At 40.4% G+C, this 576,716-nt stretch overlaps 3 protein-coding genes and 3 long non-coding RNA genes across 15 annotated transcripts; 4 read left to right on the forward strand and 2 right to left on the reverse strand.

The window, feature by feature from the left end:
* The first annotated feature begins 38,261 nt into the window (after nucleotides 1-38,261).
* LEMD3 (LEM domain containing 3) lies at nucleotides 38,262-103,783 on the forward strand. Its single transcript, XM_060657050.2, has 13 exons — nucleotides 38,262-39,820; nucleotides 67,848-67,885; nucleotides 71,816-71,882; nucleotides 74,073-74,140; nucleotides 90,881-90,960; nucleotides 91,046-91,191; nucleotides 92,555-92,656; nucleotides 92,757-92,859; nucleotides 93,550-93,728; nucleotides 99,432-99,513; nucleotides 101,066-101,171; nucleotides 101,288-101,366; nucleotides 101,591-103,783. The coding sequence occupies exons 1-13, from the start codon at nucleotides 38,287-38,289 to the stop codon at nucleotides 101,752-101,754; spliced, it is 2,748 nt and encodes a 915-aa protein (XP_060513033.1). The 5' UTR covers nucleotides 38,262-38,286; the 3' UTR covers nucleotides 101,755-103,783.
* Nucleotides 103,784-103,865: 82 nt separating this feature from the next.
* Nucleotides 103,866-138,146, reverse strand: LOC132694113 (uncharacterized). Of its 5 annotated transcripts, XR_014137958.1 has the most exons (8): nucleotides 130,395-130,675; nucleotides 127,163-128,718; nucleotides 122,206-122,470; nucleotides 112,162-112,306; nucleotides 108,357-108,819; nucleotides 106,406-106,526; nucleotides 105,492-105,555; nucleotides 103,866-104,355 (listed from the first exon to the last, which is right to left on the reverse strand). XR_014137958.1 is itself a non-coding variant. In XM_081796199.1 (7 exons), exon 1 carries the CDS (start codon nucleotides 131,237-131,239, stop codon nucleotides 130,886-130,888), a length of 354 nt encoding a protein of 117 aa, XP_081652325.1. In that variant the 3' UTR covers nucleotides 103,866-104,355; nucleotides 105,492-105,555; nucleotides 106,406-106,526; nucleotides 108,357-108,819; nucleotides 112,162-112,306; nucleotides 122,206-122,470; nucleotides 130,734-130,885. The 5 variants fall into 5 exon arrangements, 3 of the variants coding, with proteins under 3 accessions (XP_081652325.1, XP_081652326.1, XP_081652324.1); XR_014137959.1 differs by lacking the exons at nucleotides 127,163-128,718; nucleotides 130,395-130,675 and adding an exon at nucleotides 138,081-138,146; XM_081796199.1 differs by lacking the exons at nucleotides 127,163-128,718; nucleotides 130,395-130,675 and adding an exon at nucleotides 130,734-131,239.
* On the forward strand, nucleotides 131,238-306,163 carry MSRB3 (methionine sulfoxide reductase B3). Of its 3 annotated transcripts, none has more exons than XM_060657052.3 (7): nucleotides 131,238-131,483; nucleotides 161,586-161,712; nucleotides 179,737-179,845; nucleotides 181,481-181,558; nucleotides 214,481-214,509; nucleotides 294,722-294,819; nucleotides 302,957-306,163. In XM_060657052.3, the coding sequence occupies exons 1-7, from the start codon at nucleotides 131,238-131,240 to the stop codon at nucleotides 303,122-303,124; spliced, it is 855 nt and encodes a 284-aa protein (XP_060513035.2). In that variant the 3' UTR covers nucleotides 303,125-306,163. The 3 variants fall into 3 exon arrangements, with proteins under 3 accessions (XP_060513035.2, XP_060513037.1, XP_060513038.1); XM_060657054.3 differs by lacking the exon at nucleotides 131,238-131,483 and adding an exon at nucleotides 131,964-132,228; XM_060657055.3 differs by lacking the exon at nucleotides 131,238-131,483 and adding an exon at nucleotides 138,329-138,417.
* Nucleotides 306,164-340,546: 34,383 nt separating this feature from the next.
* LOC132694110 (uncharacterized) lies at nucleotides 340,547-350,154 on the forward strand. Its single transcript, XR_009617174.2, has 4 exons — nucleotides 340,547-340,729; nucleotides 342,580-345,078; nucleotides 347,195-347,463; nucleotides 347,847-350,154. It is a non-coding gene; the product is annotated as an uncharacterized LOC132694110 (long non-coding RNA).
* A 35,024-nt stretch (nucleotides 350,155-385,178) lies between these two features.
* LOC132694109 (uncharacterized) lies at nucleotides 385,179-403,720 on the forward strand. Of its 4 annotated transcripts, none has more exons than XR_009617172.3 (6): nucleotides 385,179-385,440; nucleotides 386,579-386,727; nucleotides 386,839-386,943; nucleotides 392,779-393,003; nucleotides 393,408-395,358; nucleotides 398,360-403,720. It is a non-coding gene; the product is annotated as an uncharacterized LOC132694109 (long non-coding RNA). The 4 variants fall into 4 exon arrangements; XR_009617173.3 differs by having other exon boundaries at nucleotides 386,842-386,943; XR_009617170.3 differs by lacking the exons at nucleotides 385,179-385,440; nucleotides 386,579-386,727 and having other exon boundaries at nucleotides 386,737-386,943.
* Nucleotides 403,721-454,039: 50,319 nt separating this feature from the next.
* LOC145715597 (uncharacterized) lies at nucleotides 454,040-456,639 on the reverse strand. The gene is made up of 3 exons (XR_014137880.1): nucleotides 456,511-456,639; nucleotides 454,943-456,034; nucleotides 454,040-454,424 (listed from the first exon to the last, which is right to left on the reverse strand). It is a non-coding gene; the product is annotated as an uncharacterized LOC145715597 (long non-coding RNA).
* Nucleotides 456,640-576,716: the final 120,077 nt, after the last annotated feature.

The raw sequence follows: 576,716 nt of genomic DNA on the forward strand, positions 1-576,716 counted from the left end.
GATAAAAACCTTCAAACACCTACTTTATTTTATTTATTTTTTAAAGTTTATTTATTTATTTTGAGAGAGAAGGAGTGTGTAAGCAGGGGAGGGGCATAGACAGGGGGAGGGAGAGAATCTGAAGCAGGCTCCGCACTGTCAGTGCAGAGCCTGATGCAGGGCTTGAACTCATGAACCTTGAGATCATGACCCAAGCTGAAATCAATAATCCGTTGTTAACCAACTGAGCCACCCAGGTACCCTTAAGCACCCACTTTAAATATGCTCAAGCATTTAAAGGAAAACATGAATATAATGAGGAGAGAGATAGCAACTATAAAAAGAATGCAATTGGAACTTACACATTGAAGAGTGCAATATCTGAAATGAAAAATTAACTGGATGGGATTAAGAGCAGATAGGTATCATAGAAGAAAAAAATCAATAAACTTGAACACATAGCATTAGAAATGACCTAAACTGAAACACTGAGAAGAAAAAGAATCTGAAAAAAAAAAAAAAAAATAGAGCCTCAGTATGGAGTTCCAAAAAGAGGGAGAAAGAGGAGGAGGAGGAAAATATTGGAAAAAAGAATGTTTGAAATATTTCCAAATTAGATGAAAACTATAAACTTAGATCCAAGAGGCTTAGCAAACCCAGGCACGATAAATACAAAGAAAATGACACCAAAGCACACCTCAACCAAATTGCTAAAAACAAGTGATAAGGAGAAAAATCTTGAAAGCAGGCAGAGAGTAAAAGATACCTTACTTACAGAGGAATAAGCTTAAAACTTCTCCTTAGAAACAATTCAAGCTAGAAAAAATGGATGTTACAGTGCTGAAAGAAAATAAAGTCAACCTAGAATTCTATATTCATTGAAAACATCCTTCACTAAATTAAAATGAAATGAAAACATGAGAAACGTGTTACCAGAAGACCTGCATTACAAGAAATATAAGAGGAAGATTATACCAGATGAAAATCAGAAGAGGTAAATTATGGATAAATATAAAATAATCTTTTCTCTTTTTAACATTTCCTTAGGGGTGCCTAGGTGGCTCAGTGACTTAATGACCAACTTTGGTTCAAGTCATGATCTCACAGTTCACGGGTTCAAGCCCCGTGTCAGGCTCTGTGCTGACAGCTAGAGCCTGGAGCCTGCTTCGGATTCTGTGTCTCCCTCTCTCTCTGCCCTTGCCCTGCTTGTGCTCTCTCTCTCTCTCAAAAATAAATACACATTGAAAAAATTAAAACAAATAAATAAAATTTCCTTAAAAATAACTGACTCTTTAAAGCAAAAATAACAATGTATTGTGAAATTTATAATATGTGAAAGTAAAAGGTATGACAGCAATAGCACAAAAGATGAGAGGGAGGAAACAGATGTATGTTGTTATAAGGTTCTTCATTATATCTAAATTGGTACAATACTATTTGAAAGTAGACTGCTAAGTTAAAGATGAATATTGTAAATCCTAGAAAAAACACTGAAGCATAAAATAAAGAGGTATACTTAGTAAACTAATAATGGAGATCAAGTAGAATACTAAAAAATAATATAAAAGAGGGGGAAAAGAATCTGGAACAGATGTAACAAATAGAAAACAAATAGCAAAATGGTAGATTTAAAGCTAACCATATATTTAATTATATTAATTGTAAATGTCTAAATACTCCATTTAAATAGCAGAGATTATCAGATTGAATTTAAAGAAGGAAGACTCAGCAAATCTATCTACAAAGAAAAAGGTTTAAATATGAAGACTCCGGTAGGTTAAGAGTGAAAAGATGGAAAAAAATATACCAAGCAAATACTATTCATAAGAAAGTTGGAGAGGCTTTATTCATATCAGAGAAAATTGACTTCAGGACAAGGAATATTAGCAGAGATCATTGTTGAAGCTGGGTGATAGATATATGGCAGTTCATCACACTATTCTTTCTACTTTTGTATACGCGTGACAGTTTTTCATAACAAAACATTAAAAATTGAAAAAGGAAAAATATATGCTAAAACAATATTTTTTCTGTAGAGATTAACTATACCCATCATTTATTTCAGTTACCTGTTTTGGAACAAAAATACCTTTTGCTGTGGACTTGTATTATTAGCCTCATGCTATACAGATCTACTCGTTCCTTTTTCCATTATTCTAATTTCCCTTATAATGATCATAATACTACATTTTTGGAATAATGATATCTAGAGGTATTATGAAAGGTTAATAATTCCCTGGTGAATGTGGATATTCGTTTCTGGAAAGCTGTGGTTGGATTTCAGTTTTATAGAGGTCCCAGAGTTACTACGTATTTGAAACACTGTACTGTACTTCAAATTTATAGCTAGTTTTTCTGAATACTCCAGAACAGAAAAGAATGTTTTTCATTATTAACAGAATATTTTTCTTTTTTTCTCTTTCCTTTTTTTTTTGCAAAAAAAGAGAAGCAATATGAAAACTGTCAGATTGAAAATGTCAAATATTTTACATGACAATAAATCATTTCACAAAAAATTGCTATAAATGGCACTTATCCCGGTATAGAAAAGACATTGTCATTTAACTTCCATCTTCTATGCTATTTACCACCCATATAAAACTTTCATACAATTTATCACAGGTATTATTTCTAATTTCAAACAAGGTTTTGTAGATAAGTCATATTAATATTAACCCATTATTCTCATCTTCAAATAGAGGTCAAAAAAATATCTATGCATATTCTTCTCTAATTCACTAGACAGCATTCAATAAATTTCCATCAGAAACTAAAAGAGAATATTAAACAGAATTTTCCCAAATATACCACCTTAAACATACAGCATTGTTATAATTTCGATATCTTATATTTTAATGAAACTATACAAAACCCTTACTTACACATGGTAATACGTTAATTTTTATTTAGCAATTATTATGTGTCAGATACTTTCATGAACACCAGGACAGTTTTATTTTAATTTATAAGCAAAATGTATTGCTATAAATTTGTGACTGTATTTGTATTACTGTGTTTGTGACTGAGAGATTTTTAAAGTGGTTTAAAAGATATGTTGAACATAACTGGATGGCATATATTCTCAAGCCAAGGAGCCTCTTAAAGTATAAATCAAAATATATAATTTGGGGCACGTGGGTGCCTCAGTCAGTTAAGCGTCTGACTTGGGCTCAGGTCATGGTCTTGCGGTTTGTGGGTTCAAGCCCTGTGTTGGGCTCTGTGCTGGCAGCTCAGAGCCTAGAGCCTGCTTTGGATTCTGTGTCTCCCTCTCTCTCTGCTCCTCCCCCACTCATACTCTGTCTCTCTGTCTCTGTCTCTCTCAAAAATAAATAAACATTAAAAACAATTAGATATTCCACAGCAGCAGAACATAGTTTTAAAAAAAACATAAAATATATAATTTACTCCTCTGTTCAAAACCCTGCAGAAGCCTTGCTCCCCACTCAGGAAAAAGCTTTTAGTAGTTTGCATTGCTCACCTTCGTGGTTCTCAAGACTGGCTGCATATTAGAATCACATGGGCCCTTTTAACACCTACTCATGCTAGAGTCCTATCCCAGCCCAATTACATCAGGTGGGTTGCTTTGAGCTGGGGTTTTCCAGGTGATTGTAATGCGCAGTCAAGATTCAGAACCTCTGCCTGTACCGTCAGGCTTTCCCCAAAACGTGCACCCCTGTTCTACAGCTTTCCCCCAGCTCATTTCACTACAGCCACACTGGCTTGTCTCTGATCTCCCCAGCCAGAAGTCTCACTCCCAGCTCAAGGCCTGTGCATCTGTTATTCCCTCTTGGTGAGATGTTTTCTTCTTGACAGCCACAAGTCTTGCTCCCTCACCTCGTTCAGGTCTTTGCTCAAATCCAGCCGCGCACGGAGGACTCCCTGTCTCCCTTATATAGAACCGTACCTTCCTCCAGCCTTGCTCCGATAATCCTTTTCTCCCCTGCTTTGTTTGATTGGTAGCATTTATCTCCATCTGATAAATTTCTACTTGTGCCCTTAATACACTCTCATCTCCCCATCTCCACATTTCCCTGAAACTAAGTTCTTTGAGCAGGAATTTTGTCTGTTTTGTTCACTGCTGTATCCCCAGGACCTAGAACAGTGCCTTGCACTTACCCAGCACCCTATGCGTATTTGTTGAATCAATTAGGAGCAAACAACAACAACGTAAGACCCTATATAGGAAACTCTATATGTGAGATATTTCACAGTTAATCTTTATCATAACACTAAGAAATAGATATTTTTATTTTTTCCCAGCCTCCCTCCTCCTGAGGTCACCCCTCTAATATGGTATAGAAGAGATACTTCTTCAGACCACGTGCATTTTGCTCCTTGTTGTCACCTGAAATTCCACATTTATTGCCCTCACATGATGCTCTTCCCTCCACACTCAAGTGTCAGGAAGAAGTGAATGTGAGATGGTCCACACTTCCCATTGCTGGCTCTTTATTTCCCACTCACACACTTACGCGTAAGTATAGACATATCAGACTTCAGTGAAGTCTTGGGAAAGTAAAGGAGATTTACATCACAGAAATGCAAATATAGACTTAAATGTTAGACATCTCTTTTCCTAAAAGCTCTTTATTCACCCTACGTTTCCCACTGACTAGCTTTCTCCATAGGCTCCTGGCTCCTGTCATGTTCTCTCATTCCTTTTTCCTCTTTTCTCTCTCCCATATTCTCTTATCCCTAATTTCTGTTTATTTCTCCAAGACAGCTTTGTTAAAACTTTCCCTTTCAGTACATGCTCTTAGTTCCCATTTGCACTTCCAACTCATTAAGACCTTTCCCTAAATAGAAACATCTCTCCACTGTGGGAAGAACCCTGGTGCGAGCTATAGATATCATTTTTCTCCATTAAAAAAAATAATTTTCTGGTGCAGCCACTCTGGAAAACAGTATGGAGGTTCCTCAAAAAATTAAAAATAGAACTACTCTACGAACCAGCAATTGCACTACTAGGCATTTATCCAAGGGATACAGGTGTGCTGTTTCGAAGGGACACACGCACTCCCATGTTTATAGCAGCACTATCAACAATAGCCAGAGTATGGAAAGAGCCCAAATGTCCATCGATGGATGAATGGATAAAGAAGATGTGGTGTATATATATAACGGAGTATTATTTGGCAATCAAAAAGAATGAAATCTTGCCATTTGCAACGACATGGATGGAACCGGAGGGTATTATGCTAAGTGAAATTAGTCAGTCAGAGAAAGACAAAAATCATACGACTTCATTCACATGAGGACTTTAAGAGACAAAACAGATGAACATAAGGGAAGGGAAACAAAAACAATATAAAAACAGGGAGGGGGACAAAACAGAAGAGACTCATAAATATGGAGAACAAACTGAGGGTTACTGGAGGGGTTGTGGGAGGGGGGATGGGCTAAATGGGTAAGGGGCACTAAAGAATCTACTCCTGAAATCATATGCTAACTAATTTGGATGTAAATTAAAAAAAAATTAAAAATAACACAAGTTAAAATAAAAAAATTAATTTTCAATGAAGGGAAAGAAAGAGATTAAGCGACTTGCCCAAGGTAAAATATCCAGTGATTAGGATTCAAACCTAGATCATTCATGATATTTATATTTTTTAATGTATTGATGATAAAAGAATCCTGGGGTAGGCAGGTATTAGTGTTGACATTTCGTAAAGGAAGATCCCAGCTCACAGGAGAAGTGCCTTGTTCAGTCTTGCTTACACATGTGGGTCAGCCCAGGACACGGGTGTTTTTGTTGTATCCCACTGTAATAGAAGCTGCAATACCTTAGGCTAAGAAACTGTAAGTTTAGTTTACTAATGAATATAACTGTATTATTTAACATAACTAATCTAATATTCTATCTGGAGGAGCTGTTAGGTTTAGGGAGATGTGTAATTATAGTCAATTATGGCATTTACAAGGGGACAGGCACTATTCTACGCGTTTTATATGTGTTACAGTGTATAACTCATATCATCTTTGTGATGAACCTAATAATAATGATGATGATGATTATCCCCCTTTACAGTTGGGGTCACACAGCTAGTAAATGAGAGAGCTGGGATTTCAAACCAAATAGCCTAGCTCCAGGGTGTTTATTCTTAACCACTCTGCAATATAAAGAAACCATCCCTACTCTCCATGCTGACTTGGCCCACACGTTTTAGGATTGACTATATGCCAGGCTTTTCTAAGTGCTTTACATATGCTATCTCATTTAAACCTTACAAAGTCCTGGTGAGATGGGCATTCTCATCTATATTTTATAAACATGGAAAGAAACCAAAGCTCATAAAAATTAGATTACTTACATAAGGTCACGGAACAAATAAGTGGTAGAATCAAGACTTGAACCCGTGTCTCACTCACTGCATCATATTCTCTTTTCAGAATACATAATACATTTATAAATACATAACACGTTGAATCTAAGTTCTCAATGAGCTTACATGGTAAGGAAAAGACAAACATGAACTTCTGGTTTTATTTTTGATTAAAAAAATATGACAAAGATGATTGTAACCATATTTTCCCCTTGACCTTGGCGGCAAAGATGATGTCCTATTTTTGTTTTTGTCTCCAACACTAAGCATAGTGTGGAGAGTAAAGAAGTAAGTGTCCATTCAAGTGGAGAGGGATTTACTTCATAAATACTGGAATACCATGGATTCCTCTAAAAATGTGGCTTTATGCTTTAAGTGTAAAGTTGGAAGTTATCATGAACACCAAAAGTAGCATGCTATTTGGAAGATATTTAGCTTCACAAATAAATTAGCTGTAGGTATTGAAATTAGTTCATGAAATTCAGCCAAATGCTAAGTCTGAAGTACATAGGATATAAAGATGGGAAATTTTGTTACATAAACTGCTTTTTCGGCTAGGGAGAAAATTATCAGAGTCATCAAAATAGTTTAAGATTCTGTGGGTGATTTAAAAAAGAAAGTGGAGGATAAAATGGTCCTTGAACAAAAGGTATTATTAACCTGGAAAGAATGCCTGGAATATATTTCTTGAAGAAGAGTACGGACAATATACCTAAGTGGCTTTCTATGCTAGGCAGTGCTGGACAGGAGGCTAGGATAGTGTGGTAGGAGCTGTGGCAGGCAGAGTAATTGTCCCCAAAGAAGTGCATGTCCTACTCCCCAGAACCCAAGGATATATTACCCTATATGGCAAAAGAGACTTTGTAGATATGATTAAGTTAAGGACCTTGAGATGATGAGATTATCCTGAATTATCCAGGTGGGTCCAGTGTGATCACAAGGGTCCTTGTAATTGAAAGAGGGACGCAGGTGAGTCAGAATGAGAGATGTGACAACAGAAGCAGAGATTTGAGAAATGCACTTTGAAGATAGAGGAAAAGACCACAGGCCAAGGAATGTAAGCAGCCTCTAGAAGATGGAGGAGGCAAGTTTTCTCCTCTAGAACCTCCAGCCATGCCACACCTTGGTTTTTAACTCAAGGAGACCCACTTCGGTTTCCTGACCCCCAGAATTATAAGATAATAAATTTGTACTGCTTTAAGCCACTAACTGTGAGACGATTTGTTACAGCAGTGATGGGAAACCGATACGGAGCCAAATTACTAATCATCCTCACAGTCCAAAGAAATCATTTTTGATTTTTTTAAATGTTTATTTGTTTTTGAGAGAGAGCGAGACAGTGCAAGTGGAGGAGGGGCAGGGAGAGAGGGAGACACAGAATCCGAAGCAGGCTCCGGGCTCTGTGCTGTGACAGCTGAGACACGGGTCTCGAACTCACAAACCATGAGATCATGACCTGAGCTGAAGTCAGACCCTTAACTGACTGACCCACCCAGGCACCCCAAAGAAGTCATTTTTAAAGAGGACAAAACTGATCAAGCAAAAGAATACATCACAAAGAATGAAATTAATAAATTTGATGATGTAACATTTCCATATATCCAAAATAGAAGATAAATGGTAAACTGAGAAAAATACCTGTGACAAATATGACAGAGAGAGGAAATCATCTTAGTATCAAAAAAGAGTTCTTTCAAATTAGGGGAAAAAAAAGCGCATCCTGATGGAAAAGCAAGAAAAAGGACATAAAGAGATAATACCCAGAAGAATGCAAATGACAATAAGCATACGTTTAAAAAAAAAAAATCCCATTTTAAGTGAGGAAATGCAAATTAAAACAAAACTGAGATACCATTTTTAATTTACAAAACTGGGACAGATTTTTTTTTTAAACTCATATTTAAAGTTAACAAAAATTCCACCAGACTGGCAGTCTAAGCCACTGCTGGTAACAGTGTTCATCCATAGGTTCTTGATAAACAATAATTTGCTAGTATGTACAGGTATAAAAATGTTTACATTTTTGATCCAGTGGTTCTACATTTAGGGATTGGGGTGCTTATTCTTTTATCTGTCCATATCCTTAGTGGATCCCTCTCTGTCCCATGCCCTCTATGGATTAGATCCCTGGTTCCCTTGTTCACTAGCTTCCAGGTGGGTTTAGCCAGTAGATGGCACTGAAAGAAGAGAGGGCAGATCAAGGGAGATTTGGAGACATTTACTCCGCACCCCTGATCCCTCCCTTCAGCTAGGGTTTTGTGAGTGACTTTGCTCCTCAAAACCAGTGGTTCTCAAATTTCAGTGCATCAGAGTCCCCTGGGGGGGGGGGGGGACCTTGTGTCTGGTTCAGTAGGATGGGGGAGGATCTGAGAATTGGAATTTCTCATAGGTTTCCAGGAGTTGCTGATCCTGCTGGTCCAAGGGCAACACTTTGAGAGGTACAACTTAAAGGCCACAATTCCCTGTGGAACAGCCCTGATTCCCCAGCTGGAGGCTTTCTCTGTGCCCCAGTAACACGATGGCCCAGCTCTCTCCCTCCCCTCTAGGCCTTTGTAAGGGTTTGTTTGTCTTCCCTGAACCCTTCACCATTCCCCACTGCTTCCCTTAATCCTGCCCACACCTCTTGCAATCAGTCCCCTCATTAAAGTCTCTCAAATTAACATTTTGAATATTAGTTTCCTGCTAAAATCATGACTGTTGTAGGGATTTATCCTAGAGAAATAATCGAAGATGCAGACACAGACCTAGGTGCAAGAATGTTCTTTGCAGCATAATTTATAACAGCGAAAACATTAGAGACAAGGTATGTGCTCAACAACGGGGGGAAAGATGGGATATTATAGTTATGAATGACTAATTATCCTGACTTAACCCGGGAATGCTCATGGTGCAATGTTGAAGTGAAAATAAGATATGAAACCTTACTTAGAGGACGTTCCCAATTTTGTAAATATATGTGGATGTTCTTGTATAAGGCTCAAATTGAGGTGAAAGTGGGGGAAAAAGTAGTTGATGTGACAATGACTACATACATAGTTTATTGGCAGATTTGATTTGCCAGCATATTTGTATGAATGAATGTTTTGAACTGCAGGCATGATTCCAATTTCAATGCTTCCTCCCTTATTTCCAGTTGGTTTCAGCATTAATATCACATTTAATATTATATACATGCAAATATTTATATTATATGTAATTAATTTAGATTCTATTATGTTTCATAAAATAAAAACACGCTTAAATGCAGAGAAATGGGAATTGTATTCTAGCTAGCAATGGAATGAACCCTCTGCGTCACAACTTCTTTCTATACAAGTCCTTTAAACACATGGACTCAGACCCACTTAAGCCACAAATGTTCACTGCGTGCCTGCCCTCAAGGAAATTACGGTCTAGGCGCGTAGGTACAACACCAATGAAGATACAACGTGCAGCAGTAGAAAGAACACAACCTGGAATTGAAACCCCAGAGTCTGGGCTTTGTCACAACTGCAATTTAGCAGTCCGTGAAGTCTTTTGCAGAGTATGTAGTGAAACATAAATTATAAAGCTCAATTATGTAATCGGGGAATCGTGAAAAGCTTTTTCATCGGAGTCCGAATGCTGTGGCATGCTTAGCAAGTATGTTTACCAACTCGGAGTCCACATTGGTCTGTCTTTTTAATTCTTCTCCGCTTCAGAACAGACATACACATCGTTCCCACTACATATGCATAATTACCAAAGATTAGGCATGTTGGTTACATTGAGAATGGAAATTAAATAATCAGAGCTGATGGTTAGAACAGAGGTGGCATTATTCTTAGGGAAGAAAGCTAGCATGTTATCCCTGACTTAAATGGGGTAGGTTTCCATAAAGAAGACTGGGAGGGCTGCTTAGGAATCCGGCTTCTGGAAAGCAAGCAATACGACATTTATATGAGCCGGAGAGAAATGATTTTTGAAAATATACAATAAGGGGAGCCCAGGTGGCTCCGTCGGTGAAGCATCTGACTCTTGATTTCAGCTCAGGTTATGGCCTCAGGGTTCGTGAGTTTGAGCCCCTCGTCTCACTCTGCGCTGGCGGTGGAGAGCCTGGTTGGGATTCTCTCTTTCTCCCTCCCTCTCTGCCCCTCCACTGCTCGCTCTCGCTCTCTCTCTAAAATAAATAAACTTAAAAAAAATAAAAGATAAAATAAAATATACTAGGAAGAAAGACAACCCAATCATGGACTAATGGCATCAAACTGATAACGACTGAGGGGTCCAAGTAAAATCTGAATGTAGGATATACCTGAGACATTGAATTGAGAGATGAGCAGCTAAGATAGAATGAAATTTCCAATTCTGACGTTTCCCTCTCCGATCACAGCATCCTGATACTCTCTCCCGTTCCATATAATAAAAAAAATTATTTTTCTAAATAATAAATTCAATTTTTTACTTTTGCCTGTTCTTCCAGAATATCCACCTGCAACTTCATTTACCTTCCTACCAGGTATGATTCTGCCAAGCCTTGCCAGTGTTGTTCTTGTCTGAACAGCAGTGTATGAACTTGTGCCATAGCCTACTTGCCAGGCTTTGAGCTTACAAAATCCCTAATAGGCAAAGGTCTATTTTTTTTTCTCATACTCTGAAGCTGCCAAATCCAGCTGTAGAATCACAGAACCAATTTCAACGTCTGTCTAAAATAATGATAAAAGACCCAATGAAAAATCTCTTTGAAATTCCCTCCTAATTAACCAGGAGAATGTATTAAACCAGAAAACTCTTCAATGAATGTACAGCAAAATGAAAGATATAGTCAGATTCCGTTAAGAAACAGAATAATCCTGCCTATCTACTTGTGAAGTAGGTTTGAAATATAAGAGCCTTGTTGTTGCTCATTACTTGTTGCCACAGTGACCATGATTCAGTAGCTAAAGGCACTGACGTTCTACGCATTTGAGCTTCCTAAGCCATTTATTATCAGGTAGGGAAGCCACAGAATGACATTCTTAGGTATGCCAGGACTCAGAAACCAGATTGTCTTCCCAAATAAATGGTCCTAAAGGCGTGTTTCGGAACACCAACATATTCATCAACATTTAGATTTAAGAAGAGAGAGGTGGTGGCTGAAAGCGGATGGGGGAGAGGAGTAAGATAAATTAAATATATAGAGATAAATTGAATTTATACAAATAGTGTATACATTTGAAGTAAAGTTACTTGGAACAGATGATGTATACTATTTAACACAAAGACAATGAGTCAGTCTATGACTACGGTCTAAATGAAAAAGGAAAAAACACTTACATAAGAAAGAAAGGAGAAGCATCACCAAAGGAAACCAAACCCCTGGGTTTCACATCCTTTAAAAAGGGGAGTGATGTTCTTAGTTTGCTCTCAACTTTAATAATTAGATGGTAAGAGTCTAAGAATGGTTTAATTGAAACAGGATGCTTTCCTTCTTAATTATTGCAGAGAATAGGAACAAACTAATAGTCCAAGTCTAAAAAGAGGAAAAGGATTAAAGCCCGGAAGTAGAAAATAAGACATTTTATTTCTGTAGCAATTAAAATGGTCATTTACCTCCTTTTCTGCCCAGCACCCCTGCATTTTTTTGAGAAAAGCATCCGATGCCCCCATCCCTACTATAACCTTCTCATTCCCACCCACTCGCCACCCAGCCCCGTAACTGGATCCAGCATACAAACTGGCACAAACTGTGAACATCATACTTCTCTTTCAGGGTTTGTTCAACAGGACTTGCACAAAAGAGACTTTCCCTTTTAGTAGATAAAGCAGGGAAGATGTGTGGAGTGGTGTGTGTGCGGACAACATAGTCAGAGAGAAGCAAAGTGAGGCAGAGTAGTCTCGAGTCTCAGGCTCAGCGGGTCTCTAGCTGCACTCTTGTTCTTTTTGCTTGCAGGAACCCATGAATTTCCATTTTGCTTAAGCTAATTCAAGAGGAATTTCTACATCATGCAACCAAATACATACATGCAAAAATTATGGTTGTAAATGTAAATGAGCTTAATTCTTTCAGTAAAAAGTCAAAGACTCAGATTGGAACGGAAGATGAAATGCAGTTATTTAAAAGCATGCTTCTAAAATAAAAGGGCAGAGTAAAATGATTTACAAATACAAACCGAGAAGATATAGAAGACAACCATAATTCAAAGCTGAAATCATTAGGGGTGCCTGGGTGGCTCAGTTGGTTAAGCATCCGACTTTAGCTCAGGTCACGATCTCACAGTCTGTGAGTTCGAGCCCCGCGTTGGGCTCTGTGCTGACAGCTCAGAGCCTGGACCCTGCTTTAGAGTCCGTGTCTTCCTCTCTCTCTGCCCCTTCCCCGCTCATGCTCTGTCTCTCTCTGTCTCAAAAATAAATAAAAACATTAAAAAAATTTTTTTTAAAAGCTGAAATCATTAAATAGAAAGGTGCTGTCCCTTTGAGTTACAAATAGCATGATCTCCAGAAAAGACGTGCAGCTCTCATTTTGGTTCCAAGATGGATGCTTCAGCTTCAGACGTCGATTCTGCGTCCCAGGCAGGAAGAAGAAGGGAGAGAAGGTATGGCATTTAAGTGAAAGAAAGCAACACTTCTTTGGGATCAAGGGCAGACTTCTGTTTTGCAGCGCGTTGGTAAGTAATGTATCACATAGCCGTTGCTATTGCAAGGGAGGCTGAGGACTTATAAGCAGGACCCATTGCCACCCCAAATCATAATTCCATTACAAAAAAGGGGCAAAACGGAAATTGCACAGGCCACGTGCAGTGGCTGGCACACCTGTCAACGGTAATGCAAACTGGCCCGTCTCACACCTCCTTGGTAGTGCTACAAATTATCTGGTGAAATCCTTTTGGAAAGTAATTTGGAAGTGTCTCTTCTATAAAATCTTCGCATCCTTTGATCCAGTTGTTAATTGGGACATGCGTCTTCCACGCTCCTCTGATTTTCATGAGAAACGTTTTTCCTAAACATCCCCCCTTGCACAGCTCCCGTCTCCAGCTTCTCCAAGGAAGACAGAGTGACTTCTTTGCTTAGTGAGTTTAAGGTTTGAAACAGGCGCAATTAGTTCAATTGTCCCTTTGGCCCTCTTGGGAGCCATCTCTTTATAGGAAACACACATCTGGGTTGTCTCGACTATGCCAATAGTGTGCTTTACAGCATTAGGTCCATTGTGAGAACACGGTTGGTTATTCAGATGTGCCTCCAATGGGTGGTAAGATGTCTAGTTCTGTGTCTCAGGCTGCCACACACATAAGCCACTGCCTCCAACCCAGCCTTTATCAATAATTAAAGAGATATTTAGAAATAGCTTGGTTCGATAAAGAAATGTTAAGGTTTTGGTTGATTGCACTGGTATGCTACGTTTCACTCTTTGAAGACTGCCGAACTGTTTTCCAAAGGGACTGTACCATTTTATATCCCCACCAGCAACGCGTATGTGTATATATGAAACTAACTTCTTGTCAGATACATGACTTACAAATATTTTCTACCCTTCTGTGGGTTGTCTTTCCACTTTCTGGAGAGTGTCCTTAGAAGCACAAAGGTTTTTTAATTTTGATTAAGTCCAATCTATGTGTTTTTCTTTATTATTTGTACTTTTGATGTCTTCTTATCAAAGATCTCATTGCTGGGGTGCCTGGGTGGCTCAGTTGGTTGAGCGTCCGACTTCGGCTCAGGTCATGATCTCACAGTCCGTGGGTTCAGGCCCTGTGTCAGACTCTGTGCTGACAGCTCGGAGCCCGGAGCCTGTTTCGGATTCTGTGTCTCCCTCTCTCTCTGACCCTCCCCCATTCAAGCTCTGTCTCTCTCTGTCTCAAAAATAAAGAAACGTCAAAAAAAAAATTAAAAAAAAAAGATCTCATTGCATCATCCAAGGTGATGACGATTTACACCTTTGATTTTTTAAAGAGTTTTATAGTGTTAGCATTCACATTTAAGTCTTTGATCCATTTCAAGTTAAATTTTTGTGTATGTTGTGAGCGAGAGATCCAACTTCATGCCCTTGCATATGGATATTCAGTGGTCCCAGCAACATTTGTTGAAGAGATTTTTTTTCTTTCCCCATTAAATGGTTTTGACAGTCTTGTTGAAATCAACTGGATGTTGATGTTTAAAGTTTATTTCTGGACTCTCACTTCTATTCCATTCCATTATATGTATGCTTATGGCCTTGATCGCTGTAGCTTTGTAATAAGTTTTGAAGTTGGGAAATGTGAGTCCTCAGCTTTGTTGTGCTTTTTAAATATTGTTTTGGCTATTCTAGGTCCCTTGCATTTCCATGGGAATCTTAATGTCTGTTCACCAATTTCTCCAAAAAATTTCTCTGGGATTTTGATGGTGATTGAGTTGAATTAGCAGACCAATTTGGGGATTTTTGCCTGAATTTCAGTTTTAATTTCTTCTCTAATCAAGAATTATTTTTAAAAATGTTTGTCTAGGGGTGCCTGGGTGGCTCAGTTGGTTTAGCGTCCAACTTCAGCTCAGGTCATGACCTCATAGTTTGTGATGTCTGCTCTCAGTCCAGAGCCTGCTTCAATCCTCTGTCCTCCCCCCCCCCCCACCCCGCCCCTCCCCTGCTTGTGCTGTCTCTCTCAAAAATAAATATTTAAAAATATCCAAAAAAAAATGCAATTTAAAAAAATGTTTGTCTATCCTTTATGTTGTTACTCTATTTTTATTACGTGATTAGAAAGTGTGACTTTGTGAGTTCTGTTGTTTGGATGTGTTGAAATCATTTTTGTTCTCTGATCCAATATCCATTTATCTGATAATATCCCATAGTCAGTTGAAAAGAACACTCACCATAGAATTCGCTACCTGTGTATGAGTATGTGGATGCTTTTAAATCATGTTATTTGAATCCTGTTTCCTTTTGTTTAGTGATATGTCTGTTTATAAGAGGGTTTGCTAACGGCTTTCACCATGACTGTGGATCTGTTAAGTATCTATTTCTAAAGCTTAAAACTGTGTAATTTGAAGTTATGTTGTTAGATTATAAAGATTCATAACTGTTATACTTTCATAGTCCCTTGTTTTTTACATTCCATTTTTCCCTTCCAGAGACTAAAGAGCATATTTATCCCTGCAAAACTTTTTTATATTGAAGTATAGTAACATACAGTGATGTATTAGTTTCAGGTGTACAAAATAGTGATTTGACAAGTCTATACATTACTCAGTACATTAACTGTACTCACCATCTGTCACCAATGTCTTTACCATCTTATTGACTATATTCTCTATGCTGTACTTTTCATCTCCATGACTTACTTATTTTGTAGCCGGAAGTTTGTACCTCTTAACCCCTTTTATCTATTTCATCCATCCCTCCACTGACCTCCCCGGAAGCAACCATCTGTTTGTTCTCCATATTTAAGTCTGGGTTATTATTGTTGTTTGTTTGTTTGTTTTGTTTCTTAAATTCCACATAGGAGTGAAATTATATGGTATTTGTCTTTCTGTGACTTATATCACATAGCATTATACCCTCTAGATCCATCCATGTTATTGCAAATGGCAAGATTTGCCATTTATGGCTGAGTAATATTCCATTGTATGTATGCTCCATCAAAACTTTTTTTATTTTTTTGTTTTATTATTTAAAAAAATTTTTTTAAATTTATTTTTGAGACAGAGAAAGACAGCGTGAGTAGGGGAGGGGCAGGGAGACAGGGAGACAGAGAAACGGAAGCAGTCTCCAGGCTCTGAACTGGCAGCACAGAGCCCGATGCGGGGCTTAAACTCACAAGCTGTGAGATCATGACCTGAGCTGAAGTCAGACGTTTAACTGACTGAGCCACCCAGGTGCCCCCATCAAAACTTTTTTTAAAGTTTATTTATTTACTTTGAGAGAGACAGAGAGCATGTGTGCAAGCAGTAGAGGGGTAGAAAGAAAGGAGAGAGAGAAAATCCCAAGCAGGCTCTGCACTGTCAGTGTAGAGCCCGACTCGGGGGGCTTGATCCCACGAACCGCAGGATCATGACATGAATGGAAATCAAGTGTCAGATGCTTAACGGACTAAGCCACCCAGTCTCCTCGAGAACATTTCAACACACGTTAAATTTCTATTTTACTAATCAACAACTGGAATTAATCAGCACTCTCTGAAGAAGCTATTGAACGTTGATGCCCTTTTCTTATCCTTTCCATGGCCCCCTCTTCACATACTTGACATCTTGAAGTCATCTGGAATTCTATTTCCAGAAAAGTAATTGTTTACAGTGTGTGTTAATGGTCATCACAGTAACTTTCACAGATTCCTTTATTGTAATAATTAAATGAGCTAATGCATGAAAAGTGTTTTACATGAGGTTTGGTATATGTTAATCAGTCAATAGTGTTTTCAATGAGGAGAATTACCAAGATTATTATCATTGGGCACGAAGTGTTTCTCTCTCTACAACCTCGCTTTTGAGGTTCCTACCTTAGCCTTCATTATCACCACTACCTGGTTGATTTCCAAACCCATATCATCTATCCGGACACGACTCCTGGTCTTACTCTATTTTCAATTTCTATTACAGAACACTACCTAAATATTCCACCAGGACATCCATCTCAATACATCCAAATTAAACTATCTTTTAATTTCCCAATTTCTGGTAACAGAACAATCATTCTCCCTGTTCTCCAATCTGGAAACTTTGGGGACATTTTTGTTGTTCCTCTTAGATGGCCCGCATTCCTCAGGAGGATAGTTGAGCTCAGTGCCCATATCATGTAACTGCACAGTCAATGTTAGTTTTCTTCCTCCTCCTCCTTTAACTTCAACACATTGCGAAGTCCCATAAATGCTTTAAAAAATTCTATTTACCTTCCTCTTTATGACCCCCTCCTCCAACTGTCTTACTTTTCATCCAGTATTTAGTTAGACACCAAGTTTTCTTCCTTATTTTCTGATTTCTTTTCCATTCTCCTATCCTTACAGTCCAATCCTCCTCAAACATGGTGCCAATCACATATTTGTTATATGCTACCTACCAGGCTCCTCATTTTGAGCGTAAGTTTGAAACCCTCAGCCTGGGGGTGCCTGGGTGGCTCAGTCGGTTAAGCATCCAACTTCGGCTCAGGTCATGATCTCACAGTTCGTGAGTTTGAGCCCCGCGTGGGGCTCTGTGCTGACAGCTCAGAGCCTGGAGCCTGCTTCACATTCTGTGTCTCCCTCTCTCTCTGCCCCTTCCCTGCTCATGCTGTGTCTCTCTCTGTCTCAAAAATAAATAAACATTAAAAAAAAATTAAAAAAAAAAAAGAAACCATCAGCCTGCCACTGAAATGGATCTAACCTGCAATACCAATAATATTGTTCATAATAACCTTTATGAACACTGGATCAGTGAATCTGGCACACTGGTTCCTCCCTGAAAACCCTGAACATTCTCTGAACTCTTTGGCTTTATCTTTGATATTCCTTCTGCCCAGAAAGCTTTCTTGAACCATCTTTGTCGAAATCCTACCTATCAAAATCCGCCCTTGCCATAAAGCCTGGTTCATATACCACATAGGCCTTGTCCTATTTATAAGCCGCCGTAGTATTTTGTATGCCTCTATTAGTAATGACATTTTTTTCACTTTAAAGATTTTCAGGGTTTATTAGCTTGACGTCCTACCAGATTCTAAGATGTTTAAAGGGCTTTGCCTTACTTACTCACCTTTTAAGTTTCTGTTGGCCCTCAGTGGTACAGCGTATTTCACAGAGTTGGTGCTCAATAAATATTAGTTGAATTTAATAAAGATTGCATCATTTAAAACAAAGAAAAAATTATTCTGAAAGCATGACCAAGGTTTTTAAAGCCTACTATGTCAAATCAAGCTTTGCTCAAACACAAACATGCTATTTCCTGTATAGGAATCTTTGCTTAGGGGAATTAACGAGCTAAACATGTCTCTGAATAACACAAGAGAAGGCAAACGAAATTTTTCTGGTGGCGAACCTGAAGGAAGTGTGTACTTTGTAAGAAAACCAGGCCACAGAAACAGCTGTGGCCTATGAATAGAGCTCTTTCTGAATATTTGATGAAATGCCGGAGGTTGTCCTTTGCACACAGCTTATGACCGACACAACGTTAGAAATATTTGGTTCCCCATGTTGCTTTTGTTGCCAGAAGTGGTAATAGCCGCTTTCAACCATCACACTGTGCGGCCTGAGTAGATGCAAGAAAATAATGGACCGTAAGTCTGGGAATGCAGATTACAGCCCGACTCTGGAGTACCTTGAGTGCTGGCATTGGGGTTGTATGGAGTAAGCAGCTCGTTGATATTTTTTTATTGTTTTTGTTTCCCGTTGTTTGCTTTTGATCTTGTGAGCACCATCACAGAGATAGGCTTCAAGACAATTAACCACACAGCAGAGAGTAGGTTGGCTTGGAAGGAGACCCTAGATGTACAGACTTAGCTGGTGTACTTAGCAGAGAATAGGAGGAGGTCAAACGAAGTAACACGGCAGAAGTAATAGAGAGGAAGGAAATGATGCTGACGTTAGAACTATTATAAAGGAATTAGCAACTGACCTGTGAATGATTATGATGGTCAGTATAAGGAGAAACCAAAAATAGCTCCTGAAGTTTTGATTCAGGGAAAGAAGAGAGACTGTGATAGTGAGGGAAGGGGAAACCCTAGAGGAGTTGGAAAGGTTACTTCTTTTCCTCCTGTGACAATGAGTTTTCTTTTTACTTCTCTCATTTTCCTTTCTCAGTCTCTTCTTTTGTTTGTCCTTTGAAAGTTAGTAATTCAGAAAAGTCACTAATATCTGCGCAATAGAAGCCAGTTAGCTACCTCTTTTGCACAGCAAGTGGAACAAAATTTAAAAGGATTTATCATAGCCAGTGTTTTGATCAGTATAGGAAAAAAAACCCAAAAACCATATGGTTCTAATTCTCTAAATTGAGAATTCATTTTATGGATTTTTACACTTTAAATCAAATTCATTGATATATAATTTACCTATAATAGAATACTCTCTTTTAAGTGTACTGTTACATGAGTTTTTGACAAAAATTACCCATGTAACTACTACCCCAATCGAAATAAAAAGAATTTTCACCATCTCCCCAAATTCGCTCATGTCCTTTATTGTCATTCTCTCCCCAACCCCTACCAAAGACATCCATTATTCTGCTTTCTGTCACTAGGAATTAATTTTTCCCGTCTTAAAATTGTAAATAAATGAAATAATACAGTTTGTACTTTTTTGTGTCTAGCTTTTTCACTAAAAAAGGAGGGGGAAGCTCCCCTCAACTTGCCAGATGGGATGCTGCTCCATTCATGAGTTGTTTAAGAAAGTCAATTCGATCTTCACATTCAAAAAAAAATGTTTTGAGGGGGCGCCTGGGTGGCTCAGCCAGTCAAGCATCCAAATTCAGCTCAGGCCATGATCTCGCAGTTCGTGAGTTCAAACCCCACATGGGACTCTATGCTGACAGCTCGGAGCCTGGCCCCTGCTTCAGATTCTGTGTCTCCCTCTCTCTCTCCTCCTCCCTCCCCCACCCCCTCCCCCGTGCTTTGTCTCTCTCTCTCTCTTTCTAAAAAATCAAGAAACATTTAGAAAATGTTTTGAAATGTCTGTAGATGGAGGTATTCTAGTAGTTCATTTCTTCTTATTACTGAGTAGTTCGAATGTGGTTCCAGTTTTTGGAGCTCCACTAACATTTGTTTATATATTTACCTGTTGATAGATTCTGTTTCCAGTTTTTCTCTATTAGGAATAAAGCTGTTAATATTCATATTTAAGTCTTTGTGTGGATATGTGTGTCATTTCTCTTGGGCAAATACCTAGGAGTGGAATTGCTAGATTATAGGGTAAGTGCATATACTTAACCTTATAAGAAACTGGCAAATTGTTCTCCAAGGTGTGCGTATCATTGTGCACTCCCACCAGCAATGTATGAGCACACTGGCTCATCCACACTCTTGCCAACACTCAGTTATGGTCGCCTTTTTGAATTTTAGTCATTCTAGTAGGTGCATTTCATTGCACCTTATTTCATTGGTATTTCAGTGGTATTTCATTGCATTTTAATCCGCATTGCTCTAACAACTACTGATGTTGAGCATATCGTGCGTTTATTGGTCATTGGTGGACCTCCTTTTAAGAAGTGTCTGTTCTAATACTTTGCACGTTTTAAAATTTGGTTGTTTGTCTTCTTGTTGAATTATGAGAGCTTGAAATTCAAGTTCTTTATCAGGTATCTGTATTGTGAATAGTTTCTCCTAGTCTGCCGTTTGCCTTTTCATTTTGTTGAAGGTGATTTTTGAGGAGCATAAGTTTTTAGTTTCAATGACATCTAAAATAGCACTTATTTTTTAATGATCAGGACTTTAGAAACTCCAGCCTAAGAAAATACAAGCCTCGGCTTTCATTTGCTACCTGTCTGTTGCCTACCTGGCATGCGTGAACGTTGCAGAATTGGGCTAGACTCTAGGCAAATTTTATAAAATTTCATGAATGTGATAGCCACTTTTATTTACATTAAAAAGTATCATTTCGTGAGTATATGCTATGAAATAAGCAGTGTGCTAAATACTTCTTATATAATATTTCAGTTAATCCTTACAGAAACCTTACTGGAAAGGAAACTTAGATGTAAAGTAATAAAATAACTAAAGGCTTACATATTATTAGTGGCAGAACTAAACTATACTCAACTCTAAAGCCCTTTGATTCTTAAAAACCATGCAGTGTCTTAGCTAAGAAATCTTTGTATGTGTTGAATCCATGAAGCGGAGGCCCTCTTACTGCTGTTTTTGGCTGTTTACTGATGGCAAACAGTCGCGGAACTATGGGGTTTTCTGCAATGTTCGGGCTCCACTTTCACGGCAGTAGCATCAGCTCCCTGACGTCTCAATCATAGCTACGGTGTTTTGTCTTTATTTGTTTGTTTAACCTGGTTTGGTTTTAACTAGTAATTCTGGTGGCAGACTCCAGATTCTCCACCTTCCTGCTTATGGTAGAGGTCCGTTTCATGATATTCAGGGAGGCAGTCGTGCTAGGATCTCAGCTTATAACCCAGTCTTCCAGCCCTTCCAGTGATTTTCATAATGATCTAATTCTCTGTATTACATTACCTTTGATGGAGTCTCTTTTCAGCACCAAACCCCTCCTGATACACACGGTCTGGACAGGCATTCAACAAAGGCTTAAGTAACTATTATTCCAAAGTGGAGGTAAACAGGCAGTTCAGGGACAAGAAACTGAGTCCTTGGGGAGACAGGCGTGCCAGACACATTCTCCATCCCAAGCAAATAATGGGCTAGCCTGATTCTCGGGGAGCCAGGAAAACAACTTCAGGCCAGGCTGTGCTCTGACACGGCCTGTGTGTTGAGTTGGTAAACCTCTATCCCAGGGCTCTTAGGACTCCTCTTGTTCCCTGTGCCTACAGACAAGTTTGACCCCCGGGTGCAGGGCAAGTTTGTGCTTCAGACCAACGTGAAGCTATCTCAGCAATGACAACCAGGGAGAGGCGGGAACAGGGGAATGAGTTGGGCAGTTTAAAGCTCAAAAGAACATTTTCAAGGTGAGTCAGAGGCAGGGATACTTCATAAAGCGTTTAGTAGATATATAGTGTTCATTGGCTGAAGCTATGAAAGAGACACATAGCTTCAAAGTGTGTTTTCTTCATATACTATTAAGATCTGTGAGTTGCCAGGAGGTTGTCAAGTCAGCATTTGGCGTCCAATTTAGGAATTCCCTCAATGTCACTGACGAATAATTATCCAACTCTTGCCTGAACAGTGAGAGTGACAGAGTTCATTATTTCACAAACCACGTTATTTAATTTCTCTAATCATCAGAACATTATTTTTTGTTGTTGAATACCAAATCATCTGTCTGTAATTTTTTGTATGAGTGTAAGCATATGGCCTCTTGCTACTTATCTCAGTTTCGAAGTATCTCTGATATCTATTCCCACTCACAAAAGGCCCCAATTTCCTTCTCCCAATTTCTTCCATGATGTGTGGTTCTCAGGGAAGACCTGTGCACCTGCTTCCCACTTTGGAAACAAAGGGCAAATCCTTCCTCGCCTTGCCCTCATAAAACCAGGCATAGGTATGTGACCTAGGTTTGGCCACACATACCATTTCTCTTCAGGTTTTTAATCTTGAGAGAATGTGGCATCAGTAAAAGGAGTAGGTAGAGATCATTCAGAGCAAAGGTAGTGTGCTGATTGCACACTGAAGTAATGAGACAGTGGCTATATTTTCTGCTTCTAAATCAATTTGTTTTACCTTTATTATTGTTCATTTTAGGATCTGGACCTCGAATCTCAATTCTAGGTGCCCTAGTAGCCTTCTAACAGTTTATTTTTGAATTTTGGTTTTTTTCCCCGTTGCTTACAATTCAAATCTCTAACCAAAACCCTATCTATGAATGGGTGAATAGCTTTTTCCCCCGAAGTGTCTTGTTTCTGCTTATCTTACTTAAGGACAATTTGGTTGCAATGGACAGAACCCACTTTAGCTGAATCAAGAAAATGAGAGTTTCATTGAATGCACGTAAAGAAACCTCAAGGCACTATGGACAGGAATTAGAACTGGATCCGGGAAAATGGAGCTGGGGAATGGGAAGTCAGGAGCTACGGTTATTCTTTCAATCTCTCAGCGGCCAAGTGTTCTCCTTCATATTAGTGTCTCTCTTGAGGTTTCACCCTGTTTTCTGTACATATATTCTGGTTTCTATTCTTGCTGGGTTCCTGTTTAACCATCTCATATTGACCGCTCATGACCTTTTAGCTTAACCTACAATCACGTGACTACAACTCTATGTCTCTTAGTTCCGATTGTCAAAAGAAAAGTATTTGTTCCAAAAATGAACTATTGGGACCTCATCAAAATAAAAAGCTTCTGCACAGCGAAGGAAACAATCAGCAAAACTAAAAGGCAACCAATGGAATGGGAAAAGATATTTGCAAACGACATATCAGATAAAGGGTTAGTATCCAAAATCTATAAAGAACTTATCAAACTCAACACCCAAAAAACAAATAATCCAGTGAAGAAATGGGCAAAAGACATGAATAGACACTTCTCCAAAGAAGACATCCAGATGGCCAACCGACACATGAAAAAATGCTCCACATCACTCATCATCAGGGAAATACAAATCAAAATCACAATGAGATACCACCTCACACCTCACACCTGTCAGAATGGCTAACATTAACAACTCAGGCAATGACAGATGTTGGCGAGGATGCGGAGAAAGAGGATCTCTTTTGCATTGCTGGTGGGAATGCAAGCTGGTGCAACCACCCTGGAAAATAGTATGGAGCTTCCTCAAAAAACTAAAAATAGGACTACCCTACGACCCAGCAATTGCACTACTAGGTATTTATTCGAGGGATACAGGTATGCTGTTTTGAAGGGGCACATGCACCCCAATATTTATAGCAGCACTATCAACAATAGCCAAAGTATGGCAAGAGCCCAAATGTCCATCACTGGATGAATGGATAAAGATAGAATGGATAAAGAAGATGTGGTATATATATATATATATATATATATATATATATATATATATATACACACTCACTAAGTATAATCCTTCTCACCAAAGGATACCTGCTTGTTTGTAACTAGTCATCCTGATTCTAGTCAGTTGTTGCCCCTGAGAGGCTGATCCCATCCCATCCCTTTGGTGGGTCCCTGAGACCCATCCCATCTCTTTGGTGGCTCTCGGTGACGTTTCAGGATTTCTCAAAGCTGAGTCCTTGAACCACTTGCATTAGAATCTCCTGGAAGCTTAAAATGGAGATAGATTCCTGGGACTCGTTCAGGAACTACTGAATCAGCATTTCTGCAGGGGCAGGAGTGGAAGGAGCTGCCATTTACATTTTCAATAAATTCTGTAGGTGATTTTCAAATACATTAACATTTGAGAACTACTAAGCCAGACTATCAAATACTTGAGGACAGGGAAGAGTGTTTGTCTTGTTCAGGATTATATCCCTGACACATTGCCTGGCACATAGAAGACACTTGGTAAATAAGGAATCAGTAAACTCTTACATCAACAACATAATTCTGATTATATACAAGTGTATAACAATAGTGATGAGGTTTAACCTACAATTACTGACTGAATCATAAACTCATGATTATATTACAATACCAAGTTATTTCTACAAGTTACTAAAGAGCACTCATTAAAAAATCATCCCATGAGGCACCTGGGTGGCTCAGATGGTTAAGCACCCAACACTTGGTTTTGGCTCAGGTCATGATCTTATGGTTTGTGAGATAGAGGCCCACACTGGGCTCTGCACTGACAGCGTGGAGCCTGCTTGGGAGTCTCTCCCTTCCCCCACCCCTGCCCTGCCCCTGTGCATGCACACTTTCTCTCAAACTTAAAAAAAAAATCATCCCATTATTATGGTACTTTTAATAGCTAGAGTTCTCCTTTGCTTTTATGTTAGACTTGCTTTCAGCCCACATTCCAATTCTTCTCTCCTAAGTGGCATGGGTATGGTTTTCATGTCCTATGAGTCCGATTTCAGTTACTTTCCCATCAGGCCCTTTTGAGGTAGAAATATTTGCCCATATTTAGCCATGCTGTTAATATTCCTGTTAGTTACTTTCTGTTTCATAGTTATAGAGTACCAAATAACGATTGTGGATGAATCGGAATGTGAGGTGGTGGTCATACAGATAACGTGCAAGTAGGAATTCTGAGTCCTCAAGAAAGTGATAGAGCATAGTCTTTCTCTGTTCTCCTTTCATCTTTTTTAAAATATGTGTTGTTTTGGGGCATCTGGGTGAGCATCCAACTTTGGCTCAGGTCATGATCTCGTGTCTATGGGTTCGAACCCCACATCAGGCTCAGTGCCGACAGCTCGGAGCCAGGAGCCTGCTTTGGATTCTGTGTCTCCCTCTCTCTCTGCCCCTGCCTTGCTCTCACTCTGTCTCTCTCTTTCTCTCTCTCTCTCTCAAAAAAATAAATATAAATAAATACATACATACATAAATAAAATATGTGTTGTTTTTACATTATTGTAGAGCAAATATAATAACAGTTTTATGGTTTGCAATTTATGTTGCTGATTTCATAAGCTTTGGGAAATTCTATAAAATTTCTGACAGTTACGAACTTTTTCTCCCCCTGTGTGATACTGACTCAAAATGCTATAACAGGGGCACCTGGGTGGCTCAGTCGGTAAGCATCCAACTCTTGATTTCAACTCAGGTGGTGATCTTGTGGTTTGTGAGTTCGAGCCCCACATTGGGCTTTGTGCTGTCAGCAGAAGATTCTCTCTCTCTCTCTCTCTCTCTCTGCCCCTTCCCTGCTCCTGTGCACGTGCTGTTTCTCTCTCTCTCTCCCTCCCTCTCTCAAAATAAATAAATACACCTTAAAAAAAAATTTTAGGGGCACCTGGGTGGCTCAGTCAGTTGAGCGTCCGACTTCGGCTCAGGTCATGATCTCACGGTCCGTGGGTTCGAGCCCCGCGTCGGGCTCTGTGCTGACAGCTCAGAGCCTGGAGCCTGCTTCCGATTCTGTGTCTCCCTCTCTCTCTGACCCTCCCCCATTCATGCTCTGTCTCTCTCTGTCTCAAAAATAAATAAACATTAAAAAAAATTTTTTTTTTTTTAATTTTAAATGCTATGACATCGGAGGGAGAGAGGCACGTTCCAGTTCTGCCTGCCCCCCACCTACCTCCTCTCTTTACGAATGGCAAATTCCCTCCTCCTTTTCCTGTTCCCTTCCCAACACCGTCCGTGGGTTGTGGTGCTAACTTCTGGAGACACAGAAATTTAAATTAAGTTTAACCAATTAAAAAAAATTTTTTTTTCATTTATATGAGATATACTCTCATTTCAAAACATACCCCAAATCCAATCACGTCTCTTTCCCTCCACTGCTCCCATCCTGGTCCAAACAATGTCAGCTCCTGCTGGATTATTGCAGTAACCTGATTTGCCTCCACACTTCCACCCTTGCCCAACCCCCAACAACCTAGTCTTTACATAACGCAGAATGGTGCCTTAAAAATATGGGACACACAGGGGCGCCTGGGTGGCGCAGTCGGTTAAGCGTCCGACTTCAGCCAGGTCACGATCTCGCGGTCTGTGAGTTCGAGCCCCGCGTCAGGCTCTGGGCTGATGGCTCGGAGCCTGGAGCCTGTTTCCGATTCTGTGTCTCCCTCTCTCTCTGCCCCTCCCCCGTTCATGCTCTGTCTCTCTCTGTCCCAAAAATAAATAAAAAAAAAAAACGTTGAAAAAAAAAAAAAAAAATATGGGACACACAGTCACTGTCTACCTAAAATCCCTCACATGGCTCCCCATCTCACTCAGGCCCTGGCCAAAGTCTTCACAGTCACCTAAAAGGCCCTACCTATTCTGACGTATAATAACCACTCAGTAGATTTTTGCCAAGTGAATGAGTAGATTTAAAAAAACTTACTTCTCTTTGGTTTCAAAGTAATACCCACGTGCCTCTCAAGCTCCTCTGAGGAGATGGCTTCCAGACTTTCATTCTGGTCATCATCCTCATACATGAACTTTAGATTTTAGTGTCCTTCTTAAAATGTGACACCCAGATGTGAACATAGTGATTCAACTTTGGTTAAGCAGCGAAATTTACTCCCTACATCCTTCTATCAGGCTTAGAATTGCATTAACTTTTTTGGCAGCCACTGTAACATTGGATCACATTTTGTTTGCAGTGAATGAAAATTCCCACGTCTTCACCCAGAAACTGATGTTAATTCAAATCTACTCATCCTTGCACTTGCGCAGTTGGTGTCTCGAAACTATGTAAGGACTGCCCCAAATTATCTTCTTTCATAGAACTTGATTCTTTTTGTTCAGAGAAATTAGCATCAATGCCTCTAATTGCTCAGTTTTGCTACTATGGCAACACTGTTAGTTGTTACTATTTTTTCAGCCATTACATTTCCTATCATCGGCTTGTCCCCCTTGTCTTCCAAATGGTATACAACACAAAAGTGGGTTTTTTTCCTTTTCTTAGGTTATTTTGCTAGATCATTTAAAAATGTCCCCTGGCATAAGTGATTAGAGAAATAAGAGTTAAATAGAATTCAGAAGACCTGGGTACTTGCTGTCTACTAGCTCTGTGATCTTGGAGATGTAATGAAACTCTGTACGTCAATTTCATCCCCTGTGTAAAGTGAGAATGATAATAATAGTATCTGCTATTCAATAGGGTTATTTCAAAGTTCAGGGAGATCATGGAGGTGCCAAAGAAGTATTGATATAAAACAAGAAAAATGGCTAGAGACCTTAAATCAAGTTAGTCAGACAGGCCTCTCTTACCTAGCTACTTTTTTCCTTTAAAATATAGCTCCTTAACAAAATAACAAATAAAAAAAATATAGCTCCTTAGTATAGAGAACTGGTGTGAAGTTAATATACCTGGGTTCTAACCCTAATTTCTTCACTAACTCTTTGGGGTATCTCAGACAAATAATACAATCTTATAGGCTGTATTTTCCTAACTTAAAAAACAATTGGATTTGTCTAAAATTTTCTAAAATCTCTCTCAGCTTTTTGAATTTTTAAAAACCTGTCATGCTGGCCCACACTCAAGAATAACACGTCTTTTTTTTTTTTTCTAAATATAACTTATTGTCGAGTTAGCTTACATACAGTGTATACAGTGTGTTCTTGGTTTAGGCTCTAGATTCCCGTGATGCATCTCTTATGTACAACACCCAGGGCTCATCCCAGCAAGTACCCTCCTCAATGCCCATCGCTCACTTTCCCCTCTCCCCTGCCCCCGCCATCAACCCTCAGTTTGTTCTTTGTATTTAAGAGTCTCTTATGGGTTTACCTCCCTCTCTGTTTGAAACTATTTTTTCCCCTACCCATCCCCCATGGTCTTCTGGTAAGTTTCTCAAATTCCACATATGAGAAGAATAACATAAGTCTTATTTGTACATTTGTCTTCATCAAGGTACATGTCTGTTGGTTTCTATAATAATTAAGATACACATGCTGCATTTCAAATAGCAGCAGAGGCGTAGTGCCTGAAAGAGCTAAAGCTGTTTTAAGAAGCCCTAAAACACCAAGCCAAAACAAACAGGGTTTTAGTTCAAGTAATTAAAGAACCACTTAAGATGGGGCACCCGGGTGGCTCAGTCGGTTGAGCATCCAACTTCGGCTCAGGTCATGATCTCACAGTTTGTGAGTTCAAGCCCCACATTGGGCTCTGTGCTGACAGCTCAGAGCCTGGAACCTGCTTCAGATTCTGTGTCTCCCTCTCTCTCTGCCCCATCCCCACTCATGCTCTGTCTCTCTCTGTCTTAAAAATAAGTAAAACATTAAAAATTAAAAAATAATAATAATAAAAAATAAAGAACCACTTAAGCAAAACGAGAAAGAAATTTTTACTCACTGAATGTGAGTTTTGTAACTCAGACCCCACCCAAAACCCATGGGTGCTGAGGACTTTAATAACAATAATGCATCTTGTTTAAATAAAAAGTTAATCTTTTTATATGATGTTTAAAAGATGCAGACATTAGCAATCAGTTATTTAGAAAAAATGTACCACTTCTATGCAAAAATATCAAAATGCTAAGAGAACATAAGTAAATATGAGCAGAGAAGAGAATGACAAGTTGAGACATTACTTCCAATTCTTTTCATGAAGCTTATGTTATTGAAAACATGATTAGACATTTAAGATAATCAACATGAAATTAATATTGAAGCGCCTGGATGACTCAGCTAAGCATCTGACTTCGGCTCAGGTCATGATCTTGCAGTTCGTGAGTTCGAGCCCCATATTGGGCTCTCTGCTGACAGTGTAAAGCTTGCTTCTGATCCTCTGTGTGCGCTGCCCCCCACCCCCCGCCCCATCACTGCCCCTCCTTCCTCTTAAAAATAATAAAAAAGCATTTAAATAAAATAAAATAAATATTATATTATTCATTGTCCCACTACTGTAATGCAACTTTAAAAAATTGTTATTTTTTAATTTACAGACATATTTGAATTCCTTAACTTTTGGGCAGTAATCAGTCTTAGGCCTTCAGGGGTAGAGTCCTTCTCCACAGGGAGAATATGTGGTCAGAATCTTCTGAAATGTGGCTTAGCAGCTTCCAAGATACCACACTTTCCATTTTCCTTTTTCTCACCACTGGCTTATTTTGGGTCATCTTTGCAGGTTCCTAGTTATCCTCTCTTTCCCTAAATGTTTGAGTACTTCAGGACTGAATTCTCATATTTTTTTCTCTTTTCCATCCTGCTAATTTCCATGACTTTAAATTTCATCTATCTGCTGCTGACATTCCCATTGATAACTTTAGCTCGGAGCTTCCCCCTTGAACTCCAGACTTGTGTGTACTCCTTTACTTGGAAGTCCCCAACATAACATATCCAAATGGATCTCTTGACTGCTTCCCCAAAACTCACTGTCTGCCCAGCCTGCTACCTCTCAGTCAATAGCAACTTCTTCTCGATATGCAACCTCCAAACCTTGGAGTCATTCTTGACGTCTTCCTCTCATATCCAACGTCCAATCTGTAAGAAAACTTTGCTTGGCTCTACCTTTTCAATATATTCGGAATCCAAATGCTTCTCACTTCTTCCCACTACCACTCAGTTCTGATCCATAATCTTTTCCCCCTGGACTTTGTAATAGCCTCCTAATTTGTCTCTTTCCTTCCCCCCCCCTTCCCTTCCTAAAGTCCATTTAATACAAGTGGTCTTAAAAGTAAATTAGATCATGTTGCTCCTTTCCTCAAAACCCTACGGTGGCCTCTCATCTCACTCAGAGTGAAATCCAAAATCCTTACGATGGCCTAAAAGCCTCACAATATCTGAACTCCTCATCTGCCACTGATCTGATGTCCTGTCCCATGGCTCATATCCCGTCCACCCTACCTACACCAGCTTTTCTGGCTTCCTTTCTATTCCGAGCACGATTGTACCTTGCACATTCCCGCTCCAGGTTTTTGCCTTTGTCATTCCTCTCAGATGCCTGCTTGAATGGGACTTTCTCAGCAGGGTCTTCTTAACCACCCATATAAAATAGCATCACCCACCTGTCACCTTTACTCTCTATCTCAACTTTAGCTTGCTTTGTTTTTCTTCTTAGCGTCTATCACTAACTGACATATCACATGATATTTGTCTAGTGTCTATTTCCTTAAGACGAAATGTAAGGTCTATGATGTGATTTTTGTTAATTGTAGTATCCCCATCACCTAGAACAATGTTTGGCCCACAATAAGCACTCAATAATATTTGTTGAACAAGTGAATAAACAAATCCTGTGGTTTTAATCAGAGACTGACAAAATATACATGAGCAGGTAAAAAGTAAAGGTGCCATTCATTGATTTGATACAGTGAAAATGATTGAACTAGTTACATGTGTCCGAATCTCACAAATAAAATGTTGGGCAAGAATGTAAATTTCAGGAGAATTGTAAATTGCGTAAGAATATATATGTGTATATGTATATATACATCTACATACATACATATATATAAATGACATAAAATGCTTACATAAACATGTTTTATATATATTGTGTGATATGTGTGTGTGTGTGTGTGTGTGTGTGTGTGTGTGTGTGTTTATGTATATATACACACACACACAGAAAGAGAGAGAGAAAGACAGGAAGAGATGATGCCTCGGAATGATAAATACCAAATTCAGAGGATAAAATGGCATATATCCAAAGGGTAGTATGGGCCCAGATGTTCATGATATTACTCTAACTTTTTGTATGCTAAAATTAAAAAATGAGTTATGTAGACTTTATTGAAAAATTCTCAGGGTCTCAAAAAAGAGAAACTCTTTACATCTTATGGATGATACAACTGAATAAAATTCCTGCTACACAACCCCATTATCCTACAAAAACCTTCTGTGCTACCAAGCATCAGATTTTCACCTTTTTTAAAAACAAACACCTTTTATTTTGGAGTATTTCAAGCATGTAGAAAATGTAGAGAGATTAGTATATTAAATCCCCCATGTACTGGGATTTCTTCTTTTTGTCAAAATGGAGTAACAGGGATTAGATTTACCCTCTAGCATGGAACAACTGAAAATAAACTGAAACAACCCATTGGACACCAGACAATGAAGGGCAGTGAGCACTAAGAAAAGGGAGCCAAATGAGGTGAGCCTAAGATGGTCCCAGCTTTGTCTGGAGAGAAGTTTCAGGCTGTGCGGCCGTGATGGAACTCAGTGACATTGCTGATCATTGTGGACCTGTGCTGCAGAGGCCAAAGGACCAACGAAAGAACACACACCATTCAGAAATGCTCCTCTTGTGTGGATGGGCAGAAAATGTTCTCGCTTGGAGGCAACATCAGAGGTCAGGAGCAAGTCTCAGCCATGAGCGATGGAAGAGGAAGCTTTCTATACCATCAACAAAAACTAACAGTAGCACTCTCCCCCTGTTCTCCCCTCTGTCCGTGCTTAAGGTTCTGGGAAGAATAGATAAGAAACATCAAAGGCTATGTCAACCCAAGTTTGAACAAACCTGATGATTCTCTATTCCTGTTTCATACAAAGTTCTCTTATAACAAATAAAGCCACATTTAAGGAAAGGGTTGTTTTGAAAAGAATGGGTAATCATAAGCTGATGTGGTCAGATCCCTTTGTTCTCTATGTTCAGATCCATTGCTCCTATGATGTGGGGCAGGAAAACATCAGTATTAAAATGCCTTTTGCTGCTTAAGGAAACCAAATCTCTAGAACAGCCTGGGCCACGAGCCCCTTTGCAGGTATATTCCTTCATGCGGTTCCCCTCCTATTTCTAAATAATCCTACAGGAGTCCTATCCTTAATGTACTTCTTTGTGTGTTACCTTGAAATCTTCCTAATGCTCTTTTGTGACATGTGGCGTTACTTTATTATTCATTCAATACATTCAACAATAATGGGTGCAAATTTCAATCAGAAACAGACCTGTATCTCAAAGCACATAGAGGGAGAAATAAAGCAACTGTATAAATAAGCTTGATAAAGGGACACCTGGTTGGCTCAGTTGGTTGAGCCTCCAACTCTTGATTTCCATTCAGGTCATGATCTCATGGTTTGTGAGTTCAAGCCCTGAGCTGACAGTGCAGAGACCACTTGGGACTCTCTCTCTCCCTCTCTCTCTGTCCCTCCCCCACTTACATTCTCTCTCTTTCTCTCAAAATAAATAAATAGGCTTTAAAAAATAAATAAGTATAATAAAAAGTATAGTAATATATACCATAAGAAAGTGCTTTTAGAAAGTTTTGGATTTGTAAGAGATCTTAATGGTCTAGTATTCTTAGTTCCTCATTTTAAAGATGAAGAAACTAAAAGAAAAAAGGTTAAATGACTCATTCTTTGGGATAGAATCTGCTCATGTGAGGCATCATCATGGACTAGAAAGAACAGTGAGCTTAGGTCCAGACAACCTAGGGTTGATTTGGGATTTCAGTCCTTAGTAGCTCTCATAAAGGACAAATGATCAAATTTACTTGAGCCTTAGTTTTCTCATCTACAGAACTGGGATAATAATGCTTGCCTATTAGAGTTGATGTAAAGACAGTGAGATGATGAAATGGTTTTGTGGACTGGAGGCAATATAAAAATGTAAACTATTACTACAATTAATGAATTGCAGAACTAGGAATAAAACTCAAATCTCCGAACTTTGAGACTCTTGTCCATTATGCGTTAATGTGAAATGCTCTCCATGACTTCCAGTATAGGACTTAGCAGTTCACTTTCTTGCATAAAATAGAATCTAATTACCAGTCATACATACATTTTGTGGACTCAGATCGTGTGATCATTTTTCATCCGTTTGAGTTATACGCAGAAAAATAAAATAGATGCTCTTGCTAGAAAACTTTCTTGGCTAATTCTCACAGTAACATAGGATAAGAATGTTGTCCAACATTTCTCAATGCCATGTTGTATTTTCAGCCTGTTTATTCTGGCATCTTCCTTAGAAGCAGTGTTAGTGTTGAATAAAAGTTGAGCAATTAAAAAGAAAAAATAAACATCAGGAACTTTGTAGATCAAAACTTGTGAACACATCCTTGGGGCACTTTAAGAGAAGTTAAGTGATAACATCATTATAATATTGTGTTACTTCTTTGATCTGCTGAAAAGCTAAGTGATATAATCAGTTTTCTATTTCTGAGTTTTCTTTCCAGTTGCTGCATGTGGCAACAAAGCTAAGACATAGGTTAATTATAAAAGCTTTTGTCCTTTTCCTCACCCTATTATAGACTTCTTCCTCGTTAAAGTGCATAAGAATACAGGGAACTAAGTTTATTTTTATGTATTATATTGCTGTATGATTACATATATACATACACATATATTACTGTATGATTTAAGACGGGTATTCAAGAGATGGTATGTTGTAGTGGAAAGAACAAGGGCTTTGGACTCTAAAATTATGGGTCTCAGTTTTCCATCTGACTCTTTGAGGCTGGAATCAAGTAACTTTTCTAACCATGGTTTCTTTATCTGTAAAAGATGAAAACTAATGAAACTTATCCCTTGGATTGTCAGAGGAATTGTATGGTATTCCCCAAATAATTGAAAGGCAGCTAAACATGCATATCATAATAGGAAGATAAAACAAAATTAAAATCATTTAAAAAATGAGGCACACAAATATAAAGTTAGGAAATTTAGAGAGAGTCAGCAATGGAATTAATTCAGAAAACATATGCTATGGAGCCCTACACAATTGCTAGGGCTGGGCCACAAAATTGAGTCTGAACTTCCTTGCTGTTGTCCCAAAGAGAAAAAACATGGCTCAAGTCATTACAACAACAGTGTTTGTCCGTAGGATTAAAAACAAATCAGTAGTTTCGTGACTCCTCAAAAAACTGAACATGAATCACCATCTGATCTGAAATTTCTAGACACATACCCACAATAACTGAAAACAAGTATTCAAACAGATATACCAATATTCGTAGCAGTGTGGTTCACAATAACCAAAAGGTGGAAACAACCAGAATGTCTATCAATGGATGAAGAGATATCCAACATGTGGTACATCCAAGCAATGAAACCTTTCTCAACCATAAAAGGAAATGAAGTACTGATACATGGTACATCCTGGATGAATCACAAAAACATTATGTTAAGTGGTCAGACACAAAAAGTCACATGTTGTATGATTCTACTCATATGAAATATTCAGAAGAGTTAAATCCATAGAGACAGAAAGCGGATTAGTGGTTGCCAGGAACTGAAAAGAGGGAGAAATAGGAAATGCTTGCTGAAAGGTTTTCTTTGGGAGTGACAAAAAAAATTGTAGACATTTGCACAACATTGTAAATATACTAAGTGCTACTAATTATATACTTTTATTTTTTATTTTCGTAAAGATTTTATTTTTGAGTAATCTCTACACCTAACATGGGGCTAGATCTTACAACCCTGAGATCAAGACTCACGTGTTCTACTGACTGAGTCAGTCAGGTTTATTTATTTTTGAGAGAGAGAGAGAAAGAGAGAGAGAGAGAGAAACACAGAATCTGAGGCAGTTTCCAGGCTCTGAGCTGTCAGCACAGAGCCCAATGGGGGGCTCGAACCCACAAACCTCTAGATCATGACCTAAGCTGAAGTCAGATGCTTAACTGACTGAGCCACCCAGGCGCCCCTTAAATGCTTAATTTTGTTTATGTGAATTTCACCTCAATAAAAGATAAAACAAAACCAAAGCACAAATAAATGAGTTGTCTGGAAAAGTGAAAGTATTCCTTCCTTCCTCTTTTTTTTTCTTTTTAGAGAGAGAGAGTGTGTGTGAGTGGTGAGGAGGGGATGAGGGGCAGAGAGAGAGAGAGAGAGAGATCTCAGAATCTCTCTCAGAGTCTGATCTCAGCAGAGCTCGATCCCACGACCCTGGTATCATGACCTGAGCCAAATTCAAGAGTCGGATGCTCAACCAGCTGAGCCACCTAGGTGCGCCTAGTGTAAGTATTTCTAATACTAAGACCAGAAAGGACATTCTTTAAGGAAACAAACCCTCAGCATTATCTTTATCTGATTGTAATGTCCGATTTCATACTCTTTAGAACCTTTAATATAAGCTGATGTCACGACTATGAAAGGAAACATGGTAGAAGGTATTTTACTGGAAACCAGGCAGGGTGTATTATTAGTAATGTGGCTCCAGTGACACTGGGTCTCTGATGAGCAGGCTTAAGATAGAGATAAAATTTAAAACATCTAGAAGAAGAAATGGATGGTGTGTCCTTCTGCAATCTATCATAAATATTTCCCCTAGTCAAATTTTGGGAAACTATAGAGCAGGAGTTAGTTTGAGGCTGCATTCTCTGTAAAGTATATGGGTGCAGTTTGTCAATTTAGTTTCGTGCTTTCAAAGTTAGCCGATCTGGAAAGTAAGATCTTCTGGTAGATAAGGAGAATGTTCAAAGTGAGAAGTGACAGTGCCTGAGGTAGTAAAGTTTCTCCTGGGAAAGTTTGAGTCTGCTCAAACACCCAAACAAGGGGTAATCATGACCCCAAATATTTTATGCAAAAAATCATGCTCTCAGTATCTTCATGAAGGTAAGATTTCTCGTAGGCTACATGAAACCGTGCATATGTAAAGTTTATATGAATTGTAGTTTTCATTGTTTTGACTATCTGGCTATAATGCCCAACATGTAAACAAGATACTCCACATACAGTATTTATTCATCATTTTCAACCAATACACATTGAATGTTAATTATGTGCCAAGGAGGGCAGACAATATTATGAACATTTTAGAAAATAATAAATGGAGTTTCTGAGAGAATAAGATGTGCCCTAAGTCACATAACTTAGACTTGAAATGTTTGGTTCCTAGTTCATTCCAAACCTTGCTGACATGGGTTTGACAGGGGCTGACATGACCAAGGACCGTGGTTGCCAAAGCCTTTCCTCTTCATTAACTATTAATGTGATTATTAAATGCGCTGGGCAAAGTTTCACCATTTCTATTTGTCTGTGCAGTGGCATTTTCTTTAATTACTGTTGCACGGTGTTCTTAGGAGCCACACTAGCAAACACACACAATGCTTGACTTTACATTATTGGCTAACATTTATTGAGTGTACATTGTATGCTCAGGTGTGGTGCTACGCATTATGCAGACATATTCTCATTTAATCCTTAAAAGAGTCTTCGGAGACATATTTATCATCCCTCTTTTGTTTACACAGAAACTAAGGCTCAGAAAAATTAAACAACTTGCCCAAAGTCACAGGTAGAAATATAAATATTCTGACAATCCTCACAGGATGATATATAAAGGTGCATGAAAATCAGAAGCCAAACCAACAGACTTTTATGATTCCAGTAGAGTATGGAACAAATGTTGAACTAAGAATAGAAGTAAGAGACAGAGCTGGGTTCATATTCAGTTTTGTCTAACTCCAAAGCTCCCAGCTTAACTGCTATGCTATACGGACACATTAGTCTGTAAGTTTGTAATCATTTGACTTTTCACCCAATTATGGTAATAAATTCTGGGTCATTACCATCATAGTTCATAAAATTTACTGTGACTAACACTCTTATAAGTGCTTAACAGTCATAGATTCAGAAACATTTGTAAATTTTAAAGTTCTCTAATAAAGAACAAGGAAGTGCCCCTTCATATAAAAAAAAAAATTTTTTTTAAAGAAGATAGCAAGCTTTGGTAAGAGAAGTCAAAACTTCAGGTTACTGAGTGTGATTCTGCTGTGGGATTTGAAACGTTGAAAAGCTAGTATCTATGCTTGTGACTAACACATTTTTCTGTTCAGATGTGTATAACAGGGTAAAATAACCCATTTGACAAAAAAATTACTAGTTTGCCAGATATTGTGTTGGGTGCTGCTGGGTAGCTGCCAGGGGTTGAGGAAAAGGGAAGTGATCTTTATCAAACTGGGCAAACTTCACCTGTCTGGGATTCATTATCTACTGGGTAAATGAGGAGGTTGTGTACCCAGGTCTTATTGTTTTTGGTTTTTGGGGGGTTTGTGTTCAGGTTTCTTCTCCCCATTTGCCACTATTTCCATGTTAAAATATCCATCTCATACTTATCCTAGTTTTGCAATTCATTAATTAGTTCAACAAATGTTTATCGAACTTCTAGTATCAAGCACGATAGGAATGAAGTTTCTAATAATAGAAGCAATAATGGAGCTTACTGTTCAAAGGAATAAGATAATAAATAAATGATATCATTTACAAAACAAATACATAAAATAATCATTAACAATTAATAACTACAGGTTGGAAAGATACTAAGAGGGAAGAAAGATGGCGTGTTGTCCTTTTTATAAGTCACAAAATGAAGCAAATGATAGATTCTTTCAAATACAAAAATGACCACCTATCGAGGTTACCAGATTTTAAAGGGGGGGAAAAAGACACTTTACAACCAACTAAAGAATTAATAATAATAATAAAAAGAATGGATAGCCATTATTCTTGCAGAAAGTTGTATTGGGACTGGTTTACTCTGTATCTTTTCTTTGTAATAGAAGAGAGGCTTCTCAAAAAGAGCAGCGAAAGAACTCATTTTTTTTTTTTTTTTCTTTTTAAGTCAAGCGGAAAGACAAAGTGAAAAGAAACCAGAGTCAGGGAAACTGCCAACGTAGTCTGGCCATAAGGATTTCCTTTAGTCTGTCTAGGTTCCCCGCGGGAGCAGGGACTGGATGGGAAGAAAACCAATGTGTTGAACTTTAAGGCAGATTTTAATTACTATTGCCCGGTGACAGGAACCTGGGAAGAGGTCAAGGTGTGGTTAGGCAAAGGCGGTTCCCGGGAAAGGCACTAGGAACGGCAGGACAGAGAACTGCAGGAGAAAGCGACAGAAAGGAGGAGGAGAATGCACCGGCACCCCAAGGTGAGGGAGTAGAAAAACTCTCCGCCGGGGGAGCCGCGCGCCGCTCAGGTGGCCCTTTCCCGCTCAGGTGAGCTCCTCCCGCGCCTCCCATTGGCCGAGGCGTCCGTGGCGCTGGGAGGGCGACGCAGCCCGGTCTAGTTCAGGGTCTAGGGCGGCGCGTCACTTCCGGTAGCGCGGAGCTTGTAAAACACCCTGGAGAGAAAATGGCGGCGGCAGCGGCTTCGGCGCCTCAGCAGCTCTCGGATGAGGAGCTTTTCTCTCAGCTCCGCCGTTACGGCCTGTCTCCTGGCCCAGTGACGGAGAGCACCCGCCCGGTCTACCTCAAGAAGCTGAAGAAGCTTCGAGAGGAAGAGCAGCAGCAGCACCGGTCCGGGGGCCGCGGCAACAAGACGCGGAACAGTAATAACAATAACACGGCTGCTGCCGCGGTCGCCGCGGCGGGAGCGCCGGCGGCGGCCGCGGGGCTGGGGGGCCGGCCGGTCTCTGGCGACCTCTCCTACTTGCGGACTCCTGGGGGTCTGGGCCGAATCTCGGCCTCTGGCCCGGAGAGCCCCGTGGGAGGGCCCGGGGGCGCCTCGGCCGCCCCCACGGCTGGCAGCAAAGTGCTGCTGGGCTTCAGCTCGGACGAGTCGGACGTGGAGGCCAGTCCCCGGGACCAGGCCGGCGGCGGCGGCGGCGGCGGCGGGAGGAAAGACCGGGCTTCGCTCCAGTACCGCGGGCTCAAACCGCCGTCGGCGCCCCTGGCCGCCAGCGAGGTGACTAACAGCAACTCGGCCGAGAGAAGGAAGCCTCACTCGTGGTGGGGGGCCCGGCGGCCGGCGGCTCCGGAGCTGCAGACCCCGTCGGCGAGAGATGCAGCCGCGGAGGACGAGGAGGAGGAGGGGGAAGACGGAGAGGACAGGGACCCAGAGGCCGAGGAGCCGCTGTGGGCGAGCCGGACGGTGAATGGCAGCCGGCTTCTCCCTTACAGCTGCCGGGAGAACTATTCGGACTCGGAGGAAGAGGAGGACGACGACGTGGCCTCCAGCAGACAGGTATTAAAGGACGACTCCCTTTCCCGGCATCGGCCCAGACGGAGCCATAGTAAGCCTCTCTCTTCGCTGACTGCTAAATCGGCCGGCGGCCGGCCGGAGACCTCAGTTCAGGGAGGGGGAGGAATCCCGATGAATGACAGGGCGGCGGCTGCGGGGAGTCTAGACAGGAGCCGAAACCTCGAAGAGTCGGCGGCGGCGGCGGAGCAGGGAGGAGGGTGTGATCCCCTGGACTCTAGCCCCATTCCTAGGTACCGTGTCACCGCTAAGAAACTGGCCCCTCTCCTGCCCCCGCCACTGACCGACATGGACTCAACCTTGGATTCGTCCACAGGCTCCCTCCTTAAAACCAATAATCATATCGGCGGCGGGGCCTTCAGTGTGGACTCCCCCAGGATTTTTTCCAACAGCGTCCCTCCCGGTGCAGCGGTGGCTGCCTCCAGTTCACTCAGGATCAATCACTCCAATCATACGGGCTCCAATCACACCTACCTGAAAAACGCATACAACAAACCGAAGCTTTCCGAACCCGAGGAGGAACTTCTCCAGCAGTTTAAACGGGAGGAGGTGTCCCCTACAGGGGGTTTCAGTGCCCACTACTTGTCGATGTTTCTCTTAACTGCTGCCTGCTTATTTTTCCTAATACTGGGACTGACTTACCTAGGAATGAGAGGGACAGGAGTATCCGAGGATGGAGGACTCAGCAGTAAGTATTAAACCCTGTGGGTAAGGTCACAAAGGGGGTGTTGCTAGTGGTCTGCCCTCACCGCCTTGGGCGTTTTACACGAGGTGACTTCTGCCTTTAAGAACATGTATTAATAGTGACACGCGGCAGATCGAGTGCGTTTGTGTCATCTCTAAGAAAGGACGTTACCATGATCAGAACGAGAATCCCACGAATGGTTTTACAATTTTTCTGTATAATGTAGTGGGAAATTCAACACCTCTCGTAAAACGAATATTGCCAGCTTGTCAGCAAAATGCATTTATGTGTGGGTCATAAATTCTCTTTTAGCCTTAGATAATTATGTGTGCAGATGCCAATGAACAGTTTTGAAGTATTTTGATTGTTACGGGACATCATAAATGCATAAATGTCACAAATCATTTGAGATGATTTTTCAAATTGAGTTGTGATTCTACAAGGTAACGTAAGATCTCCTGAAATTCCAGTTAAATACTTTGTAGTATGAAGTTATACATCTAGGTAGTTCTATAATTTCTTTAAAGTGAATGAATGTAGAAAGTAGGAAGACACAACTCTAAGTTGATTGCTGAGCCCAGAGCATGCCCCTTCCCACCAGTGAAAAAAGTGGTGGTAGGGCAGGGCTGGAGTTGGCCGTGAGATTTTTCCGTTATTGGTTTCTAGGCCCTGCCGTTTACTTGCTAAAGGACTGTAGGCAGGTGTGGTGTGTTCATTCATTCATTAAGCCAGCGTCATCTATGCTGAGCACTTAAACACAGCAGTAATAAGTCAGAGTATCTGTTCTTCAACACAAGAAGATAAATACAGATCATTTTGTGTTCTGTGAAGGAAATAAGGATGGAGTAATTGATACATGCTATTTAGAGATGGGGAGGGTAGCTACTATGTGAGGTGAGACCTGAAGTAGGAGGAGACAGCATTGTAGGGGGACAGGAGAGCTGTCTTGGCAGAGATTATAAGAAAGGCCTTGAATTGAGCCAGAGCCCTCCTGTAGGTTAGAGTGGTTACAGCACCTTGAGCCAGGGGGAGCGAGCCCGAGTTTGAGCTTCCCTTTCCTAATCCTAAAATGATGCTAATGTTGATTAGAATGATGCCTACGCAGATTAAAAGAGGGAAAAGTAAATGTAGTGTGCTATGGACTGCTGAATATATAATTTCTTAATGTTAGGGCCCCCCTCCCACTCCTCCTGAAATCTGTCCCTTTCATCCAACTTGAAGTCACTTTATCATTATTGGTATTTATAAAATCAGGCTTGCGATTGTTTTTTTTTGTTTGTTTCAAAATAGTGAATGATGCAGTTAGCGGATTTAAAAAGAGTAGGAGTCAGAATAGTGTAACCTTTGATTTGTGTATAGCCATTTCTAAGATCATCAAATAACAGATTATTACTATATTGCTTCATTAGAGGGGTTAGAAGAGGACTGAAACCCAGCACTCATTTTAACTGGTTCCCTGGGAGCAAGAGTAATATATTGTCTCCTGTGTCAGATCATTTGGGAGAAAAAGAAATAGGTCATATTAGAAGTTAAACTAATGGAGTGCATATAAATTAAATGACATTATCAGCAGTACCTGTTTGTATCTGTTTCTCTAATAGCTAACTGTATGACCTGGCCTTTTTCTGAGTACTTTATACATATTATCCAATTGATCTTCCCAACACATCACAGATGCAGATTTTATAGATGAGGACAGTGAGGCAAGGAAGAAATGACTGACTAGCTAGTGAGTGATAGTACTAAGGTTTGGCTTCAGTTTTTTTTTTAAATAAATTTTATTTATTTTTTTAAGTTAATTTATGTATTTTGAGGGAGAGAGAGCATGCATGGGAGGGGCAGAGAGAAAGAGAGAGAATCCCAAGCAGGGATTCTCTGCACCGTCAGCCCAGAGCCTGACACGGGGCTCAAACCCGTAAAACGCGAGATCATGACCTGAGCTGCAATCAAGAGTTGGATGCTTAACTGACTGAGCCACCCAGGCGCCCTTCAGATTTTGTTTTCAACTGTAAAGCCCGTATTCTTAGCACTACTTTGGATACTGTTTGTAGAGAGCTTTCTAAATAAGACAGCACTTTTATTAGGATTGAGAAAATAATTGAATATTGGTAGGATTTCATAAAGAATTACTGATGAGCACAATTCTCAGTTAAGGTGACTGTCACATCTGTTAAGATGAATGAGTAATGTTTCCTTAGATACTAAAATTTCAGATGGAATAGAAAAGGATAGGACTGCTAGGGTTTTAGTAGCCCCCTCACCTTCACCAGTATGACAGGAAAGAAATTATAAAGTGTTTTTTGTTTTAATGAATGGTAAATGTCACGTAGTTTGGGTGATGGAAACAACAGTGATTAAGAGGTAGAGGATCTGGGTTCTAGGACTTGGTCCGCATGACTTTAGTCAAGGTCTGTATTAGATGGGTGTAATAATTTCTGCTGTCTGTGGTGATGTTAAGAGGATCAAATTAGATAGTTTATTAAACAACCATAAAGTGGTATTATTCAAAAGTTTAGATAAAATTCGTTGTATTTCTGGTAAATTATAGTATGTATGTAAAGCAAAATTGTTTCTGCAAATATTATTTAGTAGTATATTTACTTATTCAACATGTAATTTTCATTAACTTCCACTAAAATACACTGTAGACATTGATACAGAAATTTGAATCAACGTTAGGGAATCCTTAAATGTACTATATATGTGTTATATATTGGACTTACTGTATAATATATAGTGGAAAGAAATGCCTGCTAATTCAGTTAGTTTGCACACCTAACGGTGAATGATTTTCACTCCCTATGTTTATGTGTTCTGAGTCCTTTGTCATGAGTATAATGGTTAACCAATGCTTAACCATAGGGTTCATTGGTCAAATAGTGTGCTTGAGGAAATACTTTTACTTTGAGTAATAATTTCACCGGAAGATTGTAGGTTATATATGAGAATAAGCTTTAGTAAGCTTTTATTAGCTGTCATTTAAATTATGTACAACATGTAATAGATTATTAGCCTTTTAAATAGTTCTTAATCATTTGGTCTTTGAAAATTTTTATCAATATCCTAGTTTTATTAAATTACTTTTATTAATTAAATTACTATGAGTCTCTTCTTCCTCATCTGTAAAATGAGGGGGTTGGATTAGATGATCTCTAAATTCTTTGTAGCTCTAAGGTTTAAGATTCTAACTTTGAACTGTCCTACCAGAACGATTCAAGGATCAGTCTACAGTGAGATTAGATCATGACAACCCAGCAAAAGAAAATGGAAATGCAGAATACACTATCTTAGGTACATGTGGTCATTATTTAAAAATTGTTTTCAATTATAAAAGACATGATTTTTGAAACATTTATGATTTAGAAATTTTGGATAGGGATCTATGAAGCAAAAAATGAATAGATAGTAGGTATATATATCCTTCTAGTCTCCCACTTACACCTGGTATAAATAAGTTCAAATAATGCCTTTCAAAACTTTCTTAGTGCTTTTCATGTAAACACCTACATTCATATATATATGTGTTTGTGTACATTTTCATTCTAGAGTGCCTACTATGTGCCAAGCACTATTTTAAGCATTCTGGGGGGGGAAGATGGGCAAGTAAATATGAATTTAAGAGAGTGACGATTGCTAACACAAGTTTATGATAGTAACTTTGCCTGGGGTAGAGGGATATGTAATATTACATACAGGTGAGCAGGCCTCTCAAAAGAGGTGATGTTTGAATTGAAATCTGAATGACTTGAAGGAACTAGCTGTTGACAGGGAGCAAAACACTCCAGGAAGAAATAACAGCCAGTGCAGGACTCTTGGGGCAAAAACCAGCTTGGCAAGTTGAAGCAACAGAAGAGAATGGCCAGTGTGGCTAGGGTATAATGAATGAGAATGGCATATGATGAAGTCAGAACTAGGCAGGGGCCAGTCATAAAGGACCTAAAGGCCTTGAGGGCCTTGGAAAGGAGTCTGAATTTTATCTTAAGTGATATCATACTATACCTAGCCTGCAACTTGTCTTTTTCCCTTAACCTTGTATTATGGGTAACTTTATACTAAGTTTAAGTACGAGGCATAATTTAAAAATCTCACTCTCCGCTTGTCCCTTTCTCATCGTATAAAAATGCTAAAATCTCTGCCACCCTGGAAATGTTGTTCTTCAACCCTCTGTTCTTCTCTAGCTGGTACTCTCTTCTCAGCAAAGACTGATATCTTTTTGCCTCTGCCATTGACTCAGCCCCTGTCTAGTGTAGCTTTGTTTACCATCCATTCCTCTGGAATCTCTGCTTCAAGTCATTAGTTAACTCAATTGCCAAATCCAAGAGAGGTGTTGGAAGTTCTTATCTTTGCCTCTTTGAAACATTCAGTGCACTGATAACTCCTCCTTCATGAAACTCTCCCCTTCCCAGACTTCTGCATCACTACTCTCTTCCAGTTTTCATTTACTCCTGTCTGTCTGTGTTTTAAATATTGGTGGTCTCTGGAACTCTTGTCTTTGTCCCTATCCTTTGGTACAGTTTCCCTAGGCCCTTTCCTCCACTGGCCCGGGTAGTACCTCCTGATTTTATATATTTACCTTAAATGTTCTCTCCTGAGTTCTAGACTTAACTGTTTGTTTATTGGATAGTTTTTTTTTTTCCTGGATGTTCCAGAAGTACCCACTGTATGTACTCATCAGCTTTCCTTTCACCTTCTTTCCCCCATTCTGTTCCCTGTTTTAGTTCATGGCACTTCCGTCTACTCAGCTAGGAACTTTGAATTTACCTAGAGTCCTTCCTTTCCTTCATGTTCCTGCCAGACCTCAAACATCAATCCAGTTGATTACTAAGTCCGGTAGTTCTACCTCTTACATATGTTTTGAATCTTTTTCTCTCCATCACTGTTGCTCTAAGTTAGTCTATTGCCTGAATTGTTTAAGTAGTCTTCTAACAGGCTTCTATGTTGTAGCTCTTCAGTCTGTTTTCAGTGCCAGAGCAATATGTCTAAAACACAAATGCAATAATAATTCACTCTCTTGCTTAAAATTACTCAATGGCTTTACCTTCCTTATTGGATAAAATCTAAATTCTGTGGCTAAACTGTTCATGATCTGACTATGCTTTTGCTAGCTTCATTTCCTACCAGTTTCTCTTACCACATTTTACTTTCTGGAAAACTAGAACTTTCTGGATACTAGTTGGTGTTTACTGAACATGTCATGACATTTTGTGCCTTTGTACATTATTCCCTTCTTTAGGAAGGTTGTTTCTTCCTTTCTTAACTGCTGTTCATTCTTTTTTTTTTTTTTTTTTAATTTTTTTTTTAATGTTTATTTATTTTTGAGACAGAGAGAGACAGAGCATGAACGGGGGAGGGTCAGAGAGAGGGAGACACAGAATCTGAAACAGGCTCCAGGCTCTGAGCTGTCAGCACAGAGCCTGACGCGGGGCTCGAACTCACGGACCGCGAGATCATGACCTGAGCCGAAGTCGGCCGCCCAACCAACTGAGCCACCCAGGCGCCCCAACTGCTGTTCATTCTTAAAAGCGTCACCTCTGGATATTTTCTCTGACTTCTGTCTTCTTTACTCTGGTGTTTGGGTAAACTCAAACTCTGCTCAAATAAGATCTAATGCCTCCTTCATAGCATTTATTATAGAGTATTGTAATTTTGAATGTTCGTTGTGCCAGTTAGATTACAGCTCCTATAGGATGAATTGACTGCAGTGGTAAAGGGCACAGGCTTTACATTCGGCTCTGAGTTTGAATCTCATTTCTCTTATACCTGCTCTGTGACTTTACTAGAAGATACTCAGTTGCCTCATATTAAAAATGAAGATGATAATACCTGCCTCAGGGTGGCTTTAAGCATTACATGAGGTAATGTATGTGAAGTTTTTAGTATTGTTGCCTGGCATATGGGAATTGCTTGGTAGACCCAAGTCACATTAGTATCTTGGCACAAGTTCATTCCTCAGTAAATATTTATTGAGATGATCACATATCAGATACCCAATTTATATGCATTGATTAACTTATCATGTAACTCAGTAATTGCTTACCTATTCAGTACCTAACTTAATACTTAGTATTGGGAAGGATGCAGAAGAAATCTCATTCTTGCAAAAGCCTCCACTCCACAAATAGTCGCAGAAAATGGTTAAGTATACTTAATATTAGGTGATAAGTGCCACACTTTGTAAAAGGGGGGGTGGAATTCATAGTGAGCTGATCAGTCTCAAATGGTCAAAAGTTCAGGTTCCAAATTTGGACTTGATTCTGTGGGTTGAGCAGTAGGAATCCATGGAGGTTTTAAAGCAGAGGACTAACATCAAGTTCTTCTTAAAAGAAGGATAAACAGGTGGTGGTATAGGTAATGGATTGGTAAGGTTGGAGAGCAGGCGTGGGGCGATAGGCACAATAAGCACACACGGAGTGAGAAACACCCGAGGAGGCTGATAATGTGGGGATGGAATAGGGTCTGTCATTTGAAAAAGGTCATATAATGTTTGGTGACTGTTTGTATCCAGAGAATAAAGGAGAAGAGTCAAAGATTATTCCGAGTTTATGAGCCTGGATGACGGAGACAATACTGATACCATTGATCGGTGGATTAGAGATGCTGAAGAGGGATCTTTCTGGGGGAAAAGTAGTATAGAGAAAATAAGTTTTGGGGGAGTTTATTTTTTGAGTTGTTCAACTGGAAATATCCTAGGTTATCGTAGTTATATAATTGGATTAAAGATGAGAGAGACTGGTGCCAAGTATACTAGTCCTGTTTACTAGAGGAATAGATATCTTTTTAACACTTATTTTTTTATTAAAAAATTTTTTTAATATTTATTTTTGAGAGAGAGAGAGACAGACAGAGCATGAGTGAGGGAGGGGCAGAGAGAGAGAGAGAGAGAGAGGGAGACACAAAATCCGAAACAGGCTGCAGGCTCTGAGCTGTCAGCACAGAGCCCGACGCGGGGCTTGAACTCACGAACCATGAGATCATGACCTGAACCGAAGTCGGACGTTCATCTGAGTCACCCAGGCACCCCTAATACTTATTTTTTTAATGTATGTGTGTTTTTTTTTAAAACCAAGATGAAGCATTGCAAAAGGGTACCATAGTTTTTGGGGTTTTTTTTTTTTTTTTTTACTTTTTCAAGTAGTTACAGTAGCCACTTGGTTCAAAACTTGATATCTATAATGAAATAGGTGTAAGGATTTTGAAAATTAGTTTCCCTCATTCCTTTTTTTTTTTTCTTTAATGTTTATTTTTGAGAGAGACAGAGTGTGAGCAGGGGAGGAACAGAGGGAGAGGGAGACACAGAATCCAAAGCAGGCTCCAGGCTCTGAGCTGTCAGCACAGAGCCCAGTGCAGGGCTCGAACTCACGAACCGTGAGATCGTGACCTGAGCCAAAGTCAGACATTTAAGTGACTGAGTCACCCAGGCGTCCCTGTTTGCCTCATTCTTGAAGAATGAGAGCTGAGTGTTACTTTGAAAAACTTTACATGTAAGGAAAAAAAAATTTCTAGGCCTCTAAGAATATTCCTGGGAACACCAGGGCTTTGCATATCCCAGCTGGATGATTTAAATAAAATCTACTCTGTGAAAATGTCTTTCATTTGAAAATTATCTCTAGAATAACTTAAAATAAGAATCACCAGAGTGAAAACATAAGAATTCCCCATGAGTGTATCCAGGGAGCCTAGTTTGAGGAAGATTGGCATAGATATCGGGGCTTGGATTAAGGAGGTTGACCTGGGTTTGCATATTGGCTCTTGCACTAATTAGCTTTTCTCTTAAAGGCAAGTTGCTGAACCACTGTGATCCTCAATATCCTCATCTGTAAAAGAGAATTAAGTGAGAATTAAGTGGAATAAGGCATGTAAAGTACTTGGCACAGTACATGACACATAGTGATAACAATAGCAGCTGACCCTGTGCGGCCTTATGCACCAGGCACTGTGCTGAACAGTTTTAATTGTTGTTTAATCTTCATGAGGCAGCTATTTGTCCTGTTTTGTAGATGAGGAAACTGATACTGGGCGAAGCTGAATTTGCCCAGGGTCATGTGGCTAGTAAGTGCCGAGGCAGTGTTTGGATTCAGATAGTGTCTCTTCACCACTCTGCTAGATTGCCTTTTAACATGTGTAAGTACATAAGGACTGCGTGTATGTTCTCTACCATTATTGTTATCTAGAAGATTATGAAAAGATATGGATGGGTGAAGCAGATTAATGCATGAAATCCTAGAAATGCCAGGAATAATCTGTGAAATCTAACAACTTTAAGACAAGAAAGTACAAATTTGTACTCACTCAACAATTAGGAATCTTGTGTGGGACTATTTATCCTTTAGATTAATTCACTAATTCATTGGTATATGAGGTCAGTCTGCTGTAATAAAATACAAACTATAATATATAATGTGTAAAATAGGAAACATGCTATTTCTATTTTTTTTTTAATGTTTATTCACCTTTGTGAGCGAGAGAGAGAGAGAGAGAGAGAGAGAGAGAGAGAATGAGCAGGGGAGGGGCAGAGAGAAAGGGAGACACAGAATCAATTCAAAGCAGGCTCCAGCCTCCGAGCTGTCAGCACAGAGCCCGATGTGGGGCTTCAACCCATGAACCACGAGATCACGACCCGAGCGAAAGTCAGGCGCTTAACTGACTGAGCCACCCAGGCGCCCCGGTGCTATTTCTAATTTTTAAAAGATACGTAGAATCTCAAAACTGGTGGGTAAAAAGGTCCTCTGATTTTGCATTAGCACTTTCAAACATGTTTTCCATTGTTCCAGTTTCAAGATATAAAGACCTTTAAATATAGCACATTTGTTCTTCCATTTTTTGCTCCTTTTAAATAAACTTTGTGGTTTTTTTGTGTGTTTAGGTTTCTTTTAGTGGAAATGATCCATTCTGTAATTTCAGGGTTACTTTTAAAAGTCAGATGTTTTCATAATTAATCAGTAGAATTGTAAATTTTTAAAACTAGCTTCTTCTTGCTCATTATTTTATATTAACTTTACCTATCTGAAAAATATTTTATATAAGTAAAAGGAACGTTACCGCAAGGAGTTTTATAACAACAGCAAAAAGAGTTAATCTAGTTTATAAGTAGTCTAAAAATGAAGTATACCTTAAAGTATTGGAAATCTTCTCCCAAATTTATGGTAAACAAGTGGTGGTAGTAACTTCTTTATGAAAATTATATCATAATGATATATCTTTATTTTAATCCTGTATTTATTATACACTAAAAGTAACAACCATTTGGGATCCCAGCCTTAATCTAATTGTGGAAATGGTTAATGACAGTTATTATCTGAAAGCTTCAGATTTTGACTTCCATACTCAGATTTTATTTTTAAAAGATTTTAAGGTGAACAGGTAGCAGTGTACTTGAGCAGTAACCTTGGCTTTTGCTATTTTAATAGTGCATGATGTAACCTGAATCCCACAAGTGATAGTTTTATTTCATTTTTTTGAGACAGAGAGTACACACAAGTGGTGGAGGGGCAAAGGAAGAGGGAGAGATTCTTTTTTTTTTTTTAAGTTTATTTATTTTGAGAGAGAGAGCCTCCCAGGCAGGCTCTGCGAGGTCAGCATAGAGCCCAACGCAGGGGCTCGAACTCTTGAAGAACTCACGAAACCACGAGATCATGACCTGAGCCGATATCAAGAGTGGGATGCTTAACCTACTGAGCCACTCAGTGCCTCAAGGGAGAGAGAATCTTAAGTAGGCTTCACACCCATCATGGAGCCTAACATAGGGTTCTATCTCGTGACCCTGAGATCATGACCTGAGCTGAAATCAAGAGTTTGGCATTTAACTGTCTGAACCACCTACACACAACTCACAAGTGAGAATGTTTTGTTTTGTTTTTTAATCTTGATTTAATTAACATTCTTTATTAACAACACTGTCAAAATAATTTTTAAACAAGTGTTGACCAGGAAGAAAGTGTTTAGGTTTTAATATTTATTTGACATATTTAAATTTTACATGTTTGACATCATGCCTTTGGAAATTTATTTCTAAAATTTATTTCTAATTCTATTTAAAGGATTATAAAAATTTACACTGGGGTGCCTGGGTGGCTCAGTCGGTTGAGCATCCAACTCTTGATTTCTGCTCAGGTCATGATCCCAGGGTCGTGGAATCAAGCCCTGTGTCAGGCTCTGCACTGAGTGTGGAGGCTACTTGATATTCTCTCTCTTTCTCTCTCCCTCTCCCTCTCCCTCTGTCCCATCCCCCCACTTGCTCATGTGGCTCTCTTTCTTAAGAAAAAATTATACTAACAAATAATAATGTCTGAAAATAGGATAACAGATTTATCATGGAGAAGCCATAATGTATTAATTTTATGGTGTCTTAGTTTTTTCTTTGTTCTAGAGGTATAGATTTAAAATTATACTACATCTTTTGTCTGGGTAGCAGATTTATTGCTCTATGTTCACAGCTTTTTGCTTAAAACAATATCAAATGGCAAGCTAACATTTAGAAAAAAGGCTTGGGTGCAAAACTATGCAAGGGTTTAGTTCAGCTGTCCCGAACTAATTGAATGGTGAATATGCACCAACAATTACTTCCTGCCTTGAATGTGACATGAATAGAAAAAAAAATGGCTTTAGGAGCAATGAGCATTTTAACACATAGTACAATATTAATTTTGTTTTGCAGTTAAGGATTCCTTTTATATGTATATGTGTACAAAAGGAATTGCTGATTGTGGCTAATTTTTGAAAGCACTTTATACTTATAAAGTGTAAAAACTTCCATATAGAGAGGGTCATTGAAATTAATTAGGAGAGGGGAGATCTTAGAATATCTGTTTCTTCTAGTCCCTGGGTTATGGCTTGGTCAGCCTTATTAATGACTTTGTAGGTTTATAAGGGTACGTCCCACGGTATCAGTTATTTTCTTGTTTGATTGAGTTTACTGGAAGTAGAATTCAGTTTCTCCTTTTCATCCATTCGTGCACTCATAAATTATTGAGCACCTACTATGTGCCAACTAATACCAGAAGATGAGTATATATTTTCTGGGATTATAGGACTGAAACTCTTCTCCCAGACATACTGCCTCCCTCTCTCCCACATGGTGGTGGTATTCTCTTCTTTCTCCTGAATATTTATGCAGTAACTATCCTCCAGAATTGAGATTTGGTTCCCATGCAGCACTGCATAGATTTGTATATTGTGACTTAGGAAACGTGACTTTAAAAATTATTTTCTGGGGGCACCTGAGTGGTTCAGTAGGTTGAGTGTCCAACTCTTGATTTTAGCTCAGGTCATGATCTCATGGTTGTGAGATTGAGCCCATGTTGGGCTCTGCGCTGAGTGTGAAGCCTGCGTGGGATTCTCTCTCTCTTTCTCTCCCCCTGTCTCTCTCCCCTGCTTGCATTCTTTCTCTCTCTCAAATTAAAAAAAATAATTATTATTTTCAGCAAATTTGAGTATGCCCTATGGTAGAGTTTACCAAAATGTGTACTGTATACAAGGAAATAGTTTTCATTTGTCCCAGGTTTTTAAAAGTACTTTAAAAAGCACTTCTTTTTAAAGGAGGAGACATCAAGAATGAATTTGCCAAAAATGGAAATGTTATCAATATGAAGTGTTTATGATTATAGTTCAAGATGTTCTAGAAGTATTCTTATGCTTATGACAAAAAGTCTTGTTTTGTTTTTAAGACATGTCATCTCCAAATGTTCCTTCTTTCAGATTTTAAAGCCTTAAATGATAAAAGCATTTATTGAGAACCTTGTATGTATGAGCACTTCATCTTAATTTTTATGAGTGGAACTATACTAGTATTATCTCCATGAGTAAACTGAAATGTGGAGAGAATACAGTTACAAGTGACTTGTCCAGGATCCTCAGCTACTAGTAGTTTTGGGGCTAAGCTTTGGGGCTAGCATTTGAGCCCATGATCTGACTTCAGGGTCCACAATCTAAACCACTAGGCAGCAGATTTTTTTTATGCCTCTTTTCTCACCTACCAACTTTATTTGGGCAGTTGAGTCACTCATAACCTCTGGGCCTTGGTTTTTGCATCTGTCAGATTAGAGGATAGTAAAATCAACTTTACTTCTAGACAGTGACTTTTGTAGGGAACTAAAGTAATAACGTTTATGGATGGAAATGCTTTGGAGAAATTTGAAGCGATACATGACTCTATATTTTTAATACAGTAAGTTAGAATTTCCTGGCTATAGTAGTCTAATTAAACAACACATGGTCAGCACTGTGTATGATATGTCTTGTCAGTGATGTTAATAAGTAATAGAAGAGTCCGTTACATTTATAATCCTTATCGGTATTTTTCAACCTTAATCTCAAGTTGTCCAAGCAGATAAAAGGAGTCATCTTTTTATGTTACCTAATCAGCTTTATCTCTGGGTGCTGCAAAGGAGTGTTCTTATTTTTGCAGTTATGTTAACTTCATAGGTTATGAAGCACAAGATGAAATTAGATTTTAGTCTTGTTGACCACTAGAGGCTTGATTTGCTGATCTGAGAGTCAGAAATGGGATATGTTGCTCTAATCCAAAATATAGTAGTGAATTTGAGATAGAAAAACATTTATTGGGAATGTGGATGGGTCTTAGCGTAAGCTTCTGTTAATATTATCTGAAGAACAGACTGCATGTGCAGCTGGGAGAGAAGGATGGCCTGTCACATGTTATTCTTCAGCTGGTTTGTAAGATGCCATGAGTACTAGTATTGCTGAAGTGGGAAAATAAGGTGTGTCCCTGGGAATAGGCAGTAGACTGGGGGGTAATCAAGAGATTGGGGGGGTATAAAATAATGAAATTCATTTGATAAGCAGTATATGAAAGTCATGTTACTTAAATTATAAGGGATTTAAAGTGCATTAGGATCTTCAGTCTCCTAGATGATTGATATGAAGCACATAATGAAATTCTTATCCTATTTCTCATTTGAAACTGTATCAAAGATGTGATTTGTTTAGACCAGAGCTGTCTAATAGAAATATACTACAAATATGGAGTAATTAAATCTTAAGTCACTACAGTCAATTAGAAGTAGCTGAGCAGTGGCAGAATGAAATCTCTCACCCGCCTGCCCTAGATAAATAGCCATGCTTGATAGCATAAAGGTATAAAGTGGTATAAAGGACTTCTTAGCAGCTTAAAGTAGAAAAGATATCCCTAAATTCTCACTCATTTCTTATTGGGAATATTCCTTTATATTCTTTTCACTAATTTCCTATTGTAAACTGCTTTGTATAGCCTTTCAAACTAGACATGTAGGAGGGAGGGATGGCCTTTAAAAAAATTTTTTTTTAATGTTTATTTATTTTTGAGACAGAGAGCATGAACGGGGAGGGTCAGAGGGAGAGAGGGAGACACAGAATGGAAAGCAGGCTCCAGGCTCTGAGCTGTCAGCACAGAGCCCGACATGGGGCTCGAACTCACGGACCATGAGTTCATGACCTCAGCCGAAGTTGGACGCTTAACCGACCGAGCCACCCAGGCGCCCCGCGATGGCCTTTTGATTCTGGCACATGACCATCCCTGGAAATAAGGGGAAAGTTAGCTCCTCTTTAGGACAATGAAAACAGAGTGACTAATAAAGCTTTTGTTGGCATAAGAAAAATTTTAAGGGTTTCAGTATCTTTTTGAGAAAGATTTTGGGGTGCTCTCATTCATCATGCTCTTTTGAATTGTAAAAATCACCTCAATTCTTTTACAAGGTGCTATTTTATGGTAGGTTTATATTTAGCAACATCTCCTAATGAATTTGAATAAATTATTTGAATTACATTCAGATTACTAGAGAATGTTTGCTCACAAAGTCAAGCGGTTTACTTCCAAAAGGAAAGATGGGCAGTCCTTAATTTTTGAATGGGTTGTTTTCCAGATCATGTGTAAGATAGATGCTTGAACTTGGAAATATTTAACTACACTGTTGTTTAAAAAAATTTTTTTTAAATATTTATTTTTGAGAGACAGAGTGGGGAAGTGGCAGAGAGAGAGGGAGACATAGAATCTGAAGTAGGCTCTAGTCTCCGAGCTGTCAGCACAGAACCTGACACAAGGCTCAAACTCATGAATCACGAGATCATGACCTAAGCTGAAGTCAGATGCTTAACTGACTGAGCCACCCAGGTGCCCCTTAACAACACTGTTTTTAAGTTTAAGTTCCCAGGCTAGCCCATAGATGCTTATTTAAAATTGTATCCTGTTTTAGCACTAATATACTATTGGTTTAACTTTTGAGTCCTCGGTGCAGTGGGTCATGTTCTGTGGGAGTTGGATTAGGAAGCAGATTTATTTTTGGCTTTTTATGTTTTCTTCTACTTTTCCTTCTCTTAATTCTTGTTCTTATACTGGCCTAAGCTTCCTGCTATTTTGCTGTAATCTTGGCCAAACATCTAAGTGCTCAATACTTCAAATCTTTTTCTTTTTTTAAATTGAGAGATAATGGACATATTATATTAGTTTTAGCTTATACAACATAATGATTTTATATATGTATAATGATTACCACAGTAAATTTAATTAACACCCATCACCATACATAAGTTACAGTTTTTGTTGTTTTTTTTTTTTTTTTTTTTTTTTTGTGATGAGAAGTTTTAAAATCTACTGTTTTGGCAGCTTTCAAATATACAGTATAGTGAAGTTAACTATAGTCACCATGCTGTACATTACATCTCCAGAACTTTAATAATCTCTTTATAACTGGAAGTTTGCGTCTTTTGACCCCCTTTACCTGTTTTACACCCCCACCTAAATGAACCCCCGTCCCTGCCTCTTGCAACCACAAGTATGTTCTTTATACCTATGCCTTCAGTTTTTTTTAGATTCCATGTATAAGTGAGATCATACAGTATTCATCTTTTTATGACTTAACAGCATAATGCCATATAATAAAATAGGCCCTTGTATTGAGTGCTTGACAAGTATAAACGTTCAGTGTTCTTAAGCAGTTTTAACATTTTACAGATGAGGACTCCGTAACAGAGGATTAGGTTAATGACTGTCCAAGGTGGTAGTTCAGAGGAGTTAATTGAGTTATGTCTGTGGCTGATCCCAGCAGTGTGACCTGAGAGCTCATCCTCTAACCATTGTACTCTGCTGCATTCCTCTTTCACATACTCTCTCCTTTACCAAATTTCAACTCCTTTTATCCTCTCAGTTCAGCTACTTTTAGCCAAATGTTAGGGAAAGCCATTTGATTAAATTCATAATATTGTAGAATTCTGATTGTAAAATCATATGATTTTATGATAAAATTTGATAATGTGATTATCTTTCGTGAGAATTGAGCCAATATGGAATCAGAGCTTAGCCCCACCTCTCTAAATCATCCTTCTTCTTTGTATGTAGAATAGTTGGTGCCTACATTTTTCATTTAGAATTTATTTCAGTAATTCTTAACTTCTGGGCTGAGAACGTCTTGGGGGCTGTACCCATCACAAAGGGTTGTCCGAGGACCTAACAAATGATTTGCTCCTCTCATACTGTGTATTGTTTTCAATGGTATACCAATACTGCTGTGGTTAAAAAACAAAATATTTTTCTTCGTAGAATTTTGTCATATTTTCTTAATAAGTGAGTGTTAAAAGTACTGTTGTGGGGATCTGAACATCTTGATGTAAATGAAGAGATCCTTTTACTTAAAAAATGAAGAACCTTGGGGCTTCTGGGTGGCTCAGTCAGTTAAGTGTCTGACTTTGGTTCAGGTCGTGATCTCACGGCTCGTGAGTTCGAGCCCTATGTCGGGCTCTGTGCTGACAGCTCTTGCAGCCTGGAGCCTGTTTGGGATTCTGTGCCTCCCTCTCTCTCTGCCCCTTCCCCGCTCGTCTCTGTTTCTCTGTCTCTCAAAAATTAATAGACATTTAAAAACATGGAGAACTATTGCTTTTAAAGCTTGCTATAAGGAAATTATATATCCTGGTTATATTTTAGAATTTGTGTTTAAGACATTCATAATGAATGTCAAGGGATCAGTTGTCATGTTCAAATGACTGGCTAACTTACCAACTGGTAAAAACTCTAGTCTTTTCAAGATAATTGTACTTTTAATACAAGGTCTTTATTATCTCAGATTCTATCTGTGATAAATGAAAATTTTGGCGATTAGTAAAAAATGCAGGCATTATAAAAATTTTTGGCAGGGAGTTTTACCTTAGGGTCTTCATTTCCTCTCTTCTTAACTCACAGATTTTCTTGAGAACTTTGTCCTTTCTTCCCAGTAGCTCCAGGGTAGAGGCAAATTAAAAGCGGAGTAGTGGTCTATTGTGTTATTTTGTAATCTGAGTGCTGTTTATTTTTTATTTCTTGCTAGGGTTGGGAAAAGAAGAAAAAGCTAAGATTTATTAATCTCCTTGTGTCCCCACCAGTATCTCTATGCATAGTTACAAACATTCTGTTTTACATTAGGTTACTACAGTGCCCAAGAACACAAGTCATACATGTTGGAACTAGCATTCCTTGCTCTCGAGTTTTACCCCACTACCTTTTCAGTGTGAAGAGATACTTTCTGTTCATCTGAGACGTTAGATGTCAGTTGAAAATCTGATATGATTCCAACATCCACTGTGTTCGTTCATGTGGAAGCATGCATTTTATTCTTAAGGTTCTGTATATTCTTACCAACAAAAACAGTCTTATTTAGTCTAGTTTACCTCATGTCGTAACTGCTTACATTTTTATTTATTCAGTGGTTTTGTTTTGGACCTTATGATGACATACCCAAATACCTCTGTTTCCCTGGTGACTTTTCATTTCTGTCTGTTTTTTTCCAGAGCCAAAAGTTAAGATGTAAGTTTTAAGCACATTGGTCATAAAGCCAATGATGGGGATTTTCTTTGCAGTTCCACATTCAGTTCATATGTTTGTTTTGATCATACTTTAATCTTTTGCTTTGTTTATACGTATAATGCCCTTTTCCTTTTTAACAGGTACACTTCTTGTCCCCATTAGAAAAATGAAACGAGAACCGTCGTTTAGATTTTTTTTTAGTACTATTCACCTTTCCATTGCACTGCAGCTTTTCTCTCTCCAGTTTTCTTGTCTGCACATTGCCTTCGTGAAACACAAAGCTAATTATCTGTAATCATTTACAGTGTGAAGACACAGTGCATTGTAATTGAGAATATAAACTGGAAGAGCTCTGGTGTGTAATTGTATGGGAAATGCATGTTGCTTTATTGCATTGCACAGGGGATAGGTTGTTCAGTGTATCACGGATTCCTTTTGGATCTCTCAATTCTCATTTAGCAATATTGTTTCAGAACAGACCTTGTTATAATACAGTTACACTTGTATTCTTGGCAGTGTAAACCTTGAGGAAGTGTCATAGATAGTCTCTAGTGTGTAACAGTTAATGTTTAAAATCTCTTAATACAGTGAGCTGTCACCATGTTTAATAGATTACAGTATTGCATTAGCATAAATTCGTTTGGGTGCCAAGTTATCTGTTGCACAGTTGCTTGGTATTATTTATAGGTTTGTATCCAACCTTTGTGGGTTGACTTGCTTTTATTTTTCTATTCACTTGTCACCATGCAATAGCTTAATTCTTTAACTGGCATATGTGCAGAAGTGGTTTTCAAGAAGAGATCTGTGAAAGTACTGAAAAAGCAGATCACTCAAACTTTTGGACCTTGAGCAGTATAGTAAGATGGGCTGCTAGGATTTAAGTGGACATATCACTTTGTCTTTTTTTGAATGTGTTATATACTACCTTTCCTCCCAACATCAGTAAGGTACAGAAGTGTTTTTAGCTGACAAAGTTAGGTGGAGACAGCAGCCAATTGTTTCCCTCTGAAGTTTTGAGCCATTAAAACTAAGGGTGTGTGTGTGTGTGTGTGTGTGTGTGTGTGTGTGTGTGTGTGTTGTGGTGGGAAGAGGCTCATTATTAACTTTATATTTTATCTTAGAGTAAACTTTGAAATTTTCTTAAAGTGTAAAAGTCTTTTGGATAAACATTTTTGTTTGAATGGGAACTTCAGTTTTAGTAAGTCTGATTCAGTAATCAATAATTCTGTCTGAGTTATGGATGCTCTATTAAGATAGCAGAGCTCATTTTGGGAAGGAGTAGATTCTTAAAGTCTCTTAAATGTGTAGTATTTTGATATTTTTTTGATCTTCTAGTCATCTGGCTTTCAAATTTAGTAATAAATTGATTTTAGGTAAATAAAGTCAGTCTTATAAAATCACTGGTAAGTGAATTACCTCCAACTTAATAGTGAAGCATGTAAGAAAAGAATTTTGAATGTTTGTGAAACATTTACTCTTTAAAAATTACCAGACACAAGCTTCTATGGATATTTTTCTATATGCCAAGTTTCTGACATTATTTTAGTGAAAAAGATAAATGTATTTTAAAGTTGTACATGTAAAATACATGAACAAGGCAAGACCAAAAAAAACCTTTATATTACAATAACTTTTCTAGTTTTTTTGCAAAGGAAATTTTCAGTTTTTGATTTGTTAAAAATTTAGATTGAATTGGAAGGAAAAGAATGTTTTTCTTGTACAATATTTAAAATTAGGGTTTTTACCTGATATGTCTGGGTATCAAAGTGATCTTTTGCCAGTTTTCTGATTGGATTTTAGCATCATCAGTAAATATTTTGTTTTAATACTTTTTCTCCCCTAGCATTTTGTTATGAAAACTTTCAAACAGGAAATTGAAAGAATTGATGCTGTGAACACACGTGTATCCACACCTAGATTCTACTTTAGCATTTTCTGTATTTGCTTTGTTGTATATCTTACCCATCACTCCGTCCATCCATCATTCTGTCTTTCAAAAACTGTATTTCAGAGTAAGTTAAAGACAGGATACTTTTTATCTTTACATATGTCATGCATATTATTGAGGGTGAGGTTCTTTTTTTTAGGGTAAAATTCACATACAGTCAGATGTATCAGTCTTTAGTGTACCATCAGATGACTTTTGACAAATGCATCCAGCTGTGCAACTTGAATCCCTGCAGATAGAGACCACTGCCTTCACCTCCATGAGTTTACTCATATGCCACATCAATACTCTGTCACTGTTTTATTCGCCATAAAGTAGTTTTGTGTGTTGTAAAACTTCCTAAGTGGATTCATAGAATACTCTTTTGTGAGGCTTTTTTCAGCATATTTTTGAGGTTCATTGATGTTGCATTTTTCGATAGTTCAATCCCTTTTATTACTCTTGGTTTGTTTTAAGGCTCAAAAGTCTTTTAGGCAAAAAATTTTTACCCCTTTCTGAACTCCTAAAGTACTTGATACTAAACTCTAAAGTTGTATTGAGTATGTTATATATCGTAGTTACTCGTTTATCTCCACTAGTCCTTAAGCACTGTGTTCTCAGAACATGGTTTATAGAATACGCTCCATAAATACTTGTTGAGCAATCTGTGGTTAGAAGTCTTACTTACAGTTTTTGTTATAGAGATCTCAAACTTGAGGTACAGTTACAATGTGAAATTAGTGTTTGGATAAAGACGGACATCTCAATTACAGTCTGCTATCCCCCCCTCGCTGCCCCCCCGCCTGCCTCCCCCCAAGGAATCTTCATTTTTATGGTGAGCAAATGTGAGATTTTCAAATGATGACAAGGTTGAAAGAGGCCATAATCTCTTCTTTCAGAGATGAAGAATAAGAACCAACCAAATAATAAGGCCATTGCCAACTTAACTATAAGTTTTGTTCTTTTATTTTCTTGGGCACAGTATTTGTTTTTAGTACTTTGATATCCATATTTAAAACTCCTTTGATTTTATAAAATCATGGTATATGTTCTGTTTTTCGTGAAGAATAGTTCTTTGGTTTTTTTGTTTTTTGTTTTTTTTTGGAAGGAGTGCACACTGTTGCCTCTCTTAAAGCAGGGCAAGTGAAAAGTTGAGAGTCTTATAGGATCTGAAAAGTGGAGAAGCTTTTGAGGTTTTGCCCTCTTTCCTTTCTTCACTTGCTATCCCCATCTAGGTCTGTACCTCTGTAAATCCAGATGGATAGGTGGAGTTAAAATGGAAAGTTTATTTATGAGTAGAACAGGGGTGGTACAAGAGTTCACCTTGGGCAGGCTTTATAGTAGCCAGTTTTTGTCCATAAAGCTTGGTTTTGCTTGCTGATGTAATGTCCATATTCATAGTAATATATTAAGTATACTTTATGTGAACTGTTCCTGTCTTTTGGAACAACTATATTTAATAGAGCTATGAAACAATTAGAGAACTCTCAGAGAACAAAAGGGCAATGTGCTATGTTGCAGAAGAATGTGCCGCCTTGTTCACCCTGTCCATTTTTAGATCGGTTTGGCTGATGGTGAAATGTAGAAGTTTGCCACACACACAGGTGCAGTGTTCTGCAGCTGTTGGAAACATTTGCCCCCCCCCCCCCCCATTTCCTTATATATAATTATGCTCTGTTTAAACCCCTAAAGCTAGAAGATGGGATTTGAGAGCTTGAATGTCTGTTTACAAAAAGGTACAACTCACAGAGATAATTGGTCATTTAGTTAGCTGAATTTAACTGTGCCTAGATGACTGGAAGTTTCCAAAGACTAAAACCTAGCCTTAAGGTCATAGAGTTTTAGAATTATAAGAGACTGTCTTTGAAAGTGCCTGTCTGCAGTTAGTGCTTTCCAGACTGAACTTTTTTTTTAATGTTTATTTTTTGAGGGAGGGAGAGGGAGAGGAGAGAGAGAGAGAGAGAGAGAGAGAGAGAGAGAGAATGAATACGTGTGAGTGGGTAAGGGGCAGAAAGAGAGGGAGACACAGAATCTGAAGCAGGCTCAAGGCTCTGAGCTGTCAGCACAGAGCCCCACGCAGGGCTTGGACTCAGGAACTGCGAGATCATGACCTGAGCTGAAATCAGACGCTTAACTGACCTGAGCCACCCAGGCGCCCCATACATAGTAGCTTTAATGAACAAAGTGTCATGGCAGCAGAGAGCAGGGGAGTGACCGGTACTGCCCCTGGTGGACATGGGACACTTTATAGGTTGATATACCATGGAACGTCTTTGCCTGGACTACAGTTAGGGTACTTGGTTTTGAAAAGTTTTCCTTGTGTATTCTCTAACAGCGGTGTCTTTTCTTCATTCCCATCATTCCCATTTGGGCATTTTTCATGCATTATATCATAAGGAGATTAAAGTTTAATAATTCCATATCTGAGAGTTCTAGAGAAGAATGTTTTCCTTAAACCAAAGAAAACAAATATTTTCTTTTCTGTAGTTGTTTTTTATATAATGAAAAGAATGTAGGCATTGGAGTCAGATGTAGGTTATGAATCTCTGCTTTTAAAACTGTTAACTGCAAGAAAGCATCCTAATCTCATAATGCATCTGTATTTCTGTACATAAAAATGGGAGTAATACCTGCTTTAAAATAGTGGTGAAAGTTACCTCCTGCGTACATGGCATCAGTATTCCTGAATCTACTAAGAGTTCAATAAATATAATTTCCTTTTTATTCAAAGAAGAAGGTTGCAGAGTAATCAGGATTATAGTTCCTACTACTCTGGCATTGGTGAAGCTGTTATTCTTGGAGACTTCAGTATGCCTTCAAGCTGCTATTTGTTCAGTATATATTTAGCATCAAATATCCTCAAGGCATTGAGATAGGTAGAGATTTTGCTGTCTTGTTGGGGGAGGAAATAGTTATTTATTTATTTTGAGAGAGACAGAGAGGGCAAGCAAGGGAGGGCCGGGACAGAGGATCCAAAGTGGGCTCTGTGCTGACACCAGAGAGCCCGATGTGGGGCTCCAACTCACAAACCGCGAGATCATGACCTGAGCTGAAGTTGGACGCTTAACTGACTGAGCCCCCCAGGTGCCCCAACAAATAGTTAAATCATAATATAAGTTAGCAAAGATACTGAAGTAAATACAGAGGGGTTCTGAAAAGGGGAAGGTCACAGTGAACTGCAGTGAACTGCAGTGGTTAGGCATCTTTTATGACTATAGCAGAGCTGCACACGGGACCTTGAAGACAGAATAAGCAGAAGGAAGAAGACCAGAAAGATCAAAGGCTCAATGTCTTCCTGGCAGAACTGTTTTTCAGCTTTATTGAATTATGGTTGACATATAACTGTGTAAGTTTCAGGTGTACAGCGTGTTGACTTGATACATTATGTATTTGCAAAAATGATTACCACCATAGCATTAGCTAACACCTCCATCCTGTCACATAATTACCATTTTTTATGTGTGTGGAAAACATTCGAGATCTACTCTCTTAGCAACTTGCAGTGTTACTAGCTATAATCACCATGCTGTACATTAGATCCCCAGAACTTGTTAATCGTATAACTAGTCATTTATGTCCTTTGACCAATAGCTTCTTGTTTCTCCCGCTGCCCAGCCCCTGGTCACCACTACTCTACTCTGGTTTTCTGGGTCTGACTTTTTCAAATTCCACATGTAAGTGATCTCCCCCAGTATTTGTCTTTCTCTGTCAGACTTTATTTCACTTAGCGTCGTGCCATGAAGGATCCATCCGTGCCACAAGTATCAGGATATCCTTCTTTCTCGTGGCTGAATAACATTCCACTGTATGTATGTATGTATGTGTATGCCGCGTCTTCTTTATCCACTTATCTGTTGATGAACAGTTCGGTTGTTTCCATGTCTTGGCTGTTGTGAACAATGCTGCAGTGAACATGGGGTGCAGACATCTTTTTAAGATCCTGTTTCATTTCCTTTGGTTATATATACCCAGAAGTGGGATTAGCTGGATCATATGATGGTTCTATTTTCAATTTTTTGAGGAACCTCCATACTGTTTTCCAGAGCGGCTGCAATAATTTACATCCCGCCAGCAGTGCACAGGGTCCCTTTTCTCCACACCCTCTTCAGTACTTGTTATCTCATCTTTTTTGAAAGTAGCCATTCGAACAGATGTGAGGTGATACCTCACTGTGATTTTGGTTTGCATTTCCCTGATGATGAGTGATGTTGAGAACCTTTTCATGTACCTGTTGGTTATTTGTATGTCTGTAGAAAAATGTCTATTCAGTTCCTCCTGGCAGAATATTTTTGTATACAGATTGATAATTGATGGTAGTTTCAGGTACTCAGAACAGAAAAATGTCGAAGCTGACTGAAATTGGCTGTGCTGATCCAGAGAAGGCAGGAGGAAAGTGTCCTGAATGTGCCACTTCCGCAGTTTTCCTGAGGCGTGAACGGCAGATCATTTCTTTTCTAAATGCTTAGGATTTTTAAACTTACTTGAGAGTGGCCCACCTCTTATTGTATGTACTTTTCTTTTTCTTTTTCTTTTTTTTTTTTTTACAAATACGTCTTATGCATTTTTTTTTAACGTTTATTTATTTTTGAGACAGAGAGAGACAGAGCATGAACGGGGGAGGGGCAGAGAGAGAGGGAGACACAGACTCAGAAGCAGGCTCCAGGCTCTGAGCCGTCAGTCCAGAGCCCAACGCGGGGCTCGAACTTACGGACCGTGAGATCGTGACCTGAGCCGAAGTCGGATGCTCAACTGACTGAGCCACCCAGGTGCCCCTGTACTTTTCTTTTTAAAACATAAGCCAGATAAAATGCTTCTAATTCTGTGAGGTTTCTTGCTCAGAGTAATATTAAAAGTCTCCAAGGCCCTACATTATCTGTAGCTATTGGCTCCCGCAAGTAAACTTACCTTTTTGACTTCATTTCTTGCTGTTTGCCCTCTCCACTCTGTTCCATTTCTGGGAATAATATGGTGGGCATGCTACCACTTCCAAGCCTGTACACTTGTTATTCTTTCTGTCTGTAAACTTCTTCCTTCAGGTGTCCACATGGCTTGTTCCCTGTGCTCCTTCGGGTTTCCCTCCAAAGGCATTCTTCTGAGTATGGCCTTCTCTGACCATCTGCTTTAATACTGCTTTCCTCCCCACGCGTTAACCACCTCTCTCCTGTGTTTTACCTGCAGAGCGCTTAGAACCATTTGCCATACTGTATTTTTAAAATGTGTCTGTTCATTGTCTTTTCTAACATAAGCTCCTTGAGGGCAGGGATTTTTAAAATTTTATTTACTGTCACATTTCCAGTGCCTAGCACAAAATACTTAATAATTATTAAATGAAGAAACTTTTTCTTTTTGAGTTTGTGGAGGAACTTTGGGCACCGCAGACTTTTCTTCTTTTTACTGGCATTGAGTGACCAAACTGGAGCCTTTCTGAGGACAATATCAATTTATTTGATCAACATTAAACATATAGTTTGTGAGTACTTTTATAGATTGATACACTTCATTTTTTCCTTTTTACCTGGGCATTCGTAATGGTTAATGAATTTGATCTCAGTGTAAGAGAATGAAAAAAAGTTAATGCGAAGGATCAGTAAAACTAATAACATTTTTGGGATTGATGCGAGACGAAGGTTTGGAGAATCAGAGTCAACAATGTGTCTAAGTAAATAGAAAAGTATCACAAAGTTAGAATTATTTCCTTGAAGCAAAATGTGATAGGAAATCATTGGACAATTTTGAAGGATCTTGTAAGTATAATTAAAGAAACGTTTTTAGGAATTTGATTTTTACAATCATTGGGGAGTTTAAAGGAATGAGAAGTGAAAGTCTTAAGAAAAGTTTGGTGTATTTGAGGTTTGAAACAATCTGGACAAGAACATTGAAGGAGACATGGTGAAACCAGGAAGGTTTGAGAAAAAAACCTCAGAAGTTTTTCTCAGAAGTTTTTCTCAACCTCAGAAGTTGAGAAAAAAACCTCAGTTAAGAGAAGCTATTGGGGGTGTGGGGTATAAAGGACAGTACTAGGTCTAAAATGACTTCAAGGTTGTGCTGTTTAGGGGATAGAAGTGGAAAGTTTGAAATATCGGTGAGGTATTATCACTGCTTTAGGAAAAGAGATAAGAATTTATCTCTCAGGTCCATGCCTAGAAAAGAGGCTTGAAAATGAGTTGGCTTTTTTTGTTTTTTTGTTTTTTTTGGGGGGGGTGTGGGATGCTTTTGGAATATGGTTTCTTCTCTATAAATGCCCAATTGGTGGGATCAGGGAGGAGTATTTTCACTAAAGGTGACGTGGCAATATGTGTTGTTTCCGTTAAACATTGTAGGTAAAAGATACTAACACATGGTGTTAGAAATACTGAAGAAAAGTTAGATATATAAAGATGCTGCTTTTAGGGGCACCTCGCTGGCTCAGTTGGTAGAGCAGGAGACTCTTGATTTCAGGGTCGTGAGTTTGAGCTCTGCATTGGGTGCAGAGATTATTTAAAAATAAAGAAAAATCTTTTAATAAAAAGATGCTGCTTTTAGAAATGAGGGCTTTTGGTTTTTTAGAATTGCTGTTTTTAGATGAAGTTTCCTTCTAAAGCTTAATCTCAAGGCTACTTTTTACTTCTTATTGATTTAATAGGTCTGTTAATAGGTGATAGTTGTGGTTCTAGGTAGTTTTGCTGTAAGCATCTTTGCTGCAAGTGTTTTAATGACAAAATAATTTTGCCATAAAAGGTAAATAACTGGTTGACAGTTTGGTTTCATCCAACTGGTTGACAGTTTCATTTCTCCATTGACTAAGTAGTCCCATTTTTATATTATATAAATCTTAGCCCTCATCATAGTCTGTACAGTGGTGCAGAGCTTTGAACCCATGTTTCCCATAAACTTTGGAATGTCTATCAGTGGATATGTGACAATGTGCCAGGAACAAACAACAGTGTAGAAGTGTGTTTCACAACACGATATGAAGCTTATTTACAAATATGCATCCTAGTATTTATGAACTGGTCCCTATCTTAATGAAGGAAGATATTTTAGTGTTAAAAGTGCGAAGCCTAGTGAGGGACAAGCAAAAAACTGTATAATACTATGAACAAAAGACTTTGAAGACAAGTGCTTAGGTATAATCCACAAAATAAAATCAGTTATTGGCACAATATTCCCGTGAATGTATGCTACATTTTGATGTATTCAAATATTTTTTATTTCATAACAAAGTCTTGTTGACTTTGTTATTCATCTTACATATTTCATTATGTCCTTTTTGATGAATGCCCCTCTTTTATTTTTTGTGATTTTATAGCCAATTAGTTATGCTGCAAAAATGCTGGTGGTTGTCATAGGAAATTGGGGAAAAATTTTCTTAACATAAGGTGTGTAGGATGGAAAGTATATTACTGGCTTTTAAGATACACTGTTGGGTATCTCAGCCCATTAACCGAGAGGCAGAAATCTAGAAGGATGCAAAGGGCAGAGCAGTGCTTTCAACAGAATTATTGTTCTGCTCTGTAGCTTTCTCTTTGTTATCCTGTCCCCCTTCCTTCCCAGAACTTACCCTTCTCCAGCCTCCTGCAGTGTTAACACACAGATTAGAATAAAGAAGGATGAATGTAACCTAGATAGCACAACCAGCACTTTTTGAGCACCAACTGTATGCCCAGTACTGTGCTTGGCTCCAGGCAAACAAATAGTGTCACGTGATGCCTGTCGTGAGAAATTCACAGTAGGACAGTCCAGGGGGAGAACATCCACAGTCTGCTTCATGGAGATACTTGAAGAGCTAGTTTTCCATTTAATAATCTTGACAAAAAGGATTTTGTGTACAGTCAAAAGAAAAAAAAAGGCTATCTTCATGACTTTTCTTCAGACATTAAAACCTGTTTTTAGAACTGTGTGTTTTAATTTTTTTAGGGTTATTCTTCTTATACAGAGCAAATAAAATACTTGACCTTTTAGTATTGTGTGATCAGTTTAAGTAGATCAAGAAGGCAATTTTTTTTGGTAGTATATTGAACTAAATACAACTTCATTTTAAATTGTTCAGATTTTACATTAATAAAAATTGTTATTAAAAAGTATCTTTTTAGTCTAAGCGTGTTCTGATTCATAACACTTTATTTAATCTTTAAGCTGTATTATTTCTTCTTCCTAGTCCCCTATTGAGTAATTTGATCTTTTATCATTCAAAATTTTTTCTTTTCTAGCATTAAAACCCTGTTACTCTTTAGAAAGTGTCTACAAAATCCCTTTAGATGATTGTAAGATATACTTTTCCTTGCTTTTTTATTGTACCTTGTTAAACTGGACTCACACATGAACTTTCTTAGAATCAGGCAGTTCCTGGTTCCTATGGGACTTCCTGTTTTCTCAAATAAAAATAGAAAAGCACCTCAGAAAGGAAACCTGGTCAGTGTGAACTACTTTGTAGGCTAGTTAGTCTTAGTTGTGACCTGGATTATAGAGATCCAGGTATCTGAAAGCTTTGAGTATTTTTGCATGTAATTTGCAAATAGATGTTACAAAGGAGATTCTAAATAATAACCATGAGAGATGTTTAGCCATAAACTTGTTTGTATCTTTTTTAGGAGAGTTGGATGTAGGGAGGTTGGATGCAAAGTGCTAAATCCTTTTTATAATATTTATTGAAAAGGTAAAGTTGTTTGATATTGAGACATTTCTTAGCTACTTTGTATATTTGTTTCTTGTCACCTTTCCAGATATTAGCAAGGATTAGGGAGGGTTTTTTTGTTTTTGTTTTTTGTTTGTTTGTTTTACCATTGGAAGTCAGAATTCTGAAAGAATTGTTTAGTTTTAAAGCATCTTGTAGATTTCCTTAAGTAGCAACTGCTTTTAATCTATATTTTGAAGAGAAATCAAGTTTGGTGGTGGAAACAATGTAGTCAGTAACAGTAACAGGTAACATGTATTAAATGCTTGAAACTAGGCCAGTCATGTTATCTAGTTTATCTCATTTAATCCTCACAACAACTACACAAGGTAGGAATCATTGTTACATCCTTTCTGTAACAGTGAGGAAACTACAACTTAGAGTAGCCAAGTAGATGTTAGTTCACGCTCATGTTGCTAGTAAGTGATGGAACTGGGACTCGAACCCAGGCACCTAGACACCAGAGCACTGCTCTCAGTTATTACAGAGAAAACCACAGATTCAGAGTAAGAATGGAAAACATAGCAAGTCTCAAAAATCACTACCCTAACCTTCATTATCATCAGTGTGTTTACATTCAGTTTTAGCAGAGTACATGCTGGCATTTCAGAGAGCTTGTTTAGGGGGATTCTTATTCTCATTCTCAAATGATGCTAATAGTTCTCTCTTTTTCTTTCCTTGATAGTAAAAAATCCCTTTGATGAAACATTTGGAAACATACAAGTAAGTAGAAGAAGATCATAATATTGGTTTTTGTCTCATGTTTTATATGATAAAAGTATTAGGACAACTGTCAACTAAAAATGTTAATTTTAAAACTTCTCTTAAACTGAAACAATAAATTTTCTTATTTTGAGTATTCTTTAAGGATAATATGGTTAAATCTGAAACAGGTTTTCTCCTAAGAGCAGAATTGTTTATCACTTCAAGGTAATAGCCAACTGCCATGTAAAATGGCATTGGCGCATTATCTAGGGATCTGGTTTTAACCTTTAGAAGTATTTCTGTTCAAGTTGCTGGATATTCTGACAATTTTTGTCCTCTTTGCCCTCATCTTGTCTCTCTGGATCTTTTGCTCATAGGCATGCCTATTCAACCATCAGGAAGGCAAAAGATTTAGAAAGACACATGTTTCTTAGGCTACCTATTTATGATTTCCTTTTCTTTTTTAAAGGATCTATAATGTTAATTTTAACCTAAATTTTACTCACATGAAAATATTTTTCACTTACCATCATTACAGGCACCTTAAAGATTAAGGTATTTGAGCTCATATTATAATGCACAGTTAGTTATTAATTTATGGTGGGAACTGACTAATATAGACCTGCATATAAAACATTGTTTGTTGTGCTGAAGGGTGTGTAATAATGTATAATCAAATCCATAAAATATTACTGTAGATTGTTAGAGTGAGACTTTGTAGTGATTATTTTTAGTAATATTCTTTTGTGGTGATACTTGTTTTAAAACAGGTTGACTTTGTCAGTAACTGTATTAAGTATGCTGCTGTTGGCATCATCATTTAAATGCGTGTAATATACTCACTGAATGTTAGAAATACAGGACTTTGTTTTCTTCTGTATAATTTTCCCCATGGGAGGAACTGAAGTTCTGAACCTCTAAATAATAGTAATAACTGTAATGAAGATAATGGCAGTTCACTTATATTAAGTGCTTATTCTGTGCCAGGCACCATGCTAAGTGTGTAAAATCATTATCATCATTTAATCAGAGGCTTGATACAAACAATTGGAAATTTCCTTGAGGAGAAAGTTGGCTGAGGGTAGAAGAGGGAACTTATGTAAAGGTGATGATATACGAGAGAATTTGGGAGAGTTGCCCTACAGTTTGATTTTTTGCCACTCAAGAATGAGAATTTTGCTTCAAAGAATGGTATGGGTTACTAAAACAATCTGGACCTTACCAAAACAAACAATGGAAGGTTAGCTATTTCAAATTAAAGTATAAAATCATTTTTGTTTAATGAAAGGTTGCTTGAAAGCTTACTTTAAATATGGATTTATTTGTAGATCTTTAACTTGCTGTCAGGGTGATTAGGAAAGCCAGTGTGAGACATCTTTCAAGCTGAATGTTAGGAGACCACTGGAAAAGCAGTCAGAATGGAAGAAGACTATAATGAAACTATAAGTCAATATAAGTTTCTGTAAGAACGTAACTTTAAAATTCGATTTACATATTTTTCAGATTTATTTCTAGTTTAGCACATTGGTGCTAAAGATAGTTGAGCCAGAGCCTTTCTATTTCTTCCTCAAAATTGATGTGTTCACATTAATAACATTACATAAAAACTATTTAGATGATAATTGAGTTGATCATGCACTTGAGACCCTTGTAATATATAGATGGTCATTTTGAATAAATTGCCACTGGAGAAATAATTTTTGAAAAAATTACAGTTTAGCCTTTTGGGTGCTTAAATTTTCTATGAGAATGCTAAAGAAACAGCATGTATGTATGTTTTCTTATGGGATACAGTTACATCTGATTAGGTTTTGTTATTTCTTCTACTTATCTAGTCCAGTGTTAATATCTGTGAATCAAAAAATGAAGTTTATTTCCAGGCCTCTGATGTTCATTAAAGATGTAATCAATCACAGAGGACAAGTGTCAAGTTTTTGGATTTAGTTTTGTTTTTGAAAGGGGAGAGAGATTGGGCGTGATCAGGACATATGAAAGAAAAGGAAATTGGTCTCTTTTCCAGATAAGGGAGGAAATAAACTTTAAAACTTTTAACTACTTTAATCCCAAAGCTTAATCAGATTTACCTTGGTTTCATGTATCGAGTCCACAACTAGCTGTACTATCATTAGAACTCTTTCTCATTATATTGAATATTATATTATAATATTGAATTATATTTATTATAATTGAATATATTCATTGAATATATTTATTAAATTATTATATTGAATATATTATATTATTATAATTATATTAAATTGAATATATTATATTGAATATATTTATTAAATTATATTGAATTATTATATTGAATATATTTATTAAAAATTATTTTGTGGCTTAATGTGTCACAAATGCATACCTTTCAGAATCTTGGATTTCAGCCCCAGCAATTATTTCTTGATGGCCAATTCTTACAGTGTGGATTTTTAGGCTTTTACAAAGACAAGGTCTAGCCTGATTCAGAATTTGGTTGAGATAGAATTGAGGGGGAAAAAAGCTAAGGTTTGGAAGGCAAGTAGTCAGCTGAAGGAATGTCACTTAATCTCTACCAACCATCTTCCATAAAACCAGGGACTCGGGTGGAGCCTTCAATGAGCTTTCTTCTTCCTAGTATCAATGATGAAAGCTGCATTGACAAAGACATACCACTCATAGTGTACAAACTTGTCTTTCTGTCCCTGAAAATAAAGTATGAAAATAAATGGGTGAAGTTGCATGTTGTTAGGCATATAAATGTTACTTTCCCAGCCTTTTATATCCTGGTCTTATATTTATAAGTATTACTGTTTTGTTTGACACATCAAGAAGAAAGGAAATAATAAAGATACAGCCAGCCCCCTCAGGAATCATGAATTTATTTCAGATAGTGTGATAAGCTTACCCCTCTTCTAACTTATACTCCCCCATTGCTTGTGTTGGTCCCCCTTAATTGTGATTGCTTTTAAATTGGGGGTCTCACTGCCTTAGACTTCTTGGCAGGGTGCTTAGACATTGCAGTCGTCTCCTCTCTCGTTTCCTTTCATATGTTCAGAGTACTATTTCTGATATACAAGTCTGTTTTACTTTCCCTCTTCTAAATTTTTAGAATGAAGTCAAACTCTTAGTTTTGGACCCTAGCAGTTGACTCCAAACTATTTTTCCAGGAGTGTGCTGAATCAAAGTAGGCTACTAGTTACGTAAGAAACATAACCGGTGCCTTTATGCCTTTGCTCATGGTGTTTCTTCTTAGGATGCTAGTCAATTCTGTTCTTACTGTGAAGCCCAACTCAAATAGTCTCTCTTCATAAATGGATCTTCCCTTCTCCCCCTCTTCTGTATTCACATTATATTTTGTTTGCAGCTTTAACACTTAAGTATGTTTTTTTGCCCTTGAGAACAGGAACCATCTTGTATCACTGGGCCTCTTGCTTTGCTGAGAATAGTTCTTAATTCCTAGCACTAGATACTCATTAAATGTGTGTTTTGCTTTAATGGTTTATAAATTTATACAGGACCACTTTGGGGGTCCTAGGAGAGGTTGAGGGTCGGAGTGTCAATACTCATTCCCCTATTGTTTGGTTGAATCAGATTAAGGCAAAACATGAGGGCAGCCTTGAAGTCTCATAAGAACAATATGTGTAAGTGTACATTGTGTACAGGGGGACCGAGAGCGATGCTTTGGTGGTTGGGAGAAGTTTTTGTACAGGAGACCTTTTTTTAGCACTAACCTTAGTGCGAATTTCCCAGTCAATCCTCAAGAAAAATAAAATGTTTAGAGTGATGATTTAGATTCTTAGATTAAGATTTTTTTAAAGTATGGTAGCCATTGTTTAAGTGTGAATTTGTCTTTCCGATTATGTCGTTTCTGTGGTTTCAAATTATTTGCTGTTTTTCTTTTTGAATAAAATTATTATTTGGTACATTTTGTTGAATTGGATGTTTTATAATCATTTCTTTTAATTTTAGGAAAGTGAGAAAAATCTTATGATGAACACTTTATACAAGCTTCATGATCGATTGGCACAGCTTGCAGGTAATTGTTTCACGTTCATAGTCGCTAAAAATGTTTTGAAAATTAATTTGCATATATAGCATGCTATATCAGTGGAAATAATTTTTCCCAAGTCTAACGTTATGTTTGTGGAAAATTTTTTCTTTAGAAGTTTTTGTTACCTGTACATAGTGGGTTTTATTTTTATAAACATATTTAGTCAAGACCTTTTCTGCCTGCCCATATGTATTGGGTGAAGTATATATTATGTAATTCTAAAGTCAATCAAATTTTTTTGTTACACTAATAAGTAACAAAAAATTTTGAAAGCTTAAATGTCAATTGGATTGGGTAAGCAATGAGTTAACTAAAATCCTAGATTAAATATAAAACTGCAAATTTTTCTTTGGTGGTTGATTAGGTATCAATTTCTTGGATCAAGTAAATACATTCTAGAATTTTTTCTACTGATCATTGCATTTTCCTCATATTCTGCTCTTAGTATTCTGCTCTCTGTTTATTACCTTAGCTTTTTTTTTAGTTATTCTTGTATCACATATAAGCTAAAAGAAGAGACTTTGGATTCTCTTCTTGTAAAGAAGTTACAAGAAAAGAAAAATGTCTCCTGAATTTTTGTATGCAGCGGATCCTTTGTAGAAATCAGTTCATTGGTGGAAGGTACATATGGAGGTTCTCTGGTTGAATGGAGCCATTTAAGGATCCTTAGAGTTGCTCATCCTCACATCAGCCTGGTTTTTTTTTTCCTTTGGATCCTTAATACTGGTCAGTTTTTGAATGCTCAGAATTCTGTGTATATCACTAAAAACCTTCTTTGCCTTGACTGACTGTCATATTCATACGCTGCAAACTAATGACATTTATTTGGTATGCTGTAGCACCCAGAAATAAGTTAAGTATATACTCTTGCTAGGGATTCTTGATGTTGCTACCACAGGCTTCTACAGCTGTCTCTATAGCACTGTTTTATGTAGTGTGCTAGATCAGCATGGTCTGGGGTACTTTTAAAGATATGGATTCCTTCCTCTAGAGCAGGGGTCAGCAAACTTTTTTCTGTGAAGGGGCCAGATAGTAAGTTTTTTGGGCTTTGTGTGCTAGACTTGTCTCTGTCACAGCTACTCAATTCTGCCATTATAGCATGAAAGCAGCCATAGATAATACATAAATGAATGAGTTGTGGCTATGTTTCAATAAAACTTCATTTATAAAAAAAATCAGTGGTAGGGCAGATTTGGCTGTAGGCTGTGGTTTGCCGACCTCTGCTGTAGATCTGTGGAAACTAGATCTTGGAAGAGGCATCATAAAGTTTGAAGACTTACTTGTTTATCTAACAGGTATTTCTTCCCATTTTATGACTATGACCATTAAAATCTGGCTACTTGAACAAAACTGATAAATAGGAATGTGACTGCTTTTATGATAGAAAAATTTGTCAAAGTTTACTTCAGCTAGTACGCTTTTGTGTTAAATTTTTTTTTTTTTTAATCCACTTGAAGAGAAACAGGGCAGGAAAAACTTACAATTGAAGTTCAATATGAGGAAATTGGTCTCTAATAACCACAGAAAGCCTGAAAGCAAAGACTGCATTCTCTTATAAATCGTTATAAGAAAGGGAAAATGTGATTCTGTATGTAATGCATTTCTTTGCAGAAACCAGATAATACCTAGAAGCTTCTATCTAATTTCCCTGTTGGTCTTTGTTATAATAATTTTTAAGGCATGCACACACCTTGCTAAAGATAGGCTTAGCACTATCTTAATATACAGAATGTACATTTTAATTCAAATTTATTTGAATCCTTGAATTATTAGCTTTGGTAATAGATGTGTTAAGTTACCACGGTGAATTTCCCCTCTCGAAAAACAGCAAACCTGGCGAGGACCTGCTGTGTGCCAAGATGTGTGGATAAGCATCATGTGACATGGTTCCTCCCCTGTCAGTGATTTAGTTGAAAACATACAAAGAAGACATGTTCCTACCCGGACTGTTTAGAAATGTATTCAAAGATGGTGGTTTGTGTAAAGATAATTGTTTGTTTCTATTACCTACTGGATTTTAATAGGAAATTAAATATGGTTTATCTTCTTTCTTTATTGATTATAATAATATAACCTATAATTGTATAAATTGTAAAATATTTTGATTAATTGTATTTGTTTTCTTCTGTTTAATATAGTACTGATTCAAAATTAATAATATGCTAATCTTTCCAGGAGATCATGAATGTGGCAGTTCTAGTCAGAGAACACTTTCTGTGCAAGAGGCAGCTGCATATTTAAAAGTAAGCAGTGTAATTAGACTTTTGATAGCCGTTTTCTTAAAGTTTATATACATTATTACAACTTGTATCAAAAGTACCATGCATTTGATTAATTGTACTGTTACAAACTTGGGCCTATTGTTTGGTGTAATGTGAGCAGATAGAGAAAACAGAATTACTCAACGTTTTCTGTTTTAGTTTGTTTTAGAACATTCTCTATGAGAGAATGCACATTAATTTGGAAAGGGTACAAACAACATTGGTGAGAGAAATTGAGATAGGTAAGTAGCATGTAAGAAAGCAAGTAAGCATCTAACCATTGTCATTTATTTTAGATCTTTCACCCCAGATTAATGTCATCTCAGGGTGCTAAAACAATTTGCGGATGAATTTTCTAAACCACTGTAAGTGATCTTTAGGAAATAGTATATGAAGGAAGGGTACAGAAGATTAAGATGGATAAGTGTTAAGATGGACAGGATTTTTTTTTAAGGCTGAATAATATTACACATATGCGTGCACACACACACACACACACACACACACTATCTTTATCCGTTGATCTGTAGGTGGATGTTTATGTTGTTTCTGCTTCTTGGCTATTGTGAATAATACTGCAGTGAACATGGGGTGCAAATATCTTTTAGACCCTGTTTTCAGTTCTTTTGAGTAAATACCCAGAAGTGGAATTGCATATGATAGTTTTATTTTAATTTTCTGAGGAACGTCCATGCTGATTTCCATAGTGACTGTACCATTTCACATTCCCACCAGCAGTTTCCAAGGTTCCTTCCCCTTTTCTCCACATCCTCAAAAACACTTGTTTTTGTTGTTGTTGTTGTTTCTTATTTTAATAATGGCCATCCTCATAGGTACAAGGTGATATCTCACTATAGTTTTTATTTGCATTTCCCTGATGATTAGTGATGTCAAACATCTTTTCTTATACCTGTTGGACATTTGTTTGTCTTCTTTGGAAAAATGTTTATTCACATACTTTACCCATTTTTAAATCAGGTTATTTGATTTTGTTATTGAGGTGTAGGAGTCATTTCTTTATTTTGGATATGGTTTGGAAATATTGTCTTTCATTCCATAGGTTGTCTTTTCACTCTTTTCATTATTTCCTTTGTTTGCAGAAGCTGTTTAGTTTGATACAGTTTCACTTGTCTGTGTTTTTCTGTTGTTGCTGCTGCTGTTACCTGTGCTTTTTGATGCCATATCCAGAAAATCATTGCCAAGACCAATGTCATAAAGCTTTTCCTCTGTGTTTTCCTCTTAGAGTTTTATCTTTTCATGTCTTATATTTAAGTCTTTAATTCATTTTGAGTTGATTTTTGTGTATAGTGTGAGATAAGGGTCCAATTTGATTCATTTGCCTGAGGAAATCCAGTTTTCTCAACAGCATTTTTTGAAGAGACAGTCCTTTCCCCATTGTGTGTTCTTAGCACCCTTGTTGAAGATCAATTATGTGTGAGTTTATTTCTCTCTTTTCTTCCATTGGTCTATATGTCTGTCTTCATGTCAGTACTATACTCTTCTGAATACTACAGTTTTGTAGTATGTTTTGAAGTCATGAACCAGGAGGCTTCCACCTTTGCTCTTGCTCAAAGTTGTTTTGGCTATTTGTGGTTCTTTGTGTCTCCATATAAATTTTAGGATTTTTTCTATTTCTGAGAAAATGCTGTTGGGATTTTGATAGGGATTGCATTGAATCTATCTGTAAAACACTTGGGGTAACATGGTTATTTTAACAATATTGGGTCTTTTAGTCCATGGGCATGGGATGTCTTTCCATTTATTTGTGTCTTGTATTTCTTTTAGCAGTGTTTATAGTTTTCAGTGTAGAAGTCTTTCATCTCCTGTGCTTTTTGATACTATTTTAAATAGGATTTTCTTAATTTCCTTTTCTGATTGTTCATTTTTAGTGTCTAGAAATGCAACTGTTTTTGTATGTTTATTTTTTTATCCTGCAACTTTGCTGAATTTGCTTATTGTGTGAGTGGGGACGAGAGAGAGAGCTATCTGCAGGGTATATAAGATGTTATCTGTGAACAGAGATAATTTTTCTTCTTTCTTTCCAGTTTGGATGCCTTTTATTTCATTTTCTTACCTAATTGCTGTAACTAGGACTTCTAGTACTATGTATTGAATAGAAATGACAACAGTAGACATCCTTATCCTGGCCTTGTTCCTGTCTCCAAAGAAAAACTTCCAGTTGTTCAGTGTTGAGTATGATATTAGCTGTGTGCTTTTCATATATGACCTTTATTATATTGAGATAATTTGCTTCTATTCCTAGTTTGTTGAGTGTTTGTTTGTTTTTTTAATGTTTATTTTGAGAGAGAGAGAGAGAGAGAGAGTGCACAGGGCAGGGTGGGGGAGAGAGAGGGAGAGAGAATCTTAAGCAGGCTCCACGTACAGCACAGAAACTGATGGGCTTGATCTCACGACCATGAGATCATGATCTGAGCTGGAATCAAGAGTCGGATGTTTAATTAATTGAGCCACCTAGGTATCCCTTTGTTGAGTGTTTTTAATCATGAAAAGGTATTGATTTTGTCAAATGCTCTTTCTGTGTCTGTTGAGATGATCATGTAATTTTTATCCTTCATTCTGTTCATGTGTATCACATTGACTGGTTTTTGTATTTTGGACCATCCTTGCATTCCAGGAATAAATCCTACTTGGTCACGGTGTATGTTCCTCTTAATGTGCTGTTAAGAATAATGCTGACCGCATAAAATGAGTGAATAGAAGTGTTCCTTCTCTTCAGTGTTTTGGAAGAATTTGAGAAGCATTAATAATGTTTGGTAGAAATCTCCAGTGAAGCCACTGAGTCCTGGACTCTTCTTGTTTGAGAGGTTTTTGATTACCGATTCAATGTCCTAACCAGTTATAAGTCTGTTCAGAGTTTCTGTTTCTTTGTGATTCAGTCTTGATAGGTTATATGTTTGTAGGCATTTGTGTATTTTTTTCTGGTTAACTAATTTGTTGGCTATTGTTCATAGTAGTCTCTTACATCCTTTGTATTTCTATGACATCAGACTTAATATCCTCTCTCTTATTTCTGATTTTATTTGAGTTTTCTTTCTTTTTAAAGGATTTGTCAATTTTGCTGATCTTTTAAAAAAAGTAACACTTCTTTTTTTCTATTCTGTATTTTACTTATTTTTACTCTTTAATATTTCCTTTTGCTAACTTTGGGCTTAGTTTGTTCTTTTTCTAGTTCCTTGAGGTTGTTTATTGAGATCTTTTTTAATGTAGCTGTTATGTCACTATAAACTTCCCTCTTAGTACCACTTTGCTATAAAAGCTGTTGGGCTTCTCGAATCTGAATATCCATTTCCTTCCCCAGATTTGGGAAGTCTGCGGTCATTAGTTCTTCATATAAGCTTCCTGCCCTTTTCTCTCCTCCTTTTTGGGACTTCCATAATGCATATATTGGTCTGAATGGTAATGTCCCATTAAGATTTTTAAGCTTCTTACATTCTTCATTATTTTTTCTTTTTGTTCCTCTGACTGGATAATGGCAAATGGCTTGTCTTCGAGTTCCTTGATTCTTCTGCTTGATTAAGTCTGATGTTGAACTCATCTAGTGAATTTTTTGATTTGGTTATGATATTCTTCAGCTCCCAAATCTGTTCATTTGTTTTTGATTTTTTTCTCTCTTTATTGATATTCTCATTTTATTCATGTGTTGTTTTCCTGGGTTTGTTGACCATCTTTATCACCATTATTTTGAAATTTTTGTCAGGTAATTCATATACCTTCGCTCCTTTAGGGTCAGTTTTTGGGAGATTTATTTTGTTCCTTTATTCGAGCCCAGTGTTATTATTTCCTTCATGTGCCTCATTATTTTGTGTTTGGATCTATGCATTTGAATTTGTTTTTATTTTTATTTTTTTTTAGAAAGAGAGTGAGTACATGCATGAGATGGGAGAGGGGAAGAGGTCACGGGGGGAGAAAGAGAGAGAGAAAGAAAGAAAAGAGAGAGAGAGAGAATATCTTTTTTTTTTTTTAACTATTTTTTTTAACATTTATTTATTTTTGAGACAGAGAGAGACAGAGCATGAACAGGGGAGGGTCAGAGAGAGGGAGACACAGAATCTGAAACAGGCTCCAGGCTCTGAGCTGTCAGCACAGAGCCCGATGCGGGGCTCGAACTCACAGCCCTCACGGACCACGAGATCATGACCTGAGCTGAAGTCGGCCGCTTAACCGACTGAGCCACCCAGGTGCCCCAAGAGAGAGAATATCTTAAGCAGGCTCCATGCTCAGTGTGGAGCCCAGTGCAGGGCTTGATCCCATGACCCTGGGATTATGACCTGAGGCGACGTTAGGACTAGGATGCTTAACTGACTGAGCCCCAACCCAGGTGCCCCAGGATCTCTCCCTTTGAAGACAGAGCTGTACCTCCTAGTTGTTAGAGCCTGCCTTCACGAAGAGGAAGACCTTCACCAATGAACTCAGATAGAGATTCTGGGGTCCTCTCACACCTTTTCTGTGTATGTATCTTCTCTGGATTTTTGGGTTTAAATTCCCATCTAGAGAGGTTTTGCAGGTTTCTTTTTTCAGGAGTTTGTAATCTCTTGCTCCCTCTGGCGTCTGTCTGCCGTATTGTGGGGCTTCTGGAGCAGCAGCAAGCTGTCCAGCACTTGTTTGTTCGCAGCAACCCCCAGCAACGCCCAGGTGTTTAGACTATGTCAGGTGTCCTCAGTGCTCTGAGACAGGTGATACAGCTTCCTGAGAACCTGGAACAGTGGATACCTGCTCCAACTCTTTGTTTCCTCAGGGGGAAACCAGAAATTTGGGGTGTTCTCCCACTCGTTCTGCACTGAGCTGTGGAAGACAATGGTGAGTGAGTAGGTGCTAGTTCATAGCATTGCTTTTGTTCTCAGCTGCCTCCAACCTGGTGCTTTTACCTCTCAGTACTTAGATTCAGGAAAGACAGAAACCAGTCCTTCTGGTAGCCCCTGGAAAAGTCTGAACATTAGAGATATATTTCAGTCTTTTCTTCCCCTCCTCACGGATAAGCCAGGAGTTGCAAATTTTCCTCTGGTCGTACCACGTTGTGCCATGGGCTGGGGCTCTGGTGAGTGCTACCGATTTTGTTACTGGCTTCCATGCTGCTAGTTTCACACTTGTTTGGAGGTGCAGGAGCCTCAACTGGTTTCTGCATTTCTTACAAAGGGAATTGGTCTGTATATTGTTGAATTTGTTTCTCCATGGGGAAACAATGGTCTCGGACTTCCTATTTTGTCTTGCTGATGTCACTGCCCCCCCCCCCCTTAATTTAGAATATAGTATAGTTTAATTTAGAATATAGTATAGTTGTAAGGCTTTCAGCAAGGTTGTAGTGAGTTTCCCGTGATATGCTTATAAAAAAGAGAGATGTGCCTGCGTGGCTCAGTTGGTTAAGTGTTCAGCTTTGGCTCAGGTCATGAACTCTCAGTCCGTGAGTTCGAGCCCCACGTCGGGTTCTGTGCTGACAGCTCAGAGCCTGGAGCCTGCTTCGGATTCTGTGTGTCCCTCTCTCTCTGCCCCTCCCCTGCTTGTTCTCTCTCTCTCTCTCTCTCTCTCTCTCTCTCTCAAAAATAAACAGTTAAAAAAATTAAAAAAGAAATGTGAGCTGTTTTTAGCTTAATTCATGACTTATATGTAGATACTCAAAAGATGTTAAGACAGTATGATCTATTGGAGATTAGGTATGGGTTCATATTCTGGCCCTGCCACATAGTAGCTGTGTGTCCTGGTAAAGTCCCATTGTTTTTCTGTATCTGTTTCTTAGTTTGAAAGTGGGGCGGTTATTAATTCCTGTAAGAGTTTTTGGGAGACTGAATATAAAATATGTAGTCAGTGCCTGATGGTATAGTAGTTCCCAGTAAATTTTATTTCTTTTTCTGTGTTTCTTAACTAACTAAATTTGGGTCACTCTGGAGAGAGGTTTCTAAAAACATGCTACAGGATTTATCTCTCAACCTACCTTGTTCTTGTCTTCATTTTCAATTTTGACCTAGATAGGAACACTGATGACAGACAGATTTGTGCAGAGTGTAATAAATAGCTCATAGATTGGATACCTAAAGAATCAGGAGCTTAAAGAATCAAAGATCTTAAATTAGAAAGAGTTATGATTATGGGGCTCTGTCTTAGGGATGGAAGAATTGCTAAATGGATTGTGGGGGTGGGAGCAAAGAAGGGATTGGATACAGTAGGCTACAGGGACACAGAATAGAATATTCCTGGAAGAGGGTATAGCATGTGGGAATCCAGAGCAAGCAAGTAATTTTTTTTAATTTTTTTAAATTTTATTTTTTAATTTACATCCAAATTAGTTAACATATAGTGCAACAATGATTTCAGGAGTAGATTCCTTAGTGCCCCTTACCCATTTAGCCCATCCCCCCTCCCACAACCCCTCCAGTAACCCTCTGTTTGTTCTCCATATTTAAGAGTCTCTTCTGTTTTCTTCCCCTCCCTGTTTTTACATTATTTTTGCTTCCCTTCCCTTACATTCATCTGTTCTGTGTCTTAAAGTCCTCATATGAGTGAAGTCATATGATATTTGTCTTTCTCTGACTAATTTTGCTTAGCATAATACCCTCTAGTTCCATCCACGTGGAAATGGATCTTGCAAATGGCAAGATTTCATTCTTTTTGATTGCCAAGTGGTACTCCATTGTATCATTGTATATATATACACACACACATACATATACCACATCCTCTTTATCCATTCATCCATCAGTGGACATTTGGGCTCTTTCCACACTTTGGCTATTGTTGATAGTGCTGCTATAAACATTGGGGTGCATGTGTTCCTTTGAAACAGCCTACCTGTATCCCTTGGATAAATACCTAGTAGTGAAATTACTGGGTCATAGGGTAGTTCTATTTTTAATTTTTTGAGGAACCTCCATACTGTTTTCCAGAGTGGCTGCACCAGTTTGCATTCCCACCAGCAGTGCAAAAGAGATCCTCTCTCTCCCTGCATCCTCGCCAACATCTGTTGTTGCCTGAGTTGTTAATGTTAGCCATTCTGACAGGTGTGAGGTGTATCTCACTGTGGTTTTGATTTGTATTTCCCTGATGATGAGTGATGTTGAGCATTTTTTCATGTGTCGGTTGGCCATCTGGATGTCTTCTTTGGAGAAGTGTCTATTCATGTCTTTTGCCCATTTCTTCACTGGATTATTTGTTTTTTGGGTGTTGAGTTGGGTAAGTTCTTTATAGATTTTTGGATACTAACCCTTTATCTGATATGTTGTTTGCAAATATATTTTCCCATTCCATTGGTTACCTTTTAGTTTTGCTGATTGTTTCCTTCACTGTGCAGAAGCTTTTTATTTTGATGAGGTCCCAATAGTTTTTTTTGCTTTTAATTCCCTTGCCTCCGGAGACATGTTGAGTAAGAAGTTGCTGGGGCGCCTGGGTGGCGCAGTCGGTTAAGCGTCCGACTTCAGCCAGGTCACGATCTCGCGGTCCGTGAGTTCGAGCCCCGTGTCAGGCTCTGGGCTGTCCGTGAGTTCGAGCCCCGCGTCAGGCTCTGGGCCGATGGCTCGGAGCCTGGAGCCTGTTTCCGATTCTGTGTCTCCCTCTCTCTCTGCCCCTCCCCCATTCATGCTCTGTCTCTCTCTGTCCCAAAAATAAATTAAAAACGTTGAAAAAAAAAATTAAAAAAAAAAATACAGAAGGCAGAGAAAAAAAAAAAAAAAAAGAAGTTGCTGCAGCCAAGGTCACAGAAGTTTTTGCCTGCCTTCTCCTCGAGGATTTTGATGGCTTCCTCTCTTATCTTTAGGTCTTTCATGCATTTTGAGTTTATTTTTGTGTATGGTGTAAGAAAGTGCTCCAGGTTCATTCTTCTGCATGTTGCTGTCCAGTTTTCCCAGCACCACTTGCTGAAGAGACTGTCTTTATTCCATTGGATATTTTTTTCCTACTTTGTCAAAGATTAGTTGTCCATACATTTGTGGGTCCATTTCTGGCTTCTCTATTCTGTTCCATTGATCTGAGTGTCTGTTTTTGTGCCAAAGCAAGTCATTCTTTATGAGATAGTTGAAAGTGTTTTTACTTCTAGCATTGGGAAAATCTGATCCCAACCAGTGCTTCTTTCCTGCTTTTTTGTTCTCTTTTTTTCCTCTCTTTTTTTCTTAGTCAAATCTCTTAGAGAGGTAATGGCACAGATATGTGTTATGGTTGGTCATAAATGCCTACAACAAGATTAATTGACATTACAGGAGAGTCTCGAGACTCTTAAAAGCTCCTTAATACTCTATTTGAAAGGATAGGACTTGACTAGTATTTATGCTGGAGCTGTGGAAGAGGCAGGGGTTGATCTGGAAGGATGATTAACGATCTTCCTCTCTGCTCACCCCCATTTGATTGTAGCTGTGGGTCAGCAATAAGATAAGGTAAAAAGAAGGGACACAGAGCCAGGGTTGGGACAAGTCGGAATCTAAGCCAGGCAGCAGTAGGGCATGAGAGACTATTTCTGTTAAAGGCTGGCAGCAGAGGAATTACTGGTTGTACCCATGCGTGAGTTGAGTTGAGAACTGCCTGAGAACTGAGTTAAAAAAATTGAGATTAATGAACTCCAGTCTTAAAAGATTTTTGTATCTTTTCCCTGGAATTTTATGTTTAGATTGGGTTTTGCTTTTTGTTTTCCTTCAGTAGAATTTCTAATGTACGTTTTTACAAAAGATTTTGAATTAGTTCCAGCCTTAATTAGTTAAGTGCAGTTACTTTGTGTTTTCAAATGCTGTGAAACCTGGTTTGGCTTGTCACCACCAAAGATGGAGTTTGGACTGCCACTTCAAAAAAAAAAAAGCATTAAACAGAAACTCCCCCCCCCCCCCCCCCCAAATAAAATTTTAAGGTCTGGATAAAAGCTTTTAAGTACTACTTTTAATAATGTTGTTGTTGTTGTTTTTTTTTCCAATGTAACATTAACTCATGCGCATGATTTAACTAATAGGGAAAAAAAGGAGAAAAACATTTCAAATTCACCACCTAAGGTTAACCACTTATTTTTGGTTCATTTTTCTCTAGCCTTTTCTTATGTTTTCTTCCATAAAATTAGTACCACTATAAATTTTATTTTATTTAAAAATTTTTTAAAATTTTGTGAGAGAGACAGAGCATGAGGGGGGAGGGGCAGAGAGAGAGGGAGACACAGAATCCGAAGCAGGCTCCAGGCTCCCAGCTGTCAGCACAGAGCCCAACGCAGGACTTGAACCCACAAACCATGAGATCATGACCTGAACCAAAGTTGGATGCTCAACTGACTGAGCCACCCAGGGGCCCCTCACCATAAATTGTATAAATACTTCATATTGCAAACGTTTGTATATTTTTTCCTTAAAATTATTATGAACATTTTTCCATGTCCTTGTTCAGGTTTTTGAAAACTATTTCTTTTTGTCACTGGGTAATATTTCTTTACATGATTGTATTGCATTGTATTGGTTTGTGGTTTTTCAGTATTACAAAAGCACTTTAATCTTTGCATGTAGTATTTGATTTTCTGATTATTTCCTTGGGAAATAGTCCTCGAAAGGAAACTAGTTGTTAAGGAGTGTGAGCTTTTGTTAATGTTTTTGATATATGTTGCCAAATTGCTTTCTAATTTGGAGTGATCATTTTAGCACATTCTAGTCAAAATTGGTGATTTCACTTTATTTTGCCCAAGTTGTAGCATAAATATGGAAGACCCTCACTACAAAGCTGGTGTCAAAAACCATGATCATAATACCTATACTGTAGGCTTTCTGCTTATGGAGAGAGAGAGATCTGTTGTACATTTCGTGTATTTGTACTATGACTTCATGAGGAACACAAGTTTTTGCATTCAGGAGTAAATGGGCCAAAGGATGCATAGAAATCCGATGAGTATAAACTGATTTTCCCCCAACTGCCAGTGCATTTTAAGCACAATATTAGTAAATGTTTGGTAGAGTAAAATGAGTGAGTAAGTAAGCCTCAGTAAACTGTTTTTTATCTTCTTGAATTTGATTCTTCACATTCCATCCTTATTTTATTTCTCCTACTTTCTCTTTTAAAGGATTTGTAAATAAACCTCACAGTTAATTTAAATAATTTAAGCACTGTTTTTCTAACTCCCCCAGTGTTTCTCTTGAGTTTTTTATTCATCATTTTTGAGGATGGAAGCTTGTTTTGATTTGTGAGAAGTAAAGAGGTCCCTCTGGTGGAACATTTAGGAAATACATAGCATTATATATTTTCATGAAAGGACCGACTTGTTTTCAAGTTAAATGGTGGGAGTTTAGTGTGATAACTTTCCAACTGAATGATGTAATGAATGGTGGTTCATTTTGTAGTTCATTTGCAAAACATTTTTAGACTTCAACACAATGAATATGTTTAAGATTTGTGAGGAAAATAGTAAGAAAGAAGATAGCTGTAAATGTGCCAAATTTTATGTCCTATCTTGGAATGCTAATCACTGTTAATGTAATTATGTCTCTGGTGAAAAATAAGTTTTTCGAGAACTGGAATGAGGGATACGTTTCTTGATGATTACAATTTATCAAGTACAATTTATCCTGGGACTTTGTTAGTATCTCTGACTTCACAGTAACCTAGCGAGGTAGGTGGTGTCAAATCCACTTCATAAAGAAACTAAAGCCCAGAGGGGTTTAATGATTATATCATCCAGCTATTAAGTAGTGGAGCTGGGAATAGAATCAAAGTGCTTGCTCTTCTCACTGTACTGTTCTGCCTTTTAGATGGAAGGACTGGGTTCATAACCGCTAGCTCCATCTTTTGAGTGGGCAAGAGACTGACCCTGAATGAGGGCTAAGATCTGAAGAAGTGATCAAAATAGATACATCGGCACAGATAACCTACTTTCTCTTGTCTCTACTTGGGGTTATATGTACAGCTAGTCAATTGTGGAGTCATGATCTGATCCCAGGCCTGCTTGATGTTAAGGACCATGTTCTTTCTGTTATTCCTGGAGGTGAATCATCAAGAGTTAAATCATATTTACTCTTGTTTTGGTTCCCGTGGGTCCTGTTTTAATTAATTTAAAGGGTAACATGTATGGCGTGTGTCATGTCACAACCAGAATATTCACTAACTGGGAAGCCACAGTAAGTTATTAGTACCATGTAAATTATCCATTTGTGAGCTACCCAGTAGGTTTTTAATCATTATTTGACTTCTCCCTGTATCAGCATCTTTTTCCCTCCTTACTGATGCTTTCTAGCTTTATTTAATGACCTGAGCCTTTTACATGAAACAGTATTCTATACTTTGAAACTGTAATCTAAGTTCAAAGACCTGATATGGGTTTTAATAAAAATACACATTTGCCAGTTATTTCGAGAATAAGGTAAATTTGGAATTGGGAGTCATGGATGTGTGTGTGCTCACACATGGTATGTTAAAATAGATTTGTTATAGATTTCGGAAAGTATGCTTTGAATTTAGAAACATTTAAATGAAGCAGTCAGCGGTATGTTGACTGAGCTGTTGCCTATAAGTAGATAGTAATGATAGTAATTGACCTGCTTTAAAAATGAAAAATTTAGTTTTCTCTTTATTTGTGTCAGTGATTAGAAAACGAGCATTTTATGATACAAGTGTGCTTCACCTCAGGGGTTGACAAACTATAGCCTGGGGGCCTATTTCTGTATGGCCTACTAGTTGGGGTTATACAACATTTTTTAAAGGTTGCTTAGAATATATGTGACAGAGACCAGAAGTGTATACAGTTACAAAGCTTGAAATACTTAACTCTTTGGTCCTTTACAGAAAAGGTTGGCCTGCCCCTACCTTATAGCTTTTTAGGTGGCTACAAAAAATGAATAATAAAATATTTTCTACTCTTAAAATCAGGAAGATGCTATGTATACTATGATGTTAGCCTAAGCTGTTTAACTGGCATAAGCCAGAAAGTAAATTCATCTTTTATATCTTCAAAAATTCTACTTTATAATACTGTAGAACTCTGTATACTATATAGAACGTTTGTGGAAGTAATGACCTGTTTTAGACCTTAATACTCTATTACATCTTTAATGAGATTTTAAATAAATTATCAATTGTTTTTTTGAAAATGTGTATTCATAAAGGGAATGGTTTTACTGTATTCCAGATAGTAAGTAGTATTAACGTGGGAAAGGAAAACAAAATGGGAAAATAACCACAGATATCCTTTCTTACCCTTATTATTTTATAACTAAAAGTTTTAAGTTCTTTGTTCCTGCATATAATTAGCTTATTAGAGTAGGTGTTCTTGTTAATTTGAACCATTATGTTCATTTTTAATGATAATTAATGAAGGCAGTAATGCTACTTATAATATCTTCAGCCTTCTAAAATTCTTATGTTTAAAATATACAGCTAATAAACTTGGAAATTTGTTTTTACGTTATTTGAAACTTACATGTATAGTCTAGCCTTCAAAGTTCTATGTAATAAAGCAAAAATGTCATTATATCTTGCATATTGTTGTAATATAGGCCGAAGAACATATAAACACAGGAAAATGCAAAATGTGTATTTCATTGATTTTTAAAAATACCCATGTCTTATGATTTCATTTGTATGTGGAATCTAAAAAATGAATGAATAAAACAGAAACAGACCCATAAATAGAGAACAAACTGGTGGTTGTTAGATGGGAGGTGGGTAGGAGGATAGGCAGAATGAGTGAAGGAGTGTGGGAGGTTCAGGCTTCCAATTATGAAGTGATGAATAAGTTGTAGGGTTGAGGGGCACAGCCTAGGGAACATAGTCAGTGGTATTATAGTGGTATTGTATGGTGACAGATGGTAGCTGCACTTGTAGCGAGCATAGCATAGACTATTGAGACCACATCAAAATGAAAAACTTCTGCAAGTAAAGGAAAACAATCAACAAAACTACAAGGCATCCTACAGAATGGGAGGAGATATTTGCAAATAACATATGTGATAAAGGATTAGTATCCAAAATATATGAAGAACTTCTAAGACTCAACACCCCAAAACCAAATAATTCAGTTAAAAACTGGGCAGAAGACATGAACAGACATTTTTCCAAAGAAGACATTTGATGGCCAACAGACACATGAAAAATGCTAAACATCATTCATTATCAGAAAAATAACAGATGAAAACTACAGTGAAATATCACCTTACACCTGTCAGAATGGCCAAAGTCAACAACACAAGAAACACGTGTTGGCAAGGATATGGAGAAAAAGGAACCCTTTTGCATTGTTGGTGGGAATGAAAACTGGTGTAGCCACTGTGAAAAGCAGTATGGGGTTCTTCAAAAAGTTAAGAATAGAACTACCCTGTAATCCAGCAGTCTCATTACTGAGTATTTACCCAAAGAATATAGAGACACTAATTCAGAGGGATACAGGTATCCCTGTGTTTATAGCAGCATTATTTACAATAGCCAAATTATGGTAACAGCCTAAGTGTCCATCGATTGATAAATAGATAAAATGGGAAATACACACACACACACACACACACACACACACACACACACACACATATACATACAGATTTTGTGTGTGTGTGTGTGTGTGTGTGTGTGTAATGGAATGAAGAATGAAATCTTGCCATTTGCAACAACATAATGGATGTGGAATTATATATAATGCTAAATAATGCTAAATGAAATGTTTGTCACAGACAAGTACCATATAATTTCACTCATACGTGGAATTTAAGAAACAAAACAAATGAACAGAGGGGAATATGAAAGAGACAAACCAAGAAACAGACTCTTAACTGTAGAGAACAAATTGATGGTTACCAGAGGGGAGGTGGATTGGGGAGGTGGGTGAAATAGGTGATGGGGATTAAGGAGTGCACTTGTGATGAGCACTGGGTGATGTATGGAAATTTGAATCCTTGTATTATACACCTGAAACTAATATTACATTGTTAACTAACTGTAATTAAAATAAAAACTTAAAAAAAAAAACCCTACACATTACAATGAGTGCAATGTCTCCAACTCCATGGATAACCCATATTAATCCTGCTTTATGGATTTTCAAGGCCCTCTATAGCTTGTGCTTTTTAAATCCTGATTGATGCAGTATAAACTGAAATTAAGTTCTCTTGATGTTCCTTCATCAGTTTTTTTTTCTTCTCTAATTTTAGAGCAAATGAATATGAGTTTTGATTTTTAGTTATACACCAGGTGATTTCTAGCAGTGTAATTATAACAATTAAAACCGTAATTGACTGAAATTATTTTAGTATAATTTTATTGTATGACATTTTAAAGCAATAGTAATGCCTAAAAATCACTGAAAAATTTTTTTAGTCGTTATTCATAAGTAAAATTTTTATAGTTATATTTAATTGCATGTTGTCTTACTTTAAGCATTAGCTATTTAGCTCTTAATGATCATCTCCAAATTCATAGTATTACCTTGAAGTGATCTCATCTATAAACCATTTGTCAGCTATTATACTTACATTGGCTACAAATTTTTTGATATTTATAAAGAATGATGAAAGATTACACTTTTTTTTTTCAATAACAGGTAGTTTGTATTTCTCTTTACCATCTAAAAACATCCTGGTAGTAGTTACGCATAAGTAATGATGCCTAGTAAGATTTGTTCTGCTTCATAAAGCTTTCTGTATTTTCAGATTTGATACATTAAAAAAAACTCGCCAGTTTCATATCAGGAAGTAAATTGTACTGATCAAATGTAAACCTTAATTTCCAATGCTATTAAAGAATCTGTTGATAAAATGCAACAGCTATTACTTACAAAATTCTTTTTAAAATGTTTTTAAAAATGACTTCTTGGGGCATCTCAGTGGTTCAGACGGTTAAGTGTCCGACTCTTGATTACAGCTCGGGTCATGTTCTCATGGTTTGTGAATTCGAGCCCCATATCAGGCTCCTCTCTGACAGCATGGAGCCTGCTTGTGATTTTGTCTCTCCCTTTCTCTGCCTCCCCTGTGCTCTCTCGCACTCTCTCTCAAAATAAACTTAAAAAAAAAAAACTTTCTAAAAAAAATGTCTTTTTACTGCTGTTTTTAGAAGTTCATTCTTTGCACTTCAAAAAGTACATAAAATATATTGAATAGAATATAAGCTCCATGAACAAGGAAGTTTGACTGTTTTGCTTAGTGCTATCTCTCTGGGTTTTAGCACAGTACCTGGCACATAGTGGACCCTCAATAAATATTTATTGAATGGAAGAATTTTCAAGGGTATTTATTATAGTGTTATTTGATACATTAAAATAATCGGTAACACTCTAAATGTTCATTAATAAGAGGTTGATTAAAGTATAAAATAACCAGCCATAGACTAGAACACTATGTTGCTGGAAAAAAATAGGGTCGTTCCATGTTTGGTGATATTGACACAATAATACTTCATTTTGTGATAAAAGCAAGTGGAATAAACAGTACATATAATGTGATACCACATTATTTTAATTAAAAAATACATAATATACCTATGCACAGCAGTTCTTAAACTTTATGGTGTTTCATGACCCTTTTGCAGTCCTCAAATTACTGAGGACCCTATGTGGCTTTTGTCTGTGGGATATATATACATAGATAGATTTAGATATATATTTACCTTATTAGAAATTTAAGCAAAAAAATTAAATTTACTTACTCTTTTAAGAATAATGAACTTATTACATGTTAACATTTAACAATGTATTTTTATGAAAAATAACTAATTTATTCAAAATAAAAACATTTAGTGATAGTGGCATTGTTTTGCATGTGTGCAAATCTCTATAATCTTTAATGTGTAGCTTAATAAAACTATACTGGATTTTCGTATCTGCTTCTGTGTTCAGTCTATTGTGATGTTTTGGTTGAAGTATGTCAAGAAAATCTAGCCTCATATAGATATGTAGTCAAAACAGGGAAAAGTATTTTAATACTCTTTCCAGATAATTGTAGATACTCTTCTTTGATACTGTACCAAAAGTCTAAGTAGTAGTTTCTTAAAGATTAGTTGCAGTGTGCAATGTGAAACCATATCGGTGATTTTTGTTTACTCTGTCTCTATAGTCCTTTTTCTAGGTTACACGTAGAACAGATAGATCCTTTACCTGTGCAAGACTTTACGACTCCTGCATTGGTCATTTGGAAAATACTGGTTTGTAGGTTATGCAGATCTTCCCAGTGTTTGACACCTTTCATTATGCCATACCCCAAAGTCGCATTCATTAATATTACACCAGTCTCATTGCAAAGGTCTTTAAGTACTGCAAGGGTGTCAAGCTTATAGTAATGGATGCAACTTTTTCCAGATTTTGCTTTTGACATGAAAGCTTGAATGTCATCATTGGTAACAAAGTCAACTGTTTTTCTTGAGTTGACAGGCCTGCTTCATTCATTTGTTGAGAAAATGTCAGTGAAACAGCCAACTCTGAATAGTTTGCCATTTGTTCATCTAAAAATAGTATTCCATAAAAAAATTAGCTCATCCACTCTTACCACAGTGATACTTAAAAGACAAATTACTTTAAAAAAAAAAAATCCTCCAAATCTGTAAATGTGAAAGAACCAAAAAGAAAACATAAAAAAATATTAATACTGCTTATCTTAGGATGGTGGGGAAATTGTGACTTTTTTTTTCTCCTTTTGTTTTTCTGTAATGAATAATACATTTTTGTTATGTAATATAGTTTCAAGTGTTATATAAAAATGAAAGTATGGTATTTATAGTATAGCTTATACAGAGTCAAAAGAATGTAAATGACTAAGAATAGTTAGTTATTTTCTCCATTTTTCTTATTAGGATTTAGGCCCTGAATATGAAGATATATTTAATATTTCTTTGAAGTGGATTTTAAAAAATGGAAAAGATGTTGGAATAAGGTAAAGGATTTAATTTCCACTTTGGCCATTTTGTAGTATAAGTAGTGATTTTGGCTCTAAAGTCTCCTTAATTATTTTTAAATAGGTGTGTTGGTTATGGCCCCGAGGAGCAATTGAAAAATATAACTGATGTGCAGTTTTTACAGTCCACAAGACCACAGATGTCTTTCTGGTGTCGTTTTCGACGTGCTTTTATTACTGTCACCCACAGGTTATTGTTGTTATGCTTAGGTAAGTTGTTGGGGTGAGAAAGAAGATACATGATAGTGTAGAATTTTTGTGTCTGTATTTTACCAGTTGAGAATTTACTTCTGTGGTAGTTCCCGTTATAAATCACATCGAGAAGTCTTCATTAAGGTATAATAACAGTGACTTTTTTTATACATATTGTCAGTATTAATCTAAGGACTTAGAAATCAGTATTATAAGGGAAGTTGGAATAAAACTTTATAAGAATGTCAGGAAAAGCAAGTATGGTGCATAAACAGAAATCTTAAGAAAATAGAACAGGAAAATTTAAAAATTAAGCCTATTTTTTATTTTTTATTTTTAATTTTTTTAATTTTTTATTTTTTTTAACGTTTATTTATTTTTGAGACAGAGACAGAGCATGACCAGGGGAGGGTCAGAGAGAGAGGGAGACACAGAATCTGAAACAGGCTCCAGGCTCTGAGCAGTCAGCACAGAGCCCGACGCGGGGCTCGAACTCACATACCGCGAGATCGTGACCTGAGCCAAAGTCGGACGCTTAACCGACTGAGCCACCCAGGCGCCCTGCTTATTTTTTAAATAATAAAATATTATAAATTAAGTTCATTAAAATTCTTTTTGATTTAAAAAAATATCATTTACCTTGGATTCCTGGATTTTCTATGACTGTTTTGATTGATTATAGGAACTTATTTTTCTAGGTTTATTTTTGAGAGTGAGTGAGCAGGGGAGGGACAGAGAGAAAGGGAGAGAATCCCAAGCAGTCTTCCTGCTGCCAGCGTGGAGCCCAACTCCAGGCTCAATCTCACGAATCATGAGATCATGATCTGAGCTGAAATCAGGAGTTGGACACTTAACCGACTGAGCCACCCAGGCTCCCCGTTTATAGGAATTTAGAAGATACTTATTTTTTTCTTTTTTCTGTTCAAGTCCTTTAAAAATAATTTACTTAAAGTCAGGTGTAGTATATTTACAGTCTTAGAAAACTCACTTTTCTAATAGCTTAATGTGGCAAAGGAAAAAGTTTGTGAGATGTGGTTACATTGTTTTTAAAAAAAATAGAATTTAAATGTTGAGTTGTCAACATAATGGAAGAGAGAGTTTTTCTAGAGAGATTAAGTGAAACTCAGGAAAATGTTTAACAAATTGGTCTATGTAATAGTAATTATGTAGCTAATTCAGTCCACTGTTTTGAAGGCCCATTCCATTATACCATTATAGCAGTTAAAATAATTACTGTAGAAACTGTCCTAAGAGTTCTCTTTCTTTGCTGTGTTTTGTTAACATCAGATTTAACGATTAGACCAATAACTTCAGATTGCAGTGACTTAATTGAATGCCACTGACCACAATATTTAAAACACAAAATATGTAAATATTGCAGGTGTAGTGATGGTTTGTGTCGTTCTGCATTACATGAAATATCGCTGGACAAAAGAAGAAGAGGAAACAAGACAGATGTATGATATGGTGGTGAAGATAATAGGTATAAGTATTTGAAAAGATCGAAACTATTTCTAGAGTAGTCATGTGAAAAATTACAACGTGATGTCCATTGATTCATTTGTAAATTTGTTTATTTTCAGATGTTTTACGAAGTCATAATGAAGCTTGCCAGGAAAATAAAGACTTACAACCTTACATGCCTATTCCACATGTGCAAGATTCCTTAATACAGCCTCATGACAGGTGTGTTCAAAATCTTGTGAGTCAAAGTAGATCTGAATGTTGGTATCTTCTGAAATCGTGATAATTATATTGAGAGTTGGGGCCCTTTTCAAGTAGACCTGCTTTACTTTTGTACTTTAAACTCTCCTTTTTTTCTAAATTCCCTGTCTTGTCCTCCTAATTTTGAGTGGCCTGATAGACAACTGGATTTCCAAATCATTATCACTTCTATACATTTTTGATTCTTTGTTGTCAGTTTTCACCTTATTTCCGTTAATTTCATCTTGATAAAGAAACAGAGATAGACAATAGCCAGTGATGTTTTACTAATAATGCCTTAAATATTTTGTTGTTAATGAAGCTTTTTAAATAAAAATACTACATAATAACTTCTTGAAAATAAAAGATGATTCCATATCCTAAAGCAGCATTCTTCACTGTTAGCAACACCTCAGAATCATCAGTGGACTTTGGGGGGAAAAATTACTGATGCTTATGTTCTACCTCTGGAGATTGACATTCAGTAAATCTGAGATGAGCTTCAAGCATCTAAATCTTTTTTGAAAAAAACTTCATAAGCAGCGATCAGAAAAATCAGAGTTAATAATAACCATTATCTAATACTTGAAAATTACAATAACCAATTACTAATACTTGAAAAAGGTGACAAGCCAAGATGATAGTACATTTGTCATTTTGTTCACATGATAGGAAAAAGATGAAGAAAGTCTGGGATAGAGCTGTTGACTTCCTTGCTGCTAATGAGTCTAGAGTTCGCACAGAGACACGAAGAATAGGTGGTACAGATTTTCTAGTTTGGCGCTGGATCCAGCCTTCTGCCTCCTGTGACAAAATATTAGTAATACCTTCTAAAGTATGGCAAGGTCAAGGTATGTATTTTTAAACAACAACAGAAATAAACATCAGTTTTTCTAATTTTTTCAGCATGTAAAAGTGTTACATGTTTATTTACTTTTAATTTAATTTAATTTTTTTTAAATATATGAAATTTATTGTCAAATTGGTTTCCATACAACACCCAGTGCTCATCCCAAAAGATGCCCTCTTCAATACATGTTTAAAGGAAAATAGTACCATTGAAAGATACATGAAGGCAACGCTTCCTTTGCAGTTTCATCCCATAGAAGGAATTCGTGTTAGCTTCTTTATATACTTCTACTTTCCTCCTTGCAAATATAAACATAAGTGGTTTATCTTTACTATAATAGAACACTATATACATTACTTTGAGTTTTTCCTTTTTCACTTACAGCAACTTAGTATTGTAGATCTAACTATATTCTTTTCCCCTAATTTTTATGCAGATAAGACATAATTTCTGTTTTACATATGTATAAAACATATATAAGTGAAACATAACTTTTTAACTGCTCTCTTTTCTGAGTTTTGCCTGCCTCCCTCTTTTTTATTAAGACTCCTCTACTTGCATATCCCTTGTGCCAAGTAGCTTTTGTGGCTATCTTTCCATATTGTTCTTAAGGCTTGCATAGCTACAAAAACAGGTATATGTAAATATATAGGAGAGTCTGGTGATTGGTTGCCTTAGGTACCCAAACCTCTATTAGTGATGACTGTTACCTCACTTGAATTTTTGGATGGTTAGTTGCAAAAATTAAATCTTGTTGGTTTAATGTGCATTTCAAAACTAGTCGTGAGTTGAGTTTCTTTAAATCTCCTTGTTGGATAAAAGTATATTTATCAATGTTTGCTAAACACAGTATTTATGAGAAAGTTAAGTTGTTTTGATATTGAAAAAAAAATCCAATCACTCTGTTCTCTAATTTTCACTGTTAAAGAGCTTGAATCATAATAATAATAATGATAGTCTTCAATAATCATGGCATAAAAACGATGCTTTGATGATGCCAAAGATGACACTAAACAATAAACTTTTTGTTTTAAAAGGTGTCTGCGGAAGGGTCTTATGAAATGAAAACAGAATGCAAAGCCAGTCAGATCAGATTACCTTAGTGCCTGTTGTAATGGTTACGAATTCTCAGTCTAATTTCTTCATGTAGCTAGCAGTTGGTGCTTATGTATGCATGTGATGTTCTAGAAAAGGCCATTATTTTGTTCATGTGAATTTATTATAGTTGTCTTATTTTTATTTTGTTTACTTATTTGAAGTTTATTTATTTTGAGAGAGAGACAGCATGAGTAGGGGATGGGCGGAGAGAGAGAGAGAGAGAGAGAGAGAGAGAGAGAGAGAGAAAGAAAATCCCAAACAGGCTTCATACAGTCAGCGCAGAGCCCCATGGGGGGCTCACACTCACAAACTGTGAGATCATGATCTGAGCTGAAATCAAGAGTCAGATGCTTAACCAACTGAGCCACCTTGGTGCCCTTTTAGTTGCATTTTTAAAATATGAGATTTTCAAGATGAATCTAAAGACAGTTTCTTGACCTAGATAATCCAAGTTCTTATAAGTTAGTAGGGGGGAATGACAGATTCTTAAGTGCGTTGAATTGGATGCTCTATATCTAGAATTTAAAACCTCAAACTATTTTCATTTTATCATTTTCTTTAGATAGGAAAAGACTGCATAAGTGTGATATAAGACAACTTTAGGTCAGTTATATTAGTTGTAAAACTCAACTTGAATTGATAGAATAGTTTTAAAATGTCCTGCTACTTTGTTTCATCAGGGTTCTTCTGGTGTAGTATATGTTTATAAACTATATGCCAAATACTGAGCTATCTTAATTTGAATACTTCTAAATGCACAATGTAAAGACTTATAAACTCAATCTCTCTTTACTTGACAGTTACAAGTCAAGTAATCCCTTGAAAGGGATTGAGAGTAAAATAATATGCCTGTTGCTTAGTTAGCAAATAGAAAAAAAATATAATGGCTGAGATTGTTATTCTGAAGGCAGAAAATCTTGGGGTAGAACCTAGTAGCCATTTGCTTAAGTATATCCATTCAAATTTTTTGGAGGGTTGTGATGATAAAAGTTGATAGACTCCTAGCAAGAGAGATTTGAGTTCAAGAGAATTTGATCATAAAAGAATTTGTTACAGAAGCTGAATAATGAGAAGTTGGTGGGATACTTCTTAATGATAATTACCTGTATCATCTCACTTAAGAACATATAGCCCTAATAAAGAAAGAATTTCGTTTTAATATTATATTTTATGCCATTAAATGTGTAGTCTAAGTATAATTTAAATGACTGACTTATCTTATTGAAGATATTAATACATAAACTAAATTTTGCTTTCACTTAAATGTATCTGAACACAGATGTACTTTAAGTAGTGCTATAGAGTGGGGGTGGGGCAGTTTGGTGGTGGTTTATGTAAAAAGATAGTTTAACTTATTAACAGGCTTAATGTTTATCCTTTTATGAATACTGTGGTTTAATTAAAAGGTACATGGCTGGAGGGTTGGTAATTATAGTAGTCTTTTGAATTCACTCCCACTATAAGCTGTTGTCATTTCATAGTATTTTTTCCAAGTAATTGTTACTTAATGAACCTTATTGAATTTTTGGTTCTCTTCCTAAAGGATTGTTAAGTATAGATTGGATTCTTACATAGCAGTAGTATCTCTAATGATATTTTAAAGCACTAGTTAAAAATCAAACCATACCTGCTGGAGAGAATTATTTATGTTTCCAGCAGATGGAGCCTTCAGAATAAATAGCATTCATTTGAAGGATCCAAACATAATTCTTGAGGTATTTGAAATGTATCATTTGGTAACCACTATCTCTCTGCTTGTACCAGGAGGTGATTACAATTTAGTTAGGGAGACAAAGCATATATCTTAAAAATCACTTGGATCTTCATGATTACTTTGTGACTAGAATTGACCAGGAATAGCTTCTCCCAGAGCTATTTTGTGGAAACTTGGGTCTAGACTAGGATAAGATGGTATTAATGCTTCCATTTTCTCTGGTTCATTCCCTGCTGGCCCAGGCCAGTATTGGAATTTCAAGGAAGTCAGATGGCCTACAACTGAAAGGTCATCAAGAATACCTCCTATACACTCTGCCAGAGAAGTCTAGGTGGTGCTGGAAGGTTCATAGGCTTTCTTGATCTGGGGTTTGGCAAAGATTTTTCATGTACAGTGGCCTTTCCCCCACCCCTTATCAAGCACTTGTAGGACATTCACACCCCAGACATTTCTTTTCACTAGATACTTCTGAAATCTTTCATTAATTTATTTTTTTCTTACAAGTTTTTATTTAAATTCCCTTTAGTTAACATGCAGTGTAATATCAGCTTCAGGTGTAGAATTTAGTGATTCATCACTTACATACGACACCTGGTGCTCATCACAACAGGTGCCCTCCTTGATCCCCATCACTTATTTAATCCATTGATACACTCTGGTCTTTAGCCATAAACTCATCCTTTCAACTTTCTTGCTTTATATATATATTTGTTTGTTTTGTTTTTTGTTTTAAACTTCCCATACTCTCCAATTCTTTGATATACCTACTTTTTCCAGTTTTTCAGTCTTCCTCCTGGCTTTATTTCTTTTCCTGTCCATCTTAGTTTCCACAACCCATCATTCCAATCCTTTTCTTGCTAGTACCCTTAAGTCATCACCTATCCCTCTTAGCCTGGTAAATTCCAACCAAGGATGAAACTGTTTTGTCTATGTGCAGGTAGCTGAGCACAGCGGGGAAAAAGTCATACAGTTTTGCAGACTGGTATGTCATAAATAATCAACCTCAGTTGGGCCTTCAGCACTACCTGACTTTCATGTTCTTAAAATATTTTACCAGGTCACTTCACTTTCCTGCTCTGCTCAGTAACAATTTTAGATTTCTTTCCATCTTGTCAAACCTTTGCCTTTCTCTCCTTTCAGTTGATGACTCGAATAGAAGCAATCACATAGTCCCTGCCTCAGCGTTCTACCACCAACTCAGTAAAATTGCCAGAATCCACACTCACCCTCACCGCCTATTGCATTTGAAGAGTTCTCTCACTTAACAAAGACCTGAGCCCTTCCCTCTATAGGGAAGGGGATCTAAGCCCTGAGGGTTCCATTCCCTCCAGTCTTCTCAAGCATCTTCTCTCACTGTGTTCTAAACCCCTGCCTCTCCTGGACCTTTTCATCAGCACTTAAACATGCTATATAGTCTCTCTCATCTTTAACACACATTGTTAGAGTCTACACTGTTCTGTAGCTATCACTCTGTCTCTACCCATTCACAGCCACATAGCATTAGTTTACTGTACTCACTGTTTTTACTTTTTCACTTCCCATTTATTCTTCAGCTGATTCTAATCTGTTTTCCATCCCTGACATTCCATGGAAACAGCTCTCAGACATTCATATTGCTAAACCCATTGGACATTTTTCTTTTCTGTCCTTATTTTACTTAACAGTGTTAACAATTGAGCCTGCTTTAGAACTTTCTCTGTTTGGTTTTGGGGATGCCACTTTCTACTAGTTTTCCTGCTACTTCTGACCATTTGTTCAATCTTCTTTTCCAAATTTTCTTCTTTTCCTGGACCTCTAAAGTGTTGGAGTTTCTCAAGGCCAGTGTCTTTTCTCATTCTACCTGTCTTCCTAGATGATCTCACGATTTATATCTTGAATTAAGTCCTATGGTTTTCAGAGTTTTATACCCACCTGTATACCACCTACTACTAGGATATGGACACCACAAATTGAACATGTGCATGAATTCAGTAACTTCTCTTGCCAAACGGACCTCTTCCCCCGGTGTTCTTGGTCTAATTAATGATACCCCTTCTCAGTTGGTTCTGCCATAAACCTGGGGGTCATCCTTAATCTCTTCCTTACCTCCCATGTATAGTTTTTAAACAAGTCGTGTCAAATCTACTCCGTATGTCCTGAGTCTGTCTACTTATTTCCATCTGCATTGCTGGCCTATCTTACCCACGTTAGTATCCTCTTTCTCTTAAACAACTATGGTAACTTTCTAACTGGTCTCCTTGCATTCGCTTTTGTTTCCACCTAATCGATTTTCCACATAACAGTCTACTTTTAAAAATTATAATTTTAAAAGATAGATCTCATCATATTATTCCTCTCCTTAAAAAAAACTTGAGTGACTTCCTATTGGTCTTACGGCAATGTTTAAACACTTTAGTGTGATCTTCATGGTTCTCAATAATCTGACCTGTCCCTGTTAAGGTTTATCTTTCTATTGTTCCTGCTCTAGCTACAGTGGCTGTCTTTCAGTCACTTGACTGCACTGAGCTCCTTCTTGCCTGGGGCTGTATATAAGCTATCACATTTGCTTGAAATGCCCTTTATACTTCTCTTCATTCTGTCTACTTTTATTACTTTTTGGGTCCCAGCATAAATTTTACTTCCTCAAGTGTTATACTTCCAGACTACCTAAGTTACTTTCACAGCTTCCTGTATTCTTCTTTCTTAAGATTTGCCACAATAACGGGTTTTTTTGACACGGTTTCTCATCTGTCTCACCCACTAAACTGCAGACTCTGTGATAGCAATGATTGTCTCTCTTTGATTTACCTTAATATCCAGGGGTCTGGCTCCTAGGAAAAGCATGCAATGAATATGTTTTGAATGAACTAAATGGAACAGTGACAAATAGTAACACTAATTTGTTTTTTGTAGCATTTCATTTAGATAGAAGAAATTCACCACCAAATAGTTTGACACCATGTTTAAAGATTCGAAATATGTTTGACCCAGTTATGTAAGTATTATGATCAGAGGTACATGTAATTTTTATTTGGAATATCCTTACATTGTTATGTCTGTAATTGAACAATCTCTTTTACTTTTGAATCTCTAACTACAGAAATGTTATGTTTTTCTTTTCTCCTCTTTTGTTATATTTCAAGCAAAGGTCTGGCCAAAAGACACAGATGTATAATAATTTGTTAAATTACAAATCTTTGTATGCACTACGAGTCCCCATGGCAGATAAATGTTTAAGTCAAATTAATGATACACGTGGTGATAAACAGTACTTTTTGTTAAGTATATAAATCTTGTCTGCCAATATTCTTTGCCTCATTAGGCAATATAGATAAATATCTACTATTTTTAAATTTCCAATCTCTGATTGTAAAAATTCTCTGCAAAGATGTATACTTTTCCTTCTTAAGACCTGTCTACTTGTCCATGTAATATTCGAGAAACTTTTGTGTCCATTTAATATTTGAGAAACTTTTCTTTTATATGTTATAGCAGCACATGCATCCAGAGATTAGCACAGTCAAAAGTTATTGCCTTAGAATCTGTAATATTTCATATATATGCTGCAATAATTTCTGGAATTTGCTTCCTAGATGTTACTTATTTGTCCAATGATACAACAGATCAGGTTCTGTTTTGTAAAAAAAAAAAAAAATTCTAACAGTAGAAACCGTATTACTTAGAAAATACCCATGCATCCCATTTAGTAACTTATTTATTTCAAGAAATGGTTGATATAACGAGATTCCAAATCAGTGGCAACAAAATTGGAACTGTGGAGAAAAAAAACTCTGTCAGTACACATAACACACCCCCTCCGTTTTGCAGAGATATAAGCACTTAGCAGTGCTCTGATCCCTCTTTTGAGAAGCTGACCTCATTACTTAGGGATTAGGAAATCAGTGCCAGTCTAGTATTTTGTTACTAAGATGAAGATTTATGATTTAAAGTGTAGCCACTCTCCCTTCGGCTTGCCCTCTGTATCTCACAAGTAAGACAAATAGGCATCGGTGCAGCAGGAATTCTTAAAGTTCTTGTGACAGTAAGGTGATGCTTTGTGCAAAATGTTTGTCTTGTATCATTCCTCCATTATTTCGAAAAAGAGAACCCCAGAACACATTATTTACTAGGAATTGTCCTTAAGTTTAGGAATTTGAAAATATCATTAAAAAAAATAGTACTCAAGTTTTTTAAGTTCACTACAGACTCATTAAAGTGTTAACGCTTGCTAGGGAGAAAAAAAGAAATGACTACAGGTACATAAGATTTCAGACGTAAAAATGACAGCACATTTGTTCTGCCGTGCTCATTGCCTCAGCTCTGTGCCTTCTTCCACTGGAAATGAGAGAAGGTCTGGGACTGTGAATGCCAGCATTTTTTAATTCTATATAGTACTTGTAACAAGTATTTACCTAACTACTAGTTTTAACAGTATGTAGTTTTGAGATTACTCCCATTCTGGTAGGGTTTATGTGTTATAAGAGACAATAAATACTTTTAATGGAATAGGAATATGGTTATTGATTTTTTTTTCCATCAATTTTTAGGGAAATAGGGGATCAGTGGCATTTGGCAATTCAAGAAGCAATTTTAGAAAAATGCAGTGATAATGATGGCATTGTTCATATTGCAGTAGACAAAAATTCACGTGAGGTAAAGTAACTTTTACTATCGAATTCTACATTTAGGATTTGTTGCTATTAAACTAAGACTGTTTCTTTTTTTTCCTCTTTCTTTCTTTGTTTCTTTTTTTTTTTTTAATATCACAGGGCTGTGTATATGTTAAATGTCTGTCTCCAGAATATGCTGGAAAAGCTTTTAAGGCATTGCATGGCTCTTGGTTTGATGGTAAGAAGTTTAAGTATTACAAACATTTTGAAAACATAAATTATGGCTTACTGTTAAATTATACCAGATTTTAAATTAAAGAATATTAGGTCAGCATTTTAGAGTAATAATTTAAGATTCCTTTATTTGCATATTATGTTCATATGTCTTTTACCACAGTTTGTTTTTTGTAAATATTAAGCACATTTTTACAGATCTAAAATATTATTTTTATCTTACAACAGGGAAATTGGTTACAGTAAAATATTTACGACTAGATAGATATCACCACCGCTTTCCCCAAGCTCTTACTTGCAATACTCCCTTGAAGCCATCAAATAAACATATGAACTCTATGTCTCATCTTCGTCTTCGGACTGGCCTAGCCAATTCTCAAGGAGGTTCCTGAAAAGACTTTCTTCCACTCCTAGGATTGGTATTTACAATAGGAAAATTCCTGTTTGGCTTCTTGTCTTCCTTTTAAATGCTTTTTGTATGTAATATTTTTATTGAATACAGCTCTGTTTGAATGTTCCAGAAATCTTAAGGTTCCAAAGGGACTTAACAGTGAGGCAGCAATGCCGAGTAGACAGAACAATTGTTTCATTTAGTTTTTGGAGCTCAGTTAAGCCAATGCATTTAAAGTTTTGCATGAGGAACATTGACGTTATTAAGCATTTTCAGATGTGGTGGTTGTGTTTTTGCACCACAAAGTGTTTGGATAACCACACAAAAGCATGGTGAAGAGGCCTCTTGTATTTCCATAATTTCCTGTGAACTAATGTTGTGAATTTTTGTATACAGTCACCTGCATAGTTCCTTACCAGGCCAGTGTGGTAAAACTGTTAATTTCCCAATTTAACCTTAGGTTTCTATTGCTTGTAAGAGATTCATTTGTTACAGCTGGAATACAGGAAAATTAATTTGGGTTTAGTGGTTACATATACGTGTAGGTGGATGTACATGTACTTAAACTGGCTTTTGTATATATGTATAAATGCTGGGGGTTGGCGAAAGTAGTCTTGTTTTGTGAGGATGTCTGCATTAAAGCAGTAAAATAAGCTTCCTATTTTATTCATAATCTAATGTGTACATATGTATGTGTATATATGTGTGTATGTGTATATATATGTATGTGTATATGTGTATATATATACACACATATATACATATGGCTGTACTATCACATAGATCAAACAGCCAAACACCTGGAAGTATTAGATACAAGTTTAAAATATCTTTTATAAGTTTTATATAAAAATGTCTGAGTATGATTTTGTGTGAAAGTTACGATATCAGTTGTAATGGATTCAAATTTATGTGAGCAATAAAGATGCAATTGGCAGATATTGGAAAAGTATTTTGTGAAAAGCTGTATTTATTATAAATACTAGGACTATGTCATAGTACTATTGGGAGTAAGTCATTTTCCCAATTTATTTATAATTTAATGAAATGTCAGCTCCCCTGTTCTATGTCAAGTTTAAAGCAGGGCACATTGTTGCAGCAAAATGTGTCTTTGAAAATTTATATTTGAAATTTTGGGTCATGAAAGCTTGCAATATAGTAAATGCACGAGTGACTGTTGCTTTGTGCCTCGGTATTTACTTTGTTTCAGTAAAGTTGCTTTATTACTGTTTATGATTTCAGATTAAAATCGTTGCTGAGCAGAGTTTACTTGTAACGTAACAATTGGCTTTTTAAAAAACAACCTGTTGATATATTGTTGTCAGTCCAAATGAATATGTGAAACAGCTGGAATTGTACCAATTTTGATTTTGTTTAAAGCTCAGTTTCCTTTTTGTTTTTTATTGTATATGTGTTGGGTTTGCAGCATGAACTTGCACAGATAATGCACGTTTTCTGGTTAAGTAAACATGATGCACACTGTTCTGTAACAGAAAACCCTATTGTGCCTTACCTATGTGCTTTTGTGGGCACCATGTTTATGAAAAATAAAAAATGATTTGTTATCTGAAGAGAATAAATTTTAAATTCTCAGTTTATGTCTCAGATGCTAAAGTGTGAGAATATAAATATATATATAATATATATAAAATAACCAATCTTTCTGTATTTTATGTGCATCATAGTGATTTATCTGAGCTTAGTGACCCCATCTTGTGACCTGTTGCAAGAGTGAATGTAAAAAATAGTTGTGGCATTTTAAAAGGTCGCCTTTTGATGCAGATGCATCTTTTTTTTTTTTTTGCTTCTAAAACATATTTCATGTAAACATTGTACATTTATTATTGTAATATATACTATTATGCAGCTTATTTTACCTGAAACTGTTAAGCCGACCAAGATCCCTCCCTGCAAGACAGATGGGAATGTGTATAATAACTAGATATTTGAGAAGTTCTGAAGTTTGATGTAATCTGTTACTTGTCCTGTTAAAAAAAAAGAAAAAATTCTAATTAAAAATTTATTAGGTTTTTTTTTTTTTTAATGCGTCTTGGCTTTTAAAAAACTTTTTAATGCCCTGTGTCTTTATTTTTTTTTTTTTAACCAGTTAAAATAGGTGCCTTTATTTTAAGTCATTTTGGGGATCTGTAAATATATGTATGTATGGTCCTAAAGATGGATGAAGACCCTAAAGTTAACTTTAACCATCCATTCCTCAGCATCTTCCTTTTCTTTATGAAAATGGCTTTTTCTGACTCTCAAGTGTTTGGATCAAAGGGGGGCAAGACTATATACATCAGCTGTGTCACTAAAGCAGCAGTTTTTTCATAGCAAGACTTTCTCAAAAAAGGAAGCTGTTCTTTTACACATTCTGCTCAAACTCCGTATCACATTATAAACCAACAGTTTAAGGGCTAGCTACTTTGAATAGCATTGGTTTAGATTTTTTAATGGTTTAATCAAGTAAAAAAAAAAAAAAAAAGACTTGGTTAATCAGTCAGTTGGTAGACTTTTATTGATTGCTAACAAAGGTCAAGTATTGTTACTTGTTAGGGATGCAAAGATGAAAAAGACATGGCCCAGTCCTCAAGGTGGTCGCACTCTAGAGGAAGAACATAGAACAGATAAGTTAAAAGATAGTGTGGAGGGGCGCCTGGGTGGCGCAGTCGGTTAAGCGTCCGACTTCAGCCAGGTCACGATCTCGCGGTCCGTGAGTTCGAGCCCCGCGTCAGGCTCTGGGCTGATGGCTCGGAGCCTGGAGCTTGTTTCCGATTCTGTGTCTCCCTCTCTCTCTGCCCCTCCCCTGTTCATGCTCGGTCTCTCTCTGTCCCAAAAATAAATAAAAAAAAAAAAAAAAAAAAAAAAAAAAAGATAGTGTGGAGAATATAGTGAGAGAAAAAAGCAGAAGAAATCCTGGGAGTACAGAGAGGCACCTTTTGCATCTTAATAGATGGGAAAGACATAAGGCAGATGAGATAACAGCTGAGCCATATTTTAATTTAAACATTTATTAAACACTTCTTAATTAGTATAGCTACAATGATAAGTCTCCTTTCCCTTGAGCTCCTAGGGGAACTTTTATTCTTGTGATGAGCTCATAAAAATTGGTGCATGGAACTGAAGCTATGACAAAATCCATTTTCAGACTCATTGGTCTGTAGACTCCTGAATATCCTGTGAATATTGAAGCCTGATATTCGACTTCTTTATATTTTCCTTGTATGGTATTCACTGTTTGGATGACAAGTTGTCTAAGTGGACAATGTTTTTTAATATCACATGCCCAGAATATTTCCTTTAATACGATTGACATTACGGTTCTCACTGCTCCTAGTAACGTCACATTATTATAGGTCATGTACATGGCTTCTTCGCCCTTTTTCCCTAGACTTATCTCGGCAAGCCACTTCTTCCAGATGACTCAACAGAGGATGCTAAATCAAGCAGAATTTGGGCAGCCATTCTTTTGGAAAGGATGCTGAGGAACAGGTACTTAAGAACTGAAAATAATTAGAAACCAAAAGTTGTGGTTTAAAGAATCTGAATATCCAGGATGCTCATCCTCTTGGTCCAGTAAGCAGGACTAGCTACTACTGCCTCTAAGCCTCCTTGGAGAAACTTTATAAACAGAAATACATCCTGATTACACCTGAGAACCTCTACTGGGGGCAGCAGGATAGATTCATTTTGTCGATTCTTAGATTTTAAAACCAATAGAACCCATGTACTTAGACTCACCTTTTTTCCTATGAGTGGGTGGACATTGGAAGCCTGCACATGCTCCTTAAATTGAAAAGGTTATCTAGGCATAGAAAGCACATGAAAAAAGATTGATAAGATAAATGTACTGCATGTATAAACTGAATATAAAAGTAGACCATGATAAGACCATGGAAGACCTTGTAGGTCACATTATGAAGTTTGGATGTTGGTTAAAGGGAATTCAGGTAAGGATTTGTTATGATGAAAAATGGAGAAAGGATTTAATGAATAAGAAATGGGAAGGACTTGATTCAATATTGGGAGAGAAACTGATGTTCAGTTTTCTAGTGTGGGAATTCTAACAATCACAACATTTAGAGAACAGATGATAAGTAACAAATTGGATGGAAAAGATGGTAATTGAATTTTTGGACATTTTGAGATTGGGATGCCTATGGAATATTCAGGTGGATATTCCTAGCAGGTGACTGGATTTCTAATTCTGTTGTATTTTGAGAAAGATCTGAGCTAGAGATACAATTTGGGAATTAAAACCATGAAAGTAAATTAGATGACCCAGAGAATGAGAGAGAGAATCCATAGACATTTAGTTCAATGCCAATTCTGCCATATTTAATGATGTGGTTGGGAGGGGGTGAAGTATTAAGGAAGATTTGAAACAAATTAAGAAGGTGGAATGTAACAAGGTCTTTGGGGTGAAGTTAAAGTGGAAATTTAGTATGACTATCACATATCTGACTTGGGCAACTGGTTAGATGGTGGTGACATTCCCTAAATTATGGGTTACCGGAGTGGGGAACAAGAGGCCAATCAAGGGTGCTAGATAAGATGTCTCAGAACTGTAGCAGCTAATCAAAATAATCCTCTGACTTCTCAAATGTAGGACATTGTTAGAGGAAGGGCAAGAGGGGATTGTCTGAGAATCTTACCTTTCTAAAATACATAATTGTTACTTGACATAACGTTCTGGCGTTCTCTATGATTCTCTGATAACTGATTAGAGATTTTCCTGGATCATAGAAAAATGAGATGTTGAGTAGATCTAGAAACCTATGATTGTCAAAAGAAAGAACAATTACAAAAGTTGGCTTTTAAATAGAACTGTTCATAAGTGAGTGGTTTGCCAACCCAAGGCTAGAAATTTACTTGAAGCTATGTATTAACTAGTCAGGTCTTACAGGTCTGGAACCATGTTTTTTGCAACTTCATTTCTGCCTTGATCTGTTGAATTAATTTAAAATTTTAACTTAAAAAATTTTTATGTACGTATGTATTTTTTTGAGAGAGAGAATGAGAACGTGAGTGGGATTGGGGCAAAGGGAGAGGGAGAGAGTCTTAAGCAGGCTCCATGCCCAGAGTGGAGCCTGATAGTAGGACTCATTCTCATGACTGTGAGATGACCTGTGTCAAAATCAAGAGTCGTTAACACTTAATAGACTGAGCCACCCAGGTGCCCCCAAAATTTTAACTTCTTTAAAAAAAAATTTTTTTTTTTTACCATTTATTTTTGAGAGAGACAGAGACAGAGTGTGAGCTGGGGAGGGGCAGAGAAAGAGGGAGACACAGAATCTGAAGGGGGCTCCAGGCTCTGAGCTGTCAGTTCAGAGCCCGACGCGGGGCTCGAACTCACCAACCGTGAGATCATGACCTGAGCTGAAGTCGACGCTCAACTGACTGAGCTGCCCAGGCGCCCCTTAACTTCTTTTTAAAGTTATTTATTTTGAGGGAGCGGGAAAAGGGGCAGAGAGACAGAGACTCCCACACGGATTCCATACTGTCAGCACAAGGCTTGAACTGAAAAACTGTGAGATGACCTGAGCCAAAACCAATAGTCAAATGTTCAACTAACTGAGCTCCCCTAAAATTTTTAACTTTTTTTTTTTAATGTTTATTTATTTTTGAGAGAGAGAGAAAATGAGTGGCCGAGGAGCAGAGAGAGAAGGATACACAGAATCTGAAGCAGGCTGCAGGCTCTGAGCTGTCAGCACAGACCCCGATGCACGAACTGTGAGATCATGACCCGACCGAAGTCGGACAGTCAACCGACTGAGCCACCCAGGTGCCCCTAAAATTTTAACTTTTAAGAGGCAGTCTTATTTTTGTATTTCCGAGTGCTGCAATACTTCCTTTTACCCCTCCCACACAAAGGCTACTAATGTGGACATTTTGAGATCTTAGTAGCTTTTTATTTTGTACTGAGTAATAGCCAAGTTCAAGTTGGTATTCAAGACCTGCCTTTATCTAGACCAGTGCTTGTCCAATAGAGATATAATGTTAGCCATGTGTAATTTAAAATTTTCTGATGGCCAAGTTAAAGAAAAAATAGGTAAAGACAGGTAAAGTTAACTTTAATAGATTTTATTTAACCTTATATACTCAGGATATTATCATCTCAACATGTAATCAAAAATTTTATTGAGCTATTTTATATGCTTTAAAATCTAGAATACAGTAAAACCTTAGTTTGTGAGCATAATTCGTTCCGAAAATATGCTTGTAAGCCAAAGCACTTGTATATCAAAGCAAATTTCCCCATAAGAAAAAATGGAGGGGCACTTGGGTAGTCAGTTGGTAGGTTAAGCATCCGACTTCAGCTCAGGTCATGATCTCACAGTTCATGGGTTTGAGCCCCTCATCGGGCTCTGTGCTGACAGCTCGGAGCCTGGAGCCTGCTTCAGATTCTGTGCCTCCCTCTCTCTCTACCCCTTCCCTGCTCGTACTCTATCTCCCTCTGTCTTAAAAAAATAAACATTAAAAAAAAAAAGGAAACTCAGATGATTCGTTCCACAACCTAAAAATATTCACATAAAAATTATTACAATACTGTAATATAATACAAAATAGTAAAATACAAAATAAAAAAAAATAACCTGCACTTACCTTTGAAAACCTTCATGGCTGGTGTGAAGGAGACAAGAGAGGGGAGTTATTGTGTAGGACGACTTTCACTATCACTAACGGAATCACTGCTGTCTTTTGGCTCAATGGAATCTTTTTCTTTTGGTGCAGCTTTAACAAGGAACCTATTCAGTGACACTTGCTTTTGCCTCCTTTTGAGGATTTCGTGGAAATGTGATACCACATTGTCGTTAAACATTCATTGCTCTCATTGCTACAGCCTTATTCAGGTGGTGCTTTTCTACAAAATTGCACTGTTTCCCACATTTTACACATCTCCCTGATCTCATTGGAGGTGAGAGTTTCCTCCGCCTTTTTCTCCTCTGCAGAGAAGACCTCCTCCATAACATCTTGCTGTTGCTCGAGATGCAGATGCATCAGTTCATTGGTGGTCACCGTGGCCTGAGACCAAGCATCTGAGCATCGGAGGCTATCACCCACAATCCTGCGGTGAGAGAGACAGAAAGAAGAACCACTGGCTCAGTAGTGATCATGTGATGTTCGGAGTAATGGACTACTCGTATTGCAAGACCTTGCTCCCTTATCAAGTTAAAATTTATTAGAAACATTTGCTCGTCTTGCAGAACACTCGCAGAACAAGTTAGTCACAATCCGAGGTTTTACTGCATATGTTACACTTACAGCTAGCATGACCCTGTGTTGTAGGACTTACAGTGCTAAAACTGACACAGTTGGTCACCTTATTAACAGCCCATCTCAATTCAGATACTACATTTTCACTGAAAACACTTGATCTATATTTAGATTTTGTAACTTTACAGTTGGAAAAAGTAGATTCACAGACGCAGGTTCTTCCAAACTTCCGTAAAAAGTTTTCCTATAACTGAATCAGGTATCCCTTTTTAAGTTTACATTAATTCAGATGAAAACTTCAGTTCTTCAGCTCTAATAGCCGTATGTTAAATCCTCAGTAGCCATGTGTAGCCAGTGTTGACCATGGTTACAGTGCAGGTCTAGACCGGCCTGTACCTTTCTAGCTAAATCCCACTTCGACTGCCAGCAGGCTCCAGCTAAATTGCACTGCTGTCTTTCCTGGGCACAGTAACTGTCACTTGATTCCACTTTAACTGGCACTGTTGTATCGTTCGTTTTGCTTGAGACATCTCATTTCCGGTTTCCATAGACCCAAACCTTGCCCATCCTGTGAAATGTGATACAAATGTCTCCTCCAGGAAGCGTTTCTGATTATTTCTAGATAGAAGTTATTCCTTCTAGGTGCATTTCTGAAATACTTGATTTGCACTCCTCTTACTGTTTTCGGCAGTTGCTTGTGGTGTAGTTTCTTGTAGTCTGCTCTATTTTGGCTTCTCAGTCCTCATCATTCCTCTGAAACTGCTCCTCCAGAGCACCAAAAAACTTCCTTTTGCCAAATTCAAGAGTCGTTTCTATAGCTTCATCTTTCTTGAACTCTTTGCATCGTGGGACGTTGCTGGTCATTGCCTCCTTTTTTACTTATTATGAAATAATTTACACCTGTAAGAATCTATTGAAAGTTTATATTTTATTTATATTTTGAAGTATAGCATCATTTTAAGATCTAGAATATTAACTTGGAAGCACATCTCTGCCTTTGCCTGATGCTTCTCTCTCCTTTCCGACTCCCAGATAACCATTATTCTGGATTGTGTGTTAATAATTATTTTTCATTATAATTTTGCCACATATGTATGTATCTCTAAATACTATATTGTTTGTTACTGCTTTTGACCTCTCTATGAATAGAATCAAATGCATACTTACTTCACTGACTTTTTGTTGAACATCGTCATTGAGATTCATCTGTACAGATGCACATAGCTCTCATTAATTGTGGCCGTGTAGTATTCTATTGTGAAATATGCCACAATTTATTCAAGTATCTCTGAGATTGTTTTCAGTTTTTTACTATTATAATTAAGGTAGCTGTGAACATTCATGCTTGAACATATTTTCTGCTGCACACATTCAAGTTTCTCTAGGTCAGTAATGCTCAAAAGGTGTGGTTCTCAAGTTAGCAGCATTGAATGGGAACTTGTTATTCCAAGCAAATTATTGGGCCCCACCTAGACTTGTTGAATCAGAAACTTTGGAGTTGGGGCCTAGTAATCTGATTTTCACAAATCCTTCAGGTGATCCTGATGGCACATTCAAGGTTGACAATCCTGGGTATAAAGGTGCCCTTTGTGAGGTTAATTTGCATTTCCTGATTAAGATTTTTCGCTTACATATTCTTGAAATAACTTTCTTTCTTTTTTACTGTGACATTTGAGAAATTCTGATGAGGAAATGGTTTATGCCTGCCCCCCCCCCCTTTGCTCATTTGTTTTGTTTCTTAAGTTCCGCATATGAATGGAATCATATGGGATTTGTCTAACTTATTTCACTTAGCATTATGCTTAGACTAATACTCTCTAGCTCCATCCATGTCATGGCAAGTGGAAAGATTTCATATTTTAAATGTTTGGTAGAATTCACCATTGATGTCATTAGGCCTGGCCCTCATAGGTAGTTTTTTGATTACTAAGTCAATGTTTTCACTTAACATAGGTCTATTAAAAATTTCTCTTTCTTCTTAGGTTAGTTTTAGTGGTTTATGTCCTAGGAATTTTTACATTTCATCTATTCAATTTCTTGGTGTATATAGAGTTGTTCATAGCATTCCCTTATAATCTTTATTTCTGTAATGTTAGTAGTAATGCCCCCTCTTTACTGATTTTAATCATTTGAGTCTTTTCTCCTTTTTTCTTGGTCAGTCTAGCTACAAGTTTGACGTGTTGATATTTTCAAAGAATCAACTTTTGGTTTTGTTGATGTTGTCTATTATTTTTCTATTCTCCATGTCTTTCCACCCTAGTCTTTTATTTCTTTCCTTCTGCTTGCTTTGGGTTTATTTTACTCTTCTTTTTCCAGTGTAGTTTTGAAATCTTTTCTTTCTTTTCTTTTTTTTTTAGCATGGTCATTTACAGCTGTCAATTTTCTTTTAAGTACTGTGTTAGCTGCATCTCGTAAGTTTTGGTATATTGGGTGTTCATTTTGATTCATCTCAAAGTATTCTAATTTCCTTTTGGTTTCTTTTCGGACCCATTGGTTATTTAGAAGCTTATTTCACTTACACACATTTGTGAATTCCTCATATTTCTTTCGGTTACTGATTCTAATTTCATTCCATGTGATTGGATAACATATTTTGTTTGATTTCAGTCCCTTTAAACTTTTTAAAGCTTATTTTATGGCCTATCATTTGGTCTATCCTGAGGAATGTTCTGTGTGAACTTGCGAAGAATGTATATCCTGCTGTTAAAAACTAGGTGACCAGACATCAGCAGATATTCTTTGGGCCATAACTGCCTCCCATACTTGATCAAATCTTTGATTTTCTGCTTTTGTTTTGTTATGGGCCTCGAAGAGTTTCCCTTACATTATTGCCAGATCAGTAATTGACTTAAAGGGATGTTTTTCATGTTTAATCCAGTATAAAAGATGTTTTATTCATTTATCTAAAAAAAATTTTTTTAATGTTTATTTATTTTTGAGAGAGAGAGGCAGAGTGCGAGCAGGGGAGGGGCAGAGAGAGAGAGGGAGACACAGAATCCAAGCCAGGCTCCAGGCTCCGAGCCGTCAGCATAGAGCCCATCGTGGGGTTGGAACTCAAGAACTGCAAGATCATGACCTAGCCGAAGTTAGACGCTTAACCAACTGAGCCACCCAGGTGCCTCTAAAAGATATTTTATAATGAGAGGTTTATTCAGTCTGTCGTTCCATTCTATTGCTGGAAATAAGTTCTTACCTTATCCCTTCCTTATTGCCCCTGTCCTTGAAAATCACTTGTGTTCTTTAAAGAAAAGTAATCTCACTCTTGTGATTGGTGCCTTGGTTCAATAGAGATATTCTTTTTTCGATGGTGATTTAATAGATAGGTAAACTGATATCACCTGTGAATAAATTCAACAAGAAATATATAAGACCTATGTGAGGAAAACTTTCCTAAAAGAGATCAAGGAAAACAAATAAATGGAGATATATATCATTCTTCCTTGATAGAAATGCTGAAAATAGCAAATACACTAATTCTTCCTAAATTAGTAAAGAGGTTTAATGAATTCCAATAAAGATTCCAATAGATTTAAATTAATTTTTAGGGCTTTTAAGTGAATTTCTATGATATCAGCTAAAAGGATAAACAAAAAAGAGTAAGTTTTTAAAGTTAAAATATGATTGAAAAGCAGAGACTGGCCCTATCAGATATGAAAGCAAATTAAATCTGTGTTAACACTGTTACACAAATATAGGAGTAGACAATTAATACCTTGAAACAGATAATTATCGAGTATAACTGGTACCAGAAGGTCACTTACATTAAATCCACTTAAATCAAGGATCAAATTTTTATAATAACTAGCTTTACTAAAACTAACTTGAAATATTTTGCTAAAAATATAAAAATAAACTTATTTTCTATATAATGAAGTTAACTTCTAAATATTTTAACTTTTAGAAATAACTTTTGGCATTTTTCTTGACAAAATTATTTGAAACATGAAATGCTAATTTTCATTTCATGTTTGATTTCTCCTCCTTAATTGAATCATTTTTCAAAAATTTCCTAGACTTCATTTTTGTAAGGGTTTCTTTCTAATCAGACCATTCCTTTATACACTTCTTGTGTCGTTGCCCTTTTGGCCTTGGCTTCTGCCCTTTGATTGCAAGCTGCACTGACACATTCTTAGCTCTGCTCATGATTTGAACAGTTCTCCATCATCTTTATCAACTTCATGAAATCTGACATATTTTGTGAGATTTGCTAGCTTACTTTGTAATGAATTTTCATTGCACTTGCATTGTATTTTTGAATGACAGTCTGGAAGACACTGGCAAACACAGGCATTAACATAGATGATACTGTAAAGCAGAGAAAGATATGAAAAGAGGCCCTTACTTTTAAGTAAGAGTATTTTATGTTATGACTCAACATCAATAACAGATTGCATGGTCAATGAATACTTGAGTTATGAGACACTTTGGTATATAGGAATTCAGTGTATGATAATGTTTTCACTCATATGTGGAACTTGAGAAACTTAACAGAAGATCATGGGGGGAAGGGAAGGGGAAAATAAATAGTTACAAACGGAGAGGGAAGGGGGCTAACCATAAGAGACTCTTAAATACAGAGAACAAATGGTTGATGGAGGAGTGAGAGAGGGGAAATGGGTGATGGGCATCGAGGGGGGGCACTTGTTGGGACGAGCACTGGGTGTTGTATGTAAGTGATGAACCATGGGAATTCCAAAAACCAAGAGCACACTTTACACACTGTTAGCCAATTTGACAATAAATTATATATTTTTTTAAAAAGCATTGTATGATAAAGGTGACTATTTTTTTCATTAAAAAGTTTTTTTTTTTGTTTTTTTTTTTTTTTTAATTTTTTTTTTTTTTCAACGTTTTTTATTTATTTTTGGGATAGAGAGAGACAGAGCATGAACGGGGGAGGGGCAGAGAGAGAGGGAGACACAGAATCGGAAACAGGCTCCAGGCTCCGAGCCATCAGCCCAGAGCCTGACGCGGGGCTCGAACTCACGGACCGCGAGATCGTGACCTGGCTGAAGTCGGACGCTTAACCGACTGCGCCACCCAGGCGCCCCTCATTAAAAAGTTTTTTAAGGTGATCTTAAAAATCAGGAAAAGTAGATCATTCAATAAAATTAAGAGACTAAGAACCTTAATGTAACTAATGCCAGGGCCTTTGAGTCCTGCAAGTTTCATATGCCTCAATAACACAAAAAGTATTGTGTTGTCTTCTTCACGTATAGTATCCTCTCCTTGCCATGGCAAGGTCCAGAACAAAAGGGCAGGAGGATAGTTTCCTGATGCTTATTTTGTTCAGGGCTTTCTTTTTTATTTTTTATTTTTATTTTTTAACGTTTATTTATTTTTGAGACAGAGACAGAGCATGAACGGGGGAGGGGCAGAGAGAGAGGGAGACACAGAATCCGAAGCAGGCTTCAGGCTCTGAGCCATCAGCCCAGAGCTCGATGCAGGGCTCGAACTCACGGAGTGTGAGACTGTGACCTGAGTTAAAGTCGGACGCTTAACCGACTGAGCCACCCAGGCGCCCCAGGGCTTTCTTTTTTATTTGACAGTCATAGTTGGGCTTCTCTACATCACTACCAGCATCTATTTTACAGAAGCCTAGCAACATATCTGCAGAGAAGGAAATCTTATCAGAGGAACCTGATAAGTAGCCTAGCCCTTCCGTAACAAACCTTCTCAAGTGTTATGCCACAGGTTACGGATGTGCTAACGTGCACTTTGAGTGGTGGAGCTCAAGGCCTCCTTAACTCTGGCAGCTGTTATGTAGCCTCTCCCATTTAACTGTGCACTGTACAATGCTTTTCCTTTTCTTTCTATGCCATGAAGTAAAAAAAAAAAAAAAAAATTCTGGGGAGCACTGTTATAAGCAATTAGCTGTAAACAATGGGAACATGAATAGTATCATTATGCAAACAGAGTCATCTGGTTTAGGGAAGAAAATAGATTGTAGCAGAAAATGGATTGAGGGGGCAGATTAGACTTTTTCCTGAATCTGAATTCACTCTCGTTCTATTTTCACATTAGATCATATCATCAATTTACATTAGTATCAGCCTTGTGCAGTTTTTACTTGTTCCTGGTCCTTTACACATACCTAGATAATTTCCAGGAGGAATGAAGAGTTGAGCAATAGTCATAAAAGAAAAATTAGAGGAAAACATTTGATGTAGGGTTTAGCACAGAAACAAAGAAATCGGAAAGAAAAATGCTACATATGGTTATATTGAAACAAAAATGATCAGTACATCTAAAAATTCTAAGAAATTTAAAAACAAGCAAATGGGAAGACACAGCAGCATATATGATTTGCAGTAACATTCCTTTTTTTAATGTTTTTTTTAAAATATGAAATGTATTGTCAAATTGGTTTCCATACCACACCCAGTGCTCATCCCAACAGGTGCCCTCCTCAATACCCATCACCCACCCTCCCCTCCCCTCCCTCCCACTCCCCCGTCAGCCCTCAGTTTATTCTCAGTTTTCAAGAGTCTCTTATACTTTGGCTCTCTCCCTCTCTAACCTCTTTTTTTTTTTTTTTCTTCCCCTCCCCCATAGACTTCTGTTAAGTTTCTCAGGATCCACATAAGAGTGAAAACATGGTATCTGTCTTTCTCTCTATGGCTTATTTCACTTAGCATCACACTCTCCAGTTCCATCCACGTTGCTACAAAGGGCCATATTTCATTCTTTCTCATTGCCATGTAGTACTCCATTGTGTATATAAACCACAATTTCTTTATCCATTCATCAGTTGATGGACATTTAGGCTCTTTCCATAATGTGGCTATTGTTGAGAGTGCTGCTATAAACATTGGGGTACAAGTGCCCCTATGCATCAGTACTCCTGTATCCCTTGGGTAAATTCCTAGCAGTGCTACTGCTGGGTCATAGGGTAGGTCTATTTTTAATTTTTTGAGGAACCTCCACACTGTTTTCCAGAGCGGCTGCACCAGTTTGCATTCCCACCAACAGTGCAATAGCATTCTACAAATAAAAATCATCCTAACATAAAAGACTAACATCCTGATAGAAAAATAGCCAAATGACATTTGGAGATGATCCACAAATGAGGAGCTGTAAATGAGCAACTAATGTGAAACATCCAGCCACAGAAATAAATACGAATTAATGAACAATTGAGAAAGTTTTTTATTACATAAGAAATTTGGCAGATATTATTTAAGTTTAGGGGAAATAGGCCCCTTATATAAATGCTGGTAGTTATGTAAAGTGACGAGCATTTTTATAGGTCAATTTGGCAATACATTAAAAAATGTCTTAATCTTCATACCTTAGACCTTATGCTTTAATTTAGGAGTTTGGTCTGAAGCAATGATCAGAAATGACATGAAGATACATGAAATGATATTCATCACAGCCTTATACTGTAAAAAATGAGAAGCAATTGAATTCTACAAAAATGAGAATAATGGATTATGGATTATAATATGGAATCCTGGGTAATCACTAAAATAATGTCTTTGGAGAATACATACGGTATGGAAAATATTGTCTGTAGGCTGCTTAAATTGCATGTACGTTATTTCAAATATACTATATTTCATCTAAGATACTATTATTTGGAAGAGGCATCATTTTCTCTGGCACTAAGAAAGAAAACAATAAAAATAACACCCAAGATATGAAATCTGATAGAAGACCCTGGCATAAAGGTAGGCGGAGTCAGAATAAATGAGAAGTAGACTCGTCTCTGGAAAGGGACAGCAAAGAAACTAGTTGGTCCCCATTCAGAGCGTGGTTCTAATTCCTACCACCACCACGATCCAAAAAACTTCAAGCAGAGAGAAAATGTCATGCTCACAATTGGTAAGTTCCCCCAGGTAAGCAAACATCAGTCCTCTGGCCGAAACTGGACTTCAGGCAGATAGCAATCTTTTCTTTTGTAACTTTGTCAGTAATTTTTTTTTTTTTTTAGACACCTTTGCTTCTAAAATGAGTTTCTATATCAGAATTGTTAGAAATGAAAAACTGTGTCTAGCGTGAAAGGCATATACTAAATATATGCAATTGGAGGGAGATACTCCAAAATTTAGCAGTGAAGCCCAATGTGTTGGATTACATACGTATTTTACAAAACTTCTCCATGAACATTTATTACATATATTTAAAATGTTTACCTTAATTAGGATTCCCATAATTGTTTATAGTCTATTTTCTTAATTTGATCTCCCCTATTAGTATATTTTGAATCATTACCAACCTTTGGCAACAAAGCTCAGGCATTTTAGACTTTCTGTAATTTCAGCACTTTGGAAAAGAGCTGTGTTTATTTTGGCTGCAGACCTGTGGGTTATTACTGTCAGCAGGTGTGTGAAAAGTCTTCCAAAACACTGGATCCCTGCATTGAGGGATCAAAAAGAAAAGAAAAAAGGAGGGGTGCTCAAGAGCACATGCTCTGGAATGAGACCCATGCTCCAATTTCAGCTTTGACCCTTCAGTTGTATGACTCTAAGCAAGTTATTTAAGTGGTTGTAAGACTCAGTTTCCTCATTGTTACAACAATGATAATTGTGTAATGGAGAGAATGAAAGGAAACAATGTAAAAGGCCCATCATGTAATATCCCTGTTGGGATTCTAAATCAAGGTCTATGAGAGCAACTACTTGAAAATGTGATTTATTTTTAATATCCCTTTGCTCTTCTTCAACGTAGTCACTCAAACAGTGATCATGCGTAAGAGAGACCTTTCAAAATTTATCATCTCTTCAGTGCTTCCCTTTTAAAATTACATATTCTCTATTCCAGCAAATAGAAAAAGGTCGGGGGTGGGGGAGGGGGATACTCATGATGAGCGTAGCCTTGATGCAGAAAACAGAAAGGGAAAATTTCTAGGCCGATTTCACTGAACAAAGATGCAAAAATCCCCAAACCAAAATGGCCAGCAAACCAAATTCTGCAACACACAAGTAAGTATACACCATGACCAAGTTGGATCTATCCAGGAGGAATGTGGGGCTGGTTTGACATTAGAAAAATCCATATAATTTGTTACATTAACAGAATACATGAAATAAATATGATCATCTCATATAGATGCAGTAAACCATCTAATAAAATTCTATATCCATATATCTTTTTGTAAAAAAGTAATTTTTAACAAACCAGAAGGGAACCTCCTAAATCTGATAAAAATTATGTACCAAAACCCTAAAATAAACATTAATGGTAAGTTCTCTAGTGTGTCCCTATTGGGTGCAGTTTGGAAACCTAAGTTTTGACTTCTTCCTTCATTTTTTTTTAATGTTTATTTATTTTTGAGAGACAGAGACAGAGACAGAGTGCAGGTGGAGGAGGGGCAGAGAAAGAGAGGGAGACAGAATCCGAAGCAGGCTCCAGGCTCCGAGCTGTCATCACAGAGCCCGACGCGGGGCTCGAACTCACAAGCTGTGAGATCATGACCTGAGCTGAAGTTGGACGCTTAACCGACTGAGCCACCCAGGTACCCCTCTTCCTTCATTTCTAAATGACTCTTTTTTTTTAATTTCTTAAAAATATGTATGTTTTAAAATGCTTATTTTTGTGTGAGGGAGAGAGCAGGAAAGGGACAAGGAGAGGGAGACAGAGGATCCAAAGCAGGTTCCATGCTGACAGCAGAGAGCCCAATGTGGGGCTCAAACTCACGAACCTCGAGACCATGACCCAAGCCAAAGTCGGTCACTTAACTGAACCACCCAGTGGTTCCTTCCATTTCTGAAACAAGCTTTTGTTGTTCTTCACTATTAACTGTTCTTGTTCTTTTGAGACTAATGTATTCTCCCATTTTATTTTACTTTGAAATGGTATACCTTTTTAGTCTTCTCATCTCTCTGAAATGCATTTTATTGTTATTTTTTTCTAACTATTTTGTCCCCAGATTCTTCCTTTTTATACTCAAGTGTTTCTGCTTCAAAAAGGTAGAAAGTCTAAGTGTGAATTTATTTTTCTCAATATGAATAACATTGAGGTTCAGATCTCAGCTATGATAGTGTTCAAGAATTATCACTGGAACTAGGGTAGTGTCGGTCATTAGAGTGGTGTCAGCGCCCGACTGGGATGTTGTGTTTCACCAATGGAAGCCGGTAAATCTTGAAAATGATTGTCCACAATCAGTCCTGTGTTATTAGAATGTTCCTTACTGTGACTCTAGACATAAAGGCTGGTATAATCTTTTAACTATAGAAGTCTTAGAAATTAATTTTATGCAATACACGTTCGGTAATAATGAGGCTCTGTTGTATGGTGTACCTCCCTGGAAGGTACCAGGAGCAACAGAGAAGAGTGAAAAGCAGACAGTGAGCAGGAGACATTGTTTCTGTGGGCAGTATTGTGGGCTGAATCGTCTTCTCACATTGGAAGAGCTAGCCACGAGCGTTGTGTGTCCACCCCTTCTGTTATTCGTCATTGTAAATTTTACATGGTTTCACATTTAAATAAAACCTCAGTTTCAAAAATTATTGTATGTCATATCTCAATAAAACTCAGTCTAGGGGCGCCTGGGTGGCTCAGTAGGTTAAGCCTCTGACTTCAGCTCAGGTCATGATCTCACGGTCCGTGGGTTTGAGCCCCACGTCGGGCCCTGTGATGACAGCTCAGAGCTTGGAGTCTGCTTGAGATTCTGTGTCTCCCTCTCTCTCTGCCCCTCCCCCACTCATGCTCTGTCTCTCTCACTCTCAAAAATGAATACATGTTAAAAAAATTTTTTTTTAAATTTTTATTATTTTTTTAACATGTATTTATTTTTGAGACAGAGAGAGAGCATGAACAGGGGAGGGTCAGAAAAAGAGGGAGACACAGAATCTGAAACAGGCTCCAGGCTCTGAGCTGTCAGCACAGAGCCCGACGCGGGGCTCAGACCCACGGACCGCGAGATCATGACCTGAGCCGAAGTCAGACGCTTAACCGACTGAGCCACCCAGGCGCCCCCCCAAAAAATTTATTTTTTATTTTTATTTTTTTTTAATTTTTTAATTTTTATTTTTTAATGTTTATTTATTTTTGACAGAGAGAGAGAGAGCATGAGCAGGGGAAGGGCAGAGAGAGAGAAAGGTAGACACAGAATCCAAAGCAGGCTCCAAGCTCTGAGCTGTCAGCACAGAGCCCGACGCGGGGCTCGAACTCACAGACCACGAGATCATGACCTGAGCTGAAGTCGGACGCTTAACTGACTGAGCCACCCAGGCGCCCCCAAAATTTTTTTTTAAATAAAAAGTAAAAAAAATAAAACTCAGTCTAATTATATACAAAATTACCATTTTCATTTTCCACTATGCTTTAATAACATGGAAAAATCAAAATTGCTTTTCCTGGTTTTCCTCAAGGGCAGCTGAATGTACTTCAAATACTATTTAGTTATAAGGCAACCTTATCATATTTGGAGATCGGTAGAATAAATATTGCCTCACGTAGTTGAAATGTTTAGAGAAGTATGCCATTTTCATTATGTTCAGAAAAAATATGTACTTATCGTGAATATCGTGATAAAATATCATATTTTAGTAATAGAGAGATGAGTACAGAAAATTCCTACTTACCTGGAGTAATTTTTAAAGATATGTCTTGATGAATTTAGTTATTTTAGTTACCTAAGAGTTATATTCTGATTTAAAAAAAACCACTTTTCAAAGAATACAATAAAATATTCACAGCACTACAACTCTGGGGAGCTTAATTTAATCATTGATGGCTCAGGAAGCAGCTCAGAATCTTTCAGTGCCTCCTTTTTTTTTTTTTTTTTCTTAATACAAGGGTCTCAGATTTTATTTTTTTTAGCGTTTATTTTTGAGAAACAGAGACAGAGCACGAGCAGGGGAGGGGCAGAGAGAGAGGGAGACACAGAATCTGAAGCAGGCTCCAGTCTCTGAGCTGTCAGCACAGAGCCCGACGTGGGGCTCGAACTCACAAACCATGAGATCGTGACGTGAGCTGAAGTCAGACACTTAACCGACTGAGCCACCCAGGCGCCCCACAGTGCCTCATTTCATAATGAACCTCAGTACAGGGTAAAATGAAAATTCTTTGAATTTCCTGATTATTTGGATTATGAATAAGCATATATGTTTTGTAAAGGTCATGAAAGCTGTGTTGTATGTGCCCTCATGTATTTTCCTATAATCCTGTCTATCTCTGTTATGGGCATTATAGAAAGGAGAGGTTGAAACTTACCCTCCTCGGTTGGAAGGTAGAAATGAAAATTACTCCGGTTAAACCAGAATTTCTCAAAGAACGACATGTGGACCACCTGTCTTAGAATCATCTAGGGTACTGTTAGAAATGCAGATTCCTGTATCCTTCACCAAACCTGCTGAATCACTTTATCTGGGAAAGATCCCAGGATAGTGACGGGCTCTCCAGGTAATTCTCACAAAAGTTTGAGAATCATTGCCAGATGGCTTCTGGACCTGAGTGAGCAACCTAGGGTAGGCAGCACCAAAACAATTCTTCCCATGAATCCTGATACAGGAAACAAATGACGAAGATTGAAATGGGTGTGCCACTTCCCACGGAGTATGGGAACAGGAAATAATATGTTCTACCGTCAGACCGAAGGAATTTGAGAGGCAAAGTTGGAAATAGTTCAGAGCTATTTCATTCATATTTATAACATAGGCTTACTGAAGGTGTAGATTTCTTATTGTATTTTTCTTTATTGATGTGAAGCAACATGAAATTAGCTGAGCATCATTTGATTCATTTGGAACATGTTTTTATTGTTTAATGCTTTGCTTTTACTTCGAACACTATAGTAAATGTCTTTTGGGGTTTCTTTTCACTAAGTATCTTGAGTTTTCAGAGCTTTAGATGCCAAAGAATTACATATTTTCGTTAATCAAGCCAATTTCACTTGTAGTTCTAGTTATAATTATCTGTTACCACTGGGAGCAGAATATAATGGTATTTAGAAAGAACTTCTTTTTCCCTTTTTTTTCCTTTTATGCCACTGTGGAAAGCTAAGTGGGTGATAGTTCTGTTTGATAGTTTCCATCGGTTTTTCCCATGAGAGTTAGACATGCATAAACCTCCCTTAACCACCTCTCTCCTTCCCCCTTCAACAATCCCCTATCCACCTAACCCCATCTGAAGGGTCAGTCAACAGTATTTATTTACGAAGCACTTATTACACTACGGGAAGTCGCAAAAGAAGACTTTCCTTTTCAATATTCTATTACTGTTGAGAATTCAGTAGTAGAATTCAAATCTCGCTCCACAGCTCTATTATCCCAAAGTTCGCAATACTCACTTCTGCTCCGAGGCAGCCTTCGCTAAGCCACGGGTCGATCATCAAGGCTGACCTTAGTATTTCCTCCACCTGTCTTCTCCAGAATGCTCCCCAGCCGTATGCACTGTGGGCCTTCTGGTTTTACCATGGGCTGTTCTTGGGTACGCGTGATCATCAGTTCCGAATCCTAGTCTGCTCCTCTGTTTACAAAAGGAGTGGGTTGAAACCAGACTGCTTTCTCCTTGTCGTTTTGACCTTTCAGCCTCCACAGGTGAGACACTAGCACCTGGTAAAGGAGATCAGACAGCATCATTAAGTAGGAGAGATACAGGTTAAAGCTCTGCAGCACTATTTTGGGTTTTCACTTGCATCTCCCAGGGGATAAGATCTCAAGGGTTGGGACCTTTTAGACGGAGAAAGTCACCCTCCTGAATGCTCCTGACTGCCTTGCTTTCAGTTTTGTATTACCACCTCAAAAAGCCTTCCTTCTCTGAATCTTTCAACTCCCCCTATTCCTCCACTGAAAGGGACGTCCTTGTCTGAGCATATGTGTGTACATGTGTATGCATACATGTAGGTGGAGGATGACAGACAAACTGACTGCGGGTCCTCCAATTCACATTTCTTATTCAGTAATTCTCTCCAGGCAGCTGTGAGCTGGTGGTTTCTTTGCTGATTAACCCACACGTTAAGCAGGCGCGCACACACACGTTCATATAGATTGTACTGGATGGTATAAAACCCAAATATCGAGAATAGAATAAAGCCACAATATTAGTAAAGTTCATGCCCTGGCTGGTAAATAAATAGGTCTGTAAAGAACTATTTGACATCTTTATGGATCTCTTCAGGAGCCAGAAAAGAGCTGGACTAGCTCTTGATGACTTTCTCTCCCTTTCACAGTGGTCACATTGCACACATTTTATTTCAGAATCTGCCTCGGAAAAATATGAGGATGAAAAATATAGGCTTCCCAATTAAACTGAGTTTCAGATAAACTATAAATAATGCTCCATGAAATACTTAGGATATACTAAAAATTATCTGGTGTTCATTTAGAATTCAGATTTATCTGGGTATCCTGCATTTTTTTCTGGCAACTCTTTTCCTACCATAACACCTTGTTTATCTCTAGTCTTACTGCTAATATCTTAAGACTAGGGACTCTACCTCCAATCTGGGTATCTGCACCTGCCTGGGTGGCCTTCCCAGCGCTACTCTTCTGATTTCCCCTCATAGCCTGCTACACACTAAATTTTTTAAAACTGCTGTTTTCATTATGTTTCTCTTCCACACAAGAAAGTGTGATGCTTCCGTTGCTTTCCAAAGCGATTTTCACTGTGCAATTTTATACTAGATTTTGTGTGTGTCTGTTATGCATTTCCTTGGTGAACCTTTCTCTTTTAACAGAAAAAGAGGTGTCTTTGAGCTATGTGAAGAACTGTGGCTTATACAAAGAAACAAAAGTGGGTGAGATTAGAAACATGCACCTTGCCTCAATGATGACTTTTCCTTTAGACATCAATAGGTTGAAAGCCCCCTCATATCATTCAACTCCTGCCAACATCTTGCAGGATAGGCAGCAGGTCAGGCATTATTACTTTCATTTCAAAGATAAGGTCACTAAATCCCAGAGATGTGAATTGTAAAACAATTACATGGCATAGCCAGAGTTTGAATAGCAATCTGCCAACTGAAGTTGATTTCTCTGTCTACTTTTATGGACCACCAGTGTTGAAAAACATAAAATCAACTTTGATACAATATATTAAACAATATTTAAAAAAAATTTTTTAATGTTTATTTTTGAGAGAGAGAAAGACAGAGCACAAGTGGGGGAGGAGCAGATAGAGAGGGAGACACAGAATCCAAAGCAGGTTCCAGGCTCTGAGCTGTCAGCAGCACAGAGCCCAACGTGGGGCTCGAACCCAGGAACCGAGAGATCATGACCTGAAGTTGGATGCTTAACCGACTGAGCCACCCAGGTGCCCCATAAACTTTGTATATATTTAAGCCTCAGAAAGGTTTCTCTCCCAACCCTGAAGAGATGTTCTCATTCCCTTCTGTCTGGTGGACCTTGTCATTTAGCTGTCAGTTACATATCACAACAATTGGATGTTTGGCCATTTGACCTATAGGGATGGCTTTTTAATGTGGTCACAATGGTGGAATATACCTGTGTTCCATTGCTACTATTCCTCAAATATTTAGAGATTATCAGGGTGTTTCAGGGCTCATTTATAAGTCACAAAATCATTAATATTTTATGTTTACTCACTTAAAAGCATAAAAAGGGAATAACTTAATTTGGTTATTCATCGATTCTGCTTGGTTCTAAATTTTGTCTTTTTCCACAAATGTGTTCTCAAAAAAATAAAAATAAAACTTCATTTGCCTCCCAGTCCTCCATACTTTTCCTATCTCTTTAGCCTCACCTTTAAAAAAAAATAATTTTATTTATTTTTTTCATCATTATAAGTGCACTCTTTATCTCCAGCCCCTTTTTCCCCCCATCCCACTCCCACCCCCCCCACTCTGATAACCATCTGTAGTTAAGAGTCTATGATTTCCCCCCCCCCCCCTTGCTCATTTGTTTCTTAAACTCCAGTGAAATCATATGGTATTTGTCTTTCTCTGACTTATTTTACTCAGCATTATACTCTCTAGCTCTATCCGTGTTGTTGCAAATGGCAAGAATTTATTCTTTTTTTTTTTTTTTTATGGCTGAAATATGCCACTTCTTCTTTTCCTGTTTATCAATCGATGGGCATTTGGGCTGCTTTTATAGCTTGCCTATTGTATAATGTATATTATTGTATAATAAACATAAGAGTGCAAGTAACCCTTTGAATTAATGTTTCTGTGTTTTTTGAGTAAATACCCAGTAGAGCAATTCCTGGGTCATAGGGTAGTTCTATTTTTAATTTTTTGAGGAATCTCCGTACTGTTTTCTACAATGGCCGCACCAATTTACATAGTCACCAACAGTTTGAAAAGAAAATCTATGGACTTCTCATGGCTTGAATATCATTTCTATATCTGCAGCCCAGCCACTCTCTATACATATAACTTTCATATTTAATCACCCAGATGAACATTATCTTGTGTGTCTAAAAGCCATTTCACACTTAACATGTATCTTATGAAATGTCAATTCTGTAATGCTCAGGGGGGAAAAAAAGAAAAAAAAGTTTAGAGACATTCTTTTCTTTCTTTCAAACTTTACATTTGGTATATTAGCAAATCTTGTGGGCCCCGCATTTCAAATATATCTTCAGTTTGATCCCTTTTTGCTACGTCCACTGCTTCCCCACCCAAATCACCATTATCTCTCACCTGGTCTCCCCTTTTGTCTCTGCACTCCTTGACAGAAGAGCCTAAGTTCTCTGTTAAAATGTAAATCAGACTATGTCACTCTGGTGTATAAAGCCTATCAGAGCTTCCCATCTCACTACAAAGAAGCCAAAGTCTTTATAAATGGTCCATAAGACCTTACCTGATTGCCTCTGGGGCCACAACCTTTGATGTTCTCACCACAGTCCCCTTTCACCCTCATCTCCCCATGCCAGCCTCCTGGATGGTCCTCCTACAGGGCAGGGTGCTTTGGGTGTGGACTTTTTGCTTGCTGTTCCTCCTCTCTCACACACCAGCATGACTTACTTCTTTCTTGTACATCTTTAATGTTACTTCCCCAACACTTTTAGCAACCTTCCCTGCCTTATTTCTCTTATTTGCAGTTACCACCTTAACATACTAAATATTTTAGGGGTGCCTGGGTGGTTCAGTCGATTGAGCGTCTGTCTGACTTCGGCTCAGGTCATGATCTCTTGGTCCATGAGTTCAAGCCCTGAGTCAGGCTCTGTGCTGACAGCTCAGGGCCTGGAGCCTGCTTCTGATTCTGTATGTGTCGCTCTCTCGGTCCCTCCCCTGCTCATTCTCTCTCTCCCTCCCTCTGTCTCTCAAAACTAAACCAAAAAAAAAAAAAAAAAATTTGTTTTTGAACATTAAAAAAACATACTAGATACTTTGCCAGCTTATCTTATTTTCTACCCAGCTCACGGTAAGCATAAGTAAATATTTGAATAAATGAATGTGAAGATGATTTTCCTATGTTGGAGAGATTTTAAAAATTTCATCATGTATTTTGATGCAAATCTAAAAGTGGTTTTCACAAAACAGTTTGAATAATCATCCATCAGTGTGTGCAGCCTTCTAATATGATTACTTTGAGGAAGTAAAGACTGAAAAACATATTTGATAACATATTTACTATTAGCAAACATGGATGTAAATATAAAAAGTATTGGAAGAAAACACACATTGAATGTATTATTAAATCTGAACTGACTTCCTTAAGAGGTGATTATGAATACAAATGTAGGACTCTAAGCTGTGCAGAGAAACTATGAGTCATTTCAGGCACAGGAAATCATGTCAGATAAAGCTGAAAGGCAAAGAGTGACTCTGGTGATTGAAAGTTGCTAAGTGATGATAAAGGTTAATAGTATTATATTGATATTTATTAAGGACATAGGTACATAGGTAGCATGGGATTGTGCTAAGTGTCATGCATGGTGGTATCTTTATTTTTTCATTCTACAGGAAGAACAAAGAATGCCAAAGCTTAGGCAAAGTTAAGTAGCTTGCCTATTGTCCCATGGGCTTTCATGGTGGAGGCCATGCATGAATTTAGATCTATCTGATGCCGAAGCTCAAGTCCCTGACTACTGAGTGGAGCTGTATCTGATTATGAGATTAAGTTCTAATGGCAGCTCGCAGAGTGAAATTTAGGCAGAGGTTAAACTACTGCAGAAAATCCTGTAAGGGGACCATTTTGGAGAGCAACATGCTATTTCCCAGAAAGCCCAGCACAGCCGGGATTTCCTCTACTACTGGATCAGGTTGCAACTGCTTTGGCTGAACATATGAAGGAGGTAGTTTGCAGTCAGGGGCAAGTTGTGCGTGGTTCGAAAAATACCTGTAAACACTGGATGCACACACTGTGGGGTTAGATGCTCTCGACAGAAGAAGCACTAAGAGACTGAATGAAAGTAGAATCAAGTCTCCCATCAGAATTTTCCTGTGCAGTTTCAACTGTTCATTCTCGCTCCTTCCCCTTCGCTCTCTTTTCTTCTGTAGGTGTATATGGTTGATGTAGCATATATCACTTTACATGATACGATCTTGCTAACAGTCAAGCAGCTTCGCTGGTCTAGAGAGGATTATTTAATGGTCTACAATATTGAAAATCTTGTCAAAATAGTTATTGTTTGTTGTAGCGCGGCCACATATCCAAAGCTGGGAGAATCGGGTCGTGCATCCATCGTGGGAATACATCAACTATCTCCAGAATTAACAAAAGGGATGGCTTCCACTGTGTAAAAGAAGATTTCAAGTGTCTCCGTGAGCCAGTCAGTATTGACTCTGTGTCCCTCACGTTGTTGAGAATAGTTCTCCTCGACCCCACTCCCACCCGAGCACATTGAGGCAAGGGGCACGCTTCTACCAATATAGAAGTGTTCTCGGCAGAGCTGAGTCATGCCGTTCTACTTCCCAGATTAGGAAAGCAGAATCTGTGGAGTTTGGATTGAGTGTAGTCTGGAACACCTTCTCCTGGATCGTCTAGGACATCCTCCTATGACATGATTTCCTTACTCTCCAATCATCGCTATTGGTTTGAAACAACGGCACTTGATAAATGTTCACTGAACTTAAGTACCAACTTAGGGTTTCTCCCCCTAAATTAGGGGCTTTTGAATCCTATCCAGTCCTAACCTGTCCATTGTCCTGTTTGCAGTTGTTGGCATCTACCCAAGATGTTCCTTGGGGTATGTGGAGGAGAAGCTGTCCCAAAGCTCTGTGTAGTGGCCGAGAGGATCTCACTGAAGAGCTGAGAACAGCATGTCAGAGAGACCACCGCTTGAAAGCCTGTCGTGCTTACAGACTCCTTTCAAAAGAGGCCGCCCCGACCACAACCCGCCAAGCAGGTAGCAACGCAGTCTGTTTCTTCAGCATGGGTGACCATGTTGTCTAGCATGTGAGCCGTCCATCCTAGCCACAGATGGAGCAGGAGAGGACACCTGGCTCAGAGGTAGCCAGCCTATGGGCTGCTCAGTGGCTTCCGAGATAGCCTCCAAGGAGAGCTTTCCCCTAAAAGGACAACGGTGACAGATTCTCTCCTCGGGGACATTTGATAGTAGACAGAGAACTGGCAGTAAGTGGGAACAGGACGGAAAGAGCTGCGGTTGTTTGTGCACCTTGAATTATGGCCGCATTCTGAAGGCATCTGACAAAGAGCTGACGCAGAGGTGTGCCGGGGCTGGCCCTTACAGGCCCGAGAGCTGGTGCGCGCATCTCTTCCCAGCTCTGCCGTGGGTCGGTGGGAACACTGGCACCACATAAACTGGTTTTTGTTACAGCTGAGATCTCCCGCCTCCAGATCTGGTTGTTCAACATTTATTTACCAGCACATCGCTGGGCAGGGGGAGGGATGGGAGCAGGGGAAGCAGTAACCTCTTCTTCTGGGTCCTTTGTCTGAAAAGCAAACAATGCTTAAGGTAGTATGTTGCTGCGGTTGGTATTAAGATCATAATAAAAAAGACATTAGAGAAAACGTGGTGAAATACGTGATTTAAGTCTCAGTCGTCCAGGTACAAAGCTCATAGGAATGTGGTCAGAATGTGGTAGTACTTTTCTGGTTCCTGATGCCTATCAAAGGCACAGGCTCCCACCTCCCAGGCCCACAAAGGACGACCTGACAAGCCGGTTAAGCTTCAGGTCTTATTTCCACATGTATCCTTTACCCCTGTGACTTGAGGCAACTTGAGGGCACACGGTTACTTCAAACCGCAAGAGCCTGATGAATACAGTTTTTGAGTGCCTTTTTTTTTTTTTTTCTTTTAAATGTAGGGAGAATAGGACAGATCAGTACAGTCAAAAGACTAGATATGACTTTGGAATGAGGCTTGATCCCCCCATACTACTTCCCCCCTTCCTAGTAGCGTAATTTATCATCTATGCCTCAGTCTCCTTAGCTGTAAAATAGGGATGAAAAATAATAAGCTCAGAGATGTTTGTAGGGATTACATAAAGTACCAGGTGTAAAACACCAGCAGAGCTCCCGGCACTTGTCATGCATTCAAGTAACCTTAGCTCTTTCTCCTCTCTTCAACAGACTTCTCGAAGCCTTTACAACAGCTGCTGCTTTTCTGTCAAGTCGGCAGAATTGACACAATTACTTCACTCTCCACTCACACTAATATGAACTACGTTGTATGACAATGCATTCTTTATGAGTTTACGTGTTTGTATATAAGCCCAACTAAACTATTTTACATATGGCTTAATTATTACAGTCCTTTTAAACAAGTTTTTCCTTACACTCAGCTCAGCGCTCCTGTAAGTCAGTCCACAAATTACTGTGCTCATTTCCTTTTCTTTTTAAACAACTCCTTAGACTCTGGGCAAAGAACTATGTTAGGTGTTGTAAGGGAATTAAGAAAAACAGATGCTTATGTAATACACAGTTAAAGATACAAAGAAGAGGAAAGGGAGGGAATACTCGACAGTCTTCCTGAATATCCTCTTCCCACTGCCCAGCTTCTGGGGAGCTAAACTGAATGATAATACCATGTGTCTTTTAAATCCCTCATTTACTGTCTTGCAGTTTATTTACCCCTAGCTTACTTAGGTCATCTGCCCTCAGTCCCATTATCACTGCTAGTACATGAAGGCTGAAATCCACCCATTTGCCAGGAGTAATTCATGGGAGGTTGTGCTTGTCAGTACCAGATGATTTAAGGGAAGCCCCTTGTAAATGGACTGGCTTTTCACATGTGGGCCTTAATTCTTTGCCAGAATTAAATTTGTTTCGAAGTTTCTGATTTTCAAACAAAGCATTTTAAAACAAGCAGTGTGATGCGCAAATTACCATCCTTCAGTTCATATTAGAATAATCCACTCTAAATCTGTTTGACATTTACCCCGTAAGAATTTTGCATCAATAAATCATTTCTGTAGCATCTTAAAATGCACATAAGTAATCATATAACATCCTGCATCTCCAGGGCCTGTCCCGTTAGTGTGAATAAAAAAAATAATAAATTATAGTAATCAAGACATAATTATGTTGTCTTAAAAAGCTAAGGGTCATTTGGACTTGATTACTGAAGGAGTTATCAGTGCCAAAGAAAAGTCAGGGAACTACTTACTGGCTTGGGCCTGTAATTAAACATCTGGGACGGACATTTCGGTCATCAGAAGTAGCACCTTTGGAATAAATTTCAACACTGCCTTTTAGAGGAGCTACAGCAAATACAGAACCAGTGTAAGGGCTGGAGAGAGGTTGGTGGAGGAAAGGCCGACTGGTCTCAACATCAGCATTTAGCTGTTAGGAAAACTGAGGTCACAGTAGCTTGCCTAAAGTCCATATATAGTATTCAAATACTAGTTTGGGAAGAGTCGCTTTGTAATTTTGTCTAAGAACCTCCACCCCCCCTCCCACCCCCACCCCGCGGAACACACACACCTGGTGTCCAGGGACCGCTCACCTGGAATGCGGGTGGGTGGTTTTAAGAATTACAACGCCTGTTTGTTGCGTGCTGGATGGCTCACCTGAATGCACAGTGCCGCGCCAGCCTCACCCTCCCACACTTAGAGAAGTATTTGCCAGATCTTTTCATCCCCTCGTTACCCAAAGCTCTCAACTGATTAGGGGCAACGCAACAGTCTCCTCAAACCCCTTAAACGTCCTCCGGCGGGTCCCTGGCTCGCTGTCCGGTCTCCTCGTGGTGGTTTCTCTCTTTTCTGCCCCTTCAGGGGTCTCAGGTGGGACCTGGGTGGGGTGCTCGGCTCTGCTCTTGGGCCTCAACCCTGGAGAGGGATGCGCCCTGGCAGACAGATTCCACCTCCCGCTCGCGCTCGGCGGCCGGCGGCCTCGCGGCGGCGGTGAAGGAGGAGGATTCGGAGGAGGAGGGAGTTGGCGGCCGCCGAGGCCGGGCAGCGGGCCCCGTCCGCGGCGGGCGCGCTCCGCGATCCTCCCTCGCTCGTCTCCCATGCTCATATTTGGACTCGGCTGCCCGTGCCCAGGAATTTCCCGTCATGCCTCCCGCCGCCCCGTCCGTCGCCCGGAGCCTGGGAGGGAGGGAGGGAGGGAGCGAGGCTCGGACGGCGGCGGCGGCGGCGGCGGCGGCGGCTCCCCGGCCCTTCCATGCGCCCACGGCGGACCCTCCCGCGCCCCCTCTCGCTCTGCCTCTGCCTCTGGCTGGCCGCGACTGCGGCGCGGGGAGCCGCGCAGTCAGGTAAGTTCGGGCTCCTTCGCCGCCTCACCTCCCCCTTCCCACCCCAACCCTGCCGAGTTGAGGTGTGACCCCGACCCCTGATCCCCTCCCAGCGCCGGGCTGCTCCCCCTTCAGACTCCTGCGGGGACGCCCCCCTTTCCTGAGCTCAGGAGGGGCGCGGAAGGGGAGCGCCCCGCGCGGGCGGTGTGTGTGTGTGTGTGTGTGTGTGTGTGTGTGTGTGTGTGTGGGGTTGGGGGGTGGGTGGATGGAAGGAGGTCAAGCTGGCTTCGCCCTCGCCTACGGGAGGCGTCTGGCTGCCTCGCTGACACCTTATCTCGTCCCCGGCGCGAACCTGAGCCCGAGGGAAGCTCTCGCCCGGCGCGGGCCCCCGGGGAGGGGCTTGGCGGGGCAGCCCGCAGGGGGCAGGGGAGGGGCGCCGCGCAGGGGGCCATCCGGAGCCCCCGCTCGGCGCAGGACCGCTCCGCCAAAGTGCCCGCTCGGATAACGGGCCGGGGCGCGTGGGAATGCGCCGGTCAGGCCCGCGCCTCCCGCCGGGCGTCCAGGAGGGGCGTGGGGCGCCGACGCGCCGGGAGGAAGCGCCGGGAGCGGCGGGAGGCGAGGAGGGGACACCGGGGGCGCACTGCCGCTCCCCCCCCCTCCCGCCCGCCGCGTCGCCCGCGCCTCGGGCTCAGGCTCAGGCTCAGACTCCCGCGGGCCCCGCTGGTATCTAATAGGCCAAAACCGAACAAAACCCCGAGTATGCCAGGTACCAGTCTTGTTGTTTTTAAGGGGAAAAAAGCATCCGAGTCTGGTTTGTAAGTTTTACAGTGGATTGTTTTAAAGTGAACGAAAGTGTGAACGGAAGGTACCATTCCTGCATTCCTTAGTTTAGGACTATAATTGTGGTAATTCTGAGGTCTTAACACGATAATTTTTGAAGATCGTTTTCTTCTAATATTAGTGAGGGTTTTTTCTTTTACGTAAGGTTATTTATAAAAAGTAATGATTTGAGATTACAGATGTAGGTTTAGGTAAATGTGAAATTGCACGAACGTTGCTATTTGTGATGAGTAACTTACTAATCATCAGAGCTTCTCAGTTCTTAATTTCTTTTTCTGGAATGATAGAACAAAAATTTTAGTTCCTCAGTTGAGATTAGAAAATTTTAGTTTGCTTTTGGTTTTGCCACCAGTAGACTAAACTGTCAACATTAGATATGGCTTACAATTAGGACTTATAAATTAGTTGAAAGCTGACTCTATTAAGCATACATTATGTTCAGAACCCTCTGGTCTTTTTCTTCATATTTCCATTTGTAACATTGGTGGCAAAATAGATTTTGAAAGTTGGTCTCGTCTATAACAAAAATCTTCAGGATTCAGGTAACTTATAACATTGCCAATTTAGGTTAACGGGAGCTTTTTAAATGTTTAATTTTATTAAATGTGCAGTTTATAAATACTAATTTAAGCAATGATATCAATTGCATGATTGAAAACAGTACTGTTTTCAGTACTGTTGATTAGTACTGTTTTTTTTTTTTAAAGATCTTTTATGAATTTGTATTTTACGAGTACCTTTAATAGTACTTCTTGGGAAATACAACAGGTTCTAACAGCACTTTTTATTAGTGGTCTTCTAGAAAATACTGTGCTGCACGATAAAGAGTGGATTGTACTGCCAGGGAATATGGTTTCTTTTTCTTTTTCCTTCAGTGATATGTTGACTTACCTAATACTTGTGGTAAAGCAGCCCTTGAAGACCCAAATCCACTGTACTGTGGCCCCTTTCCAGCAATTTTGAACACCAAATTTATATTTGGACCATTTAAACATTCATTCTTTTAATTTTGGTCCCTGCTGACATATAAGTCTAATTTCTGGTGACTTTTATTAGGGCCCTATGTGAACGTCTGGAATTTTTTTATATTAAAATAAGTAGCTCTCTGCCATGGAGAATTTTGTCACAGTGCCTAAACTGCCTGTCTGCCAAGGTTGCAAACATACAACATAATTTAGATTTTGAATCAACTCACGGTTTTGTGGCTTTTAAAGGTGCTTGTTCTAATATCTTAGCTGAAGTGTTAACCCATTAGGTCAGAAATCTTTACTGTTTTGCTAAACCCAAGTAACAAGAATATGCAAAGAAGATCCCAACAATAGTTTCATAGGTTTTCCCTATTCGAATACGTTCATCTCTTTTAAGTTACAAATGAAATTTCAACCATTAAAGAGGAACTTTAGGAAATAATGCTTTTTGGTTCTATTATCTGGTTGCAATTCTTTGATTTTATCTCAGCCGTGTTACTTATTATAGTTGGGGATTCGGTTCAGATGTTTAGCTCTCTTCTCTGTAAAGTGATGAAGTTGGACATAGTCTCCGTGTCCCTTCTCACTCCAGGATCCTGAAATATTGTTTTTGTTTATAAAATGCTGCAGTTACCCAGACTACATTGATTCAGACTTCTGATTGTCAACTCTTACTTGCTATGCATGTTAAACTGGTCTACCTGTAGTCAGAAATGATTGGTATGGATCCAGGTTTGGGGAGCCTGAATCTGCCTCTGGAACATCTTGATATCTGGCATATGCACACAGTTGCACACACCTTGACAGAGTTCCATGACAGTAAGCTTCTGTTACCTTCTCTTTCCCTCTCTAATATCAGAAGGTGCTGGTTATGTCATGGCGTAAATGTCTCACTGCTCTTTGGGGACAGCTAAGCCCAGGCCCTAAGATGGTCTGGTATTCAGTTTTGGAATTTGTGTTTGGGTTAGGGATACCACTGTAGGGCACCCAAACTTTTCTGTAGTTGGAGGCCTGTGACTAGTTCTTTGGAGGCATTCCAGATGAAATGCCCTACATTCCTACAAAATGCCCTATTGATCATACTTGGACCTACCCATCTGGTTTACTCAGAATTAAATTGAGTTTGGATAGGAGGGCAATCAGATAGCTATTTCATTTACTACTTGTTAGTTAGCATCTGTGATTGCTGTACAAATTGCTCAAGGCTTTACTTTGAGTATTTCTATATTTTCTCCTTCCTGGGCACAGTGAGATTTTCTTTTAAAATGCTCAGCGTGATTCCTGATCCTTGTTCACATATTTTCTCTATAGCATACCAAAGTCATGTTTATGGCTTTTAAGGAAATGCAAATAAAGAGAAAAGAAATTATAGAAAAGGTAGGTCAGTAATAAATCAACCAATTGACTTTATAGAGGAGTTGGTTATTGCCTCATTTAAGCTTCTGTTGCAAGTAACAGAAACGAACATGAACTAGTTTTAAGAAAACGAAAGAAAGAAATTTGATGGGAGCCAAATGCAGACAGACCTTATTAGGGACCAGGGACTGGAAAACCTGGAACTTTCCTGCTCTCTACTGTTTGCCTTTCTTTGCTTCACTGTTCTTTCTTTGCTGACCATTTTTTTTTCCGCTTTCCTGTGTTCATGGTTGAATGTGACTGTTCAGCAGCCCCTGAGTATTTACGTGTCCCTTGGTTCCAAGCACAAGGAAAGACTGATACGTTGAGACTTGATCCTAAATTCCCGAGAGAAAGAACGCAATAGACATAGTGTGGGTCACATTGTTGACACAGATTTCCCCTAAGGTCTCTTTTAATTCTAGAATTCTTTGTAGTAGAGACTGCAGACATTTACGTGGTTTGATTTTGCATTTTTACATTTTGTATTGTGGGGTTATTAGTCCTTAAAAGGTATAATTTTCTCTTGATTGCACTGTGTGTGGAAAAGCCACCTTCACTGGGATCCTAGGATGTTAGAGCAGTTCATTCATACTGAGGCAGGAATGCTGAAGAGGAGCCTTTGGGGAGTATATGGGGGGGAGGGGGGGGTTAGCACCACATTCAGGAGTTACAACGCAGCTCAGGATCCACCTGACTTGAAAATCCTTTTTAATGACAACTGATCCATCCTACAATCGTCTGCATATTTTTAGGAATTCACTGCATTAGAATGCTCAGCTCAAATAGCTCTTCAGGGTGAATTCATTGAAACTATTTAAGTAATAATTAGAGACTTTCAAAATAGTAATAGCTGAGGGAGTTCTGTATTTTCCTGTTTCTCACATGTCTAGCATTTTCCATCTCTACTTTCCTTTAGACTGCTTCTGTTGTCTGGAATATTTTTCTCTTGGAACCTGTCCTTAAGGCTCCATCTCATGGTCTTTTGTGAAACTTTCTTCACCTCTTAGAATTGTCATTTCCTTGTGTTTTCAAGACATTTTGTACCCTGATTGGAGCATGATTTTACCATCTTGCATTATCAAATCCATATGTATTCATCTTCTTCACTAGACTGTAAGTTCTATTAGACAAATGGATCATGTAGAAGAATTCGGATGGGCTGTTAGCATCCATCATCCCAGGTATAATGATCCCAGCTTTTTCAAATGTTCTGAAGCTTGTATGGCATCCTGCTTGTCACTGCCTTCTTCTTCAGATATTGGAGTTCAGCCACTGCTCTTCTTTCTCAGTCCTTGCTGTTTCTTAGATATTGTAGGCTTTTCCATGAACATTGTAATTTCCTATGTGATAATCACATATATAGAATGATAGAGTGTTTTCCTGCAAACCGAGATAGATGGGGAAAGAGAATATAGCAAACTGATGTGGAAGGAATCAACTTGTGTTGAGCACCCAGTATTTACCAGGTCAGATAGAGAGGGTGGGTGTAGAAAATCATTGGAGACTATTTGAAGGGAAATAGTGTGAAGATAAAAGATTGAAGATTAGGTGTGGCCTGGAATGTGGAGGACTTTTTTAAAATTTTATTTTATTTTTATTAAAAAATTTTTTAAAAAATGTTTTATTTATTTTTTGAGACAGAGAGACAGAGCGTGAGCAGGGGAGGGGCAGAGAGAGAGCAAGACACAGAATCCAAAGCAGGCTCCAGGCTCTGAGCTGTCAGCACAGAGCCTGATGCAGAGCCTGACACGGAGCTCGAACTCACAAACTGTGAGATCATGACCTGAGCCGAAGTCGGACACTTAACTGACTGAGCCACCCAGGCGCCCCTACATGGAGGGCTTTTAATCCTAGGCCAGAAAATTTGGACTGGGTTAGTAAGCTATGAGATAGAAGTCTTTTGTGTCCTCAAAATATTATAATCAAAGTTGGAGTATAAGATATATTATCTAATAATCCAAAGGGTGAACTCAGTCAGGAAAGAAACCATTGGACTAATAAAGAAGGGTTATAAGATATATTTTTTTTTAATGTTTACTTTTGAGAGAGCACAAGCAGGGGAGGGGCAGAGAGAGAGGGAGATATAGGATCTGAAGCAGGCTCTGTGCTGACAGCAGTGATCCCTATGTGGGGCTCGAACTGACAAATTGTGAAATCATGATCTGAGCTGAAGTCGGATGCTCAACTGACTGAGCCATCCAGGTGCCCTGAGTTTTTCTTAGAGACTGAAGAGCTAGGTTAGTGACTGTGGGATTGGAGGAGTGTTGCTGATATAGATTGGACAGAAATAAACAATTAATTGGAAATGGTGAAAGAGAGGGATGAATAAAAGATGATGGAAAGACGTTAGGCCTGGGTGATTGCAAGAATGTGAACTCAGGTGGTTTGTGGGTGAGGATAAAAAATGAGTTTTATTTTAGATCTATTGCATTTGAGGCGCTGGTAGAATATTAATGTGGAGACAAGTAGCTGAATCAGAAATGGAAGGTTCAGTTCTGGAGATCAAACGTATGCGACACCTGGGTGGCTCAGTTCTGTTAAGCATCTGACTCTTGGTTTTGGCTCAGGTCATGGATTTCATGGTTCATGTGTTTGACCCCACATCCCACTCTGCGCTGGTGGTGGGGAGCCTGTTTGGGATTCTCTCTTTCTCCCTCTGTCTCTGCCCCTCCCCTGCTGCTTCTCACTTTCTCTCTAAAATAAACAAACTTAAAAAAAAAAAAAAAAGAATGAAGCAGTACAGTTTAAAAAAAATCATGAGTAAGGAAGATTAAAAATAAAGGGGAGAAGAAAACAAAACATTTTTGTTGACTGGAATAAGAGGGAGGGGACAGGAAAAGCATCATCAAGAAGATGCAGTTTCATCTGGCTTTGAAAGATGCCCAGTTAGTATGTGGCATTTTGTCCATGAACTTTCCTTTTTTAGGGGACATCACATTTACGCACTCCACAAATAGTACATGGGAAGCCTTGAACAAAGGATATTGCACCCAGAAAGACCTTCCCAAACTGCAAAATTGTTGCTCCTTCTTCCCTTTTTAACCTCTCCAGTGGCTTATGGTAAGATAAGGAACTAACTCCTTAAATGTCTTCCTCATCACCAAGCCTTGATTTGTCTGTACTCTGAGCTTCCCACAAGTGGTTCATTTGGCCTTGAACACACATTTTACACTGTCTCCTCCTCATTCCTCCCTTTACCTTCCCCAAGAACGTGACGCCAATGTGATTGCCACCAGATGAAGTACTCTTTGGCTTTTTTTGGGTTGTTGTTCTCTGTGGGCACTTTTTATTGCCATGGTCAAGTTCTTATCCATAAAATAATTGTTGACAATTTCCTAAACTATAATAAAATAAAAAAGTATAATAAATCACATTCCTACCTCTTTCTTACAGAATGCCATGTTTTTCTTACCTTTTCAAATGTCACCTGCACGATTCTTGAACACTTGAGTTGGCCACCTGGGCCACCATACCCCGATCTCTGACATTTCGCCATGGTAGCCTGGTGTGGCATTGTTGCCTGGCATTTGTAAGAATGGGTTACCCAGCTGAGTGCTGACTTGGAAACCACGAGACAATTTCTTGATATCTGACTTTCTGAAGGAAAGCAGAGGGGATTTACTTCATTGAGAGGACTTCAGTTGCACAAACTGTAGAGTTTTGTAAGATATGAAGATGACTGCAAGTGAAATAGAGTAATAATGCTGGTATAGGACATGTGTTCTCAGGGCCTGGCTTCCTGACCAACGGTATAACCTGATTCTGTTTCTAAAAATAGTACACTGTTCATTACATTTGTCCAAAATGACATATTTATGTTCAGTCTAGAGTATGAAGAATAATTTCTACTTTAATTTAAAAAAAGGAACCATCTCATATGGTAGTATTTGTGTTTTTATGGCTTTTGACTGAGAAAATGCCTATTAGCAAAAAGCCACTATTGAGGTTTTAAATGAGTTTTTTTTAATATAAAAAAAAAGCATTCTCATGTTTGGAAAGTACACACGTGTAGGAATTATGGTATAGAGAGTCTATGGACAGCTTGATTTCTTGCTTTGTGGAACTCTCAGAGAGGTTCTGGACTCAGCTTTCAGTGACTCATTGTCACCTCACTTTAGAATGGGGTGGAGAATCTGACCATGGTTGAAATTTTGGAATGACAAGAACCCTTCTCAACATGCTCCTGCAACAGCAGTTGACTATTTTATGCCAGACAATGTACTTTATGCTAAGACTGGACTGTGAAGCAGTCTCAGGGATTAGTATATGAATACATTTTATAATTATATTTTCAGTATATGAGCATCATTCTTAGGGCTGTCCTCCTGTTTTTAGGATGAAATTTAATAGGTGATTTGCATACAAATACATCCCTATAGCAGTCTCTGTTATGGCATAACTGTGTTCTATTACAGTAAATTACATGATGAATCTTTATGTTTTTTTAGGTCAGTTTATTTTGTTTAAAGTGGAAAAAACCTGCAAACAAAACCAACCACTCCCTCAGTACCTACGTTAAATTTAAGACAACACTGAAGATAAGCCTATGCTGCATGTTAGAGTCTTTAAAAAATATCAGGACAGCTTTTGTGTAAATCAGAGAGCCGTGACTTTTATTTATTTATTTATTTGCTGTTTATTTATTCATTTAATTTCTCTTAATTTATATCGAGTTTGATTGTTAGAGAATCTGGGCGTGGTTGGGGTTGGGAGAGATCTACAGTGACTATTACAGGTGGATATTTTATTTTAGATTAGTGTGTATAAGGAAAGAAAGGCAGAGCCATATCTCCCTGTACACAGTCCAGAAGATTAGATAGGACAGCAATTGAGGGACCGCAGGTCCCTGGGAGCCCTGGCCTCACAGTAACTGAGAAGGAAAAAGTGCAGACACTACCATCTTTCCTATCTATATGCCCTCTAGTTAGGTCACTGTAGAGAGCCAGGATGAGCATAGTTGAGGTGGGGATGTTTATCAACTTGCAGAGCCAGTTGAAAAACTGCAGACTCATTAATATATTTGCATCCTTGTGCATATGTTCATGTTGCAAAGGAATCAGTGTACTGTGATAAAAAGAACATTGGATAACAAATTGGAAGACTGGGTTTTCCTAGTCCTTTTCTTGTCTAAGGCATAAGCTCTCTGTGCCTCAGTCTTCACATCTGCAAAATGAATTGGTTGGACTGAGTAATACCTAATATATAAGATTCTGTAATGTATGGATTCTGTAGTGAGCGTATGGGTTGTCTAAAAGTCTGCAAGTATCTTTCATAATTTTTAATGGAAATGACATAATTAATTATACGTAATTATGTCTTGTTATGTTTGGTTCAAGTTGTCTGTTTTGTGGAACTAAGTATAAATATTATTCTGTGACTAAGATCTTCTGTTTGAACTTTGTAGCCTAATGTGCTCAGTAATTTGATCCATAAGCAAAGTTATATAACCCTTTTAAAGATTTAGTGTTTATTTAGAGGATAGGTTACAGGGAATTAGAAGCATCATATTAGCTATCCCATTTGAAGTAATGGCAGTAAGCACTAGGAATTATATTGGTTGTCCTAAATGTATAGCTAAGAATTGCTTATTTAGGCTTGATGATATATCTCAGATAAGAACAGTCTTCTTTTAATTAGGGTACACTGCTAGTAGAATTTGCTTTTGACCATTCTAGAAACATATTTAATTCTTTTTTTTAATGAAAAAAAAAATTGTTTAACATTTATTCATTTGAAAGAGAGAGAGAGAGAGAGAGAGAGAGACAGAGCATGAGTGGGGGAGGGGAGGAGAGAGAGAGGGAGACAGAGAATCCAAAGCAGACTTCAGGCTCCCAGCCATCAGCACAGAGTCCGACCCGGGGCTCAAACTCAGGAACCGTGAGATCATGACCTGAGCCCAAAGTCAGACGCTCAAGTGACTGAGCCACCTAGGCGCCCTGAAATATATTTAATTCTTAAACTAGTTAATTTGCTCTTATCATTAAAGAAGAAAATCTCCATTGAGCTTTAAGGAAGAAAAACAACTTTACTAGTTAGGTAAAACAAAAAAAAAAACAAAAAAAACAAAAAAAACAACAAACTTCTCTTGCCTTTAAAACGTATTAGTAAACGTTTGCCCTTTTTTATTATAAAATATTTCACATGCACAAAGAATATATCACATCTCTATATAAGACATGCAGAGTAATTTTTAAAAATCTAGGTGTCCCCACTCAGTGGAATGGTAAAAGCTGCCTGTGTGACCTTCATTCACAGCTTCCCTCTCTGCTCAGAGTACCCACAGTCCTGCATTCCATGATGATCACTTCATACAAATGATAACTAATACACTCTTGCTTCTTTTTTTTATAGTTAAACCATAGATGTATCTAAATCTACATATTTTATTATTTACTTTTGCATGTTTGGAGGTCTGTCAATGGTGTCATCTGCTGTGTAACTTCTGTGACTTGCTTTTTCCCCCCATCACATTATATTCGTGTTATCCATATTGGTGTCTGTAACTCATTTTTAAAGATGAACATTTCTTTTGTTATCCATATGTTTTTCTACTTTTTATTTATTTCTGCTCCTTTCACACTTATCTGGTAGGGTGCTTCTATTTTCCTGTGAAGTCAAATAGTTGTATTTTCTCCCACTGTTTCTATGCTTCACCATCCATATATCCCAATAATGATAATAATGATAGTGATAATGATAATGGCAAATACTCACATATAGATGTTACTAGTGTATTTACTATTTGTGCCAGACACTGGTCTAAGTGTTTACCCTTTACATATATTAACTTATTTACTGTCCATGGCACCTTTATCAAGGAGGTAGCATGTTACCATGAGAGCTCATATTTGAGATGAGGCCCGTTGGTGCGAGGAACTCAATAATTTGCATGACTATGATTTGAATCGTGGCAGTCTGGGTGCAGAGTTTATGTTCCTACTCATTATACTATTGTGACTCCTATGTAGTCTTTTTTTTTTTTTAGTTATATTTTTTCCCATTTAACTTTTTAAGGTATTAAAGCATTTTTGTGACTTTCAAAAAAGAATGACCCTAGTGTGAGCTTCAAGCTGGTTCTCCTGCACAACACCAGTTTTTAATGTCATGCTATAGTTTAATTTCCTTCATGGTTTGACCATGACTTTTTAATGTAAGTTTTAAAGAATTCTCTGGGATTTATTATTGCTTTTTCCCCTAATTAAAAAATATACCTTCTTCATTATTCTTCTAAAATCTTTCAGTCATTTCCTTTAGTATGTGGCTTGGAATTGGTTCCATTGATTTCCTGCACTAATTTGGACCATTTTCTTCATTTTTAGACAACGGCATCCTCTTTTAAAAAATATTTCTGTGACCTTAAATGAATCAGTTAATCTTCCTGAGCCTTGGACTTGCCAACTAAGTTGCATTTGTTAAGTGTAATTATTTCATTAATCAGACATATGTAATTGCTAATCAGAACCTCCTTTCAGTGTGAAGTAACCATGGGCGATCATGAAGGAAAATAATTAAGTAAAGAGAAGTCCTTGGTAGTGGTTGGAAATTACTGATTTTCCTCAACCCCTCAAATTGCAGAACAAAAAACTTCAGCATAGAGAGTGAAATCCCTTTGTACTGTAACTTTCTTGTATAACTTTAATTTTTTCCTAAATTGATTAATTTCCTAACTGATTTTTTTTCTCTTACATTGTGAGTTTATGAGGTCTTCAGGTTTTCCCAGGGTCTTGGATAATCTCCTAATATCCTTTATTTAAACATGCTCATATTTCTCTCATATAACCAAACAAAAAGCCTACTCCACTTGCCATCATCCTCTGTGACCAAGTTGTTTTACAAGTTGTCTGTGTCCTTGCTGTCTATCTCCTATCCATCCAAAAATATGTATTAAATCTGTGTTATGTGTCAGGAACTAACTTCTCTAATCTCTGGGGACGTAGCATGAGCTAGAGAGACTAGTTACTTTCATTCTCAGTTTGGAACCAGCATAGCCTGTTGTAGAAGGAGTGAGAAGACCATTCTGTGGTAGGAGCAGGAGGGAAGATGGTTATAGGTGAGGGCAAAGAGGATGGTGAGATCATATGGGGCTTTTGGACCATAATGAGGAGCTTAGATATTATTCTGTGTGATGGAAGCCATTAGTGAGTTTTAAGCAGGCAGTGACAGGATCTGATTTGCATTTTAAAATAATCAGTCTGGCAGCTGTGTGGAGAATGGATTGTAGGGATCAAATGGAAGCAGGTAAACCATTAAAGTCTACTGTACTTGATAATGGTGCTGGTGGCAAAACTCATGGATTGCCGATGGATTGGCTATAGGATCTAAGAAAATGAGAGGAACCTTCCATGCTATTCCACTGAGATTTCTTTGATTGGAGCCATTAATCATGTCCATATCACTAAACTTAGTGGACTCAATTTGGATACCTATCTTCCTGACTTCAGGGCGTTTGATACATTGTTTACTTCTAGAAATAGTCTTTTCTACTGATTTGTAGCACTGTTATTGTTATATATGTGATCCTAGGCAAATTAATTAAAGTATGTGTGCCTTAGTTTTCCTCACTTGTAGAATGGTGATAGTATTGTTCCTACCACATAGATGGTTATAATCGTTGAATTAGATAATAAATGTTGATTACTTAGTGCAGTGCTTTCCACAGAGTTCATTCACAGTAAATGTTAGCTAGCAACATCCTTATCATTGTCCTAACCATCATTATCATTGTTTTTCTGGAACAACACTTTCCTTGACCCCTTCCTTCTTTGGCCCGTGCTTGTTCTTGGTCTTCTTTGCTAACTCTTTCTCCTCCAGCTCACCTATAAATGTTGAAGTTCCTCAGGGCTCTGACATTTTCTCTTCTCATTTTACACCTTTTCTGAGGCAATCTAATTTGTTCCATTGCTTTAGTTCCATTTGTATAAAGTTAACTCCCCCTAAATCTAGCCATAAATCAGATCTATTTCCCAAGCCACAGTCCTGTATATCACTTGCTTCTGTATTATCTCTGCTTGGCTGGCTGTGTCTTAAGCCCCTTTAATATGTTTAAAAAAATGAATGAGAGAGAGAGAGAGACCCGCAGAGAGAGGGAGAAAGAGAATCCCAGGTAGGCTCTGTGCTTATCAAGACATGCGTCTTGATCTGACACACCATGAGATCATGATGTGAGCTGAAATCAAGAGTCAGATGCTTAACCGACTGAACCACCCAGGCGCCCCTGAAGTTCCATATTCCTATAATGGCTTCCAGGATTTGTTTCTGCCTACTTTGTGAGCCTTATCATCTCCCCCCTGTACTTCTCACCTACAGCATCCAGACATGCTCTTCTTTCATAACCGCCAACAGACTACACTCATTCTTATCTGCCACTGCTCATCATTTTCTTTGTCTGGGACACTTCTTTCTTCATTCTTAATATGGGCAACAGCTTTATCTTTTATTCTTAGTTTAAATGTTATTACCTTCAGGAAGGCTTTCTTATGCCCTCCCTATCCCCTGCCCCCCCCCTCCCCCGACAACTAGACTGCTTCCCTCTGTGATAAAGGGTATTTATACCCCCTTTGTTTCTCTGTGATCCTTACTGCACTTGCTAATAGTATCTTTCTCACAATATGTTAGCTTCACAGAGGCGGGGACCATGGCATATTGTTTCTCACTTTGTCCCCAGCATCTGTTTGTTAAATAGAGTAAAGGGTGAATGCAGTGTGGGCTTGTCCAGTTTGGGAAGTGAGAAGCCTTGTAGCTGAGTTTGATGTGTGCTTTTCCTAATCTTTCAGGGTGATAAAGAGAAGAAGAGAACAGTTTAGGTTTACTGTAGTTTAATTTTCTGACTCCAGTGGCCACAGTGTAGAGAGAGGGGAAGGAGCATCAGAACTGGAGGTGACTGGAACAAGAAGTGGTGCCTTAGGGTTCGGTGTCTTTTCCTTATTGAAGCGCCCAGAATTTCCAGGGCAGTGCCCCTCGTTCCCTACATTTGCCTGTCTTTTTCAGAAGTCAGCCATGGCAGTGCTTCCCAAATCTGTGGTATGCTAGGCATGCGCATTACCTCAGAACCCCTGTTTAGTGTAGCCTCCATGCCAGAAGTGCTTGCCAGAGTTAACTGTTGGCTCTACATATACTCTGTGCCAGTTATTAAGCTCTTTATACTTGTGACCTACCTGCTCTCTGGCCCTGGCGCCTATTTACAATCCTGGCAGGAATCTGCTGGATTCTCTTTCACTAACTTGCAGGAACAATGTTTGCACATGAGAGGAGTTGGGATTGGCTTTTTCTCCAGTACGTTTGCTCTGCACTTTGTTTAGCAGAAGTATTTCGGAGTGGGTTTATCCATTTCACTTTCCAGTGTGGATGCACATCTTCTCTGTTCTCTTTAAAAGATATTTACTTGTATTGCCGCCTTTGTGTGTGTGGTGTGCATGTGTATGCAAGTGTGCAGGCTCTCTTTATCTCTGCTTTTTAAAAATTCCCTCCCTGTCATTTCTTTGTTTTGTAACTCTATATGAAAATCATTTTTTAGTAGGTGCATTTAAATCCTTTATATTTTATGTTATCATGGACATCTATGATGGCATTCCTTGTCCTATTGTTTTATCCTCTTTTTATGATCTTTTCCTCTTAGTTTCCAGTATTTTGCCATATGGTTTCTGTGTTTTATTTGCTTTTACATTTCATAGGGATTTGAAAGGTTGACATATTTTAACTTCTATAACCTTGAAAAAGTGTTTAGAAACATCATTGAGCCTAAACTGATTTAAATACTAAATTTGAAAAAAAACCAGGATACAATAAATAGCATTTGTCTCTTCTCTGCAGGAGAAGTCTGGGATTCTTTTATTTTTTCTGCTCTGCCTTTGTTAACGAAAGTGGGGCTATAGATCCACATGGTTATTGTAGAAGTGTTATTTTTATATGTTCTCTCTTTTAAGGAGAGAACATATTTCACTTAATTATATAACATCTACTGCCTTTAGTGATTACCATCATACCTTTTCTACCTCAATTTTACTATTTTTTTAAATTTTTTAAATTATTTTTTTGTTTATTTTTATTTTTTTATTTAAAAAAAAATTTTTTTTAACGTTTATTTATTTTTGAGACAGAGAAAGACAGAGCATGAATAGGGGAGGGGCAGAGAGAGAGGGAGACACAGAATGTGAAACAGGCTCCAGGCTCTGAACTGTCAGCACAGAGCCCGACACGGGGCTCGAACTCACGGACTGTGAGATCATGACCTGAGCCGAAGTCATGACCTGAGCCGAAGTCAGACGCTTAACCGACTGAGCCACCCAGGCGCCCCTCAATTTTACCATTCTTAAGGATATTATGATCATTGTATCATTTGGCTAGAGTTCATCCTTGAGGCCTTTTTTTCCCCTGCATGCAGAATATATGCATGCATGTTTCCTGAGCTCTCTTGTTATCCGAAGGAATTACAGAGTGTTATATAACATGTAAGCCCTTTATTTGCAAAACAACATTTAACTGATAAGAGGAATCCAATAAAACATAATTAGGAGGCTTTGAAATGCTTATAGAATAACCCGAATGTAAATAATAGTATAATTATGAAATATAAAAAGTTGCTAGCATCTGTTTGGAAGAAGAGCCTAGGAATAATAGAATTTACCGGCATTCAAGTGACAAATTAGTATCAGTCACAAGGTTAGTACTGGGAATTCAGTACCTCTAATTCTGAGTCGTGATGCAAAATTCATTATAAGTTCTAGAACAGTTTTATCTTTGTGAGTGGCATTGACAGTTTTTAGGTGCATTGCAACAGTATTTTCTAACTCTTACTGAAATGTTGAAATTAGAGTTGACCAAAAGTTTACTTTGTCAGATTTCTGTTTTATTAGTACATTAGTCTCACTCACGCATAAAGTTAGATCACTCTGTGTGAATGACTGAAACAGTTGATTGCAAAACTTGAAATTTTTTTGTCAAAGATATGATTTTTTTTTTTGGCAGTCACTGAAACATACTGCTGTAATAGAAAAACTAATCTCAAATTAATCTTAGTTGTCTGTTAGGCAAGCACCTCATTCTTAACCTGGTCCAAAACTAAGCTAATTAAACGCTGCCATATATGCACATATATGCACATGCACACACATCACACATACATACACACTCTTTAATGTTCTATTTCTGTCTCTACACGATAGCTCTGACTTTTTTTCTTCTCAGTAAGGGGAGCAAAATTCATTGAGCAGTCTGCTAATTGCTCTCAAAAATATTATCTCATTTAATCCTTCCAAAACCTAATGAAGTAAGTGTTATGATCTACATTATGTAAGTAAGGAAACTGAGGATCAGAGAAAGTAACTAATTTGCTCAAGATTTATCACGTGGGCTAAGTGATGGAGTCAGAATTTGAACCCAGCTCTGCCTCTTTCCTGTATACCACATTGACTAGATACAGCATAGGACTCTAGTCTTACGGGAACTGGGATGTTATGTACAGAGATGAGGGAAGACAGAGGAAGTGACATTTGAGTTTGGTTCCGTGAAAACATTTATTGAGCCTTTATTTTACAGTGGCAAATACCACTGACTATTCTCAAGGAGGTTGTAGGAGAGGCATATATATAAGCCTGAAACTAACGTGCAGAAGTAGTTGTAATAATAGAGGCACTGAAGTAAGAACTACTATGAAGAAGAGTTGATTCCTTTCTAATGGAAGGGATAGGGAGAGGAGTGTGTGGAACCACCATAAGGGAAAGTTTCCTGGAGGAAATGATGACTAAACTGGTCTTGAAGGCTAAAAATGAAGAGTTCATTCCTTTTATGAGTCTGTGGGTGGTGTGGCGAGGGTAGGATAAATAGTTGGCCACCATCAGAACAGAGTATTTATTTATCAAAAAATACTTATTGAATGCCTACCAGGGGTTAGGCACTGTGTAAGGTACTAGAGTCAAAGTAAAGGACAAGAGAGTTCATGGAGCCTATCGTGTACCAGGGAGTGTTGAGGGCAGAAGTTATACAGGCAGGAAAAGAAGTGAAGCTGATAGGTCTTGAATGCCTGGCCAGATTGGCTGAACTTTCCCTTGTAGGTGCTAGTGAGCATGGAAGCACTTGAAGCAGGGCTATTGACATGGTCAGAACTAGTACACAGCACTTTTGCAGCAGTAGGGAGGGTAGGTGTGAGGGGACTCAGGTTAGAGGCAGGAAGACCATAAGGGGCCATTACTGCATTCTAGATGAAAGATGAGAAGAAAAGGATGTATTTGAGCAGTATCTTGGAAATAAATTTGACAGCACTTAGTGTCAATTAGATATGAATGGTTAAGATGAAAAAAAAATGAGGATGACTCTCAGATTTGGAGTTTAGTGACTGGGTGGATGGAAGTAGTTTTTAACAGGATCAGGAATACAGAAAGAATAACAAATTAGTACAGAAAGAAACAAATTGAGTTTACCAATAATAAGTTGGTAAAGAAACAAACAAATGAATAGTTTGAGATGCATATGGAAAACCCAAATTCTTTTAAAAACATGATTTGACCACCTAAAATTAGTAAAGAAAACTACTGTGGGACAAAGTAGAAAGACATTTTGTAAAATATTATATATCTTTCGCTCTATGATTTCATTCATGTCTTCTCCTCTCTCCTAAGTCCCAACTTGGGATCAAAGGGTAGTTGATAGAAGCCGTGAAGATTTATCTTTCAGTGTGATAGGAGTCCATTTTCATAAAACTTCTCCTTTATCTGCGCTATCAGATTCAAGCCACAACACATACCATCATGAGAATTTCATCGTATAATTTTTTTTCTTACGTTCTGCAGCAGAACATAAACTTGGAGGGGAGGAATGCTAAAATTCTGGTACAAGAGCAAATATTTATTTGCAGTTTCCGGTGCTAAAACTTTCTATTTTCCTGGAATGGTGGCAGAGTTCTAACTTAAAATATTTGAGACATGATTTAAGGACACATATGTTTAGGGCTTATATTCAACTCATTAAAAATACTCTTTTAGTGATAGATGTAGATACTGTAGTTTATAGTCCCAGGCGTAGGATTTAGTCAGCCTACATTAGCAACTCTTTCTTTAGATGAAATGGTCCGTTAAGGCATTCCATCTTTTTTGCACGTATAAGCTTTATTTTTATGAAAAACCTGCACATGGTTCTTGGTACATGGGAACCATCTCCAACTCCACCCCCGTCTCCATCTCTGTGTCATTCTTCTGGAGTAATGTTTTTAAATCGTTCTGGTAGTTCCCTAATTTTAGTCAATATAGTTATAGCACTGCTTCTTAATTCATCTGTTTTGTGTGATATCCAGTCATGAAAAATAAGGATCTATCTGCTCTCTCTTCTCCAATCTGTCTACCGCTGTTGACTTTGAAATTCCCTTACTATTCACTTTTGTAACAATAAATATTTGTTCATTGGCTGTTGGTAGGCTACATGCCAAGCAGTTGTGACAAAGATTCCAAGGAGAGTGACTTACGTGAGCAAAAGTTTCTTTTTTCTCCCACAGTAGCCCAGGGTAGGTAATAGCCCACAGGTGGCTTGCCTTCCCATTCAAGTAGCTTCCATGGCCCGGTCCAGGCATGCTGCTACAGTCGTTGCCATTTCCCAAGGAAGTGGACGGCTGAAGTAAGTGACTTTGTAAAGGAGGTGACGCGATCTTTCGAATTATTTTCCATCAGCCAAAACTTAATATCATGGTCTCAGCAAGGGAGGCTGAGAAAGGTAGCAGTATGTTCAGCTAAAATTGCAGAGGGTTCTATTACTAACACAAAGAAGGAAGAGTGGATTCTAAGAGTCAATTAGCATTTTCTGGTCTAGTTAGTATCTCTTGATGTTACTTTATGAAGTCCTGATACTCTTACCCCTTCCTCTACCTTTCTTTCTGGCCTTCTGTACATTTTGTCCACAATATAAATGTTCTTTTTGTTTTAAAACGTGATGTTACTAATGTTTGCCTTCTCTTCTGAAACTGCAGCCAAATCGCTGTGTGTAGCTGGTCTCTAAAAGCTCATATTGTTACTTCCATACTTATTTACTTTCAGGTAAAAAAAAATGAGCTGTTGCCATAGTTCCTTCTTCTTAGGTTCAGGGTCATGATCTCTGGGCCACTGGAAAGGATATACATCATGGCAAATGGATTGTTTTTTCTTTTTCTTTTTTCATAGATTGATTAAAATCAGGGCACTGTATTTCTAAGGTCTGCATCTAGGCACTGACTTGTTTATTCCATAAGAGAAGCAGCACCGAAGGAATACGGTTAGTGCTCAGGGAGCTTTCTTTCAGTCACTTCAGGAATTAGGTTCATTGTATTCAGGAATTTTATTGTGACCAGGAACTACTCAGTTAGTTTTGCAGCTGAGTGAAAACTTTTGTCTTGAAGGACTGAGACTGGTTTGTTATCTCCAGGTGATCCAAGGTGAAGTAGGTCTCTCCTTTAATATCTGAGTATGAGAGGAGAGCTGTGTTTTCTGACCAAGGTAAGAATCTCTTTGGGGTATTTAGGAATAGAAGGGCTGACTAATGAGAGAGATTCTGGGCTTTTCAAGGTGGTCTCGTTTTTCGTATTGGACTTCTAATCATTCCAGACTCAGTTATTTTCCCAAACAAGGACACAATCTGGAGCACAAGGGTCCCCGCCCTTGAAGAATTTTTCATGTGGTAGAAGTGATTAATAGAGACCACAGTTCAAATTCTGGCTGCATCATTTACTGGCCTTATGACCTCAAGCAAATTATTCTCTGAACCAGAGATTCTGCTGGAATGTATAATCCTCAAATCCCAGTGGCTTAAAACACTGAAGGTTTATTTCGTGCTTGTATTGCACATTCATTGTCAGTGGGGGGACTCTAGGATCATCGTTAATGGAGCAGCCACTATCTAATTAATAGAAATTACTGGTCACTTTTGGAGAGGGAAAGAAAGTTCTGGAGAGTCTCATAGCAACAATTAAGTGCTGTGTCTCAGAGGTGACATACATTATCATTTATGTTCACAACTTATTGCCCAGAACTAATGACCTGCTCTCACTCGATCACAGGGGGTCAGGAAGTGCATTCTTAATTTGCCTGGAAAACGGAGAGTCAGAAATGCTCGGCAAATAGCACCAATGACTACAACATATAGGAATGCCTGCCTGAGGGTTGATAAGAGGATTAAATGATACATACCTACATACAAAATGACCTAGTGCAGGTGCTCAAAAATGATTATCATTAATAGTAATATCAAGTAAGATGTATGGGTGCAAAATATTTGAATGATATTATAAAGTGTGACTAAAGATTCTTTCTTGTAAGCTATATAAGACTATATCACCATTTATATGAAATTGTCTTATAAATTAGAACACAGTGCACAGATGCAAGCTGGTGCTATTATCTAATAGATATTAGAGATGCAGCATTAGAGCTTGATTCAGTGTTGGAGCTACATCTTCACATGGTTGAAGTCGTAAGAGTAGGTGAGATGTGCAAGAAAGAGATTAAATAGAAATACACAGGGCACTGAACAGGTAGCTTTGAAGCATAACCACAGTTTGGAAATCAGAAGGAAATACAACAAGAGATAGAGAAGTGATTTCTGGAAAGGGAGGAAGAAAATGATACTGTGTAGTGTCATAGAAAAGTCAAGCAAAGGGTCGCCTGGGTTAAGCATCTGACTTCAGCTCAGGCCATGATCTCATGGTTGGTGAGTTTGAGCCCTGCATTGGGCTCTGCCCTGACAGTGCAGAGCCTGCCTGAGAATCTCTCTCTCTCTCTCTCTCTCTCTCTCTGTCTGCTCCTGCCCTCACATTCTCTCTCAAAATTAATAAACTTAGAAAGATTAAAAAAAGAAAGAACAAGTGAAGAATGTTTCAATAAGGAAAATCGACTATATAAGATGTCACGAAGAGGCATTGACATTCAGTTCTGCAAATTCCATGGGGGGGGGGGTGGTATTAACGAATAATCAATAGAGAATGGTACTTAAGGAAGGAATGGTAGTCTTAATTGAGAAGTGTCTCTGTGCCAGGTGCTCCTCTAGTAGCAGTCTTGCAAGGAAGCTTTTATAAATTCCGTGTTTACAGATAAGATTCTCAAAGCTCAGAACGAAACTTGCCAAGTGAAACCTAACTCGTCAGTGAGAAAGTTTGAATTTGAACTCTAGTACCAGAAAAGCAAAAAGAAACTGTACTATGTAAACACAACAAAATGAAACAGTCATACCACACTGAAAAATTCTGAAGGCATTTTTGGTAGTAATCAAAAATGTAATAAATTATACATGTATTTCTCTGTTTTGCTTTCTCATTGGCACTTTTTAAATATGAAGAAATACTTTTTAGATGAAACATATATAATGTAGATGCTATGAGCTATGAAATCAGTGTACATTTTAGAATAAAAAGATTTATGTTTTATATTGGAGATAGAAGTCATAAAATGTTACTGTGAGAATGAATAAATCCCTGTATTTGACCAGATGCTTTTCAAAACAGGAATCCTGAAAAAAATAGCATTCAGTAAAGTTATAATTGACATCAGAAGATGGGCTTTTGTCCATATTTCTGTTTTAATTATACCATTGATGTACCCTAATGGACACAGTGTAACCTTTGCATTGCCAATATTAGGTACACTTCTTTATGTCCCTTTCTTACTTTTTATGTGAACTGAATAATAAAATGTAGATGCTGCAGAATGTAGACAAGAGGGATTTTAGCTTAACGTTGTCTCCAGCTGGCCGTCTGACCTTTGATAAGTCTCTTTATGTCTGTTTTGCTGTTTACAGAATAAGAGATTTGGATCAGTTCATTGTTTCTCCCATTTTTTTTTTTTCCCACTGAGATACACATGATGGCTGATACTTTGTGAGCAGCATAGTCACATAGTCATACGGCAGATTGTGATTATAGACTCGAGGAACAGATGGTCTAGGCCACACATTCCTGGTTCGAGTTCTAACTCCACTCTTCTCTCTCCCACTCAAGAAAACATGTCAGAAAACTAGTAAAACCAGGGTGACGTTGTTAAAGAGATAACTCTAAATACATCCTAGTTTTCTTAAGAATCTTATTCTCAAACTTTGACATCTAAAGTTAATTTTGAGGCGCCTGGGTGGCTCAGTCGGGTTAAGCCTCTGACTTCAACTCCGGTCATGATCTCATGGTTCATGAGTTTGAGCCCCGTGTCCGGCTCTCTGCTGACAGCTCAGATCCTGGAGCCTGCTTTGGATTCTGTGTCTCCCTCTCTCACTGCTCCTTCCCCCACTCATGCTCTGTCTCCCATTAAACTTTTAAGTAAGTAAATTTTTAACAAATTACTTGTGAAACACTTCATAACTCATATTTTACCCGTGGTGGGTGGTGAGTTCATGTTCAAAAACTGATGTGTTAGGTGTTCTCTAAGATTTTTTCCTAGTTCTAAACCTATGTAATGATACATTTCTGTTATTGTCAAGCTTTTCCAAAAGGTCTAATTCTTTGCTTATTCTACTTGCAGGTTTTTATTGGTAGGCATTACATGGATTAATAGTACCATGTGTATGATATACGTTCAGAAATGTTGAGTGACTTTATCAACAAGTTATTTTCCCTTTTGTAGCTATAACACTAATTCAGAATTTGTTTTCTTCTCCTTTACCAGCACACATGATTTTGTGAATTTCAAAGATTGGTGCTGAGAAAATTGGGTTGTAACATTCTGATTCTTACTTTCTGAAACCTGTCATGACTACCCTCTTCATTTTGATAAGACAGTTGAACATTTTGCATTTGTCCACAGACTATATGAAATAGAAAATGTACTAATTACCTCTAGAAGTAGTGAGAAGTCTAAATAGACTACTGATATTATTTTCTAACCACTTGTTGTTTCTTAAACATCATGGGATAAATTATACATGTATTTCTCTGTTCATTGTTCATTTATTCCACAAATATTTATTGAAGATTTGTTGTGCTGGCTATGTGCCAAGCAATATGCCAGACTAGCAGTTCTTGAAGTGTGGGCTGAGGACCCTTAGAGTCTCTTAGACCCTTTCAAGGGATTCATGAAGTGAAAACTATTTTCCTACTAGTACCAAGATATTACTTCCTGTTTTCATTGTGCTGACATTTGCACTGATGTTGGAAAAGCCAAAGCGGATAACACTGCTGGTATCTTAGTATGAATCAAGGTTTTGTGGCAACAAACTTTATTAGTAATCATTTTATGCTTTATTAACATACCCATGCGAGGAAAAAGCCATTTTCACATAAGAATGTCCTTGATGAAGTAGTAAAATTTATATTAATTTTATTAAATCTTGACCTTGATTACATATCTTTGTAATATTCTGTGTGAAGTAATGGGAAATACATTTTATAAAGTGTTTCTGCACACCAAAGAACAATGGTTGTCTCCGGGCAGAGCACTTGTGCAATTGTTTGGAACACCATTTTGCTTGACAGAATGACCAACAGACAAATTGTGCTTATTTCGACTTGGGTTTGGCATGCATTTTCTTAGTGAATGAAGTGCTGCTGCCACTTTAAGGAAAACAGCCGACAGCATTGTTGGTAATGATAAATTCGAGCTTTCAAGGTAAAAAATAAAAGTTTGGAAAACTTGTGCCTGCCACCATGAGCTTGTTTGACAGCTTCTCAGTGTCTAAAGACTTTTCTGATGAAATCAGCAGTGATATTAATGAATATAATTTTTGATATTGATAATGAAATGTGTCAACTTAGGAAAGATCTGCATAACCCAAATGAACATTGCATGATGTTACAAAATCATGCAAAGTTAGACGATCCATTCAAAATGCAAGATAGACCATGGAGTTTAATGTAATTGTGTGAAAAGTTTATTGATAATAGTTTCAGATGATCATTTCGTTGAGTTTTGGTATAATATCAAAGAAGAGTACCTATAATTCTCTGAAAAAGTTATTAAAATATTCCTCCCTTCCCAAGAACTTACCTGAGTGAGGCAAGATATTCATATATGCATAGTTTAGCCAAAACAACATATCACAACAGATTGAACACAGGACACATGAAAATCCAGTTTTTTTTTTTGTTAAGCCAGATAGAAAAGATTTGCAAAAGTAAAAAACTCATGTTTTGGATAATGCAGTTATTTTTCACTAAAAATGTCATTTAGAAAATTTATTTTTTTAATTGAATATGCAAATATTTTTGAAATTACTCATTTTAATTTTCAATATGCTAAGTATTGATAGGTATGACCATATAAACAAAAGACATCCTGAGTCCTTGATAGTTTTTAGGAGTGTAAAGAGATCCTGAGATCAAAAATTAAAAAATTACTAACCCCAGAGATATTTAAGGGGGAAAAAAAAAAGCTCTTTATGTAGCTTTTCTTTGGTTCTCAACACCCCTGGTTCTCTGCCACTCCCTCCTTCGAAGTTAGAAGCAATATTCCTTTCTCTATAATTCCAAGTACTTTATTTCCACCTCTACTAAGGAAGGCATTTAGTGCATGTCTTATGTTTCCATCTAGGTTAGTATATTTTTTGGTAGCACAGACTATATCTTACATCTTTGCGTATTCATCAGCTCTTAGCACATTGTTTTCCCCAGGAATGTATATAGATGAACTGAGTAACTTTTTAAAATTCCTTATCATATTTGTTTTTTAAATTCCACATATGAGTGAAGTCATGATATTTGTCTTTCTCTGACTGACTTGTTTCACAGATGAACATAGGGGAAGGGAAGGAAAAATAAGATAAAAACAGGGAGGCAAACCATAAGAGACTCTTAGAGAACAAACTGAAGGTTGCTGGAGGGGTGTTGGGTGAGGGGATGGATTAAATGGGTGATGGGTACTAAGGAGGGCACTTGTTGGGGGGTGCCTGGGTGGCTCAGTCAGTTAAGCGTCTAGCTTCAGCTCAGGTCATGGTCTCCCGGTTCATAAATTTGAGCCCTGCATCGGGCTCTCTGCCAGTCAGCACAGAGCCTGCTTCAGATCCTCTCTTCCACTCTCTCTCTCTGCCCCTCCCCCACTCATTCTCTCTCTCTCTCTCTCTCTCTGTCTCTCTCTCTCTCTCTGTCTCTCTCTCTGTCTCTCTCTGTCGAGAATAAACAAACATTAAAAAAAAAAAGGAGGGCACTTGTTGGGATGAGCACTGGGTATTATACGTAAGTGATCAATCCCTAAATCGTACTCCTGAAACCATTATTACACTATATGTTAACTAACTTGGATTTAAAAATAATGGTAATAAATAATTAAATAAATTAAAAAAAATTCCTTATCTTCAAAGTGTTATCTCTAAATGGTTTGGAAGATTGACTTAGGATTCTGAATAGCCAGGGTTCTGGCTGTTTCTTGTAACAAATGCAAACAGATCTTTGCTTAACAAAAGGGATGTCCAGTTCTAGCTAATGGCCTATTGACTGCAGGAAGTAAATGACGTAATTGAACACTTCATTCAACAAACATTAGCTGAACATAAACTGTGCTAGGCACTGTGCTAATAAGAACAACAATATTTTTATAGAACTTTATGGTAGATATTTAGATTAGTGGTTCTCAACTGGTGGCCCATGATGTTTCTTCTTTTCATAATGAAACAAAGGCAGCAACAATGAAAAAATTTTCCCACAAAACTAACTATATTCTATTCAGAATATTTCTTTTTCTAGTCTTGGTGTTAACAGTCTTTCTTTTCTGATAGTATGGTGAGATTAGGGTTTGGGCTTTTGTTTTTATTTTATTTTTATTTGACAAAATTCAAATTTGTCTGCTCTTTGTTGATCCCAGCAGTTTTCGGGGGATATTTTATCAGCCTGTGGAAAACCACTGATGTAGACATTCTTTTGGTATTTATTGGAAAGAGATTTGACCTTTAGGTTTGACATTTTAAATCCACTAGGACAATCAGCTCATTTATTCTGGGGCTAATTATCAACTTCGTGAGTTCTCTGGATTCCGTTTATACCGTCTCTCTTTGGCAGTTTATTGTTCAACTGCAAGGAAAAAAGTAAAAGGAAATAAAAATAAACCCAAACCAAAAAACCAACAAACTAATTTTAGTCAAATTTTTGGATGGCAGAGTTCTGGGGGGAAAAAAAAATGGGGAAGAAGTAAAAATTTTTGACCAAAGTAGGGCATTTGAATTATCTTTGGCTCTCAAGTCAGATTGTGTTTTCAACTTCTCACCTCTTTGTAGGAACTGCTGATTCCTGTGAAAGAACCAACTGGTTTTAGTTCAAATTCTCACCTTTAAGCACTGTTAGCAGTTGAGACAGCAGAGACAAATAGCAAGGTGGGAAATGATGATCCATGGAGTCAGTCATTCATGGAGTCATTCTGTCACTCAGTACATGAGTGGCTATTGGGTGCCAGATACTAGGATACCAAGATAAGAAAGATACCATCACTATGCTTAGGAACTCTATAATCCAGAAGAGGGAGACAGAGACATAAGCAATTAGTGCCCTGAAAATTGTTTTAGGGGATGTGATAGCGTATTGGCCCCTGAGTGGAGGCCAGATGGGAGAGGTTAGGAATGGTGACGAGGAGAGTAAGGATATGGAATGAAGAAGGACGTGAAGGTAAAAGTGGGAGGAAACAGTGAACTTACTTGGGGGAAATTATGAGTATCCCGGTGTGGCAGGAGCATGGGGCAGGGTGGGATGCAGAGGTATGGTAAAAGAAAAGTCTCAAGAGTTAGCTGACAGATAGATGTGGAACTTCAGATGCTTTGTTTACCAATTTGGACTTCACCCAGAAGATTTACCAGAATGTGTTTTGTGGGGTGGTGATAGGAAAGAAAGGGTTTTGTATGGTCAAAACGATTTGAGAAGCACCAGTTGAGACAGTTAAGCGGGTATTTACTGTGAAACCTCTTGGATTCTTTATATTGGATAGCATTTCCACAACTATTTGACTACAGACTTGTTTGGAAGGGTATCTCCTGTTTCTCAGAACATGGTTTGGGAAACCCTGAAATACGCATTGGGGAATCAACAAAAAGTTTTAATCAGAAAGTTATGGACTATCATGTAATCTGATTCTATTCTTAATGCATGGTGTGATAGTGCGTTAGATGTTGTTCAACCAGTGTTTTTAAAAACAGATATTTTCAAAATGATGTGCTAGATATTCTGGGAAATTAGAAAGATGCATAGGGCGTGTGTCTGGCATTAAAAACACAACATGTTGATTACTTATAAATGTTATTCTGCTAGGCAATTATTTGAATCAGAGGCAATACCAAAGTGAGGAAGTTGAGAAGAAACTTGGAGAATTAGATTTTTGCTCAGTGCTAATTTCTTCAGGGTGTTTAATGTCAATTCTTTCCCCAAAGATTGTCACTCCTCAGATGCATGTGCTTCTTTTGCCTCTTTTTGGACTAGGGTTGTTTCTGGCTAGGGCCCTCACCCAGGCAGCTCAGGGAGTGTAAAGGGAAGAAAGCTGCCAAAGGGAAACTTGTTTTTTTTCCGGGCGTGTGGGGAGGTGTAGCTATTGAGTTTCTTGGCCCTCAAAAGTACTATATTATCAACATATTGAAGCTTTGGTAGATTCAAGGGGAGTCAATTCTAGACATCTTTAGGAGATATCCTGAAGGTGTATCCAAGGGGTTTGGAGAAAAAATAATGAAAGTGAAAGAGAAAGGGAAGTTGCACCTGGTGGACAGAAAGAGCAAATCTAGAAATCTGAGAACGTCTTGGACTTTTTTTCTTCCGTAAGTCCTTATTTGTTTCACTCAGTGTCAAGGGAGAGAATCTTCAAATAATGTTCTTGAATTAATTGAATCCTTATTGAATGTTTATTGTCAGTCACATTATCTAGTAGGGAAACATGGAATCAAGTATTAGGAGTGGGTTGGTACAGCCTCAGGCTTTCATTGTCACTTGTATTGTGTGGTTAAGAGCACTGGCCCTGGAACTAGATGGCCTGTGTTCAAATCTATTAAATCATTTCAGTCCAATTACTTAAGTGCCCTAGTCCTTAGTGGATGTAGGATTTTAGCCAAATTACTTAACCTCTCTATGCCTCTACATCTAACAATGGGAAAATGATCGTATGTATCTCTTAAGGCCACGAGGGTTAAAAGAGCCAGTAAATTGAAGTGCTTAGAGCAGTGCCTGCCACACGCCAAGGGTTTCATCAACGGTTAGCCTTAGGATATCTTGATCCTACCATTTTTGCTAGGGTAATAATTTACTGTGGAAATGCATCAAAGAGTGGTAAGTTTTTCTGGCCTAAAAAAGATTCTGTCTTTGGAGAATGGCCTGCTATATCTAAATAGGATTGGGTGTAAGTGGGCTGTTAGAAATATCTAATTCATGTAATTTTAAAATACGGTGAATATTTGTGCATGTAAACAACAATAATAATAACAGCTAACATTTGCCAAGCATAGACTCTGTGCCAGAAGTTGTTCCAAGTGCTTTTTATCAGTTCATTTATTTTAGAGTTGAAACTGAGGCACCGAGGGGGTGAGCAATTTGTCCCAGATAACACAGCTAGTTAGGAGCAGGGTCAGGTTCAAACCCAGGTCATCTGACCCCATAGCTCACGCATCCGCTGTGCTAGCCCATCTTTTGTGCAAATGTGTTCTGTATTTTAGATCACTTTGTCAAAATATTTAATTCCATTTACTGCAAATGTAAGTGGAAAACATTAATTAAAACATAAATCAGTTCAGCCTGAAGATAGTTCTTTTTCTGTCCTAGAGTTGCTCTTGGCATCACGTTAGAGCCATATTGACTGTGATTCTTGTGTTAAGTTGATGTAGAAGATTGAGTTGGATTTCACCAAGGCATCTGGATGCACGTGTCCGTTCTTTAGAACTGTTTTTCACCTTATATCTTAGCTACATATTTTCAGAGTAGTGTGTAAGTAATGTCACTTTACATGCAGTTTGCAAAATTAGCTGGTTTTTCTGCTATAATTAGGGTTAGAGCTTTAAAAATATAAGGGTTCTATCAAATCCTCACCTATGAGATGTGTGCTTCGTAGGATTTTAAAACGGAGAGCATTGTGATGAATATGCTTTTTGCATTCTTCAGTGCAAAAATACTAGACTGCTCTAAAAGTTGATCATTTTAGTTGTTCTACTTTCTTGATGCGAATGTAACACTTCAGGGGTTTGCTTTTAAAGAAAACTGGGCAAAACTAATTTGCCACTAGATGGAGCCCTGGCTCTTTGGGTAGAAAGAAATGCACCAGTCTGGAAGTTAAATCACACAGTCATATCACGCTGGAGGGCCCCCCGGTATTCGAGGCCCCCAGCTTTTAATTGTAGAATGCATCTTTGTTCTTTGCCTGACCTGCAGAGTGACATCACTCCCTTTCTTCCTGTGTGCTGGCTTTGACACAAGCCAGATGGCCGAGGCCATCGGTAGGCGCGCAGGCCGCCTGGTACCGCAGTTGATGAAACAGGATAGGAAGACGTTTTATGGTCAGCTGTGGGAGCACAATGAGGCAGCAGCTTCGCTAAGTAATTACATTCATCGTGCACACTTTATTCCTCTCGGAGAAGGTCACATGGAAAAAAAATACATTTTTATTTATAGCGTTGTGAGGTATAGACCTTTGATCTTTTATTAGTCAGTAGTCTGCTCCAAAGGAATGCTCTTTTCCCTGTTCTGCAGTCACTCGTGAAAATGACATGTTTATTTATGTTTAATGGTTCTTTTCAGCTGTGCATTGTGATACTTACCTTCCCTCTTCCTCCCTTTTGTCTCCAGTTCGTAACACAAAAATGTTTTAGGTTTGTAGCGAGTTTAGTTTGAAGAAGTCAGAGTTCAGGTATGTTAATACAAGCAGATTTCTGTCAGATATACTCCAGAGTGATTTGGTAAAATACATTACTGTTTATTATGTGTTTGTTCTTCAAGGATGTCAGAAGAGACCAGGAACAGACTTTTATTCTGGGGGGATGAGGGCCAGGAAATGAATAAGACTTTCATTTTATGTCCATTTTTGGACATTTAGTGGTTAAGGTCACTTGTGATGCCAACTTAAAATAAAATATTAGAAGTTAGTATTAATCTAGTATTTTCCAGGCTTCGTTTGAAGTTTATCAGTGGCAGGATCGTACAAAACTTGAAGGAAAATACCAGCTGAACTTTTCTCTAAAGTTTAACACTTACACAGTTTTGAGATTCTTCCACATAGATTCATTTCCAAAACTTTATAAAATAGTTTTAGCCTTTTTAAGGCTAGGTTGTGAATATTACTCACAGAATTGGCCTAGAAATTATAAATGATAAGGTCCAATGGAAATTCCTATTTGCTATGCTTTGTTCAAACTTAACACATTCTAAAGTGAAGTCTCCTGGTTGTCTGTAGGGTGTTTGGCTCTGTATTTAAAAAAAAAAAAAAAAGATTAAGAAAGAAACTGTAACAAAAGGATTCTCTTCATCTTGCAATATTTTACAGTCTTCTTCAGGGAGGGAGATTTACAAATAATTGCTGGAAGGAGGCACCATGGTGTAAAGGAAAGAGCGTGGCTTTGCAGTGAGATAAAACAGGGTTTTCTAATACCTTTTCCACTGGTTATTTGCTATGTGCCCTTGGACCTTTGAGCCTCGATTTCCTCACATATGTACTGGGGGATAAAACCAACCTCCTAGGTTTATTGTAAGAATTAAATGATACAATGTGTGTATTAGGCCCCAGACGGTTCCTCTCACATGGTATGGACTCAGTAAATGCTGATTCTTTTCAACTGTTTTAAACTTGGTCTCTTTTCTGACCTCTTGCAAAGTGTGTTCACAGATTACACTTTTATATCTTGTATATTTTTTTCATAAGATGTAAATAAGCCTGGGTTGCAAGTAAGCTCACCGTTTGAAAAATAGGCATTTGAAATTTATTACCACTGTGTGTATGTGTTCAGTTCCAGATAAAACCGTAACCATCAATTGTGCAATGAATGTGGTTAATTAACATTTGTGATGTTTTAATTTGTTTTTGTTTTCTTTTTTTCTCCTACTCAGCTCTTGCCCCTGTTCTTTGCCTCTCGTTTTATTGGTGAAGATATCACAGTGATGTCTGCATTCAACCTGCTGCATTTGGTGACAAAGAGCCAGCCAGTAGCCCTGCGAGCCTGTGGGCTTCCCTCAGGTTGCTGATTCTTGTCCTGTACCTAGTGAGGGCACTGGTCTGGGTGGGTGTTTCTGCTGCAGGAAATGATACACCAGAACGTTTTGCTAAATTCCGTTTTCTTTCACTTGGGCCCTAATTTGAAGACGGAAATTGGTTATAAATCACCACTCTACTTGGAGTAACACTCATTTCCACAATCCTTATAACCCCTGGAAACATTGTCTAGTTTCCTTGTTCAGTCTATAATTGTCACTAATATTTCATGATATCTTCTTGTTCTTTAATGCACACTACACATCTGAAAATCATAATGTTCATGAGAGGCTGGCAGTCTTCATAAGAAACTGCCCCAAATCACCCAAATAGGATATTCATCTCTTGTTAAAGGATAATGAAAATGATTTTCATTTCACATGTGGTCATTACTTTGGGAACGGAAAAATGAAAATGAGCAACCGTAGTATAATACAGTTACTTATTTATTATAGTCAAAAAGAAATGATGTTGTACTTAACAATGACCAAATAAACAGAACATACATAGCATGCATGTGTCAACTGGTTCTTAATTTAGAACCACTCACTATACTTTTAAAAAATGTGATTTTCAGCTTGTTACACAAGTGAGGCATGAAAGTCCAAAATTGCCTTATGTGCCTATAGCATGAACTTAATATTTTACTTTTATTATGAAAGTCAGAATGGTCAGATATTTTGTGTGAACATTATTATCAACATTATTTCTATTTTCTATTAATATACATATCTCTATTGCTATATTGTCTAGAGAATTTAATTCCAGCTCATTAGACATTCACTGAATATTAACTGTGAGTGCCGGGCATTGTGTGGGGCAGTGAGGATATAATGATACAGAAGATCAAGCTGATTTCTCTAATGAGCACAGGGTGGAAATGGTGCTGTGTGAAGACCGTTGAACTGTGTGGTGATAGGGCTGAATGACGTTAGGGGAATTCAGAGAAGGGTGGTCCTCGTTCTTTGGTTGGGGGTAAAACATTTGGAAAGGAGGGAAGGTCTCAAGTTTAAAGGAGGGCTTCGTGGAGGATATAGTTTCTAAGCTAAATCTCAATCTATAAGCAGCAGTTAGCCAGGTGGCCAATGAGTGGGAAGGACAGCTGTCCGGTATGGACTAGCGTGGGCAAGACACGAAGGCCCGAAGGAGCAAGGTACGTCCAGTGAGAGGCAGGTTATTTAATATGGCCAGCTCGGGTGGGGGAGCGCAAGCGCGAGGTGAGGACGGAAGGTAGCCAGATCATGAAATGTCTTAGGTGATGTTTTAAGGAATTTAAATCCTGGAGAAGGGGAAGAAGGTGAAATAACATGACTCGGTTTGCATTTTATAAGGATTATTGATTTAGTATGATGGAAAGTCCATGCTGGTTCCAGATGTTTCTGAGAAGGCTGGGATGGCAACCTGATTTGAAGGGTGGCTAAGGCCTTTGTTTTGAAGCTGTATTTGAGTAGTAAACGGCTGTTGTTTTTGTTGTTGTTGTTAAATAGATTTTATGTCTATTTGTGGTGACTTGAGAGGCTAATGAAGCTTCATGCATTGAGGGCCCCAATCACTCTGTCAGTACTTTTTCCTCCCCGAGCCAGCCATGCCCCTGCATCACCACACAAAACACCACCACAGAAAACACTGGGGGAATTTGAGTTTGAGGCTGGAGGGGACTCAGAAAGTGCTGAGAGCCTCAGGTTTGGAAAGAAGTGGGGAGGGACTCGAGAGAGATTCAGGTTGTAGAACGGACAAGGTTTACCTGCTGAATTGTATATGAGCTTGAGGGAGAACAGCAACTAACGCAGTCCCTGTGCCATGTGGAACTTTTTCCTAACTATGCATTATATATGAGAGTTATTTAGTTTATATATAACCAGGTTTCCCACTGAGTAACACCCCAGAGTGTGAAAAGCACCAATATTGTTCTGGTAACATGAGTTTTCTATACACAGAGGAGGCTGAGTATTTACAGAAACACCTCATTAGTTAATAAATAATTAATAATATATTCCTTGAGATATTAGAATCATGGAATTAAAGGATTTCATGATGGAATTGTTTAATTGAGATATAAGTGTCTTTAAATTTTGGTATCAAAATGATTCAACAATAAATTCGACAAAACTGATAATTGTTGAGCGGTAACCATTACTGCACAGGGCTTAAACACACAGATTCTGGAGTCTGAGTTTGAAGGCTGGCCGTGCCGCTTAACTGGCTGTGTACCAGGCCTTCCTCATTTGTAATATGAGAGTTAATAATAGTATTAGGTTGCTGTAGGGGATGAAGTAGATGAGGATGTGAAAAGTGCATAGGACAATGGCTGGAATTCAGCAAGCACAATATATAAATGTTAACTAAGTTCACTGTAGGTCTCTGTGTCTGTCTATCTATCTATCTATCTATCTATCTATATCTTATCTATTATCTATCGATCTATCATGAATTTTCCTAGTATAATAGACTTTTAAGAACATTTAAATATGTCCTACCTTTCATTTAACTATTTTCACTTTAATAGGAACCACAAATGCACTTAATGTTTGAGAAATAACCATCTCAACCTGTTTTTATATCTTTATTTTACTTAATTCATCCTGCTGAACCGGGATTCAAGTCCTGTATACATGTTTCTTTTATTCTACCTATCCAGGACTGATGGAAGCTCAGTCTCTTGCTTTTCTGGCCTGCAAATCCATTTTATTATTATTATTATTATTTTTTTAATGTTTATTTATTTTTGAGACAGAGAGAGACAGAGCATGAATGGGGGAGGAGCAGAGAGAGAGGGAGACACAGAATCGGAAGCAGGCTCCAGGCTCCGGGCCATCAGCCCAGAGCCCGACGCGGGGCTCGAACTCACAAACCACCAGATCGTGACCTGAGCTGAAGTCGGACGCTTAACCGACTGAGCCACCCAGGCGCCCCTGCAAATCCATTTTAATTCGCTAGATGAATTGGCTAGAATAGTATTCCATAATTCCTTAGCCATTCAAGCACCACTTACTTTTTACAGTGTTAATGAAAGTCAGTCTTCCAGCATTTACATATTTTATGACTTGAATATTAGTAAAATTGTTACCATCCACTTCTCTAACAGAATTCTACTGTTAGAAATATAGAAATGTTGAAGAAATAAAGTTCAATAGCAATAAAACCAACTATTTATATTTTGAAAAGAGAAGTTGAAGTGGGCATTCTGGTCCTTATTACTTTGTGTAAGTACAGAGGGAAGAGGCCAATACTGGAGATATGGGAAATTAAGGTGAAAGTCTGGAGTCTTGCTTTAATTTACTGTTCCCTGGTCAAAACCCATTACAACAAAATTCTCTGTAAATCAAAAAGATTTCTGCTCCCTTAGCCAGTACCCTACTAATTTCAGGTATTATTCAATACAAAATAATTCCAGAACTAAAAAATAATTGGAACAGGCTCTTAAAATTGATTATAACTGGATTGACCTGTAGGAAGGCCACATCCCAGAAGAGTGATCTATCATTTTTCAGCTTTGACTTCTTTTACTTCTTATTTTTAAATAAAGCATAATTTTAATTTAGAGCTCATTAAGTGCATCTGAGTTATGGTTCATTCATGTTTGTAATTAAAGGTAATTTCTTTCTCTCTCAGAATTTTGTCTTAATTTCCTATAACAGTTTCATTTTGTATTAAAAGAGCACTGGGATAGGAGTCAGAAAACTCTAACCACAGCCCTGTCGTTAACTTGTGTGACCTTGAACATGACTGTAAACCTCTTCAGATCTCAGTCTCTTTATCTTTAAAACGAAGAATTCAGATTAGATCATCTATTCAGTTCTGAGATTCTGTGATTTTATTAACTGTTACTTGTTTTTATTTTTGGCTTTGGCTTAATCAAATCTGGAAACTAATTAATGGCTAGGAATTTATAGAAAAATCTGCCACGTTGTGGTGGGAGGACAGAAATCTTTTCCACATTTGAACATTAGAATTCCTTACCACTAAATCAAGACTGAAGCATTATCTGAGGAGGGATTAGGGAGCACAGTTTTATACATAGTTTCAGTGCTTGATAAAAATTAAGTCTAATTGTAGCTTAGACTAGATAGCATGGTAGCTTCCAGCCAAGTGAAAGTATTTGTCTAAATAGTACTAATTATGGTGATAAATCATGCTTTTCTTTAGCATCATACACATAATATGTGGTCGTTACTTGACTTCATTGGTGTATTTTACAGTCACCATGGATTGAAGAGCCACATGGCTCTTGGGCAGCTCGTAAAGATACCGTATCATAATATTCTAATGTAGAAATTACAAGCCTTAGAGATATTTTGCAAATGGTGTTTGCAAGTCATAGAATATCTGTATAACTAGAACTCTCTAGAGCTTAGCACAATGCCTGGCACTTAATAAATATTTGTGAAGTGAATGAATAAACATTTGGAAAGTTTACATGTAGGTGAAGTGATAGCTAAAACAGAGAATACAAATTTATTTGAGCCTCTTTTGCATGGGAGGATTAAAAGTAAAGTTTATACTTTGGTTGGCTTTTGAATATATTATGGAAAACAATTTCCTTTCTCTTTTCTCACTTTATTGCATTTTATCCGATGCAGTTGATACCTGAGATATAAAACACATTGTAGCTTAACAGAGAGCAAAAAAGGGGTAACACAGATTCAATATATATTATCCAGACTTGTTTTTATTTTTTTTTCTCTCAAACAGTTGGAGTTTTGGTGGTAGATAAAATTTTGAGGAAGAGAAGAAGTACATACTATGCTTATTATGAGAATTAGGAATTCCGGCTCTTTTGATCACTTTTCTCTGGAGCAAATTAATGGTGTTTGCTGTGCTTTAAAATTTCCATTTGTAAAGAGGAACTACAACAGATACGCACCAAAGCACCATCCACACGTAAGAATAATTACTGTCCAAGTTTGAGCTGGCAATAGTTCACTAATGGCATCTAATATTATATTTACTTACCTTGAAAAAAAAATAATTGAAATCATCAGTGTGCTGTTCATCTACTGCATAGGCTGGCCTTCTATTCCAGTTTTATTTTTTAACCTTTTATGGTTAAGAAAAGATGAACTATCTTCATGATTCTTTGATAAAAGTTATGACTCTTCTCTCCCAGAAAGTACTTATGTGCACCTACACACAATTTTGTATGTAATTCAAAGGTTTTTGTTAGATATTCTGAAACTCGTAAGGGAAGGGCTCTTTGACCACAGGTTCAGAGCCTGTGTTCTAAAAGATACACGTGAGACCAACATAAAAAACTCTGATTAGAACACAGTATTCCTGATTTCTTTATTCATATCACCAGTGGAATTCTCGGCCACGTATTTGGATGAATGCCCTCCATTCTTCAGTTTCACCATTGTCTTACATGTTCATCTTACCTAACTTCTTTGATTACATTAAAAATGCTTTGAGGGAGATTTCTTTTTAGGGAACATAGTGTTTAAAAAATAGACATACAAATTTCAACTCACACAATTCACAAAAGAATTCGCAATTGATTGATTGAATGGTACCTACTTTTCCAGTAGATGGCGCTAGGTTTACATTCTTTCACAAGCATGAACGTGTACTGCTCTCATTAGCACATAGGTGCATTGTGAAAACTTAAACAAAAGTATGTCAAGAATATTACGTTAAGAACGTGGATTTACAAACCACAAATTTTTCTGCTTATATAATGTTCAAACAATATTTGTAGAGTGCAAAACCTTTTTCCATTTTCATTAGGATCCAAGTCCCTTATGCTTGGACATCTCATCGAAATTGTCTTTCATGTGTGGACTTTCTATAAACTGAAACAAGTTTTCATAAATTAACTTATCTTAAATCCAAATAGTGATTTAACAGTAATTTATAGTATTATATGCAACTAAATTTTCTTCAGCAGACCACCCAAGAGTGAAAGAAAATTTCACATTTTGTTTTGCTGTGTTTCAAATTTTTATATAATCTTGAAAATGTTATTAGTTTAACATGTTGATTGTTAAGCATGAATGGTTTTTTACATGAATTAAAATATTTTTGGAAACTAAGAAAAATTATATTTAAAATGTTGACTAATGAGTGCTCTGATGCAGCTATTTTTTTTCTAAAAAAATGTTTTAGTAGCTCTATGACATAATAAAGTTTTAATGTTAATGTTGAAAACTTGCTGTATGACATCCAATTCCCACATGAGTTTTAAAAGTTATTTGCGCACAAGGCTAAATTATAGAACAATACATCTGTATGAATAAGGTGTTGGGCATATGGTTTGTTAAATGTAGATTTTGTTAATTTGTTGGTAAATATGGAATAAATTCTTCATATGTACATTAGTAATTACAAAATATGTAGCAACATCTAGTAGCAACAGAGATGAAAATGGGGACAAACAAAAGAACAAATTTTAGTTTGAGAAATTCACTGGTCAGCTAATTAACAATGACTGCAAAGAATATAAAACATATGAGTTCTGAAAACAAATGATAATTCTACAGGGTTAGATTATCTAGACAATATGGACTTTGGGGGACTCTTATAAGTGAAGTTATTAGATGTTTGTCCATCTAAACATGTTCACAGTAATGTTACCTATCAGATCATAGAAGGATTTATTCAGATAAGCCTGAGCCACCTTTTGCTGTCATTAAACATATGTTTAATGAAGGAATGAGGACTGCATGGCAGTTCCCGGAGACTCTCTAATATTGAGGTTACATACTTGATGGACTGTCATCGTCGGTCTCTTCCAGTTTATAGCTTCATCCTAAACATTTTAATTAGGAATTAAATTTCCATGACTGTTTTTGCCAGATACAGTTTAATTTAAAGTGCTTTGAAATAAAAAGATTTCACTGAGATGCAATGGCAAATTATTTCTAATTACTTTTTGTGCCTTTGCATTAAAAATCAAGCATTTATTTAAAAGATGAAAATTTCCATTTGTTTATTTTCAACTCCCTAATATTTTTCTCTTTTCTTTTTTTACATTTAGTATGTTTGCACTTGTGTTAGTCACTTAAAAATGCATGCTATAAAAAATATACCATGAAATGATGAAGATACCAGTTATTTAAGTGATTTGTAAGACCTATACATTTATAGAATTTAAATTCACTCAACTGTTAGGGTAAGCATTTCCTTCAACAATAGATACATTTATTATATTTAGCCACATAATTACAAACAGAATGGAGTGTTAATTTAAATCATTAGAGTATTTGAAGAAACAGATTAGAAGCTTAGTCTGTACTTACTAGTTTATTTCTACCACCAATTTGCTTTCTGGCCCCATGAATCTGTTTTGTGTCCTTTATTCTTTTCTTCATCTGTAAACTAAGAATGATAGAACTTTCTTGTCAAACCTTTCACAATTAGATATAACCCTCAGGTGTTAACAATATTTCACATTTCCCAGAATTTATTCTGTGTGACTTTAATCCCTGGCTGTAAGGGGAATAAGCTGGACAAATTAAAAAAGGAGGGGGGTGGGATGTCCAAAAAGTCTGGGAAAGGTGAGCGGCCAAAGTCTATTTCTAATGTAGGAAATCCTTGGTTCCTGCCAAGTGATCCCTGGAAAGGCAGAAATTTTTTGTCTCTTTAGTTCACAACTGCATCTCAGCAAGTCGAATTGTGTCTGTCACATAATAAGCGTTCAATAAATATTTGTGGAATGAATGAATGGGTGTAAATAAGTAGCATCAGCTTGTGTATCAAAATAATGGCACATTGTAAGTAATGTGATCTCTGTTTTTAAGGAATGTACATTCTGGTGAGAAAGATGGCCATTTTAGTCGCAGTTTTGTTATCTATAGGATGAAAGAAGTTATATAGTTGATGGTTTTATGATTCTATATAAATATTTCCTCCTTTGTTTTGCTCTGGTGGGAGGGAGTAAAAGAAGTGAGAAGCGCGGTGCCTCTCTCTTTCTGCACAGAATGGCAGACTGGCTTCTTGGAATAGGATCTGAAGCAATGACAGTTCTTCTGAAGGATATTGAAGGAATGTGTAGATGTAATTAGCAGGAAGTGGTGGGGGTGGGGGGATGGCGGCATGGGGGTGGGAATGGACTGTGAGCACATGGGTGAGTAAAAAATGGGCATGTTAAAGCACAACAAAGCATGAGTTCAAGAAAGAAATGTAATGAATGACTAAATTAAAGCAGGAACACTGCAGACCAGAGAGCCTGGCTCTCATTAACCAGGTGTGTGACCACGTCCAGTAACTTTGTTAGGCCTTGGTCTCCTCATGAGAACTTTGGACTAGGAGTTTATCACTTTCCGAATTGTAACCGGAGGAACACTGGTTCTACTAAAGCCATGTAAACTGATCTCATTGTCAAATTGAGAAACTGCATACTACCATATTGTATCAATTCTATTCTCACATTTTATCATCTTGTTAATCAGGATGCAGTTTAAACCATTGTGTGAGAAAATATTGGGTCATTGGCAACTTTTTAACTTTTCTAGTGGAGCATAAAATAATGGTGTGTCAGAATACCACATTCTTAATAATGCACATCAGCATTAAGAAAATCTCTGAGATCTTCATTAAAAAGCCCACGTAATGTTGATTTTTCCAGTCTGGTTGGACTGTGGAAACTTATTCTTGCCAATCCCCCCCTGCTCCCCACAAGAACAACCTGTTAGCGTTTTTTTTAGAGCCAGTGTTTTACAGATTACATTTTGGGGAATGCTGGATTAGGTAATCTCATAGTCTTAAATCCGGAGATTTAATGGAGTATTAGCCATAATAATAGATTCAAATGTAGAACTCGAGAGAGGTAATAAAGGATTCAGAGTAGTAATAAAGGCAAAAATATTTTAATCCATCATCATTTTTTTTCACTGATTTTAAATATTGTAGGGTTTTTTTTCTTTTTTTCTTTTCCTTTCTTTCTTTTTCTTTCTCTTTCTTTCCTTTCTTTCTTTCTTTCTTTCTTTCCTTTCTTTTTAAGTAATTTCTCCACTCAATGTGGGGCTTGAATCTATAACCCAGAGATCAAAAGTCACATGCTCCACTGACTGAACCAACCAGATACCCCTATTTATTGCAGTTTTTTTAAAAGTTTACTTATTTATTTTTGAGAGAGAGACAGAGACAGAGACAGAGCGAGCGAGCAAGGGAGGGGCAGAGAGAGGGAGAGAGAGAATCCAAAGCAGGCTCTGTGCTGTCAGCGCAGTATCTCACGAACTGTGAGATCATGACCTGAGGCGAGATCGAGAGTCAGACGCTTAACCGACTGAGCCACCCAGGCGCCCCTGTTGTAGTTTTTAAACTAAATTCCAAGAAACATAGCCAAAGGCATCAGTTAGAACACATCTTTTAGGAAGAAGATTTAAATATAATTAATTAAAATGGAGAGTTGTATAAATCTTTAAATACAACATATACTTACTTAGTACTTACTCTTTCCCAGGCATGGCGCTAGGTGCTAGGAGTACAAAGATAACCAACATATATATGTACACTGTCTTTCAAGGAGATTGTATAGTTCAGAAGAAGCCTTATGGCTTTCCTTTACTTGTCCGGGTGACAAAGAAAAATGTGAGATTTTTTTGACTTTTTTGTCCAGACACTTTCACATTTTTTTCTGGAACATATGGACTCAAATTCAGCTGACCATTGAGTGGCAATTGTAGACTTGTTTTCTGCCCATTGTTTTAGAATTAATTTAGATTTTAAATTTGATTTGAGCAGTAATGTAATTTTGGAAATTTACGAAGCTGAGCTCTTAGACAATATACATTTTATTTTCTTTCTAATGAAGTATTCTTAATGTTACATTTAAACAAAATTCTGCATGATCATCTAAGCTAGGGATCCTATCCTTCCTTCTTGTGGATGGTTACCCCTCATCTTCCCTGCAGTCTGTGCTCCCAAGGGGGTGAGGGAGAATGGGGGAGTGAGCTATTTTTTGCAAGTCTTTTTTGATTGCATGTGAAATGCAGAATGGAAATGAGCCTGTCTGTTTTTAATTTTTTTTTTTTCTTTCCCTGTATGGGCTATGATGTTCTAGTGAAGACCCATACTAGAAAAAAAAAAAAAAAAAAAAAAAAGAATTAAAAACAGGGAACTCCAACTTTGTCAGACATTTCACATGCAATCAGATAGACTTGAAGTTAAGTGACTTTCTCTTCCACTCTTGTCACTTGATGATGGCAGTTCCTTTAAAAATTCTCTTTCTACTCATATGCTTTGCAAGCAAGAAAATGCTTTTGGATCAAGACATGTTTTAAATATTTTCCTAAACTCTAGGCTTTTGGTCCACATTAATATAAAAATGATTGCTGTTGATATTTGCATTACATTCTGAAGAGTTGATAAAGTACTGTTTAATTCTTTTAGTACTTAAAGAATGTTGATATAATTATTACCATGCCTGAATTCAACAATTAAAAATTTGTAACCCACAAGTAAAAGAAATGCAAAATGTGGTTTCTATCTTATGGAGTCATTCAGGTGAATGTTTCATCAGAATGCACGTAATGGTAAAACTCTCCATGTCTCCTCTCAAGAAAGTCACACATCTCCACGTAGGAGAACTTACTATTAGAGGCTAGAGTTTTAAACCATATTAATAGGCTTTGGAAGCTGTGGGAAATAAACTTACTCCCGTTGACTTCCAGTGAGAAAATGCTTGCACACGTTCCCCTTAATATTAAAACTGCCTTATTTCTTAGCTCCCCAATTTCTCCTCTTCCAAATCTAAATCTACAACTTTATCCTGGCTGTTTTTACTTTGGTAAGTTGGCCGATACCACTTACAAGAAAGACCGTCTGCATTCCTTTCGTCAGGGCAGGGTAGTTACCATCTTGACATGGGCACATTGGATCACCCTACATCTCAGCTTGTGTAGATGGAGGGTCTCTGTCCTATTTGAATCTTCCCTGGCCCTCTGATCCTTAGATGCTGTTTCTACAAATTATGAGCTTTCCATATCTCATTACAACTGGACCTAGCCAGTCTAGATGGGCAAAGTTTAAGAGTATTGATGTCTTCTTTGTCAATTCTCCATGCACAGAAGTTTGCACATACTTTTCACCGTAGGACTATACATTGTGTTGATTGCTTTTCTTATCTTTCGTGCTGGAACGGGTGCTCTCCTCGACTTGTTCATGTTTTAACTTTCCAGCATCTTAGTTCTTGATTCACTGTAGATGTTTAGTAAGTGGTTGTAGAAAGTATGAATTAATATGAGGCTCAACATATTGTCAAAGAATTTATAGTCTGGGAAAATAAAGCAGAAACGCCTAAAGGCATTTGAAAATAATTGTAAAATGCTATCTTAGCCTGTGTAAACAGCACCTCTCAGAGTAAATGCACCGGTACTAAGGGTATCCAGAGGAATGGAGTTATCAGAGTAGGGATTAATTTATTAGGTAGGTAGATTTGGAAGGAAAACTTGCTTGAAAGTATATTCTCAGTTTATCTATTCAAACCTTTAGTATGGAAACCAGAAGACTAATTTTATCATTCAACTATGCTCCACAAAAACATATGGTCTTGTTTAATTCAAGAAGTTTAAAATGGCATATTGCTTTGGCATGCTTATAATATCCATTGATGTTAATTAGAACTCTGCGCATGCATCAGTAGAATATAACTGAAACTGATGTGTAGAACTGTCTTATGTGAAGTAATAGAAAAGCAGTGAGAAGGCATGAAATGCGATAACTTCTATGACAAAGACATGATTTTTCTCACATATAGAAAAGAAAAAAATCTTTAACTTAAGAAGAAACTATTGTCTTGCTTTCTGACTCCTAAGACCTGGAATTTTATTTTCTCTGTATTATATTTAGGACTTGGAGGATAGATAAAATTAAACTGAACCTAAGCGTAGAAACTAAGTATCTTTTTTAAAGATGGAAACCAAGTTGAGGTACAAATTTTATACTCTTTTTAGTTATGGATGTTCCCTGACATCACCTACAAGAACATTCTGAAGGGGAGAGTGACTGGGGTGTTCCAGGAGGGTAAAAGCATCATTGTTTGGCCATAGGATTTTGCTCTCTGGGTCCATCAAAAATTTATCACTGAAAAACATCTGAGTATCCTCTTACACATGACTCCAGATTGGAATGACAATCTATAGTCTGAAAGGGATGACGTTAATTACACAGAGCAAATTAGCAGAGGCTGCACTCCGATGCTGGGTTCAAAGTTCAGCCAGACAGATACTCTCTGAGAGCTATTTTGAGGATAGTACTTTGCTAAAAAGGACATTCACTAACATTTTTCTCTTGGGAGTAAGAAGTGATGCCAGACAACGTCTGGCCTGATAGGTTAATTGTAAATCTCCTGGTTTTAAAAACATTTACTTCGCGTGTTTATAAATTGTTGGTTTCTGCTCCATTCACATTCAGGTTTCACCATGTATGCTGTCTCTACCGCTAGAGCGTTAATTTAGTATATCCATCTCTTGCATTGGGCCTGTCCTGCATGTATTCAGACGGCCCTTCCCTCCGACGTCTGTACAACCAACTTCCTCCCTTCCTTCAGAACTTTGCTCAAATATCATCTTCTCAGTGAGGCCAACTTTGACCACTATACTTAAGGTTATAGCCCTTAACTTCTAGCATTCCCAGTCTTTGCTGTGCTCAGTTCAGCTTTTTTCCTTCCTGTGTACTTAACCACCTTGTAAGAGGCTATCCAGTTTACTCACTTGTTTTCATTGTGTTTTTCTTTATCTTCCCCTACCCCTGCTGCTTTCGTGGGAGCTCCATGAGAACAGGATCTTTATTTTGTTCACCGGTATATCCTAAGTATTTAGAATAATGCTGGCATATAGTAGGTGCTTAATACTTACTGAAGGAATGATTGAATATATTTTACTTAGCACAGTACCTGGCACTGTGTTAACAGTCAACACTTTTGATGACTTTAAAAAAACAGAAAAAAAAAAAAACGCTGGATCAGTGTCCCTGTAAGTAAGCTCTGCCGCCCTAGTTTCATGGAAGCCACAGTTGTAGCAAAAGTGTCATGACTGCATGTTAATCCTGGGAATGTTATTCTTGTGTAGGTGCACTAGGAGAGAAAAACCAGAACTGGGTATGCTTCTGCTAGCATGGAAGCTTTTCTTCCCTGTGCTTGACATTTCCTTTATTGGTTATTGGAATGCAAAACAGACAAACAAATATGAAAAAGTGGTTCATGGAATACATTTTACATTCTCTTCTAAAAATGAGCCAGATTTGGCTTTTATAAATGCCCACTTAATTTAGAAATTTCTAACACTATCATATCCGGATAGTTTTCAGCTTTCCAATATGACAGACTAATAACCAACAGAAAATTGAACGTTGTAATGAAAATCAGAGTATACCACTTTGAAATATAGTAGCAAGCTATTTTAACATGAATTTTACTGTTTAAACCCGGTAAGGTCAAAGCAAAACAAGATGCTCTTGTCATCTTTTATTTATTTATTATCTTGGGGAAATATTTAATCGTTTCATTTTTTTTTTTTTCTGATCCTAGAACCAAAATTAAAGTTATGGGATCTTTGGGTCTTGTTTTGTTTTGATTTTTCACACTGAATGTAAGATTTATGACTTAAAAGTGTTCTAAGACTTAGGTAACAGATCTGATTTACTTCTTAACAGGAAGTTAAAAAGCCTTTCAACGTTTTATAGACTTTGTGAGAATCCCATTTGAACCTTGTCACTGACCCGATGTTGAAGGAATGAACACAGGGAAAACAGACATTGGCTAGCAGACAAAGGTATTTTTCTGAATGTACTGAGGCAGTTATTACTTTTCTCCTTTATTATCTTGTTAGTGGTAGTTCTGGAGCTAAAAGTTATTGCATAATTTAAGAAGAAAGAAGAACGTTGTAGCATAATTTTTCCTCACAGAATAATGACTATGGGCTTTGCAGTCAGAGAGCCCTGGTTTGAGTTGATAATTTTATTTACTGTTTGTCCCTATTAAGTTATGTTACAACCTCTCTGAGCCTCAGTTTTCATATCTGCAGAATGAGCATGATATCTCTATTTTAGAATTATTGAGAAGATTAAATGTGGCTATGTAAAAATGCTTAGAAATGTGCCTGGCACATAGTAAATACTCAAATTTTAGTTTTCTTTTAATTCTTATTTTAATCATTCTTAAAGACAATTTGTGGGAAAAATACTGTTCTAAGGGAATTATTATAGAAAAATAATTATGAATAAGATACTGCAGCACACTGAAATACTTGACCTGGCCACCTTTCAGAATACATTTTTGACTTCAGAATTTACTGTATTCAGAACGATGATGTGATATTGCATTTACTCGGACAGTGTTTGCTAAGCGATAATTGCCATGATCCTTACAGCAGGCCTGTGAGGGTGTCAGTACATGGCTAAGAGACCGACTTGCCTAAGGTCACATGAGTGGGAAGCAGGCAGAGCCAGAACATGAGTTCTGCTGAAAGTCTGTTTCTACTTAGAGCAAGAGCTTTCCATTGGAGCTTCAAGATAATACTGGCTCTGAGGCAGCAAGCCTCAATGGAACAAGCGTTAATATAAAAGAGAATTTGGGCGTCTTTCAGTAAATAAATACCCTTGAAGGGCGTTCAAGATGGATCTTTATCTATACCAAAGTTGCTCTGTAGGGAATGGTGTGGTGATTAGATACCAAAGTGGCAGTGTCACCCTCTCAAATATACTTTGTGTTGCAGGTATATACACACAGCCTCACTTGTGCCTTCAAAGTACTCTATTAAACATTTAAATAAAGGAAAAATCTTTCCGTAACATACTTCTAAGCCAATTTAGAGGTCATTGAACAGATGTCATATAATACTAATGTTAAATTATCCTGTTTAATAAGAAAATTACAGTTCCTAAGTGAAGATAGTAAAGGGAAACCATCCAATGAATTATTGTAGAATTTCAAAATGAAATAATTTCTTCAAAATTAACAGTGGCACCATATGACTTCAGGGAAGTGTGTCTGAGAGGGAGAAGGGAAATCAGAGACAAAAGAGAAGCCTTTCTGTGTTTATACATGTCAGTTTTCAGTTATGATGCTGGAAGAGCTAATGTAATGGTAGAGCTTTCAATTGTCCAGGAAGTGTATTATTAAACTATGTGGCAAGAAATTGATTAAAATCTGACTAACTGCTCACCGGGTTGTTTAATATAAAATCACAATAGCTGTTCTAGTCTACATATCCTTCTTTTTGCTATTAGGTACACTTTAAAAGCCTAATTATTTTGAGAACGTGGTCTGACCAAAGAATGAAAACGTACAAAGTTTGACAACTTTAAATAAGCACTAGCATTTCTTAAAGAAAAAAAAAAAACACCTCACTTACAGTTAGGAAACAATATTTATATTTAAGGTTGAAAAGCCAGGATATAGGAAAATTTTGCTAATTTGGAAGATGACCTTTAAGTGCACCAAAACCAAATAATTTGTAGGCTATGACATAGGGCACATTCCTACAAAATTTGTGTGAATGCTGCTTTAGTGGTTCTTGAAAGACAAACAAAGAAAGCTGGAATGAAATCTTTATCCCCCTCCCAAATCAGATGGGGTCTGACAAAAGAGTACAGCAGCACCCTTTCAGAGCTTGCCATTAAAACGAGGTCTCTGTAGCACAGTTAATGAGATGGTTCATAGTGGAAAACAATCTGTTTTTAAGAATGTTTAGATCAAAAGTAATTTCTAATCTATGAAATAAGGTCTCCTCAATACCCTTCATTCACGACTAAAGCTTTTATGTTTGTATTATTTACTTCAATCAGATGTTTTCAATTTTACCTTTTCTCTCTGTACAAATGCTTGACATGGTTCGTCAATACTGACCAACAATTTTATTCTTTCTTCAGAAAAGGGAGATTTTTTGAGAGAGGGAGAATGAAAAAGAGAGAAACATCTTTGCCTAAACGATTTGCAAGCATCTGTGCTTTAAGCTACTTTTTATGAACACTCCTTAGTAAATGACTTAAGGTAAAAAAGCAGAAAAGCATCCAATGTTAGGAAATTGCAATCCAATACCATGTAATTTAAACCTGCAGTTTGCTTCTCTTGTACTAAATGACATACAGATGGGTAGCTTAGTTCTCTCAACTTTGGGAACACAATTGGTCTTTTTGTATGAATGAACATATATTAACAAAAATATTTTGGACAGCATTGTTTAATTCTAGTTGTATAGATTTTAATTACCATGCCACTGGACGGAATACTTTTAACCAGTAGATTTTGTCACGTTAGACATGCAGTTAGTCTAACAAAATCCACAAAGGTACAACCCTTCCAACTGATAAAGAAATACAAAAAAAAAAATAATAATAATTTTTAAGAAGTCTAGAGTGAACGGAGCAGAAACTCAGCTATCCCAGTCAACTGATACGTAACAAAGAGCAGCTCAGCACTCAGGCTCTGGAGAGGCTTGTTCTGACAGGACAAACACTTCTCATCTACCCCTTGGAAATATTACAAGTGTAAGGAGTAGGTGTTTGGATAAAGCCTAGTATAATATGGGTTCCACTGAGATGAGAGACCAGCACACCATTAGTGATATGCCAGCTGTTCCTGCGGATCTTTCCAGGCCAGAGCAGGGCCAGCGTGCTCTGTGGAAGGTCAGGAGAGGCGCTGTTTGACAACCCACAGGCCTGCTCCAAGGTGCGACTTTCTCTTTGGCTCTGCTTAGCTCTCTTCCCGCCTCTGTATTTTCTCATAGAGAATCAACCGCTCTATCTTGGTGGCCCTGATCCTGGAAGCTGATATGCTTCTTCAATCCCACAATCAGGGTAACTGGTTAGTCAATTTTGTCCTGGTTGAATTTCAGTGATCTCACATACTATGACATTGGGGGACTGACAAGTAAAAGAAGTAGAAAACGTTTCTATTCTAAATCAGAATTCTTTTTATTTCACAGAAGTTGAGTTTAGTATTCAGGGAACGAAGCAAGCTTTCTTTCAGTAACTTCAAAACGTGATAAGAGATTTTTGCACATGGGGCCAACTGCAAGCCTTTTTCCCACTGTGATGGATGACAAAAGGAAAAAAAAAAAAGCAATTTGACTGCAGTAAGGGTTGCCCCGTCTCAGAGTTATATTTCTTTTCCAATTCATTTGTGTAGGTAAAATAAAATACTACGTATAAACAGGTGTTGTCTGAACATTTTACTGCAGTCTGTATAGGTTGAAATAAAAGATGCCATTGTTATTAAAATCACATTAAAATCATTTCACCATTCAAATATACTCAGTGAAGTCTTCCTAGATACACTTTGCAAACAGAAGATGTAGGTCTGTAAGTAAAATCACATTCACTTTTCTTCTTCTCTTTGTCTTTCCCCCCTCCCTATTTTTCTCACCTTTTCTTTGGAACTTATTGAATCTACATTAGTGTCAATGCCTTCTGGAGTCTATTAAAATTTTCTTGCTGCCTGCTTAACCTGGTAAGATACAATCTTTAAAAGACATTCATTTTTAAGGGCTCCACAGAACCTAGTGCAGTATCTGACAATCACAGAGAACAGCAATTCCTAGTCACGGGAAAAAATGCATCTTTAGGGTTAAAAAACAAAAATAGGATGGTATTTAAATCACCCAGAATGGAAATTAAATGACAGTTTCCAGCTATTCTACTGAGTTGCAAAGTTTTTGAATGGGGAGTTATTATTTAACCTAATATGCCCATCATCTTATCTATATACAGTGTAAATGCTTATAAATGGAGCTATGCTTTTGGAATTTATTTGAAAAAACAAGGTCATGGTTTCAGGAGACGTAAAGGATGTACTACCATCTTTGTGAATGTTCAGTGAGTCATTACCATCACATGCTAGTATCCTTGGCTCTAGCACCTTGTCAGTGCTCCCATGGAATCACCTGAACCTTGAGAAGGATTCTCTGTAAACGGAGAGAAATAGTCAGCTGCGTTGAAGTAAGTTTGGTGCGTGAGGGGCTGGTCTGGTGGTTGACCAGTGACTGCTAAAGCTGGGCTGTGGCGGCCAGCCAAAGCAAGCATTCGGGATCCAAGCTAAAAAGCCTCCTTCTCCCATGTCCTCTCTTTTTCCAGGGTCATGTAGGGATAAAAAGAACTGTAAGGTGGTCTTTTCCCAGCAGGAACTAAGGAAGCGGCTGACACCCCTGCAGTACCATGTCACTCAGGAGAAAGGGACCGAAAGGTAAGATGAGCTGCGAGGAAAGGTCATTAAGTAAGAGCTAGTTTTCTTCACCCCGCCCCCACCCCCCCGCTTTGAATCCTGTTCCTTGCCATTTAATTTAAAGAATGCTACACCTCTTTGCTAACATCTACAAATTGGTATCCTTGAAAAGGTTGAAAATGGTACTGTTTAGGTGAAGACTAAGTTTTATTTATTCTTTCCCCCATTCAATGAACACTCTATCTTATGTAAAGTCACAAGGCTTTTATTAAGGGCCTGTTTTTAGTTTACTACAAAATGTGTGGAAGTAATAGCGAGTTAGGTACATTTTTGGGGAAGACATCACAGTAAGCAAAACCACGAGGGACATGGCGCTGTGCCAGGACGCTGAAATTTTGAAGGTGGCCATTGTAAGTATAGACGTTTTGGCTGCAAAAAGAAGGTAGCATAATTTAGTTCCTTTCTACCCCACTCCAATTTCTTTTTGAAGCACATGTGGAGAAAGTATTTATTGGCTCATTTGTGGTTGGAATGTCAAAAATTTTCAATAACTGCCCTCACATGGCTTTGGTCCTTGGAAATTCGCCCTAAGTCCTGAAAAAAGAGTCTGTTCACTTCCAAGACGTTTTTAGTGAATAAAGTCTCTCTCAGCTGATTCCAGCTCAAAGGTAACTTGCCAAGGTCCAACCATTTTGTTGTTTAATTTATACCATGGAGGCTGGCATAAGGCCGTGACTTACCTCTGATCCAAATTTATTAATGATGTAACTTCTTGTTTTCATTCATGAACTGAAAGAGCTCTTTACCACACATGGGGTCCTTGTTAATAGGCAACACTCTCTTCCTGTCACAGTATATACTGTTTACTGAGTTTGCCAAATGTTGAATCTCTGACAGAGTCTACCCTCACCACACAATGAGCCGACGGTGGGCTTCAGTCTCAGTCCAGGAGGACCTCTACCCGTCCTGTTGTGTACATGACGAGCAAAATGATTGAATGCACACAAACAACTAGAGATTAGGTCATTCTTAAAAATTCTGTTTATAAAAAAATTGGACCTCATAAAGAGGGTGAAAGGATAATAAAAACAAGCTGCAGAGCACATAGACTTTTTGTTGGGCTAGCACAGCTGATTTGCATTAGTGGAATGACCTCCTAGCCTTTAAGATTGTTAACTTAGAAAAATATTCCCTTAAAGCTGCAATATTCCTTTTCAAACCAAAAAATAAGTCTCCTTCCACTTGAAGTCTTGGACCCTTCTGCATTTTGGGGTATACACTCTTGGACACTGTAGAGTAGGCAGAAATCTTGTGTAGTAATGTTTTCTTCTGCGAATCTGAACTACAAGCTGTTTTTTTTTTTTTTATAGCAAAAATTTTTTCTAAGCATTACATAACTAGATGGCTTGGGTTTGTTGTTTTTTTTTTTTTTTATTTAACTTGCACTGGTTTGGAGTAGTTATATGCACATTTTATTATATAGATTTGAAGTATATTAGTAATGTTCAGATTTCCATATGTTTGGTCTGTTCTCATTTTAGGACAAAAAGCCCTTGAAAGATTTATTAGAGAAATCTATTTTAAGCAAATACATTCTATAAGAAATAATGCGAACTTTGTTTAATTGTTTTAATGCCCTGTGTATTTGTTTATCAGTGCCTTCGAAGGAGAATATACACATCACAAAGATCCTGGAATATATAAATGTGTCGTTTGTGGAACTCCATTGTTCAAGTAAGTATGTTAAAAACCTATGGATATGGACACTTCACAGATGGTAACAAGCTAGTTATTGCTCATTCACATTAAAATCTTTATAGTACTGCTAAAAAAAAAAAAAGAATCTTCATACTACTAAATTCTCTTATTTCTATTATTTCTGTTTTCTCCCCACAAGAGTAATTACTGACTTTCATAATAAATTACCAGCTTGCTAGGCTGGCTGACTTTGCCCTGTTTGGACCTTTAAAATTCACAGTGTTAACTTGTTCATCGCAATTAACCATGGTGCTTACAAGGGCTATGAAAGAGATTTTGGTGGGCATAGAAACATTTATATCGTTGTTGATTTTTCCGTTATCAAGTGATGGCCCTGAATTTATTGGTTGGGCCGTGGTGAAAGTTCTTCGTGTGCATCCTTCAGATTGAGTGATAAGCCACCTAGTCGATTACTCATACTTCTGCGAGGAAGTGCAGTACCTGTATCAAAAGTAACACGGGACTTCCAACAGATAGTTGTACATATGTAAACAGATTATGTAATGAGATTTTGACAGTTTTTGCACTGATCCACAATCTTTATTTTAAAGATTCCCAGTAGTTTCCTATGAAACAAGCAGTGCATAGGCTTTGTCGCCCAAATCGTTAATTCAGACAGTGTATTCTGGAGATTATGGATCTTATTCAAGAAAGGAAAATCTTCACCAAAATTTATTTATCTAGGTGTAGAAAATCCTAGAAGCCCTGTACTTCCCACCGGGATGCTGATTTAGGGGAATGAAAAGACAGAAACCTTAATTGAGGGTAAATGTCATTTATTTAAAGCAAAATTACAAATTTCTTAGGGGAATTGAACAAACAAGAATCTGATATGTGTAGCATGTAAAACATACTTAATATCTCTCCATAAATGTTTCCCTTTTTTTTTTTTTTTTTTTTTAAATTTTTTTTTCAACGTTTTTTATTTATTTTTGGGACAGAGAGAGACAGAGCATGAACGGGGGAGGGGCAGAGAGAGAGAGAGACACAGAATCCGAAACAGGCTCCAGGCTCCGAGCCATCAGCCCAGAGCCCGACGCGGGGCTCGAACTCACGGACCGCGAGATCGTGACCTGGCTGAAGTCGGACGCTTAACCGACTACGCCACCCAGGCGCCCCTAAATGTTTCCCTTTTAAAGCACTTGCATTTACAGATTTTCCAGAAATAACAGGAAACAGTAGTTTACTTGAAATTTTTTAAAAAAGTTTAAAACCTTTCTTAACTTGCATAAACCTTATTGCACATTAGTGTTGGTTGAGAATCTGTTCTGAATTCTTATGTATTTATTCTTCATGTTAAAAAAAACCAGCCCTTCAAATTGTCACCCATTTCCTCTCAGAAAACACACATCTTTATATTTCAACACCTTTAGCTTGTGTCATAATAGTTGATATAACACTTAAGATAGTTGCTGAGCCATGTTAAACTTGTTAATATCCCAAATGGTAAAAATTGGCCACATCCCCTTTGCCTTTTGTTTAAGATTCCCCATCTCTTTCCCTATCATGTGATTCAGTAGAGTAGTGGATCTAAGGAGAGCTTACTGTTTTAAATAAGAAACAGAACCACTATAAATGAAGGATTTAACCCATGTGAGATTTTGAGTCACAAATACTGAAAACCTTTATTTAAACATAGGTACTGGTGAGATTCAAGGAGTTTCACATTTGATGTGACATTATGTCTATTTCCTTTAGCATTCTTGTAGGGAAACCTTTAATTTTTCTAAGTTTCTAAGGAATATGGGTTAATATTTTTATTCTGTTTCTCCCTCACCCTATTTTTAAATTGTATGCTTCCTCTTATCTTGTCAATTTAAGGAGGGGGGAATGCTTTAGCCTTTATTATAGAATGCATTCATTCATTGGTCTAGTGCTGCCGTCTTCATACTGGAGACAGCAAGGTGTCCACCAACACGTTCCAGGGGCCACAGGGCACAGACAGTTTTGAGGGAATCAGTTTTCTGGTCCTCAACCTCTGTATGTATGTGTCCCTGAAACTCATGTGCGTGAGAGAGTCTGTGCTCAACTGCCTCTTTCTTCCTATCTCCTCTATCATAATCCCCTTCTCCCGCGTTACAGAAGATATCATACCTTTCACCCATCCCAAATCTTACTATGATTTATTGTCCTGGGATAGCATCTCTAAGGCATCAAGCAAAATGACAGTTTTGGTAAGACTGCTATCTGCTTATCTTTCTCTCCATCTGTTATCTGGTGTCTGTCTATGCATTTTCTACCTGTCTCCTTAAGTGAGATGGTTGTCCTGAGAATACGTATCCACATACTTCTTTAAATTTTAAAAATGAAACTCTTTTTTTTGATAGTTTGATTTGATTGATCGATACAACAGAGAGGACTACCTTTGCCAATGAGGTTACGTGGTGGACTTTTTCACTTCCTAGATGATCTAAATATGTAGCTTTTTAAGGTTTTGACAAAAATGTATTTTAAGCATGTAATCTATTTACAGACACCAGAAAAGTCACTTATTTTTTCAATTATTGAAATTTTGATAAGAAATGTTAGGGGTTACTTTAAAATATATAAGGGAGTATATGTCAGTAAACCACACAGTAATTTGAACAGGAAAAGTATAATTTAAAGAATTACTCCCTCTAACAGAGGATTGGGGTAATGAGGGATTGGCTGGCAGGGAGTAAATAGAAATTCTAGAGAATACAGAACTCACAAATAGAAGAAGGAATCATGACCACTAGGGCTGAGATAGAGCCCAGGGAAAAGCTCCCCGTGTGCCCCGCTCCCCACTTTCCTCTCCCAGGGGCTGAGATCTGGGTCTTATTGGAGAGGGCATGGCTGTACCTAAAATAGCAGAGAAATCACCGCAGTGCCATGACTGTGCGACTTTCTGGAAATCTGCCCTCTGAAGTGCTGGGGAAAGCTGTGTATAGGGAGGTATCTCACTGTAGATACTCCACTGCAAAAGTACCTGGGTTGGGGGGGGGGGGGTGGGGCGCCACGGGAAGCTGCTGGCTGCCAGGTGCTGCTGATTCCTGGCCCCGAAAGCAGCACCTGGCACCAGAGAGGCTGCTTGTGCTGTAGGAGCCTGTCACCAGAAGAGTGGTGTGTGGGGCAGAGGCCGGGCGCTGGGAGAGCTGTCTGTGTCAGGGGCCGGCTGCGGCAGGAGCCATTCACTCTGCAGCAGCCTGGCTTTGGAGAAGCTACCTACACAGCAAGGGCCCAGAAGAGAAGCGACGTGCCCTGCAAAAGCCAGATGCTAGAGAAGCCACACGCTCTGCAGGAGCCTGCTGAGCAAACATCCTGAAACTAGGAGGGGAACACACCTTGCTCTTCCATGGTCTTTGTCCTGTGCCCTCTGCTGACAAAGTTTAATATCATGTTAGCTGACAAAGAAAAAAATGTTTAAAGGTCCCAGCTCCCTTTTAGCAGAGTAGGGAAGGCTAGAGGACAGAGAGGCAATAAATTGATAAAAAGCACAGAATGTATATATACAAATACATATTTTCCCAGATTATACACACACACACACACACACACACACACACACACACACACACACATATATATCCCAATATATGTGTTTTCCCAAAATTCTTTTATTGACTTTCATGAGTAAGTTTCAAGGCCACTCACTAGTTTAGTGAAGTAATGGCATCACTAACAGACAACTTGTTGAGATAGTTGGTTTCATACTTTGGACGACAAGGTGCAGGGAACCAAAGGGGTGTGTGAGTGAGAAAGTGTATGGGGTTTTTGTTTGATTGTTAGGGAGCAGGGAGTAAGGGAAGAAGATGGGGCAGAAGAGACCAAATAAAGTAACAACATGAGAGATAATAGTGCGAGGGAAACAGATAAAAAATAAGGTAAAATAAAGAAGTGCTGAGTTTGAAAATGCCTAATCATTAGCAATGTGAAAAGATTGTTTTCCCAGTTGCCATTTCTGTTATCAGTATTCATAGTGTATGTGCATGCGCATTCACATGCGTATAATTCTCTTCTTTCATTTGACTAGTATCTGTATACATAATATTTCCTTACAAAAAAGGCCATTCAATTATTCTCCTTTCATTTTCAAACTTGTGCTCTACCCTGAGTATGCTCCCTTTCAACAGTATACTGCTTTCTTACTGCTTACCAAGTACAAGAACCTCATTCACGGACTGCATATAAACCAAATGTGTAATTTATTCCATGGTTCACATTTTCTTCACATACACAAACTCTACCAACCTAGTTTATTTCTCATGTAGTATTCCTGGGTTTCAGTTAGTAAATTAGCCGACAAAAGTAAGAATGTTCTCCCCTCTGGTTATTTGAACTTCTAAAATTTCATAAAATGAATTTATTGCACATCAGATAAACCAGAGAAGGCATTGGTGAAATAATGTAATTCAGAATGTATTTTTGACCACTTATATTTGCTTTGGCTGACACTTTGCCAGGTGTTGTGGAACAAATAAAATAAATTTATGAACTATTTTTTCCTTAAGGTACTTACAGTTTTGTTGGAGTGATAGGAAAAACAGAATGAACAATGATAAAATATGGAAAAATAATGCCACTGTCTATCTGGATGTGTCTGTTAGAAATGAGTTCATGTGTAATAGGAGGGGTATATGACTGCATCAGAGTTGGACCAGTTGTCGCAGAGTTGATGAGACCACACTTTACCAGGCAGAGAAGGGTTTCGTTTTTTCCAGGTGGAGGATGCCCGATAGAGAATGCCATGGAGAAGAAGAATTGGAGATAGGATCAAAAGTGGATTTTGCAAGGAAACAGTTAGGAGACTGGTCCAGTAGGAGTGGGGAGGTGAGTTATGTTGGGAATAGTGGGAGATTTGGCTGGAGGGTTAGAAGGGACCAATTAAGAAGGCCCTGAGATACCAGAGAGGACGTTTAAATTCCTACTAAAACCCTTTAAGCCCTGGGATCTCTTCCTCTAGGAAGCCCAGACTCAGCCTTCCAGGGTGAACTTTGGTGTCCTTTATCTCTGCTCCCACGACACCTTGTGTCCACCTCCATCCATGTACTTCCCATGTTGTTTTGCAGTTACCTGTCTATATGCCTGTCTGCCCACTAGTAAGGGAACTCCCACAGCAAGGCCAGGCCTTACTCATGTTTCTATCTCTAGCCCTTAGCATGTAATAATCACTAAGTATTTGTTTGTTGGTCAGATTCATGTCTAAACTTTGTTAGATGGGTTATGGAGAAATTTCAGATAAGTCAGTAGCGTGATGAAAATGGGAAGTAAGCCACAACAGGGTAGAAGATAGCTTTCTGGGGGTGAAAAGAGAAGGCAATAAGGGTATGACAGCCTCAGTGGAAACTTTTTTACTTGGTAGCTAATAAACCTCAGCATTATCCATGTATAATCAACTCCTAATAATTTTGTTTAAGACTTGGAAGAAACATATAGGATAGTTTTTATTCTGTATGCATTAACTTATCAGGCCTCTCACTGAATAAATAGCTCATTTTATACAGAGTCACGAATGATAATAATAATAATAATAATAATAATACAAGAACTAACATTTACATAGCACTTAATATGGCAGGCATGGTTATAAGTGCTTTATGTAAATTCAACTTTTTAATCTTCATAACAACAGCACATTTTACAGTTGAAGAAACTGAGAGAGGATAAATGCTTTGAGAAGATCACATACCAGTATACAAATAGATTTAGAATAGTAACACTCAAACTTTTAGGCAAGAAGAAAGGTAAAGAATTAAAGGAAGATAAAGTTTTAATAATTTATTTTGGTCACTCTAGTCTCATTATTTTCCTGAATAGAAATGAATGGAATGAATGGAACACACACACATGTGCGTGCGCCCACCCACACGCCCACCTCAGTTCCTTGAAAAATCTGCTCTTCGTTGTAGTAGTTGAATTGACAGTTGAAGACCATTCCAATCCAGGGAGGGCTGAACCAAAGGTAGACCCATCATGGCAGGCCATCAGTAAGGACTCAGCTTCACACTGGTTGTTTTTAGGGAAGTCCCTTGGAATCCCGACAGGAAGATGTAGTAATGTCCAGGAAGCCATCAGGCCATTCAGCATCTGTGAGGTAGAACAGCAGCAGGGTTCATGGGCAGGATTCTAGTTATTGAAACTTGAAGGTCATTTTATTTTCACATTGACCGCCCCCATTACATTTTCTCAAGTAACTGTATTCCAGATTTTCACCACTTTTTTTGAATTCTCTCTATACGTTTCTGAGAAGCTGAGGCCAACTGACATGAGCTATCTTTTTTTTTTTTTAATGTTATTTATTTATTTTGAGAGAGAGTACTAGCAGAGGTGGAGCGGGGCGGCGGGGGGGCGGGGGGGGAGGCGGGGAAGGGCAGAGGGAGAGAGAGAATTTTATGAAACCGTGACATCATGACCTGAACCAAAGTCAAGAGTCGATGCTTAACCAACTGAGCCACCCGGGCTCCCTGACATGAGCTATCTTAAATGTCTTTTCCTTCTATCTCGAAAATTTTTTTAATGTTTATTTATTTTTGAGAGAGGGTGAGAGAGAGCAGGGGAGGGGCAGAAAGAGAGAGAGACAGAATCTGAAGCAGGCTCCAGGCTCTGAGCTGTCAGCATAGACCAGATGAGGGGCTTGAACTCATGAACTGTGAGATCACGACCTGAGCCGAAATCAGTCGCTTACCACCCAGGTGCCCCTTCATCAAAAATTCAGAACAGGCAAGGGCTAAAAGCAACGGGTGGCACCAACTGAATATTAGCCCAGATGTGTGACCTCAGCCTTATCACCTATGAAAAGGGGCAAAATAAAACCGAACAGGTGTAAGAACTGAATACAGGAAAAGGCCTATGGCCGATATTCAACAAATGTTAAAGTCAAGTGGCCTGACAAAGTTTTGGGAACATATCCTGCTATCACAGCAGCCTAAGAAGCTCCTTAAAATGTGAGAAAGTACAGGCTTTCTGAGAGGGAGTCTGTCTGTTAACAGTAGATATTAGTGTGATGAGTCACTCACTGCTTCAGCTGTGTTGCTACATTTCAAATGGAACTCTGCTGCCAAAGTATTCACACATGCTACATTTCACATGAGCCTCCTGTGCAATTTTATTCTAGGCTACTAGAAAATTTAAGCAGTTTTTCAACTCTTTAAGAACATAAGCCTTTTCACTGAAGAAATTCCAGTTTGGTGCCACACACAATTTACTCAGCTATGCTATTCCACGGATGCTATTCCACTTAGCATTAAAGGAGATTTTCCACATAAACTTTTCCCCTTCTGCTACAATATTGTGTCTGCGGGTGTGCCTGTGTGCATATGGGAACATGTGTGTGTTGTGGTTGTGAGTGGAGGAGATGTAAAAGGGAGGGGCATTTTCCATTCTTACTGTCTATTCAAATCCTATTCTCTCAACCCTTTAAAATGCTATCCGTATAGTATTTATTCATAAACCATTCCGGTCACTATGGAATCCTACCAGGAAGAGTAATAGGAACTTAACTTCTAGCTTTCTTTTTATGAACTCTAGCTAGAAATTGCTCATGATTCCAGCAAATGTTTTCTAACCTTTAACAAAGTGCATTTAACTTGAATTTAGAAGATTCGAATTGCCCTTCACCTCATTCTAAATCCTTAATCCAAGTAAACTTTTCAGTACAATGAAACTGCTCTGAAATGAACTAGGTTTCTGAATAGTGGCTTAAACTGGAGTTATATCTACATAACTCATATATTATTTTGAAGAGAATGTAAAATTGACTTCTCTCATCCCATTGACCCTTCCTGTCTTGTCCCCACAAACAGTGATTTACAGGACAAGTATCTGTAACAGAGGGAGTTAACTTTTCTATCTACATTTCATCTGAAAGCTTAGGGCAAGACCACAGCTAGATTGAAAGAAATGTACTTCCTGGAGCTACTGGCAAAGATAGGGAGCAAAAAAACATTGCTAATGCCTGACTCGTTAAACTGCTGGGGGTGGGGGTGGGGGAAGAAAGAAAGACAAGACAAGAAAGAAAAGCATAAATAGCATAAAAGCATACATAAAACAAAGAACAACTCCATTTGAGAAACCAGAAAACTATAGCAAGTCATGATTCAGAGTTTAACAATATGCAAAGGTAATTATAACTGCATTTCCTGACACAGAAAGGAATTGGAGCAATGCCTACACATAAAATCCCTGGATAGCTGGAAGGGAGTTTGGGTGCGTGTGTGTGTATCTGTGTTTTGCAAGAAGAAAAGTGGGGGCAGAGCAATCTTGCCCTTTATTACTTAAATCACAATCCCAGTTCTTTCATTCATTTTCCAAATATGGACAGAAATAGCTTAGATTCTTCTTAATGAACTAGAATGGATAGTTAGATTAAACTGGGAAAAACAGTAGGCAAAGTTTTAACTATGATTCATGTAAATTATCTTGTTTGCATGAATATGAACCAGAATATTAATGAGTAATTATTATGACAGTTCACAGACTTTGAAACTATGGAAGGACATCTTCTGAAAAATAATGTGCAAGTTTTAGCGAGTGATTCCAAGGCCATCCACAAAGCTGCCTCTTCCTGTGAATGAATAATTCTTTCAAAACTGATTCAAGGAGGGGCGCCTGGGTGGCTCAGTCGGTTAAGCGTCCGACTTCGGCTCAGGTCACAATCTCGCGGTCCGTGAGTTCGAGCCCCGCGTCAGGCTCTGGGCTGACAGCTCAGAGCCTGGAGCCTGCTTCAGATTCTGTGTCTCCCTCTCGTTCTGACCCTCCCCCATTCATGCTCTGTCTCTCTCTGTCTCAAAAATAAATAAAACATTAAAAAAAAAAAAATTTAAAAACTGATTCAAGGAGACTGCATAAATTTTCATTCAGATTCATGTCCTCAGTGTGTCTTCTACGTGGATAAGTAACCCATCACATTATCAAACACAAGTGCAGAAGCCATCCAGAGTACCAGATGGAAGGTGGTGGAGGTTCCCGTGTGGACTTGCTGTATAACCATACGCAGGTTCCTTAAGTGTTCATCTCATTTTTCTCATCTTAAAATGGTGAAAATAATATCAACCCTTTCTAACTCATGGCACTGCTGTAGCAAATGAAATAATTACATAAGCATGCTGTAAAAGATATAAAGATACAAGTATAAAAAGTAAGGTTTGTAAAAAACTGTGCAGCTTTAAGCAAATTTGCATGGTAAAGTATAAACAGCAGGCAAATCTAAAGTTCTCAAAATTAAGTCAGTATAGTTTGCTTTTGATTCCAGCATTACCACGTTTTATAATATCGTTGGACCTAGTGATCCATACCCAAAATAGTTTTAGTTTCTGCTGAATAATTAAAAACAAATTTAGTATAGATTCTAAATTCCCCAAATAATGTGACTTACATGAGTAGCTGAGAGTTTAAATACATTAGTTAGCGGAAAGTCTCTCCTTAACAAATCTATAAACTTTTGAGAGAGTAGGTCATGATTTAGGATTTTTGTAATCCACATCTCCACCCAGTGCAGGGGCATAGGACTTTGCCTATCCTTGGTACTCAACTATTTGTGAGATAAATGGTTTAATTCCAGTTAAGTCAAGAATAATTGTAGCATTAAATGATTCAAGTTGATACTGGAATGGGGGAAGTATAAATAGATACTTGGTGATAGACTCCCCTAATTGTTATCTCCTACCACACTTTCTAAAGTGTTTTCTGTAGATCACTCATAGAACTTTCTTTGGATGCTTATTTCAACAATAGCATTGCTTGCAACTGCAAAGGCATATTTGTCCCAACTAAGGAAGAGATGGAAATGTCTATGGCTGGAAACTTATACAAGGAAACATTAAAAGAGCAAAAAGTGACAAAAAAAATAAGAGTCAGCTACCCAAAGCTGTATCAAAAGAGAAGTTCATAGTCAAATATTTTTTATTATTAAATATAAGAAAGAGTAAAAATAACTGAACTAAATAGTCAACTCAAAATGCTAGAAAAATAACAAAAACAATAAAATAAACTAGGGTAAAGTGCCCACCTTTCCTTCCAGGGAATTGCCAGACATTCACAAGGAGAGATACCAGCAGACCTGGGTGTTTCATCCTCGGCACTATTGACATTTGGACTGGATAATTCTTTGCTACAGGGGGCTGCCTTATACACTGTAGGATGTGTAGCAGCATCCCTGACCTGTACTCACTAGATGCCAGTAGCACTAGTCTCATTCCCCAGCCCTCCCACCCCATCCCCACAAGCTGACAAAGAAAAATTTCTCCAGATAATATCAAATACCCGCAGGGCAGGGGCGGGGGGGTGGGGTGCAAAATCACCTCCATTTGAGAACAACTGATCTTAACAACCAAAAGAACAGTAAGTCAAGCTCTGATTTGTAGTGTTTGCTGATTTCTGTGTGCAAATACTTCTACCATGGGCCATATTTCAAGCTACAAATGTGACCTCACCGAATGTGGAGTTGGGAAGAGATGCGTAGTAACACCATTCATTATATAATTTTTCTGTATACACCTACAACAGATGTAAAGAACACAGATAACAGTTAAATTTAGTAAAAAAAAATTAGAAATGGTGAGTTTGGGAGTATTACTTTTGCTTTTAATATAATTTATTTAATTGTTAATTTATATAGCTTATTTTTAATAATGCCTATACTTAGCAACTGACTCTTACATTCCTAGAATTTTAGCAATATGCTCTCTCAAGCTTCAGCACACCAAATTATGGGTGCAAAGCAAGGGAAAACCAAATATATCAAAACCTTCAGCCCAGCCTCAAGTCCATGATTAGATTAAGGTAGTCTTCCCTTTCCCCTCCCCACTCTAGCTACCTATCAGAAGATAGGATGAACCATCTATAAAAGAAGGTGACATTATCCAGCATCCAGTGTTTCATACACAATGTCTGGCATTCATCAAAAATTACCAGGTATACCAAAGTGAAGGACTAAGGGAAAAAAACTAACAAAAGAAACAGGTCTACAGATGGCCCAGATATCCAGATATTTAAGTCATCAGACACAGACTTTAAAATAACTCTGGTGAACATATTTAAAAAAAAATAGATGACAAAATGAATTTCAATGGAGAACTAGAATCTATTTTAAAGTATAAAGTAGTTTTGGGGCTGAAAAATGCCATACATGAAATATAAATACAAGAGAAAAAAGAAGCAGGATTAGTGAACAGAAAAACAGGTAAGTAGAAAATATTCAGACTGAAGCTAAGGGAGCTAAAAAAAATGAAAAGTTATTGAGAAGCTAATACAAGAATTACAGTTTCAGGAATGACATATTACAGCCATAGAAAGGGAAGAAACAGGTAATGGGAAAGAAGCAATATTTGAAGAGATAATAGCCAAGGATTTTCCCAAACGGAGGGAAAAAAAAAAAAAAACACCTCAAGTCAAGATTTAAAAAGTGCTATAAATCTGAAACAGGGTGAATACAAAAAACAAAACAAAACAAAAAAACCACATCTGGGTACATCACAGCAAATCTGATGAAAATCAAAGGCAAGGAGAAAGTCTTAAAAGCACTCAGATAAATTAACTTGAAAAATAAAAACAATTAGACCTATTAAATAAAACCAAGGGGATGAAAAGACCAATAAAGTTGACCATTTCTTTCAGGCCCAATCAAGAAAGAGAGGGAGAAAGAAAAGAACATAGGTCCCAAACACTAGGAATGAAAATTGGATAAAACCAAAGACATGGAAAAAAAAATTAAGGTAATATGCTATGTATTCCTATTCTAATTAAAAATCTCAGCGTAATTTTTTTTAATTAGGTAAGATACAAAACTTCACTATAGGAGAGTTATAATACTTTAGTTGACCAGTAACCATAGAAAAAATTGAGAATTATCTCAAACCAGCTTAGTCTTTTACAGAAAAAGGAAAAAACATTACTCCTATGCAATTATAAACTGTGTCAATCGCAGAAAATAGATGAAAGCTTACCAACTTCTTTGACCAATGTAAAATGCCTCAAAAACCAAGACCTGACAAAGATATTCCAAGGAAAATATATAGACCAAATGGAATTATAAAAACAGGTATAAGGATTTTATTTTATTTACTAATTTTATTTTATTTTTTTAGAGAGAGAGTGTGTGTGAGCAGGGGAGAGGGGCTGAGGGGTAGAGAGAATCTTAAGCAGGCTACACGCTCAGTGTGGAGCCCGATGTGAGGCTCAATCCCATGACCCTGGGATCATGACCTGAGCTGAAATCAAGAGTCAGATGCTCAACAGACTGAGCCACCTTGGGGGAGGAGGGACCTAGATGTAAGGATTTTATTTTATTTTTTTATTTTATTTTATTTTATTTTATTTTTTTCCTTAATTTTTTTTTAACGTTTATTTATTTTTGAGACAGAGAGAGACAGAGCATGAACGGGGGAGGAGCAGAGAGAGAGGGAGACACAGAATTGGAAGCAAGCTCCAGGCTCTGAGCCATCAGCCCAGAGCCCGACGCGGGGCTCGAACTCACGGACTGTGAGATCGTGACCTGAGCTGAAGTCAGACACTCAACTGACTGAGCCACCCAGGCGCCCCATTAAATAAGATACTAGTAAAAGAAATGTAGCCATGTGTTGAATGAGTAATACGCCATGGCAAGGTAAGATTTACTTCAGGAATGTATGGATAGTTCAATACTGGAACATCTTAGGAAAAACTATGATCATTGTAATTGTGCCCAGAAGAGGTTTTATAAAAATTTAAACTACATTCCTTAATTAAAAAAAAACCTCTTAGTGAAATAGGGATATGATTAAATATTGTGTTTCATCAAATCTAAGATTGATTGAAAGAATTATTATTCAATTATTATTCAACACCAAGGAAAAAAACCTGCCATATAAATTGTGAAATGCTACTTACTGATCATAGACACATCTAGGTTTCAGAGATGTGAACATGCTAAATATAAAAAGTACCCAATCAAATCAATGAAGTACCACAATTGGTATTGGGGTAACCAGCTAAATATTTAAAAAATAAATTTAGATCCTACCCTCAATATCTTACAACCCAGTATCTTACACCCCAATAAAATTCTAGGTTAAATAAAAATTTTAAATATTAACAATAAGACCATACAAGTCCTAGGGGAAAATATAAAGGTAAATTTGTATAACATTGGGGTGAGGTAAATCTTTCTAAACAAGATTCCCAAGGCAGAAAAAAAAAAAAAATGTTTGGATTACCTAAATATTTTACATTTCTATAGCTCAAAAACACTTTTAAAAAACTGGCAAACAAGCCACCTGGGAGGAATATATGCGACTCATGTGAGAAACGGAAGATTAATATTCAAATGAATTGAGAAAGACAAGCATTGGGAGATGAGTAGAAGATGAAAAACCTTCCACCTCTTAGAATAAAAAAAAAAATGAAGGGGTGCCTGAGTGGCTCAGTCGTTTGAGCGTCCAACTCTTGATTTTGGCTCAAGTCATTATCCCAGGGTTGTGGGATTGAGCCCCGCGTGAGGCTCCATGGAGCCTGCCTAAGATTCTCTCTCTCTGTCTCTGTCTCTCTCTCTCTCTCTTTCTCCCTCTGCCCCCTCCCCTGCTCACGCTGTCTCTTTCTCTCTCTCTCTAAGAAAAAAAAGAAAAACAGTAAAAAATGAAGTAAAAGGAGAGATAGTTTTTACTTGTAATATCATCAAATTCAGTGTCGGTCAAGGTCTGGGAAATTAGCACTTTACTGCTAGGTGGAGTGTGGATTGGTAGTAAGTTTCTGGACAATAACTTAATGATTTATGTCAGAAGTCTTATGATTCTGAATGCCATTAATCTAGCAAATACGCTGCTAGCAATTTATGCTAAACATCATGTTAATGCATTAAAATAAGGCTACAAGAATGTGTTTAATCACTCTTTATGAGAGCAAAAATTAATTTGAATATCTAGCTAAATGAACTCCCTAGTGAAAACGTATGTGACATTTCAAATAATATTGCAAAAGAAAGCTTAATGATCTGGAAAGAAATTTAAAACAAATTTAAAAGTTTACAAAGTAATAATTACATGTGACTCCATACTTATAAAATACAAATATCTATAAATACATGAACATAAAACAGCTTAGAATAAGGTTGTGTGCCAAATGTCAATAGTAGTTATTTCTGGGTCATTAGATTATAGGTAATTTTTTTTATCTGACCTTTTTATTTGTTTTAAAGATGAACATGTATTTTAGGGGGTGATAAGAAAAAAATATTAAATATTTTGTCTTTATGTGTTACAAACATTGAACTATTTATTTATTTATTTACAGTTTATTTTAGAGAGAGAAAGAGAGAGTACAAGCAGGGGAGTGGCAGTGAGATGGGGGTACAGAGGACTCAAAGTGGGCTCTGTGCTGACAGCAGACAGCCCGATGCGGGGCTCAAATTCATGAGCCACAAGATCATCAGACATTTAACCAACTGAGCCACTCAGGCACCCCTGAACAATTTATTTTAAAAACTTACCTTAGAAATGTCATTCTTCTATCCCCAAATTTATCTTTCCCCAGTGATAACTGGAAAGAATGAAATAGAATGCAATTCCAAATTTATTTTCTAGAGCCCAAATTCATCTTGTCCATTTAATAATTTACTCATAACCCAAGTAGATACGTTACCCACTGCCTTCTCTTTTATCCCTAAATGACTGGTAATAATGATACGATTCCAGGAAAGGTGACCACTGGGATCTAAATAGGTTCGCTAAAACCTATTTGCAAACCTTCTCTTGGCCTACACTTCAAACATTATTTCAGGTTTTCTCCCTTCTCATGACTGTCTTCCATCTGCCTCTAGCCCTCACCTGCTCTTGTTTCCAGACACCTGGAGGTAACTGATGAAGGATGGGACACCAGTTTTAGAAGAGGTATTCCAGACTTATTTTCATAAACTGTCATGTTTGAATTGGGATTAAAAAAAAAAAAAAAAAAAGCAACCATTGATTGAGAGCTTACTATGTACCAGGCATTATGCTAAGCACTCTAAAGAAAATTGTCTCCTTTATTCTTCTTAACTGAAACAGAAAATCAAAGCTCACAAAAGGTGTGCAGTTTATTCAAGGGAACACTGGCAGTAAGAGGTGCAACTAGGACCCAAATTCGGGTCTGGCTCTTCCTAGAGGCAGCACTCCTTCGCTCCTATATTATGTTGTAATGCCTCCTTGTATTCTGGCTGAGTATTCTTTTTGCTGAGTAATTCACCATCTGGTAGCTGTCACACTCTGGCGTTAATTGGTGCTAATTTTCTAATGATAGCCAAGTGACTATGCTTGCATTTTAAAGTGGAGCAAGCTATGATTAAGGTGTAAGACATGTGAGGTTAAAGTCACAATTTTCCCCATTTAATGTGTGCGACCTTAAATAAGCGACTTAACCTCTATGAGCCTTAATTTCCTCATTTGCAAGATGAAGATAATACCTGTGTCATGAAAACTTTTGAGAGGATTAAGTAAACAGTGTTGAAATGTTTTGTAAGTGTAAAAAACACTACACATGTGAAGCATTGATACTAAAGCATTTTAAGGATTGGCATACATTGCAGCTTTCACAATGAAAGTTCATTAGAGAACAGGAAGCATGCCACGTATTTAGAACAGAGACCAGCAGGTCAGTTAGTAAGTAATGCTTTAAGCTTCTGGCAAGTTTGTCTGCTTGGCGATCACTGCCTAGTGGTTATTGCAGACTGGTGTTGATGACAGTGAGTGGTGATTTGCTGCAGGGGTGGGATAAGGAGGAGACTGATTTTGCTTGTCCAGCATAAACCCCGGAGACAATAGATCATCGATAGCCCTACTTCTCTCACAAATTGGCCAGCCTGTTTCTGGAGTGCTGTGCTCTGTGGTTCAGTGTAAGACCCTCGCCTTAAAAGGCTCATAGGCCAAATGGACCACATGCAGGGAAGAGTGACTGACTGATGGTTAGGAATCTCAAAACTGTGTCACTTGAACAGATGATGGAAGGGAACTGAAAATGCTCAGCTCAAGGGGAGGAGAGAAGGCATGGAGCCTTTGTGGTCTGTAGTTTGTAAATCTAGCTGCCCATTAGAACCACAAATTCCAAGCCTGTCCCCCCTCCAAATTCTGATTTTTAGCAAGATTGTGGTGGAGCCCGGAGTCTGTTTTTTAAAGCTTTCCTCTAATTCTTATGCTTGGTTGCCGTGAATCTAGATGAGACTTAAGAAGGATTTGCCTTAGGGTGATGTCAATAGCCATGAGAAGGAGGGAACAGCACTACAGACAACAAACACTACAGACAGTAAGAGCTGCAAAGATTTCTCAACCGTCTGTTGAGAAAAAGCTGTTACTAAAGATTAATTTGCTGTTTTAAATGTGGCTTGGGGAAAAAGATGATTACTTCAACTTTGGAAGTCTGATAGATTTCAGGTTGTAACCTAAAATTTCAGGTGTATCAATATTCCCCACAGCATGTTTCTAGTGAATATTTGTTCCATCAGAATACTACTCCTGCAAAAGACTAGCTCTGTGACATGTTGATATGTGTTCCATGAAAAATAAAGAGGGTTCTGTGTACTCTAAATACACAGGATTGCTCTCTGGGAAACAGAGTTACAATGAATTGCATGGTTGGTTCATCATAAAAATCAAGGAGTGCACAATTCACTCATGTTCACTGTAGAGCTCCGGAAGTGGATTGTTGTAGGTAGCATTTTCAAAAATGATTCAAAAAATGATTCAAAAAAAGATTCTGACCTCAGAATCTTAACCTAGGGATGTACTGTGCAGCTGATATTACCGCTGAGACACATTGAGAAATGCCACAGTAGACAAAGAAGATATTTAAGTTTAGTATGTAGAGCAAAGTATATAGAAATCACAGAAGGGATGAACCTAGGCTATGAAATGCTAAGACTCAGAAGACTAAGAACCAGTCATTGGGCTTGGCAATTGTGAGAGAACAATTTCTTTAGAAGTAGTAGTGAGAGCAAAGATTGTGAATGCAATTTTTTGGATGCAATCTTATGGTTTCAAACCACAAACCAAAGTGGAGATAATGTAAAATATTTGAAATTGGGATGATCCCAGAAAACATAGTCATCATAGTCACATCATTATAGTTAAGGTAGGAATGGTAAGGCTAACCCCTTGTAACTGGAGGGAAAGCAAACTCAAGGGAAAATTTTATCTTATGTTTTTTGATACACTGAAGAAAGGCATAAAGAAGGATATATTTAAGGTATTAGAAATGAGGGAAAGAGATTTAAAGACCAGATAGAGTAAACTTTAAAACAGAAGATTAATTTTTCCCCTTTTAGGAAATAGGTAAAAGGAATTCTTTTTTATTTTTTTTAAATATTTATTCATTTTTGAGAGAGAGAGAGAGAAAGAGACACGGAGTACGAGTGAGGGAGGAACAGAGAGAGAGGGAGACACAGAATCCAAAGCAGGCTCCAGGCTCCAGGCTCCGAGTTGTCAGCACAGAACCCGACTTGGGGCTCGATCGAACCCGTGAACCGCGAGTTCATGACCTGAGCTGAAGTTGGACGCTTAACCGACTGAGCCACCCAGGTACCCCAAAAGGAACTCTTTTAGATTAGTGATTGTCCATCTCTGAGATAAGTGTTTAATATTCAATTTTTTGGGTTGTCTAGATTTTTTTTGCCTGTGTATGTTAAAGTATGCTTGCCGTAGAGCAGGAGTTCAACACGTGGCGACTCTTGTTCGTGTCGCTGTCGCTTCTACTATTTGAACACTTTACTGCCTTACACCACCACCAGTGAGTAGACAAAGGAAAGGAGAGTCAAAGTCAAAGCAGATAACTGTATTTGTTACCTTACGTCATTACTGTATTTCATAATCATGAATTAGCTGGATGTAACCCACGAATTCTTCTGCCATTTATATTTTCTCTCTTATTATCTTGCAACGTGCTTGGAACAAGCTACACTTGTTCATTAGCGCCTTGACAGATTTTTCAGTGCTCATCCTACTTGAAGTTTTTCTGCCCTGAGGGAAGTTGGCTTTATGCTGCTGGAGATTTGCACGTTTTACTTCTATGTACTCACTTAAGTATATAGTGTTAATGGCCGTTGCATGACTCATAGTCTGCATAAGCATAAATTAACTCCAGTACCTCTGTGGTGTGCCCTCTTTGAGATTGCTCTGGAGGACCACCCAGAAGTGGAATTTACACAAACTGCAAAGGTCCATTCAATTTAAGAAACTGAGTGGCACTGACCAAATTACACCTGCATCCTCCAGTATGAACCAGCTACCCATTTGCTTCTGACTGAGGTTCAAATTGTTGATCTTAAACTATAAAGGGCTTTATGGGCTGAATTATGGCTACTTTAAACAAGACTTCTTCCTTCAAATCAAGTGCTTTGCACATAGTGAGCACTCCATAAATGCTTTTGACTATGACTTCGTGAAAGTTCACATCTTCTGGTGAACTTCTTTTCATGGTCTCCAGCTTTGAGGGAAGGCTTTTTGATATCGAATGTTTGTCTTTCATATTATTTTTACTTGGGAGTGTAATGGAGCGTAAATTTACTGACTACGCAAGACACATCACCTTAGTGATAATCTTTTTAGCTAATTTGCCAGCCCAGTCTGAGTAATTCATGGAATCTAAGGATTTATCATTTCATTTGTGTGGGCAGGGACAATAGCTGTAAAAGAAAATATTTTTAGTAAGTTCACCAAGAAAGTAGCAAATGTATTGTTGTTGTTGTTGTTGTTGTTGTTGTTGTTGTTGTTGTTATTTTGCCTGGGAACTGAATCTTTTCTAACAGATTTTTCACTAGTTTGGTGCTTAGTTCATTATTTCCCACAAAGATAACTTTATAACAGGGATGTGTTAATAATTTCTGAGTATGGAATTCATACAAAAGCCCTGGGAAATTTTTTACTTCTTTATTGGGCAAAAAGTTACTTTGGAAATTACTAATATAAACAAATTAAAATTTGTTTATATATAAACAAATATATATATAAAAAGAAGAAAAGTGGGATGCCTTGCTATTTTAAATAGAAATTTCCTTTGCTTTAAAGGAATGCCATCCAGGTCAGTGGTTCTTAGGATCATCTGGAGAACTGAAAAGTATAGATTTCCAAACTCTTCGATCTGTGTTTTGTAAAAGCTTGATATAATTCAGAAAATCCTATATCTTCCAGATTCATTTATTTGGGTAACATAATGGTTTAGTCCTAATTTTTATTTCAAAGTTAGGTCAAGAAACATCTTCTGTCATCTCTTTTCAAGGCAGTTATATACTTTTCTATTAGAAAGTAGACTTTTTGTGTCTTTGGTTAAAAAAATATAAATATATATATATTACATATATATATAGTAACCTGAGATCCTGTGAGGGACCATACAGCCTGAAACTTTATCGACCCTACCAAGTCACAAGAGTAAATCCGGAATTAGCAACAAATAGATGTGGCAAATGATTCAGAAGCAGCCTATTCTCTTGCGCGCCCCCCCCCCCCATATACTAAATAAAGGTACTATTCATTATTTACCTAGTTACTTGAACAAAAATTCCAAGAGTCATCCTTAATTCTTCTTTCCTTCACCCTCCCTAATCTACCAACACATTTTGCACTGTGCGCTTTCAAAACACATTTGGATTCTGAGTCCTCACCATATTCACTGCTTTACCATCATCTTTATCATCTGTTACCTGAACTTCTGTGATGGTTTTTCTGCTGTGGCTTTCTTAATATATTTTATTTTTTTGACCAGTTTTGGATTTGCAGGAAAATTGAAGAGATTGTACAGAGAGATCCCATATACTCTCTTATGCAGTTTCTCCTATTATTAATATCTTACATTTGTATAGTATATTTGTTATAAGTTATAAACTAATATTGATACATGTTTATTAACTAGAATCCATACTTTATTCAGATTTCCTTAGGTTATACCTAATGTCCTTTTTCTCTTCCAGAATCTTATCCAGGGAACCACCTTACATTTACTCGTCACGTCTCCTCAGATTTCTCTTGACTGTGACAGTTTCTCAGACTTTCCTTATTTTTGATAACTTTGAAAGTTTTGAGGAATATTGGTCAGGTATTTTGTAGGATGCCCCTCTATTGGAAGTTGTCTGATGTTTTTCTCATGATTAGACTGTGGTTATGGGTTTTGGCGAGGAAGATCACAGAGATAAAGTGCCATTTCAATCACATCATATCAACGGTACATACTATCAACATGATATCACATTTAATATTGACTTGGTCACATGGCTGAGGCAGTATTTGTTAGGTTTCCCCACTGTAAAGTTACTCTGTTTTCCACTTTCTGTACTGTTTGGAAGGAAGTCACTATGCACAGCCCACACTTAAGGAGTGGAGAGTTATGTCCCTCATCTTGAGGGCAGAGTAGCTACATAAATTATCTGGAATTCTTCTGCCAAGAGAAATGCGTGCCTTTTCTCTCATTTGTTTGATTAATCATTTATTTATATCAATGTGGACACATGGATATTTAGTTTATACTTTGGCTTATAATTCAATACTACTTTATTTTATTGTTCATATTGTTCCAGCTTTGGCTCCTATGTCTGTTTGACATACCTCCATCAATGTAGGGTTTTTATTTGTTTATTTTTGAGCCCTTCTTTGTTTTATAGCACTACTTGATAATCCAGGTTTATCTTGTGTATTTCCTACCCCAGTTCTAGAATCAGTCATTTCTCCAAGGAGCTTTGGCTCCTTTTATTAGAGAATGGTATTAAAAACCAAGATCTCGGAGTGCCTGGGTGGCTTAGTCAGTTAACGCATCCGGCTCTTGACCTCACTTCGGGTTCTGATCTTGGGCTTGTGAATTCAAGCCCCATGTTGGGTTTCACACTGGGCATGAAGCCTACTTAAAAGAACACCACCACCACCACCAAGGTCAGGTGCCAGGTGGCCTCTCTGTTTTGGTTGTTGTTCCATTGTGGTGCATTTCTCACATAGTAGAGTGAAAATTTACATAATTGTGATTAGACTATAATTCGTTCTTTAAAAACTCTGATGATTTATGCTTAAAAATCACAACTTCTGGCAGTGGCTTTTAAAGTTGAGATCTGGCCCTTGTTTACTTTTCTGATTTCCATCTGTTGCCGTTCTCTCACTCACTTCTTTCTAGATACATTGGCCTTTATTTGCCCCTTCTTCTCTCCTTCCTCCTTTCTGCCCCCCTCCTGCTCCTATTCTTTTTTCTCCATGCTAATCTTGGGTTCTTACATTTGCCTTTTCCTTGGGAATCGGTACCAAAATTCTGTTTTGCACCCACATTGGTGTGGGCTCTTTCTCATTCTTGTGGCAACTGAAATGTCATATCCTCCTACAGCATCTCTCTGACAGTTTATTTAAAACAGGTCGCCTCCCCACTCCCCCCACCCCCACCTCAGGAACTTTCTATCCCAGTACCCTCTAGAGTTTATGATGGAAGGCATTCTATTTCAGCCTCTATATGAAATAGTCTTATTTATGTGATTTGCCATCTGACTCTCTTCACCAGAGTGTGAGCTCCTTGAGAGCAGGAACCTTGTCTGACTTAGTCTCTGCTATATCCCAAGGCCTAAAGCAGTACCTGTATATAGTCAGTGCTCAATTCATATGTGTAATGGATGAATGGGGAAAGGAATCGATGACTTTCTCACCCATTTTGCCCTTGAAAGTTTGCCTTAGGCTGAGTTTTAATGGCTTCAACTAGAAATGCAAAATTTTTAAGTGAAATAATGAATGTCATGAAAATTAGTTACTATATTTAGTTTAATTATTGAACTGTTTAATCCTAAAATTCTAAAGGAAAATTTATCCTTATAGCATTTTCCTGTGCTTCAGCCATTACTCATTTTGTTCTAAAAAAGAACTGTATAGAGTAGCAGATATTATTATCTTTACTCTGCAAATGGAAACACAACTGATTTCTTAAAGATCTAAATGACTTTTTTAGTGCTTTGTAGAAACAGAAGTACCCTTAAGACTGGCAGTTAGATCTTTTTGCCATGGTCTCTTTATTCTTAATTTGTGCTTTTCTATTCCTAATTTTGTGTTGCTTCTTCTGTTTGTGTATAGCAATATCTAGGAAATGAATGGCTTTGTAAACATATTCTTTAGACAACTAAAACATCTATTTTAACCTTAAAAGTTTTAGCTAATGATTTTAAAAAGAAAATGCTAAGTAATATACTTCTTTTTTATTAATTTTTTTAATGTTTATTTATTTTTGAGAGAGAAAGAGATAGAGTGTGAGCAGGGGAGGGGCAGAGAAAGAGGGAGACACAGAATCCAAAGCAGCCTCCACGCTCTGAGCTGTCAGCACAGAGCCCAAAGCGGGGCTCAAACCCACGAACCGCAAGATCATGACCTGAGCCAAAGAAGGACACTTAACCAACTGAGCCACCCAAGGGCCCCTAAGGAATGTACTTCCGTATCTTACTAAATAGCATACTTAAAAGGTTGCTTTCATGACTTGTAGCCATCATTATTAATATTAGTTATTAAACCAGTGAGGCCCTAATGAGGTACATATGGCTCTGCTTATCCCTTTAAAGAATTCTTATAGAGTTCTGGAAAATGTAGAGGATGATATTCTTTTATCTTTTCATCTCCCATTGACAGCTCCCATCGGCCGCTGAGGTGTGTAAAGTCTTTGCCTCTACACTCATCAAGTTTGGATTGCCCTTGTTTGAGTTTCTTTTGTTGTCTCTCTCTAAAATGTTAGGATCTGCCAATTCTTGTGTCTAGCACTAACCTGCTAGCCACAACTTCTGTTGTTCTACTTCTGATTACAACCTAGAGTAGAAATGAAAATCTCCAGGGAAAATAAGAACACAAATATGAAGTGTAAAACTGATGTCGGGCAATAAATTTTACCACCTCCCAAGTCTGCCTCATCCCCCAGAGAGCACGTGCCAAATCTGTACACAACACCGGTGTTAAAGAACCAGGCAAAACCATTGGAAACATTCTCCCACCGCTATATGACGAGACAAAGAGCCCATTGGTCAGGGTCTTATGTCTGCCTACTGGTGGCCTCTGGTAATTTGCAGGAGCAGCTGCCCCGTGCTCAAAATGCAGGTAAAGCACTTTGGCTGAAAGTGGTTAAAAATAGTGAGGGAGAATAGAGAGATCAAAATGACATTGTACCTAAAATGGGTTAAAGTGTATAAGAGCGGTGACACTGTTATTTCCGACTGACTTCTGGGTTTTGGGCTTGTGCTGGAGGTTTGAGGTTGCTGAACATCTGGCTGAAGAAGAAACGGAGGGCGGTGGTCCGCTAGGGCCGCCATAACAAAGTACCGCAGCCTGGGTGGCGTAAGCAACAGGCGTGTATCGTCTCGCGGCTCTGCAGGCTGCAAGTCCCCGATCAAGGTGTCAGCAGTGCTGCTTTCTCCTGAGGCTTCCCCTCTTAGCTTGTGGGTGGCTGTCTGCCCTCTGATTCCCTTTCTCATAAGGACACCACCCATATTGGATTAGGGTCCACTTGAATGACTTCATTTTAACTTAATTACCTCTTCAAAAACCCTATTTTCAAATACAGTCACAGCACCAGGGGTTAGAACTTCAACATAAGAATCTGGGGAGGACAGTTCAGTTCATAATACAAAGAAGGTGTATTCTGTTCTCTTTACCACTGTTTTTCCTTAGCGTTTTGAATTTATTTTCAGTAGCTAAGGGTGTCTTTAGTTTGAAAGCTTTATTCTCCCTAGAGATATAAATATACAGAAGAAACAATTGAATTATTTTCAGGGAAACATACGATTAAAGTGCTGTAAATGATGCAGACCGGAAATGATCCTGGAATTTGAAGAAGGCAGTTACCAGTATGGTCTGGGGAGCAGTTGTGGAACTTGGGAGCCAGAAAGGGCCTTAAGAATTATCTGTTTTTTCAGTCTTCCTTGTCCATAGGCTTGAGGTCTATAGATGCAACTTTTTGTCACCTCACACTCACTTTTCCTCTGTGCTCTCCTTTCCCCATCTCCTTTTCTTTATTCTTGGGAACTACAGAAAACTTCAGGCAGCTACCTCTCCATGGAATAGTTTGTGTGGAACAACACTGATTTCTTTCAGATGCCTCATTTTACTAATGAGGAAAATGGAGCTCACAAGTGAAATGACTTGTTCTGCTTTCTAAACTAGATTCGTGGGTCTCTTGATTCGTCCTGCAATGTGTTGTCAAGTACATTGTGTAACTATTTTAGTTAGAGAATGTTTCATTTATATTTCATTTTTTATTATTTTTTTTAATTTTTTTAACGTTTATTTATTTTTGAGACAGAGAGAGACAGAGCACGAATGGGGGAGGGGCAGAGAGAGAGGGAGACACAGAATTGGAAGCAGGCTCCAGGCTCTGAGCCATCAGCCCAGAGCCCGACGCGGGGCTCGAACTCACGGACCGCGAGATCGTGACCTGAGCCGAAGTCGGATGCTTCACCGACCGAGCCACCCAGGCGCCCCTCATTTATCTTTTAAGGACAAATAAGATTTCTTCTCTATGTTGTGTAAACAAATCATTTATATTATTTTGCATTAGTCTTCCTTCCCTCTTAAATATTTCCAGTTTCTTCAGTTTTTTTTTTTTTAAGTTTATTTATTTATTTTGAGAGAGACAGAGATAGTATGAGTTGGGGAGGGACAGGGAGAGAGGAGAGAGAGAGAATCCCAAACAGGCTCTGCACTGTCAGGATAGAGCCCGATGTGGGGCATGAACCCACGAAGCTGTGAGATCACGTCCTGAGCCAAAACCAAGAGTTGTACGCTTAACCGACTGAGCCACCCAGGTATCCCCTTATCTGTCAGTTAAAAAAAAAAAATAAGTGTGCAGTTAATGGACACCTTTTATTTGTCCATTTTTCTCGGTTTTTAGTTGTGGTAGCTAACGTGGCTTTAAATGCTTAAATCTATTCTTTTCCTTTCTGTGTATTAAACACAAAAGTAGATAGATCATAACCTAGTACTGCTTTGGCAACAATATCAGAATATGTTGGGTTAAAAGTAACAGAAATACCCAAGTCAAAGTGGCCTAACAATGACAGACTTGACTAACTCAACAAGGACTCTAGAAGAGAAAGGCTGTTCTCGAACTGGAATGATATCAAAGTTCTGTGTTGGCATTTCTGTGATTCTCTTGGCCTTCCTCTCATGGTTACAAGATTGTTATAACAATCTTATTCTAGGTGTCATATCCTTACACAGTAACTTCAAAGGCAGGAAACAGAGAGAGAGAGAGAGAGAGAGAGAGAGAGAGAGAGTAGGAAAAGGGCCTTCTCCCTAAATCCCTCCTGTCCTTCTCATGGGGAAAAAACCTTTCCAAGAAGTGTCCCAGCTGTCCTCCCTATACCTCTCACTGCTGAGAACCGGGTCACATGCCTGTCCCGGAACCAGCCACTGACAAAGGAGAGTAGGATTGCCAGAGTTGGCAGAGCCTAATTATGATCTATTCCTGGGGTGGACACATCTTTAGCACTCTTCAAAAATCAAAATTCTCTCTTCAGGGAAAAGGAAGACTGGCCATTAGATGGGTAACAAATAGTGTCTGCCACAATTATTGAACTCTTTCAATATGGTCAAATAACCACACCGATGAATGTAGAATGACAACTCTGATGAGTGCAAAGAAGGAGCAGTTGGTGCTGTGCAAGTATAAAGTAAAGGAACTTAATGTAGTCTGGCCACTCTTCTTCAAAGAACTGATAATTAAGCTAACATGTGGAGTGAGTTTTAGACGTTAAGTAGGCATAGGGGTTAAGGGATGCTAGAATGGGGGTGGAGGGGGGGAAGGAGGGGACGTTCCAAGCAGAGGAAGCATATTATGTTTCTGTAGCTGAAAGAAGGGGCACAGATATTCACCGCTATTATTACTGCCACTGGTAATGGAGTGGCCTCTGAATTACTTTTAATTTTTTTTTTTTTTTAGTGTTTATTTATTTTTGAGAGACAGAGAGAGACAGCACGAGCCGGAGAGGGCAGAGAGAGAGAGAGGGAGACCCAGAATATGAAGCAGGCTCCAGGCTCTGAGCTGTCAGCCTAGAGCCCAACGTGGGGCTCGAACTCACGGACCGCGAGATCGTGACCTGAGCCGAAGTCGGCCGCTCAACCGACTGAGCCACCCAGGTGCCCCTGAATTACTTTTAGAGTAAGAAGAAATTCTTAGGCTTATAAGTAGGATCCTGAAGTGTTAAAATTTCTGAAGATGTTCTGTGCTTTAAGGGGACAACAGGGGCGCCTGGGTGGCTCAGTCAGTGAAGCATCTGACTCTTTATTTTGGCTCAGGTCCTGATCTCATGGTTTGTGAGATCAAGCCCTATGTTGCTTAGGATTCTCTCTCCCCCTCTCTTCCCCTCTCCCACTCACTTGTGTGCTTTGTCTCTCTCTCAAAATAAATAAATAAACTTAAAAAAAAATTTAAGGGGAGAACAGTATAGGTTATTTGACCTGGATTGTCTTAGAAAATCCTGGGTATGGAGTTGACATATATAATGACCTTATAGACAAAAATCAGTCTGTTACACCTTCTTCTTCCTTCTAAAAATTTTCTGCAGCTAGAATCTTATATTGACATCAATTAAAAACAATAAGAACAGGGGCCCCTGTGTGGCTCAGTTGGTTAGGCATTTAACTTTTGATTTGGACTCTGGTCATGATCCCATGGTTTGTCAGTTCAAACCCTGTGTCCAGTTCCACGTCTCTCTCTCTCTCTCTCTGCTTCACCCTTGCTCGTGCTCTCTGTCTCTCTCAAAATAAATAAATAAATAAACTGAAAAAGAAAACCAATAAGAACATCACCCTCATTTTTCTACATGTTACCTGAAACCTTTTGGCATACTGCCTGCATTAACTTCATGTAGCTCATACTTACGTGGTCTCATTAAAAAAAAAAAAAAAATTGATAGCATGGAACATTAAGCAAAAAGCAGTTTCTCTGAGACTTTGTGCATTCCTCATAAGAGAAAATAAAGTTTTGAAAAATAATAAGGTAAAAGCTTTTGACTTCAATACACAGAACTTTCATGGACACTGGGTTAATTTCCTATAAATAGAGATTAGTAGTTTTATAAATTTGTTCAGGACTATAGAACTGTAACCAAAGACTAAAACTGCCCTCTTCTGAAAATCTATAGTTCTGTTATCGAAAGAATGCATATATCATATGTTTTAATTATTTAAAACGTAGTAATGATACTGAAATTCTCCTAGCAACTACAAATTCATGAGAGCTGTTCAGGTTTAAAAATTTGGGAGATTTAGTGTAAGCCTCTTTTACTGTGGTAATATTGTTACAAGTGCTCTAAAATAATAGTGGCTTAAACATGTAACAGGATTGATACGGGCTACTAGTGTGTGTGTGTACTTTCAGTACAAGGAGTGGTGAAAGGCCGATGCTGTGGTGTCAGCTTCCGTCTCATGATCTAAGAATGGCTGCTTCAGCCCCTGGAATCACATTGACATTCCAGCCAGGGGGAAGAAGAGAGGGATGCAGTTCTATTGAGGGGCATAATCAGGTGCTCGACACATCAGTTCTGCCGGCATCCTTTTGGCAAGAACTTAGTCACAGGGTCACAACTAGCTACAAGAGAGGTGGGATATAGTGTGGGAAAATTGTTTTACCTAGGAAGCCCGTGTACCCATCTAAAACTTAGTCTATTTCTAAAATTAAGAAGTGGGGCGCCTGGGTGGGCTCAGTCGGTTAAGCAGCCGACATCGGCTCAGGTCATGATCTCGCGGTCCGTGGGTTCGAGCCCCGCGTCGGGCTCTGTGCTGACAGCTCAGAGCCTGGAGCCTGTTTCGGATTCTGTGTCTCCCTCTCTCTCTGACCCTCCCCCGTTCATGCTCTGTCTCTCCCTGTCTCAAAAATAAATAAAACTTTAAAAAAAATTAAAAATAAAATTAAGAAGTGGAGAACGGATGCTGAGAGACGGTAGCAGTCTGGGCGGTACTCACCGTCTTTTGGCAGTTGCCAAAGGGACTGGTTGAGTGGCTTTAAGCTTAGATGCGAGTGTGTAATCGAGGGGTAAAATGGGTGTCTGTGGAGACAATTCTACTTACGCATCTTATATCCCGTATAACCTTACTTTTTGCATTTTCATATCCCTGCCGTATAAGCTTAGTGAATTACTGAAAAAAAGCACATCATACATGGTTTGGAATGAATGAATGAACATCCGTTCTTTGCTTTTCTTGTATAATCTGTATTATGTGTGAATCCTTTTTTTTTCCACATTTGCCATTTGTTTGTTGCGATCTATATTTTACTTACTTTCTTAAAGAGGATTTAGAAGGAGGGATGATCATAGTCCATAGTACATACTTTGTGTCTTGAATGTGTACGTGTGTATTGATTCCATGTGTGTATAGAAAATCTGAGAAATCTGATTTAACTTATACTATAGGACCAATTTTCCTTAACCCTCAAACTGATAGTATTAACTCTATTATGATGTCTTAATTATTAATAGAGTAGTTGTGAGTTTTTTGAAGGTTCAGTACTATGTTTGAGAATTCTAAAAATACTCTTGTTTTTAAACTGATACCTAACATCATTAATTAGTTTGTGAAGATGTTTTCTCTGCACTTTATGGGTATATTTTACATATTGGCCAGCTATCTCTGGAGAAGATAAGATGGTCTGAGGGATAAAAGTTTTTTGATATGATTTTTCATGTCTCAAAAGATGCATTTTATAGAGGTTTGGGCCACTGTACCTTATTTTTAGCTTTCTTTTAGTTTACAGATTCATTTGTTCATGTAGTAATTCCTACTAATTAATTAATTAATTACAGATTCATTTGTTCATGTATTAATTCATGTAATTAATTCCTATTAATTAATTTCTTTAAAGTTTACTTATTTATTTTGAGAGAAAGAGAGAGTGCAAGCAGGGGAGAGCTGGGGGGGCAGGTGGGGGTGGAGAGAGAGAGAGAGTCGTAAGCAGACTCTGTGCCATGCCTGCTCCTGCCATGGCACAGAGCCTGACGCAGGGCTTGAACGCACAAACTGTGGGATCATGACCCGAGCTGAAACCAAGAGTCGGACGCTGAACTGACTGAGCCACCCAGGCGCCCCCTACTGTAAAATTTAAAAAACTCTTAAATGTCACATGCTTCAGTAAGTGTTGGGAATATGCAGATGGATGAAACCCAGTCTGCATCTTGCTGAGGTTAGTGTCTGGGAGGCAAGGGGGGCAGGCAGGGTGCTGATGGGATGGAGGGGAGTCTTCATAGTTGAGTAAGAGTTTGTCAGTGATGAGCTGGGGGGAGGGCATTCTAGCCTGAGAGTACTGGATGCAGGCTCATAATGTGGTAATGGTTCTTTATTTGGTGAGAGTGAAGGATACGGTGTGGATTAGAGATGGGGTGGAGGAGCCTGGACTGAGTACCTTTTTACATGACGATTTATTACCAGGCCTGGTCCTACCACTTGCAGGACCTGGGCAAGAGGACACATGGGAATACAAGATAGCTAGTCATTTAAGAAGTTATAAATCAAGGCAATAAACTGTTAGAAAAGGATATACCAATCTATCTTGACAAAAGCAGTGAAAACTGTGTGTAAAACCATTGATACCAAATAACTGAGAACAGTGCAAATAAAGTTAATTTAGACTTCCACCAAAAGACTATTATTCATTATTCATCCTGGGGAAATGCAGAGACAATGGCAAGTGGGCCAAGAGTGGGAGAAGAGGAGGGGACGTCTCCCTCAGCCTTCTCTTCCAAAGGCTGTGGAATCCATAAGAGAACACCTCCTTTGTTTTCTTCTTTTCTGGGGGGAGGAGCTCTTTCGTTTCTGCCAGCCTCTGTCCTATCATCGCCCCTTCCCCATCTCCACCGGCCCCGCGCCTGAGTTCCAAGGCTGTGTAGACCTTGCCGGTCTGGTCCAAGGGGCAACCTCTGGCCCCTAGGTGCTCCGATCCTCCACTCTCACGGAAGGGTTTGAATTAAGAATTCTCTGAGCAGAAATAGCATTTTGCCCTGTCTTCTTTGTGTCCCCTTCCTTCTGCCCTTGGGTCCAAGCTCCCTCCTTCAAGCAGCAGCTTTTGGCCGCCCCTCGGGCTTGAGGTACATACACTAGTAGAACAACCTGACTTGAAGAAAGGGCCCATCTAGGGTGAGGAAGCTGGCTCAGGCAGGGCCCTTTGGGTGAAGAATGCCACAGACCCTGGTACTTGGAGCTTCGGATACAGGAGGGGACTCCCTGCCTGGTGGGAAGGAGGGCACAGCCAGAGGAAGACCAAAGCAGAGCCTTTTGCTCACTTGTAAGGCTAGTGCTGCATAGCACACATGTGTGCCATCACGCGCAGACACAAATGCACGTACATGTACCCAAAAGTTGTGCAAAATTGCCCAGACTCTCAATATGTGGAGTGCATTTGTCTTCTTTTCTATTCCAGTTCAGGTTTAAAAAAAATACTAGTTGTATTAAATTAATTTTATAATCCACTAATGGGTCAATTTGTGACCCAAGTTTGGAGAGGCCTGCTCTAGTTTTTGAGGTGGTGGTAATGTGATCAGATTCGTGTTTTGGAAACATCTGGCAGCTGATGGGGTGACGGATTGGATGGGTGGGTGGGATTTCTGGGTATGAGATTCTGAGTCAAAGATAGGCCCAGAGGTGGTAAGAGTAAGAACAGAGAGAAGGGGAAGGTAGTGAAATCAACAGGTCTTGGTGACAAATTTGATACAGGGGGTGCAGAAGAAAACTAGGACAATATCATGATGCCCAATTTCAGTGATAGGGAATATAGCAGAGAATTATATTTGAAGGACAATACATTGAATTGAGCTTAGTACATAGGTCATTTGAGGTCCCAGTGCAACATTCAGGTAGTATTGCTTGTTAGTCGGAGAGAGGTTTAGTAAAGTAGGGATGGTAAGAGGGCTTTTGGTTTAGCAATACGTTTAGCTTTTGGTTTAGCAACGGGAAGCCACTGATAAACCTTAGCAAGGACAGATCGTGGTGGCTCAAACAGCGAATGTGTTGGGAGGTCAGGAGAAGAAAACATACACCATACGGTATAGTTTATCCTTTCCCATAGGCTCGATTGTGAGCATAGGAAGAAAGCAGATAACAAGAATAGGGCACCTACTTGAAGGAGGACATTTATTTAATTCCTTAGCACTCCTCTTCAGAAGGGAGGAGAAACCTGCGGGAAACCTGGATATTGAAGACACAAGAGAGGGGCACCTGGGTGGCTCAGTCGGTTTTAAGCATCAGACTCTGGATCTCGGCTCAGGTCACGATCTCACGGTTCGTGAGTTGGAGCCCTGCGTCCGGCTCTGCGCTGACAGAACAGAGCCTGCTTGGGATTCTCTCTCTTCCCCTCTCTCTGCCCCTCCCTTGCTGTTGCTCTCTCTGTGTCTCTCTCAAAATAAACCGATAAACTTAAAAAAAAAAAAAAAAAAAAAAAAAAGAAAGATACAGCAGAGAGGAGTCATTCATCCAGCCCGGTTCCAGGGCAGATGAGAGAATGCATTTTAGCACATAAGTGGAGAAAAGCCCAGACAGAAGGAAGAACACCTCCTATCCAGGTGAGAAGGATGTGTGTTTGTTGGTGGAAGTTCCCCTCCACAGACAGTTGTTGGGTATAATAAGCAGCAGGTGCCGTGCAACCGCTGTGGCTGCAGAGATGAGGAAGGTGTAGTGGGGAAGACAGGTAAGGAAACCAGCAGGATGTGGGGCCAACGCCATTTCGAGCTGTGCTCAGGGATGCTGGGAACAAAGAAGGGGGCGCGAGGCAAGCCTTTCCAGAAGAGGAGAGAGGACAAAAAACAAAAGTGGTTTGCACCTGGAAGAGCAGTCGGGGCCGTCTAAGTGAAGGAGTGGGATGAGGAGTGCGGTCAGGCTAGGGCTTGGGAGAGCGGGCCTGCATCGCACTGCTGGTTGTCGGCAACCGTGGCCGTGACAACACTTTTTTGTTTTTACCATTATTGACTCTAAGTATCAGGTGAAACCTCATTTAGGAATACTTGAGAAAATGGGTTTTTATGACAAAGAAAGCTGCCTCTTGCTTATCCTCTCCCCCTCTCCCCTTTGATGACTTCTCTTGAAACTAATTTAGGTAAAGAAAGCCACCGCTTCCAAAAGTGCTTTGGTACCCTGGCATAATTTCAAAGAAATCTCCTTTCCCACTTAGTTAACTACATTTCCCCAGGAAAAAAAAAAAAAATCTTCTCTGTCAATGTAACATCCCTTAACAGGACTCCTGCTGGTGGGTTCTTGTATCTTGCTGTGGCAGCTGTGAACATATATACTATTGATTGTTAATGTGTGATATAAATCCGACTGGAGCATGCCCACTAATTGGTTTGAGAGCTAGATATAGACAATGCTGTCTTATAGTAGCTTGTGTAGATAGGCCTAGTCATAGGGTTAATTCTGCCTGACAGCACATCAGCAGCATCTTGAGAGTAATTACCCAACAGAAGTTTTCCCACAGCCGAACTGAGAGCTTCAAAGGCTTCTGAATTTACAACCAGTATTAGCCTATATCTGAAACATAATGTTCCCACAAGGGCTCAGATTTTTTTTCTCCCTCTTGTTAAATGTATGGGGTTACCAGGTTCATTTACTCAGCGCACAACTTAGTGAAAAATTACCTGGTGTTGAATAATTGGAAATCTTTAATAATAAGTAAAGAGGATAAATTTAAATTTGAGTTTTTTATTGCTTTATTATATTACGGAAACAAGTTAATCTACCTCTTTTTTTTTTTTAACGCAATTTATGCTCCTTCTCTCAAAACAAGTTAAAAAGTTAGTATCTTTTTCATGCTTGCTATCTCTGCAGATATGTGCATGTTCAGGGGACGTAGGATAATGCATACGTTTAAAATAGTTAAAAGAGATATGTATTTACATTTTAAAAAGCTGTTTTCCTTGTTGGCCATTGAACTGAAATCTGTAACCACTACATCCCCTCCCGTAAAGTACCAGTTGTTCTTTAATATGCAATTTTTGTATTGTAAAACATTTCTTTCTCTTTGCAGGTCAGAAAGCAAATTTGACTCCGGCTCAGGTATGTTTACATTAGTGATGTTATTCTGAGTATATTTTATTTACATTATTCTCTGAGGAGCAACTCATCAGATCAAGAGCCATTTTGATTTTAAACAGACGAGGCAGCCTCTTTTCAAAATATGAACCCCACCTCAAAGCAGGGCGATTGGCTGCCTGGAATCAGAACTTGAGATGTTCACTTTGGGATTCTCGATAGTTCTGCAATAAGCATTAAATGCTCTCTATCTGCAGAGTTCCATTTTAAGAGCAGAAGTGGGGGTTGTACATTCTTGCCACTCAAAATACAATATTATTCTCTCAGTAGGCAAAGCATCCTGAATAATTTGAAGATTATGTGCAAGGGACTTGTCGTCAAATGTGGATAATAAATACATTTAATCCAGCAAACTGTAAGGAGTTTTAGCCAGTAGAAATGGAAATTTCTTTATGATTTATTAGTTTTTTAAAAAATTTGTTTTGTTGTGGGAGTGGATAATGCAAAACTAAGGTCACCTTAAGCCATTACTTTTGTATCTATCAAGACAAAATTCACATTCTCACAAACAGTGGCATATCAGCCTCATTAGATGCTTTCTTTTCATTAAGCATGAATGTAGCCATATAATCCTTAGGTTTGACTGAGGCTCTATGTCATTTTCTGAGATTTATGTGTTCCAGAATTTCTAATGGTGTTTATAATTAAAGCACAAAAATTTCCTCTTATTCAGTACAAAGGCCTGATGCCCTTTAGTGAACTGTTAATAGATAAATAAACGTTGATTATTTTTTATTTTTCCAGGAGAAAATAATTTTCAGAGAAACATAGAATTTATTGAATTTAAAAGTAACATTCTGACTCTGGTTTGAGTTCCATTATGTTTTAACTTAAAAACACTTTTTTGTTTATTATGCTCCCAAGGGAGCTAAGGACTATATATTCTTTTTGGTAGTGGTGTTAAGGAGCCAACATGCTGTTTCGTTAAAAGCTTCATCTTTCTTTTATTGTATTCCTTTATGAATGTCTCCAATTTGGTGAGCCTCTTTAATATGAAGTTGGTACATGTGAGTTAACAATTTCACCAGAAATCTTTCCATTCTGTGTGTTCTTGGGCTTCTGAATCACATCTGACATTAGTAGCATAAAACCAACATTTCTCGTTTACAATATTGACTACATGGAGACTGAAGTCATGGTGGCCTTATATCAGTGACTTGACTTTTTATTGATTCATAGGAGGTGACTCAAAATAAGGTGAAAAGTCTTTGTCATTTTTTAAACAGTAAAATATTTAAGTATGATAAAAAAATAAATGAATAGACTTGATAGAGAATGAATTTTTACATAGAAGTGGGATGTCTTTTTATCATTTGCCAGTAAGTCACCAAGTGTCATATTAAGGGCCTACTTTGTTATGATCCGATTTAATTCCCTAAACATCAGTCAGAAACTGATTTTAGGGTATAGTATCTGGAACATAGTTCTCAAAAATGAAAAAGTCCACCAGGTTCATTTTGAAGGTAAAACCTGGAAATAGTGTACAAAATTGAAATATTAGGCAGCTATTGTCAAAGTCAGAAAATTTACATTGAATTTTGAAATCCAAATTAAAATATGCCGCTAAACTCCTGTAGTGATAGTTATAACATCTGTACAGGCATACATCTTTCACTCTAGTGACCAAAGATTTTGTTCATGATCCTTATTTTTTCTAAGTCCTAATTTTTTTAAGCAGGTTTATCACGGACCACATCTGCATGTCTTTGAAAAGTACAAAGTTCTGTACCCTGAAAAATCTTACGGGGAATACTGATGAAAAGTTTATTTATTCTTTTAATTTAGAATTTAGATATGTTATGGAAAGAATTCAGATGGTTTCAAATTAAGAAACAGGTAATTATGTTTTCTTATAAGCTCTTTTAGCTTAGTATCGAATGAGGGAATCATGGCAGAGGAAGCTGGACCTGTATTCTTTGGCACGCTCTATCATGCAAATTTTGGTCAGAAATAAGATAGCATATTGGAACAATTAAATGTATGACTTTAATAGGTTCAGATTCTCTATTGTTCATCAAATACAGAAAGTGAACTTGCTCTGCTTAATGTTGTATACAGCTGTAAGAGTGTTCCTGACAGAGTAAGCTTTGCAAATGAAGGAGGATGCCAATCTTACCAAGGCAAAACAAAACAAAACAAAAACACTTAAAAAATAAACAGTATGGTCAGTGACTAGCCATAAAGGAAAGGATTTCAAAGTAAAATGTTACATGTATATGTATGTACCTATAGCTCCCCTCCCAAGTGAGGAACCCAATTCATGCAGGGCTTATGCACATTTGTAGTGTGTGTAACCAAGTTTCTGACTGTGGAGTGAGATTCATGAGGAAGGAAGGGAGATTTTCACTGTCATCACATGGGGAAAAATGTCAGTTGTTGAATGATCAGCCTAGAGAGAGATTTAAATTTTTTCTTATCAAAATTATATCATTTTTTTTTCTATAAAAGCATCTGCAAACAAACTTGTGTTTTTTAAAGTTTCAAAAAATTTTATAATGAAAAATTTCAACTCTCTATAAAATTAGAGAGTGTGGTGTAGTGGACATCCACATAATCCATCATCTAGATTTTACTATTGTTAATAATTTGCCATATTTATTTCATTTTCCTTTCTTTGCTTGAAATATTTTAAAGTAAAATACGTCCATTTCATGTCATTTTTGAAGCCTGAAGGTTATGGATTGTCTTGATTTACTGAAAGAGATCAACTACTTTTTTGAGTTTTTTTTGTCTGTCTCAGAAATGTGGGTCACATACAGATTCTTCTGGAAAGGGTTGTGGCATTACCATGTCCACATCAGTTAAAGGGTCCTCAAAAGTTCTATTTGTGGTGAAGGTTAAGAAAACCTTTAACCAGAAGGTAGAGGCACTGAATTAATTCTGATCCGAGAACCCCAGGAATGTTCTGTCCTGGAGATTAATTTGATTAACACTTTAGCTGCCCTCTAGCTGTGTCCTCTATGTACTGAGTTATATACTGATTAAAGTTTGTTTCTGTTGGTTTATAACTCAGTCACGTCAAGCTTTTGGCTTTGCCGATGGAGAGCAATCAGGCCACCTTTTTTCTCACGCAGTTTTAGGGTTTCCATTTTAATGCCGTTTCCTAGTTGATGCACTGCTGTTGCTTGCCTGCATTCGTGTGTAGCTGGTGATTTTATTAATAGAGTGAAACAGACTTCCTTTTATGTTCAGGAGTAGCAAGAAGCCGTGCTCTTCTCCCCACCTCCCAAGAAGGGAAGTCAGTTGATGTGGAGGAAGCAGAGCATTGAGTCTAATGCAGTGATTAAACATGAAAGCTATATATCAAATCTCAGGAGAAACATGCTTTGGAAAGAGGCAGGGAACTGTGGAGCATATTGCATGATAGGCTATGTAAACAGAGCCCTGGAGGTCAGTGTGTGGATGCAAACCAATTAAATAAAGAAATTACTGGCTTTGCTTTCTGTCATCTGGATGGGGAGGATCACAAGTTAACATGCACAGGGTTGAAGTGTAAACTTTGCTTGAATAAGCAAGGCACCTTTGGAAACTTCGTTAACTCTTTCAGTTCTTTACTAAATTGTTTTTTTTTTTTTAATTTCACCAAAAGAAGTTAAAAACAAAAACCGAATATATGCTGTCTTTGCCCTCCTGTACATATCCATTAGCAAAGGTGTGAGTGATGAGTAGAACTGAAGAGAAAGCAGAGGATGAACTGCTGGAAAGAGCAGAGTTGAGTGTATAGTCAGATTTCAGGAACATGCACATGTCTTTTAAAAAAAAAAAAAAACATTTGGAAAAGCAGAGCTCTTGGAGAATAACTGAAAAAAGATGTTTTTCTCTTCTCCTGAATCCTGAATATAAGGCCAACATATAGTTGGAATTTACTAGTCACTATGTTAACATCAGGATATTGTTATTTCTGTTCTGTTAAAATAGGATAGTTTTCTGACCAAGAAGAACCTGAAGCCTATAAGTTAATAACTATACGTCAAGGACTGCCCGGAGTCTAAATCTGTGGTGTTAACCTTCTCAGGCCATGTTTGAATGAGAAAATGAAATACCAAGTTAAAATGATGGTTTCATGGTCCATAAACATTCAAAACAAGGATTTTTTTTTTTTCTTTTCTGTAGAGTCATGTTGGCTGAGAAAGTGAATAAGCTTATGTTTGGTGCTTGTTGATTCTCGGCTGCTTGGAATAGCTATACTAAAGATATGGGCTCGCAGAACACAGCAACTCAAAGGTATAAGATTTCATGAAAGCAAATTATGGAGGATTAAGAAACCTAATGAGCATGGTTTAGCGTGGAGAGTAGAGGAGGGAGCTTACTATTAAATAAAGCCCAAGAGTGTACAAGGTTAGGAGATCCTAAAAGACACGATAATAAAAGGCACAACGGAATATAATTATCCTGAAGGGGGAAAAAAAAACCCAAGGAACAAAAAGCAGCTAGTGTCGCTTTTAAGATCTGTAGTTAAAAGGGACTCTACGCCAGGGTAAGGAAATCAAAGAATATAATCAGTTAAAGCTTGAGGCAAAAACATAAGGGCAGTGAAAAATACAGTGGGCTGCTAATGGTGGTCACTAGGTTGAAGGGAAATGAGGAATCTGAATGGTGTAGAACTTAGGGTGTTGAAAGCTTGCGACAAATGAGACAGTCTGCCTAACACAGTGAGGCTTTCTTAAGAAATATTAATAAAGGAAACATTTTCAGATCTTATCTATGTGACATTATATTGGTAATACTTTTCAGTTGCTTCAAATCAATGTTGTCATTTTCAGTTTCTTATTTTTGAATGGCTTGTGACAAACGAAGAGCAAGGAAATACAATGTAAATCTCTATTGTTGGGCATCGTTCATTAATAGAAATAGGAAAAATATTGTCTACTCATCTGTTCATTCGTTCAGTCTACATTTATCACGCATGCTGTATGCCATACCCAGATGCTGAGGTTATGGCTGTGAACAGGGTGGATACAATTCATTTTCCAGAATCTTACAGCTAGTTGGGCCGTTTTACAGATTCACATGGATTTCTCTGCATATTTAGCTAAAAAGGGCTAACAAGGTTAAATTTAGATCCAGATGGTGAATTAAAGAACTCTTGATGTTTAAAGATAAGCTAATCTATTTTAGGTTTTGACATATTTATCTTTCTTTAATTTATTCAAACGGTATCACTTTGGTTTCTACTTTGACTTGTAAGAAACCAGCCTAATAATACTACTGGTTAGTGTGTAATTTCTCTATAGCTTTTAATAAGGAGTGACTTTTCACATTTGATTGTCATTAAAAGAGAGTAATTTACAAGAGAACAATGACAAATGTTTGGGAATACTGTTCTCTTCTTCACTTTTATTGAACTTTTGATGTGTTCTTTTACTGCATCCTAATCAGGGTTGGCCTGAAAAATCAGGCCATCTTCTTTAGAACAGTCTCACTGGATTGTGTAGAAGCAAGTAGAGGGCACCTAGCCTTTCATCGCCTTTTATAAAGTGATTTACACACCAGGGAGCAGCAAGGCATAGCAGCTAAGTGCAGAGGTTTTGCATCAGATAGATCTAAATGAAGACTCTCCTTATGTCTAATAATTTTCTGTTGGCTTTCTTGGATTTCATATATACCATTATGTTACATACTTAATTTTTTTTCTTTTCTTCTAATTTAGAACTAGAGTATTTAAAGCTACAAATTTCCTTCATTGAAGCTTTAGCCGGGTCCCAGATATTTTTTATATTGTATTGTAAATAGTTGCAGTTTTGACTTTCTTTTGGACACAATGATTATTTAGGAAAGTGTTTTACCTTTCCATATGTACTATTTTCTACTTTTGTTTGTAATTTTCAGTTTCATTGCTTGGTGGTCAGAGAATGTAGTCTTACTATTTTTTAGTAAGTCTATTATCTGGTACTTATTAAAGTTGTAGTTTTGGCCTAATATATATTTAATTTTTATAACTCTTCTGTGGGTGATACAAAAACTATATTCTCTGAAATATAAAGGATTTCATGTAAATTTATTAGATCAGTCTGAGTCATGATTTATATCATTATTTATTTGGTTTCTCTTTTATCTGATAAGGACTTTGAGAAGAGAGATACTCTGTCAAAAAAAAAAAAATATATATATATATATATTTTTTTAACCTGAAAAAAATATATATTTTAACCTGAATTCTACCTCTTTAGATATCACCATCCCTGTGTTTTCAGCTTCAGGTACTATGTGTTTTCCGGCATTAGCCACCTTGCTTGGGTCATGTATTGTACTTGCCTTCCTGTAGAGAACGTTATTCCAAAGCAGTGCCCAAAGAAATGAAGGCTCCTCCAAAAAGGAAACTTATGCTATTCCAAATTCATATGTGAAGCAAGAAGTTGTTATACTACCTGTAAACACTGATGCTTTCCCCTTCCTTTTTGCCCTCAACATCATCCTATAGCTTTGTAAGGAAAGTGGCTCCAAGCCTTTAGGTTTTAAGGTTCAGCCCAAACATTGCCCCCTCAATTAAATCTAGCCATCTTTTACACCTCCCCAGCAGTTAATCATTCCTTCCTGTGGGCAAACACTGGATCTTATACTTGGATTTATTACAGCATTTATGCTCTGCTATACTTATTTGTGTGAATCTTTTCTTTCTCTCTAAGTCTGTGAGTGTTTTGAAGAAAGAACCGTGTCTTATTCACCTTTATAGCCTTGGTATCTGGTATAAATAATTAGTTCATAAACAAAAATTCCGTGAGGTTGGGAGTTCTGTTCTTCACTTGCAATAGAAATGCTTAACTAACTACCAAAGATTTACTCTCCCCTTTCAGAGTCACGGGGAAGTGGCTACGCAGTGAGAGATGGCAATTTCCCATCCCTCTCCACCAATGTGGGGGCATGTGACTAATTCTCCGGTGGAGTATGTGTCATTTCTGGGTTAGGGGATTAAGTATCCAGTATACTCCACCTCTCTCTTCTTTTTTTTTTTTTTTTTTTTTTTTTTTAATCTAAATCTTTCATTTATTTATTTATTTTTTTTTTAATTTTATTTTTTAATATATGAAATTTACTGTCAAATTGGTTTCCATACAACACCCAGTGCTCATCCCAAAAGGTGCCCTCCTCAATACCCATCACCCACCCTGCCCTCCCTCCCACCCTGCCCTCCCTCCCACCCCCCATCAACCCTCAGTTTGTTCTCAGTTTTTAACAGTCTCTAATGCTTTGGCTCTCTCCCACTCTAACCTCTTTTTTTTTTTTTTTTTTTTTTTTTCCTTCCCCTCCCCCATGGGTTTCTGTTATGTTTCTCAGGATCCACATAAGAGTGAAACCATATGGTATCTGTCTTTCTCTGTATGGCTTATTTCACTTAGCATCACACTCTCCAGTTCCATCCATGTTGCTACAAAAGGCCATATTTCATTTTTTCTCATTGCCACGTAGTATTCCATTGTGTATATAAACCACAATTTCTTTATCCATTCATCAGTTGATGGACATTTAGGCTCTTTCCATAATTTGGCTATTGTTGAGAGTGCCGCTATAAACATTGGGGTACAGGTGCCCCTATGCATCAGTACTCCTGTATCCCTTGGATAAATTCCTAGCAGTGCTATTGCTGGGTCATAGGGTAGGTCTATTTTTAATTTTCTGAGGAACCTCCACACTGCTTTCCAGAGCGGCTGCACCAATTTGCATTCCCACCAACAGTGCAAGAGGGTTCCTGTTTCTCCACATCCTCTCCAGCATCTATAGTCTCCTGATTTCTTCATTTTGGCCACTCTGACTGGCGTGAGGTGGTATCTGAGTGTGGTTTTGATTTGTATTTCCCTGATAAGGAGCGACGTTGAACATCTTTTCATGTGCCTGTTGGCCATCCGGATGTCTTCTTTAGAGAAGTGTCTATTCATGTTTTCTGCCCATTTCTTCACTGGGTTATTTGTTTTTCGGGTGTGGAGTTTGATGAGCTCTTTATAGATTTTGGATACTAGCCCTTTGTCCGATGTGTCATTTGCAAATATCTTTTCCCATTCCGTTGGTTGCCTTTTAGTTTTGTTGGTTGTTTCCTTTGCTGTGCAGAAGCTTTTTATCTTCATAAGGTCCCAGTAATTCACTTTTGCTTTTAATTCCCTTGCCTTTGGGGATGTGCCGAGTAAGAGATTGCTACGGCTGAGGTCAGAGAGGTCTTTTCCTGCTTTCTCCTCTAAGGCTTTGATGGTTTCCTGTCTCACATTCAGGTCCTTTATCCATTTTGAGTTTATTTTTGTGAATGGTGTGAGAAAGTGGTCTAGTTTCAACCTTCTGCATGTTGCTGTCCAGTTCTCCCAGCACCATTTGTTAAAGAGACTGTCTTTTTTCCATTGGATGTTCTTTCCTGCTTTGTCAAAGATGAGTTGGCCATACGTTTGTGGGTCTAGTTCTGGGGTTTCTATTCTATTCCATTGGTCTATGTGTCTGTTTTTATGCCAATACCATGCTGTCTTGATGATGACAGCTTTGTAGTAGATCCACCTCTCTCTTCTGAAGTTATGTCAGAGGTACATGTTGAACATGATGGCATCACAGTATGGAAGGAGTCTGTATCCCGGAGTCATGCTTGGAAGAGATTCACTCAGGAGAGCCCTTCACCTCAGAGCATCTTCAGTGGCCTTTATGCAGAAGGAAATAAACTTTTATTGTAATAAGCCACTGAGATTTTGCCATTGTTTATTATGGCAGCTAAAGTTACAAACCCTGATTAGCCCAGTGCCTAGAATACTTCCTGGCAGAGAGTTGGTGCTCATTGATTATTGTTGGATAAATGATAAAATTAATGGCTAGGGATTATATTGTCTAACCCAAAGATGATCCTTTAAATGAGGGATCATAGAAATATAGTATACTGTGTTCTGTATAATCACCAAGCCTATCACTTGTCAATTGTCACAATCATACATTATTGTGACTTTAAGAAGTCACTTTAAAAAGCAGTGACTTAAAACAACAATAATATATTCTTGCTCATATGTCTGTGGATTGGTTGGGAGTTGGCTGACATAGGTTGGTCACAGGTTGGGTCCAGGCCTGCTCCACGGGTATTGTCATTGATGATAAAAGAGAAGAGGGCAGACTTCACTATGCGAGCACATTTCAAGCCTTTGTTTGCATCAGACCTGCCAACATCTTATTGGCCAAGCAAGTCACATGTCCAAGCTGAAAGCGAAGGAAGGGGAAAGAATTCTGCCCTTCCTCCTCACTAATCATGCAGATGTAAGTATTCTCTCTTCCTTCTGGTGGGAAGAACTGCTGCGTCACATGGCAAAAGGTATAGAGATGGGAAGGGGAAAAGAATAGGAGCCTATAATGGAATCTACTACATTAGCACATCCTGTACTTGGATCAATTCTTTGGTAAAATGTTTATAGAGTTGGAAATATTATATTTCTAAATTGAATCCAATTCCTTCTTTATAATCACATTACAGTAACCTAACTTTGGATGTAGTATTAATAGTATATGATAATGAAAATATTTGTATAATGCTTTGCCATTTAAATGGTACTTTGATAAATCGTACCAAGTTTGAGACTCAAAAGTTAGCAAGATACACAGGGATATTTTTTTACCAGTGTAGGAGTTGAAGTACAGAAAGGTTAAATGACTTGTTTAAGGCCACGTGGCCAGTAAATGGCCAATCTGGGATTGGACTTCAGATCTCCAACTTACAAGGACTGTGTCCTTTTTATTAGATCATGGGTTAGTTATTTGTTTGTTTGTTTTTTAAGTTTATTTATTTTGAGAGAGAGAGCATGCATGTGTGTGTGTGAGCAGGGGAGGGGCAGAGAGAGAGAGGGAGAGAGAGAATCCCCAGCAGGCTCCATGCTGTCAGTGCAGAGCCCAATGCAGGACTCCAGCTCATGAAATGTGAGATCATGACCTGAGTTGAAATCAAGAGTTGGATGCTTAACCAGTTGAGCCACCCAGGTGCCCCGATTTAGCAACTGTTATACATTATAAAATGTATTTTTCTCAAATTAAACATAATATGATTATAAACATGCCTTGAAAATATAAAGTGTAATACAGATTTATATATGGTTTCAATGTGGCTTTTAGTAGGCCATTGAAAGGTTGCTGGCAGTTTCCCAAGAGGCCTCAAAAGATAACATTAATTGCCTTGGTGAATTTTCTGTGTTCTAGTATCTAGTCTTAAACTTCCAGGCCCAGAAACTTAGATGTTTTAGTATCTTTTAGGGATGGACTCATATTGACAAGCCCACAATACTAATGGATTAAGCTAGAATGCCAATGTATTTGTGTATGATGATAAATACAATTTTCCCATGCCTCAGAATACTTACATGTGCATGATCAGCGTCTTCTTTCTCTTAGTGAGGCTATGTGACTCACAAAACTCACAGTAAGAACTCACTTTATCAATTGACCGAACTAAATCAGTACATATTGGGACTGAAATTTCCTTACCATAGCATATTAGCACCCTAAAGGCAGGCACCTACATGGGTAGTCAGATCATAACTAAAAAGTTGCTCTGTTGAGCACAAAATAAGAAAAAAAGGGAAATAAACAGATTGAAATATTTAGCTTTGGTGAGTTTAAGTTAACATGAATTATCTATCTCAAAATAGGGGTCGTCCTGGCCAGTGAGACTTGATTTAACTTAACATTCATTGACTTCACCTTCATCCATCCATCTACCCATCCATCCTTATGAAAGACAGCTTTGCCTTTGGGCTTGGAAAACATACTACAAGTCCATTACCTGAGACTTTGTTTCCAAGTTCTTGGAGCAGGAGACCATGTGTGGAAACTTTAGAACTTAAAATTTATAGTTTAAATTTTTCTTAGCTATTGAAGCACGTATTAAAATTTTAATGGTTTAACATACCACGTCAGCATACTAAAATTAAGATGCAGAACAAGGTCAATATATAGATCAAGATATAGAACATTTCTATTACCTAGAATGTTCCCTCATATTTTCCTTCAGTCAACTCCCACTTCTCAGAGGCAACCATTGTTCTGACTTTAGTCACCATTGATGAGATTAGTCTGTTCTTGAACTTCATATACAATAAAATCATACAGTGTGTACTCTCTTGTGCGTGGTATCTTTTACTCTATATAATGTTTTTGAGATTTAATCATGTTATTTGTAAGTACCAGCAGTTACTGCTGTGTAGTATTAAGTTGGGATGCATATTTTGGTCTAAGTCAGGCTACCCTTCATGCAGTTAGGTTTCCTGAGCTATCTCTGTTTCTGAAATTCTCAGGCCCAGAATACTGTTGTTAATGCACTGAGGCAGTATGTAGACATTTTTACTTTGACGCTTCATGATCAGTCAGTGTAATGCATTGTGCATGTAGAACACTTACTCTAAGACGTGGTGGAGGATATAGGAGTGTGACACAGTTTTTGCCCTCATGGAGCTTGTCATGTAATTGAAGAGATGAGATACATGCATACACATATACACAAAAATACCTGTAGGTGCAGTTTCCAGTAATGGAGTCCTACTGGAATTTAGAAGGGAAATTACTGTAGGCTACAGTGACTGATTAGGCGGGTTCCTTGTTGGAGGTACAATTTAGATCTTCAGAGGTCAAATTTGGATAGAGATAAAAGAGATGGTTTTTAAATAGAGAGCCACTTAAAGTCAGGCACAGAGGCAAAGTGCAAAAAGTATTTGAGGAACAGTAAGTAGAGGACTTTTGTTGGGAAGTAATGGTACATTTGGGCGTCTATTAGAGACCACAGGTTAAAGAATTTGGACTTCACTCTACAGATAATAGTAACAATCGCCAACACTGATTTTATGCTTACTATGTGACAGGCACTGTACCAAGTGCTTTATGTTGACTAATTCATTGAATTTGTACAAATCATGCACTATTACTCCCATTTTATAAATTGAGTAGAGTAAGGCACAGAGAGCTTGGGTATTTTGCCCAAAGTTACATAGCTAGTACATGACAGAACTGAGATTTGATCCTAAGTAGCCTAATCACAGAACCCACAGTCTTAACCATTATGCAGTAAAACCCCTAGAATATGGGTCGACGTGATGAAAAAATATTTATGAATTTTTACTGATATGACTTCTTATTCATACACATGACCGTTCTTACTCATACACATGACATATTTGTCCATACAGTCACACATGGTTGTAGAAATTTTCTCCCCCAAAAAGTTCATGCAGGAATCTGTTGAGAAACAGGTTTTAAAGGTGATGTTGAGTTTTAATTTCTAAAAGCAGATTGTCCCCACAACATTAAATCACCTGTGGAAAAAGACACTCATACAGGATTTGTTGTAAAGAAATGATTGATGAAGAATTAACAGTCTCTAGAGAATTGATAATAATTTTGTTTTGGACAGCACCTTATTTTTAATACAGTTCAAAATTAAGATAATTCAATTAATATAGTTGACTGTAGTTGCTATAGGAAGTGAAATGCTTACCTTAGATCGGTAGATATCCATCAAGTGGAATGAATTGGTAGTCGTTGTTACCTTCTGGAGAGATAGCACATGGGTTATTTGTCCATTCATGTTAATTGACATATCTTGCTCATTCCTGGGCAGAAATAAGACCCATTTAACTACGAAGGGTAGAAATTTTGTTTTGAACACATTACTTGGTTGCAGGCTTAAGATTTTTAAATTTTTTTTTTTTTTTCAACGTTTTTTATTTATTTTTGGGACAGAGAGAGACAGAGCATGAACGGGGGAGGGGCAGAGAGAGAGGGAGACACAGAATCTGAAACAGGCTCCAGGCTCTGAGCCATCAGCCCAGAGCCTGACGCGGGGCTCGAACTCACGGACCGCGAGATCGTGACCTGGCTGAAGTCGGACGCTTAACCGACTGCGCCACCCAGGCGCCCCCAGGCTTAAGATTTTTAACATTTTGCTGCAGTATGAAAATATTTTGTTTAGAGAACAAGTACAAACGCAGTAAGCAAACTATCAATTATTTGCTTATTATGTCAAAATGTTCTGATAAAAATAGTTTAAAATGCCAGTGACATTTAGTTCTTTTTTTATGTCTCAGCAATTTTTTGGTTCTATCTTTTGTATTCTAGAGCTATGCTATAGGAAAGAACATTTTACAAGAGGTTCTTTCGATTTTTCATTAATTCCCTGGATAGGAATCAAAGATAAATCAAAGATAATCAAAGATAAAAATTAAAGTAAATTTTTGCTTGATTATCATGGGTCTTTTAGTGATTTTCAATATATATGTTTTGGAGATTCCAGTACTGTTTCTTAATTAAGAACTTAAGTGGCCAGATGCCTTACGTGATATTCGATGTTGGAATTAGTAATCTTCTATTCTAGTTGTACTTTTTTTGTTTTTGTTGAAATTCAGGACATATTGATATATATTAAAGGCATATTTAGTCGACATCATATTTTCACACAATAACATGTGGTAATGTTCACTGAATAAGTGATGAGTGAATGATTGATAAGTGGGATGATGTTGAGTTTTGCAAAGAAATGTATTTTTGCCATTTCCAAAATAATATAGAATACTTACTAAATTGCATTTTTCTTCAAAAAGTGTGTCTATAAATTACCTTGTCATCCAAATCATTTACATCATGGATAGAAGACCATCATGTAGAAGGTGAGAGATGTGAAGGACAATAAAATTCAATAACAATGGAGATATGTTGTGGCAGAGCATAGCAGCACAAAACAGTAATGTGAAGACTGAAATTATATAGCCTATCAGTATTTTTCCTATCAAAAATGATAAGCCTCAGCCTCCCCAGAGTTTGGGATATTATTCTAACATTTTAGATTTAAATTTATTTCTATGCTGTATTAAAATTAATTCAGTTTTTCCTTTGTGTTGCTGTATGCTAATAGTCAATAAACTCCACTTTTACCGTATGAATGAAAGTAGCACTGAAACTCAAATGTAATGCCTTAGAGCTATCCTTATAGGAATTTATTTAAATTTATTGTATTTTGTGGTTTGCTTTATATTAATCTTGTACATAATTTGCCTTTTAAGTCATACTTATACTTTTTATCATGACCTACTTTTTAATTATCAGTATTCCTTAAAATAATGCCTAGATATGTGGCTTTTGCTGATTTATTTATTTGGAAATTTGTTGGTTTAAAATTCTAAGCAGTGCACCAATACATTTATTTTTGTAGCCTATCGTATTTTAGATTTTTTTGGGGAGATCGTTGAAGAATACTGCATAACTAGCGCTTAAAATTGCCTGTAGTTCCCAGTATATATGTTCACATGTGAAAAATAAAAAATAACCCCCCAAAATCTAGATTAAAAATTATGTTAGATTCATTTATGACAAAATATAATTTTTTTCCAAAAGTTTTTCTGTGTAAAACTAGAATGCATTTTTGTAAACTGGCAAATATAGCCATGTCAGATATAGACAAAACATTATGATGTTTTGCTAAAATGATACAAAATTTTATGAATGAACAATAAATAAAAAGGGAAATATTAATGTCAAAATATTGCCATTTTATCAATTTGGAAGTTTAATGAAACTGTGTTCAGTTCCACAAATGTTTGTTGATTGCGCACTAAGGTAAAGCTTTGCCTTGAGCAAACTATTTGTAAATTATTGTAGAATAATTTAGTTTCTAACAGAGATAACTCTCAGCATAGAAATTTACTACTGTTAGGGTATTCACACATGATTGGGATTAGCATGAAAGACAGTCGCCTCTCTGCTGGTATTTATTTTGCAGTTAACAAGGTCAGAGGGGGCTTTTGATTATTTTGTGCTTGTGTGCCTAACACATACCAAAAGAAAAAATTATCACAGATCCCAGTGTCAGTTTAATTATGCAGCTGATTTTTTAACTCTTGATTCAACAGCTGGTTATTTTTACATTATTTTAGTATTTGTAAACTTCTTGGTAGTACAGGTGACAATATTTTTTCCTAAAATGGAACATTATATAAATGAACAAAGATGCATTGTTAGTAAGATTATTTTAAATGTGAAGATATGCAGCTCAATTGTAACCAACTTTATTACTTAATAAACGTGACTCTTTAGATTTGAGGGGAATGTTTAAAGACGGCTTAATTAAATTCTTATGTGTAGTTAATTCTGATCTCTATTTTGTAACCAGTTTTTTTAAAAAAAAGATCTTTTACGGTTTTTCAAAATACTCTGATTCATTTTGTAGAAATTTGAAGTGTATCATGTTTTAGCAATTATTTTTTAAATTGCGTTTTAGAAATTCCCCAGTTTAAAAAGTAATTCGATTGTCATCTCTATCTTGTAACCAGTTCATAAGAAAGCAATCTTTTATATTCTTTGAAAGTACTTCAAATTTTTTTATTAGAAATCTAGGAGATACCATGTCTTACTTTTATAAAATGATTGGTAAGAACTTACTTTCCTACTTTATTCTCCTTACTGCTAGATTTAATAATCTTTCTCTTTTGGCATAATTTTTCAAAAAGCGTTTTTCCCAATTCATATGAATTTTGCTAGATATGATATATCACCACACAAGTCATTGGTCTATGGAATAGAAAGACGAACGCTTCTCTTGTTATCTGCATTTCTCACTAAGAGTCAATAAGTTGATTTTATATAGGATGAACAGAAATGGGAGAGCTGTGGTTTAGGAAATGTTTTAATCTGTGTGAAATAACTTAGCAGGGCAATGTGGTAAAAATGACGTGATTAATGACAGAAAAAGATTAAAATATTTTCACATTCTGTTTTTAATGACCGATATCTTTAAGTTTCTACTCTTGAAATTTATAACTAGTAAAATATTACAGGCAAAATATATCATTTATAAGCCACTTGAAGTTGTGTTTTACCTTATCAGATTGTGCCTGCTTTTTAGCCAAAACAGCATAAATTAAAAACAAATTTTAGCTGAAATATAGCTTGTGTGCTGTTATTAAATACATTCATTGAAGTGTTAATATTTATTAGGTTCAGCATAAAAGAGCTAAGCTTATTGTTTTCAATTAGGCAGTTCAGTCAGCACATAATTTTTAAAATTTATCTTTACAACTAGGCAGATCTTCATCATTTGGAAATAGGCCATTTTAGTAAATTTAACTATAAATGTTTTCTATGTATATACGTGGTGACAAGTACAACTATTAATGTTGGAGTTTTGCCCATTGATTCTAGTTGTTCTGTCTTTTTTTATCCAGAGATAATGATGTATATTCAGTCTCTGTCATATTTACCTAGAGGAAGTCTTTTTAATCCCTCATTTTTCTCCTTCACTGAGGTTATGTGTAAATACTACATGAAATGGCAAATGGAAGAAAGTCTGTTTTGCCTAAAGATACCATTCATGTTAAACAAACACAATCTGTCTTTGAAAGCATAGTGATACGAGGTTTGTTTGGTGGGAGGAGGACGATGGATAAGACCAAAGCAAAAATATGTTGCAAATTATATCAACTGGTATTAAGCCCCTTTAAAAATTGGATAATTTTTTCTGATTGTATCTACTTGAGGGAATCACCCTCCCTGCCCGCGCCCCCCCCCCCCCCCCCCCCGCCGGCCGCACATGCAGTTGCATTGCTTCTGAATTTCCATCATCATTGGCATACCATTTTTATGAAGACTTGCATTGATTTCTGCCAGAAACCTATGCTAATCCTTAGATATCTTACAGAACAGTTTTCTAGAAATGCCATGTATATGAATTTAGGAAAAGGAATATGTTATTTTAATTATTTCCTATTTTGAAACCTCACAAAATGGAACAAAATAACTTTAACTTTTATATTGTGAACTCTCTAGAGACAGAGCTCTGTTTAATTCCAGCACTAAGTCACAAGTGATGACTGAATAAATGTTTACTAAGCTCGTGCCAAATGAATCAATCTTTTATTGCTTACGTTTGCTTACATTTATTATGAAAACTGGCATCTTTGGTATTGTTCCTGCCATCTTGTTTTCTCTGTATTATGCTTGTCCTTTCTCTCCTCTTCTTTCCTGTTTTTCCTTTGGTTAGATTGAGTAAATTTTTATCATTTAAAAAAGAAAACTTCTGGTTATAATTAAACATACTATTTCTATTTACGTCTACAATTTAATTTTAAGGAACATATTTGACCTTGTATTTTTCTGTTAATGTTGGGAATTAATTAAAATGTATAACTTCTTTCTGCTTCTCCTAGTATAAGAACTTTAGTACTTTTAATTTGTTTCTGATGCCTACGCCCATGGGCTGACTTCAATCTGGAATTTTTAAGACACTTCTCATTATGCCTCTATCTACTTCCTTAAAAATCATATCTCAAGAAGCCATTGTGTTAAAGCTGCATTATTAATTACTACCTAGATTTAATTATGCAATTTTACATCTTTATCTACTCATCATTGTTTCTTGTGTCCTGATCTTGGATCTATTTTTCATTTTGCTATAGTACTTTTTTAGGTATTCTTTCAGAATTGATTCAAGACAGCAAACTATTTGAGTTACTTTATATATAGATCATTTATTCACACTTTGAATGTCAAAAAGGATTCAAGGCAGAAGATGCACCATTGTAAATTTATTCTTGAGGCATGGCAGTTGGTAAATAGAACTTGTGTGATTCTGAGATCTTTGGGTGTGCTTTCGTTAATGGTGGACTTTTCTTTTCTCTTTTACATGCTAAACTTTTTTAGGTATGATTTTAGTTTATAACTCATTTGCTAAGAATTTCCTCTTAGAGGCAAACAAGGGAATTTGTTAGGTATCATTCAGTTAAAAATATGCACTTCAACAAATACTTGATAAGCATCCTTTCTATGCAACAAATATCCAGTATTGAGGAGGAGCATGGTAAATACAATACTTGGTTAAATGTGCTGAGATGGGGTTTTTTTTCATGTTATAGTTGAAATTTTTCATGTTATGGCTTATAATTCTTGACTTTTGCTTTAAGCGTACTTTAGAATTAAATAGATGGAAGGCAAAATTTAAAGATATATTACTATCTTTGATCAAATCGGGGTATAAGTGCCACCACTTTTTCAATGTCATTATCCATTTTCAGATACTTAGCTAAATTAACTACATGTTAGAGCAGTTCAAGGCATGAGAGGATTTCACTTTGTTTTTCTAGTTCACAAAGATTAATGTGACAAAGATCTTTCATGTCAGTTTTGTTGTAAGTAAAGGCATAGAATTATCTGTTACGCAGATATATATACTTTTTTTTTTTAACTTTTATTTTTTGAGAAACCGAGAGTGAGCGGGGGAGGGGCAGGGAGAGTCACAGAATCCAAAGCAGACTCCAGGATCTGAGCTGTCAGCATAGAGCCAGATGCAGGGCTTGAACTCAAGAACCATAAGATCATGACCTAAGCTGAAGTAGGCTGCTTAACCAACTGGGCCACCAGGTGCCCCCAGATGTATGTACTTTTAATATAGACTATATTTTCTGATATTTCTCAGTCTTATTTCATTATTTCAACTTTTGGATTTATTTATGTAAGGCTATTGTAGAGTTAATGGATGAAAGGATTACAATACAACATCAGTATCTCATTTTAAAAGCATTCAGCGATCGTTAGTTTGATGCAATAAAGAATATAGTTTGAAAATAGAGGGCAGTGAACAAAGGGAAATAAAGGAAAAATTTGGCAATGTGAATAAATAAAAATAAAATGAATGGAAGTAAAGACTGCTGCACATTTTTAAGACTTTTGAAGGTTTTTTTTTGTGTGTGTGTGAAATCGCCTTCCAGAAAAATTGTACCTGTTTATACTCTCCTCAGTTGTATATAGTATTTTTTTTTCCTGGACACTGACCTACTCTGAGTATTATTATTCTCTTATTTTCTTTACCAGTCTGATAGGTGAAAAGTAGTTTCTCATTGTTTTAATTTGCATTTTTAATAGAGATATTGAACATTTTTCTTCTGTGTTACTGATCATTTATACTTCCTTTGTTAATATTTATTATTGTTATTATTATTATTATTTTAAAGATTTTATTTTTAAGTGATCTCTACACTCAACATGGGGCTCAAACTCACAACCCCAAGATCAAGAGTCAGTCACATGCTCCACTGACAGAGCGAGCCATATGCCCCTGTTATTATTATTTTTTGAGGCTAGGAGTAAGAGCAGAGCTTACATGAGACAGACTGTCATTTGGATCTTGGCTTTATCTCTTAAGCGCTGTGTGTTTTGGGGCAATCATGTAATCTCTCTGAGCTTTCATTTGTAGAACAAGAACACTTATTATACCTACCTTAATATTGTGAGAACTAAATAAAATAATATATAGTTAAAGTGCCTAGAAAAACACATCAGTGATGCTGCTGATAAAAAGTCATAATGTGTCAAATATTTTTCCCAATTGATGTTTAAGACTTTTTTTCTTTACAGAAATTAAAAAAAATTTATTAGTATCATGTCAGTCTTTTTTATGATTTTTACTTTGAGATTTTGTTGAGAAAACTTTCTTCACATGTGATATTATAAAAATATGATGGGAATATTTTTGAATGTGACTGAGCTGTAAATGGAATTATTAATTTTAGTGACTCAGACTAAGTGAACCAATAATATGATTTTTTCATATCTTTGGGAAAATTTTAACATTTACTCTGGTCAAATTAACTCAGAAAACATTATTTAATAAGTTAACAAGTTATTATTTTTAAAAATGCCTTAAGAGGCACCTGGATGGCTCAGTTGGCTAAGCATCTGATTTTTTTTTTTTTAATTTTTTTTTTTTAACGTTTATTGATTTCTGAGACAGAGACAGAGCATGAACAGGGGAGGGGCAGAGAGAGAGAGAGACACAGAATCTGAAACAGGCTCCAGGCTCTGAGCTGTCAGCACAGAGCCCGACGCGGGGCTCGAACTCACGGACTGTGAGATCATGACCTGAGCCGAAGTCGGAAGCTTAACCGACTGAGCCACCCAGGCGCCCCAGCATCTGATTCTTGATCTCAGCTCAGGTCTTGATCTCAGGGTTATGAGTTCAGGCCCCACATTGCGTTCTGTGCTGGGCATGAGGCCTATTTAAAAAAAAAAAAAAAATGCCTGAAGACTTTGACAGTACATCTGAATTATTTGGAAGGGCCTCTACTATTTTATGCCATGCCTTTGTGTCCATTAGAAAATGGTGCCGTCCTTGGGGCAATGAATTAGAAAAATTCCCCTCCTTCTACCTTTCCCCCACAATGCAGCTGAATGACTTTTCTGAGTCAAAGCAAACACACAGGCCTGGAAGTGAAGAAAGTGTGAGCTAGAGTTTAGCTCCCGCTTGCCTATTCCACCAAGTTCTGTTAGTATTGCCCACGTTACACCATGTTATGAGGTGGCCCCATGTTTCAGCGTTATCGCAAATGGCCTTTGGAATCAGATTAAGAAATTAATGATTAATGGATCTAAATCTGCCTGCATAATTCAACTTAATTGAGCAATCTTTTATACACGTACTTTTTATAAAAGAAAAGCCTTTTTGTTTGAATATTGTGAACAGAAAAATAAGAGAGCACTGGCACCAATCATACAGCTTTCTATTTGTCTACCCTGGGTATTAATTCATGTGCTGGTAAGGGTTGATTTCTTCCTCCTAGTAAATAGTAGTAAATAGTAATGTTAATGACCCATCTGAGACATATCTTTTTGAATGTTTTTCTTGTTATGGGAAAATTGATAGGTATTAGATTAAATTTTCAGCAAAGTGTGCTTTGCAGAAATCGCCCCCTCTAATTGTGCTTAACCACCCTACGAAGCTCCTCTCTCTTCCCCCTAGATTCCCTCTGTAACTTATTAGTTACGATTCTTTCTTACTAGGCAGTTCTCATTTCATTGTAAGTTGTGGGGTTTTCTTCTCCCCCCCCCCCCCCCCATCCTCCAATCTCTTCACAAAATGTTTACTTCGTTTCCTGGCTTTGAGATTTGTCTCTCTCCCAAGGTCTGTCCATGCAACTGCACTTTTTCCTCATACCTAGACACAGTGTCAGTAATAACTCTTCATTACCTTTTTCAGAGTTTTAGCTTTCTTTGCTCAGGTAAGAACTGCCCTTTTGAGGTTGCCATCTTATTCAGCCACTTACTGCCTTTCATCATTGCTGTGATCTATTAGCTCCTGGTAATGCCTTTCATTTACTGAGGATTTTAGTCTTCCACTCGAATTCTTGTCCTCCTCATGGGTGATTTTAGTGACCATGTGGCCAGCCCAGCCCACAACTGGTTTCTCCAGCCTCCATGTCTTGGCCCCTTCCTTTTCTTCCCCGTCTATGATGCCTCTCATTGTTTTACTTTCTTCCCCATCCATCCTGTACTCTTTGGTGATCATTTTGTCATTTTTGCCAGTATCCTCTGGGTTCTAGATTTGTTTTCCTTATGTTGAATTCCCCAGAAAATCCCCCAACCATCTGTTTTCAGTTGTAGCTCCTTCGCAGAGTCTACATAGCTCTGCTAAAGAAAAGAGTATAATTATGGGTTAGTGGCCTCTAGAGATTTATGGCCTTTAATTTCAGATCACCTCTTGCCACTACTCTGCAGTCCGTCTAAGTCTTCACCACTTTTCTCAAATCCCCTTTCTACTACCCTTTTCTGTCTCAGCAACAATCTTGCCTCCTATTTCACAGAGAAATCTAAGGCTATGAAGCTTGAGTTCTTCCAGCTCTTCCCTCCTGTGACTGCAAGCAAGCATCTCTACCCACACTTACCTCCTTTCCTACATGACTGAAGCCAGGAAATAAAGGAAACATTTTGTGAAGAGATTGGAGGATGAAAAAGATAGGCTCTTTCTTCCAGTGATCCCATCAATTCTACTCTTATAGAATGTTACTCCGTCACTTATTTACTCTAATTCTTGAATTCTGAAGCTCTTTGATACTGCTTACTTCTTCCCCTCAACCTGGAGGTGAGCTCAAATCATCCCATTTAAAAAAAATCAAACAAAACATAACTCCTTCAACATTGTTCTCTTCTTTCCATTGAAATCTTTACTCCTTTACCAGTTGGATCTTTCCACTGGAGTCAAGGTTCTCAGTACACTACTGTTCCTACTTTCTCCTCTTCAGAGGAGAGTAGGATTATTAAAGGCCAGGGGGCACCTGGGTGGCTCAGTTGGTTAAGCATCCAGCTCTTGATTTCAGCTCAGGTCATGATCTCAGGGTTTGTGAGATTGAGCCCTGTGTGGGACTCTGTGCTGACAGGGTGGAGCCTGGAGCCCTCTCTCTCTGCCCCTCCCCCACACTCTCTGTTCCTCTCTCTCTCTCTCTCTCTCTCTCCCTCTCTTTCTTTCTCTCACTCAAATTAAAAAAAAATAAAAAGAATTATTAAAGGCCCATAAGCATTTGCAAAAATTTAACTTCATTATTAATCATATAAATGTAAGTTATATCAGCCACAAAAATGTTTACTAAAAAAATTAGAGCTTCAAGAGTATGGAGATGTTTACTCTTGAATATCACTAGTGGAGGTATAAATTGATGCAATCTTCCAGAAAAACAATTTAATCCAATAATTCTACTTTAGGGAACATTATAAAGAAAATATTCAAAGATTAATGTGAAAGAACATTAATGAAGCATTATTTATAGTAGCAAAAGAAAAAAGAGAGAGAGAGATACAGCCTAAATGTCCAATAATGGAGGCAAGTTACTACACTCTCTACATAGAGAAAAGTCCAAAAGTAAATATACCAAAATGATAATGGTAGTTGCTTCAGAGTGGTAATATTACAGGTGATTTTATTATCTTCCTTACACTTTCCTGTAAAATTCTAGTTTAATTTATAAGAACACTGATTGAATTTGTAACCAGAGAAAATGAAAGGTTAAAAAATATAACTACATATATTAACCCTTAAACCCCTCATCCCTGCTCCTTCTCTGTCTCTGGCCAAAGAACAGAGATTTTTGTAAACAGGTGTTTATATGTCTATAAGCTTTCAGGGTGTTCCAGTTATTCCTTAATTTGCTTTCATGAAATATTGGAGTACATTATGGAAAGGAGGGGGAACATGATTTTCCCATCAAGTGAACAATGATAGGAACATATTGACCAGTACAGAATGTTAGAGAAGGGAGAAGAGGAACTCACCAATGGAAGATGTGTGGAAGCAGTAAAGGGGAGGAAAGAGAACCAACTGGAAACAAAGGAACCACGTCATCTTAAGCTAATAGTTGGTGGGTGCTCATCAGTGTTGGGTAGGTTGTCCCGTAATTTCCCTGAATGTTAAGACTGACAACCAAAACATTATTTAGTTGAAAATAGGGATGGTTTGTCTCCTTCTCCAGAAAATGAGTAAAAGTGATGAGTGACAGTAGTATATTCCTCTTCAGAGGCTGGGAGCAGCTGTTGCTTACATAGAAATGTCCAGGATATATGCTTCTAGCTGGAGACTTTTAATTTGTGACATTACATATATAGGCTAAAACTAATTGTGTGCATCCTCAGTCTCTGTCCTTTGCTCATAACTCATATTCATACACATGATGCTGTCATATCGGGCACAGAACAGAATATAATATGCAGATCATTCTCAAAGAGATGAATAGGTTGTTTGTTAGAAGTTCATTTGTAGTTTGGTTGTTTTAAAAGGAGAATTCATTCTTCACTATAGAAAAATTAGATTTCAAGGCCAGTTTACCAAACACATTTAGCCTATAATGTACATGAGGATGCATAATAGTCTCAGTGAAAAATTCATCCAGAATTTCAGGTTGGGATGCCAAGAATAAAATTCCCATTCCCCTATTTTATGGTAAGTTAAAAAGGAGTCCTTCAGCTGTAAGCTCGTATAGGAGTTTTGAGCAGTTTTTAAAGGTGATTAGCTACAAGATGGCCCGAGCTGGTCAGTCACAATGGAGGAATGAAAAGGAATGTTTTTGGAGTTGCGGACATTGAGGAACGTGAAGGCGGCTGCTGGAAGAATTCTCAGTGTGTTTTGGACGTTATACAAGATCACGAAAAGTTGGATTAGAGAGAAAATTTGAGCCAGGTGGTAAAAGAAAATGGAAGAGTATCCCAGGAATCTACATATGGAGGGGAGAAGAGGATAATTGAAGACTTCAAAAGTGGAGTTTCTTGAGTGATGAAGCTCTAAAGAGCCTGCCTGATTTTCTAGCGACAGTAGTCCAGCTACCCACACCTGGAGTTATTTGCACTCACTGTAAGCCCAACCCTAGATCTGGTTATCAGGTACAATTTCATTTAGATCGGTTTTTCTCAATCGTAGCCATGCATATGAGTTATCTGAGGAACTTTTTAAAAAATATAGGTGACTGGAGTGCCTGGGTGGCTCAGTAGGTGAAGCGTCCAACTCTTGATTTTGGCTCAGGTCACGATCTCACGGTTCGTGGGTTTGAGCCCCACGTCGTGCTCTGCACTGGCAGTGTGGAGCCTGCTTGGGATTCTCTCTCCATTTCTCTGCCTCTCCCCACTTGTGCTATCTCTTTCCCTCTCAAAAAAAAAAAAAAAAAACTAAAAAAAAAAAATATATAGGTGCCTAGGCCCATGTTAGGCCAATTAACTCAAAATCTCTGCAGTTGGGGCCCAGGCACTGGTATTGTAAAAGCTTCCCATATGATTCTAATGTGAAATTAGAGTGGAGAACTGCTGGTTAGCGTCAGGAGTCAATTACATGGGTAGAAATAGTGAGTGCCTATTTTTTTTAAAGAACAATTATTTTTTATTCAAATATAGTTAACATACAATGTTATATTAGTTTCAGGTGTACAGTATAGTGATTCAACACTTATATATATTTCTTAGTATAGTTGTACTCTTAATCCCCTTCACCTGTTTGCCCCATCCCCCACCCACCCACCTGCCCTCTGATAGCCACCAGTTTGTTCTCTACATTTAAGAGACTGTTTTTCTCATGGTCTCTCTGTCTCTCTCTCTCTCTCTTTTTTTTTTTTTTTTTGCTTTTGTTTTATTTTGTTCCTTAAATTCCACATAGGAGTGAAATCATATGGCATTTGTCTTTCTCAGACTTATTTCACTTAGCGTTATGCCCTCTTGGTCCATCCATGTTGTTGCAAATGACAAGATCTCATTCTTGCTTATGGCTAAGTAGTATTCCATTGTGTATATATATATACCACATCTTCTTTATCCATCTATCCACTGATGGACATTTGGGCTGCTTCCAGAATTTGGCTATTGTAAATAATTCTGCAGTGAACAGAGGGCTGCATATATCTTTTCAAATTAGAGTTTTCATTTTCTTTGGTTAAGTACCCAGTAGTGGAATTCCTGGGTTGCATGGTAGTTCTATTTTTAATTTTTTGAGGAACCTCTGTACCCACAGTGGCTGTACCAGTTTGCATTCCCACCACCAGTGCACAAGGGTTCCTTTTTCCCCACATCATCACCAACACTTATTTGTTGTGTTTTTTATTTTAGCCATTCTTTTTTAAAAATTTTTTTACATTTATTTATTTTTGAGAGACAGAGACAGAGCACGAGTAGGGGAGGGGCAGAGAGAGAAGGAGGTACAGAATCTGAAGCAGACTCCAGGCTCTGAGCTGTCGGCACAGAGTCCGATGTGGGGCTCGAACTCACAAACCTTGAGATCATGACCTGAGCCAAAGTCAGAGGCTTAACTGACTGAGCCATGTGGACACCCTGATTTTAGCCATTCTGATGTAAAGTGTAAAGTGATAGCTCATTGTGGTTTTAATTTGCATTTCACTGATGATTAGTGATGTTGAGCATCTTTTCATATGTCTGTTAACCATCTGTATGTCTTCTTTGGGAAAATGTCTATTCAGGTCCACTGCCCAATTTTATTTGGATTAGTGTGTGTGTGTGTGTGTGTGTGTGTGTGTGTGTGCTGTGTTTTTTTTATATATTTTGGATATTAACCCATTATCAGATATGTCATTTGTAGAGGTCTTTTCTTATTCAGTAGGTTGCCTTTTTGTTTGGTTGATGGTTTCTTTCGCTGTGAAAATGCTTTTTATTTTGGTATAGTTCCAATGGTTTAATTTTGCTGTTGTTTCCTCTGTCAGAGAAGACATATCTAGAAAACTGTTTCTATGGCCTGTGTCAAAGAAATTACTCCTTATGTTTTCTTCTAGGAATATTATGGTTTCAGGTCTTAAATTTAGGTCTTTAATCCATTTTGAGTTTATTTTTGTGTATGGTTTAAGATGTTGGTCTAGCTTCATTCTTTTGCATGAAGCTGTCCAGTTTTCCCAACACCATTTGTTGAAGAGATCTTTTTCCCATTGGATATTTTTGCCTCCTTTGTCATAGATTAATTGGCCATAAAAATGTGAGTTTATTTCTGGACTGTATTCTATTCCATTGATCAATGTGACTGTTTTTGTGCCAGCACCATACTATTTTCATTACTACAAGCTTTATACTCTATCTTGAAATCTGGGATTGTGATACCTCCAGCTTTGTTCTTTGTCTAGATTGCTTTGGCTATTCAGGGTCTTTTGTGATTCCATACAAATTTTAGGGATTATTTGTTCTAGTTCGCGAAATATGCTATTGATATTTTGATACGGATTGCATTAAATCTGTAGATTATTTTAGATAATATAGATATTTTAACAATATTTGTGGGTTTTTTTGTTTGTTTTTTTAAAGTAAGCTCTATGCTCAATGTGGGGCTTGAAATCATGACCCTGAGATCGAGTGTTGCATGCGTTACTGACTGAGCCAGCCAGGTGTCCCAATATTGGTTTTTCCAATCAGTGAGCATGGAGTATCTTTCCATTTGTTTGGGTCATCTTCAGTTTCTTTCATCAGTGTTATATAGTGTTTAGGGTACAGGTCTTTTACCTCCTTGGTTACGTTTATTTCTAGGTATTTTATTCTTTTTGGTGCAGTTGTAAATGGGAGCGCTTTCTTAATTTCTTTTTCTGCTACTTCATTATTAGTAGATAGAAATGCAACAGATTTCTGTATGTTAATTTTATATCCTGTGACTTTACCAAATTCATTGATCAGTTCTAGTAGTTTTTTGGTGGCATCTTTAAGATTTCCTGTATATAGTATCATGTCATCTGCAAATAGTGAAGATTTTACTTCTTCCTTACTATTTTGGATGCCTGTTATTTCTTTTTGCTCTCTGCTATGGCTAGGACTTCCAGTACTATGTTTAATAAAAGTGGTGAGTGTGGACATCCTTGTCTTGTTCCTGACTTCAGGGGAAAACTCTTAGTTTTTCCCCCATTAAGGATGATGTTAGCTGTGGATTTTTCATGTATGGCCTTTATTATGTTGATGTATGTTGCCTCTAAACCTACTTTTTTGAGAGTTTTTATCATGAATGGATGTTGTGCTTTGTCAAATGCTTTTTCTGCATCTGTTGAAATGATCATGTGGTTTGAATGCTTTCCCTTGTTAATATGATGTATCATGTTGATTGATTTGTGAATATTGAACCACCCTTGCACTCCTGAAATAAATCCCACTTAATTGTGGTGATTGTTTTTTTGTTTTGTTTTTGTTTGTTTGTTTTTGTGTGTGGTGAATGACCTTTTTTCAACGTATTGTTGGATTTGATTTGCTAATACGTGAAGGATTTTTGCATCTATGTTCATTAGAGATATTGGCCTATCTTTTTTTTGTGGTGTCTTTACCTAGTTTTGGTTTCAGGGTAATGCTGGCTTTGTAGAATGAATTTAGAAGCTTTCCTTCATCTTTTATTTTTTGGAATAGTTTGAGAAGAGTATGTATTAACTCATCTTTAAATGTTTGGTAGAATTCCCTTGTGAAGCCATCTGGTGTTGGATTTTTGTTTGTTGGTAGTTTTGTATTACTAATTCAGTTTCATTGCTAGTAATCAGTTTGTTCAAATTTTCAATTTTTTCCTGATTCTGTTTTGGAAGGTTATGTGTTTCTAGGAATTTATCCATTTCTTCTAGGTTGTCCAATTTGACCTGTAATTTTTCATAATATTCTCTTATAATCCTTTGTGTTTGTGTATGTCAGTTGTTATTTCCCTTCAGTTCTGATTTTATCAACGAAATTGATAAACCTTTGGTTCTCTTTTTTTTTTCTCTTCTTTTATGAGTCTGGCTAAAGGTTTATCAATTTTGTTGATCTTTTAAAAGAGCTAGCCGCTGGTTTCATTAACCCATTCTATTATTTTTTAGTCTCTATTTATTTCTGTTCTAATCTTTATCATTACCTTCCTTCTACTGCTTTTGGGCCTTGTTCTTCTTTCTCTAGGTCCTTTAGGTGTAAGGTTAAGTTGTTTATTTGAGATTTGTCTTGCTTCTGGAATTAGACCATAATCTTCCTCTTAGAATAGATTTTGCTGTATCCAAAGATTTTTGAACGATTCCCTTCACAAGGGAAGTGTTTTTATTTTCATGTCTCCATGAAATGGGTCATATTGACTCATTCATTGTTTAGTAACATGTTATTCAGCCTTCATGTATTCATCATATTTGTGTTCTCTCCAGAAGTTGTTTTTTGTTTTTTGTTTTTTTTTAATTTGTAGTTTCATACTGTTGTGGTCAGAAAAGATGCATGATATGATTTAGGTCTTTTTGAATTTATTGAGATTTGTTTTGTGGCCTAACATGTGATCTGTTCTGGATAATGTTCCATGTGCACTTGAAAGAATGTGTGTATTCCACTGTTTTGGGATGAAATGTTGAATATATGTTAGGTCCATCTGGTTTAATGTTTCATATAAAGCCACTGTTTCCTTGTTGACTTTCTGCCTAGATGATCTATTCACTGATGTAAGCGGGATGTTAAAGTCCCCTACTATTATTGTATTACTGTCAATTTCTTTCTTTATGTCTGTTAATAATTGCTTTATGTACTTAGGTGCTTTCATGTTGGATGCATATATATTTACAATTGTTATGTCAAGTTATCCTCTTGATAACAATTATAAATATTTATGCACCCAATATGTTCCCTTTATCATTATGTTGAGTCCTTCTTTGTGTCTTGTTACAGTCTTTGTTTTAAAGTCGGTTTTGTCCAACATAAGTATTGCTACCCTAGCTTTTTTTTTCACTTTCATTTGCATGGTCAGTGTTTTTCCATCCTTTCACTTTCATATGTCTTTAGGTCTGAAGCTGGTCTCTCCTAGGCTGTGTACAGATGGGTCTTGCTTTTTTACCCATTTGGTTACACTGTGTCTTTTGATTGGAGAATTTAGTACATTTACATTCAAAGTAATTACTGATAGATATGTACTTATTGCCATTTTGTTACTTGTTTTATAGTTGTTTTTGTAAATCTTTGTTCCTGTCTTCTCTTGCTCTCTTCCATTGTGGTTTGATGGCTTTCTTCAGTGATATGCTTGGATTCCTTATTTATTTATTTATTTATTTATTTACTTACTTACTTACTTATTTTTTGCATATCTATTACAGGTTTTTGATTTGTAGTTACCATTAGGTTCATATATAACATCTTATGCATATAGCAGTCTATATTAGGTTGGTGGTTCCTTAAGTTTGAACCCATTCTACAAGCACCAAATGTTTATTCCCCTCTCTCTCCAACATGTTATGTATATGATGACATTCTTTACATTTTTTTTTATTTTATGAATTCCTAGACTGATTTTTATAGATACAATTGATTTTACTGTTTTTGTGCTTTAACCTCTGCGCTGGTTCAATAGTAGATTAATCTACTACCTTTATCATGTTTGTATTTACTTGTGAAATCTACTACTTTTATTATGTTTATGTTTACCTGTGAAATTTTTTCCTTTAATAATTTTCTTACTCCTGATTATGACCTTTTCCTTCCACTCAAAGAATTCCCTGTAACATTTCTTATAAGGCTGGTTTAGTGATGCTGAACTCCTTTAACTTTTGTTTGTCTGGGAAACTCTTTCTCTCTCCTTCTATTCTGAATGATTAGCCTTGCTGGGTGGAGTATTCTTAGTTGGAGGTTTTTTCCTTCCCACACTTGCAGTATATAATGCCACTCTCTTAGGCCTGCAAAGTTTCTGCTGAAAAATCAGCTGATAGCCTTATGGGGTTTTGATTTCTTGCTGGGTTTTCGTTTCTCTTGCTGCCTTTAAAATTCTCTTCTTTATCACTACTTTCTCCTACTTTAAATATTGTGTGTCTTGGTGTGTGCCTTTTTGGGTTGATTTGTTGAGGGCTCTCTGTGTCTCCTCGATCTGAATGTCTGTTTCCTTCCTCAGATTAGGGAAGCTTTCAGTTATTATTTCTTCAAGTAAATTTTCTGCCCCCTTTCTTTTCTCTTCTCCTTTTGGGATCCCTATAATATGGATGTTATTGTAGTTGATGATTTCACTGAGTTCCCTTAACCTATTCCTATTTTTCATTATTCTTTTTGCATTTTGCTCTTCAGCTTGGTTGCTTCCATTGCCCTGTCTCCCAGGTCACTGATCCATACTCTGCCTCCTCTAATCTGCTATTATTTCCTCTAATGTACTTGGAATTCAAGTTATTGAGTATTCATCTCTGGTTGGTTCTTTTTAATATTTTCTATCTCTTTGTTGAAGGTCTCACTGAGATCCTCCACTCTTTTCTCAAGGACACTAAGTATCTTAAACCATTACGTTGAATGATTTATCAGGCATATTGCTTATTTCCATTTCATATTTAGCTCTTTTGCTGTGGTGTTGTCTTGTTCTTTCATTTGGGACATATTCCTCTGTCTCCTCATTTTGTCTAACTCTCTGTGTTTGTTTTATGTATTTGGAAAGTTGACTGTGTTACCTGATGGAAAGTAATGGCCTTATGAAGAGGAGATTTCTAGTGCTCTGCAGCACAATTCCCTTTGTTCTTTGGAACCAGGCATTTCAGGAGTGTCACCTATGTGTATTGCATGTGTCCTACTATTGTGGTTGAGATTCATTTGCCTTCAGTCCAGTCATCTGCAGTGGTCCATTTTGCCTGTTGTGGGGAGGATTTTGTCCCTGTGCTGTTACGGGCCAGTCTGGGGCTGTCATGGGCTGGTAGATGTGGGTAGTGTCAGCAGTCAGACCAGATGCCTGCCCTCAGTTCATTTTCCAGGGCTGCGGTCGCACTGAACTACAGAAAGTTCCCCCTGTCTTGTCTCCTGAGAGGTTTTCATTGGTGGGAGAGGCCTACAGGCAAACCTGAAGTCTGTCCTCAGTCTGTCCGTTGAAGCTGCTGTAGTACCAACCTGCAGGGTACTCTGCCTGCCTTGTCCCCTGAGAGACTTTTGTTGGTGGGCAGGGGCAGCAGTCAGGCCAGATGCCTGCTGGGGCTTCAGACACACTAATTGGCAGGGCACTCTCCACACTGCTAATAAAGTTCCGCTGCTGGGGCTGCAAGGGTACCGGTATGTGTGGTTATTTTCCCCTCTCCCCAGGCCAGGAGTCACTTTGGAGTGGCGCTGGTCCCTGCCAGGGCCGCTTGCAGGATGTGACATGGTAGCGAGGGACTCCTCCTGAGTGGGGTGGACTGGATGGGGGTGGATCTGCAGGAGGACAATGTAGGTGGGGTGTGTGGTGTTAGCAAGCAAGGTGGTGGGTGCTCATGCTGGTTCCCACAAGTGTCTGGCTATCCATCTTGGGTAGTAGGAGTAATAAATGGTGGCTGCCAGCTTTTTTGTTCTTGGAGAAGTCTCCTGAAGATCCCTGCCCCTCCAGCACACATCCGGAGATTAATAAATAAATCTGTGGTTTTCAAACTGCTGTTTCTGTGATATATCTCAATGGGATGGTTTATTATGCTGGCCCTTTAAGGGTTAGGACTCCTTTTCCTTCACCCTCTGGCTGTCCCAGAGCTGAAGCCTGTGATTTTTAAAGTACCCAGAGTTAAGCCTCACTGGTTGTAAAACTCATGAAGTTTTCAAAACTTCACTGAAAACTGATTTTCAAAGCCCAATATTGTGGAGACTCATTTCCCAGTGCAGGTTCCCTATGTCTGGGGTCCCTGGTTGGGGCTCTGCTCCTCTCCCTTCTCTGTGCTTGTAGTGTCCCTCCCATTTGTGGTTAGACTGGCCAGGCGTTTGATTTCCAACTGGGTCCCCACCTGTCCTACCATTTCCAATGTGGCCTGCTCTCTATGGTTAACTGTGGAAAGTCTGTTCTGCCAGTCTTTGGGTTGTTCTCGTGGTCAGTTACACTGATGTGGGTGTTATCTAGGTGTACCATAGGGCAAGGTGAGCTTGAGATCCTCCTACTCTATCGTCTTTCAGAAGTTCCAGTGAGTGTCTATTTTATTCACCATTGTACCGCTGCATCCAGCATAGTGCTTGACATTTAATAGGAACTCAGTGAATATTTGCTTGAGTAAAAGAATTAATGAGGAATGAATGAATTTAATTAGTTCAAATTCCACATATTATAATTCAGCTTCAGGTCACATTTGTGGCCCACAATAGTCTCTTTCTGACTTTGCATCAATTCGGACAACTGATCCTCTGATTCCTAAGAGGTGCTTTTTGGTCCCTAATTCATGTCTTCTTCTTTGGTCCCTGTTTCTCAATCCTTGTTGTCAGGAACCTATCAAGAATTGTCACCCTCTCAAGTCAGACTCACTGTCTTAAGGCCCAGAATGTTGCCCCAGAATTTCAGCCAAACTGCTGAGGGCCTGTAAATTTGGCCAACACTTCAAATTCTTCAGTACCGCTTTCCCCAGATTCTCCCTCGGTGTACTCATGTCCTGCCATTGTATACTCCCTCTTGCTCTGGAATGAATTGTAGTTTGTAAATGCACAGAAACAGTTTTTTTTGTTCAGTAAGCCTCATCAGTTATATTATTTGTATCATTTTCTTCTTCCATATTTTATTTTTTGTTTCGAAAGATGCACATGAATAGCTTACACAATATTTGAGGGTTACTAAGTTTTTATGTATTTCTTTTTAAAAATTTTTTAATGTTTATTTACTTTTGAGAGAGAGAGAGAGAGAGAGAGAGAGAGAGAGAGAAACAATGCGAGCAGGGAAGGGGCAGAGAGAGAGGGAGACACAGAATCCGAAGCAGGCTCCAGGATCCACGCTGTCAGCACAGAGCCTGACACAGGACCCAAACTCACAAACTGTGAGATCATGACCTGAGCCGAAGTAGGAAGCCTAACTGACTGAATCACCCAGGTGCCCCTGTGTATTTCTAATAGTTTTTGTTTTATATAGTTTACTGCTTTATAGTACATAAAAGTTCATGAGTTCTGTTTTTGAGAATCATTTCTTATTAAAAATGTTCCTTTTTATCCTAGTTAACATTTTTAGAATGGAATTTTTTTGGTCTGAGTAACAGTATCATCCCTGCTTTCCTTATGTTGTGTTTGCCTTGTATATCTTTGCTATGTCTTTATATTTAAATTTCTTTTGTCGTATTACCTTATGTGTGCATCTTACAACTGAATTTTTGCTTTTTTAAAATCTGAGAATATTTTTAAATTGAAGAATTTAAACCTTTCCCTTTTTTTTTATTAGGGAGACACCTTTTAAAGTACCTACTATCTTATTTTATTGTTTGTTTGCTATTCTTGTCTTATATGTATGTGTGTATACACTTGCTCATAAAGAAAAAACATACATATGTAAATACAAATATATACAGATATTATAAAATGTGGAAATCACAAAGAGAGTAAAAATCTCTAGTAGTACTATTACTCAATCTTATTGTTTTTTTGTTTTTTTTTTTGTATTCAAGTTAGTTAACATACAGTATAGTCTTGGCTTCAGGAGTAGAACCCAGTGATTTATCGCTTATATATAACACCCAGTGCTTTTCCTGAAAACTGCCCTCCATAATACCTGTCACACATTTAACCCAACCCCCCCTCATTCCCCCCCTCCCATCAATGTTCATCAATCTTATTGTTGATGTGTATAGATATGTATAATTCCAGTGTCTTCCTTTAATTTTTTTAAATAAAAATGAGCATATCATGATTATGCTGCTTTGTAACCTCGTTTTTTCCCCACTGAACAGAGAGGTATTATGAACACTTTGCCTGCCACTAAATATTTATCTATAATATATTTTTATTATTTTAAAATACATTTTAATACAAAGTATTTATAAGTAAATAAGTAAATTATTCCATCCTCTGATTAAGTATGATTATGTAGGCTTGTGGAAAGGTTTTTAATTTACAGAAGTATATGTGGAATATGATGCCATTTATATAAAATATATGCATATATACATATATATAGATTGAATGCTTATATATGCTTAAATATGTTTATGTATTAAATATCTCTGTATGATGGACAATTTTAAATAAAAATATATGCTTTATTTAAGTAATAAAAGATAAAATTAACATATTTATTTTAAAATATTCCAGCAAATGCCAATAAATTAGGTAGCTGACATGAAATGGACAAATTCCTAGAAAGACACAAACCATTGACACTGACTCAAGAAGAAATATATGAATAAACAAGAATAAAAATAAGTGCATAGAAATAAATAAAAGAAGAAAAATCTGAATAAACAAGTAAAGGGATTAAATTATCACTCAGAAAACTACCCACAAAGGTAAGTCTAGGCCAAGATGGGTTCACTGTAAATTCTGTGAAATATTTAAAGAAAAATTAGTATCAGTTCTTCACAAACTCTTCCAAAAAATAGAAAAGGAAGGAACACTTCCCATCTCATTCTACAAGGCCAGTATTATCCTGATAGCAAAAATAGTCAAATATCGCAAGAAAAGAAAACTATAGAACAGTATCTTTTATAAATACATACACAAACTTTTCCACAAAACCCTACTAAACCAAATACAGCAATATATGAGATATAATCAAGTGGGATTTATCTCAGGAATGCAAAGTTGGTTTAACATTTAAGAAGCAGTTAATATAAAATACTACACTAATAGAATAAAGGACAAAAACCACATAATCGTCTCAATAGACACAGAAAAGCCATTTGACAAAAGTCCAACAATTTTTCCTGATGAATAAACTCAGCATTCCTACACTCTAGGAATAGAAGGAAACTCCTTCAACCTGATAAATGGCCTTTATGAAAAAACCAAAGCTAACAACATAGTTAATGGTCAAAAGGTTGAATGCTTTCCTACACGACAAGGATGTTCACTCTCACCTCTTGTATTTCACATTGTACTTGCAGTTTTAGCCAGGGCAGTTAGACAAAAGGAAGGAAGGAAGGAAGGAAGGAAGGAAGGAAGGAAAGAAAGAAAGAAGGAAGGGAGAAAAGAAAGAGGGAGGGAGGGCAGGCAGGTATCCAAATTGGAAAGGAGTATGTAAAACTATCTGTGTTTGCAAATGGTATGATCTTGTACATTGAAAATCCTAAGGAATCCAGTAAACATAAAAAATAAACGAATAAAAAATTCATTAAAGTTGCAGGGTTCAAGATCAATATACAAAATCCTTTGTATTTCTGGAAAAGATTTGAGGTCTCATTTCTTCCTTAAATGTTTGGTAGAATGTACCAGTGAACCCTTTCTGTTTTGGAAGGTTATTATTGATTCAACTTTTTAAATAGATATAGACCTATTCGGATTATCTATTTCTCCTTGTGTGGGTTTTGGTAGATTTTGTCTTTCAAGGAAGTGGTCTGTTTCAGCTAGGTTATCGAATTTGTGAGTACAGAATTGTTCACAATATTCCTCTATTATCCTATTAGTGCCCATGAGATTAGCAATGATGGCTTCTCTTTTATTACCAATATTAGAAATTTGTTATTCTGTGTTCTTAGTTAACCTGACTAGAGGTATATGAATCGTATTGGCATTTTCAAAGAATCAGCCATTGGTTTTATTGTTTTTTTGTTTGTTTGTTTATTTCGTGTCATCAATTTCATTGGCTTCTGTTCTAATTTTTATTATTTCTCTCTCTCTCTCTGTCTCTCTGTCTCTCTCCCCCTTTTTTTCCTTGTACTGGATTTAATTTTCTCTTCCTTCTCCAATACAATCTTAATTTTCCAAAGTGGAAGCTTAGATTATTGATTTTAGTTTTTTCTTCTTTTCTGTATGCATTTAATGCTATAAATCTCCCTCTACTGCTTTTGCTGTATCTCACAAATTTTGAAAAGTTGGACTTTCACTCTCATTTAATTAGAAATATTTTAAAATTTCTCTTGGGGCGCCTGGGTGGCTTGGCCGGTTAAGCGTCCGACTTCGGCTCAGGTCATGATCTCACGGCCCGTGAGTTCGAGCCCCGCGTCGGGCTCTGTGCTGACCGCTCAGAGCCTGCAGCCTGTTTCAGATTCTGTGTCTCCCTCTGTCTCTGCCCCTCCCCTGTTCATGCTCTGTCTCTCTCTGTCTCAAAAATAAATAAACGTTGAAAAAAAAATTTTTTTTAAAGAAATATTTTAAAATTTCTCTTGACACTTCTTCTTTGACCCATGTGTTATTTAATAGTGTGTTGTTTAATCTCCAGGTATTTGGGGTTTCTAGCTCTCTTTCTGGTATGGTTTCTAATTTAGTTCCATTGTGGTCTAAATGTGTACTTTGTGTGAGTTATTTATTTTTTTTAATTTGTTAAGGTATACTCTGTGGCCCAGATCTTGGTGAATGTTCCATGTGAGCTTGAGAACATGTATTCTGCTGTTGCTGGACAAACGATTCTGTAATTGTTAACGAGATCCAGCTGATTGATGGTACTATTTAGTTGTACTATGTCCTTACTGATTTTCTGCCTGCTGAACTTATCAATTACTGGTGGAGGGGTATTGAAGTTTCTAGCTATAATAGTGGATTTGTCTATTTTTCTCTTTGAAGTTCTATCAGTTTTTCCCTCATGTATTTTGCCTCTATGTTCTTAAAAGTATTAACATTAAAGATTGCTGTGTCTTTTTGAAGAATCAACCCCTTTATCATTATATAATGATATCCCATCTTTATCCCTGTTAATTTTGTTTGCTCTGAAGTCTGTCTTGTCTGAAATGAATATAGCTATTCCAGATTTCTTTTGATTAGTGTTGTTATGGTATATCTTTCTCTCTTCCTTTATTTTTAATGCATCTGTGTCTTTATATTTAAAGCGGATTTCTCAGAAAAACAGTAGAAAAAATCAGTTAACAAAACTAAGAGCTGGTTTTGAAAATATAAACAAAATTGATAAATGTTTAGCTAGACAAATTTAAAAAGGAGAGAAGACTCAAATAAATAAAATCAGAAATGCAAAATGAGACATTACAATCAGCACAGAAATACAAAGGGTAGTAAGAGATTACTACAAATAATTACTTGCTAGTAATTAGATAAACTAGTAGAAATGGACAAATTCCCAGAAATTTACAGCCTACTATACTGAATCATGAAGAAATAGAAAATTTGAATAGACCAATACAAGACAGTGAAACTAATAAAAAATCTCTCAACATAACTATAGAGAACAAACAGATGGTTACCAAAGGCAAAGTGGGGGGCAGAGATGGGTGAAATGAGTGAAGGGAATTAAGAATACACTTCTCTTGATGAGCACTGAGTCATTTATGGAATTGTTGAGTCACTATATTGTACACCTGAAATTAATGTAACACTGTGTTAACTACATTGAAATTAAAATTTTTTAAAAAGATAGTAAGTAGGGTACTTAAAGTAGTATAAAAATACCACTAGAACAAAACAGCAATTATTACAAACACTAAATAAAAAGAGACAGCAAGCAAACAGACAAAACAGGCAAACCTTCTGACAAAAAAGCCCAAACCAGATGGATGGTTTCACTGATGAATTTTGCCAAATATTTAAAAGAGTTAATGCCTATTCTTCTCAAACTCTTCTAGAAAATTAAAGAGGAGAGAATGCTCTCAAACTCACTTTACAAGGCCAGCATTACCCTGTTACCAAAGCCAGATAAGGGCACTACAAAAAGGAAACTACAGGCCAATATCCTTGATGAGTACAGAGACAAAAATTCTCAACAAAATACTAGTAAACTAAATTCAAAAGGACATTAAGAGGATCACATACCATAATCAATTTACACTTGTTCCTGGCATGCAAGGATGTTTCAACATTGGCAAATCAATAAATATGACATACACATTAATAGAATGAAGAGTAGAAATTATATGATCGTCCCAATAGATGCAGCAATGCCTTTGACAAAACGCAACATCCTTTCATGATAAAAACTCTCAATAAATTGAGTGAATGTACCTCAACATAAGGATGGTCACACATTAGAAACTTACAGTTAACATCATACAGAATGGTGAAAGATTGAAAGCTTTCCCACTAAGATGAGGAATTAGACAAGGGTGCCCAATCTCACCATTCTTATTCAGCATAATGTTGGAATTAATTTTCAAAACAGTTAGGCAAGCAAAAGAAATAAAAGGCATCCAAATAAGAAAGGAAGAAATAAAATGATATCTGTTCACAGACAACATGATCTTATATATAGAAAACTCTAAAGACTCCACTAAAAAACTATTAGAACTAATAAATTCAGTAAAGTTGCAGGATACAAAATCAATATTCAACAATCAGTTGCTTTTCTATATACTAGCAATGAACTAACTATATGGAAAAGAAATGAAATAATTCCACTTACAATTGCATCAAAAATAATAAAATACTTAGGAATAAATTTAACCAGGAGGTGAAAGATCTGTACACTGAAAACTCTAAGACACTGCTAAAAGAAGTTGAAGAAGATACAAGTATATGGAAAGATATCCTATGCTCACGGATCAGAAGAATATAATGTTAAAATGTCCCTACTACCCAAAGTGATCTGATTCAATGCAATACCTATGAAGATTCCAATGCCATTTTTCACAGAAATAGAAAAAACATTCCCCAAATTCATGTGGAACCACAAAAAATCCAAATAGGTGCAGAAATCCCTAGAAAGAAGAATAAAGCTGAGGTATCTCACTTCTTGATCTCAAAATGTATTACAGAGCTATAGTAATCAAATAAATGTGGTACTGGCATAAAAACAGGCATATAGACAAATGGAACAGAAGAGCCCAGGTATAAACTCACACATTATACAGTCAACTAATATTTGACAAGGATGTCAAGAATGCACAATAGGGAAGGGATAGTCATTTCAATAGATGGTGCTAAGAAAACTAGATATTCACATGCAAAATAATGATACTGGGCGTCTATCTTACACCACTCGCAAAAATTAACTTGAACTAGATCTAAGTCTTAAATGTAAAACCTGACACTATAAAAATGTAAGGCCTGACACTGTAAAATGACTAGAAGAAGAAATAGAGAATAAGCTTCTTGGCACGGGTCTTGGCAGTTTTGGATAGGACACCACAATGGCATGCAACAAAAGCAAAAATAAACTGATAGAGCTACATTAAACTAAAAATCTTCCGCATAGCAAAAGAAACAATCAGCAAAAACTAAAGGCAACCTACAGAATGGGGGAAAATATTTGCAAACCATATGTCTGATCAGGGGTCAATATCCAAAATATATAAGGAACTCCTATAACTCAATAGCCAAATAACAAACAATTGAATTTAAAAATGGACAAAGAACCTGATAGATATTTTTCTAAAGAAGACATACTGATGGCAAAGGTACGTGAAAAGATGCTCAACATCACTAATCATCAGGGAAATAAAAATCAAAACCATAATGAGATATTAACTCATTCTAACTCCATTAGAATGGCTGTGATTAAAAAAACAAGAGGCAAATGTTGATGAATACGTGGAGAAAATGGAATGCTAGTGCACTGTTGGAGGGTATGTAAGATGGTGCAGCTACTATGGAAAACACCATGGAGGTTCCTCAAAAAATTAAAAACAGAACTACCATATGATCCAGCAATCCCACTTCTGGGTGTATATCCAAAGGAAATGAGCTATCCACACTCCCATGTTCATTGGAGGACTATTCATAATAGTCCAGAATATGGAAGCAAGCTAAGTGTCTGTTGATGGATACATGGATAAAGAGGATTGTGGGGTGTGTGTGTGTGTGTGTGTGTGTGTGTATACATACATACATATATATATATATATGTATGTATGTATATATATATATATTATTGTTTATCCATGAGGAAGAAAGAAGTTCTGCTATTACTAACAACATGGATGAACCATGTTCATCATGGTGGCACATTATCCTAAATGAAATTAGCCAGAGGGAAGAAAAAATACTGTGTGATTTCACTTAGATGTGGAATCTAAAAGTAAAAGTTGAACTCATAGAAAGTAGAATGGTGGTTACCAAGGGCTAGGAGGTGGGGGAGATGGGGAGATGCCGGTCAAAAGGTATTAGCCTTCAGTTAAAGATGAGTAAGCTCTAGGGATCTATGTACAATATGGTGACTATTACACAGGTAATAATACTGTGTTTGTATTTGAAATTTCCTAAGAGAGTAGACCTTAAGTGCTCTTAACACACACACACACACACACACACACACACACACACACAGAGAGACAAGATAACTGCAAGGTGATGGATGTGTTAATTAACCTGCTGTGGTCATTTCACAAAGTATATGTATGTCAAATCATCACACTTACACTTTGAATAGATACAATTTTATTTGTCAAAAATAGATTTGTGTCTACTGGTGTTAATAGTGATAGCTCAGAAATTTCTTGTTAGTACTCGTTTATGATGTTACTGAACGTACTGGTTTAGTAAATCATTATTTTTAAAAAAGGATGATACAGAAAATGTGTTTCAATGGGAATTTCTCTTAGCTCTTCACTTGCATATAATTCTGCTTTAAAAATAATTTCAATTTAGACAAAACTTCAAGAATTATACAAATTTAGTCTGATTTTCATGAGTTTAGAAAAATAAACCTCATTTATTGACCAGGAGAAAAAATATGGGCAAAGGATCTGAATAGACATTTCTTGAAAAAAGATATACAAATGGGCAATATGCATTTTTGAAAAAATGCAAAACATTAGCCATTTGGAAAATGCAAGTGAAACCACAATAAGAAACCACTTTCCACCGAATAGGATGGTTATAATAAAAAAGACAATAACAAATGTTGGCAAGGATGTAGAAAAATCGAAACCCTCATGCATTGCTGGAGGAAATGTAAAATGGTACAGCCTCTTTGGAAAATAGTTTGGCAGTTCTTCAAACATTCAACACAGAGCAAGCATATGACCCTGCTGGCTTTATCACTCCTAGGATAAAACTAAGAGAACTGAAAACATATGTTCACATAAAAATTTGTACACAAATATTCATAGTAGCATTGTTCATGATAGCCCAAAGATGGAAAAATCCAAATGTCCATCAACTAATAAGTAGATAAATAAAACGTGATATATTTATTTAATGGAATATTACTTAGCCAGAAAAACAAATGAAATACTGAAGCATGCTACAATCTGATGAACCTTGGAAACATTATCTTATATAAGAAAGTCAGTAATAAAAGAGGACATATTACATTATTCCATTGATATGAAATATCCAGAAGAGAAAAATCTATAGAGACAGAAAATAAAATAGTGGTTTCTTAGGGCTGGACTCTCTGAGGGGAAATAGGAAGTGACTGCTAATGGAAATGTATATTGGAAATATATGTGTGTGTGTGTGTGTGTGATATATATATATATATATATATATATATATATATATATATATATATATGCTTTTTTTCTCACTTGTACCTTTACAGATTCATTGAAATAATTGGGAATTTGGGGAATTTGTGTTTCAAATTATTAGTAATTTTTTTCTTATAAAATTCCTCATCCATTTATAAAATCCTTTTTATATGTTACATTATACTTCAAACCATATTATCAACAATTATGTGGATTTAACATTGAAATAACTTTTATAAGTTTTGTTTATCATAACTATTTATTAGATAGTAAGTCATCCTTACCTTGAGCTTTCTTTTTCTTTTTTTTTTTTTTTTAAAGAACAATGTTTAGAACATCCCAGAATAGGAATGGTATACTTTCTGAGTGTTTCCTGGTCTTATTATGAACATTTTAAAGGCTTTTGCTATAATTGCCAAATTGCTTTCTAGAAAAGTTGTGCTTATGTAATTTCCACGTGGATTTGTGGGTGTTTCTATTTTCCTGCCCTATTTCTTCAATACTGAATATTTTCATCCTATTTAGTACCTGATAATGTATGTCATATTTGAAACCTAATATCTCATTAATGTTTTAATTTACATTCCTTATTAATGAGTTTAAATTTTTAAATATAATTATTGAACATTTTTCCTTTTATGTATTGCCAGATTATGTAATTTATGTATTTTTCTATTGGTATATTTATATATATTTTGTTGCTTTGTAAATTCTCTTTGTATATGAAGGATGTCATCATCTATGTTACAAATAATTTACCCAGTTGATATTTTAATAGGTTTATTTATGCTGTTTTCTGGTTGGTACCAGAACAGTTGTTGGGAATTCATTAGGGAGATGGTTAAAAGCATGCACTCTGGATTCAAATCCCAGTTTAGCCACTTGTTCACTGTGTACAATCTTGGGAAAAGGCTGAATTTCTCTTAACTGCTAAAACTGATACAAAACAATAGTGCTAACTTGAGAGGATTGTTGAGAGGATTCAGTGACTTAAAAGGCTTAGCATAATACCTGTCATAATTTAGTAACATTCAATTATTTCTGGCTGTTACTATTTGTGTTCTTTTTAACAGATTAGCTGAACAGAGATAAAGAGAATGGTGTGGAATGAATGAGTGTATGAGTTATATTTGTTGCTCTATCTGGCTTCTGACAATTAACCTTCCCCAAGGTGAAAGTTTGCTGAAGACCGTTTTACAATGTAGCATTTGGGTCCTGCTTATCAGAACTGCTGCCAGTGGTCATGTCCTGGGCATGTACCCTCCCTTTTATTAGGTAGCATATTTGATAGGCAATCTCATTCTTATTTTGTTTCAACAACTTGAGTATTTGTTGGGTATTCATTATGTAGGTTTTCAATTAAGTGTACTTTTCAAATAAATAAAGCTCAGCAAAAATAGAGTACTGTTTTCAGATACAGCATACTTCATTAAGTCTGTTTTTCCTACTTCCATAATAATGGCAGTTGTACAGGTAAAAGATGTACCAAGTGAACAAAAGCGTGTTTCTACCTCTGAATATGCCATGGAGACTTTAGTTCTTTTTTGATTGTGACATTTTTCTCTCCCAAATGCTAGGAGGAATAGGAATGTGAGCTTTCCATAGGGATATCTTCATTGTGTTGTTTCTTTTTATATCAGTTTTGTGTATCTGTATACTCTGTGTTTAAATAAAGTACGTTCTCTCTATGGTCACTGGTGCAACCATTGTACGTACGTTACCCATTATATTCAAGTCTCCTTAAAACCCTGCGTGTACAAACAAATGCAAACTTTGTACTCTTTCACCTTTGAAAAATTTGTAACGATCATCATATCTACATGATCATGAGAATGGAAGATGCTTAAATTCTCACAAACTTCCCTTTATAAGCTGCTTTTAGTTTAAAGATATTCAATCACACATGCCTTTTAGAAAGGCAAAAACAAAAGTGCTTATTTATGGAAGGGAAGAAAGAATCGTTGTATTGGTACTCTGTAATTTATTGATGAAACCTTTATAAACTAGATTATTTATAATGTATGTTTATATATTTATATTTAGTGTATACTAAAAATATGTTATACATACACATATATAAAATGAAGGATGTGATTTGTCATGACTTGGTTTTATAAGAGCAGAATGTTACTACTTAAAAAACAAACATTAAGGATCATGTGGTCTAATGCTGTTAGTTTACAAATAATACAAGCTCAGAAAGGCAGCACATGGATTACCCAAGGTTTCATGTGCAGGAACCTAGTCAAGTATTCAGGGCTATTTACTGATACCATTACTATAGTCATATTTTCATTCAACTCAATAAAATTATTTAATTTTATCTTTTCCCTGAAGTATGTTCTGTATATTCCTGTCTCAAAGCCCCAGTAGAGGGATAAGTGATTCTTTTGCCTTTCATTCTGCCTGTTGTGAGCTTTGAAATTGTGTGCCATGTTCAAAGGTTTCCAAATAGCCAAGATCATCATAATTAACGGACAGGCTTAATAGTTAGGCCTGAAAATGATGTTTCCAATGGATGTGCCTTTTCATGCAACAACATATTAGAATTGTAGCTTGCTCTGTCTTATTGGATTGCTCATGGTAGCCCTGGATAATACTAATTTTCTTTCCCCACTCCTTGTGAGGTATTCAGTGCTATTTTTGGTAAGTAGCCCTTGATAGTTTTCCATTTATTAACAATGCCTCTTTAAACTGCTAAAATGCTTTCTTTCGTATCCAATCAAGGCATGGTTGTTCAAATATTAGATGGTTCGTTCTTTCCCTCCCTCCCTCCTTTTCTCTCTTTCTCTCTCTCTGTCTCTCTCTCTTTCTTCATTGAAACACTATTTCAACACTTGTTCTAATGGGTTGGATACTGAGTATATATGATGCAGCATAGATTCAGGCCCTGCCTTAATTGAGTGAATTTTTTTGGAGCATTTTTTTTTTTTTTTTGCAGATGTTTTTCAGCTTTATTGTGGTATGATTGACAAAATGCTAAAATATTTAAAGTATACATTGTTGTGATTTGACATATGTATATACATTGTGAAAATATTTCCCGTATTGAGTTAATTAATTTACCTTTTTTTTTTTTTTGGTGAGAATATTTATTTCTGCTGTTTTAGCAAATTCAATTATAAAATAAGTATTAACAACTGTGTTGATACAAACATGTTATATATTAGATCCTCAGACCTTATTCATCTTATAGCTTGAATGAGTTTTTAAAATAAGATTACACAGAAGAGGTATGAGGTTTTGGAACTGGCAAATCTGATCATGTCACCCCTTTGTCCAGAGTTTTTCAAGGGCTTCCCATTGGCTACAGGATGACATTTCTCTCCCATGGCATATAAGGGGTTTCACGGCCTGGACCCTTCATGTCCCGGGCAAACTCACTTAGTATAAGTGGTCAAGGAAGGCCTCTGGCTTTAAGCTGAAACCTGGAGGATGAGTAGGAGACAGCTGGACAGGCGGGGGGTGTGGTGGGGTGAGAATAGTCTCAAGCACTGGAATGAGACTAAGTGCAAGTCTTGAGGCATGAGAGAACAGAGCAAAACCCCTGTTGGTTTTTTTACCCTGGATTTCTCACCTGAACCATAGGCCACAGAAAATGATTTGAGTATCAGTTGTCTCAGTTTTCCCAAGGATGATACATACCAAGTATTATTCTAGATGCTCAGGAGAAAAGTTAGTTACATCCACTGGATGCCTTAGGTTAGGTCTTACATCAGGACTCTCAAGCTTAATTCTCTGGGCACTCTGGTTGAGAAAGGCCGTGAGTGTGGAAGATCACCGCTGATGGGTCATGGATCCATAGGGCTCTCCTCCGAGTTGCAGATGACATCACGATCTCATTTCACCTCCAGAGTGCTTGGTCATCCCAGAAGTTCTGTGACAGGTGCCTGATGGTCGTAAGCGTTAATTATGTTTTTGCAAGCTCAAGTGCTTGAAGCGATAGCCATACCCCCCCCCCCCCCCTTCACTGGTTTTCCTGTGCTTGACCTGGTAGGACTAACAAGCCTCTTGCCACTACGTTTCAGCCTTGCATAGACAGGTTGCTTGAATACATTGTGTAGGTCACACTATTTCTACTGGCGCTGGAGCTAGAGAATTTGGGTCTGAAGGATGAGAAATGTCCCTACACCCATGAAACAGAATTCCCTGCTTATTGGCAGCAGTGTCCTTCCAAGTCCTGCCTGTATTCAGGGGGGAGAATGTCTGGGACCGTTAAATACCGAAGCATTGGCAAAAAAGCTCCCTATCCAGTGACCAGTTGAGCCCCTGTAGATAACACTTCTTAGAATAGACACTGGTATCTAGACCCGCCTGTCAGGACGGCACCATGGATGAATGCCGCAGCATATGGCCTAATAAAACCATCCAGAGACGAGATGAGTGTTCAGCAAAATTTGTGTGAGCTCTTTCTGTATCAAGTCCCTTTTCCTCTCTGATACCTGTCTATATATTGTGCAGCTGTTGGCTGTCCCTCTACTACCTACCTATAATTGATCTTCTGAATCACCTAAATCTGTTATCAGTTATTTTTCTACAATGTAAATCTGATCATGGTTCTCCTCTGCCCAGAGCTTTTCAATGGCTTCCCACTGGCTATAGGATGAAATCCCTCCCCCTTTGTATGGCAAGGAGAGGCTGTCATGACCTAGATCCTGTTCTCTGTTTAATTCTTCCTCTCCCCACCTCCACCCCTAGCATTTTATAGTTTGTAAGATCTAAACTAACTCCCCCACCCCCCACCTCCCCAAACAGAATTGTGCTGTTATAGCTCTTTCTGTGCCTTTGCACACACAGTCCACACCCTTGGAATAGACTTTTTTTTTTTTCTGTTAAGATATATGGAGGCTCTTTCTACTAGACTTATGCACCCCCTGCCAAACAATTATACTATGGTTACTTGCCAGTCTCCATTCTCTTTATAAGGTTTTGAGAGCAAGTCTGTATCTTTTCATTTTGTTTTAGCCTCAGCCTCTAGTAGTGTGTCACATCCACTCACTAAATATTTACTGCCTTGTAAGGGAACAGTAGAAACAGTGGTAAACAGGCAGGGCTCCTGCTCTTAAGGAATTTATTTATATTCTAATGTGTGTGTGTGGCACTAAATAAGTAAGCAAACATGATGACCCCTCATAAGAGGTGAAGAGGAAATAGAAAGGATCAGATAGTAGGGGAGGGTGGTCGTGGTAATAGAGGGAAGCACTAATTTAGAAAGAGGGTTTGGGGGAAAGTCTCACTGAGAAGGCGGTATCTGAGCTAAGGTCTGAAGTATGACCATCCTAACAGAGAGTTTGGGGCAGTGTTGAAAGCAGAGGAGAGAGCAAATGCAACGCACCCTGAGATGGCAAAGAACTTAACATGTTAGAGGAACAGAGAGAACACTAGTGTGGGTGGAGTGCAAAGGGAGAGTGTGGTTCGAGATGTGTTTAGGGCGATAGGTAGGAGGCTGACCATGGAGGCTCTTGTCTACTTCAGGTATTCTTGAGTTGAATGTGTCATCTAACTATGCATGTGTCGGTTGTCCTCATCCTCCAGCACGGCGTGAGGCTCTGCTTCTCCCCAGCTGTGTTCCCACTGAACCTCATAGCACAGCAATAAGAGCAAGAGGGTCATACGTTTCTCCAGTTCTCTCGGTGGAATTGCACCAGATTTGGAAACATTAAGGGAATCAACTTGTTTTCAGTGTTTGGTCTTCTAAGCAGGCCTTTGACAGGAGCCATATTGTAATGAATTCAGGATGATGTGAATGACGATGGCAAGAGGAACTAGACTAAGTACACTTCGTGGAGCTCTCTAGGTAATAGCCAGGACGGAGCTCCTTTCTTTTGCCCCTGGCCTTCGTCTCCATCTGAAGCAGTGACCTAAAAAATGAAAGAAAAGCTCCCAAGTCCAGTGATGAGTTCACTCCCTACACCAGCAGAAAGTTAGTGCAGAACCCAGTGCAAAGACCACAAGTGAACTCTAGAAATTTAACTACCTTTTCTTCCAAGATGGTAGCTCATATATGATATATATGAGCACTGAAGGATGTAACTGCTGATTGAAGAATCTAAAAGGCTTCAGAATAACAGGGAAGTGGACTACACATGCTTCTTCCAGCTGCTGCTGTTCACAACACATTGACAGTTAAAATACATCACACATTCTCTTGTCCTTTCAATGTAAACATTTACTGTTTTAAGTGGACTATAGAATCAAACCGAAATAGAAGGATGAAGACTGATATCTCAGAGGTGAAACTAAACACTGGACTAAATTAAATAAAAGTAATTTGCAATCCAACTCATAGTTACATATCATACGTTACTCCCGTGTTTGTTCTGGGGAAAGATTAGACAGAGGCTCTCGTTGCTTGCTTTGTTTTTACAACCTGTTACCAGAAGGGAATTCCGTACAGAACAGACAAAATTTTGAATTAGGATTAAATTAGAAGAAAAAAAAAAAAAAAAAAGGAACATGTTGTGAAGTAAGGATAGCCTTCTTGATGCTGATTTCCTACCATGGCCTCAGCATTGTTTGAAGTCAAGAAACAATACCATCTCCAGTTTGTGGTGTTGTCGATCTCCCCGGGAAAAATGTGACCTCCTTCCTTCTCTTTACATTGGCATCTGGCCCATGCCTCTACCTTCAACTCTTATAACTGCTTTCAAATTGTATTAACTTTGAAGTCTAAGAGCCTTCAAAATGACCCACGTTTGAATCCCGGGCCAACTCGATCTTTTTTTATCTTAATACGGATACGAAATGTTGCTTAAAACCCCAGTAGTGAAAAGTATGGCATCCTATAGAATGTCACACTATATAAAAAAATTCTGGTGTCCTTCCTTGAGGTTAGTTTTACCCTGAAAAGGAAAAATTACAAATGAATATAGGTTCACGTTGGTCCAATTTCCTGTTTTGCTTTAAATTTTCCTGTACAACACATAAATTTATCAAACTCCTTTCCTGGTGACAATACTTCATTAGATTACTTTAGTGAGTATTGAGGAGATTTTAATCTTATGAGTCATAAAATTCTTTTATTCCCCAGAGAATTTCCTGTGTCTGCCTGGAATTTCATGTCTTTGTAGTTTTAGCTGGACTCCTTGAAGCAGTTACTCTCTAAATGACTGTGCTCTTGAGGTCTGTGTGTAATACCTGGGGAGCCGGGTCACAGATTGACTCCCGCTTTTCAAGAAAATTGAAAAATTAATCCCTTTCACTGCCTTAGTCTTAGTAACTGTATTCAGACATTTTCTTAAACTTTTTAACCTCTTCCTCTCGTGATGGAGATGTTTTTACTTGGTGCTCCTGCAGTTCCCAGCATTAATCTTTATGTGCCCACTTGGGCCTGCTTTTGTCTGTTTCTGTGAATACATCCCAGTGACTTGATGTTGTTGGGTTGCTCGCCTGTCCCATCAGGTTTTCATCACTCGCTTGGTGTAAAGGAAAAGGAGATAGAGTTACAAATATATTGGACCATTTAGTAATTGATGAGACATGCCTTTGGGTATTCTTTTTCTTTTTTTCTTTTCTCTTTTTCTTTCTTTCTTTCTTTCTTTCTTTCTTTCTTTCTTTCTTTCTTTCTTTTCTTTCTTTACTTCTTTTATAAGCTCTTTTTGAAGAAGGTGAAAGTCAGGTTATAGTGAGGCAGAACCCTGTGTGTTCTCATCTGAAGGGTCCAGGGAAGTAAAGATGATACTTTTTGACATTTGAGTTTCAGAAATTCTTGGTGATTATTGCGAACACACACTTCGCTAATGTGAGCAGCGTCATCTGCGTGTGCACGTCTCTGTGTGTTTTAAAAGATAATGCCGAGCAGTGTTCTGATAATAAATGGCAGCTGAGCATGCACAGAGACAACTGACGTCTAAGTCTGGATATGCTGTTTGGCAAGATTCATCTATCATGGGACAAACGAAAAATGTAAGGCTAGTAGAACATTGACACTAACAAATTATTCAGAAGTTGATTACTAGGAAATCTTTTACTAGACTTCAATATGTTTGGTGCCTTTAAGGACAAATCTAGAGTTTTATCCAAAAAGCTAGGTACTTGCATAATACTTCTTTCATGGCTACTTTCTCATTTTTCAGCACAAGGCTTTTTCAAAAATTTGAAGTCAGTGAAAGAAGGGATTCATTCTATTTATAAAGCATAAAAGCATATATGTACCAGGTTAGTGTTTTACTTGGTTGATTAGTATATGATTTATTTTTAGAGTAGAGAAAAAATCAATGCAATAATTACTTGCTATTTATATATACATACAGAAGATATAAGTCCTTGGAATGTAGCACACATTATCATTGCATAATCTATATCCATATGCTGTTTATAACAAGCTGAAATGTTAGACCCATGAGAAAAGAACCAGATTCTGGCACAGGACTGTTTTGTGGTAAAGAAAGAGGAATGGATTCCAAAATAAAAAAAAAAAAAAATATATATATATATATATATTTTTTTTTTTTTTTTTTTTTTTTTTTTTTTTTTAAAGCTTGATGGTTCCACAGGAAAACAAGAGAGCTGACATGGGGTTTGGAGATATATACGTTAGCATAAGCTGATACTGAAAACAGTTAATTTCCTTCTTCGTCTGTGTGCTCCTCCAGCTCTTCTGATCCTGACTTAGGTAAATGCACTGGCTCACCTACTTAGCAGGTGGAGATAGGAGAAAAGATGTCTGGCATTGTAACCTCTCCCCAGCCTCTTCCCTCATCCGCTGATGCGGTCCTTCCTTAACAGTCGTTTTCCTAACAGAAGCAGCTCTGTGTTAGCCAGTGACACGGTGGTTGGAGTCTGTTGCCTTAGTTGCTGTAAGCATGTTGCTGATGATGCTAGGGCCACGCGCTTGATTGCCAGTGTGAGTATTTCGGTACAGCCAGAAGGGCTTTATCCAGACATCTATTGTTCCCCACACCCTTTCTTATATAAATTTGAGATAAGGAGATGTGTGAATATGGAAATGACCCATTAAAAATATGTTCTGAACTCATTAGAATGGCTACTATTAAGAAACAAAAAACAAAATAAGGAGTGTTGGAAAGGATGTGGAGAAATCAGCAACTACTAGTAAGAATGTAAAATGGTGCAGCTGGTAATGGAAAACTGTACAGCAATTCATAGCAACTCCACGTTTAGGTATGAGCTCAAACAAATTGAAAGGGACTTGAACAGGTATATTTGTACACCAGTGTTCACAGCAGCATTATTCACAGTAGCCAAAAGGTAGAAATGGCTGAAACACCCATTGGAAGATGAATGGGTAAACAGACTAAGCTATATACCTAAAATGGAGTGTTATTCAGCCTTAAAAACAGGTGAAATTCTGATACATGCCACAACATTGATGGATCTTGAAAACATTATGCTAAGTGAAATAAGCCAGGCACAAAAGGACAAATATTATACGATTCCGTTTATATGAGGTACCTAGAGTAGTTAAATTCATAAAGACCTAGAGTCCTGGAGACAGAAAGAAAGTAGAACGGCCGTTGCTAGGGACCGGGGCGGAGGGGGGTTTGCCGGGGGGAGGTACTGTTTAATTGGGTACAAAGTTTCAGTTTGGGAAGATAAAAAAATTCTGGGAGATGGTTAGTGGTGATGGCTGCCCGGCAGTATGAATGTACTTAATGCCGCTGAGCTGTATACCTACAAATGATTAAAATGATACATTTTATATTATGCATATTTTACTACTATATATACATATATATGAAAAACAAGAAAAAACATATGCCTGTGTGTCTATCTACTCTGTTCTTAATGCTCCCCAATGCCACTTCACTTCTGATACCAGACATGTGGGTTTTCCACGTATGAAGCAATTCTGCACCCCCTGGGTATCTTACTATTTGACTCAATTCTAACATTGTCTACCTGGAGTTAATATCACATCCCGCATGTTGGTTAAGGGGTCAGTCCCACAAGACTCCCCCACCCCCCACCTCCCCTTCAGATGCCAATTACAAGGCCAAGTTGTTGTTACCTGTGCTTTTGATGGACCTATAGCTATAAGTTGAAGGTTCCTCTAACCTCCTCCTCAGGTTCAATTAATTTGCTAGAGCGGCTCACAAAACTCAGGAAGAAGTTTTCTTAACTAGATGCCCATTTTGTCGTAGAGGAATGTAACTCAAGAACAGCCAGGTGGAAGAGATGCGCAGGGCATTTATGTGGGAAGCTCGTGCAAAGCTTCTATGACCTCTCCGGGAGCGCGACTCTCCCAGCACTTCCTCATGTTGATCAACCTGGAAGACTTAACCCAATCTCCAGAGGCTTCCCCTCCCAGGAATTTTGGGAGTTTCAACTGTCTAATCACAAGGTTGGTTCTTGTGGCAACCAGCCCCCATCCTTATGTCACCTAGGGGCTTTCCAAAAGTCATCTCATTGACATAGACTCAAGTGTGGTTGACAGGGGCTTGTTATGAAGAACAAAAGACACGTTTGTCACTGTAATCATTTAGGAAATTCCAAGATTTTTAGGAGTCTGTGCCAAGAGGGGGCAAAGACCAAACACTGCCTATATTTCTTATGACAAGTAGAATTACCAGTCTACCACCTAATCTTCAAACCTGGATCCCTTACAGCAAAACAATCATAAAAGTCAAAAGGTACTGACATATTATTAAGATCTCATTTAATCATTAAGAATAATGTAGGTCAGGGACTCCTGGGTGGCTCAGTCGGTTAAGCATCATGATCTCAGGGTTCAGTTCTTGAGATGGAGCCCCATGCCCCACGTAAGCCCAGAGCCTGCTTGGGATTCTCTCTCCCTCTTTCTCTGCCCCTCCCCTGCTTGTGCTCTCTCTCTTTCTCAAAATAAATCAATAAATTTAAAAAAAAAAAAAAAGAATAAATGTGTGTCCCAGGGAGAGACCACTTAGGTTTGCATTGTTTCCAGCGGGATCGTGTCAGGAACAGGAGTGAAGACAAAATATGTATTGCTTATAAATCACAATATCACCGTATATAAATATATATTATCTAATGTTATTTATCTTCACTATTATTGAATAGTTTTTATTTTTAAAAGTACTCTCTAAGAGTTTTTTCAAACCATCGTAATTAGAGATTAAAGATGAGGAAGTTAGACTGAGCTACAACCGGCAAGATGAAAAGATATGTGTTCCTTCCCTACCTTCCCAAATCCTAATTAAAATAACCAAAGTAATGTGAAAGGACTTCCTAAACTTTGAGAATTCCTGCCAGATAAGGTAGATTAGGATGTGATTGATGGATGATACCAGGGGAAGATTTGTCATTCTCCCTTATGAGAAAGTGGTATGGTTGTAAGTTAGAGGCGATCCCGTCTGAACCTAAATAATACTTCTGAACTGGAGAGTTGTGAGAACTTAAAGGCCAGGGTAGTGCTCACAACAGGTGGGGAACCTTCCATTTTGGAAATCCTTCACTACTATGGAACAATCAAATTCAAAAGCAGTTGAATGCGTTAGGTCTAAAGGCAACTGTCATTATACAATATAGGTAAGAATTAGAACCTATCCTTGCTGGACCAGGCAGTAACCAGCATTCAGGTGGACACCAGTCACAGTCCCTTCATATACTTGGGTAGGAGGACAGGCCACAGAGTAAATTCCATGTGGGAAAAATGGTCCCTGTCATAAAAGATTGGCCAAAGTCAGTGAAAAGTATAGAAAGATAGATGTCCACGAGGAGGACAATCTGTAACACCTGCCCCTTCCTGTTTCCTCAATGTACTGGATCACTGACCTGGTAATACAAAGATGAGTGAGGTCTTCAGCTCTCTGTGTAAGAGGAGACTTGTAACAGCACTTAGGTGGACAGTGAAAGGATTGAAGAGGAATATATGTTCATGATGGTTTGGGGCCGATAGCAGGCCAAAGTGCACTTCTTTCATTTGGTGTGGGAAGCAGAAAATGAATAAGCGTGGAACTACAAAATATTTGGCAGTGTGAGCAAATGAAAATAACAAAGCTCTGGGGAAAAGCATACATGTTAAAAAATATTTTTATTGAAAAAATATTTGCGTTCTCAGTGAGAGATAAAAAAAATCTTTATAAAAGAGATGAAAGATGAAATGTCATCACAGACCGAGATGTAACACAGCTGGTAGAACGAAGAAAATCCTGCAAGGAAACTAACAATGTTGTAGCTGAATTGAAAACTTCATTAGAAGCAGTGACGAAGCAAATTGAATCTCTTAAATATATGCATAGTAATCTGGAGAGCCACCTGACAAACTATTTTGTAATGCTGAGGAAAAAGAAAAAATAATCGAAGAGTTTCGGTCCTAAGATGACAGACATAGATGACAGAAAACAGTGATGCAACAGAGCAAATGATTTTCCTCAGGAAGAGAGTGGAAAAGACAAAACAGCAAAGAAAAGAACGGTAAGAGGTATATTAAGAAAGACAGGAACTGCATGTTTCGAAGACCACATTTACTGTGTTCCTGCTAGAATTGGTGAAACAATACCAGCATCTAGACATCCAGCATTCAGGTAAAACAAAAAGGAGTACTCACGAAAATATATTCTAAGCATCTAAACAGAGAAAGGAAGTCTGAAGGAACAACAATCAGTTCTGTCCCAGACATCATCTCAGCCTTGTCCATCAAAAGGCAGATGGGGACCCCTGGGTGGCTCAGTCGGTTTGAGCATCCACCTTCAGCTCGGGTCATGTTCTCCCAGGTTGTGAGTTCGAGCCCCACATCGGGCTCTGTGCTGACAGCTCAGAACCTGGAGCCTGCTTTGGATTCTCTCTCTCTCTCTCTCTCTCTCTCTCTCTCTCTCTCTCTCCCTCTCCCTCCCCCCCCCCCCCCCCCCCCCCCCCCCCCCCCCCGTGCTCATGCTCTGCCTCTATCTGTCAAAAATAAATAAATGTTAAAAGAAAAAAAAAGGCAGATGGGCTGCCTGGGTGACTGAGTCAGTTGAGTGTCTGACTTTGGCTCAGGTCATGATCTCACATTTTGTCAGTTGAAGCCCTGCATCAGGCTTGCTGCTGTCAGTGCAGAGCCTGCTTCAGGTCCTCTGTTCCCTCCTCTTTCTGCACTTCCCCGACTCACACACACACACACACACACACACACACACACCCCAACCCACCTCCGCCTCACAAAAATAATAAACATTTTTCTTTTTAAAAAAGACAATGAAACCATTTGGCTTTAGAGTTGTGAGAAGACTGGGACTCAAATTCTATAGCCGGTCAACTGCCATTCTCTATGAAAGAAGCAGGAAGATCTTCTCAATGCATGATGATTTGGGAAGCATATTGTTCACATAGTTAATACTTAGTGAAGTATTCCAAGCTGCTGAGAAATGAACCAAAATAGAGAACTTGATTACAGGGAAAGTATACTATATAAGGACTATTTGTGAGCATGAAACAATAAACATAGGATTAACTTTAAAATCACTGTTTCAAAGATGGTATCACCACAAAATGCAAAGTCAAAATGATTTTTGAAAGGACAGTTATATCGAGTAAAAAATGGATAATTTCACCAATAGTAACTTGGGCCAAAAGTCCCAGTTTATGCCAACCAAACAAGTTAGAATTAGGAAATAAAGGTGCAAGGGTAGGTAAATTTGTGCTGATTTCTTCATCTTACACATAAGACTTTCAACGGGTGCACTTTCATTGCATGTAATTAATACAGGCAAATTAAAAAGCATTTGAAAAATGGAAGGTTTAATCCATCTAAAACTAAAAATACTAGATAATCTACTGATCCGCTAGAGAAAAAGTCAAAGGAAACACCTACTTTAGGGAAAAGCTTTTATATAAATGTAAATGGGATAAACTTTCCTTTTAGGAGACAGAAGTCCTCAAGATTAGCTTAAAGAATTCAACTTTGTAAAAGGCATACTCTATCTAAAAGGGATACTCAAAGCAAAATGACACAGAGAAGTTAAGTTAAAAATAGAAGGATGGAGGGGCGCCAGAGTGGCTCAGTCAGTTAAGCGGTTAAGTGTCTGACTTCAGCTCAGGTCATGATCTCTCTTCAACGTGTTTGAGCCCGCGTTGGGCTCTGTGCTGACAGCTCAGAGCCTGGGGCCTGCTTCACATTCTGTCTCTGTCTCTGTCTCTCTCTCTCTCTGCCCCTCCCTCACTTATACTCTCTCTCTCTCTCAAAAGTAAATAAACATTAACAACACTTTTTTTAAAAATACAAGAATGGCAAACTAAATGAAAAGAGGAGTCACATTTTACTATCAAAATGAAATTAAAGGCAAAAAACCCCAAACATTTCTAAAAGAGGTTTTTTTAAAAAATTGGCTAAGGCTACAATCCACAGTGAAGATATATCGATCTTGAAACTGTATATGCCAGGGGCTCCTGGGTGGCTCAGTCGGTTAAGCGTCCGACTTCAGCTCAGGTCACGATCTCACAGAGTCTGTGAGTTCGAGCCCTGCCTCGGGCTCTGGGCTGATGGCTCAGAGCCTGGAGCCTGCTTCCGATTCTGTGTCTCCCTCTCTCTCTGGCCCTTCCCCGTTCATGCTCTGTCTCTCTCTGTCTCAAAAATAAATAAATGTTAAAAAAAAAAAAAAAAAACTGTAAATGCCAATAACACAGCTTCAAAGTACACATGTAAAAACTTTTAGAGATAGAAGAAATTGAAACACAAATGTCATGAGAGACTTCAGTGTCTCTCAGTGTGTGACATACCATATTGGGAAAAAGAGAACATGGGGCTCTGACTACACAATCCACAACATTGCTGAAGTAAATACATCAATTTAGTGAGGGTAACTTGAGGATACAACCAACCTATTTGCAGGTAGCCAAAGAGTTAAGAAAATATGAAAGCCTTAGAGTATAAACACTGATTATTCCAAACCATGGTACAAATCATAATCTGAGTAAAATATAGGAAAGTAGAAATTAATAATAATGGGGAAGCAAAAATTCCAACAACTTTTTAAAAATAGAACTTTTTGAATGGCCCTTGAATGAAATAAGCAAACAGAACTACAATTACACAACTCTTTTTTCTTGTGGGCAACTGATTTTTCTACCTAGAGGCTCATAGGAGTTTATATCTTGAGTGTTTAAATAATTCTGTTTTGAGGGTCTGTATTAATTTTTCCTGAAACGTCTTGAAACCTTACGATCTATAGATTTAGTTATTCATTTTAAGAAACGTTCCTTCTGTTTTAAGTGTTTAACTGTTTTAAACCTTACGATCTATAGATTTAGTTATTCATTTTAGGAAACATTCCTTCTGTTTTAACTGGGAAAATGGCTTTTATTCATTTTGCTTTCTGTTTCAGGGTCTCCCTGGTTTGTTGTTTGCTCTCCAATTATATCCTACATATACTTGCATGATTACTTCCATTTGTGTGTTTTCTTCCATATTCACTTTTCTCGAGCTATGTTTTCTTGCCAGAGATTCATTTTTTTTTTCTGTGTCAGTTCTGCTCTTTGATATTTCTAATGCATTTCCTATTTCTGAAATAATAGGGACTTTTTCCTCGACTCTGCTAATGACTTTTCATTTCGTTCTGTTGTCCACTTATCTGCTTTTAAAATATTTCATGGTGTTCATATTCTCTTTAATTTCCTTGAGAGTTACGAACCGTTTGTGTTTTAATTTCTTTCTCTGTTTTGTGGGATAAAACTTCCAGGAAAAAAAACCCAAACATTATTTGCCGTTTGGATACTTAGACTTCTTCCATTGTTAAAAGTTTTCTTTTCTTTTTTAGCCTACCCATTTAAGAAAGGCAATTCTAAATTTTTTTTGTCCAAAAATAGTGGTAGGTGTTTTGTCCTTCAGGCTCCTCCCTGTTTACTGGGGCTTTGTCTGTAGTCTCAGCAGGAGGAGCAAGGACTACAATGGTTTGTAGTCCTTAATGGTTTAGGAGCACTGGGGGAGGAGCAGGGGGAGGTCCCTTCTAACTGTGTGACTGGTTTGTTTGGTCTTCTGCATCTAGAAGCCCCTACATTTGGCACTCGCTGACTCTGAGGACACCTTCCAGGTTTAAACTGTGCTCCCACTTCAGAGTGGACCCTTGGGGCACTCTGACACAAAGGCCCCAAAGGCCTTCGATTATACATTTAATGTGGTCCACTGTTTTTTATGCTTGGGGAGAGTGATTCCCTCTTATTCATTCTCTCTCCAGCCCTGTTTGTCAGTGAGGACAATTACCGTCCTCCAAATCGTTCTCCAAGTCCCACCTACCCTTACCAGAGATGTTGGATGTCCAGTTTCGGTAGTTCCCCTCACGGCCATCTTTTCTTCAGCCATCATGTACAGAATGAGACCCGAAGGGTCTGCTTCCACCCCTCACACTGTGGCCCACACACCTGGGTACTGTCACAGGGCTGCTTGGGGGTTTCTGAATTTCATCACCCTTCTGCTCCACTGATAACACTTCTCAAAGGTTGTTGTTTGATACTGATAATGTTCCTACTTTTCAGGACTGAAAAAAATATTCTTGGCTTTTTCAAAAGCTTACTTCATTTGGTTTCTGCTAAGGGAAATCTTCAAGTCTGCATCTATGCTACTTCCTTTCCCAGAGTGTGCTTCTTGGCTTTTGCTTTTGCTTCTCTCTGATATTCTCTCAGATCCACATACTGTAGCCCCACGATAAATGACCCACTCCACTTGTATTGCCCTGGTGCCCAGCCAGAGACAGCATCACAGGCTTTCTGGGTTACCGTATCTGCTGGGAGAAACTTGATCATTTCCCCAGATTCTTAAAAAGGATGGGCATATCCTTTTGAAAGTCTTCAGTAATGGAGAATCTTTGCCTTTGAGGTGCTCACTTTTCTAAGTATGCTCAAATTATATTTGCAGCAGTTTTATGTAGAATCTTCCTTGGTTTAAAGGCTACTTATTTACAGCCTGTGTGGGTTCTACTCACTCTTTGTCCCTTCCCTTCTCTTCCCTTCCCTTCCCTGCCCTGCCCTGCCCTGCCCTCCCCTCCCCTGCCCTCCCCTCCCCTTTCCTTCCTTCCTTCCTTCCTTCCTTCCTTCCTTCCTTCTTTTCTTTCTTTCTTTCTTTCTTTCTTTCTTTCATTCTTTCTTTCTTTCTTTCTGAAAATGAATTTTTATTGTCTACTGTGTACCTACACCTGTGAGTTCGATCTACCCATTCATGTCAACATCTGACTTCAAGCTCTTGGCTCTATCCCTATACTTCAGTCCTGCTTCTTTGGAATTGACATTCCTACTGTGATCTTTTTATCCGCTCCTCTGAGTCTGTTCTAGTATATCCTTTAGAGCACCCAGTATGCAGAGAGTTTAATATCTAGTTGGGAAGATAAGCTTAACATAATAAAATAACAAACAGTAATTTAAAGTATCATTGAGTAAGCTTTAGGTTGTATAACAGAGTTGGTAGGTGTCATTGACAATCAGAAGTAGTGGGGAAAAGTTATGAAAAGCTTTGGGGAACATATGGGACTTTTACAAGGTATTATTATTACTATTATTAAAATGTTCGTTTATTCTTTTGAGAAGGAGAGAGAGTGAGCAGGGGAGGGGCAGAGAAAGGGAGAGAAAGGATACCAAGCAGGCCCCATTGTAAGCATAGAGCCTGACTTGGGGCTGGATCCCACGAATGTGAGATCATGACCTGAACTAAAATCAAGAGTCAGGCATTTAACAGACTGAGCCACCCAGGTGCCCCTGCAAGATATTATTAATGAACGGTTGAGATTTGGAGATGGCAAAATTCCAGTCAAATGAAAGCACATGAAAAAAAGAACGGGTAGTGAACTTGAGTATATTGATGCAACCATGAAAGTACTCCTCTGCATACTCCCATCTTCTTTCCATAAAGGAGATAGCAAATATGGGGCTATGGAAGGTTTTTTCCCCCTAAGTTTTTTTTTTCCTGTCTGTAGGCTTCTATGATATAAATTCCTTACATTTGTGTGGTGATTAAATATTTTTAAAGCACTCTTATATATCATTTGGCCCTCATAACAACCTTGTGAAGTAACAGATGAGGTAGTCAGATTCTAATTATCTTGCTCGAAGTTTTATATAGCTAACAAATGGTAGAACTGGGGGGTGATTTGGGCTGGAAGAGCCTCATGTCTGGGAGGCAAGTTAGATGTTATCAGATAAAAATAGTGAGGCCCCCAATTTTGATGGTAGCTGAGGAATGGACAAGGGATAGAAATTAGAGGTAGTAGTAATCACAGTAGTTTATGAATAAGTGGATATGGGAGTATAACAGATGAGTTTTGAATATTGGTAACTAAACAATGCTGATGCCATTATCAGCAAAATATATGCAAGTCCAGTCTGATTCTTACTTTGAATCCACTCACTTTTTTTTTTTTTGTAAGATGAGATAAAGAACTCTTTCTGATTTTTTGCACTTTCCTGTTTATTGTTTTTAATTTTTAAAAAATATATGAAATTTATTGTCAAATTGGTTTCCATACAACACCCAGTGCTCATCCCAAAACGTGCCCTCCTCAATACCCATTGCACTTTCCTGTTTAAAATTTTGTTGTTGTTTCTCTATCTTTTGGCCAAGACCAAGTCTACATTTAAAAATGTTTTTATGTATTTCAAGACTATTTTGAGTTTACTCTTTACCTTTCTTATTGCCAGACTACATAATTTTAATTACTGGTTTATTTAACCATTTGTATAGGCTATTTCTTTTAACCCTTTTATTGTATTTGTGATTGTCTTCTGAATCTTTTCCAATTTTCCACATATCTCTCTGGGTGTTAAATTCAGATTTGGTAATAATACTTCATCATAGTTATAGCTTGAACAGTACTGATTTTCAATAAAGAACGGTACATCAGGTTTCTTAAAATGTGTACACCTGCTTATTCACACTATTATAGTGTTACACTACACTGATGACCCAGGCTCAGCGTATCATGTTTCCTGTTAAGCACTTTGAAACATTTTGGTAACATTTTGTGAAAGTTTCTAGCACAGTGTTGATGGACTTCTAGGCAACCTTCCTCCTTTTCTGGAAGGTAGAGGTCTTGACCTTCCTTTCTGATAAGAAAGGAATTTATCAAGTTCCCAGTAAAAGATAAGGCAAGGGGTAGTAACCCCCGGTTTGTGAACTCCTGAAGTTTTAGTATATGTATTTGGATTAATATTTTTCTGGAAAGGGTCTAGATATTTCATCCATTTTTCAATTATCTCCAGTAATCTCAGGAAGTAGATTTTTTAAATTTCAAATTATAGAAGAAGAAACAGGTTCAGTGAGGTTGTATTACCTGTCAGAGATTTCACAGACAGCAAATTTCAGAGCTGGGATTTGAACCTAGTTGTGTGTGTGTGTGTGTGTGTGTGTGTGTGTGTGTGTGTGTGTAAATTAAACTTTAAATTCCATGTTTTCCACTTAATACATTCTACTTAGAAAAGGTGGGTAGTAAAAAATGATTCTATTCTAGGAAAAGTCATGATAAGAAAACCAGGGAGGATTGAAAAGTTTCAAAATAGTGTCAGTGAACTATTTAGGCATAGGCTTTGGATCAGGAGTTCTTAATTTAGGGTCGTTGGATTGAATTTGGAGGGTCCATGAAGTTGGATGAGGAAAAAAATCCAAATTTGTTTTAACTAACCACAATTTCTTTCAATTATGAATATAGAAAACAACCTGCAGTAGTATTTGTGACTTTATCACCAATAGAAATCATATTTTCATATCATATTATAGTTGTCACAGATATCTCAAAATAACATTTTTACTCATAACTACTTCTAAATTATAGCAATTATTAGAGCCACTATTAGAGCTTTTTATTAAAAAAGTGCATTCATTACTGTGTCACAGGTTTGTGGGTTTTTATTTTTTTCAGCATTTCATTACATTGTTGGTTGGGTTTTTTTTTTTCCTTTTTAAAAATGTGTTTTATTTAGTTTCGAGAGAGAGAAAGACAGAGTGTGAGTGGGCGAGGGACAGAAAGAGAGGGAGGTACAGAATCCGAAGTAGGCTCCAGGCTCCGAGCTGTCAGCACAGAGCCTCATAAGGGGCTGAACTCATGAACTGTGAGAACATGACCTGAGCCGAAGTTGGATGCTCAACCAACTGAGCCACCCAGGTGCCCCTGTGTTTTTTCTTTGTAATGCCATGTATTTCCTCTCATTCATTTAAAAACATTATCCTGCGGAGTCCATAGGCTTCACTAGATTTCCAAAAAGTCCATGGAACAAAAAAGTTTAAGCACCCTGCTTTGGGCATTACATCATCATTTCAGCATTTCCAAAGAATTTTTTTTAGTGTATTGAGCATGGGACATGCAGGTCAAGATTTCATACATATAATAATACTTATTGAAAAGAAAATTTACAAAAATCATTAATCATCTGGGAGAACATGGACTTTTTGGCTTCCAGGAAATGTTTGTAGCTTCTTCTCTATTTTATTTCTTGTCATCACTAGTTGTATTCTGTCATAAACTGTCCTTACCTGACAGCTCTCTGGGCTGCCATGGGGACAGTTTGGTGTAGTGTCTAAGAGTAAAAGCTTGGAGATAATCTTGGTTCACATGCTCACTTCACCACTTAATAGCGCATAGGAAAGTGACCTTGTCAAGATACATGATAATCTCTAAACCTCGGTCTCTCTACCTGTAAAATGGGGATAAATAGGGTTGCTGTGAGGTATATGTAAGACAAAGAATGTAAACCAGTTAGTATAGCATCTGACAAATAATAACAATCACATTCATTGAAAATGGTCCTGCATATGACTCACTACTCTATACTCTCCATTCCAGTCTCTCTGCATCTCATGAGCTGAATAGTGATGGGAATCTTGGCAGGGACAACTTGGGTAAAGCTTTTGGCCTTATGGACTGAGGGACCAGAAAGCAGTGTCATAAAGCATGACGGTGAGATCTTGAATGTGGCAGATCATTGCAAGTGTTTGAGATTCATGGACTCTAGGAATAAAGATGAACATAGCCACTCATAAATGTAACTGGCTTTCTTGCTGCCAAGAGGCTAAGAAGAAGCTAAGTATCTGAGCTTAGTCTCTGTCCCTTAAAGGACACTAGGAAACAGGGAGACTTTCTCTTATTCATACCCTCATCAAGATCTGGCAGCTCACCCGTGTCGGTGTTTCCAAAGTCTTCAGGACTACCCGCTTTTGGATTACATTAACAATGAGTCCTGAGCCCAAGTGAGCCAACAAAGAAAAATAATACATCTAAGGGAATTCAGCCCTCAGGATCACTCAAAACAAATAGTCACATATCTGATGAAAGAGAACTTGTAGCTAAACCAAAACAAAGAAACCAACTGTGATGACACTGGTTGCCTAATCTACGCACGTATAGTCATCCTTTTTATTCAGGGCAGAGTAACTCCCTTCTAGGTGAATAATACTTGACCTAAGCTAATCATAAAATTCCACTCCCCTTGTCAGTGATTGGTTTCAGCTTGGACAGATGCCCCATTCTTGGTCGGTTGCATCTCAGAGAACATCTAATTGGAGGTTTCTGGTAAAAGTTCTCCTCACTAATAAAAAAAGACACACTAGTTGAAATGCTTCCATTTTCACTGGATGTTGTCCTGTCTGCCTTTGGTGTCTGGAATTGCTGCAGCCATTGTGTGACCATGAGGACACATGTGTGACGATCACTGACACTGTTAAAGAGGGCAGAAAGGAAAACACATTGTGTCACCTACGTGACCAACAGGGAACCACATAAATATTATGTGGTCCTTGTTTTGTAAGTTAATAGTGTTCTTAATTTTAGAGCCACATTCTATGTAGGATTAACTAGAAAGCAGAGGTACCTAAAAAGCCTAGCCTGGTGATGCTACCCCTGCATTTCAAGGATAAAGGGGAAATTGTATAGGCTTCCAAATTCACAATAGAAATATCAGGTTAGTGTTAGATTTCTCATTTGCAACCCTGGAAGCTGGAAGATGGCAGGATACATCGTATGTATAGATGGGGAAAGGAGGAGAATAAAAGTTTTCTACAGGCTTTATTTCACATGGGTGGGAGAAAGGGGAAGCAAGAGAAGGAGGATATAGGGTATTGATTTGGAAAACAATGGGTCTTTGTGGAGGAAATTGTGTCTTGATGTAGTGTATTGTAGATAATTCAGTGTTTGTGAGCACAGAAAAAGGAAAAATGACATAATAAGGGGGGGGGAGGGAATGGAATGAATATGAATTTGATACAAACAGCAGAAACAAGGGGAAAAATACAGCAAAAAATGAATAATAAATACAAAGCAAGATGAGGGGAAGATAGGTATGTCAGTTGTTAAGTATCAGTGGATTGAATTCCCCCAATAAAAGACAGAAGTGGTCAGAGACTGAGTTAAAATCTAGCATTTGCCACTTACAAAAACAAAGTATAAAGGAAGCTTGAAAATACAGGCATTGTCAAAAAGACATCAGACCAAAGTAAACAAAAAGAAAAGGAGAAATGGCCATATTACCATCAGACAAAGTGGACTTTAAGCTAAAAACACAAAAGGATAAAATGGCAAATTTGTGATCATAAAAGGGCATTATTCATGAAGAGTATAGAGCAATCATAAACTTGTAGGTGTAAAGTAACTTAACAACTAAACATATGAATCAAAATCTTTAAAGAAAACTTAATTTTAAAATACAGAGTTATCATGGATAACTTCACTATGTTTCTTTCAGATTGAGACATATGAGTAGTCAAAACTAAGGAGGTTGAATAAGCAAATAATATAATCAATAAACTTGATTTAGTAGATATACAAAGTATCTTTCAAATTAAAAAAAACCCTCAAATAAAAAACATAATTCTATATTTTCATGGAACATTAAAAAATAGATCATTTACTTGGTCACAAAGAAAATATTAATAAGTATTATTAAATTTAATAAATTTTAGAAAGCAGAGGCCATATTTTTATAATAATCCAATGAAATTAGCAGTAAATATCTAACTCTATGGGAGACACTGAACATTATATTTAGAGGAAAATTTATAGCCTTGCATACCTTTGTTATTAAAGGGAAAAAAAGATGAAAAATAAAGGAACTTTATAAAAGAAACAATAAAAACTCTAGGAAGATGGAATAAAGATAAAAGCTGAAGTCAATTAAATAGAAAATATTAAACAATTGTGGAAAGAAAAAGTGAATTAAAGATGATTTTTTTGAAGATCAAAAAAGAACCCCGATTAACTTACAATGAACCCATTTAAGGAAAACAAAACAAAACAAAAACAAACAGAAATGTTTATGAAAAAGAAAACCAGTAAGTAGATACTTGCTTTTCCTAATATAAGAACATGTTGTGAAGCCATAATAATAAAATTATATTTGTATAGCAATAGATAAATAGATTAGTGGAGTAAACTAGAGAATATGTAAATAAATATCAGTTAAACATAGTATTTCAATTGAGTCAAGGATGGACAATTTAAATATTGTTGATGATCCCGTTGCTCTTGCATTTGGAAGGAGATAAAATTGAAATATTATTTCATATACAGAAAGAAATTGCAGATGAATTGAGATCTAAAGCAAAACAAAACAAAAATCCTGCACAAAATATAGGATACCATGTGTATAGTCCAGAGGCAGGGAGCTCTTAATAACTGAGCTAGGAGACCAGAAAGCACAAAAGAAAGGGATAGACATTCTTGACTAAAAAGAATCATAAAGTCAGTACAGAAACAACAAATATAAAAGGGTAGCTGTAATGCAGAGGCTACTAATTAACATCTGCAATATACAAAGAACGGTTACCAATTGCAAAGAAAAATAACAACAATAAATAACCCAGTAGGAAAAGGGCAAAGAATATGAAGATGCAAGTCTCAGAAAAGCAAATAGCCAACAAGCATTAAAAGTTGGCTACCTTGGGGCATCTGGGTGGCTCAGTCGGTTGAGCATCCGACTCTTTATTTTGGCTCAGGTCATGACCCCAGAGTCATGGGAGGGAGCCCTGTATCGTGCTTTGAGGTGAGCGTTGAGCCTACTTGGGATTCTCCCTCCCTCTCTCTCTCTCTCTCTCTCTCTCTCTCTCTTTCTCTCTCTCTCGCTCTGTCCCTCTCTCCCTCCGACCCTCCCCCCCCCCCAATAAAAGTTAGCTATCTTACAGATAGTCACTGAAATACAAATTTTGCTTAAATGAGCTACTGGCAATAATTTACTGGAAGTTTTTCAAAGCTGCAACACCTGCAGTGCCTGGGTGGTCCAGTTGGTTGAGCGCCCAACTCTTGATCTTGGCTTAGGTCATGATCTCATGGTTTGTGGGTTGAAGCCACATGTGGAACTCTGCTGCTGACAGCATGGAGCCTACTTGGGATTCTCTCTCTCCATCCCTCTGCCCCTCCTCTGCTCCCTCTCCCTCTGTCTCTCTCTCTCAAAAATAAATAAATAAACTTTAAATAAAAAGCTGCAACACCTATTTTTGATGGAGGGTATGGAGAAAAAGGTATTTAACTATATTTGTTTTGGAAAGCCATCTAGAAATATTTACTAAACATAAAAATGCATTTATCTTTTGACATAGCAATCCTATGAATTCCTCTTCCTAGAATCTATCCCATAGGAAGAAAAACTCTACCAGAGATAGGAGCATATATGCAAGGTCGTTAGAGCAGTATGTTTCTTTCACAGAGGAAAATAATTGGACACAAAGTCATTCCTGTCATTTGGGGGATGGTTGCACAGTGGAATATTATGCAGCTACTAGAACATTTACATTTATGTGTGTGTGGATACCTATGATTTTGTGAGGCTAATAGAACATGGAAAAAATGTGGTAGAACCCTTATTAAGTTGTTACCATAAGCTTTCCTGAAGGATGCGGAAAGGAGCAAAGAAAATAGGGAGAAACAGTTGCACTTAAAGTACGTATGATATATTCCCATTTATGCATTTATATATGGTTAATAAAATGTGTGTGTGACATTTTTCAAAAGCAATGGGAGCTAAGCAAAGCAGCGAGGCATTGAAAGACTAATAGCATTAAGATATCTTGTAAGCCAGACACTCAGGGCAATACCTGGAACTGAACATAAAGTTCAGAGCAAGTGAGAGGTAAAAATTATTTGTATGGAAGATACATTACAAACACGTGCAGAAAGAAAAACCGTTAAAGAGCAAACAGCTATTACGTTGGCTCTTGATTTACACCTTAAGTCAAAGTACATGCTTTTTAAAAGTCTTTTGTATAGCACTAGATTTTGGCAAAATTCCCCTTAAGGGATTTTTCTGAAGGGAGTTTTCTAATATGGGGAATATAATTTAATTTTCACCTCGCTTTTAAGACCATGATTTTAATAATACATGATTGAGACTTCAAAAAATTTTTGTTATACTGAAAGGAGGCCAAGTATCTCAATAAAAGGAGACTATTTGCTGCTGCAACAGTGCCAGGGTGCTTTATGTTTATGGATGCTGACCATGCCTTCCGCAATCTTATGCTATTCAAACTAGAAAAGATCAAAGAAATTGCATAGGTGTCCATGACATATTATCAAGAGATAGTAACCCATTGAGTGCTATACTCTGGTCTGTAGTGATGAAAGAACAATAAATGCTTGAGAGGTGATCTTTGTCAAAAATGTCTGCAATACAGACGTTGATGTAGTGTGATACCATTTTCATAGCTTTTGTTAATATTTTCTTCAGCCTCAATTTGGTTCACTTTTTCAGCTAACATTTATTTAGTGCCTACTCAGTACTAAGTAGCTAAATCTTGTACCTGCACCTTGCTTCATTTACCAGTAGTCGAGGGGTGCCTGGGTGGCTCAGTGGGTTGAGCATCAGACTTTGGTTCAGGTCATGATCTCACGGTTTGTTTGTTCGAACCCCACGTCCTGTTCTGTGCTGACAGCTCAGAGCCTGGAGCCTGCTTCAGATTCTGTGTCTCCCTCTCTCTCTCTGCCCCTCCCCGGCTTATGCTCGCTCTCTCTCTCTCTCTCTCTCTCTCTCTCTCAAAAATAAGTAAATGTTAAAAAAATTTTTTTTTTAAAACAACAAGTGGTTTAGAGGAGCAAGACGAGTATTATTGCACAACTGACAGAATAATATGTCAACCTATAAGCCATGGAATATACTATGGATGTGCTTAGACCTTTATGGAATTTTTCTCATTTGTTTTTTGTTATGGTTGTCCAGGGCCAAATTAAAATATCTATGCAGTACGATACCACTTTAACCAATTTCATCCATCTGAAGTTCAACTTTCTTCACGTGATCACATCTAATTTTTAATGCATTAAGCTTGCCTGTGGTCAGAAGCAAAGCCGTTGAGACTTTCAAATTACAAAGACCACTTGTACCCATGGGTCTTGCTTGGTACAGGACCTTGGCTACATAGAATAGTTTAGTTTCACCTCTCTGAGGGGCTCAAAGAGCTGTTGCTATAAGGGGTATTAAATGAGTTAGAATGTAGGTAGGAATTTTCGATAGAAAACTGTCAGCCAGGTGCCAAAATCATCATTAAATATTAGTAAGTGACCTAGAGATTCTATAAGTAATTCTGTAACAAAGACTTTTGTGACTGTGTCTTTTAAGACAAAACCAAGGATTAGTTTTAAATCCCAGATTTCCAGAGTAACTAGGCATCCTTCTGGGAGCTTCAAATGCATCAGGAACAAAAGAATTCTCTGCCCCCTTGAAGCTTTCATTCTGGTTGGGAGAATACAGACAATAAACAACAACAGGAAATGTAAACAGTAAGTTATAGTGTATTAGAATGTGATTAAATGTATGAAAAAGAAGAGCAGAATAATGAGGATTGAGTGTCGGCAAGTTTTCCCTAAAGGACTTTAAAAAGAACATATAGTTATCAGAGTATGCCTTGGTTTGATGTAGTTTGCTTCGTGCCTTTTTGACGTAATTTATTTAAAAATTTTAACATGCTAGAGAATATACAGTGTTTAATTTCTTAAACTTTGCCATGTGTCTGCTACAAGGGCAAAACATCTTTTGTTGTATAAACAATTATTTTGTTCTAAAATATATGTGTTTAAAAGCTTTCCTTAGTAATCTGTTCTGTTTCAAAATATATTTTTCAGGATGGGTTGTCAGAAATTTAAATTGTAGTAGGTGAACTAAGTTTTGATGCATCATAAAAAGGTGATGTAGACCAGTGAAGGATCATACATTTATGAAAACAAGTATTTTATTCAGATTGTAGTACTTAGAAGTATATAATAGAATAACAATCTAAAGTCTATTCCAAAAGTTAGAGAGGTTTCAGTTAGAGAAAAATATCAGGAGGAAAATTAGATAAGTAAAAGAATTTCAAGACAAGTCTCTCAGAGGAGTTAATCTAACATTTTTTTTTTTATCAGGCACATGTATGTAAGAAAGAAATTATTTGAAAATCTTGATAGGTACTCAACTAAAGAATGTAAGTAATAGTTTTACAGTCCCAAATGATGCTATGTAGTGAATAGACCTAATTCAGGACTGCAGTTGAATGGAACATTATTTCACTTTTAGTCTGGGTTGCATGTCGCTGAGAATAGAATCTGTTATTTCTTTGAATTTCCCCGTCCTATATCCCTCCTGGCATTCTTAAGGTCAGTGAAGCACAGTAAATAATCTTCACTCAGCGAGCAACCCAAATCACCATCTTCCTGTTCGATGTAGCCAATAAATTCTGAGCAAACTCAACTCTCTGTGAAGCTTCCTAATGGATGCCTCACTGGACTGAAGAGCTTTTGGAAGCAAAATAAAATAATCATCTAAAGTTGAATGTTTTTAGATCAAGGTTACTAGGTCAACACTAAATTTAAAACCAGTTTGAGAGACATTTTTTAATGGCACTTAGAAATTATAGTCAAAGGCCAGGTCGTTACATGTGATGTTGCTCAGATCCTTTGATGCTAAAAGTCTACAACTGCCTTATGTGTAAGATACACTTTTTAAAACATTAACTATGATTTAAAGTAGCAAGAGACAGTGTTCAGGCCAGGGAAAATAAAGTCCCCTTCCTCAGCTTTTTGGTCGAAATGGTTTGAGTTCAGTAATTTTATTGAACCTGAAAAAAAATTATTAATAGCTGCCTCCTCAAAGGGAAACAGAGAAGCTTGCCCCTGTCAATTCCTGCTTAGGAGTTTCTGAGTTTTTTGAGATTGCAAGAAAACTGTGGATGAAATCTGTACCAATTAGAGATCTTGTGTGTTTGGAACTATTTAAAAATGCTGTGCAGGGCTCAAAGGAATTAGTCAAGCCTGCTGCAGGACAGCTACATTATTAATCTCCAGAGAGAATAGATACCAGATGTTCACACTGCCCAAAGGACACCTCAGTGTTCTTGACAGTCTTTGGTCATCTTGTCCTTCAAGAGATTCAAATGCCCAACATGATTATGATTGATAAGACGATGTGGTTTCTACAGAAGAAGTTACTGATAATCAGTTTGAAGAAAGACACTATTTTTGGTAGGAAAATAAACAAGATGTTAAATTTGATATTTGTAAAAAATTGCCTAAAGCAAAATAGTAGAAATTCTTTGCCTTTTTAAAAAAATTTCTTTGATTGGCCTAGAGATAGGTGTATCTAAACTAAGTGATGATCTTTTAATAAAGTCCAGTTTTGTTGTTAAGTAATGAAATATGATACATTCTTTATTAATTCATTGAACAAACATTTTTATGAGTGAAGTGTTGAAGATATAGTAGCAAACAAATAAGTAAACAAAAAAGAGCAATCATGGTCTCACGGAGCTTGGGGAAAGAAGCAGGCATTAATCAAAAGTTACCCATATTTATTTAAATAAGTAATTACAAACCGTGATACATGCTTTGAAGAGAAAATATTGGGTGCCGTGAACATGTTTGGCAGGAGAACTTGACCTAGCGTTAAAGTTCTGGATTCCTGTGTTTAATCATATTTGTTGAGCACCTACTGTGTGCCAAAAGGCAAAACAGATTATCATAGCCATTTAAAAGAGTACACTCATCACTCTCAGTTTGGTAGATTGAAAGATATTAGGAACAGCAGCAACAAACCACTTAAAAATAAAGATAAAAAAGATCCCGGAGGTGGAATTTTATTTTAGTCTTTCTTCAAATATGGCTTCTGTTCAATATCCTAAAGAGCATTTGAGTCATGCTTAAGATTTTTAGCATATTACTCATTTTATTGTGCAAATCCCATTAGAAAATACAGTGAAATTTTAAACACCTTAGAAAACACAGAAAGGTGGGAATCGAGCCCCAGTATCCAAGTATGTTAACGTATATATCATTATGCTCTCCTGCTAGTCGTTCACCTCCCATACCTTCCTTCCCTGCCAGGCTCTGTAAAGAGCAGCTTTGTTTAGGTGCCCCACTTCACATAAGATTTTCAGCCCAACAGAGTTGGGCTTCTGTCGGTGCGTTGAAATGGCTCTGCCTAAAGTCCACCAGACTTCCTAATTGTTGAATTCAGCAGTCTCCTCCCTGATCTTATTTGATTTGTCCTTTCGGTAGATTATGTCATTGGCGACTGTCCTCCAACTTGAAACAGTTTTCCCTTATCTGACTCTGTCCTGGTTCCCTTGTCCTCCTCCTATTTCTTGAAATGCTCTCTTTTATTTTCCTTCACTGACTCTTATTCCTCAGTTCACCTTTCAAATACCTGTCTGGCTCTCCCTTATTGCCTCCTGCATATCCTCATCCATAACCTTACTGTCTTCTGTGCTCTGATGACTTTCACATCTGTATCTTTAGCCAGGGTCTCACTTCTGAGCCCACATCTCCCTAAGCCGCCTAGATAGTTCCACACTAAACTGATTTTCTTATTTTCCCTGGAACATGTATGACTAGCATGATCCAGCTAGTCATACAAGCAGGAAACCTAGTAGTAATTCGACCCTACTCTTCTTCACTCCCCAGCAGGTACCACCCAAATCAGTGAATTGTGGTCTCTTAATCTCTCTATAATTTCTCACCTGCTGTCCAGTCCCATTGCAAATGCTTTCATTTAGAGCTTCATCGCTTCTGTTCCCACACAGTCTTGCATTTGATGTACCTGTTTTCGCCTTCTTACCCCCACCCTCAGTCTGCTTCCTAAAGAGCCATCTTCCTAAAGTATCAGTCTGCTTATGTTACTAGACTGTTTCAGGTGACCCAGTCATCATGCCATTTAACATGTTCCTGACATTCAAAATGCCACTGCCACTTAGAACTACACAACAGGGTTACTTGACAAGATGAAAAAGCAAGGCAATCAGTAACCAAAATAAAATGAATGCTTGAAAATGCATTTGAGCATTTTGTATCTTCATGAATTTTTAGAGTCTGTAGATCTATGCTATTTTTTATATTCTAAACTTCCTGTTTTTCAAGAGAAGTGTTTTAAGTATTATTTTTATTTGAGGTACTGCTTAATAAAGCTGAATGAAGCATGGGAGAATGTTTAACAAAACCGATGGTTTTCTTTTTGTCCTAATTGCTGTTGAACCATTTTCTTGACTAGAATAGTTTGCCTCTTGAGACTCACTGCTTGTTTGCAGTAATAAAATCATGTCATCAGCACATAGGGGGATACTTGTCTTTATATTTGCAGTGGCAAGAGGGCGGAAATAGAATACATCCTCACACCGTAAGGAACGACCAAGTATAGAGTTGAATAGTGTTCTATAAAGTTTTTTCCACCGAACCAGCTCCAGGACGAGACAGTCCTGGCCTGCTGCAGTTCTAACTCAGAGGGCATTGCAGACGTCATCCTCTCATGCAGTGAGTCCAGAATCACTTTGTAGCCAGCGTCAAGTCTGAGCCAGTTAAAGCTGCTAAACCTTACATTGATTTTGGGTTAGTAAGGCAAAAAATAATATAATGGTGGTTAGTAGAAAAATTATGATGCCTGAAATCTGTTGCTTCTCCCCATAAAATATTAGATCAAGAGACCAAAATCTGCAGTTTATTAAAAAGAAATCTCGGCTTCTTGTTCAAGATGATAGACTGAGCATACATGTTCGTTACCCTCTCTCCCAGGAGAACCCTATAAAGTGAGCCTAAGGAAAAGACAAAGAAAGAGGAGGAGGAGGCATAAAAGAAGAAGAACCCCACTGCAAAGAGAATCGGAGTAGGGGTGGGGTGTTGAGCAGACAAAAATTTTAACCAATTTTTTCCAAGAAAAAAATGGCTGGCAATGCATTATTGGGCATGACTGATTAAAGAAAGCAGCAGCCCAAAATACGTACAGGACTTACGGCCCAGGTGCCCAGCAGAATTACGGAGAGGCTCAGAGTCAAGAACAAATTGTCAAGAGCAAAATGGGGGGCTGACAACAAGTTGTTTACCTGAAAGTCTAAAGAACAGCTGGACCAGTTTTACAGCTTTCTCACTTTCATAGTTAGAATGGCAGATCATCAATTACCCACAGGAGGGGAAAAAAACAAACAAACCTGGAAGACTGCTCTCTAAAGATATTAAACAGCCTGTCTGGGAGAGTTGGGACTGCTCGTGCGGTGTTGTGCTCCAGAGTGAGCCATTCCCCAGACAGGTATTCAGGGAACTCTGGGACATACCCTTGTCCCTCAGCAAGAGACAACAGTGTCCCCAGAGCTCCCCATCAGCTTTTCTGTTCAGGGCTAAGAGCTAGTCAGGAAACAAACCTGTACTGTACCTGATAGCAGAGGAAGCGTATGTCCGCTGCATGGGACAACTGACCCAGACCTCCATTCTTAAATAGAAACGGTCGAACGAAGAAAACCAACAGCAAGAAAGACAAAAACCAAGAAAAAGAGAACAAATGCCCCCAGAGGAAGCAGAGATATTTTAGAGAGTAATAGAAACACCAAAATTACAACAATTCTCTGATTCATATTCTCAGAGGTATTTGAAATCTTTCACTTATAAAATAAGAAGATGATGTTGTTTAAAAAAAAAAAAAAAAGACCAAAAAACCAAAACTAGAGACCAGGAATAATGGTCTCTATTATTATGTGGTCTCTATAAAATATGTGGCCAAAAGATACCTATGATGCAGTGTCATTCATGTGGCTTTTTAAAAATTTAAAACATTGTATATTGCTTATGAATATAGACATATGTAGAAAATGAATCAAAGGAAGTGTGGGAATGGTACGTAAACAATTATCTCTGGGGCACCAGCAAGTGTGAGGGTAGAGGAGAAGGCTGGAGGCAGATCTGGCTGTAACTGTAACATTTTATTTTGTTAGAAAAAGCTGAAGCAAATACAGAAAAAATATTATATGTTAAATTTGGGTAGTTAATATCTGTTAAACATGGATGCCTATATATCCTAAATGTTTTTGCATATGGTTGCATGGTTGAAATATTTCTAATTAAAATTTGAAAATTAAAATATTGAATTATAGAGCATATTTGTACAATTGTGTAGGAAAGTCATCCAAACGAAAAAGAAAAGAAAACGTGACATGCCTTTTAATAGTGATGCAGTATAAAAAAAGGGAAATCTGTCTGACTTTAGGCAGCCTGGGGTTATGCCAGTTGGATCATTGGAGAGGGGATCTAATCCCAGCACTCTTTAGTTGTGCAGTAAGCACCACATATATAGCCATAATAATACTAACCCTGTTTACTAGTTTTCAACTCTCAGAACCAATCTATAGAAAAGCATAGAAGACTTCATTACGGCTGAGCATTGGAATGGGGAGGAAAAGGTAGAAGGAGGGTCAGGGGGCTAAGGCCATCTTAGAGAGTGAAGAGTCAGACGATACTAAGCTATAGGATAGTCATGCATTCATTTGTTCATCTGTCAGATAGTTTTGGAACACCTTTTATGTCACGGGCGCCGTTTTAGGTGATTGGCAATACATGGGTGGACAAAACTGACAAATTCTCTGCTCTTATTGAACTTACATTCTAGTTCAAGAGGAAGACATTAAGCAAAGTTTTAAAAGAATTAAAAATAATACAACTATCAGAAATTGCAAGGGGGAAGGGAGGGGAGATTGGTGGAAGTATGAATACTCTATCTTCATCATTGACAGGAGGGAATCAATTTATAATGTCAAAATAGCCCTGTCCAATGGTGGGAATTTCTATATCTGTGGAAATGAGGTTGGAAATGTTCTATGTCTGTACCTGTGTTGTCCAGTATAGTAGCCATGTTAACGACATGTAACTGTTGACCACTTGAAATATGGCTAGCATGACTGAAGAACTGAAATTTTATTTAATCTTAATTGGTTTAAATTTAAGTTGCAACATGTGGCTGGTAGCTTCTGTATTGGACAGCATGGATTGAAAATGAAGGCATTAAGGTAGCAGCATAAGCTTATTTTTTAGAATTAAACCTAACACCTGTTAAACATGGTTGTTTGCAGGGGTGGGGTGAATTGAAAGGGAATATTTCACTAAGAGTCACCTTGCACTATTTGATATTCTACTACATACATACATTTGGTTGACTACTACTTAAACTTTTGGGTCTTTGAGGGGGAATAGAGAACCAACATTTAAAGATGAGATAGAAGTTAACGTTTGACGTGTCAATTGAAGTGAATAGCTGGGCAAGAATCAGAACTCTAAACTTCAAACGGTTCTCGTTAGCAGGGCATCTTCGTACAGAGTTGTATTATTTGGCTTGAGGTAGCTAATTAGGGAAATCGTGGTCAGTGAGGTTAACAGATTCTGGCTTCAGAGATACTAAAGGCTACAAATTGTGAAATATGGTCCTAGAATTATAGAGCTTTGGGAATCGGTACATACAGAAAAAATACAGATCTGTAAGTGTCCGCTGTGTCTCACCAAAACCGTGCTCAAATATTTATCATTTTTTTTAAAGAGGCATTTTTAAAAAATTTTTTTTAACGTTTATTTATTTTTAAGACAGAGAGAGACAGAGCATGAAAGGGGGAGGGTCGGAGAGAGGGAGACACAGAATCTGAAACAGGCTCCAGGCTCTGAGCTGTCAGCACAGAGCCCAACACGGGGCTCGAACTCACGGACCGCGAGATCATGACCTGAGCCGAAGTCGGACGCTTAACCGACTGACCTACCCAGGTGCCCCTCAAATATTTATCATTATTAAAACATCATCTAAGCCCAGCTGAGATTTATTGTGTCCAAGCTGATTTTGCACTTGAAGATAATGAAATATTTGGAATTACATTTCAGTGTAATGAATTCTTGGTCATGGGTAGTTTCTGTTGTGTTCTGTTGCTGGGTCATGCAGCTAACTTACTGAGGTTTCTCATTTTTATTTGAGGGTTGGGGGAAGATATGGGGAACACGGCAGCTGTATAGCAATCCTTGTTAAATTAAGAGTAGAGGTAGGAGGACCCCATTTTCTAGACGTGGTACAGATGGGGTTGGCTTCAACTTGTTTATAGTGTGTTGCTGGTTTTGACAACTCGTTTCAAAGATTTTTGAAAGGGAGGAGGAAAAGGTTTGCATGGAGCGATGAGAAAGCTTTTCTCAGGAGGCAGTTAGAACAAAACACAACTCGTCAGTAGAACACCACTGTGGAAAGCTATGTCACTATTCAGGGATGGGTTCAAGTAGACTCTGAGCAGCTTCGGTGAGCCACATTCTGAGTCCGAAGGAAAACTTCTTTTTACTGCAGTCTTAAAAAAAAAAATCCATTCTAATGTAGATGGTAGCAAGCCCCAAGGATCTTCCATTAAACTGAATCCCTTGCTCTTCTATTTGAGATGTAAATGAACATATCCTGGATTTGCTTCCTATTATGCCAGTACTGTGAAGTTATGTGTGCAGATTAATGTGGCCTGCTGGCTGGTCACACTGAAGCAGGACTGCCTACAGACCGCCTTGGCTGATTTAGTTGTGGTACTTGTATCTGTATGCTGTCAGGAGGCGAGAAGTCTTTGAGGGGAGAATCTATTTATTGAATAGAGGACGTTCCTGGTGATAACAGGCTAATATCTAAAAAGTACAGTGTATACTTTTAGAAATAAAATGATAATACACCCAAATCCAACCTCATCAAATAGAAACAAAGGGATGTGTTGGGGGTGGGGCGAACCAACTGTTTATACAGGTTTTCAAATGACTGTTCTTGTAAAAAGTGCATGGAATGCATCCAAAACAAATAATGTTTTGTTAGATGAGAAGACCAAAAGGGAAATCCTAGAGAAAGGAGAATGGATGATCTTTCTTTAATGTCAAAACTGACATAAACACACCCCCCTCCCCCTTTTGCTCAAGATAATTTTCTCAACAAGACCCAGATTGCTTCAGTCTTGCCTATCACCCTTTGAAGCACTTTCCTTATTATTAGGAGTGGGGGCAGGGTTTCCTTTGAGGATTTTTGCAGCAGTGAAGAGTTCCTCCTTTAAATACTTTCACATGATGAGGGAATTCCGCTTTCAAAGTGCTGTCATCTCTGTGGCTTCTCTGCCATGAGACAATTTATTCTTGGGTAAAGGTCCTTCTTAGTTTGATTGTCAATAAGGACTTACTTTTCTGATGGATTCTCCTTCTGTAGAGCTCCGCTTTTTCTGGGAGACCTAGCGAAAGAATTCAGTGTTCTCCTGTGTTGACCTTAATGAACTTGGCCATGATTCTCTTTTGAAATGTGTTCCGCCACACTGGGTTATTTATAGTCTTCAACATAGTTGCCCTTGTCAGTCTCCACTAATGAAGATTTGAATGACGTATCAAACGTTCCATCTTGAAAACTGCATTTCTTCTACAGCGCAAAGAGACACTAAATTTTGGGGAGTTTTGAAAAAAAATTTTTTTTGTTTGGTTTTTTTAATGTCTCTTCTGATGTTTAAACAATGCCATGAGAAATAATTAATACACTATTCAGGTGTCAACAATTTTCCCAGAAACACTGAAATCTTTTGAGAGCCTCTACTCTGTGTCACTATACCTCATCCTTGTCTAATCTTGAATACGGTTTTCTGGAAAATTCTATAAATATTTAATTCATGGAGACAAAATGTATAGCTGTGTGGTTTAATAGCTCATTCATTCAAAAGCAGTTCCTTTCCCTCTCCAAAATTTTAATAGGCAATGATTCACAGTTGTTAGGAAAGAATTAGAATTAAGAAACCCCCAAATAGGATCGACAGCGTTCTCAATATTATTACATAAAGTGAGCTTCTAAGTATTTGCAGTTGTTTTAGATAAATGAATAAAAAGTTACCCATGTCCCAAACTAGGTTACACATTTGTGCCATTATTCTTGGACTTTCTCCTGGAACAGTTTGGTTGTTAGTGACAGAATCGGTGTTGTGTAGGGTGCATTCATTATCCACTTCAACCTAGAAGCTCCTGAGTGGCACGACGTTAACTACCATCCAGTCTTAAAACCTGCAGCCTCCTTCCTGTTGGAGTATTGAAGTGAATGATGTCTTGGCCTTTTGTGGATGAAGAAAGTGGAACATGAGAAGAGAACCCTAGACCAGAGTCAGAATACACAGATTCTAGCTTTGGCCCCTGCCACTATCGGCAAGTACCGTGTCCTTTTGCTCCCTCTCCCGCCTCTCCCCACAAAAACTTCTGTTTAAGCCAGTGACCTAGATGATCTTCATGGATTTACCATCCTAAATAAATAATAAGCTCCCTCTACCTATAAAGAGAGGCTTAATTATGATGTTTGAGCCAAGTTGTTTACTCCACTGAAAAAACAGCATTCTTATTTCTTAATCTAGCCTGTAAAAAAGGAATGTGATTATATTTTCTCTCTCCTGTGGGACTCTGTAATGTACCATAAATATTCACCCCATTTTCTTATTTGTACAGACTCTGCCTTCTAAGTGTTCACCATCTAGTCAGAGAGGAAAGCATGAAAACAAATACGTCAAAAATCCAGTATGATCAGTAGAAGAAGATAAGTGTATATAAGATGAAGAGGCGGGGCACCTGGATAGCTCAGTCAGTTAAGCGTCCAACTTCGGCTCAGGTCATGATCTCACAGTTTGTGAGTTCGAACCCCACATCGGACTCTCTGCTGTCAGCACAGAGCCCACTTCAGATCCTCTGTCTCCCCCTCTCTCTGCCCCTGCCCCACTGGTGTGCTCTCTCTCTCTCTCTCTCAAAATTGAATAAACATTTTAAAAACTGAAGAGGTGGGGCGCCTGGGTGGCGCAGTCGGTTAAGCGTCCGACTTCAGCCAGGTCACGATCTCGCGGTCCGTGAGTTCGAGCCCCGCGTCAGGCTCTGGGCTGATGGCTCGGAGCCTGGAGCCTGTTTCCGATTCTGTGTCTCCCTCTCTCTCTGCCCCTCCCCCGTTCATGCTCTGTCTCTCTCTGTCCCAAAAATAAAAAAAAAAAAAAAAAAAAAAAAACTGAAGAGGTAACTTGGGAGGGGGAAGTGTATATATTTTATGTACATTTCTCCAGACCTATTTTGAATCCTAGAAATAGGAAAATGTATGTGTGTTGGGGGTAGCTTTATGGTAAATTCATGACGACAACAACATTGCTAACTCTTTATCTGTTTCCCACTGAATCAAACATGTCCCTCCACGATATTAGTTGCCATAAAACTGCGGTCGAATGAGTGGTATGTAGCCTGGGAGGTTAAAAAACATAGAATGTTCTCTTCTTTCTTTTCACAGCTAAGTTATTTTCCAATGTCTTCAAACACCGCCTTTAAACCTCTCGTTGCTAGCTATTGGCACCTCTGCCATTGAACAAGAAGAAGACTTAAAGGTTTCCAGTAGTCATTATAAACCAAAACCCATAGCCTAGAGTAAGTTGAGATTCTCTTTAGAATTTAGAGAACGGGAAGAAAAAGTTGTCCTGAGAATACTGATGTGTCTTGGCATAATGGCTTTCTGAGGAGTGCTATCATATCTGGAAAGTTAAGGTTTTTCTGGCGATTTGCAGCAATCTTGAACTCAGATCAAGGAATTGGAAAGTGTTGGTGCTGTTAAACCCAGCATCAACTGTGAAAGCTGTACTGTTGCATGGTGGGGGATGGGGAGCTTGGGGGGAGCTTCTTATAAAAACTTGGCCTGAGCTAATTTGTTTTGTTTGAAACTGGAAATCATATTGTTGAAGTCTGCATTCTGTTTTCGTTCAGTTGTTGTATTAACACAAAGCACCGTGTTTTTAAAGGGCCTCCTCCTTTCTGCAGGAATAAATTTGGCTTCTGAAAGAGAAAAAAAAAATGTACCAGCAGTTCAGCAACATTGCACCTCTTCCATCATTTTGGGCTTCAGCTCAGTAACTCCAGACAAATTTTCTGGAAATATGTAAAAACAGGCCTATAGGTACTGAACATAAAAATCCTGACTGTACACTCATAAACATTTGTACAATCTTAAGGCCCTTATCACTGAGTTTCTTAAAGCAGTGTGCATATTTTAAAAATCATGAGAATAAATGAAAATTGGAACAAGATGCTATTTGAGAGAAGATGCACCCTAGAGATGCCTGAAGAACACTGCTCTCTGACTTTTTTCTAGGAAGTGAGCAAGCCTCTTGCCCATAAAATAGGTAGAAGCTGTGATTTCCAGATACCTCTGTCCCAAGAAATTAGATAAAGATGGAAACTGTGGAATACCATTTTGTAAATATTTTAACCATACAAACTAAGTACTAAAAAAGAATGCTTCCTAAAAAGGCACAGAATAGTCCAAAAGTTAACAGCCAGAACAATTGGATTGTGTTTTGGAAAATGTCACACCGTAAGACCCATCATGAGTGCCCAGTGACTCTGAAGAAGAGAGACAAGACAAAGTGGCAAGAGACAGCTTTATAAATTCAGGAATGCTCCAAAAAACTACTGGATGGGCTAAGAATGCTTCTTGAAACATAAAATCCCAATGCAACTGTAATCTGAATGTGAGGAAAAGGTTATTCTTAAAAAATAGTTGCACTCTTAGGAAATACGTTATCCTTCAGCTTTTGACTTTTTTTTTTCAGGTTGAAAAAGTTCACATGATTCATATACTAAAGATTGTCTTTTTTTGCACAGTAATTCTTTAAAACTGTATTCTAACCCAAGGCTGTGTATCTCTCCTCTCTGTTTTGCTCTTGTGCTGCTCTGCCCCAGGTTGGCCTTCCTTCCACGATGTGATCAGTTCTGACGCAATCACGTTCACGGATGACTTTTCCTACGGGATGCACAGGGTGGAAACAAGCTGCTCTCAGGTCAGTTAACCCCACCTGAAAAGCCAGTATGCTGTCCACTCTGCACTGAAAACACTTTCAGGACCCCTGGTTGTGCTAAATATAGCAACTGAGGCCAAGTGACCGATCACAACACCGACAGAGGAGCGCAATGAAGTCTCTACAACGTCTTAATGATATCTCGGTCTTCAGGTATTTAGCAAGTCCAGTTAAATGCCAGTCATTGGCTTCAACACTATTTAAAAAAACCCCAAAACATTGGTAGGGAAAATCGTCTTCAGTTGACTCAGTGCACTGGGAAATGGGCTATTCTTAGGGCATATGAAGATTTCACTATGTGGCTTTATATAATCTGATGTTAGGTAATAGCCCTCTCTCTGCAGTTCTGTGCACCCGTTCAGTTGTAATACTTCTAATGGTAATGATCCAAACGTGGTCAGTAAAGACCCCAGAAACAGCTTTCCCTGTGTGGGTGAGAGGTAGGAGGTTGGGGAATGGCAGTGGGAAGAGGAAGTTCCGTGGTAGGCTGTAAGAAGCCAGAGCGAGGATACGTGATAAGGTCATGCCTTCTCTACTTCTCTTAATAGATAGACCTCTCTTCGTTTCCCAAGGATGTTCTAATTAGTTCCTATCACTCTTCTCTACTCAGATTAGGACTGGCTCTAAGGGAGAAAATGAGCATGTGTTGAGGAGGCAAAAATAGTTAATCTCTCACAATCAAGGGACTTGAACTCATAGAGTATTTTGTATTTAAACCCAGAGACATAGCCAGGACCGTCTGTACACAGAATAGGAGCAACTGACCATTCTACTCTAGAGTAGAAAGTACTGTTCTAGTCTGCTTTAAATAAGTGAAATGTAAAGTCTGAGTATTGTGGCACTGAAATTCATTGGTACTACCTAGTATTTTGTTGGGGGATGTCAGTTGTGCATGTCAGAGGTAAAGGGGGCACCATCAGGCAGCTGAAATAGCAAAGCGATTGCCACGTGGGCCTCCCTCGACATTCTTCTACCTGCCCTTTAACCCCCTTCATCAAGCACAAGGGTTTTAGGGAGTAGGTGGCATATTTACTACCAAGCAGGGAGGGGGACTGGTTAGAACCTAACCATCTGATGAATTTGTACTTTCTTTTTTTAAAAAAATAAAGCTGGCAAGTTTACTGTCTTCTAACTACGAAGACCACTCTCTCCCTTGAAAAACAGACTTCTTATTTTATCTAAGTCATATTTTCAGCTCACTCTTATTTCTAAGATCTAAGTCTCTGAGGGCGATAGTGGAACTTTCTGATCCTGGGTCTCACCCCCAGAGATTCTAGTTTAGTTGGCTTGTGTGAGGCCTGCCTATCGGCGTTTTTAAAAGCTGCCCTGGTTAATGCTCACAAGAACCTTGTGAAGTAGATACTCTTATTCTTTCTTACATTTGAAGTTGAGAAAACTGAGGCACAAAGAGGGCAGTTATGCTGGTGTAAATCTACATAGATTTAAGCAGCAGAACTGAGACTCAGATTTGGGCATCTAGCTCCAGGGCTCTACGGTGCTTAGACAGGCAGGCAGGGAGGTAGGTATACAGATAGATAGGCCAGGCAGAAAGAGTCACATTAAAAAAAAAATTCTGTGATCTCCAGCAGTTAGTTTAATTCAACTCAGTTTTGAATTCAATTGAATTTTAACTGATGTGTTTATAACGGCCACAAAAACTAATTATGATTATTTCTCCAGGATTCTGAAATATTCGACAAAAAAGGAACTGGATAGGGTGGTATATAGTAGTGTATAACTTAGGTATATGTAGCACTTAATAAACCTCTTGTAAGACTCACAGTTGTTGTTGTTGTTGTTGTTGTTGTTGTTGTTGTTTTAAGCTACCTTAAAGGCTCTTATGTGACTGCTACTCTCCTTTTTCCTCAGAACCCACTTTCAAACATTGAGTCCTATGAAAACCAAGTAAAAAAGGCACAGAAAAAGGGAGGCATAAGATAATAACTTTCCTTATGCCCTATTCTCTAATGTCTCTGTGACTAATTCTTAAAATTCACAGTTAGAAAAACTTCCTCCTTTCTCTGTGCCAACCACAGAGATAATATTAGTACTGGCCAAGAAAAAAAACATTATGAATCTGTTCTACGGTGACCAAAGACAGATGAAACCTACAAACCGCCCAAATCAGGCAACATTAATAAAAAATATTAAGCCCCTCCAGGCCCAGCTCCCAGCCCTTCGGTCAAAGGCGTTGGTGACTGTCACTGTACCTTTGGGTCCTTTCCCAGCGGGTGAGGAACTGACACTGAGCTAGCTATTCCTTTCGGCTTCTTTACCCACTGCTTTTACTTCTCATATTTGGAAAATGTTTGATTCTTTCTTAAAGTCTTACATTTAAAGGGAAGAGGGAGGGAAATTTGTTCTATTAAGGCATGTGTAAAACCACATGCTTTGGGAAGTAAGTTTCATGGAGAAAATAATCGGCTTCCAGCACTAAAGAATGATATGTTTGCCAGATTCTTCTCCATGGGGGCAGAGTGGGAGATGTCTGCCTCACGAGTGCAGTAATAGCTCACTGAATTCAAGTGTGCTGGGTGTCTTTCTTTCTTTTAATGTGTGTTTCATTCACACATTTATTTTCTTTTTGTTCTACCTTTTTATTTAGTATTTTTCTTTTCCATTTTCTCATTCATCCTTTTTATCTTGGCTTGGAAAAAAGTAACTGATTGATTGGTTTCCATACCAGAGTAATCACTTGCATTTTATTTCCTAGTTTCTCATTCTTACCACTAGTTTTCATCATCAGTTTATCTTTTCTTAAACTTTCTGTTCTTTCGGTTTACATAGCCTTTCCCCCTACTCACACTCTTCCCATCATTGTTGGGGGAAGTGGGGTAGGAAACCTATCTGATTTGCTTCTCCTCTTTCTAAAATTCTTGTTACATTTTGAGTTCACGTGGCTGGTCCTTACTCTGAACTGAATTCACTGATGGGGTTCACAAGAAGACTGTCTTACTGCCATGTTATACAAATGGACTGAGATTCCATGGGCAAAACCAGTATGCTTAACCTGCTTGCTGGGCAGTATGGCATTTTTTTGTTTGTTTGTTTTGGTTTATTGGCCCCTAATTCTAACCTTAGTACTTAGGATTCTTCTTCTTTCTTTTGTTTTTTAAAATTGTGACATGGATCTTGCTATGCAGCGAATTAGGCCTTACATATATGGGTAGGAATTGTAAACATGTTGGGAGCCATAACTTTTTATACCACGCTATAGTTTTTCCGTGTGTCCTGTGACTTCTTTGGTAATAATATCTTAGTAAGATTTTACTGGGAAAATTAAGATTGATTCAGTACTGTCATCACTTTTCAGAGAAACCTTGCAGTCAGGTCCTTCTAAAAGAATTGCTCCGTAAGAAACCTAGCACACTGCCTGATCTTTGAGTTAACAGAGCAGAAAACAAGCAAGGGTGGTAGAGATTCTTCACTGCCTTCTGTTAGGATTCCTGCTTGTGGAGGAAATAGGTTGCCTGGCTACATTCTGATTTTTGTTGCAACCATATTTGTTTTCTTTTACTATTTTACCTACTGAATTGTATTCTAGTTGTCTCTTTCAAAGAGGGTCTTTATCTTAAATCTGCACATTTTAGTGGGCATGTGTCTCTTCTTCCTTGCTGTGGCAATTTTCAGCAAATTTTCAGTTTTAAAGAATTCTTAAAAATGTTACTGAATTTACATTTTTCAGCTAGTGATAAAATATGTTGTGTCTATCCCAGTTTCACTGACGACTATGAATAATTGTTTGACAGTTTCTCCCTAGTCCCCCACCCCCAGCCTGTTAAGCAGTGCTTTGTCAGGAGTTTAAATTCAGTGCAAAGAGGTAAGAGTTGCATGGTTTAAGCTGTAGTGCAGAGGAGTAAGTCCCTCCTGGTGACACTTGGGGAATTCTCCCTTCTTTAGACCCAAATTCTACATGTGCAGCAAATGGGCGACCAGTAAATCACCGAACTTTTCGTTATCATCCTTAAGGAAGCCATCAGATTCCTGGAGTTTACCTACGTTGGAGTCCATTTATGACTGCTGCTGTTACTGCTGGAATCTATGGTAGAGTCCCTTAAGTTTGTTTTCGATCATCCTTAATTTGTTCTAAGGCAGCCAAAGCAACAGAAAGGTAAATATCCACCAATACAGAGTATTTTTCGAAAGTTAAACAGTTTTTGGTAAAACCCCAAGCCTTATTAATCTTTTGCAGATGACAACTCATATATTGCTGATGATTAAAGATACCCATGTGTTACAATAGGGTTTCAGACTCACAGCCCATCTCTCTTTTTCTTGATCTTTCAGTAAAATCATAATGCTAGACTGGTGACTTCACAATCATTTCCTTGGCAAAAGATTAATATCACAAGCACAGAGGAAAAGAGCCCTACTTACACACAAGTGTCTTCAATAACGGTGGGAGAAAACAGGATACTACTGGCAAAGTAAATTGCTTTTCTTCTTAAACTCTTTTCTCCTTCTCATCCTGCCCCATGTGCCCAAGTGTAAAAGCCCTGCTTTGAAACTGCTTCATCTTGTAGATCAAACACTTAAGAGAAAATGACAATAATAAAGCCCAAAACATCCTAGGAATAGCTAGGAGAAAACCCTCTAGGACAGTTGGAAATACATCAGTGCGCAAATATGTAACTGTGTTGAATGCACTATTTGTGTTTCTTATGCATACAATTGGGAGTTGCGATCAGATTTTAAGGAATTATGTTAAATTTGATGTTCCCTTTGTGTGTGTGTGTGTGTGTGTGTGTGTGTGTGTGTGTGGTGGGGTCCCCTTTGCCTCGGTTCTCCCTAGGTTCTTTAGTTGCCAGCTTTTCTGAGTGGGAGGCTTCGGTGATAAAGGATTCCTTTGGGAATTTGAAATTTTTCTTTTGAACAATTATCTCCTGTGTTTTTCAGAACTCGAGCTAGAATATTCAGTTGTAGTTTGTATTTTACCTATAAAATAAATGCATAACCACTTTAAAACAACTTTCAAAGTGCACACTAAAGATTTTACCCTGAAATAAATCATTAACAGCAGGTCTCACAGATTTCTTCATTGGGCAGCCAGTTTGTTTCAGTTACAACCAGGTGTGCTGAGATCCCAACACATTGCCAGTTGGCTGGGGCTGGGGAGGCAGAGCTCGAAGGCGGCTAAAGAAACAATGCATCACTGACAACTTCCATTCATCATCCCAGCCTTCGGCCAGGGGTAGAAGCTGGAAAGAATGGGCTCCATGTGCGCTCCCCTCAGGGAGGAACCTTCGGGCCTAAGGCACTTTTAAAAGAAACCCGCTCATACCCTTCTATGGGAGACTGGGTGTACCTGGGAGAAAGCAGAAATGGCGCTGTGTTAGGCTTCCTGCAGACAAATGGCGCTGCAGCCTTGCAGGCATCGGAGCGGGCAGGTACGTCGTATAAACGACCACCTGGCCATGTTTGCAAATGCCGCTCCTCCCTCAGTTTTCTGAGCCCGGTGTGAATCTTCCAGAACACCCTGTGGCAAGCATGATGAAGCTATCACTGTGGTGTTTAGGGGACTCCCACCTTTTCTGAGGATTTCCCTACCCCCTCCCCAACCCATAGAGTTGTCCGCAAACCATTTTTGTTGCCTTTTTCTTTTCTGACTGTAAGTTCTCTTCCTCACCCCCCTCCGTCTTCATTTTGGATTAAGGACATCTAGAATCTGTGTTTCTCTTTCTGTGTAACCAAAACACCGGTTCCAGATTTAGCAAAAGAAACTGCAGACCAATGGCCAACTCATTTCAGTAGATTCAATTACTCTAATTTGGAGTTTTTCAAGACGATTTGGGAAGTGAAGACCATATAAACACTCCTGCATAGCTTCAAGTCTATCCTTGCGGTGCTTTATTTTTAGAGTAAGGTAAACAGAACCATTTTCTAAATATGCCCAAGAGAGGATTAATAAAGGTAATATCATTTATTTTGCCAGAGAGCTGTATTCTCTCATTAAGAGACAAAACCAGAAAACCTATTGGAGGCTCTTATGTGAAAAGTCCGCCTCTCAGATGCCAAGTGATCAAAGTGCCAGAGCTGTGTGTGAGATCAGTAATTGTGCACACATACTGGTCACCGAGAGCACCAGTTCCTACTCTTGGCCTGCACACTGACTGCTCTGGCAGGCAGAAATAGGTGTTTTCCTGCATCCATTGGGTAAGCATATGGATTTTTACTGGTGCATCTTAGCTGCTGGTGCCTGAAAGTTTGGCCTCAATTGTTTATAGAAAGGAAAAGCAATCTGAGCTGTCAGCCTTGATATTACCTAAACCTGCATAGAATGCGGTAAAATAGTGCAAGATTTGTTTTTTAGGCCTGTTTCATATTTTCCAGGCAATAGATCAAATCAGTTCAGGGTTCATTTTTAGTTCTTTAATAAGCTGACACAGTATGTTGGCAGTAAAATAAGAATGCACTTTTAACATGGAAGTGCCATATAGTCAAAGTTGCTATTTGTGCTATTTATTAATAACTAGAGAACCCCCGAGATTTGAGTGTAGCACTTTGAGTAGAGAAACTGAGATTCTAGTTCTTTACATCGTAATGAGCACCGTCCTTCACTTCTCTCTCATCATCTCCATTTGGGCCATTAGCCCAACTCCCGTGTCAATTCCTACTTTCTCTCCCTATAATTGATAAGTATTGTGCACACCAAACAAGCACAATGAGAGGAATTAATAAATCACCTTATAGGCCTTTTCTCTCCCGTTCTTCCCTAAATCTTGACTCTGCCATCTGCTTGAAATGTTCCTCGAGACACCCACTGCTTCACTTCCTTTGGCTTCTTATTCCAGAGTATTCCAGACTACCCCAGGAAAGCAGCCCCACCTCGTCTTGCCTGCAACGTCAGCCCCCAACTGTGAACACTTCATATCACTGCCTCTTTTTTTCCCCTCTCCTTAGCATTTATTTCCGCCTACCACACTTGACAGTTGGCTTATTTCTTTACCTGTTACCTGTCTCTCCCGCTAGAAAAAGTAAGCTCCGTGAGGCCAGGGACTGTTGCCCATATCTCCAGTGTCTGAGACAGCACCTGGCAGGTAGTAGGTGCTCCATAAATATTTGTTAAATGAATGAATGGAAGTCATCTGCCCCGGGTTTTAGTTTCCTAGTTACATGATGGATGATGTGTTTTCATAGCCTGTTTGAATATGGTGCACTGACGTCTCCATATCCCTCACTCCTGTCCCTGCTGAGAAAGGGTGTGGGATAGGTAAGTATGACATAACACTGTTGTCACCTGGAGCCATACCCGGCATCGGAGTGGTTAGCGCAGGGCTCTATTCACCGAGCCAGCCTTCCTGGAGAAGCTATCTCTGGGCTGGATTTCTGTTAAACCCTGTGATAGCCAGTCGTCCCTCCTTCTCCTTCCATCTGGATTCTGGGCCTCTTCTCCTTCCCAGGTTTTTTGGATAGTCTGTAGCATGGATTTGAGCTTATTCCTTCTGCACGTAAGAGAGTTCACGTGGGTAAAGAAGCCAGCGGCACTCCACCTACTGGAAGCCAGAATAAAACGATTGTGTGGGCTAGCGACATTTCTATTTGCCTTACTTGCAGTCCTGGTGACCATGACATAAATCTGTTGAGCCTTGCCATTGCTTTGCTGGGTTCCAAGAACATCCAGTGCTTGTCTGATGTTAAGTTTTACTGCCCATGAAAGCAAACATCACCTCCGTCATGGCCAGTTAAACAGTATCTTTTACAGTGGACTTCTGCATATCTGAAACCCACCCATCCAAAGCCAAAAGTAATGCTAGTTGAGGGGGGGGGGGTGGATTTTCTTCTGCCATGTTTCTTACAAGGGGAGATCAAGGGTCAACTCAATTCATAAAATTACTGCAGTCCTTTTTCAGCTGGCTGAGAGACTTCATAGATCAAAAAATACAGTGGCTCCGAAATGATTTCTGATATGCACAGTTCTGGTGTTTTTTATTCTCAGCATGTGGTGCAAAGCCTGCCAGAAACCATCTTTGCAGCTATTGACAGGCGGATTAGAAATCATCCATGATGGTTTCCATCGTTTCTCTACAGGCTGGTCATCCATTTAAACTGCTGAATGTGAGTTCCTCTCAAAGCCCGCTTTGTGCGCGCTCTCCCTTAATGTTTTGCTCTTCTCTTTCAGTGTGGTGCTCACCTTGGGCACATTTTTGATGACGGACCTCGTCCAACCGGCAAAAGATACTGCATAAATTCGGCTTCCTTGTCGTTCACGCCTGCAGATAGCGGCCGCGGCGCCGAGGGAGGCCGTGGGGCGGGCAGCCCAGCCCAGGCAGACAACGCGGAGCTGTAGGGGAGAGGGGAGTGATGGAAACAAGTGTACTTAATGCACAGCTTGTTAAAAAAAAAAAATACTCAGAATTGTCTTAGATATATTTTTTCAAAAAATAGAAGGGCAGTTTTGTGCTATCGATATTTTTCTTCTTTTGCTTAAACAGAGGCCCTGGCCATCAATGTATTTTGCTATTGACTAGATCCAGAACTGTTTATAACTTCAGCGAACGGAGATAGCTGTGGCAAACGTCTTCACAAGCCACTTGAGTACCATTTGGCATTATTTTCTTTGAGCACATAGCTTCTTTTGAGATTCCCTGCCCCCACCCTTGCTTACGAGGTGGAAGGCGCTTGGCCTTCTAACGTGAAGATCGAGATCCCCTGTGCAGCAGAGAGGGCGCAGCAGCGGGGGGCCGGGCACCCAGACCTCTAGACGCATGGCCCTGCGGCATTTGTGCAGGCCCACCTGAGATAAGGGCGGCCTGGTGCCTTGTGAGACTTCTCAGCTCTGTGGAAAGTTTGAGCTAAGGTCGTTTATTCTCACTAAAGGGGTGTGAAGGTCTAAAGTCTTTCCTTATGTTAAATTGTTGCCAGATCCGAGGGGGTGCGCCGAGTGTTGTGGCAGAGAGTAAACATTACCTCACGGTTAGGCCTTTATTTTATTTTATTTTCCATTGAAAACATTGGAATGTAAGACAACTGTAAAATGCTGAGCCCCATTTTGTCCAAAGTCCACAAAGAGGAACACCTGCCATTGCCTTTTATAAGTCCGTGCCTCCGCACCTAATGCCAGCTGCAGCTGGAAAGGCATTTTGGTGAATTCCACTGTGTAAAAGAAAATACTGGGGACAATACACTTCATCAGGGCAGCGGAAGGAAGGGAGCAGGGAGGACCAAGGAGGAAGTCCTGGGTCTTAAAATACCCAGAGCTGAGCAGAAAAGCTGATGAGATACTGCAAGTAACAGAGCCCAAAGTGGGGGGACCTTGCACACAGAGGTTCACATGACCTCTGGAAGGAGGCTAGGGGGTAAAACGGGAAGAAGCAGGAGCTCAAGTCCCACCCTTGACACTTCTCTGCTGTGTGACACGGGACCAGCCGTTTAGCCTCTCCATGCCTACTCTTCATGTGTAAACTGGGACTTACAATATTTATAAGATAACCGACACTCTCAGGGCAAAGTCACTATATTGCTGTACAGTTAAGATCAGTGTTGTAAAATTAAACTGATCTGGTTCTAATTGCCTCAAAGGCTGAAGCCCAAGCATTTGAAATGGAAAGAAGTGGAGAGAAGGTTGACTTAGCTGATTGGTATGGAAACAGTTGGGCCAAGGGCCAGAAAGTTTTCTTTGTAGCAATGTGGCTGGTTTCACTCCGAGAAGCGCTGCTCAGTTGCTGTGTAGCATTTAGCCTGGTGGAGTGGGGGGCGCTGTGCACAATTAGGTTTCCACAGGTATGAACGGTGGTGCTTTCAGATGACATTGCCGTAGCCAGGTGCGAAGGTACAGCTTATGACTGGTGTATATTGTGTTTGTAGCCTTGACCGCGAATCCTGAAATGCAGTCCTGAAAAAAATTTCCTTCTGTAAATCTTTGAAGGCTGATGAAAACTGACATCTTTCCTTGTAAGCACCAAGACAAAAATAAGAAAGAGGGACCCTTGACAGTTTTATAATGAGAAACGACGAGGAGTTAAAATGGGAAGTGACAAATCAAAATGGCAGTGGGGTCACGTCCGCATTCTTCCATGTGTCTACACCACGTCCTGGGGAGGCCCTGATACTCTGGTGACTGTGTCGTCACGTGGGCCACAGCTCCACGTAGCCTACGCTCTTCCAGATAAGTCACGCTCTTCCTTTCCCAGCTCCTGGCTGATTCGCCTCGGGCCCTGGGATTTTTCTGGAAATGAGGTGTAAAATTCAAGACCACTGAAGCCTCAGCTCCCGGACCATCCTGGCAGCTTGCCCTGAGCTCACAGAGGGAGCCCCATCCTTTCCCAGAGACTGGAGGATCCCATGGGGGGTCGGCTAAAGACGGGGGCCTCCTGAGACTTCCCTGCCCCAGGGCACACCCACCCTTTGGGTCACCCAGCCCCTCTCCCATCACTCCAGCTGTGCGTGGTAGCCTGCCCCAGGGTCTGCTGGACACTAGCGACCATATCTGGGTAGACAAGGAAGATGAGGAGCTTCTTCCCTTCCGCCCAGAGATTCTGAATTCTCATTGTCCTTTCATTTTTATTATGGGGCCTAACATTGCCCTCAACAGCTCCTTCTTTTCTAACCCTTTGTCTTTGTTTCAAGGAAGGCCGGTTTTTCTTCTACCACATTTTCCAGCATCAACTTGAAGAAAAATGCAGCATCCACTGGAAAAGAAAAAAAAAAAAAAGCGGGGTATATGCATGTGGTTTAATTCCAGATTGCTTTTGAGTTTAAGTGGTATAAAATTTCAGTGTATTTCTGTCTTATGTTAAAGAAATATATTACTAAAACGTCGGTGAGCAGTAATGTCAGCTGTCGAGCACTAGATTTATTTTTGCAGGATATGGAGTGCAATGAACTGAGTCAATATGGCAAGGTGTAGGTGATCGGTGAGAGTTGTGCCATTTAACATAGGAAATGCATGGGACTTTCCTCTGCACTCCAGCTCTTGCTCTACCATTAGGAGACGTGGGCTTCTGCTGGTGTGTATAAAGTACATCCGTCCCGTCGTGCAGAACGGATCTGAAGAAAGCAGCAGCCTGTCTTGTATTAGAGAACATTTCTACACATTTAAACTTTTCACTTCTTAGATGCATTTAAATACTTATTGCAAATGCCATAGCAACTCAAAAGCCTCTCCATGTTCATTGAATTGAGATGCCCTGCTACAAACGCGGACTATTCTGAAAGGGATTCTCGTTTGTTCCGAAGGTCAGGTATTTTTGTCTTAGACAGCTTTGTAATGATTTTTCTCCAAACGGTTCAAAACTTTTGAAAAACGTTATGAAATTTTCATTAAAAAACCCTTTTCCTATGTTTATTGTATACAGAAATTATGCAATAAAATTTCTTTATAAAAATGTTTTCTTCTCTGACTCCTGAAGTCTCCTCTTATTGTAGCCCGGACACATGGACCATCCATTGGAGTTTGCCAGCCCGCTCTGTCGACCTCCTACCGGCTGATACGTCTGTAGTTTGTAGAGAGGGCCTTTTATCTGATGTGGCCTCTGCTCGCAGGGGCTCTCATCACAGGGTCGAGTGCCACTGTCCATACCCCAGGCCCCAGGAAAGGCCTGCAGGGGTCGGAAAGATTGGAGGAAAGGGATACGTTTGCAGAATTACCCAGCCTTCACCTCAGCAGCATCTTTAGCAGCTCGTGTGCTTAAAATACGGACTTGGGGGAGTTCCTTCATGACAACTCTGTGGATAAAAATGTAGGAATGATGCCATGCTGATGCCTTGGCTTCTGTTAAATACTTTGCCGGGAAACTCACACCGTCGTCAAGGATGGGTCTCTGGGGTAGCCCATTAGGAGTTCCCCGCTGCTCACAGATGAAATCACCTTTCAAAGTCATCTGTACAGAAGCGTTTCAGTATAGGCATATTTGTGGTGGAAATCTTTAAATTGTTTTGGTTTGTTTGGTTGACCTGTTGATTCTGCAGAGGTGGTGAGGTGGCGAAGACCTTGGTTTTCAGCCAATTCCTGGGACCCTAAAATTCACAGGCCGGCAGTTTCGTGGAGCGGACCTGAGAACTGTGCTTCTCGAAAAGTGCTTCCCAGACTGCAGCGCTGGCATGACCCGGGAGCTTGCTACGCAGACAGATATTCAGGCCTTCCCCCCAGACTCACCACAACAGCAGTTCTGGAACGGAGCCTCCAAAGTTTGTGCCTTAGCAAGCCCTCTGTGTGATGAGGGTGCTTGTTCTAGTTTGACAGCCACTGCCCTGGGACTCTTCGTGAGAAAAAGGCAATCAGTATTCATTTCAAAAGCATTTCTTGATGACTCAAACACGCCTTGTATTATCGTCACTGGTTGTCTTCCTATAGAAAGAGGTCAAATGGTTTTCCCAAAGTGTCATGGCGGTCAGCTGCTCTCGTCCTTCGCCGCCCACTCGTTCGTCTTGTTCTGGAGCCCCAGTGTGTCCTCGTCCGCAGCCAACACCTGAACCCCAGTTTGCATTTGCGGGTTGAAGCCGGGCTGCCCAGCGCTTCTCTAGAACTGCAGGGTGTCTGTGGCGGGGCTCGGCCCAGCAATTCCAGGAGCTAGAGAACAGACCTCAGTGCACAAATTGACACATGACCTTTCCCATCCCCCCCATTTCCTTGTCCCTGTACCTTTTATCATCACCAACACGGGTTTTATTTAAAACCATCAAGAGATTTTTTTACAAGGTGGCCATGTATTCGAATCGTGACTTTTTTTTTTTTGTCAGAAAACTGCTGTCATTACCCGTATCTTAATCACGAAATGAATTCTAAGAGATGTTAGCATACAAGAAAGGTTGAATTAAAACTTGCCCTTGGGGAGGGGTGCCTGGGTGGCTCAGTCGGTTAAGTGTCCCAACTATGGCTCAGGTCATGATCTCATGGTTCGTGAGTTCGAGCCCTGCCTCGGGCTCTGTGCTGACAGCTCAGAATCTGGAGCCTGCTTCAGATTCTGTGTCTCACTTTCTCTCTGACCCTTCTTCCCTGCTCCTGGTCTGTCTCTGTCTCTCAAAAATAAACATTAAAAAAAAAAAAAAAAAAAAAAAAAAAAAAAACAAGAACATGTGTCCGGGGCGCCTGGGTGGCTCAGTTAGTTGAGGGTCTGAGTTTGGCTCAGGTCATGATCTCACAGTTCCTGAGCTCAAGCCCCGCGTTGGGCTCTGTGTTGACAGCTCAGAGCCTGAAGCCTGCTTCAGAGTGTGTGTCTCCCTCGCTCTCTGCCGCTCCCCTGCTCATGCTCGCTCTCTGTCCTCTCTCTTTCTCTAAATAAACATTAAAAAAAACCCAAAACACTTGGGGACAGATTTCCAAGCACCTGTACTGACTTCTAACTAAAGTTTATTATACACTGCGTAACCGATAGATAGTGCACCATTTTGAAGTGGTGCACATGCCACAGCAGAATGTTCTAGCCAGAACTCTTCCCATGCACTTGCTCCCGGAGGCTAGCCTCATCCTGGACCAACCTGGAGAAGGATCAGCCAGACAACGACTGCAGGTTCTGGACCAAGAGCCTGCTGTGCCATCACGCAACCATCACAGGTTAGGGCCACAATGACCTGAGATCTGGGAACCAGATCAGATCCCCAGGCCCACATGAGACTTTTCCAAATGTTAGGCTGGCTGCGGAACCACACTAACTTGTGGGATTACGTGCTGGGGAGCCTCATTCTTATTTCAAGCTTTGCACTCCCCCCCCCTCCCCCACAGTGTCCACCACCGATAGTCTCAGCAAATACACTCCCATGTTATCATCCCGGCTGGGCAGGAGCCTGACAGATTTGCAGGAATAAGCAGCAGGCAAGTCAGCTAGTAGCGACTGAGTGCTTACTTCAGCACTGTACTGGCAGGATGAGGGTGTAGAAAGCTGTAGCCATAACTAGAAAGCAAAGTGAGGCAGGGTGTCTGTATTAGCACAGGAGATAGTTGGTAAGAGTTAAGCTGTGGTTTCCTGAAGCTCTATCCCCAAGGCCCTCAGCTTCACCATGGGATTTCTTTTTACCTTGATGACGTTGTGTATGAAGTCATCTCCAGAAGTCAGGCACTCGATCCGTTATCTCTAGTAGGAGGTGGGTAGTCTTCTGCCCGTTTTACAGATGGTGGAGCTAAAGCTCAGAACAGTTGAGGCACGTTACACAGCCAACACGTGGCCAGATTGAAGCCCAAGTTTGTTCGAAGGCTTCCCCCTCAGCACTAAAGTGCCTCCAACGTAGGACATTGGCTGTTCGGATCGTGCTCAGTAGGTTTTACACAAGTAGAGAAATGTGGCTATATCACTTCTTATTTCAAATTAATTGCAAGTTGTCCTTCCAAAGTATAATCTGCCATGTGAATGCTTTATTTCAGACAGGGCTAATTAGTCATCGTACACCTTGATCTTTTTACACTTCAATGATGGAGAGTTTTCTTCCCTGCCCCCCAAGGGCTAACATTGATGTTCCTAGTGATTTCTGACTACCAAACACGCGCGCGCGCGCGCGCGCGCGCACACACACACACACACACACACACACACACACGAAGCCACCTTTGAATCCAAATGGAAAAAAGGAAGAATAGAGATTATACTAAAGATGCACTTGATGAAAATCTTCCATTTCTGGCATAGCTGAGCCACTTAATGGCTCCTCATCTAGAAAGATGTAGAGCCCTGGGGGGTGGAGATGAGGTGTCCTGAGCAACGTCACCCAGTCAGTGAGACTCTGCAGAGACTGAAGAAGGGGGACAGATTCCCGAGGGCTCCAACCACACCCAGAGCAGGCCTGCAAGGCATATGAGGGACCTATCCCAGGAACTGATGGAATAAAGAGGTTTGTTTCTGTTTGATTACAATTTATGACAGATTGATAACTGCAGAGGCATTCAAATTTGGTGTTTCGTGCCCCCCTTCTCTTTAACACCACAGCTTGTAAGGCCAGTCAGGCATCTGGTGTTTGTTAGATGGCTGCGTTGCATCATCCTTATGATTGCTGGGGAACATCTCCTAGCATTCGAGCGATTGGAGGGAGGACCACGGGGCACAAAATGGCCTCATCCGGTTTACATCTTCATTACTGCGCTTCTCACATACCTGCTTACATCTGGAAAAAATCTCCAGGTAAACCTCTTGGGCTCTTTTTCTAAAGAGTAACTGTAATTATTAGGGTTATACCCAAATTCAGCTTAGAATAGGTATGTGGCTGAACTTCAGCCAAGATCCTGTGCCTGTCTAAAAGAAATTTTCTTTTTTTTTTTTTTTACATCCAATTACATAGGAGGGGTCTTTTCCCCACACATGGCCAGTGGGGTTCCTGGTTCTCTACACCCGAAACTTCTATTTATGCCCTTAGGGAAAAGGCAAAGAGATTTTGGGGGAAAAAAACGTAAAGATCTCCTCAAACCTCTCCCGGAGTTTTTCCTTAGTACCAAGTCCCAGAATTCTAACATGTATTACAGGTCATGTCAGATTTTACAAATGCCAAGTCTTTTCCTTACTAGATGCGATCACAACGTTTACCTTGCCAGGTAAGAACATCAAAACATTTTTCTACTTTTGCCGTGTCCTGCTTATCTCCCTTGGACAGGGTTCGTCCATTCAACACACATTTATTGAGCCCTTGATGGGAGAGGCACAGGAAACCGAAAGCTGAGTAAGACTCAGTACCTGCAGTTAGTTGGGGAAACAGACACGCAGCTAATTCCACATTATGCCGGCATGTTGTGTGGGGGTACACAGAAGCGTGAGCGCTGTGTTCACCTCCTCTCAGCTGGGAGAAGGGGGTATAGCAGAGACAGGGGCACAGTCAGGGGAGACTTCATTTGGAGACGAGATGTAGTGTTTTGGGGAGTACGTGGTGTTTCCCAGAGAAGAGAATAAAGAGTCCAGAGACACAAGAGAGAGGGAGGCAGTTAGTTTAGTAAGGGACTTGTATGGGCTGTGACTTTTTCCAAATATACTTCTGGTTACTTTGAAAAGTAGTGGTTTTCCAAAATCGTCCCATGATGCAATGCTTTTTCATATACCTCCTCTCTCTTGTTAAAAACATTTCTCCTCTGTGAGAATATATATATATATATATATATATATATATATATATATATATGAGAGAACCAAGAGGAGGAGGGGGAGGAGGGGGAGGAGGGAGAGAAAGACAGAGGGGAGGAAGGGGAAGGAGAGGGAGGAGGAGAAGGGGGGAGAGAAAGAGGGAGGGGAGAAAGGGGAGAAGAAGGGGAAAGAGGAGAGGGTGATTCCTTTTTTTTCCACATTGTAATTTATTTATTTTGAGAGAGAGAGAGAGTGTGTGAGCAGGGGAGGGGCAGAGAGAAAGAGGGACAGAGAGAGAATCCCAAGCAGGCTCTGCATTGTCAGCGCAGAGTCTGACGTCAGGGCTCGATCCCACGAACCGTGAGATCATGACCTGAGCCCAAATCAAGAGTCAGATGCTCAACCCACTGAGTCACCCAGGCGCCCTGAGGAGGTAGAGGTTCTTGGAAGGAGGTCTCAGTAATTATTTCTGCTTTCTCTGGGTCCAGCACATCTAAGAAGAAAGCAGCTTCTGCAAAGTCTTTCCTGTTTCCACCTCTACTCTGCTTGCTCTGCTCAAGGGCAGGCCATCCTGAGCTCATCTGGACGATGCCAGTAGTTGCCAACTGGCTTTCTGTCTCTCAGGGTCTCTCCATTTCTTTCAGAGGCCACGAGGCCACCGATGATCTTTTGAAAACATAAAGCTAATCGTTCGGCGGCATCCACCCTGGGATGTGGTCCAAGCACCAGGTAGCAGGGCCTACAGAGAGGCCCTTCACGATCCAGCTACGGCCCGCCCCTTCCAGCCTCACATCTGCTTCCTCACCCTACCCCCAGCCGTTCAGATTTCTGCCACATTTTCAGGGCACATACTTTCTGCCTAAAATGTCCTTCCTGCCTTTTCTGAGTGGTAGACTTGAGTCATCCTTTAAATCCAGGCATAGAATTGCTTTGCTAAAGTACATTGCCAATTTCCTTTCTTCCCCTAGCACAAACGGACCTCCATTATCACTATCTATGCCTTGGCTGTAGATTTGGAGTTCCTCTTGAGGACAGACGCTTGGAATAATTATCTTAGTAGATGGAACAAAGCTAGAATCAGGCCTAAACAAAAGAGATGGTGATATTCATTTCCACTCCTCTCCCATTTTCTCTGTCTTGCTCCATCATTTCTTCTAACATCCACCTAGATCTGTCATCCGGGCAATGCCCATGTCCCCAAGCCTCTTTCCCCTTCATGATCCTTCTAGAACCTTCACCTGATAGGTAACAGCTACTGCCCACTTGCCCCCAGCACTTACTAAAGGCTAGAGTATTTATATTTATAATTTTTATTTTTTTATTTTAGAGAGAGAGATCATGAGTTGGGAGCAGGGCAGAAGGAGGGGGGGAGAGAGAGAGAGAGAGAGAGAGAGAGAGAATCTTAAGCAGGTTCCATACTCAGCATGGAGCCCAATGCAGGGCTCAATCCCACGACCCTGGAATCTTGACCCAATCTGAAACCAAGAGTTGGACATTCAACCAACTGAGCCACCCAGGGGCCTCTCAGAGGCTAGACTCTTTATTTTTTATTTTTATTTTTTTAATGTTTATTTATTTTTGAGACAGAGAGAGACAGAGCATGAACGGGGGAGGGGCAGAGAGAGAGGGAGACACAGAATCCGAAACAGGCTCCAGGCTCTGAGCTGTCAGCACAGATCCCGACGCGGGGCTCGAACTCACGGACCGTGTGATCATGACCTGAGCCGAAGTCAGCCGCTTAACCGACTGAGCCACCCAGGCGCCCCGAGGCTAGACTCTTAAAATTCATTATCTCATTCGATCTGGGTGAGAGAGAAGTCACAGACTGGAGGCTGAGGGTGTGTTTTCTTCACCTACACCTTTTCAAAAAACCTATGAGCCAATATTTAAAAATTAGGAGACCTTACATAATAACCCACTTCCAGATTATTTTGACAGAGGTGGAACCCAGCGGTTCTGGGTCGCTATCAGACTGTGCCGAGTGGTACCTCGTACTTGAGGTGATGACATTCCTGGACTGCTGCAAGCCTCACTGCTTCCTATGGGCTCCCAATTATCTTCCTACGTGTGCTGCTTTATTGTTTCTTACAAAAGACAAATATTTTTGTATCCTTGTCATTACCAAGATGGGAACATAAAATACAGACTCTGGAAGCCATGTGACTCTTTTTTAACCTACTTGTTTCTTGTAGGCGTTGGGTTTGTGACCCCGAGGTAGGTAATATTGTTATCTTTATTTTACAGAGGAGAGAACAGGGGCACAGGCAGGTTAAATAACTTCACCATGATAATGTATCTAGAGAATATCATGGCAAAGACGGGGCCATTTGACTTCAAAGCTCTTGCTCTTACATGGGGAGACTTTTTGGTCCTGCAGCTCCAGAAATATAAAATTCTTACAGATGTACATCTAGTATCAACACTTACTTTTAATTTATGTACATCCATCACTGTAGCGATATAGTGTCCACGTTCTAAACTATACATGAAGATGGGTCATTTTAAATGATGGGATAAAAATATAAAACATAAGTTTAAAACGCATTTAAATGTTAGCTTAATGGTACCCAAGCTTTTTTTTTTTTTTTGCTTTTACTAAAATATTAAGATATTAAGTAAAATTTTTAGTGAAAGAGGTGTGATTGGAATCCATCATTAATTTTCTAAACTTTCGGTTTAACAGTTTGGTGAAGCAGTGTTTGAGGTCTGGATCTAAATTCAGTTTATTTTAAATACTTGCTTAAGTGAATGACATCCCTGAAAACTACATTCCACAATGACATCCCTATGGAAAGGTGCACTATAGGTTCACTTATGGATCATGATACTCATTTTTTAAATCCCAACTGCTGGTATACAAAGGTGTCTGTGAAATCTTGGTTAGTAGATCTTCATATTCCCAGATGTCAATAAAGTATTATTGAAAATTATTTAGATATTTAGAAAAATATTTAACAAATGTGAAAAATCCATTGAACTGGGTCGTATTTAGCTTTTAAAATCTGAATCCTCGGTTTTTTTTAAAAAGCATTTGATTTTAAACTATTCTTTAAGGTAAGACACATACCTTTTTGGCAATAAACATCACACAAAGTGGGGCGCCTGGGTGGCTCGGTCTGTTAAGTGTCTGACTTTGGCTCAGATCATGATCTCACGGTTTGTGAGTTCGAGGCCTGTGTTGGGCTCCGTGCTGACAGCTCGGAGCCTGAAGCCCACTTTGGATTCTGTGTCTCCCTCTCTCTGTGTCCCTCCCCACTCACACTCTGTCTCCCTCTCCTTCAAAAATAAATAAACATTAAAAAAAATAAACATCACACAAAAAGGGTACCAGTTCCAAATACCCATTTTCAAAATGCTCCCTCCAAGACCTGAATTTCTTTTAAAAGGCACTTACTCATTGTTGAGATGTCACTCTTACCTTGAAGGAATGGATTGAGTATATTTCTTCTAGATAATAGTTAGATTGCATACTACTAACCAACACTTGTCCTCACAGAAATGGTTGGAAAATTTGGAACTTAAAAATAAACCTCATCTTTAAGATTGATAACATTTTCATGAAGTCACTAGTAAGTATAAAATATTGTCGTAGCTATTAGCTATCTCCTTGCAAGGTATTATAAAGATTGACCGTATTTCCATGCTTTATTTTTATAAAATTAACCACACCAATGACATGCTGTAGCACGTCATTGTGGCTTCAGTCCCTTAGTGAGAGGGCTTGTCCATGCATAAAATAGTGCAGGGGATGACTATCATGTGCAGAGGTCTTTCTGTAACCTTCTCGTGGAATCCATTCTTTCTCTAATACTCTAGTCAAAGCAGCCATGGCATTGATGGTTTGCCATGGAACACGTTTATTGAACATGTTATTTCCACCTTCCCTTTATGGGCTCGCACACATACACACAAGTAGTTCTTCATCTAGCAAATACCATAAGCTGAGACGTGATAGAAACATATCCTTTTTTATGTATATGTTTAAAATAATTTAAAAAACATTCATCTTTGAGAGAGAGAGAGAGAATGCGTGTGTGTGCGTGCGTGTGCACACACGCGCACGTGAATGGGGTGGGGGCAGAGAGAGAGAGAGAGGCAGAGAACCCAAAGCAGGTCCCTTACTGTCAGTGCAAAGCCCCATTCGCGGCTCAAATTCATGAACCACAAGATCATGACCTGAGCCAACGTCGGATGCTCAACTGACTGAACCACCCAGGTGACCCTAGAAACATCTATACTTAAACGTGACTTTGAAGAGAATCTCCACACGGTGGAATTTGTTCTATCACTAGTTTCTTTCGCATCTTCAGCATACTTCCTCTGTGTCTTCCAATGACATTTACTTTCTGTAAACACGTTTTAGTTTGTTACTATCTTCTTTTCATGTTACTTTAGATACGTTCATCAGGGCGGAAAAAACAATTGGTATGTGGTCTTTCGTAGTTTACTAAACATGAATCACTACGCTTATTGAAAGTTGATAAAGCAGTGTGTTGAGCATTATGTGATGCTAAACCTCACTGAAAAAAAAAATCGTAAAGTTGGTTTCCATGTCCTGAGCACTTGGTTAACTAAATGCTGGGCTCGCTGTGATGGTCACCTTATCAGTTGCTAATAATACAAGGTACAAGATACACTCGGAGCAGGTGGTTTGTTAGCAGCATGGGGACACATTGATATTTCATATACTCATCCTAATCACTTCACATTTTTGGCTGACTCTACAACGGATCTGACCATCACTTCGTCCTCTTGAGTGGCTGACACTCTAATCAGAAGTGGCATCCCTGTTATTTACTTGCAGCTTGTTTAGACTTACATTTTTATTAGCTTCAGTCCACACTTCAGTTGTGAAAATCATCTTTTACTCACTTGTCAGTACTCTGAGGGCTCATTTCCCCAACTACAGATATCCAAAAATCTTGAGCAGGCGCACATCAGGTGCCTCTGGTCGACACCGGAGGTGAAAACCTCCCGCGTTCCCCCCGACACTGTGTGTGACACGTGACCACTGGACCCGTGGGTCCAGTGAGGGCACCAGTGACAATCTGTACATTAGACACAGGCAATTCTTTGTGTGATAGTGTGAGACCATAAAAATAACCATGCAAGCTGAAACGATGCAAAGTGGCCTTCATAATCACCTGGGAAAATTCCAGCTGTTCTGTGATCCTTAAAAATTTTGGTTGAGACACTGAAAGCTCTCTTACAGTCCCAATCATAAATGTATTGGGCAATGAAAAAAAAAGTGTAAAACAAACACTTATTTAGTATGCTATAATTTAAAACATTACAAATATTGAGAGTGAAAGTGTTTTATTTCCCTGTAAAAAAAGTAGTTTGGCTAGCACTTGCCTTCTCATTGTTTAAGACTCAGAGAGCATCTTTCCTATACAGTGGTGACACATGTCCTATGCCACAGGTCCACAGTCCGCTGGAGGGCTGGCTGGGGGCTGGCCACCGCTGAGACAACAGGGTTCTCCTCTATATCCCCACACATCCCTCCCACTAGCTGGCCTGTGCGTGTTCTCATTAGGGATTAGGAGATAAAGTGAGAGTGTGCAAATGCTATTCACACCTCTGGTTGTCTTATTTGTTACTGTCCCTCTGGCATAAGTGGGTTACATGACCACATCTGGAACTAGTGTAAGCAATCCCTACCAAAGGGATAGACATCAAAAGATATGAAAATTGAGAGCCATTAATGGAATCAGTCAAATCAGTAGGGAACACTGTAAGTCCTGGCCATCCTATTTCCCGGCCACCATCTTAAGAAAGTTCCTTAAATACCCCTGAGCCTCAATTACTTTGTTGTGACTTAGCTTTTGATATATTTCTCAAAACATTTGTTAAACTAAAGAAATATATGTGCGGATTTAAAAAGCACAACAGTGCTGAAAGACATAACGAAAAAGAGATCTTGGCCCTTCTTCCCCTTCTATCATATTCCCTAGGCATGGTCACTTTAATCCTTCTTACTGTCTCTGCTGACATCTTATTCATGCTCTGAAATGATATTACAGGTTGCCATCTATTAATTCATTAATTTTATTTATTTTTATTTTTTTATTTTTTATTTTTTTTTAAATTTTTTTTTTAACGTTTATTTATTTTTGAGACAGAGAGAGACAGAGCATGAACGGGGGAGGGGCAGAGAGAGAGGGAGACACAGAATCGGAAGCAGGCTCCAGGCTCTGGGCCATCAGCCCAGAGCCTGACGCGGGGCTCGAACTCACGGACCGTGAGATCGTGACCTGAGCTGAAGTCGGACACTCAACCGACTGAGCCACCCAGGCGCCCCAATTCATTAATTTTAGACATCATTTATTGGCTTATTATTTTAACTCCTACATCCCTCTTTTCTCTCCCCTCATCCATCCAACAAAGCTCTATCACAATTTTTGGTTACATCCACATTTAGGGTCTCCATTATTATAACAATGAAAATAATTGTTTACTGTTGAGCCAAGTTAGGATAGTATTATTACATTTTTCTTCTGTACAACTTCTGATTTTCCTTGGATTTAATCACTGTCTTATGTTCTCACTTGTTCGTTTATTCATTTATCTCATTGATTCTCTACTGAAGCCTTTCTACATCTTCCAACAGCTTCGTAAAATAACTTTAAAACAATTTTCCATTTTCTCAAATACATCAGATAATATATTAGTTACACCTTTTTCTTAGAAATATCCATAATGAAGTCTAGTGCGCTTACGTGTGCCTACTCACACCTCTGAAATTCCCTGTTCCGGTTTGGATCACTTGCTCTCTAGACCTTCTGCACTCCTGATGCCCTAGATCCTAACTGGGTCATCATTCTGAGGATCCCCATCACATTTTTCCTGTGCTGGTTCCTTTGGTACTGGATCCCTTCATTTACATCCTCATTTCATTCAGGCAGATCTTTGGTTTCCTATGAAAAGGCATGCCCAGTGTTAAACTTTTGAGACTTGGTGTGTTTGAAAATAACTCTATTCTGCTCACATCTTATTAATATTTTGGCAGTCTAGAACTCCAAGGTGAAAGTCATTTTCCCTTCAAATTTGGAAGCACTGTTCTATTGACTTCTATTTTCTAGAGTTGCTGTTATGTTACCCAGTGGAGATTCTAATCCTTTGATTATGAGTTCTTTCTCTGCCACTAGAGTTTGGAAAAGTTGCTATGCCACTGGGAGGGCCTTTTGCCACTTATTCGATGGGCACTGGGCGAGTATTTCCTATGTGATTGCCATATGTGTTCCTTCTGCTGTGAAAAACGCTTATCCATGATGTTTGGCCATTTTCTCCCCAATTTTTTATGGCTATCCTTAAAAAAAATTATTTATAGGCATTCTTTCTCCATTTGGGATATTAAAATCCTTTATTTTATATGTGTGGCAATCATTTTCCTAGTTTGTTGCTTATCTTTTCACTTTCTTTATGGTGACTTTTATACTTTTCCTCTGGTGAACAGTTATTCTTAATTTTAATGTAGTAAATTTATCAATCTTTTCTTCCATGGTTACCATTTCCCCCCCTTTTCTACTATATTGGCAAGAATGCCCAATGCAAAGTTGAACATTACAGTGTTGGCAAAAATCTTTGTGTTGGTCCTGATTTTAAGGGAAATGATTCTTACTTTCACCTCTAAAAATACTATCGTTGGTTTGGGAGATGATCAACTTACAGATATCCCCCTCTGTTTGGTGACAATTTTTTATCATGAATTGGTGTTGGCTTTTATTCAATGCTTTTTCTGCATCTGTTAAAATTATAGTATCATTTGAAGGTTTTAAAATGTTATTTTGGCAACTTACGTGTATAGGTTTTCTACTGTTAAACCAGTGTTTTGTTTCTAAGATAAATTCAACTTGTGGAATTGGTTCCTTAGTCTTTTGGGTGAGATTTTGCCATCTGGGCTCATGAGTTAGAGTCCCTCATAGTTTTTCCTTTTCATTCATTCTGTCCTTACCTCGTTCTCCCCTTACAGTATATAGATTTTATACAGTTAGCTAGGGTATTTTACAATTCTCCAGAAGAGTTTGCATTAGATTGGAATGATTTGTTCTTTGGTAGTTGGTAGAGTTCACCTGTAATAACATTTGGGCCTAATGCTTTCTTTGTGGGATTATTTTAACTACTGATTTTATTTCTTCAGTGGTTATAACACTCTTCAGACTTTCTACTTCTTGATTTCATTTTTATTAGGCTTAATTTTTCTAAGAATTTGTTTACTGTGATTTTGTTTTAAGATTTATAGACATCAAGTTCACACTAGTCACTAACTGTTTTTAATATTTGCCATGCCTACATTTATGGGCCCCTTTTCATTTTTATTACATTTTAATTGTGACATGTTTTTTTCTTGACTAAGATAACCAAAGATTTGTCTATTTTATTTTAGTTTTTGAAACAAACAGTTTTGGTTTTGGTGAGCCTCTGTATTGTATCTTTGTTTCCTATTTAGTACATTCCTGCCCTTATTTTGTATTTTCCCTTTCATCTACTTTATTTGGGTTCTTTTTTCTAACTTCTTAAATTGGATGCTTAACTTACTAATTTCTTACTTCTTTTCTACTCTAAGAATTTAATATTAAAATAGTATTTTTTTGCATCCTACGAAATTTTGTTTCTACATGTTCATTATCATTCAATTAAAAAAATCCATTATGATTGCCTCTTTGAGTTATGAATTATTTAGGAGTGTGATTTCTCATATATATTTTTATTACTGATTTTTATCTTAATTTCACTGTGGTCAGAAAACAAAGCCTGCATGATAATTATTCTTTAAGATTGGCTGGGGTGTATTTTATAGCCTATGATGTGACCAATCTTTATAAATATCCTGTGTACTTAAGAAAAAGATGTCTATTCTAATTACTAATTCTGTTATGTGACAGTTATTAATTGCATCATTCAATTCTTCTCTATCTTCACTAATTTTTTTTTTCTGCTTGACCTGCAATAACTGGCAGAAATAGTTTGAAATCTTCCCGTATAATTGCAGATTTTCAGGATCTCTCTGTAGTTCTATCTTCTTGAATTTTGTATATTTTGAGGCTAGTTTTTGGTGATACAAGTTTAGTATAATTATTTCTTCCAGGTAAATTAAATATTATCAATATGTAATGATCCCCTTTATCCCAAATAATGGTTTTGATTAGTATCTATTTTGATTCGTAAAAAAGAAGATAACAATTCCAGATTTTATGGCTCAGCATATATATTTTTGAATGTACCTTTTATATTCAGCCTTGCCATAAACTTATATTTTAGTGGGTCTCTTTTAAACATCATATAGTGGAATCTTTTTAATCCAACCTCACAATCTCTTTTAACTGGTGAGCTCATATATTAGAGTACTTGAACGTGTTGTTTTCTCTTTTTTAGCTGTCCTAATTCTTATTCGCTTGTAGGTGGCCTCTCTCCTCTCTATGAGTGCTTTTAAATTGCCTTTTTCCTTATAATTCTTCAATTGCACTACATCGTTTTTTTTCAAATCCTGCTTAGTATACACGATTTTTCTTACATGTGTGGATTTGTCTCCATCCATTCATGTTCATCTCTCTTATCTTCACATGAGGTCATGATTAGTCTATCAACCCCAACTCAAGTATTGACACTTTTGCTTTTCCTATCCCAGGGCAAGCAACTCAGGAATTTACTTACTGGAGTTTATTTGGTACTGTGGTTCTGTACTCAAGTTTCAGCTACCTCTTCTTTTTCCTCCTCAGAAGAAGGTGAGGGAAGGAAACTGAAGATTTCTCTTACTTTTTAGTAATCCCAAAATGTATTAAAATACTTGTTGTAGTTTATCCAGGCTCTAATTGCATTTTGTCAGGAGGGAACTTTTTATTGTATCAAATCTGCCACACTGCTAGAAGCAAAAGTCTCCTCCTATTGGGCTTCTTAACCAATTCCCCTGTTGCCCCATTCCCATCTCTGAATAAGAATACCATCATTTGGAGTACCTAGAGCTTCCAGGGCTTGTGTCTTTTCTTTCAGGACAACGTTTGTCAATATCTCCTCTGAGAATCCTTAGATTCGACTTTCCTCCACTCTGCTATGTCATTTAACCTTTCTCCATCTACTTTCAGTTTTTATATAATGTAGTTTGTGTTTGCATACGTTTTATAGTTTTATCAAAGGTGGAATCTGTTTTTCCATTTCTTGTTCTTCTTTTTCTCCTAGGGTAATTTTTGAGAGGAGAAAGAGAAGGAAATAGTGCCATGTTCAAAATAGTGCTTTAACTTAAAAGTCCCTCAAAATTGATTGCTCACATAGCTTAAAAGAATTATTGTAGCCTCCATATAGCTCATATTCCCAAAGAGTACCTTCTTCAACTTTGAGGTCCTTTTCAGTGAGAGGTGGATAGCTGGTCAAGTAAGAGGACATGTTTTGGATTTCATTGATGAGATTTTTGAACTTCTGAATGGTGATCAACACTGGACACGTCTAAGTGACCCATTGAGACAGAGCCATCAAGAGAGAAGTGAGAGCAAACATCTTTTCTTCATGGAGCTTTTCTGTCATTACGGTCTTCTGGGTCTTTGGTTTTCTTATCTCTAAACAGACCTGTGAGTAAAGACTTTCATATTTTCATATTTCATATAAATATTGATGCCTTCCATAAGTTCCCACCTTTTTCTCCAGGATTGTGTGCCAGTTATTCTTACATCATCCTTGTACTTGACTGTGCCTTTTCATGTCAGTTCTCTCCCTTAGGCACAAAAGATTGGACCTTTAGTATTGTTTTATTTGGATATTTCTAAGTGCTCTGAATATCACAAATTATTTAAGAGATATTTTGAAGACTTAAAAGAAAAAAAATCTTAACTTCCTTTGAACATGAAGTCCATCATTAAAAAATTAAATTTTAGGAGTACTCCTGCTTTCAGCTCCTTGCGTCTCCAGCCTAAGAAATGAGAAACTATACAAGCATCAGTATTTTTATACAAACATGGGAAACTTGAGCTTCCCACTAATAAAAGTATTTTCATGGATTTGATTTAATTTGAGTTCTTACAATTCTGAGGGAAAATTGCCAGCTTTGTTCAAGGTGGGATAGGGAGGGTTTTATGGTGAAATATTTCAAACTGGTGGTAGAAAAAACCCACCGATTTCAAAACAACAAAAACGTCAGCCATAAAGATGTACAACATTTTTCAGGAAGCCTTGTCCAACCTGAGCAAATGTTTTTATACCAAATAACAATCCTTTCATAATCACTGTTATTGAGAGACATCCCAAGGTTGCCAGATGGAAATATGTTAAATATGTTCTGAAATCCAATCCAACAGAATCCCAACATTCAAGCTCATTCATAGGAAGTCATTCAAAGGCAATGCAATTTTCATAAAATATGTCCGTCTAGGTAATCATGAATGCTGAATATTGTCAGGGTTTCTTAGGAATTTTCAGTCTTGTGGAAAACTTTTCCAACTGGACTTTTAACCACCAAGAAGAAATAACAATAATAACTCGAAATTTAAAATAAACAGTGCTGGAAAAATACTATAACCCCCACCCCAAAAAGGCAGCAGTAGGAATTTAGTGCTGTTTGTAATATGACACAGGGATTTGAAAGCGAACATAAATACCAGGCCTGGGACTGACTGCTGGGGTATGGCAGACAAGCATGGTGTGTGAAGAATGGCTTTCCAGAAATGACCCACCCGGGCCATCCCCACATTCTCCCAGTAATCTACAGATGTTTGAATGGCCAGAATGTGTAAATGGCTCAGTACTGGGCTCATCACTGCATGTGCTGCTGATTATGATCCCGACTTAGTACAAGCTCTGGGTATCTACCTCCTTGAGACTGTAAGAAGAAAAGCAATGGGCCAGGAGAAGGCCATACCTATGGGCCAGCACAGGCTCTGTCTGCAGACCTCCCTGGCTTGGAGATCCCTGAAAGAGTGGACAGAAAAAGAGCATTGGATCTAGGGTCTAATGGTTTCATGCAACAGTTGCCTTTTTTACATTTTGCTTCCATACAAAGTCTCCTATAACAGAGCAGGGACTATAGCCCAACATAGTTTTGTGGGGTTTTTTTTGCCAAGTTGAATCTGTCAAAAAATGACTCAGTGTTGAGGAGAGTGGGGTTTTCTGGCTTTTCCTCATGCATCTGAGTTTTTTTATTCTGATATGTTAATCCTTCAAGTCATTTGATCTGCCCCAGGCAATATAAACAACATTTACAGCAAGTCTTGCACTCTATCCGTCATGTGCAAACGGCCTGCTTTTCCCATTGCCACATGAAAGTGAGAGATTCAAATGGGGTCATTCAGACTTTCTTGCTCAAAGACAATTAGACAGTGTCAGCTTCGCGCTTTGGCGTCACCAGTTCTCCAGGAGCCAGAATGGCTCAGATGGGGGAGGGATGGCTAGTTTGTTTCAACTTTCTCCACATGGCAACAGGGAGCAGATTTGGGGTCATGCCTGAGCTCAATGGGGGTGACAGTAATGGGAAAGCCCCTGGCATTGTATATTAACACAGAAATTTTAGCCGAGGGGAGACGGGGAGACTTTGGGCCAAAAATTCACTCTCCCTTGGTGAAGTAGATTGTACTTGGTGTGAATTTGTCCTTCAAATGCCTTTGCTCAACAAATCTTTCTATTTGCTTTGCACAAGGTCATTTCTACTCTGTGTGCATATATGTATGTCTTAATCATCATGGTCAATTTGGACCATCAGCTTGCACTGGTCACCGAAAAAGACCTTCGATTTGTGGAAAGTTGGAGAGGGCCCCATCGAATACACCCAGCAGTGGACCGTGCACCAGAGAGTGTGGGAAGGTTTGTAGTGAAGGTGGCATCACATTGCAAAGTGAACCAAAGTAGAGCTCTGGAAGAAGAGAAGTTGTTTATAATTTCTCGCCAAAACCCGACACCACAGAAGAAGCCAAGCTATCCGGTCCTTTCTTTGGTAAGTATCTTACAATAGATGTTGGGACTTTCCGGTGGGGGCGCTGCTGTTGGAAGTGTAAATTACTATAGTCCTTTGGGGAACCTGCTTGGCAGTATCTATAACAGGTGAACACGTGCATACCCTATGGCCCACCCGTTGCCCTCTTATGTACACCTTCAGCAGAAATGTTCACCAAAAGACATACACTAGAATGTTCCAAGCAGCAAGAGTGCAATGAGTAAGTAAACTGAGGTATGTTCACACACTGAAATACTAGACAGCGCTGAGGATGAACAAACTACATCTGTACCCAGAAACACGGATGGACCTCACAAACACAATAATCAGAGAAAGAAGCCAGACACCAAAGAGTTCAAATTACATATTCCACTTATATAAAGTTCAAACATGGGCCAAGGACTCTTTGAGCTAGAAATCAGACAAGAGTTTCCCTTTGCCAGGGGGTGTGGCGGTGATTAGTCGGTGGTGGGAGGTGTCATGGGGGAGCTTGTGTAGGTTCTCCTAGTGTTTTATTTCCTCATTACATGCTGGATGCATGAGTGTGCACGCTCTGAACATTCTTTGAACCATTAACTTTTCTCTGTGTATGTTACACTTCAATAAAGAGCTTACTCTCAGACATAGATGTTTCTCCCTATGAATTCCAGAGAAATTCATTTTCTCCAATTACCAAATCCAGTTCAGAAATCAGCAATTTCTTTTCTGGTTCCAAGAATTCCAACCCATTCCCCCATCATCCCCACCCCAGAATCTACGCTACACATCCTAAATTTTTTCAATAAATGCACACATACAAGCACACACGTATGCATGTGTGTATACACATGCATGTTCCCTCTTGCTTTCTCCTCCAAATCTGAGTTTAACTTTAGCTAATCCATTTCTGTATGGAAGGTACTCTGTTGGGAACTTAATATGCATTAATTCATTTAATCCTGAATGTCATCCTATAAGGCAGCTATAATTGTCTCCATATGAAGACATAAGACATATATAGACATAACTATCTATATACATAATTGTTACAGGTGAAGAGACTGAGGTCCAGAGAGATTAAGTAACTTGTCCCAAATCACAGAACCAACCAGGTTTTATTGACTCCAGAGCCTTTGTTCTTTCCCCATTACTAAAGCTTCCTTCTCCTTAAGCAAGAATAGAACTCGAGAACTATAGCATGTTAAATGCAGATATTATACAGTCCATCCACTTCTGTTTACAGATGAGAAAACAGACAGACAATGACGGGCCCAAGACCCCATGATGGTGGCTATTTCACGTATTAACTATTCACTGTAATAAATATGTAAGTAAAAATAGACAAGCAAGAACAAAGTTTCAATAACTGCAAAAGAATAAATTGAGCATGGTGTGTTTGTACTATTAATTACAGTTTTACAACCTAACATAAATTTCCTTTGTTTTGCCTTGAGGATGAAACACAACCGGCATCTTTCTCACCCCCAGGTGAAATGGTCCTGCTTTGGGTCTTTAGACGTTCCCCGCATATCACAAATAGCACGCTGACCTCTTGGAATCTGGCCCTGAGTGCTTATACAACCCAACACCCCAAACTGAGCTCTTTCTCACGCCTTGCAATGTTGAGGACCTGGAGAACCGATTCTCCATATTAGTTTGCCCTTAGCTGTGGACAAAGGGTGATAGCCCAAATGCCATGAAGGTCTGCGGTTCCTTGTACTTCTGAGATTGAGGCAGGCACTGTGTCTGAGTGCAGGAAGAATTGGGGCAGCAGAAGCCCCCAGTTAGAGAAAAGCACATTTTTTTTATGAACGTGTCAAATCCTTCTTTTCTTTCACTGCGCAGATGCAACAGATTTTGCATTTAAAAAAAAAAATCAGGGGCGCCTGGGTGGCTCAGTCGGTTAAGCATCCGACTTCGGCTCAGGTCACGATCTCGCGGTCCGTGAGTTCGAGCCCCGCGTCGGGCTCTGTGCTGATGGCTCAGAGCCTGGAGCCTGTTTCGCATTCTGTGTCTCCCTCTCTCTCTGACCCTCCCCCGTTCATGCTCTGTCTCTCTCTGTCTCAAAAATAAATAAACGTTAAAAAAAAAATTTTTTTTTTAAAAAATCACTGTTGTAGGGGCGCCTGGGTGGCTCAGTCGGTTAAGGGATGGACTCTTGGTTTCGGCTTAGGTCATGATCTCACGGTTCGTGACTTCAGGCCCGGAGTCAGGCTCTGTGCTAATGGCATAGAGCCTGCTTGGGATTCTCTCTCTCCCCTCTCTCTGCGCCTCTCCCTCCCTTCCTCTCTCAAAATAAACTTTTAAAAATTAAAAAAGAAAGCAAAAAGTCATTGTTATAGTCCCAAGAGTGCATTTAGTTGCTTCATTTTGTATTCTAAAAATGTTCCAGAAGTACTCATGAATTATTGTGTATTCACAAGAGTTGTACATGGTGGCTAAGGAATATTTTGTGACATTAAACAACTCATATTACTATTGAATTTGTGCACACACACACACATCTAGACTTGAAATGCATTTAACAAAGTACCGATTCTTTACAATGATAGGTAATGCACATTGGATTATCTAGAACTGGAAACAGTTTGATTTTATAGAAAAATGTCGAATAAGACTTAATGAAGGTTTTCAAAAAGTTAAATAAATATTTAGCTTTATTTAAGTAAGTATGATTTAATATTTTTGTATTTATTAATTATAATTTGTGAATTATATAATTATGTAATTATATAAATGTATATAATTATAAAATTTTAATTTTAAGAGCTAATTTTCGATATTTTAGGTGGAAAATAACCTTTGAATTCCTAAATGAAACATAATTTTAATTACTTTATTTTTCACTTTTAGCCTAGTTTACATTTTAATAAGATATGTGCAAATGTTGTGCACATTGAATATAATTTTCTTTGTATTTTAATCCTTCATATCATTATTGTCAGTTGAACATAAATTTAACTTAAATGAAGGAAAAGACTATTTTATAGAATGAATATATAAGTCATGAATCATGTATGTTTTTATTTTATTACTCATCTGGACGTCACTGGACATCACTGACCACCAACAGAATGCCTCGACCAGAGCAATAATAAAGCAATTTAGTCTTTTGCTATTTTACTGATTTTCACTCATATAAAAACCATATACTTACATCTATTATTTAATTTTATTGTTATGAAAAAATATTTGTCCAATAGAATACATTTGTTAGATAGGAAAAAAATGTCTATTTAGGAGTCTGTGAGCTTGACTGAAGAGTTTAAAATCTTTATACATAACATAGAAGTGCCCGTATTTACACTCGTGCTTTGGGCCCTGCACAAGTTAAAGGCAGTTCTGAGCACAGTTTTCTCTCACTTATACACCATGTATGTCCGTGAGGAGCTTTGGCTGGTCTCAGGGGCCTCCTCTCTTGCCACTATGGCTTTGACTGGCTGTCCAGCAGCATTAAATCAAGGATGGTTCCATTTTCCTTGTGTTGTAAGTCCATGCTCGTGTTTCTCTCTCTCTCTCTAAATCACAGGTCTCTTATTTGTAAGAGACTTCTTTCGTAGCAATGAGGAAGACTTCACAATGCCTTTCATCACATCTTTCTTCTTTTAAATCGGCAATGCGAAAAAAAATGTCACTCTTCTGCCCCTCTTCCTCCATTTTTGTAAGAGAAGGTTTCCCTTGGTAACCTATTACCATGTCATTCCCTTTTCTCTACAACCCCTTCCCTCTTCATCGATAACTATTTTGCCCAAACCTACGGTGTCGAACATTTTTCAAATCTGATTTTTCTATCGGAATTCTTTAAATAGATCAACCCTTTTTTATCCTCCAACACTTTAAAACTTATTTGTGCAAAAGAGGATTGGGAGGCTTTAAAGCGTAGTTGGACCCGTGGTTTCCTTACAGTCAACAAAGAATGTTATTTCAGTTAACAGCATTTTAAGGCCAGTAATGACGGAAGTTCTCCCTCTCATATAAATACCATAGGGATAAATAAAGAATCTGGAAGCCCTACCATTGCTATGTCTACTGGATTTTTAGATAAGAGTCTTATCTCAGTATTTTGTCCTTCATTAATTTTCTATCCGCTTGGCTTGTTGGGCAAGTGGAGAGGAAGTGGGTTTCCTACATCATGCTCAGATAAGCTACTCCTCATTTTTTGCTGTCTTCTTGACCCCACATTTCTACAAATTACTCTGTGTTGGGTGAGATGGCTGCCAAGAGAGGCAGTCTAGACTTTAATTAAGACTAAGATTTTTCTTGACTCTATAAATTTAATAGTTTCTTTCTTGAAACGGCCCTGTTACTCCTTAATATGGCTTTACAAAAATAAACCACAAGTGACACTTTCTTTCACCGTGGTTTCCTCGGGCATTGCGACCATCCTACTTGGGATATTATGGTTTACAACGGTTCCAGATCCAGGTTGGGTGATAGTGGCAGGTATCAGAAAGTCTCATGGCTGTGACCCCATTTACGTAAATTCATAAAATTTATTTGACAGCTTGTACGCCTTAGAAATTGTCAGGGCCAAATACCAAAGCCCTAGCATGTTCTTATTTATATATTCAGTGGAACGCTCTAGAATCTCAAAAGCACCAGGTGCTTTCTCAATGTCTTAACTTTGCCATGAGTCAGAAGTAACCTAAGATGGGCTCCACAACAGACTTTAAAGTGTCCATAAGGAAGTGTGGAGTCAGGAAATGCAGAGTTGCAAAATCCTTCCAGAATGTTTTATTTATATTTTTGGGCACTGGGGCGCCTGGGTGGCTCAGTCGGTTAAGCGGCCGACTTTGGCTCAGGACATGATCTCACGGTCCGTGAGTTCGAGCCCCGCGTCGGGCTCTGTGCTGACAGCTCAGAGCCTGGAGCCTGTTTCAGATTCTGCGTCTCTCTCTCTCTGACCCTCCCCCGTTCATGCTTTGTCTCTCTCTGTCTCAAAAAAAAAAAAAATAAAATAAATAAATAAATAAATAAATAAATAAATATATTTTTGGGCACTTAGCACAGAGGGATACTAGCAATGTATAGCTTTGTTCCTCTCATTTGTTTGCAAACCCCTGTTGTTCACTGTTGCATCTTGAAGCCGGGGTCCTTAGAAGCTGTTTGGGGAATAATCTACCCAGTTCTGCCTATACAATTGATTGCTCAGTAATCTTAGGTTCTAACTCATTTTTCTCTGTAAATGATCACATTTCATTGTCTTGGGAGGTGTGGCAAAGATTCTGTCGCTTGCTTATTTAACAGACTCTGAGGCTGAGTTTTGATTATGCAGAGCACATCTTGAAATTTTGACACTTGGCTTTCAGCGAGTCTGGGTGCTGTCTCCTCTCCTTTGGAAGAATAAAAATGGTAACAATGAGGACCACAGTGAAAGTTAATGATGCTCGTGCTATGTGCCAGTCACTAGGTTAAATGCAGCTTATGCACTATCTTATTTATTCCCTCCAATAACACCGTGAGGTCCTTAATAATTCTTCGCTCCATTATACAGATGAGGATACTGAGGTGCAGAAAGGCTAAGGAGCTTATTTGAGCTCTCCCAGGTAGAGAGAGGTAGAAAAGAAAATAATACAACCAGTCTGCCTCCAGGGCCCACGTTCTTAGTCTTTTCATTCTCCTGGGGCAAATATGTTAGATCATGTATTATGAAGCAATTGCAAAAAGATCAAGAAATCCTCCAAGGCAGATTTTGTTGTCTTTTGAGTCCCTAGACATTCTTTCGAACCCTCCATTTGGCATGGCTCTCTGCTCATAAAAAGACGTTTCATTTACTGAAACGCGACTCCGGAAGCCATGTGCAGGCAGCCAGCAAGCACATCTTGGGTAAGAAGGAGTTAAAGTGCTGACAGTCCTTCCTGGGCGGGTCCAGCCAGCAGCCGTTCATCACAAATACGTGGCTTTGATCCTGACAGCTTTCCTTTCACTCAGGAGGAGCAGGGAAGGTCTGCCATGGGGAAACAGGAAAGACTATAGAGAAAAGGGTCTTATTTGTTTCCTGGGTGGATTGCCTCCTTCTTGGCATGCCTCCAGGAAGCCAGTCTTTTCCTGCCCTAAAACTTCAGGGAAATAAATCTCTCTCCTCAGAACAGACCCGAGAGAGGCCCCAGAATAGCCGCATGAGACCCAACAGGTCTAGCAATTTGGCCGTCATGGTGGCCAGTATGTGGCCTGGCAGGTTGCAGCCCCTGGCTGGGGTCAGAGGCTGGGGAGTGTCAACACGGCCCAGGGAAGAGGAGGGTGATGCCAGGGAGGTCTTTGATTTCCGAGCCTGCGAACAAGATGGGCACCTATGGAGAAATGGCTGTCTTGAGACTGATGCTCGGGGGAAAGGCAATTTGGAGAGCACTCAGAGAGGCAAGCCCGAGGGAGGCCGAGGGCAGCGCTCCAGAGGCCAAAGCAAGACTCTCGAGTGTAGAACCCGAGAGAGGGGCAGGGTGTGTAATGGGCACAAGACCATGAGGAACAGCCCCAGTGCTAAGAGCAAGAACAGGAGGAGAGACAGCCGGGGGGGTGGGGGGAGAGGTCCCCACAGCGGACAGATGAGGTTTCCTGCAGCCCAGGATCGTTTGACTCTCATTCTTAGAACTGTGCCCTGGTTTCTGTGTGTAGAATTTAACCCGTGCAACTTGAGTCAGGTGACCCACCTCCTAGCTCTAGTCCACCTTTGGCACAGTAACTGGTGCAGGGACAGGTGAGAATGCACCAGGGCCAGGGAGAAACACCATGACTTCTGCTGGGATTTGAGGCAGGCACGCTTCTCCTTAGACGTGAGGTTGAGAAAAAGTGGATACTGAAGAGACTGTATCTGTGTTGGGACTGTGACGGGGGAAGGATTCTGTTTTAGGTTTGATTATCCATTCAAATATTTACCCTCCCCGCCCCCCTCCCAGCCCCCTTACCTCCCTAAGAGGAATATGCTTCTTCACTGTGAAGACACGGGTTTGACCATGTGACTGGCCTGTGGGTGGGCAGCCCTTCAGTTTGGACTTGGCCATGTGACTTGCTTTGGCCGATGAGATGTTAGCAGATGGAACAAAAACAGAGGCATGGAGTGTGCTTGTGCAGTGGGCTTGCTTTGTGCTTTTACCACAGCCATAAGAAGAACCCCCCAGAGTAGTGGCTACCCCCCCCACAGCCCAACCCCAGGATGAATCTCCAGCCTGCGTTGAGAAGCCAAGTTCATTCAAATGAACCCCCATGTGAAGTAGAGCCACCCAGAATCTAACTCAATTGACCCCCAAGGGGGTGAATAAGCCCAGCTGACGTCAGCTGACCAGCAGGTGTCTGAGAAAGAAATGCTCTTTGTTGAACACCATCTGATACTTTGTGGTTGTTGGTTCAGCCACACATTATGATAACAGCTAACTGATACAGCCTCTTTCAGCATGAGGCCAACATGGCAGTCACAGGGCTAAGAGACTGAGGGAGGGAACAACATAGGTAGTGGTGACATCATTTCAACCCCTGAGCAAGCTGTTCTTGGAGCCGGACTACTTCTTGAACTTTTCCGTTCTGTGAGCCAGTAGATCCCAAGCCATCTCCAGCGCAGGGTTTTGTCCTTGGAGGCAGGCCCTGATGGAACGGAATACAGACTAAACGTGAATACAGACTATATGTCCCTGTACGACAAACACATCCAACATATACACATCCCATATATAGATAGAGATGTCTGTTTATATGAAGAAACAATTAGAAACTGACCAACAGGGGGAGGAAGGGGCTTATGCTTAATTCCCTGTGATATAGATTCTGAGGTGGAGATTTATGGGCAGAATACTGAGGAGTGAATATTCAGGTAGGAGCAATACCCGAGAGAGGAAGACAATCAGAATGGGACAAAGGGAGAAGTTGAACTGCAATGTGTCTTGCATGAGAGAACTCAGGGGATCCCCTGAAGCTGGGATGGCCCCTCTGACTTGTCCCATGGACGTAAGGAAGCCAGACTAGGCATTGGATGTAGCCTGGCCTCCAAGAGGCATCATTTAACCACGGGTGAGGCAGCTCCCGTTAGCTGAAGGGAATTGCTGAAGAGACTCAGCTAGGAGCCCAAACCCCTGGCAGCTGGGAAGTTGAGAGTCTTGATCCTGAAGGGAATGCATGGTAGTCTGGGTGGGGCAGCATAGTAGCCAGGGATTGGGATGGATTCTGGCTGGAATTACGTAACGGGTGAGAAAGAGTATGTCCTCAGCAGTCATTATTGGCCTACTTTTGCTTTGTATTATCAACCAAGGAGGAATAATCAGTCAGTCAGCACACATGTATTTAACATGGGGAGGGGACAAAAGGATCCCATATTTAAATAATTAGAGAGACATAAGAGTGACAATAGCAGTTCTGTTCCAGAAGAGACAGGAGAAATTTGTCATGAAAAGCCACGTCACCATCAATGCTTTACTTCTTACAAAAGCGATAGCAGACTAGAAGCCCTGGTCGGTTCCCCAACGTACAGGTTCCTATGGTGACAGCATATAGGAATAAAACTTTTCACTGTACCAACTATCACACAGGACGAGAAGAAGAGGCATTCGGTTCTTGTTAAGAGAATCAAGGGTACCCCTACAAACTGGGAGGAGCTCTCTGCTCCCGGGGCTGGCCTGGCACTGACCATGATGGGAAATGACCCCAGATGGGTCAATCTCCCTTGAGCATCCTTCTCCTCCCATTCTCTCTACTCCTTCTTTCTCACTAGTGGACAGGGCCTCCTGGGTGCCAGCTTCGAAGGTGATGAGGTGGGGGAGGCCCTTTACCTACAGCTCCTTTGGCGGAGAAATTCTGCTTCTTGACTTTTCAGCGCCTTTATGTGGAAATGTGTTACTTACAGTGCTGAAAATGTTTGGGGTGGAAGGGGTGGGAGCAGGGAAAGTAATAACACTGGCAACACATCATAAATCCACAGAGACAGGGATGCTGCAAGTGGCAGAGTCAAGGACTTAGGGAAGCACACGAGGTCAGCCACAAGGTCCTGGTGTGCAGCACGGTAGAGACAACATTCAGGAGCCCCACCCCCAGGCCCCTGGTGTCACATGGGTTTGGTACTTCATGTTAATTGTTTTGACATTTCCAGACATCAGCTAATATCGGTCCCCATTCTAGAACACAGCCTATTTCCCTCTCCTCCACACGAAAGGCAAAGCTGTGGAGCGTTCCATCCCTGTTGGGTCTGGATTTTTACCAGTTGTGTGTTTTAAGTGAAGTATGATTCCGAGGTGTGGAGAACTACGATCTTTATTCCTGCTGTTCCTTTGTTGAGACTGGGACTGAGAGACAAGATATATCGTGAAAGATGGAAGTCTGTTAAGACCTAGAGTGAGGAAATTGATTAGATCTATAAAGGTAAGATTTGAGGTTTTCTTCTCTTCATCAGAGCATGAAATGACACCTGTAGCTTGGGGTTTGGTACTCACAATTTTGATCATTTTTAAAATAGTATTCTGTGGGCGCCTGGGTGGCTCAGTCGGTTAAGCATCCGACTCTTGGTTTCGGCTCAGATCATGATCTCACACTTCCGTGGGTTCAAGCCCCGCGTTGGGCTCTGAGCTGGCAACGCGGAGCCTACTTGGGATTCTCTCTCCCTGTTTCTCTCTGCCCCTCCCCTATTTGTGCTATCTCTGTCTTTCTCAAAAAAACACAAAAAACAAAAAAACTTTAAAATAGTATTCTGTAATGCGGACTTTGTTTCAGAACAATGACTTACATTATACATTGTGCTCTGCTAACAGCTCTAAAAATGGGATCCCACCGTGATTTTTTAAAAATCCTGAGAAGGACATTTGCTTATAGATATTTGGCTATGATATTGATCAATTTGGAAAGGCTGTAAAAGCATAAGAATTGTGGTAAGATAAGCTTGTTCTGAATCATCAAAAGTTGTTATGGAAATCTTATGCTTCATGAGATTTTGCATCTGATGAAATTCAACATCTTTCCTGGCAAGAAACCTTAGCAAACTTGGGATAAAAATTTTTCTCTTTTCTTAACTCTACCTGAAGAGTATCTGTCTACCCTAAAATTACAACAGACACTGTATTTACTGATGAAATACTAAAGCAGACCCCTAAATGTAGAAATAAGACAATGATGCCAGCTATCACTGCTCATAGCATTGAAGGCCTTGGCCAATGCAACAAGAAAAAAAAATGTACAAAGGTTGGAAATAAAGAGAGCACTATGTACGTAGAAAATCCAAGACGCTGGAGTGAAAAACCATTAGAACTAACATAGTCCAGCAAGGTAGTCAGATATAAGAGATCTGGTCAATGGGGTGCCTGGGGGCTCAGCTGGTTAAGCGTGAACACTTGATTTTGGCTCAGGTCATGATCTCACAGTTCATGACGTCAAGCCCCGCTTCAGGCTCTGTGCTGACAGTGTGGAGCCTGCTTGGGATTCTTCCTCTCTGCCCCTACCCCCTCTTGTGTTCTCTCTGTATCTCAAAGTAAATAAATAAAAACTTTAAAAAAATACTTTAAAAAAAAAGAGATCTGATCAGTAGATGCTCAATTAGAAAATTTAAAGGGAAGAAAGACCCTATTCATAGTAGCAACAAAAACTCTCAAGTACATAGGAACAGATGTCGCAATAAATGGGCAAGACCTGCATGAAGAGAAGGATAATATGTTACTAGAAACCTTGAATAAACCAAGAGTCCGATGTTCTTCAACACTGAAAAGATGCCAATTCTTCCCAAATTAACCTGTTAATTCAGGGAAATTCTAGTCAAAGCAAGGAGCAGTTCTGGCTTTCCCTGGCAGAGGGGGAAGGGTTTCAGTTTATAAAAGCAGCACATGAGTCCCCCATCCCAAGCTTTTGGGGGGTAGTGGCAGAACTTCCATTTCAAAGGAGCACACCCCAGTTCTCATTGTACCGGAGGTGACAATTCGCGTCCTCAGCGCTCCCGGCAGCACTCTGGTGGACGTCCTCAGTAGTTCAAGAGCCCAGATCTCCTCTGATGACGAAGCCAAATTTTACTGGAGCAGTTAGGATCAGAACTGGCCCTCACATCTTTTTCATTTGTCACAAGAAGGGAAAGAATCTCAGGGATGGGAAAAAGGAAAGTTGCTCTCTAGAGATCAAGACAGGACATTTTATCTGGAAAACTTACAAATGAATGACTTTGTTTCCCAAGCCGATAAAGCGGATGAAAGAAATTCTGTGATTCTGAACATGAGGGTAATTAATTTACTAACTTTCTTCTTTCCTCCAGACGTTATTCTCTATATTCAGAAACGACATATGAATCTGGACCTCTTCCTTGCCCTTCATTAGATCATGAGATCCTTGAGAATATGCACTCGTTTTCCTTGTTCTGGAAACGCGGATGGGTGCCAAATGAATTTTAAAATCTAAAATGTCCAGAGACAGAAAGTCCAAAAGATGGTCCAGAAGTCTCGATGGAATCGGTTACTAAACGTATTCGCCCACTTGTAATTGTTTTCGAAAAGCCCAGGAGAACAGAGGAGATGCCAGGAAATTAGAAAAATGTAGCTATGATGCAAATCTTCAAAAGACTTACGTTGAGCAGTCCTTTCAAATTACTCTCCCTCACTGTCAGTTTTGAGGATTTGGGAATAATTGTATAAAGCTGAAATATAAAAAGAGAGAGACACACAAAAAAAGTTTCACAAAGCAATTTGAACTGGAATATGTGCCTATAATAAACCAGGAGACTGGTCCACAGATGGTCACTGTACTTTGCTGAAACATGTTGCCTGCCAGGACCCCACACAACTTCATTTATCAAATTCCTTAAGCTTAAAAGAGCACTTGTGATGACTTCACTTTACCCTCGCCCTGAACACAGTGCAAAACATCAAGGGGGAAAAGCTGGGCCACATCTACCCGGAGGCAGCAGTGACAGACAGTTTGGTGAGGTTTGATATCATTTTGAGTGATAAGGCGAGAGAAAGGCCAGAAGAGTCTGCAGTCTAGAAAAAGCTCCTGTACGTTCGGGAGTTTGGGAGACACCAAAAACACCGGCAAAGATCTGAGAAGGGATGCCGACGGGAAGGAAGAAAATAAAACCAGGGCCAAGAAAAAAAATTCAAACTGACTCATCAGGGAAAATAGATTCGGGTGTTCAGAGTCGAGAGTAATCCGGAAAACCACAGTGACATATGTGATGTCATGGGGACAGTGACAGCAAATTAGATATGTAATCAGTGTGTCTCTTCCTCGAGCTGCCTAATGTACGCCTTGAAGTTCCGTCACCCAGAGGGCAATCCGGGGCCGTGTTATTTCAGGGTCAGTGTGTGAGGACACCAATGCATGACCTGTCCTCTTTACTGACCCTGCCATTCTTCCACCCTCTTCTGGCAACCAGATCCAGACTCTTGGGTTCATTTTGGCCCAGACTGCAGCCCCCTCCTCCTCTTGAGAGATCTTTGAAGACAGGGCTCCCCCTCGTCCTGCTGCTAGGGCATAGTGGGGCTCTGGGACGCGATGGGGGTGTTGGCAAATGTCCAGGAACTTTTCTCCCCGTTGCCCTTCTCCTGACCGCCAGAATAGAACTTTGAAAAAGCAGAACCACCTTCCCAATCATCTCCTTTCAGAAATTACATTCACGGCTGGGTTTGCCATTCAGTTTTGTACCAAGAACTTTATGAAGTGGGAATGGCTGAACTCATCTGGCAGGACTGTCCTCTGCAGACGGCCAGCTCCCAAATCCCTGAGGTGTGAGGGCTGGGTCCTCGCCGGCACGTTCTTTTCAAGAAACATTCCCACACTTGGCCTTTTACTCTAGCCGCTCCGTCCCTGCCCTCCCAGCGCCTGGAGCTTTCCACCTTGGCTCTGGCTCCTCCGAGCCTGGGCTCAGCCTTCCAGTTCCAGGTTGACCTTGGCTGAGAGCCCCACATGGTCAGTCTTCTTGTAAATGTAGAAAATCTCAGGCACGGATTTCTGCACTTGGCCTCCCTGCAGAACTGTTTAGTACTCAAGCCATATGCAACCTCCGGCTGACACTGAGCAAAAGGGAGAGCACTTGCTTACCAGAAGTCTGTGTTTACGGAATTGGATTTAGCCTCTGTCGACCCCGCTGCTGAGTCCGCAGTGAGGAAAGCTCGGAGCTGGGCCAGGTCTCAGGTCTATCCTGGGCTTGTTTAGCACCTGTGGGCATGTCGGGCTCTCTCTCTCTCTCTCTGACATTCTCAGTGCACCCTGGAGGACAAAAACCCTCACAGGATGTTCTTTACCATCATTGTATCCCTAGGCGTTTGACAGAAGACTATCGTAAGCTTCATTTTCCTCATCTGTGAAATGGACACAGTCATAGTACCTACCACCTAGGAAGGTGGTAAAGATTCAGTGAGGTAACTATTTAGCTCAGTGTTTGGCCATTTGAAAATTATTGATTATCAGTGGATCCAGACAAATCAGATAACCCTGAGGAGGAACGCGGTGTGACAGCAAATTCGAGAAACAGTCAAGCTGGGAATCTTTGGGCCTCTCGTTTCTTCCTTGGTTTTTAACCTTACGGTAAAATCCTCCCATGACTCACGGGGTAGCAGGTTCTGCCTCACCGTCAGAGACAAGAGGGCTGGGGACTTAGATACACTTCCAGTCTTTAGCATCTGACAAACCTGTGGTTGAAGAGAGCTCTGCCCTTTCTAGCTGTGGGACCCCAAAATCTTTGAACCCCAGTTTCCTTGTTGGTAAAATAAGGACCACACTTCCTACCATATGAGGGAGTTGGGATGATTAAATGCCTCCAATGCTTGATAAACACTTGACAATCCTTGTTTTGACTTCTGGTACCAGCATGCTCCTTGGTCCCGACCAAGATGTCCCCGGGCCCTGGCTTTTCATGACCTTCCAACAAATGGAGTGAATTATGTGATCTTGCTCTAGTCACACAGATCTAGTCACTGGAGATCACTGGATCTCCAGTCCAACGTATTTGGCTCCCCAGCTTTTCTTTCTTATCCGGTCCATCCTTTACTTGTGGCTACCCCTGGTTAAGTGTGACATGTTACGTATTTACAAGTTAAAGAGTCTAGGCCCATTTCATTAAGATTCTTCCTTGAAATTTTCTTGGACAAATTCACCATTCTTTGATTCCTTGGGCACGCTCATCACTTGTGTCAGGGATGACACATGTATATTACGCATACTGCCTAGACATCCCCAGATATCACTAATGGATCCCACCATGTTTTCCGTGAGCTGGGCCAGAGTCTCAGTCACTTGGCGGACGTCAGGCCATCTCTCTGCACATTTTATGTGTTCCCTCTCTTGGACTCATGAGCATGTTATTATGATCCTTGTTTGTAGTCATCTGTGCTTCTCCTGTCTACTCCATTAGACTGAATATACATATGTTACTTTTGAGGGTTCTCCTATTGGCCATTAGTCTAACTCCATCTAAAAGGATAAACACATGGCCGGTAGCCCTTGCCTTTCAGCTATAACTAGGGGCTGTCACTGTAGGTTATGCAATAAAACTAAACTGTTTTAGTATGCTTTTCCTTTTTCTAGTTAATCATAATAATTTCCTGTGACATTTAATAAGAATTCCTTAAAAATGAGATATTTAGTGACAGCGCATATAGTCTGTCAAATCGATACACTTCTGTTTATTTAACAGGTTCCCTGGTGTTGGACCTGATGCTCAGCAGCTATTGGTATCTGGCTATGATAAATCAGCCTGTGATGTGTCTCTTTGTATCTACGTGTGTGTCTACATCTCCAGTTAGCTTCCGAGGGTGGGATTTCTAGAAATCGGAATCATTGTGTCCAACGGAAGAACAACTTTAAAGTTCTTGTCGCGGGGCGCCTGGGTGGCGCAGTCGGTTAAGCGTCCGACTTCAGCCAGGTCACGATCTCGCGGTCCGTGAGTTCGAGCCCCGCGTCAGGCTCTGGGCTGATGGCTCGGAGCCTGGAGCCTGTTTCCGATTCTGTGTCTCCCTCTCTCTCTGCCCCTCCCCTGTTCATGCTCTGTCTCTCTCTGTCCCAAAAATAAATAAAAAAACGTTGAAAAAAAAAATTAAAAAAAAAAAAAAAAAAAAAAAAAAAAAGTTCTTGTCGGGGCGCCTGGGTGGCTCAGTCGGTTAAGCGTCCAACTTCAGGTCAGGTCACGATCTCGCGGTCCGTGAGTTCGAGCCCCGCATCGGGCTCTGGGCTGATGGTTCAGAGCCTGGAGCCTGCTTCCGGTTCTGTGTCTCCCTCTCTCTCTGCCCCTCTCCCGTTCATGCTCTGTCTCTTTCTGTCTCAAAAATAAATAAACGTTAAAAATAAAATAAAATAAAGTTCTTGATACTATTGCTGTGTTGTTTCCTGGTAATTATTTTTTATTTGCATCCCCTTCAGTACTATAAAATAATAATATTAATTATCACCATTCCTTGTGGATTTGTTTCTGCTCCAGGCACAGTTCTAAGAACTTGACATACATTAGCTCATGTCATCCTCCCCAGACCCTTCTTTTATTGCTGAGGAAACCAAAGCACACGGTGGGTAACTAAATTGACCAAAACCATGCCACAGACACTAGGCGAATCCTGGATCTGAATCCATTCACCTACCCTGCTCCCCTAAAATACTTTGCTGTGGCTTCAATAACTTGGAATACAATTGGAATTTTTGTTTTTGTTTTTGTTTTTGTTTTAATTTTTTTTTAACGTTTATTTATTTTTGAGACAGAGGGAGACAGAGCATGAACAGGGGAGGGGCAGAGAGAGAGGGAGACACAGAATCAGAAGCAGGCTCCAGGCTCTGAGCCATCAGCCCAGAGCCCGACGCGGGGCTCAAACTCACGGACCGTGAGATCGTGACCTGAGCTGAAGTCGGACACTTAACCGACTGAGCCACCCAGGCACCCCACAATTGGAATTTTTGAGTTAAGCAAGGTTCAAAGAAAATCTATTTCTGCTGGCATGACCTAAGTGCAGTCTTACCCAGAAGCAGAAGGCCCAGCTGAGGTTGTTCAGTCCTCTTAGCAAGGCGAAGTCTTACCAAAAACTCAGGGTATTTGGTGCGGGTAACTGAAATATTTCTTATAACTTTACATATGGGAGGGGATAAAGCATCGTTATTAAAAACAACAGAAGTATTTCTCCAAAACAAGTTTCTCTCTCTCTCAAGAAAACCTATCTGTGGTCTGAGGTGGCTGCTGTTGGCCTGAGACAGAATCCATATGCCCAGGTTTTAGACTTCAGGAGCGCAGGTAAGCAAGAGTTGGTGTTTTCTAAACTCTGAACTGGGAAGCAGACCTAAGAACTGCTCCTAATAAAGGAGGAGTTAATTCAAAGCAGCCCCAAATGTGCCAGCTGGACCACAATACTACTTTAAGGTTAACAATGCAAACAATGATTCTAGCTCTTTCTCCTTAAATTCAAACTAATGTTAATGCTAGCTTAAACATGATCAGCAAGTGTCCATTTTAGAACTTATTTCTCCCTCTTCCGGAAGTCCAAAGTTTAAAACCCCAAGTCATAAGGGTTCCTGACCAGTAAAGGGATATTTTTTCCTTCTCCTTCTTTTGTGTCTCAGGCAAATGGTTGGCTTCCTTTAATCTTTTTTTCTTGTGATTTCTCAAAATAGGTATGACTGGGCGGGGGGAGGTGGGGGGGGGTAGGTTTCCAGATTTAGCAAGTAAAAATACAGGATACCCAGTAAAATTTCAGATGAACAATGAATAATTTTTTAGTGTAAGTATGTCACATGCAATATTTAGGGTACGCTGATACTAAAAATTACTAGTTGTTTATCTGAAACTCACATTTAACTGGGATTTTATATTTTACTAGAATTACACTGGGGGAGATAGGTGAGGAAGGCTAGGAAAGTCCAGGGCAGAAAGAGGAGGAAAGGACTTAAAAAAAATTTTTTTTTGTTCCTTTCGGGTTGGAAAAAGAAACATGAGCAGTGTCTGCTATTGCTGTTCATTGCTGTGATCCCTCAGGGTTCTGGAATTGTCTGCTTCCTGAAGAGCCTGCTGCTCACTGGCTCAAGCTGTCTCGATGCCCAAGGGGGATGTCCCAGGTTTGCAGATGTGCCCTTAGCATCTTCCCTGGAAATCACAGAACTTCAGGTAAACATTGACATTTGTATTATCTTAGTTTCCAAGTATCGTTTTGATCTGGAGGGTCCCTTTTGCAGAGAAAGGCTCCCAAAGCTGGCATTTCCCAGTAGCAACAGAAAGGCTTTTAAGTAATTTATGAAAAGACAGTGAAAATTGCAGCCACTTCAGCTGGGGTGTATATGGCGGTGGGGTTGTGTGGTGGGGGTGTGGGGAGTGAATGAAAGACAAGGTGGAAGAAGGGATAATTAAAAGCCGTGTGAAAATGGTCACAACCTTCCACGCCCTGTCTACTTCACTCCCCTGCCCCACCTCTGCCTGTCTCCGTCTTCACCTGCCCTCTCTGGAGATGGGCCCATTCCGAGTTTCTGAGACTCACAAAGGTACAATTCTGACATTGGACCTTGACCAAAAAAAAGTTTAAGCACCTCAGGGGACCCCGTGTAGACATCTCCTGGGACCTCTCCACAGCTCCTATGCTGAGGGCCTGCCTTTCTTCAGTCTTCTCTGGGGGTAACGCACAGAGGACAGAGATGCCATGGTGCTTAGCTCAGTGGCCTGGCACTCGGGTTTTGCATCAAAGAATTGAGATGAAGAGGATTTAGAAATGACCTGGGTGCTAACTCTCCCTCTCTGTAGAAAATCTTGGCTTTTCCTTATGGCAGCAGAATTCAAACACAGACCTCAAAAGTGATTAAGATACAAAATAGTTCCATAAAGACAATGCTGTTTATTTTTATCGAGGGGGTTAAATGATTTGCCCCTATTTTTTTGGCAGGTTAGTGGTTGAGGGAGGAAAGCAATCAAGCCCTGTTTGGTCATAAGAGGGAGGGCTTTCCTGTCTCTTTTTAAAAACTTTTATTTTCAAGTTATTTATTTAATTACAATTAAAATGCATTCGTAGCTGCAAAAAAATAAATGTGCTATTCATAGGAAAAAATTTAAATGCAAAGGAATTAGAAAGGTGGAAAAGAGCTAGTACAAACCCATGCCCTACAGATAACCGCTATTAACATTTTTCTCTTTCCAGTCTTGTCTTTGTGTGCATATATTTACATAATTGGGATCATACTAATTATATAGATTTATATATTTTATTAACACCTTCTGGGCATTTCTCCATGCCATCAGATGTTTTTCCACGGTAGTGACTGAACAATACCCCGCTGTTTGGGTATGTCAAGGCTCACTGGATCATGCCCCCATCGATAAACTCTTACGTTGCTCCCGGGTTTTCTCTCTAACAAATAAAGCTTGTTTTCTTCTTCTTTTATATCAGTCTGTGCTTTTCTGATTATTACTAAGGAGGCATCCCTAGACATATGATGGCGGCCACACCAGATTCTTTCATAAAGCAGCATTCCTCCCTCTGGCCTTTTTGTTTTCCGAAAACTCTGTGGATTGGCCCTCTTTTCCGCGTGCTTAGTAGACTAGAAAACACGGCTTCTCGTGGATTTCTGGATTTTCTTTATTTTCAAGAGGACATGCTGTTTCAAGCATGCTTGGGTTTCCTGTCTCTTGGGATCCTGGTAATCGAGCCCGATTACCATGACTCCCAACATCTCCCTGGCACATAAGTTCTTGAGTTCAACCCAGGCAACAGGAATAAATGTTTTTTTGCCCCCATGGCCTCCCAACCTTGGCAGCCTCCCCCCTTCCCCATCCTGATGCATCAAACTGGACGGTGAGAATGGGGACTCTATTAGCTCAGAGGTCATGGGTGGTGAATCTAAGGGCTGACGGTGGGAACTCCAATGGCAGCAGAGGCAGTGGGAGGTGAGGGCGGATGAGGAGAATTCTGTGGAAGTGAGTGCCCTGCTCAGCCCTTGTCTTCTGCTCCCCTTTCTCCTCTGGACCACAAGGAATGAATGGCCTGCTCCTCTTCATGCTGCCCCTACCTGTTGATTCAGACGGATCCTCACTCCACTCTGAGATGAGGAGAAACGGAAGCCAGCCTTACGCTTTACTCTCTCCTCCCTGAGGAGACAGACTGTACTCATTGTTGAGGTTGTATAAGGGTTTGTACCTCTAACAAAGACATGAAACAGACAAGCCATAAGAAGCCTTCGTCCTCAACCCCACTGACTCGTCTTTTCCGCTTAGACCCCCTCAGGAAGGAGAAAAGCTACCTGAGGAATAATAGTGGGGTTTTGGAGACGTGAAGGCTTGAGGTTGCATGCAGTGCTGTTTAGGGGGCCTTTCCTCACAGAAGCGGAAAACCCAGACTTGATTGTCTCCCGGGCCTTTGCTCACCGGAGCGGATGGGAGTGAAGGGGTGAGGAGGGAGAGAAGCTGAGGCAGGGGTATGTTCATGGGCTGGTGTTAGGGATGACCCTTTCTAGCGTTTTCCCTCTTTCCCTTCCCCTTTGCTGCTAGTCCTGCCCCTTAGTGGGTGTAGGCTGAAGGGGCAGGGCTCCCAGACAAGGCACAGTGTGCCCCAGGGAGAGGGCCACAGAAGGACAGGAGAAGCGATGGAAATTTCAGACGCTAGCAATCTGGGAGGAGAGAGAGAGTTCCTTCTAGAACTCAGCGGGGGAGACAGAGGAACTTGATGATCATTGCAGTTATTGCATAAGGGATAGGTGGAAGATTGGCCTGGCTGCCTCGGTGACTAGAAATATCGGTCACAGCCTGGACATGCATTGCTCACAGACTTGGGTGAGAACTAGAAGGGGAGGACGACGATGAAAATAAGGACGAAGAAGGCTGCCTCTCCTTGAGTTTTCTGAGCGCCAGGCAGCCAGCCAGCTGGATCCACGAGAGGCTTCCCCTGCCAGCCTCTTCGCCGCTCTGGGTGGTGGACATTGTTGTTGTTACTTTCCAGATGAGACAGTTGAGGCTCAGGGATCCAAACGAGCTTGCCTAAGGCCATGGGCTAGTCAGTGCAAGGACAGACCCCACCTCCCCCAGACTGTCTCGAAGACGCACGCAGTGTCCTGCTACCTCATTCAACAGCCCCTCACGATGCACCAACAGTAAGCCGGCTTCAGCAGGGGCGTACAAAAACGAGAATGACACCACCGTTACTTTTCATAAGCTTATAGTCCAGAGACGCTTCCAGAAGTCCTCACGTCTATTTCTTCGTTGCATGAAGCCCATACCATTTGGCACCAAAGCTCCTTCTGAGGATTGGAGAGACTTGTCATTTGTTTTTCCCAGCTGGGTCACTGTCTTCTTGAAGGAGGAACTGAGTCCCATCACCAGGCCAGTGGTCTTATCTCCTTCCCTGAGGGCAGGACGAAAACATAGGCAAGAACCCAGGGACCTGCCATGTGCCTTTCAGTGCAAGTCTCCGTCTGGTTCTCTGCGAATGTAGAGCTTTGAATGCAATGTAAAATTCGATCAAAACTCGGTGAGTTTTGCTCTCCTGCTTCCTGTTAGTACCAAGGGCAGGAGCGACATCAGGCTTGGCCTACGATTTCTGTTCTTTGGATATCAACCGAAAGAATTTCACAGCCTCACTGCACTGCCTAACTCTCTCCCGGACTCAGCCCATCTTTCTCCACCTGTTTTCCCTTCTCAAGCTTCTGCACCTGGATCATCTTGCAGACGGAGGGAGGTCGACACAGTTTACTATTTCTCTGTCTCAGCTGTTCTGCTGGTCACCTCCTGGCAGCCCTCACGGGGGGGAGGATCGTGGCTGTCTCGCTTGCTTTCCGCGGCATTTCCAACTGCCTTTGAGGTTTTACCATTGACACTTTTGAATAGCACCGTCATTTTGTTGTCCCACTCTGGATGCCGTCATCTGTATTCTGATTTCATCTCACCTCGAGACCAGGTTGTCCAAGCCTTATTTTTTTATTTATTTTTTCCTATTTTGACTTGAGACAGCTTTTCGTTTACTCTTCACATCAGTGGGTATCTGGGACGCTGCAGCTTTAACTTTGAAACATGGTCACGTGCAGCCGGGGTGCTTTTACCGTGGGTCTCATAGGCTAGTGGAGTGGGGGCTGGGATCTGGAAGAAGAGCCCCAGGACAAAGACGGCCTTGTCATTGGTTATGAGCAAGTGCAAGTCTCTGCTTCGGAGCTGGGGAAGACAGGTTTGAGAAGACTTAGGGAAGGAGATTCCTCCCGTCAGTGTGGACTCTATCCCAGATGCCAGGGAAAGTCTCTGGGAATTCCCTAGGATCTGTGCTCAGCTTGAGAGGCTTCCAAGAGACATTATCTCAGTACATTCCATTTTAATAAAGAACATGGAAGAAGACGGCATCTGGGAAGCATGTGCAGCCTACAGAACTGATATAGGTAAAAAGAATTCTTTTTGCCTGTGGTAAATCCGCAACTGCTTGGTCAACATGGATTTCTTGCCACTAAATCTTCGGGGGAAGAGCCTCAAAGGGAAGAGCCTCAAAGGGAGAGGTAAGGATCCCGCCTCTATGCTGGTTCACAGGAGCAGGGCCGGTATGCTATTGGAGGGGTCCACCTCATAGAGGAATTCTTACCTGTGCTCTGATCTCCCACTGGGTGTGGTGGTCCGGGGGCGTCATCCCGGTGGATCCAAGGACGAATGTCCTCCGGGCATCGGAAACGGCCATGCTGCGTCCGAGGCCCCCACACATCTTGTACTCTACAGTTTTTGTCACATGAGGACAAGATCGCCTTCAAAGATCTCCTTAGAACTTTGGGACACACTTCAAGCCCTAAAAACAAGAACTTTATTACTAAACCTGTCACCTATCTGCGTCTCTATTTGGACAAGATATATTATTGTTCCCCTCCCCCGGCCCAGCTCCTTCCCAAAAGAAAGGTGATAACCATCTGCTTTGTTTGATGAAGCACATCATGTGTTATTCTAGCTGCAGAGAAAGTCCCTTTCTTACTGGGAAGCCCGCGTGGTGGTTTGAAGGGTCAGAGACTTAAATTTTTGTCTTTTTTTTTTTTTTTTTTTTAACCAAGAAGATGTATATCCTGGCTGAGTCTCTGACTTCATCTGAGTTTTTTATTTGTCCTCACTACAAATCATTGGGATGGACCCAATGATTCCTTTACAAGGTCTGTTTTCCATCCTGAATGCCAAAGTTGCTTCTCTGAATAGTATCTGCAAAGATATTCCCTGGCTTACTTAGAGTTCCTTTCCCCTTGGAGATACTGAATATGCTTCCAACGGTGGTAAGACTTTAGTGTATGCACAGTCCCTTCTTTATGATGCTTCATCCAGGTGACAACCAGCTAATACCAGACGGCGGACTTCTTAAACCATGTAATCTATGTCTAGGATTTTGCTTTTTTTTAATTTTTTTTAATGTTTATTTATTTCTGAGACAGAGAGAGACAGAGCACGAGTGGGGGAGGGGCAGAGAGAGAGGGAGACACAGAATCTGAAACAGGCTCCAGGCTCTGAGCTGTCAGCACAGAGCCCGATGCGGGGCTTGAACTCAGGGATCGCGAGATCATGACCTGAGCCGAAGTCGGACGCTTAACTGACTGAGCCACCCAGGCGCCCCGTAGGGTTTTGTTTTTTAAATGAACTCCAACATCATAATAACTAATGTTACTGAGTATGTACTATATTCTAGTTATGCTTCTAAGCCTTCAGATGTAAAATCACTTTTGATTTAATCCTTACAAATAGCCTAGGAGGTACATTCTATTATTTATGCCCGTTTTACAGGTGAGCAAACCAACACACAAAGCTGATTAAACACCTTGCCCAAGGTCATGTAACAACACGGTAGAACCGGATTCCACTGGGGCTAACACTTGAGTCTGTGCTCTTGCCCGCCAGCTAAATCTGGATTCACGCAAATGTTGTTTGATTTTGTTTTGTTTTCCCCACAGCCTCGATTATTTCAGGATCTGTTTTCAAGCACAATACGTTTCTCAAGTGCTAGAGGCTAGCACTTACACGTCTTCAGCATAGGATATGACTCTAGGGATATGCAAATCTGTGTAACACCAAACTATACATGCCAGAGCCTAGAATGAATAAATTGGACATTTGAGATTTCCGGAGAGAACCAGAGATAGAGATTATGGCCACTACCGTGGGTATTGATTTGAAAGCCTGACTCAGGTTGCAGAAGGCCCTGGTCTTTTCCCAGAGCCCCTGCCCTTAGCCTCCTGCTTCGGGCCTTAAAAAGACACTGAGCCTCGCTTGTCTTCCTGAATGAGAAATATTGCCTGTGGTTACTCTGAGGGAGACCAACTGGTACATGTCCTATGGCAATGACAGGAAGCGGCTCCAGCTGGAGTCTCTCTTCCCACTGCTGTACTCAGCTCGTCCTGGTTTCGCCAAAGACAAAAACCTCCCTCCCAAAGCCTTGTCCTCGAGCTGGGGGACGACACTTCATGTTAAACACCGCCCATGGCACCTAGCATTTTGCCTGGCACATGATAAGGGCTCCTAAATATTTGTTACTGCCTGCCAAAAGAGATCAATTCAGCCGTGATTTTTCACTTCCCCAAAAGATTCGCTGCAGGGTTCCTTTAAATGGCCAGCTCCCCTAGTGCATTTAAAATGTGACTTGATTTATAGGAATTCAACATACAAGGCCCTGCGAGGCCACATCAATCGTGTAAACTGAGATGCATGTGCTGCTGGGTTCCCACTGACCAAGCGTGTTGGCAGCTCCCTCCACCAGCCTGGAATGCACACAAACCCCGGGGCTGCGCTCCCTCCTTTTATCACAAAGGAGCTCATTTTGTGAATGAACAGCCGCCGCCAGCAGCACGTTGGTATTCCCAGTGACCTTTGCCCGGGGATTGGATTCCCGCCCAGCAGGGAGACCGGGGCCCTAGGAAAAGGTGAGTTCCTTGATTGCCACAGCCTGCTGGGCTGAGGTCTGCGGAGGAAGGGGCTCAGGGAGCCTTTCCCTTTCCGTGAATCACCTCCGAGAAGCTTCCCCTCCCGCCCGCGTCGCTCCGTCTTCTTTGTACGGGCTTGTTGGATTCCGTTCAGCAGGGAAGGCTCACTGCTTCTGCCGCTCGGCTCCTGCAGTTCTTTCTTCTGCTTCTTCTTTTGTTTTTTTAAGCTGTGAATAATAACCAGTCTAGCTTTGCCTTGCCTTTCCCAACCGTGATTCTGGGATCCTTGCGAGCTTCCGCCCCTTCCCCTCCTCCCCGCCCACCCCCTCCCCTCCTCCTCCTCCTCCTTCTCCTCCTCCTCCTCCTCACCACGGCTTTTTCAGTTTGATGTTTTTAGGTATCAAAGGAAGGTCTCCAGGAACCCTGCAACTAAAGACTTTAATGAGGACCATGCCCGAGAAATCCCGGCTGCCAAAGACATGATGATGATTTATGTCGCTCACTCACTCCCTAACAGCAAGAGGACTATTTGTAAAAATAAAAAAGCTGCTCATATGGAATTAAACAAGAGCATAGCTGCTTCCTTCCAGACCCTGGGAGCTTAACAAAGAGCATCCACACTGCGCGGCCAGCAGCACATGGCCCCAGGCCGGCCGTCTTCCTGTCACACAGCGCTCAGACAGCCGCGCACGCTCCCTGTCGGCGGACCCCAACAGGCACATGCCCAGGGAAGCACAAACTCGGGTCGGACACAAAAGGGTCTACACTGACCTCAGGCCTCAGCTGAGCCACCTAAGGGCTCTGAGCATCAAGAGGTGGGCAGAGGCACAGGCCGCTGCCGTGGTCGCCCCCAGGGCCTGGCCGCAAGATGGTTAGCGCCCCTCTTTGTTCTTGGTGTCGGACCGCTGAGCGACCCATGGGTGCCACCTGGGTTCTGGCCAGCTCGCCAAAGGGGGAAGAGATACATTCTAATGCCTCCCTTTCCTCATGTTAGCTGAGGCCACCTCAGAGTCTTGATAGCAGTAAGGAGAGAAGCGTAGGACACGTGGAACGCAAAGCTGACACCTGCTGATGATTATTATCGATCTATATTGCGGCTGCCACCAATGGGGCCGCTCAGACCTCCTGCTGCAGTGACAGTACTTGACCGAGGGACTGGTCTATGTTCTTGCAGGTCACGATCGGTCAGGTGCGCCACAAAAAGGACCTCAGGGGAGACACAAGAAAACAGTGTGTTATACTCACGGGACCTAGACAGGAGGTTACCGTAGGGCATGCAAGGCCACGGTGGGGGGTGGGGGGTGGGGGAAGACCCCGGTTCTGGTCAAGTGACAGAAGACAGGAAAGCCTACACCATGACCTTCGTTGGGGTTTCTGCAAGCAAGGCAGGGCAGAGGAAACAGTTTAGGATTTTGACGAGTAAGAATAATTTTGGTGGATTCTGGGCCGTAGCGTGGGCTCTAATTGCCTCCGACCTGGTCCTGGCATAATTAAGGCAGGGGATTATTGCCTCCTGGGCCGTTCAGGCCAGAGAAAGAGCTTCGTGCTCTGGATTGGTTAGCTTGCACATTGGAGGCATGGTCCTGGCTGAGGTCTTTGTTATCCCAGAACTGGCCAGCCCCTGCAGGAGCAGTCCCTCTCCAGCCAGAAAAGGTTTTTTTAAAATGTCAAAACGTTATAAAATATGCAAAATAAAACAAAAACTATGTACAGAGATTGGATTTGTGGCTACCAGAGGCAGGAGTTGGAGGGCAGAGGAATTGGAGGAAGGTGGTCCTAAAATAAATAAGTAATGAAGTAAGTAAATAAGTAAATAGCGTGTGTGCACAATACATGGCCCCAGCCGCTGTGCTCTAAATCCAAGTTTGCACCGTGCTCACCCCAAGGCCACACTTCCTGCTGGCCGCTCTAAGTCATTGATGCAGAAGAGGCAGGGATGCCCACGTGTGCTCATTCTCGAGAAGACCTGGGACTTCTCTGTTGGCAACTTCCGCTCAAGGACACCCCCAGGAGTTTAGCGTGGATCCGTTTCTGGGAACTGAACTGGTGCCCGAGACTCTCCTACCCCATCTCCTCGACGGGGGTCAGAACCACACTGGGTCTGAAGGCTCTCTCCCTGCCTTGTCTGCTTACCACCCCCTACCCCGCAGCCCATTTTCTCCTACAGACAATTCCCCTCAAATAACAGCAGTCATTCGCTATGTGTCTAAATCCCTGTTTTGGTGTCTGCTTTGGGGGACCTGACCTGACACATATACTAAGTGGGCTATTATTCTATGTTGTATAGTATCAGCAACTTTTCTGATGTACAGACGCGTGCTGGCTCTTTTACTTAGTCACTCAACCTTGAATAAAAACATTGACTAGGTATGCCATGAGTGATGCTGAGGAGACAGAGATGTTATAGATTGAATGTTTGTTTATGCCCCATTCGCCCTCCCAAGTTTCTATGTTGAAATCTAACCCCTGATGTGATGGTGTTAGGGAAAAATCTGTTATTAGATGACCGACAGGACTGATGAGGGAATTCCAGTCCTTGCCAGAAGGCTCCCCTTCCGGGATTTCCTTCCTACCCCCCTGCCACAGGTGCCAAATTACTATTAATGAGGGAGGCGGAAGTAACAGACTATAAATTGTCCCCTCTGTTGCCGCTCTGGGCTCAGATCTCTGGAGAATGATCTCCTCTGGGCCCACCGGCCGCTTGGTTCTTCTGCCGCTTGGTTCTTCTGCCTGGTGATCCAGATGCGTTTTCCATAACAATGGTATGTGGAGGGTGGAGCCCTCATGACAGGAATTAATGCGCTTATAAAAGAGACCTTAGAAAGCTGCCTTGCTCCTTCTGCCATGTGAGGACACAGTCACAAGATGGCCGCCTGTGAACCAGGAAGTGGGTCCTTACCAGACACTGAATCTGCTGACATGGTGATCTTGGACTTCTCAACCTCTAGAACTGCAAGAAATAAATTTCTGTCGTTTATAAGCCACCCGGTGTGCGGACTTTTGTTATAGCAGCCTGAATGGACTAGATACTCTCATTGATGGGCTGGCGAGTTGGGGTGCATTGATAGATATGTACACAAACAATCAGAATAATATGGTTAATATTCAAATTAAGGATGTGAGTGGTCACAGGAGGAAGTGTTTCACTTTACCAGGGTTGGGGGGGTGGGGGGGCTGGAGATGGACAAGAAAGACTTCATGAAAGAAGGATACTGGAATTCTGGCAGAAGATATCCCACCCTCTCACGTCCTATCTTCAGTATGACCCAAGTGATAAATAAAAAGGAAGAACAGGAGCCCGTAAGAGATTTAACATCATATAATTTGATGGGTTTCCCCCTGCCTTCACTGCCTTTTACAACAGCTGTAAAGTAGCAGTAATTATCCGCCACAGATTTGAGACATATTCCGCGTCGCCAAATTGAAAGAAGCACAAATGTCATGAACTCGTCCCTGTTGGAAGACAACTGTTGTTAGTTCGAGAGGCCACCGTGGTGCAGCAGCAAGGATGCAAGATGCGTACTATGGAGGCGTTCCTGGTACTCGACTGGGCTCAGCCTGACCCTAGATCCAGCTTTTATAATCAAGTGGGATCTACTCTAGGCTGAATTGTGTCTCCTCCCAAAATTCATAGGTTGAATTCCTAACCCTCAAGTACCTCAGAATGTGACTGTATTTGGTCTTAATGGGGGTAATCAAGTTAGAGTGAAATCATTAAGGTAGGCCCTCATCCAGTATGACTGGTCCCCTTACAAGAAGAGGAAATTCGGAGATAGAGATGCACAGAGAGAGAAGATCATGTGAACAGACACCGAGGGAAGATGTTCAGCTACAAGCCAGAGAGAGAGAGGCCTGGAGCGGATCCTTCCCTCATGGCCCTCAGAAGGAACTAACCTTGGCAACACCCTGGTCTTGGATGTCTGGCCTCCCAAATTATGAGACAATAAAATCTTTGTTGCTTAAGCCTCCCAGTCTGTGGTACTTTGTATTGTAGCCCAAGCAGACTACTATAAGAATCCTTTTTCTCCCCTTCCTTGGAGATAGGATCTGGCCCCATTCTGCTCTCAACCTTAACGGTGTGGTGAGCGGGTAAAGATGGTCTTTTTCTTTCCCAGAGAGCTGGGGATTAACCTTTGACCATGGGAGAGAGAGCAGGGAAAGTGAGGCCTGAGGAAAAGCAGAAAGCCAGGCTTACCACAATGAGCACTTGGTCATGCAGAATGAGGAAGAATTGACCGAAGAACACAGCTCTCAGAAGCTTCAAACGCAGAAAATGGGAAAGACACACTCTTGGCCTTTGGATTTGAAGGCACCGATGCTATTGGGAAGCAAGATAAATTATTTCGCCAGACTAAAAATAGAGCAGGCCCGTCCGATCAGAGTCAGGGTAGATCGATCGCACTGCAGTCCAAAAGGAAGAAAAATGAGGCGAGAAGAAGGACATGCCTGGGGACTAGAACCTAAATAGCAACTCATATGAAGCCTTGCTTTGGCCCCTGAGAGACATGAAATGAGAATTCCTGAGAAAAGGCCGAGTGATACCTCAAACTCACAGCTGACATTGCTGGAAAGGAAGGCTTCATTGGCCCTGGGTCAGAACCAAGAAACGTGAGCAGTTTTAACTTGGAGGGTGTGATGTGACGATCCAGTCACTTTCCTGGGGACAAATGAAGTCAGTCTGTGACAAATACTACATTATAGCAAATTGTGTCCGTTGGGGAGCTCACCAATACCCTAGGCAGGAGCTGCAATATCTTAATGCCCAAATCATCTCCCTAACGTAAAACATTTCATGAAATTGCCTTATTTACCCTGGTGTTTTTTGACATACTGAGGGGCAGTTTCCTGCTAAAGCACTTTTTTTTTTCATTTTTATGTAAACAACAGAAATGTGCGGGGTTTCTAAGGATAAATCTCCCCACCCAAACATACACCCTTCATGGATGTACCTCTTTTTAATGTCTCCGAGGTCAGACCACGTTGCCCAGTGTACCTAACATGACTTTAGGCCTCTCTCTTTCAACTTGACTTGTGGAGCTCCACACACCCTCTCCCCACCCCTCCCCCCCCCCCCCAGCTCACCCCCGTCATATGCCCAGAACTTTACAGGGGTAGGACAAGTAGCAAACAATGAAAGATAAGAGAGAACTAGGGTTTAAATTATACAATAAGTATTTCCACCCTCACCCACAACAAGTCGCCTTGCCCCACGCTTAGGGAAACAACTCAGAGCCGATCCACATGAGTTGCGCCTCAGAGGAGGGCAAAGGGCACCCTGGGGTCTATAGGAGGGGCAATGGGAGAAGCTACAGCTAAGAAGAGAGGACACTGGGGGACAGTTGCAGCCACATAAGGGATAGTCACCACTCAAGGGAATTCACTGATTTATTGGGCACCTAATCCACACGAAGAGGATGAGGCTCTGGGAAGAAGAGCCAAAGCATCAGCCTTTAAATGTTACTTGTCATCTGAGTATTTGAAGGACTACCCTGCCCATGAGTACTAGCCAGGGGCAACCCCATTCTTTTTCTTCTCTCTCTTCTCCTAACCATGTCTTTCCCTCTCATCCTTAGGAATACCATTAGATAGCAAAAACCCTAATTTGTATTTCCATTCCTCTTTCTAGAGCACAGAAATGGACATCTCCATTTGGGTATCTCACTGGCATTTTAGAATCATCATCTTCCTACAGCCATCTCTTCTCCCCTCTTCCCCATGAACAGACAAAACCCCAAAGCAGCTCCTTGACTCAGCATTATTCTTCACTTGTGGGGGTCAAAGATTCCCTCTCCTTTGACTCCTCTCTCTTCCTCCTAGTCCAGCCAACTACCATGTTGTTTTCGACTACCTGTACCAAGTGTGTGGAAGATGCCCTTTCTCCCCCTGTCCAGTCACGGCCGGCACTGCCCCTTCCACCCCTCAGATGCTTCACTGCAGCCGCCCCTAACTGGCCTTCTTGCCCTCCTTCAGACTGTTCCTCTATTCTTTAAACTTTCCTCCATTATCCCCACTGGCGAAATTTTCTTTGAAAGGGCAGCCCAAATGCCACCGTTTCCTCCATGAATCATCCAAAATATGCCCAGTGAGACATGGGCTCTTCCTCTTCTGACATCACACAACCAAAATTTATCTTAGCTTGTGTACATGAAGAAGATACATCCCAGATATTTATATTATGTCCTCTGTGCTCCGTAGAAATCTGTCCAATGTGATCAACTTCCCTATCCACTTGGATAACATATCCACACCTCAAGTTAACATGCCCAAAGAGAATTCTTGCTTTTTCCACTTAAGACCTGTTAATCCACCTGCCTTCCCCATTTTGTAAATGGTTGCATGATTCTCTTTATGTGTCAAACTAACCATGGATTTATCATGGATTCCTCACCTTCGTTCTTATCCAATCCAGCGAATGCTTTTACTTCCAGAATATATCCTGACTTACCAACTTCCCGTTACCCCGTTATTATCTTAGCGTAAACTAACGTCTGGTCACGATTATTGCAATCGACTCTTACAGAATCTCCTTGATAAAGTGTTTCATAGAAAATGTAAATGAGATCATGTCATTGACCTGCTGAATACCCTCCAAAGGCTTTTCATCACGCTTTGAATAAAATTCAAATTCTTTACTCCGTCCTCCAAAGCTCTATGTATGGTCTAGCCCCTAAGTGGATCTCTGACTTCATATTCTACTATGTCCTCTTTGCTTTCCTTGCTCTTTTTATCCTTTCCTTGAATATATCAAACATGCTTCTGCCTCAGGATCTTTCCTCTTCTTCCTCTTATCTGAGACACTCTTTCCCAGATCCAGCCCCTTCTCTTCATCCATCTCTCAAGTCACACGTCAGCTTCTCAGAGAGGCCTTCCCTGACTGTCTACTAGAAAAAAAGACCCTTTCTCGCCTCACTTCATCTCACTTGGCTTTATATTCTTCACAACAATGAATGCTGAATGAAGTCCCCAACTTACTTGTTCCTTTGTTTTTTGTCTCCTTTCCTCTTGAGTATGAGCTCCATAAAAGGAGGAAACCTACCTGTGTAGCTAACAAACTTTCCATCTCATGGCTCTTGAAAAATCATACCACCTGTTGGTTGTTTCAACCTCCAAAATAGTCCATGATGATTCTCTTCTTCTAGTATTCACACTCAAGCACAGTCCATTCCTGCAACAAATAGGAATGACCTATGTAACCAATAGGGATATTTCTGAGGCATCTGGGTGGCTCACTTGGTTAAGCTTCCGCCTCTTGGTTTTGGCTCAGGTCATGATCTCATGGTTTGTGACTTGAAGCCCCATGTTGGACTCTGTGCTGACAGCACATAGAGCCTGCTTGGAATTTTCTCTCTCCTCTATCTCTGGCTCCTCCCCTGCTCGTGCTCTCTCTCTCTTTCTGTGTGAAAATAAATAAACTTTAAACAATAGGATATTTCAAGAATGGTGAAGCATAAACTTCTGAGACTGGATCATAAAAGATACGACTTCTGCCTTGTTTTCATGGATGACTCATTCTGGGGAAAGCCAGCTGTCATGTAAGCACACTCAGCAACCCTATGAAGACCATGTGGCAAGAAACTGAGACCCCCTGCTGATAGCCAGCACTAAGTTGGCAGCCTTGTGAGTACATCTGGTACATGGATCCTCCAGCCCCAGTCAAGCCTTCAGATGACTGGAGCCCCAAGCAACATCTTGACTGCAGCCTCTCAAGGGACCCCAAGCTAGAACTATCCAGCTAAAATGCGCCTGAATTCCTGACCTATAGGAACTGTGTGAGATAACAAATATATTTTAAAATATTAAAAAAAAATCTTTTTAATGTTTATTTATTTTTGAGAGACAGAGAGAGACAGAGCGTGAGCAAGGGAGGAGGAGGAGGAGAGAGAGAGAGAGAGAGAGAGAGAGAGAGAGAGAGAGAAAGAATCTGAAGCAGGCTCCAGGCTCTGAGCTGTCACCACAGAGCCCGACATGGGGCTCAAACCCACGAACTGTGAGGTCATGACCTGAGCCAAAGTCAGACACTTAACTGACTGAGCCACCCAGGCACCCCAATTTTAAAAAGTTCATATGTAGTTTTAAGCCGCTACATTTTGAGATAATTTGTTATGAGGCACTAAATATTACGCAACAACTGCTGGCTTATTGTTGTTGTCATTATAATGCTTTTTTTCCTTGTCCAAGAACACAATAAATACACCATAAGAAGTGCTTTTCAATGTTCCAATTTCAGGCAGAGAAAAACACAACAACTTATTCAACACAACAGTTCCTAGTTAGGGAATGTTATGTGAACTAATTTGAATTGTATGCTGTGTTTGGATAAACCAAGGCGTTTTATTTGCTGTACTTAAGCGAGACAGATGGGTGTCACCTACAGCTCTTTAGGCTGTTGTGAGCATGCCTTATTTCCAGGCACTTTGAAGCGCTTTTGGGTTTAGACATGTTAAAATTGTGCCCCTCAAATGCTTTTTCATGTAAAACTTTACTTATAAGTACAGTTGGAGCATAAGGAAATTATAAGCTCCCCCGAATTAAAAATGGCAGCTATGATGATGCACAATGTAGCATCCAAAGAATGAGTCCCTCCCACCACCTACTATAATGTAATCCTTACATTACATTGCCTTTCTTTCCTTTCCAAGTTTATTATCAATACCTCTTTTTGTGGTCCAACTGTGTATTTTTATACCTGTGAAAAATTGTTAGTTATCTCAGAAGTGGAGCACATCATACTTTTTCCCTTTAATTTAATACTAATATGAATACTTTTGCATTCAACCGTTTTCCGTTTCATGGAAGGATTTTCAGGAATAAATTAAGGTTTTAAGTGAAGGGAAGAAGGATATACATGGTTTGTAGAAGGCAGTCAATAAATAGTCAAGGGGACAAATCAAAGCTCCTTATTCCCTGAGCTTGGCCTAGAACCCAAATTTCATAAGCCAGTATGTTTTCTATATACCTTATTCTGACCTGACTAAATTGATAATTATTCACCCACAAATTTTATTTATTTTTTTGTTCTTTTTTTTTTTTAACGTTTATTTATTTTTGAGACAGAGAGAGACAGAGCATGAACGGGGGAGGGTCAGAGAGAGGGAGACACAGAATCTGAAACGGGCTCCAGGCTCCGAGCTGTCAGCACAGAGCCCGACGCGGGGCTCGAACTCACGGACCGTGAGATCGTGACCTGAGCTGAAGTCGGCCGCTCAACCGACTGAGCCACCCAGGCGCCCCTTTATTTTTTTGTTCTTGAGGGCAACCTCCTTAAGGTCAGGCCTCTTTTATTGTGGTTGTAATTAAACCGACCTTGTTGGTTTCTCCGTGTACCTGATTGGCAAATTGATCGTAGAACTACCCACCACATTTATTCATTCAGCAAACATTGACTGAGTGCTCCCCACAGTGTCAGGCACTGTGCTAGGTACTGAGTACCTAGAGATGGATGCGATGTGGTCCCTGATATCAAGCTGCTCCAATTTAGTAAGAGAGAAAGAGGAAAAACAAAGAATTAAATATAGGGGGAAGAAAGATGCAAATACTTTAACAGAAGGGTGAAGGGAACATGGCCGGAATGACATGACTATCCCAAGGAAAGGATTAGAGGAAACTTCCACAAGGGATACTTGAGGTAGATCCTGAAGGACAAGTGTTAGTAATCAGTGAATGTTGGTTGACGTTGCCTCCAAGATTCTGTTGGCTTGGGCTATGGAATTGTTCTTGAGGTTGGATTGCCTTTTTCCCTGGTGGCGTGTAGGAATTAATGAGAGAAAGGAGTGAATGAAGATTTGAGCGCTGACCCCCAAACTGGGAAACATTCATTCCTCATGCATCTTAGATTAATTCAAAGAAAATGGATAGAGAGGATAATCAATAGTACTTCCTTGTTGCGTTTTTTCCTTTTCCTTTTAAACGTTGCTACAGCAACATTCTGTTGAAGCCCCTCGAAGGTATAGGAGACCGTCAGTTGGTTGTTACAACTGACATGGAAGGGCTGGAAGCATTTTCAGAGGTATCCAAGTGCATAAGGTGCAACTATTAGGTAATGAGTTGGAATTTTAACAGTCCCGAACGCATACATCTTAATGAGCATGGTCCCCCAGGGAGGAGGTCAACTGCTTATTCCAATGATTTTGCCATTACTAAAAATATTCTGGGAATGCATGTCTCTCTGGAAATTGTCTTCAAACCTACAGCATATTCTTTTGAATTGCCTTGATGATGGGTAAATCTTAGTCCTTGGGGTCTGAATTTTTACTTATGTGTAACAGGTAATTTTCCAGGCCATACCAAGCTGGGGGAATAGTTTAATGGGAAAACAGTGACATAAGCCCATTACTCCACAGCTCAGCCCTACCAGCTGGTTTGCTAGAATTCTGAACTGCCTCATTCTGCCTCCAGGTGTATGTGTGGGGAGAAGGGAGCAACATTAGTGTGGACAGAGGAGGTGTGGAGATGGGTTGGTTGTGGGTTTTTTGTTGTAGTTGTTGTTTTTACAAATAGGTTTATTTAAATCTATTTATTTATGTACTTTTCCCCCCTCCATAACTGTTCAATTGTCTTGCAATCAATTCCAGTTGATTTCCACTAAATAGGGGAAGGCCCTTTGCTTCCACTGAATCTAGAAGATACTTTCTAGAGATACTCCATGTAGTAGATTGCCTTTAAAGATGGCTGTCATTTCTTCCCTTTCTCTGCCTTCCATCTGCTAAAATATGGGCTAACTTGTAACTGTGTTGATCGATAGAATATAGCAGAAGTGACATTGTACCAATTCTGCACCTAGCACAGATTTGAGACAACTAGAAGCTTCTACTTCCTGCGTCTTGGGTTACTCACTCTTGGGATGCTTCTCCTAGAAACCTAGACACTAGGCCAAGATAGGTGTAAGCCACGTGGAAAGGCCAAAAAGAGAATCCCTTTTTGGTTTCACCACACCAGAGTCAGAGTTGGGGTTCTTATTGCTCAGAGCTCCATTCTTCAATTTTTGTACCAAGTCTCCATCCTAGGTGGTCTCTTTGCTTCTGTTCTTGTCCACTTTCCACCAGTTTATTCTGCAGCCAGCTGTCAGAAGAGTTATTTTATTTTATTTTATTTTATTTTATTTTATAGAGAGAGAACATGAGCAGGGTGGAGGGGCAGAGAGCCCACACTCAGAGCAGAGCCTGATTTGGGGTTCAATCCCATCACCCTGGGATCATGACCTGAGCCAGAATCAAGAGTTGAACGCTCAACTGACTGAGCCACCCAGGCACCCCATTTTTCTTTAAAATGAAATATCAAATCATATCTCTCTGCTCAGAACCCTCTAGTGGGTCCCCACTTCTCTCAGAATAAAAAGCCCAAGTCTTTGCAATTGTCCATGAGGTGCCTCAGGGTCTGCCCCTGGTTGCCAGCCAATTCTCTGACCTTATCTCTTAACATTCTCATGGAGATGCTTCTCACTTTGGGCACATTGCTCCCCTGACCTTCCTTGAATAAGCCTGTACACACGCTGTTCCCTCTGCCTGGCACTGTCTCCCCTTAAGTACGCATGTGATTTACTCCTCCACTATCTCTAGTCTCTGTTCCAATGTCATCTTCTCTGTGACGTTTTTGTTCTCCATCCTTTTTTTTTTGTTTGTTTTTAGTTTCTTTTTTTGAGAGAGAGTAAGTGTGAGTGTAGGAGGGGCAGAGAGAAAGGGAGAGAGAGACAATCCCAAGCAGGTTCCATGCCCAGTGCCGAGCCTGGTGTGGGGCTCGATCTCACAAATCATGACCTGAGCCAAAACCAAGAGTCCAATGCTTAACTGACAGAGCCACCCAGGCATTCCTTGTTCTCCATCCTTTTAACAAGGGTGACTCTTACCCCTTCTTAGCACTTCGGATCCCCCTCACTTTGCTCTAATTTTCTCCCATAGCATTCAACAACACACACGTAATCTTTTTGTTCACTGTCTCCCCCAACTAGAATGTTAGCTCCAAGAGACAGGTAATTTTTTTGTTGTTGTTCACTATTTATCTCCTGTACCTAGAACAGTGCCCGACACTCACGTATTTGTTCAATGAACAAATCAGTTAGTTACACCTAATGGCAGAGAAGGGGGAATTCAAAGCCAGAGGAGTGGCGTCAGAACCTGAATGGCTAACCTGAGCTATAATTTTGGGGGGAAGTCTCATATTTCATCTTTAAAATTTTATTTTATTTTATTTTATTATTTTTTTTTAACGTTTATTTTTGAGACAGAGAGAGACAGAGCATGAATGGGGGAGGGGCAAAGAGAGAGGGAGACACAGAATCGGAAGCAGGCTCCAGGCTCTGAGCCATCAGCCCAGAGCCCGATGCGGGGCTCGAACTCACGGACCGCAAGATCGTGACCCGAGCTGAAGTCGGACGCTTAACCGACTGAGCCACCCAGGTGCCCCTTCATCTTTAAAATTTTAAACACTGCTGTGCTCTATTCCCTTCTAAAATCTGTGAGATAGGAAAGATAATCCTGGAGTAAAACTGATATTCTAAAAAGATATACGATGTCATTCGTTCATGAAGAAAGCATTTGTTGAGTGCCCGTGAGGTGCAGGGCACCGGGAGATGGAAGGGTATACCCTCTCTTCTGCCTTTACCTCCCCGTGCTACACCCTCTCTTCTGTCGCTTTGTGATCCTTCTAGGACCACCTGCCCCCAAGAAGAATGTGTCCTGTAGACTACAAAACTCAGAGTTTAAGGAGCAATTGTGACATTCTTCTCCAAATGCTGACGACAGTGTTTTTATTAAGTAATAATCATCATTTTTTAGCGTTTCACTACGTGTTCTGATTTTCTGTTGTGGCATACGAAACCACCCCAAAACTTAGTGGTGTGAAATAGCACAATTTGGCAAGTCAGGAATTTGGGCAGTTGGAAATTGGGAAGTTCCACGGCCCTTGTGTCACCTTCACATTTGATGGGGCTTCAGCTGGGTGGCTCAAATGGCTGGAGAATATTTGTCTTGCCTAGGGCCATCTGCTGGGGACTTGGTTTTGAAAGTGGTCTGGTTCCTTGGTTCTTCTCCAAGTTATATCCTTCTGGATCTGAAATGAACATTCTTCACTCACGCAACTGGTGCCTGGACACAGCTGGAAGGGCTAGGGCCGGCTTGGTATCTTTTTTTTTTTTTTTGTCCACACAGATGCTTCTTGTGACTAGCTTGAGCTTCCTCACAGCATGGTGGTCTCAGAGCAGTTGGACTTCTTACATGCCAGCCGTATCTCCCAGAATCAGCCTTCCAAGAGACTAGACAGAAGCCAGAAGTTTTCTTATGACCTACACTTGGGAGTCTCAGAAAATCAATTGAACTGAATTCCATTCATCAAGCAAGTCACTAATACCCATATCCCAAGAGAGAGGAATTAGACTCTACCTCTCAGTAGAAGGGATAGCAAAAAAAAAAAAAAAAAGAAAAAAAAAATTGTGGCCATCTTTAATCTACCCCACTATAAGTAGGCTGTGTGATAAGTGCTGTACTTGCAGAATGTTTTTTTAATCCTCTGACAACCCTATGAACAGATGCAATTATTTGTTTCCATTTCACAGATCAAGAAATTAAAGTTTTGAGGAAAATTAACTTCCCCCGAACACAGAGCTTAGTGGTGGAGTCGGTAACAAATTAAAATTCAATTTCCTTAAGTTTGTAAAACAAGCAGATAACATGCTGCCTACTTAGAAATGGCTTCCGGGGGGCGCCTGGGTGGCGCAGTCGGTTAAGCGTCCGACTTCAGCCAGGTCACGATCTCACGGTCCGTGAGTTCGAGCCCCGCGTCAGGCTCTGGGCTGATGGCTCAGAGCCTGGAGCCTGTTTCCGATTCTGTGTCTCCCTCTCTCTCTGCCCCTCCCCCGTTCATGCTCTGTCTCTCTCTGTCCCAAAAATAAATAAACGTTGAAAAAAAAAAAAAATTTAAAAAAAAAAAAAAAAAAAAAAAAAAAAAAAAAGAAATGGCTTCCGGGCACACAGGGCAAAGTGAGTGGAGACAAGGAAGGTTGGGTCCTAGGGGAAGTCCTCACCACGGTGCAAAAGAAGGGCCTCGTGAAGGCACCGACTACACAGTTAAGTCCATTTTTGAGCATGGAGCAGAGAGAAGCCTTGGGGCTCCAGAAAAGAATGTCGGCAGCTATAAAATAAAGCAATTATGCCTCAGGATATATATGAACCACAGCTGGTAACCCCAGACTGGGATATTGATTTCTTCAAGGCAAATGAAAGAGAACGTGGATGCCAAATTGTGTGTGTGTGTGTGTGTGTGTGTGTGTGTGTGTGTGTTAACCTAAGAAAAATAATGGCTCGTCTCCGCACCACCCCTAACAATCCCACATTCATGAAGTGGCTCCAACCGGCGAGGCTGTGTTTGGAATGGAAAGACCCGGGGCCGAGGAAAAGGAAAGTGGAATTTCTCTTCAGAGTTTTGAAGTCCCTCCTGAGCTCACGGCTTCGAGCTGCTTGAAAAGCTTGCAGGGAATTTCCACACTTAGCACACTTCCCGTGGCTGGCCGCCGCCTGGCTCCAAAGCCCATTTTGTGGGGCTTAAGGGGGTTTCATTCCACAGCATTCTAATAGATGCTGTCAGTCGGGCTGGATCCTGGCAGTGGAAGACGGGTCACCCCGAAAGGTTTACCAAGGTCCTGTTTCCTGACTGAATGCTTGGTTGATGGTATCTTGTCTGATTCATATCCTATTGGAAACGGTGTGAAACAGGGTCCTGGAGTAGATCTGGTTTTAGTCACTCTGGCTTATGTGGCCATGTTTGACAGGCAGCAGGGGCTGGGCTGCGTGGTTTTAAAAGAGAAATCTTAGTTTTAGGGGAAGATTTTTTTTTTCTTTCGATAGGCTGAGAAACTTACCAGTTGCTTGTGGCTAACACAGTGCTGAACGGCCACAAAATACTTAAAAAAAAAATCTGTTTGCTTGTTCCGTTTATGTATTTGGTAAATGTTCGCTTATTTATAAAGTTGTCTGCTTTGTGCCAGGTATTATACTTAGTATTCGGGAGACAATCATGTACAAACTAGATGCCCTCATGAAGATTATGGTCAAGTTGGAAAATACAGCAATTGAACAGACTCAAAAACTAATATAAATAGTTGCTGTAAAGGAAAGATACAAGTGCCAGGAGGCAGTTTGAGAGTAGGCTTGACTTAGATGGAAGGGCTCAGACAGGTGCCAAGGAAGAGACACTCAAACAGAGACCTGCAGGAGAGAAAGGAGAGATCTAGGCAGAGTGGAGAGAACAGTGTTCCAAACAGAGGGAACAGCAAAGGTGAGGGCAAATGGCTCAGAGGGGGTTCAAGAGAAAGAGACAGCCCAGATAAGGCAGGACCTGAATGCCAAGAGAAGAATCTTATGTTTTCAATCCTCCTTCCAATCAGTTTTGTTTAAACCACTTTCTATCACTGTCAGTTTAATTAGAAGCAAGAACCTATTGAGCTAATTAGATCCTAAAACACACAAGGCCACTGTCATCCTCCACTGGGGAGTAGTAAGACGGTCAATAATAAAGCACTAGTTCGGCAGAAAGATGGGATTCAAATGTGAATTTATTGTCCTGTTTATAGTTTTCACTACCAATGTCCATTTTTACCGCTACTCGATCAAAAATTACCGAGTACATCCTATATGCAAAATGCCTTGAAGGATTCAAAGAAATGGCCGACACGTCCCTTTTCTCTCACAGCGTATAACTCAGAACAGGAGCTGGCTCTGTGAGTCACCCCACAAACCACAGAATCACGCAGAGAAGTGGACAGCATCTTAACGACCATCCGATCCAGGCTCGGGAGAGCTCGCACGGTAGTTGTCTTCTAATTTTGTCGTTTTCATTTTGATTACAATCTAAAATAAATTTTACCAGTTAAAAAAAAAAATAAGGTCCTCTTGTTCACACTAATGATTTAAAATCAGAGGATATATCATGGAGTTAGTTTCTTAAGTCAGTGTTTGTCAAACTGGGGTTCATGGAGACTTGAGGGCCCACAGATATATTTTCAGGTTATGTTTCAGGTTATGTTTGTGAGAATTTTTTTTTCCATTAAAATTTGTCCTTAGGTCACCAAGTTTGAGAAACTAATTTATTCCAGCACCTCACTACTATAGATAATAAAACCAAGGCTTAGAAAGGGAAAAAATAAAGTTCTTACAATATTTATGATATATTAATTTGTGATTTTAGTTTTGCAGGTCCTTTTGTATTCATTTTTTTTCTTTTTTTTCTAATGTTTATTGATTTTTGAGAGAGAGAGAGAGGGAGGGAGGGACAGAGAGAGGGGGAGACAGAATCCGAAGCAGGCTCCAGGCTCTGAGCTGTCAGCACAGAGCCCAACGGGGGGAGCTCGAAGTCACAGACCATGAGATCATGACCTGAGCTGAAGTCGGACGCTCAACCAACTGAGCCACCCAGGTGCCCCTGTCCTTTTGTATTCTTCATCCCATTGCTTTCCTGTAAATGTCCATCAACCATGAATGATTCAGTATTATTATCCTTTTCTCAGAGATGAAGAAATCGAGGTTTTTAGCTGTTAACGTTACTTGCCCAAGTTCAGTGAACAGGAAGTGCAGATAGCAGAGTTGGAACAAACATATTCGGATGCCCAGTCCAGTGCTCATGCCGTTGTCCCAGCCCGCGAGGACTTACGGTGACGCGTATCATCCATTACAGTCTGAAGCCCCTGCTCCAAGCAACGTGTTTGGTCTCATTTTACCACTGATACAAAAAATGCGGTCATAGTCACCCCGTGACAGCTTACTGTGCTCCTCCGCTTAGCTGCGGTGGTCTAAAAACATCTACAAATTCTTCGAATGCTCCATCAAGCTGGGCTCTGTGCCCTCCTCTTGAATCTGGTCAACCCGTAGCATGTAGTACAAGTGAGTCTACACGATTCTGAGGCTGAGTCATAAAAGTTAATACAGCTTCCACCTGGTTCTCCAGGGGTACTTCTTTTTGGAACCCAGCCACCAGTCTGTGCACGGGCCCCGGTCACACAGGAAAGCCACGTGTGGGTGCTCAGCTGATACCCACACCCCATCCAAGCCGCCACCCACGGCATCCGGCGATCTCAGACTTCCCTGAGCAAGCCTTGAGACAGCGCCAGCCCTGCGGCTATCAAACTGCAGCCACATGAGAGAGTGTACGGGAGAACCCTTCAGCTGAGCCAGAGCCTTGGGAGATGATAATAAAACGACTTCTAAGCCACTAAGTTTCAGGGTGATTTGTTCAGCTGTCACAGCGGCTGGGATGCTAGTGGAGCACCTCGCATGGGGGGACCTCTGTGTGTGTTTCTCGGAGAGGAGTCAGCTCTGTGCTGGCCGCTTGGTCCAGGTCGACTCCCCGGGACCAGAAACTGTGCACCATTTTGGCCTGACTGCCCCTACCATTCCTGGTCCTCTGACTCATACATTCTCTTTTCCATTAGAAAATACTGGGCTTTTGGGGGTGCCTGGGTGGCTCAGTCAGTTGGGCATCCGACTTTGGCTCAGGTCATGATCTCATGCTTTGTGGGTTTGAGCCCCAGGTCGGGAATCTGTGCTGGAGCCTGGAGACTGCTTCGAGTTCTGTGTCTTCCTCTCTCTGTGCCCTGTCCTGCTCTCTCTCTCCCTCAAAAATGAATAAACATAAAGTTTTTTTTTAAAGAAAATACTGGGCTTTTGACCTCAGCTCAGTACTGCTTTTGCAGGCACACCATTGGCTCAGTCTTGGGTAAAGATACCATGCTCTACAGAGTTTCTCCTGATGAGGTGTCTCCCTTCACTAGCGTGAAAGCTTTTCCCTCCCATCTGGTGAGCCAGCTGCCTTGAAGGGATGGAAGGACTAACGGCAGCCAAAGGAAAGCCACGGGCAGTGAGCATCTTCAGGGCAGGGAGATGTCTGCCTGTCTGCCTCCTGCCCCCAGCACAGTCCCTGCCCAGATGAACCTGGGTTGAATGAATGCATGAATGAATGAACTTAAAGTAGCAGTAGATTTGCCAGAGCTGATGGCATTCACTGGCTTGTGAATGAACCATCAATTACATGTTCTTTTGTAACAGAAAAATTCTCCCCATCCCCTGGAAAAGTGGGGAGTGCAAGAGAACAATGTCATTTGTGGTCGGGGGTAAGTTGAAGACTTTTAAATGCAACAATTATCAGGAGAAGAGAAGTTTAATTTGGCGGAGTCAATTTCTAGCTTCTGGTCCCTAAAATATAATCTCCTTTGAAAGTGAGAGGCCCTGTTCTGTACAGGCTGCATGTTGTTTGCAGAGAAGCTCTCTCTTACAGAAAGCAGAGATGCCTCCTGTGCGGTGCATTTGGAGGTCCCAGGAAGTTCCCTGTTCCCAGGAGCTTGCGCAAATGATCCCATAAGCTGGGCACCATACAGCTCCGGTGAGCACTGTTCACGGAGACCAGGAGCTTCTCAACGGACAAAACCACATGTAACAGGTGTGTGAAAGCCCAGAGAAGGAAGCAGTTGGTGCTGCTGAGGGAGATCAGAGAAGACTTCAGGAAGTGACGTTTCAGCTCTGCTCTAAAGGCTGGGAAGGGGACAAGGGGATTATGGGCAGTAGGGTTAAAAACTCCAGACTGCTACAGATGGCATGAGTGACCAGAGTGACCAGTGGCGAATGACGTGTGGGGAAGATAGAAACAAAGCGTGAAGCAAGACATGAGCAGCCCTGAACACCAAACTGTGGAGTTCAGGCTTTAATCTACAGACAATGTGTGGCCGCTGATAGTTTCTGTACACGGAAGTAACACAACTGGGTGGCAAGAACAGACCGGAAGCTGAGAGACGGGTTAGACATATAATAATCCTGCCCATAAAGGAGGATCTGAATTCTGAATTACAAACAACTGTTTCAAAACAAGCCAAAACAATAACAACAAGTTATTAACCCCTGGTTAACATCTATTATGTTCTTAGTAGGAATGGTGGGTTTTCAAAATAGTGTCAAGACGGGGTCTGATTGGGAGGACAGACATACAGATGAATAAGAAGTGTTACGGGAGCAAAGCAGGGATCTAATTGTACCCTCAGGAGTCTAGGAAAGTACACCAGGGAATGCGGCTTTTGAATAGAGTTTGCCAGGAAGCGGTATAAGACGCACCACGGGCAGAGCCTCAAGAGCAGGGCCCGTTTGTGGGGAGGATTGCTGGGGAGTTGGCTGGAATGATGAAGCAGGGCTCTCACTGCAAAGGATCTTGTAATACTAAGGATTGGCCCTGACCCTCGTAGTGCATTCTCTGTTAGCAGAGGAGAACATGGCAGGCCACAGAGAAAGCCGCTGTGAGCTCCTAGCAAGGAGCCCGGGTTGTAAGCTCCTGATTGACTGAAAGCCAGTCCCTCCCCTCTGTCTTTGCAAGATCAGAAAGGTGGGAGATGGTCTTACGTGCAGAAGCCTTCTGTCACGGTAATGTGGGCTGCCTCATAAAGACCAGTTTCCTGATTCCTTGTATCCCGAAGTTGGGCGGGTCCGGCGTGGCCACAAACCAGCGGCCTCCAGGGCCGCATCAATAAGCACAGTGGTGTTTGTGTGCGGTCGTCGTCGGTGACGTGCGTGTTGTCAGGGATGGGGAGGAGCGTGCTGGGCCTTTCGGGGCTCGGAGAGATGTTTGAGTCCGGTCAAGGGTTTCCGACGGTTAATAGAAAACAGATCTTGGCCCCAAGGAAGGGGACCCGGAGACCACGTTCACCTACTTGACAGTGATACTGGACTCACCCAAACCAAGGTTTTTAACATACACTTTTGGACATTTTGGAAAGCCAGCCGGTATACTCTTGCAAGAACAATACTAACCTTCACAGGAGAAACAATAGTAACCATTGTGAGCTTTCATGGAGTGTTTGTTACAGATGAGAGAGTCACTGTTACAAGCATTAGTCAGTTTCCAGTGCCTTATATTTATTAGCCCATTTAACCTTTAAAGTCGCTCCACGAGGTTGGTGTCACTGTCCTCACCTCACCCAAAGCCTAGTAACTTGCCAGAGATAATGCAGTTGCTCTTTGGTGGAGGCCAAGTCAAACCCAAAGGAGGAGCCGGAGGGACCGTCCCTGAGTTGGCAGGGAGTTATCTCTGTAATTGCTGGTCATGGAGATGTTCACTGGGAAGAGTTGCACGCTGAGTAGAGCTTCCATGAACAGGGACGCGGGACTTTGTCAGTGGCGCCTGTGATGCCCAGACCTGCCATAGATGTTGTTAGAGTCCCAGGGGCCATTCCTGCCATGTTCCCATAAAGGGCAAGCGTTATTCAGACACCCCCGTCTTGCTTACACATTAAGGAGGTGGGGTCTGATGGTCATTAAGGAGGTGGGGTCTGACAGTCATAAGGACGCTTTGGAGAACCACAGAAGTAATGCTTCTCTTATCAGTTTGGATCCATTTGCCCATTACCCAGTTGAGAGAACCTTGCAGAAAAGCAATTTCCTAATATGGCACTCTGGCTCTGTAATGTAAACATTTGCGTTCATGGGACAGATAGGCTTGAGATGTTGTTAAACCCTCTAGGGACACATTATTCTTTCTATTTTCTCCTCCGTGATGGGATACGACATTATACGGCGGTGGGGAGGTGGAGCGTCTTGTGTACTTATGCATTTTCCCATTGATTCTCTCGTGGCATTTTGACTGTACATTATTTTCCCAGAAAAACCATCATAAACCGTTTGGAATGGTCATACATTTCCTGAGCGCGGAAGACTTTTGTCTCTAGCTTTGCCGTCAGAAACGGAGACTCTGAGAGACCCTCTGTCCTGCGGTGGGACTAAGAATCACACCTATGCTCCTGCTTTCCCGCCTCCCCAGCACTCTCCCCACCCAACAACCATTCTTTCTTTCTGGCCCTGGCTCAACCCTGTGCTTCCAAATGAAAAGATCTGGCAACAGCCTGACACTAAATAGCTTTGTCCTTTCGCCTTGTATTAAGTATTCCTCTGCCTGATGAAGTGCAGGTCTCCTTAAAGCGAAAAGCTTATCAGGTGCTCCAGAGGTCACCCAACTGAACTCCGCACCAGACCTCAGAGCAGTTTGGAAAGTGGAATCCTTCGACGCCTCTTCCACGCCGGGGCAAGGAGCACTCACCTGGGACCCTCGGGGTCAATCTTACAGAACAGCTGTGTAGATGGTTTCTGAGATCTCTAACCCTTTAAATACGCTGTCCACTCAACGTCCCTTTGCCCCTCCCCCCGGCCCCCCATGTATTTCCAAGCCTCGTCTGCAAATTTTTTTTTTTTTTTACTGCTTTTCTTCTATTATTTCCACCTCTTTTTTCTTCCTAGCACTAGGTGGGGAACTTTCAGAAATATGCTCCCCTCTGCCTGCTCTGTGCCTTCTTTGTTTCCCTTTATGCCAAGCGACTGCCATCAGTCAGCTAGAAGCTTTAGGGAATGTCTCAGACTGTAATTCCTGGAAGCAGTGCCTGACAGAAATCCAGGCAGATCTGCTAAACAACTTTTAAGGAAAAGGATGGTCTTTTGAAGCCAGCGTAGTTTCAGCATCCTCTCACAAATGGGTTCTCTTCAGAGGAAACAAAATGAAAGGCAGCGTAGCGTATGCGTTAATGCTGATTCTAATGGAGGGTTTACTTGTGTTAACCCTTTTCTAGACATTATTTCACACACTTCACTAGATTTTGTCAACTCTCAATAACCCAGTGAGGGTTGTTGGCCCCCTTGTGGTGTAAATGGGCACCATTTACAAAGACCCGGTGAAACTGAGGACCTCTCCAAGGTCAGGGCTCTGGGCAGCTTGGACGGAGAAAGGACAGTAAGTGTCCGAGGATGTGAAGATTTTTCATTTGAATGATGCAGAGCAAAGGAGACAAAGGTTATGAGCCAAGAGGGCTTGAGTGGCTGAGTGGCAGAAGAGTTTGAAGGTAAAGCCAGCGAGGAAAGAATGAGGTACTCATGGGGAGGGGCTTAGCTGGGGCAGTCAGGAACATGCAGAACTGTACCTTGCGGCTTCCCCTCTCCCCAACCACCACATTGGGTCATCACTGGAGAATGGTGATAACTGGGAGGTGGGCCAGAGTGAGCTGACCGCCATATTGCCGCCGGGACATTCATGAATGGTGTGGAGGGAAAAACCACCGAATAAACATAATTTTCCTACAAGCGACTCTTAGTTTCCGCCGGGCCTCTGGTTTCTCCTTCCTCTGAGCTGCTGGCTCAGCCCCAGGCCCTCACCCTGGGCCCAGGCTTTTGGAAGCATCGGTAAGTGGTTTTCCACAAACACCCACCCCTGAGGAACCTTCTGGAGGGGCTGCGCTGACTTAGCTCCCCTCTCAATTTGGGAAGCTGTCGGCAGCCTCCTCCAGGTTTCTTGGGTAGCTCTAGCCCCTTTCAGACCAGGCAGGCTTTGTGAGGTCCTGAGGTAGGGTGAGGGCTTCCTGCAGAGACTGAGTTTGGAAGGCATGAGCAGCAAGAGAGCTCAGGTCTACAAGACAGTGAGAGAGCCTAACCGGAAAGCTTCTTGATTCTCCAGACAAATAGCCCCAGAGCTGGTGGGAGGGCTCCGGTCTCCCAGCTCCTACCCACGAACAGTTCCTCCGTGAGCCTCATCTGAAGATAAGATCCCCTCCTTTTGCATGCATACCAAAATAGGGGAGCAAACCCGCTTGTGTTCGAAAGAGCAATGTAAGGGAACCCTTAAAGCGAAGAAATGAATCCCTATCAACAAAATTCAGTTTCTGTATGTTGGCCTGTGATTGCATCGTGAGAAAATAGCTGCGTGGCTCGTCGCTATGTTCAGAGGCTATGTTTAGGATGGTCTGACTTACAGCTAGACTAGACCAAATTCTTTGGGGAGAGGTAGAAAGTCATCCTCTGGAGAATTTTCAGGCCTTGATTTGCAATCAAGCTGCTTTTCACAGCAGTAATTCCATGTAGCTGAGCTCCACGGTTAGTAGCCAGGGATTCCTGTATGTAGTTGCGTTCATAAATCCTAAGCAATCCTTAGGGAAGCCAGACACTCGCAGATGGTGGGATGTCAGCCCTGGGTGAGAAGGCTGGATCCGAGGACTTTCTAGTAACCTCCCGAACCACAGGAACTGAGCAACTTCCCAGCCCAATCTACCTCCCCCGACTCTTCGTATTTCTTCCATGTCCACTGGGCTTCAACGGGAAAACAAAACAGAGTTCGGATGCTTGTTAGCCACCCGGACTTATGCCACTTTGGGGTGGGAGGATGGTAAAGGGGAGAGGACTGCAGGAAGTGGAGGTCAGATCCACTCATAGCTGCTCCAGGGGGACACGGTATTCAGGGCCTCACAGGAAGAGCTGGAGCCCAGGGTGCCCTCATCCTGAATCCCTTTTCCTCAGGTGGCCTCACTTCCCTCCGGTAGGTCAGTAGGTCCTGGAGGGGTAGCCTGGGGGCTCACTGGTCTGTAGGGAGCTGAGTAGCCAGTGAAAGCACTCCGCTCTCCCTCCCCCACCCAGGCTCCAGGTAAATCTGTGTATTTAACTACAACCACAACCACAAGGGCCCCAGCCCTTGGAATTTTCCTGGAAGCCAGTTAAAGCCAGGGGAGCCACAGTAGTAGATAAAAATTAAACGATGTACCAATTCTCTTTGGCTTACAAGTCCCTGAATGGTTTGTTTACACATTAAGAGCAAAAAGGGACTGCAGTCTTTCCTCTTAATTGCCGTAATTACGCTTGTCCCCCCACCCCGCCCCGCACTTCCACCCACCCCCACCCCAGAGGCTGCCCATGTCATTTCTAAAGGGCAATTGCTGGCCCTCCGCCCTGAGTGTTTTTGAGGGTTTTTCTCATTTTCTGATGACCACTGGCTACTGAGCTGACAGTACCAGTTTATTCTCCCTGGTGCACTGGTCTCGCCCCCCCCCCCTTTCTTTTTCTTTCTCTTTCTCTTTCTCTCTCTCTTTTCTTTTTCTTCCCCCCCCCCCCCCCCCCCCCCCCCCCCCCCCCGGTAGTGACCAGGAAGAGCCGACTTCCTCGGCATCAAAGGGGATTGCAATTTCTTCGATCAATTGTATGTGGCTCGGCATCGGCCACATCCCCTTAGGAAAAGCTCCGGGAAACCTGGGTCAGAAAGCTTGCAAACTCCTGTCCGGCTCACGAGCTTTCATTGCTGAATTGGATAGAGCGTTTCCTCTGGGTTACCTGATACAGAGAAATGTGAAGTATTGTACCTTCTACGCTTATGCCTGAAAGTCACGCGTGAATCCTATTTCCGCTTAATCGTGAAGGAATGCTGTTGCAAAGACTCGGGGTCAGAAGGCCGCAGTAAATCAAGCCAGATATACCCCTAATGAATGGCAAATGAAACAGCGTTTGTTTTTAAGTTCATAGGTCCTTCTGGAAGGTGTCTTTTTAGTGCAAGCGAAATTCCTGGGTTGCAGGTATGGAGCACAATGGAGGTGACTGGGGAAGGTTTAGAGTGTCTGGTTCTTTTAGCCACAGTCTTAAAAAGTACTAGAAGCATCCCCAAGGTTAGTTTGCCAAACCGGTTTCGAAAGCGCCATGCTTTCTGCAGCCCTTATGTTGGGACAGAATTTTCCGATTACTGTGGATTCTGGGGTAACCAGACTCTTGGTACACTTTCCCCCTTAGCTCACTCAGCTGGTCCTGGGTCGCTGCATAGGTGTTTCTGAGAGCATGCCTTTCTCAGGACGGCAAAGGCCGCGTGAAAACAAATCTGGCATTCACACGCAATTCCAGCATAATCATGGAGGCCCCTCCTGTGGGCACTGAGAGGGTTAGGTGAGTCCCTTCTCCCCCCAGCCAATGATGGGAGGAAACCTGTTAGCTCTGCATCAGAAGGAAGAGAAAAGCCTTCCATCTTCCGCAGCTCTTAAGCATTTTGATAATAAAGAATCAAAAGTATTACATGTTACAGGGACACTGGAATTCAAATGCTGTTAACCATAACACCTTCTTCCTCAGATGTTAGAAAGAAAGAAAAAGCTGGTAGGATTGAGTGAGGAGGGACGATAGTAGGAGCAGCTGTTTTAAAATCCAAGGAATGTGGTAAAGAGAGCCTTGTGTGTTTTTAACAGACACAGAATGGGGGAAGGAAGTGGGGACCCAACGTGGACAGGAAGTCGGGGGATTAGGGTCTCAGGCTGGTGTTGCCACTGTCTGGCTGTGTTACCTTGGACAAGAGGACAACCCTCTCTTGATCCTGGTTTCTCACTGATCACATAAAGAGTTTGAGAGTCTTTACAGCTATTCATTCGGCTCTCTCATAAAACCACTGGGCCAGTCTTCCCTGAAATTCAGGAATACACCTGCCTGAACGCTGCTTCCTTTCGCTCAGATGGGGGCCAGGCTCAGGGTGGACACTGGGCAATGGACACAACAGTCCAGTGTGTGTCTTGCTTCAGTTTACTGTGCTGTAAACTGGACAGTAAAGCCTTCCATGGAAAGCCTCTGGCAGTACAGGGTAGTGATTTAAAGCATAGGCTTTGGAGCCATGCCTTCAGTGTGGGTTCTCGACCTGGGTCCCCCATAACCAACTGTGGGACTTTGGGCAAGTTCTTTAACTTCTCTGGAGCTCAGGATCTTTATCTGGAAAGTGCTGGGAGAAGTATCTCATAGGGATATTTTGAGTTGTAAGTCCGAAAATGAATGTAGGGGCCCCACGTGGTGCTTGACATGTAAGCTCTCAGTTAATGACAGCCAAAGAAATCAGCAGTAACGAAAGTATGTTTTCTGGGCTTTGGTCTCTTTATAGCAGTAGCTGAAGGTAAATGGTGGCCGGGAGCAGAAGGGAAGGTGTCTAATCTGTATGCAGGAGTCTCTGCTAGGCATATATTAGCCGCTCGGATGCTGGTGGGAAAGGTACCATAGCAAATAGCAGGATCTATGCCTGGATTCAAGGAAAGACGAAGGAGGCTGCAGGAAGCAGGGATGAGTGAACCATCTGTAAAAGAATGTCGATTTTATATGGACTCATTCAGTACTAAGTACCTATTCCAATTATGGTTCTTGAGTGTTTGCCATGTGCCAGACCTGTGCTAGGTGTGCAGCGAGATCACAGAGACGAATGACCTGGCCTCAGGGAACTGAGGCCGTCCCTGACCTCAGGGAACTGAGAGTCTCCAGCACTACAAGTAAATGGGCAGATACAATGGAAGACCCTACATCTGGGGAAAGTGAGTGCGGGGAGCACGGGAGGTCAGGTGACTGCTCTGCTTTGCCTAGGACCATCTTGATTTTAGCACTAAAAGTCCCACATCCCAGGAAGCGCCTCAGGCCCAGGCAAACTGGAATGGTTGCTCACCCTGATGGGTGGAAGGACTTCGAGGAATGGCGTCTGACCTAGTCTTGCCAAGTCCAGAGGAGGGCTTCTTGGCAGAAGGGATGACTCCGAACAAGGAGATGTTGGAGTGAGCCACGCATGGTTGGTGAAGGGTGGGGAGTGAAGAGGGTCCCAAGCCAAAGGAACCATGTGTGCAAAGACCCAGAGGCAGGAGAGATCATGAGGAAGTCGGGAGACTGAGGGACAAATGGTGGAGGGCCTTCTCCTGTCATGGGCCCATGTTGTCCTGCAAATGTGTCCTCCTGCCCTTTGATCTCCCCTCAGATACACAGTGCTTGACAACGTAGATCTGGAACACCAGTAGAGATGCTATCTAGGCACCTCTCACATGAAGCAAGAGAGCAGAGAAGACTAGCTCTTCCCAAGGCCTCTTCCACCTTTTCTTTCTTTCTTTCTTTCTTTCTTTCTTTCTTTCTTTCTTTCTTTTTAATGTTTATTTATGCTTGAGAGAGAGAGAGAGAGGCAGAGTGTGAGCAGGGGAACAGCGGAGAGAGAGGAAGACAGAATCCAAAGCAGGCTCCAGGCTCTGAGCTGTCAGCACAGAGCCCGACAAAGGGCTCGAACTCATGAACCGCGAGATCATGACCTGAGCTGAGGTCGGACGCTCAACCAACCGAGCCACCCAGGCGCCCCCAGCTTTTCTTTCTTAAACCAAGAATCCACACCATCAGCCCATCCACCAGGAAGAAATGGCGGATGTACCAGAGAAATGGCCTGCACCTTTCCTATCTATTTCAGCTGCTTTCATGAGCAATACAGGTTATCACACAACTGACTTGCCAGCAAAAGCCTTGTCCACTCTGAAGTGGACCGGGATGGAAGTGCTGGACGAGCCGCCATAGAGATGCAAGTTTTATTTATTTCATTTTTCTAAATGAAAAAGCCCCTCTCCTTTGTGCATCACACTGTGAGGGTCCGGAGAACCATCTGGTCTTTTTCTTTTCTTTTTGCCTTTTGGTTATTCCCCAAATGCTTGCTCTATAGGAATGATCTTTGCCTCAACTTGTTTCTGTCCTTTGCAGAATCTATTCTGTAAATGTGAACAGGATTAAGTCAAGAGGGTACTTGTTTAACTTTTCAGCACGTCTTTCCCAAAATGAATCACTTTGGGAAAGGTGATTTCGAGATTGCTAATCTTCCAGGTATGTGTTTCATCTTCCAATATTGGGCTGGAATAGACACATTGGGGAAAAACAACTTAGGGCCTTCTCTAAAGCCTTTCCCACAACAGAAACAAACGTTAAAAAAAAGAAGTCTTGATATCACTTAATAAAGCTTTATGAGTAACTCCTTTGCCGCTGCAGATAACGTTGCTAATGCCTATAGCTCAATGAGAGAAAATGTCCCAGGCTACTTTACGACAGGCAGAAAACTTTGGGTTGTCTTGCCAATGCTTTATACTAAGTGCCAAATCCTTATTACTTTCTTAGGCATTTATTGTAAGAACATGAGTCATGATGCATCGCTCTGGTATTTGTGTGGCTGCTCAGTGTTAAGTCCCCAGGACCTCCATGGAGTTGACTTTATTTGGTTTTCCACTTCCGTTTCTAAGTGAGAGCCACATGAACTCAGACATGAAGGCTCACAGGAGCCCGAGTGGGCGGACTTTTTTGTTGCTGTTTTGGTTCGCCTGGACTCAATGGTTGTGGTATGTGCAGACCCGAACCCCTTCAGGGGACGGTCTCTGCCCCCACTCCCTGAAGTTTCCATGGAAACAAGAGGACTGGGATGATGCACAGGGTAGTCCGGCAGTTGCAAACCTCTGAGGCCATTGGGAGAAACGTAGCTAGAATTTTGAAGCCGTGACATGCGTATTTTTGAACTTTCCATATATAATCCTAATAGTTGAGCTGGATGCTAACCTCTGGAGGTGGGAGGTTTCTGGAGGACAATTACTGTTCAGAAAACTATCCAGGGTTTCAGTGCCAGGTTTTTGATTTGATTGATGGAGAGTTTGATGAGTGGCCTGTAGATACGAAGATTAACAGTGCCTGTCTCAATGCCTACATGAAATGTCGTGTTCTTCTTTTACTTTGTGAATGTGTCATTGGTACGCTCAGTATATTCACCTTGAGAGTTTTAATTGTGCCGGCAAATCACTGGGGCGGTTTTGAAAATGTTCAGCACCGGCAGCAATTAGCAATCAAAGGAATGATGGCCACGAACAACAGATGCAGCCTTAACTGTGTGTCTCAGCTGAGCATCAGTCTACTGGAGGACCAGCCACTTACAATGGCTATGGTACAGACATTGAAACTGACAGTTCATTCATTCATTGGTTTGTTCAACAAATACTGCAAGCTCACATAGTGTCACTCATTTGCTGGTCACGGAGGGTACGATGCTAAACAAAATCAGACGTGCTCCTGTCCTCCAGAAGCTGACAATTTGTTATGAGAGACAGGTATTAATCAAGCGATCACCTAAAACTGTATAAAATGTCAGCCTTGATAAGGAATTGTACAAGGTACTGTGAGATGCCTTGACCTAGCTTGGGATATTAAGTAAGCTGAAACCTGAAATTTCTGGAAAGAAGGAGTTAATTAGACGACTCCATGAGGAAAGCGCTCTTTAGGCAGAGGGAATAGCACGCACGGGGTTAATAACTGGTAAAGTCAGAGATGAGCATAGAGCTCCAGGAGTCCCAGCATGAGTCTATACTAGCCCTGTCCAGTAGAACTTTCTATTATCTCGGATATACTCTGGCTATTCTAAGATAGTAGCCAGTAGCCGTATATGGCTATCGAGGACTTGAACTATGGCTAGTGTGCCTGAGGAACTGAAATTGTATATAATTTTAATGAACTTAAATGTAAATAGCTACGTGTGGCTACCATATTGGAAAGTTGTGAGCCAAGTGTTGAACTAGCCCGGGTTACATGGGGCAGAGTGTCATTGGATAGGGGAGGAAGTGTTCTTCTGAGGTGATGTTAAGCACATTGACCTCAGGGACTTCATTTATTCATTTTCTCACTCACTGAAAACCAAAAATACATTGTGCACCCACTATATGCTATACACAAGGCTAGACCGGGAGATTCCCTGATGAATAAGAACGAGCCAGCGCTCTTGAGGAATTTACGGTGTAACAGAGGGAACCGGCTCAAAGGACTAAGACACTGCACTGTGACTTGGGTGACCAGATCTTGCTCTTAAAACGGTTGCTGTCAATAGGAAGAACTGAGGGATAATTCTCTTCTTACTCAATGCTGGGTATGCTAAACTTTACAGGCAGAGCTCCTGATTCTTAAATTCCTAAATTCTTTTTTTTTTTTTTTTTTTTTTTTTTTTTAATTTAGAAAGAGAGCATGAGCAGCAGAGAGGGGCAGAGGGAGAGATAGAGAGAATCTCAGTCAGGCTCCATGTCCTACGCAGGGCTCGATCCCAGGACCCTGGGATCATGTCCTGAGCCAAATTCAAGAGTTGAATACTCAACCAACTGAGCCACCCAGGCACCCCAATGATTCCTAAATTCTAACTATTCCCATACCCCAAGGTTTTCAAACAAAAGGCGGAGGGCTTTAACATAACACACTACACATCTTTTTTTTTTTTTTTTTTTTTTCCAATCCTGTAAATTCAGTAGAACAGGTGTTAGAAAAAGAGGCAAATTTGCATTTCCCTAGACTTTGGCTCTTTATACGTAGGGCATCTATTGCTGAGTTTGGGGAACTGGGCTCCACTGATAAATATTCTTCAAAAATAGATCATGGGACCTCAACACAAGGATCTGGTAAGTGATATCCCATTTTTATTACAGCCACACTGTATTTTCCTGGGACTCTCAGATATTGACCTATACTTTTCACCCAGGCTAAAGAAGGAGCTGAGAGCTCTTACCTAGTTTTAAAAAGCGCTTTCTCACAAGCAGCACTGCTCATCCCTTCAAGCATTTAAACCTCTGGGCTATTGCATGCAGAATGCTGGCAGTTGTTACGTCATTGCAAAAATCACTTTCTGACTCACACAGTCGTTGTGCCTAAATATTTAATTCTTGCCAATACACAATTTAAATCATCACTTCAAAATAGTTTGTTTTCAGTTATCAGGATCTACTAAATTACCTCCTCAAACCAATCACCTGGAAAAAACATTACATGCCAGAGAGACTAAAGAGGCTTTTCCCATTATAATCCCAGGACAGGGATTCTTTTATGGTGCAGGAGCTTCTTTTGTGGTGCATTGAGTTTCCAAAGGGTTCCACCCTTTGGAAAGGATAAAACCCTTGCTCCCCCCACCCCCCTTTGTCTCTCCATCTTGGAGACCCAAGGAGAAAAAAACCTGTAGAGTAAGGCCTACTGGGCTAGTCAGTAATAGCTATTACTGCCCAGCAAGATTATCTGGGTAGCTTTAACAAAATACAGAAGCAGGGGTGCCTGTGTGGCTCAGTCATTTAGGCTTCGACCTCGGTTCAGGTCATGATCTCACGGGTTCGTGAGTTGGAGCCCCGCGTCCGGTTGTGCGCTGACAGTGCGGAGCCTGGAGCCTGTTTCAGATTCTGTGTCTCCCTCTCTCTCTCTGACCCTCCCCCATTCATGCTCTGTCTGTCTCAAAAATAAATAAACGTTAAAAAAAATTAAAAAAAAAAAAAGAGAGAAGTGTAAATAGTGTAAAAAAAAATAGAAGTGTAAACTAAAAAATACAGAAGCAAAGGCTCCCTCTAGATACATTGAACCAGAATTATCAAAGGCAGGAGGCGGGGGCTGCAAATCTGTTTTTAAAAAGCATCTCAAGGGATTTAGGAATGACTGGTTAACAGACTAGAAAATAGTAAATAGCACCCATTTGATTAGCGTATTTTATACTGTTATATTTATGACGTAGTTTTCAAAGTGCGAATTTCATCCGTGTCTGTGTTTCTCCTGAATTAGGCAAGTACACGAGAACTCCCTAATTCCACAGTGTCACTGTCTCTCCTGGTTATTACTGATGGCCAGAGCACTGAATGTCCCAGGTCGATACTCATTTACATTTCCTTATGTATTTTGCTTATTTCTCTGTTTGTGCTTTCTCCTGCATCTCTTTCCTCTGCTTTACATTTTGTTCCCGCTGAAGTATATCCTTTGGTAATTCTTTCCATGAAGATCTGAGTAGAAAACTGCTTCAGTTTTTGGAAGTCTGAAAAGGTTTTTTTTTTTGCTATCGTTTAAGAGTGGTCCCTTGGAAACCTAAATTGACAACTATGTCCCATTGGCCCTTAGAGATTATGCAATTGTCTTCTGGAATCCATTACTGATGATGAGAAGTCAGTCATCATTTTAATTTGACTATCGTTCCTTTTAAGGTAATGTGTCTTTTCTGTCTGGTGGCCTCTCTATTTTTTATATAAAAGCAGTTTCAGCAGTATGCGTTTAGGTATGGATTTGTACTTGATTATGATATTTGGATTCCATGTTCTTTTTTTTTTAAACTTATTTATTTATTTTAAGAGAAAGAGAAAGAGGTTGAGTGCACGCCAGTGGGGGGAGGGGCAGAGAGGATTCCAAGCGGGTTCCTCACTGTCAGCGCAGAGCCCAACGTGGGGCTCGATCTCACGACTGTGAGATCGTGACCTGAGCCGAAACCAAGAGTCAGACGCTCAACCAACTGAACCACCCAGGTGCGCTTGGATTCCATGTTCTTTTTCAATGTGAGGATTCAGAATTTTCTTTATGCCTTTATGTCTGAAAACATTTTTACCCCATGTCAGACCTCTCACTGTACCTCCGTATCTTTCCTCTTCCCTCTTGTGTGCCCCAGCTCTTTTTCCCTTTGAACTGCGTTCTGGATGGTCTCCTCACAATCTCTAATTTACTAATTTTCTCCTCAGCTCTATTTTACTGTTTGACGCATATGCTAAGGCTGTACACATTTTTTTTTTTAACATTTATTTACTTTTGAGACAGAGAGAGACAGAGCATGAACAGGGAAGGGGCAGAGAGAGAGGGAGACACAGAATCTGAAACAGGCTCCAGGCTCTGAGCTGTCAGCACAGAGCCCGACGCGGGGCTCGAACTCACGGACCGTGAGATCATGACCTGAGCCGAAGTCGGATGCTTAACCGACTGAGCCCCCCGGGCACCCCTGTATACATTTTTTAATGGCAGTATTTTTCCTAGCTAGAATTTATATTTGCTTTTTAAAAAAAATACCCATGATTTCTCCAAAGCATTTCTTTTTTGCCCATTTCTCTCTTTTTGCCTTGAATATTTAGAAAACACTAATTAAAATCTCTTTCAGATTGCACATGTATCGCTATTGTTGTGTATTTGTTTGCTCACTGTCTGTCATGGGAGTTTGTTTCCTTTTGTGCTTTTGAGCTCATCCTCGGGAAGCCTTGCTTTCCACTGGAGGCATCTCTTTGGGGGAGGTCAAAAGTGCGCTTGTGGAATGGTTTTCACGTTAATGCCTCATCCCTGTGTTACGCAGTGGGAATTCAGAACCCGCTCCTGAATAGAGTGGTTTCAGGGTTTCTGTTGCGCACAAACGACTTTCCTCTCTTTGGTGCCATATCCTGTGGCCCTAACCTGTGGACAGAATTTTCCCAGGGCTACATCAAAACAGAATATCCCGGTGTCCGGTTTTGGGCAGAATTTGGGCTTCCGCTTTGCAGTACATATAGGGTATGTGCTTTTAATACCCATCCTACACAAATGATGCTCCTCCGGCTCCAACATGCCCATGGAGAATTCCGTCTTCACCTGGACCTCGAGCTCTGTTTTAGAGTAACGATCAAAAGCACAGAGTCTAGATTCCAACAGCTTGGAATTAAAGCGGCTCTGCCACTTACTGGCTGTATAACTTTGGGCAAGTTGCCTACCCTCTCTGTGCCTCTGTTTCCTCAACTGCGAAATGGCGATAATAACTGGGGGCGTTGTGGAAATCAAGCGAGATGACACATGTGAAATGCTGAGAACGGTGCCTGGCACACGACGAGCCTTAAGGACTGTCAGTATTTCTTGCTTTCAAGCTTGCGCCAGTATTAAAAGTTTCTGTAACACGTTATACATACAGGGACTTACAAACGCATGTTTTCATTACGCGTTATTTTGCCAAGTACCTATTTTTGTTACATTACACACGTATTTGTACATTTTCTCTGATAGCTTAAAAGTATATATACTATATAAGGCTAGCCCACGATTTTCATTCTGTTGGAAAAATTTGGCCTCTCTAAAGTGAGGGCACAGTGGTAGCAGGCAGGATATGGGAAGCTTACATTATGTTCAGTTGCTATATACAGGATTTGGGGCCCCCCGACTTCTCAATGGTTGAATTCTTTTTTCCTCATTAAAAGCTCGGCTGGGCTCTGCTATCTGTCTCTGCTTCCCATGGCTGTCACTGCTAATCTTCACAAATTCATCTTTATTTTGAAGGTCAGGGAACTCCGGAGATGTTCAGATGTATTTGAGCTGGCAGGAGAATTATTTTACTTCATTCATTCCCGCACACAAAAGGTTTTTTATTTTGCGTCTTACCATTTTATGTGACCACACCAGCAAGTCTGTTTAACCGAATGTGGTATTTTCACAAGGAATAATGATCTGAGGGAAGGGGGCCGGTTCCCGAAAGCGGGATTGTGGATGCTAGTTTTGGCGCGGTTTCTGGGGTTTATTAAAAGAGTGTTTATAAAACCACTCTATTTGTGTTTACCAAGAAGAGTAGTGGGGGGAAGGGGCAAAAAGATGGCCTGGGTTTCAAACCTCTCCGAGGATAAATCAGTCACGACGTAGATCGTATTTACACGAACAGCCTAGCATGCCAGGCTATTCAGCTCCTCGCCATGGGTCAGCAAGGATTTAAATGTACAATCAACCTTCTCTCATTCCTCAGAAATCAATGAAAAGCTAGTCAGCTAAACAGCAGGCTGCTCTGGGGTTTCTTGAGTCGGAGGGTCTGAAAGAATCGTTTCACCAAACTTGGCTATCCCGTGGCTTTCCAAGCCAACTGGAAATCCTCGTGGGGGGACTTGTTGTCTCCCTGTGGATGCAACAAAGAGCACCACTTTGGGGGAACTTCTGTGTCTCCTTCCTTCCTGGCTTCCTCCTGGAAGCCCAGCAGGAGGCAGGGACGCGTAGTTTATCAGAGGCACTTACTATCCGTGACACATCCGTTTTGGCAAAAGGTTCTCCAAAGACAGTCTTGAACTTGGGTAGGGATTTTGACTGTGAGCTCCACAAAATGGTGTGCAAACGGCCTGTGGGAACACATGCACGTTTTACAGGGCTGGGATGTGGGTGTGTGGGGGGGGGGGGGGGCGGGGGGAGCACTGCAAAGGGACATGGAGCTAAAGCAGGGTGGGAAACCCTTATTAGTCTGGGAATTCCTCTCTGCATGGCTGCATTCAGTCCACGATAAGCCAAATGGGTAAAGCCACTAAAACATGATACAGCCTTGACATGTGTTACATAGAATTTAGAATTTAAAAAAAAAGTTTATTTTTGAGAGAGAGAAAGAGTGCATGTGCCTGAAAGTGGGGGGGGGGGGGTGCGCAGAGAGAGAGGGAGACAGAGGATCCCAAGCAGGCTCTGTGCTGTCGGCACGGAGCCCGACGTGGGGCTCGAACCCATGAACTGTGAGACCATGACCTCAGCCGAGGTCAGATGCTTAACCGACTGAGCCACCCAGGCGCCCCTAGAATTCAGAATTTTAATTCCAGCCATGTGAAGGTATCGCTAATTCATTTATTGGTTAATTCCTCAAATACTTATCAAACACTTACTATGTGCCAGGCACTCTGTTAGGCTTCAGAGATATAATGGAGACAATTCAGACACAGTCTATACTTGTTGGAACTTACAAGTTATATGCCAATAACTACATAACCTTACCTCTCTGAGACTCATCTCATCTGTAAAATGGGGTTGTAGTAAAAGAAGATGTATGCGAAAGTGATTTATAAACGCTAATGTGTTATGTATTGGCGATTACACACATGCACATTGGGATAATCATTTTCTAGTCACGGCAAAGCATATTTAAAGAATCGATGAAGTCTCGTACAAGAGAATGTGACATAAATCTTCCTATTTCTCAAAAGGGGAGGTTGTGTGGAGACTTTCTGAAGACTGAATTAGGATCCTGACAATGACCGAGGCTTCCCTCAAAGATTTTTAGAGGGAGGCACCTTATAAATTATAAAGCAATCTGATCTCCTTCTGCAGACATGTCCCTGGACATGTGGAGCAGCAGTAAATGGGTAATCTGCCAGACCTCAGGGTCAAGGATGGAGACGAGACAATGTAACACATCCCGGAAATGTGCCAACGCTGCTCATGCGCAGAAATGCCTGTGAGTGTCTTCTACCCAGATGCCAGGAAGCAAGAAAGACTATGGGAGGAATGGCTTTTAATGAGTACTTTGTGTCTGGGAGGCGGGAGATTGGCTTACAGCTACTCTTCTCCAGGAACAGTTCTCTAATTTCAGCCTGAGGTGGGCACGCTAGACAGGGCTGGACAGGGAGATGGATGGGCAAAGAAGGCCGGGGAAGCTCCAAGAGTCTCTTGTGATGAGGGGTCATTGGGCTGGGGTCTCCACCTCAGCTCTCTGTGGATCCTCCTTCTTTTCTAGACCAAGGACACTTATCACGTACTTGTTACAGTGAAAGGATAAAGGTAAATGGTGTAGTGTTCTTGGAGGAGCTTAAATTATGACACCCAAAAGAGAGAAAGTACTGTGAGACAGGAAACAGAACCAAAATGACAAACTAATACCACAAATCCATGCACCTCTCCCATATCTATTGCTACCACTGTTGGCTGAGTCACCATAAGCTCTTAGCGGGCTAGGGGGAATTTTTCTTCTTCTTCTTCTTCTTCTTCTTCTTCTTCTTCTTCTTCTTCTTGACTTCTTTCAATATATTCGTCACACAAAAGTCAGCAGTTTTTTCTCAGCTAAATTCACATTATGTCTCTCTTCTGTTTAGAACAATGCTGTATCTTCTCCTTGTGCTTTAAAAAGACTCCAAACCCTTTGCTTTGATCTACAAAACCCTGCATGATCTAGCCCTTTAAGAACTCATCAAAGGTATCTCCTACCTTTTTCTTCTCTCCCTACCCACCATCCGTAGTGACTTTTTCTGATTCCCAAATTTTCCAAACCTCTTTCTGTCTCAGGACCTTTGCATGGGCTGTTTCTGCAGCTGGGAAGGCTCTTCTCTGGCTGATTATCCCCCCCTCACCTCCAAGAGGCCTCCCTAGCATCCTGTCTAAGGCAAACCCTCCCTTGCTTTCTTTTTCTCTATTATAAACTCTGATTACAGTAGTCGCCCCTAATCCGTAGGGGATATGTTCCCAAGCTCTCCACTGGATGCCTAAAACTGTGGATAGGACTGAACTTTATACAGACTATTTTTTCCTATATGTACATACCTATGATAAAAGTTAATTTATAAATTAGGCACAGTAAGAGACTAACATTAATAATAAAACAATTATAATAATACACTGTACTAAAAGTTATGTGAATGTGGTTTCTTTCAAAATACCTTAATGTTCTGTACTCATGCTTTTTTTTTTTTTTTTTTTAATGTTTATTTATTTTTGAGACAGGGAGAGACAGAGCATGAACAGGGGAGGGTCAGAGAGAGGGAGACACAGAATCCAAAACAGGCTCCAGGCTCTGAGCTGTCAGCACAGAGCCCGACGCGGGGCTCGAACTCACGGACCGCGAGATCATGACCTGAGCTGAAGTCGGCCGCCCAACCGACTGAGCCACCCAGGCACCCCACATGCTTCTTCTTGGGATGATGTGAGATGATTAAATGCCTACGTGATGAGACAAAGTGAGGTGAATGGTGTAGGCGTTGTGACATAGCATTAGGCTGCTATTGACATGCCAGTCTGTCAGAAGGAGGGTCGTCTGCTTCTAGATCACAGTTGACCTCGGGTAACCGAAAGCACAGAAAATGCAACTGTGGATAAGGGGGGACTACTGTACTTCCTTCAAAGCAGCTGCCCTGATTTATAATTTATGTACTTATTTATTTTCTTTTGTCCACCCATAAGCTCCAGGAAGTTCACATTCATTTGTGTTTCCCCACCATACTTGCTTGAAACATAAGACGGTGTCCAGGAAATATTTGCCAAAGCAGTAAATAAATTTTTTTTTCCAATAGATTTTTTTTTGGTTTATTATTATTTTTTCTTTCTGTGAAAGAAAAACGTAGAAAATTCAGAAAGTCACAGAGAAGCAAGAAAAGAGAGAAGAAAATAACAAAAACAAAACAAAAAGCCCAACGTGCCAGATTTATAGCCAATCAAGGTGTCACTTTGGCACATTGCTTTTAAATTTCTTTCTTTGCAATTTTCCTCGGTGGAGTTGTTTCTACCATTAAGACAATTGGGCATGATATAACGTTATGCATATTTTCCCACATCATTAAGGCTTTTTTTTTTTTCAAGCATCTTTTTTTAAAGCCTCGTAATCTTCCTACAGGGGACGCTGAATTCCATAACCACTGCCCTATTGTTAGACTGTTTCCATTTCCCCAGTTGTAACAGGCTATGAGATACAGCTTTGTACACAAATCTTTTCTTCCGCCATGTCTGCTGGTTACCTTAGGACCCATTCCCAGAAGGGAAATTACTGAGCAAAAGCAAATGAGCATTTTTCAAGCTACAGATTCTGGAACTGCTCTCCAGACACACCGCTTCAGTCTCCCAGGGTCTCCACCAACCCAGCCACCTTTGGCTCTGAGGACGTTCTGCAGTGAAATTACCATTTCTTTGAGCTCTCATAAAGGTGAGTATCTTTTTCCATTTGTTTCCTAGTCATTTGCTGACGGAGCCCCCCTAACCCAAGATGGGGGTTCGTGCAGTCTGCGAAGGGGACATGGTAGCCCCCAACTCTCCCTGACTGTGGGGGAATCAATTCCACCGCTCCCCAACCCTGCAAAAAACCCGGGCTGGCTGTCTGTGGTTTATCAGGGAGTTGGGAGTGAAGGGGGCGAGAGGCCGGGAACGTAGCCAAACGCTCCAGCCCAAGCAGTGGCAGTCGTAGTGTCTTAGAACCGATATGCTTCTTTCGCTAGGTCTGTGAAGAGGAAGGGGCCTGGGCTGGAGGGCTGCCTGAGGGAGGAGGTAAGATCTGTTCAGGCCCTGGCAGCCACAGGTTCTCCAGGTGGGAGTCCTGGGCCTCCCGCTAGGCATTTCCAGGCCTCCTGAGGAAAGCAGTAAATAAATTTTGAACTTCTTTCCCCTTCATTCTCACAGAAAGTACAGGCAGTTGTATAGGCCACAGTTTCCCCCTTCCTCCGTGTCTTTGCACACATAGCTCCTTCTGTCTGGACTGCCTGTTCCCCTCACCCGATTTCCAAACTCCTACTCATTCTGCCTTAAGACCCATACCACTCTTTCTTCTTCTGTGAGGCTTTCTCTTATCTCTCTTTTGTGTCTCCACACCACACACATAGATCCCTATTAGCATTTTTGACACCTTGTTGTAATTCTGTGTTCATATTTCTGTACCCCTATGCTGTAATGGGGAGCTCTCTGAGGACAGGAGACATTGAGTATACATACCTTTACAAGGAGCCCACAGAGTTTTACACACACCACAGAGAGAGACAGGATGCAGGGCAAGCTGGCCACTCCTGGTGAATTCTGCCAAGCGGCAGGGTTGATGGTGGTGTCCCAAATCCTTCCCCCCACCCCCCACCGTCGAACAAAGAGCTGCCTATGAACAGGGAGGATGGCACCCTTCCCCCGCACCGGCCCCATTCAGAGGTGAAAGCAGCCTGTGTCCATGCCTTGATAGGGTTTTCCCTTCCTTTGAGAGGAGAACATTCTCAAGGCAGATTTTCAAGCTGAAGTCATCCAGAACAAAAGCTGCTTGCCAGCTGTGGCCCAGCAGCCCAGCACCCCCCCCCCTCCCCCTGCAGCCCCAGTGCCATTACCGCCTAATGGGAGAGGGGTGTGAAAACTTCCGGCGAAACATCTGGTCGGGGCCACTGTCAGCTGGCGAGACGGAGACCAGCGAGTTCCCCATCTGATTTCCTGAGACTGCTAGAGTGCCGAAGCCAAAGAGAAAGTGAGGAGGAGGAGGAGCGGCCTGCCCTGGGGTGAGGCTGTCAGGAAGGCCGAGGCCTGTGGCACAGCCACGCTCACTCTCTCCACTCTTTCTCTCCCCGGTGGCCACCAGTAGACTTCTGCTTGGCCTGTGCTTGTGAACTCAGGCCCGTGAGAATGAGGACTCACTCTCTGCTTAGTATATGGACGATCTGAAGGGCAGACTTCTAGCAACCTGGTGAGCAGAACTGAGTTTGTGTTCGTGTTAACTTAGGTCCCTGTTCCTGTCAGAATTTCCCACCTTCTCTTAACACTGTGTCTCCCACTCCTTCCCCAAGGATCCTCCTGCTCTCCCACTGATATCCGCCTTCCCCGGAGTAGTAGAGCTGGGACACCAAGACTGTATTCCGGATCTTTCTTTTTGTGTCTTTGCATTCTGAAAGGCGGCTGTTCTGACAAAGATTTCTGAGGTACTTTGGAAAGAAATGGTAACACCTCAGTACGTTCGGGGATTTTTTTTTTTTTAACAGTGACTTCTCTCGAAGACCCAAAAATACATACATAAGTACATACATACATACTTACGTACCGATGTACGTGCATACATGCATGTAACAATTTTTTAAAAATCCTCAAAGGAATAAGTGGAAATTTCAGATTCTGTGGTAGGCTTTTGGAAGCAGATTTACATTTCAATAATTCCTCAAGTCATTTCCACCTAGACAGGGGAATCCGGGTCTGATTTTCCCTCTTGAGACCCTGGAATACATACCCAGATGAATATGAGTTTGGATTTGTAGAGGGTCCAGGCTGGCTAGTCAACTGTGTGTAAACTCGCTGCCACCCAACAGAGCAGACATTATCTTAATGGCACTGATAGATCAGGAGTGTCACACATCATTAAAATAGCTGATTGATTAGAAGAAAATAATTAGCTTGCCCTGCCTTGCTGGAAAGCCTTTTGACATACCAGGAAGGAGATATGGAAGGGACAGGGGTCACCCATCTTTTGATCATTTGTTTTCCCTCCAAGGTGATGAAAAAGGCCCTGATAACCCGTAGGCAAGGGAAGGAATATAAACAAGTCGTGGTTCTTCTTTGCCATTTACTCCCAGAGAAGCTCTCTACAGACTTTCTGGAGTGTGGTATGTTTATTTCAGTTACATAGATACACTTCTTTAAATCAAACACTCTGTTAGTGCCTCGGAGTTGTAAATCAGTGGTTCTTTTCAAGTGACTTGATAGAATGTGATATTCTGCTTTCCTTTGACAAGATATAAACACAGAAACCTAAATATTATAATCAAGGCCAGCCATTGGCAGGGCTGTGAAGAAGGGCATGTAGATCTCGTGGCTTTTCGGTGCCCTTCTTGCCTTCCATGTATGTGTCTTCCTTGGAGTTCATAGTCACCCTCTTGTCCACTTGGGAGAGAAGTTGGCAAACTTATTTGTTGCTAAGAGTGATAGGGTTTAAGGCATCTTTATGCTCAGAGAAAGAAATCTATTGCATAATTCAGTTTTACACCAGCCGAGCGCATTTTAGCCAAAGGCACAGAGATTCTTAAGCCAAAGGATGTCTCTGGAGACATGTTTTGCTGATGGTCCTTCTCACTTGTCCTGGAAATCATGTTGGTGACTCAATGGGTCCCCTGAGACTTCCACATCTTTGGGGGGACAGAGGATAGAGTCAGAGCAAATCCAGATCACGTGGGAGTCTTCAGCTAGTTCTGAGAGGTACCGCCTGCCTCACTCCCCATCCTTACTCTCTCTCCATTGCTGCTTCCAAGAACCATAGAGGAAAATAGTTACCATACTTGTGTTAGAAGATAAAATAGTGGAACACCATTGGTCTGGAGAACAGAATCTGAGTTTGGGAGTCAGTAGGAATTGGACATTCTGCCCCTTCTCAGGGAGTGACCTTGGGCACATTACTTAATGTCCCCACAGCTACAGAATACTGATTTTACAAAGCCTTACAAAGCCAGGGGCGCCTGGGTGGCTCAGTCAGTTAAACGTCCAACTTCGGCTCAGGTCATGATCTCACACGACCTCACACGGTCGTGAGTTCATTTGAGCCCCACATCGGACTCTGTGATGACAGCTCAGAGCCTGGAGCCTGCTTCAGATTCTGTGTCTTCCTCTCTCTCTGCCCTTCCCCCTCTCATGCTCTGTCTCTGTTTCTCTCTCTCAAAAATAAATAAACATGAAAAAAATTTAAAAAACAAACAAACCTTCAAAAAAACAAAGCCTTACAAAGCTTGCCTAAGGTAATGTAAGAGAAAATGCTTAGCTACTAAATATTAGTTTTCTTCCCTTTTACAAAATAAGAACTCTGAATTTTGCTTGAATATAATCTACTGACTCAACTGTTAATCGACTTGTAGAGCCTTTTTTTTTTAAGATGACCTCATTGACCTCCATTTTGAGCTTAAAAATAATATGCGTTCTTTGTAGAAATTTGGGGATCTAAAAGAAAAGAGAAGAGAAAAGAAAAAAAAAAACAAAAAAAAGATAAAAGAAAAATCCCCTATAACTTTTCCTCAGGCAGAATCACTCATTTTTCTATTTTTTTTTAATTCCAGTATTTTTGCAATGCATATGGGTCCCCCCGCCCCCCCTTTTGTAAACAATGTTTGCCATCGTACCACACACACACATTCTGTTCAGTGGTTCTCATTCTCCTCCATCATGAGCACTTCCCTGTTCTCAGACACGCATAGTGTGTGTGGGTATGTGTGTGTGTGTGTGTGTGTGTGTGTGTGTTATAGTTTCTGCCATCACTAATGGGAGTAAGACAACACTTGTTCTCCTGGGACACATATCAGTTACTGAAGTAACTGCTCTCAGGGCAGACGTAGTAGGCACTTTTTGATTGCTATTTATAATACCTTCATTTCCAAGGCTGGCTATTGGCAAGATCTTGTGTTCTTCTTTGGATTTTTGTCTTTGGAACGACAAGATGGGAGTAAGGATGTAGGATGTAGGATGGCGGTGAATTTCAGTCTACGTCTTCCTTCCACTGGCCAGAAGTCCCCTCTGCATTTAATGAAAAAAGGTCATGCCTCAAATGTGTTATCAGGAAAGGTCCTTAAATCCACAGCTGGCCCCAGGGCAGCACAGAATTGCTTCAAAATTGCTTTTAGAGAATAAATGTATGCATGAGGCAAGGGGCCTTCCATTCATGCAGAAATAAGGATTTCAGGGTGGTTATTGTTATTCTCAGCATGATTTTGTGGGTAACTTTTAACTTTCTCTTTTATGTCATTTAACATCTCGGTGCCTCAGTTTCCTTACCTGCAAAATGCAGATAATAGCAGCACTTATCTAGTGGAGAATTAAATGAATGAATACATGTGAAATGCTTTCCACATTGCCTGGCAAAGAGCAAGTGCTCAATAAAACCATGGCTATCATCATCATCATTATCATTGTCATTATTATGGGCCTTTCTATATTTTCCCTACTTTCTGCTGTAAGTTCAACTACCCATCCACACAACATTTTTAAAAAGGCATAACATACAGCCATGGGAATATTGCATCTTAGGCCAACAAAGTGAAACAGAATTGGGAGCATTTGTTGGGTACCAGGAAAGGAGGTTGTGGATATAGACACAGAAGGACAGGAAAGAACCCAAGGGAGGGAGAAGGAAAACTGAGAAAGGAAGGGACAAGTAATGGGTTGGCCCAAATTCAGGGAGGGGGACGGGCCAGTCATGTGTTTTTAAAAATTACTCCATTGGACTTGGGCCCACTACTCTAGCACCTTGAGAAGGGAGCTCACGGAACTTTCTGCTGCTCCCCATCCTCTCCCCAGCCTGGAAAGGTGCAGGGGGCGGGCAGGGGAAAGTGAGAAAGGGGTACGAGTAGGAGTTGGAAGATGAGAAAATTGCAACTTGGAAAAAGTAAATCAGCTTCTGAAAGGCTCTCCGCTAACTTCTGGCAATACTGGGTCTGGAACTCAGCTTTCAGGATATCCAACCTAGACCTCAATACCTCTTTATTCCCACCTGCTATTGTCTCTCTGTACCTGGAGACCAAAACAGCAAAACTGACCCAAGAATTCAGAATCTGCATTTTGGCCATTATGGTCGCCATACATTGAGTGTGGAATAAGGATGGCCTATTGAAGGCTCTATCAGTGGTCTGTGCAGGATTGGAAAACATCCATGTGCCACGGCCTGCCCTCCACTGCGCCTCTTCCCCAACTACCAAGCCTTCTTGTGGTGTTTTCTAGACCTGCATGTTCTTGCAGGGAACAGCCAGGGCAGATGCCAAGCCAATTACTTTACCGATTAATGGCTCATTGTATCCACTGTACAAGATGTAAGGGAAAGAATCTATTGGATATTTTAGTTTTATACAAGCTAGTGAGTGCGTGTTATCAAAGTGACTTGATTGAACAAGACTCAGGAATTTTCTCCACTTCTGGGCTAATGGCTTAGTTTCTGGAATTCTAAGTTTTTGCATGTAGGTTGGCCATAGACTCTATGAAAACACTGTTTTTACCATTTTCTTTTCTTTTCTTTTCTTTTCAGCGTTGATAGTGTATTTTGGTGCTACAATTTTGCAAACAATGGTCAGACTTAAGTATATTTTTTCATATGCAGGAATATCTGTGATTTTTCTGTCACTCATTTTGATGGATTATTGGATCAAATAGAAATGTGTGCCCCGTGAAAGAAACTTTTGTTTGTTTGTGTTTGGGTTTCTAAAAGGTTGGCAGTAAACTTTGAAAGTAAACCTGTTGCTGCCTTACCATGTCTTTCTAGGTACCCCATTGAGACTGGGCCAGCACTGCTTTGCTCAAATAATTTAATTTTGATCAAAGGCAATTTATTTTTATTATTTTTTTAAATATGAAATTTACTGTCAAATTGGTTTCCATACAACACCCATGCTTATCCCTCCCTCCCACCCCCCCATCAACCCTGTTTGTTCTCAGAAAGGCAATTTAATACAAGGAACAGGGAAAAGAGTAGAATTGGCCTCCATTATTTAAGATTATTTAGTGATATTTTCTATTTAAGAAGGTGTGGGTTGCATGTCTCTGCTATCTGGCAGCCACTGAAAAAGCCACAGCAGGAAACAAAGATTGAAACCCAAGGAAGATCGTTCGGTAGGATGCAGTCTTACAACATTAGGCTGGGATAGACTCTGAGACACAATTCCTTAAAAGACGCCCTGTGTTTCAAAGAGGAGGGTTGGTGTAAAATACAGGGTGCTCTAACTTATGTTTCTAGAAGTGATATTTTATTCCCATCCCAAAACTTTACAACACCTGGGAAAATAAGTAGGAATGTCATTGTGGTAATGAACCTTAAGCGGATGATGACAATTTTGAGATACGTGCCCAAATAGGATAGCCCTCATTTTCCTCATTCCTCTTAAGGTGGTGGTCTGGACGTGTTCATGTCTAAAACTTGTAGCAGAAGGCCTGTTGGAGTCTCCGCCTCTGAAGGAGGTGAGGGCTCCCTTTGTTCCCTTTCTGGAGTTACTCCGGAGCTATACAGATTAAGACCAGCAGATGGCATGCGGCGTCAGGATCCTGGACACTTGGAACCTGGGAAAGCCATCTTTTCTCTCCCATAAAATTCTGAACTTTAGTTAGGAAGAGAAGTGTGCTTATTTCAGCTATTAGCTATTGTGCTTGATAATTTGGCTGTCTTTATAGGATGTCTAGGTTACCTGTGGTGGAAACAAAACTAAATATAACCCGGACACCATTTTGCTTGCGTCTTAAACTGGAAACAGGCTTGTGCAGAACACTCTTGGGAGCCTCACCGGGTGGCGTGGAATGGAATAGCAGGACAGGCAGAGGACAGATTCCTGGAAGAAGAGAATGAGAACTCCATCCCTGTGTGTTGTGAGAGAAGAAGCAAATGATCAATACAACCCACTCCATCCCCCTTCCCCCAGCCCACAGCAAAGATGCCTGGAATTAGAGCGGAGTTTCCTAATATGCCTGCATCAGGAATATAGCTGGAGATAGCCGAAAGTATCACTTCAGGGTTCGAAAATAGATCATTTCCACATTTACCAAGCAAGATGTAACTTCATCTCCTTGTTTTCAGTTTAGCACCTTGGCCTGGTCCTCCTCTCAGCCTGGCATCCCTGAGCATGGGACTTCAGCAGAGAACAAATGTCTAGTCTTCTAAGAAGAGAGAGAAGAGGACCGGAAGGGTGGAAATATAAATGCCTGGCTGCACAGAGGTGGATGAGGGAACCCAGAGATCTACCTTCTATAGACCTTCAACCAAACTGTGTTTTAGCCTCATGCTTCATCTTCACTCTCTGCGGTACGTAGTGGCTCTGAAGCCTGAATCTTTCTGGGGGTCTTGTGAAAAAATTGTTCATGAAAAAAAAAACAAAAATTCTCAGCGTGCCTGGATGCCTCAGTCAGTTGGTTAAGCGTCTGACTCTTGATCTCTGCTCAGGTCATGATCTCATGGTTCGTGAGTTTGAGCCCCAAGCCCTGAGTCAGGCTCTATGCCAACAGCACAGGAGCCCGCTTGGGTTTCTCTCTTCCGCTCACTCTCTGCCCCTCCCACACTTGTGCGCGCGCGTGCTCTCTCTCTCTCTCTCTCTCTTAAAATAAGTAAATAAACTTCAACAAGAAATTTTCCGTTAACAGATACCTGCCATTCTGTCATACCCCTGCTCTACATTTTCCTAGTTTCTTACACCAGTCTTACTTTCCCAGGTAAGAACTTCCCAGCATCCCTTGTAGCCAAAGAGCAGGCATGTGCCCTAAGATCCACCAATCAAACACCCACATGAAACTCTGACCCGGAAGTCAGCAACATGAGGAAACAGATTGGATTCTGAGCACGGTGCCTTCATTTTGCAGGTGAAGGTGGTGGTGGCAGCAATATCCCTTCAGTATGAGGTTCTGAGCTGCATTCCTCGGGGTTTAGCCTTGAGCTTCTTCTTCTTCAGATCTCCCGATGCATCTTAATAAATAACTTTTAATGAATTTTGCTTAAAGCAGCATGGATTTTATAGTTTGCAATTAAAAGAAAGAAAGAAAGAGAGAGAAAGAAGTAAAGAAAGAGAAAGAAAGAGAAAGAAAGAGAGAGAAAGAAAGAGAAAGAAAGAAAGCAGGCAGGCAGGCAAAAGAAAAGAAAAACTAATAAACACATTTGGTCAGTGAAAGTAGGGTAAATCTAAAAACGTGGAATTGGGTTTGGGGATGGGAGCCACAGTTGGGTAGAGGTGAGGTATCTTTTGTCATGCACCAAGTGCTAGGGTTAGCCATTACTGCTTTCCTAAAGGAGGTGCCCTCTGACTGTGGCCACAACATAAGGTGGAGAAAATCCCCAAGATCTGGAGCTTTGAAAGGCTGACAAAGACAACCACTTCTTTATCCCCCCCAAAAGCACTTAGAAACAATGACATCAAGCTAGTAGCCTCAGCTGGAAATGCTGTGTGACTTTATCTCATCAATTAAGAGTTCTCTGTAAGAGGGGCACCTGGATGGCTCAGTCAGTTGAGTGTCTCTTGATTTTTGACTCAGGTTGTGATCCTGGGGTTGTGGCATCATGAGTTGGGCTCCATGTGGAGTATGGAGACTGCTTAGGATTCTCTCTCTCTCTCTCTCTCTCTCTCTCTCTCTCTCTCTCTCTCCTTCTGCCCTTCCCCCACTCGCACTCTTTCTCTGTCTCTCTAAAATAAAAATTAAAAAAAGAAAAGTTCTCAGAAAAAAACCTTGTTCAGACCCATTGGAAAATTTCAGGTTCAGGGGTGTCTCACCATGAAAAGTTATGATTTCAAATTGTCTCAAAGAAGCAGGCATCGAAGAAGGAGTAGGAAGAGACAGATCACTAATGTCACATGTAAAGAGAGGGAATCTTCCTATTTAAACACAGTCCACACAGGATCTCTGGCTGTGTCTGTATGCACATGCAGTTGACAGGAAGTGGAAGAGAGGGCAACTAAGATTTTTAGGAAACCCATTGTCAAAGACACCTCAAGCCTGGCTGCCAACCGCCTGTGGTTTTATCCTTAAAACTAATCCTAGGCCACTAGTTCTGCACCAGCATGAAGAAGTGTATGGAAGGTGTGTATTTTCCAAGAAAGCTATGTTCTTTATTACTCACCAAGCATGAATTAACATGGGATAATTAGCAGGGAGTTCATCCCAGAGGGCAGCTTCTAGAATCACCAACCAAGTAAATACCTGAGCTGGAAGTCATCGCTATTCTTATTCAACAGGACTGATTATTTCCTTATTGCTTAATGACTGCCGAGGTCTCCCATTCTTCTATTTTTTAAACTGGAAATTTTACAAATCTTTGGTTGTCCTGTTTTTTTTCTCCACTATTTTTTAATGGGTGTGTTGAGAGACAATTTGTCTTGGAACTTTGGGCTTTCAATAGATAATAGTTTGAAAAATTAGTGTTACTAGAAGTCCTTACTATTTAAATAGAAGATTCTTCAGAGGAAGAAAGACTATAATGAGAAGGAATATGTTCTGGACTCAAAATAGTAGTCAGATATCTTAGCAAGGACTGAGATCTTGAACAGTCTCCAGATACCAGTAAGAATCATTGTATTACCCTCTTTCTCATCTGTTGGATTTTTTTTTTTCCTTATTTTTACATGTGGTGAATGAACTGAGAGAGGAGAGGAGAAGTGGTCTAGAAAGGATTAAGGTGAGTGTGTAGATAGGATGTCCTTATAATGACTTCTCACTTGATCTCTATCCAAATGGTCCCACCCTTCTTCTCAACCCAAAGCTTATAGTATGGTACCAATGAAAATAGCTCAAACCCCTTTGCAGGTATGTAGAAGCAGTTTGGAATAGACTGTGGGTGGGTGGGGTTGTGGAGTGGGAGGAGCTTGTGGCTTTTCCAAATCAGCCCTGATTTAGAGCTTATAATTCTACCATCATTTCCTATCCACAAGTGCTATCTCATCTTTTTGGTTCCCTTTATTTCTACCCCACCTCATGAGATAGATTAGATAGGTAGGTAGATAGATGATAGATAGATAAATAACAGAGGAAACAAAGCCAAGACCCTTGTGGGTGTAGCAGAAGGTTGAAGGAGGTCTTTGTGTCACGGTAAGGACAATAACTTAAAGACCTCCCCATTCTCAAGGTTAGGAAGACTCTTGGCCACTTCTACTAACAGAGATTCTAACAGCACCACAACCCCTGGCACCACGCCCACTGTTTCTTGGGTCCCTTCCCTCTTCTTTTCCTGCTTGCCTCTCAGGTGTCATAATCTCCACCAAGCCCTACTAGTTGTGCCCAGATTTGAATGCAGAACAATTTGGTTTTCACTCTAGCCTTCCGTCTTCTTCCAGACTCTGGATCTGATTTGTCTTTTATACTCAATTACCCATGAAGGTATTATAATAGAGACTGTCTCTCCCCAAGAAGAATTCTGATGTAGCTGTTAATTATCCTTTAATCCTTTTACCCACAACTGATAAAACTAGTTGCTTTGGGGTTTTCTGTTTGTTTTGGTTTGTGTTTGGCTTTTGCTTACTAGAATGGCTATCCTTTTGGCGAAAAGCACTCATATAACAAGTTTCAGAAAACTCAGAAAGGCGCAAAGAAGTGAAAAATCTGTAACATCCCAAACTCGGTATCTCTTAAGGAAAGTCCCCATTTCTCCCATGTCTCATTCACGTACTTCAATCTCCCCTCTCCAAACAAAGGATCAGTGGCTTGAGTTTTCAGGGCCGTCCCACTCAATTTTAGAGAAATATAGATCCTATTTGAGATCCAAGGAGGCATTTGTCAGCATTAAGTGCCTCCCTCATCTCCATCCATGCCCACAATATTTGGCAAAACCCCAAACAATATAGTCTGTGGTTTGGGATTGTAGCTGGTTCCTTGTTTCATTCATGTTGGAGACATTTTTCCCTCCTATTTTTGTTCCTTTTATTGTTTTCATTGGATTTTTAGGAAGAGGAAGGGCATAAATGTTTTTACTCACTTGCCTTTAACAAGAAGATCTACCTTTTAAAATAATTACATGACTGCTTTTGATTTTTTACTTCAAGGAAGAGTTAAGGGAAGGATGTATGTGAAATGTAATGAATTTCCAGTTTTTTAGGTGCCTGATAAAGAGGAGCTTTCCTCAACGGGGGTCAGTTCTGTTCTGATGACGGCCTTCCCATGGCACTGGTACCATGGTTAGAATTTTCCCAGGGAGAGATGGCCTTGCTCCCTGGGAGCTGTCACCATAGATGGCCCTCGCTGAGAGTAGACCACAAATTACACCAGCTGCAGACACTTACAAAGCACATGAAGGGAGGGCAGAGGCTGGTGCTCAAAGATGGAGAGGAGTCACAACTCAGCTGTAGAACAGCAGGAGCCGGCGGAGAAAGACAATCTGAGAAAGACCTGCCTCCTCCTGTTCCCTGAGGATCAATCCCCCCATTATCCAGTCACCATCTTGGGAAGAAGGGAGGAGGGAAGGTCCTTAGAAGGTGGAGAATCGGCTCTGATAGGGAATTTCACCATGGACAAGAGCAAATTCAGCCCCCCTCCCCTTTTATTCACCCTGGAAGAGACTGTTCCTTAGCAAGTTTATTCCTGCCATCTGTAGGAACGAGAGCTTCAGAGCAAGATTAAATCAGTTATAGAAAACAAATAAGCTACTGTTTTTGTACAGCTGATTTGTAAGGTGTAAATCCTGACCCCGAAACATCTGTGATTTTAGCTTCATCTTTCTGCAAGAGGCAGTCTGCTAGAAGGAAAACTGCACAGGGCTGGAGCTGACCTCCATTTACTCCTACCTCTGCTACTAACTAGCTGTGTGATCTTGATTAAACACGTAATTTTCTAGTTCTCAATTTCATCAACTCTAAGAGGTGGGGGTTGGACCAGATCAGTGATATTCAAATGTTTTTATTTCGTTTTTTAGCTGTGCCATTCCATTAAACAAAATCTTACTTAGATGGACAATATATAAAACAGAGTTGAGTTTCCTCTGGAGTTTCCTCTGGCAGAATGGGGAGGAGGCGTCTGGGACCCCATGCATGAGGGAGTTCCTTGGGCATCCCCAGAAGTCTCTAAAGTCATTAAAGACTACAATCTCTGTGTTTTTTTTTTTTTTTTTTTTTTTTTATTCTAATCCTCAATGATTCACTCTCTGCCCAAGGCCTGGAGTGGCTGGCAGGAGCATGAAATAATCTGTTCTGTCATCCCTGGGTATCTGAGGAAATTGGTGCTAATTTGTCCTTTTGGGGACAAATCAATTATCTTGGTGTTAAAACCAAAAAATTCCCAGAACTCTATGGTGGCTGGGGATTCTGTTGTTTACAACTAAGAAAAAGAGAGAGAGAGAGAGAGAGAGAGAGAGAGAGAGAGACAGAGAGACAGAGAGACAGAGAGCGTGAGCAGGTACGTTCGAGGTAACAACCCAGAAACCATGAGCTAAATATGAGCTAGAAATTGTGTTACCACTGTGTGGCCAACATGGCAGAGTCATGTCCAGTGAGCTCTGACAACGCCCCAAGAAGCAGGTATGATCCTCGTTTCATAGACAAAAATACTGTAGCACGTTAACTAACTTGCTCAAATATCATACAAAGAATCGCCTTTTCTTTAAAACAACAAAAACCAAAAAGCATTTACCGTCATACGTAAGGTGTTCACATACACAGTTAACCAAAACCATGGAACTTCTCATCCCACAGAACCTACCATTCAGTGACTCCCAGAGCTTTTTGCACATGAAACGGATAAGGAAAATGTCTGAGACAAACAATCTGAATTTTAAATGCAGATCAAAGTCCTTGCAGCAGCGAAGAAAGCCTGTGGGTATTTCATGGAGGTTTACCAAGAAAGCGGGCATCTTTGCCTCCACCTCATGAACTTATATTTTAAGAAGCTCAGCCATTCCAGTCCATGCAGAAAAAGACTCTCAAAGGAATATTTACAATGTGGATCTTATATTAAACATTTGGTTTTATATGCTTAAATATTTATAAAAGCATATGTGGAATAAATTTTAGTCCACAAACTGAAGTGTGCAAAACATATCAATTTCTTTATTTCTTTAAATCAACTTTGTTTTCTGACTCTCAGCCTCCATCCTTCCTCTAAAGTGGCAAGAGCATCCATCTCGTCCTTGTTAGGGCGCCCTCTCCTACCCAAAGTCACACCAGAAGGTTTACTCGGGAAATGAGGACGATTGAGGAAGGGATGTCCTATCTGTCAAGGCACCGCTGACATCTGCACCATGAGGCCCGCCGTGGTACCCTGGATTTTGGTGGCGCCATTGGGGGTTAGGGGGCTTTGTGGAGGATGCCTCCCTCTCGGCACACCAAGAAGTCACCTCCTCTGCAGCTGCATGGCCACGGGACCCGTGTAGTTTCACACCACCTGGTGCTCAGAAGAACCCCGGATTTGTTTTAATGCTCTGCTGTTGCCATCTTCAGACTGGAACAAGGGACCCATGGTTTCATTTTCCACTGTGTCCTGCAAATTCCTCGGCGGTCCTGCCCGTGGCTTTAGTTACCACCCCCTCCGCTCACCTTCTCTGTGGTGTTTGCAATCCTCTGCCACCCCATTCTGTAGAAGAGCTTCTCTCTGACTCCCTCCCCTCCCCACCCCCCCATGCTTTGTCCCTCTTCCTTAGAGTCTGGGGCACTCATTTCCTCAATGGCTGTAGGTATTTACAAAAAGAGAAAGCAAAGAAAAAACAGGAAAAGCCACAGATTTCTGGGGCTTCTGCCTTTCATCCTGCACAACTCCCTGAAGGAAGGAACTGGTTCCTACTTGAAATGGGAAAAGAAGAGAAAACCAGTATGCGGGGAGAAAACCCACACCTTCAAAATTCGGTGAATTATGTTGTTACGCATACGGTTGCATTTGAATTAACGGTGAGTTATTTGCATCATCAGTGTTGATGATTTTGGCCTATGCGATATGTCTCTAGGATAGATCCCCAACACATACGGGTGCACCCGTAGAAAGTGAGGGCATAGAGACCTAAGCTGGGTATCGCTTTTAGTAGGGTGACCATAGACATTCTGGCTCAAGCTGGGGCACTTTTGAAAGGGGGGCCATTCATTTACCTCAGAGCAGTAAGAGTGAACTGGGGCCACCACGGGCAAACAAGGGTATGTGGTCATCCGATATGTAAGTGCCAGAGTCAGGATTTAAACCCAGGTCTGTGTGACTCTCACTGTTTTGGGTATTAATTAGAATATTAATCTGTGACTAGCTCGGTCAACTGCCATGAATGGTTTATCCTACATCCGTTCTGTTGTGGCCCTGTTGACATGGCCTGAGAAAGACTAGGTTCACAACTGAAGAATTTTATTCATGAGAGCCCAAGAACTGCATTCCTCGGTTGCAATTGGCCAGTCCTCCAGGCATGAATGAGGGAAGTTTCATCTTCAATATTTACTGAAAACAGACGCTGAAGTTTGAGAAGCAAATGTAAAGTGCTCATTCCAAAAGCCTCTTTATATACATGTTAAATCAGTTTGTGGGAAAGAGACCACAGAGATTGTTTAAACATTCATCCTGATGACACAACTGTTCTAAAATATGCAGTTCCTTCTAGTTATATGGGGAATTAATTGCATATGGAGGAAGTCATCTTTTGAAACTGGATTAAAAGGAAATAGTTCATAATTCAGTGATATCAACATGCACACCATTGTGCCTGGGACTCAGCTTCGCCCCGTTTTTCTTATCTCAGCCACTGTCTGAAGACGTTGTTTTCTCGCTCAAGGCGTCATGACTGAGCTATGTAGCTCTGCGGAGAGAAAAAAAAAAAAAATCTGGGGCCAGAAGGGAAGAGATCTGACTTCAGCACACTTGTGCTGTTGGGAGTCTCTTTCTGACCTTGGATTCTGGAGTCCGGCTCACTTCTCCACGTCGTCCATTGGTGGAGGACTCGAAGTCCCCCTGTACCCTTGAACTCCATCAGCGTGACACAGCTGGCATTTGGGAGCACAATGTCTTCTCTCACCACAGAGCACATTTTGATATTCATCCTTAAATGCATTACCCATCATTCTTTGCAGGGTCTCTTGTTAACCACAAAGCAGTTAGATAGCTATGTTTAGAGAGAAACAGCTCCTTATCTGTTGCACTCCAAGGGAAATCAGCAGTTTCCTAGAGATGGTCTTAGCGCTACTCTGGGGCTCCAGTTTCTCTACGATACAATCAGCCGTCAACCGAAGCTACGGAAAGTGGTGAAACTCCCCCGTTATGTCTTACTCATGGCAGTAATCACGCTTTGAGTACATCTGTTGTTTTTAAATTTCCAGCCCCATTAAATCTCCCCTTTTTTTTCTTTTTCTTTTTTTTTTTTTAAGATACGAGGAGTTGACAATACCCATACTCGCTTTGAAGTACCCTCACTTAAATGAGTGATTTGAAAAAGAATCGAGACATGAGGCAATCCTGAAAATATGAATAAAAGAATATAAATATTTCTCCAGCCTCTCTAGTCTTCATTAAAACACGCAAGAGGAAGAAACTGGTTTGCCCTTCTATATTTAATTTGGACTCTAACCTCTTTGAAAACTTCAGCAATGTGATTAATTTCCGCTTATCTTACGGAATGTCTCCCCACCTATAAATAAGTCTATTCTTCTTCAGAAGAGCATAAATATGCCTCCCGCTTTACGGTTATTTTTAATATCTCTTACTTACAATTGTAATGAGACCTATTTTCAGGACAATAGCTAACTATCCGTTACATTTCCATTATGCTCCATTAGTTTCATGGTTGGAAAACTTAAGCGCAATAAGCTTCTTTGGATGAATATGAATACAATGTTAATCAGAGTAGCATGAATAATTCAAAGAGCAAAGGGACCCTGATATTCGATCTAGCAAGACCAAGAAGAACAAGAAAAGAAAAGAAGAAAAGGAGACAGAGTAGGGGAGGGAAAGAAGAAAAAGAAGAGGAGGAAAGAATAAGATCTTGAGAGTTTTTAATTTCAGGTAAAGGATAAAAAAAAAATCCTTTTTTTTTTTTTTTTTTTTACACGTTTAAAATGTTATCCCACCTAAGAATGGAAAGTCTGCGGAAGATCGAAAAGGAAAGAGCCTGCATTAAAAGATCCTTCTCACCGCTTTATTAGCTAAGTGCCTGATTCCCCACTTTTCTATCCCCCACATTCCCCAGGCTCAGGAGAGGCCCATGGGGTCATGTAGGAAAGTGCTTTGTCTACATGAACACTTCAAGCACAGCGCTGAATTATTTGCTGCCTTGAGGCTGACGATGTGAGTAACTATTTCCGGTGTGAAGTTACATTTGCTTAGTTAATGGTACTTACAACAATAATATGTGCTTGGTGATAAAAGCAGCCTGCTTGATGAGAGATGGCATGATCAGCTATTAGAAATCACATCGCTTTGGCAAAAAGTTAGGTATCTGATCTTTCTAGGCCCACAATTCACTTCTTTTATTTGAACTCAAACCTTTAAAATGAAAACTTCCACATGGGAAATGAATTATCAGTTTTTCCTCTCTAGGTCATCTCCCATTGGAAGAACGGACTTTCCGTCGGAAGACAAAGGACATGCTTTTCTCCGGAGAAATATCTCCCCATTGATAAATAATGAGCAAACGCAGAACACTGAAGTAGTGTTCTCGCCAGTAGTGTGAGTCGTGTCAGCACTCACCAGCTGGTCCCTGTCTGTTTTGCAGTCAGAGAAAATGGGAACTCAGCATGGATCCGAGTTCCCAAGGATAGGAGGATTCGATCTGCCAGGTGTGCACATGGGCAGAATGCCTAACCCCAGGTCATTTTACAAAAAAACCTTGCTCAGACGTGGCCAGCAAAGCTGTGCAAACCCTAGGAAAGCAAGCAAAAGGCCACAGTTGCTATTTCTGCAACTTGGTTACTCTCAGCAAGACCGCCCTGTGTTTTCTCCAGTTGGTAAGCGAGGGTTCAGGGAACAAATTAAGAGTCGTGCAAGACACGTTAGAATAGTAGGCAGTTCAAGTGCCGTGATTTCTACCCTTCATGAAATCGATGCAATTATTTCACTAATCAAATGTGCATTCAGAGGAATGGAAATGTGGAAGATCAAGGTAGTGAGAGAGGGGTTACCAAATAGCCGTCACCCTTTGCCCATTGGTTTCTATCTATGCAGTCTAGGAACTGAGATCATATTTATGAACAGACTTCGCAGGCAAAGCTTTCGCCTGTAATTATTATGTAGCAGATTTGGGGCAATACACTTAACTTTTGTCCAAGGCAGAAAGGTGAACTGGAATGAGAGTGATTTTCTGGATAATTCGATCCAAGGGAGTAATACCCTGGAGTCGCCTGGTGATGTCAAGGTTCTTGCAGCTCATGCTTTGGAACCCAGTTACATGGGAGACCATGTTTGAACAATGTCCTTTAAGGAATTCAGTAACTAAACCCTGCTGGACAGGAGCCAAGACAAGCCTCTTTAATGCCAAATTCCACTCTAGCGGGTCATGTTATTGGATGGCTCAAATTAATTTGGGCCAGGAAAAAAGGGCCTCCTTTCCCTCAATAGTTGATTTTTTGTCTGAATTATCCAGATAATTGTTTCATTTTTCAACTTTCCTTTGCCTGCATAGAGGAGAGAGGCAGCTTTACTTACTTAGTTTTGTCTTTTGTTATAACAGAATCATTACCTGTAATTCAGAAGTCAGAAGTCATTCTCATGAAAATGTGTAACCTTTGTATATATCAAAAAGAACTACCTAGTTCCAAATGGTTATTTATTCTTTCATAATATTTTTTTCATTTGTACACTGTTACTCATTTAGCAGATATTTGATGGACAAACAAAAGACATATTATCCTTATGTATCATGCCCGTTTATTAAGGAATCTCTAATCAGCAGAAAAATCTTTAAATTATTGTGAGGCAGGAGGAAAAGGTGAAAAATTTTTGGAAAAATTCTCTTGCAAAGGCTATGTTTCCTTAAAAACAAAAAATTGAACTTGTAAAAAGAATGTATTATTTAAAGCCGACATAACACCTTTTGCTTGAAAAGATTTAGGGCATTAACCTTTAATCCTGACAACATTGGTTCCCCCCCCCCCCCCCGCCCCAAAATAAATTGTATCTCTCTCTGAAGACCAGAGCAGTAAAAACCTTTCTGTTGTATCTTTCCCTCCACTGGACGATCATTTAGATCCAGGCCACTTGTCTCTTACCTACTCAATTCACCAGGTCATCCTGTAGAGTCCGAAAATAGAAAATGAGACTATATTCAGAGTGGAGTATTCTTTCTGTCTCATCCTTCATTTCTGCTCTCCCAAAACCCCTTCCCAAACTCAGTAGCTCATTTGAAAAAGAAAGCAATACATACTTCAAGGTAACGCATAGGTTTTGTATCCCTTTCTCTTTAATTGTATTGGTAATTGCTGTCTTACTTGCCTCTTGTCAGCAATACCAAATAACAATGGATATTTGTTGGATGGATAACAAATGGATAACAAATCCTAATAAAAATGGGTATCCCCTGCTGAATAAAAGAAGTTCCGATACCTAAGGATCCGGGAGAAGTAAGTTATGTCCTGAGGGTGCAAAGGTTCACTGTGAGATTTGCTGAGCATTCCAAGGTCTTTCAATATGCTCTGCAGTGACCTGGCAGTTGGGAATTGAAGGAAGAGGGTGGACAATCACAATTACATGACAACAAAGCTAGGGGGCTCGCCTGTTACTTGCCTGGTTGTGTTACTGCTCTCATGAGTACCATCTACCCAAGTCTAGCTCTTCAGAAGAGGTCAAGCAGAGGACAGAAGAGGTCTTAGGGAGATTCAAGCATCAAATGAGTAGATGGCCTGGATGATCATCAATTATTTTTTAACCCTGAAGGTGTGTAAATCCCTATTAAAATTTTTGTTTATTCAGATGTTCATCCTTTGTGTGAGTGAGAGAAGATAAGATGCAGCGCACATACAGGAAAGTACACAAACCAAACACCTGTGAAATCACCATTTGGGTCAAAAATAGAACATAGCCAGCATCCGAGACGTCTCTCCATGACCCTTACCAATCACATGCCCACTCTCCCCACTTTTATGGTGGACATCTTTTCTTTATTGATCTAGCCCCTAAGTATAGATGGATCTATGAGCAATATGGCCCCATTTGCCTATGTTCTCAACTTTACATAAACAGAACCACACACTTGTATGTTTTGCTACTTTTGTTCAACCTTGTGTGTCTAAGATGGACTCATGATGTTAGATACAGCTGTTTCTCTTTCATTTTGTGACTGGACTCAGATCATTTTTGATGGGTGAAACCTTAGGAAAGTCCTGAGCACCCATGTCTTAGTATTTCATTCGTACTTTAGTAGACTGATTACTCAGTGTCCAAAGTCCCTGGCAGAGAATAGAATCTCCTCTAGATAATTGAGACAGGTAGAGATTTACCGCAGGTTGTTTTGCTTGGTTGTTTTTGTTTTGTTTTGTTTTGTTTTGTTTTGTTTTGTTTTGTTTTGTTTTAAGGCACATAGAATCATTGGAAGGGCAGACAGAAAGTCTTTGGGGGGAGTTTTTGGTAACCTTCCTCTCCTCTCCCCAAGCACCCCATAGTAACAGCCACCACTCTAAGATCAGGACTCTTCAGGCCTTGGTCTTGAAGCCACTGCAGTCAGAAACTTTTCTGATTATGCTTACAAAGTCATAAATGCTACAGATCCAAGAACCATTCTGTGCCTGATACAAATGTCACCAGCAAAAACAGGCCCCCTCGTCTTTCTTCTTGGTACCTGTGAAAGATGCCTATGCTCACGACAAAACCTCTGCTGGCAGTGCAAGAAGGACAAACCACTTCCGTCACGTGCTTGCCCAGCAGAAGTAACAAGAGCACTATGAAAGCATTTGGTTTGTAGAGCCTAGAAATATCTGGAATTCTAGCCACAGTAAGCAGTAAAATGTCTTTTGCCTTCCAGCCTCTGTTATATGGGAAATCACGTTACAACAGTTGCCTTCGCGTGGGGGCTAAGGACCCATCGTTCATTAATCATAAAAGCCCTGGAAGAAATGAAATAGAACAGAATAGAAATCATGGAGGGCATCAACTCAGTAAGGTTGAGTATTGGTTTGTGCAACACAAGCATTTGTGGGCACTGGACAGCACGTACGATGATTTTCTTACTGTGGATTGAGTTGGAGGAGAGGTTTGAAAGCCATCACGTGAGAAAGAGAGTGAAGCAGATGTTGAGTGCTAATCCACAGCTCTCACTAGTGAACATCGAGTAATACACAGAGTCAACAAAGGGACATTTGGCAAGCCTTGTTGGCCAGTGTCTTCTAACAGCCCCCTCTCGAGCATCTTCATGCCCAGATCATCTTTTCAGCCTGACTTAATCAGAGGCAAGAGACAATGAGGGCGGTTTCGATCAAGTCTTCTCCACAAATTCCTTAAATTCGGCCAGGATCAGCTCCAGCAAAGCTAGGGCTTAGCACTCTGCATGTGGCAAATAAGTGGCGAAGTGCTGTGACTGTGCTCCACATGTTTGTGTCCACCTGCTCTGCTTTTAAAGTCATCCTCCATGAGTCCTGCAGTGATCTTTCTGAGACACCAACATGATTATTGTACTCTGTTTTAAAGCATTAAGTAGCACCCTTTGACTTATAGCAGTTAACTCCCAAACCTTCAGTGTTTCTTAAGATACAGATTCCCAGATCTGCTTTGGGGGTTCTAATTTAATAGCTTTAGGACAGGACCCAGGAATGTGTATTTTTAGAGGGAACCCTGGTGAGTAAGAACCACACTCTTTAGCATGATCAAAGCAATTTTCCTCCCCACCAGCTTGGCCTCTTCCAGTCTCTTCCTCCTGCCCTACCACCAGTCTCCTTTCCTCCCTCCCTACTCTCCCCCTCCTGCAGACCAGGAACTACTTCCATGTCCTTTTACCCTGCATTATCCCATGCTGCTTCTTCTAACTGGAACATTCTGCTTATTCTCACTCTCATCAAATATCTCCCAAGCTTCTACTCACCTTAAAGAGCCAAGCTCCAATATTACCTCTCTAGGAAACCTTCCTTTATATGCTAATAAAGTTTATATGCCTTTGAAACTTCATATATTTTATACCTACCTACATTATAATACATTGTTGCAATCACACCGAACTGTAAATAATTGTTGACATTATTTTCCCCTGCTAAAGCCAGACATTATTAGATGTCAGCACTGTCTCATGATTTTTGTGTTTCCACTGCCTGTCACATATAAAAGTATTATAAATATTCACTGGATGAATGGAATTTGTATGTACATATGGATGGATGGATGGATAGATGGTTAAATGAGTAGAATTACTTCTTTAAAATATGGTTTTCCTTCTGATATTGATCTTCAATGGAGATTAGGGCAGTTACTGCCAGAACAACTAATCTTCCATAGGATAACTGATGCCTTTGGAAAATAAAACGGATTATGTGTTAAGACCAACTTCTATGGGATTCAGCTCGAGCCATCCATGGATGTCAAGGCCCGTGTGTAGAGGTTTAATTAGGAAACAATACTGGCATTGTCTCAAAATATCTTCCCACAAAAGTCATCCAAATATCCCAATGAATTCCAAGCACAAGAAACATAAGACTGTACCGAGACATACAATAATCAAACTTTCCGAAAGCAGTGATAAATAGAAAAGCTTACAAGCAGGTAGAAAAAAGCCACATGTTACATACAAACAAAAACAAGGTAGATAGCAAATCCATCAACTGAAACTATGCAAATGAGAAGCCAGTGAGGCAACATGCTTAAAATACTACAGGAAAAATGACTCTCAACCCAGAAGTCCACACTCAATGAAATACCTTTTCAATCATACAAAAGCTGAAAGGATGTATCACCAGCAGCACCCCAGTGCAAGAAATGTTAAAGGAAATCCTTCAAGTAGAAGGAAAATGTTACCAGATGAAAATGTAGATCTACTCAAAAGAATGAAGAAACTAAAGAAAAATACGTGAGATTTATTATGTTATTATTTAAATTTCTTTTTAAAACACTTTACTATTTAAATGAAAATTATAGCAATGTACTATTGGGTTTATGACCTATGTATAAGTAAAATGATGAAAACAATACCATAAAAGCCAGGAAGGCAGAAATGAAAGCCTATTATAGATCTGGATAATGGGATAATGGGAATGTATTCAACAACTCTATTTCAAGAACTTCAACAACACAGATGAAATGGATAAATTCCTTGAAAGACACAAACTACTGAAACTCACCAAAGAAGAAATATATAGCCTGCTCTTAGCACTATATCTATTTAAAAAAATTGAATTTATAGTTAAAAACCCTCTATGCTTAGAAAGAAAACTTAGAAAACAAATTCTGAGTTTAGATGGCATCAGTAATGAATTCCACCAAATATTTAGGGAATAAGTAATCCTAATTCTACACAACCTTTTCCAGAAAATTGAATGGAAGGAAATACTTCCCATCTTATTCTGTAAGCCCACTATTACCTTTATTCCCCAACCAAACAAAAACGTTACAAAATAAGAAAAGTACAGATCAGTATTCCTCATGAACATAGATATTTATCACCTCGTTTTGAAACTAAATTTCAGGAGATCAAATACAAGAATATACGAAAGGAATAATACATTATGACCAAGTGAGGTTTATCCTAAGAATGCAAGTTTAGTTTGACATTGAAATCAGCCCAGGTAATTAATCACACGAACACACTAAAAAAAGAAAAACCACATCATCTGAATGCATGCAAAAATAGCATTTGACCAAATCCAATGTGCATTCCTGGTAAAAGCACTCAGCAAACTAAGCAGAGAATTTCTGCTCAATCTAATAAAGAACATCTAAGAAAAACCTAGAGCCAACACAATACTTAATGGTGAAAGACTTAATGGTTTCCCCTTAAGTTCCAGAAGAAGAAAAAGATGTACTTTTCATACTCCTATTCAACATTGCACTGGTGGTTTAGGCAGAGCAGTAAGGCAAGCAAAATGGCATTCATCTTGGAGCAGAAGAAGCAAAAATGTTTTTCTTTGTAGAGTGCATGACTGTCTCTGCAGAAAACCTGGAGTCATCTGCAAAAAACTCCTTGAATAAGCAAATTTAGCACATTTGAAGGGTAAAAGATCAATAGCAAAATCAATTGTGTTTCTATAAGTCAGCAAATTGAAATTGAAATTTAAAAATATTATTTATAATAGCATGAAGAACATAACATATTAGGAATAAATCTGGCAAAAGATTAGCAAGCCTCGTACATTGAAAACTAACAAAATATTTCTGAGGGAAATGAATTGTGACCTAAAGAGATAGAGAGAGATATGTTTGTCATGGGTCTTAAGGTTCAATATCATCTTTTAAAAATGTTTATTTGTTTGTTTCGAGTGAGAGAGAGAAAGAGAGAGAGAGAGATGGAGGTGCAGAGAGCCAGACTCTACCACTGTCAGCACAGAGCCCAATGTGGGGCTTGATCCCACAAACCTGTGAGATCATGACCTGAGCTGAAATCAAGGGTTGGATGCTTAACTGACCAAGCCATCCATGTGCCCCAAGGTTTAATATGATTAAGATGGTGGGGCGCCTGGGTGGCTCAGTCAGTTAAGTGTCCGACTTCAGCTCAGGTCCTGATCTCACAGTTCATGGGTTCGAGCCCCGCGTCGGGCTCTGTGCTGACAGCTCAGAGCCTGGAGCCTGCTTCGGATTCTGTGTCTCTTTCTCTCTCTGCCCCTCACTTGCTCTCACTCTGTCTCTCTCTCTGTCTCTCTAAAAAAAAAAATTAATTTAGTTTAAAAATATTATTAAGATGGCAAATGTATCTGTGGATTCAATGCAATAGCAATCAAAGTTCTAGCAAGCTTTTGGGGAATAGAAATTAGAAAATCAATTCTAAAGTTCGTATGGAAATGCAAATAACCTAGAATAACCAAAACATCGTTGAAAAAGAACAACGTTGAAGGACTTACACTACTATGTTATAGAGACTTACTATAAAGTCTTTATACACATGATAGTTAAAGTAATCAGGACACTGGGGCATTAATATAGGTATAGACAAATAGGTCAATGGAACAGAATAGAAAGTACAAAAATTGATCACACATATAACAACTGATGGGTATTTGAACAAAACACATACAGACAAGTAATATTCAACACAGGCAATTTAGTGGAGAAAGAATCATTTTTTTCAAAGAACGATGCTGGAAGACATACACAAAATCAACAACAATAACTTGAATTTATACCTAGAACCATATAAAAATTAACTCAAAATAGATTATAGACTTCAAGTAAACCTAAAACTATAAAAGTATAAACCACAGGCAAAGATATTTTAGATACAACATCAAACACATGATCTGGAGAAGAAAAAATGGGGAGTGATGAATCATTAAAGTTTCAGCATTAAAAACTTTTACTCTTTGAAAATCATTGCTCATGAACAAATCAGGAGACTATAGATGTTGACAAGGATGTGGAGAAACGGGAACCCTCTTGCACTGTTGGTGGGAATGCGAACTGGTGCAGCCACTCTGGAAAACAGTGTGGAGGTTCCTCAGAAAATTAAAAATAGACCTACCCTATGACCCAGCAATAGCACTGCTAGGAATTTATCCAAGGGATACAGGAGTGCTGATGCATAGGGGCACTTGTACCCCAGGGTTTATAGCAGCACTTTCAACAATAGCCAAATTATGGAAAGAGCCTAAATGTCCATCAACTGATGAATGGATAAAGAAGATGTGGTTTATATATACAATGGAATACTACTTGGCAACGAGAAAGAATGAAATCTGGCCATTTGCTGCAACATGGATGGAACTGGAAGGTATTATGCTGAGTGAAATAAGTCAATCAGAAAAGGATAGATACCATATGTTTTCACTCATATGTGGATCTTGAGAAACTTAACAGAAGACCATGAGGGAGAGGAAGGGGGAAAAAAAGTTTCAGAGAGGGAGGGAGGCAAACCATAAGAGACTCTTAAGGACTGAGAACAAACTGAAGGTTGATGGGGGGTGGGGGAAAGGGGAAAGTGGGTGATGGGCATTGAGGAGGGCACTTGTTGGGATGAGCACTGGGTGTTGTATGGAAACCAATTTGACAATAAATTATATTTAAAAAAAAAAAAAGAAAGAAAGGCATTGCTCAGAGCATGAAAGCACAAGCCATAGACTGAGAGGAAATATTTGTATCTTGTAAAGGACTTGTGTCCAGAATATATTTTTAAACCCTCAGGACAATAATAGACACAAATAACCCACCTTAAAACCTGGTTAAGAGATGGAACAAGAGGTGAACAGATGATATAGGAATGGCAAATGAGCACTTTTCCTTAGGGAATGCAAAATAAAACCATGAGATACCCAGTTACACCAATTACAATAGCTAAAATTAAAAAGGCTGACTATATCCAGGGTTGAGAAAGATACGTAGGAATGAGAACCCTCATGCATTGTTGGTGAGAATGTAAAATGTTAGAACCACTTTGGAAAATAGTTTGGCAGTTTCTTAAAAACTTAAACACAAACCCACCATATGATCTAGCTATTCTACTCCTGGGTATTTACTCAAGAGAAAAGAAAGCATACGCGTGTGCAAGGACCTGTACTTGAATGTTCGTAGCTCCTTCATTTGTGAAAGCCAAATGTCCATCAACAGGTAAATGGATAAACATATTGTGGTGCAGGTTTCCCTTGCTATCCGAGAGTGGAGCATTCCTACGAATTGTTTCATATGCCAAAATGGAGTAAAGGGAAGAAGCAATTTCCATTCATTTATAGGGAAACATTTTTGAGTTTTCCCAGACCCCAAAATAACTTCTCTTACGCTTTTCTGATACCTTAGGACGCATCTTGCTAACGGATGCACACAATAATCAAGATAAAGCACAGATGCTCACAGACACAGTTCAAAGGTCTGGTGGCTTGACGCTGAGACACAGAGTGTAGTTGCCGGGCCCCTCTAGCTGATCAGGGTGTGCATTGCCTCTGTAACAGCTCACCGCGAAACAAACACAGAATGCGATTTTTGCTTTTCTCCTTTTTTCGTAAAAGCAAAAGTTCTCTTCAGGTTTCTTTCGGTTAGCAAAAACGAGTAGAAAAGTAGGTCTTTCATAAAAGTGAAGGGGCAGAATGGGAACCTTTGAAAAGTAGGAGATACTTACATATCCATGCCACGGAATACTAGTCAGCAACGTAAAAGATGAACCATCGGTATACGCAACAACATAGGTGAGCCTCAAAATAATTTTGCAGAGTGAAAGAAGCTAACAAAACAGTCTGATGGCAACACATCTATAGCAACGGAAAGCAGATCAGTGATTGCCTGGAGCAGGGGATAGAAAGGGTAGGAGGGAGGGATTACAAAGATGTATGAGGAATATTGGTTTTGTATCCTTCAGGTGATGCACACTATCATGATCGTGGTGACGGTTGCATAGGTATATACATTGTCAGAACTGATCTGATTGTTCACTTTATACATTGTGTCATGATGAACGTGAGGTCATGATGTCAATTATATCTCATTAAGCTGTTTTTAAAAAGCAAAAAACTAATACATTAGAAACATATTAAAGAATCCTTTATAGGCAGACAATGGTGTTGATTGCTTGGGAACTGGAGGCAGGTAGGCAGATGAAGAACAGAAAAATGGGTGAAGTAAGAAATACGTCCACTGGATACCCTTGCAAGCCGAAAAATGATAAAAACAGCAAATCAAAACAAGACACCATTCCTACTCTGGGTTATATGTCTCTAGGATGGAAGTTGTACGTTAAGGGCACGCTGTTCTAAGTAGCCACAGTCTTGAAAGACATTCCTCATGTTGATCATCACAACATAAGGTGTACCCTCAAGAAGGAAACTGGTGAAGTTAGGCTTTCGGGAGACAAGAGAGGATTCTGTCTCTCTCTAGACTGTTCTAGGGTCTTGTTGGAGGGGGATGAAATTTAGCCTCCACTTGGCGATGCCCATCAATAGGTCATTCCCTACCCTTTTAATAACTCCTCCCCAGGAGAAGTGCAGTGACTTCTCCGATGGATGTGTTTCCATCCTTAACCTTCCTCTTTGGAACAAGCTGCCTTTAGGCAGCATACATTCTCCTCTGTTCCTTCTTGAGGTAGGTTTTTTTTTGTTTTTTGTTTTTTTTAACAGGTGCAATTGGCCTTTCCCCCAAATCAAGAGGGACTTATTTGGAGAAGAAGCCTGATGTGATTAGATGCTGCATGAAACTGAGACTGGTAAATCTGTGATTCTGGTGCTCACTATTAAGAAGACCTCAGCCTCTCTCCCCTAGATTTAAGCCACAGTCTCTTAGATCAATTTTATCATTAAACAGGAAGGCGCCTTTGCTTTCATTTGCTGTCTACTTTTATTTCTAAATTGGCTCACAACTTGCTGGGGAAGAGGATTACCCTGTGTTGGGCTCTCTCAAAGACCCAATAGGCCTAGACGTCCAGGAGTCAAGCAGAACTAAGGAATGTGCCCAAGGGTCCTCCTACATGGAAGCAGGTTATGAAAGAGGCAGGCAGATTTCCCAGAAGGGAGCTCCAAGATACAAAGAAACAGCTCCAGTCGTAGATGTTTTTAGAGGTTCTAGCCTTGATTTCATGTTTAAACAGAGATTGGGGCCAAGACCTCGGTTTCCTGTTCAGTCCATTTGAATGATAATGGAAGACAATATTCTCTCCTAGCTCTCCATTCACATCAAGCTGCAGGCTGCCAGCCATCGTTAGAGAAGTGTGAACCTGAAGGACTGAATCAAGGTGATCTCACACCACAACTTCTAGAAAACAAAACAGAACAAAAAAACAGTAAACAACAACAAAACTTCTATAATTTGGCCTGCAATGTTCAGGGAACATCTCCCTTTTCATTTTTGCAACTAAGTATTCAAGTGTTGGACAACACAATCCATCCTACTGAAGGTGCCCCGCTCATGTGCTGTGTTCACTCCTGCTGTTGAGGTCCCTGAAACTTCTCCGTTCTGGTCCTTTCTGAGTCTTGGTTTAAATTTTTCTGCAATTCATTGAGCTTCCCCCAAATCTTTCCATTAGGTTCCCTTCTCAGCTCAGTTAGCCGAATGTCTTCTTGTTGATTGTAACCAAAAAAAAACCCAAAAAAAAACCCCTTAACTGATATACCTTGTTTAATAAAGATATTCAAATCTTTCCATTTCCCCTGTTAGAGCAAAAGGTGTATCTCAAGATTTCAGGAGAATGAATACAAGAACGAAATCGAAAGGAAATGACCACGGGCTTCCCCTTATGAAACTTTAAGTCTTTGGAGACTGGGTGAACGAATGCATTGTAATTCCTCATGTCCAGGCTGTTATAATGGGAATAATTCGGGGAGGCTCTGACCCCATGAGGTTTTTTGGTTTTTTGTGTTTTGTTTTGTTTTGCTTTTTTATCCCCGAGTGCTTATCAGGGTGCCTACCACAGTCTGGGTACAAAGTCAAAGAGCACATACACCTTAACCTTCTAGCAGCATGGCTGGGGGTGCTATCACATGAAGAAGACTACATTCTTTGTTGGAGAATACCATGGAATGTCACTTTGCCAATTGCCAAGATACTGCACATGGAGTTGACGTTCCTCCTTAGCATCTACAGCCCATTATGCTCACCTTGCATTCATGTTAAATGAATTAGCCTTCTATTGAATAAACTGCTGACCACCTTGCTCTGGACTGTCTTTTTATGACCCAAGTCTCGGTTTTGCTTTCATCTGAAAAAAATAGCCGAAGTTCCCAAATTTCAGATGATTTGAACTCCTACAGCAGTTTTGGAGATTTCTTTTAAAGAAGTATGAACAACATATGCCTTCAAGATTCAAAGCGTCTGCTGAAAGCATTTACACTTTGCATCCTTGATCCTCAAGCAGATTGTAGAATAATTCTCTGCCACCTGAGTAGGGGTGGTGTGCCTGGATGAAATGCAGATATTATAGAGTCTGCATTTCTTGCCCTTGGAATTAGAAAATGCTCTACCCACATGCAGTAGAGCTCATTTATGTTAGAATCTGTCTCTCTAATGTCTCATACATGGAACACTGTCTTTTCTGAGAGCATTACAAATATCAAATCCCATTCAATCAATGGGTGCATTTTGCTCGAGGCCATCCTGCAACATGCCATCTGAGAAGCCCCTAAATTATAATGTCAAGATGGCAACAAGGTTTTTACTATGAGATATAAATAGGAAGCTTCCAACCAGGCTGTAGATTCTTTTTTTGTGGGCCTCATAGCTCTGAACAATGACTATTTTCAGTTAGTCAGATTCACTGCTAAAAATCCCATGAGTTCATCAAATAATCTGGTCTTATGTGAAGCCGAATACTTCTTATTATGGTGAATGTCAGAATGCCATGGGTGAACAGGAGCAAAGTACATGTATATTGAAGGTGGTATGATTTTGTTTGTTTCAAGATGGAAGGCCCTTTGTCATACAAATCTCAGAAAGCAGGATAAGTGATGTCAAGCCTGTCCATGTGCCTCCAAACTGTCACTGAAAAAAGTGCACAAGTTCCAGAGTTTGATTGTATTTTTTTAATTGATGGAATCACTCCGCATTGCAAATGCGTAAGTCTGGAAAGCAGATTTGCATTGTCCATCTTCTAGTTATGCTTGTTTAAGATGGCAGTTCTTGGGGCACCTGGGTGACTCAGTCGGTTGGGCGACCGACTTCGGCTCAGGTCATGATCTTGCAGTTCGTGAGTTCGAGCCCCGCGTCAGGCTCTGTGCTGACAGCTCAGAGCCTGGAGCCTGCTTCGGATTCTGTGTCTCCCACTCTCTTGACCCCTCCCTGGCTCCTGTTCTGTGTCTCTCTGTCTCTCAATAATAAATAAACATAAAAAAAAAAGATGGCAGTCCTGTTCCCAGAAAGGATATTCAACATCTGCATATATTATAGATAGAACTCGACCTCTTCAGAACGACTCTTGGCTTCCCTCTTCTACTCTGTAGCTGAAATTTACTGCATCCTGCAAGGTCAAGAAGGCGACTGGACCAAGATTTCTCTCCTTCCCTCCAGCTCCAGCCCTCACCAGCCACTGCACTCCCTGCATACATAACAATAATGGTTCTTTATTCGCCTTGTCTATTTTAAGCCACCAGCAAATAGAAGCCACTCTTCTGAACCTCCTAATGCAGCAATTCCCTCAGAATTGCAAGAAAGGCCATCTGTTGTCTCAACTATCTGCGGAGCTGAAGTGAAGGCTTAAGTTAATGCTCTTCAGCAGAGCAATAGGAAAACATCCATTACCCACCGACAGGTTAGCTCGCCGGCCCCAACGGGCGGATGTCCGCAGTTGTACACATTAAGGAAACAGAGCGATCACCCTAAGGATACAAGAAAATCTAAACCCTTCAAGAAACGAAGAACTACTGCGAAGGGGCCAGATTCTTCCAGAGCACAAAAACTATTTCTTACTTGCGGATCTGGAGTGCCCCGTATTCTCATTCAATTCTCAGGCCTTGGTATTACCGATTAGATTAGTGCTCTGAGGTGCTCCATGCACGAGGCTTTTGACCTTTGCGTTCTTGAAGTAGCATTAGCAAAATGACTCTGATTGCTCACCCTGTGGGGAGGCAAAGCTGGCTCTGCCAGGTCCCGGGAAAGTGGGGAGAGGCGGCCTGCGCGATGGGACTGCTGTATGCAGGGTTTCTATGCAGCGAATCAGCCTGTACCGCTTCTGATCCCTGCCACGCCACCTGCCTCTCATTCTCAACTTGTAACTTGCCCAGAAGAGAGAAATCATCACATTGGATCTTCTTCAATTTCCCACCGTTGGACCAGCACACCTGTTTTCACCCACACTCGTTCTTTCCACCTAGTTAAAAAAAAAGAAAAAAAAAAAAGTCACCGTTAATATTTATTAAGCATTTGTTATGTAACAGGCAGTATCTTGAGTACTTTACATATATAAACTCAATTAATTCTCAAATAGCTCGGTGAGACAGGTAACTGCATTATCAACATTTTAGTGATGAGGCCACCGAAGAACAGAGGGCCTAAGCAACGTGTTTAGTCACCTGGCTGGGAAATCTCAGAGCCGGAATTCAAACACAGGTATTCTGACTGCAGAGTCCATTTTATCTACCACCCTGTCCCTGATGAGGAGCCCCACCTCCTGTTGATTAATGCCTCTCCTTGTGTTTTGATGCCCTCCTTCTGCAAAGATTAGTAAGCACCTTCTCTGTGCCAGGCACCGGCTAGGTTCTAGGGATGTGCTGATGTGCAAAAAACGGGTATTAAAAGTAGTCACAGTGGGGCACCTGGGTGGCTCAGTTAGTTAAGCATTGGACTCTTTTTTTTTTTTTAATTTTTTTAACGTTTATTTATTACTGAGAGACAGAGAGAGACAGCATGAGCAGGGGAGGGATAGAGAGAGAAGGAGACACAGAATCCGAAGCAGGCTCCAGGCTCAGAGCGGTCAACACAGAGCCCGACGCGGGGCTCGAACTCACAAACCGCGAGATCATGACCTGAGCCGAAGTCGGACGCTTAACCGACTGAGCCGCCCAGGAGCCCCGAAAGCATCGGACTCTTGATTTCGGCTCAGATCACGATCTCACGGTCATGAGATGGAGCCCCACGTGGGGCTCTGTGCTGTGTGTGGAGCCTGCTTAAAATTCTCTCCCTCTGTACCTTCCCCCCTTGTGCTCTCTCTCTTTCTCAAAAAATAAAAATTTTGAAAACACACACAAAAAGATAAAAGCAGTCACACCAACTCACGTATAATGAATGACAAAGTGAGAAAAGAATACACATAATAAAAAGACCTTGACCTAGACAGGGGGATCAAAGGAGGCTTCCCAGAAGAAGGGATGTTTACACTGAACCACAGAGGATGGATGGGAGTTACCTCAAGAAAGAGGCGCAAGAATAGTTATAAAGGGAAGCAGATGTCGAAGACGAGCTCCCCCCCACCCCCCGGTCCCCTCATGGCTGGTTTCTTCTGAAGGCTGGTCACTCACTATTTTCAGAAGAACATGCAGACGATTTCTCCATCTTCTCCCTCGACTGTAAATCTTTTAATGACATATTTCATATATCGTGTATGTTAAATATTTTAACAAATATATAAACATACACAACATATATACATGCATAATATAAGTAAATATATGCCTATACAAACATAGATACATATAGAGAGAGATCCACACATCACCATCTAAAAGCAAGAACAAGAGCCACGAAGTGTTAAGAAACGGGGGAAGAACAATGAACCAGGAGCCCATGATTCTAGTCGCAGCTCACTCGGCAATTAAGTCACTGGGTTACCCTGGGCCTTGGTTTCTTCATCTGTAAATCAGACATGGCAATACCTGCCTCGATGTAGCCCCCAGTCATTGTGATTCAATTATGCTATCCGCAGGGGGAGCAAACTTTGAAAACATTTCCGTGCTTTGGCTAAGAGCTTTGGAAAGCACTGGTTAAGGGGCGACCCCAGGGAAGTTTGCTTCAGTTTCCTCTGCCTGATTGGATTTCTTGTTGCACAAAAGTGTGTGTGCTTTGTGAACCAGTATTTCAGAACCTTAGGCTTCCTAACAGTTACGGCACACGTCCCCGAGGGTACACGGTGCACGCACCCCTTTGAACAACTTCACATTTCGCTTCATGCTCCGCGTTTCTGCTGCAAAATGAATGCCACCCCGCGGCCGGTGTTGGCTGAGTATCCCACGTTGGTCTTAGTTCATTTTGTGTCAGTGATTAACGCAGCTGAAATTGGATGCGAATGAAGGAGAATGGTGTTCTGCCCGATAAAAAGCAAATACATTCTTTCGGGAAAGAAAGGCAGTGAACAGAAAGCAATGGAATAGGGAGAAGGAAGGTGGTCTGACAACTACAGAAGGGAATTTGAAGTTTGGCTTTGGGGCTAAAAGTCCTAACTGTGACATATTGCATTGCAATATTGCAATTGCATTTGCAATATTGCAATTGCATTTGCAATATTGCATATTGCACAGTCCTAACTGTGACATATTGCATTGGGGGACTCAGATAGGCACACATACACACTTTCACACATGTACAGGCTTATGCAGATATGTTTGCATGAAGCTGTAAATACGTGTGGTTTTATTCGTGATGCACCCTTATCGAGTTCCACGGGCTGTGGGCTATACTAGGGTACAGTTTTATACTCTAAGGTGATTTCTGTTACTTTAAGAAATTGAGACGCTTATCTATTCTGAATTTGTTTCGATTGTTTCAAGGCAGCGGTTTTCCTTGTAAGCAGCGGGTAGAGAGCCACTCTATGGGAAGAATTTATTAAAGGCTGTTCAGTAGCTCAGGGAATGGCAAAGTAACGTAGAGCACAGGAGGCTGAATCCTCCAACCAGGAGGAATGCCCCGAATCAAACCCCCGGACTGCTCTGGTGAGGGCATCGTGGCAGCCTATGACTGCTACACTCTGCAACCCACATCCTTGGGCTGCCAGCTCTGAGCCCCGGATGCTGCTTCTGCCATTGCCGCCCCTGCTGGCGAGGGGTCTTGATTAGCCTGAGCTGCCACCACGGCCACAATCTTCTTTGCCATCCACACTCACGGCAGCAGGGATCCCAGGTTCGAAGTCTGCACTCGGTGCATCCGATCGCGGGAGCCTGGGTGGACGTTTGGGTCCTAGCTGTGCGGAAACTTGGAAAACAACGAGGATACAGCAGTTTTGGCTTCTGTGCGAGTTAATCGCAATGGCCTTCCACCAAAAATCCTAAGGTGGGCAACCCCAAAGAATGACAAACCTCCCCGGCGACCTAGTAGTTCGAACAGATGCCAACTCTGAAGACAGAAGGTGGAGCCTGGCTCCGTCCTCTAGAAAAATCCTTGAGAAAGGAAGTCTACACAGTGAATGCCTGGTCTCAGGAGCAGCTGCCCAGCCTCCCAGGAATATATGGCAACAGTAAGAACGCAACACAGCTTAGGCCCGAGGAAGAGCTATTTCCGCGAAGGTCTAAACAACAGACACCTGAATAAAGAACAAAAGCATAGCCATCTGGTCTTAGCTCAGCAATTAATCCACTGGGTTACCCTGGGCCTTCGTTTCCTCATCTGTAACTCGGAGATGGGAATACCTGCCATCAGGTACCATCAAAACATCCCACGCTTCTCCAGAAAACGGTTTCTACAAATGCCCCCCCTGCTGTCTCTAGGAGGAGATGACTGTTCGGGCTCTTCCAGCTCAGGAAGCAACACACTGCTGGCGGGCTGCCTTCCACCTTGCACCATGGTGACGAATTTTCATTTGGTGAGCTGTAGAAGTCACTCGGCGAAGTTTGCCGCGCCTTGGGTCAAAGGTAATTTGGCCCCGAGTTGTCACGTTTTAGACCGTTTGCGGTGCTTGCTTGCTATTGTCGAGAAAAGAAAGGCAATCGCCTCCGTAGAAGCAGTCGTTACACTCTCGGCGGAGCCCCCTCCTTGATGCTGGTGACGAGGTATGGCGGGGTGAAGGGTCCCGGGGAACCAAACCTCAGCGAAGGCCCAGCTCAGGCATGGCCAGTATCCCCATGCCAAGATCTTCCCAGAAGGAGTCTTTAGAGGATTTAGGTCTCTGAGTGTGGAAAGCTGGTTGGTAGCCAGCACACCTTCTCTAGAGGCGCAGGAACATCAGGGCTTGCTTTCTTTACCTAGTCCCTACTCACCCTTTGGAAAAAAATATTTTCAGATCAATTTTAACGTCCCACCGTCGCAGAGCGGCCACCCGTCACCTCTTGCCACAGATCAACAACCACATTTCCCCCAACGTCTCCGGCAGAAGGTCCTGCTTGCAGAGGAAGCAATTCAGCGGGGCTTTGGAAGACAGCCGAGCAGCAGCAGGAGGCCTCCGAAATCCACAATTTTAGACTCTCGGGGTGGGCATTTTCTTGCGGCGTATTAAGTAACACACCTACTCAAGTTACTCTGTGAACTCAGTGGACAGCTGCCCTTTCAGCGAGAAACGAATGCCTGCACTGCACTCTGCCTTCCCCCCCACCCCGCCCCCACCTCACCCAAGTTCAAGCACAGACTCTATAGAGAAGGATGAACTTGAACTGGAAAGAGCGGTGAAAAAAGCGTGAACCCTGAAGGGAGATTCCACTGGCCAGGAATCAGCCAGGAATGGAGAAGCCCAAGTGCTTGGGGGCTCACCCCCACCGTCACTGCATTGACCGCGTATAGAGATGGGGGAAAGGCTGCATTAACTCTGTGTAGAGGTGGAAGCAGTTAGAAGGAGCCATTCAAATAGAAGGGTGTCTGTCCTCATGTTCATCCTTGAAGAGACGCCTGAGGTAGGAGAGAAAGCGGTGGTTCAGAAAATGGACTCTGGAGCCAGAATAATGTGGGTTCCACTTCCTTAAAGAATTGGCATGACCTCGCATATGTGTGTCTTGCTTAATCTCACTGAGTGCCATTTTTCTTTCATGGTGAGAATCATATAGTGTCGCCTCATAAGATTGTTATGGGAAATAAGGGAGATATTAAACGCAAAACAGGTGATACCTGCTAAGCACACACTTTATGTATCAGCTCTTTCAATGTTTCCATGGATAGTGGTAGACTGGTATAGTCACTGCGTCTCTCTTTCCTTCGCTTGGCGGGTGAGATATCTTTTCCTATAAGGTAGGGGTCATGCGCTATTTACATTTAATATTTGACATCATAGCATGTTTCTACGTAATGACAAACTCCAAAAGGACACTTTTGCTCTGTGGCTCTTGCTCTGTGCTCTGTGAAGAAGATGCCCTCCTCGTAGAGCTTCTCCCTGAAATGGATTCTGATGGGTTTAAAAATAAGAATTCGGGGCGCCCAGGTGGCTCAGTCGGTTGAGCGTCCGACTTCGGCTCAGGTCACGATCTCATGGTCTGTGGGCTCTAGTCCCGCATCGGGCTCTGTGCTGATGGCTCAGAGCCTGGAGCCTGCTTCGGATTCTGTGTCTCCCTCTCTCTCTGCCCCTCCCCCGTTCATGCTCTGTCTCTCTCTGTCTCAAAATAAATAAAAACATTAAGAAAACAAAATTTTTTTTAAATAAGAAGAATTCTATGCGAGAGGGAAAATTTAGTACCCAAAAAGGGGACCCAAGAAGGAAAGTCAGTAAAGAGAGGAAAATGTGTGGAAATACCATTTACAGGAAGACCTCCTCTCCCTCCTGTCTAGACTGAGTAATATAACATTGACCAATACAGTGTGGCATAGAAATGCTAATGCATAATGGAAGTGGCGATCAGACTCGAAGAGAGTTTACCTCTGCTCTTACTGTGTTTTCCCTTTATGGCATGGAGTCCAGCTTTCTGCGGTGAGGTAGGAGGGCATGAAATATAGATTGTCAGGCCTTTGGGGATTCTGAGGAATGAAAGGTACTTAATAAGGATAAAATTCATCCTGGGCTTATTACTCTGCCCTCTTCCGTCTCAGAGTCTCTCGTATCATGAAATAAGTTTGGCAAGAAAGTAGAAGAAAGAGAGATCATTTTAAACGATGGAGCAGGAAGTCTGTTCCTGGGCAATTTTTGGCAAGTTTGAGGATAAACAGGGAGTGAGATAATGAGACTAGCTCAGCAATTCTCCAACGTTCTTATCCTTTATCCCTTCAGTGAGCTTGTTTGGTCTGTCTTATTAAGGAGAGAGCTACGGAATAGCTTCCCTTTGTTTCATCTCAGAAGGAAAATATGCCATGGGAGGCAGGCACCAAACCCAGAAGGACACAGGAGGTGAAAACAAAGGAGGGAGCATCAAAAGGAAAGGGGGGCTTTGGCAGATGTGTGATTGGGAGAAACTCAGATTCGGGGGTGATAATGTGGAAGGAAAAGAATCTACTAATATACTTTACATCAAATTTCTGTTCAGAATGGGAGGGCTCTGATTTCTTTAAGCCGTTTGGAATTCCCCACAGCCTTTCAACATGTTGTGATCTCCAACTTGAAAACATTTGACAAAAGGGTGATGAATAAACAACAGAAAAACTCTGTGCTCCAAACCCGAGATCAAAAAAGACTTTATTCTGACACTTCCTTTTTTTTCCATAGGGAACACTAAACAATGAGAACCAATTTATACTTTTTCATTTTTTTTTTTTTTTCTAACGAACATCCTATTCTGATGCATGCTCAGATTTACAGGGAATATGAAATGTCTCCAATCACCCATTTGGGATTTTAAGCAAATCTCGGAATCACAGGTACCTAGATATGGATGGAAGGTACCATCTGGGTCAACTCATCCAAGCTTCACCTGCTGCAGGAATCCCCTTACGTGCATGATACCCATATTAGATGCTAACTGCTTCTGCTTGAGCTTCTAGACACAGGGAATTCAATAATTCCCAAGGCAGATCGTGCCTTTGTGAGAAGCTATCATTCAGAAGGTTCTTTCCTGAGTCAAATCTACCTACCTCCCTTTGCCCTAACACGTACCAATCGGATCTAGTTCTTTCGTCCTTATTTCACATCAGAACTCGAAAATTAGTAAGTCTTCTGCAAAACTTCCCTCAAAATAGGTGGAGACAATCCTCATTTCCCTCACTAGTTTTCTCCTTCCAGGTAAAGGCATCGTTCCCCTTTCTTTACCCATTCCCCAGTTGATATACTTTCCAGACAATTCCCCATCCCCATAGTTTGTGGAGGTTTCTTTCTCCCTTCACTTTTTTTTTCTTTTAAAGGGCGAACTTTCCTAGAAGAGCAAACAAAACGTTCTTTTCCAAGATCTGATTGGGCTTAACCATTCCATACGCATTAAGGCATGTGATAGTGGACTATAAAATTTTTTATTGCTTTGTGCTTGAATAGAGGGTGACTGCATTTGTTAAACAAGCTCTTTCCAAACAAGTCATAATAAAAACTTTATAGTATCCCGCTTCATCACATAACTTTTTAATGCTTCTCCTTTTGTTTGGTTTTGGTTCTGGTTTGCGGTCCTTCTTCACTCTTTTTCCCTTGAAGTGTCAGAGGTTTTTTTTTTCCTGGAAATTCCCATGGAGAGTTTCAAGTTGGAAACCTGGTCCTGAACGTCTTTTCCTTGAGACCCTTTCCTGGGTTTGGACTGTGAATCAGACCGTGTGGAAATAATGATGCCATCCGCGTGGTAGGGCCCAGCGCGGTGCATATGTGCAGTATAAAGTCAGTTTATATATGGTTTGAAATTGTATCCCAGGGTTTGGAAAATGCAGAAGTTTATGTGATGGATATCATGACCACACATGAGGTGTTGTGGAGATACATATGTATCTTAAAATATACATAGCTACAAGACTATGTACTAACATTTTTAAAGGACCAAGACTGATTTTGAGAGGCCTCTCTCTGGGATGCTGATTTTACATGTTTATCTTTGGGCTTAAGGAAAAAGTCACTGTCTCTGAAAAGATGAGGAGAAGTTAAAAGATTTAATGAATCCTTTCCCCCTTCATCACCCACACCCCCTCCCTGAAACAGTATCAGTATTTGTGGGGAATGCCAGGAATAAGAAGATAAGCCAGTCAGTCTAGCTTCATTTAGGGGGAAGGACTCTGTAACTACTTTAAGGTATCAGATCGAGAACAGTTGGAAAAGCAAGCTTGATTAAAGACAGCTAACATCATTTCAGGAAGGGGAGTCGTGCCTAACTAATTTGTTGGAATTCTTTGAGGAAATCACTGCCCCAGTGAACTGGCTGGGGGAAGGGAGGAGATTATAGACTGGGTTTTTCAGAAAGGGCTCTACAGAATTCTCTACTGCTGGTTAAAATGTTTAAGGTCTGAAGTCATGGAAGTGTAGGACAATTGGCATATTGGACTAAAAACTGGCAAAAGGAGAGGAAAGAAAGGGTAACTATGAACAGAAATGTGTCAGCCTTGAAAGCAGGATCAGAAGTGGGGTCAGAAGAGAAGCTGCATTTGACATATGAACTGGCACTTTCCGGGGTCACCGAAGGTGTCCCTCTGAGAAGTTTATACGGAAGGGGGCGGGAGTGGGGGATGGGGGAACTCTAGAGAGAATTGTACAGAAGGCAGACATTCTTTTTGAGTGGGGACTTTTCTTCCACTTCGAAGGGCCCTGCATTATCGTGTCCTGGTTGTCAGCCTGAGCTACGTAGCACTTTTTTTTTTTTTTTCTTTTGAGAGTCTCCAAAATAAATACACAAAGCAGTTCTATTGGATTTAAACCCTATCACAGCGTGAACCCAGAGCAATCTGGATATATTCTAGGATGAAATTAGCTTTTTCCTTTTCTGAAGTTGTTTAAAGAGATCAGAAAAAGGGTTCATAATCATGGAAAAATGTCAGTGATTTAATGTTCTGTTGCCTAGAGATTGACAATTTTAACTAGGGGTTATGTGGAGCCTTCTACCCAGCCCACCTCCGCAATTGCCTCCTGATTTGGCTGTTCCTGTACTTGTTAGTGTCTCCGGCAGTGTCCAAAAAGGAAAGTTTTTTTAAAAAATTAATTTGTTTTCAAGTCTTGCATCCTTTCTACAATCCTTTCTATTCTAGGGGAATAACCACTAACTTTCCTTTGAGTGTTTCATTTTAGACGATTATAGGAAAAATCCCCTGCTCATCTATACCCCAAATAATTCTCCTCGTAGGTTCTGGATAGGATATGGGTTTTTTTCTGAAGGAGACACCCTCTTAAATTTTATTTTCAATTAAATTAGTACGTTTGAGGAGGGGACAATCAGGAAAATACATTTTGATGAAGAATCTAGGGGAACTTTTTCGAGGAACCACTGCCTCAGAGGCCAGACAGATAACACTAATGAGGAAAGAGTGAATGGCCCGCAGTGGGAATGGGGAGCCTACGGTGACTGTAAGCACATATACCCCGGGGAGAGCTGTCCACATCCAGAGATATCTGGAGCACCAGCCAAACCAAAGCATCTGCTGGCTGGACAAAGCCTTTGGGCCACCATTGTGGGACCTCTAGATTAGAGAAATGGTTTCCAAACTTTTGAGGCTGAGGACCACTTCTCAGCATAAAAAAGGTAAGGATTCCTAATATAGTAGTTTCATATTTATTGGCCATGAAAATTCACCGAAACACAATGTTTTGATGCATTGTTGTAATGTGTAAAAACGAATTTTGTGATAGGCACTGAGCCTGGTGCTGTGAATATGAGATCCAACACAAAACACCCCCTTGCCCAGTCTAGTGAGTGAGGTGACCAAGTAGAGGGATGATCGCCAAAGAATCTGTTTACTGATAGAAGAGAAGCGAGCACGTGGTGTGGTGCTGTGGGGTCACATAGGAAGGGTATCTAACTCGATTTTGGCAGAGCTCAGGGAAGACCTCCCCGAAGATGTGGCAACTCAGCCAAGACTAAAGTATCTGTGGCAGTTGGCCAACACTTGGCATATGTAGGGTATTTCAAGGAGAGGAGAACAGCATGTACAAAGGTTCTGAGGTGAGAAAACAGGTTTCCTTCCAGGAAATGAGCGGATCAGTACAGCTAGAACGAAGTGGGGAGAGGTAGACAGTCATGGGGTTTAATCTAGAAAGGAATGCAAAGGACCATCACGGAGCAATCTGTGTGTATTATTCACAGAGCATATTTACTGGGCTTTAAATTAACAACAAAATGGCTCCACAAATCTTGAGACCCTGACAAGAATTCCAAGTGTCCCTCAGATTGGAGGTTCACACTTTGGGAACCAAACGTACAGCAAGTGGAAGTGTGAAGCCCAGTGCATCAGTTTGCCAGGGCCGCCATAACAAAGTCCTGCAGATTGACTGGCTTAAACAGCAGAAATGTATTGTCTCGCAGCTATGGTGGCTGGCTATCTGAATCAAAATGGCAGCAGGGTTGATTCCCTCTGAGGGCCGTGAGGGAAAGATCTGTTTTAGGTCTCTCTCCTTGGCTTATTGATGGCTATCTTTGTGTGCACCCGACGTTCTTCCTGTATACATATCTGCCTCCACATTTCTGCTTTTCATAAGGACACCAGTCATATTATTCTAGGGACTACTCTGAAGAATCTCATTTTAAGTTGAGTACCTCTACAAAGACCCCATCTCCAAAATAGTCACATTCTGAGGCACTGGGTGTTAGGATGTCATCATATGAACTTTAACAATTCAACTTGTAATACTCAAGTCAAATGACTCAAAGAGTGTTCCAGGACCCAGAGCATGTTGCCAACTTTCTAGAGGTTTCCGGGTACCTGGTGGAGCAGGACGATGGGGAGAGAGAGCAAGAAAGGGGAAGAGAAGAGAGGGAGCTGCAAAGACCAAAGTTGGCTCTTTCCCTCCTTTTGCCTCCATTTGGCCTAAATCCACGATTCTTGACAAGCTGTCTGTACCAAACCACAAGGAGTAATCATGGCTTCTCAGAGATAAGGAAAAGGTTGAAGTCACTTCCTTTCTCTTCCTTTGCACCCTCTAACAGCCATCTTGCTAACAAAGAAGATCTTCTCCAGAAGAATGCCTCCCTCTTGTCATGGGAGAGCCTAATCCAGAGTCGATTTTGACCTTGGCTCTTCGGTGAGAGCCACCTAATCAGAGTATTTCTCAAGAGAGGTGCGGACTCCACATCTTTGTCTCCCACAGCAAAGAGCCTCCTTTCTTAGGGCTCACGGTAACTTGGGCGGTGAGAATTATGTAGTGTCAAAAAGATCACTTAGAAATAGCCACTCGTCAATTCCATTTGGATAAAAGCAAATCAAATGAAACAAATCTAAAGAAGGCAGATTTCAGTTGTATGTGTGGATCCACTCGAGGGAGGGCAGTTAATAAAAACCCAACTATTTGAGGTGAATTTTGATACTTTTTTTTTTTTTAAAGGCTTGTTTAGGCAGAACGGAATCAGGATTTCTCTGTGCCTCTGTGGGCAACATCTTGTTAATTATCTCAAGGAATTCTCTGGAAAACGTCAGTTGATTTGAACCCTCCTGTTATTTTAAATTTCCAGATGTGCTCTGATGTTCTTTGGAAAATAAGCCCTCATGATTAATATCCCCAGCAGTGCTCAGTCAACAGAGATTCTGAGATTGAAAGTGCAATTTCTCCTTATTTTCGGGGTCTACCTAACCTCTCGTTTTTCCCTTCAAATAAGAGATGAGGCTTCATTGTATCCGCTAACGGAGAAGAAAGAAAGGTTTTTGAAAATGAAGACATGACAACTTTCTGAAAAGCAAGCAAGGTGGGGTGAGTTTTTCTTCCTGCTCCTGACAAGTATGTGCTATGGAGGTAAGACGAGGGCAGAGGCATTTTGGAGACAGGACACAAGGCCAGGGAGGGGTCATTCATTCTTTGAGAATAAGGAGGCAAAGGAGAGATGCTAACTGGGGTCTAATTTTCTCAGTGAAAAGGCTATGATTAATTTTTAGATGCTTCCCTTCCATGCCAAACCAAAAACCTCTGCCCCTACGTCAGCAGAATCTGAAGTCCATTTTCAGCTCTCCACACAGGAGTGGATTGGGCTGGGTCTGTGAATGACTGTCCATAGCCATGCCAGAGGCCATCTGAGAGACAAGGTTTCAGAGAGGAGTGCTTTCTGATAGCCAAGGGCACAGCCAGGTGGGTTTCCTTGGAGGCCAAGACTAATGCTTCCCACTTGAGGAGAGAGCGTGGGGCAAGTTCAATAGTTTGGATAAGTTACTCTTCCGTATCCAGCACTGTGAACTCTGTATGAATTGGGATATGGTGTTTACATTTAAACCGAAGGACAGGTTGGACAATTTTCAGGACTCCGTGCTTGGGATTGGGTGTTGAAAGTAGGACTGTTTTGCTGCCGTTTATACTCAAATGAGCTGAATGTGTGTAGAGCTTAGGACAGTGCCTGCCACGTGATAACTCTAGGGCCAGATTTTTGACCAAAAAAAAAAAAAAAATGCCTGGGAATAGGCCAAAACTAAAAGCAGATCATTTGTAAGTTGGTCTTCCAGCTTCCTGTCTGGCTCTTAACACGCATTTCTAGGTAAATAGGACTCTGGGAGCCCCTCAGCAGGAATGCACACACATGGCACTGTGTGGCACTAGATCACATAAAGGGCATTATTTTTGCTCTTGCCATGGGAGCTGAAACAAAAGGGCAGAGCATCATCCTGTTCAACCTCAGCTAGGAACGTATGTGTTGGGCAACTCAACATTTTCGTCATTCTGTCCATGTTGGTGAATAACTGTAAAAGGGCTGTGACTATTGATATTAGGGTTACAAGCAAGTTATAGTGAGTAGGAAAATTTGTAATTACAGAATCCATGAATAATGTGGCTTGACTACTTTCTGACATAGCTATTAAGCTAGGCCAGACAAAGAAATCCCACATTTCAGGGGGAAAATGAAATACTGCTGTTTCATTAGGCAAATGAAACATTGCCTAAATGTTTGAATGCAAAAACCAGTTAATTGCTAAATACATTCCTTTAGTTTCTGCTTGTTTAAGTTCTCTGAGTCTAAGGATGCCACTCTTGGTTTATTGCATTGTCCCATATGGAAGATGGGTTTATAAAAGCACTTACCTTTGAAGTTACTAAAATTTCTAAAAGAAATTTCTTTTTTTTTAAATATGAAATTTATTGTCAAATTGGTTTCCATACAACACCCAGTGTTCATCCCAACAGGTGCCCTCCTCAATGCCCATCACCCACTCTCCCCTCCCTCCCACCCCCCATCAACCCTCAGTTTGTTCTCAGTTTTTAAGAGTCTCTTATGCTTTGGCTCTCTCCCTCTCTAACCTCTTTTTTTTTTCTCCCCCCACCCCCCACCCATAGGCTTCTGTTAAGTTTCTCAGGATCCACATAAGAGAGAAAACATATGGTATCTTTCTCTGTATGACTTATTTCACTTAAGATAACACTCTCCAGTTCCATCCATGTTGCTACAAAGGGCCATATTTAATTCTTTCTCATTGCCACGTAGTATTCCATTGTGTATATAAACCACAATTTCTTTATCCATTCGTCAGTTGATGGACATTTAGGCTCTTTCCATAATTTGGTTATTGTTGAGAGTGCTGCTGTAAACATTGGGGTACAAGTGTCCCTATGCATCAGCACTCCTGTATCCCTTGGGTAAATTCCTAGCAGTGCTACTGCTGGGTCATAGGGTAAGGCTATTTTTAATTTTTTTGAGGAACCTCCACACTGTTTTCCAGAGCGGCTGCAACAGTGTGCATTCCCACCAACAGTGCAAGAGGGCTCCCGTTTCTCCACATCCTCTCCAGCATCTATAGTCTCCTGATTTGTTCATTTTAGCCACTCTGACTGGCGTGAGGTGGTATCTGAGTGTGGTTTTGATTTGTATAAAAGAATTTCTTAATGAAATTTTTGCCTCTCGAGAGAAGAGTTCATCAAACAAGAGATTCCATAAGCGCAACACTATTTTATTTTTCATTCTTTTATCATTTCTTCCCAAAGCTTCTGGAGTCAAGAGTAGTTATTATCAGGGGCACCTGGGTGGCTCAATAGGTTAAGTGGCTGACTTTGGCTCAGGTCATGATCCCACCGCTCGTGAGTTTGAGCCCCGCATCAGGCTCTGTGCTGACAGCTCGGCTCCTGGAGTCCGCTTGGGATTCTGTGTCCCTCTCTCGCTCTGCCCCTCCCCCGCTCATGCTCTGTCTCTCTCAAGAATAAATAAACATTAAAAAAATTAAAAAAAAAAAAAGAGTAGCTATTATCAGCCACTTCAGTGCTGTCCAAACCCTGGGTGGAACACAGCTTATTTGAAACCTCGTGGAGACCACCAGACTCAATCTTCTCCACTCACAGAAACAGGAAACTGTTCTATGGAACATGGAAATCAAGATGCTGAAAACCAGAGAAGATATTTCCTAATTTTTTTCCTCTCCATGATTTTTCTTCATAATGAATGATTGGTGACTACTTCATAATGACTGGTTGATAATGGTGAAGTATCTATGGAGACAAAGATCCTTTTCAGAAAAGCTTGCCTTTCCTTTGACTGATATGGTAGAACATGCTCTTATTTATGCCTAAAGGCTAACGTCAGTCTTTTAACCTAGAATTCAAGATTTTCCATAATTTGGACCCAGCTTTCCAAGCATTATTATCTCCCCCCACTGCCTTATTTAGGATCGCTGTGCCAGCCATGTGGGTATTTTGTATACATGAATAATAAGGCATAAAGCATAACTGTTAGGAGTTTAGAATCTAGTTGAGAAGGTAAGGCTAACACCCATAAAAGTGAAAGATGTAAGGGGGTTATATAAGGAAGACTCATTAATGTGACATAGACTGTAGAGTTTACGTGAGTTTGAAATCAAAACACCCAGAGAGAGAGAGAGAGAGAATGGATTAGTCAGAGAAAGCAAGGTAAATTCAAAATGGTTCTTGAAGAACGTTGAGAATTTCAACAGATCAGAAGGAGGGGTGGGTGGAGGGGAAGAGAAAAGAAGAAGGAATCCAGTGAATGTTTGCAAGTGGGAATGAACAAGACGGTAGTGGAGCTGTAAACAAACCAACGTGAATGGCAAATGGCAATTCTACTGGAGAATAGAAGAAAACAAATTTGGAAACGCAGGAAACCATTTAATTGAAGTGGGCAAATTCAAAATAGGTGGGAACAAAAAAAAATAGGAAAGAGCATTGAAATCTGATCAATTAGATTGAAAAAATAGGTAGAAGCATTGAACTTTGGTCAAGCAGAAAACAGAAAGCCAATGAAGGCTTTTAAGAAAGCATGCCAGTAAACCAACTTGCACTAAACTATAGATCACTGAAATACACACGTGGTGATTTTTCACTATGTGCAACAGGATTTCTGCATCCCACCAGCTTTCGACAAATTTTTATTGAGTACTATTTTTATTGAGTACTATTGTCTACTAGACATTACGAAAGTGACAGAGCTGTCTAGGAGCGAACAAGATCAAAACGACGATCAAAATGGTCTCTATACTCCTGGAATTTATATCCCAGTAATATTCATTTTCATTATGTTTTTCTCTCTTGGCTCTGTATCTTAGGCGGAAAAGTTTTCAGGGAAAGTGATACCTTCATCTTTCTGTGTTTATGGATATGTCTGTGTTTAACTTCGCCTTCCAAGAAGTTGGTACTTGAAGACATAGCACGCTAACCTAGGAGAAGCCTTCTCTGTCCCCTCCAAACTGGACAGGAGCCCCCTTGGTAATGTGTCACCACCGCAAGCTTCTCATTGCTAGACCATATTGAGAAACAGCTCACTCTTGTCCTATCTACTTTCTTGGCATCTCCTGTCAACCTAATGTGACTAGACAATAAGCACCCTGGGGCAGAGTCCTCTTACCATCTCTACATCACCACTGTACGTGCTAAGCAAATGCCTCAATAAAACGAGTGAATGGAGGGATGAATGTGAGTTTTCCTTATCCGAATTTTTTTCCTTTGGGGCAATTTTTGGGAGAGAAAGGATATGTCTAGCACGAGGAGGAAAGCACAGTTCCATCTCTATCTTTATATATGTGAGAACACCTTTGAAATGAGCGTGGCTGTTCTTATCAGGCTCTTTGGAATGTGGTAACCGAGAGTGCTAGGTGTCTTGCCTTAAGGTGATTTAAAAATGACAAACCTCATGCATTTTTTTTCATTTTCTTAAAAGCCGTAATGTTAGCCCACCCCATGAATCACAACAGTCGGTTTTGTCTTAATGCCACAGGTATTTCTGTAATACAGACTGTTCAATAAATTATCAGGCAGTTATTAGTAAAAACAGGACAAATTTGATTTAACCGTAGGCTTCTTCTTGGAACCTTCTAGCTCTGAGGTTTGGATCTAAAACACTTTGGGTGTCACCATGAGACTTGTTACTTACAATTCATTGTCTATAATTCCCTTTGGCAGCTTTGCAAAACAAATCTTGGAAAGAGCCTAGAGAAAGCCATTCTTCCTAGAAAACTTGGAGTCTTTTAAATTCACTCTGGATGCCAAGGACAGTGAATGGAAGTTTTTGTCTTGTTTGTGTATTTGCTTGCCGCTTTGCTCACTCATTGTTTCATTTGTTTTTTTTTTTTAATTGATTATTTACTTATTTTCAAAAAAAAAAAAAAAAAGCAAATATCCTAGGTTTTGGCAATGCGACAGTCAAACTCTAGGTGGCGCCCCACAAAAACCCGTGGTGGGTGGAGGAAGGAGCCGGACAGCAGAGCTCTCAGGATGTAGTAAAACCACAGAACACCCAGGCTGATTCTGAGATGAGGGCGGGAGCTTCCCGTGTGGGGGTGTAGGGTGGGGCAGAGCAGGATGTGTGCTTGGGTTTCGTTTGGAAAAAAAACATACATCATATTGCAATACAGTTTACTTTCAGATTTCTATTTGAAAAAAATGCTGTAAAAATACCCAACTTGCGTCGAACACCACCCTGGTCGCCTCCTGGATTCGGTTGCCGTCCCTTAAATTTCTTCCTTGCAGCTGTATCACAGTTGTAACTGTTCAAGTTTTTAATTCAATTATTAATCATTAACACATTGAATTATTTGTTTAATGTCTTCCCCCACCCCCCCCACCCCCCCGATTGTAAGTTTCCGTAAGGTGGGGACACGGCTGCACTGTCCACCGGAACGTGCCTGCGCCTAACACAACACCTACAAGCGGTAGGCACTCCGTAAAGATTTTGTCTGGCTTGCTGATCTGCCTGCTGCTTTGTGCTGTTCTTTCATTTGGCCATTTATTCATTGCTTTATCTCCACCCTTTCCCATCCCACTCCAGCCTACGCTGGTTTAGCTGCCATCCCTCCCCCCCCCCCCCCCACTCCCCTCCCAATCCTCCCCCGCTGCCCCATCCCTCCTCCCATTCATCTTGGGCTTTAAAAGTTAACAGACCCTAACATGGAGGAAACTAAATGTCCGAAAGCAATCTTCCGATAGTCAGACCTCCAAAGCCCGGGGAAAGAATACTAGCAGTTAAGGAAAGGGCAGTTTTGCCCACGCAAAAGAGAAAGCGTGACCTCCCAGGCAGCCATGTCCACAGGCTGTTATGGCTTTCGGCGGCAGGTGCTGCGTCTCCTGGGTTTGGACAGCTGGAGGCGGGAGGACGGCGGAGCCCTTCACTGTGAAATGGTCTGGACTGGGGACAACTGGCAGGAATCACAAGTGGCTTCTTGGCTCACCCCAGCGGTACTTCAGCTTTCATAAACGGCCCATCTCTGGAGTTGCGAGGTTCCAACACATAGGGGATTTCCCTTTGTTAGATCCTGACCTGCAGAGCTGATCCCGAGCCAAATCCATTGGTCTGCCTTTTAAAGGCAAGGGAAGGAAAGAAGGAAGGATGGAAGGAAGAGAAGAAGGAAGGAAGGGAGGAAGGGTAACGTAAAAGGGAAAGAAAGAAAGAAAGAAAGAAAGAAAGAAAGAAAGAAAAAAAGAAAGGAAGAAAAAAAGAAAGGAAGAAAGAAAAGAAGAAAGAAAGAAAGAAAGAAAGAAAGAAAGAAAGAAAGAAAAAGGAAGGAAGGAAGGAAGAAAGAAAACTGAAAGTTTGGAGAATATTGATTATTATTCACAGACACCTAACCTGCTATTTGTTAAAATACATTTTAAAGTTAATGTGAGTGGAGAAAAAGTTATTGTGATATTGGCAGCCTCTGTCTGCTCCCCACTAAACTGATGTGAGTGGAAAGACAAGATTTTGGAAGAAAGCATCACCCCAATCCTTACATTATTAGCTACCCATGACACAAAACATAAGACTGGAAAGGAACTTCAAGGCAAGATGCCAAAGCCTTCGTCGTGCAGACAAAGGGTCTGAGGTGACTCAGTTCAAGAGTCAGGGCCAAAACTCAGGTCTTGTGGCCAGATCTGGGTCCCTTCTACTCTGTGACCTATAGCTTTTCTCTTTCTGTTAACATGAGTTTGAAATACTATAAATGTATTTCCTCAACTCATTCTCCTGTGTAAACCTCACAGGGAAGCTGACTTCCGATGGTGAAGGGAAGATATTGTGTCTTTTCTAAAATGGTCAAAAGAAAGACCACTTGATAACATAAAAATGTCACATTGCCCTGCGAGGAGGCAGCCATCATTACTGGGTGGGGAATAAAGAAATAACTGAAGAAACAGATTCCAATTGATTGCACGTGCAGTGTGTGCCTTTGAAAAAAAGAGTCCAGAATACTTCCAAACGTTCTCACATAGGCCGCATGCATCTGTCCTATGTAACCTGAAAATGATTTACCCTTGTGAAATCATTTGTGCAAACCTGCCAACAATATGAATGATTTTGTTTGTCTACCGTCTCAAAATAATTGATTTTACGTACATTAAGCTAATTAAAATAGCCAGGCCCTTTCTTTGCAGAAAATCCACAAACGTACTTTTAATTATGCTTCAGAGGTCAGGAAATCAACTCATGGAAGAGTCTAGAATTTGTTTCAGTCTATTAAGATAAAACCTAAAAATGTGTTTTTAATACATCGATAAAAAATACATTAAAATATTTGGTATTTTTAGTCAGTCTCCAACTTACCAAAGGGTCCTTTCCCAAAAGTTAGTGGGTAAATTGGTTGTCTGGAATTCAGAGTACATTTTCCCATAGAAACAATGTCACCCATAGGACTTGGTTCCCAGACTACCCTTAAAGCTCTATTTAACCCATAGTGTAGCAGACTATTGTGCATTTTAGAATTACCATTTTAAGTTTAATATTCTTTATTAATTGGTTCAAAAGTCATTGATCAACTTATACATTATCTCAAATGGTAACTTCTAGAAAGATCAACTTCAGTTTTAGGTTTTCACGATGGTAGACGGCTACTTTTGAGTAATTTCTATAGCAGGCTCTGGGGGGCACTTTCAAGACTCTACACGTAGACGATGCTGGGTCTCAAGTTGTCTAATTCGATCTGATCACTATGACTAAAGGGGGAAACAGAGAGAGAAAGGCCCTGGGTCCCCACTTCAACCTCCACCGCCACCAAGATGACATGACAAGAAATGAAAGAGAAGGAAAGGAGCAGAGAGGTTAAATCATGTGCCCCTGCGTGTGAGCAGAGAGGATCCGAGCAGCGAATGACGAGAGAGGAAGGGAAGGAACATTGACCTGTGTGGTTCATAAAGAGCCAGTGCTGGCCTTGGGACTCCTTGTAACTGTCCAGAGAGTTGAGAAAGGAAAAGGAAAGCCAAAGTTTTCCTTGGGGTAGTCTGTTGTGATCGTATGCACTGATGTTCAGAAGGTGCAGTAAGAGATGTTTGTTCCGCAGGGGCAAGAGTTGCCCGACCTAGGAAAACCTGGACTCCCAGTTTGAATCCACACATATCTATCAAGGACCTAGTGTTCCAAGAGCGGGGGATAGAGGACCAACTGCAGAAATTAGCAGGTGATCATGCGTTACCTTGTGGAGATAATAATAGCCAACATGCATTACTTGTTTTTACTCACTTAACCTTCACGACAGATATTGTTATTATTACCCCATTTTACAGTTGAGGAAACTGAGGCACAGCAAAGATAGATAAGTGGCACAAAGTCATATGGCTAGTAAATGGTGAGGCCACTATTTGTACCCAGGTAGTCTGAGGACAGAGCTTGTGATCACAACCATGATGCTACCCTCTGCCCTGATATCTCCCTGGTCAACATTCTTGTCTCTTGTCAGCAATTGCTCCTGTCCTGATTTCATCTGGGCTCTGGAATGCATTCAGAGAAGTGGCTGTGTATGGAGCCTGGAACTGGAAGGGGCATCCAAGGTCATGCCTTTCAGTCTTCCTTCAAATTCTACAGCTACTGTGAAGAAAGTTGCATTCCCACAGAGAACATGTCAGACTGCAAGAAAATTATGACAAAAGGTCTCCAAGAGGACCTCTGAAACTCGGATCTTATCTCATTGCACAAGCCAAAGCCAGTTTCCTAAATCAAAGAATGAAATAAGGTACATCTTTATCAAGTATTGTTTTGACATCACTCCCCTTTGTATGACTGGACAGGCACTCCCATTGTCTCCCTAAATAATTTTTAAACACTCCTGAAATTTGGCTTGGAGACCCTCCTTTGAAACCAATTTTCCTCCCTGAACCTACTAGCTCATATATTTTTTTTTTACTTCAACCTGGCAAAAGTTATTATCCCTCATAAAACTTTACCCTCTCTCCTCTCTAAGCCATCACATAAACCATTCCTCCTGATTATACATGCCTCTTCTCAAGCCATATCCATTACCCTGTCAACTTTCCATGGAGGTTAATCTGCTAGTGAGAATGTACATGGGCTCCTGGGGCAGAGTATTCTCACAGTGGGTTGGGCAGAGACTCCGAAGTCAGCCAGTCCAGGTTCAAATTCCAGTTCTGCGTGATGCCAGCTGTGCCCTGTGGGGCAAGCTATTGGACCTAAGTCACTGATAGCAATGGCAACACAGCTGTTCTAAGGATTGAATGAATGAGATCTTGCATGGAAGGAAGTTAATTCAGGGTCCGCACGTCATAGACTTCAACAGATGTTGGTCCCCATTTCTTACAATCCTTTTAGAGGGCCAAATAGTAGGAAATGTGTACAACGAGATGTTTACACCATCCTCTATGAGAAGGAAAAAATGAAAAGCAATGTATGCCCAACCATGGTTGAGTATACAGCCCGTTCAAAGCCATGTTCTGAATACTGGGAGGTGTTTAGACTGTATTGGTGAGATTTTGAAAAAGGAACCACAGAATCTCTAGAGTGTGATATGGGGTCGGAGGCGGGGGGGGGGGGGGGGCAGGGGGGTTAGAGTCAAATAGGCAGAAATGTTGTTTAGGAAAAAAAATGGGAAAAACCTATACCAAAAAGTAAATTATAATCATCTTCATGGAGATCATGTGTAGGGAGTGTGGATAGGTATTGGAATTATAGATGGTTTTTTAAAAATATTTTGTACTTTTCCCTGTTTCCAAATTGTGTCCCTTTTATAAGTAGGAAAATTATATGCTATTGAAAAATACTGTATAGAGGTTAGCCTTCTCTGATGATCTCCTCCTGGCTTCAGTTCATTCAGACATCCAGCCTACCCCCCTTCCTTTCCTGCCTTTCTCATTCTACAGATTTATATTTCCTCTGCACAGCAGCAGTTGGTTCTGAACGTTTGGCAGAGTCTGTAGTTGGTGTTTAGATCTACTTATGTGGGTTCTCTCTCCCTCATCAGACCGCATTTCCACCAGAGTATTTGCCTTATGATTTGTCTAGAATTGTGCATAGTGACTTGGAAGATCTTTGTCCCAAACTTTAACGGACTGAGGTCATTGTAAATAATTCAGGGAGAAAAGCAAACTCGCTTAAATTGGCTCATTATTAGTATTAACATTTACTGGGGGCTAGGGCTCAGATGTTAGGAATGGAGAGGCTCATAAACCAGTTGGGAATCCAGCCTTGCGCCTGAGATAATGCTATGTATTTATGTGGCTATTTCATTTCCTCCCAGGGCACAGAAATGTCACATTGCCAAGGCCCCTTACATTGGGGAGGGTCACACGACCAGTTCTGACCAGTAGAATGGGAGAAGTGGTGTATGTCACTTCCAGGCCCTAAGTCATTTTGTATGTTCCTCCATGATCTCCTGTTTCCCCTGATGGCTACTGGCTGGACGGTACCAGGGTGACCTTGAAGCCACAGTACGATAGAGTCACAAGATAGAAATGACCTTGGTCTCTGAGAAGAACCACGCAAGAGACTTACCTAATCAGAAACATCTGAAATGAACAGTGTTATAAAGCCAAGACTTTTATTATATAAAGGCATTGAGATTCGCGAATTATTTGTGCCCATGATAACTCTCCCCTAACTAGTAACATAAAATTATACAAGTAGTAAAGAATCCAAGATAACATAGTCTAAGTGTCGCATGAAGAGTAGACTATAATAATGCTTTGCTTTTCCCCAAGACCATTTGCTTCATTGCTTGACCCAATCTGTTATGAATCTTGGTGAGCTGTGTCGCAATTTAAGAAATGACTTCATCTTGCGGCCTAAGCGAACACCAAAATTTTCTGACTCCAAATTCTGTGCCCTTCCCCTATGGCACATTGACTCTCGGCCTCTAGAACTACAGAGTTCAGAGCAGCGACTGGTGATTGAAATGCTTATATAGAAGAAGGTATGTTGCCTCAATGGTCTAGGCGGTATTTCTGAAGCATTTGTTCGGCAAGAAGTTAATATACGACCCAAAAGATGGAGCTCCAAGGACAAATGAGTTTGGGAAACACTGGATTAAACAAACGTGACCAGCAGTTTTATATTTGTTGCCAAGCTCTCAGAGCCTTTAACTTACGAGCTGGAAACTCAAAGGGATGTGGTGCGAGTCTCTTCTCTGACTATGGAGCTCTTTTACCGTAAGTCATCAGGAGTAGTGGATGTGGGAACATACTTTGGGAAAGGTTGTTCTAGGTAAGTTTCTCAGCTCTCTATCGCCCCCCACTGCCACTTTAGTTTGTTCACTTCCTTTCAGAGTATATTTCTCAGTTAGTGTTGGGGACCACAAAATTCTCAAATACGCCCGTTTAGCCAAGATCAAAGGGGACTTCCAGGGGATTTTAAAAATTAAATTTATTTATTTATTTGTTTGTTTATTTATTTATTTATTTTAAAGCTTATTCCAAATAGGAGCAGGGCACATCAGTGCCACTGGAAGAAAGAAAATATAAATAACCAGGGGAAAAGGAGATGTAAATCAACCAACTCGTATTCAACCCAACCAGCAGAGTCAACCTGCAGCCTTTACTACCACAGGGGGCTGCTGAGGCAGGGGAGAGTAGGATTTGAGGAAGGATTAGATAATTTTATGAGCGTGACTAACATTTAAAGCTGTGTGAGCTAGAACAAAAAAGATACAAGGAAATGAAGTCTCATGTTCCAGGATGTAAATTGATCACATGTGGAGGGAGGGGCAAGAAGAAATTCCCACCTCGCAGTCCAGCGTGGGATATTACACAATGGGCCAGGTGCAATAGGCTTGACTTTCCCTCTTTATTTTCCTTTTCCTTTTCTCCGGTACATCTGATTCTGGCTAAACAGGAGGTGGGGATATTAGCCCTGACAAATAGCGATTTGATCCCACAGGGCAACTCCTATTGAAAACCAAGATAACACAAATATTTTCAATTCTTCAAGTTGAACCCAGGCTAAGTATTTTGTTTAGTGGGCGATCTTTTTGTTCTTTTATTAAGGGAAGATCATTTTATGAGCGCTAAGAATATTTTTATTCCTAGCATGGGAAAAATTTGGAATTCCCAACCAACACATTGTGTAAGCAATTAAAAAGAACCGGAGAGTTTGTGCGAAGTAAGGTAAGATCATCTTAATTAGCCGAGACTCTCGAGCAGATATAAACCCAATCTTCAAGTGCTGGCTATTTTGAAATACTCCGTTCATCTTAAGCAGAAAAATACGGTGTGTTTTTGAGCTGCAGTATTCTGAGCTTGGTGATGATTGAAGGCCTTGCAGGAGGAGATGGCAGATTTTATTGGGCTGGGTGCGTTCTCACCCTCTATCTCTCTCTGGGAAATTTTGTGAAAATATTCAACTCCAGTGGTTCAGTGAAAAACATTTGGGCCCCAGGGAATCAATGAGAGCTGAGTTTTATAAAGTGAATCTTATCTGGGACCAGAAGAATTAAGAAACGGAACTATGGGAGACAGGCAACAAGAATAGCAAAACCAGCCTCACGTTACAAAAGGTTCGTCTGTTAGCTTATAACAAGTCGATTTCTCTGCATTATGATTTTCTCTATCAAGACTAGGGTAAAGAATCAATTACATCAGGGATGATGGGGTTTTTTCATTGCAGAATCTTAGTTGACCTTTTCCTCTGGCCTGAATGATTTGGATGTGTGACGATCCTGTATTCCGACAAAAACCCTAAGTATCATTCGTGTCAGGAAGGATTATGCCTCTTGAAACACGGCAATCTTTCTGAACTTATGGCAGTGGCAGACACTGTCATCTATTCAACGCCATCTTCCTACCCCTTCCTTTCTAGTAGACCCCACTTGCCATGATAAAAACTTGAGGGGGTGCCTGGGTGGCTCAGTTGGTTAAGTGGCTAACTCTTGATTTTGGCTCAGGCCGTGACCTCATGGTTTGTGAGGTGGAGGGGCTCCTGGCTGACAGTGCAGAGCCTGCTTGGGATTCTCTCTCTCTTCCTCTCTCTGCCCCTCTTCCCCTCATGTGCACGTGCACCCTCTCTCTCCTCTCTCTCTCTCTCTCTCTCAAAATAAATAAATAAATAAAACTTAAAAGAATACTTGGAAAATTTAGATAGGCATCCAGTTTTCTAGCCATATCTCACACCTTTGACTGGCTGCACGATTCAGTTCTGACCACTTCTAGCTTGGGGGATTCTAGAAAATATTTTTCTTTTTGACAAAAGGAGAGAGGTATAGGAGGAGCATTTTTTTCCCCTGCTACCCCTACTTCTTCTCTTTGATGTAGTTGTGAAAGAATATGATGCTTTAAATTGTGGCCATGAAGGGCACCTGGGTGGTTCAGTCAGTTAAGCATCCGACTTCAGCTCAGGTCATGATCTTGCGGTCTGTGAGTTCGAGCCTTGGGTCGGGCTCTGTGCTGTCAGCTCAGAGTCTGGAGCTGCTTCGGATTCTGTGTCTCCTTCTCTCTCTGCCCCTCCCCCCCTCATGCGCTGTGTCTCTCTCTCTCTCTGTGTCTCAAAAATGAATACATGTTAAACCAAAAATTAAAAAAAAAAATTGTGACCATGAAATGACAAGTCTGAGGATCAAAGTCACCATCAGAGGATTGACTAGATGACAGGGCAGAAACATCTCGATGCTGTGATTTTGTCATCGAGCCACTGTTACAACCCTGGGACCTCTTGGTTTGCTGTGGAAGCCACTTTCAGACAGGTATTCCATTGTAAGCCAAAGCCTTCTAATTAAATACAAACAGTGGAAAAGTGGCCATGTGTTTCAGTAGAGCACAGAACCCTGAAGAAACACATGGCCTGTGGCCTCTGGTCATCTTGAGTCTCTGACATTCATAGATGTACTTAGGCATATTCCTCCTGGAAAAAGTAGACAACCAGCATCTGTTTGATTGTGGTGTGAGAATCCATCGGCTAATGCCGGCACAGCCCAAGGCCATGAACACTCTCATCCTCACCATCACCGAGAAAGCAGCAACCATCAATGTTACAATTCAACATGAGAAAGAAAAAGAGGAACTCTACACCACACTTTGTGCGATGTTTCTTTACCTTCCTTTCTTATTTCCCGCAAACTTACCTCTTCTTTGTTTTTTACTTTGGCTTCAGAGAACCTCTTTTATTTTTTTCTATTTTGTTAATTCGGATGTTACTTACTTTTTCAATATGGTAAAGCAATAAAAAGAAGCTGGCCGACTGGCTTAGAACAATGCCAAAAACTTATGTATGGAATGTTAGGACATGCTCTATTGAATAGGCAGAAATTTAGCTAATCTTCAAAGGAATCCAACCCTCTCCTCTCCCCACCACCGTCACTGCCCAAATTTCTCACCCTCTAGTCCTACTAAATAAGTGACTTCCCAGATTGGCCTATCTTCCATTCTTCATATCCTAAACTAAAAATCCCAAACTACTATTATTGAAAATGGTACAGCTCAAAGGCCTGGGAGAAATTTCGCTCTCGGGGGCACATTCACTTTTATTTTTATTTTATTTTATTTTATTTTATTTTATTTTATTTTATTTTATTTTCAATTTATGAAATTTATTGTCAAATTGGTTTCCATACAACACCCAGTGCTCATCCCCAAAGGTGCCCTCCTCAATACCCATCCCCCACCCTCCCCTCCCTCCCACCCCCCATCAACCCTCAGTTTGTTCTCAGTTTTACCCTTTTAAAATTTATTTATTTCAGATGGTCCTGTCCTGATTTCCCTTCTTATGAGTTTGATTTTCATTATACATGAGCAGGGAATTATGACGTGGGCCATGTTTTGTAATTTAGTTAATTTGAAGATATGCACTTTTTTTCTTTTATCTGTCAGATTTTTTATTAACAGTAATACCATCCTGAGCTCAAAGCACGGAATCAGAGCTGATTAGCAACCAAGGCATGATTAGCTCAAAGCATGGAATCAGAGCTGATTAGCAACCAAGGTCAGCTGAGAGTAATGCATAGGAAATTCAGTTTCCTAGAGGACAAAAAATTTAGTGCTCACACCTTGCAGGTGTTGATTTACCAAACATCACCTTTCTTCCATATTATACAGGCATGGCCAGACATAGCCAGCCATCAAAGTGTTGAGAAAGCTTCTTGGCTCCCGTCGAACAAGAGGAACAATCCTTGGAAGTTCAACTGTGAAGCTGCCATTAGCTGGTTGGCTGAGAAGTCTAATTATGACTTACCATACCTTACCTATAAAGATTACAAGTCAGGAAGCTTTCTCATCTGTTTCCTCTGCTGCTGAGTAGCAGTGGTAACAATGCAACCTTTCCTCACAATGTTGCACAAAGGACTGATTATTAAAAGTAATTCTAAAAACATGCTGGGGACGCCTGGATGGCTCATTCGGTTCAGCATCTGACTCTTGATTTTGGCTCAGGTCATGATCCCGGGGTCGTGGGACTGAGTCCACACTAAGTGTGCAGATTGCTTAAGATTCTCTCTCTCTCACTCTCTCTCTCTCTCTCTGCCCCTCTTCCCTTCTCTGTGTGTGTATATATATATATATTTAAATTTATTTATATATAAATATTAAAATATAAATTTATATATATTTATTTATATACATTATATATAATTTATACATTATATATATAATTATATATATATATACATATATATATATATGTATATATATATAATTTGCCAATTTGTCCCAATTGTGATTAAGGAATTGCAAATTGAAACAATAATGAGATACCAGGAACTTTCTTACTCATTGCAGGGAGAAATACAAAACAATACAATCACTTTGGAAGACAGTTTGATGGCTTCTTACTAAACGAACTAAACATACTCTTACTATACCATCCAGCAATCGTGCTCCTGGGCATTTACCCAGAGGAGTTGCAAACTTACGTGCGCACAGAACCTGCACACGGATGTTTATAGCAACTTTATTTAGAACCGCCAAAACTTCGATACAATCAAGATGTCCTTTGGTAGGTGAATGGATACAGAAACTGTGGTATTATCCACACAGTGGAATATTAGTCAACATTAAAAAGAAATGAACTATCAAGTCACAAAAACACATGGAAGAGCATTAAAGGCATACTGATAAGTGAACGAAGGCAATCTGAAAAGGCTACACATTGTATGATTCCAACTACATGACATTCAGAGGGAAGCAATGTTATGGAGAGAGTAAAATGATCAGTGGTTGCCAGGGGTCTGGGGGAGGAGAGGTGAGATTCATAGGCAGAACACAGGGGGTTTTTAAGGAAATGAAACTATTTTGCATGATGCTGTAACGATGGATCCATGTTGTTATACATTTGCCAAAACTCATAGAATGTAACCAATGTACATCCCAAGAGTGATCCATAATGTTAACTATGGACTTTGGTTGGGAGTGTGGGATGCTGATGGTGGGGGAGGCTGTATGTGCGTGAGGGTGAGGGAGGGAAGAAGAGTTATGATGAAACTCTGTAGTTTCTACTCAGTTTTGCTGTGAACTGAAAATTGCTCTAAAATATAGCTTATCGATTTAAAATAAATAAATCAAAAATCTAAACAAATCACAACCAGGCAGAAAGTAAGTATAATCACATAATCGTATATAAATTAATAAAAATAATTGTTACCTGAATGCTTTAGGACTAGGGTTAGCTATATGTAACAAGAACAACAGCAACAATAAAATGGTCACTCAGAAAAAATACACTATTTCTCTGTCATGTAAAATAAGTATAAAAGTCATCAGTCCTTGGCTAGAATGGTGATACCACCATAGAGACTTTGTAGATCTGAGGCTGTCACTTTAGCACTTAACTACTGCCCCATGGTCTGATATGATTTCCAGAGCGCCAGCCATTACATCTGTGTTCCAAGAAGCAGAGACTGAGGAAAGGGAGAATAACGGCATGCATCCTCACTTTCATAGAGACGTACTGGAAGCTCCATATTATACTTCTGTTTCTATCTTGTTGGTCAGGACTTTGACAAATAGCCACACCTACCTATCGAGGAATCTGGCAAACTTAGCTATTCGATTTATATTAAATTTTTAAAAATAGAAAGAGAAGAGCTAGCTAAAAATCAGGGCTCTGTTTCTACATAAAAAAAGGGGAGGATATTAAGGTAGACAGCTGGCAGTCTGACACATTGAGCAACAGTTGCTATGTTTAAGATACAGTGCCGGATACAAAGGATACAAGGACATTAGATCAATAGTGGAAATAAACACACAGACATTATATAGGGCGGCGATTTGTCAATGATAAGACAATTTTAGAAGAGGACATGAATATGCCCAGCTGGGGTGATCAGAGAAGGCCTTCCGGAGGTAAGGATATTTTACAAGGACCTAGAGGAATAGAGAGAAGTTGGGTAGGAAGAGGTGGGATAGAGGACAAATTGGTATGAGAATGGCATGAGAGAAGGCACATTGTTGTTTGATAATGAGGGCTATGCCTGTCATCGACACATAATTATGTTCTTCACAGGCAGAGAAACTTCCGAGGCAAGGAGAGACTGATGTCCATAGTCGGGGTACATACCCTAATGACATCAGTGTCTCTCTTCATAGTCTGTCCATCATCTGCATGGGATGGGGAGCGAGGGAGTGTCCCATTCAACAACACACAGTTTGAGTATCTCAGGCAAGGGGACTTTTTTTTCCCCTTTTTATATTTATGATAAAACACCCAAATATATATCCAAGTGGGATTACCAGTCTGGGTTGGATCCAAGAGACTTTGGTTACCAGAACTATTTCTCATCATAAATCCCCCAACAAGTTGAATTTTTCACTTCCTCCCCTAATCTGCCATGGAGCACAGCCGAGTTGCTCGAAGTCATCTACTTTTTGGCAGTGGCCACAATTCCGAGATGATGGAGCGATTCTTTTCCATATACATCATTATTATTTCTAGTATAAATATTTATCAAGCACTCACTGTGCAATAGAGAACGGCTCCTGCTTGGTGGTCTTCCCAGATGAACAAAATAAACAGGAGTAGAGGCCAAGAGAAGCGGTGGAAACAGAACATCAGCTGGTGGGAAACAATAGGAGTCGACTCTCCACCCCACTCCCTTTTATTCCTGTTGGACACTCTTTGGACTTGACTGCCATATTGCAGATATGTAAATTATGTGTGTTTTTATTTGCTTGACCTATGCTTATACAGGGCTTGCCACATGCGATGCATTGTTCCAAGCTCTTTACAAACATTAGCTCGTTTATTCCTCATAGGAGTCCTTGGAAATAGGCCCTCTTTATTATCCCATTTACAGATAAGGAAACTGAGGCATAGAGGAATTCATCCACGGTCTCCAAATAGTAAGGCTCCAGAGCAATACCATCCAACAGAACTTTCTCTCATCTGCGTTGTACGTCTGCGTTGTCCAACAGGATAGCCACTGACGCCCTGTGGCTACTGAGCGCTTGAAATGTGGCTCGTGCGACTGAGGAACCGAATTTTTTTTATTTTAAGTTTTAATTTATTTAATTTTAATTGGTTGAAACAGAAGTAGCCACATATGTCTACCTAGTGCCTCCTGTCATTGGCCCAGCAGCTGAAGTGCATTCTCTGTACTTCTGTGCTATGGTTCTTTTCTTTCTCTCTCCTTTTTAAACAGAAAACTAAGAACCTAGGGGGATTCTTCTGCAAAACAGAGCTCCTGCCTGGTGCCTTTGCTGTCTAATTATGATAAACAATGTGAGATGTGAGTTTATGGGAGAAGAATGAGCTAATGACTCAGCTGGTGTCATCCCCCATTTATTCCCCGGCTGTTAAGGAGGACTACAATAAAGCTCTATTTCCATCGAAAAGTTCTCACAATTTGTAGCAGATGAGAAGGTCAAAGAGGAGAGAGTGGAGGCTGGTTAGGTCATGCATATTTGGTAGCAAAGCAGCATTTTCAGAAGTAAAAGGCAACATTATAGTATGTGGTGCCTGTTCAGAAAGGTACAGAACAGAACGATGTCATGTGCTCTCCTGCCGTCAACGCTCACATTCCCATTTTCTCTTTCCTCCCTATCCGTGTGCACCTGTATTCCACTCTCCTTTCAAGGCTAAGCTCCAAGGCCACCTCCTCCTTGAAGACTGCTCTCATCTCTCCATCTGAAAGCAATCTCTATAACGTGCTGTGTCTTTCTTTCGATACTTAATCGGTTCTCTGCTATGTCATCGCTATGTAAGCACGAGCCCTCACTTTCCCAATGCACTCTCAACTCTTTAAGGTCTGATTTATCTTCGCGTGGATTCTCCACACAACCTTGCACAGTTCGTTGTGCACATTCCAGAGATTATTTTCACTTTCGTCTCTGTTTCCCTATGAGAGGCTCTAGCGTGTGCTTTTATTACAGCATCGACTCCAATGTATTGAAAACATTTGATAATAATCCCTTCCCCAACAAGATTACTAACCCTTTCAGAATAGCACGTATCTCAAAACAGAGGCTCAATAAACAGTAAACAACTGTTTGTTGATGGAAAGGTCATCTAATTTCTCTGTCTTGTGTTAAAAGCAAAACGTAACCCTCTTCCAACGGAGCTGTTCTATACGTGGTGTTTAAGCATTCAGTGATATCAAACTGATGTTACCATTTTATAATAGCCCTGCTGTGGGGAGGAACCACTTGCCGTAGACAATGAGTACATTTTCTTGCTTACCTGTGCTCAAGGAACACAGGTCATTCAAAAAAGATTTGGATTTTAGTGAACCGCACAGAGCCCAATGTAGAAAAGAGGTGTGAAAGAATGGCAATTAAGCAAGATATTGAAATTTTCTACAAGAGAATACTTTTGAAAATTTAAGAAGTGCACGTGAAGGATGTTATGACATCAGGCAAAGTGGAGGGAGGAGCAGAGAGAGGCTGAGATAGAGCAAGGTCGCTTTTAACAGCCTTCGATTTAGTTTAATTGATCAAACATGTACACACAGAAGGAAGAAAAAGAATGAGGAGATGGTAAAATTGACAAATATAAAATACTGTAACAGAAATTATGTTGCCTTGAGTAGGAGTGGAAAAGTTTGTTATCCTAGGAAATAGTCATTTAAGTGGAAAGATGGTTTTTCATGTCTTTTATGGCTTGTTGTAAATGATTAATTAAATACTCTGAGTGTTTCATTAAAAGTATGCATTCCTTCCAAATTAAAGTGTGTAGAGACTTGTTATAAATAAATTCATTGGGTGAATGAAAGGCGCATTTACTTCTAAATGAATATTACTGGCAAATTTCATTCTTGACATTGATTAAATAGACTGAATTTATTTTAATGTGCAATATGAACAAATTACCAGGCTAATTGGTTTTCTACCTTAGTGCTTTTGCATTATTTTATGCATTTATAAGTGATCTAAAAATTTTAAGAATTTGCTATGTTCAAAAAAAAAAACCCCACATTGCTGTTGAAAATAAAAGAATGGATAAGACATGCTTTCTGCTTCACTCATTTTCCACCTCCATACTTCACGGGACAGTTTTAAGTGCCTACTATGTGCAAAGCATTTAACTGGATGCTGCAGACAATAGAAAGAAAAATAAGACTTATTTCTGCCCTCTAGAAGCTCAAAATGTCATAGGAAAGACATATGCGTAAAATAGCCTTAATATAAGACAGACTCAGGTAAGTAAGTGCTAAAATAATAAAGGTACAAAGTGCTTGGGGAGTAGAAGAAATGGGGGGGATTAAGTCTGATGGGGAGGGGATCAAGAAAGGCTTCTTGGAGGAGGAAGGATTTGAGCTTGGCCTTGAGAGATGGCTGGGAATTTAACAAGAGGCTCAGAAGGAGAAGAGGACAGAAAGGGTTTGTGTGGTCTGGGTTGCTGGGTTGTTCTATAGAGAGGTTTCAGTGTTTCTCTGGACAATTTTGAACTGTCATGTGGAAAAGGCGTGTGACACAGAAAATACACAGATCAACTAAGAACTGGTCTGCAAATACGGCTTTGTGACTTCAGAGAGTGAAGCCATGTCAGGCTGCAGTGTGGGCTACAGAAGTGACAGGTATAATTAGACATTGAGCAGGTCCACAGCTTTTTGATTAATAAGTTCGTTCTTCCTATGCATTGACTCATGGGCCTAAAAGGAACCTCAGGAAGTTACTTAGGTCGCCCTTGACTGTGATGTTTTCCTATGCAGTTCTTTTACCCTTGGCCCCATAATATGAGCTCTTCAAAAGCTGAGACCGCATCCTTCGAGTTCTGAATGAGGACCAGTACAATACAATACAGTGGTGGCATCTGTAGAAAAAAAGCCTGGTGACAGGACTCTTTTGTGGGTATATCAGTGACACGGTGAGCAAATAGAGGCAGGGATTTGTGGCTCTTTCAGCACTGTCTTTCCAGTCTGTCTCCGTCGTGTGATGTTTCCTGCTTGAGGTGAAAGCTGACCCTTGAAGGGATTCATACTGGTTTCCTACCATCTTGCCTTAAGAAAGAGGTCTCCTCCTCTGGAGGAGCCATCAGGAATCATCTAGCCCCTTCCTTCTTCATTTTACCGTGGATTACAGTGGAAGAAAGAGAATCCTGGGGAGAAGTGAATTGCCTAAGGTCCCACAATGAACGATTGGTTTACCTGAGTCAGAACTAGAACCCAAGGCTCTCAGTGCCCTAATCTTCAGATCAGTTTCTTTCTCTTGCACCAGACTGGCTTCCTTATGTGCAGCAATGGATGAGACAGAAGAAAAAGAGAGAGAGAGAGAGAGAGAGAGAGAGAGAGAGTGTGTGCATGTGCATACGTGAATATTTCCAAGAGCTCAGCTCAGAGCATTCAGTGCCATCATATAAAATAATGTATGCTAAGCTAAATAAGTAAAATGCATTGGTTCAAAATCCTCCCACTTGCAAAAACATTAGAATCCTGGGAATTTCTTGAGATGCAAGAAAGCTCAGCCCCCAGGACTTGCAGTGTAAACACTGTGGCTAATTTGTTGAAGTGAGATGCCATTGATGATTCTCTCTGCCTTGAGAGATGACAGGGCTCCCTGACGGAACAAAGCAGATTGCTGGGTGAAGGCAGACTGCGAAAAGTGATCAGGAAAAGACAAGACATTTTACTGAGACAGATAATCCTTCTTGAAATGGAGTTGGGGGTGGGGGGGTGGAAAGACAACTAAAAAGGAATTCCCCCTTAAAGTCTGCCTTTCAAAGAGCAACCATTTCTACAGCTCTGCCTCTGCCCCCAGCATGTTGGACTTAAGCTGGGGTGAAGCTTGGCAAAGCTAAAAGCAGTTCTAAAAACAGGGGCAGAGCATACTTCAGAAGCACCCCCACACTTGACCTGTTGGCTCTATCATAGTTAGACAAGAACAATATTCAATGTGTTTACTTTCTAGCCACTTGTCATTTTTAAAAAAGTTTATTCTTAGGGGCACCTGGGTGGCTCAGGTCATGATCTCATGGTTCGTGGGTTCGAGCCCCACGTCGGGCTGTGCTGACAGCTCAGAGCCTGGAGCCTGCTTTGGATGCTGTGTCTCCCTCTCTCTCTGCCCCTCCCCCGCTCGTGTTCTCCTCTCTCTCTCTCTCTCTGTCTCTCAAAGATGAATAAACGTTTTTTTAAAAAGTTTATTCTTATATACAAAAATGATACTCTGCTTCTCCACTGATTTTCTTATCGGAAAAAGATGCCCACAAGCCTTTCTGCAGGATACTCTGCCTTACCTGAGAGAGTTTTGTCCTTCTGATGTGGTTTGGTTTGAGGCTATCCTTTTTCTTTCCATTTGCTTTTTAAATTCCGTTAATAATGGCAGACTAATTCAATTACACGGAGTATCTTCTTTATTCTGTAAAAAAAATGCTTCATTGTTTCCATCCATTAGTACTTTACTTCAACTGCTACGTAATAACTTTTTCCTGCTTCTCCATAAAATGGTTAATCTGATGTTGGAACAGAAAGCTACCTTAGCAACCATCTACTTCATTGCCCTGCTTGTCTGGATGCAAGAGTCCCCAGGGATCACTGGGCTGCCCAAGGCTCACTCAGGGAAGGAGCGGACAAAGTCTGGCTGGGACTCACCTTTGTTTCTACTCTTGTGCTCTTTACTGCAAGTCATTTTGCCTTCATTAGAGCAGCCCCTTAAATCATATTTCCCATAGGAAATATGCCTCACTTTGGTTTTTTCAGTGTGCCCACCTTCAAAGAAGTTTCAGAAAAACCACAAAATGGGGGAGCCTGGGTAGCTCAGTGGGTTAAATGTCCCACTTTGGCTCAGGTCATGACCTCACAGTTCATGAGTTCAAGCCCCAAATCGGGCTCACCGCTGTCAGCACAGAGCCCGCTTTGGACCCTCTCTCAAAAATAAATAAACATTTTTTAAAACCCCACAAAATGCCTTCTAATTCTGATTTTAATGAAAAGTGGAATTTTCTTTCCTTTTTATTTATTTATTTATTATCTTTTTTTTAAATGTTTATTTACTTTTGAGACAGAGACAGAGAACAAGCAAGGGAGGGGCAGAGAGAGAGGGAGACACAGAATCTGAAACAGGCTCCAGGCTCTGAGCTGTCAGCACAGAGCCGGACGCAGGGCTTGAACTCACAGACCGTGAGATCATGACCTGAGTCGAAGTCGGACGTTTAACCGACTGAGCCACCCAGGCGCCCCATTCCATTTTAAATTACAGTGAGGAGAACCACTATTTTTTTACTTAAAATTTTTTTTAAATTTATTATTATTAGTAATAATAATAGACGCGGGGCTTGAACTCACCACCCAGAGACAGCTGAGATCAAGAGTTGGAAGTTTAACTGGCTAAGCCATCAAGGTGCCCTGAGAGCCACTATTTTTAAGTTCATTATGTTTGTTTTTAATGCACTAGTCCTGGGTAACAAACACTCCCTCAATCTCAGCGGTTTATAGCAACAAACATGAACTTCTTGCTCATGGGTCTGTGGACTGGCAGGAGGCTCAACTACAGGTTGTGGGTTGAGTTCAGGTTTGCTCTACTTTCTCTAATCCTGGGACCAGAGGCTGCCTGGGACTTGTTCATCTCGTGGCAGATGGTGAAGGCCCAGGACAAGCCAGACCACGCAAGCACAGAGAAAGTCTCTGCTCAACACATCTCCTTTGCATTGGCCAAAGCAAGTCACATGGCAAAGCCCCAAGTCCGAGATGCAAGTCGGGCTGGCTCCCCTAGGGGGCGCGGCAGAGTCACATGGGGAGAGGTGTGGGTGCAGAGAGCTCTTCTGGGGTGGGAGTGGAACGCTCAGATGAGCGTTCCAATCTAGCAGTGTGACAATTTAAATGAGGAAGGAAGTATTTTTCTCTAGAATCAGAAATTACTGAGTTCTCCAGGATTTCTGGAGTAAGATCAAACCTTATTTAAAATGTAATTTTCTGGGGGCGCCTGGGTGGCCCAGGCGGTTAAGTGTTGGACTCTTCATTTTGGCTCCAGTCATGACCTCATGGTTTGTGAGTTTCAGCCCCACATCAGGCTCTGTGCTGTCAGCGTGGAGCCTGCTTGGCATTCTGTGTCTCCCCTCTCTCTCTCTGCCTCTCTCCCACTCATGCACAATAATTAACTAATTAATTAATTAATTAAAAACTTTAAAAAAGAAATAAAGTGTGATTTTCTACAAAAAAAGTAGTTTTCTAGATGCCTTTATTTTTCCTATATTATTGCGTGCAGATTCATGATCTAGATATTCAATACCTATCTGGGGAGTTAAAAAAAAAATGCTGTGTCCACCTACGGAATTGCTTCTTTAGTTCATTCATGTATTCATTCAGTTAAGGAATATTTATTTAGTGCCACCATGAGCCAGCTACTATTTGTAAGTGGGTAGGATATATGAGTGTTCTTATGAATAAGAATATACATATTCCTTATGGAGCTTGTGTTCAAGCAAGGAGACAGTTTATTTATTTTTCTTTTTTTTTTAACACTTATTTATTGTTGAGAGAGAGAGAGAGACAGAGCGTAAGTGGGGGAGAGGCAGAGAGAAAGAGAGAGGGAGGGAGACATAGAATCTGAATTAGGCTCCGCGCTCTGAGCTGTCAGCATAGAGCCCAATGCGGGGATCCAACTCATGAACCTCAAGACCGTGACCTGAGCCAAAGGTGGACACTTAACTGACTGAACCACCTGGGTGTCCCTAGATAACAATTTAAAATAAAATACAAATAATGAGTAAAGCTTGTAATAAGTTGGCATCTGATATGTGCTTTCAACAAAGACCATGCTAAAAGCATTAGGACTAAGGGTAGAGAGTACAGTCCATAATTTTTCTAGGGGTAAGTCTTACGACAAAGGTGACATTCGACTTGAAGGAGGTAAAAAGCTTCTCACTCTGTTCTCCCTACAGCCAGAATCCCATAGTGGGTCCTCAGAGATGATTCTGAGTGTGAGTGTTGGGGGGTGGTGGCGTTTGAGGGGACACTATGAGTGGAGGGCTTTGGATAAGCCCCCACCCCCACCCGGCAACAACCAGAGCACTCCCAATTTTAAAGTCAGATTTAACATCGGATTACTTTTGAGGGCTAGTTTGCCATTGAAAACAATAATAATAAATGTTTTAAAACACTGTGTTAGATTGTAAACTCATCAAGGTCACGTATCTGGATGAAGTGAATAAGAACCTTGAGAAGTTTGTGAATGAAAAATATTAATGATCGTCAAACTTTGTAATAGTCAAGGGCCCTTTCTCATCTCTTACTGTATTTTCCCCTTGGATATTTCATCCAGCCCCATGGCTTTAAATACCAGCCATATCCGAATGACTCAACTTTAGATCAGCTCTGACTCCTTCACTAGGCTCTGGACAGTTCCACTTGGGCACCTCTGATGGACGGTGCCACACTGAACAGGACCAAAACGACACCCTTGACGTCCACCTCCCGCCGCTTGAACGTGGGGCTGCCTCTTCTCTTGTCCTCATCTTGGCAAATGTACCATCACTCCTCTGTTTCTGGCACCGGCAGCTCTGCGTCCACGTATGTCTTGTGTCCTCCCACTTGTCTCCATCTGTGCTCGTGCCCGAGTCCCATTAGCTCTTGTAACAATTACGGTTATGGCCTCCCAGCTGGTTTCCCTGCTCTACAACTGATTATCCACACTGTGGTCAGTTATCTTTTTCAAATCAGTAAGTCGTATCGTGCCACCTCCCTCTGATGTTTTGCGTGGCAATGAGGATAAAACACAAACTTTGCACCATAGTCTACAAACCCCAGTAGGATCTGTCCCCTGCATATGTCCCTGACCTTTTGTACTTCTTTCTTCCGTACATACATGCTCATCCCCACGTCAGGGTTTTTGCACCTGCTGTTTTAGGTGCCCGGATAGCTTTGCCTCCCCCCACCCCCCCATATTTTCATGTCCCACAAAGGATCCTCCTCCTAGCTCAAATGTGTGTCCTTCAGGGAAACCCTCCCAAACCACCCAGTCATTCTCTATCGCCTTGGCCTTCATTATACTCATCACTCTGCCCAATTATATTGCTCATTTATTTGTTGACTCGATTGCTTTCCGCCACTAGAATGAAAGCCGCACTGCGGCAGAGATTTTGCTGATTCACCCCAAGTACCTAGAACGGTGTCCAACATACAGTAGGTGTTTGAAAAGTATTGACCAAATAAACCATGACTGATTCCGTGCCTTTTCAGAGATGAGTGTTGCTAGGAAGAAACTGGAGAAGGCACCAGAGCACAGAGCGTTGTGGAAGTGACGGTGTGGGAACAGAGATTTGTGGCTTTGCTGGCCAGCAGTGAGGTGAAACGGACCTTAGGAAAACTGGTTTTTCCTGCTCTACAATTATAACTGGGTCTGGCCCCAGATTTTGGTCTTCACATCTCAGATCTACTTCACCTGTCTGTAGCTGCTAGGTTCTTTGCAACTTACGAGCATCCTCCCTGGAATAAAGAAAAAGAGGAAAAAAAAGAAAGTAAGTAACTAATTGGAAGATGAAGGAGCGGCTCCTAAGCTAGAAGCGAAAATAGCAAAACCAGGTCTTAGCATGGGAACAGCTTTGAGGATCTGAGGCCAGGAATAATTGGACGTTTCTTCAGGACACTGAGGTTGAGACAAGAGGATTGCAACACTTTTCATTTTTTGGCACTTCGTTCAGGTTTTACTTTCTAGGGTAAGAGTGTCTGACCAAGCTTGAGTCTAGGCGCACTGCTGGGTGCAGACAAGGGGTGAGCCCCGCCATCCTGAACCCCGTGGACTGTTTTCAGAATAACAAGGATGGATACTGGACAGGCAAATACAACAGCTGTCCACTCCATTCTGTGAAAATACCATCGGGTGAGGTGTTTCATTTTAGAGGGTTATAATCTAGTTTGCAAGGAAATAAAACTGGAGGTCAGTTATCTCAATGAAGGAAACGTATTATTGCTTGGAAAATAAGGAATCCTTCCTGTTGACCTACAAGAAACGAGCAGAGATGTATTCCTGGACATGCATCGTCTCTCCCGAGGCCCATTTGAAGATCAGTGTCTCTCATCTGTGAGCTGGAACAGAGCCTCTCCGATCTCCACCAGGGCATCGCAGCTTCCTGACCACAGGGTTTACTCTGTCCTCCCCCTGTCCAGATTTCAAAGCAACTTGGGCAACAAATGAACGTCTTAAATAAATAACTCGAACCATAGCTTTGGCTAATTCCCAATGGATTCTTCTGGTTCCTACAAGTATAAACGCAGGTATGCTTGTGAGTGCACGCGCAGATGTGTGTGTTAGGGGAGAGAAAGAAAGAGGATGGGGAAAAGGAAGAAAAAAGGAAGGAGAGGAAAACTGAGGGATGAAGTCTCAACAAGGGAAAAGCAAAGAAGATGTCGCTGTAGCGAAACAGTTTATTCCGCCCCAGCTCCAAAGTTCATGGAATTTTGCCTAGTTAGAGCTAGGAGATTTTGAATCGTACGTGAAGGTTGGCCACATAAATATTCAAATTTTATGCCAAGAGGTAGATAATATAATGATTCGTGTACTTATTTCTTCACCAAACTTTGCTGTGTCTGCACTTGCAACTAGGCAAAAGTGAATGGTTTAGATGTGTTTCCTGCTCTCATGATGCCACCAGGGTAATAATAACAGTGGTCACGAAGCAGGTGGAAATGCCAGAGACTTGGAAGTGTTATTCCTTGAGGTGGTGGTGAGGGGGAGAGAGTGTCGAGGCTGTCATGGGCTCCTGTCAGGGAAAAAGAACACGAGGTCTTCAGAAAGAAACCGGGCTTCAGGCGAGGGGATTCCAAACTTGCTGGCGGAGATAGAACTTGACCTCAGAATATGAAAGGTTCTCAGCCAAGAGCCAGGGGAGCTAGTGGGTCCACATGAATGCCGCTGAGAACAAGTGAGGAGAGTGGAGAGGAGCTCAGATCAAAACCAAAGCCAAGGCCGGTCGCGGACAGGAAGGAAAGCTTTCTGCTGGACTCTGGAGCTCAGTGGGAAGGCACACAAGCGAAGCTGGCTTTTGTGGAACCCAAAGCAGAGACAATTTTGAGGACTCTCCTGAAGAACGAAAAATCTGTAAATAGAAAAAAAGGGTTGAAAGCGAATTTCGGCTATCACCACGCGTGACAGGTTTTGCCAAGTTGACAAATACCTCAGGCTTCACCAAACCCCAAAAAATATAATAGGGTTTCTGATGTGCTTTTATATTGTTTTCCACATTTTTAGTCTCTGGTTGCCGTTTTATTTTTGCTTATTCATTTCTTTATACGTAAATTACGTTGTGGGGTAATACTCTAAAGAGTGAGCAGAAAAAGAATTCAGTCTTTCTGCTATAATGGATGAGTAGTTGTGGTTTTTTTTGGTGGGGAGGGCATAGTTTTGACTAGATGCCAACCTAGTCAACCTTTGGCTTACAGTCTTATCCATCTAAAGATCGGAAGACCTGTTCATGGGTTAACGTCCAGCTCTGTGTGTTTCACCCTTCGTTCCTCCTCCAGATCCCCACATGCCCCTGGCGCCCATGTGACCCTGGTTAGGGCATCTTCTTACCATGATATGCTATTGTGTCAGCAAAGCAATACTTCCAGGAGTATCGTGGGAAACCACTCCAACCCTGAGAAGACAAGAAATTATTCACCTCTACACACGAGTGTCTGCGAGCCACACAAACATGTCCTACGAAATCCAAATTACATTCCGTTTTCCCTTAGCTGGATGCCAAAAATGCCTGCGGCCGCTCTAACACCGCTGAAGGTAAGGGCAAGAATGACCGGGTGGAAGCTGATGTAGAAACAAACAGTGGTATTAACCTATTGTAGTTAACTATTGTTCTTTCACAAATTTTATTATCTGTAGGGCCGTGTGGCACGTGGCATGGGCCCAGTCAGGACATGAAAAGATAACTGCGCACCAGGAGGACTTTGAAACTTGTCAGACCCTGGAGTAGGCCCGAGGAGGGCCTGCCTCAGCGTAGGGCCCTAATATGCAAAACAAACAAACCAAAACAAAAAAACAAACAAACCCAAAATAACACCGCTCAGAAAAACAAAAGGAACTATGATCCAAAGTGTTAAATTCTAGGAAACAGTCTGCTACCTAAAGGGGAAGAGAAATGAGCGAGATTTTTGGAAAGGTTCATAGGGTTTCAGCCAGTCCCCAGATGCGCCCCAGGGTCTGCACTTATAAACCCATTCATCTGTATACAACGTGTCCCTGGGGACCCTGTATTAGTTATCTATTGCTGCATAACAAATGACTCCAAAACTTAGAGATGTGAAACAACAATAAGCATGTATTCTCACACAGTTTCTGTGGGTGAAGTATTTGGAAACGCTTAACCGTGTGGTTCTGGCTCAGGGTCTCCTGTCAGGTTGTAGTCATGATGTTGACTGGGATGAATCACTTGAAGGTTTGCCTGAGGCTGGAGGATCCTGTCACTCTCATGCCTGGCAAATTAACACTGGTTGTTGACAAGCCCGAGTTCCTTACCACCTGGACCTCCCCATTGGTTGTTTATCTTTATGACATGGCAGCCGGGTTTCTCAAGAGTGAGTAATCCAGAAGTAAAGGGAAAGCCTCGATGTCTTTCATGACCTAATCTCAGAAGTGACACTCTGATGAACGGACATCTCTCCAAAGAAGACATCCAGATGGCCAACAGACACATGAAAAGATGCTCAGTATCCCTCATCAGGGAAAATCAAGCAAAACCCACAATGGGACGTCACCTCACACCTGTTATCACGGCTAAAATAACAAACAAGAAACAACAAGTGTTGTTGAGGAGTGGAGAAAAAGGAAGCCTCATGCCCTGTTGGTGGGAATGCAAACCAGTGCGGCGACTGTGGAAAACAGTAGGGAAGTTCCTCAAAAAGTTAAAGCTAGAACTACTTTGTGATCCAACGATTACACTACTATTTACCCAAAGAATACAAGAACACAAATCTGAAGGGATATATGCACCCCTATGTTTAGTGCAGCATTCTTTTTTTTTTTTTTTTTAATTTTTTTTTCAACGTTTTTTATTTATTTTTGGGACAGAGAGAGACAGAGCATGAACGGGGGAGGAGCAGAGAGAGAGGGAGACACAGAATCGGAAACAGGCTCCAGGCTCCGAGCCATCAGCCCAGAGCCTGACGCGGGGCTCGAACTCACGGACCGTGAGATCGTGACCTGGCTGAAGTCGGACGCTTAACCGACTGCGCCACCCAGGCGCCCCCAGTGCAGCATTCTTTACAATAGCCAAGCTATGGAAGCAGCCCAAGTGTCCACTGATAGATGAATAGATAAAGAAGATGTGGTATATACACACAATGGAATATTATTCAGTCATAAAAAAGAATGAAATCTTGCCATTTGCACCAACACGGATAGATCTAGAGGTCTAGAGGGTATAATGCTAAGTAAAATAAGAAAGTCAGAGAAAGACAGACACCATATGATTTCACTCCTATGTGGTATTTAAGAAACAAAACAAACGAACAAAGGGGGAAAAAAAAGCGAGAGAGACAAACCAAAAAGCAGACTCTTAGCTATAGAGAATAAACTGAGGGTCCCCAGAGGGGGTCGGGGGATGGGTGAAATAGGGAAAGAGGATTAAGAATACCCTCAGGTTGATGAACAGTGAGTAGTATATGGAAGTGTTGAATCGCTATACTGTACACCTGAAACTAACATAACACAGTATGTTGTCTACACTGGAATTAAAATTTTTTTAAAAAATTGCACACTGACATTTCTGAATGATTCCATCGGTTATACCAAAAGCTTATTACTATGCTGTATCCACTGTGGGAGGGGACCACACAAGAGTGTGAATACCAGGAGGTGGGGATCAAGGGATCAAGAGAGCCTTCTTGGGAGCTGGCTTCTGCTGACCCTTCTCACTGTAATATAGGTTAATTTTGTACAGCAGCAGAGCAAAATTTGGAAATACTGTCCTGAAAAAAGTGAGAAAAGGCCTAAGATCTCAGGAGTGTGTGTGTGTGTGTGTGTGTGCCAAAAGGGAGTGGCGAGATGGGAGTTGGTCTCCAGAGGCAACCGCTGGCAGAATTCTGATTCACAAGCTGCAAAGAAATAAAAAGCATGACTTGGTTTCATGGGTGAGCCTCTTGGACACAGAAAAGGAAACGAATTCTCCAAGGCCACGTTGCCAGTCAGATTCAGAGGTGGGGTGACAGCGCGGGTCTCCTGACTAATCCTAATAATAGTGATAATAATTTAAATGCTAAAGCACTTTCCTCTCCATCAGGTACTGGCCTACGTTTCCTATATACATCATCTCCTATCATATTTGCCATAGTTAAGGGAACCGAGGCACCAGGAAGTGTAGCAAATTGCTCAAGGGCATAGAGCTCCTGGAGGTAGAGTTGGCATTCCTGCCAAAGTTTGTCTGATGTCTAACCCCCACTCTCTTCACCTGCATACCCCGCTCTTTCCAAGCTTTCTATTCTTCGAAGTCTATCACATTACTCCCTTTCTGTAATCCTTCACCCCATCCTTCCTACCCCAGCTTGTCCCAAAGGAGGAGTCTTCTGTTTGGGGATACCCCAAGGGACCTTGCTTTACCAATTACTGGACATAACTGGGGACACCATGGAAACTTAAGAAGTAAAACTCAGAATTCAAAATTAGAGTCTCAACAGTCCAGAAATGCAACGCCAGCCTGTTTATACTCTCAGGAAGTTGAGCCTTAAATTTTCATAGCATAACTTTTTTTTTTGAGTGTATTTATTTATTTTGAGAGAGACAGGGACAGCGTGAGCGGCAGAGAGAGAGGGAGACAGAATCCCAGGCTGACAGTGTGGAGCCTGACGTGGGGCTTCAGCCCACAAAACCGCGTGATCGTGACCTGAGTTGAAACCAAGAGTTGGATGCTTAACCTACTGAGCCACCCAGGCACCCCCAGAGCACAACTTCAATCCTCACTCAGCCAAGGCCTTCCCAAGCCAACATTAATGTAGTACTCACCGTGTGCTAGACATTGTTCTAAGACCTCTAGCTTTGTTTTAATCTTTACAATAGTCTCATGAGATAGGAATGCTGTTAATATCTCCATCTTAATGCAATGTATACACAAGGTTGCCCAGCAAAAGGAGTGGTTGCTCTGGGATTTGAACACAGGAAGTTTGGCTCTTGATACAATTTGCTACATCTTTGTCTTTTTTTTTTTTTTTTCTTAGCCTGTCCCTGCCTTCCCTGAGCTTGCATTCCAATGGGATCAGAGACCTTGAACAAAACAACCAACAGATGTATTTGAGGTTAGTGACTTAATAAGTAAGGATACAGCTTTAAAGAACAGTAAATGTTATAACGGAAGCAAATAGGGTGTTTCCACCGTCCTCGATGATCCCGGCAGTATCTACTCAAACCTGTGGTCAGGGACGTCTACCTCTGACTGTGAACCTGACACCTAAAGGATGAAAAGCCTAAAAATGAGATAAGAGAGGCACTCTGGTTAAAATGGCAGATATGAGACATTTTTGATCTTTACCTCTTCTACAGCCCTACTAAAATTGAACATAAAAAGAATGAATGAGATGGGGCACCTGGGTGGCTCAGTTGGTTGGGTGTCCGACTTCAGCTCAGGTCATGATCTCGCGGTCTGTGAGTTCGAGCCCCGCGTCGGGCTCTGGGCTGATGGCTCAGAGCCTGGAGCCTGCTTCCAATTCTGTGTCTCCCTCTCTCTCTGCCCCTCCCCCGTTCATGCTCTGTCTCTCTCTGTCTCAAAAACAAATAAATAAACTTAAAAAAAAAAAAAGAATGAATGAGAAAGAAACTCGGAAGACAAAGCGAATGGGTGAAGAGAGAGAGCCCTGTAGTCATAAAGAGTGAAAACATTTTGGGGGGATGGACAAGTAGAAGGAGGACTTAGCAAAACTAAGAATGCCAAATAGCAAATGCTTGCAGACAGAATGCCGATGTAAAAGGAGCACTGAGCTCCCCAGAAAAGTCTCAGGAATTGAGGGCACCTGACTTGTGGCAGGCATGGGTGGAGGTATGGAAGGAAATCCGGAAAACGATTTGAAAGTCAGTATAAAGCTCACTTAGACCCCCTGATTCTGTCCTCCATCCGGCGCATCCAGGCAAGTCCTTCCCTCCTCCTGCCAGGACCCCAGGGGATTTAGACTGCATGGAAAAGTTGAGTGTCTCCATACCCAGGATGCCAGGCCAGGAGGAAGTGTGGGAGGTTCATGGAAACAAGGGTTTAAGCCCAAGTCTATATACTGGAACCTGCTTTCTAGTCCTCCCAGCCTCCCAGCCCCCTGGGTTTGCGCTATAATCCCGTGGTATCATCTGACTCTTTTAAATTGTGTGCTTTGATTTCTTTCATAAAAACGATACGCACACATACACATATTCTTTTTTTTTTTTTTTTTTTCTAAGAGGAAAGGCATTCCGGATAGAAGGAACAGCGCCGGTGACGGTGCTGAATTGTGCACTTGGGATGGAAAAGAGGTTCCAGTGACTGGCGGAGAGCAGGAGAGAGGGGAGGAGCCTGAGAGATGGGGCAGAGGAGGGGTGGCCAGATGCTGCAGGACCTGGTGCGCCCATCAGAAGGAGTGTAGGTTTTCTTTGAAATGCAGCCATAAAAGGGTTTTAAGCCATGGGTAACATGATCTTATTTAGGTTTAAAGAGTTACTCTGGTTGTATAAAGAATAGATTGTCACATACTTAGCCGGGGCTTCTCATGAAAAATTATGTATCCCAGTACTTTAGAACGGAAAGGACCTTCAAGATCATTTAGTCCAACCCTTCCTTTTAAAAGATAAGAGAAGTAAGACGCAGGAAATTTATGATTTGCCCAGGGTCACCCAGCTAATAACTGTGAGACTTTAAACCAGGAGTTGGAAGGTGATAGATTATACTTTTAAGAAATCGTTCTACTCGCTATTTCCTTTGGCCAGAAGTGATGTCTCCCTTTTCTGAACCCTCATCCCACCTTATTTTTCTCTCCTGTGGTACTTCCTCACTTATTACCTTGATCGTAGTTCTTTGTGTTAGCATCTTGTCTTATCTCCTTTATGAGACTGTAAAAGCAGTCTCTGGAGAGCGGGAAGGATGGCCTCCAGCTAATGTGGCTTTGCACGTGGTAGGTGTTCAGCCAAGGTTTCTGGAAGGGACGGATGGATGCATGGAGGAAATCTCCGTGTGCTGTAAATAACACAGACTGCCTCCTGACTGCATATGCACAAGTAGATTTTGCTCACTCTGATTTACCGGTCTGCATCACCTCCTGGCTATATTTTCATTCATTTTCCTTAATACAAACATATGGGAAAGGGGTCCTTTTTTATCAGATGAAATGAGGTGGCCTAGAAAAATGTCATATTTCTAAGTCAGGCAATTATTCCTCCCCAAATTATCAGCAGGGAGAGCCTCTCCATACTCCCCCCACTGGCTGGGCTTATACATTCTTTCTCAACACGTGGTCCTTCGGGAATTTATTTCTTATCAGAACTCCCCCCCCCACCCCCCCGCCTCCCCGCCAAGAGATGGTTGAGACCGCCCATTAAAAAACTAAGAAAGTGTGCAGGGTAAAACAGCGATATCACAAAGAGGAAGCATGTTTTGTTTGAGGTAATAATAATAATAAAAAAAAAAAAATGATGAGCTGTACCCATGCCCTCTCCAGCAGAGGAATATATAAACATATGAAGGAAAACTAAGGCTGTGCTGTGAATGGTGGAGAAAGCCTCAAAGAAAGACTTGGGAGCCTTGGATTATGTCCCTGCCTTCAATTCTGACTTGTTGAGTGGCTCTGGCAATTCAGGGGATCTCTTCCCTCTCTGTCTCTCCCTCTTGGCTTCCTCATCCATGAAAGAGAGTTGAAAATATTCACAACAACCGGTCCTGGGTCCAGTGTCTGCTACAACCGAACGACCCATCAGCCCTGTCAATAAAACCGGTCAGACTGGCTGGAGGCGAGGAGGAGGGTCACTATCACATTTTTGGACTCACGGCCTCGGCATCCTGCACCCACATCCTCACACACGTGTGGAGAATCTTTGCCGGGGATGAGGTTACGCGTTGGATTTTGGCTCCCCGAGTGAAGAAATGAGCTTCGGTCATGGGACTTCTGATGAGCTAAGGTTTCCACTAAGGCAACAGGCATCCAGAAGACAAACATGACTCATGGTGCATGGGATCTCAATCAACTGTTCACAAACTTCGGTTTGAGGGTTGGGAAGGTCTGGAAAGGATTCTGGGGTAAAGCTTAATTCGGAAGGGTACAGACTGTTTCCTCTGCGAGGTGACACATGTCAGTGTTGTGAAACAGCGGAAACTGGAAAAGAGTACCTTGTGTCAAGTCTCATGGAGTCATCCTGCTGCCCCCACCACGGACGGCTCCCACTGTCTTCTCTGGTGTCCCACTGCTTCGGGGAAGTCACTGCTCGCAGACCCTTTCAGCTGCTTCCCCCAGTCAGGTATCTGTGTGGCTCTGAAATGATCCCTTCTAAATAAGTGAACGGTTCAAGGTTGTAACATTTTGCTATTCGCTCATAATTCTGTCATTTGAGTGGGGCTCACCAGGGTGATTCTTTTGCTGGTCTTGCCTGGGGGCACTCACGCAGGAGTCTCAAATGGGCTAAAACATCTGGAATAACTTCCTTCACATGTATGGGCCTCAGCTAGGATAGCTGAAATCGCTGGGGCCTGGCTGGCCATCTCTCTCCCACTCTTCTGTCTCTCTCTCTCGTTTTCTCTTTAAGCGGTTTCCCCAGCAGAAAAGCCAAACTTCATGACAGGGTGACTCATGGATCCCAAGAGCACGAAAGCAGAAGGAGCCAGGCCTTCTCAAGCCTTGTGCCTGGAACAGCCGCAAGGTCATTCTGTGGTGTTCTATTGGGTAGAGCATGTTGCAGGCCAACCCCGATTCAACGAGAGGTGAAACATTCCACATCTTCAGGGAAGGCGTGGCGAAGCATTTTTGGCCATCTCTAATCCACCACAAGCACAGCGAGGTAGTCAGTTCTTGCCGAGTAAAAGAACACCTTTCCGTTTTGCTCTCCCGGTGACAGACACCTCTCGTTTCCTATTCGGAAAATAGGGAAGCCCCTACTCTGGGACTCTGTCTGCTGCTTCCACTCCTCTGTTACTGCCAACCAGCTTCTCTTTGCTCACTTTCTCCCCACTCCTAGTGTTTCGTTATTCATGGGCCCTGCTGCTCCAGGGTACGACTGCCTTGTAACTTCTGCCGCTATCAAAGCTAGTAATGCACAGAAAAGGTTAGCGCAGCAGGTCTGAGACTGCTACCTTGAGGAACACCTGCTTGCAAGGTCGACCTTGACTGGCATCCGGGACTTGGATATGGGGAGGTGTGCTAGTCAGATTTCTCCAGAGAAATAGAACCAAAAGGGTGCATATGTGTCTATGTAGAAAGAGATTTATTGTAAACAATTGGTTCACATGATCGTGGAGGCCGGCAAGCCTAAAACTCTGTAACATGGGCTGTTAGGCTTGAGAGCCAGGAGAGCCAATGGTGCAGTTCCAGCTGGAAGGCCAGAAGGATAGAGACCCAGGAGAAATGATGTGAAGTCCAAAGATGGTCTGCTTGAGAATTCCTCCCTTCTGGGGAGGCCGGTCTTTTTGTTCTGTTCAGTTCTTCAACTGCTTGGATGAGGCCCACCCATAAAATAGAAGGTGATTTGCTTATTCAGAGTTCGCTGATTTCAACGTTATTCTCATCTGAAAACACCCTCCAGGGGTGACACATGAAATTAACCATCATAGGAAAGCCCCCACCCTTCCCGGAACTGATAAGAGGGACCCACTGTGCCTAAACTGTTGGTCCAAGCAACGTGGTTCCTGCTAAACAGCTACTTCCGTTATTCTCAACAGAAAGAGTAAAGAAAGGAATTTCCCAGTCTGGAATTTTACTACGCGCCAGGCAGAGAGTGCCTGTGTGATTGGTCTCCAGTAAAACCCTGGGCACCAAGTCTCTAATGAGCTTCCCTAGTAGACACATGGGCTGCCAGAACTCCTCGCTGGAGGAATTTAGCACCTCCTGGGCGAGTCCGGTGCACGAGGGCTCCTGGACGCTTGTGCCTGGTTTCTTCCAGATTTTGCCCCATGCACCTTTTCCCTTTGCTGCTTTTCCTTTGTATCCTTTTACGGTAATAAATCTTAGCGATGTCTGGGATTATGTGCCGAGTTCTGTGAGTCCTTCTAGCAAATCATGAACCCGAGGGAGGTTTGGAGGATCCCCCAGCACAAGTAAGAAATGGTAAACTTCTGTCATTGGTTTAAGATCTGTCCTGAATTGTCAATACGATTGACACAAAGATGGAAACCATTTCATATATTTAAGGCTTGTATGAGTGCAGCACGGTGTTACCTATCATGATGTGTTCCAAGAAGATATTAGGGAGACAAACGAGTGACCAAGGCTTTCCGGAGGGAGTGGGATGTTTAAATAGGGAAAAAGAGTAAGGAAGGAAGGGGAGCCCAGTGTTTGAGAGTTCAAACCTTGGAGACGTGGCCAAGTCCAAATCTTGGCTGTACCGGCTACCGGCAAGTTATTAATCATTATGAATTTTGATTTCCACAATTAGAGGGTGGCATAATAATAATAATAATGGCTAATATTTATTAAATGCCTACCATGTCTTACGTACTTCGTGTATTAACTCAACCCTCACAACAATACTATTAGGTAGGTATTATTTTAATGTTCATGTTACAAATTCAGAAACTGAGGCCCAGAAGGAGGTTTTACTAATACCTACCACATAAGGTTGGGGGAAGTCTAGATGAGTTAACACATGTAGTCCCCTTGGGAAGTGTCTGGAGCACCAGAAGCATTCAAGAAATACTATTATCTTTTAAAACATAATGAAAAGAACAGGAAAGGAAGAGGTTGGGACCAAGAGTCCCTGCATGAGCAAAGCACAGGAATGAGCCATAGAAGAGTGCATTCTATGGGTTCTGAGTGGACGGATGGCATTCTTTGTATACTCCCGTGTATCTGGCATTGGGCTATGAACTTCAACCCACCACATATAGGGAAGGAGAGCAAGTTGAAGAGTGGTAGAAATATGACCTGAGGACAGAGTTTCGAAGCTCTTGACCATCATCTTATCACTTACTATCTAGGGCTACGCTTCTCAAATGGACATATGACAGAGTCCCTAGAAACCATTTGTAGGCATATGAAATAACTATATATACTCCGTTAACTGATGATCAGGATAAAAGTTTAAGAAAAAAACTTAAAGGAGAGACATTTTAAATGTTAAATTGTGAACATGTTAATTGATGTGAACATCAATTCTTAACATTGATGTTAAGAAACAAACATTTCCTTTTCCTGTAGGTGAGTGAAACACCACTATCATTTGATTTTTAGTAGCTCTAATAGATTCAGAATTCCTGCATTAGACAATGAAAAAAAATGAGTCTCAGGGAAGATGTACTTGGTGTGGGGCACAAAATTCAGATTGAAGTTGAGGCAAGAGAGTGGCTAGGGAATCGTAGCACTAATTGGAGCATAAAGAAATACAGGACTTGTGCAAGGTGAGTTCATGGAAAATGAAACGAAATCGATGAGCAGATCAGTGCTGAAGAATGAATGGTCTTTTGCAGTCCAAAAAGACCTGGGTTCAAATCTTCGCTTCACCAGTTATTAGCTTCCAACTTCTGTGAAGCTCGTCTCCTCATTGGTAAGATGGAATCAATAACAATTCCGGTAGGGGTTGCTATGAAGACGGGTCAACTGAGGGAGTGCATGTTTGTTCCACTTGGTGCAGAAACTGTTCTCATCATGAATGATGCTTGTTTGGGTGTGGGGGAGTGAGACGGTTGGGGAGCCAAAGATGGTTATGAGGCTTTGACCCCCGATGCTGGGGAAAACGCATGGCTCAGTAGGAAGCAATAGGAAAGAGGGAAGATTAATCTGGTCCCCCAGGAAGATGATTGGTTGCCCTTTAGGCACATTGAGTGAGGGCAAATCCTGCAAGTTTGCTATGCTGCAAGGAGAGCTTTTAACGAGTATAGGAAAGTGAACTCATAATCATAGAGAGAGTGATACATACATTATCATTTTCCTGTTTGTGTCATCTTGAATGGCCTTTATGGTCCTCTTAATTTAAACTATAAGGTATGGAAAGAATGTCAAAGAAATAGAGATTTAGAGCAAAAAAGTGAAGGGTGTCCCAAAGCCAAGAATAAATTGTGTGCAATTTGTTATACAAAGACCATAAACCGAATTTTTGTAAGTTAAACTGTGATTATTGTGTATTTGGCCTTGCAATGGTTATATAAACTAAAATGTACTGTACATGGGTGGAAATAAACTATTTTGTGTGGCTTTCCATGAATGGTTAGACCATTCATGTGTGAACTGAGAGTACCATTCGGAACCAAGTGGTGTCGGCTTTGAATACCAGCCCTGTGGTGCAGATTTGGATACATTTCTTAACTTCTTTGAGCCTCAATTTCCTAATATCTAAAAAGAGGTAGAAATAAGATCTATTTTACAGAGTTCCTGTGAGAATTAAGTGAGATGGCATTTAGCATTCATACATAATAAGCAATCAATAAACATGAGTTCCCAATCCCTTTGCCCTCCTTATCATGGCATTGAAGCCATTGGCTACAGAAGAAAGTTTAAAGCCATATCCACCATTTGGCTTTTGTCTTAATCAATGAAAAAAAATTCCTGTAAAGTTCGGACCAGGTGAGCAAGTTCAGAATAGAAGTATTAATATAAAAACTCATTACGTTCAGTATTAGTAAGGCACACTGCAGGCTGTACCTATGAATTTATTATTTTAAATCTTGATGCTTTATATGTCCCTTTTCCAATAAGCATTACATTGAAACCTTCCGATGAAGAGCCGTTATGTCACTTAAAATATGGAGTTGGAAATTCATGGATTTGATTGATATCCCGTTAGAAAATGCCAGCCTTGTCTAGGGAAACATAATGAAAACACCACTGACCTAATGGCAATCAAGTCACTTACTCTTTCCTCATAAATGGAAATGCATATCACGATGGTCTTGCTGACACGGCAGATCTGATAAGACCCCTCCCTTATTCCACGAGTGCTATTGTAACACCTAGAACTTATCTCCGGTTCTCCACCTGGGTGTACTTGTGCAATATATGTCTTTCTCTCTGGATCATAATCTCTGTGATGGAAGGACACATATGTCTATCTCATCGCCATTTTCCTAAAATCTAATGCAATGCCTGGCACCTCATAGAAACACAATAAATGTTTGTGGAAGGATGAAGGAAGGGAAGCAGGAGGGAGAGATCTACGACAGTACTTGGCAATGCAGTCAGCACTTTAAAAAAGCTTGTTTAATGAATGGAGTAAGTCACATTTCCTGTTTTTCTTAGTCATACTTTATAGGACAGAACAAATTTATCTTAGTCCTCCAAGAAAAGTCTCGAGGCAAATGCATGATTATTAATGAAAAGTGTATTATTTATTATTATTCTAGATAAAGCTTTATTGAGTGCCTACTATGTGCTAACCACTCTGCATGCATTAATTCATTTAACTATTGTAATAATGCTATGGAAGAATTTCCATTTGACAGATGGAAATATGAGGCTCTGTGTGGTTTCATTAATATATAAGGTAGTTAATAGTGGAAATCGGATTCAAATCCAAGCCTGCCTGCCCCTTCATTACTCTGTGCATCTTCCTAAGGCCTATGGAGTACCTTGCAGTCGTACCTAAGTCTCCACTCATAGCCTGAGGGCCAGGGTGGCCAGGTCTCCTGTGGGCAGGCTAAGAGAGGCCACAACTGCTTGAACACATGGAGACAGCCTCTGAGGTTCACGTAGCCCACACACGACAGGTGTTCTTCCAAGGGCACAACAGCAGAACCAGAGAGACTTGGGTTAGAAATGAATGATCAAGAGAAGCAAGGAAACTTGGTCCTCATAAAAGACCAAAACAAACACAAATCTAGAAAACCAAAAAGCCTGGACCCCTAGGATCCAGAAACATGTGAGAACAAATGCACTGCTATAAAGAGAGCTTGGGAGTTTGCTGTTGGGATCTCAGAAAACTAAATAAAAGTGTGTTGGGTCAGAAGATGATTGAGGAGGGGCGCCTGGGTGGCTTAGTTGGTTAAGGGTCTGACTTTGGCTCAGGTCATGATCTCTCAGTTGGTGAGTTCGAGCCCCACATCGGGCTCTGTGCTGACAGCTCGAAGCCTGGAGCCTGCTTCAGATTCTGTGTCTCCCTCTCTCTCTGTTCTTCTCCCACTCGCTCTCTGTCTCTCTCTCTTTCAAAAATAAACATTAAAAAATTAAAAAAAAAAAAAAAGAAAACGATTGAGGAAAACTCATCAAGAAAAGACCTTCCAGAAAAGACATGACTCTTTGTTCACCCCAGTTCCATCCCAATACCCACATACCCTTCCCCCCTTCTCTGTCTCTCTCCCATGCACATTCGCACATGCATACACACACTGATGCTGCTAGAATGTGTACACAAGGCCCAAGTTGTTGGCTTCTGCTGTTCATACAAACATCTTTGGAAAACAAGTTAAAGTATCAGGAGCGAGGATTGAACAAATGGACAGTGCTTTGTTTCTGTCTCCTTCATCTCGAAGGTAACAACATGTATTCCATTTCTTTTTTATTCCCCTCACAGTACCTATTACTAGATACCATATGCTCTGCACGTACTTGGCACTCAATAAATGCTTGCTGAATGGCTGACTTTTCCCGTCTCCCCCACCCTTTCCTTCCCACCCCTACAGCATAACTTTAAAGATCTGCTGCAGAGCTGTGGGGAGAGGTTTAAGATCCGTTTTGACAAATAACCCTTATGGGTGTTTAAAGCCAAAAGATCGAATATTTAAAGCAGAAATATGAGCTGTGACTTCATGGGTGTTCTGTGAAGAGATGCATAAAGCTGTACAAATAGATAGCCTTTCAGACAGGACATAACAGACCCAGCTTTGTGCATTTGCAAATATACAGAGAGGAAGAGCCCCAAGTTCACTTTGAACTATACATTTCCTTCTGAAATCAGTTTAAACAGAAGAGTGAAGGTAGTTAAATCTTCTGTATTTTTAAAAGGAGATCTTTACAAATACTTTTGGCTTTAAAAGCCTATGTCATTGATTCATAATATAAGAGGTGACATTAAACTCACCCCTCCTTACTCTTCTCACCATCCCAGACAAGAAAATAAAGGCAAAAGCAGGACTGGATTCCATGGGAGTGGTGGGAGCACACTGATTGCTGTAAAAGGGGGCTTAGACTCCTGGGCAGGAGATGTTGGTGCTGGGAAGTCATGGAGAACCGAAGCAAGGTTCTCAGGTCAGCAGATGGTTAAAGAACCATAGCAGAATCAGAATCACACAGTGGCTCTGGGGAATGACCTCGTGATAATGCAGAGCTTAGAATACAAGTCTCAAGAGAGAAGGGAGTATGAGCTGAACAAACCCATCACCCCGTAGGCTCCATTTTCTCCAGAGGCTCTCCAGAGTCCCCTGGATGCTTAGGTTCACATGGAAGAAGCGAGAATGTATCCTGCATCTGCTCTGGCTTAAGCTCTGACCATCCCATGTTCTCTTAAATCAGCTAACATGGGGGAATGATGAATGTCCAGAGCTCCCGGCTCTTGTACTTACTCTATGATCTAGAAGGGAATTCAGCAAGAGAAAGTTGTCTGACACGTATTATTTTTGTTTTAACTTAAGTACAACTATTTTGCATCGAGCTGTGTTTGTCCAGTGGTGAAGAGGTTACTTGGAGCTAAGAGTTTGTAAGATAGCTGTACTCAAATACACTTAAGATAGTTAAGTGTATTAAATGGACCTTAACCCTTGGTTATATTCCAGATTTTACATTGCTAAGATCAGAAGTGTGCCCTCTTTCCAAGTCATCTTTTGTAGATTTCCTGTAGATTTAAAGTAGATCAATAGTCCTGGATTCTATAGAAATTATATTTGTGCAAGATGACTGACCAGGTAATAGAAATTTTGATAAATCCACAATATCTTCATTTTCTTGATGATGTGTTATAGGTTACAAAGAACCTTCTCATTTCTCATTTCATGTAATTCTCAAAAAAAAAAAAAAACCCTACAGGATGGCAATTGTTATCATTTTACAGATGAGGAAATGGAAGCTCAGAGCATTTGACTCCATTTTTAATTCATTCAAAAATTACACTTTGGAACCAATTATATGTAGGTACTGCAAATACAAAGATGAAAAAGTCATGACCTGAAGGGTTCACTCTCTATTATGTGGAACAAATGGGTAAATAGGACATTGATCATGATACGTGAGGAGTCGCATGTTAGGCAGACCTTCAATGACTACAAAAGGAAAGAGTTATCAACTTTGCCTCATTGTGAATGAGTAGTCTTCTTAAAGGGGGATCTTAATAAGAAGAAGTTTGTGAGCACAGAAGCAAGAAACTGTGTGACCAGTTTAAGAATAGCAAATAGTTCAACATGATCGTGAGTACAGAAGAAAGGAAAATGAGATTGGAGTATGACTTATTTAGGAATGTGTTACCAATAAGGAATAAGGAGGTCCTGGGTCTGTGTGTTGGGCCAGTGAAATGAAGTCTTCAGGAACTCAGGTTCATTTGAACCTTTTTCACCACACATGGCCTCCATTTGCAATATCTCTTTGTGGTCCAAAATGGCTACTCCAGATTCAGTCATTGCATCCACATTCAAAGCAACAGAAAAGAGTAAAGGAAAAGAAAAAAGGCACAAAGCAATAGCCATTTGTCTTTTAAGGTAGATTCATACAAGTTGCCATGGGATACTTCTTACTACTTATTGTTCAGGACTGAGCCGCATGGCCACATCTACTGCTGAGGACTTCTAATAGATGCTGTTATGGTGGCCAATGTACTCAGTTAAAATACGGGGTGATACAATATAAATAATATAGGAAAAGAGAGGAAATGGAATTTGGAAGACAACTGGGAGTATCTGTCCCTGAGTGGCATGAGGAAAACAATCATGAAATGTCTGGAACCATTACTATAACATTTGAACTTTGCCCTCTGGTCAATGGGGAGTCACTAAAATCTTTTGATCGGAACTTCAAATGCCCATCGTTATATATCGTTAAGATAGACGATAGACTAGAGAGAGTGAGAGTGGACATAGAGGAACCAGTTAGATGATTATGATTGTCCAGGTAAAAATAATGGAGGGCTGAACTAAGTAGTAGGGGTGGGGGAAAAGGGGGAAGAGGAAGGAAAAGGGTGGAGACAGTTATGTAGCACACTATTGAGTAGGAAGGGGCAGGATTCAGGCCCCAACCTGTAACTCTAAGCCCTTGCACATGAGACGCATCTTTCTTAACCAACATTATGGCAAGCTGGCCTTCAAACTCCCACAAACCCTTCATAACCAAGGTGTATTGTAAAAGTCAGATACTGCGGTCCAAGTCCAGGAACGGAAGAATCCAAAAGCAAGAAAGTATTTGTTGCAGGATAATATTTTGAGATACTTTTCATATTCTGTCCCTGAATTCAAGCAGGTAGAAGACTCTGGGCCAGGCTTCCGTGGGAGGTCTGAGATAGAACTTCTCAGATTTTATTTCTGACTGTCATAGCACATGCAAGAGGAGAGAGTTTGAAGGAGAGACTTCAGGCAGACTAAGAAGACATTTTTAGACTTGGGGAAGGAAAATGGGTCTGCATTCTCTCCTGGCACCACCTGAGGACATGGTTAGAGATGAGGGGAAATGACCGTGATGTGACTGGGGAGGAGGGGCGGAGGAAGGGGGGGTGTTGTGGACCCAAGGCTTGGTGCTCACCAAAGATTGCTCTACCTTCAGCATGGTGCAGGAAGACCAACCTGATGGTTGAAAATGAGCTGGAATAATCTACAACCCAGAGACTATCTCAGAAAACTTAGCACCATATGAAACCACAACAAAATCCCAGTTTGCTGTTAAATGGCCTTCCAGAAAGGACAGCAATTATAACCTAGAGGTTACAATTAATTGATGTGTAGAAATTAGTATATGTGCTGCCGAAGCGAGCACATTGATGTGTAGAAATTAAAAAGTGCATTGAAATACTGGAAACCAAGTTTAAAATGTATGAGAAATTTAAAAAAAGAACTGAAATCCATATCTACAACTCTGCTCGACAATGGAACTCTGTGTATCAAGGCTCCATAGTTTCAGGGGGTGGCGGTCAAGAACAGCAACAGGACATGTTTTTGTGACTGTCATTTTTTTTGATTCTCACCTAGTCTAAAATCAAACTCAGACCAGGTCTATGTCTATCCATATCCATTGTTATAAATGTTTCAAGTGACTCTGGCTCCCCCCCTCAGAAAACATTCTAGCATTACTTAACGGAATATTTCATGACAAATGCACACCATGTTCATGTCTGGAAATATCTAGAGAATAGTCTAGTTTTGGTCTAGTTTTTCCCCCCACTATTACAAATGCTTAAATCCGTATCTCTGTGTACAGTATTTACCTAAACGACCTCCTGTATGCAAATCCCCAGAGATGTGGACATTGTATAGAACAAGCATGATTTGCAAAATTGGTATGACCCTTCTATTTAAAGCAATATTCCCTAGATGTGGTCTGAGCTTGGAAAACAAGTTCACTATAGTTTCTTTCTGAAGACGATATGTCAAACGTTAAAAATGGGTACACATCAGAAGTTTGGGGATGGAGGCGGGAAATGACAGCCCTGAAATGTAAGAAGTATGTTTCATTCACTAGGGTTGGGAATAAATGGCAGTGTTGTGGAAATCTGAGAAAAATCTATGCTCTTTGTCTTTCTCTTCTATTTTGTCCCACTGCCAGCCCCTCTGATCTTATTTTCATTCTATTTAATTTTTTTCTTTGCCTTCAAGTAGTTTTATCTTTAAAATATTATAATCCAAAAAAAAAAAAAAAAAAAAACCAAACAAGTGGCAACAGGATTGCAACTAAAAAAATAATAATCGAAGCCATTCACGGTTCATGTGCTTGGACCAAGCTGTATTTTTGGAAGAGTTGCTTTTTTTGTTTTCTTCTAGAAGTTCAATGTGTAAATGAAGCTGCACCAAAGCAAGTCAAATTATTCCCCAGCCATTTGTAGCAGGCAATGTTTTCTGTGACTTTTTACCCTCTTCTTCAATAAAACAATACGTACTTGTATAGCAGCCAGACAAAGTGGTGATTCACACTCATCTAGGAGATGCCAACAGTGTACTTCCGGGAGGAAACACACTCACCCGTGTGTAATGGGAATGCTTTGGATTTCCTGAAGTGATTCAGCATTAAATTGAATTCAACACTGAACTGAATACCCATAGATGTTACCAATCACAAGATCGGATGTACTAGAGTTTCATTTGCCTTTGTGCAACTCCCACGCATTTGTTACAAGTTCAGAGATGCATCCTTGTTGGGCTGATGTGGAACATTTTCACTCAAGAAAACTTACGAAAGAATTTGGCCTGTTTCTTATTAATCCAAAATAGTCAAGGATTTTTCAGGAAAAAGTAGCTAGCCGCGGTTCTATGATAGAGAACCCCCACGGATCCCTTCTCTTAAATTATGTAGCTTTTAGCTCAAGAGGAACATTGAGCTCTGCTGGCCACTGGCTACATTATCACTAGTTTGATAGTGTAGATCCTGGTCTCTATTAGAACAGACACGCATAAAAATCCATCCTATGCTAGATGTCAGGCCGTCAGAAATTATGGCTTTTCAATGCAGACAGAAGAGTAAAGATTTGATGTGGTGGCAGTAGGGAGCCACAGTGGGTCATTGAGTGAGGAAGTAAGAATTTGATTGAAAACCAAGTGCACTCTTAAATTGTATAAACACGACTGCTTGAGAAATCTGGCTACTTAATCCTTTGGAGACAGTAACAAAAGCAGACGTTCTTGGACCACGGGGATCAAATGATATGAATAGGAATGAGGATGGGGAGGGAAGCGGGGGTTTCAGGAGCTACTGTGGGCATGGCCACTACAGGGCGAAGAGGGCTTGATGTACAAGCTTGAACTAAGCCAGTGAAAAAATAAGGTCATTTGGATATGTGTAAAAAACAAACAGTCACCAGAGGACCTGAATTTATTCTCCACAACAAGGTGTTTGGTTCTCTAACCACAAAGTGTTTGGATGATGAGAATTTCCACCTGTATTATGAAAGTGTCACATCAAGGTCTACCCTAAACTTAGAGTTGGAGAATCCGAAGTAAATTGCCAAGAAGAAAGGCTGAAATGTGAATCTTGAGGCCAGCCATTAAAGGGAGCACAGTGCAAAAAAGTGGAGGGTCGTTTCCAAACTACCCATTAACCCTCTCTGCGAAAGCCACCTCTCTACCCCTGGACATCGGATGTTTAAAGGCTGGGACCGGAGGTGCAGAAAACCTTTTGTTTCCCAAGAATTCATATGGGTCAGTTTTGTTTATGTGGGCTCGCTTTGCTATCAGCAGCTCGCCAGAAATACAAAATCCCAGGCCCCATCCCAGAAACCCTAATAAAAATCTCTATTTTAATAAGATTCCCAGGTGATTCCTGGCACACTGAAAGATTTTCAGTATGTGTTTTGATATGTTCAAATGGAAAACCTCTCTCAAAACCCCAATTCTAAGATGATACCTGATTTACTCTTTCATTCTTTGCCTAGAATAAGAAATGAGAATTTTTTTTGTAACAATAAATATCTTATATTTAGAAGACTCTTCTCCTGTCATGATGATGTTTATGTCTAAGTGATACAGATGTCAACAGCCTCCATGAATGCTTGAGCGCAGGCCTCAAAGTGTGGTCCCTGGGCCACGTCAAGTTTCTTGGGAACTTGCTAGAATGTGGAGTATCAGACTCCACCCCAGACCTCCTGACTCAGAACCCTTGGAGTTGGGGTCCAGCAGTCTGTGTTTTAACAAGTCTTCTAGGGTGTCTGGCAGCTCACTTGGTTAAGCGGCCAACTCTTGGTTTCAGCTCAGGTCACGATCTCACGGTTCGTGAGTTCGAGCCTTGAGTTGGGCTTGGTGCTGACAGCATGGAGCCTGCTCGGGATTCTCCCTCTCCCTCTCCCTCTGCCCTTCCCCGACTCGTGCTCACAGGCGTGTGCCCGTGCGCTCTCTCTCTCTCTCTCTCTCTCTCTAAATAAATAAATAAGCTTAAAAAAAATAAAAAGCCCTCCAGGTAATTCCGATGTAGGCCCAAGTTTGAGAGTTTTTGCTTTTAAAGCACCTTAGGAGGCCTTCAAAAGCATTGTGATCATTGGTTGTGATGTGAGGTCTGAAGTACAGAAAATTTCAATCAAATTGAAAATAAATAAAATTGAAATAAATTTCAATCAAATTGAAAATTATTCTGGTAACTTTGAAAATTATCAACACAGAGATGCCAAAGCCTATCTCGAGGTACCTTCTTTTTTTTTTTTTTTTTTAACGTTTATTTATTTTTGAGACAGAGAGAGACAGAGCATGAACGGGGGAGGGGCAGAGAGAGAGGGAGACACAGAATCTGAAACAGGCTCCAGGCTCTGAGCTGTCAGCACAGAGCCCGATGCGGGGCTCGAACCCACGGACTGCAAGATCATGACCTGAGCCAAAGTCGGACGCTTTAACCGACTGAGCCACCCAGGTGGCCCTCTCATGGTACCTTCTAATGGATTGACTTACATTGTTGATCTAGAGGGAGGTAAATTGGTGCTTTTATTACTACTGGCCCTTTTTCAAAGTAATCGATAGGTCATTTCATTTCTGATCACTACCTTTTTTGTGAAGGCCCCTGAGATGGGCCCCTCAACCCAATTATTATGGCTAGGGGGATGGAACAGAATGATTGGCCAACTTGATAATGCACCCCACCCTTCCCAGGTAGAAGGGGGAGTCACTCCCCATTTTCATAATACAAATTAAGAGATGTGTAATTCTCCTTCCAAAATTTGTTGAGCAAACATTTATGCCCTACAAGGAGGTGATTCTTCTAACACTGTGACCTGTGAAGACAATGTAAGCCTATAGACATCAATGTCCATCTTTCCACTATGTGGAGAGATCTTGACTAAGAGTGAAACTGGCCCCCAGGAAGAAGAGAGCGAGAGAGAGAGAGAGAGAGACCCCCGAAAGCATTGTCTGAGCTCCCAGAACCAGCTAGCTGCGAAGCCAAATGAATCCCAGGACTTCTCAATCATATAAACTAATAAGTTCCCTTTTTGCTTGAGTTCATTTGCGTTGAGTTTCTGTCTATTATGACCAAAGGACCCTGACGGGTACAATCTCTAAATAATTCACACCTTGTGTCAATCACATATGTCCTAATAAATGCCTCCACCGGGAGCCATAAATAAGAGAGCACGGTGGATTGTTGGTGAAGACATCAGAGATAGGATGTTGGCGCTATCTGTTAAAGAAAACGTAGGCTGGGTATTTAAGTTCTGAGCCTCCCCTTACTGAAATGTAACAGAAGGGCTTGATGGACATGCCCTAAAGGAAAAAGAACTAGTAGAGACCTTGGAGATCCTTTATTTTAGAAATGAGAAGACCGTTGGCCCAGGGAGCGGGGTGTTCACTTGATCAATATCATACAGCCTGTTGGCAGCTGTTCAGGATCACACCTGCTCCTCCTGACTCCTATTTCAGCGCCCTTTCCATAATACCATTTGATAGACTTCCTGGAGGCGCATTTGTCTCATCATTATCTTCATACACTGTATCTATCAGGATGGTTTTGGTTGCAGGTAATTCAAATGAAGAGTTTCCTTAAGAGATTTATTGTTCCTATATCAAGAAGTCCAGACAAAGGCTGATTCCACCGCTGGTGAGTCCAGAGATCAACAGCATCCATAAAAACTCAGATTCTTGGGGCGCCTGGGTGGCTCAGTCGGTTAAGCAGCCGACTTCGGCTCAGGTCATGATCTCGTGGTCCGTGAGTTCGAGCCCCACGTCGGGCTCTGTGCTGACAGCTCAGAGCCTGGAGCCTGTTTCAGATTCTGTGTCTCCCTCTCTCTGACCCTCCCCTGTTCATGCTTTGTCTCTCTCTGTCTCAAAAATAAGTAAACGTTAAAAAAAAAAATAAAAAAAAAAAAAACTCAGATTCTTGGGGCGCCTGGGCAGCTCAGTCAGTTAAGCATCCGACTCTTGATTTCAGCTCAGGTCATGATCTCACAATTTTGCAGACCAAGCGCTGTGATGGGCTCTGTGCTGATGGCACAGAGACTACGGAGACTGCTTGGGATTGTCTCTTTCTCCCTTTCTCTGGCCCTCCCCGACTCATTCTCTCTCTGTCTCTCAAAATAAATAAATAAACTTAAGAAAAAAGAAACAAACCCTCAGATTCTTTCCATATTTCCACTTCGCCATTTTCAGCATTCAACTTTGGTCCCCATCATGTCCCAAGATAGTAATAGCAATTCACAAAAGTTTTCAAGTCATAAGGGGGAAAAATCCCTTTCTTGTGCTCCTTTCTAAGACTGAGAAAACATTCATGAAGGGCTCCGGAAAGCTTTCCCTCCCATCCGATTGGCCAGAACCAATCACTGGAGGGGAAAATGGAATTGCCACTTTGACTTAAGCAGCTGCATTTTGACAAATATAAGATGCTATTGATGTCAGAGAAGTTGCGATTCTTCAAAATGCATACAGGTTACAGTTACTGCCATATGGTATCATGATTTTCTCACCTTAGGAGACCCAGAAAAGAAGCTGGCCTGCATGGGAGTTTTCTGCTTGCATACATCTCTTTTGTCCACATTCTACTGGTCAGAAATAGGGGAGTCTGGGACATGTAGTTTTGCCAAGTGCCTAAGAGGAAAGGGTAACACATGGCCGTCTCTGTCCTTGGCCGTCGAATACCTGAACCAAATCAGGGTTCTGTGAACAAGACAAGGGGTGTCAATACCTATAAGATAACTGAACTACAGGATACAAGGTATACGCTTGTGTAGAACAAGCTGAGGAGATAAGGATCAACTTTTATAATCTGCCCATGTAAAAACTGGCCTTTCCGAAGCGTAACTCCTCTCTCCCAAAATGCGGGCCCACAGTAAACTCCTTCCAAAGAGTAGAGTTGGAAAAGGGAGGAGCAAGGGAAACTTTGCAGCGGGGACACCGACAAACACTACCTTACCCAGGTGACCAAGGTCAACATCAATAAGGATAAGATGCATGTCGATAGTACATACCTTTGGTAGAATATGAGAGCGACACTCTGTCTCTATGGTTTTCCTCCCCAGACCCCAGACCTCCAGGCTAATCATAAGAAAAACATTAGCCATCTAAATGCAACCGAGGATGTTCTGTATAATACATGACAAGTATCCCTCGAAGTTGTTAGGGTCATCAAAAATAAGGGAAGTCTGGGAGACTGTCACAGGAGAAGCGTAAGGAGACATGATCACTACATATAATGTAGTATACTGGATGAGATCCTGAAACAGAAAAAAGGACATCAGGCAAAAGCTAAGGAATACTGAATAAAACGTAGGCCATCATCAATTCTAGTGCATGCATATTAGTTCAGTAATACAGACAAAAGTAAGAGAGGGAATTGGGCATGAGGTGCATGTGAACTTTGTGCCCTCTTTGCCACGTTTCCATAAATCTAAAATTATTTTCAAGTTAAACCATCTTTCAAATTGATCTTTGCCTGAGCCTGAAGTAAGCCAAGCTTGTTCTGTTTCCCCTTTGAAAAATATCCTTGTGCAGAAGTTTTGCTGTTAAATGTGGGGGAACCTGTGCCCACGCAGGCAGCTTGACCAAAGTGAGTTTTGACTGAAGCGTTCCCCGTTTCTCTCGAGCCACGTACTCACTGCATCTTTGCAGCAACCAGTGAAATTGAGTTATCATCAGAATAGTAGCTCATACTGCCCTACAGGGCCTTGCAGATAAAAGATGAGTTGTAGACAGCTGCGTTCCTGGCTGGACCGGTCATAAGACAAAAGGAGAGGCTCCCCCCCGTGTGTGTGTGAATGTCTATATGATGCCAAGTTCACCATTGCAGAAACTCTCCTAGCTGTGCTCGCAGGAGAACGATTGGTGAGAATCGCCCCTGCAGCCAAAAGGAAATGCACAACATTGAAAATTCTGGTGTCAGTTCAAACTGTAAGATAAGATATTTTGAATGATCCCAATGTTTAAATTTATAATTAATATACAGAGACAAGATATCTTCTGGCTTTTTAATTAGGAAATGCCTTACAAAGAATGTAGAGATAGCTGTGCTGTGTTGTTTGGAGAATTATCAACTCATTTCTTTTCTCCTTGTTTCTTTCTAAGGATTTGGGGACCATTTAGATCAAATTTAACAACGCTTTGAAGATGAAAGTTTGATTTGTTGTTGTTGTTGTTGTTGTTTAAATGGAGACTATTAGAGGAAAGAAGTTGTTTGAGGTATTTTTGTCAGACTAATTAACTGTAAACCCAGAGCCCTTTCTGCATCAGGGGCCACCAATCATAAGACATTTGGCAAGACATTGTATGGGATGGGTAGGAAAGCAGCATATCAGAGAAAAAGAGATGCCTGAAATTTAAATGCAATGAGGCAAAAATTTCTCATGAATTCTGATGGTGTTTTCTTCCTCATCTGGCACCAACGTGCCGGCCTGAGAATATCTTTGGGTCAAGAATTCTAAGTGAAAATATAATTAATTTGGCTCTCGACACTAGACTTGATTCCCTAAGAAAAACAAATACAAATATATCTGTAAACTCCTGACATATGGAGCTGCCCTTTTAAGAACTTCTAATTCATTTCAGGGGAGGATACCGAATGCATTTCTTAGTGACTGAAATATTAATAAAAGTAAATGTTAGGAGATCCTAGCTATGAAGACTAAATCGTGTATGAAGGTGATACTTTTTGAAAAGATAAAAGTAAAAAAAAGATCTGTCTCAGTGCTTAAGAATCATAAATTCGACATAACTTTGAAGAACGTCGGTTCTATAAAAAAAGATAGTAACCACCATAGAGAGTAACCACTGTAGAGGCCCAAGAAATGAATGAACTAAAAGAGGCTGAATAGAGCTGATGATAAAGGGTTGAACTTGACACAGGTAGGTTTAACGCAAGGAGGTACTGATTTCAATGGTACCTGGAGCTTCCAGGTGGAATCCAGAGAACCAAGGAGGAATGGAATATCTCATTTAAGACTGAACTGTGATGGGTATGGTCCGAAAGAATCCTTTTAATTAAACAGAATCTGTTTAACTGAGTGATTATGGTCTGGAGGATTACAACATTTCCAAAAGGGAATCTGGCATTCCAGAGCCTGTCTGTGTGCGAATCGGGTGTGAAGAAGCAGGTATATGACATGCCCTGGATGGGTTCGGTCGGAAGCAGGCATTTTGTCTTCAGCATTTGTCATTTGTTGTTGGGTCCCAAGTAGCACAGACTGTTTAGCGAGCATAGGTTTGTCAAAAACTTAGAAGACCAGTATCACAGAACAATTCCAGACCATTTAAAGGAACTTGTCTCTGTTTTTCTGGTTGATTAGCTGAGCAATGGATATCACTCTTTGATTCAATTTCTAACGAATACTGTTAAAAGACATAGTCGACGCAAATAAAAATCGACAAGTAAGATGATACTCAGTAAAATTTAGATTTGCCAACTTTGTCCCAGAGATAGTGAAGTAATTGAAGTAATTGCCTCTCTCTCTCTCTTTCTCTCTCTCTCTCTCTCCTTCTCTCACACTAGTGAAAACTGGAGAGCATAGCATCGTTAGGATCAAAAGACTGAAGGAATCAAATTTTGTGAATATTTGCCAAGAGAAGAAAGAATTGATCCCTATGAAAATTTAAATAAAATTTAAAATGGAAAAAAAAAACCCACTAAGCCCTTTAACTGATCAAGGAATTAATCAAGATTGAAGGAAAACTGCAGAAAACGCCTTTTTGACAAAAACACATTCATGTTGCTACCATTCCCATTTAAAAGCTGATTTTCACAATCTCAGCCTCAATACTTCCTCGGGGTCTAAGCAGTGAGAATCAAACATATTCTGTGACACCTCAGTTTGTTTTGTGGAAGTCAGGTGATGCTATTCACCTTCCAGCTTTTGTATGTATTGTTCCCTCTGTCTGGAAATCTCTACTCTGTTTTCATACTCTAGAACTCAAGACCTCTTCTGCCAGCCTCACCTTACAAACATCACTTCCAGATTGGTCTTTCCGGACCTCCAGACAGAATTAGATTACGTTTACCCTTTACGTTCCCTAAGGGACCTTTTATGAATATTCTATCATGTGGTTATAATTTCTTGTTTACATGGCTATCTTAAGCACAATACCCTGGATCTCTGTAAGGTATGGTTCATATTTTAGTCCCTTTGCCATGAAATCCCTGGCACAGAATAGACATGTAATGAATTCATGTTGAATGACTGAGTGGATGTTTAAGTGAGGTCTCCATGTTACCCACTCATTCATCCCGCTTATTCTTTATTTATGAACAAAATAATCAAATCTGCACTGCAACGTTAAAGACGTATTTAAGAAAAAGTGCTTTGCTCTAAGAACTACATTCAAATCAGTACTAAACATGCATTTTGTGGTATTTCTCTCTTTCTCAACAACACCTTTGCACCTCTTCCTTATCCACAAGCCAGAAAAGTAGTGCGTTTATAGGAATCCACTCAGGACTAAAATGGCCAGTTTAGGAGCGCCTCGTGGGTGTTGGTGGGGGCATCCCTAGAGTGTGGGAGCAATTTCTGGGAGGTCCAGAGGTTAGGTCAGCCAAGGGCTTTTTGTTTCCATCCATCCTCAATTTGACTCTGGATTCAGCTGAATATAGTTAAAGGATTAATTGCCCATCATTTTGTTCCCTAAATTAAGAGTCATTGTGGTAAGAACCAAGCGTAGCAATATGGGCAAACCACAAAGAAATAAATTACTTTGTAAGTTTCAAAAGATTTTCACCAAATTACTGCTCTGTGCAAATGATGTTGGGGGGAAAAAGTTTGTTTGAGAAACATTTTCTTTTGTGACTGTAATAAGGTATGTGTACCCCTGCTGAGATATGAGTCACATCCCCTGTGATAGGAAACTGTGGCCAGTTTTTGTGGGTTTGGGGTTTTGTACTAAATTTTCAGTGCCTCATGTTTCCTATGACTGATGAATGGATCATCACCTGACTCATAGACTCTTGCTATGGATCACCAAAGTGTAGCTTTTAAAATTCAGTAATGTGGCACCCTGCTGCTCTCAGTTTTCATACGGAGGGAGAAACACCAGAAACATGTAATCATGTTGCTTTGAACATGGACTTTTTTGTAAAGTCCTTGCTTTGAAGTGGACTTTTCCGAGGTCACCTCTTCGTAGCCTTTGGCAGGATTGCAATCAAACTGTTCTAGACTGGTTTGTAATTCTTATTTTGAAAGACCTACAATGCCCCCCCTTTTGGTCTAAGTAAAGTAGGTGTCCTAGTCTGTTCGACCTACTAGAACAAAATATCACAGACTGGGTGGCTTACCAACAACGATTTCTTTCTAACAGTTCTGGAGGCTGGCAGGCCCAAGCTCAAGGCACCAGCAGATTGGGTGTCCAGTGAGAGCTGACTTTCCTATTCATAGACGGCCAATCTCCCGCTGTATCCTCATGTGGTGGAAGGAGTGAGCGAGTTCTCTTGGCCTCTCTTATAAAGGCACTAATATCATTCATAAGGGCTCCACCCTCATGACCTAATCGTCTCCTGAAGGTCCCACCTCCGAATATCATCACATTCACAGTCGGGTTGCAACATATGAATCTGGGGAGACAAAACATTCAGACTGTAACAGTAGGTATACCAGAAACGTTTGTGGTTTGTCCAGATTGAGGCATAGCCACCTCAACTTCAGCCTTCCTGACGGAAATATTTTTTTATTCATTTATTCAACAAGTATGCATTGGATGAATAAGTGCGCCCCACTTATTGAGATGGGCTGAGATGAATTAAGGGGAGGCCCCGGCACCCAAGCATCTTAGAGTGCGGTAGGGAAAACATACAATTAAGTGTTGCAAGTGCCATGACGGAGGTGTTCACAAAGTGCACAAAATGAGTAAGAAGTAGGCCTGAAAGAAGGCATGTACAAAGGCGGAAAGTCAGGAGAGAAGACCCTTGTTAGAAGATCGGTTCAGTAGAGCTGAAGCACAGAGTATGGGCATTACTCGGGAAAGCGAGGGACCAGACTAGAAAGGGAAGCCTGGAGCTAGATCTTTCCGCAGAGATCCAGCAGAAGCCCTAAAAGGTGTTGGCCGAGAGGTTCACTGAGACAGTTTGCAAAGTGTTAAGGAAAGATTAGGTGAACACAGAGCAATTTACAGGTAGGCAGACCAGGTAGGAGCCTATCACGATAATCCAAGGGGAAGGTGGTATAGAGCCTGAATGAAAGCAAGATCAGTGGGAATGGACAGCAGGGGAAGGGAGTGAGTTGAAACAACTAGGTTATTGACTCTGCGCTCTGGGTTAGAGTCCTAGTGATCATACTCTTGACATTGGAACCCAACCCCCTGTTCTAACCCCAGGGCACAATTCTCGGTCCTCTGCTTTTTTTCTAGATAGGCTCACTCCCTTGGCCATCTCAACCAATCCCTGATGATACCCAAATGTACATCTCCAGCTCACGCTACCCTGAACTCTAGACTTGAATATTCAATGGCCTATGTGATACATCCACTTGGATGTCTAACAGAGATATTGAACTTCCCATGCTCCAGTCCCAATGGGAGACCTCCCCCAGAAACCTCTCCTACTTGCAATCTTCTCCACTTTTGTTAATAGCAATTCCACTTCCAGGTGCTCAGATCCATACCTTTGATGAAATTGTTGACTCCTTTTTTTTTTAGATACTTCACATTCAGCCCGTGAGTGCATCCCTCTGGCTTTAACTTCAAAATTTACAAAGAGGCTGACTACCACCCAGCACCCCCGCTGCCACCACCCTGATCGAAGCTACCATAATTTTATTCCTGGATTATTAAAACAAGAATTATAAAATTCCTAACTGGTCTCCTTGCTTCCTCCCATGCTCCCTGTAGTCTATTCTCTACAGAGCAGCCAGCATGATTGAACTCCGCTCTGTCGACGTTTTATCTGAAACTTTTCCAGCATACAGAAAAGTTGCAGCTTTTTTTCCTTTAAATATTTTTTTAATGTTTATTTACTTTTGAGAGAGAGAGAAAGAGACAGAGGGCGAGCAGGGGAGGAGCAGAGAGAGAGGGAGACACAGAATCTGAAGCAGGCTCCAGGCTCCGAGCTGTCAGCACAGAGCTCGACACGGGGCTCGAACCCACCAACTGGGAGATCATGACCTGAGCTGAAGTGGACGCTCAACCGACTGAGCCACCCAGGCGCCCCTGTAAAAGGGTGATTTAAAAAATACTCCCACTTCTTCTATTTTTTGTTAAAAAAAAAAAGCCTTCCTTATTTTTCGTTTTATCCTTCTTCCTCCCACCCACCAGCTCTTGGCTCTTCTCCCTCCCTTCTCCCTTCCTCTATTCCTCCTCTTTCTCTTTCTTGTCCTCCCCCTCTCCTCTTCTTCTTCTTCTTCTTCTTTTTGCTTCTGACTTTCACAATAGATTCCTAGTCTTTTTAATTCAGTGTGTTATAATCAATTACCACAAAATGGTATATGTAAATCGTGTATCAGCATGTTCTATTCCTCGACTCAAACCTCAGCCATGACTCTCCCCCTCGCTCACTGTAAAAGTCAAAGTTTCTGTGGTGGCCTAGGAGGTGCTGCACGATCTGTCCCCAGTTCCTCTCTGGCCTCGTCTCATTGAGCCTACAGCTCCAACCATCCGGTCCCTTGACTATTTTTCAAAAGCTCCACGCATGCTCAGGTCTTTGGGCACGCCAGTGCCTCTTTGTGGAAGGTTCCTCCCCTAGATATAGGCTTGGTTTTATTCCTCACTGTCTTCAAATCTTTTCTCAAAGCCACCTGACCAGATAAATCATTTTTAAAGTCAAATCCACCCTACTGTACTTACTTTTCTCCACCCATCTTACCACTTTTCTTATGTTATGCACTGTGTTTATGGTCTGCTCCCAACTGGAATATAAGCTCCTTGAGGGTGGGAATTTTGTTTGTCTTCTGTGCTGCTGCAACCCAGTGGCGGGAATGTAGCTCCTCAGTAAATCTTTACTGACTGAGTGGATGCATGGCTTGGATGAAACAGAGGGAGATGCCTGTTTCTCGGGTGTGGCTGTCCGAGATCACAGCGCTCTACTCCCTGGAACACAGGGGAACACAGAACAGTGAACACAGAGGGGCGTTTTTGGCAACAAACGCTGAGCTTACAGAGTTTTAGGTGCCCTTGAGATTGCCGCGTGGAAAAACCCAGAAGGAAGTCAGCTAGACCTAGCTTTAGCGGATAGGCTGGCTCTGAAGTAGTTTCCAAACACCTAGAGCAAAATCATGTCTAAGTTCATTTTAAGTGAATTGAACATTACTGAATTGAATTAATATGAATGGAAAAGCTAAGAGTCTTTCACCTCCCCATCTGGCATGCTAACCAAGCGTGGGAAGAGAGCTATTAACACTTTCCTGAGTCTGCGAGGCTTTGAACTGCTTGACTCAAAGACAGCACTAAACACCTGGTAATGGTTCTTATGGTTTGTCAACAAAGCTGGACCTGTTAGTCTTCTAGGGTGATAACTGTTTCTAGGAGTCTCAAGACTTGGTTCAAGACACCTGCGTCCGACATAGAGCAATTAGTACTTAGAGTGTGGTTTTGCCGATGATCTACTGGTGCGGTAACCTTTACAATTCCTTTAGTAAAAGGTTAAGAAAAGCAACACCGCAACCCTTTCCTTCGGTAGGTACTAATCTTCTCTCTTCCTTGCTGCCCCTTCTTCATTTTTCGAAGCCTTGAGAGAGTCTCCAATAGATGACGCGCTATAAGAATGCAAGAAGCGTTTGTCTTGGGTGGAATGGCCGGTGTTTAGACAGTGTGTACCCTAAAATAGACGCTCAGGAAACCTTATTCAGCTTACATGCATATCCACTTTCCTGATTTCTGAACCAGCATTCACATCTTTGTTCTACCCCAAAAGCTCAATCCCACGTCTCTCAACCAAAGTCCTGAGCCTCTCAATCCGTCCTCGTAGTTAAAAGTAAAGCTAACGATAAGACAGGAAGAATTCAGCATCCCAACCAGTGTGAACATTTGTCCCTTGCAACTTTGGATGTAAGGGAAATTGAAACTTATTCCAACGTCATAAAACTGGACACAGACCAATGAATGGGAATGGGAATCTTTCTGGATGCTCATGGAGAATTTCCATGTTAGCTTATAAACCCTGCCCACATGGTGGGTCTTTCCATTATAAGCTCCTAGAAGTCTTGTTTTCCTTTTGAATGATAGTGCAAAAGGTAGATGCTGTCATTCAAGTCTTAAAGAAAATGAGATCAAAGTGAAATTACGGGCGTATATTTCAGCAGTTTCAGAAGATTTTGTCATTATTTACGATGATGACAATACTGATGGTGCCCTGATCTACAGTACTTTGAGATAGCAGTGTTACTAACTTAAGGACACTATAAATCAGAGGAGTCTCCCTTCCCCTTCAGATATAAGAAAATAATTAAGATCTTCATTGGTCAACATTAAGGTCAAAAGTGAATGTATATTTAACTTGTCCATTGTTTTTATGGCTCTCTTGCCTTCTTTCATTTCTTTTTTCTTTTCTTTTCTTTTCTTTTCTTTCCTTTTTCTGAAATAGAAAGTGGGGACATAGTTAAGTTAGGAATGCAACTGACATTAACAGCACATTCTAGAGTAACGATAACAAGATGGCCAGTTCAGAACAGCATCAACCACAAAGGTGTAGAGCCACTGAAATTCACTTTAGTGAAATTGAAAATTAACAGTTGTTTAAACCTCAGTACTGAAATAAACTCTTGATATCCTGACCTTTCCCAAGGATTTGATTTCCTGGGTCATCTGTGCTTTAAAAAAAAAAAAAATTCTGTGCAGAATAGATTTTACACATAGCAATGTATAACATGTAGGTATATGGATGCCACCCTTTCAGCTGAAGGCACACACTTTATGAATGGGAGTGTTAAATTCAGCAATAAAAAATATTTATAATGGGCTTTAATAAAGTCATAAAGCAGAAAAGAATTAAGAAATATGACAAAATATTTCTAAATAATTTAATGAAGTCAAATATTTCTAAAATAATAAATCTGGTAGATTAAATATCTTAAAATAGAGAAAGGATATCTAGGTATGATTTTATTTAAATAAGCAAGATTAGAAGAATTGAAAATGGCTAAATAATCTTTCTGAAGTGGATGGTTACTATTTTATATATATGGTATTTTACTTACTTTCCACTCATCAGCCCATTCATCCATTTTAGAATTCCACAGATGCCCAGGCACTTAAACTTTAAGTCATTGACATAGAGGTGGCAACTCCTGAACACATCCCATCTGCTTTCAATAAGAAACTTGATATTCTTTAGGATTTATGGGTGGTGGGAGGGGGTTGCCTAAAGTGAGGTTTCAGAAACGGCCGGAAAATCCCTGTAGGTGAAACCCATATTTCTTTGACTGCCTGTAGTTCTACATTTATATCTAGAATCTCAACAATCAGCGTACGGCAGTTTCTTTGCTCAAACATAGCCAAAATTACAGGTTTCTGATGAGTCCAGTGAATACATTTATATACAACTCTTTTGGTGAGAGAGAGGGGTGTTGATGACAGATTGAAAAGAGTTTTAGTTTTATACTCATTTTTACCTAGGTCCAGATAGTAATAATAGTTGTAGACCCTGGTGGTGGCCCAATGTGACTCTTCTCTCCCATCCTCTTTCTAGAGTCTGAAATGGTTCCACCCGGTCTTAGCAGAGAACTGACACAGGAGCTATGATATGGGAAGACGAAGCAGCCACTTTGCAGCCAGGAGAAAAGGGCCATGAGAATCACAGACCCTGACCTTTGCATTGTTGAGGTACTAAGTCAAGGCCAGGGGTCACCTCTCTCCAAACTTCGAATTGTATTAGAAAAATGACCGTCTCATTCTTTCAGCCACTGGCTGTTGAGTTTTCAACTCTTGTCGGCAAAACACCTTCCTCTCTGAGCACACCCAGCCTCACCTTAATCTGGCACTCTCAAACCACCTTAGATTTGGGCTGACCTTTTTAGTTTTAGAAAGCAGGCCTACATCTCATCAGATAGATGTAACTAAAACTCAAGCACTCAAGCAGCACTAGACCTAGAAGGAATAAAAGAGGGAATGGTCGGCCTTCCTGTCTCTCTGCAGCCCTTTTCCTATTGCTCGTGTGTTCCTCCAACCCCCAACACAAATCCAGTGATCCAACATGCCTTCTTGATTTATTTTTAAAGTTTATTTATTTTTGAGAGAGAGACAGAGTGAGAGGGGTGAGGGGCAGAGAGAGAGGAAGACACAGAATCCAAAGCAGGCTCCAGGCTCTGAGCTGTCAGCACAGAGCCCAACATGAGCCCTAACTCATGAACGGAACCAGGAGATCATGACGTGAGCCGAAGTTGGATGCCTAACCCTAACTGACTGAGCCACCCAGGAGTCCTTAAACTCTTGATTTTAAATAGCCTGTTTCCTGAAGCCCACCTCCTACCCTTCCAGCTCACTCACTCCAATGCCTCCCGTGGCAGCCTTTCTCCACTCCGGGGATCCCACCTCCTTTTCTCTGCTCGTTTATCCTACAGTTGTTGCTCTATTCGTGAACCTTCATATCTTCACTTCCCACTTTCATTCAGTTTAGATTCCACTGTGTGTCATTGTGAATGCCCTCAACTCCCTTTGTTCTCTCTCCCTCAGCATACTCTTCTGGTTCAAGCAAAACAAAGCAAAAGCAAAAAAAAACAAAAAACAAAAAACAAAAAAAAAAAAACCCAAAAGAACCTGACAAACCCAGCTCCCCTCCATCTCTGTGCAGGAACCCGTGCTCCATGTTGCTGCAGAAGATCCCATCAATAAGACTGACTTTGAAATCATGATCCCAGATCCCCAAATCACTGTCCAATGGTTTTAACTTATTCCCTCTGAACTTGCTTTCTTGCTCTTTATCACTTAAAACTTTCTCCTTTAGCCTCAAACCTCCTCCTTGTTTCTACCATCCTGCCTCAGGTGTTGACATCTCACCTTATGGAGGAAACGAACACCCTAGCATTACAGTGGCTTATCTATATAGTTACATTATCTGCCCCTGTAAGCATATTCCCTGCTTTTACAGTAGAAGAATCATCTCTACACCTAAAGAAGGCAAGAAGTCCCCTCATTTCTGCTCAGATACCACGTCTTCTCTCCTTCACATGGCCATTTCTTTGCCAACTATTTCAGCTTCTATGAGTCACCAATCTCTTTCTCTCTACTGAATCATTTCCATGTTAACATCAGCTTCCATTCAATTAGTCAACCATTGCCCCATTTCTCTGCGTCCTTTCAGACAGAATTTCTCAGAGGACCTCTACACATGCCATCCGTCAGGTCTTTAGTCACCTCTGTTCACCCGTCCTTAATGCATCTCCGCCACTCTATATGCAAATACTCTGATCACGGTCACCACAGGCTTGCGCGTTGCATGCTCCAGGGATGTTGAGAGCACTAAACACAGTTGACCGTTGCCTCCTTCATGAAACACTCTCCACTCCTGACTTCGATCACACCACACTCTCCTGGGTTTTTTACCCCCTCACTGGTCACTTCTCAGTCTCCACAACTGGAATCTCACAGGTTACCTGACTTCTAATGTTGGAGAGCTTCAGGTTTTGGTCTTCAGCCGTTGTTTCGACTTAGACTCCTCCCCTAAGGACTCACATCTATGTTTGTGGCCTTGAATGCCATCTGTACGCTGCCGATTCTCAAATATTTATCTCCAACCATGACCCCTCCCTTGAGCTCCTGATATTTATAGTCAATTTCCTCTGTGACAGCTCCACTCCGCTTGAATAGCTAATAAGGATATCAGACTCTTAATACGTGCAAATGAATCTCTGATTACCCCCTCCCACCACTCCGTATACCATACCTTCCGCTCCCCTGCCTCCTCTCCAATCAAGGGTTCCATCTCCACTCATATGGTCAAACCAACTAGTTAGGGGTCACTTTACAGTTCTCCCTTTTCCTCGACCCCCATACCACCAAGTTCTCCAGGTGCCATTTCCAAAATTATGTCAAAGCCACCATGTCTCTCCATCTTCAATGATGCCTTTTCAGTCTAAGTCAGGATCCTCCCACCTCTTGACAACTGCCATAACATTCCCACTCCTCTTCCTCCCTCTCCCACCCCACTCTAAACCCACAGAGCATACAGTGTCATTCTCTTAATCTAAACATTGGATCTTTTGGCTGGGACCCACAAGATCCTGGCAGGTCTTGGTCTCCCTTGGTCTCCCTCCCTCTGCAGTCTCTTTCTTCCCATTGTGCCCACTCCTCCCTGTCCTTTAGAAACCGGGTTCCCTTTCCAAGCCCAGGCCTGAGCATGTTGTTGTTCTCTCTTCCTAGAATGTGCTTTCCCCACCTCTTTACACAGCTGACCAATTCTTATCATTTAGTTGCCATTCCAGCTCACCACCTCAGAGAGGCTCCCTGGCTATGCTGTATAACTGGCCTTCCCCACAGATTCCTAATCTCATCAACTTTGTTGTCGTTTGCAAAGGACAGTGACTTCTCACTGTCCATAATTCTTTTATTTGCTTACTTATTTACAGTTTACCTCCCACATCAGAATGTAATCTCTGTATCCCAGGTTCACTTCTGTGTTCCCAGTGACTGCCACAATGGGAGCTCAAGGGATTATGTTTAGAAATGAATGCAACCCGACAACGACAAGTATTTTAAAAAGAACCTAAAATTCCAGAACGTTGTAGATAAATGGACCTTAGAATTATGTAACCTAATTATTTAATCTACTGATGAAGAAATTGAGTCTCAGAAAGGATAAGGGACCCCTTTGAGTCAAAGACTATCCTAGGACAGAGCTGAGTCTAGAATCCAGGTTTTAAACCCCCCCTCCCCCCTCAGTCAATTCCTCCTCCTTTTGCCCTGGTGATGACACCAGTTGCAAGTTAGGATTCTCCAGTTGCAAGCTAAGGAAACGGACTCTGGCTAATTTTAGGGAAAAAGTAATTATTAGAAGCATTTGAGATTGTTCCTGGAATTAAGAAGACATCGGCTACCCCAGGCTTTAGGAAGGACAGGCATTAGAGTTGTCAATACTTAGGTACCAGACATTGATAGACCATCTGTCAGGATGCTGAAGTCAGGACGAATGAACTCCGGACCTTTTGTTTCATTGTGTCAATCCACTTGACGGTCACATTCCCAAGAGGAACAACGAGAGAGCCCCCGTTTGGGTCTTGCTCCCACTCCTTAGCTAATCAAGTATTGGTTCTGCCAATGCCGTATGTGATGATGGCTGGGTGGTTTCCCAAATGGAAATGGAGGTGCTTTCAGCAGAAGAGGAGCTGGATGCTGGGCAGACAAAAACAACAGATGTCCATGGGACGTCACCACGCACAGCTGGTAGAAGCTGTGCTTGATGCCAAAACGTTGGCTTCGTGGCAAGCCTAGCCCCCCCAGGTTGGTATTCTACGTCTCTTGAAGTTATTCGGGGATGGCTCTCCTTCCGGTGGGTCGTGCAAATATTCCCGTGTGAGAATTCTCTCACAAAGGCCCGGGAGGCAGACAGTAGGGCCTTCTGTGGTGTGAACACTGCCAGCCGGCACCGTAGCTCTCATTCACTGCATATTTCGTTGTGTGTGTTCCCGTTTGCCCAGGGGTCAGGTTGCTATGAGGGTGGAATTTTGTTCCCTCTCTCTCTCTCTCTTCAGATGAGGTGGGCCTGAGAACTCTAATGTCAGCTGTTGAGGAAAAGGTATGTACATTATCCACATTTTCTGCTTGTTAAAGATGTTCCGAAACTAAGTTAAAGAGACCTCGATACGTACAAACATCAACTCACCAGATACATACTAAAGCCCAGCCAGGGATCTAGATTACACTGAAGAGAGATAGGACTGGAACCCTTGCCCCCGTTATATCTTCCTTATTCCTGACACCAACATTCTTTGCTTTCTGCCCCATCCTACTCCCACCATAGGTAACAACCACCAATGAAATAACCTGGGTCACCCACCATCCAAGTCTGCTTCTTTGGGACTTTTTATGAAGGAAAGGGAAAGTGAGGAAGACAGAATGCCACGGAGGGCTTTATAAAGTAGAAATAAAAAGTTCAAAAAAAAACCCCCAAATGTCTTCTTCTTTCACTGAACAAATCACTAGCCACACTAGGATCTGAAATTGAATCTCAATCTAACCTCCCCCATTATGAATGGAAGATGCCAGCCATTTTGCTACTTGTCTTTGGAGTTTTATTTACCCTGGGCTATAAAGTGAGGTTAACTCCCAGGCTGTCTTAACCCCAGTGCTTCTGGGGGCAGTAATGGAATCCTGTAGAAAGATCAATTAAAAATCAAGATTTATGCAACTATACCCAGAGACCAAAAGGAAGCAAAAGCGTGCATAACCAGACAGCATTCTGGGATGCAATCTGAAAAGTCAGAAATGGAAATGATATAACAGAGTATAATCTCATTTACCTGAACTATCTGGCACTTGACGAAATCCAAAGCACAATAAATCTCCATTCTGCTCCCCATATGGGAGAATATCATGTGGGAGAAAGACATGCTGTGTGGGTGTAAACTGTTCTTCTTCTTACCAACAGCACCCCCCCTCCCCGACATCCTGGCCCAGATGCATTGCAGGGTGTCGAGAAGGAGCCTTCATTAAAGGACCGGAATGGTCATCTGGTGCTTATTCGGATTAACCTGAAAATAACCTCTTCCTTCCTCACCAAAAAAGTATGAAAGGAAAGTTCTCAATAGACAAGGTGTTGCTTTACACTGGGCCACCTGAACTCTGAAAGCTACGTGGTAGGATTCTTAGAAAAGTGACTTTTATTGCCATTAAGACAACACATGTGAAATGGTGGGCGTGAAACTGTGGGATCAAGGACTCCAGGAGCCTTTAGAGGCTTCGTTGTTTGAAACAAAATATGATCTCAGTAGCTGAGCCAGATACATCTCTCTCCCTAGCTCACGCCGTTATGTGAGTAATAATAAAAGTTAATATTTACTGAGTAATCATGCTAGGAACTGTATAAGTGTATGGGTTATCTCATTTGCATTAAATGTTGGTACAACGACACTATGAGTAGATATTACCATTGTACCAATTCTTGAGGAAACCAAAACTTAAGATGATGAAGAAAACGGACCAAGGTCACACAGCTAGTAGGTGGTAGAGCTACAGTTCAAAGCCAGAGCCTGAACTTGTGACCATTACATGATAATGTCACCTGCATAGAATCCCAGTGTTCTGAACTTTGAAGCAGGTCCTTGGCAGACTTCTATTTTTTTTTTTTTTTTTTCTTAACGAAAAATGCGGGAGTAGTGCTCGGAATTTGTTAAATTTTAGGATGAGTCTTCTGTCCTTTTGAGTTGCCTGAAGTCACAATGATAGGATGTGACATATTGGGACCTGTACATGAATCTGTTTTAATTGCCTTCTGTTCACCCCATTCATTAAGGGAGGGATCCCTGCCCTAGGCTTCTGGGTATGGCTGACGTCCAATACTGGACAGATGAGACCAACAGCCATATGTTAGTCACACACACTCACTGCAGGACACTCAGAGGCATACAGGGCTTGCATTTGGGAACAGAGTAAACAAACAGGGGTTGTGAGAGGCAGGCTTTGTAGTTTCACCCTTTTGATACTCCTTCTGACAGGAGAATATGATTGGCTTGAAACTACATAAACTAAATCGAATAATTCTGCAGGTTGGCAGGGGTCTAACACCTGCTACTCAGAGGTGAAGAGGAACTACTGTGACCTCCTGATAAGGAGCTTTGTTGGACTAGGGGACCTTACAGATGGGATCAGAAAAGGACCTTCTAATTTTTTTTTTTTTTTTTTTTTTTTTGAGAGAGACAATGTGAGTGGGGAGGGGGGCAGAGGGAGAGAGAGAAAGAATCTCAAAGAGGCTCCACACTCAGCATGGAGCCTGACTCAGGGCTCAATCCCACGACCCTGGGATCATGACCTGAGCTGAAATCAAGAGTGGGCCGCTCAACAAATGAAGCAACCCAGGTGCCCCAAGGCCCTTCTAATTTTACCAATGTCAAGACAGCACATAATATTGGGCCTTAGTTTTGAGGATTATACCATAGTCTGTCCATAAAACACAAACAGATGAGCCATATAAGGAAAGCTCATGAACAATGATTTCTGGCTAGAAAACAGTAGTGTGTATTTGGATGACTAAGGGTATGTGAAAAGGAAAAGTTTTAGATGGGACTGGAAAGCTGGTAATCAGATTTCCAATGACCCAGAGAACCCATTAAAGATCTTGAACAATAGAAGAACAGGACCCAATACATGTTTAGGAAAAACCCATCTGTGATGGGAGGAGAGAGTAGAACCAGGCAAAAGGGATTACTGTTTGTTGAAATCCAGACAGTGAGAAGTCTTGAGCATTTGAACTGGAGAAGTGGCCCCATTGGAAAACAGAGCGAAAGAGAGAGTCAAAAGAAATTATAGTAGCACAGACCGCAGGAGCAAATCAAATGATGGGCTCTGGGGACTAAGGGAACAAGAGAAGTTAAGAATTACTCTGAGAGAGCCTGTCTTTATTTAAAGTTTCGCTGTTTTATCGTCGATTTTTTGCATTAATTTTGATTTAAAAATTTTTTGCCTTAATTTTGATTTTTAAAAGTAAATATTGCATTTTTTTTGAAGTTTATTTATTTATGTTGAGAGAGAGGATGTAGCAGGGCAGGGCCAGAGAAAGAGGGAGAGAGAGAATCCCAAGCAGGATCTGTTCTGCCAGCCGAGAACCCAACTCGGGGTTTTGATTTCACGAACCCTGAGATCATGACCTGAACCGATATCAAGAGTCAGATGCTTAACCCACGGAGCCACCCAGGCGCCCTGTGAATATTGCATTTAAACATCCATCTTGATCACGGAGTGTCTTAGTTTCCTGTTGATACTATGACCAATTATTACAAGTGTAGTTGCTTAAAACAGCGGAGATTTATTCTTCCATAATTCTGGATGACAGAGGTCCGAAACCGGAGCGTCTGTAGGGCCAACACCCCTTCCAGAGGCTGAGGGGTGAATCCCTCCTTTGCCCCTTCAGCTTCTGGGGGCTCTCCTTTCTGCATCCTTTCCACCGCTGCCTCGTGGTCACACCATCCTCTCTTCCTCTGCCTGTGTAACATCTCATTCTGCCTCTCTCTTGTAAGGGGATTGGTGGTCGCGTTTAGGACTCTCTCGTAATCCTAGATAATATTCACATCTCATGATCTTTAACCTCAGCACATTGAGGAAGTCTCTGCCATATAAGGTAACATTCACAGGCTCCAGGGATCAGAATGTGGGCCTGGGAGAGGAGGCTAATTGTTAGCCTACCACGCCAGTTTCTTTTTTCTCGTTTTCACATCTATTTAGATTTTGCATCTAAGGCAAGTAACTCCCCTTATTGTCCTCACCTTGGTCCTGGCCCTGAATCATCTGGGCCTAGACCATTGGAAGAAAGCTGATTCTACTTATAGAAATGAGAATTACAAGAGAAGGAACTGATTAGGAACGCAAACATTGCTTAAATATTTTAAACGCACCTAACTATTGCATTAGATATTCTAGTGTGCGATTGGAGTGTAAGATCTGATTTTTAAATTCCTTGAACATGTCCTCCTTTTCCTGGAGCCAAATGAAAGCCCACTTCGACAACAGGATGGGATAGTTTGTATCTTCAGCCAGAGGTGAGAAGATAATACTGCCCAACAGTCATCTTCCCTTCTTGGAAACAGTACCGGAATTGCTTTGGGGAACCACCTTTCATCTACTCTCAGACCACATGATGAGATTGGTCTCAATTTCCAACTCTAGGATTGGAACCTATGACCTAGGCCTGGTCTGTCAATGGAGCTGCTTCTGTTTAGTGACCGCACAGTTCACAAATGTGCACCTGCCTCAAACTGATGCAATAAAAATGAATTCTGGAATTTTGGTGGGAACCACCAGGACAAAGCACTCAGTTTCCCTCTCAACTCGTATCAGGGAATACGGGTCCCTGGAGCCTGAAACTAACAGAGGGAAGGCAAAACCCAAATTCAAAGATCCCAAAGACGTCATTTAAGTCCCTAAATCAAGTCACACTTTGAAGCCAGACCTACCCCTAGGCTTTTCAATTACCTGAGCCAATAAATTTCTCTTGTTGCTTAAGAAAGATTGAATTAAAATTTTTTTCTGTTACTTAAAACCATAACTGATAGTTGTATGTGTATGTGTGTGTGTGTATAATTTTAAATATTTGGGGGCGCCTGGGTGGCTCAGTTGGTTGAGCGTCCGGCTTCGACTCAGGTCATGATCTCACGGTTTGTGAGTTCGAGCCCCACATCGGGCTCTGTGCTGACAGCTCGGAGCCTGGAGCCTGCTTCGGATGCTGTGTCTCCCTCTCTCTCTGCTCCTCCCCCTCTCGTGCTCAGTCTCTCTCAAAAAAAAAATAAACATTAAAAAAAATTATTTTCATTTTAAATATTTGGCTGCCCAACGGAAATGGTGTGGCACATGGAACAAGAAAACATTTTGAACTGAGGTTGTATTCAAGGGACAATTGTGGTTTATTTGATGAGAGTGTAAATCATTTCATGCTTTGACCAGGAATGTCACCACAGTCATGGAATTTGTTCAGTGCCACAAAGCCCTACAACGGGAACTCAGTGTTTCCCCTTGAGGAGATAGGACAATCTGACTGATCTTCAGGAAATGCATTCATTGAGGGCAACAGGGAATTCGAGGAAAGGAATAGAAAAGTCACTACGTGATCTTGAACAAAGCTGCTGGAGGTAGCTAACTTGAGTAAGCAAAAGCCATGGGGCATTCAGGACAAGGACTAGGGCAAGCGAAACTGGTCAAGAATGCAGGGAAGTGATAAGGTAAAAAAACCCAAAAAACAAAAACAGATTGCATTCCCTACAATCGTCCCTTCCTTGAGTCATTAGGGGATTTCTTTATGCAAATAACAATGACTAGCACAGTGCTTATCATTTACTCTGTCTACTTTGTGGGGTTTTTTTTAATATTTATTATTTTTTTGAGAGATAAAGAGAACGAGCAGGGGAGGGAGAGAGAGAGAGAGAGAAGGAGACTCTGAAGCAGGCTCCAGGCTCCGAGCTGTCAGCACAGAGCCTGACACGGGACTCGAACTCATGAACCACGAGATTATGACCTGAGCCAAAGTCAGATGCTTAACTGATTAAGCCACTCAGGCGCCCCTGCTCTGTCTACTTTGTATTATACATATTTGTGGTTGGAATAAAGGAAATTAAGAATAAAGAAGTCAAAAAAAAGCAAATGTAATTAAGATAGTAAACAAATCACTTCCTCTTCATCATTCTCATAAGTACCCTTAGGATCTAGCAGAGATAATTACATCAGTGTAAGGCTGTGGTATGCTAAAATAAGAAAGAGTGAAGATTTCATAATATTCCTACTTTTATCAACTCCTCACAGCTTGACGTTTTGATGTCTGGCCCCAAAAGAGCCTTTTCCAGTGTCGCATTTAAAAATGATTTCAAAAAACAAAAACACGTGGCACTTGGGTGGCTCCGTCAGTTAAGCATCCGTCTCAATTTCAGCTCAGATCATGATCTCACGGTTCATGAGTTCTGAACTCGAGCCCTGTGTCAGGCTCTATGCAGACAGTGTGGAGCCTGCTTGAGATTCTCTCTCTCCCTCTCTCTCTCTCTCTCTCTCTCTCTCTCTGCCCCTCTTCTGCTCGTGCTCTTTCTCTCTCAAAATAAATAAATAAACTTAAACACACATGCGCACACGCACACACACACACACACACACACACACACACACAGGAAAGTCCACCAGCAAGATAGCTTCGCAGGAATAGCAGCCCCCTGCCCAGGACATTCTACATTTTCGGCAGCAATTTAACATCTTGCCTAAATTTTTCATGCATCTCACTAGTTCTTTCTTCTTAACTAGTAAAGAAGTAGTTTATATGTTAGGTGGGGTTTTTTATTATGTTAATAAGATAACATTTATATTATTTATATCAATGGGCTGCACTAGTAGGCCAAATAAAACCCAGTGGAACTTGTTTTTTAAAATATAAATAAGTAAATGAAGAGTCTATGAAGATATTAACAGTTGTCCTTGATCTTGAATTTTTGAGTATTACTCAAAGCTCTTTGGGGACCATAATCACAGAATTCTGTAGAGTTACTGTTACTTGCATCTGGCAAGATTCTCCATGTCGGGGCACCTGGGTGGCTCAGTCGGTTAAGCGTCCGACTTCGGCTCAGGTCGTGATCTCGCGGTCCATGAGTTCGGGCCCCGCGTGGGGCTCTGTGCTGACAGCTCGGAGCCTGGAGCCTGTTTCGGAATCTGTGTCTCCCTCTCTCTCTGACCCTCCCCCATTCATGCTCTGTCTCTGTCTGTCTCAAAAATAAAAATAAATGTTAAAACAAATTTTTTTAAAAGATTCTCCATGTCAATTGCACAGTGTGTGAGGCTGAACACGACAGAGAAGGAAAGGGTGGTGGTGGAAATTGGCCACAGCGGGAGCAAATCATCTTCGTCTCACCCTTTACTTACATGACTTAGGGAGGGAGGTATGAGGGACAGCCAAATGAGTGAATGAAAATAAGAGGTGACTTTTTGGAAGAAATCCAGGTTCTCTTTCATTTAAGGGAGTCGATTCAATTTACCTTGAAACAAGGTTTATGTACATTAGAGGTAGCAATATTAAAGGATCAGCAGGTATGTGATCGAATTTCAGGAGAAATTTTAAGATTCCAAACATGGCATTACTTGTAAATATACAATATGTGTCTTCATACATACAAACATATCGTGAACATGCTGATGAAGAAAATATGTTGTTTATACTTTTTAGATCAGTTCCAAAATTCACTTAGGAAAAGTCTTAGAAGATCTTAGGGAAGAAAACTCTAATAAATACAGCCTAATTTTCATGAATACCTTTACTCAAGGGCTGTTTGACCCGAATTGCACAACACGTTTTGAGCTTTGAAACTCTTAGAGTGCATATAATTTTTAATTGACTTTTCTTTGGCAATATCAGTATGTTTGTATTATATTCAAGGGACTCCCTCTGCTGTATAACTTAACACATGAAAATTCTTGTTTTACTCTTTACCAAGGTTTCCTTGCAGCTTGATGGATAAGGTGTCTAATTATGGAGCACTGCAGAAGGCTTTGGATCAAATCATATGTTTTTATTGAAAATGAGGTCATGTTGGGTTGCGTGATATAGCTAAATAATCAGTTAACTATTTTTCCAAGCCAAACACAGAGTAATTAGGTTTAGTAACATGGCTTCCTCCCTAAGATCCATAACTCAGACATGGTGGTTTGGGAACAATATGGGTAGAAATTGTGTATGTTTTTCTTGGACACTTCTATGAGTGGCATTTTCTAACGAGACTGTATTATAGGTAGAATTTAATGTTACTTTCGCTTTTACTTTACGTGACATTGCCTGGGAGAACATTTTCCAAATAATCATGGAAAATTATGTGGTCTCCAAATGTATCACTCGGGTAAAGAAGTCGTGTTATTTTAGATAAGCCATGAGTTGGGGAGTTCTGGATAATAATTTGAACAATGATGCCCTTAAACATCCACTGCAATATTTTGATAGTGTATTTCCAGATAGTTTATGGAAGTATTGATTTCACATGTACGGTCATATTACCCTCCAAAAAATCATTGAAATATTCTAGTTCCAATACTCCCTCAATTCCAAATACCTGTATTTCTTGTTTACCTGAAAAGATCTAGTTTGGGATATTCAGGAAATAGTAGACTCATGCCGTATCTAGGTTGGTTTGTTGAATTGTGTTAAAACAATCAACTTAGAGCAGTCAACAGCTTTATGTTCAAACAATGCCTAGGTTTTCACTTTTTAGAGTGTAGGATTAGGCACAAGTTCTTAGAATATAGGTACAAGATTATTCCAGTGAAGAATTAGGACTGTGTTATTTCTCCTTCTGAGATTGAGACCACAGCTTCTTTCAAGATACTAGAATTCACCATGTCTTCCATGGTGTTGGGTTGGACCCGCAAAATCTTTTCACATGTGCACTTTGGCCAACTAGATACTCTTTCTGTCCCATATTTATGCCCCGAAAGGGTACTGCATAGTGGACCATGATAGACTTTCCATATTCATCTTCTGTTTGCTACAGATATGACTTAAAAAAGATGCCATTGTCAAAATCATGCTGACTGTCAAATCGCAATGCCTTCTAGGGCATCCACGAACAGCTGTATTGAATAGCCTGACATCTGTGAAATCAAGAGTGTATTTCGAATTTAGCTTTCAAACCACAGAATTCGAGTAAGCAAAAACTGACCATGTGTTAAAAACACTTGAAACTCTTCCTCTTGTAACTGTTTATCTACATTTTTAAAACTCTGTTTACATTGTAGTAACAGCTGTGTTTAAAAGGGACATGACAGAGGAGACTAATTTATAATGCAAAACTCTACTCCACACACACACACACAAAACTTATGTTTGAAAAAACACTTCAAAAGAGGGCAAAAATGATTAAAATAGACACAACCATTTGTTTAAACTATGACTTTCTCAAGAAAAAACAGCCTAATGTAAACTGGCCTATGCATGTTCCAAGCAGCTGTTCTGTGTAACGCCTCTACAAATCTTTCTCTTGGGGGGGGTTGAGCAGAAAGAAAACGAGCAAGTGACCATCACAAAAGGTTATTGCCGTTTAAGAAAGAGCACAAATCTGAGGATGGAATACGAAATTTTGTGAAGGGTGCCAAGTTAGTTCAATTAGGGGCTGAGGAGACGGAGCCCCTAATTGACCGTCGCTACAGCGACCAATCTCACAATCAAAAAGTGAAAAAAAATCACATTTGACCAGCATTCGTGCATTGGGTTTCTACAGAAAAATTGCAAAACTTTCCAATAAGAAAAAAAACCCAGATAGATTCTTTGTCTATGTCTTACCGTATGTTAGCTAACCTTTCTTTTTACTTCCTCCCCCCCCCCCCCCCCCCGCCAAATCATCGTTGTTTGGGGCATCCCATAGACATGATCCTCAGATCTCTTTTTGATGGTTCCACTGATTTCACTGTTTCACTGATTTCTCTTGGTGTTTGACACTGTTAACCACTCTCTCTTCTATAAAACCATCTCTTTCGTTGGTTCCCATGATGCCTCTCTGTCTTCTTGCCTCACTTCTACACATCTAAATAAAGCACCTTTTCCTCTGCTTGTTTCCTAAGTTGTTCCCTAAGGGCCACCTGCAGCTCCCTTCTCCTCTCAGATGCAACAAAATGGTCTTGTGCATCTGAAGAAGACAAGGAAGCAATTTCCCATGTCTCCACCTGGCCTGCAAGGCAGCTGGCCGTGTGTCTACATCGTCAAGAATTTGCTGAGAGACACAACTTCAAGAGACCTGTGTGGACCAATGACAAGGGTCAGGCAGGAAAAAGAATGCTTCCTCAGAGGCCAGCATGGAGAGCTGTCAACACAGGCCTGCCTCTCTGCTTGCACATCAACCCTGGAAAGGCAGACCCCCCCACCCCCCACCACCCACCACCCAAGAACAGAGCATGGAATCCCTAATAGATTAAGATAAAGTTTCCACTGCCCGGTAGAATAGGGACTCTAAATAGAAATTAAATTAAATTTAAGAAACATGACAACAATTCCATTTCACACATGTGACTCTGTTGAATGATATTCCCAGGCATTTCTAGCACAGTGCCTGGAAAATGGTTGGAGTTCAGAAAACAATGGTTTCCTGTTCACTATTAATGATCACCAACCTCTCATGTAGCTTTATCTGGTGAGTTAAATTGGATGAATTTTAATTTCTGCATTCATCTACTCATGTAACACAGATATTTGGAACAATTAGTCTGTGCCAGGCAATATTCTAGGCACGGAAAATGCAATAACAAGTAACTAACTCTCTCTTTTAGACAGAGAGACAGCTGAAAAAGAAAAAGAAAGAAAGAAAGAAAGAAAGAAAGAAAGAAAGAAAGAAAGAAAGAAGAGAGGGAGGAGAAAAGAGGAGCAGAGAGGGGAGAGGAGGGGAGGGAAGGGAAGGGAAAGAGGAGGGGAGGGAAGGGAAAGAGGAGGGGAGGGAAGGGGAAGAGGAGGGGAGGGAAGGGGAAGAGGAGGGGAGGGAAGGGGAAGAGGAGGGGAGGGGAAGGGAAGGGAGGAGAGGGGAGAGAGATGGGGGAAGGAAGGGGAGAGAGAGGGATGGGGGAGGGGAGCAGAAGAAGAAAGGAATCAGGAATAACAAATGTAAGGAAATAAAACAAAGCAGAGTATGAGGTTGGAGCTTCAGGAAGGCCTCTCCGAGTGGGTGAAGTTAACACAGAGATCTCCACGACCTTCCGAAAGTGCCTTGCGGATCTGGGAAAAGAACACAATGGGCTGGAGAGCCAGCAGGACACAAGCCTCTGAGTAGTCCTCCAAATCAGTTTTCCTCTAAACTCATAACTCAAATTAGCATGGGAGGGAAGAAATCTATAATCTTAATGTGAATCCTAACCATTCCCTGGGGGTCATTTACATAACAGCCAAAATGTACATTTTGGAAAAGTAAACCAAGATGAAAGTAACAATTTGCTGTTATTAAGATGTCCTAAATACATTCATTAAAACCGTGAAGAAGCTGCTATATAATTTATATTTGTGTCTATGTCTATATTTGCATATATTTTTATTGGCATCATCTGTATCCATATTTACATCTGGATATGATACATACTCTGGATATTTCCATACCTACAGCAGTCTATCTACCTACCTGTCTGTCAATGTAGAGCTGGATGTGTGACACACAGTTTTGCTGCTAAGGGCCTGAACCCGATTAACCTATTTCTAAAAGAGGCAAACTGTCCTCCTGGGAAATTCCTTGAAAGTAGAATAGATCACTCTGTATATATAACATGTGTACGTATATCTGTATCTGGCTATGCTTATGACCGTATTATGTCTACATAGATTTTAGGGAAGGCACCCTCAGGTTACACCTTTACAAACCAACTGGACCAAACATCTTCAGCAAGAAAATGATTCTACTCATAAAACACAAGTGGGAGACTACTTTTGTCGCCATCTTGTAAAGAAATGTCCAAAAGAGCTCCCCAAACATGAATTATTAATTCTCAATAGCACACAACATCTTACTTTATTATTTGGAAAAAGTTTACCACGGCTTTGTCTTTAAGGTTTCCTCTTAAAAAGGGCCACTCCCCCTCCCTCCCCAAGCGGAAGTCGAAGACAGGGTACTGATGTCAATGGAGTCACCTCCAGGATCACTGGCATAGCCACAGCCTTCTCAAAAAGCTATGATATGCAAATTCTACTTTAAAAGAGTTGCAAGCAAAAAGAAACACACTTAGCTTTGTGTATATTCAGGGTCCCACAGTTTTTTAAAAGTACAGTGTTATGATACTTAGCCATGTCTGGTAACCCTGATATTTATCACTTAACTCCCTCACACTCTGGATTCCATATTGGACTCATAAAATGATGGGTAATTTTTAAAGCGATTGCATCAATTGTAATAAAGTATATACTTTAAAGCCTTCAAAAGCAAGATAGTTACAATCCATCATCCTACATTAAAGGAGTCATTTGCAATGAGTCTTATATAATTAGGATGACCTCAGGCCTGATTTGCCTGGGACACTTCTGGTTTATGTCTATTGTTCTGGGATAATAGCGCCTGCACGGACTCTCAAGAAAGTCTTGGGGAACTATCGTTATTCTACGTAAAATCAATTGCAGAATGGTTACAGTGAAGAAATTTTTATAAACTTAGCATTCAGCCTGGAACAGGAAATACCACCTGTCACTAAAATCTGGAAAATATGCTTGTCACAGTATATAATATTCGATTATTTAAATAACTTTCTTCCTTTGGGAACCAAGGAATCAGAGTAAGAGAAAAGAGCTGGGGCACAGAGGTAGCTTAACGGCCATGCCAGCACCAACAGAATCGCACACACAGATGCAAGACAGTTTTTACAAGTTTACTCTCTTTCAGGAATAAAGTAAATTACATTGATTTTTGTAACCTTTTTTTTTTTTTTTTTAGAGAGAGCAAGTGTGCACGCACACGTGCAGGGGGGAGGGGCAGGGAGAGAGAGAGAGAGAGAGAGAGAGAGAGAGAGAATCCCAAGCAGGCTCTGTTCTCAGTGAGGAGCCTGGCACAGGGCTCGATCCCACGACCCAGGTGTCATGACCTGAGCTGACATCAAGAGTCGGTTGCTTGTATGGAAACTAATTTGACAATAAATTTCATATAATAAAAAATAAAAATAAAATAAAATAAAATAAAATAAAATAAAATAAAATAAAATAAAAAAGAGTCGGTCGCTTAACCAACGGAGCCACCCGGGCACATTTGATACTTGTAAATGTATTTCTCTCGCTAAGTTTTACATTTTTGAACTAGTAGAAATTTGAAAATTTGCAACAACTGATCATTTCTACCATATGCATTGCTAGCAGGAAAAGAAGGGATTCAAAATGAACGTCTCCAGGGATGTGTCGGTCCCATGAATTAGTCTTCTCTATGGCACATAAGCATTACCTCAGGAAATCTTCAATTGTATGGGAGAATATATTTCAATAATTTTACATTTTCTAACATTTTCCAGTTCTATACTTCTCCAGAAATGTAGACTTGTTCTTCAGATTAGCATTTGTGTTTGGTATAAAAAAGGGGGTGAGCATCTTTTCAAAGCAGGAGGGCCACGACATTTTTGGAGAAAATTGAACTAGTTTCCTCACAGCAGAACTTCTCGGGACCTTTGCTACTTCTTTTTTAAGTTTATTTATTTACTTTGAGAAAGAGAATGCAAGTAGGGGAGGGAGAGAGAATCAGAAGCAGGCTCTACAATGGCAATGCAGAGCCCAATGTGGGGCTCGAACCCACGAACCATGAGATAATGACCCCAGCCGAAGTCAGGCACTCAACTGACTGCGCCACCCGGGCTCCTGGAACCTTTACTATTCTAACTCACACAGGGAGTGCAAGAGACAACTATTGCATGAGGCATTTTTCAAACACGTTTGCTCACTGAGCTCTCCTTTCAAACAGCATCCTGCTGGTCTAATGTCTGTTCAACGCACCGTAGGGAATGTCTCCTTAGAATAGTGTCTTGTTCTTCACAAACCTACATGGAAAAAATATCAAGCCTCTCTGCTAATGGTTTTAAAACGATTGAAACTTATGGAGAAAAAGATGATAAGAAAATGCACTTACATTTATTTGTTCCTTTATCCTACAACTATCGTTTAAGGATCTACTGCGTGCCAGGCACTTTTTCTAGACATTGGCATTAGAGCAGTGAACAAAACATACAAAGTCCCTATTCTCAGGGAACTAAACAATAAGCACACACATGCACAGCTCGTCAGGAGCTTCACAGACGTAATCTGAAACCAGCCCTCACACAGAGGGCACAGACAGATGGAAGAAAGAGGCAGGTCACTCCAAATTGGTAGGTGGCAGGTTTAACAAGCAGGGAGCTTACATACCAGACATGTCTTGAGGAGCTAAAAGACGAGTAGATCTCCACTCCCGCCCACCAAATCTTAAAAGTTTATATAGAGGCCTCGACTGTTCAGTCACATATACCGCCCAGACGATCTCAGCACCCTATCGCTCTCTCAAGGCTATGTCCCCCAGGCAGACTCTGGGAATGCGGGAGACAAGTGGAATCCACATTCCAAGGATGGGGACCAGGAGCCCCTCCATTGCTGGGGTCCAGCTCACACGTCAAAAGGCAGTTGTGTCTTCTCCATGACCTCTTCCAACATGTACACGTATGTACGTACGAGAGATTGTGTTAGGATGTTCATATTGTGAGAGTTTTCTTCTCCCTGTTTGTGAATTTTCTCTAAAATGGTGATAGGACATTTATAAATGCAGTGTGATTATAATCAGCATCCAAAAGGATTTTTTGTGAAACTGAACAAACTGACCCCAAATTTAACTTAGAAGAGCAAAGAGCCAAGGGGAGTCACAGTGATTTTGAAGAGTAAGGAACTCTGTCTAAGATATTAAAGAGTTACCAAGTTAATGGCACAGGGATGGACAACTAAACTAATGGGACAAAATATGAAGTCTAGAAACAAAAACAGGCCGACGTGAAAACTTGATGAAGGTAGAAATGACACTAAAGATCAATGGAAAGTGATGGATTATTCAGTTAAGCGCTGGGACAATTTGTTTTACCAACGGAAACATTAATTGAATCCCTGCCTCACATCATACCTATAAAAGAAATTTGAGGTGGAGTAAGAACAGAACGTGAAAAAAATACAGTAAACATTTAGGAGACAAATGTAGAATATCCTTATGACCTAACTTTTGAAGAATATCTTAAGGTATAAACTCAAATCATAAAAAATAAAGATTAATAAGAATGTGTTAAAATTAAAACTTATGTGATCAAAAACAATCGCGAAAGTAAACGGATAGTACAGACTGAGAGAGGATATTAGCAATGCATAAAGCTGACAAAGAACTAATACACAGAATACATGGTAAATGCCCCAAATCAGTAAGGAAAATTCGAACAAACTAACCAAAAAAAAAATGAGCTAAAGATATAAACAGATTATTCAGAGAAGATGAAATCGGAACAGGCAACAAACATCTGTAAGATGCTCAACTTCATTAGTAATTAGAAAATTACAAATTTAAACCACATGGAAACACCGTGCCATACCCACTATTTTGGAAAAAACTCAAAGTTTGACCATACCAAGTGTCAGTGAGGATGTGAAACCATGGAAACTCTTACCCTGGTTGAATAATAACGTCTAGCGACCCAGTAATTCTATTTCTGGATATAGACCCTACAGAAAGAAGTCTTACCCCAGGAACCCAGTAGATGTATATAAGACTGCCCAGAGCAACACTGTTTATCATTGTGGAAGATTCGAAACAGCCTAAATGGTCACTCACAGAAATTTAGTAGGGCAGATACGAAAACTTTGGATGAGTCATCCAAAGGAATATTCCGCACCAGTGAAAATTAATAAAGCAGAGCTACATGTATCAACACAGATGAATCTCAAACACTTAACATCCATAGGAAAAAAGCAAGTTTCAAGGAAATACAAAAAAATGTGAAAACTCTCACACAAAGATGAACATATACGGAATATTCGCTTTGGTGGAGAAGGCGAGATCAGAGATGAAAACAATAGCAAGCGGCTAAACACAAAAACAAGCAAACAGACACACACACAAAAAAACATCCAAACCCAAAGAAATACAAGTTGAAGGATGCGTTTGAGACTGTCAGGACTGTAGGGGGCTTCAGGGAGGGCCAGGATCTGGGATGATGAACGACCGTAGATGAGCCTTGAGGCCCGGCATTTAGATCTGGAGAGGGTGGGCAGAAGGTGCTCCCAGTGAGGCGAGGAGAACGCAGTCCGTTTGCAAAACAGCGACAATAGACCTATATTATCCAACCTGGTTAGGATCTTTTTACCATCTTTCCCACCACAGGCTCTTATTAAGGGTGGAAGGCTTTCTTGCTCCTGTAGCTTACTGGTACTTACCCTAAGGCAATGGGGTCTCGCTGGTTACCAGCCAGGTGCATGGATCTGGCCCTTAGCAGCTATTGTATTAGTTTCATAGCAGCTTGTCCTTGTCCGCAACTATGTAACTGCCATGAAGTAAGACTGTGAGCAATCTCCTTTTTGCTTTGGAAACATCCCAGCATTTAAATTTCCTGCGTCTTTTGTTTATTATTATTATTATTATTATTATTATTATTATTACATTTTAGTTTATTTTAAGTAGTCTCCATGCCCAGTGTGGGACTTGAACTCAAGACCCTGAGATCAGGGTCGACCAACTGAGCCAGCCAGGCACCCCTAAATTTCCCTGCTTCTAAATCCAGTCCACAAATGGACTGACAAAGGTGTTAGAATATTCTTCTTGCAGCATGGCTTACTAGACCTTGGGACAGGTATTTTGGCTTAAATCTCATCTATGTCATTTGGCCCCTTTTATTGATTGATTGATTGATTTAGAAAGAGAGAGCATGGGAGAGGGACAGAGGGGGAGAGAGAGAGGGAGAGAACGAATCTTAAGCAGGCTCCACAATAGGCATGGGCCAAGCGGGGCTCTATTTCACAACCCTGAGATCATGACCTGAGCCGAAATCAAGAGTCAGACGCTTAACCCACTGAGCCACCCAGGTGCCCTGACTCCCTATTTTTTTAAACAACGCTCTTTCTTTGTTTTAATCTGCACAAAATGTCAGATTGGAATAACTACCTCTGCCTGATTTTACAATTTGCTGGTCCCACTACACCCTGCGCAGGAGTGATGTGGGCAAAGAGTCCCTAATGCAAGGCCGTGTAGCTAGAACATTGCAAGACTTCGCCAACACTAAAAACGTTACTCTGAGGCTTTTGTTTATAGTGAAATGTCCTGTCATCACACCCTTTTCGTTCAGCGGCGATGTGATATTTGTTTCTACACAGGCAGTCATTACTTTGTTGAGGATAAGACAATATTGAAATTTAAGGTAACTAATGCCCAAATAGAATCAATCCTATTGATAGATTTAGAAACAAAGAGCCTCACATTTACATTACTGCCTTCTTTTTGTTATGGGAGGGAAGGCTGGAGGAGCTAGTGTGTATGAAGAAGGGATTGTTTTTGGTGGAGACAAGCCTAGTATTTCAGGGAAATAAGAAAGTAATAACAGATGTAAAGTCAAGGTGAGAAATGGTGCACACTTCTCCCTCCTTCCTGCTTCCCACTTCAAGTTACATTCCATCTGGAATACTTTAGACCCTTCCCTAAAATTTTAGTTACTGAAAATAAACCTGGAAATTTTGGTCTGCTTGCCCTCTGGCTGAGGCCCTTAGAATTAGGCCTTTCTTAGTATGTTCCTGTGATTTACTTTCGTAGCAAAAACTAACCATAATTCAAGCCCCTCATAGTACGTTATAGGTCAAAATATATCACCCGGTTCGACTTTCTACCTAAAAATGATGCTGCCCGGCCTATCTCACTCCTACCGCCTACCCAGCTGGTTTCCTTTCCTTCTGCCTTATCCAGTCCTTCAAAGCTGAGGCCCGCCTGACCTTCGGTTCCAGATCAACCCAAGAGTTACATTTGCAGCTTCCGATTAAACAGGTTCTCCTTCGCTGGGACTCTCCTTCACAGGTTCTCCTCCCCCTCGAGGGGCTCAGTGGCAGACTCTGCCCCACTATATTCCTCTAAAACTACTGTTTGCTTTCAAGTGTATCTGAGACTTGGGACCGTGGCCCTGGTTGTCCAGAATGTTCCCCAGAACGACCCATTCCATCCCTAGCTCTAATTCAGGCCGTTGCACGGAGACCCCCTCCTTTGACTCTATTCCAAAATTTCCAGCGTGTTGCTCTGCTGACTTCCTCAGATCTCTTTGCCCACCGGGGCATGATCCCAACTCCACCCTGGTTCCAGAGCCCCCGCACTGTGCCATTTTTCCAGGCCCTCTCTTGGGGGGACCCGCAGTCTCTCCTGTGGGTCCGGAACAGTTTTCCTGCTTGCCTGTGTATTCCCCCAAGGCTCCCGGTCCCTCTGCTCCCCCCAGCCTTTAGAACCTCACCTTGAACTGTGCTACCTAGTTTTTCTCCCTTCCTACTCGCCTCACACACATCTTAAGCTAACAGCTTCCGGGATGATGACGGAGCCTGGTGTCCCCCCACCCCCCCAGACACCAGTCTCCACAAATGACTTCTTCTTAGTGCGTGAGTATGGAGCCAAGCTCTGGCTTTCCTCTCCCTCTACTTCCTTTCCCTTTCTTCTCCTCTCCCCTACCCTGCCTAGCAATTGTGTGCCAGCGTGCCTCGTGCAACATTTCTCCAACGGAAGTGAGCGGTGGCGGCAGTTATGTGCTAGGCATTGTCCTAGTTGACGAAGAGGCAAGTAAAGGCAAGTCCACAGCCCTCACCTCTCTTTGGCGACGCCAGCGTTCAGAGATACCAGCTTGTGAAACATCACTTTCATGAGGTTACAGCCGATGTGTTAGGCAGAGAGAGTAACAGCAAGGTCTTACTGAACTGGAATTCTGTCACCTTAAGAAGCAGTTTGTCACGAAAACGGGAAGTGTCACAGAGGATCACCTGTGCAACGCAGCACACGGACAAAGGAGAAAGAACGGGTTCGGAGGCTAGGTGAGAATCGCCATCCCAATAACCTCCAAGTCTATAAATCCGGATCGTTGATTCTCAGCAGAGGTGGCACCTCCCCCTAGAGGACACTATGGAAATTTCTGGGGGTATTTTTGTTTTGTTTTGTTTTCACAATGATTGGGGGATACTCTTAGAGCTCGATGGAGCAGGCATGCTAGACGTCCTGCAGCGCAGGGATAGTCTGCCCAAGGAAGGAGCGGAGTCTCACACTGCTTTTCAATTTCCCACCAAATGGTCACGTCCGTGAGAAATGTGTTCCTCATTACCTGAGCTTGAAATCCAGTCCTAGTTTAGAGATAGACCCAAAGCATTTTTGAACAGTTTTAATAGACACTAAATTTCCAGGAAGGCGATTGACCACATAAATCCAAGAAAGAATGTACTTTGGTGGAGAACGTTAGCAAGGGTTGTTCGCCATTTGGAGAAATTGCACGCAACTGCCATGTTCTTCATGGTCTTCAGCAACCCGTACAACGAACCCGGCTCCGTTTGCGTCGCCGAAAAGTCCTCATGCAAAAGATCTGAGATGTGTCTCAGTGAATTTAACCGCACGTCTTATATTAGCAGAGTTGCATAAAACACACAGAGGTCGGACTGAGGCTTATGACAACGTGGCTGGCTTACAAGATTTCACACTCAAAAATTTTGAGGCCGAATAATAAGAAACCCATGTTGTGAAAATTACGTTTGGGAAGCGGTCGCTGATTGGGGAGGTGGTTTCCTACTTTTCAGTCGGGCTCTGATACCATCTGCAGAGATACGCCACACAACTTCTCTACAACCTGTTGAACTACGGTTCTTTTTCCTAACCCACATTATATTCCTTATTCTCTATGAAAAAAATCCAGACTCCAAGGACTTTTTTTTTTGTAAGTTTATTTATTTATTTTGGGGGTGGGGGTGGGGGTGGGCAGCTCAGAGTACAAGTAGGGGAGGGACAGAGAGAGGGAGAGAGACAGAATCCCAGACAGGCTCTGCCCTGTCAGTGCAGTGCCTAAGGCGGGGCTGGAACTCACAGACCATGAGATCATGGCCTGAGAGGAAGTAGGCCGCCAACCTTACCCACCCAGGCGCCCCCAGACTCCAAGGACTTTTAACATCCTAGAGACTGAGCACTAGTCTTTCAAGATAAGAGATAAAATATTCTTTGATATTTTGTCATTATCCTAACCCGTGTCAGCACCCTGGGAATTCTTTTGATATTCCACTTGTAATTTTTTTTTTTTTTAGTGTTTATTTATTTTTGAGAGAGAGAGAGAGAGAGAGGGAGCACGAGGGGGGGAGGAGCAGAGAGAGAAAGGGAGACACAGAATCTGAAACAGGCTGCAAGCTCTGAGCTGTCAGCACAGAGCCCGACGCGGGGCTCGAACTTACAAACTGTGAGATCATGACCTGAGCTGAAGCTGGACGCTCAACCGACCAAGCCACCCAGGGGCCCCTTGATATTCCATTTATAAACAGAGCTCAGCTCATTTGTAAGAATAGTGGACCTCATTTTCTACACTTTGACTCTGTATTTCTTTTGGACTTTTTCCCATACATCAATTAGGATTCCTTTTCTCTTTTTATTATGATATAAAAATATAGAGAGCCTATTGTTGCCTATCCTAACACTAGTGTTTATTCGTGTATCTATTTGTACTTTTCCTCCTTAATTTTTCCATACTTCTCATACAGCATGGCTTCTGGTCTTCTTAATATGAGGCTTACTCATTACAAATAAGTGCAAACATATAACCACTTTATTATGTCTCTTAGTGTATTGATGCCCATACATTTATATACTGAGACACATGTGATTTTTATTATAAAGCACTTTCCTTTAATTCTCCTTTATATAAGAGCTTGACGTTGTACTGTAGGGAGGTAGGTTGTGTTATTCATGAATTTTAGTTTAGAGTAAGCAAGGGGATTGTTACAAAAAGGGAACATTGGATTCAATAATGTTGTTCCAACTACTTTTCAAACAAAACACAGAGAGTAGTTTTATTCTAGGAATAGTATCCTATTCAAGAGTGAAATTCAGAATAAACTATTCTCTCTATGTGAGATTCCAAGCTCTACAAATTCTGTAACTCTTCATATGGAAAGAACATGATGTACTCTACCAATTTTTTTAGAAGTTGGTATGTCCTTGGATAGAAAGAAAAAATACACCCATAACATTGGAGAGTTGCTAAAGATTGAGGTTGAGGAATTTAAGTTTGATTCAAGATAATGAGGTAAGAATATAAGCTCCATGAGGGCAGGGACCACGTTGAGTTCATTTTTAACACCATCTCCGTTGTCTAGTACATTGTCTGGCACTAGTTAATATGTATTAGATGAATTAATGAGATCATATAAGATGAAAGGCTGATAAGTAGTGATGGTATACTTCAGGGCCTTTAATGATATTCACTCTTGAAGACTGGACGCCACAGAGAAGTACGGTTGACTCTTGAACAACACAGACGTTAGGAGCACCAACCCCCCACACAGTTGAAAATCTGCATTTAACTTTCAACTCCCCCGGAACTTAACTACTGATAGTTTACCGTTGACCGAAGACTTGCCAATAACATAAACACTGGATTAACACACATTTCGTATATGTATTATGCATTGTATTTTTGCAATAAAGTAAGGCAGAGGAAAGAAAATGTTATCAAGAAAATCATAAGAGAGAGAAAATACATCTATGGCATTAGAGAGTTTTGTGTTTTTTCTTTAATTTGCGTATAAGTGGACCCATATGGTTCAAACCCATGTTGTTCAAGGGTCAACCGTAGCTCAGAGGGAGTAGTCACGAAAGAATGAGGTTACTGTGATGGTCTTTTCAGTCACAGACCACAGAGGGCCCATAGACAGTTGGAGAGCTCTTGGGAACTTGATTTTAAGAGTTCTAAACAACTCATTCATGTAACAGTTCTCACGAAGGGCGGCAAGACTTTATCTCCACTCTTGAATCCCTGGTAGAGAACCCATCAATGTACTCAAGACATTATTTCTACTCAGAGGGAAGACACTTCTAGGAAAATAAACCGTCCACTCCACTGATTCACTCTGGACAGGATGCAGGTCAGGAAGATCAGGATCTCCTACCAGGAAGCAGAGAGAGCCAAGCAGAAGATTGTAGGATAAGAGACTTAATTACAGGCATTGAAGGCTGCCTCAGATGATAGGTAGGAAATGCAATGAGTAAAAGAAAGGAACCTGATTCATGAGTTCAAGCCCTGCATCAGGCTCTGTGCTGACAGCTCGGAGCCTGGAGCCTGTTTCCAATTCTGTGTCTCCTTCCCTCTCTGCCCCTCCACTGCTCACACTCTGTCTCTCTCTCTCTCTCTCTCTCAAAAATAAATAAACATTAAAAAAATTTTTTTTAATAAAAAAATTTATTTTTTTTTTTAATAAAAAAATTTATTTTTTTTTTTAATAAAAAAATTTAAAAAAGAAAGGAAACAAAGGTTCCTGGTTGGCTCAGCCAGTGGGGCATGTGACTCTTGATCTCAGAGTTGTGAGTTTGAGCCCCACGTTGGGTGCAGAGATTACTTAAAAACAAAATCTTTTTTAAAAATTAAAAAAAAAGAGAAAAAAAAGGAATATGAGAGGTTATCAGATGGAGGAAAATGGAAGACCCGTGACCCGTGCCTACTCCTACCATGGATTACTCATGTGAAGTTGAGTGATTCACCTGGCTCATTGTTCTTATCTGGCAATTGGGAGACTTCAGTAGATTATCTCTAAGTTTCTTTTTTTAAAGGCCATGGTTCTAAAAGGTACTCACAACCAGGAGCCTCTCTGAAGGTAACTAAGTTCTGCCAAAGGTTAGGAAGGAGGAAAGTACCCATCTGCTGGTGGGAAAGATGGTAGAACAGGGGTCAGAAGGCATAGGTTTTGGTGTCTCTTCTGCCACTAAGGGCAGACAACCAGCATATTGCCCGTCTGGAAAATCAGACTCCTTTTCCCTTAAGTCAGTGAGTGGATAAGGATGTGCCCTTTTGCTTCTGACATCTTTGCGTCTGTGTTTCATAATGTGGCAAGTGAGTAGGGATAGGGGAAGGGAGAAAATATTTTCATAAAGATGTCATAGCTAAATTTAGTGTGCCAGAAAGGAGAGGGTCTGTATTCCACAACAGACTCAGTCATAGTGTATAGATCATCGGTATTGTCTTTCTATGCTCTAGAATCATTCCCTTAATGGTTCTATGTGATTTCATGTGTTTAGAAGGTGACCATCCCAGACATGTAAAAAAAATAGTTTAAAGGACCAACATTTCAGCATCGACTGCTACCATTACTTTATTTAATTTCTCAGAAGGAAAGAAAACCCTATTTTGGAAAGAAAAACTTGTCGTAAAAGGAATAATGAGTTTAAACTGGGGAAATTTTAACTATCAGGTACTAAAAAATAAAGGGTTAAAGAAAAATCATGTAAAAAATATACTAATTTTGGAAACACATACTATTTGATTTGTGTTATATAAGTTACAAATTGGAAGCGAAAAAAAAGAGAGAGAGAGAGTTAAGCAAAAGTGTCCTTCCAAATATGACTGATTTAAAAGGAATGGAGTGTCTCAATTTAATGTGCTGCTTTATGACACAACTTCTTATGTAGCCCAGACTCTCCATATATATCAGTTATATTTCCAAGGGGGGGAAAAACGTCAATTCTACAGTAATTAACAAAGCCATTTAAAGGAAAGGTGATTGTATTAGTTTTCTGTGGCTGCTGTAACAAATTACCAAAAACTTGGTGACTTAAACAGAAATTTATTCTCTTACAGTTCTGGAGGCCAGAAGTCCAAAATGGTTTTACTGGGTAGAAACCAAGGTGTCAGCAGGACTACGTTCCCTTTGGAGGCTCTAACGAAGAATCTGCTTCCTTGCTTTTTCCAGCTTCTAGCATTGCACACTTTGCTTTCCTTGGCTCATGACCACTTTCTCCATCTTCATAGCCAACAGCATGGCCTCTTATTTCAGTGGTCACACTGCCTTTTTCTTCTGTCTCTGTCGTCAAATCTCTCTAAGTATACCTATGATTGCATTTAGAGCCCTCCAGGACACTACAAGATTGCCTCTCCATCTCAAGAACCTTAACTCGGTCAGATCTGCAGAGCCCCTTTTGCACACAGGGTAACTCGCAGTATCTAAGAATCAAGACCTCAGTACTTGGGGACGCCATCATTCAGCTTACCCTGGTGACAAACATGTGACCTGAATAGGAGGCTGGTGGTTTAAAGTTGCACTTCCAAACTGGAATGAGACAGAATTACTTATACTCATAACTGAGACCACCAACTTTCTAAAATATGTATACATGGAAAAAAAAGCAGGTAAGTGAAGCAAAAGGCAGCTGTCATTACTTTCTACGATAACCTTAGGTCACTATCCGCATATATACTTCCTCATCTTGATGAGACTCTTCTTCTCAATGCAGAAGAAGAAATATTTGTGACAGGCTTGCAGGCTGTATTCACGAATGTAAATTGAGGATGCAACCATTTCTTCCTCTTTCCGTTCTCCAAGATCAGGAATTTCAACAAATGGCCATCTGAGTGGGCTTTCATAATCTAGTGTTTATAGCTTCCTTGGTGATGGAGGAAAAGGGTGAAAGAAATGGGAGGTCTGAGTTCTCTCCCTCTTCAACCTGAGTATCATATGATGGTTTAATTTATTTCTCACTCACTCGCATTTTAAAACCTTTTTATTAAATGTGGATAATAGTCTGTTATTTTAAATATAAAATCATCTTGTATCTAAATTGAAATGCAAAATTCTTTCAAATTGATCAATCAAATTGAGGATGGACTCAGTTAAACTGAATGATTGCAAGAAAACGGATTTTGTGGAAAAGCCAGTAATTTCTTGCTGTTTGCAAACTCTGCCTAAGGATGATCAAAAATAAACATTGATGGGGGCGCCTGGGTGGCGCAGTCGGTTAAGCGTCCGACTTCAGCCAGGTCACGATCTCGCGGTCCGTGAGTTCGAGCCCCGCGTCAGGCTCTGGGCTGATGGCTCGGAGCCTGGAGCCTGTTTCCGATTCTGTGTCTCCCTCTCTCTCTGCCCCTCCCCCGTTCATGCTCTGTCTCTCTCTGTCCCAAAAATAAATAAAAAACGTTGAAAAAATAAATAAATAAATAAATAAACATTGATGCCCACTCTCTCAACTCAGGATAAATGTCATAGATCCTACCAACCATTCTTGATTCACACTCATGGATTCAACTGCTGTCATTTTCATTTTATAAATCTCCAAGGGAAACAATTCACTGGTTATTACCATACGATGAAAGCCAGGATAGGTGCTCTCATTATCTGAATTTTATGGGTTAATAATATGCAAAACAGATTCATCTTAGAGTGGAAGACTTCTATGTACGCTTCGAATTCTAAATTTTATGATTCTCTGCTTTTATGTTTGTTGACAGAAGAACAAGGAAAAGAAAAAAAAAAGCACACATTTCTCCTTCGCCTGTGAACCCCTTGCCTTTGTTTTGGCTTGGAATGCCCACTCTTGGAGACAGACATAACCTCGCGTGTCACATTCTTGCCACCATCTCTACGCTTTTAGTTGAGATTGTCACTGATAGGGTGACACACCTGGGAAGCACACCAGTTCCCAGAACCATATTTCGAAATACCATACTAGCACTCTCCAAATTGCAAGGGTTCCCTTGTAAGGTGAGAAACCCTCGCTCCTGGAGGTTTGTTTATTTTGCAGTTAGCAAAGGTAAGGGACTCCTTTGTGAATCATTTGCTTGGAATTTCAACATATAGGATTGCTGACAGAGTGCTGAAAATTCATCCCATGGTGTATTTAGCATTTTCTTTCTCTAAGGGTGGTGGGCTGGAGTCCCCTCCCTTCGGTCCTGGTGGCCGGTTCTTCTGACCTTGAGCTGGGGATCCCTGGGATGGCTCAGTCCATCCCCTGCTGACCGCTCTTGCCATCCAGCCCGGCTCACAAGGTTTCCCTCGCCACGGGTTTGTTTGGAGGGCTCACTTCCAAAACAAAGATTAAAATGCCTTTTCTCTTTAATAGTCTCACTGAACACTGTTGCTTGTTAATGTTCAGACACTAATAGCACTGGAAAGAGTCGTTGCTTGTGTCAACTCATCAAGTAGTCTAAACAAGCCTGCTGGAGGCTGGCCAGTTCTGGCCAGTCATTGACCACAGACACGATCTGGAAGGCTATTACAACTTGTGCGAGCGAGAGGTAGCTCTGCTTCCTGTCTAGCCCACTTCCCAGGGATTGTCCCCAGAAGTGCTGCACTTTGAGGCCCTCAGGGTGGGGGGAGGGCTGGGGGGGGGGGAGGGGACGGCTATAGACTCAAGATGTGCCTTATTTTTTAGCACCAAAATTGAGATGTATGTGAAAGCTTCAGAAAAGCCGGGAATAAGAGCATTATCTGAAGTGATGCCTGGCAGCTGGAAGTTTATAATTTAGTTTTGTGGTTAGAAGGTGCTGATAGTTTTTGTCCTGCTTGCGTTTTTGATGAGTGAGTGGGTGGATATGTAGAGCTCCCTTCTTTGGGTGATTGCGGTGCCTTTTCAGAGATATCTCTAGACTTCTTTGGATTAGCCGCAGTGATCCTAGCCACATGCTTCCTTTCTACTAAAAGAGCTTTATGATGATTGCACATCCTTTAATAAGATGTATGTAAGGGGAAAAAAAGATATGTGTAGAAAAATCTCCAAGTACGCCCTTCTGGCAATAGCAAAAAACAACCTAAAAAACTCAAAAGATTCTATTAGAAAGTGTTGCGCAGAGTTGTGTTTGCTTTCTAACCCTGGTGCGTTCCTCAGGAGGGAAATGAGTGGCTGTGTCTGTTTCATTGCCTCCAAGATCCAATTCTTATCTCATGATTTACTCGAGAACATTTTATGAATCACTCCTTCTGTGCCAGGAACCGTGCTGGAAACCAGGGATTCAAAGATGAAACCACATGGCCCTTGCCCCCAAACAGCACACGCACTTGAAATAAAGTCATTGCTATGATGGAAGGAGGTAGAAAGCACCCAGGAGAGGATGTAGCAGACGCTGGGGAGACTTGATTAAAGAGACTGTATTTGAACTGAAACTTAAAGGACTGTGGGGACTTGTCAGATGAGGAAATCAGGAGATTGGGGGTGTGTGTGTGGGGGGAGGGGGTTGGCTGCTGCTGCAGTCAGATCTTCAGAGGTGCTGAATGGGAGCAGGTATGGTTACCCAGGGAAATCCAAATCCTCTCCTGCCATCACAGAAAAGAGGAGGGCTTAGAGGGAGATGGGGCCGCATAGAATCGCAGGGACCAGGTCATTCGGTGCCTTGCGAGTTTAGATTCCACTTGTCGCATACTGGTAGGTGATTGAAAAGCTCCAAACAAAATAATGATGCGGTCAGTGCTGCAGGTGAATAAAAAAATCACTTTGGAAAACTGAATGCCATCTACAAGGAATCTACTCAATTTTGTCTAGGTGTGTAGGCCTCACAAGTTCTTTGTTCTCTTGCTGCTTTTCCTCAGCATCCTATGAAGCTTTGCTATGTGAGCTCAGTGATCTCAAGGCTTTCCAAAACATATTCAAACCCAGAGGAAACCCAGGATAATTAAAACAAGATGGTATTGGAAAGATGTATCAATGGACACAGTTGATCCAGAATCAGACTCTAGTATGCATAAAATCTTGGTACCTGAGAAATGAATCGTCATACATCTTTCATGAAAAAGTGTGGTTAATACAAATGATTCATGAATAACAAAGAAAGCTCAATCTCACAAGTAATCAAAAAAGGCTAATTAAAACAAAAATAAAATAAAATATACTATTAGACATGAAGAGTCAATGTAATGCCCGTGAGGTATAGGTAAGAAAGACAGTCTCTTACTCAGTGAAAGATATAACTATTCTGGAAAAGTTTGTATGTTTTAAAATCTGTTTTAAAAATATTTATACCCTTGATCTTATGGTTTCACTGATAGGAATATATTTTAAGAAAACAACTGGAGAATTAGACAAAGATTTACGTACAAAAATGTTCATTGCAGCATTATTTAAAACATCACACATTCTAAGGAGAGGTCATTTATAAAATCAGGGATACCAATAGTCACTCTCTGCCCCAAAAGTAAATATTTACTGAGCTGCCACTACAAACCAGTGATTAACTTATCTCTTGTAACCTTCCCATGCTACACATTAGGAAACTGGGGCTCCGAGAGATTTGATAACCTGCCCAAGATCATATAATTTTGGTGCTCGCCCAGGGCTGACATCAAAGTCATATTCTTTCCATTACATCTCACAACTTTGATTTACAAACAGGTATGGTTTTTTTAAAATATATCCATAAGTAGCTTCGTATCTCTTTCTGTTTTTCCAAACTTCCATAAAACCAGAGAGTTCTGCCTTTTGGAGTCCTGAGTTGGGGGAGGGGAGGGCTAGTGCCTACAGTCTGAAGAGTCAATGCATTCATTCATCTGCCATTGAGATCATTCACTCCCCAAGAAAGAAATACTGAGCCATAAGAATGCGATGTTCCTCCTGAGAATCTTCTGTCTCTTACTCTTGGAGCAAATCCAGGAGAGATGAGCACTTAAGACACTGAGGACCTCCCAGATAGGACCCATAGTAAATATTGACTGGTCCCTTTGCACTTAGTGTTTATGGTTATTTATAGGGCTACCTCTCTAATGGATAGCCAGCAAGGTATTAGGCATGCTTGTTTTAATTATTATTACCAAGTGATATGCTATTCTGCTATCTTTAGATACAACTATTGGCTAGCTTCTGCTTTGGACGTCTAAATAGCACGAAGCAATAGAAAAGACCCCCTCAGAAAGTCACAGAGAAATACCTCTTTTCCCGCCTTCTTCTTCTTTATCCACTCCCCCTCTCTTCCTTTCTTTCCACGAAGAAAAGACCTGTGTTATGTTTCATTAAATCCAAGTTAACGCTGATTATAAGACCAACCAACACTTCAGGTATAATTAAGGGGAAAACGTACTGTCGATTAAGTGACACAAAACTTTTTTAAAATAGAATTTCCATTTTGTTCTTATTGAAAGAGCTCATTTAAGCTTATTTAGACAAAGATGTTTCTTTATCATGTATTTCTCTCTTGTGAACATAAGAAGGAAAATACACCTGAAATGAAGGCAATCCTAAAGCTGCTTCATTCAGTGTTGATTCTCTTTACTCATTTTTCAGTTCAGAATTTGTCTCCATACAGGGGCGCCTGGGTGGCTCAGTCGGTTAAGCATCCGACTTCAGCTCAGGTCACGATCTCGCGGTCCGCGAGTTCAAGCCCCGCGTCGGGCTCTGGGCTGATGGCTCAGAGCCTGGAGCTTGCTTCCGATTCTGTGTCTCCCTCTCTCTCTGCCCCTCCCCCATTCATGCTGTGTCTCTCTCTGTCTCAAAAATAAATAAACGTTAAAAAAAAAAATTAAAAAAAAAAAGAATTTGTCTCCATACGAAATATTGTGCTCTGTGCTATCAAAAATGTTGCTTTGGCAACACAAGAGTGCTCCACTCTTATCTCTGGAGTTTCTTTCAAGTCACAGATACCCGTTTCTGCAAATACTGGTAATTGCTTGATCTCACGAGATCAAAAGAAGGTTTTCAGACAAAAGCCAGAATTCATATTTGGTCTTCAGATTTTCTTGTAACAGTTGGTTGACTAAAATATTGAAGAGTTGCAATTATCCAGTCATGCTTCCAGGATGTCAACCAAATTCCAGGCTATGGGAGCAAAAGCAAAAACAATTATGTTGGGACTTCCACCAGGCCTCCGATGATGATATGACACCGTTGTTGTGTGATTTCAAAGGTGTAAAATGTAAGCAGGTAAACGGGGGCAGGGAGGAATATACCCTAGAATTGATATAAAGTTTGCAGCTTCCACTGCATACACACAGAGTCCAGGGTTATCAGCTAGGGGCTAGGCTTGGGGAGTTGTCTTCTGATCATTATTGACTCCAACTCTGAATTTTGGTGTCTTCTCATAGTGCTCTCACTGTGTCCTGTGAAGGACTCAGACAGTGTTTGTAGGCTGATGTCTTTAAGGGAACTACTAAACAATTTACAGTCTCCTGGAGCTGTCTCATGCAACAAGAGCCCAGCCTTGCATCAGCATCCAGTTTTCATTTTATTTCTAACATTTTCAATTTATTACAATTCATTCGTAAAGAAATAGATTCACCTTCAAAGGAATCAAGCTTCTTGCTTTTTCTTTCCCCTCTAACATTTAAACACATCAGACAACATTAAGCTTCTGTGAACCCTCGCCAGTGACCTGAAAACAGATAGGTGGGAACCTGTCTCTACCTTGAAATTGATGTGAGGCCATTTCGTATGTTGACTTCACTGAAGTTACACGGGAGGCATCATTTAGTTGGTTATTTGTACAGGAGCATGAAATGAAAGCTAAAAGTCAATAAGTGGCAGTATGGCAAAGTGTTTTATAGTTTAAAGAAAAAAAAAAAAACACTCCCCAAATTGGGTAGATTTGTGTGAGATGGAGGTAAGGGAAGGACAGAAGAAGAGGAAGGAGACAGAAAGGAGATGAGAAAGTAAAAACTTATCTCCAAAGAGAGAAAATATTTGAACAATGGGTATTTTAGTGAGTTTCAAGCACACATTATACAGTAAAACTTTGGATTGCGAGTAACTTGTTCTATGGGTGTTCTCACATTTCTAACAATTTTAACTTGATAAACAAGCAGTGTCATGCAATATGAGTCGTACACGATGCTGAATGTCACATGATCACAACTGAGCCAATGGTTCTTGAAATCCTCTCCGATATAAGAGTGCTTTGGATTACAAGCCTGTTTCCGGAATGAATTTTGCTCACAAAACAAGGTTTTACTGTTTTTGGAATTGATTTAAGTCTGTTTTATTTTTTTTTTAACGTTTATTCTTCTTTGAGAGACAGACAGAGACAGAGCATGAGCAGGAAAGGGGCAGAGAGAGGGAGACACAGAATCTGAAGCAGGCTCCAGGCTCTGAGCTGGCAGCACAGAGCCCGATGTGGCGCTCAAACTCATGAACGGTGAGCTCATGACCTGAGCTGAAGTCAGAAGCTTCACCCAAATGAGCTACTTGGGCACCCCAGAATTGGACATTTTTTAAATGCAGCCAAAGTATTTTCAGTTCTGCATTTAACAAAATTTTTCAATTCCAAAACCTCTGGAGATGTTTCTTCTTTCTTCCATCTGGAAACAGGCTGTTTCTTCTTTCCATTTTTTTGTTCTAAGAACCTGTCTGCTTTAAACACCAAATGAGGGCACCTGGGTGGCTCAGTCGGTTAAGCGTCCGACTTTGACTCAGGTCACCATCTCACAGTCTGTGGGTTTGACCCCGAGTCGGGCTCTCTGCTGACAGCTGGGAGCCTGGAGCCTGCTTCTGATTCTGTGCCTCCCTCTCTCTCTGCCCGTCCCCTGCTCACACTCTGTCTCTGTCTCTCAAAACTAAATGAACATTTAAAGTAAATAAATAAACACAAAATGATATTTTCATATTTCATATTATCTTTTCCTAAGAGAATATGAGCCATTTCATACTATCTTGTTCTTGGTAGTAGTAGTCTCCAGGCCAGCTTTCATTTTTCTGCTTAATCTTTTTTATCTTAAATTTTTTTTTAAGGCTTATTTATTTTTGAGGGATAGAAACAGACAGAGTGTGAGTAGGGGAGGGACAGAGAGAGAGGGTGACACAGAAACCGACGCAGCTCTGACTTGTCAGCACAGAGCCCTACACGGGGCTTGAACCCACGAACCATGAGATCATGATCTGAGCCGAAGTCGGACGCTTTACCGACGGAGCCACCCAGGCACCCCATCTGCTTAATTGTTTTTTTTAAAAAAAGACCCTTTGGACAATTACAAATAGAAAAGGATGTAATTGAATTATCAGCTATTTATCTGGGTCTCTGGAATATTTTAAAGTTCCGTCATGTTTAGGCATTTTCTCTACAATCTTATTATACAACAGTTCTTAAATGATACAGCTAGGGGGCGCCTGGGTGGCTCAGTCGGTTAAGCAGCCGACTTCGGCTCAGGTCATGATCTCACGGTCGGTGAGTTCGACCCCGCGGCGGGCTCTGTGCTGACAGCTCAGAGCCTGGAGCCTGTTTCAGATTCTGTGTCTCTCTCTTTCTCTGACCCTCCCCCGTTCATGCTCTGTCTCTCCCTGTCTCAAAAATAAACAAAACGTTAAAAAAAATTTAAAAAAAATGATACAACTAATCCTTAGCCCTGCCTTCGTTCAAATTCTCACAAACCTTAATTTAATGAAAACCACATTGGTGGGATGGGTAGGGGAAAAGGGTAGATGTAACCGGGCTGCTGGTGTGGGCCTGGCCGCTTAGGCCACGGGGGTAAAAACCAAAGGATAGCAGTCATAATGGCAACAAACTAAAGGTCTCTTGTTGATTGGAAGGACCAGCCCTTGTATCTGGTGGAGTCCCAGCTTCCTCCAACCCACTCTCCTGCCCCAACAAGATCTCAGGGGACTCCTGAATCATCCTTAGGGAAATTGTTGTAGCTGTTGACAGTTTAGTCTCTCCCTGTGTCTATCACGGCGGCGTGATTGCTTTCCTTTCTTCAACTTACCTGCACACAGGCACATGGATACACGTGTGTGAGCACACACATACACACCCACACACGCAGCGGCTGATGTTCAGTGAGCCACCGTGAGCCCAAGTCCAGAATGCTGTCGATGAAGTTTTGGAACTTCAAGTTAAGAAACTTCCCTTGCCCAGCGCCCTGCCTTCCCTCTGGGCCAAGATTCCTCTTGCCTCCCCCCAGGGCAATTCTGTTTCCAACATCCAGTTCCCCAATGACCTCCCCAAATTCTGTTTCTCCTCCTCTGGGGCACTCACAACGGTGTTAGAGGTTGTAAAATCATATTATCTTCATCTTCTAAAGACACAGCCCAAGCAGGGCAAGTAGGTAAGGATTACGAACCATGTCTAAGATCTACCCAGCACGCTGAGATTTTGTTCAAAGCTACCAGCACGGAGTGTTATTTCAGGATAGGAGGAGGTGCTTTGCCAGGTACATATGAAACACGTTTGGAACATTAATGCCTTCATTCTTCGTGTCAAGGACCCTGTGGTCCTGGTGCCATTGAAGGAGCATGGCTGCTCGTGCATACTTTGTCTGTTACAAAAACGTCACGACTGGCGCTTTTCTGTGTTCTGTTGGTGTGGGGCCCAAGAGAAGTTGGGAGGGGACACACATCACTGGTTCATGTTGAGTCTCACTCTTAGTTTACACCGAAACACAGCTGAAACCGAGTTTCACTCGATTTCCATCGGAAACCATAATTCATCTCAAGTCCATTTGAAATTTGCCCCTCTCTAGTTTAGGACTTGAGGCAGGTTCACTCAGAGTTTTGTGGACTCCCGCAAACCTCTCAGTGAACTTAGCCTGAATTTGAGGTTTTCGATTCAGCAGTTGAGAGTTTTCATTCAGGAGCTTTACATGATCCTCGGCTATCTCGGCCGCAATCTGAAATCCCATCAGACTCACTTCAGACCATATGGAGTAAAGACAGAGACCTCCATGGCTCTCACTCACTCACCATTCATCCCAATGTTTCTATATCCTCAGCAGATCTCCCTAGATTTCTACTGGGAACGCTTTCTTTCTTTTTCTTAAACAGGAAAAGTGAAAAGATGACATTAGATATTAGTCGAGATAGTAGTGGCTGCTAGAAACGAACTGGTCAAGAAAACTATCAATTTCTTGACACTCCAGTATATACGTTGAAGGATTGTTTCCAAAGTGTTTGCTTTTACTACCCTCAACAGACATGTTTGCTGCTTTTAACTCCAATAACCACCCCCAACTGTATAATGTATTAAGATCTGAAACTACTATTTCTAATTATGTTGGTAACTTTTCTGGAAGGTTCTTTACGGCACACCAATGATAAAAGTCACAAAAATTCGGGGCGCCTGGGTGGCGCAGTCGGTTAAAGCGTCCGACTTCAGCCAGGTCACGATCTCGCGGTCCGTGAGTTCGAGCCCCGCGTCAGGCTCTGGGCTGATGGCTCGGAGCCTGGAGCCTGTTTCCGATTCTGTGTCTCCCTCTCTCTCTGCCCCTCCCCCGTTCATGCTCTGTCTCTCTCTGTCCCAAAAATAAATAAAAAACGTTGGAAAAAAAAATTAAAAAAAAAAAAAAAAGTCACAAAAATTCTAGTGAGTTCTTGAAAACACCTTCGTTGAAAAGTGTAGCTATTTGAAAGAAATGAGAACCACATAAAGTTGTATATTCTAAAGTCTGGGACTTGCACTACTGATTTTCCCTGTGCTAGCTATTGTCCCAATGTGAGAATCCATTTCCATTGTGAGTTCTCATTTATACTTAAATGACTTTTATTTTTATGGCAAACTATATTTTGCTGCTTTCGGTACAGGTAAGAGTAGATCATAAGACGAAATGGAGCAAGCCCACATAAAATAGAGAAATTTCTATTCATTTTGACAATGGGGGGAAATTCCCGTGTCTTTTGGTGAATGATGGAAATGAAGGATTTTTCTCAGTGATAGTGCTTTGGGAGACATCTGGCTGCAAAATATTGAGTTTTTCCAGAGAGTAGTGCTTTACAATTGATTTCCAAGTTATTTCTCAAATCCTCAGGAAACAGATTAGCTTTGCAGCCTAGCTTTATTTATTCAAACATATCAGAAATCAAAGTGAGTTTGAACTGGTAAAATGTCTGAATTGAAGATTATTTGTAAAGAAATGCATCTGGATTCCTTTTAAGGATATACGGTCATTGAAACATAGCTAATAAAGTTTCTAAGCCAAATCCTTTGAAGGAACCTCTTTCATGAACAGAAGAGACAGTTGAGAATAAATTATAATCAGCAAGTCAATTGTTTCTAATAAGTGGGCTCCTGAAAACTGATTGTTCCTTCATGACTTGAGATTCTCCTCAAGTCCACTTTTCACTATTAATTTTCCGGGTACACTTGATGCTCACGGGGAATGCAAACGTATGTTCCAAACCAGCTTCTGAATCAGTGAGGCTTGCGAGAAACTGGGGGCACTATGTACCCCTTAGGCTGCTCCTCCCAGCTAGTTCAGTTATCCCGGCTGGTCACGTTTTCTGTGTTCGCTTCCGTTGCCCTCATATCCCAGACAAGGGAACGCACTTTCCCTCAACCCCCGTGTTCTCTGGTCCCCGGTGGCCTCGTTCTCCCAGCCCCAGATCACCATCCAGCTTAAAACCTTCTCATCTGTCTTTCTTTCCCTCCTCCCCAGGGTTCAATCAGTGACCAAGAAGAATCCAGCCAATGATCTCCCAACAATCTCACGAACTTACCTCCATCCCTCTGTTTCCTCACGCAGAATGCTTGCTCGGGAACTTAGCTTTTGCTACCTGGCCTAGCCCTGGTCTCCCAGGGATCCTCTTCACCTCTAATCACTCTCCTCTATCAATCTGTCCCTCCCAACATGGGGGAGTTCGCTATCTCTGATCCCACCAGCCTTCTGCCCCCAAACCGCCCATGGCCCCTAGGCCACCCCCTGGCCCAGCCTTTGGCCGCCTCCACGAGAGCTGACTCCAGCCCTCCCCAATGTGAGCTCCTGCTCTTTCTCGGTAAACCTCACACTTCGGCCAATCAGATGACTTGCGGTTCCCGACCACACTGTCAGCCTTCCGGCCCCTCCACATCTTCTCTCGCCCTTCCCCCATTTTCCCCTCAAAATCCTATCAATCCTTCAGAATCAGAAACAAACACTGAAGTTTCCTGGTAGGCACGTGGTACAGGGAAGCACTCGCCGTACTTACGAGCACGTGATCATTGGGTGCCTTTGTAAATGTGTATACCCCGTATGCCTCCGTATCTCGTCCCCACAAAACACCTGACAGTTCGTAAAGCACGTTCATCCATAGTATTTAATTCTTGCGCCAAACTCACGGGATGGGCTGTATCAACCGTTGACAAGGGGAGAAGCTAAGTGAGGGGAAGTTGCACGGATAACCCGAGGTCACCCCGCCCCGAAAGCGACAGAAGCAGGTTTCACACTCAGACCTTGTAACAGCAACTCCAGGGGATTCTCAGCCCTATCACAGGGACCTCCATTCTGATGGGACAGTGACGCGGATGAGGTGATTTCTGTAGCATATGGGGAAAGAGGCAAGGCCCCGAGGGTCACGGGCGGCCTCGAGAAGATCAGTGGCGTGTGATCAAAGCACTCCTGCAGGAAGATTGATCTAGTGGTGCCCCAAGAAGGGGACGCAAGCAGGAAGGCCCCGCTGGAAACCATCTCTCGCTCTTCCGAACGCCTGCGGCTCTTTGTTTACCCTCCCTATGCAGCATGTAGCCAGGGCTGCAAACTGGTTATTTGTTTGTTGATTTTCTCCCTCCCCAGTGAACCCTCCGCTTGAGAGCAGAAAGGATTTAAGGTGGCTTCACACTGTGTTACATTTTACAAGATTAGTACAACCGCTAGGTCTCCTCTCCTCTCCTCGATTTCGAGCCTGGAGCATACAAAGTACGTATTGTACATCTTTGTACGAACCCCATGTTTGACGCGGGGCCATCGCTGATTGTGGATGGTCGGAACCCAGGGAATGAATACCTAGAGGAGTGAAAGGCCATCCGAGAGATGGCTGTTACAGACAGGATGCGGGAGGAGGCGTAGTGAAATCAGTTGCGGTATTTGACGCTTCGAAATAATCTGCAACCATTAGTAGGGTGAGGCAGATCCGTACGATTTTAGACGGTGAGAAGACTGTGATACGCTGTTGAGCAAATCACAGAACGCTCACGTTATATAGAGATGAAAAATACCAGCACGCACGTGCGTATGGGTGTGCGCGGTGCTCATAGAACCATTAACACTGATTGCCTCTGGGAAAAGTCATGGCCCTGGGAAAGAGTCAGTTAGACTTTTATATTACAGTTTGCATCCTGAGTTTATATAATTCTGTACCGTTTTGTATATACTGTAAAACATATTTTACAATGAGTTTGTATGACTTTTGTGTGTCCAGAGAATTTGGTAATGCAAACCATATATAACGAAGGGCTAATGCTACAGCCCCGTGTTGTCTCGTTGATTTAGCCCGCGTTTAAAAAGAACCGTTTAGTCTCTCCCACATGCTGCATGTCTTCATTTAACTTAATCCTGGAGATGCTTTCCCGTTTGTGATCAAACCCACCTCTGAGTCCAACCTCCTTCCCTGTGTTGCCTGCCCCCCACATGGCCACAAACGATGCCCCACACATGGTCTCCTGGCCTCCTTTGTTGTCTTTCCTTTCCTAGGACTTTGAATGGCATATTCTGGTCCCTCCTGGTTTGACTCTCTTTCTGCCTGGGACCATCTAGTCGGATCCAGCCCAGCTGTTTCCCACAGGCTCACCAAGGGAGCACTGCAATATTGTAAACAGAGTTGATAGAGTGCAGAGGCATTCATAACAACGAAGGACAAATGTCAAGCCTATCTGCGAGGTGGCCAAAGTCTTGAGGTCTTTGGGTACTGGTGGTAACCATGCTTTATGACTCAGCTATGTAATGCATCATCCTGACCACTGCTTTTGACAGAGTTTCATTATTGTGATAAATAGCGTGGTTAAAATGGCCAAGCACAGTTCCCACTCAGGTTGCTCTGTCTTTATTATACCGGGACGCCCATGGTTCCTAGAGGGGCTTATCCTCCGCTCTACTAACTCTCCAAGGAAAACATGTAGAGCCTTTAAAATGATGACATAGTGTGATTTGAGAAGATTTAAGCTTTTATTTATCAATTTCTATGTGGGTAATCCCAACCGCTTGAAGTATGGAAAGATTTCATTTCATGTTCTCTTAAAGGAGACCTGCAGCCCTTCCTCTAATTTAATGATTCAGGTGCATACAATATTAAAACATTGGGAGTCAGACATCTGTATATGTGCTTATTGTTTGTTAGTGTATATATATGTTACAAACATATCAAGTTGTTTGATGAAAACTTATGTTTCTGGATTTCATTTTACTTCGAGGAATGAAATCTGAAACAACTCTGAGATTATTTAAGTAGATTATTTAGAGCATAACAATGATTGTGCAACTTGTTTTGTTTTTTTTTAAATATTTAAAGGCCCATGAGTTGTTTGACCCTACAAACAGAGATTTGGGGTTCTAACTTGGTCTGATATTCATTAACAACTGTTCCTTCTTTATAAACAGAAGAAATAGATAGGAATGCAGAGTGGAGGGGTAACTCCTTCCAAATCTGATGTTTCTCTCCCCCCCCCCCCACCCCACCCTTTCTCATATGGTAACCGGTTAACTTTTTTATGGGATTCGTTAACTGTCAGTTAAGAGGGAAATTAAATGTGGAAATCTTTCCTTTTTGGGCAATCCCAAGGGTTCGTAGAACTGTACGTGATGAGAGACCATGTTTATCCTAAGGGGATAGCCTTAATTCTTTGGAGCTTATTTCACATTTTGTTTTGTTTCCTTGATTAGTTGAAAACATTTATAGGTCCAGCAGGCTTTTTAAAGAATGGAAGATCTAATTCCACGGCAAGGTCCACCGTATTTGTGAATGAATGGAAAGTTAATTGAGGAAAAGGGCAGGGTGTGTTACATTCATTGTTAATTTGTGGAGCTGATAAGCAAAGAGAATTCATTATTGAATTCTCAGGTATAGATGTGAGGTAAAGCACAGGGAATACGGTTAATAACATTGTAACAATTTTGTATGGTGACCGATAGTAGCTGGATTTATTGTGGTGATCATTTGGTATTGTACATAAATTCTGAATCACTCTGTTGTACACCTGAAACTAATCTAATATTGTACGTCAATTACAATTAAAGAATTTTTTTCAGGTACGTTTCTCACTTTATGTCAATATCTGGATTTATTTTTCATAGTGATTCCCAAGATGAGAGTCGTGTCTTTTTTTAAAAAAAATTTTTTTTACTATATAAACTTCTTTCCTAGAAAAGCTTTCAGAGATCATGAACGAATTTAGTAACAGATCTGAACAAACTTTGAACATTCACACTTGAGTTTAGTAAGATAGTCAACTGTCCTGTTATACATTCCTTAATGTTATACAATTCTTTCTCAGATGAATGATTTTACTTTTACTGGGTGTGTGATTATGTAAACTCTGAAAGTTCCGGCAGGGCGGGGGGTGGGGGGGGGGTGGGGGGGGCGGGTTGTAGATGGCAAAAGTGGAGAATTGACTTGCCGTAATATGCCATGAACCTCTTCTTTGTTTCCATTCTTAGCTTGGTTTTGGTTTTCTAAGAATTTGCACCCTTGATTTTGGAACTCATTATTTCAAACTCCAATAATCCTAAAAATGAAAGCTGAAACTATGGAATTTTTTTTATGGTTTTAACTTGATCGCTCTCTTTCACCTAGAAAAGGGCAAGAATTTGCCCCCAACTAAGCTAAATTTATGGAAAGGCTTGATAAAAATGGTGAATGTTTTGTGTATGCAGTGATGTCCAGAGCGGCGTGACCTGTCTTGCCTTCAGGTTCTATTACATGAAATGTTCATGCCACTCTTCTAGAAATGTTGACCTTATGTTTCTAAGACTCTTTTCATTTATTTTTTCAGGCAACAGAAGAGAAGTGAATGGCAAGGAGGTTGGTGTTGTGATAATACTTTTGTGGGAGTTCAGAAAAGGATTACAAATAAAAGCAGTTCATTTTTCTCATCTGTAGAAATAGAGAGGAAGTTCATGGTTTAGGAAGGAAAGAAGCAATAAGGTGCTTACCGTATAAGACATAGTGGAGCGCAGAGGGAATTGAAAATACCTACACATGAAAATGTTAAGACAGTTGTAAGAAGACAGCTTCTACAACAAACTTCATGAAGATTAAATGAACATTCGCTTTTTGTTGGTTGGTCCTTAAAGAAAATTACTGAACACCATTGCATAGACTTTGTATTTTGTACTTGTCTCTGCTGCTGACACTGAGAGATCAAAACTAAGCGCTTGGATTCGTGTTCCTTATTCATAATCTCTTGGCTGCTCTCAGAATTTAGGAAAGATAAATTTGTGGTGACAAACACACTCACATGCCTCTAATCCTTATATTTTCCAAAGTACCACTGAGATTCAAATGTCCTTCCTCTGTTTTTGTTTTGTTTTGGTTTGGTTTTTATCCCTAACTGTGGATTACGCTTATTCCCAAAAGATCTGTTAAACTCTGTAAAGTTTTTCAACCATCTCTTTCTTGTCTCTTAGCCTTTCAATCTGGTCCTCATATGTTAATTTTGGCCTTCCTCGAGTCAGGCTTCCTGTCATGGCATCCAGATAGAAAGAATAATATGGAAAGGAGGAAAGTAAAGAGATGAAAATGTCAACAGATAGGAAGGAATGCAAACGAAAGATTAAGGCAATTCCGTACTACAAAGGCATAGAAAAAGAGGCAGAATCTGGGAAGGTTAATTGTATTAGGCCTGTAAAACATTTGAGCTTTCCAGAGAAGGCTGGGAATGGAGGGAGAATTTACAGTTCACCCTCAGAGACAGGGTAAGCTGGGCTAGGACTTGGGAGCTCTGCCTAAGGACCAGCCAGCCATGGGTTTGAGACGCTTGGGCACCCCAGGACACACTTAACTTCGTGGCATTTTTTGGTTGTCTAAAAGCTTGGAGCTTGGGGCTCCTGGGTGGCTCAGTGGGTTAAGTGTGTGAAGTCGGCTCAGGTCATGATTTCATGGTTGGTGGGTTCGAGCCCCGAGTTGGGCTCTGCACTGAGCTCAGAGCCTAGAGCCTGCTTTGGATTCTGTGTCTCCCTTTCTCTCTCTGCTTGTGCTCTCTCTCTCCTTCATAAATAAATAAACATAAAAAAAAAAAAAAGCAAAACGTATAGAGCTTAAAGGAACGGTGAAATGAGAGTCCTTGGGGAACATATTCCTCTTCTTCCTAGGACTAGCAGTCTGGATTCCAGCACCACTCTGGATCCCCCAAAGCACCCTGTTTCATTTCAGCCATGAGTCAGGATCTGAGGGTCCCAAGGGGACTGAACTGCCCTTGGTTATGGAGGTTCTTCAGAGATCTTTCTGATGCTTCCAGGGTGATGCTAGAAAGCCTGGTCTGAATTTGGTAGGCTGATCATATATTGTGCCCTCAGGGCAGATACAATTTCTACCTGTTATCCCAGCTTCATTAGCCAGAGCACATCTATGACTCTTAAAAGAGATGGATGAAATTTCCCATAGTCATCTTAAAGTTTGGGCTCTGAGATCTCTAGGAGACCCAATGATCTGTCAGCCTTTCTGAGTGTGAAAGAGTACAAGCCAAAATAGCTTACAAGTAACAGAAGGCATTAGCTGTCTGCAATTTCCCTGAAGGTGGGAAAGTGAAGGTGATGTTCATAAGCTAGATTAATTCTGTGGTCTCAAACTACAAACACAATTACCATATCCAGCTATAGAAGGACGGCAATGCATTTCACTCTGGGGGCAGGGTTCTCAGATTTGTGGGCATGCATCTTGATTTGTGGAACTTTTCAAAACGGGGATCTCTGGATCTCACCTTTGGATTCTTACTCCTTGGGTTAGTGGTGGATCACTGGGACCCACCACTGGGAATTCTGATGTCCCCCTCTTAATAGTGAAATTATTCTTTAAGTCATGCTCAATAGAGGCAGGTCTGTACTAGTGTATTCATTTAACTTCTCAAAAGAAAAAAAAAATTAATTACAATTTGAACACCTAGCAAGCAAAGGCAAGGATGTTCTTGATGTTTTAGCTACTTTGGAAAAAGGCAATCAAATATGGCAATAAATAAATATAGAAAGTCATCACCCAGAATATAAATGTGTAGGGAGTTTCTTTTAATAATTACCCTTTTAAAACAAGCTTTACTTTCCTTATTGTATCAGTTGATCGTGACAACTTGTGACATGGGAACTATTATAACAGTTGAAGAAAATGAGATTCAGAGACTTTATGGAGTTAGTCCAAAGCAGTAGGTGACCAGTCTTACAAAAATTCAAATAAAGTATAGGAACACAGGAAAACATGACAAAGGAAGAATCGATCCTCAAAAAACAATGTCTTAATGGAATACACTTGGCACATGTTTTATTTCTACGTAGAACTTCACAACAAACAACTAGAAGCACCCTCGAGTCTTGCTTTCTTCCCCAGCTAGTCTAGAAAATTCTAAACATTAAGTAGGTATTTGAAACATAGTCTTGAAGGAATAATGCATTGCTTAGTGACTTGTTACTATTTGATAACATCATGTTCAAGAAAGTCTTAGATAGTAACATCCATCCTTCTCATTGCCCCTGAAGTCTCATCTCTTCCTTCTAAATCTTTCAATATGTCCCAACTCCACGGCTCTAAGGATGACACTTCAATAATTGAATATGACTATTTAGCAATCCTGAACTTCCCTTACCAGGGTCAGAAAGTTAGTTTTTTTAATATTTTCAATGAATGTAACTTGAATTTCTAATCGTGGTGGTGCTCTCCTCTGAAATACTTCAAACTGTCATATTGTTCTTGAAAACATGGAGGCAAATTTGACTTCTGGTCTAATGTTAACATCTTCACGACACGGTATCTTCAAGGCCATTCATACCACAGGTACAAAGCCATCCTTCCCAAAACAACACTGTTTTGGTGAGGTCTCCGAATTTTCTTACTTCTCTTATTAGGAAACATATTTTTAGGTAAATGAGTGCCCAGAAAAAGAATGCCAAGAGGGTATGGATGATATTGCTTGAACATTTCCTCTGGTTGCAGGAAATTTTAACAAGTTTTACTATGGCGCTTTATTCGTTATAAGAAAAATAGGTCTCCAATGTATTATTGTATTTATGTTGTTCTTCATAAACTAAGATTACTTCCGTTCCTTTCTTCCTTTCTTCCAGGGCTTCCCCCCTCCCCCAAGTCCAACTCACCTTACAGGTAAAATTCCAGTTTCTGAGAGAAAGTGATAATGCCAGCTAAATTTAAAATTTGACTTTTCACCTACTTCTGTGATACACAACACCACTCAAGTTATTGAAGACTTTTCATTAGTTAAAAACTTTCCTTGTCAGTGATGCTCTACTTGAAACATAAAGGATTCAAATGCTATGTTTCTTTTTATCAGCAAAATGCTTATTAATCATTTCGATCTTATATGCACATGGCTCCATTAAAACTAGAAACCATAATTATACAGCATTAAGTGAACTGCACAGAACGTTCTTCGACGCAATGAAAAATAAATTTCCTTTTCTTTGTTAGGTGAAACATTTTTCTAAGTTTTGACTTATGAGATTATATTCCTTTGTGGTTTTTTGGTTAAATCATTAATAATAGGTGAAATTGCTTTTAACAGGTGGGACACGTGCAGTTTAAATTCTCTGATGGTCTAAGGATACAGCAACCCTTATCATCAACCCTTTAAACATCAAAAGGTATTAGTCAAGTCCACTTTAAGTTAGCATATTTTTCTCTGTGGGTAACATTTGCTACTGAAAAATCCTGCCCGTGTATACATCCAGTAGAATTACCAATAATCGTGTTAATAATGTTAATGAAACCGTACAGTTAAATGACGGAGACAATTAGTTCACACCATTTTAGTTTATTTATTTAGCAGTGAGCATTGTTTAACATGTCAGTCCCGAGAAACAGAAACAGCCACGAAGAGGCTTAACATTACTAATAAAACAATCAGTACCAAAATATTTTATGTAACAATTTGTCTGTGTTCATATAATAATCTGTCAACTCTATGATTTGCTTATTATGTGAATTAGCTCCGTAATCGCTCTGAGATTGGATTCAGTGACACCATTTAACTGCTCCCGACTCGGGGGCTTTTACATTTTTAGGAAAGGAGCTGTCAGGCTAATCTGAGGACCTTTGAGGAAAGCCAATAAACTGTCACAAACTCCTAACAGGTTAGATTTCTCGTAGTTCGGTAGACACTTGAACCCTCCTCTCCGGCCCTCCGGTTGTCCGCCAGCCCCTCCCTCGTCCAAAGCCTTTTTTTGTTTTTTTGGTTTTTTGTTTTTTTTTAAATATTAATTTTAAATGCGAATGTCAGCTCCAAACTTGCCTCTAATTGGTGAAAGTCAAATCGCCCGGCACCGACAAGTGGCTGAGCTGCACCCTTTCCCAGCGGGGACAGAGGACGTTCGCCAGGAGGCAGAAATTTAAACAGCCTTCGCTCCGCCCCAGGAGCGAGCGCTCGCGCGCCGCGGAGCCGGGAGCCAACGCCATCTGGGGGCCACCCTCGGTGGGCTCGCGGAAGTCGCCTCTGGGGAGCAGCCACCCCTGTCCTCGCCACCGGGTCCCCCTGCTGCCTGGGGAGGCGTCCGCAGGCCCCCCGCGCCGCCCCGGGGACGGAAACGTGGGTTCCACCCCCGGCGCAGTTTTCGCGCCCCCGCCGGCGGGGGTCCCGGGCGGTGGGCCCGCCGCCGGCAGCAGGGGGCCCGCCCGGGCCGAGGCCGCGGGGGGCGCAGGGCCGTTCCGGAGGCGCGCCCCGATTCCCGGCGGCTGCGGGCACGCGGGGGGCCGGCCGCGCAGACCCGCGGGTCCCGGGGACAGCGCGCGGGCGGCGGCAAGCTGCGCACGGCCACGCTGCCCGAGGGGCGAAAAAGAAACACGAAAGCCATTTTAAACAGAGGGGCAGAGCAGTGGGTCGTTCGGGACACGTAAGGAATATTAACGAGCTGCAGCCCCCACCCACCCACCAACGTAGCATTATGTACATGTGCTGGCAGATTAGTTTGTCCAACTTTCCTTTATAAATTCCGCCCCCCCCCACGCCCACCCCCTCCCGTTCCTTCCCTCCCACTCCACCCCACCCCCAACGGCAAGGATTCAGCCAATAGATTGACCACCACCACCACCACCACAACTTTAGAGCAGTTTGTTTTGTTTTGTTTTGTTTTTTAATTATCCCTGGTAGGAAAAAAATCACAAATGGCGCACTCATACAAATTGGCATTTAAACCGAATCTTCCAGGAACGTGCGTTCCAAAATCTGTCAGTTCCCATCATTCCAGACAAATGCGCCTAGCAAATTTTGGAAAGTGAACTTAAGGATCAAGATAATTGTGGAAAGGAACAGAAAGGACCTACTGAGACACAACCGGTCACTTATCAGAAACGTTATGGCTGATCATAATTGGAGAACAAAGCAATTCGAGGAATGTCACAGGCTCCTTAGATCTTGGTATCCTGTCTGGGCAAATATCCAGAGTTTGACACTACAGAGAAAGGGACAGCAGATTCCCAAGAGTAAATAGCACATGCAAAGAAACCTTTGAAAGAACATCATTCAGTCAGCGAGTAAGTGAATGAGTTGAGTTATTTTTCATTCAATGAATATTTGAACAAACTTCCTCTGGCAGGAAGGGTAGCAAAGAATCGGGGATGGAATCAAATAAATTCAGGGCTCCTTCCCTCGCAGACCGTCTGTCTAGTGACAGGAAGAAAGTTGAAACAATGCAAAAGGTAGAAAGTATAAAAGCCTCAAGGCAAAGTCCTACGAAGTCCAGGGAGGTGGGATCCTTCCCAGCTGAAACATCGTCCTTTATTGAGCTGAGTCTGGCCAAACTTCAGCTCTGTCTTTGACTCCAAGTTGAGTGAAGGAATTCACTAGAGGTCGTTTCCCTATGACAGGGTCCTTGATATGGATTTAGCATACTGCTCTTCTAGAACCTTCCGTATGTTTCCTTCCATAACCTTTAACTCATCACTTTCTTTGTTTCTATGTTGCTTAAGTGCTCATTTTTGGGGTCAGTTCCTATAAATTGAGGCTGAGCTGAGGTGACACAATCAAAGGGAGTTAAAAGTTATGAGCTAAGTATGTTTTACTTACTCTTTCCCAAAAGGATCTGGGTGGTCCATGACTAAAAACACCCCATTTCAAATAAATTGGTAAAATCAAACTAGAAAACCAGAAGAGAAAAAAGCGGAAACTTGAAATAAGGCAACCCTAAGAGTTAACGTGATTAGTGCGATCGAGCTTCAGATTTAGCTCTGAGCTTCTTAGCAGCCCAGGGAAAGACAGAAAAACCCTAACTGACATCAATTCGCTCTTGAAAAATGCAAAGAATGCCTGTTTTCAAATGGAACGAAATTATAAAAGCAATTTACCTTGTGGAATATCCAAAAGGGCACTGAGGGATGTAACAGGTAGTGTCCTAAGAGAGCTTTGAGAGAAGAAAAACAGGGGGATATCACAGCCCTGTTTTTCGTAAGAACCTCCCATTAAAATGAAGGCTTGAGTAAAGATGAGTCTTTGCAGACTAAGCTAATACTATTCAGCATTTGGTGGTTCACCTTGAACACTAACGCACCCACTGGAAGTCTTCTCTGTATAACGCTCCTCTCAGCTCAGCCAAATAATTTAAAATTAAGATTATTCTCTTTGGCAGGAGCCCAGAGTGTTGGTATTGCTTTGGATCATAGACTACAGATTTACAGGGTCTGGGTAACAACTGCGCAAATGCTAAGTTTGTCATCCTTCTACTAAAGAGGCAGAAGCAAATCAGTGCATTCACACCAATGAAGACCACCCGAGTTTTCCTCGGAGTAGGCTGCGGGGCATCTCGAGGGTGAGCCAAAATTTTCCTTAGGAAGTTGCTTTGAATGTGCTCCAGCACTTGAACAAATGTTTAATTGAGTCCCTAGAGCTCCACACTGTTTTGGCATGGAAAATATTTCAAAGCTGGTGTTTCCTAATCACCCGCAGTGGCTGGAGGAAAACATCGGTGGGACTCGCCCCAGCACCTCTGACCGGCGGACGGGATTTCTGATGGAACTCCGGGACGAAAACCTTGCAAAATGACACTGAGCGAATTGACAAAGCCTCCTGCAAGCAATGACTTCAGTTTTATTAAAGTTAGGCTATTCTTTTTGACTGTTGTTAGATACCTCAACTACTTTTTTGGAGGTCACTTTTGGTTCATGGTAATAAAACAATGTCACCAGACCAGAGGAGGACACTCGTCTTTCTATTCACTATGGCGGGGTGGGGGCGGGGAGGGGGTGCTTTTAAATGAGAAGGGAGATCGTCCTGTTTTATACCCCTCCAAGGATTGTTATCTGATCTCTTAGGAGACTGTTTCTACTTGTCTTGATTCCTACAGGGGGTGTTGGCATGGAGAAAAAAAATTTTTTTATCGTGGCAAAATATATAGAACGTAAAATTTACCGTTAACCATTTTTAAGCATACAGTTCAGTGGCATCGAGTACATTCACATTGTTGTGCAACCATCTCCAGCATCCGTCTCCAGAGTTTTTCATCGTCCTCACCCGAAATTTTGTTTCATGAAATGCTCACTTCCCATTCTTCTTCCCCCAGACTCTAGCCATTCTACTTTGTGTCTCAATGAATTTGACTATTCTAGGCAGTTCGTGTAAGTGTAATCATACGGTCTTTGGTCCTGTCGTGACTGACTTTTTTCACCTACCATAATGTTTTCAAGGAGAATGTTTTTTTTTTTTTAATGTTTATTTATTTTTGAGACAGAGAGAGACAGAGCATGAATGGGGGAGGAGCAGAGAGAGAGGGAGACACAGAATCCAAAGCAGGGTCCAGGCTCCGAGCCGTCAGCATAGAGCCCGACGCGGGACTCGAACTCACGGACCATGAGATCGTGACCTGAGCCGAAGTCGGACGCTTAACCAACTGAGCCACCCAGGCGCCCCAAGGAGAATGTTTTTTAAAAGAACATTATTAACTAATAATCTATGTTGACATCACGTATTGTGACTCATAACCAGTTCCTATCCACATAATGGAGAGTTGGTGAAATCTGCAAACCATCTTAATTGTTCTAGGCAGGTTTCTCCCCAAAGAATGATAGGCAATGTATCATTGAACATTAAGAGAAAGTAGCTAATCTGTAACCTATTTGCTCCTTAGGTAAAATGTCAGACAGAGAGCCCCAGAAATACAGAAAACTGGAAAAACTTTTAGAGAAATTATGCAAAAATATTGTTACCATTTGTGAGATACAGAGATTTGCTGATAGATCATCAGCAGTATAAACAGACAGGATCCCACCGGAGGCGGTGTTGAACAGAAATAATTTGGTAAAGACTGGCACGCATCAATCGGAACAGACCGTAAGCCGGTTCTGATATTGTTTCAATTATCTATTGTTGTGAACAAATATCTCCTAAACCCAACTGGTTGAAACAGCCATTTTACTTTGCTCACAATTTTGCGGGTCAGGAATTTGGGGACGGGTCAGCTGAACAGTTCTCTCCTAGGGCTTCTCATGTGGTTGCACTGAGACGTCAGGTGGGATGTCCAACATGAATGGCTTTTGGTTGGGAGCTCAGCGGGACTGTCAGTAGAGTGACTGCACGTGGCTTCTCCCAGCGTCAACGTCTCAGACGTTTGCAGAGCAACAGGCTTAACCTAGAGCACACGTTCTGGGAAAGCCAGGGAGAATCGTGATTTTTTATGATTTAGCTTTGGAAGTGACAGAGCGTCACTTCTGCCCTACTGTTGTATTGGTCAAAATCACGTTGTCGAGATTTGCCTGGGGCAGATACACACTCTATCTTGCAATGGGAAGAGTAGCAAACGATGGGTGGCAATTTTTCAAATAACCACTACATGTAGCAAAATACTTAACCCAGTTATAACCAGCGTTAATCAAACGTGCTGTGGCAGGAGGAACTTGTCGGACCAAACCCAAGAGGCATCAAGAATCTACCAAATTTTATACAGCTGCTCTTTCTCCTTCCTCCCGTCTTTAAAAAAATGTACCATGAGGCCACCTTGGGGATGGAAGCCACCCACTATGAATGGCGGAATAAAACGTAAAAGGAGTCACTGATGGCTGCGGGGCCACCGTACCAGACCTGGACGGCCTCTGCAAGAGAAAAAAAGTTCTGTCTTGCGTTAGCCCGTCATTTCTGGTGTCTGTTCCTAGCAGCTGAAAGCAATTCCTAAATGCTACACCTTTCAAATTCTCTAACTGACCACTTTAGTTATGAGTCTAGAGAGACTTGGGAGGAGCTAGGCTGAAGATTAGGATGGTCAAGAAATGGTAATTTGCAGCCAAATGGACTCTTAAGTATCTAAAATAGCATCCAATGGTTACTGATTGAGTACCCACGGTGTGGATGAAAGACAAGCAAATAAATAACTACAACACCGCGCAATGATGCAAAAAGAGAAATATGTGTCAATTGCTGTGGTTGGATGGCTTATGGAGCAATTCATTCAGGCTGATGGAATAGGGAAGTTTCAGAGGTAGTGACATGTGGGCTGGGTCTTGAAAGACGAGTAGGAGTTTATAAGGTGAGTAAGAAAGAAGTGGAAGAACATTCCTGGCGGATGAAATAGCATATGCCAAAGCATGGAGGTGTGAAATAGGCCAGTGTGTTGTAAGCCTGAATCGTCTGGCGTTTCTGGAAAATACAGTTTTGAAGAGCTTGGATCCTTGAAGCCGGTCAAAGCCAGATTTGAATCCCAGCCCTGCGACATAGCTGGGTGGCCTCGGGCAGCAGCTATTCAACATATGCTGAGGAAATTGGACCTCATGACACAGACTGAGGATTGCCCCCGAAAGGAGAAAAGCAGATGCGGGTTTCTGAAAACCCACTCTGATGGCAGCTCGGAGGAGGAGTGAAGGAGGGCGCCAGTGAGGTCGGAGGGACAAGTTAGGATACAAGAAACATTTACCGAGTGCCTACTATGTCCACAGACCCGAGACACCGAGGAGTCAGCAATAAGCAAAAGCAAAATCCCTACCTCTGTGGAGTTTATTTTACTGGGAAAACAGACAATAAAAAACCACATAACTATATAATACAAGTGTTAAAACACGAGTGGAAAGTGAAGGGTTTGACTGCTCTTTTATGTAGGCTGATGAAAAAAGGCATCTCTGAAAGGAGACATTCGAGTCAAGAAATGAGAGAAGCGAAGGGACAAATACACCATCCTAAGAGAGGGGCGCGCTTGGCATGTTTGAAGGGCAGCAAGGAGGTCCTTTCGCCCAGAATAGAGTTGTAGGAGCCCAGCGTAGTAAAGCTGGGGGGAGACTGGGAGGCCCTGACCCACTGGAGAGGAAGTGGGGAGGAGAAGAAGAGATGGATAGAGCTTGTCATGTGTACAGGGTTTTATGACCAGTTGGGTAGGGCAGTGAGGAAAGGGAAGGAATGATCAGGATTTGGCGATGGATTAGGTGCCGGGAGTAAAGACGGAATTTTTGAAATGAGTGGCAGGTTTCCGCCTTATCCGTGCGGTGCTTAGTGGGATTATTTATTTCGATGGAATTAATTATTTCTTTTCGATGGAAAGACTGGAGAGAAACACTTTGGAGATGTGAGATTCGGAGTTCAGTTTGGGATCTGCTAAATTTGAAATGCATGAGAGACTGTCAAGCAGAGAGAAATGTAGGACTGAGCTCAGGGAGATAGATATATCTGCTCTGGGGATAGTAAGTTTGGAACCACCAACATATAGATGGAATTAAGATCCATAGGAATGCATGAAATCATCTTGTGACAGAAGAGAGAAACCTTGGGAAATTTTAGCCTCAGGGCTGAGAGGAAGAGGAGGGAATGGCAACCAAGATTGGTTGTATTTAACTAACAATATGAATTCTTGAGATAGCTGGTTAGGGTAAAGAATATATTATGATACCACGGGAGTATTTTCCTGTATACCCTTTCTGCTTTGCACTAGCGTATTTTTATTTCAACTCATATGTCCCATACAAGGTATAGGGATATTCGTTAATAATCCAATTGTCCACTGAATAAAAGAAAGTAACAGCTCTCCCTCCCTTCAAGTGATCTGTCCCTAAACTTGCCAAATGGTAAGAGAGAAACGTAAAAAAAAAAAAAAAAAAAAAAAAAATAGAAGGCATCCGACCAATTAAAGAAATGAGTATGCAGTTTAATTTCAAATATTCAAATACTTATCATTTCATATAAATGGTTAACATATTTCCTTTTTAATTTCAATGCCCATTTGCTACAGTACAATGAATCTGACAACTTTGTTAAGGTATCCTTACTGCTGCAAGTCAACCATTTTTCTTTAAAAAAAAGACGTTCTGCAACAAACACCAGGATAAGCGACTGCCTTCAGGAGCAAAGGAAATCAGGTTTAAGTTCTCTGTGAAATAAAATAGTGACGAATACATACTGCTCCCAACCAAAAGGGGCAAAGCAATTTTCGTTGGGCAGTGTTCCCATCTCCCAGAAATAAGGTATACACGGACAGAGGAGAGGGAAGGGTCAATTTCGCTCAAATTTAGAATTCAAAGAAAGACCTAAAAGGAGGCGCCTCTCCACCACAAGCCTTGTAGCCAATAGCACCTTATTGGGCTTTCTCACTGTAATACAAAAAAACAAACACCGCTAACATGCAGCTGAGGACAAAAATTTGAGCTCTGATTTAGCAATAGAGAGCAGAGGTTTCTAGAAGCTTGAAGCAAACCTAAAGCTATTTTTCTAAGTGTCTTCTATTATCTGTTAATCTTCCCTCCGTTCAGTGTGTCCATCTTTTTGTTTTTGGTGCTCAAATCTTTTCTGTGCAGTTTTTCCTCCATTTCGAAGTTGTTCTTAGCCACTAAATCTTAGGAATTCCAAACTCCCTTGCAGCCCAAGTCCCACCTTGAACATGAAGAAATTTCAAACGTAACATTCAACTGGGTGTCCTTTAAGACCCTTTCATATCCTCTCATTGCATTATGCTGAGTGGGGTGTGGTGCCTGCTCCAACATTACACACACACACACACACACACACACACACACACACACCCTCTCAGATGTAACTCCCACTCCTAGGTCAGCAAATGTTTTAATAAGTTCCTTTGAACAGACGTGACCTGTAGATTTATGCGGTGACCCCATCAGAAATAATTTGGGGTTGGGCGAGAAGACTGCCTTCCTCTCCAGGAGAGCCTTTATTGTGTACTCTCTAGTTAATGAGCCTCTCTCTGAGCCTCAAACTGAGCGCGTTATCATCCGTGTCGGCAAGGCTGGAGCCAGAGACGTAAGGAGCAAACCTCCTAGGCCCCCGGAGCCACCAGGACTAAGCTTTCTCCCCGCCCGCGGGCAGAGCCAGCAGAACCCAGCCGGGCTCTTCTCCTATTCCCAAGCTGGGTTGCGGCGGGGGAAAGGTAATCGATTCTGTCTGGCGTTGCGGCGCGCCTAACACTTCCTGCGGTGATTTGCAGTCCGGGCTGGAGGTTGCGAGCTTCCCATTGGCTCGGGGGCCGACGCCGCGCAGTCTGGGGGGGCGGGGCCGGCCTGGCGGGGCGGGGCGGGGCGGGGCGGGGCGGGGCCGGCCTGGCCGGGCGGGGCGCAGGCTTAAGTCTTACGCACACGTTAGTCTGTAGAGTCGGGTGGCGGCGGCGGCTCCCCGGGAGCTCCCTTGGTGCAGGTCCCTCGGCCCGCGGAGCCTTTTTTAAGAAGGAGCGGATGCTAGTGACAAGTTAATATTTCTCGCTGAGCTCCTAGGTTAAAATGAACTTCATCCCTACCCCTAGGCCCCTTCCACGGCAGAGACTGCGCCGGCCACGGGGCCTAGGGGCATGGTGCTCGCCCCTGCCCACGCTCGGTGCCGGACCCCAGCACCCCGAGCTGGTGTCCACAGCCCCCCACCTCTCCACACCCGGGACGCGGGGTCCTGAGCGCCTCTTCACGGGTCGACGGGCACCGTCGGTTCCCCAGCCCACCCACAGCCAGCGACCGTTTCTCCACGCACCTAGCTGGAGCACTGCCACACTCCAGCCTCCTCCCGCTCACTCTCACCACTGCCCTTTCCTTACGCGCTCACTCTGCCGCTGCTTCATACACTCACCCGCCTCCTCACTCACACACTCATCCCTGCCTCCTCCCGCACACGTATCCACTCACACTACCTGCTCCGTCGCACACACACTCCAGTTCCTCCTCACCCCCTCACTCCCGCTCCTCTCCCTCGCACCGCATCCCGCCCTCCTGAACACTTGTGCACACTCATTCCGCTTGCTGCATTAGGCACCAGCCCGCGTGCGGCGTTGGCCCCTCGCGCCAGCGATCGTGGGAACCAGGCGGGGCCCCTTCGTCGCTGTCCCCTCTGGTCATCCATCTCCCTCCCAGGCGGCCCGCCTGATCTTCAAAGAAGGCCTGGCTGCCGGAGGTCCGCCCCCGGCCCCGCCCGGCCGCGCTGCAGACTAGGAGGCCCGGGCCGCGCGGGCCGGGAGCGGGACGGCGGGAGGGCTCCAGGCGCCCGGCTGGGTGGCGGGCTGCGGGGCGGAGCGCCGGCCCAAGCAGGCCGGAGCCCGGGGCGCCGGGGCCCCAGCAGCGCGGCGAGCGCAGGCCGGCGGAGGCGCCTTGCTTCACCCCCGCCAGGGAAACCTTTCCGATGAACGCGTGTTCCTGGTGCCTGACCCTCTCTGCTTGAGCAAATGAGTCTCCCCTGGAGCTTAAGCCATATTTCCTTCCTTCTTTCCTTCCTCCAGGTCGGACACCCCTCATTGACAGGCTCTAATCCTCGGATCGGAACTACTTCTGCCTGGAAGATTTGGCCGGCTTTTCCTTTTCTCTCAGCATTCCTGAAAAGCCAATTCGTTCTGAGCTGCATTGATGGCGGGGGCTGGGGGAGGAGGGCTACTAACAACTTCTGGCACCACCTGGGTGGTCGCCTACCGTGATTCTTTACAGCTATTATTCTCCCCAACTTTATAAAGGCCATTTTGCATAGAATAGTTAAGGAAGCTTAAGTAGTTTATTTTGGCATTGATCGTGCAAGGATATAATGACTAGTTTATATTTATTTATGAGATTTTTGAGAGCAGGGGTGTTTCACTCAGTTCCAGGGCTCTAGATCCTAACACGGGGCCTGACAAACAGTAGCTGTGCATTCAGTTTTGTTCCATTCAACGGAACCAGCTTTTTGCACGAAGCTTTACAAACACTTTATCACATGCGCTTAAACTGTTATATAAGGCTTTCCAAGAAGAAGAGAAAAAAGAAGGGGAGGGGAAAAAAAGGATGGGAGAGGGAATCCCAGAATGATTTCAGATCCTTTGAAAGAAACAAATTAGATTTAAATCCTCAAAGCTAACCCAGACAGATCCTGCCTATCTGAGAACACAGAAGCCCTAAAACCCTCATCAAGTACCTCGCGTTAATTTTGCTTTGCAAGCTAACAATGCCAGCCGTCCTTAATATGTAACATTCTCTGACTTTGCATTGTGTTTATTACCTTTCTGACCCACCTTCAAACTTTACATGGAAGTGCTGAGCTGTGAACACAAGGCTAAACTAGACACAGATTGTGCAAATCTAGAAAATGGCAACTTACGGTTTTTGGGTTTTTTTTCGGTTACAGATCTTTTATCCCATTTAAAGGAAAGGCAACAGTTAACATAACCAGATTAGCTTTTTACAAAAATCGATGACAGTGTGGAGCCAATGTGCACCTAAGTGCAGAGGAAACCTATGATGGGCTTTAATGAACACCATATACTCTTCTGTTATTATTTACAAGATAGATATAATTTGTCATTCAACAATGATTTTTTGAGAGATAGCCCTTTTGACATATGTCAATCTTTATTTTAACTGCTCTGTAGGATTCCGCTGAATGAATAGTTCAGAATTTATTTATTCATCTTCCCATATGGACAGTTAGAGGACCTTTCTTTTCTATTAAAAGATAATGTTGTAGAAATGTCCTTGTACGTATGGTCTCCTTGTTTGCTGATGACACTGTTTCTCTTACTTTTGTCACTAGAAATTAAATTGCTAGGCTGCAGGATTACATCTCTTAATCTTTCCTCGATAGCACCAGATTGTTTTTCAAAGTGGTTATAGTGGTCTGCTCTCTTATTGGTGTGTCAGACACCCACTTTTTCCACATATCCAACACTTGCTATCATCAGACTTTTCCATTTCCCCGCCCCCAATCTCATGGATAGGAAATGGAATGTCATTCTAATTTACATTTCCCTAAATACTCATTCAAGCCTTTCAAAATTATCCAAGCCAGCATCGGCCACATTGTCCAAAAGAACTTGTTCTGTAATGCTGGAAATGTTTTCCCTTTCATGGGTTTCTCTCCATTTGAGTTACTCCTCTAAACAATCCTCAGTTTTCCCACAAAGGAAATGTGTTCAGGTCAACCTCACAGCTTTAAAATATGACAAAAGTTTAGATTACTTACAACTGTAGACCACACCAAATTATACAGCTTGGCGATCAAGGGTATTACACCTCTCCCTGTTCTGTATTTCACTTGTATTTACAGTCCCTCAGTCCTAGCAGATCTCTGCTGAACATTTCACTCATCTCTATACACACCATATGCTAACTCATCGCTGAGCCTTTGTACCCATGGCTCTTTTGAACTGTTACTCCTTTTCTTCCCTCCCCACCAGTCATGCTTCTTTACCTGTGTATCTCTCCTACCAGACTGAGCTTCAGGAGAGCAAAAGAGGTTTTCTGTCCTTTTCATTTTTGTATCCTTAGTACCTATCCTAGTACCAGCCACACAGCTAGGAGTCAATGAATGTTTGTTGAATGCATGCATGAACTAATGAATGAATAAAGTGTGCTAGGAAAAAAATTGGCCCAAAGCAGAAAAATCTAAAATACAGTGTCATAGCTTTATGTATTTATTTTTAAAGTTTATTTATTTTGAGAGACAGAGAGAGAGCATGGAGCAAGGGGAGGGGCAGAGAGAGAGGAGAGAGAGAATCCCAAGCAGGCTCCATGCTATCAGTGTAGAGCCCCATGCGGGGCTCAGTCTCACCAACCATGAGATTTTAACCATGGGGTTCAAATCAAGAGTCAGATGCTTAACCAGCTGAGCCACCCAGGCACCCCAGAGTCATAACTTTAAAACAGTATTCTTGTCTTAGTTCCATGGGGACGCTATAGCAAAATGTCATAGACTAAACAGGCTATTAACGTTTATCTCTCACAGTTTTGGAGCCTGGGGAGTCCAAGATCAAGGTGCTAGAAGTGTCAGTGTCTGGTGAGAACTCACTTCCTCACAGGTGTGCTTATTTTCCATGTCCACACAAGGTAGAAGTGGCAAGGAACTGTCTAGAGCCTTTCTATATAAAGTCACTAATCTAATTCTTGAGGGCCCCACCTTCATCAACTAATCACCTCCCGAAGGTCCACCTTCTAATACCGTCACACTGAATCACACCTTGTAAACATCTGAATTTTAGGGGAACACATTCAGACCATAGCCCTCTTCTATCAACCATAGTCTATACACATTTTAAAGTAGGCACTACTTAACGTTGATATGTATTCTCTTCCACTGATCTTTTCATTTCCGTTGTAGATCAGTTTGATTCCTATTAGTGTAACAAAGGAAAAAAAAAGCCTCCAAACCTATCAGTTTGGAATCACTTGTCTGCAAGAAACCAAAATAAAACAAACAAAACCTAGTGACCACTATCTCATACAATCCCCACCCCCACCCCCACCCCCGCCCCCAAATTATAAGAATCATGAGAGAGATGGCCATTAGGGCAGATTCTGGGACATCTCTGCTAAACTCTGACTTTTCCTCAGCGTCACAAAGTGGCTGCTGCTCCTGGCACATTCATATTCAACGCAGGAAATAAGAAGGAAGGGACAATGCCACCCTGACTGTCCTTTTATGAGAAGCGCAAAAAATTTCCCGCAACACCCCACCGCAGCAGACCTCCTCTAATTTTCATTGGCCAAAATTGGGTTGATGACCATTCCGAGCTGCAAAGAAGTGAGGATGACCTTCCCAATCATGGCACTGGACACACAGCCAATACCTGGCAAGTAGCATTCTGTTAGCAAGGAAGAAAGGGTTACTGGGTACTCAACTAAGCATCTTCCATAACCTATGATCCCAGCATTTAGGACTAAACAAAGTGGCAAGAAATCCATGAGAGGGAATGTGTGGACATAGCAGACGACTAGACTAGACTAGACTAGACCAGACCAGACCATACTGCACTCCACTGCACTCCGCTATACTATAGCCTTTCTGCAGGTTGTCAACAGGATAATGGGAAGGGATGAAATAAGAACACCATTTCTGGACGGTTTCAAAAAGATATGGACCACCTGTTGTTACATATAGGCCCCATATGCCTAGCATGAACTTCCCACCTTCCTGACTGTCCAAATTGGAACTTTTCTTTAAGTCTCTGTCTCCAGAATTTACCAGTACAACTTGTTTGTTCATTTGTCTTTTTAACAAGTAACTTGGAGTAAGTTCTGCTTTTAGTAAGTTTCCAGCACCACAAGGAAACCAACTCTTGAGAGTGAATTTGGAGAATGATAGAGGACACTGTCTGCCACGTGAATAGTGATTTTCAAAATGGGCACATGGGCCTATGAACACATTGACCATTTCTTTTTTCCCTTTACTTTCAAATGTACTTTAAAATAAGTGTAGACAACCTATTCCAGTCTCCCTACGACTGATCATCAAAATTGTCCAACTTGTAATTAAACATTACGAGACACTCAAAGGATGCAAAGGAGTAGGAAACTGACTCATAGTCAAGGAAAAAAAGCAGTCAATAGAACTAGACAGTGAGATTACTCAGATGATGGAATTAGTCCCAAGAACCTTGGGGCACCCGGGTGGCTCTGTCGGTTAAGCGTCCGACTTCGGCTCAGGTCATGATCTCACGGTTCGTGAGTTCGAGCCCCGCATCTGGCTCTGTGCTGACAGCTCGGAGCCTGGAGCCTGCTTCGGATTCTGTGACTCCCTCTCTCTCTGCCCCTCCCCCACTCACACTCTGTCTCTGTCTCTCTCAAAAATAAATAAATAAATAAAAAGTTTTTAAAAAATTAAAAAAAAAAAAAGAACCTTAAAGCACCATTGAAAATACGTTCAAGGATTTAGGAAAGGACAAACATGAGTGAATAGATGGGAAGTATCAGCAGAGGATTGGTAACAAAAAACGAAACTCTAGAACTGAAACTGTAATATCTGCAATGAAAAAACCGTTACGTGGGCTTAACAGCACATTGGCATCTAGAGAACAAAGGGCCGGTAAATCTGAGTACAGATCAGTAGAAATTTTTTAATCCACAGAACAACAACACAAAACCCACAAAATTTTTAAAAATCTAAAAATTGATTAATTCTTTATTTTAAATTGAATTATAGTTGACATTATAAGAGAAACTATTTTTTAAAAATGAACAGAGCGGAGCACCTGGATGGCTCGGTTGATTGAGTGTCCGATTTCGGCTCAGGTCATGATCCTGCGTCCATGGGTTCAAGCCCTGCATCGGGCACTGTGCTGACAGCTCAGAGCCTGGAGCCTGCTTTGGATTCTGTGTCTCCTTCTCTCTCTGTCCCTCCCCTGCTCGTGCTCTGTCTCTCTCTGTCTCTCAAAAAATAAAATAAAACATTTAAAAAATTAAAATAGAGGCACCTGAGTGGCTCAGTCAGTTGGGCATCCAATTTTGGCTTGGGTCACGATCTCACGGTCAGTGGGTTTGAGCCCCGCGGTGGGCTCTGTGCTGACAGCTCGGAGCCTGGAGCCTGCTTGGGATTCTGTGTCTCCCTCTCTCTCTGCCCTTCCCCTGCTCATGCTCTCTCTCTATCTCTCCAAAATAAATAAATGTTTAAAAATTAAAATAAATTAAAATAATAAAATAAAATAAAATAAAATAAAAAAATGAACAGAGCTTCAGTGAGTGGTAGCAAAATATCAAGCAGCCTAATATATATGTTGGAGTTTCAGAAAGAAAAGAGAGAAAGAATGCAGTAGAAAAAGTACTTGAAGAAATAATAGCCAACATTTTCCACACTTGGTTAAAAAGCCATAAAAACAAACAAAACTTGACCTACAAACCCAGGACGCCCTGCAAACACCAAATGAGATAAATACAAGGAAAACCACATTTCAGCACATCATTGTCAAACTGCTGAAAACCAAAGACAAAGAAAAATCTTACAAGCAGTCAGAGGAAAAAAGAAACCAAAGATTATACAGGGAATGATCAAACAAAGGATGGCTTATTGCTCCTCAGAAACAACAGAGACATAAATGAGTATATATAACTTTTATAATGTTGAAGTGGGAGGAAACAGACAAGGAAAAGGAAGAAACGCGTAACTGTGGGGCAGCCAAACAGACAGCAAACTTCTGCATGCTCTAAGTGGATTTGAGAATTCCCCATCGAAGCTGTTTGATTGCTCTAGTCTGGAGAATATAAAGGAAGTGGCAAGAAGGAAGTCTTCCCCTTAAGAGGCTAATCGACTGTATTCGCTGTAGAAAAGAAACCTAAGAAAGAAGAGATGGAGGTAAGCTAGAGTGGCTGAGGAAATCTAGGAGGAGCAGGTTGGGGAGAAGGTAAATATGCCTGGAGAATAGTCAGATTGGGATAGAAAGGCATTCAGCCCATCAGGAGATGGGCACCTGTAGCGGTGGAGGAGTGGGCATGATACCCTCAGGAATCCGACTTGGACAGAAGTGGGTAGCGAGGAGGGAGCACAAAGGCCAGGGGTCATCAAGCCTTATTTTCGTCCCTACCTTTTTCCATTACCTGTATGGGGCTGCAGGTAGCAGAGGATAGGGATTAAATGTTGAGAGGCTCTGATGTCAGACCGTCTGGATTCAAATCCCTGCTTCCTCACTTATTAGCCAGCTGCTGAGGCAAGTTACTTACGCTTTGGGGGTTTTCTATTTCTTCACTTGTCAATGGATAATAAAACTGTATCACAGGGATGTAGTGAGCATCGGATGCAAAAATATGTGTAGGGCTCTTCACACAGTGCCTGGAACGCAGTAAATGAATGTTCAGTCATGTTTGCTGTTCTGACTAAACCAAGTTCTCAATAAATATTTGTTGGCTTACTATTAGAGAGATTGGTAGCATGAGCTGAAGCAGAAGTGGTTGTCCCAAACAAAGGCTAAACCATATTTAGGGTGGCTGGGATATAAACGCTATACAAAATCTGCTCACAAAAAGAGAAGCCACATATGAGGCGACCTTGTCACCTGTACGTCACCAGTTGCGTTCCGATGGTGGGAGTAAGACACGCAAATCGAGCACATCTCATTTGAAGAGAGGTTGAAGACCCCAATCTCCGGAGAGAAAATCTTTGAATATGAGGGACCTTACATTTGACTCAAGTTATGTCATTTTTTTAAAAAAAAATTTTTTTAACGTTTATATATTTTTGAGACAGAGAGAGACAGAGCATGAATGGGGGAGGGGCAGAGAGAGAGGGAGACACAGAATCGGAAGCAGGCTCCAGGCTCTGAGCCATCAGCCCAGAGCCTGATGCGGGGCTCGAACTCATGGACCGTGAGATCGTGACCCGGGCTGAAGTCGGACGCTTAACCGACTGAGCCACCCAGGCGCCCCTCAAGTTATGTAATTTTTAAACATCAGTTGAAAAACCACTATATAAACCTAGATTTATTGCTTACCAAGTCACCTCCGAACAAGAAAATAAACTCTTTTTCCTTTGCAAATGCAGATTTTAAAATGAAAATTGGCCAATTACTATAATTGGATTCACCAATTACTACGAAAAGTTCCTTTATTTCCTAAAGCCATGACCAATACGGACAGAGAAAATTGGCCATTTGTTACTTCATGCCCTTTTGTGGGAGACAAGTATCCTCCTTGAAAGAATACTTTATAAGCTTAGACTACATGAGAGAATTCAAAGGACTTTTTACCCCCTACAGTGGCAGGATCTACTCATATTCAAGTTCTGTGCTGTTGATAGTGCTGTCTCCAAAGCAGGTGTCCTTAAGGTTATTAGCGGGCATTTTCAGCCAAGAGATCTAGCTCATGACATCCGCCATCCAAATGAGAATTGAAACCAGGATAGAGGACTTACTTCTCAGATTACCATCGTATTACAGAAAGATTAGCTTGTACTTTCGAGCTCTTATGTGTCCAACCAACTGATATCCATCTAGCTATGAGATTTTACCTATTTTTCAAATATATGTCATTCTATGTAGGAATTCCTGGTTGGGAGATACCAGAATTTGTGATACTTTCTGGAAATGCTGCCATTGACTTAAGATGAAAGGTAGATTCAAAAGTGAGGTTCTGGGACTTCATAGAGTCTGCAGTGAATGCAAAATTTGGGTCTAAATGTTTAACTTACTTCCCTCTCATCTTATGAACGGGCATGTAAGTCATTCCAAGGTTTTGAGAACTGATCCTATTTCTAAACCCTAGTTAAAGTAAATGGTAAGTTTTATACTGACTCATAATGTCAGCTTATTTGTGTGAATGTTTGGAGACGAAAAGAATAAATGATCAAAACCAAAATCAAATCACCAATTTCCACAAGACTTTGAAGATAGACAAAGTGTATTATTGTACAAATACATAGACTTCACTCCTTGCGGTCCAGTCTAGGGGTAATCTATTGGCAATGTCTGTTAAGCTTCTTCCACCAGAACAATGTGAGCTGTGTGCAATTTTTATCAGGTACAGGAGAAAGAAAGTGACTGACAAGCAGATTCTTACAATAGACACCATGATCTCGGTAGGAGCTATTGCTTTGTTTGCCCTCTCAAGCTACAAGGATGGAAAAATTTTGACCAAAAATCATCCACACGAGCTAGAAAAAAAAAAAGACGTAAAAATGATCCAACAAGACTCTGGCAAAACACACTGCCAGAAAAATTCCAAATCATCCAGAATTGAACATATTCTCCTCTTGGATTGTAGACTGAAATTTTCTGAGGTGTGGTCACGGCACTTAGGTTTGTTGATGTCTTGGCAAACATGAGCTCTCCTCCATTACCAAGGCATCTTTTGGGATTAGTTGGTACCAAAAGTCTTAACGATACCTCTGAGACTACATTATATGGAGAACAGGGATGAGCGAGGCTGGTCTCAGCACCATACGTGTCCCACCTCCCTTCTTTCCTCTTTCCACTTAAGACACCTGGTCATCTGACAGTGACTACAGCGTTCACACAAGAGCCTCTCTCAGCGATGCTGTCCCAGGAATTCTGTCACCACTCTTCCAGAAATCAGGGCAGCGGAACCCAACAGGAGTGACAGGGACGTGGAGTGGCATTGCTACTGAGAAATGTAACAGCCTTCAGCCACCAACCCAACATCTGAGATGTCAATATCATGCTCACCCTTGAAAGCTGGTAGGCATGGGACTTTTATTCTGCTGCAAAACCTGATGCCTCTTTGGGGGCAGCGTCAGAGCCCTGTGATATGGAAAGTCTCACTTATTTCTAAACTCTTCATACTTTTTTTTTTAATAATTGCTAGAATCTGCTTAGCAGTCAGATTCACAGAGACAGATGTAGCAATGTCCCCTCTTCCTCTCGAATGCATGCATACTCCTTTCTTTATTGAAGAGCCTAATCTCTACCTTCTTACACAAGGCCAGCTTCTCACTTTCAGTGCGTGTGGAAAACACAGGGTATTTGTCTTTATGTAAAATGATGTCAGGCATCTGAGCCTTTAATGGATTTGGAGACTCCACAATCCTTTGCAAGGGGAGCTGTGCTGTGACATCATGTTTTGAATCCTTAAGGTAAGAATTTTAACGAGAAACAACTGTCACAGAAGCTCATTTTCTGAGTTTGTACCACAATTTTACTGTGAAAAATGAATTTTTGCTAAAAACCAGCCAGGGTGGACCAAAGTGGGGGGTGGGGGGGGGCTGTTCTGAGTATCTGAGCAGAACTGAAAACTTAGGGAACCCTCTTAAAGAGAAAAGACATGCTTTCTCGAGTGAAGAAACAGGAGAAGTTTCAGCCATCTTGCTAGGCCAGTGTTTTCCCAGCTCTGCAGCACTCTTGTAAATTTGTAAATTTGCCACAGCTCACTTGTAAATTTGCCAGGGTGGCGGGCGCACGTGACTCCCGGCTGTGAGGCCTGCCAGCCATCAGAAGCCCCCAACTCTCAGGAGGGAAGGGGGGGTGGGTGCCCAGAGACCACCCTGGGTTATATTTATTTCGGGGGATCCTTGCTGGTACGGATAGCAAGTCCCGCTAGACAGATCCAGCCCACGGTGGAATGTCTTGTTGAGAATTCCATCAACTCCCCAGTATCAGGCCCAGCACCTTATAAAACAAATCCGTCCATGGTAACAAAGGTAAGTGCAGCCTTCCCTATCTGGCCCTACACATCGCCTGATCTTTCAGGTTCTTCCGCGCCTGCATCCATCTCGCCAGAAACCCCTTGTTTATTCTCAGTAGGCAGAAACCCATAATTCTTACTCCTTTTATCGATTTTCCCTCTGTTCACAAATCCCCTTCCATTCCTCCTTGGTCCTGGTTACCTCATTGTCCCTGGGCCTTCAAAGAATCATCTCACACCCACAAGCCAGACAGATTAATGTCCCTATTTCCCAAGATGTGTGTTTGGTCTGACTCCAGCTGACCACCGAGACTTTGAGCCATGACCCTATCCTGGGGGAAACTCCCTCTCTCTTTATACTAAATTTATGCATATTCCTGATCCTCAGTCTGAGCCTGAAAAAAAGTCTATCTAACTTTCCAAACATTTCTGACTAGAAACTTAACACTCTCTTATCATACACAAACTTCCCCTGAACCCGCAAACCCTGAAAGGGAGTACAGGCCCTCTTGGAAATTTGGAATGATTTACATTGCCTTATTAGGGAAACTTAAGTCAATATTTCTTTTTTTAAAAAGTTTATTTATTTACTTTGAGAGACAAAGAGGGCAGGGAAGGGGCAGTGAGAGGGATCGAGAGAATCCCAAACAGGCTCTGCACTGTCAGCGCAGAGCCCGATGTGGGGTTTGAACTCACTAACTGTGAGATCGTGACCCGAGCCGAAGTCAGACGCTTAACCGACTGAGCCACCCGGGTGCCCCTTTAGTTGATATTTCTTGACTTGGGTGATTTGTGCAGGGGGCTGATGGAACTCAGGTATAGATAGGATGAGCTGACCTCCTCTACCCCATCGTCATGGCCACTGAACTCACTGCTGAAGATCTGCCATGACAGAAGCTTTAGCAATGGTGGCTGAAAGATGGGCTTAGGGATACAGAGACATCAAGAAGTGTTTTATCCTCTTGAGGAAAGGAGGAGGAGGGGGGAGAGAGAGAGAGAGAAAGAGAGAGAGAGAGAGAGAGAGAAACAGTTCTAGAATAGCCTACTAGCCTAACTTCCATTTTAGAGATGCTGTTCTAGCTCTCATAGTTTTAATGGGCTTATTTCTCTAGGTTTTGAAGAAGCCGTCAGAGTTATGTGCTTCTTACTTACAAAAAAAAGTTACCGTTTGTTACTGTCGTTTTAAAGGATTCAGGCTAGTTTTCCGAGAAAAATTTATATGAACGTATTATGTGTCAGTTTTGTTGACATTTATGATGCTGCAGATTATACTCATGTCAGGACATTCGTCACACTCATGACCTTTAATCTGAGAAACACCAAAAATGAACGGCAGCCAATATGTCCACATAAGGAGAATTCAATGTCAAAATACCTAGGGCACTGCTCCCTCTTCCGTGTCCTCTGGTTCTCCCCTCCCCATCTGTCTCCCTTCTTTCCCCCATCCCTTCTTTTCCTTCGCTTACCCCAGGGAACCAGAGGAAAGCCTCTAAATGTAACACTGAAAAATGTTGAGTCCTGGGCAGATCCTTGTCAAGTTCTGGAACTAGTTCTGTAAACATCCATTTACGTTCATGCACACGCATATGTGCACGGTCACCGCAACCGACCCCAGTCATCGTTCAGAACTATGATGAGGTTCTGCACAAGGTTTAGATGTTTTAAATAGACGGCGAGTTCTTGGTTTGGTTTCGTTTCCTCATTCCCTCGGCTGCGTAGCTTAGAAAGCAACGCACTGACTGGAAGTGTGGGTCCCAGTGGCAGAAAGGGGCTAGAAAGGCTAAGAAGAGGGGCTTTACGCGACAGGAAGAGGTAGGGACAAACTGGTCAGAATCTTCCCTTCTGGAGTCCCCTGTGCCAATTGCCACAAGAGATGGCGGCACATTTGCTCTACCGAGGATCAGCACCTAGCACCAGCATGCGCCCAGCTACTCCCACACGTGGGAGAGAAGAGGGATTTTCCCAGACTAGTGTTGAAAGCAACGTCCTCATTTAATGTAGTCGCGGTGACCTGTCCATCAAAGTTATGGCTGCACACACCTCTACCTAAATTCAGGTGCCCATGTTGCCTTCCTTGCATCTATTTAACACAGTGGCCTTGTCATCTCAAAAAAAACAAAAAAGAAAGTAGATTTTTGAAACTGTACATTCAAGGGTAATGTCAGAGGGAAGAGATGAAGGATATGAAATTTTTTCTCATCTAGTAGAGGATGTGGAAAGTCAAACTGAGCAGGTTTTGAGTCTTCTTGTTTTCAGACGAATCATCCACTTCATGGCAGGTGTGCTTCCCAAGATGGCGGCAGTGAACATGGCTGCCCATCACACCTTCGCTTCTTAAAACCTGAGGTTGATACTCCTCCGAGAGAGGGCTACAGTTTGTGCCCACTCCTTTCAAAGATGAGGGCGCCTGTGACTATGGTAGAAGTGACCCTGTGTGACTTCTAAGACTAGGCCATGTGGGGCACCTGGGCGGCTCAGTCTGTGAAACAGCTGAGTCTTGATCTCGGCTCAGGTCAGGACCTCATGGTTTGTGAGTTCAAGCTCTACATCAGGCTCTGCGCTGACTGTGCTGAGGCTGCTTGGGATCCTCTCTCTCCCTCTCTCTCTCTGCCTCTCTCATGTGCTCACATGCACACGCTCTCTTTCAAAATAAATAAATAAACTTAAAAAAAAAAAGACGAAGGCATACAAGGGGATCGGGTTTCTCCCTAGTTCTCTCTAGACACCATTCTTGGAACCTGCCGCTGTGCTTTGAAGAAGCCAAGCAGCCACAGAGAGTGACAGGTGGGTGTTGCAGCTGACAAGCCCGCCATGGTCCCATCTGTCAGACGATACCATTTACCAGTGGTGTGCGTGAGTGATCCTTCAGAGGATTCCAACTCACAGAAGTCATCCCGTGTTGGAGCCATCCCAGCTTATGCTTTTGGTAGCAATCGGTCCATGCTGAGTCCTGTCCAAATTGCAAGTTTGTGAGCAAATAAAAAAGATTATTGTCGCTTTAAGCCACTAAGTTTGGGGTGTTTTCTTCTGTACCAACAGATAACTCCAACCTTGAACTTCTGCCTCCCATTTGGGAGTTTGCTGCTGGTACTATAAATATCACACATATAAACATCCACATATAACGAAACCCTTTAGGCCAGGATCTTGAGTCCCTAAGATTTAGCCTGAGGAGAAAGTGGAAGTTCCATGTAAAATGAGTACCAGGGACTAAGAAACAGAAGTGTAAGAACAAATTCAGCTATCATTAATAATACAGCAATGATTGTCGTTCTTGAGTCACCATTCACTGTCCCAGAGCAGAGATGAATTGGGAAATGCTTTTTGACAGATATCGTTGGTTTCAAAAAAAATAAAAATAAAAAAGGAATTTAAAGAATGAAGAATGGACAGGCTAGTAGAAGGTGACATGAGCTAAATCGTGGACTTGGAATGAATCCAGTCTTCGTATCACAGAATTACAGACTCTCAAGCTTATATGAAGCTAATTAGACTTGGTCTAAAATTTTTTAATGTTTTTATTTATTTGTGAAGGAGGGGAGAGACAGAGCATGAGCAGGGGAGGAGCAGAGAGAGAGGGAGACATAGAATTCGTAGCAGGCTCCAGGCTCTGAGCTGTCAGCACAGAGCCCAACGCAGGGCTCGAGCCCACAAACTGGGAGATCATAACTTGAGCCAAAGTCGGACGCTTAACTGAGCCACCCAGGTGCTCCAAATTAGACTTGGTCTAAATCACCAGTGTCTTCGAATCTGAGTCCCATGTGCCACGTACTTGAAAATTTATTGTCTAGTTTCTGTTTAAACATCTTTGATTCCAAGGGAAGCCCTCTTCACTTCCTAAAAAAGTTGGCTGTTAGAGACTTCTTCCTTAGCTTAAGCTAAAAGCATCTCCCTGCAACTTTTCTTTTTTGGTTTTATTGCAAAGTGGTATCTTTCGCAGGAGGTTTGGGTCTAAAGTCAACACGAGGCAGCAACTGCATATGGCTGAACTTAGCCTGGAAATTTCCTCTGGAAAGCACCCCAAAAATCATTAGCCTGTGATTTCTCAGCCAGTATTGTCTGCAGTGTCAGAAATGATCACTGTTTTTTTGGTTGAGAACCAGAGAAAGTAGTTGGCTTGAATGTAAGAGATATGTGGATTTAAAAATCCATGTATTTTTCAAAGCTAGAGTCACATTCAGACGGGGGAGATGTTTGTGATCTGAGAGGCAAAACGGTACTGAGATGGGAGATTCATATTTTCTTTCTCCTGCTTATGTGGGGCCACACATATGCCCATTAAATGGAATAGCTGGAGGAGACAGCACAGTATTCAGACTGTATTTAAATCTAAATGTAAAATGTAAAAATGTGATTATTTTTGCAGAGCTCATGTCCTTGAACCTGTGCCCATTCAACACATATGTGACATGATATCACTGTATCGCATGGATTGGAGCCCCTTATTCTCCTGTGTTTCTCTTCTGCACAGAACTGACTTCTGTTACTCTACCCAGAAATCGCATCTGGGTTTTTGGTAACCATGCCCCATTGTTGAATTATAGTCACCGAAGTCCTAAGTCTCTTTTATAATTATGAACTATTTAAACACGGAGAAAATAAAAAGCAGACACCCACAAACGACCACCATCCACAGATGTTAGCTTGCCTTATTTACCTCTTTCTTTATATGTGAATTTATTTGCCCAGGTCTCCCACGTACTGAGTTTGTGCACCCATATAACCACACTGTCAGGTTCCCGATTGAGCAATTATTTGTTGAATCCCTACTGTGTCCTTTTTGGGGTCTTAGCTTTGCTATTCAAATGTGGTATCTATTAGCTCAGCCTCCCATTATTCGCAAATTTGCTTAGGGGGTTTTCGTACACAGCATTCATTACAACAATGAATGGGATAGGGTTGATGACAGAACCCCGTGGCCCCCAGTAATGACAATCCTCTTGACTGGTTGACACGCTATTTCATTTCTGGGACCCTGTGCTTTTTTGTCTCTGTTGTTCCTTCTGCCTAGAATGGCTTCTTACCTCCTTCTTCCATCTGACTAACTTGTATTAATTAACCCTTTGAGTCTCAGTGTCACCTGCTCCGGGGAAACCTCCCTCATCATTACTTGCAAAGATGGGAGGCCTGCCTTTGTGCATTTCTCTCCTGGAGCACTCGGGCTCTTGTAATCATCGACTGCCTCTCTGTCTTCCCCTCTAGTCTTTAAGCCCTTTAATGGCAAAACATCCTCATATTTTTCTTTATATTCTTAACCTCTATCAGTGTTCCAAAACTTAGAAAGTGCCAATTCCTATTAGGTCCTCCAAAATGCTTGTTATGTAAACACATACGATTAAAACAGTCTAGTCCAGGGGTACCTGGCTGGCTCAGTCAGTTAAGCGTCCGACTTCAACTCAGGTCATGATCTCACAGTTCGTGAGTTCAAGCCACGTGTCGGGCTCTGTCTGGACTGACAGCTCAGAGCCTCGAGCCTGCTTTGGATTCTGGGTCTCCCTTTCTCTCTGCCCCTCCGCCTCTCACTCTCTCTCTCTCTCTCTCAAAAATAAATAAACATTAAAAAAATTAAAAAAGAAGTCAAATCTTCCTTCCTTTCATTAGAGGAATATTTCTCTCAACACCACTAATAGATCATCACTTCTAACCACAGAGATTTACCGTCCTGCGGGACAACCCATTCCTTGTTTGAATGGTTCTGGATTTTGAAATTCTTTTGTCATATTAAGCCCCAAGTGGGTTTCCTGTACTGACACTACACGTTCTTGTCATAAATAATTTTTTTTCCGGAATGTCAAGGATTCTTTTAGGGTGCTCACTTTTGTAACTAAATAGTTGTTAATGAATCTGTCTTACACGTAATTAGCCAGCAGACCTGAAGAAATAATGCAGGGCTCAGAATTGGGGCACTTTCTGGGGGCATCCCATTAAGGATTTCTGCCCCGAATTCTTTCCAGAAGCTAATTGGGGCTGTGAAGACCACAGGGCACAGGTGTTCCATGTTTCATACAGCTCACATTCCTATATAAACATGCCGTTACTTTCTCGAGCATCTCAGGCTCTTGGGTGGTCTTAGGGCTGCGTTAAGAGGGAAACAAGTTGGACTTTTCTCTCCTAGCTAATCATTTGAGGACCTGGGTAGCCTACAACTACACTCTATTCTGCAATCTCTATTTCGTAAGTCCTTGAGTTCACACTCGAGGAGAAAACTACGGGACTAAACCTGGCCCCAAACTTGACTGAATAACCAAAAACTTGTAGGGAAAATAAAACTGGGAGAAACAGGTAACTTCCCTGCTAAGTTTGATGCCTTTCTATAAATGCTTGATTGTAACTGTCGTTTAGTTAGGTGCAAGCCACTGACACTTTCCCCTGGAAATATGGAAGCAAAACTCCTTCTTAAAGTTTAGGCTTTTGTTTCATGGATTTTTCTTTTTAATTTTTTTGAACATTTATTTATTATTTTTGAGAGACAGAGGGTGAGGGGAGGAAGGGCAGAGATAGAGGGAGACACAGAATCTGAAGGAGGCTCCAAGCTCTGAGCTGTCAGCCCAGGGTCCGATGCGGGGCTCAAACCCACAAGCCACGAGATCATGACCTGAGCCGAAGTCAGAAGCTTAACCGACTGAGCCACCCAGGCCCCCCAGGTCATGGACTTTTCTAAATGGTGGTCAGTTGGTAAAATCTTACAATAAAGCATTCATTATTCCCTTGGTATAGAGCATCAGTGCTTTCTGTGTGCCAGACACTATGCTAGAAACTTCCCAGATCTTACGTAATGTAACCCTTGTACCTGCCTTGAAAAAATAAATATTATCCCCATTTTATAGATGAGGCACTGGAGGCTCAAGAAAATGAAGAAACATGCTCAGTGCTTCAGAATTACTAAGCTGCAGAAACCATTCAAATCCATACAGTCTGAGCCCAAAGCCTGTGTGCTTTAAACCAGGCCATGCGGCTCTTCCTTTTCAAAACCAGCTTCACTGCATCATCTTGCATTTGGTTTTGAGCTCTGTCTTCACTCCTCGATCCTGCGTTCCTGCATCACCCCTTTTGTCTGCCTGTGGCTGGGTGGCGTCCTCTTGGGACAAGGTTATAACACGTTTGCTATATCAACTGTACTTAATTTTGTCTTAAAATAATGTCACCCTTAAGAGTATCCAGGATATATACAAGTGATTACAATGAATGTCTGCCAGCTTCTCTCTCTCTCTCTCTCTCTCTCTTTTTTTTTAACCTCAGCTTTAGGTTGGCAAGAAGGGAGGGCTGGGAAGAGGTAATCTTTACTTAATAGTGCTCAGTAGAAGTGTTAAGTAAGAAGACCAGTTTACGGGGCACCTGAGTGGCTCAGTCGATTAAGTGTCAGACTCGATTTCGGCTCAGGTCATGATCTCACAATGGCTCAATCAGCTAAGTGACACTTGATTTCGGCTCAGTTCATGATCTCACGATTGGTGAGACAGAGTCTTGCATCAGGCTCTGCACTGATGGTGTGGAGCCTGCTTAGGATTCTCTCTCTCTCTCTCTCTCTCTCTGCCCCTCTCCTGCTCTCTCTCTCTCTCTCAAAACTAAATAAATAAACATTAAACGAAAAGAAGACCAATTTACTTTAAAACCTTTAAGTCATCTGGACTGAGAAGCCAGGGATAGCATTTGTTAACATTCAGTTAATATTCAATTAATTTGTTAATATTTGTCAAAAATAGTATTTTATTCATATTATTTAGGTTGTTTTTTTTCCCATTCATCTCCATGCTCCATGCTTCATAGCAAATTATTTAGACCAGGGCTTGACCAAATCTGACCCACTGCCTATTTTTGTAAATAGAGTTTTAATGGAACACAACCATGCTTCCTCGTTTGCATATCCGTGGCTGTTTCTGTGCTTCAAAGGCAGACTGAAATAGTTGCAGCAGAGACCGTATAGCCCACAAAACCTAAAATATTTACTTTATGACCCTTTAGGGAAACAGTTTGCTGACCCCTGCTTTAGGCAGAGCAAAAAATGTATGGATGTTTCAGTCCAGCAAAGAATCTCTGTGTCTAGACTAGAATGTGGAGGAATTTGGATTTGGATGGCTGGACTAGAACATCTTTAAAGACACTTGCAACCCTGTACTTCAAGGATTTAAAAAATTCAGCGATATATATATATACAGCAATATACATACATATATATATATATATATATATATATATATATATATTATACAGTCGGACCAAGATAGCAGATGTTGACTTGGAATACAATGGGTATGTTAAAAACAGGCGTTTCTGTTTTGTTAATTCTTACTGTGCTGATCCTCAGATATAGGATCCAGCATGTTAGTTAAATCTTGAATAGTCTCTAAAGACAGTGAAGGCTAAATATATGGAAGGGAGCCATATCTGATTATATTGACATCAACAAGTATTTGAGAGAAATCCATCTACATAATTGTACCATTTTGCTTGTCGGGGTTCATAAAATATTATTCATATCTTCGATGAAAACTCCCTCCAGCCATGGAAGCTTGTAATTATGTGAACGTTTTATTAATGTATTTATTACCATCAACCTTATGCATCCCGCCACACAGAACAATAGAAGAAATGTGGTCTGTGTCCTGGCGGATGGCATTGCTCGGTTCTTGGACTCTCTTCCTGTGCCTCAGGAACTGTTATAATGTTTTGGTTATTTTTAAATCTATTTCCAAGTAATTAAGATGCGTGTCTAAAAAAGTAGGTATATGTCAAAGGCCCAAATCCTTGGGATCTAACGCCAGCTAGATTCCTTTTTGCCTCCGTGGGAACTTTGGTTGTATTTTAATTAGAAGACCCAACCTTTGAAATTACATTCTTTTCAAAAGGTTTTTTATTTTAATTCCAGTTAACTGAAATTACAGTATTTTTAAGCCTCCTGTATTCTCTGTAGATCTTCATTTGGCTCACTGGTTAGTCACCTGGTCTTGGGCCAAACTTTCTCCGAATAAAAGCAGGATGTCAAAAGTAGATGTTTACAGGCATCTGATCCCTGTATTTCTTAAAATCGTCATGTACAAGTATTTTTAAAATATTATCTTAGCATATTTTCAAACATCTATGCTAGGCAATAGACAGAATGAATTCGATTTTTTTCTGATTGAATTTACAATCAAACTCGACTCACATGAGTGAAACAACAGAAAGGGTAAATGGGGAGATGAATATCTTATGATTTGAAAATTGGAAAGAGATCCTATCTTGGAGAGAAAAAAAGACATGCGGCCAGAAGAGAAAAGGTTTGTTTTCACGTGTGCAGATTGCGAATGGTTTGTGGACATGACCCACCAGAGCTGTCTGCACGTTACACTTGCCCAGTGCTATTGTGAACTTGGTGATAAGATGTTTGGTAATTGTTCTCAAGTCAGCCAATATATGGATGTTTTGTTTTCTGAGTCTGTAGAGAGCAGAATTTTCATCACCTGTTTCTTTAGTATTTCCTTTCTTTCCTTCGCCTGGAAGTGTCTAATAAAATATTTTTTGTTACGTTCTTAAAAAGTATTTACTGATGAATGCCTTTACTGTTTTAATTAGCTCATTGGTGTATCTACCGAGAATTTAAAAATCGCATGAACTTAGATTTATAGGCAAGAAAATTCTGGGGAGAAAATTTATAAGTTCTAGAATTGTTTAAAAGAGAACTTATGTAATGGTTCTAGATGAATCCGTTAAAGTTTATGTCACATAATAATTTGTCAATAAATCAGTTGGCCCAATGACCAACTTGCCCACTTAATGATTCGTAATTTTTTTGACAGTAATAAAGTAATGGAAATTTGTGTTTCAGTCAGTTTGCTCAATATACCACGGACTCTTGGGAGAGATCATTGTTTGCGCTTTTAAAAATTCTGGTATTAGGCCTGTCACCAATCTCAATGATTTTTAAAATGGTATGGTTTAGTCTTCTAATATATTTTCAACCCAGCCTACTGCTTTTCCTACTTCTCATAATTTACAGATTTCCTTTCTTGATGGGGAGAGGAAGGAATTGCATTACAAGCAATTCAGTGGGAATGTTTTCTTGCATGAACGGAGGAGGACTTAGTGTGCAGGGGACAGTGAATACATATATCGGTATAATGAGAATGTGAAGACACAAGCCTGATGATGTCTGATAGCTTCAAGCTCAGAATTTAGTCAAACAGTTGTGCTAATAACTCCAAAGAAACAAGTTTTGGGTGAAATAATAATAGTGAAAAATTGGTCTTTGGGCAAATTGGTTCTTTGATGAATTGGTAGTCAATCACTTACTATCTGGCTGATTTACTACACACTGGTCCACTTCTTATGAAATCATCTTTCTTCTCCCAAGAAAGACCTACTTTTATGGATTGCCAAAAACGGTCTCATCCAGAAGCAGGTGGAGGAAGCTTTTGCCATATTGCCCAGCCTTATAGCTTTAAAATAATAAATGGTTACACTCCATATAAGGGGGGAAATCTCTTAAAGTGTCTTTTTTGGAGAATGTGAAGGATCTTTTCAGTTATTAAACATTTCAGTGCGATAATATTAAAAACAAGGCTTCATTTTAATCACTAAAGTGGCTCATAACTCCCAGCAGGAGGTAAAAAAGAGGACAACTTGGCTATGTATAATAAGAAGGGAAAGAGAAGAAGGGTAAATGTTGGAAAATGAGTAAAAATACTTAAGGCCACAAGGGATAGAGGAAATATGCCTGAGGATGTAAAATGGCACATGGTCCTTAGAGTTTGATGGTGCTTATGTACAGAAGTGTATATCCTGGTCTGAGACGAAGGTTATGTGTATTAAAGATAGAAGGCTCACTCTCCCCAAGACACTCAACCATCCTAAAATATTCAACAGCAAATAGTTGGTGATAGATATATGCAATTTCCAGGCTTGCTTTGTTGCCCTCACCCTGCCCATATACCTTAGCAGTCGAAATAGGGATCCAAGGACTGTAAGGACAGAGCATAGGTTCTGATATTCCAATGACTGGGCCAACTCTACATCACCAGTGTTTTCAGTGGTAACAGCCAGAAGTTGATGGCAAGAGGGCACTAGAATTGACTGTCTGAATAATGAACAGTACTAGAGGTCATCGCCAAAATATTGATCATTCTCTTTTGTTAATATGACATTGGCATCCATGAAAGAAAAGTCCGTAGAAGAAACTCCAATATTACTCTACCAAGTTTTCCTTTGCACCTTGTACAAGGTGTCCAAGGTTTTGAATAGAGCTTTCTAAATTCTTCTTGGTATGAGTCTTTGTCTTCCCATTTCTTTTTTCTTTTGCCTCTTCTTGTTTTCATTGGATTGAAATCATTTCTTTTTTCACTGAAAAAGGAGCTGCATCAAGCACAGAGGATCAGGAAAAGGTTTTTTTTTTTTGTTTTTTGTTTTTTTTTTCCACCTCCATGATTTAAGTAGCTATACAGACATCTGGCAGCAAGGAGTTACAGAAAAATTCCTCATTCTTCCCCCTGCCCTTCTTTTTTTTTTTAAGGATCCATTACTTCAGGTAGAAGATATCAGCTAGCTTATTTCTGCAGGCATTGGTCTCTTTCGAGACCTCCATTGATGATCAAACCAAATATTTAAAAGGACATTTCCATAAACAAAAGCATGGTCTGCATTCACAAACCATTTTCAATAAGATCTCTTTCTAGTCAAGATTCTGACCATCTGCTTGCCATCTTATATTTTTTAATATTATTCTGTCAAATATATGCTCTGTCAATGCAGGTAAAGGAATACTTGAAAAATCTGAACATACACAAATCAGTGGGTCCAGATGACATGAATCCTTAAGTCTGGAGGGAATTAGCTAATGCAGCTTTGCAAATAAGTACCCAAAACAGAGCAGCTTCACAATAATATTTTATCAAACCACCCTCCTTTCAGGAAGTATACAGGTAGTAAAATATATACAATCAACATTCTCTTAGACTTTCCTGGCATAAATCGTTACCTTGGACAAGTTACCATTTGCAAGGCCATACACATGAGCTTACTCTAACACACACATGCATACACACACACACACACACACACACACACACACACACAAGTCAATGTGTCAGCAAGAAAGAGCAGAAAACAAACAAAAAAGTTTTGCAAGATGGTGTTTTTCTAAAGGCTATGCAGGAAATCTGCAATTTATTATTTACTAAGGGCAGTTTTTCAAGATCTAGAAAAGGATAAGCCATTTATGAGATGTCGCTGAGGAGTTCAAGCAGACATCTCAGGACTGTAAGCCAGAATGAGCCCAAGTCTGGCCTTATTGGTCATGTGGCTGTGTGAACACAGTCATGGATCTCACGTGGGCAAAAGCTAAGGAATCTGGCCGTTTCTTCTTGGATATCATGGTGAATTAAAAATGGCTTCAAATTCTTTGACGCCCCTTCCATTGAGAAGGGAAATCTATTTCTCTTCCCTTTGGATCTGGGCTGGTATCTAACTGCTTTGACCAACAGAGTGGGGTAGAAGTAATGCCATACCGGTTCCAAGCCTAGTCTATAAGAGGACTTCCAGGATGGCCTCTTGAAAGCTAGCCTCCGGGGCGCCTGGGTGGCTCAGTCGGTTAAGCGTCCGACTTTGGCTCAGGTCACGATCTCACGGTCCATGAGTTCGAGCCCCGCGTCAGGCTCTGGGCTGATGGCTCAGAGCCTGGAACCTGCTTCCGATTCTGTGTCTCCCTCTCTCTCTGCCCCTCCCCCGTTCATGCTCTGTCTCTCTCTGTCTCAAAAATAAATAAACGTTAAAAAAAAAATTAAAAAAAAAAAAAAGAAAGCTAGCCTCCATGTAACAAGCGACAAGCCTCCATGTAACAACTACTCTAAAAGCGCCATGTTGTGCGGAAGCCCAAGCTCCTGATCCATAGACGCAGGAGGTTAATAAAATGGTTGTTGTTTCCCTTCACCAATTTAAGGTGGTTTGTCATGCAAAAAGAGAAAGAGTTAGCAGCTCCTTTTCTACTTCAAGAGACGTTACTCTTTTTCCTTTCTGTTTCTCTACTTCCTTTTCCCTATTTCCCCTTTTCTCCCTCTATTTCTTGCTATTCTCCCATATCCACCCCACTAAGGCACGTAAGCACATTTTTATTTTGTTTTGTTTGTAAATGAGGTGGGATTTCACTTTCATTTCCTCCTCCGTGTTCATTATTATAGGAAAAGGTGCGCTGCGCTTAAAATTTTGTCTCAAAAAATAAAACTAGCCAATTGTTGCTTTAATGTAGGCATCAACGAATTTTTGTCAGTGGCCCAGAACCTGTAAAAACAGTCAACCATAAAATGAAGAAGTGGAAATACTCGAGTGCCTAACAAAGTGATTCAATATTATGCAACGAATGAAAGTATGCTCTTCTGACTGTATCAGAACTTGTAGTACTATCTCTGTCTTGTCTGAATACTCTCACCTTGCTAACCCTGGTCCAGCTACAAAGGTGCCGGTAATGTGTTCCTCAAACCTGCCTGCCACACATCTCCCATGTCAGGGCCTTTGCGTATGCCTCTGCCCGGAAAATTTCCAAAAATGCACACAACTTGTTTGCTTTCTTATTTTAGGCCTCTGCTTATCAGGGTAACCTTCCCTGGCCGTTATTGTGTGTATAACATGGGACTCTCTCCCTCTTGACACTCTGTATCTTATTCACCCTGCTTTGTTTTTCGCTTTAATGCTTATCACCATCTGATATCTCGTGTACTTACTCATGTGTTTGTTCATTGTCTTCCCCTGTCAGATGATCAACTCTACCAGAGCTGAGACTTTGTGTGGTTCGGTCAGTGTCCATCCCCAGCAACTTCCATGAAGATGCTGCTTGGTGTGTGTTTATAGGATGAATCAAGGAAGCTTGTTGGGCAGCTGAGATGCAGTTAATTTCATCTGCTTCCAAGCTACTGATGATAGATGTGGCAGTAAGAGAAAAGAATAGGTTATGAAATCATATGGAGCATTTATATACGTGCTTTGAAAAGGTGTAATTATCTCAGCTGGATGCATAACCAGAAGAAATGGAGATTCTCATCTTTGTCAGCCAAATGCAAAATTAGAGGAAACCCTGGGCCACCAACCAGGGTGAAAGAACAGCACAGGCTCTACTAAGAGAATGGCTGGGCTATGGATGCCACGGAAAGTAAGAAAGGAAACAGAGGCATGGCATGGGCTGGGCCGAGCCTGGAAGAAACGCTAACTTTCCTATCCAGTAGCTATTTCTTCCTCTGCCTCACCAACAAAATGCTGAATTCATTTGGGGGAGTGTGGGCCCAGCCAAAAATACGCACTTTCTTGAACCTCGTTGCGGTTAGAAGTCCATGTGAAAAGTGCTGGCCAATGAAATCTAAAGTGAGGGTTTGTTTAAAAAAAAAAATAAAAAGGCTTTTAGTTTTCTGATATAGGTGCTGCCTCGCCTCAGGAAGATATGAGGCCGAGTGCTAGAGCAGCCATCTTGCAACCATGAGGAACCAGCTTTGAGGCAAAGGCTTTCATGATAAGTATGGTGAAATGGAAAGATAGAAAAGAGCCCGATTCCTGGAAGGATCATGCAGCTGCTGTACTATCTTCATCATGCCTTGTCTGGATTTCTCATTACTGCAGTCAAACATGATTCTAACAGATACTTCGGCAATTTAAAAAAGCTTATTTTCTTCATTCAGCTTACCCTTTTGCTATAATCAGCATATGTTATTTACACAATTTGAAAACGTAATATGTGTATTTATGTGTGTGTGTGTGTGTATATATATATATATATATATGGAGAGAGAGAGAGAGTTGAAGGTGGTTGTGACAAAAGAATGTTTATTCTAAACGTGAGGCAGGAATTCTTTTTTCTTCCCCGGTCCCCTTATCCAAGAAGAGAGTACAATATCCTGAATTCCTGGACCAGCCACGCTCCTTTATGTCACCTCATTTTATACGCAAAGACAGTTTCAAATATTTGGTCAGTAGCTGGTGCCGTGATCTCAAATCCCTTTGTAATGGCCTGCCTTGGTATATTGGTCCCTGAGTGATCTAGACAGATTCTGGTTGTCTAGCTAGAAACCTATGATAGAAAAAAAAAAAAAACATAATTTTCTTCTCCTTGGCCTTCTGGTAGCAGAATGAAATTAATTTAAGAAGAAAAGAACTTATCTCCTTAAGCTTGGAACAAAACTGGGCTAATTCCCAAACCCCCTGCTTCCTTTCTGTCTAGGCTGAGCCTCATTGTTACTTGGCTGAGATAGGAATCTTATACGCAGACTCAATCTCTCCAAAAGAGAAGTTTCAGATGCCACGGTCTGCATACGTCTCTGCTCCTCCTACTGAAATGACTCCTGCCAGCATCACAGCTCAGTTGTGTGGGTCCAAACTCCTCTTGCCCATGGTACCTAAGCCATTATATCCCCTGGGCCCTGCTTCCTCCTTCTATTTACCTGGTTGAAATTTAAGGGGGGGCCCAGTTTATAATATACCTGCTTTCTCTCACTGAAATTCTGGACAAAAGGATAAGACGGATAGGAACACAAAATATATTCTTACCGATAAAGCAGATATCGGTGAGTGTTTCCTCTATCAGCAAGTTGGCTTCCGGAATGAGACAGATTTACCAACCCAGTTATGGTTGGCATCTGGCAACCATAACTCCTGCCTCAAGAGGGAACTTGCAACTGTAAACCTTGTAACGTGTAAAAGCAATATGCTATCTTCTCACAGACTGGTAGATCCTAAAGACACAAGGAAGAGGAAAGGCTGGTAAATGCATGCCCAGCTTCTCCTTCCAAACTTATCAGTCAGACTGAGGTACTCTACTTCCTGTTCATACTCCACCCACTAAGGTTGGTCTCCCTGGCTTACCCTACTTCATGGCCAGACAACACCCCCCCCCCCCATACCCAGCTCCTGCTCTCTGTAAGAAGCTTACTTCAGAGTGGCCTTTTGTTAGGGTGTCAGACTCTCCAAGTCTCTTTCCCACTCTTCCCTGGACAAAGGTTTAATCTCCTTCGGTTGTACCCGCTCATCTATACATCCTTTGTATCGTTTGGGTCTCAGTCTGAAGATCTTACTCTAGAGAAATACTCCCTGGATTAGGAACACATGAAAAGGCATGTGCTGGGGCGCCTGGGTGGCTCAGTTGGTTGAGCGTCCGACTTCGGCTCAGGTCATGATCTCGTGGTCCGTGAGTTCGAGCCCCGCGTCAGGCTCTGTGCTGACCGCTCAGAGCCTGGAGCCTGTTTCGGATTCTGTGTCTCCCTCTCTCTGACCCTCCCTCGTTCATGCTCTGTCTCTCTCTGTCTCAAAAATAAATAAACATAAAAAAAAAATTAAAAAAAAAAAAAAAAAAAAAAAAAAAAGAAAAGGCATGTGCTGTCCCTCCGGCCAGCTCCAACTGCCAGAATTATGGAGAAGAAAGGAGTCTTTTCCTACAGTGTGGGACATAGAAAGTTTATCTTCAGTTTCAGGAGAACACCAGAGTTCCCAATCTGGTTCTGCCATTTTCTTATTCTGAGACTTTGACACATGGGTTAAGCGAAGATTTACTTTCTTTATCTATAAGAATGCAGTGTTATTCATATCATGGCTACCTTGCAGAACCTTTTTTGTAAGTTTTCCCAGAACAATATCCAACATGTAGGAGGTAATCAAAAAACATTGGTTTCTACCACTAATCCAGTATAAGGAAAGTTTCTTTCAGAGAAACCATGGTAGCCATTTTTGGTCCTTAGGTCCTTCCAGTTTTTAGATAAGACCATTTTCTTCTATGGAAATCATGCATCTTAAGTTAAAAAAAAAAAAAAAAAAAAAAAAAAGCAAAGCTGCTCCTTCTTATTCCTTTCCAGATCTTCTACTGAAGCAAAACATAATCTAAAGGCAAAACTCTCCCAGAGTCAACAATTAACATGGCGGCTGTAGAATACAATGAAAACCCTTAGAGACTGTGATTGTTCTTCTGAGAGCCATCTGCCCACCCTGAGGTAACCTGGTGACAAGTGATGGAGAGGACCTTGCATCAAGTCACTATATTCTCAAGGAACAAGAGGTGGCTTAAACCACAGCTGCTCTTTGGAAAGCTTATTTCCAGATTGGCAATAGTTTGTTTTTTTTTTTTAATGTTTATTTATTTTTGAGACAGAGAGAGACAGAGCATGAATGGGGGAGGGTCAGAGAGAGAGGGAGACACCGAATCCGAAGCAGGCTCCAGGCTCTGAGCTGTCGGCACAGAGCCCGACGTGGGGCTCGAACTCACGGACAGCGAGATCATGACCTGAGCCGATGTCAGACGCTCAACCGACTGAGCCACCAAGGCAATTGGCAATAGTTTTTTACACTCACCATAAACTATTCTGATTTCTTGCCTTTGCATGAACAACTTGTAAGTCCCTCCATGACTTACTCTTTGAATGCTCAGCAGCTAGCCTAGGGGCAGGGGCAGTGGGCTTTTAAGTGATGTTGACGAAATGAATGAATGAGCGATCTAGTTCCCAATGACTGATTCAAAGGGCTCTTTCATAAAAAGCATGATGGAAAACACTGTGTTGTTACTGCGATTATTTTCTGTGAGTCCATTTTATTTAAAATAATAATTTCTCTCCGATACAATGTAGGGTGAGCTCTCTTTGTACAATAGTTCTGTCTGTCATAGATTTTTCCTTACTGCCAGACTCCAGAGATATCTAATCACTTCTATTTGCAATGAATGCCCTAATCACAATGATGTCTCAAGTGATTTTTATGTCTGTAAAGTAGTATTTATTACTGATTGGCTTCATCATTTCAGAGATGTTTTGATTTCATTCTAATGAAGTTGTTTAGCTTCAGTGTTTGTCTTTCTCCCAAGACGATGCATTTAGAATCTTCTTGTAATGTAAATTCTCACCCTCTAATTTATATGTTGCAAGTCTGGGTTCTAGTGTACTGTACTTGACTTTTTAAAGCAGGGCACACCTGAATTAGTTTGGGGGATGAAAGGAATACAAAGAAGATTGCGAGCAAAACATCTGATATAGTTTTACTTGGAAAGTTCGAACTTTCTGAATGGGATCAAGATGGCATGGCTTGAAATGTGGCTGAAGGGAATAAGAGAAATACGGTCAAGGTCCACGTATCTGAAAGCAGCAGTGAGGAAGGTCCGATGCCGTATTTCCTGGTGTATTCCTCCTTAAATATTTCCACACATGCACACACACATTGGAGAAGGCAAATGGAGAATTTCCCTGTCTCTTCCCTAGAATCATTACTGTCCCATACATTCTTCTGTTATGTGATAATGGCCACTTTTGCCAGCATTCACTGTTGAAAGTAGATTGTGCTTTGACTTAAGCAAACAAAAAAAGGGGCTGAATTTTAAAAGCAATGAAATTCTGCTTGCTACTGGGGGCAGGACTGTCCTCAGAGTTCACTCCTCTGAACCTACAAAGGCCGCTCACTCCCCATTCTAGCCCTGCTTTGTCCTTTTACCCACATACCAAACTTTTATCCAGTACCTGCTAGAGACCAGTACTGTCTAAGGTGGGAGGGAGGTGTCCCTGCCCTCACTGAGCTTATAGTCTGAAGAATAGTTTGATTAAATTAATAAGTCACATCAGATCACAGAGCCAGTGACACTGTCCAGGTCATATACTAACTTCAATTAAAGGTGATACTCACAGTTTGTCCTACATTTTGTCCATATTTGTCTTTCTAGAATTTTCTTCCTTAGGACCACATGTAATAAGGCTTATCTCTCTTCTGCAATACATTTCAGGTTTAAAAAAAAAATTTTTAATGTTTATTTATTTTTGAGAGAGAGAGATAGAGTGTGAACGGGGAAAGGGCAGAGAGAGAGGGAGACACAGAATCCGAAGCAGGCTCCAGGCTCTGAGCTGTCAGCACAGAGCCTGATGTGGGGCTCGAACCCACAAACTGTGAGATCACGACCTGAGCCAAACTCGGGTGCTTAAACGACTGAGCCACCCAGGCACCCCAAGCTTCAGGTTTTTAAGACAGCCACCTTGTCTCTCTGAGTGATCTCTCTTCCAGGGTAGGTAGACCCAGCTCTTTCAACACTGAGGTGCCTGTGATTCCCCAAGCCTCTGTAACAGGTTTTGCTACAACGTGGCTGAAAACCGGGTTTAAACAAGGCGTTCGTAGATTTCCCTGTCTAAAGCTGCAGCTGAGCGGTCTTCCTGGTCTTCCGCAAGGAAGGTCTTCCACAACTCCACAGAGCTGGGCCCCATCTAGCTTGTTGCTCTCTCTCCACGGCTTCCATGTCCAGATCCTTAGGGCAACACCAAGTTCTGAGCAGCAGGACTTAGCTGTGCACGCGGGCCATCCCTTCGGAGAGGGGCCCAGAAACTGCCGCTTCTGCTCCTGTCCCATGACTCAAACGTAGTGACATGCCTGCACCTGTAGGGAAGCGACATGGAGGAAAGCAAGGATTCTAGGGAGCCATACGCCCTGCTACAAGCTGGAGATACTGTTGCTTTAGAAGACGGGCCAAAAGAGGCGCCTGGGTGGTTCAGTTGGTTAGGTGTCTGGCTTTGGCTCAGGTCATGATCTCGCGGTTCGTGAGTGTGAACCTGGGGCATCGGGCTCTGTGCTGACAGCTCAGAGCCTGGGGCCTGCTTAGATTCGGTCTCCCTCTCTCTCTGCCCCTCCCCTGCTCACGCTCTGTCTCTCTCTCTCTCCCTCTCTCCCTCTCTTTCAAAAATAAATAACATTAAAAAGAAGAAGAAGAAGAAGATAATGAAGAAGAAGAAGAAGAAGAAGAAGAAGAAGAAGAAAAGAAGACGGAACAATGAATGCCGGGGGCAACCAGCTGTATTTAGTACATTATCCCATTGTTCTCTCTGGTTACTCATGAAGTGCTGTGGGCAAAGCTGAGCAGAACCATCACTGCCTTTTTTTTTTTTTCCTTTTTAATAACACGCCGTAAAAATATGATGCAAGAAAGTGCTTTTCTAAATCAAACGGAAAACTTTGAGTCTTCCTTCATTATACTGATGAAAAATTCACTATCTTTTATTCATTATTGCCTCTGTGGGGTCACAGAAGGGTAGGGTTCAGGTTGGGGAGGTATTATCTGGGTCCTGGACATTGACGAATGTGCCTCTTATCTTCAGGCCATCATGGGCCCCCAGGAGAGTTTCATTATCCAAGTCCCTGTAAAGACAGGAGGTTCTTTTCCTTTCACGCCACTCTTGGGCATTCGTCTTTGCCAAAACTAGAATGAAAGCTCTGATGGCTGGTGCCCAGCTTTCCTCAATGCGCTGTGCAGCCATTTTTTTCTGTGACTGTGAACTCCCCGGAGTGCTGCAAAGTCTCCTCCAGTCTCTTCTCAGGCTAGCAGAACTTACCCTCCCCAGGGCCAGCCATGTTTGCCTTTACCCTTTAAGCATATCTTTTGATTTTCTGAAGTCTGCATCAGGCCAGTAAGTATCACACTCCCTCAGGCCCGTGAGGAAATTAATTTTGGCCTCTTTGTGTGAGCTTGTGGTAGAAGGAAATTCTGGCATCAGTCCATTTTCATTGCTGTTGCTCGGTTGGTGTTGTCTTGTTTTGTGTGCTGTTACCCAGATACAAAATGTTTGTGAGTGCGGTCTCAGAGAACTTGGACCATTTTCATAATCACATTGTATTGCTGGCCAGTATCAGGATTTGAGTTCCTCTGCTCGTAACAGATACCTGACTAGAGGGATAACCAATTAAGAGTCTATTCTCTCACATGAAAGAAGTCCTGAGATAGTACAGGTTAGAGCTGATATAAAGGCTCCATGATGTCATCGGGATACAGTGTTCCCTTAATTTTCTTCTCTGCTACCCTTACTCATGTCCATCATTAATGACACAACATGGTGGCTAGAGCTCCAGCCATTACATCTATGTTCCAGGCAGGAGAAGGGGAAGGGCAAGATGCACAAAGATACCCGTCCTACAGGAATCAATACCCTTTAAATAAATATCTTAAAAAACTATTTGCAAAAGGTTCTATTTATATCTCATTGGCCAAACCTTTCTTTGCAGGAGACTAGCAAATATAATCCCAGCTAGACATATTGCTGTTCCAAATAAAATCCAAATTTTATTAAGGAAGAAGCGAAGTGAAACTAATATAATATTGTATGTTCATTGATAAATTAAATAAAAAAAAATTTTATGTTTGTTTTTGAGAGAGAGAGACAGAGTGTGAGCAGGGGAGGGGCAGAGAGAGAGGGAGACAGAATCTGAAGCAGGCTCCAGGCTCTGAGCTGTCAGCACAGAGCTGGATGTGGGGCTTGAACCCACAAATCATGAGATCATGACCTAAGCCAAAGTCAGAAGCTTAACTGACTGAGCCACCCAGGCATGCCACCCAGGTAATTTTTTTTTTTTTTTAATTAAACAAAGAAGGGAAAATGGAAATGGGTAGGTAACACAATCTGCCCACAGCATATTATTGCTAATTCAAGTGTCTGAACTTTTACTTACAGTTAGATATTTGTACCCAAGCAAAGGTCTGTGACCTTTATCTTATTAGAAAATGTTCATTTTCAGCCAATGAAAATCTTTTTAAAAAATCTTTTGAAAATCTTTTTAGATCCAGCGTATTCCTTATTCTTCAGAGCTAAATCCTCTGTAAATAAAATCTAAGTGAGCCAGCTGCTGAAAAGCTC

This window comes from Panthera onca, chromosome B4 (genome assembly GCF_046562875.1).
Source record: "Panthera onca isolate mPanOnc1 chromosome B4, mPanOnc1 haplotype 2, whole genome shotgun sequence".
Classification (NCBI taxonomy): domain Eukaryota; kingdom Metazoa; phylum Chordata; class Mammalia; order Carnivora; family Felidae; genus Panthera; species Panthera onca.

What these genes read in the sequence shown, in the direction of transcription:
- LOC132694113 (XM_081796199.1), bottom strand. Translation starts at nt 131,239, where the DNA reads ATGGGAGACGAGCGAGGGAGGATCGCGGAGCGCGCCCGCCGCGGACGG.
- MSRB3 (XM_060657052.3), top strand. Translation starts at nt 131,238, where the DNA reads ATGCTCATATTTGGACTCGGCTGCCCGTGCCCAGGAATTTCCCGTCAT. An exon ending in AGCCTGTGGGCTTCCCTCAG is followed by an intron (nt 161,713 to 179,736) that starts GTTGCTGATTCT and finishes CTCTTTTTCCAG; the next exon opens with GGTCATGTAGGGATAAAAAG. An exon ending in TGTGGAACTCCATTGTTCAA is followed by an intron (nt 181,559 to 214,480) that starts GTAAGTATGTTA and finishes TTCTCTTTGCAG; the next exon opens with GTCAGAAAGCAAATTTGACT.
- LEMD3 (XM_060657050.2), top strand. Translation starts at nt 38,287, where the DNA reads ATGGCGGCGGCAGCGGCTTCGGCGCCTCAGCAGCTCTCGGATGAGGAG. An exon ending in TTAATACAGCCTCATGACAG is followed by an intron (nt 92,860 to 93,549) that starts GTGTGTTCAAAA and finishes TTCACATGATAG; the next exon opens with GAAAAAGATGAAGAAAGTCT. An exon ending in AATATGTTTGACCCAGTTAT is followed by an intron (nt 99,514 to 101,065) that starts GTAAGTATTATG and finishes ATCAATTTTTAG; the next exon opens with GGAAATAGGGGATCAGTGGC.